This window comes from Equus caballus, chromosome 17 (assembly GCF_041296265.1).
Source record: "Equus caballus isolate H_3958 breed thoroughbred chromosome 17, TB-T2T, whole genome shotgun sequence".
Taxonomy (NCBI): domain Eukaryota; kingdom Metazoa; phylum Chordata; class Mammalia; order Perissodactyla; family Equidae; genus Equus; species Equus caballus.
The window spans coordinates 63988232-64564947 of NC_091700.1; the positions used below are offsets into that span (position 1 = coordinate 63988232).

General features: G+C 34.6%; 1 protein-coding gene and 1 pseudogene across 2 annotated transcripts; both read right to left on the bottom strand.

Moving 5' to 3' along the window:
- Positions 1-52490: 52490 nt before the first annotated feature.
- KLHL1 (kelch like family member 1) lies at positions 52491-386179 on the bottom strand. Of its 2 annotated transcripts, XM_014732127.3 has the most exons (11): positions 384891-386179; positions 273808-273990; positions 263379-263515; positions 241461-241657; positions 178668-178880; positions 144813-144999; positions 117426-117650; positions 87863-88025; positions 70230-70442; positions 59133-59304; positions 52491-53626 (listed from the first exon to the last, which is right to left on the bottom strand). In XM_014732127.3, the coding sequence occupies exons 1-11, from the start codon at positions 385388-385390 to the stop codon at positions 53567-53569; spliced, it is 2250 nt and encodes a 749-aa protein (XP_014587613.2). In that variant the 5' UTR covers positions 385391-386179; the 3' UTR covers positions 52491-53566. The 2 variants fall into 2 exon arrangements, with proteins under 2 accessions (XP_014587613.2, XP_070096447.1); XM_070240346.1 differs by lacking the exon at positions 117426-117650.
- LOC111768708 (luc7-like protein 3 pseudogene) lies at positions 363581-368113 on the bottom strand (annotated as a pseudogene).
- Positions 386180-576716: the final 190537 nt, after the last annotated feature.

Genomic DNA, 576716 nt, shown 5'->3' on the forward strand with positions numbered 1-576716 from the left:
TGATTTTAGCAAAATAAATCCAAAAATTTATCATGACGAAGTGGAGTTAATCTCAGAAATGCAAAGTTGGTTCAAAATTTAAAAATTAAGCAATGTAATTCAAAATACCAACAAAAAAAGAAAAATAGGATCATCTTAAGAGATGCAGAAGAAGAATTTTACAAAATCCAACGTTCATTCAGGACAAAAGCTCTCATCAGACTAGGAATAGAAAGGAACATAACCTGACCAAGGGCATGTGGGACAAATGTACAGGCAACATCACACTTAATGGTGAGAGGTTGAATAACTTTCCACTAAGACTGTAAAGGAGGTGAAAACATCGACTCTCACTTTTTATTTTCTGGATTTTATTAGAGGGCACACATCTTTTTTACAGCTCTATTGAGTTAAAATTAAGGCATAATTACATATATTTAGATTGTACGATTTTATAATTTTTCACATACAGTAATCCTCCCTTATCTGAAGTTTTGCTTTCTGTGGTTTCAGTTACCTATGATCTGAAAATATTAAATGGAAAATTCCAGAAGCAAACAATTCATAAATTTTAAATTGCACACTGTTCTGAGTAGTGTGAGGAAATCTCAAGCCATCCTGCTCTGTCCTGCCGGGGAGGTGAATCATCCATTGTCCAGTGGATCCAACCTGAATAAACTCCCCGCCTGTTAGTCACTCGGTAGACCTCACTTATCAGATTGACTGTCGCAGTATCACAGCACTTGTTTTCAAGTAACCCTTATTTTACTTAGTAATGACCCCAAAGTGCATGAGTATCGATGCTGGCAAAGAGAAGCCGAAAAATGCTTCCTTTAAGTGAAAAGGTGAAAGTTCTCAACTTAATAAGGAAATGGAAAAAAAATTGTATACTGGGGTTGCTAAGATCTATAGTAATGTATATTACAGTATATTGTTATAATTGTTCTATTTTATTATTAGTTACTGTTGTTAATCTCTTACTATGCCTAATTTATAAATTAAACTTGTCATAAGTATGCATGTATAGGAAAAAACCTAGCATATGTAGGGTTTGTTACTGTCCATGGTTTCAGGCATCCAATGGGAGTCAAAACATATGCCCCATGGATAAGAGGGGGCTTCTGTATATACAGCTTGAAATCATCACCCTAATCAAGAAAGTGAGCAGATCCATCACTCGCAAAAGATTTCTTGTGTCCCTTTGTTATCCAGCTCTGTCTCCCCAGCCCATCTTTATGCAAACACTAATGTACTTTCTGTCATCATAGATTAATTGTGTCCTCTTGATGAATTAACCGCTTTATCATTACAAGATGACTCTTTTATGCTGGTAATATTCTTTTCACTGAAATATATTTTATCTGACATTAATTGTCCACTCATTTTCTATTGATTAGTGTTAGCATGATAGTATACATTTATCCATTCTTTTAACTCATGTGTGGTTTTATATTTGAAGCTGATTTCTTGTTAGTAGCATTTAGTTGGGTTTTGCCTTTTTTATTTGGTGTTACAATCTCTGCCTTTTAATTGGCTTCTGTAGACCCCAGTTTCGTGGTTGGTTTAAACATACTCTTTTGCTCTTTTTTTTACTACTTATTTCATCCTTTCTTTGTTCTCCTTTTTATCTGTTTCAGTCTTGTTTTAGATGACTAAGAAAAATTATGTTTGCTTACATATTTACATTTCCTTTCTCTCCATGTTGTTGTGTAGATACAAATTCCATTTGACATTATTCTCCTTCTGCTTGAAGGACTTCCTTTTACTTTTCCTGTAGTACAGATCCATTGGTGATGAATACCTTAACCTTTGTATATTTAAGCAGTCTTTATTTCTCTTTTTTTTTTCTTTTTGCTGAGAAAGATTTGCCCTGAGCTAACATATGTTGCCAGTCTTCCTCTTTTTTCCTGAGGAAGATTTGCCCCAAGCTAACATCTGTTGCCAGTCTTTCTCTATTTTTTGTACGTCAGCTGCTGTCACAGCACAGCCACTGCTAGATGAGTGATGCAGGTCTGTGCCCCGGAACCAAACCCAGGCCCCGGAAGCAGAGCACACCAAACTTAACCACTAGGCCACTGGGGCTGGCCCTCTTTTTTGTTTTTGAAAGGTATAGATTTCTAGGTTGACAGTATTTTTTTTTCAGTACTTTGATGTTTTTCCACTGTTTTCTGGCTTGCATTGCATGGTTTCTGATGAGAAGTGTGTGGTCATCCTTATCTTTGTTATTGTGTATATAAAATCCTTTTTTCCCCCCAGTGGCTTCTTTAAAAATATTATCACTGATTTTAAGAAATTTGACAATAATGTGTTTTGGTAAAGTTTTCCTGTGTTTCTTGTGCTTAGGGTTCATTGAGCTTCTTAGTTCTGGCTGTTCATATTTTTTATTAAATCTCAAAAATGTTCAGCCATTATTTCTTCAAACATTCTTTTTTGCTTGTTGAAGTATAGTTGACATACGATATTGTATTAGTTTTAAGTGTACAACATAATGATTCATTATTTCTTTACATTATAAAAAGATCACCCTGATAAGACTAATTATCACCTATCATCATGCAAAGTTATTACAATATTGTTGACCATATTGCCTGTGCTGTACGTTACATTCCCATGACTTATTTATTTTATGACTGGAACTGTGTACCTCTTATCCCCTTCACCTATTTTGCCCTTCTTCTCATCTTCCTTCCCTTTGTCAACTACCAATTTGGTCTCTATCTGTTTCTGTTTTGTTTTGCTTGTTCGTTTGCTTTTTTTTTTTTAGATTCCACATATAAGTCAAATCATACAGTATTTTTCTTTCTCTGTCTGGCTTTTTTCACTTAGCATAATGCCCTCTAGATCCATCCATGTTGTTGCAAATGGGAGGATTTCAATCTTTTTTATGGCTGAGTAATATTCCATTATGTATGTGTATATATATATATATATATATATATGTCACATCTTCTTTATCCATTCATCATTGTTGGATACTTAGGTTGCTTCCATATCTTGGCTATTGTAAATAATGCTGCAGTGAACCATAAGGGTGTGCATATCTTTTCAAGTTAGTGTTTTTGTTTTCTTCTGATAAATAACAAGAAGTGGTATTGCTGCATCATATGGTAGCTCTATTTTTAATTTTTTGAGGAAACTCCATACTGTTTTCCATAGTGGTTGCACTAGTTTACATTCCCACCAACAGTGCATGAAGGTTACCTTTTCTCTACATTCTCACCAATACTGGTTATTTTTTGTCTTTTTGATAATAGCCATTCTGACAAGTGTGAGGTGATATCTCATTGTAATTTTGATTTGCATTTCCCTGATGACTAGTGATGTTCAGCATCCTTTCATGGACCTGTTGGGCATCTGTATGTCTTCTTTGTAAAAATGTTTATTCAGGTCCTCTGCCCATTTTTTAATCAGATTATTTGTTTTTTGATACCAAGTTGTATGAGTTCTTTATATATTTTGAATATTAACCCCTTGCAAGATATACTATTTGCAAATACCTCCTCCCCTTCAGTAGGTTGCCATTTTGTTATGTTGATGATTTCCTTTGCTGCGCAAAAGCTTTTTAGTTTGTAGTCCCATTTGTTTTTGTTGCTTTGTTGCCTGTGCCTGAGGAGACATATCTAAAAAAATACTGCTAAGACTGATGTCACAGAGTTTACTACCTTTGTTTTCTTCTAGGAGGTTTATGGTCTCAGGCCTTATATTTAAGTCTTTAATTCATTTTGAGTTTATTTCTGCATATGGTGTAGGAAAGTGGTCCAGTTTCACTCTTTGCATATATCTGTCCAGTTTTTACAACACCATTTGTTGAAGACTGTGTTGTCCTCATTGTGTATTCTTGTTTCTTTTGTTATGGATTAATTGACCATATAAGTGTGGGTTTATTTCTAGGTTTTTTGTTCTGTCCCATTGATCTGTGTGTCTGTTTTTATGCCAGTACCAGACTGTTTTGACTACTATAGCTTTGAAGTATAGTTTGAAATCAGGGAGCATGATACCGCCAGCTTTGTTCTTCTTTCTCAAGATTGCTTCAGCTATTCAGGGTCTTTTGTGGTTCCATACAAATTTTCGTATTATTTGTTCTAGTTTTTTGGAAAATGCCTTTGGTGTCTTCATAGAGATTGCATTGAATTTGTAGATTTGTTTTAGGCAGTATGGATATTTGTACAATATTAATTTTTTCAATCCCTGAGTACAGTATATCTTTCCATTGATTTGTGTCATCTTCAGTTTCTTTCATCAGTGTCTTAAAGTTTTCAATGTCTTGTAACTCCTTTCTTAAATTTATTCCTAGGTATTTTGTTCTTTTTGATGTAATTGTAAATGAGATTATTTTCTTTATTTCTCTTTCTGATAGTTTGTTGTTAGCATGTAGAAATGCAACTGATTTCTGTATATTTATTTTTTATCCTACAACTTTACTGAATTCGTTTATTAGTTCTAATACTTTTTTGGTGGGATCTTTGGGTTTTCTGTATATATTATCATGTCATTTGTAAATAGTAACAGTTTTACTTCTTCCTTTCCAATTTGTATCCCTTTTATTTCATTTTCTTGTCTGGTTGCCATAGCTAGGTCTTGTCTTTCAAAACTATGTTGAATAAGAGTAGCTAGAGTGGGCACCCTTGTTTTGTTCCTGAGCTTAGAAGAAAAGCTTTTAGCTTTTCCCCATTGAGTATGATGCTAGCTGTGGATTTGTCATGATGGCATTTATTATGTAGAGATATGTTCCCTCTATATCCACTTTTCTGAGGGTATTTTATTATAAATGGATGTTGAATTTTATCAAATGCTTTCTCTGCATCTATTGAGATGATATGATTTTTATTTTTTTGTTTTGTTAATGTGGTTATCACATTGATTGATTTGTGGCTATTGAACCATCCTTGTATCCCTAGAATAAATCCTATTTAATCATGGCATATGATCCATTTGATATGTTGTTTTATTTGGTATGATAATGTTTTGTTGAGGGTTTTTGCATCTATGTTCATTGGGATATTGTCCTGTAATTTTCTCTTTTTTTGTGCTGTCTTTGTCTGATTTTCTTATCAGGGTGATGCTGGCCTCATGGAAGCAGTTTGGGAGCAATCTTTCCTCTTCAATTTTTTTGAATAGTTTGATAAGTAGAGGTATTAACTCTTCTTTAAATGTTTGGTGGAATTTACTTGTGAAGCTGTCTTGTTCCTGGAATTTTGTTTGTTGGGAATTTTTTGATTACTCATTCAATTTCATTACTAGTTTTGGTCTGTTCCAATTTTCCGTTGATTCCTGATTCAACCTTGAAAAAATTTTGATTCTAGGAATATATTCATTTTTTCTATGTTGTCCAATTTGTTGTCATATAATTGTACGTAATTATCTCTTACGATCGTTCATATTTCTGTGTTGTTGGTTGTAACCTCTCCTCTTTCATTTCTGATTTTATTTATTTGAGCCCTATCTTTTCCTTGATGAGGCTGGCTAAAGGTTTACCAATTTTGTTTATCTTTTCAAAGAACCAGCTCTTAGTTTCATTAATCTTTTCTATTTTTTTTTTTTTTTAGTCTCTATTTCATTTATTTCTGCTCTGATCTTTATTATTTCCTTCCTTCTACTAACTTTGGGTTTTGTTTGTTCTTTTTTTCTAGTTCCTTTAGGTGTAATGTTACATTGTTTATTTGAAATTTTTCTTGTTTATAGAGACAGGCTTGTGTAGTGATAAACTTCCCTCTTTGTACTGCTTTTGCTGAGTCCCCTAAGAATTTGGATCATTCATTGTGTTTCTCTTTTCATTTCTCTCAAGGTATTTTTTCATTTTCCTCTTGATTTTTGTTGACCCATTAGTTGTTTAGTAGCATGTTGTTTAGTCTCCATGTGTTTTTGTTTTTTCCAGTTTACTACTTGTAATTGATTTCTAGTTTTATACCATTTGGTTAAAAAATATACTTGGCATGATTCAGTCTTCTTACATTTATTGAGACTTGTTTTGTGAACTAACATGTTATCTATTCTGGAGAAAGTCTCATGTGCATTCAAAAAGAATATGTATTCTGCCCTTTATGGATGGAATATTTTGTATATATCTATTAAGTCCATCTGGTCTAATGTGTCATTTAAGGCCAATGTTTCCTTATTGATTTTCATGTGGATGATCTATCCATTGATGAAGGTGAGGTGTTCAAGTCTCCTACTATTCATGTGTTACTGTCAATTTCTCCCTTTATGTCTCTTAATATTTGCGTTATGTATTTAGGTGCTCCTATGTTGGGCATATAGATATTTTAAAAAGTTACACCCTCTTATTGGATTGTTCCCTTTATGATTATGTAGTGCCCGTCTATGTCTCTTGTTACAATTTTTGTTTTGCAATGTACATGGAAAAGTACTTATGGAATTTAATGCCTGTATATCGATGGCAGATAATGAGAATTTTTAAAACAAGTAATAGAAAGAAAAGGAGAAAATAAAAGTTGAAATCAGCAAATGCATTTCTTATATTCTGTGTTCTAAGATCATGATCACTGAAAGCTATGTGCTTATTCAGTTAATTTACTTTAGGGTGCAAGGACAGATGGAGTTGGAATGTTTCTAATTTTAGCAGAGGAGAACTCTGTAAAGAGTTGGCCAAAAAATTAAAGGTGTTAATAGAAGAAAGACTAATGATTGTTTATTTCCAAGAATGATGAAAGTTATTTCTCATAGTTGCCTGAAATATAATTGACAGTTTCCTTGAGTTCATGTCTGCAAGTTTTTACAGGTCTTTGAAATGCAATTAACCCAGAACTGAAAAATGAAAAATACTTTTAAATAACTTATCACACATTTGTAACTTTAATGTCTGCATATTTTGTGATCAAACAGAGTAGCTATGTCAGAAAGACCGTGAAATACAATGGTGTTCACAACATAAAATTTAATGTCTCTCTCACATTACAGTTTTGAAATCAGTGGTCCATCTTTGCTTCTCAAGGACCCAACTGTCATCCACATAATTATCTCACAGTCCTTTATACAGTCTTACTTCATTTTATTGCACTTTGCTTTATTGTGCTTCTCAGATGTTGTGTTTTTTACAAATTCCTGGTGAAGATGTTGTGAATAATGCTGAAATGACAATAAAGGATTTAGAATATTACATAAACTTAGTTGATAAAGTGGTGGCAGGGACTTCAATTTTGAAATAAGTTCTACTATGGGTAAAATGTTGTCAAACAACATTGCATGCTACAGAGATATCATTTGTGAAAGGAAGAGTCAATCAATGAAGCAACTTCATTATTGTCTTATTTTAAGAAATTGCCATAGCCACCCAACCTTCTGCAATCACTACCCTAATCAGTCAGCAGCCATCAACATTGAGGCAAGACCCTCCAACAGCAAAAGGATTATGACTCCAGATGCTAGTTAGCATTTTTAGGAATAAAGTATTTTTTATGCTTTTTTTTGGGGGGGGGAGTGAGGAAGATTGGCCCTGAGCTAACATCTGTTACCAATCCTTCTCTTTTTTTCTTTCCTGCCCACAGCCCCAGTACATAGTTGTATATCATAGTCATAGGTCCTCCTAGTTCTTCAATGTGGGATGCTGCCACAGCATGGCTTGATAAGTGGTATGTTGGTCCGTGCCCAGGATCCAAACTATCAAACGCTGGGCTGCCAAAGTGGAGTGTGAGAACTTAACTACTGGGCCATGAGGCCAGCCCCAACAATAAAGTATTGTTTAATTAAGGTATTTGCATTGCTCTTTTAGGCATAATGCTCTTGTAAACTTAATAGACTATAGTATAGTGTAGACATAACTTTTATATGCACTGGGAAACCAAAAAATTTGTGTGATTTGCTCTACTGTGATATTCACTTTATTGCTGTGGTCTGGAACTGGACCTGCAATATCTCTGAGGTATGCTTATAATGCTGTTGTCATCTTTATGGTTCAAACCCATAGCTGGGTTACAATCAATGAGGAGAAGGAAGATTACTTCAAGGAAGCATGCTTTATGTTTTAAGTCCTAGATCTGTAATTCGTAGTCATTACTTCTGCTCAGAGTCCAGTGATCAGAACTTACTCACAAGTGATGAGAAGGCTTGAAATATCTAGTTAAAAAAACCTTGTTCAAGCCAAAACTTTATTACAATGGAAGAAGGTAAGAAATTTTGTTAAATGATGAGTAGTCTCTACTATAATTATATATATCAACTCCCAAATTTGTATCTCCAGTTGTGAACTTTCTTCCCATTGATCAATTTTTTTTCAAACTTTCCATTCAACATCTCCACTTTTATGTTTTATAGATATATAAAAATGATTATGCCCGGTTAATTTTCATCCTGCTATACTTGCTGACTTTCCTATCTCCATTGGTGAAAACTGCATCCTTCCAGTGCTCAGAAGCCATTCTTTATCTAACTCATCATGATCGGACAAGATCTAGTCAAGGAAACAGAAAACATACTAAGTCTTTTATAAACAGAGAGTTCATTTTTTAAATTTTTTCTTACATATATAATGAAAGTGCCCAGAAAGGAGTTTGAAATTTGGGCAGGTCATATCAATCCTCTGCCAGAAACCTGAATTTTCTCCCAATTTTACACGAAGAAAGCCAGAATCTATACATATGTTAAAATTACCTTCAAAGTCTGGCTCTGCATTATCACTATGATTTCATTATTTATTTTCTTCCATCACTTACTCTGCTACAACCACACATATTTTTCTTTCTCCTTTGCTGTTTCTATAACACTCCTTTCCCTCTCCCACTTTACAGTTTCGGCACTAGCTATCTGCATCATCAAGAATGTTCTTCACTCGAAAAAATAAATTTTTTTCATATTTCACTTTTCTGATGATGTCTAACCTAATGCCGTATTTAAAATTACAATCTACCACTCTCAACATTCTCTCTTCCTCTTAACCCTGTTTCTTTCTCTCTTTCGTATCATTTATAATGTAAAATATAATTTACTTACTCACCGTATGTATTATTTATTGTCTATTTTGATTTATTGCTTATCACTGCAATGTAAGCCACATGTAGGCAAGAAACTATCTCTATTGTTCACTAATGTATCCTAGTACCAAGAACAATGTTTTGCATGTATGTTATCAATAAATATTAATTGAGGCAAAAAATGAGTAAATGAATTTTCTGCATAGAAATTCTCCTGTTCTTCAAAATTACTTTAAAACATTTTTTCTTTCATGTCCTATACAATCCAAGACAGTATTTTTAAATCTGAATTTCAGTGAAAAACAGAAGCATCCACATTAGCTTCACTAACAATAGACTTAATTTTTCCTCAATGTAGTATACTCAGGATTGTTTGGATTTCTGTGTTATTTTGTCAACAGTTTATAGAAATGTTGGAAGTTTTAATACCTGAAGTTTCGAAAGAAGCCTTTCTGATGTGCATTCCATTTCTAGAAAGGAGATATTTCTCTTTTAAAGAAAGATTTTTTAGCTGTGGAAACATAATTAAGTTTCATCAATAACTATGTAAGTAGAAATCCACTTCACTTTGTATGTCAATTTTAAATCATAATGTTCTACTGGTAGAACTTAAATCATCCAAAAGCATTATTTTCCCTAACCTAAATACCAAAGTATTTTATTCATTCATTCAACAAAACCTCAGAAAACATTTATTGAGATAGTACAATACTATACTAGTTACTAGTCTAACCCATGAGGATAGATCACTTTTAAAAAATGGGTCCTTTTAGACATAGAATTGGATAATGGCATTACTGAAGAATAATATACAGAAATTCAAGATGATTGGGTATGAATGGTACAGGAGTATGAGATTCCTCTCTGCAACTGTAAAGATATGAAGCTATTTACCAAGGAGATATCAAGTGTGGAAGAGGTTTCATTGAAACGATAAAGTTCCGTTTGGGGATGTTACCCTTGTTGCTGTGAGACACTTAGGTAGAGAATTTGGAGTGGAAATGTAGGTTCAGAGCTCAGGTAAGAGTCTGGGATAGAAACATAATGTTGAGTTATTATCAGACCAGGAGGAAATTCAATGATGTATGCCAGAAAGAATCTAGGGAGAGAGAATAACCACTGAGTCTTAAGGAACACTAAATTTAAACTATAGAGAGAAGAAAACAGTAGAGGAGAACAATATCATGATCAGAGAGTAGGAGCAGAATGAGGAGATACATATACCCCTTTAAGTTCATTCAGGATAAGTGCTGTGTTTGTACATTTTTGGTGCTTGAAAAAAAGAGAGATGCAATAAATCTTTATTGAATTCAAAACTTCCTTCGTTATATGGCACTGTGTTAAGTATCTTTTAATAATATTGGACTTATTTTTTCAAATTTTGCCAAAAGTCATAAATATTTATAGGGATTTCTGGTTATCTCTTATGATATACTCTAATAAATAAAATGTCACAGTCAAGTGGTATAAACAATTTGAAGATTGTGTTTTATACATATTTCCAAAATTTTTTTACTAATTTATATCCCCACTATCGTTTACAGGAGCATTACAAACATTGATTATAATAATTTTTTGTTTGTTTTTAATTTAGCTAATTTGGGGGGTAAGTCAATTCTTATTACTCCTGTTGTTATAATTTAATTTCTTGAATTTCTCAAGGTGGTAGAAATTTTTTTTCATCTGTCACTATCTATAAACATTTTATTTTTTAAAGAATTATCTATTCATGTCCTTTCATTCAGGGAATATTCCTATTGTGAAAAAGATTAAGAAATGTAATACAACTTTCAAATTAAGAAAATGTTCAGCTAGATTTTTAGTTGAATAAATTATTAGGGTTGTCATAGTAAACCTTGATGTGGAAAAACACAAAATCTCTTGCATGAATATTATGAAATTTTAAGAGTAAAATTAAAGTACCCTAATATATTTTAATATTTTTAAAATTTTCAATGTTACACTTTTTATTCTCTGAAAATAGAATTAATATATTTCATGATCTATATATATTTGTTTAGAGTGTTTTATATGCTTTTAGTGTAATCTAGCAATGATACTTCCTTGTTTATCATCCTTTCTAAATGTAAATGACTAATGCAAACAGTACAATTTAAAATGTAACCAGAAAAATTAGTTGAAATTAAATCTACTTAGTCATTTCTGCCTAAAAGATGTAATAATATGCAATGGTTTTAGGTGTTGCCTCAATCTTCTACCTTGCTGTATCATAGTCATGTTTTCTGAATATATTATGTGTCGTTGATTCTATGTGCCACCAGTGATTTCTCCATCATATATAGAACCTAATTCACTTACAATATGGATTCTGTTCCATTAATTTTGGTATTTTCATAAAGATTTATTCCCTAGTCATTATTACTTATGTAATTTTTCTTCTTTGAGGTGCAATATTCTACAGAGGATAATCACAAGTACTATTATTTCACATATTTTCTGATACATTTGGTAGGTAGGTCTAAAAATCAAACCAAAATAATCACATTTTTATTGATATTACCAGTCGTCTTTTTTTAATACAAATATTTTTTTCTTGTATTTTTTGTCTTTGTTTTTATTCTGATTTCTTGCCTTGCCAAGTCAAATTTCACCCCATGACGGGCTTATTCGATGAATCTAAATTCAAGTAATAGAAAATGTACTCTCCAGTCACCTTCTGTTTATTTGTTCTCCATTCTCACACTTGATTCCCCAGAAAAAGAGAATTTAAGCAAAGAAAATTACATGACTTGAAAAAGGTTTGAGGAACCAGGCTGAGGCTTTCAGCGATACTGTATGTATGTGTGTGTATGTGTATGTATTTAGGTGTGTACAGATATGTGTGTGTGTATGTGACTGTGTGGATAGGTAGGTTGTTCAATAAATAGATTTGCTTTTTTACTGGACATTTACTCTTTGTAATTCCACCCATTCTCCTGATTCATGTTTTGACTCTCACCAATTTCTTTGTCATGGTTTACAATCAGCATAGCCAAAATATGGTCAGACCAAAATTATAATTTAATTTCAACTCTGTAATGTAACTATAAGAGTGATGTCTTTGACCATTTATCTACTAATGTCTGTCTATAGTCATTCAAGGGAAGTTTAAAAAGTGGCATAAATTCTTCACAAGGAATGCTACCTTTTCTGTTTTTCTTACCACTTTAATTTTGGTGTCCATTGCAGTACTAAACACAGCAAGTATTTATTCAATAAGTAAAATGAATATTTTTTTTCTGAGTTGATGAGTTATGATGAGAAATTTATTTCCAAGGTGATCTTTTTGAAAACCTTCAAGATGATGCTTCTTGAAGCATATCATTCTTATTGTGGATATATTATATATCTCCTAGGGAATCTTTTATGCTATTAAACAATATTCTTTTTCTGCAAAATTCTGACCTTTTCTACAGTTCATCATCAAACCTCATAGGAAACAATGTCTAACTCAAGCCCAAGTAATTCAACTGCCAAAAAAAAAATTTAGAGTTCCTTTCTCCAGCATATTATTCTTCAACTGGCAAAATTCTTGGTAGGTATTTATTTAGTTATGTCATTCTCATTTGTTGTTGATTAGAGCACTTATAAAAGGGGAGCAACTGTAGGATCTATATTATATCAATAATTGATAGTGCTGTATAGACAGTATGAACGATTTTTGTCTGCAGCTAGAAGCACCTGGAGAAAAGCAGCTCCGGATCAAAGTAGGCTCATTCAGATCTTAACTAAGTTAACAAATAAAAGGGAGATAAGAGACTGGGAAAAGACTGATCTGAACTAAGCAGCTTTAGCAAAATGATAGTAGTTCCAATCAGAGATTGTAAATTTCTGAATGATACCTTTAGAATTCCATGGGTATAGTTCTGTATTTATCAGATAGAAAATAATTCTAGCTAAAAAACCATTTTTAGGATTAATTATTTTTGCATATCAAAAATAAAGTACAGTTGCATGATATGTTATGGTGTGAATATAGCACAGTTTATTTATCCAAATCCAATTTTTTTTTATTTTGTAGGCATTTGACTTGCTTCTAGTGTGTTTGTTTGTTGCTGTTATGTCCAATGCTGCAATAAACAATTCTGTACATTTCTACTATTGAACATAAACAAGTTTCCCCCCCCCCCCATGGTATATATCTAAGAGAAAAACTGCTGAGACATAGATTTTGTATATGTTCAATTTTACAAGATAATGTGTACAAGAACATGAGTTAACAACATGGATGACTTGTAGAAATATAATATTGTGATGAAAAAAGCAAATTTTAGAATAATACACACAAACCTTTAATACAAAAAGCTGCATAGAACAGTGTATTATTTACAAGCACATACATGAGTTTAAACTATTTTAAAAAGTTTTGGAATTATAAAAATAAAATTCCCAATAATGATGACTTGTGGGGAGAGGCAGAGAGAAGAAATGGGGACGATTGCACAGGAAAGATATTGGCAAAATTCTAGTTGCTAGGTTAGGTAGTTGGATCAGGAGTAATCATTTTATTACATTTTATAGCCATCACATTATATGTACAAATACATGTATTATTAAAAAATTAAAGTTATGATTTCACAATGATTTTTTTGAAATACAAATAATTTTATTCCACTGTTGGTAGACTGAGGACACCTATAAATGGAATCAGAAAAGCTCTATGGATAGATGTATAAAATAACGTTAATAATAGTGATGTATATGAAATGATGAATTAATAAAACTTGAAGAGCTGTCATGACCACAGGAATGTTTGATAATGATACTTAGAAAGTATGGTGTTGTCTATATTTTTGTGAACAATGAAGAATCTATTTTGAGAATGGACAGAAACAAAGCATAAAGCCCTGTTAAAACTGCTTTTTTGTGGATCCACAGGAGGTAGAAGAGAGTGCTCAGGAAGGAAAATCGATAAAGTTCTCTTCCCCCATAGGATTGATCGCTCCAAACACAGAGCCACCAAGAATGCCGTAGGATAAATCCTAAGACCAGCCAGACAGCAGTTTACTATATGAGGTGGCTAAACACCAGGAACAGCAAAGCTGGAGAGGGAGTTCAAATGAAACATTTGAGGGAGTATTCTAGAGTGTTTACCTTTTGCAATAGTGATTTCTAAATACTAAAAAGTTTTATGTCGTGTAATATCTGAATAATAGTTTTTATTGCATTCAAATTTCACTTTATAAAACTGATGCTTGATTGTCCCAATATGTTTTGAATATTTCATGTACTAAATAAATCTTTAAGAGAGTAGAGTTCCTTCTACTCTTGAACTGTAAATGAAATAATTAACTACATATTAATCTTGATCTGATAATCTCTATTTTTGTTTTTTAAAGATTGGCACCTGATCTAACAACTGTTGCCAATCTTTTTTTTTTTTGCTTTTTCTCCCCAAATCCCCCCAGTACATAGTTGTATATTTCAGTTGTGGGTCCTTCTAGTTGTGGTATGTGGGATGCTGCCTCAACATGGCCTAACGAGTGGTGCCATGTCCGTGCCAGGATCCGAACCGAAGCAGAGCAGGCGAACTTAACCACTCAACCACGGGGTGGCCCCAGAAAGTCTCTATTTTTTACATTAAGTATCTTTGTCAAGTGATTCTTTTGTAGTTCTTTTATATAAGAAAAATTTTTAAAAAGAAAGTCAAAACTTCGCTGAGAGTCTTGGAGGTCTATGAAACACACACACTCTCTCTCTCACACACACATACACACCCCAAGTGGCTCTACCAATCAGAAGAACATAATAATGGTAGGTTCAGCTTATAGAAAAGATAAAACTCAGCCTTCACGGCTGGAAATTGCCATATATCCTATTAAGAATTTTCTCTCAGTGTTTTTATTGCTCTCCTCTGATGGAAAAAATGAGAATTACTGCCAAAGAGCAAAACTCACCGAATTTTTATGGTCCTCACTGTGTTGCCTGTTGTTTTAATATCTATAAAATTGCAAAATCTATCCACAAGAATGTAAAATAGGAAAAATATAAAACTAAGACCATCTATGCTGGGTGGGGGAGAATTGTTCAGTTTTAAACAAGCACTATATTAAGATATATAAGAGAAAAGCAAATGCTTCAAGACTTTAGATATTACTGGCAAAACTATTGCATGATCCCTTTGTCCCCTATGATTTGGACAATGAAAATGATAACTGAGTCTAGCCAAGTTGTATTTTTTCTCTTTATGCAATTTTAGAGTATAGTGATATTGTAGAATTATTGTATCTTATTTATTTACCATTTGACTTGTTCTCTTTTGCCAATGATTTGTACCATTTAGCTCCAACTATTAACTTCCAAAATCAGATTCTAGTATAAAACTGAGTTTGAAACAGTTGCCTCATTACCAATGAATATAGGACACCTATGTGCTGCAAGGGAAGGAAGGAGGGTGGAAAACAATCCTAGTAGAAAAAGATATGTGTATATTCAATGTACTAGACAAGGATTGCCAAATATTTTATTAGATTTTTTTGATGTAATTACAGATTGAAAGATATTAGTACAATCCTTATTCTCTTCCAGAACCTCAAATATAAGAATAGTAAACATTTGAAATTTTAAGCAAACTTTCACACTGAAGGATGTAGAGAAGAACTTATTTTGTGGGGTCGTTAAAGTCAAGAACAGGACAAGACACCAGCATTCTCTATATTATTCCAAAATAATGGAATGTCATAATGTATTATATTGTCTTCATTTTTCTTTTCTTTAGCACAGAACACAGACTTCATAGAAATTAGAGGAAATTTTTCCGCCATCTACCTAGATTTTCTCCCAAGGCATTCCCTAGGGGACATCAAAGCAACTGTTACATTCATTCCTAGTTACAGCCAGCTGAGACTCGACAGGAATAATCTACTTGAAGTGATTTTTCTCTGCTAACATTTTATACTTATCACTGTCAAATAGTTATTATCATTGACACCTGGCAGAATTTCAGAATTCTTCATGTTGTCTAACATCTGCCAAGGTTTATACTTAAGACTCAGAAGTTTATTAGGAACTGCTCAAATTAATTACTGTTTCATTAATGATTTTATAGTAGTCTTATATACCGATACTCTATTTTAATGGCCACATATCTTAACACTTAATATATTTTTCCATGAAATAAAAACCAAAATCTACACTATATTTACCATTGTTGAATGGTAACATATTTATTAGTCCCATTCTTATGTAACTAGTTCAGATTTCTGGTCTTCTTATATTTGCTTTCATTACCAAAAGAGTTAGAGGAAAAAAGTCATTAGGAAATTACTCATAAATTATAAAACTTAATTCATATATGTTGATATCTAAATCTTTTCTCATGCAGTGCCCTTTATGGTATAAAATGTATTACTAAAAAATCAAATGAAGAGTGTGGCTAAAATATAATCTGAATTATGTACCAGTTCTTCTTAATTTAGTATTTTATCTACAATATAACCATTAGTTTTATATTTACAACTTTTCATTCTCTACTGAAACTGGGAATTCACACTACATTTCATCCTCTTCTCCATATGAAAATTCAACATATACTGAGTAGTCTTTTGAGGACTGCCAAAAATATATATCTTCCTTAACTTTGCCATCACTAGGGATTATTACAAGATTTTGGTAGCCTTGGCTTTTGCCCAGATGGAAAGCCAAAATTATTCCCATATGCCACTGTTGGCTACAGTGATTATTATATCTCTAACAATCAGGAAAGTTTTTAGTTAGTTGATTTTAATTTCTATGATTTAAAGGTTTTTGCCCCAAATCTATCAATTCATAAGAATGAAGAGTATTGGCTATTTGGGATAATTTGTGTTTGCATACAAATTTTAGGATTGTTTTTTCTATTTCTGTGAAAAACACCTTTGGAATTTTATAGGGATTCCATTGAATCAATATATGATTTTGGGTAACAGGGATATTTTAACAATATTAATTCTCCCAGTCCATGAACATAGGATGTCTTTCCATTTCTTTGTGTCTTCTTTAATTTCTTTTATCAAAGTTTTTTACCTTTCATTGTATGTATCTTTCACTTCTTTGGCTAAATTTATTCCTAAGTAGTTCATTGTTTTTGATGCTATTGTGAATGGCATAGTTTTCATTTTTTCTTTTTCATTGTTACTGTTTGGGAAAGCAATTGATTCTGTTTATGGATTTTATATCCTGCAGCTTTACTGAATTCTTTGATTAGTTTCAATAGTTTTATGGTTAAATCTTTAGGATTTTCCATATATAAGATCATATCATCTGCAAGTGACATTTTTACTTCTTCCTTTCCAATTTGGATGCCTTTTGTTTCTTTGTCTTGCCTAATCCTTCTAGCTGGGACTTCCAGTCCTATGTTGAATAAGAATAGTCAGTGTAGGCAACTTTTTCTTTGTCTTGTTCATGATCTTAGAGGAAAAGCTTTCAACCTTTCACTTTTGAGTATGATATTAACTGTAGGTTTGTCACTTAGGACCTCAAATAGTCAAAGCAATCCTGAGAAAGAACAAAGCTGGAAACATCACACTTCCTGATTTCAAACTATACTGCACAGCTATAGTAACTAAAACAGTATGATTCTGGCATAAAAATAGACACATAGGCCAATGGAACAGAATACCAAGCCCAGAAATAACCCCCTGCATATGTGGTCAAATACTATTTGACAAGAAAGACGATAATACTTAATGGGGAAAGAATAGTCCATTTAATAAATGGTTTTGGGAAAATTGGATAACTATATGCAGGAAAATGAAATTGGCCTCCTATCTTATACTGCTCACAAAGGTTAACTTGAAATGAATTAAAGACTAAGACCTAATACCATAAAACTGCTGGAAGAAAACATAGGAAAGAAGCTCCTTGACACTGGTCTTGACAATGATTTTTTGGATATGCCATCAAAAGCACAAGCAACAGAAGCAAAAATCAGTTAGTGGCCCTACATCAAACTAAAAAGCTTCTGAACAGTAAAAGAAGCAATCAATGAAACGAAAAGGCAACCTGCAGAATGGGAGAAAATATTTGCAAACCATATATCAGATAAGGGGTTAATATCCAAAATACATAAAGAACTCATACTACTCAATAACAGAAAATCTAATTAAAAAATTGGGAGAAGAACTGAATGGATATTTTTTCAAAGAAGATATCCAAGAGGTACATGAAAAGATACTCAATGTCATTACTTATAAGGGAGATGCAAATTAAAACCACAGTGAGATATCACCTCACACCTGTTAGAATGGCTATCATCAAAAAGACAAGAGGTCACAAATGTTGGTGAGGATGTGGAGGAAAGGGAACACATGTTCTGATGGTGGGAATATAACCTGGTTGAGTCACTATAGAAAACAGTATAAAGATGCCTTAAAAAGTTAAAAATAGAACTACCACATGATCCAGCAATCCCACTTCTGGGTATATATCCAAAGAAAATAACAACAAGATATTGAAACGATATCTGCACTCCCTTGTTTATTGCAGCATATTCGTAAGATATGGAAACAACCTAAGTGTCTGTCAACAGATGAATGGGTAAAGAAGGTGTAGTATATATACAGAATGGAATAGTATTTATCAACAGAATTTCCAGATGTATTGAATGAGAGCAGAGGGAGAAAAGGAAAATTCAAGGACAGCACCAAGTTTTTTGGCCTGAGCAATCAGAGGGATGGGCTGTCATCAACTGATGACAGGCTGAGGCTGGATGAGATTTTGAGAAGTTTCAGGAGTTCAATTATAGACGTGTCAGGTTTAAGATGTTAGTTACATATCCAATTAGAGGCATTGTGGAGAAAGTTGGCAAAATAAGCTAGAGATATGAATGCAAAAGTTTTAAACGTGTAGATAGTATTTAAATACATAAGACTAGATGTAACTATCTAGACAGTGAACGTAGATAGAAAAGATATCCTGGAGCACTGCAATATTAATATGTGAAGAAGAAGAGAAAGAGCCATCAAAAGATACTGTTTGAGGGGCCGGCTCAGTGGTGCAGTGGTTAAGTTCACACGGTCCGCTTCTAAGCAGCCCGGGGTTCTCTGGTTCGGATCCTGGGTGCGGACATGGCACTGCTTGGCACGCCATGCTGTGGTAGGTGTCCCATGTATAAAGTAGAGGAATATGGGCATGGATCTTAGCTCAGGGCCAGGCTTCCTCAGCAAAAAGAGGAGGACTGGCAGTAGTTAGCTCAGGGCTAATCTTCCTCAAAAAAAAAAAAAGATACTGTTTCACTTGGCTACATGTGAAGTGATGCTAATTTATGTGTCAGAGATATGTCTTCAGCCACAAAGTAAATAGCAGGCTAATAAGAAAAGTAATGTTAATCCTTGATATATATTCTCATTAAATTATCTCAGTAACCCTATTTATGAATTGTAATTGCCCCCACTCTATAGAAGTTTGTACAAAAGCATACATTGATTGAGTGACTGTCAGGTGTTACCAAGTTTTTAACTGCTAGATAGTATTATAGCTTGTATTGCTCTTGGATACAACTCTTCTTTACAAAAAGAAAGAAAGAAAGAAAGAGAGAGAGAAAACAGCTTCCTACCAAATTATGCATTGATTGGGCATTCACATTGTATTTGTTCAATGAATAAACCACACAGTACATTTTGTTTGGGAATTTAAAAGGACAGCCTATAACTATTTGGATCAAGTCTCAGAACTTCTAATCACCTTTCAGATCCCATTAACTACTATTATTCATTCAGTATTACTTTTCATTATGTTTTCCTTTGACTATTCTTCACTAAATAATAGCTGCTGATTTCCATCTTAGTTTTTTATGCTTTCTCTTTTCCTCTAGAGCCCTTCCTATTCTTGAGATTAAATAATTTCCAATACTCTTTCTAAAGTCTCAATTATATTAATTATTGTTTGTTTCTATTCCTTCATCAGTTTTATACACATTTTGTAGTATATTAAAATAGATTCTAGGACAGACTAGGGAAATAAACAAATAAACAAGCTAAATTAGGAATGGAGCCATACATGAGTGAGACCAACAGAGAAAGGTAAGATACTGTGCATTTAACCCTAAATAAGAAATTAATTAGATAAAAAGGGAGCATTCAAAGAAAATTCTGCTAGAAAATGAATAAATAGAAGGCTACAGAATGTGAGATATGATAAATCTCTCCTAAGTGGATCACAAGTGAGAATATTTATTTTTTGGTAAGGAAGATTCACCCTGAGCTAACATCTGTGCCAATCCTCCTCTACTTTGTTTTGTGGGATGCCTCCGCAGCATGGCTGACAAGTGGAGCAGTTCAGCACCCAGGATCCAAACTGTGAACCTGGGCCGCTGAAGCAGAGCACACAGAACTTTAACTACTCGGCCGTGGGGCCAGCCCACAGAGTATTTTTGATCATGTGTATCTATAAGTTTAACTCTTGAGAATGTTAATTATGTGGAAGTCTTACGTTCTCATACAAAGAATACAATATTATATACTTAATGTTATTTTATTTATTAATGATTTTATTTGTGACCCAACACAGCAGTGTTTTGAATATCATTTGTATGTTATTCAAAATGAATATATGACCCTTTTTTGCCACCAATAGTTTATAATCTAATTAATTGAGATAATATATATAAGCACTTCCTGCATTGCAAGAATATAGTAGATCAAAAGATATTAGCATCCTTTCCTCCTCAGTCATGTTATGTATAATATGTTATATGGTTTTCAGTTTATGAGGGGAGAACATTGGTATTTTTCATTCTTACTCAATGAAACGAGTAAAGATAAATTAAAATTTATTCTGTCAGCTCTCTGTTCATATGACTTATTGTAAGGAGGCACTGAATAACTTTGCCTGCTTAGAAAGACTCTAATTGAACCTATGAAGTATCAGGCCTCCAGATGAACCAGGCCACTTTGTCTTCTATGAGAAGACAATGGAACCAGGGAATTCTTTCTTGCTTCTATCTAGTCCAGGGAGGTGAGTTCCATTTTTGTGTCTGACCAGCAGTGACTCTCATCTTCCACATTTTGGGATCATGAGGATAGCTTAACACCATTTTTTCTAGAATGCTGATAAAGACTGCAGACTGCTGACTAGGACAGATTGACAACTGACAACCTTTTTAAGTCTCAGTCTCTTCCTAAAATTCCACCTCTATCTCCTGGGATCTTAAGGCCAGCTAATCATACCCTGTCGTTCATCAAAAATAATTTTAGTTTAATAACAACAACAGCAAATCTTGTCATCTGTCGTCTCACATGCACTGTCTAAACTGGACCCACAATTATTTTTCAACTTTTAAACTCTATTATTATACATTAATGACTTCAGTATCCATATAGATGATCATCTCAGTGGCCTAGCAACAAAGTTCTAGTCAATCTGATGAGGTAGAACTATCATGTGGCAGCTTCTGGTAAACTCCTTGTCAGAGACAAATTGTACCAAACAAAGTTAAACAAGCTAGGAAGACTTTATTCAGCACTGTTGCAATATGGGAGAGAGATTGAACTCAACTCTGCTGAAACAAAAGGCAGGAGAGTGTTTAAACACTGGCGTGAGTAGTGGAGGTCAGGACAGTAATGAGGGCAGGTTGGTGATTGGGAAGTGTTGAGTACATTGAGTTATTCCTGAGTGTACCAATCTTTTTCTCTGTGATTAAACCATGTTTCCTAATTGAGATTCATCAAAGTTAGGCTCTCATAAAAACTGGGAGATAGAAGCACTACCTTTCTTGATGATTACATTTCAAAAGGATGGCTCTAGGACTTTCTTGGGTTGTAAAATTGGCTAGAAGCTGGGAGATGACTTATATACATTTAAAAGGGGCAAAGGAAGAATTTGCAATGATAAGTTTTCTAATGTAAATGCCCTAACAAAAGAGACATCAGGGACCTACAGTGAGAAAGAAATCTGTAGAAATTTTGATCAAGCTAAGAGGAACGTTAAGGTAGTCTTGGTTATTCCTTAACAGCAACAAAAAAGATATGTTACCTTTGTCCCTTATTCATTCAGTCCTCCATCCTAATATCTAGAATATAGATTATTCTTTGGACTATGAGGTTAAGGGCTGTACCTTAGGGATAGCAGAGTAGTGAACTGAAGAGATCTGGTCTGGGAGGCCATTGTGAAGCAGAGAGTGCCGTATCAACCCTGACCTGCAGACTTCCAGATATTTTGAGTGTTTAAACCATTGGGGGGTTGTGATCTCTGTTACTCTCAGTTGAACATAATCCTAACTTTTACTGCTATTTATTGAATTGCAATGAATCCAAATAGATTCCGTAATAGCTTCTCAGACCTTCACCAACACATATGAGTGCCCTTTGCCTTGAAATTCCTACGTTTGTTTACTCTCTATTCTCATTTGTTATGTTTTATATACAAATATATGTATATATATTTTAAAGATTGACACCTGAGCTAACAACTGTTGCCAATCTTCTTTTTTTTTTTCTGCTTTTTTTTTCCCCAAATCCCCCCAGTATATAGTTGCATATTTTAGTTGTGGGTCCTTCTAGTTGTGGCATGTAGGACACCACCTCACCATGGCCTAACGAGCGGTGCCATGTCCGCACCCAGGATCTGAACCCTGGGCCGCCGCAGCAGAGCGTGCAGACTTAACCACTCAGCCACAGGGCCAGCCCCATATATATAAATATTTTACTTGCCAACTTAGTTCAAAGCTATATCTCATATTTTGTACACTTCTTAGAGGATAACATGGTAAATACCACATTAATTTACCCTCAAGTATTATTTGTTTGAACAATTATTTTAATAACTTCTGTATTTCAAAATAGTGCAGAATTTCTAATAGATGTTTTTGTGTGATCGTGGGACTATATCAGAGAACATGGAGGCTTGTGAATACGTAATTGTCTTTGCAACATATTATTCTAAAAAGTGAAACCATTCTCCTAGCGTGGGAGAATGGAGACTAGTATCTATTGCTGATTGATTTGATTACTGAGTGATTTGGAATAATATCAAAGTAAAACACAAAAAGTATACAAGAGAATTTTTCACATTTTAGAAAAAGTCATAGTTTACTCAGCTTTTCTGGCACCATTTTTCAAATAAAATTTTAGCTAATTCAGAATATAGAGAACCTCAAGTTTAAAAATAATGGTCTTTCAAGCTCAAGCAAATAGAACATTTTCTCATTTTTATTACAGGTATTTTACTGAGACCTTTAAAACTGAAATAAATAACGTCAAAGCTCAGTGAAGAAATATGGTCCACAATAAATATTAAACAACAAGATCATAATGATAATGATTTTTTCATTGAGGACAGCTTTGAATTTTTGATTCATGCAAACTATTAGCTTGAAGCCCTAATAGAGTATTGATTGCATATACTCTAAATAACAATAAAGAGATCCTCACAATTGAAAAATATCACATGAGAGTTTCTAATTAAAGTTGTAATTTATTATTATAAAAAATAAATGTTATTGCTATAATTTATGATCACTATACCTGAATAACTAACTCTGGTTGTGATCAATACATACTGACTAATAGAACCGAGTTGGTTGTAATTTTTTCCAAGCACGAAAACCAAGACACATTTGTAAACACCAAAATTGTCTTTCTTTAAGCAATGCATTCTGTCAGCAGTAATAAGGTAAACATGTAAATAAAAAGAAGCCAGTTTAACTATTGGTTTTATTTTAGATGGAATTAAATTAAATTAAAATTGTGACATATATTTGAATATCCAAGAGTCAATTGATATATTCAAATAAGTTTAGAAGAGTAGAGTGGGGAAAATATGTTTGAAAAGTGGTATCTCAAAATAGAAAGTACGTTTTAAACATGATCTTGGTGGGTGATGAAAAAAAGAATAACCACTTCCTATTGCTAGATAACGATCAAAGTTGAGACAGTCACTTTTACATTCAATCCTAGTATGGAATTTATTCATTTGTAAATGAGAGTAAACACTGTTCTAATTATACTTACATCACTAATTTTGTCCACAAGCATTTATTGAGTGCTCCCTATGTGCTGAGCATTGTTCTAGTGTGTTTAGGATTCTGTATTTATCTCGGTCTTAAGAAGGAACTCAGGGCTGAATAAACAAGAGAATAGTGGAACAGTGCTGTCTTTGGACTCTAACTGATCAAATTTCATCTATCAGGGCCACTGCATGAACTTTGTCTGTTATTTAATTTGGATGTGTCTCTGTTTCTTCCTCTGAAACATAAAGAAAGTAATAACTAATTTGCTGGGTTGTTGTAAGGGCTAAATGAGATGATATGAAAAGTGCTGGTAAATTATAGAACTCAACAGATAGCAGCTTACTATAATTAAATAATAATTGAGTAATAATTATAAACCGTTATGTGCATCAACAAACATATTACTGGTGGTCAAGATTTCAAGTATGAGATCACGATATCTAAATACTCACTTTGGATGGTTCTTGCCTCATTTGAATACAAAACATGAGCTACATCCAACATTCATAAAAAATGTATATGTTGTATCTCATATATGTTCACAAATATTTCCTAATCAGATTCCATCTGGTAGCATCTGGGGACTGCCACTGGTAATCCAACATAGACAGCCTCAGAAACAGGTAACCATCATATTTGGGGGACAGCTTTGTTGCTTCTAGAGAGTGTCACTGTATTGGCATGGCGCTACCACTTCTTCTAATGAGACCACAGAACAATTGTTCTACTTTCGGTTAATGATTTTTCTTTTCAGCTAACAATGCCAACTACTGGAATCCTTTGGATGCTAAAGCTGCATGGTAGTCTGTGACTAAATTAGAAAGAATATTGCTTTGCATTCAGATTGTATTCTATTAGAAATAATCAAAATCCTGCCATTTTGTGCCTTAAAATTTTAGAATTTTCAGTGAATCAGTTCTTTTAATTTACAATTATCACCCTCACTATGAAATTGTATGATTTTCGAATCCACTGTTTAACTTACCTGCCTGAATTTGCAAATGATATTTATGATTATTGTTCTTTTATCTTCTAATATTATTAATTGCATGTATTGAATGGCATTATTTCTTGAATATAAATTCTCAAAGTGGCATCAAATAAATAGTCTCGAGGTCTCTGTTAACAAAATATTTAAATCCACAGTATTAGCCCACTTCACACACGTGTTACCTATTATCCTATTTAAATTCTGAAACAATATGTATTTTTATCAGAATTTTTCAAGGACTGCTACAGAGAACGTTAGACTCACAAAATGCTCAGTTAGAATGCACAATCTACCAAGGTAGGAAGTTTTGTCTGTTTCACTCATTGCTATATTCCTGGCGCCCAGAACAGTGCCTGATACTTGGAAGACACTAAAAGAAAGTTTTGCTGAGTGAGTGAACGAATGAATGAATGAATGAGACAAAAAGAGAAATTATTGAGGAAATACTGAAAACTGTATTCTAATCTTACACATTTATAGTACATATTAGTATATTAGAGCCTGTGAGAGATCTTGCATCAAATAAAACTGTTTATCTAAATTTTTATACTCAGTTTCCTACAGAATCTTTTCAACACCTGTAAAAATCAATTGGAATACAAGTTCCAATGGCTATATTTTGGAAAACCAAATTGTTTACACAATTCAGTTTATGGTAGTCCCCTCTTATCCACTGGGATAAACCCTCAGAGGATGCCTGAAACCCCAGATAATACTGAACCCTTATATATACTATGTTTTTAGTATACATACTTACCTATGATAAAGTTTGATTTATGTTAGGCACAGTAAGAGATTAACAACAATAACTAATAATAAAATAGAACAGTTATAGCAATATACTGTAATAAAAGTTACTGTAGATCTTAGCTACCTCAGCATTTTTTTTCTTTCCTTGTTATGTCTAGAACTTTCACCTTTTCACTTAAAGGAAGCACTTTATGGCTTCTCTTTGCCAGCATCACTGCTCTTGCACTTTGGGGCCATTGTTAAGTGAAATGAGGGCTACTTGAACACAAGCACTGTCATACACAACAGTGGATCTGGTGATGGAGATGGCTACTAAGTGAGAAATGAGCGGACAAGGGATGATTCACATCCCAGTTAGGATGGAGTAGGGGCAGCACAAGATTTCATCACTCTATTCAGAATGGTGTACAATTTAAAACATAAATTGTTTATTTCTGGAACTTTCCATTTAATATTTTCGGACCATGGTTGACTGCGGATAACTGAAACTGCAGAAAGCAAAACCATGAATAAAGGTGGATTACTGTACATAAGGTCATCAAATTAACTAAAATTGATTTTTAAAAATGTTATTAATTTTGTTTTTTATCAGTTAGAATGTCAAATTTCAATCTTAATATGGATACATTCAACAGTGATATTTTTTCACCCTGAAAAATCAGTATTTTCAGATGGATGAAATAATTTGCTTCTCCTTGGCTCCTTTCCTGTCATCCTTACTTTAAACTGACAAGCTAATCTGAATTTCTTCCTTTCTGATCCCAATTTATTTATCCAGAATTAATTGCCTGATTATTTGCTCTTCAAGAAATGCTGTTTCTGTTTCCACAAAGGGATCCATTAACGTTCGTTTAATATTCAGTTTACTAAAGGCTTCTCCTCTGCTTAGTACCCACCGAAGACAGTAAAAGGCACACAACTCTTTTCATCTGAAACATCATTTAAAGAGCAAGTCTTGGCTCCCAGTTCCCATGCTGTTCTTTTCTCTGATTCCTTAGAACATAACTGGAAATGTTGCCCACAAATTGCCATTGACTGGCTACTCTGTTAGGCTTTATAATGGACTGCAAAAGAGAAGCACGATCTCTAATTCAACTGCTTCCATCTAGAAAAAAAAGAAGATTCATTGATCCTACAGAGACAAAGCATCAGGCACTCAGAAATCCAATTCACTTAAAAAATTAAGCCTGTATCGTTTGTCAGTCAAATCTTCATTTTATTCTGAGAGAAGACTTAGTATTGTACAACTACTTTGCAAGCACTTTAGCAAAAAGATTTGTACATTGACAAATTAAGTAATGCTTTCTCTTTCTATTCTATGTCTTTATTTTCCTTTCACTTGTTTTTTTATTAAAAACTGTAATGAGAATAATGACCACAGTTGGAGGTAAATGTTTTACTTCAACAATGCATACAAAAACTTCACAGTCAATTAGGGGCCTGCCGGTGAGGCAGCGGTTAAGTTCACACTTTTCGCTTTGGCAGCCCGGCCCGGGGTTTGCCAGCCCAGGGCTCCCCGGCCCAGATCCTGGGTGCGGACATGGCACTGCTTGGCAAGCCATGCTGTGGCAGGTGTCCCACATATAAAATAGAAGAAGATGTGCACGGGTGTTAGCTCAGGGCCAGTCTTCCTCAGCAAAAATGGAAGGATTGGCAGCAGATGTTAGCTCAGGGTTAATCTTCCTCAAAACAAAAACAAAAATGAAAACAAAAAACTTCACAGTCAATCAAAAATTGTTTTTTAAATAAAAAATATTTCCCTCAATAATTTATCAATAATTTCCTCGTATGTCAAAAATTCAAGTCCATTGATTATATGGGCTACTGTATAGGTAAGATGGTTACAAGAACTAAGTCTTGAATATGAACAGATTTAGCTGCTAACTGACTGTATGATTTTGATCAAAGTATTTACTCTTTGAGCCTTGTTTTGTGTACAGAAATGGCAACATTAAACTCTTTACTGAAGAAGACAATAGGTCATGCTAATTTAACTTCTGTAGCCTTTTTTTCTTTAAACAGGATCTTGTGACTGAGCTTTTATTCTATAGTTTATGCTCTATATACTTTGTAATAAAATGGGTTTTTAAATTATGTTAATAGCACAATTAATATAATAAATTAATAACACCAATTTATTTGTCTTTACCAATAAATCATATCCTTCATTGATTCTCTTAAGCCTATTTCTACAATAAATAATGTGTGAGATACAAGCAGAAAGGGAGTTATCAACAGTTTCTATCATGCAACACGTAATATATGACCTAACCAATTATTGTACGTCTGCTTCTGCCTGTTAGTATAGAAGCCAATTTACAGTAATGTCATTAAGATGATTCACTGAAAAACAGTTTCCCTTTTAACTCCCTTACCTCAAATGGTATTCTCATTTGGCAATTTAGGTAACTAAATTTCTAGATAATTAACACACAGTGTCAAAATACTAGACTTAGGTAATGTTTCAAATTAGAGATATTTATATATATAGATATATCGACAGTTTGCTTTTGTAAGCCTCCTGTTTGTGTACTGAATATTTTTAATTCAATGTCTTTCAGTTAATGTGATGCTAAGGGTAACTAAATTACTTATAAAGTTGGATAACGTATTTTGAAATATGTTAAAGTATGTTAAAATTTGGGGTAATTATAATGATTAGAAATTATTATAATTTCAAAACAGTCTAATATTTTGGCTCATCCTTCTTCATATTTATCTTTCGCGGATTGTTTTCATGCTGTACTTCATTTAAAGGACAGCCATGATCATAAACATATAGTTGTCAAGCCTTTGAGATCTCCGGGAAATACATCTTCCTATACAATGCACTAACAAAATGGTCAGGATTTTCCTAGTGTGCCACCCAAAAGGGAGCCATGCTATTGCTATCTTCATTGATGGGAGAACTTCCAACTTACCTTTGAGAAGAACTGAAAAGATTGAACTGGGGACACTTTTTTTTCTTCTGAAAAAGAATAGTAATATTTTTAATACTATTAAAAATAAAATAAAAATAATATTTTTCTTCTGGAATAATACTAATATTTCTGTGCAATGTAATAAATGCCTTTAACTCAAGAGATATATAGGTACTTTATATAGTATTTATAAATATATTTTTCATTCAATCAACTAACTGTGTTAGCGCAATTCTCAAACTTGTGAATGGATTACAGGAATTTTAAAATTTTACGTATAGATGTATATGTGTATTTTTTCTATTGTACATATGTATATAGTCCTATCCATAAATGAATGAAGATTCATCAGAATGAATGAATGAGCTTTTATTCATTCATTTAAGTGAATGTGTGTGTGTATATACAAGTTTATATATACATATATAAGCGTATGTATATATATAAAACACACACACAGGTACATATATATATATATATATATATATATATACATACACACACACAGAGGTTTATACACATAAGTTTATACGGGTTTTTACATATATGTGTATGTATATATACAGGTATATGAAATGTATGAATTGTTCAGCTGAGTATAAGTATACAAAAATCAATGGGGAAATAGTTTTTCTGAGATTTTTTGCTAGTTATAATATAAACATATAAGCATATATATGTGTTTATATATATAGCATATAGCTAGCCATCTTTTTCTTCTATGTAATACTGGTAAAATAAATGAACTTTATTTACATATCAAAATTATGCTTTTTTATATTATATTTAGTAACTAAAACTTTATTCTGATATTTAAAAATTTAGGAAAAGTCTACGGACATCTGGTAAAAAAGTTATATTGCATGTAGAGATTACAAATACAATTCGTGACAAAATGATTGACCACGCAGACCAATTTAATTGCCAACCACGATGATTTCTCTATGTTTTAATATATTGGATCTAGAGTTTTCAAGCCACTTATTTTCAGCTTAGAAAATATTTAAGACTGCTTAGAAACCATTTAGGTGAGATGTTATGCATTGTACTGACATGAGGTTAATCTGGAGAGGACAATATTCAGATGAGAGCATTAATTTAACCTACGACTGAACAACTGGACCCACCCCCAATTACACTATGTGTTCGAACATCTTCAAATCAACCTGATTGGAAAAATATCCTCAAAATTGTTGTTTATTTAATTTTGATATATCTCCAAAATTCATATTAAAGATTCATGAACAATTGTAGTTTCATATCAGTGTATTTTTGTTTAGCCATGACTAACCTTTCTCATCAAAGCTTTGACCAAAATCTTATCCTAATTTAACAATAAAGTTAGGAATTCTGGGACACAGGGATAATGGTTTGTCAAGAGCCATTCAAGAAAAAGGCTTTAACCAATTATATCACACACGCAATTTTTCCCCTACTATGTAACAAACTATCAAAAATGTAGGGGCTTACAACAACACCCGTGTATTATCTCCGAGTTTTTGTGAGTCAGGAGTCTGGGCATAGATTAGCTGGATCTTCTTCTCAGTTCTCAGCAGGGTGAAATCAACGTATTGGCTGGAGCTGAGAATGTGATCTGGAGCTGGAGTCTTCTTTTAGACTCATTCAGGTTATTGGAAGAATTAGTTCCTTTTGATTGCAGCCCCACTTTCCCACTGCCTAAGTCGGGGCTCTTCTCAGCTCCCAGGTGACGCTCTCAGGTCTTTGATTTGTGGCTTCCTCCATTGCTCCTTCACATTAAAATCTTCCTAAATTCAGGGGCCGGTCCCGTGGCCGAGTGGTTAAGTGCTCACTCTCCGCTTCAGCAGCCCGGGGTTTCATCAGTTTGGAACCTGGGGGCTGACATGACACTGCTCCTCAGGACACATTGAGGTGGTGTCCCACACGCCACAACTAGAAAGACCCACAGCTAAAATATACAACTATGGATTGGGGTGACTTGGGGAGAAAAAGCAGAAAAAAAAGATTGGCAAGAGTAGTTAGCTCAGGGGCCAATCTTTAAAATAAAATAAAATAAAATCTTCCTGAATTCAGGAGGATGCAGACACTTTAAGGGACACACTTGATTAGTGTAGGCCCACAAAAATAATCTTCCTTTTGATTAGGTCAAGTGATTAGTAACCTAATCAGGGAAGTCGTACCCCATCGCAGTCACAAATTATTCCCAACTTCAAGAGGAGAGTCTTGTTCGGAGCACCACAGTCAGGATCAAGCATCTGCAGGCCATTCTAGAACTCTGCCTATCATAATATATCTGCGGCATCATGGGTCATGAAATACTAGTTACGTGTGAAGTCTGCACCCTACTTTTTACTGTGCTGTGGGGTATACTTTGCTTGAATTGATACTGAGAGACGCTTTCATATTGACAGTCAGGTCTACTTTTGTTTTGATAAATAGCAGCCATAATTATCTTTTGAAAATGCATATCAAATCACCATAGTCTTTCTCCCACTAAAAACACCTCCATGGCTCCTTATTTATTAAGATGAATAAGACCAATTGGCCCTAAAAGACTGAGAAGTCCCTATCACAGCAGTATCTTCCCACACCAGCATCCCACCTGCTCTCCTCCGTCCCTTTGCTCTGGGCTGTGAAAAGACTATGTTTCCACCATGGGGCACTGCGCGTGCCACTCTCTCTCGTTGGCGTGTCTTCACTTCCCAGTTCTCCTAGATGAACTATATTCAGCCTTCATTCAGCAGTATCAGTGCCTCAGAGAATCTTTCTCTGATCTCTGTAACTGTCAGTTCTATTGGCAGCCCTTTTCATAGTTGCAATTTTCTGTCTATTTGTGTGATTATACATTGTGTTCAACACTAGACTGTGAGTTCCCTGAGGGAAGTGACCTTGCATAATTTTGTTCATTATTATATCATTAGAGCTTAATAATACCTTAACTGAATGAAATAGTGTAGAAAATTAAGAAATCTTAGAGTCTCAAAAAATGAAAAATCTTCCCTGGAAAATTTTAAGTTTATAATTTTCAAACATTTCTTAATTAATTCTAGTATAAACATCATGCCAGGAGACAGTTCTCTCTGGATTTCTCTGTTTCTCTGCACATTTCAGGCCTTTTTAGGAAGGGAATTATCAGCTGTGATAAAGACAGAGGACATATCAATCACTCTCTGGAAACATTTCAGGACAGTAAAAATTCTCCTCATCTTTCTGAAGATTTGCTTACATTCTAGAGTAATAATAAACTTAGACACACCTTCCCCAGAGAGACATTTGATTAAATTTCAAGGTAATAAACTGGAGACCTTCCCCTCTTCATATCTAGAGAAGATTCTTTGACATTCCTAGTTAAAGATGAAGTCTCCTTCTTTCTCCAGCAAGGAGGATGAGCAGATGTGCCAGCTGCCCTATATAAGCAGTACGTGTTATGATCATGCGGTTCTTCTCCTGTGATGTGAACTCACTGCATGTTAATACCAGATATTCACTGTGTGCGATGGCCTGAATGTTTGTGTCCCCCCGCCAAATTCACACATTGAAATCTTAACCCCAATGTGTTTATATTTGGAGATGGGGCCTTTGGAGGTGAGAAGGTCATGAGGGGGGAACCCTAGTGAATGGGATTAGTGTCCTTATAAAAGAGACCTCGGAGAGCTTCCTCCACACTTCAATCCATGTAAGGACACAGCAAGAAGACAGCCATCCATGGACCAGGAAGAAGGCTCCCACCAGATGCTGAATCTGCTGATACTTTGGTCCTGGACTTCCCAGCCTCCAAAACTGTGAGAAATAAATTTATGCTGTTTATAAGCCACCCAGTCTACTGTATTCCATTATTGCAGCCTCGAACGAACGAAGGCATTGTGTTACCCGGTGAGGATTTGGGCTCAATGAACTGGCACTAAGATGCTACCCTGGCTGGCGTTTTTGATGTAATACATGGTCTATTTCTCTGTTGCAGAAATCTGATATTTCTGTCAGAATACATGAAACTGTGTAGACCGACTTGTTAAAAAACTTACAAGTAGGGCAAAATCTTAGACTCTTTCTGGCTTAACATATATTACATAAAATATTCTACAGAAACAAATAGTAGTACCTGTTCTCAAAACAGAATTAATCACATCACTCCAAATAATATACTTAGTATTTAGATAAGTTTAGTTTTTCCCAAGATCTTGGAGTCCATGGCTTTTAGTTTATGATATTGTCCAAAAGACAAGCAAGCATCTATGACTGGTGTAAAAATCAACAAAATGTAATTAACTTGAAAGGGCATAAACTATGACGTGTATAATAATCATGTATGTATGCAATGACTTTGACCACAAATTTGGGGAATCAATCTACCTTCAATAATGACCAGGTGGCTATAAATTTGGGAGTACCCACTAACTCCCCAGGTGGGACACTTTGCTAGAATAGCTCAAAGGATTCAGGAAAGTGCAGTACTTACAATTTCAGTTTTATTTTAGCAAATGGATACAAGTCATAAGCATCCAAAGGGAGAAACTCACTGGGAGAGGTCTGGAAGGGAACCAAAGGGAAAGCTTCCCTCATCTACAGAGACACATTATGCACTTGGCTCTTTGATATGTGGCAATATGTAGAGTATTGCCAACTAGGGAAGCTCATCCAAGCTGCAGTGTCCAGAGTTCTTATTGGGATTTCATTAAGTAGGCATGGTTGATTGAATCATTGACCAAGTGGTTGAACTCATTCTCCAGCTATCTTCCCCTCCTAAGAGATCAATCTGCCCCTCTAACCACATGATTGGCCTTTCTGGCATGACCACCATCCTGAGTCATCGTGTTAGCATAAACTATGAGTCACCATGAGTCCATGAGTCCCTTATTAGCAGAATGACCTGAAGGGCACTCCATGAACAACAAAGATACTCTGATCATTTGAGAAATTCCAAAAATTTAGGAATTTCCAGGAACTGAGGACAAAATCCAGCCATTTTTTTATTACACTGTGTATATTATTAATAAGAAATAAGCATGTGGAATAAATAAATTCTTTAATAGTCTGTTTTTAATAAATATTTCAATGAGAAATGTCAAGATCTCTTGAACAGGTAGAGCAAGTCCTTAGACTTCTACTTTACTTCCAGAGTTGTTACTACTTTCTACGAAGAGGCAGATGTTAGCATACAATAAAAAGAATGTCAAAAGAATGATGCCTATTTTAAAAACTCTTATTCTGTGTTTATAAAACCAAGAGAATATTATCACTTGAAACTTCCTAGCAGAAACAGTATAGCTATCATCAGTTAAGATGCTGGATTAGATAACTTCTAAAATATTTTCCTATTCTAAGAACATATTATTTTGTAATTTGTGACATAATAGTGCTGTATTGTGTCCATTCTGAAATTGTGTACAACATTGATTTCAAAATGTGGTCCTTTTTTCAGTTCTCCATATCTCAGTGAACGGCAGGAATATTCATTCAGTTTCACCAGCTTAGAAGCCCAGGCACCACTCTTTTTCACCTCTCACCTATACATGGAATCCACCATTAAGATCTTTGATGAATGTGCCAAAAATAACCCCAATTAATTCACATCTGTTCATCTTCACCATCACTAACTTCATACAAGATATAATCATCTCTTTACCTAGACCACCAAATGACTTCTTTCTGAACTCCAAACATGATTCGCCTTGGGTCACCATGTGATAAAATGCATGTTTTAAAGCACTAATACGAATCTTAGAAAAATAGACATGCTATAAAGCCTCATTTCTTTTAGTACATGCATATTTATATTTATACCACTTACAAATGTAATTGAAATAGTGCTGTCTAATATGTCCTAGTCCAAGCCACCATTTTTTCTTTCTTTCTTTTTTTTTTTTTTTTTGAGCTGTGCACTGGGGAAGAAAGAGAAATTTGGGGAGAGAAGCAGAAATGATTGTGTGACTTCTTACCCAAAGTCCAACAGGATTAAATATCTCTCTTTTTCTATAATCTTAATGTTCACATATTTTAAAATTAATATTAGTATTCTGTTTTTCACAGTGGCCCATTTGAGTTTGTAAATTCCACTGATAATGACTTTAGGCAACTGCAACTTCATAAATTTTATTAGGCAAAAGGTCCTCCAGGTGCGTTTAAGCACTATCCTTTTGTATTAGTTCTTCAAAGGGCATATGTATAAAAATTCATCCTGAAATATCAAAAGTGACTGTGAAATCTGCCACTTAATTTATCCCAGAAGTCATATTGTTTTGTCAAGTTAAAATGGTAATAGTGTATCCTCCTTTTGTCTCTTCATAAAGGACACTATCGAGGAAATGATTGTCCAGTGATGTCAAAGTCACTGAGGCAGTGAAATGAACTTCATCACTCATATCTAACAGAGAGAGTCATTGAACTGTATTAAAATTAAACCTATATTTTATTTCTCGGACTAGACAGACTATGAGCAGGAACTGAGCTCTAATAATTCTGCTTTTGGAAAAAAAATAGTTACTTCTCTACTATTTCAAAAAGTTTTGGAGGGCAAATACACTTTAGGTAGAATTTTTTGAAATAATGAATCAAATGCATAATTGCTGGGAACTCTTTTAAACACTAAATTGCATTTGTGCAAGGAGGTAGCAGGAATGGCTTACAGTTTCTTCTTCACTTTTTTGAATTAATCAAATTCTTCAGGATGAGGATTTCATTTCAAAGACTCTCATGTAGTTAGGTATGGCCATGTAACTAAACTTTAGCTAATAGCATAAAAACAGAAGTGCTGTAGGTCAGCTGCTTGGAATTTCTTCCATAGACAGTTGACACAAGTGCTTTCCTGCTTTCTTTTGTCCTTTCCTGGCTCCTGCTGCCTTTGTACAGATGTACTGACAAGTGCTGAAGTTCCCATATACTCCAAAGGGAAAATCAATAAAGTCTATTAACGATGGACTAGAAGGGTCCTGGGTGTCTAGGGACTTTCTGAAGCAGCGTTGCCATACCAGCCCCGGCTTGCAGACCTTCAGACTTTATATGAAATGGAAATATACTCTTACCATCTCTTATTTATGACAGTTTGATTTTGGTGCTTCCAGTAAATTCTAATCCCAATAGATATGGGATTAGATTTATCTTTTCCATGAAATTAAAGATATTCCAGTCAGTGTAATATGCTATAAATTGTGTATTACAGGTCTTTGGCAAGGAAGTACAGAAATAGAAAATAAACATTTAGAAACTTTAAGAGTAATTAACGTTGACATGCTATTTTTATTGTATCGTACAAAAGTATTCATCTGCAATAAATTGGGAAAAAATTTTAACAGGGATTCTAACCACAGATAATTTGAGAGTGTTTAGGCAACATGTATTGTGTGTGTATGTGTGTGTGTTTGTGTGTGTGATTTTTATTTCCCTTCATGACCAAATGTCTGATGGAGGACAGGCTTTATCTAGAGAGCCTAAAATTGCTAAACAGATATGAAGTCACTCTGTGTCTGTTCTCAGTTTCTATTGGCCCTGAAAAATGATCAGGAACTCACTGTAACTACTCTTGGAATTATATTTCTTGCGCCAAATATATTCCAAAACCCAGATATGAGAAGAGTGCGAAGCATCTATGGGAGTCTCGAGATTCCAGTGGAGATTGTGAGAGTATCTCTCTGCTGAAACTTTGGTCCTAGATGATCCAAGTTCAGGTTGTGAGTGTATAATGATAACCCCAACTGTGGAGAAATATCTACCACCAAATGATTTATCTTGGCCAAGAAAAAGGTCAATACAAATGACAGTTCTTGAATAACACAAATGGATGGAGTTAAAGGTAAAACGTTTTTCTAGAAGAAGTGGAATGCTATTGCTGAAGAACGGAGAGAAGAGGGTGGGGGAAGGAAAGCAAGACAGGAGGGAGGGAGAAAAAGAAGATGGAATGTAATTTGTTCTATTTCTTGTAACCTCTGTGTATGTAGGGTGATAGTGAGATGTTACAGGAAGAAGTTTCAACGGGGCAATGGTTAATTTGTTAAAGTATTGCATCATCCCTTAGCAAAGAGGAAAATAAAACTTGAAAAAGATGATTATTGTTTTTCTGCAGAAAGTAATATTTCCCCCAAACAGCCTTTACAAAACAAAAAAGAAAAGAAGAGCAAGCCATACATGTTTCACAAACAACAGAATTTTCTTTTTCCTTGTCTTGATGATTTTCCAGGCAATATGCAATTCATTTCAACTTAGTTGCTTTATTTATTGCTCAATTTTGCTTCTTCCTTATTTTCTATTGCAGATTGCTTTATAAAGTCTATCAAATATACAACTTAATGAGTACTCCAGCCTCTCGTTTTACTGCCGACCATGAACAATGCAGAAAAAAAGAGAAAGAAACAGCTTTATTATTACCTACTGCCACTTAAAGATAAACTATGGCTCTGTTATTAGAGGGAATTGGATGCCTTTTGCAATCAGATATGGAGAGAATGTAATTCTTGAGGGTAAATAACATTTAACTAAGAAAGAGGTACAAGTATAATTAAATTACAATTCTCAAAACAAAACAGTGATGTTTCTTATGTAAATAAAATAGACACTGAAACAGCAGTGGTGTGTAGCTGAGATGTTTTTAGGAGTAAAAATAAATCAAATTGTATTAAAATTTAAGTAATATACTTACTGTACTTACTGAACGTATCTTTTACAGGTAATGACTAAACTTTATTATGTACTTACTTTGTTCCAGGTACTGAATTAAATCATATTAAAGGCTAAGAACCCCATTTCACAGATAGGAGCTTGCATCTATTTTTATATGGCTTTTGCGTAAACAAGTTTATGTTAGAACAGAAAAAAAAAAGGAAGAGAAATAAAACAAAATTATAATAAAATAATAATAACAATGATAATAAACAAAAGCAAGAACAACAGGAAAAATATTTTAAGTACTTAGAAATGAAAATGTAGGGGAGGAAAAGGTTTTTCTCGACCCTATTAGGGTCCCTGGCTGGATCTAAAAATTAAACTGGCAAAGACTGATTAACAGGAGAAAAGTATACAAATATATGCATGTAAGTTTTGTGCAACACGGGAGCCTTCATAAGGAAAGGAAGAGCCAAAGAAACAGACTGATGTATTTTCATTCTAAATTTAATGAAGAGTAGATAGCCGTGGAGGAATATGACAGGTTAAGGAGTATGAGGTGGTTGCAGCAAACTGGGGGAAACACTGCAAGTCCTGTTTGTTAGGATTCTTCTTGACATCACTTGTCTACAGAAATAAGGGCTATTCCTTTCCTCTGGGCATAGGAAAGGCAGCTATCCCTGGAGGGTTTTGTGACCTGTTTCAGGAAAGAAGACCAAGGAGTAGCGAGAAGGGCCCCGAGTGGTCTTGCTGCTTCTGCAGTTTTCTCAGACTCCTTCAGCTTAAACTATTCAATATGCCAGGGTGCCATATTTTGGGGTAATGTGTCCTGAACCCCTTCAAAAACTATTTTTCCTAGTGGCAGGTACACGTTGAACACTGGGAGATGTAACTGGGAGTTTTTTTTTTAATTGAAATACAGCTATAATCTTGACAGGCATTAAAACTTCAATTACTCTCTTTACTCTTGTTATTATGCCTTTTTACAAAAGAACTGTAGGAATCTGAACAGATGATGAGTTCCTTAATAAACATTATGCCACTAATTTATATTTTAACAAATTGAAAATGTTAACGCACCTCCTTAAATACCAACATCACAATTTGTAACAGGGATATCAAGCTTACTACTGAGAAGAAAGACAATCTTTGAGAAATATCAGGATAAAAAAATTGCAAATAATGTAAGAACTTAGGAAACCCACAGTATTCAAAAATAGAAAATTTGGAAAATGCTGTTACATCTTGCCTGTAAATATTATGGCTCTTTCCATAAGACTGCTGTTAGAATTTAAAATATGAGACCATGTTTAATGCCTTAATAATTTAGGACAATCATTTTGACTTTTTCTTCTCTTTTTTCTCTACTGTATTAAAAAAGAGATTTGAATAGAGGAAATCTTATTGTGAATTCAATACTAGAAGGAAGATTGTAAAGGGATGAATTTAATTTGCTTGTTTTTTTTTTCTTTTCTTCTCCCCACAGCCCCCCAGTACATAGTCATGTATTCTAGTTGTAGGTCCTTCTGGCTTTGCCTTGTGGGACACCGTCTCAGCATGGCTTGATGAGCAGTGCGAGGTCCCCTCCCAGGATCAGAACCAGAGAAACCCCAGGCCACAGAAGCCCAGCGTGGGAATTGAGCCAGTTGACCACAAGCCAGCCCCCTAATTTGCTTGTTAATTAGTGGTAATTAACAAATGAAAGTTAGAAATGGGCTTTCACTGGTCAAATTCAATGTGTTTAAATTCTGTGGATTAGCTAAAATATTTTAGAGACAATGCCCACACTTGCAAAAAAAAAAAAAAACAATAAAGAACCTACTGAGACCTGTAGACTGTACTTTAAAGATAGTATATGAGGTTTGAGCCTTATGATCCTGTGTCCATCCATTGGTATAGGAATAATTCTGTTTGTCTGATGTTGACTGCAAATGTACTGCATTCCTTCCTGTGGAAGTTTGTCTTATCTGTTCCAGTTAACCTTTCATACAAGGGAGTGTTCGCAGCTACTAAAAGGACAGATTGCTGGGTTTTACTGGGGCAACACCACCAAGACTCTTCAAAAAACCACTTCTTAAATTTTGTTTCGCTCCACTCAGGAGATGTAGGATTGTCTCTGAGTTGTTCAGTATTGAATGATACTCATTTTGAACAAACACGGTACTGACTATGTTGAATTTATCTTAACCTTATCTTCCCAGAAAGAAGGTTGAGAAACACACCCCTCCTCTTTGGTGTTCTGAGAAATGGGTAATTGCAAAGGATCATCCTTTCCTGGCACACTCCAAGAATTAAGCACCTCTACCCTTCGGATAAGGCTTTCTGTCATCCTTCTTCATGACTGTCTTGTTCACTTAACTCTATGAAACCCTTCATTTTCTCCCTGGTCTCTTACCATGTCTTCATTAATGATCCTGCCTCTATTACAATAGCCTGAATAAAATCATCTCTGTAATTGTCCAGTGAATTTTGTCTTTCACAAGACTAGTTTATTAACAAAGTGAATGCAATTTGGTAAATAATTGGACATCAGGTAAGGTTTGAGTAAGACAGGGAGAAGTAATTTTTATATATTTATAACTGTATTTTAATTTTTGACAATTTAATTTTACCTTTTTGGGTTAGAAAGTTTTTCCTTTTTTCAACTGTCAAATATTTATTTTTCCATGACCCTACTACAAACAAGATTATTTTCATAATGTATGAAATTACTTGATAATATCGTTATTTGCTTAGTTTATATTTAAAAAAACACAAACTTTTTTTTTCTAATTTAGACCTAATGTTCATATTAACTTGGGCTCTGTTAAGAGGCATGTGTTTATCAGAAAAAATAAATACAATTTATAAAAAATTTATTTGCACAATTGCTTCTTTTCGTTGATTATCTAGTAGTAGTAAACAATCTCTTACGTGTGAGCCCCTTTGAGTTTCTCTGTGAACAATTATCATGCATAGCTGCTGCCACAGTTCAAAGGGCCTTTTTATTTGTTTTACTTTATTTTTTAATATTTATCAAGGATCTTCTAAGGGCTAGGCACTGGGCTAAGTGGTTTAAATAATTTTACAGTTAAGCCTCTTGACATACTTATAGAGAGGAACTCAGGAAGTAAGATGTTAAGCAATCTACCCTTCCCGCATACTTGGAAAAAGGCAGAGCCTGGACACAAGCCTGTGTGATCTGATTCAAATTATAACCTCTTAGCCACTAAGAATACTTCCTAGGTGTGTAAGAAAGTGTTTTTTATATTATCAAACTTCCTACCAACGTAAGGAAAAAATCCATATACCTGAAGTAAACTAGTAAAATTGAAGTTCATTCAGTAATTCCTGCTACTTGAATTCTGATCTTAGCAAATTCTTTTTTGGAACTTATAGTTCTAAAAAAAGGAAAGAAGATTGATAAATACATACAATGTCATCTCCCCCACCCCCAGGCCTTACAGAAGAGAGAAAGACACCCTAAAATTTTCCTGATCAGAGCTACTTAGCACTTAACATAAGAATTCACGGATGTTAATTGCGTTTCCTAAGGATTCATCAGAAAACAGTTTAGGATTTATTTCTGAGCCTCTAAAGAGAGAACCTAGCAGAAACACCTTCCTCCTACCAAGATTTAACAGTGGTAGGTTTGCAGGGGTGAGTGGGAGGTGGTTAGAGAAAGAATATAATTGCTTTCTACTTCTTTCTCCAAGCCTCCTTCAGATCCCTCCTCCAGACTTTTCTGTCCTTATAAATAAGAGTTCCTTTGGTAAATCCTTCTTCATCTCCCCAAGCAATTTGATATTCCCTCATCAACTTCTTTTACATCTGGCACTTTAAATCTATCACAGCCTTTTTTCAGGGTACAGCAATCATTTGCTTACAAATGCCTTTCTTCCCACTCTTCTGGATGTAAAGACCCACTTGTTTAAAATTATGCTTCCAACATCGATTTGGGTTCCCGGAATTATAAAAGGTATTCAGTGAATATTTGACAGGTGAATATGTTGCATTATGAATATATTGACTTTAATTTGTCTTTATCCTACAAATTCTAGAAAATCATTGATTCATTTCAACTTGAACCTGTAATTTCTACATGCTTATATAATTTTAAGCCAATAGAACTGAGTTTTTTCCTGAAAATTCTTGAATTGTTATGATGTGGTCTGTGTAAATTTATATATGAATAATTCATATATATTCATAACGTATGAATAATAGTATTAGTCCAAAAAAAGTTTTTTGATCACTAAAATAATGTCTTTTGTGGCCATCGATCTAATTAGTTCATATTGTGAATGTATATCTAGGAATGTGATATGTTCGTTAAAGGTATGTACTTACATAAGCTAAATCAACCAACATGTAACAACAAACATGGAGAAAATTAGAGACTAGCCATCAAAACGTAAACATTTCATTGACTGGTTAATCTACTTCTCTGTTTCTACTCTTCCTGATAGTAGGTGGGTACTGTTGACTTCCTGGGATGTAGAAAAATTAATGTAGCAGATTTATTTGCTAAAAGAGACACCTCTGAAATCACCTCAGCTTTCCTTTTACTGTATTCTTTGGTGGTTGCTGGTTCAACTCAGTAGTCAAGCTTTTAGTCTCCATGGTTACTTTTGCAAATATAATTTGGTGAGAAGATCAGAGCAAAAATCAATCAAGGCAGCACTTGGACAGGCAATTTAGCTATTCTCCTTAATGTGGACACTTCATGACCCATTTCCTAGAGTCCTGTAGGAATTGTCTTAATTTTTAACTGACATGAAGCTAGTTTTAATGTAATTCCCCTTTTTGAAGATTTAAATTAAAAATAAATTCCCTGTAAGCATTTTCTATACCAGTTAATATCTAAATATGTCATTTGCATCAGCTAATTCTTGCACATCTTTTATGTTTGGTAATAGAAGTGAGGGAAAGGAGGAGGTTTTGGATATTTGAAACAACATAGGCATTCAAAATATAATATCTTTAAAAAGACTTCAATGTTTTTGTGTGTGAGCATGGGGATAGAAGATATGTCCGTGGTGAATTTCCAAACAGTCATCCTCAACTCTCTGAATTACCAATAAGAAGAAATAGACATTTAAAATTACGTACAAATATCTTAACTAACGAAGATGATCTATCTTAAGGTGGGGAAAAATGCGGTAGAATACAAATATGTTTATATTAGGCACAGATACCAAGTTATAATGAGAATAACATTATCTATATACAATAAAAATACTTTATGTTTTTTACCGTAAAGAAATTAGTATTCATAATTTAGTTGGATAATTTGAGCCAATATTAAACATTTTTCTTCATAATTATATTTAATAAAATGGAATTTCAGATCTGTATCGTGAAATTCTATTCTTAGTTCTATAAAGGGTAGAGTGTAACTCTGAAGAAATTGTTATTTTGAATATGGAAGTACAAATCATTCTAAACTTGATGTGGGGTCAGCAAGCTGAAGAGTCGAAAGAAAGATTTCTTGGACTCTCAAGGTCTGGCAGTAGTGCTCTTTTACTTAGAGAATAGTGTGGAATAGCATGGGGACAGGGCCCATGGGCAGTAAAGAGCTGCTGCAAACATGGGTTGAGGGTAGGGCTAAATTTAAGCCATAGGTGTGTGAGTTATCTCTTTACAAGACAAAGGAAAGAATATGTAACAAAAGTTGTTAAAATGGTATCAGTGCAGGTGGGGTCTGGTTATTGGGTGGTCCTATAACTTTAGATAAGAATCAGACTGGTTTAAATCAGGATGTCCTATACGTTCCCGAGGACGTTGGTGGTGGGGGGAGTGAGCTACATGAGGTTACCAGATAAGCACAGTAAAGACTTAAGTCCTTACCGTCCCCATTAAGAGTTTCTAGAGATAAGGTCATTGCCCTTTCCTCCTGATGCAGAGAGGGAGACACCCCCAACAGATGGAAACTTCCTTCACAAATGCAAATGTCTCTCATCAAAGAGCAAGCAAATTCCACTCCTCAGATCCTCCCTCCCATCTGCAGTTTTTAAAAGTAACCAGCCTAAAATAATCCTCATCAAACTTACAGTGAAGTTACCTCCAGATAAACCCATTGTAAGTTGAAAACATCATTGTCATAAAGTGCATTTCATACACCTAAGCTACTGAACATCCTAGCTTAGCCTAGCCTACCTTAAACGTGCTCAGAACACTTACATTAGCCTACAGTTGGGAGATTGAAAATTAATAATTATTGTCTACCTCTATGCTTGCTCTGGAATCTGTGTCACACAAAAGCCAGAGCCAGCACATTTAAAATGAGAAACACAAATAACATGCGTACTTTTTATAACTCTAATTTAGTTTCTAAACCGAAAGCAAATAACATGTTTTCAGGACATGTGAACATTGGTGTACTGTGAGGATATCATTACTTTCTTTGCTTCTGTACCTTCTCTGTATAAGTCTTTCCCCTGCTTTCTGAAAACAGAGCACTCCCAGCCATTTCCGGTTTGGCACTGCCTGAGTCCAATTGACTTTTTCTCAAATAGACTCTTAAAAATTTTAACATGCCTCAGTTTATAGACATACCTCAAAGATATTGCAGGTTCAGTTCCAGACCACCAAAATAAAGCAGATGTCACAATAAAGCAAGTCAAGCAAATATTTTTCCAGTGTGTAGGGATCAGAATTGCCCACCTCAATAGGTGTCTCTTTGGTTAAGGATGAGAGACTCTGAAAGAAACTTTGACCTTCCCCCTTACTGCCTAAAAGAATTTAAGACAGAAGTTCTGTCCCCAGGACAGGCCATCATGATAGATAACTCTGCGTATCTATTGGTAGACTGGGAGGGTCCTTGCTAAGCCCATTCTTATCAAAGTTCTGTCTACCGAACATTTGTTTTTTCATTTCCATGTAAATTGCCTTCCTCCCCTTTGAAGTCCCAAACCACTATCCCTAACATCCTCTTTTGTCTTTAGCTGAAGATGATATTTAAGGTGGTGACTTTTGCTGTTCTGGTGAGTTACTCAGTTTTTCTGAGTGTCTCCCATGTACACATGTCATTAAACTTTGTTTGATTTTCTCCTGTTAGTCTGTCTCATGTCAATCTAATTCTTAGACCAACCAGAAGGACCTAGAGGGTACAGAAATTGTCTTCCTCCCCTACAAGTGCATATAAAAGTTATGTTTACACTATTCTCTAGTCTGCTATGGGTGCAATAGCATTATGTCTGAAAACAATGTACATCCTTAATTAAAAAATACTTTATTGCTAAAAAGTGCTAACCATCATCTGAGCCTTCAGCAAGTCATAATCTTTTTGCTGCTGGAGGTCTTATAAAAAATGCAATATCTGCAAAGTAAAACACAATAAAACGAGGTATCCCTGTATCTTTTAATAATAAAAGCATTTTAACTGTCTCTCAGTTTAATACCAAAAACATTTCTGCTGTGGGTTTGATTTTCTTCATCATCTATATATCAATTCTTAATCTTCCCGATTTTGAAAATACAAGTTCTTCACTAGGCAGGAAACAGGTTTATCCTTCTAAGCAAGCTGAGATTCCCCTCCCAAGCAAACTCAAGAAAATTGAGCTTAGTGAGAAGCACTCTGATTATGCATAAACCAGAAATTTGGCTATGTAAGACCAGGGATTACTTCTGAACTCTCTAGTCTCAGTAAGGCTGAAATAGATTATTTCAAGATAATGGGTATAGTGTGAACATTTGATATACTTTCTCTTGAACCTTCCTTTTAAAAATTATAGCTTTTTATAATTGAGACTCCCTGATTACCATATACCCTATTTCACCTAGCTAACATCTATTTCTCTCCTGGGATTTGGGAGGAATCCAATAAGTAACACCCTTCTTCCCCATCTAGTTTCTGAACCAAATAAAAAAAATTAGAGAAAGCAAAAGCAGATGAGAACTAAAATATTACTTTTATTCCTGATAAAGCTTATAATGGAGTACATGGACTAAATGTGAGAACTAAGCAGGATTCCTAACTCTCTACTTGATGCCTTAATTGAGAAAAACAGAGAAGGAAATAGAGTTTGCTGAGAAATAATTACTGAAATTTGCATTTGTCAAAGGTTAACAAGTCACTTTAGGTATTTTGTTAAAAGCAGGATCTCATTTAGCAGCTCTGGGTGGGCCCCAGATTTAGCATTTCTCACAAGCTCCTAAGTGATAGTAAAGTCCTTGTCTAGGGACTATACTCTGATTAGTAAGGACCTAGACGAGGTGTCAGTGAACTTTTTCTGTAAAGGGCCAGAGAGTAAATATTTTAGCCTCTGTGGCCACGTGGTCTCTGTTGCAACTCTTCAACTCTGCTAGTGTAGATAGAAAGTAGCCACAGACAATACGTAAAGGAGTAAGCATGTCTATGTTTAAATAACACTTTATTTGTAGACATCAGAATTTGAATTTCGTGTAATTTTCATGTGTCATGAAATATTATTCTTCTTTTGATATTTTTTGAATCATTTAAAGAGGTGGAAACCATTCTTGGCTCATAGACTATAAGAAAACAAGCAGTGAGCTGCATCTGGCCTGCAGCCCAGAATGCAGACCCCTGACCTAGACCGTTGACTCATCCTGGCCCCAATAGAGAAAGAAAGAGAAAAAAGAGCAAATCTCCTGAAATTAGATAGAGAAAGAGCTGTAGGAAAATATACAGCAGTGTCAATTGTAAGGGCAAATACAAATGAGAAATAGGAGGCTTAATTCTCCCTGTTGAGAATAAGGGAAGATGTTTTCTACCTCGTTTTTCTCAGAGCATTTATTTCAGAAAACTTGTAATTCTGAGTACTTTCTCCTCTCTTTGAAAGGTGTATAAACGCTTTCAAAAACTAGGTAGACCTTCATCAGCTTATGACCTAAAAATGTCCTCTCAAGCACATAGGAGCCATCGCTTTGAAATGTAATCAATGAAGATAGCAGCCCTGTTCCCCAGTTCCCGTAGGAGGATAGCAGCCTAACTTTGGTGGGACCCTTGTTCCAAGTTACAGAATTACCTGCTGTCATAAAATTTTGAGAAGTGTGCTTTTCCTTTAACACTAATTAGCTAACACAGATGGCCACTGCAACCGCTGTGCAAAGTTAGGATGAACTATGTGTGACAAATGCTGCTATCCAGTCCTTTTACTTGAGAACTAGTCATTGTTCATCTTGAAAATATGTGGGTAACGGGTTGTATCTGCTTGAGTGTATAGAAGGGTGAGATTTCTTTCTGTCTTTGCAATCTCTTAGTGGGTTGCCTGTGATGTGCATTACATCAGGTAATGGGCACTGAGCACAGTCCCTGCACATGTAGGGTTTGATACTTGGTCATGGGAATAATAAGCAAATAAAGTAAAATAAGTGATTTCACTTTCACAATGTGTTTTTTATATATTGTGAATAAATATTTTTGTGTATAGTAGCTTGTGTTAATTTTCACTCATTTTCAAGCATAAGATTTTTTTTTCTTTTTTCCCCAAAACCCCAGTACATAGTTGTATATCCTAGTTGTAGGTAAGCATAAGAAATTTAAATGTCAATAATTTTTCAATCACCAAAACCACAAATTAATCTAAAAATGATAAGTTTAAAATATTCCAACTATATCCATTTATATATTATATAAATGCATATACATTTCTGATTTAGAATCTGTGTATATATGAAGTGTCTAATTATTGTGACTATCAAATTATAGGAACTTAGAGCAAAAACAATATGCACAATTTATATAGTCACAAAATGTTGATTTTACAGATGGGACAACCATAATCCATAAGATGATGTATCATTAGGCCTTTTGATATTATCTAGTAGAGTATTAGTGGACTACTTATAAGAAAGAATCCTGTTAAACCTTTGTAGGAAACAAATTAATAAAGTTGCCCATAGTGGAGGAAAAATCATTTACCCTTCGAGCTTCTTGCTGAGAGCCTCCTATAATTAAAATACAGATTAGCAGGAGAAAAACCAACAGAATTTAATAACATGTATACCTCCTGTATATATGGGAAACACCCAGGAAAACTGAGTAACTCTCTGGAATGGTCCAAGCCATCATCTTAAATACCATTTCCAGCTAGAGATAAAAGATTTTAGGGAGTGGAGGAGCCAGATATGGGAGAATATCAGGAAAATCACAGTAAACAAGGGTAAGTCTGTTATTCAGATTTAGATGTTGACTTTCCCCATTATTGAGTTTCTAGAAATTTAGCCATCTTCCTCTTCCTGTTACAGAGGGATACACACAAATGGAGATTTCTCTTATAAATTTAAATGTCCCAAACAAAAGGGTAACTTCTACTAGGTTTTCTGAGCTTTTCTTATGTCTGCTGTTTCTTAAAAAATAACCAGCTCAATGATTTAGCTGATTAGTTGCAGATTTTTACTTTATCAATGAACTTTCTGGTTTCTTCAAACCATACATTTAAAAAATTTGCAACTGATCAGCTAAAATCTGTGTTAAAGTGATAACTCTAAAAAATTAATATTTAAAAATAGGCTAAAATATAATACTGAAATGTCTACAGACTTATACTTCTAGATTGAAATGTTTCTATTAAAAAAATTTAAGATTTTGCAGTTTGGGAGAATTCTTCTTTTAAACATATCCATGGCACTCAGTCATTAAAACCCTACATAGTGCTTTTAGTATTTTAAAAGAGGTGAAAATTGCAGGACAAATAATAAGAGATATGAGAATTAAAATGAACCTTTTAGGCAGGAAGGGGAGCAGAATTTACCACCTCCCTTAACAAAAAACAGGCTATTCAAATAAAACAATACATTAAAAAGATTGTATACCATGATCAAGTAGGATTTATTCCAGGGATGCAGGGATGGTTCAACATCCACAAATCAATCAACGTGATACACCATCTTAACACAATGAAGAATAAAAATCACATGATCATCTCAATAGATGCAGAGAAAGCATTTGACGAGATACGGCATCCATTTATGAGAAAAACTCTGAGTAAAGTAGGTATAGAAGGAAAGTACCTCAACATAATGAAGGTCGTATATGACAAACCCACAGCTAATATCATTCTCAATGGAGAAAAACTGAAAGCTATTCCTCTAAGAACAGAAACCAGATAAGGATGCCCACTTTCACCACTCTTATTTGACGTAGTATTGGAAGTCCTAGCCAGAGCAATCAGGCAAGAAAAAGAAATAAAAGAGATTCAAATTGGAAAGGAAGAAGTGAAAGTGTCATTATTTGTAGTGATGTGATTTTATATACAGGAAACACTAAGGAATCCATCAAAAACCTTTTAGAAATAATAAATGACTATGGTAAAGTTGTGGGATACAAAATCAACATACAAAAATCAGCTGTGTTTCTATACACTAACAAAGAAGTAGCAGAAAGAAAAATTAAGAATACAATCCAATTTACAATTGCAACAAAAAGAATAAAACACCTAGAAATAAATTTAACCAAAGAGGTGAAGAGCTTACACTGAAAACTTTAAAACATTTTTGAAAGAAATTGAGGAAGACACAAAGAATTTGAAAGATATCCCATGCTCTTGGATTGGAAGAATTAACATAGTCAAAACGTCCATACTTCCTAAAGCAATCTACAGATTCAATGCAATCTCTATGAAAGTTACAATGACACTTTTCACAGAACCAGAACAAGGAATCCCAAAATTTATATTGAGCAACAACAGATCCCGAACAGCTAAAGGAATCCTGAGGAAAAAAAACAGCTAGAGTTATCACACTCCCTGATTTCAAAATATACTGCAAAGCTATAGTAACTAAAACAGCATGGTACTGGCACAAAAACAGACACACAAATCAATGGAACACAACTGAGAGCCCAGAAATAAACCCACACATCTATGGAAGGCTAATTTTTGACAAGGGAGCCAAGAACATATAATAGAGAAAGGAAAGTCTCTTCAATAAATGGTGTTGGGAAAACTGGAAAGCCAAATGCAAAAGAATGAAAGTAGACAATTATCTTATACCCTACACAAGAATTAACTCAAAATGGATTAAAGACTTGAATGTAAGACCTGAAACCATGAAAATTCTAGAAGAAAACATAGGCAGTACGCTCTTTGACATCGGTCTGAGAAACATATTTTCAAATACCGTGTCTGACTGGGAAGGGGAAACAATCAAAAAATAAACAAATGGAACTATCTCAAACTAAAAAGTTTCTGCACAGCAAAGGAAGTCATCAACATAATGAAGAGACAACCTTACAACTGGGAGAAGATATCTGCAAACCATATATCTAATAACGGGTTAATATCCAAAATACGTGAAGAACCCACACATCTCAACAACAAAAAGACTAACAACCCAATTAAAAATGTGTAAAAGATCTGAACAGACATTTCTCCACAGAAGATATACAGATGGCCAACAGGCACATGAAAAGATGTTCAACATCACTAACTATCAGGGAAATGCAAATCAAAACTACAATGAGATATCACCTCATGCCTGGCAGAATGACTATAATTAGCAAGACAGGAAATAACAAGTGTTGGAGAGGATGTGGAGAAAAGGGAATTCTCATTCACTGCTGGTGGGAGTGTAAATTGGTGCATCCACTATGGAAAACAGTATGGAGATTCCTCAAAAAATTAAGAATAGAAATACCATATGATCCAGGTGTTCTACGTACTGGGTATTTATTCAAAGAACAGGAAAACATGAATGTGTAAACATATATGCCGCCCTATGTCATTGCATCATTATGCACAATAGCCAAGACTTGGAAACAATCTAAGTGCCCACCAAAGGATGAGTGGGTAAAGAAGGTGTGGTATATATACACAATGCACTACTACTCAGCCATAAAAAGGGATGAAATCTTGCCATTTGTGACAACATGATGGATGTTGAGAATATTATACTAAGTGAAATAAGTCAGAGGGAGAAAGTCAAATACCACATGATCTCACTCAAAAGTAGAAGATGAAAACAAAAACAAGCAAAAACATAGAGACAGAAATTGGATTGGTGGTTACCAGGGGGGACAGGAGGACAGAAGAGGGCAAAAGGGGTGATCAGACACATGTGTATTTGGATGGATTATAATTAGTCTTTGGGTGGTGAAAATGATGTAATCTACACATAAATTGAATTATAATGGTGTACATCTGAAATTTATATAATGGTATAAACCAATGTTACCGAATAAAAAAAATAAAATTAATAAAAAAAAGAAACCATAAAAAATAAATAAAAGAACTTGCCACCCCAAAATATTCCTCTTTGGCATAAGATTATCTTGAGCTGATTATCTCCCTTTGAGGGGAAATTTCAGCTAAAGACAAGATCCACTATTTGGCTATTTAATTAATAGGGCATATCTAAATAAAGGAAGTATAGACAATAGGCTAATTCATCAATGAGGCTAATTTTCCTAATATATTGTCCAGTTTTTTTGTTACATTGATAACCCTAGAGTATAAATTATTCCTATTAATAGCACTATGCAATTTTATAATGTTCTGCAAATATTTTCAATTTTAATGCTGACAGTTAATTATAATAGAAATATATAATATAGTTCAAACTTATTTATAAAGTATGCAATCACTTCCAAACCTCCAAACAAGGTAGTACTGAATTTTTTTTTGTTGTACCTTAAAAGCCAAAAAAATACAATCAATCTTACAGTTAAAATCAAAGAGACACTATTTGTTAAGTTTCTCCTGTATGCTAGAGCAATAGACAGAAGGAGAGTAGAAGCATTAATGCATTCTCTTGAGAAATACTGGTTACTCCTAAGGAGTTCAAGTTAAATAAAACTCTAGCTTCACTCAAAGTGGGATCCTTAGTGTAGCTGAATTATCAATTGACAGAGTCACATTTCAAGAATCCTGGATTGGAGTCATGGCAGGGTAGGCAGTAAGACCTGGCGCACATTTAGAATGTGGCCTTAGTGGACAATTTTCTCTTCAGTAAATTGTGCAATGATATCTGTTTTCTCCATTTCATACAAGCTTTGAATTTGATGGAATAAATGAAAAGCAATAAGGAAAATTAATATATTGATGTATATGAGGAAGCCATTTTGGTTTAAAATTGATTTGGTCTGACCTTGTTTTTCCAGAATGACCTGACATGGCCTGTGAAGCATGCATTGTACATCTGCTGTAAACATTTACAGTATCCCAAAGCAAAAAAGACTGCCTTTAAGGGTAGGGATGGATGCCTCCTCTTATACCAGCATTTCTTTAAAGATAAGCTTTCCTTCCAAGAAACCAGTGTCAGGTTGACCTGCTATACACAGCAAAACATCTTGTGATTGTAGTAAAAAGAAAAGAGAGTATTCCTGTCACATTTGATGTATGTTCCTTGCTCCAAAACAGTATATAGCCATGCTGTACTCCTCACTACTCAGCAGTGCTTCCTTCCCTGGTGGAGACTGTTCTGCCGGGCTATAGTCCTCAGAATTGTCTCATCTATTAAACTTACCTCAATTTTGATGTATAGGTTGATTATTGCTTATTTGCATTGATAAGTTCATTGTTCAAACTGCTCTTTGATGTCCTTATAAGGTAAATTGGGTGCACATACTTATTGTATGTAACATAAGCACTAGTAGGCTAATATGATCTACATGTGGAAAATAGCTGGTTGAAAGCAGCAAATTTGTTTGGGGAAAATTCTCTCTCAGGAAACAAAATTACTCATTTTTTAAAATGTTGATAAATTTATTAACCAAGTTTTAAATATGAGATCACTACAAAATTTTACTGGTTAAAAAATAGATGTGCACCACTTGATCTTCTTCTCTATTCTTTAAAGTTTCAAAAATAAGTTGTCCACTCCAGTTAGCTAATATCATCTGTAGGTTCTATGTAGTGGAGAAAATATGTGGGCAGAAGAAATTGAATATACTTAACACTACTAAACTGTGTATTTAGAAATAGTTAGGATGATAAATTTCATGTTACATACTTTTAAACTACAATTAAAAGATTATTGATATTTCCTTAGCATCTTATAATGACATCGTTTTTTTTGAAATAAAATGTAATTAATAAACTTTACTGCAAGTACGTGTTGGGAAATTTCAGATTTCCTAGTATTTCCTTGACCCAAATTATCTATCAGTATTTTCCTCGGTTATTAGATTTCAAACATTTTTCATCACCCAACAATAAAATTCCATAGTTTATTTTGACTCAAAATAGGGATTTTCTTGTCTTTTCTAGCTCCTGCACAATTATGTGCACTCTCCTTATGGGATGTGTATTTTCTAAGCACTAATGCTAACTGTCTCAAGTAAGTCACTATAGAAAAAAACAATCATTAAAGATTGCATTTGATGTCAGAATAGTATTTAGGAGAAAATAAACTTATGTGTTGATGAAGATATATATTTCTTGATTTTTGAAAAGTGAACCAAAAAATTTTCCTATCTCTGCGTTGTGTTTTGTCAATGTTTTACTCAGATCTGAATTAAAATTTATTGAAGAAAGATACACTGATAAAAGCAAATTTTCTAACATTTATTAATTGTATTTGAAATTTACATGGGTCTATTAAGGACATTGTGTAATGTTTCCACTTTATGCTTTAAACAATTACAAACATTTGGCATAAAATAATGCGCATATCAGTGTAACAAGTTTGAAAAGTGGAGAATGAGAATTTGAAATCTGCCTTTCTTCTAACAATGATAATTAACACTCCAAATGAATGGACTTTAGATCTTTCTTTCAAATTTCTAAGTTCTGTTTTCTTATGAACAAAATTCTAAAGGACTTCAACATGCAATGGAGATATATATAACATTCAGATAACTAGCTTCCATGCTTGCACTGAACTCAACATAAGGCAAAAGCCCATTGTACTGATTCTTTGGCTCAGTGTGTTCAAAAAGCAAAGCAATGTGGTAAGCCTAATCAGAATGAGCCTTTGTGTTTGCCAGCTTCAGATTGCTAACACATTTGAGATAAAATTCAACCATCGTCTCTGATGATATATGCAGCTTTGATAAGCAGGACAGTTTGTTTTCTGAATGCAAGAGACAAGCATGAATCTTTTGCTCTAATTGTCCTCGTAGCTTAGGAAAATGATGAAGAAGCATGTTTGTTTTAATAAAACATCATTCTGCTTCCTGGTAAGACCACATCTGATTAGTAAGCCAATCAGATTCTCTCAGATGAAATATCATGTCTTTTACTCGTGGCAACCTCTTGGATATTGCCACAGATTATAAACAATCGAATGAGTCGTAGTCATGAAAGTATCCATGTCACAAATAGCTATCTCTCCTTTTAATTGGTCAAGAAAAACAAGCCTTTGGTAACTCTAGTTATTGTATGCTACACTACAAAACAAATGACCAGTAACCACTCCTGGACTAACTAATGCACGGCCAGATATTGTTCCTGTAGCAACTGGATGTTTTCTTGTTTCCTGTAATTCTCTTTGATCTTCTCCCTCTTTTGACATCAGTAGGTAAATCTGCAGAAATCCTTGTTCTTAAAGAGTTTTCTTTTTGCCCTCTGATACAAAAATAACCACTCCAGCAAATAAAATCTCTCCAAATAAAAATAAATCAAGGTTGCTTGATGACTACCACACAGGCACCTGCTCTCCCAATATTCAAGGAAGCCATCTGTTGAAAAAGAGGAAACACAATTTAAGACAAATTCTACTGTCATAGAAAAATATAAACATTATAATATATTTAAAACACTCAAAATCATAAATAAATGTACTTATATTTTCCCAATTTAGCCACAAGCAGTACAATTTTATCCACAATAAAAATGGGAATAATGGAAATGGCATTTACAAAAAAGCAATAATTTGTGTATTGAAATTTTTAAAACCTGTAATCACTTATGGAATTTTTAATAAAAGCAATGCAATATTTAAGGATTTTAAGTGAAATGAAGCTTCTGTAGAAAAGTGTGCAGCAAAGGTTTATTCTGGAGTTTGCGTGGACACATTTGTGATGATATTTTGTAGTGATAGCTTGGAGTATATTTTAGATGAAATAGCTATTACACTTATTGAAATAATTTTGAAGTTATTTCCCCAGATATTATACTGAATTAAATGTATTATTCATTCATTCTAAACAGAGATGTACAATGAAGTAACTTCAATATTTTCTCATAAATAGGCCATAATTACAATTGCAATAGGGCTTATTAAAAAAAAACTCACCTTATAGCAGTCACTGAAATGAGAACTGAGATTTTTTTTTAATAATCCTGAATGTGAAATTGGCTAGAAATATATTAAAAACAATAATTTTTACAGAGTTTGTAATGAAAATTTATTCCATGGAGGTAAGCCAAGATTTTAATAATTCAAGCTTTTTGATATCAATGATTTTTATTACAGTTTTCTGAAAGTAATTTATGCATATAAAAATATGAGGGTAGACTAGAAATTACAGGATATTATTTCAAACTGAAAAGAATTGAATAAAATTTAAGAAATAAAGTAGCTTAGAGCAAAATAACTCAGATCACATACATTATCTTATTTATTAAGAAAGGGCATAGCATCATTCTCTAAATATGAAAATTACCACTGTTATCTACTAGTTCTGTTAAATATACTTATTGTTACCTGCCATCCCTCTGCAGGTTAAAAAAAATAAAAAACAAAAACTTCCCACGTATTTTTTATTCTGTTCAATTAATACCTTAATTTTTAAAAAGCTAACAATGCACTTTCTCTTGTCTTTCCCATAGATAACTGCTCAAAATGATAGGAGGAAAGGAGCGTGTGAATATATTGGTAGCATACTGTACGTTAAGAATAATTTTTATAGATCACCACAGTGACCTTCATAATCCCATCGTCTATTGTCATCTCCGTATGACAGGTGTGTGAATGGAGTGTCAAGAGACAACATATAAATCTCCTAACGTCAGTCTATACAAACTGAAATAGATCTGACTCCAAAGGCATGCACTTTCCATTGTCTCTCTTCTAGTTTCCAATGATTTTCAAGCGTTGTTTCACATCAGAGTCATCTAAGGAACTTTTACAAAGGGTATGTGCTCAAGCCCCACCCCTCGCGAGGAACGGAATGAGTATTGGGTAGCTGTATTTTGAAGTTTTCCAAACACCCTCTGATGTTCATTCAATACTGAGAAGTACTGTGCAGATTTTCTAGGTGAAGCGTGGGGTGAATAGCCTCACTTTACGGCTACACCTCCATCTCCATCTATATCTCTGTACATGCTTGTATGTGTGTGTAAAAATTAATCTCTGCTCTCTTTTCCAAAAATGTACTATTCCTCTCGTGTTTCCTGTCTCAGTGAATAACACCACTCTCTACCCAGATGCTCAAGACAGGAACCTAGGCCACATCCATGACCGTTAATTTTACTCACTCAACCCTACATCTGAATAATCATCAAGCCTTCTAAGTAGATCTCCAGCCAATTTAATTATCCCCATTCCTACTGTCTTTAATCTAGCTCAGATTACAATTTTACCTTGAGTGGATTAGTATAATATCCTCCTAAAACATTTCTCTGACTCCAGTCTTGCTTTCTACTAACCATTTTTCACATCCTACCAAGTGCAACCATTTTAAAAGACATTTCTGATTATTTACTTTCCCTGCTTAAAATCCTTCATTAGCTCCACTTCAGTCTTACATAAAGCTAAGACTCTGTAACATGGTATCTGACCCTACATACTATAGACTTTGTTTCTCTTTCCAAATTCATGGCTTACCACTTTATTTCTTACCCAGTGAAACATGCCATGTGTTCTTCCTGCAGTTCTTTACAAATTGTGTTCTTAAACCAAAGCATCCCCATATTTTCATCTGGGTAACTATTACTCATCTCTCAGGCCCCATTCTACTTCTCATTTCCTGAAGGAATATATCTCTGCCCAACACACTTAAATTGTGTCATAGTGCTAAGTATTTCCCTTACCACAGAATTTCTCGTGCTATTTTAACTATTTAATATATTCTATAAAAATACATTTTGAAAATTGAAGAGAGCGTTTCTTCTTTCCCCCCTTGATCCAACTTTATTTTCTTTAATATATATTTTTAAAATCCTGCCCTGCCCTACCTCCAGAGTTATACCTTTTGGCCTTAGTATGATACCCTAAAAAGGTTGGCAACAGAACCAATTGGAAAAATGCACCTGAGTATGCGGATATCTCACCTGGCTTCCCTGGAGCTCATTCTCAACATCTTACGTATCTAATGTGCACACATAAACTAAACCCATGCACAACAGAGCAAACTGAATTACAACAATAATTCTCAATTAATTTATTTAATAAACATTCACATATCTCTTACTCCATGCCAGCAACTAAGCTAGTCTTTGGAGACATGACAGTAAATGACACATTATCTTTGTTTCTTTACAGCTGCAGGTGGATGCAGCATAACAGCACTATGACAGTATAGCAAGAGAGCACATGAAAGGCTCATTTTACTCAGGCAATGGGAAATGGAATAAAGTTCTTCTTTTTAGGACTTGAAGCACACATATTGTTCTTTCAAGTCAAATGCAAGAAATAAACCCAATGTTGAATAACAAAGTCAGCTTTATTTAAAACACACATATACACGCACACATGCATGCATGTGTTCTCAGTAAAACTATCTGAGGCATGAATCTCGCAATTGCTCCATAATCTATTTCCATTATCTCCAATTCTAGCTAGCTTGGGGAGTTTTCCAAGTACATATCCTTGGATATTTTAATATTGTTTGCTTATTTATTCTAATGCTTAGTCATATGGAGGTGCTAATGATAAATGGGATAACCAATTGATTTTGTCCATTTATGGGGTAAATAGAGGGAAAGTGACATATCTTATCCAACAAATACAGGAATCTTTTCTAGTGGCCTGGAATCCTGAAAATTTTCAGAGGGATTCCGTGTGTGTCTGCTAATAGTCCCTCAAGAGTCTTAAAAATATAAATAATGAAAAGATATGGACGTAAAACCTTAAAGTAATTTAAGAGCTTTAAAATGAATGTTTATTGTACTAAAATAAAATTGTTATAGAGCATTTTAAATACCACTTTGCTGTTTGTAAGGTGCTATATGATCCAAAAGAGTGTAATAAAATACAGATGAGGGAAAGTGGTCTTTAGCAGGCTTTTACCTGTTATTACTACATACATTATTTTGATTTCAATTTTAGAGGAATGATAAGTATAATGGCTCATTATTATAAATATGTAATGAATATATTATATATTTTATATGCCCATAAACTTTCTTTATGTAATGTTTATTTGTAAAAGTAGCATATTTAAAATACATGCCATTGAACTGGTACATTTCCTTAGCAAATCAACAATCATTAATCCATGCAGTGTTCCCTTTGTAAACACTAGGGATTCAGAGAGGTAAGAATTTAAAATATATACTCTAAAATGTTAGTGCAATAATTACTAGCTTCTTTTATATTTGCTGCTGTTTGGATAAAGAATGCTTCTTCTCTCACAATTAAAGTAAAACAGAAAATCACACGACCTGGTTCTCCAAATACTTCCCCTTCTTTCTTCCATTCTACTTTCTTTCTTCCTCCTTAGCCAAATTCATCTATCTTTACTAGAATCAAAGGGTTTTCCCTTGGGGAAGAGTAAGATTCATAAGGCAGGTATCTTAGCCTGGCCATTTGGAATTTGGTTTTGTACTTCAAAGATAGCCTATGTAAATATTGTGCTTGAACACATATCGTCAAAACTGACACAATCAAGGAATTTATATATCTTTAAAAGAAATTTACTTCAATCAGTGTTCAAGTTCTTCAGACAAGTTTTAGTCAGTTTTTGTGATGAAAAATAAAACTCTCTACCCACTGAGGAATACGAGGAGATAAGGTTGCTACATTGCTTCAACTCAAAAAGTCTGGAATTTTACTGCATTCATTGCTGGAAATGGTTTGTTTCTTTGTTTATTTCAACAGTACTGTGTTTTTAGTTTTATGATAAAGGAGAGGAATAACAGAAATAATGAGAGATTTGGAAAAGAAAGAAGGAAAGTAGGGAGAAATTAAATGTAAGGATATAAGTCTGAGAATATATCCATTCCCTCCGTTACAAGCAAGGCCATGGTAGCTGCCCTTCATAAGGTATTTTCCACTATAGTTAAGTATCCCTGCCCCTGTCTTCTGCCAACACTCACACACGCACCTACAGAAGTCCTCTAGATACAGTCCAGAATGGGAGGGGCTATATTCCAGCATGATCCTGAGTCTCTGACTAAAGTGAATATTCAAGGAAGAACACCTCACCTAAGATCAGCCAATTATTTCACTCCATCTTTCTGGACAAAGTGATTGTCCAGGAGCAAGCACTTTATACATGACAGACTATTCAGAGCCCTTTGCTGTTTGTCTGTTGTTTGTTTGCTAAGGAAGATTGGCCCTGAGCTAAAATCTGTTCCAATCTCCCTCTATTTTTTTTAGTATGTGGGCCTCCAGCACAGCATGGCCACTAACAGACTGGTGTAGGTTCCCACCAGGGAGCCAAACCTGGGCCAAAAAAGTGGAGTGCACCAAACTTAACCACCAGGTCACTGGGACTGGCCTTACTTTTTGTTTTTTTAATTGAACAAAGCCTTCTTTTATTTTCTGTTTATGGCTGTGAGGATTACTACTTGGAGCTTCCAGCAGCATTACTCTGTGGAAAATTCTTTTTGCAGTAGGTAACAATGGACCTAACAAAGATAGCCAAGCAAAACTGGGAGATAGAAAATTGATTTCGGCAGCCTTCCATCCCCTTATTCCAGTTATCTCTAAAACTAAGTATTCTAAAGTTAGGATTTTGTGAAGCAAGATATTCTACTTTTATTTTTTGCTTCAGCTAATTATAATTCCATTCCCATCCCTTGTTATTACTTATAACAAAGTGGAAATCCCATTGAAGCATGAATGCCACTTTTTAACATAAATTTCATTAAAGTATAGAATATATAACAGAAAAATTCACACAAGCATTTGGTTTAATGAACTTTTTACAAAATGAACATGACAGTGGACTAAAATAAACCACTTTGGGTTCAGGGTAATTTGACTGGCTAGATTATCATATATACCCCTCTTTTCCTAAGGAAGTAAATGAAATAAATACTCATATTTGAAGTCAGTTATGCTGGCAACAATCTTACCTGTGTCCATTCATTAGTTTGTGGATCATAGGATTCCATAGTGTTAAGGTATGTCTGCCCATCGTAGCCACCAACGGCATATAATCTGTCACCAAGCAGACAGACTCCAACAGCATCTCTGGGCATACTCAAAGGAGCCACCATGGTCCACGTGTCTGTTTTGGGATCATATCTAAAATGTAAGAATAATAGGACATAACATATTCTAATCACATTCAATTTTTACTATATAAATGATACCCTTTCAAAAGCATGCCATGAAAAAGAAAACTAAGTTTTTTCTAAAAGCTCAATCATTTGAGCAAGTGATCAAGAGCTCATATCCACAATGTCTGGCTTTCTAAACTGTAAGACATTTAAAAAATATACCTAGACTCTTACCTAGATGGATGCAGAATCATTTAACAAAGATGAATATCATGATTTCTTTCCATGAGGAGGTCAGACATGTAAATAGCTATTTTCCACAGTAGAATGAAGGTCTTTAAAACAGACGTAAACAAAGCACTATAGCAATGAAACAGCAGGAATGATTAAAAATCTGGAAGGATTATGGAATACTCCACAGGTGAAGTCTCCTTTAAATCAGGTCTGAAAGTCCAGTCTAAGTTTGTCAGAATGAAAAGGAGAAGTGTGTGCAAAGGAACTGGGGTGTTTAAAAAATGTATGGCCAGCTTTGAGGAAAGCAGCTGTGTAGTGTGGCTAATTTCAGGGGTTTATGAAGGAGCAGAGACCCTAAAAAGGTAGTTTTTGATCATCTGTAGATTGTCTGATTCGCAGAGTAAGATAGTGTTTTGTATGTACTCACTAGGAAAACAGGGAAGCTTTGAAACTTGGGAAAAGAATTACAGCATAAACAGAACTGTGTTTTAGTGACATTATTCAGGATTCACTGCAAGGGAGAGATTGGCAAATCAAGAGATTGAAGCAGGGGGCCCAAGTTGTTATTATTGAATTTAAACCAAAAATAATTTCATTTTCAGAAAGTCTGATTACCATACATTATAGTTGGATATTTTATATTTTGAGCGGCAAAAATCTGAAGAATACTTTGGTGAATATGTTTCATTTTAGCTAAGAATGACTCTTAAACTTCCCCTTTGCCTTTAACCTGCAATTGCAGGTTCAGATACAAAAATGAAAAATCTAGTAAGAACCCAGTAGAATAAATATAAAATAAGAATGGATGGAAGTATTTTTTTGACAAGCACAACAAATATATTCTTCGTTTGTTTTTCTTCTCTAGCCTTTTTTTTTTTTAGCCAACTGAAACTTTCAACCTACAGACTCCTAAGACAAAGAGAAATAAACACAAACAAGCCAAAAAAAATCACTATAGTTTATGAAAATAAACAATGTTGTTACAAAAGAAATGGTTGGGAGGACTCCAAGGATCTGGAATTTATATTTGAGAGAGAACATTCATGTTACCCAAGATGTTACATGCATTTACACAGCATTAGTTGGAGGAGTTTTGACTGCCAAAATGACATGTATGAAATGAGAACTTGGATGAATGCCTGCAAAACCAGGGCTACCTTAAAGCATAAGCTGTCCAGTAAAGAAAAATTTAATTTTACATGCTGTAGTTAATAAATGCAAAACATCACAGACACAAGCACATATAGACACACAAACACACAATCTATGCCCTCAAAATCTTCCTTAAAATATTTAAACTTTTACTATGAACATTTTAAAATATGTAAAGATAAAAGCAATTAGGATTAAAAATAAAAAAGAAAGAAGAAAAGAAAAAAGACATTACAAGGAATCAAATAGTATAATCCAGAATGTGGAATGTTTTATAAGATAACTGACTGAATGTTTAAGTTAACAAAAACCAATAATAATAAATAACTAGGAAAAGGTAATTGTTCTAAATTAAACGTGACTTAAAAACATAACAAAATGAAGTGAGTGGGCCTTACTGAGATCCGTAGGGCAGCAGAATTTGCTACACTAAAATATATCTCTTTGGCTTGATTTTTTTTAAGAACAAAAGACTTAAGAAAAAACTTTGACCTCTCCCTAACTTCCTAAAAGAATTTAACATAAAAGCCTTGTTGCAGAAAGGGGCTAATACCATAGGTAACTATTGACATGAACTAGGTGTAGTAGACAGGCAGGAACCTAGCAAGGCCCATTCGATCAAAGTCTTCTCCATGTCTCATTGTCTTTACAGACATGGTAAACACTTGTTTACCAAACATTTGGTTTCCATCTCCATGTAAATCATCTTCCTCCTGTTCGAAGTTCGAAGTCCCAAATCACTACCGCCACTCCCTCCTTTGTCTTTAGCTAAAGATGGTATTTAAGGTGGTGGCTTTGGCCATTTAGTGAGTTACTCAACTTTCCTTGATTTCTCCCATGTATACATGTTAGTAAGCTTTGTTTGATTTTCCCCTGTTGCTCTGTCTCATGTCAGTTTCATTCTTAGACCATCCAGAAGGACCTAGAGGGTAGAGGAATATTTCTTCCTCCCCTACAGATCCCAATGCAAACAGATCAACTATTAAAAGATATTTGAGGCATTTTGGAAATTTTCATGTAACTCGGGCATCAGATTTTAATAAGGAATTACTGGGAAATTTTTGTAAGTTGTGATAATGGCAGTGTGATTATGTTAAAAAAATAAAGTCCTAATCATTTTTCATTGTTTGTTTGTGGAATGAATTTAGAAATATTTTGAGCTAAAATGACATGTTTGAGAGTTTCTTTAAAGTATTTCAGGACAAAAAAAGACAGTGAAGGTGAATGGATGAAACAAGAATGACAAATTGTGATGGTTGTTGAAGCTGGGTAATGAGTACAGGCGAGTTTATTGTATTGTTTACTTTTTTGCTTGTCAGAAAAATGTTTGTAGTTAAAGTAACTCTAAAAAGAAGAATGTATAATGCACTTTAATTTCAGTGAGAAGTGAATGTTCTTTATATTTTATTCATTCTTCAGTAGAATCCAGTCTGGCTTTTGTCACAATCACTTCACTAAAATAGCTTTTTCTGAAGTCATATTTTATTCCTTATTTAATTGTTATTCAGCTCTATGGATTTTTTTTCAATTACTGTCTACAAAGCAGACTTTGTTTATCACTTTGCAAAAAGGCAGAACAACTGAGAAAACAGCTAACACCAGTGCACTAAGCAATAATAAATGAATTTCTGAAGGCTTATGAAATGTCAAGTGAAACTCAAATATTGAAACAATTCTCAAATACTCTTATTGCCGGGAAAAATAAGAAACCACTAGTATGCCCCATATTTAGATACACATTTAGAAGTAATATCCTACAATTAGAAATAGATATGATTTCTTTCATGTTTTACAAAATTCATGAAGGGAATTTTAAAAATTTAATGCATTCTTCAGAAAATCCAAATCGTTGAATTAAAAGTATCTGTTTTCAGTGGTGGGTAACATTTTATATGTGCAATAACAATCTTTTAATTCATATCTGACAATGGTGATAACATTTAAATTTATATACTATATTGCCAGGAAAATCAAACCAAACCAAAGTAAAAACTGAGTCCAACCATGCCCGTCCCACACACCTACTCTCTCCCAGATATTTAGGAAGTAAGCACACAAATTCAAAATTACCACTAATGATTATCCTTATTCTCACATTAATGATTCTAAATTGATTTTTCTGTATTCAAGAACTCTATGAACTCACCTCTCAGCCTGGGGATATACAAAATCGTTACCCCAAAATGAAATGAACAGCCTTTTTTAGCTTAGGAGAGGATCCACAGATGCATAAGCATTTCCAAACAATTAGTCCAGTGAACTGTCAGTTCACGTTTTTGACAAAATTTAGTTCTAAGCATTCTTTTTGGCCTCTAGTTACCTGTTTATAAAAAAAGTTGAGGGGGCTGTACTTTTGTATTTAGGCTGTCTGCCTTTCCCACGTCTCGCCTTGGCCTCCACGGTCAGGGTGTGAGCTCTGTATCAGACACTCTATTAAAGTTTATAGTCCTCAGGCAAGAGAAGCGCCAATATATAGTGGCTAAAATTGGCTGTAAAATGAAAACTTGCTGAAGGCATATAATAGTCACAGAACAAAAGTTATTTTCTCATTGAAAATCCCCATTGAAGTTTTTGAAGTACCATTAATTTTTCAAGCATTGTCATTTCCATAATTTAAGGATAAAAATCCATCTTAAAATATTTAAAGGGGAACTGTTTTAAATATAAAAGCATTGCTTTGGTAACACATAGACTTGAGAATGCCATTTTCCTAAATTTGTACATGCAATGTTCATCTATAGCAAATTAAACAGCATAGAAGTGATTGATAGCCAGGTACGTTTGCCTGTAAAGCTAGTTGACAAATAAGAAAACAAAGAAGCAAAAGAAAAAAATGAAGATCTATGCTGTGAAATGGATAAACAACTCTGAAAGAGTGGTTTTCAGATTTCTAGTAAATGAACTACACAATCTATATTTGAATTGATTTTAATAAATTATTTGTGAATTAAGCAACTGAGTGACAATAATGCTGGTCAAAAATAAATAATTTTATTTTTTCTGTAGTGAAAATCAACATCCAGATATCATGAGATTATCAAAAGAAATGTACCTTAACTCTGGAAATATTTACATCATAGGAATGGAAAACTAATAATTCCAATAAAATTAACTTTTAAAAATGATGGAATGACTATAATAATGCTCCTATAGACATCCTTGATCAGAAGTTTTCATATATATGCATTCCCAATGGGTGTTTTGGAATGGAATTTCTGAGTCAAACAGAATGCATATTTTGGAATGTGGTAGATACTGCCAATTGGTATTAAAAGAGGCTGCACCAATTTACATCCCCACCATCAGTGTAATGAGAGTTCCACTTTCTGTGCATCCTCTCCAACGTGTGATATTAACTGCTATTTTCATTTTAGCCTTTCTGCTGGATAGGTCATGGTATGACATTGTAATTTTAATTTGCATTTCCCTAATGACTAGTGACATCAAACGTTTTCCCCAATAGTCATTGCTTATTTGGATGTCATCTTTTGAAGAGTTCTTGTTCAAGCTCTCTACCAGTTTTTTCTATGTTTTTTAGGTTCTCTTTAAAATTATTTTTAGAATTTCTTTACTTACAGGAAACAAAGTCTTTGTTGGTGACACACATTGCAAATATTTTTTCCACTCTTTGGCTTAAATTTTTACTCTCTTAATGCTATCTTTTGAATAAAGACATTTTAACAGTAATATTTTTCTTTATGGATGATTCTTTCCAGATCCAGTCTAAGAAATCTTTCCTACCTCTGTATTGTGAAGGTAGTTTCCTAACTAAAAGCTTTGTTGTTTCATGTGTAGGGTCCCTGAGCAGCCCACCCCAAAATATTCCGCAATAGCATATTGATTATTTTGAAGTAAAGTTAATTGAGAAGCAAAAAGGGCATTTAGACTCTCCTGTCTCTGTTCCCCCTGAAAGCTGGAAAGTATATCTTAAAACACAGAAAACGAGTCAAATGTAGACATCAGTTTGCATAAATAAATTTGAGTGGCAAAGTTACTACTGAAATTGCTTTCTTTTATAATTTTTCTCCTGACTTTCCATATCATATATAACAAACGCTATTAAATTAAGAAAATAAAAACTTTAAAATAGTTTAAAGATCAAGCTGCAACCATCCAAAACAGGATTTCTTAGTTCAAATTCAATCTCAAAATATAAATTATCCTCTGATCAAAGTATATTCCTCAGCACTGATCTTTCACACATTCATTCTGAGGGACGACTTTTGATTCAGTTGCAGTAGTCCTCTTCCTTACGACAAATGTGGAGTGAAATGGTCTTGAGGTCACTGTCAATTTCAACCCCATGACAGAGGGGGAAAACTCAGCACAGTGTTAGGAAAAAACCACATTCTCAACATTCTTTGCGTGTTTCAGACCCTCATGTTGATTATGTGCTTCATATTTATTTTTAAGATACAGTCTTTTAAAAAGTATTGATATTCTCTCAATCTTCCCTAATACTTCTCTTAAATATACAATAGGCACAGAGAGATTGAGAAAAGAAGACAGGGTAAGTAGATTTCTGTTCTCCTTTTCAGTATCCCTTGCTTATTTTTTACATAAAAATGTTTTAATAAGTTATTTTGATTTCAACTTCTCTATGAAAGTGTATGAAAAATTCTATTTTGACTTAGGTCATATTTTATTACATCCACTCTTCAAGGTTGAGAAAAGAGAAATGAGTTGTTGACAGCCAGAGAAAGCAAGGACACGCTAAGCAGCCCTTCGACTCCTCTCGGGTGTAGTTTTCTCAGTAGAGCTTTAAAAGTTATAGACTATGGTCAATCACCAGAACACGGAGCATACCCAAGAGATCTGAATGCTGGTTAAAACTCACTTTTAAAAATAAATGCCTTTTAACAGTTCAAAACTAAGGGGCAATAGATTATTTATATGATCACTTTCTCTACTAATATAACAGAAAACTATTATTAGCTCTGTAAAACCAAATTGTTTATTTTTAACTAGCCTATCTCGATATGAAAATGAATTTTGCAGTTTGATACCAGGGCTGATGTCCTTCCATCGATACAGGACATGACATGTTTTATCTATTCATGCATATCTACCTTTCCACAGAATTGTTCTTCTCTTTCCTTCAAAGCATGCAGATAAATAACCACGATGTTAGCATTCCAGGCGGAAGATCCAAGGACAATGAACTATTCTGTTACTCTCTGTCTCCAGCTGACCACTTCAAAGATATCATTTGCCTCATAAGCCGTTGAAGCAAATATCTAATCACACATCTAAATTAGCTTAACTGTGGTATTAGTTAATAATTGTTGCATCCACTTGTAAAGCAGTGCCCCTACATACATAGGCTGTCATAGCACCTCCATCTTTTGTATATGTGTCTACCAGAAATCTGAGCATAATTCGTTATGAAAGAAATAGCAGAGATTATGCATGTACAATAATAGGAAAACAATATCAACAACAAACTAGTCTTTTCACACTACACTCGTTTGGCTAGCTCCAGCAATAAGATCTTAAGAAGAAAAAGAAAAATATACTTTATTATAAAGTTCAAAAGCTCCTACCTAACATTTCAAGTTTCAACTATTCATGTAATTAATGTCTTGGAGAAAATTTAAGATCTCTCATATATCAAAATAAGAGTTAATATATTAATATGCTATACAAGGCCTAGAATAAGCACCCATAATTTAAATAAAAAGTCTCTTCTTTATCTCTCTTCACTGTTTAGAAATGCTACAATTCTTGGATTATGTCTAAACCAAAAAGATGAAATGAGAAATTGAGAAAAATGAAAGAATCCAAAATTCTATTCTTACTTTATATATTAATGTTTATGGTAAGTTTTAAAAGAATTGTTTAATTAAATTAATAATGTATTTATCCCTGTATGTCTGACAGAAAATCTTAACTTTTATTATTTCAATTTTTGTAAAAGATCTAAAGATGATAAAAATATTGAGCCATATCTTGACAGAAATAAATGATATTATTTGTCACTTTCTCATGTGACAGGAGTAGATTTTGAACAAAAGTTTTATATTTATTTTAAGTAATACATAAAAATTTTGATACTTAGTCTTTGGATGAGAAGATATAAAGATATAATTTTTAATTAACACATGAAAAGTTGCTTAATATTCTAGACGTTGTCAAAAATTTCTGTTGAATAAATACCTAAAATATATGTAGATAATTGATATTCAGCCTATGATGATGGAAATGGAGATTCACGTGCCAATTGAGAAACAACAGACAAAAACCTAGCTATCTATGTCTTTCCATCAGTCCATCCAAACATCCATGTATCCTTCCATTCTTCCATCCATCTATCCATCCATCCATCCATCACTTTCTATCTATCCATCTATTAATCTATCTATCTGTGTGTTAATCGATATAACTACCTATTTCAAGATGCTTTTCTCTATGGGAAATTTGAGGCCTGTTTTTCTTAGCATCCATCTGATTCATTAAATGCTTGTTGAGTGCTTACTCTGTGCCAATAATTGTGCCAAGTGGACAGGTACAAGCGTGAACAAGCTGATCTTGGTCATCACCACACATGGAACCTAATTTCTTGGGAAAATTGACGTAAAACAAATAATTTTTTCATTATACTATTGATTGTTGGTACAAAGGAAAACTCTATTGTGCTTTCAGGTCGAATTGGCATTATGAAAAGATGCCTCTGGCTAGTCTAAGGAGACTAAATTGGAAAAAGCAGAGCGAAAATTATAAGGGCAGGTTTTGAAGGTTCCTATTGTCTTGATACGCCCTTCCTGTCAAGCCTTATTACTGGGATACAGATTTGAAGGCAAGGGTGGTCTTTATCTATTATTAGCCTGTAGTGGTGCTGATGCCTTTGAGCATATTTTCTGATCTATTGCCTGGTTTCTAGTTTCATTTGTGATCTTAAAGTTTTATTTATTTATTTATCTCTTTCTCCTAATATATTTTAAACTTTATAGAGCACAGTGAAAACCATATGCAAAACAATAGTTATTGAATAATAGATGGATTAATGTGATTTTTCTAATGGATTTTACTTCTGGGCATACATTTGGAAACTGATTTTGTCCCCAAGATGCTTTCTCTAGAATGAGGCTTGGCTTCAAAATTAGTTTTCATCTGTTCCATCAGCTATTGTAAACTTCCTGTTCTTGTTAATTCCCTGCCACCTTCTTACCTGCTCTGATTTGAGGTGTCAATGATCTTTGTGTTTAAGATAGCCTAACTGTTCGCAATTTTGATAAGTATTATATAACTGTATTTTAACACCATTATATAATACATTTACATTTTCATAAGAAATCATTGTCATGTAATAAAATTTGTTCTATCTATAAAGCATAACATTGTACACTACTTCTTGCTATTTCTAATGATTTGTTTACCTATGACCATATACTAAAACAATTCTTTACATTATATGTGCAAAATAGTTCTACAGAGGTATCATTGTGTATCGTGATTTATTGATAATTTACATGTGAAATCATCAATATAAAATGTACATTATAGAAAGTGCAAAAATACATTATGAACATTAATCTGGCACATAGTATGAGCTGGAATAAGAATCATGATAATGCTGCGTGCTTCTGCATTACTTAAGCTGCTCATACCCACTGCACTCCTATAACTTAAAATAGCTATGCTTATTTAAATCTAATTTTGCATCATAAATGTATTCCTAGACTGAATTATTTATGCCTCTGTTCACAAACAACATTTCAATACATTATACAGTAAAATTAGAAGAGAATATCTGTATGAAATATCATTTCATTAGTAGCATTTATATAAGATATTCACAGTAAAAGTCGGAGCCTCAACATATTCATCTTCTCTGTCATCTTTCCGCAGAATTTAGCACAGGAAAATGTGAATGAGCTGTCAGTCTATTAGCAGTACTTTTTAAATAAATGATGGCATGTTAGTGTGTATAAAACTATACATCTATTTATTTGAACTCTGACCACTGTCCTCACTGTAATACCTGTAGTTCCAAACTTCACTGGACAAGAGAATGTTGGAATGAAACTCTGGTGAGCTTAACGCTCTTCTCTATGTGGATATAGCCATAAATCTACAGTCCATTTCACAGAGTAGCATTGTAGCTAAACATGTTTCTGTATTTTCTCCAAGAAGTAGCTTAGGTTTGAACAGAATCTGTTCACTAAGAGCTATCTCTTGCCGCTGGCCTTATTCTCAGTAAAAATAATCATATATCCTTAGGAAAAAATGTCATAAATAAGAGAGAGCACCTTTCTTCCACTGACTGTACCTCTTACAAGCATGAGTATAAAGGATGTGATTTCCTAATATTAAGAGGAAAATTGTTATAGTCATCAGTGCAATTCACAAAAGAGTTCTTGTTTTTCTCCCAGGTACAAGTTAGGATACTGTCCTCCTACCCTTATGAAGTTTTCTGTGGCCATGTAACTGGTTTGTAATCAATGTATAAACAAAGGAGAATTATAATACTTGAAAGTGGAATCTTTAAGAACAAGTGAATAATGTACCACTCTCTGGCTTTTCTCTTCTGACATGGAGACCAGAAGTACTCATATTGTAGCTTAGATATCATTCTGAGTACCAGAGTAATAGTATCATAGAGTTGCCATAGACAGGTAGCATGAGTAAGAAAAAAGGATTATGGTATTAAGTCACCGAGAGTTTTGAAGTTATTCATTACAGTAGAATTACTTACCTTGTTCCAATTGATAAAAGCAATTAACCTCAATATTCCCTATTCTCATTTACTCATATATCAGCATGTACCCTCATGTAATAGGAAATATCATCATGAGTTTCTCTAACTCTGATCTTTACTGCACACTATGTAATAGTTCTAAGTGATGCACAGCCATTAAAGAGAACTCAGCTATAACCATTCCAGGAAGTGTCTGGGTTGTTGGACCAAGCCTGAAGCCAAGGTGCCCTTTCACTCTAGCCTCTGCGCACCTGCCATTTTTAGGAAGAGTTAAAAGAGGATCTATGTTTCTTCCAAACACCAGGATTATAGATAATATAGTTCTAATAAGTCTATCTTACATTAAGAAAACTATGGCATAACACAAAGCCCATAGTTCACCTTTGAGAATTTGCAGGAAGTAGAACAACAAACAAGACAGGATGAACAGAACAAAGAAATGAAATATCCAGTTTTTTAAAAAGAATTAACAAACATTCATAAATTTAATAAATTGTTAAAACTGTATTTTAACAAATCTTTTAAAATATATTAAGGAGAAATTTAAAGATTACTCTAGGATCTTGTAAAAAAAGAATTGTAGGGCTTTTAATAAGTGTTAGTTGAAGAAGGAAAGAGGGAAGAAAAGATGAAGGAGGGAGGGAGAGAGAGAGAGAGAAAGAAAAAAACAAAACAAGAAAGAATGTGTGTGTGTGTGTGTGTGTGTATGAGAGAGAGAGAAAGAGAGGGAGAGAAAGAGACTAAAAATCAACTCTAGGAGTTGAATTTACTTTCCCTAAATTATGCAGTTTTTATAATCACTTGAATCAGATACTGATATAATTTGCATTGTCTCTTTCATTATAATCATGTCCTTGGGGCCTTACCTTTCTACATAATCTAGTAGCCGGGAACAGTGATTTGAAGCAGGAGCATCATGACCTCCTACGGCATAAAGAAAACCATCGCATGTGGCCACTCCAACGCCCCCTCTCCTCTTACACATTGGAGCGCACATGTTCCACTTATTTGTATGAGGATCATAATATTCCATTGAACTCAAACAGGAACTTCCATCACGACCTCCAACTGAATACAGCCTAAAAACACAATTGGAAAAACATGATTTAATATTACAGTCTGTATGAAAAAGGTAGAAAAGGAAAAGTCCTTTAAAACTAAATTTTCTTTCACACTATGAGCCTCAGATGTGTTAAAAATATATTACTTCTCGAGGAAATTTTTGTTAAAGGTTCTCTACAAATAATTACATCATTCTAATATGCAATATACTAGATGAAATTAAAGCAACTATAATTTTCTAACCCCTATTATTTCTAAAATGTTAGATAGATTTAAACTGCTTCTTGCAAAGATAATTAAATCGTGTTAATGCATTATTTTAATAAATACTGAGGAATGGCTACTTAAAATATAGAATAAGATATATTTATGTACAAATCTTCTTGAAAATGACCATAATCAGAAGAAAACTGATTATTTCACTTGTTGGTCAGCAAGTGATTTTCCAGTACATAAATCGTGCCTACCCCTAGTGTTCTCTCCTCACAGTTTAGAACACTCAATAAATGGAATAGTCTAAACAGATATTGTCATAATACCAGCTTCCTTAATCAGTGTCTATACTAAAACTAATGTGTTACATGGATAGGCAGACTTTATAGGAAAAAAGGGTACAACGATGCTAGTCTGACTCAATATTGCTTTAAAACTTACTTTATGTACTCATTTCGCTATTTCATTAATAAGAAGAATGCGAGGAACCCAGGACAACAAGTATTACAGCATAGATAGTACTTAACTGATTAGAAATACATTGTCTATTCCTAATAAAATAGTTCTTGCCTGTTTGATCATAGTCATGAAGTTTCATCATAGTAAGGTAGAGTTGCATTGATTTATTTACTCATTTATTTAACATATATTTTTGAATGCCTCGTATGTGTCACACCTTACCCAAAGTTTTGTGAATATATCCATGAACAAAACAGGAAAAAAATCGCTGCACTCAATTCTACTGGAGGAGGGTGTAGACATAACATGCACAATAAACACACATATTGTAGACTACTTTAGAAGATGCTGAGGACCGTAAACAGAGACAGAGCAGGGAAGTGGAGTCAGGAGTGCAACTGGTGGGATCTGGGGTTGTGGTTACAATTTTAAATATATGATCAGGAAGGGTCTTACTGAGAAGACATTGCTTGCACCAAAACTTGAAGAAAATGGAGGTGAGTTCAGGAATATCTAGGGGGAGAAGATTCATGGCAGACTGAACAGTCAGTGCAAAGTTCCAGAAGCAGCAAAGAAGCCAGATGGGCTGGAGCAGAGACTGTGGGCAGTGTGGCAGATGAGGGCAGATGTGGGGGTGCAGGGTGAATCTCACACAAGTGTCGGCAGACATTTGCTCTGAAAGCCATAAGATGATTTTGAGTAGAGGAGCGGTATGACCTGCATATGTTTGTTCTTGTTTTTTTTTTTTTTTCTGCCCAAAGCCCCAGTACATAGCTGTACATTCTGGTAGTAAGCCCTAGTTCTGCTATGTGAGCTGCTGCCACGGAATAGCTACTGACAGACGAGTGGTGTGGTTCCATGCCCAGGAACTCATCCTGAGCCGCCGAAGCAGAGTGTGCTGAACTTTAACCACGAGGCCACCAGGGCTGGCTCTGCATACACTCTAATAAGATTAGATGTGAAATTTTTGCTTCACTAGTGGACATTATGTTTAATATATTGGTAAATAGACAATTCTACACGTTTCAGTTTCTAAGTAAATGCATAGAAAGACATTACTTAGTACATAAAATATTCAGGTCTTAGATTTACAAATTCATGCTAATATCCTTTAATAACTCTAAAATATGATGTTTAAACTGATTTCAAATCCTGGAGACATTTCTTTTAAAGCTGTTTATGTTTCTCTTAATACCCAGCATGATAAAATATCTCTGATTGCACAAGTGTTCCCTTTATGAACTCAATGCCTCTTGGCTTGATCACTCACAATTTGCCTGCCAGCTCTCAATCTTGCAATATGTTGAAATTAACCAATAGAAGCAATTTAAAGGACAAGCATTGGACAATTTAGCTTCCAAAAGCACCCAGAAGTGAAATAATTATTCACTCAGAAGTTTTATATCATCCTAAACAATTCATGAAATCTGAACTTCATTTATTTCTATGTTTCATTAAATTGAAGATCTAACAAAAGAAGCATGCTGTAATGAGGGATTGTTATTAAATTTTAACTAAATATTTTTTTGCACGGGTTTTACTTATTAGGTAAGTATCTCCATGTGGGGCACCTAGCTCAGTCCCTGGTACATAGTTTATATACAATAAAAATATCCCCCTCTTTCTTCCTATTGTTTTAAGGGAATGGATGACTTCAAGCTGCTCTATTTATTTATACATATTACCGTGATAAATTATACTATTGATTTATCTGAACCCAGCATTGCTGATACTAAAATATTTCTATCCAGCAATATATCACACACTTTTTTCTGAAATGATTAAAGAATGCTAAGATATACAAATACATAGCTAAAATGTGTATAAAAAGTATGAATAATTAAACATATTGCTTACATTACAGAAGTCAAATATTGAGCCTATTGGCAACCTTTTTATTTGGAAATAAAATGTTCCTGCAAACTTCACAAGTTACAACATCATTGATTTCTTTAATATAATTCTGTACATTATAAACCACCATTCATTCAGTCTCTCTTTTTTCTGTATGAACTCTCCCCTAAGAAAATCCAGTAACTCAAGGGTTTATACAAGAAAGAAATTTATGTAATGCCTCAATAAAAATGACATAATATTTGACAGTTCCTGTTGTAAAATAAACGTTTGATATATAGGAGCTGTTATTTTATAAATTATTTACTAAAGCCTAAGCTAGGTTTCTTTCATTTGGTATATGTCCCTGTTAATGTCGTTCATAGTATTATATAGTCTACAGATTAACAATGAAATTATTGTAATTTTCATAATATAATATAAATTATTGATTAAAACTAGGCAAAATTAATTGAAAAGTGTAAGTTCACTGAATTTTTCATCAAGAACAAGCTTTGAAAAAGAAATAGGAAAATTGCAATTTGTGTAGAAGAGACAATGATGTCCTTGAGTGGATCCATTATTAAGACCAATAGATGTATTGTAATACTTGAAACAGTTTTGAAAATTATGTGCTTGACGAATATATGCTATCAACCAATGTTGTCAATAATCCACTTATTTTGAAACATAAATTTGCTAAGTGTCTAAGAACTAGAATGTAAAAATAAATATCAATAAATATTACTATAATTATTGTTAAAGTTATAAAAATAACCAAGAAATACAAACAATGTACTCTAAGCAGCTACAATGTACACACACAACTTCATGGGCAATTATCAAAGATTATCTTTTCAGATCTCCCCTTGCAATCTATTTAATCATGGTTTAGACTGATTCCCTGCTTTCTTTCACTACAATGACAAATTAGATGTTGAGAATCAGAAGAGCAGAGAAGAATCTGATGGTAGAAGTAAATGCACTGATAGTATAGGAAGTGACAGCTGACAGTTTCATAGCAAGAAAGGAAATGTGACATTTTAACTTAGAGTTGAAAGATGAGTGGAAATTTGTAAGATGAAATAGGGGGAAAGCATTACATACAGAGAAAGCGTTATGTGTAAGGACAAGGGGCATGAAAGTTCAGGGCGGGTGATAAATAAAGAGTGGCAGGTATGTCGTATTGATGGGAGGGTGGTAGCGAAGGAGGAGAGAGAGATGCAGCTGGTAGGATAAAAGGTTAGACTGAGAATGAAGGGGGTTGTATGTCATGCTATGGACTCGGGATTTCATTCTGAGGAAGTGAGAAAAGGATAGAAAAATAATGCTCTTAGGGATCATCAAGTTCATAGTTCAATTTGCTAAGAACATTGACCAGACCATCTCTTGCATGCCAAAAAATTGGCAAGAGATCAGAAATATCCCTGACTTTAGTAAACTTTTCTATAATTTTGCTGAGAATGGCAAGATTCTGAGTCTGCCCTTACTACTTTCCCTAGCTTATGTGTCTATTCAGCACACAAATGAGTTTTACCTCGTATTTAGCAAGAAAGTCTCCATGTTTTGAGACCTAGTTGCCAGGTGCCCATCTATGTTAGTGCCACATATTTTATATTCTAGTACATACTAGATAGGAGTTGGAGGAAACACATTCTGTATTAGTTAGGATTTGGGTTCAAATGTGTGTAAAGTGGCTTTGCAGTGAGACTCAGGATGTATCCCACTTTTAACGTATCATCTGTAGAGTATGGCTCTTCATCAAGAACTGTGAGGAGTGAAATTTTACCCTACTTGGAAGCTAACAAATTAGCCTACCACAGTCTCACAGATGACTGGCAGAAGACAGAAGCCTCCTGGATGAGAGAGAACTGACTTTATTTCTCATAGCACAATAGGCAGCATGAGCTTCCTGTTCACCTTGATTCTCCTTGTCCCCTCAAGTCCCACCAGGGTGATACAGAGAGACTCAGGTGAATGCTGCACACATAGCCGGCTATTCTCACATCTGAAAAACCTTGAGTTTAAGAACTGTTCATCCTTTAAAGGGGGTTGCTAACAAACCTGCCCAATCTTAGCTATAATGGGAGATATTACATTTATTATTCTGGTCAAAGAACAAATCTGCTCTCTGCCCCAAAGAAAGACACCATCACTGTCTTCCAAAGCTGTTTGATTTACAAATATCCTTGAAAAGACAGTGTGAAAACAAGTTGCCAATACTTCTTGCTTGCAAAATGTGCAGTAATGCTAAAATCCCATGGAGAATTGTCTACGAACCCTCTTGCCCTGATGTCCCAAGGTGAAGTCCTAGCTATCACAACCAGAGTTCAAGCAGCAAGGTGAGGGAAAAGTGGAAGAAGGAGCCCATGCTCTCCTTGTAAGAATCCATCTTGTAAGTTGTGTTCATCTCATTCATCTCTCATTAATCAATTCAGGTGTGTCTCCACCAGAAAGTCTCTCTTGATCCCACTTTGTCTTTTCCCAGAAATTTAACATTATTTATAATCTGTATCCTAGGTAAAGTTATTTAATATTTGTCATATGTTATTAATAGTGCATACTTCAGGGATAGCTACAGAAAGTGCTTCCAATACCATTATCTAAATATTTGAAGATTTTGCTGACTGGTTTGTGATAGTAGATATAATTTTCGTTCTCTCTGTATGGTTACCCAGAAAGAATGTTCTGGTATCCCTTCCCTTGCATAATAAAATTATAAGAATTCCACAACCCCAACGGTATAACACCTTTGGAGCAACTCCCTAGATCCAGAACTGAGTTTGATCATTTGTTGCCCAGTTGATGGAGAACTCTTTAATCTGATCCCATGAGAAGGCTTGTCTATTCTGCTGTCAGAATACTCCTGCATGCGCCTTTTAGGGAAGCTTTTCATGAGAAGTACTTGCTGGAGGGCCTTACAGGACAGTGAGCAGGATTTCATTAAACTTACAACAACCAGTTGTATGACTGCTTTTGTTCCTGCTTACTAAGAAATTTTGATACATGTGGCAAGTGCAGTCTGAGACTTGCTGACATTATAACACGTGGCTGATAAGCAAGGTTGTGGATTGAAGCCTGGCAGAACCCACTTACCTTTATTTATTAGAACATGCTCATGTTTCCTAAAGGGATTTGACAACGGCAAGCATGCAAATTAATTTAGATCAATTAACCATATCCCAAACTTGGTAGAATTCACCAACCGAAAACCTGGTAGAAAAGGTCATTTCAATCTCAGTGCCTCCAGGTTTCCCTGCTAATGCCACTCTGTCCCTATTACATCTGCATTTCCTTCTCTGTTTCCTATTTTCCTGTAATATAATGTGAGCTCTCTGAAGACAGATCTTATTTATTTTGTTTGATATATCACCATGGCCAGTATACATTTGTAAAATTTTTTAAAAAAATGAATGAAGCACTTGTTTCCAATTCGTTAAAAAGGGTGATTCGTTTATGGAACTTGTCAAAGAAAAAGCACCTGTTTAAGTTCCACTGAAATAAGCTTTTGACGAATGGCAGGGAAAAGTATTAATTATGTGTCTTGGGAACACAAAAGAAGAAAATATTACTTTTAAATGAGTGAATTAAAAATAGGTTAATAGAAAAGGTACAGCTTAAACTAGGCTATGATGAGGGAAAATATTATAAATGATCTAATTTAGCTTTTATTTGGGTAAAATAAAAATCTTAATGTATTTTTAATACCTCCTGACACTTGTTCTCGAGTGTAATACACTCGATCCTGTTGGCACTGATCTTGTCACATGGAACTTAATGCACATGGGGAAGTAAATTTGTGTTAGGCTCTCACTCTAGCGAGTTTTCAAATGTATCCAAAAATCAGGGGGAAATCCGAGGAGAGAACCTAAGTGGATAGTCATGAGTTATTAAGAAAAAAACACCAGAAAGGAAATGAAGGCAGAGAGATGGGTGTGTGAAAAGGCAAAGGTGTGTAAATAATCAAGGCATGTTCAGAGAATCTGAGCAATTCAATAGGGCTGGGACATAGGGTGGCTAGAAGGCAGGTGCTAAGAGTGGAGACTAGAAGGGAGGAGAGGTCTAAATCACAAAAGATACTGTATTCCAGACTGAGGAGCCTGGCAGTGGCTCTGCTCAAATAGAGAGCCATAATGAATTGTCTGCTGTTGCTATACATTCCAGTTCTGAGGCATGATTTATCAAATGATTGCTTCGAACCATTGGAATATATCATAGCCAGTCTACTACAGTCTTGTGTTGCTTAATGACAGGGATGCATTATGAGAGATGTGTTGTTAGGCTGTTTCGTCATTGTGCAAACATCATAGTGTACTTAAAAAAACCTAGATGGTACAGCCTACTACACATCTAGGCTGTACGGTACTAATCTTGTGGGACCATCATCGTATAAGCACTCTGTCCTTAACTGAAACATCATTATATGGTGCATGAATGTACTGTGATGGAATTCTAATAATTTTATAGTTTCCTTGAATGATTATAAATTATTCTTCATCCAGAGTGAGGATTTTCCTCCTTTTGTTTGCGTTTCACACTCAGGGACTTGACACAAATTGTTCCATCTCATTGCAATGTTTCCCACTTTCTGGAAATCAGCTAAAGCAATCAAGCCCCAGCTTAAAAGTTATTTTTTCCAGGAGGCAAATTACAAACATCTGAGCCTATTAGTGGCCCTGCGTGAGACTCAGCAAACAAGAAGTTTTTTTTTCAAATGTGAATCTAAGACAATACAATTTTAATACAAACTGCTTAATATACAAAAGCTTATCAAAATCTTTCTCGACTTATGATCGGGTTGTTTCCCAATAAACTCATCATAAGTTGAAAGTATCATAAGTTGAAAATACATTTAATATATCCAAGCTACCAAACATCATGCCTTAGCCTGGCCTACCTTAAACTTGCTCAGAACACTTACATTAGCCTACAGTTGGGAAAATCATCTAACACAGAGCCTATTTTATAATAAAGTGTTGACTATCTCATGTAACTTATTGAATACTGTACTGAAAGTCAAAAACAGAATGGTTGTCTGGGTACGGAATGGTTCTAAGTGTATCAGTTGTTTACCCTCATGATCGCATGGCTGACTGGGAGCTGTGGCTCACTGCCACTGCCAGCATCACGAGAGTACCATACTGCATATTATTTGCCCAGGAAATGATCAAAATTCAAAATATGAAGTACACTTTCTACTGAATGTGTTTTGCTTTTGCACCATCGTAATGTCAAAAAATTGCACGTTGAACCATTGCAAGTTGGGGACCATCTGTTCAATTTGTGGTTCCACCTTTAAGATAAAGAATGCTAAGATTTTAACACCAACATAGAAACAGGGTCTTGGAGGCACCATGCAAGCTACAGGCCTTGAGGCTTAAGGTGCTGTGCTACATATTGGGACATACTGGAGAAAACAGCAGATATTGACTCCTATTCTCGTGATCCATCAAGCTGTATATGCTTCAGGCTGCACAGGCTACAATTGCCTCATGAGTATTAATAACATTTGGTTTTGAATGAATGAGTGAATCAGCTTTGCTATGGTGAATCATGAAACAAACTTAGTTGTTTTTGTCTGTTTTGCAGATTCTCTAAGGGCTGTCGCATACATTTATTAAAATTCAAGTCGATTTATGGATGTGCTCAGGCAGTTAAGTATCTGCTGTGTGAGCTAACTCAGAAAATAAAAAGAAACAAACCAGAAACACTTTTTAGCTATAAAGTTGGAAAGAACCAAGCTAAGGCAGAAAGAAAAGAAACAAAAAGAATCACTAGTGTAGATATTATTTGAGGATTCTGAGGTTTTATATGACCGACTACCACACCAGAATGTCTATTCACTGTTTTGTTATATTTCCTTTATTCATCAAATAAGCCTATGGCTGTGCTGGCATAGGATGACATATCTACCACTTAGCTTAATCTGTCTTATTAGAAGACTGAGCACAATGTTTCATGAAATTGATATAATTTTGCTCTTGAACCCATCAGAATACACTCATTAATTTTAAGCTATGAACCAATGTCTCATTTTTCTACAGCAAATGGTATCGTAAATAATCTAAACTCAAGAGTGCTGTTCACTGGCTTTTATTAGTCTTAATTGAGAAAATTATTCAAAATAATATTCAGAGAAGCAACAGTCAGGTTAGAATGGCACATTAGTGAGGTGTGAAAATGAAACAAGAGGGAAAAAAATCACATCAGTAGAGATGAGAGAAAAATAAACAACTGTCAGAAGGTGACATTGGAACAGTTTTCTGCTCTGGGTCTGAAGTGAAAGGTGACTTTCTAGTGATTATGTTTCTCTCTGAGTAAAACAGAAAAAGCAACTAGACATTAATAGACAGTAATCAAAGCATAGAATTTTAAGGCCATTTAATCACACCTGGGGAAAAAAGGATACTCAAATGAGAGCTGTACTATTTTGATTTGGAGGAGAAAGATTATTTGAAGTAAAAAATGAAATCATTCAAAACATTTTTGTAGAATAAGATTAAAATTTGGAAAAATGTACTTAGCTAAAATGTAAACAATTTCAAGAATAAAGACTTTCAATACTATCAGACTTTGATATTTGGTATGAAGAATGGTATTAGAGTAATACAGAATTTCTTAAGATGTTAAATATCATAGCTGCCCAGAAAATATAAGGACAAGAAAAATAGCTGAAGAATGAATTTTATGTATAGCCACTTTAAAAGGAGCATTAGAAGCAATTGGACAGACAATTCAGTTATAACAGTGTGTGGAAAATTTGCTAAAGACTGTCCTTTACATATTTTACTTATTAGACTTTTATCCTGCTTATTTCTGTCTAGATTTGGAGAAGATTTATGACAAAACACACATATATTAAGATATTTCAAAGTAAGAAATTAAGGAAGGAACACACAACTATAAGGCAAGGTAGTTATAAAAAATCTAGAATAAGACAAGTGATGTATTAAAACTTTAATATAATTTGTATGTGTGTGTGTATGTGCTCTCCTTACAGAATAATGTAGCAAATGAATCAGATAATGAAGGAGTAAGGATATTTCTCATCCCTGTTGAGCAAATTAGCTGTGTCAGTGAGATCCATTTTCTAAAGAAGGCGAGACATGAATCATTAGCATCAATGTAAGTGGTAAGAAAAAGTCACAAAATATATATATGAACTATTGCTTATATATAAATACTGGAAAAAGTGAAAAAGGCAAAAAAGGCCTATGCTTTCCTGTACAGGAATTATGAAATTTAACATCTAAGAGAAACACCCATTCTATTATTGTTAAGTTTTACCACCCATGAATAGAGATGCCTGCAGGACAGGTTTTCTAAAATGTGCAATATAAAAGAATGTGAAATTTGCCATTAATTTCCAAATTGATTATTTTAAGAAAAATATTGTAATGCTTAAGGAAAAATAGATCTTCTTTCAAGAGAAAAGACAAAATCGGTAGAAAATGCTATTAATATATTCTCTATTGAATAAAATGATATTAATACAATGAAACTATATTTTCTATGGTTGCTATTAAAAGGTATAACAGAATTTTTAAAATGTATTGAGAGAAATGGAAAACGGGATATACCTAATTCATGTAGGAACAATTCCAAGAAATTTCTTTTTGATGACTTGCAGAGGAGATCAGACTGAGAGTTGGTAATGTTTCAATTCCCTCTTCAGACAAATCTCCATCTAATTAGGAAGTCATTGGAAGAAGACCCTTAACCAAGCTTTATGCAGCACTTCATCTCGATGGGATCATTTGGGTATATACATAATTTTAACTCCTTTTCACTTCTACACATTAGTTTTCCTAAACAGCAATGATAGGATTCTGGATTTTTCTCAACAACTATAGCCAAATGCAATCTAGTAGGAATGTGTACAGATATTATTTGATAATGAAGACGATACTAGTGGAAAGTTTGATAGATAAAACTATGCTGCTGAAAAGTAGTTTTACCAAACACAAAAATGAAACTAAATTGACAGGAAGTAATTTGCTTTGCCTTTCTATGATTCTGCTCAACCTTTTCTTGCTCATCTAACAGAGTTTTGAAATAATGATAGATATAATATTAATTAAACTTTTAGCAAAATATTTGAGTAGAATTTTGAGAGGAATTAAAAGTACTGTGAGAGAAATTAAGAGACTTAAATGCTCTGTGATGAGACAAGTCATAAGAAGGGTGTTGAAAAACAAAAAAAGACACAACAAAGCCTGGGTAAGAGGCTTTCCATAACATAAGTGAAGAAAGTGTACACTTTATACTTGTGTGTTATGGGAAAAATAAGCAAAATGTACTTTCAAAAAAGTTTAGGAGAATATATGTTTGGAGAGATTTTATACATTTGAAGATAAATATAAATTTAAGAGATTTTAAAGATAACATGGTAAGATAGCATACACCTGAAATAAGATGGATATGAAGTAGATCAAATGGCAAAAAAAGGATATCATATAAAGAAAATTAAAATGCAAAAATCTTGTCTACATTGGATATTAAAAGTTTATAAACAAAATGGCAATGATTGACTCTACAAGGTAGAAGCAAAAATTTCCAAGGTTAAGTGGAAAAGAAAGAAAATTCTTTGGGAGAAAAATAATTTATGGAAAAGAAGTCAGTGTTCAAACACACACAGAACCCCTAACATGAATAAATACTATGATATATATTCCAAAACTAAAAGACTAGAATGATGGGTAAGGGAATAAATAAAAAACAATTCTCAGTAGATAAAAACCTTCCTAAGTAGAAGAAAACTATGTCTGAGATTGTTAAAATGAATTTCCAAATATTAGGTTTAAAGAATGGAAAGTAACCAGCAGATTGTACCCTGGTAACTACTTTGCATTTCAGGAAGATTGTGCCAGTTTTTATGCTGTTGTCTCACAGCTCCACATTCTCTCTTCTCTACTCTGCTTTTTCTTGTAGGGGCTGCTACTCTGCAAACCATTTTTCTGCTTTGCCACCTGGTTCCCGGTTTTAGGATGTGACATTAATGGATGCTAAAGGGAGACTGAAAGCCTAGAGGAGGGGAAGTGTTTTGTTCTTTTTTGTTTGTTTCCGGTTCTGTGGGTGTGACCCTAGCCTTTCTTCTTGCATCCTGTTGCATCCAATCAGCAGTTTTCAGAACTTGCAAAATTGGCATCATGGAGACCCCTCAGAGCTATCAGCACCAGCCAACTGACACCCCCTCCTCAGAGTTCTGGGTCCCAGGTCAAGGGACCCTCTTCTGAATTCAGAAACACCAGCTCCAGCTAAGAAGTGGCCCAATTGTCAGCACTAATTGCCCTGAGGAACTCAAGAGTGGGTTTGGAAGCATTTAATTGTTTTTCCAAAGTGTTTTTCTTTCCTTTTGTTATGTTAAGGAAATGCAATGAGCAACCATCCTGAACCAGACCAAGCCTCATCACAAGAGCTACACCTATCACCTTTGACTTATTTTTAATGCTAAGATCTCTCCAGGAGGAGCTTAGGCCTTATTATGGTAACCTGCAGTGTATGTGGAAGTATATTTTACAACTGAGCCTGCGCAAGTGAATACTACACTTCTCCACTTAGAATATTCATTCCCCATCTTAAATAAAAGTCCCTGCTTCCCTTTGTTCCGGGATCCCATGACTTTGGAAATGATTTGCTTGGTCTCCTATTTGCTGCAAATATACTTTACTTTGTGAGACAACTACTTCTGGTGGAGAGCCTTATTTAACTCACCAGGAGGTGAACCCACTTTGGTTTTGGTAGCACATTCACAGACCTCTGGGTTTCAACAGCACAGAGCCCCTCATCCAAGCTTCTAAATCTTAGTAATTACAGTCTCTTCTTTTTGTTTTCCAGCACTAGGCATTGTAGCTTGCTCTTTTAGTTGAACATTTATGTTAAAATGTTCTCTTATTGACTTTTTGGTTAACCAGTTAATTTTTTACCTACTTAACAAATCTTGATATTAAACTATCTTTGTTTAGAATAACTGGTAAGTGACTGGTATGATTTCTGTCTCTTGACTGAACCCTGACTGACACAAATATAGCTAAAACATCAGCTAGAATTAAGGTCTGGGTTTTAAAAACACATATTAAAGATGAAAGATTACAGGACTTATACATCTTCTAAAGAAAATGGCAAAAGATGAGTGAGTAATATCCACTAAATTTTAATAATATAAGGTTGTAACATTAAACTAGTCAAGCCAATTTGCAATCGACGTGTGAAGACAAAGGAAAGTCCATTTTTAGACATAAATTCTAATTAATTATATAATCAACATATCCTTCCTGGAAAGTAATATTAATAATAATAAAGTGAGATACATTTATCTGGAAATAATTTCCAGAATATATGAAGAACTGCACAAATCAAAATGAAAAAGATGGGAAAACCAAAGACTTGAACGTATACTTCAAAAAGAAGATGTACAAATGGTTAATAAGCATATAAAAAGGTGCTCAATTTCATTAGTCATTAACTGGAGGTGATAGCATTATCCACTAGAATGGATAAACAACATAAAAGATAAAAGACTGTCATTATCAAGTCAGTAGGGTATGGAGTATCCAGAATCCTAATACACTGTTAATGTGTGGATAAATTAGGAAAACCACTTTCAAAATCTTTTGGTCATTATTTGCTAAAGCTGAACACAAGAATACTGTGTAGCCTAGCAATTTCAGTTCTAGGTCTACACCTACCTAAAATTCGTACACGTGCTCACAAAGGATGATGTAGGGATGTTCATAGCAGCACTATTCTTAATAACCAAGAAGTGGAAACTATTAAAATGCCCACTTAGAGAAGGGTGAATAAATGAAATTTTGATATATTAAAGAAGAATAAACCACAAAGACTTTTACTAATACTATCTTTTGTTAAATTCTAAATTTCAAGACATAATCAATAAGACTAAGTCAAGCACAAATTAATGAATAAGAAAACAATTGTAGCTTCTGTATATGCACAAGTTTGACTAAAAACAAAAACAAAACCAAATAATGACACTGACAAATCTAAGACAAGACGAAATTAGTAATAAGACTAACACATAAAAACACCAAATTAGGAGGATAATAATAATACAAAAGGAAGATATAAGAATACAAATATATTATTATTAATAGCCATAGAATTAGAAACAATGTACAACTGCCTTCTGCTGAATTTTAGAGTCTCAGTAAAATAGAACTTTCGAAGGGACTATATAAGATAATGTCCATATAATTTCTTCTATCATTTTCTTCTCATGCTCAACAAAATATACTCATGTTTAAAGACAGTTATAGCAGATAAATTGTAGAAAGCTTCTCAATTCATGTTATGATGTTGTTATGCTAAGATAAGCTTCATATCATAATGGAAAATGTTGTGAAATGTTTTTTCAAAAGATATGTAGAACAAACAGATGTAAAATCATAAAATATGCAATACAACAAAACATTAAAGCAATGGTGCAACATGAATGAGTTGGTTTTATTTTAGGTATGTAATGATGATTTGCAATTAGAATATTTATGTAAATTACCACGTGAATAGATCAAATAAGAAAACATATTTTTATAAATTCTTACAAAGAATTTAATAAAACATAAAACCAATGTTAATTTTCTAAAATAAAATCTCCATTAAGGACACTACAGCCAATAATAAGATCTTGCCCTTAACACCACACAGTATATGTGTCTCAAATAACAACTAACATCACAGACCATAAAGCACTGGCATCTTCCAATTAGAGGACACAGACAAGGACTCCCAATATCACTACTACTTATGCCATTATTCTAAAAATAAAAGCAAAACAATAAAAATGGAAATAAATATTAAGAAGGAAGAGAGAATGTTTCATTATTAGTGTACTGCATGTTTATCTTCCTAGGAAATCAGTCATTATACAGCAAAAAATTAATAGCACTAAGATATGCATTTATTAAGATGGGTGTTATAAACACATATACAACTATCTTCTCCAGTGCACTGTAAATATATATTATTAATATATACATATAAATTAACCAATATATAATAAAAAATGTTTGAAAATATAAACAAATGTTAATAAATCTCAGAAAGAAAATATTAAACCTATATCATAATTAAATACCCCTGGGGCTGGCCTGCTGGTGTAGTGGTTGAGTTTGCGCACTCTGCTTCGGCGGCATGGGGTTTGCAGGTTTGGATCCCGGGCACAGACCTAGCATCATTGGTCAGGCCACGCTGTGGTGGCATCCCACATAAAACAGAGGACAGATGGCACAGATGTTAACTCAGTGTCAATCTTCCTCAAGCAAAAATAGGAAGATTGGTAACAGATGTTAGCTCAAGGCCAATCTTCCTCAAAAAAAAATCACAAAATACATAGAGGCTGATTTTAAGAGATAAAAGTATGACCATCTTATCAGATGAAAAGATTTCAAATGTAAAGATATCACATCTTTTTCTAATCAATTTGTATATTTTTATTTTCAGGAAAAATTCTAAAGGGATTTTGAGAAGTATATATGATATTAAAATGCAACTTTGAGCTTAAAATAAAACAATGAATCTTGAAGAAGCCTAAACTTGGGGAAACCATAAATAAAAATAGAGTGATATAAATACATAAACATGAAATTTGTGTTAAAAATATATACAATTAAAAGAATAAATGGACACAATATATTAATATTGATGCAAGTAGGAAATGTTTCTATATGTTTCACAACAATAGAAATATAGAAATGTACCAAGTAGAAGGAGCACTATGCTCAACTTTAATCTCACTGTTAATAAAACAATTTTCTTTTAAACAAAATAGTTTTCAAAATAAATTTTTTTTGTGAAATGATAACAAATGACAACACAAAGTACTGAGCAGAATGTATTTAGAAAGGCATTTTTCATGCAATACTATTAAGAAAGCTTTTGGTCAATCCTACCAAAGAAAAAGTTTAAATTAAAATATTTATTTTAAGCATGAAAATAAGTCAGTCCCACTTTTCCTGTAATTCACTTTCTAGGAATTCTTCCTAAGAGAACAATCAGAAATGTGCCAAAATTTGTATCTAATAGCGTTCAATGTAGTTTGTTTATAATATCAAAATTTGGGAAATATTTTAGACATATATCATTTTATATGTAAATATTTTAGATATATTTAGGTACCTTAGCTGTCAAAAATCAGAGACTAGTTACTTAAATTTGGGTTCTTTTTTTTCATAAAGTGGATTACTGCATAACTATTAAAATTTAAATTTCTAAGAGTTTTTAATGCCATGGAAAATGCTTAGTTGCTATCTAGGAGAGAGAAGCTGGTTATTTATGTTTTAACAACTGGCTATAATAATAACTTTGTAAATAAACACACACACACATATTTGGAAAAAACATTTAAATTGTCGAAGGTTATTAAGAGTAACCAAATTGGATACAGCAATTCATTCAATGTTTACAATAAAAACAGTGAATGTGTATTAAGCCCAAGGATATGACAATGAATGATGCAAATAAAATCTCAACATTTACTGAACATACATGCTAGACAAAACAGAAAAGAATAATGTGTGTAATTCCAAGAACAGTAAATAAAGAATTTGAGATAGTGTAGAGGGTGGTCTGTCTTAAGTAGGATGGACAGGGACTGGCCCAGTGGCGTAATGGTTAGGTTCGCATGCTCCACTTCAGTGGTCAGGGTTTGCAGGTCCCCATCCTGGGCACAGACCTAGCACTGCTCATCAAGCCATGCTGTGGCAGCATCCCACATAAAATAGAGGAAAGACTGGCAAAGATGTTAGCTCACTGTCAATCTTCCTCAAGCAAAAAGAAGAAGATTGGCAGCAGATGTTCCTCAGGGCCAATCTTCCTAACAACAAAAAACAAATAAATAAAAAAAAAAATACATAGGATGGATAGTAACACTCTGTGTGGACAAATTTTTTGAGATGAAATCTGAACAATGAGAAGGACCTGGGCGCATGAGGATTGGTAGGAAAGCATCTCAAAGAAAAGAGCAAATGCAAAGGGAATGAGTTGGGTTAGAGTTGCCATATTTGATTTATAGATAAAAGGGCAATTTCACTGATGTATAGAGAAAAAAAGTAGACTAGGCAGAGCCAAGACCCAGTGGGTCCCTTTAGGTAGAGATAAACATTGTACTCTAACTGCAGAGAAGTCCTGGAAGAGGAAGGACATATTATTTGCATTTGTAAAAGGATTGTTCTGGTTGCTTTAGCAAATTGACAGTAGGGGAAAGAGAAGTTGCCAGACCAGGTTGGCAGGCTTTGTAATTGTCTTAGGTGTTATTAACTCTGTTTAGGGCATGGGTTCTCACGGGAGTGAGAGGGAGTGTATTGTGCCATCCCCAGAGGATATTAGGAAATGTCTGGAGACTTTTTTGGTTGTCACATTGGGGTTGGGGGTATAGCTGGCTTCTAGTGGATGGAAGTCTGGGATGCTGCCAGATGCCCACTGCATAGATCCCCACCCCCAACAAAGAATTATCTGGCCCAATATATCAACAGTGCTGAGGCTGAGAATTCCTGATTCAGGGTAATAGGAATGGAAATGGTGAACAGAGGACAGACTGGTGTAATTATGAAAAAAAATAGCATATATTGAGCACCACTCTTTCAGCAGCTTCCAGAGGCTTCTCAGACTATTTTACCAGAAAAGGTAAAAATATGTACATCCTTAGTAAACATAATTCTCATGAAATATATTTGATATTTCTTTAACCAGCAATTAATGTAAAGAAGTTTTGGATTCTATTTTATATGCAGAAGCATCTGGAAAAATATGCAGTCTTGATCGGTCAATTATCCATGAAGACAAGATTTTAAAAAACATCAAAAATTTAAAATATTTAAAATAATTTTTATCAAACCAGCTTACTAAAAGTCATTTTAAAAAGAATATCCACTCCAAAAAAATTTTTTTTCTGATAAAAAAATAAAAATCTACTCACTTGCCGTTCAATGCTGCTACTCCAACTGTGCTTCGGGCAATTGACATACTGGCCACAAATGTCCATTGCTGACTCTGAGGATCCCACCTCTCCACTGTGTTCAGATAGCTCCAACCATCATGGCCTCCCACTGCATAAATAGGGCCTTCGAGTACTGTCACACCTAAAACAAGGGAAAAATGAAAACTGAATGGATTTATTTCACAGTGAAATTTTAAAAATCAAATAGTAAAAACTATGATGCCATTCACTATAAGCTCTAGCCGTTAAGAAACAATTACAGGGGCTGGTCCGGTGGTGCAGTAGTTAAGTTCACACATTCCACTTCGGCAGCTTGGGGTTCACCGGTTTGGATCCCAGGTACGGACCTATGCACCACTTGTCAAGGCGTGCTGTGGCAAGTGTCCCACATATAAAGTAGATGAAGATGGGCACAGATGTTAGCTCAGGGCCAATCTTCCTCAGCAAAAAAAAGGAGGATTGGTGGCAGATGTTAGTTTAGGGCTAATCTTCCTCAAAAAAAAAAAAGGAATTGCAATGAGGTAGAAACTATTTACTACTAATTGGATCATTCATTAAAGTGAAAAAAATTAGAACCAAAAATAAATAATATCATCTAGATGCTTTATAAAAGAAAACTAATTTCCTTATTTATGTCCATGCAAAGAAGCAAATTCTAAAAATCAGAGATGATAATATCTTATGCCTCTACTTTAGAAGAATGTTTCTACACTGCAAAGTACTTTGTTGCTTCAAGCAATGTTGCATTAAGCAGTGTTATATTATCAATTTGAACTTCAGGGTAGAGGTCTCTGTGCTTTGGCTTCTCAATAACTTCAAAATAAACTTATCTAAAGCTTAGAAAATATGATACTTTTCATTTCATAACCTGCAATCACTAAATACAAGCAATTAAAACAAATTAACAGTGAGCTATCAATGGGAGGATATATATAACTCCTAAACACTGCTTTTCCAGTAAATTTGTTTCTTCACAGATGAACTTTCTTAAGTGCTAAACAGTTGCTAAATATTTAAACGTCATGTTAATATTGGCTGAAATCAGCCCATTATCTAGAGAGATTCTGATGAATTTTTTCCCAAAGTTTAAAAATCAATGTCTGATTGTCAGAAGCTCTGAAGCATCTGTAATTTTACCCTACGTGCTAGCTGATGAGTTAGACAGTCACAAACATACGTATGTTAATAGAGGACATAAGACTCCTGGGTCAAAGAGGATAGGTAGTTATTACTCATAACAACAACAATAGTCAGAATATCACCATTTTTAACTTTTTTTCTTTTGCTGGTTCTCCAAGCCCCAATTCCCACAGTGACTCAAAGAGGATGACCAAGATGGCCTTGATGTTTCCCTCATCTTGACCAACGTTAGACAGGAGTCTTGCTGTCCCTATGGCCTTGACCTCTGTTCCTTTAGAGCATTTACTTAGGAACCTTGTGATTGCAAATTGTTCTGTTCTTTTGAGATATAAATCTTTTAAAAAGTCTCTTGCCAGTGTTACAACCCCAAACTGTCTTTCTCAAGAAGCTGGGAACCATCTCTTTTAAATGTATTTATCAAAAAAGGACAGTACGCAAGTCTCCTAGTCTCTCTGGGAGGGCAGGAGCCTAACTTCAGTTGTCGCCTTTATTCAAGTTGTAAAACTACCCCTTGTCATGAAGATAGAAAATTTTCTTTACCTTTGGGTAAGGCAAATTAGCAAACATAGATTGCCCATGGCCCCCCTCACCCACCTCAGCTCTTAAAAAGTCTCCCACCTTTGTTTTAATGAAGTTGAGTTCAACCTTAGTTCTGACCTCTCTTCCCTATTGCAACTGTCTCGAATAAAGTCTTCCTTATCTGTTTAAGTTTTTCTAATGCAATTTTTGCATTGACAGTGGTGAGTTGGAACCTGTATATGCAGTGGGCTGCATTACAAGACAGGAAATTAATTTATAATGGTCAATAAACATCCATGCCCATTATTCCAGAAGGAGACATTATCTTTGTGCTTTTAAGCATGACTGCCTTTCACTTTGGACATGGAAACTATCTCTATCTTCCTAGTATTTCTGCTTTAATAGCATCATTTTGGGCAGTCAAGGCCTTGCTCAAAAGTTGTGCGGAAATGTGAGAGATCTAGGGAGATTTGTCTCGCAACAGGGATGTGACAGTAAAAGATGACACCTGATTTATTCATTCATTTAACTATTATTCATTGAATGTCTATTATGTGTCAGGAATTGTTCTTGGCACCAAAGACACAGTGCCAGGAACACAGAGGTGAACAGAGCAAACAGTATCCCTGCCCTCATTGAGCTCATATTTATTAGTCAACGAATATTTAACTAAAATGCAATAAGTACATTATTCACAGTAAGCAAGTCCACTTCACACATATTATGCAATTATAGTTTAGTAAAGGGTAAAGTAACTGATTAGAATATCAAGTTGCTCTCATACATACATTTAACTTAGGGAGGCTATTTTACATATGCCAGTAACGTATGCATATGGATGAGCAGGGTTCTGATGCAGAGATAGTTGAAATCAAGAGGCATAAACTCCGAATGTTGTTCTTCTTTAGGCTGCTCAAAGTAAGAGATAGGGATTAGAAAGGATGAGTAAATGTGAAGTTTGGGGCAATTTCCAAAGGATATGGAGATATGTCATGGGCTTTTTACAGAAGTACCTGCAGTTATTCACAAGTCTCCACGATTAAACATATGAAGATAAAGCTTAAACATCTGTGAAGTTTTTAAGGAGATGCTAGAATTAACTTTTTTTTTTTTCTGAGGAAGATTCACCTTGAGCTAACGTCTGTGCCAATCTTCCGCTATTTCGTATGTGGGTCACTGCCTCAGCATGGCCAGTGATGAATGGTGTAGGTCCACGCCCCAAGAACTGAACCTAGGCCACTGAAGCAGAGGGTGCTGAATTTAACCACTAGGCCATGGGGCCGGCCCCTGAATCAACATTTTACTGAGTATCAGTTAGAAATATACTTTGGAGTAGCTTGTGTGCTTTGGATTGAGTAGACTATATTTTGGTTGGTTTATGCTCTTTCTTCGTTAAGATATGATATCCATCAAAAAGGGATGGATCATTAGTATGAAACTAATGAATTTGGATTTTATTCTAAGAGCAAAGGGAAATCACAGAAGTGTTTCTCAATGAAAGATATGATCACTCTAGTATTGATTCTGTGGTCTGGATAAGTTTCTGCGAGACACACTAGAGTCCCGTGGTAAGAATCAGAAAAAAGCAAATCCAAGAAAACAGTTTATGTCATAGATGTTGATCACCAAAGAGAAGGTTGCATTAATTTAAAATAACTTTTTGAATTTCTCTGACTTTGGCTTCCCAAGAAGCCAAAAGAGTATAGAACACGTGGTTTCCATCTTCTCAGGTTGGGACAGTACAGAGAATGTACACAACACAGAGCCGCTGCCTGTGAAGAAATCTTAACAGAAAGCTGAGGGTTTCACTGCTCCTTCACGACAGACCCAAGGGGCATACTCTTTTTTACCATCTGTCAGATTCCCCTCAATTAGGATACCCAATCACTTAAACGTGAAGCACAATGAGCTTATAGAGAGTAGTTTTTAAATGAATCAAAGAAAACTTACATATATATATATTTACTTGAACTCCACCTCAAAAGGTTGTCATCAAATTTGCTTCGGTTGGGGCTCAGTATCCATAATTTAAAAGATGCCAAGGTAATTTGAATGTGCAGCCAGCACTGAGAATTGAGAATTATTGCCAAAGGAAAAAAGACACAACTCTGGTCCAGCTGGGAGAGGAAAGTAGAATAATCTATAAACCTACCCATCTAAATAGAATTTCAGGGAAACTGCCAAATGGCTTAAAAATAAAGAAACTCTAGGGGGTTTCAACTGCAGCCACAAAAGGAAATTTACAGAGATTTAAAAAAGTGTGTGTATTTATATATTTATTTTTAAAATGTATTATTTTCTACTAAATAATTCTGGAAATAAAGTTGGAAGAGTGGTTGGTATTGAGATCCAAATGAGAGGCCTTGAGAGATAATAAGGAAAAAATAACTTAAAGCATAGAACAAAGATTAAATAGATGGGTATCTGGAAGAAAATAGACTGGAAGAAAGATCCAGGAGAATGAATATGTGAATAATAGCAGTACCTGGAAATAAAAGGAGACATCCAGATGTTGTAAGTTTACGTATGTTGAAAGGAAAATTTCCAGAACTGAAGAAAAATCTTCATATATAGATTGAAACATCCTTGAGTTGAAGGCAGGTTTAATAAGAAAATAAAATCATACTTTGACATATCCTTGTAAAATTCCTGAATTTATAAATATGTTATTTTATTGGAGTTGGAGAGGAAGGAGAGGGATAATCAAATATGGTATTTAGAAAAAGCGTCTTGCTCGAAAAAATACTTGGTTTAAAATAGCAGAATCAAATACTTCTGATCAAAAGAGTCTTTAGTGATAGATTGAAAATTCCAAGTAACAAGAGTTGAGAATGAAAAATAAATAGCATGCTCTAAATCGATGGAATTAAGGGAAGGGTAAGATGGAACACAGTAAGATAAATAAAAAAATAAAAAAGAAGAAAGATGAAAATCAATGTGTTGGCCTTGATACTAACATGAAAGGACATTTCTTGAAATAAAACAAAGAGATTTTCAGATTGGACTAACAAACAAAACTCATATCTTACTACTGGAGAGATAGAGTAGAAAAATAGAAATGTCTGAAGCATTGAATAATCAATTAATTAACTTGACGATTAGTATAAAACTGTGCATTATTTAAGTAGAAAATGCACAATTTTTGAAGAGAGAAAATAAAGATTTAATATCTTTCCAATTAGAAAGTGAAATGAACTGATGCCACTAGAGAAACATCATTAATAAAAACAAAATAGATTCTATTGTTTAAGCCACCAAATGTACGGTATTTTGTTTTGGCAGCCTGAGCTGACTAAGACAATAAAGTAAAAATTAGATTAACGATATTGCAACTACATGATATAATACTATGCAATACTTAAAGAGACAGTTACGTACTGACACTTGTCCACACTAAGTGAGAAAAGAAAAAGCTGCTAATCATATATGGTTTGATAGCACTGATGTAAGCGATACAAATACATGTATACAATAGAGTAAAGGAGTCACAGGCCCATTCCTCCCTCAAAACCCCCAGGACCTTAGGCACTTAGCTCACTTGGTCCGATACCAAGTCTACCTTGTTCTCTGAGGGTATTTTATGCTGGGGCCTCGTTGCTTTCCTTTGCCATTGGGCCTCAAATTGGAAATTCCTTAGTTCCTCTCAACCGATTCCCCTTCCTTCAGACCTGGAGGATCTCCACCCCTTTTCTTCAGAAAGATCCAGAGCAGCTTACGCAAATTGATTCACACCCTTCCCAGGAACCAACTTTTGCCAAGTGAGGCAGTAGTAACGCTGTTAGTCTAAATTACTTTTTTGAAAAACCAGCCATACACTGATACCAGTTTGGTTATTAGCTATAAATTGACAATTGACAACTTAGAAAATTTTTGTTATCTGCTATATATTATCCATATGAAAGGGGCAATTGATATTTTTGTAAGTTTTTTCTCTACGTTTTCAGAAAATAAACAAGAAAGAGAATAGATACGGACATATCTAGTTTAAATTAATTATAGCTACATTTATTAATGACTAAATTATTAAGAAGTAATTATAGAAATGAAAAAAATATATCTGTGACTTTTTGTTTCAGGTTTAACCTAGAATTGTTTGCTTAAGGCAAAAACTATTTTAATCAATACAAAATCCAGATTTTTATTTTGCTTTATCATGTAAATAAGTTTTGTGTACCATAGGAAACATGTTTATTATACGTGATTAACACTTTAACAAATTTTATACACTTACAAACCCAAACTCTGTTTTAGAAATCCATCTTCTACTTTTTCCAGAAATATCAATCTACACTAGTATAATCGCTATCATCAATCCTTATATTAAAATTAATTCCACAGAATTTTAATAGGTTAATCATTCACATACTGATAATTTCAATAGGAGATTCTACTTTTTGGGGTTTTTTGAGGAAAATTAGCCCTGAGCTAACATCTGCTGCCAATCCTCCTCTTTTTGCTGAGGGAGACTGGCCCTGAGCTAACATCTGTGCCCATCTTCCTCTACTTTATGTGTAGGATGCCTACCACAGCATGGCTTGCCAATCTGTGCCATGTCCACACCCGGGATCCGAACCAGTGAACCCTGGGCTGTGGAAGCAGACCGTGAGCACCTAACTGCTGTGCTACTGGGCCGGCCCCAGGAGATTCTACTTTTAAAATATTTCTTACAACATATTCTTCCCTTTTGTTTTCTCTATAATTTGTCTTAATTTTGACATCATATATTTCAGTAGCCTTCTAACTCAGTTTACTACTTGCATGTCTGTGTTCTTCAACTGATTTTTGACGTTTCTATGAGAATGAGATTAATCTCCCAGTAGCATAGACTATCCTCAAAAGCTCCAAGAATTGTCCACTGTTGAGAAAATATTAAAGAGAAAACTTTATCATATGACATAACATGTTGATCAATATCTGGCCTTAACCTTTTTAAATTCTATCTACCACTAGTATGTTCACACATTATTCAAAACAGTCAAATGCAAAACTTGGTGTTTCATCTCTGTTCCCTGTATCCTATCCTTCATGACATTTCTTGTATTGTACCCTATACTGCAAAAGATCTTCTGCTATGGTAACCTATCAAAATTCTGCCCACCATTCAAATCTCCTAGTCTCTAGAGATAAAACTTTCTCTTACTGACCAAGCTACAAAGAATGCAACCATGGTTTGACAATTGTTTATAAAGTTTATATTCCTTTCTAGATTGTAATAAGGTAATTTAGAGTCTGTGTCTTCCAAGAAATTGCAGTCTCTGTGAAAGTGAGATTTCTTTTTCTGATAATTATTGCATCTCATAAAGCATCCGTAATTGTGATTTAGATCAGTGGACACTCAGTAAACGGCTGTTCACAAGGGACATGAGTACGCCAACCATGAAGGAATAAAGAGAAAATGACAGAATGGATTAACCAGGCAAACTAAAGCTTAGAATAACAAATTAGTCTTCTTCAGAGGTTTGAAATGCAGTATATGATGTTATAGAATCTCTAAAGAAGTGGAAAGAGAATTAAAAGATAAAGTTTTAAGAAAATTTCCTCCATGAGAAAATTATGCTGATTCTTGATCATACTTAATTTTTAAGGTAGACCATAGTGTTGAATTAATATTAATTATTTAATAGATGCTTACAGAAAAAATTTCCAAATTATAAAGAAAAATCACTACAAATAAGAAATTAGATGTTTTATTTAAGATATTGTTCTGATTGTGAATAATAAAGAGAAACAATTCTACTTTTAGAACTGAAAAATTTCTTCTTTTATTATTTCATATAGAGTAATCTGACTTTTTAATTAGCAGAGAAAAGGAGGAATTTCCATATTGTAAACCAAAAAGTAGTTAGATAGCAATTTTTCTAAACTGATATATTTTGAATTATACTTGGGATTTTTCCTGGGTGATCTTTATAAGGTTTTTAAAAGTAAAGAATTAAATACTTTTCATTTTCTAAGAAAACTTTCTATCAGAACAGCAGATGAAAAGAAAATTGTACTGGTATCTTGAGTAAAACAAGTGTCTAAAGATTTAAAGGAGATATTTTATCAAGTATGAAGTCAAAAATGACATGTCAAGTGATTTGCAGCCATCTAACACACTTCAGTGCTAAAAAAACATTTTCTACTTGACTCTCTCTTAGAGATTAATTTTTCCCACATTTGAGCACCATTTATGTTTCTGTTATACATTGACCTTCAAGTGATATAACTAAAAACCTAGTAATTATTAATAACTTCATTAGTTATGATCCTGTTTATGCTTTCCTTAATTATTAATTATTTCTTCGTTGAACTGATTTTTACTGAGGTTCTATTGACTAAAAGAAAAAATATATACCTGAACTTCAAGTGTATATAGAAATTGAACAAGCGTGGTTCTTAATAGGGAACTAACTTTTTAAAAAAATGATTTAGTGATTTTCTGCAATCAATGATGGTGCCTTACATTCATTTTACAGAGTTCTAAAATGAGCTAGTATTGTTTTAAGCACTGTGGACAGTTAAATAAAAATGAATTTTACATAGAGTTATTCTAGCAGCTAATAGACTAAGCGTAAAAATTAAATAAGTATGACCCACCATCATAGTTGCTATAATATATCCTCTATGTACCAAGAACACAGAGGGGAGGATAACTAGCATTGCAAAGGGTATTAAAGGAAGACCTTACCTAGGAAATGGCATTTGACCCAACTATTAGGGATGAATAAGAATTCTCTAGGCAGGAAACAGAGGAAGGGTCAGTCTGGGTTGAGGCAACAGCTTGTGCAAAGTAGGCTGTAAAGCAGCTTTGCATGTTTCCAGCTTGGTAAGATATTCAGTATTTACATCTCAGGCTGTAGTAGCAGAGGGAAGCAGCAGAGCTTAAGATAGCATTAGTCAAACAGTAAATATTGATGAACTGTGAATATCCCATTAAGGAGTTTATTCTTTCTATACAGAAATATAGACAATCGGATTTGTGTTTTAGAAAGTTAATTTTGGTATTGGGGGAAATAATTGAAGGAGAGAGACTAAGGTGATAAATATTGCTCCTATACAACTGAACACGAGACCTAATTATTTTATTTATTATTAATGGATCCTAGCCTAAGTTTGTTGTTTAGATATTGTAAGTGTGTATGGCATAAGCAAATGTAAAACAAATATATAATTTTCATATATTTTAAATATAACATCTTCAGGGCGTTCTTTAGGAAGCTGTGATTGACTTATCTCACTACCGTAATATCTGGTCACAAGACAGTGGACAATGCTGATATGCTGCCATATACATTCGCTGCTTTACCAGCCTCTTCCTCTGTGCCCCGTAAGTCTGCATCTACTCCTCTGACTAATCAACACGGTCTGCACATTAATCCACCTCTATACTTCTTCTCTACCTTGCAGACTCCTATTCTGTGTTGCATGCTTGGCCATTCCAGCCTGTTCTTTCTGTCTAAGTTATTATTTAATATTGTGTACCTTTAGCAACTTTCAAAGATAAAAGAAAACAAACAAACAAAAGGTAGGGCTCCTTTGATCTTTTATAATCTTGGCAACTTTTTTCACCCATTGTCTTCAAAATTGTCTTAAGCAATGAGAATTAACTGCCTTAACTTACTTTTAATGAACCACTTATCTTTACCTTTCCATCTTAAATCTTTTAGGAGATGCAGATAGGTTAATATAGCTTCTATAAATTTCCACGTGTAAGGGCCAAGGTTAGAGACCCATACAATAGACTTTTCTACTAATCTCTTGTCTATCATTTCTTGCTTACTTATATTCCAGCAGCAAGTGACTTCTGTAGGTGCAGGTTCATATGAGCTGCTTCCAGTCAAAAGCAATTACGAAAGCCTGAAGTGAGAAGCAGATATACTTTCTTTGCCAAGAGGGCTAACAGTGAAGGAATTCAGGAGCACAGCTTTAGATCCTAAAGTTTCCTAAATGTTGAGATTGAGGGGTTATATATTATAAAATAATTTTGAGTGAATTTTACTTAGCAACAATAGTGCTGTAAATTGTTTCTTTTGATCTTTGACAAAATGATCACAATAGGGAGATGCGAATCAAAATGTGGAGATATGATTTTGAAACAACAAATTCTGCTAAGCTATATTTTTCTGATTTGTATTCTTTTTAGTATTGCAAGACATAAATAAATAATATAAATTAAATAAAAATAATGGCATTAAGACTAGGTTTGCTGGACTCCATCATTTTATTGTGACGGACTTATATAGTTCTTAGCTGACACTAGGAAATGCTACTTTAAGAGGCAGCAGAGAAAAGCATGTTGATTTACTAATCCCAGCCCTATACTTATGCAGCTGTATTTAATTAAATGGAAACAAATACAAATAAAAATAAACAAAATAAGCAACTGTAAAAGTTGGAAATCACTGCTTACAAGTCCCTGAAATTTCTTCTTGTTGAGTCCTCTTTTTTTCATTCTAGCTGGAGACACATCATTCCATTAGAAAGTCTTAGGGGTTTGCCCATTGCCTGGAAGTAACGGACTGACATGGAGGTGTTTCCTAAGCTAGAATCTGAGCAGAATATTAATAAAAATAACTATTAAAGCATGGAATTGAATGCAAAAATGTTGAGTATCCTTATTAACGGTAAGTCAACTGCTTCAACATTTTAAGTTTCAGTTTTCCAACTTGCAAAACTGTGATAATAATCGTATCTACCTTAAGGGGCTGTTGTGAGAATTAAATGAGAAAATGTACTTAAAGTGCTTGAGAGAGTTTTTAGCACCTGGCTTTTTCTTTTTTTAAAAATTATCTCTTCATTTAACGTGATTTCAGGTACCAGGGTCAAAAATAAGGTCGAGGTCAAAACTTTGTCTAGGAAGGAACAAAGAAATGGTCTTCATTCACATAAGTCCAATTGCTTCTTGCACCATTTTTCTTATCATTATCCCCTTATTCTCCTTAGTTATAACTTCTAATTATGATATTGACATTTTACACTTATTTCTAACGTTTGGCAATTATTGAGATGAGTATCAAGTTACTGCTTGTGGATGTTGGATAATCAATATGTTTTTATTCATACTTCTTTATGGAATACGCAACTATTTATATTTGTCATGATCACAATAAGAAAAATGGACCCATTAATTAATATTTGAATTATCCTCATCTGAAATAGCAGTTGGGAAAGGAGCTGCTGCAAAGAATGGTGAGTCCGCATTTAGACAACTCTAATCAGAAGCTCAGACTCAGGTGTGAACTATTACAAGAACTTTGGCTATTTTAATCCTATATTGTTTTTTCATATAATTGATGATAGAAATTTTCTGTCCCTTAGCAAAATGAGTGGTCTTTAAGGTATGTGGAATAAGGAGAAATATTTTAAAAGCACCTCTGCCCTCATATCAACAGGTTATATGATTATAGAAGTTTACGAATTATAACAGGTTGTTCAGTAGCCTGTTCAAGCTCAAGGGCTTTTTCAAGTATGGCTGCGATGGGGATTCTATTGCCTAATCTTAACTATAATTTCAGCTGTACTTCACTACGAAGAGCTGTACTTTGTTTCTCTTACAAATCAAGTAGAGTGTCTACCTTTCCTTGGTTCTGCCTGATTTGCAAATAAGTATTTTTATGTGCATCAGAATTTGATCTGACACTTTTTCATTGACATAGACAGTAAGTCTGTGGGGAGAAGAATTATACTCCACAATTACCTACAGCTACTGAGGCTATAAATATCTACCAAGATTAGCACACATTTGGTTCTGTCCAAAACGTCCTTGGAGACAGTGGGTCTAAACCAAAAGGTCCTTGATATTTGGTTCTGTCCAAAACCATTTGGTGTGGACCAAATGTGCTTACAGACATTTTGGACAGGACCAAATGTCTAAGACCTTTTGGTCTGGACCAAGTATCTTATGGACCAAATGTGTTATGGACATTTTAGACAGGACCAAATGTCTTACAAGGTCTGAAAGAAACTCCAATACTTATATTCTAAAGTTAGTATATTTACATAAAAACATTTATCATATATATATTAATGTATATATAAAATTAATTTGTATCCCCTCAGAGGCACTCATCATTTTGTGTTATTAGCATGCACATATATTATGTAACACAGCTTTTATATCAAAGTAAATTTATTGTTTCTTTTTTAATTTGATAGTGTAAAACAAATATCTTTCTTATACAAAAGTTTTGAAAGCTTCAATAGTGTGGTATATCTATTATAATGACGTACACATTTTATTTATAAGTATAATATTTTCTCTTAAGTAAACACAAAGAGAAATTGTCCTAGAATCAAAGGTCAACAGCTACCGAATAAATGGTTTTCTGTTAGCTTACTAAACCCAAAGTAATATGAGAAAAGGATCATGTTTGTTCACAATTTTCTTTCTGGCACCCAGAGAATTCCTTAACAATATATTCATTGAGTGAATAAAAGTTAGTCTGAAAGTTTCAATCTAATATAATAAAATATCAACTTAATTTACCTGTAAGTGCCATAGCAGACTCAATATTAAAAACTAATTATTTTCCAAGAATACAAATGAGGCAAATAGTTTTATTGCAAAAATAGCAAAAATGTCAACCTTCTCACAGGAGTCTATACCGTATAAAGAAAAAACTAGTTGAGCATTCAAAAGAATAGTAACAAGGCAGCATTACTCTTTTTTCTTTCTCTTTTGGTGAGGAAGATTGGCCCTGAGCTAACATCTGTGCCAGGTTCCTCTATTTTGTATGTGGGACACCGACACAGCATGGCTTGATGAATGGTGTATAGGCCCCTGCCCGGGATCCGAATCTGCAAAGGTGAGGCTGCCACATGGCAACTTAACCACCATGCTTCTGGGTAGCTACTCTTTTTAACATATGTAGAATCCTAGTAATTAAGCCTTTCAGACTAAGGACTAATACTACAGTTTATGCTGGGAAGGAGTGTTTCAGACTAAAGACTAATCATAATGTACTATTTTTTGCAAAAATATACAAACTTATTGACATACCTGGTTGCAAGATGCATTAAAATGCTAATTCAAAAAGGCTTTAATCAAATTTTCGCATGAAAGTACAAATATATAGTTGCACAAGTGTATGTATGGATATATAAATACTGTGATCTGCTTTTACTTCTTAAAATTTAATATATTGGGTTTTTGGATATTATATTATAACGATATTAATTATTCTGCATTTTTGCCATCCTTTAAGCAAAAAGTACAGTCTGGCAAAATAATGGAGATTATTTTTGCCTTATTCTCTGCCTCCTCCCCAGCATAAAATGTAGTGTAGGTTAATTTTTGCATCATTCTTTCCTTTTCTCCCAAAGTTTAAAACACAGTGTGACTCTAACTGATAAAAAGAGTATCAATAGCCTATATCATTCTATTCAATTGTAACATATTAGTGCTATAGTATTTTCCTGTATATTAACTTCTTGGAAGCTTCTACCCCTCAGGAATCATGTAACTGAGTACCTGTGAGTTACCTTTCGTTGTACAGTTACCATTAAAGCTGCTTCTGAATTCTATTTGAACTTCTACATTTAAAACTATCTTTTAACTCAAAAGATCAGGCAAGAAAAAGTTGCTAGGACATCATTTTTCATCTTTATTGTCTCTCGAGCAGGGCCTTCATGTCCTGTGAAAAGCCGAAGTGTTTTTGCAGTGAACTTTTGTCTACATTAAATCTGACAACTAATCTCTTTTTCTGGGCAAAGAAAAAAAGCACAATAGATTTTTGTTTAAATCTTTTTCTGGGAGTGCTGAATGATGAAATCATCTAATGCAACTAATAGATAAGTCACTACTAAAGGCAGGACTAGCTCCCTATACATGGCATTGCTAATACACTCAAGTCTAAGTGTTTGGTGTCTTGGAGTGTTCGCTATGTTACACAAATGACATTTAAAGGGGCAGAGTCAGGCTACACTGTTGGTCAGATGTCATAAAAAGAGGTACAAAAGTCTGAACACAAATAAAAGATTTATATTGTACATGCCTTGTAAAATAAACATTACTACAAAATATTGACAGAAATAATTAGCAACTATCAATATCAATACCATCAACTTTAAGGGCATACTCTTTTAATTAAAAATATTACTTCATTAAAAAATATTTGGTTTCTTATATGTGTTGAGGGCTTAAGACATCAGATCACGAAAGCCAAGAACTATGTCCTGTTGGGGCTTACATTCCAGCAAGAGTGATATGGGTAAAGACATGAAAAATCAAAATCAAAATCAAAATAAAAAATATCGTCTTGTCTTTTACTTTCATAAGGAGATATTGTTTGGGTAGTTTACATGAAATATACTTTTGTGGATGCCTAAAAGTTTACAGCACAGAAATTCATGATATTACATTAATAAAATAACAAGAGCACTTTCGTAGGGTCATAACGTTGACCATGATAAAGTTATTTATTAATGTTTGGTCTCATGGTAGCTGCGAGTAATTCACAAATCTCTAGACTTATATGAACAATGGTTCTAGCGATTTAGAAATATTTTATCAAATAAGTCACTCTAATAAACATCATAAGCATGCATAACTACAGATTTTCAGTTAGATATTTATCTATTTATTTAAAATATTCTAAGACTTAGTAAATTTATATCTGGAATGTATAGGCCACTATATACATTACACAAAAAAAGAGAACAATTTTTAGAAAATTATAAACTGTACATACTCTTGAATGCAATATGAATTTACATGTAATATAATCTAATCAGTAATTCTCATGAATAGAAAAGCATCAAATTAATTAATTTATTGACTAAAACAAAAATGCAGTGTTACAGTAAATGATAATTCTGTCCACTGAGAAAGGACTTCTTGTAAGATTGATGAAGCTTAAAGTTCAGGGCCCCTCACTCACCAGGCCTCTTCTGGGGTCCGTGTAGGTGTCCTAACGATGTGTTCACGTGGGAAGTGCATTTCTCTTTCTCAAGGAGAGTCTCACCTTTTATTAGAATATATTAGAAATTCTAACATATTCTGAAACTAAACAATATATTCTAGTAATACACAAATAATTAGACTGAGGTAGAAAATCAATACCAAAAGCAAAGCAAAACAAAACAAACCTCAAATCTGTGGAGAATTCCAAACCAAGGTTTGCCACTAATGAGCTGTATGAACTTCAACAAGCTACTTAATCTTTCTGGTCCCCAGTTTTTTCATTTGTAAAATTAAGATTTTGGAGTAAGAATTTTCTCTGATACTCTCTAGGTTTAAATATCTATTAGTATACATAATTATTTGTTTTAATTACTTTAGCATCCCATTACCACCTGCACATTGAGACAGAAATTATTAGGACTGAAGGAATTTTTCCATTAAATATAGTTTTAACATGCATTTTAAATTGAGACATGAAAGATTTGCATAGTCATTCAGGTTGAAGACATCCACGAAAAAAGCTAAAATATAAAATAAAATCATCTCTCTAGAAAAACCTACAAAAGCCATAGCAAGCAATAAATTAGCAGTCAAAACCAGAACAGCAGGAAGTGAAGTGGTAAGCTTTCGGTAGTTGACTTAATATTTTTCCTTCTCTGTTAATAGCTCTTTCTCTGCGATTCACTTGAGTGACCAGATTGCCCTCATATTTTCTAAAAATCGAATCTCATTTGTTTTCTATTCAATACAGAAAGGATCTCAGGTGAATTTATACATTTAATATTTGAAATTTGGGCTAAATTCAAATATAAAAGGCCAATTATGGACAGAAATTACCTTAAAGTAAATATTTCATTAGTAAATTAAGAATTCCACTTGAAATAGTATCATAAAGTGGGATTATTATCAAAGTGTGGAATTATAGAAATCATATTATGTATTCTCCTGCATCACTTGTACTGAAGATTAAACACGAAAAAGGATATTTGTCAGATTTTAAAATATTCTCATGAGCTAATCCAACATCATTGAGACTAATTTGTTTTTCAATAACCTGGTGGTGTGCTACCCAAATATTCCATGCTTCTTTCACTTTTTTTTTTTTTTTTACATATTTTGCTTCATTGGCTGAATTGTATTTTTCTTCTTCAATTTGCCTGGCTATTAACCTTTATGATTCAGTTTAAGCATCACCTCTCTTTAGAAACCTTTCCTAATTATCCATTCTGATTTAAAACTGTGATCATGGCACCCTTACTTACCGGTACTTACAGTACTTCATTTTAATTGTCTATTAACTTTTCCGATCTCCCTACTTAGGTGTGAGATCTTTGGAGTACATCCTTGTTCATCTTTTTATTCTAACATGAATATTACAGTATGTAGTAGTGCAATTTTAATCCTACTTGAACAATGGAATGATATAACCCATGAACATTCTTATGCAAATCCTCCTTATATTTAACTTGACTAATTCTGCTAGCCTTATCTTTAACTTAATAATATTTATACTCCATCTTATTATTGAAAAATTAGTGATTTAAGAAACACATAAAACAGAGATAGATATATTTTATTCAAACGAGATGCTAAAGAAGATAATAAAACAAGCAAAGAGATATAAAATAGAACCAAGTGTGAGACTCATACGAAAAAGCACGCATATTTGTTACTATTAGACTGCAAATTTAATTCTAGACTCCATAACAGAAGAAAAACTAGTTACATCATCTACAATATTCTTGGGATAAAAACTGACTAATTGCTGAGGAAGAGAAAATTAATACTGTAACTCTTAGATCAAACAGGTATTCTTTTTTAAGGTATCTCATGAAGAGAAAACTTAATATTCAGAACTAAATCCTCGTTTCAACAGCCAGTGTTCTAGAAGATCTCCTATGAGCATTTGCATTTCATCAAAGCACAGTGTGGTAAAAGGAATTCTTTCTACTCAGTTCACCAATTCTTAACCCCATTGCAGAATTCAACGTTTTATATTCCTTAGGAGAATACCTCGTAGAAGGATAAACTATAGTTCTTGACTGTTCAAGACATGGGCCATCCAGATCGCAGAGGAATCATGTTGAGGATCAATCACACATTTTGTGATATGAAATTTTACTTGTGAAAATGAATAATGGAGCAAAAGATTATTACGTAACACGGCACAGAAGCTCTGTGGCTGGATAAATAATGGATACACGTCTGTATCTGTATCACATCGGCATGAGTAATAAGAAAGGTGACCTTATTATGATTTTCTGTTTATTCAAATATTAAGGATTCAAATGAAAATGGTGACGTCATCTGCTCTAAAAACTTGTTTTTATGTCCCATATCCTGTTCAGAAGTTTTTCTATTTTATCAATCAGACATGCATAAGTACCGAATATTATGGGTCTGTGTATATTTTTGTATATGTATATTCGAGTCTATGTGTATGAGTGTATATTATCAAAACAATTAAATCTTTTATTTTCATCCCCAAGCTACCCCATTACATTTTTTTTTTTCACTATATTATATTTTAAAAATCTGATACATAAAACTGAGTGGGCGGTTTTGTATTTTGTTTCCTTGTGAAAACTTGAGAAACTTTGAGGGGAGAACACTTTTAAAGAAACACAGGCCCTCTCGGTCTTGTGAGAAATGCTATTTAATTATGGAAAAGGGACATGAAGAGGACAAACATTCATTGATATAATTAAAGAAACAGGCTAAACTGAAGCAAGTGTTCCTTTTAAGACAATGGAAACTGACTGCTTAAAATGAAATTTTCTTGTCTAATGGGTTATATCACATGAAATGCAAGGTTTTATTACGCGGATATTTTCTTCAGTCCATTCATTGCTTGTTGTTATAAGTATGGTTTCTAAAAGCCAGGGGAAAGACTGATAATAAATGTCACTTTGGGTTCTCTTTCTTTGTACATACATTCCAGAGACTTTATTCATTTAAATACTTAATATTGCTTTGAAAATATTCTTTAATATTTTAATTTTAACATCAAATTTTCCCCAGTCAGCGTCTGGAACCTCATTTGTTTTGTTTTCCTGGCACGTGAGAGTTTCTGGATGAAGATAAGCTGGTCCCATCCTCCCGCCCCACCCTCATTCTGAGTGAAGCATCCTCAGATTGCTTTAGTAATTTTCCTCCAGTCTGGTTTAACAGATCCGAAGTGGAATCAGACTTCTTTCAAGCAACAAGAAGGAGGGCAATTCAGCGACACATTGAGACTGCCCAAATCTTTGCAGGTGGGAAACTGTCCTGTGTTTGCTTTTGGCAGAGAGACCATCTGATGGCCTATTGCTCCCTCGAGGTTTAGAACTTTGTGAAAGTACAACCATTTATCCTCTACCTTTCCTGCCGGTGAGAGACAGCTTCGAATTCCGACACCAAAATATTTGTTCTTCTTGAGATGCTCCTTCTTTTCCAATCTCAAGTTTGTGAGAACCGATTTTGAGGTTCACGTCCTTGTTGAGCTCAGCAGGCCCACCTATGTCTGAAGATGCATTTTTTTCTCCCTTCATGCTTGAGTTTGATTTGATGTAAGTTGAGAACTTTGCCCATCAGAAGCTTGAAGTAGACTTTCATTATTTTCTGGCATCTAGGATTCATGCTGAAAAGCCTGATACCAGTCTGACTATCATTCCTTTGTCGTTGACTCAGGTATTTTATTGTAGTTATTTCCTTGCTGTTCATTCACGGTTATCCTCTTCAGCTTAGGTTTGTTTTTTTTTCCTCTTTGGAAGATATTGCAATCATCTCTTTATCCTTGATATTTTGAAGTTTGATACAGACAGACTGAACTTGCTCTTTCTTCAATCATTTTTCTGGTTGCTTTCTGGGCTACTCATTTTAGAGGCCATGCATTATACTTCCCAGAAATTCTCTCAGATTGCTTCTTACTTTTCTCTCTCACTTTCCTAGTACTCTTCTTCCAAAACTACCATCAGTGGAATATCATACTTTCTGATTGTTTATTTTTAGCTCATCTATTTTCCCATAATTTTAATATATTTTTCTCTTTTGATTTAAGAGTCGACACCAATATTTTCCCCGGAGTTTCATTTGATACTTAATTTCAGCAAACATTTTAAATTTGAAGATATTTCTTATATTTTTCTTTCCTCTTGTTTTAAATTGCTTGTTACAGGAGTGAATATCTTATGGCATCCAATAAAGGATACTAAATACATTTGTGTTCTTTTTATGTTTTAAGCTTTTTATTGGAACTGAACTCTGATTTTTCAGAGAACATTGCATATACATACACCTTTACCTCTCTATATCCCTAAAATATCCCAGGAATCTTGATAGTTTGTATATCCATAATATTAGGTAATAAGTTCCTGGAGCTCTATATGCATAGTTTCCTGTTAGAAAGATTGGATGGGAGACCAGCCTATAAAATGGGTAATCCTTAAGCACCAGAATATAGAGGTCTTTTTTCCTGATTTATTAGTTCTAAACTGTACTACTCCAATAGTATCAAAGTCACTGATATTATGATAACAAACATAGTTCTATCAGTATTTTCCTGTTTTTCACTCTCAGTGGACTTCAGAGGAATATATGTGAGCAGTGAAATAGCACAGAACATATCTATCTATCATCTCTCTGTCCAGTCTATTTATCTACTTACTTACCTACTTATCCATCTTTCTGTATCTATATCTAAATCTATATTTATCCTTCAAATCTAAAATACTTTGATGAATCATTCCTCAAGATCATCCTACAGGATCTTCACAATCGGTCAGCCATGCTATAAGTTTCATTCAGACACTCAAATTTGGAATGAATATTTTTGTGTATATGTCTCTTGTTTTGTATGGATAAGGTGATAGAATTAGTTTAATTGATAAATTAAAATGAAAACATAGAAAATCTATTTAAAAGTAAATATATTTATTATCGTTATTTACTTATTGGCAATAACATGTTATATTAAAAGGATATGATTTTGGCGTTGAAGAAGCTTAGGTTAAAATTTCAGTTCTTACTTGTAAGATGATGTGACTTTGAGAAAGTTAATTGACTACTTTGTTCATCATTTTTTATTTTTAAAATGGCAATAATATATTTGTATTATAGGATGGATATGAGTGTTTAATCAGTTTACAAATGTACAGTAGATACTGGCCATTTTTTTTACATTGCCTCAGCATCTGAATGTCCTTCTTACTTTGCAAATATTCACCCTATGAATGCTTATGGAAAGCAGGATTGTCTTCAACTAAGGACGCCAATAAGTTGAGTTACTTCTTTTTCCTAACTCTGAAAAACTAAGGCCTATACCTACAAACTAAGCTTGCCCAATAAAGTGCTCCAAGAGGAACTTTAAACCTAGAATGAGCAAAGTAAAGAAAGAAAGTAAGATTTTGTTTTCTTTCTGTTTTGAATTGGCAAAATCTGCAGCAGTATCTAATTTCCAGGACAATGTGATTCAGAGCTATCTCACAGATCTAGCTTAGGTAGAGGCAGAAGTGCCTTCTGGGGCATCTGGTGTCTTTCATGGAAGCATCTTTGTCCTCATTAGACTTTAAAAGCATGTCATTTTCATCTTGAATTAACTACCAAGTCTGTCTTGGTTTTAGCCAGGTTCCAGGATATCCAATCAATTTTCTAAGCTAATCATTATGGTTTTTTTGTTTATTTGTTTGTTTTTTGGTTAAAGTGTACAGTTTAGGAGTTCATACATTATTTTTGTTATGCATATATTCTTTTTGCTCAAGAGTGGCTAACCTCACTATCTAAGGGAAGAAGTCAGAATTTATCAGCTTTATTGACAAAAGGCTAACCTAAGTGTTACTCTCATTGCTTTGAAAATGTTTTCCTCTTGCTGATGGCTAGATCATGTATGCTATTTCTAAGGTCTTAATAGCCATTATGTTTTCAAGAGATTCCTTTTGTTCATGGATCAGTCAGTTTCTGTTTACTGTACCCATGGAAAAACAATCCCTAATGTTGACCTTGGCAAGAATGGCAGAGTAAGGACCTCCAAAGATCCACTACTCCATAAAAGTAACGAGAACACTGGCAAAAAGTGTCAAAATCAGAATTCTGGAAAATAAATAAAGGCTTAACATTATCTGAGAAGCATTTATTCATGACACAGCTGAATCTAGATAAGAACAATGAGCTCTGTGATGTTTTAACATGCCCTATTTCCATCACCTTCTCCCTAGCTCTGCAGAAGCCTTGAAAGCCAACAATCTCACAATCAAGGTGGTCATGAAATCCAGCAGCTTAGCAGCCCCCGGAGGACACTGGACAGATTTGGAGATTCCTCAAAAGTCTCATCCTCAGGGAAATATTTTCTCACCTGGCTGGAGTTCTCTGGAAACCTCACTTGCAGGGTTTATTCTTCTTCCACTTTCTAAGGTTTCCTCTTACTAAGAATGCTCCAGAGTGTGTCAAGAAAAAAATCAGTGGCAATTATTTAACATCACGGCTGCCTGAGTTGGTGAAAACAGTTGGGACAAACAAGAAACTGACTAAAAAACCTAAAACAAGAGCTGGGAGTGAGAGGCCCATACGGGTATTTGAAAAGATTGACTATTCCTGGTACTCTTGAAGGTCATGTGCATTTTCAGGACTGTGCACATGCTCAGGTGAAATCTGAGAGGGTCCTAAGCTCTCATCTCTGGGTGACCTTGAGGACTTGTACAAGCAGGAAGTGATGGTCAAGGCATGAGGGGTCCAGGTCCTGGTAAAAATCTACGTGTCACTTTTCAGATTTGACCATAGCCCATTATAGAGGCTTTACGAGGCAGGCCTCCTAGAAGAAAGCTGCTCTCCTCACACCAGTCTCGGTGCACAGCCAAAGCAGTGCAGTCTCTCAAGGAAGTTACAATCAAGGACTCAGGCCCCCCCTGGCTGCTCATGCTTTTCACACATTTGCATCTCTAGCCCAGGCACCTTTATTCCCAGGTCTCCTTGTTTGAGGTCTTGGGAAGAGGTCATCTTCAGCCACCTCTGCCAAGGCCTTCTCATGGGGGAGGAGGAGGAAAACTTGCCTTTGCTGAGGGCCTCCGTGTGCATGTTGGGGCATTCCTTCAACACTCCAGTAGGCAGTTTACAACTCTGCCTTGTCAGGAACTCAGCTGAGAGACACAGAGCTGAGCTCGGGTAACTACAAGCAGGATCAACTTAAAGATATGGAGTAGCAACTTATGTACAAATGAGCCGTGGTAAGATTAACAGAGCATTTCTCATCAGCTAACAAGGAGGCCAGAAAACAATGCAATGGCATATTCAAAACGCTAAAAGAAAAAGACTGTTAAGAATTTTATATCCTTCAAAATTAAAGGAGAAATGACCACACACTCAGATTAAAAAAAACGAACAAACATGTAAATGAAACATTGAAGGAATTTGTTGCTAGTAGACATGCCCTACAGAAAATACTAAAAGGAATCCTTTGGGCCAAAATGTAGACATTTCTAGACAGAAACATGCATCCACACGAAGAATAAATATATTTTATATATTTTACAATTTTTTATATTTACACTAGTAAGGTAAATGTAAAAAAAGTATAAATGTATTTTTTGTTCATGTCTTTATTTTCTCTTATCTTATTTAAAAGAGAACTGCATAAAGCAATAATTTTAAAATGTGTTGATGGATGGATAATGTGTAAACATGTATTTAGTATGACAATCCTAATGAATATGTGAAAGTGAAAAACACTCCTACATAACCAGTAGATCAAAGAAGATGAAAAAATAATTAAAAATACTTTGAGATGAATGAAAATGAAGACACAAAAATAGAAAAAATTATGGAGTATAACTAGAACAGTGCTTCTGTGGAAATGTATAGCTGTAAAAACTTAAATTAGAAAGTATCTCAAATCAATAATCTAACTTTCCAATTAAGAATTAGAGAAAAAATGCAAACTGAAAGAAGAGACTATAAAAGAATAGAGTAGATATAAATAAAATAAATGTAAAACAAAAAATAAAATGATAAAGTTAGCAGTTGTTCTTTGAAAAGATCAAGAAAATTGACAAACCTTCACCTAGACTGAATAAGATAAAAAGAGAGAAATGTTAAATAACTAAAATTGGGAATTAAGTAGGGAACATTACTACCAACCTTATAAATGGTTGAAATAAAATGAAGAAATAAAATGGATTATAAGGGAACACTATAAAGAACAGAATGTCAACAATACAGGTAACCTAGATGAGATGGACAAATTCTTAGAAAGTCACCAGCTATAGAAACTGACTCAAGAAGAAATGGAAAATCTGAATAGACCAATAAAAAGTAAAGAGTGATTAGTAATTTTAAAACTTCCCACAAAATAAAGCCCAGGATCCCTTGGTTTTACTGATGAATTCCACTAAATGTTTAGAGAAGAATTAACACCGATCATTCACAAACTATTGCACAAGGTAGAGATCAGCAAACGCTTCCCAACGCATTCCATGAAGCCAGTATTAGCTTGATACTCAAGCCAGACAAAGACATCACAAGAAAAGAAAACTACAGACCAATATCCCTTATGAATAGAGACGAAAAGTCTTCTAAAAAATATTAGCAAACCAAATACAGCAACATATAAAAAGGTTTATAGACCATGACCAAGTGAGATTTAGCTAAAGAAGATAAGGTGGATTAACATCTGAAAATTAATTAATGTAATACACTATGCTAATAGAATAAAGGAAAAGTTATGTGTTCATTCCAATAGATGCAGGAAAAGCGCTTGAGAAAATCCAATACCCATTCATGATGCAGCATGCAACTAACTGGGGCTATAAGGGGCTTCTTTAACCTGACAAAGAGCATCTACAAAAAAAAAAAATTGATAACATCATGTTATGGTGAAAGACTGAAATCTTCCGCCCTAATTTAAGGACAAGGCAACAATATCCTCTCTTGCCAGTTGTATTCAATATTGTGCTGGAGGTTCTAGCCAGAGCCAATAGACAAGAAAGAAAAATAAAAATCATGTGATTTTTAAAGAGAGATGTAAAACCATTTCTCTTTGAAGATAACAAGATTTTATATATATAAAATTCTAAGAAATCCGCAGAAGATCTACTAATCTAATAAAAATGTTCAGCGGGGCTTCAGGATACAATTTCAATGTACAAATATAAATTGTATTTCTATGAACTAGCAATGAAAGATCTGAGAATGAACATGAGAAGTCACTGCATTTACAATAACACCAAATATAATAAACTATTTAGCAATAACTTTAGCAAAGGAAGTACAAGAAAGTAGACCTAAGTAAGAGACCACATGCAAAAGATGATTTTGAAGTGCTACCTCACACCGTATAAGAAAATTAACTCAAAGTGGTTCACATTCTTTCATTTAAGACCTAAAAATACAAAATTTCTAAAAGAAAATATAGGCACAAATCTTCATGAACATAGAATAGATAATATTTTCTCAAATATGCCACAGAAAGCACAAGCAACAAAAGAAAAAATATTAAATTGGACTTTATCAATTTAGTAATTTTTGTGCTTCAAAAGACACCACGAAGAAAGTTAAAATAGAACACACAGAATGCGAGAAGATATTTGCAAATCTTATATCTGACAGAGGACTTATATACAGAATATAAAATGAGCAATTATAACTCAGCAAGAAAGAGAACCCAAACAAAAAATGGGCAAAATATTTGAATAGAGATTTATCCAAAGAAGATGCATAAGTGGCTAGTAAGCAAAGGAAAAGTTTCTCAAAATTATTCATTGGAGAAATACCTATAAACAACAATGAGTTGGCACTTCATAAACACTAGCATCATCATAATAAAAAAGAACAAATAATAATGTGTTGACAAGGACATGGAGAAATTGGCACTCTCATACATTGCTGAGGAGACAGAAAATGGTGCAGCCATTCTGGAAAACAGCTTGGCAGTTCTTCCAAAAGTTAAACATAGAGTTACCATATGACTCAGCAATTCCACTTTGATGGATATAGCCAACAGAATTGAAAACATATATTCACACAAAAACGCATACACTAACGTTCATAGCAGTTTTATTCATAATAGCCAAAATGTGGAAACAACCCAAATGTCTTTCTGTTGATGATGTATAAACAAAACATGGTAAATTTTATCAGTGGACTATTATTCAGCCATAAAAAGAATGAAGTACTGATATACACCATGAAATAGTTGAAACTTGAAAATATCATGCTGTGTGGAAGAAGTCATACACAAGAGGATGCAAGTTATGTGATTCTATTTATATGAAATTTCCAAAATTGGCAATTCCATAGAAACAGAGAGTGGATTAATTGTTGCTAGGGGCTAGAGAGATGGGGCAATGAAAAGCAACTCAACTGTCAGGTACTGGGTACCTTATTAGGTACAAGATTTCTATTTAGGATGACAACGTTTTGGAATTTGATAGTTGAGATGGCTGCACAACCCTGTGAATATACTCCAAAGTATTCAATTCTACACTTTTACACAATTTTAGGGTATGTGAATTTTATCTCAACTGAAAACTAAACAAACAAAACCAAAAACAACCCCTACCATATATTTAACATACATCATGGTACCTGACATATAGAAAATCCATTATAAATGGTAGCTGTATTACTCTTTATCAATATCTCCTAAAAAGACTTCATTGCAAACAGTGTATTGTAGTAATGTCTTATTCAATTTTATGTGTTATAAAATGTGGTGAAAAAAAGACTTTATATAGAGAGCTATGCACTTCAAAGACATAAATGCTAAAATAAAAACTCTTAGCATATTGGAAGAAGTGTGGTCTTAATTAGTTTAATTCTCTAGGCAGCTGCATTGCTCCCTTGATGGCATAGACTTAATATGAACATAATTTTTATATGCTATTTTATCCAGGAGAAGGGGTCTTCTTCATTTACTGATAGCTATGAATCACTTTTGACCATATAATCATCTTTAGCAGCCAAAGGACCCATGTGACTTTCTTTTAAAATCACATAAAGATTTTTTTCATAAGATTGGAGTGGGGGAGGAGCTTTATAGGTCAAAGAAAATATTTCGAGTTTTTATTATATATTTTTAAATTTTGCTTGAGCCTCCAGCCCCTTGTCATTTGAATGTATAATATGGGATTCCATAGTCGATTTTGTACCCTCACTGCATACCACAGACGAGGTACTGGTTGACTCTGTGAAAAACAAAATGGGACATTCTAGTTTCTGAACAAATAGAAAACTAGTGCAGGTGGCTATTGGTTTACACTCAAACCTAATCCTGGTGCTTATACCAAAAGGAGAGTCATAGTATGTGTTTGGAAAACTAACATCAAACCTGCAAAAAACAATTAGAGAAACAAGTCAGTTGTCACTTCCTGAGTAGACAAAAATCCATGTCATTCCCCTGGGAGAATATCTTGGAGGAGAACTTGGTTTGTGCTCTTTTTACTACACCATATTGTTCTCTTCTGAAGAGCCACTGCATCTTCCACACTGCTAGGCAGTGAAACAGCAGTCCCCATGCAGAGCTTGTCATAATTGGTTAGGTAGTATCAGGATATCATCACACCCAGCTTGGATGAGGAATTGCTAATAGAAGAAGCAAACAGACTTGCGGGTCCAGAACCTTCTCTTCCCATCCCAGCTCCCAGCCCCGTGGTTAGGGCATTACAGATAAGGAAGAAAGGCCCAAGGGGATTAATGTGCAAATGGGGGTGAATAGATGTGTCCCTGAGGGCTACATGTGGGGGATAACAGCAGACGGTTTGGGCAAAGTCAGCTTGCAGGGTCAGGGCTCCATGCCCCAGATCTAATTCCCCTACCCACAAAGGACACAAACATTGGCACATACCTTTAGCCCTTTATACAATTAGCCAAAGTAACTGCTATGCCCATATGGGTGCACAGTTTAAAAATTATATTTTTCAGTAGTCACAATTGCTATTAAAAAGAATTAGAAGAGACTGAGAAATAAGAGGTGGAAGAAGAAATGGAGGGAGATGAGGAAGAGGAGAAAAAGAAGAGGAGGAGGAAGATGATCACCTATAATAAACAAAAGAGAATTAAAGAGGCAGATAAGAATTTGAAATAAGCATAATAGATAGCCTCACAGAGATGAGAGGATATTAATATCATTAAGAAGAAAGCAGTTGGGGCCAGCCCCATGGCCGAATGATTAAGTTTGCATGCTCTGCTTTGGCGGTCTGGGATTTCGCCAGTTCGGATCCCGGGAGCAGACGTGGCACTGCTCATCAGGCCATGCTGAGGTGACGTCCCACACAGCACAACCAGAGGCTCTCACAACTAAGATATACAACTATGTACTGGGGGGCTTTGGGGAGATGAAGAAAAAAAATGAAGAAGATTGGCAACAGTTGTTAGCTCAGGAGCCAATCTTTAAAAAAAAAAAAAAAAGCAATTATAATGAATTACCAAGTAGAGATAGTGAGAATGTAAAAAACAAAATTAACTGAGATTAAGACATCAATATATGGAATAAATGTCATCATGCGCACAGATTAAGAACAATTTGGGCTGGATATTAAATTTGCCTATCAGGAAGGGATAGAGAAAAATATGTATAATTAAATTTCAAATATATGATGGATTAAATTAGAAATATCAACGTCTATGTAGTAGAAGGCCGTGGAAGAGAAGAGAAAGTAAATCAAAGACTGATATGTTATACTAAAGGACCAAGAATCTTAGGCCAAGGATGTTTATTGTATCTGGGTATGACTCGTAATGCTGAACTTTCTGAGCTTCAGCTGACCATAAGGAGCGATCGTAAAGGAAGCACTCTGCTCCCTCAGAGAACACAGATGTGTCTTGTGCTGCTGTCAATCTGGCTTCAGCTGATTGGACCTTGGATTGACATCTAAATCAAAGGCAGTTTTCTATGTACTGGGCCTTGTTTGCAATCTGTGAATCACTTTGAAACGAGACTCATGCCCATAAATGTTGCCCCATGCTATGATTTTACTTACTAACTCCACCAGGTTGGATCTTGGGAAGTAGTGTAGCTGAGAATTTTTAAAAATCTGACAGGCAGCAATAACCACTAGGACAAAGGAAGAGAAGGGCATGAGATGTGGAGGAGAGGTGATCCACTTGATAATAGAAATGAAGCCAAACAAAAAACACTAAACAGGAGAGGCTTGGGCATGAAAAGAGTGGACTACTAGAGTTGCCATTGGGTCGCTAAAACTTGTGGAAAACACTGCATTACATTTCCGATGTCTGTGATACCTGGCTCATATGATTTTCTGTGCAATCTTACTTCCACATGCACCTTTACAATGAATTCTTTAACAAATAAGACAAACTAAAAGACATTATCCAAGATTACCACCCTGCTCAGCACTGGTGCCCATGTGATAGGATTTGAGGCAAATCATTACCTCATACATTTTAACACCTGAAATGATACCACTTATGGTGCATTGTTGGTGAAAATTTTTACATGTTCTCTTGACATGCAAATATGGTACATAATTTACTTTAGTATACCTTAATAGAAAGGAATTGAATTGACTAACAAAAAGGGAGAAAGAGACATTAAATTCCAAAAATTCCAATTGAGTGCTTATTCTCTATATTTCCTCCAAACAGGAACATAGGTAGTTAGCTAGCTAGCTAATAGAAACAACACATAGGATTTTAAATGGACATGAAACCCAAAATCCTCCAATATATTTGAAAGAAAAACCATATAAGAAATTTTTTATATTCACGAATATTACCTGAGAAAAATCACTTGCTTTTCATCTTTTCCACATAATTGGGTTCTATGTGATTTAAAGAATTTATATGACTTTGTTTAAAACACAGAATTTTAGAACCTGAAAAGGTTCTCAGACATTTACTACTATTCCTTAATTTTATTAATGAGCAAACTGAAGAAAAGGGAGGTAACCCAAAAGATCAAAAAGGTAAGTTGCTTTAGTTCAGAGTTATTTTATTTACTTTTTATTTTTGCTTAGATTAATGGTAGAGTAGATAAGAATGGGAAATGCAGTGCCTGAGATCTCAAAGAACTATCATTAATGTTTGTTTTTAAAATTCCCTTTAATTTTGCTTGCCTATGAATGTCTAAATCAGTGGATTTATGGTTAAACCCTGATATCTCTCTACTGTGTATATTCTAAATATATGAAAGGCACATAGTTGCCTATCTGGCATATTTCAGGTCTTCAAAAAAAGTAATCTGACTTCTCCTTACAATCCCCATGACACAAAGTGCAAATTCAAGAACTGCTAGTCTTTATTAAATTCCTCTTTTTCAAACATTTGTGTAGAACTTTACAATTTACAAAGTGATTTCACATTCATTATCATCATTAGATTTTTATCTACTTAATAATCTTGAATTGGTGGCAAATCTAGAGGCTCATAGTTTAACGCTGTCCCCAAATCATACCAACACTAAGTGTAGACTCAAGGCTCACACCTAGATCTTCTGAATCCAAATATAGTTCACCCCATCTGCAGCTTACTCCATAGAGGAAATCAATTGAATCCTAGCATATTGACCCCTGGTGCCAGTTGATGTGTCAGTCTTTCTCTAAACCTGTATTGCCTTCTCCCCATAGATTTTTCACGGTGGAATCAAATAAGTGCAAAGATATAGCTAGAATTGTCTATCCAGTAATGTGGTAGTGAGCCACCTTAATTAAATTTTCCTTAATCCACATTAACTATTTCTTCTTCTTGACTGCATTACTCTAGCCTCTCCATGATAGTTCTGCATTTTTTTTTCATATTGAATTTTACAAGTATTGCATGAATGTCAGATTGTGAAAACTTTGAGGACAGTTCGAGGTATAGTTATTTTGGTGTTTTCAACATCTCTCTGCCTAGTTTAATGCACATTGGTCAACACGTGAAAACATCAAGAGCTTTAAAAAATATATGCTCCAAATAGGCCCACAATTTACCTAAAGTTAAAGATAATCAATGGCGGTAATATTATATTTTAACATACATCTTCACTATTTCTAAAAATATTTCTAAAAATAATATCAATAAAGTAAGAGATCTTACCTAGACCATGTCTATGTGTTGACATTGGTGGTAAGACAGTCCAAGTCTTGGTTTTGGGATTGTAACATTCAACAGTGTTCAATGTCTTTAAGCCATCTCGACCTCCAATTACAAAGAGTTTGTCATCAATAACAGCCACACCAAACTGCAACCTCCTGCCGTTCATCATCCCTGCCTGGATCCACAAATTTGTTCTGAGGTCATATTTCTCTATGGTTGTAGCTCCTGATAAAACATAAAATCAAAGAGTCACCATTTGCTACTAACCCAACATACAACCTACCCAAGGCAGTGTGCAAATTAGAATGTGAAAACACTCTTGTCACATTCAGTTTTCTTAGAGAAAAAGTGATCGAGAAAACAAAAGAGAGTAACAATTTAACTACTTTATTTTCTCTTCTTGGCAGACACTAGTGATCAAAATAGACACAAATGTTCAATTTGTTTGAATTATACAATTATCTCATGCTACACTATTGATTCAATGGAATCATTGTTGGGCATGACAGTCCTGTCAGCAGATTTTACAACTTCCCTCTAGGACTGCTTGCCATTTTCAAAAAAGTAACATAATCCTAGCCTGAAAAACATTTATGAAAGCTCTTTTAAATAACTAAGCTATGTATATTAACTTATAATTTCTGAAAGTGAAGTTAATTTAAAAAAGTTTTTACCATATTTCTCTTTAAATTTATCTTACACCTTAAGTAACAGGAGGTTTCCAAAGTCAATGTTAAGATATTAAACAAATGTCTGTTATGCTCTTTTTAACCTGCATTTGGGGAATAGCTTAATAGAATTTAGATATGTAAAACGATTTTCTATCCTTATCAATCATGTTCTAATCTCTAAATAAAATATCTTATCTTTCCTAAAAGCTTTTTATATATACATTTGAGAAATGCAGTAAATCTGACTAGTAAAATAGAAATTGAAGAAGAAATAAACTAAATCGCTGATGAGATATGTTTTAATAGAGTTAAACATTTCACATTAAAATGTCTGCCTCAAAAAAGTTCACAAATGTTTACATGATAAAATATAAGCTAACAAACACCCATATTGCTTAAGCGTTTGATCTTAATGTTGAGATTCACATTCACCAATGTTTCATCTTCAGTGATTAAATATGCCTACAAAGAGAGTCAACATTCTTATGTACTTTCACTTAAACACTGAAGATCTATTTTACTTGTAGTGTACTAAAGGGACGAAAACCAGGGAAAACATTCCTCGGGGGACTAATTTCCTCTTTAGAATCTAACCAGCAATGAACTATACAAATATAAACAACTTGGTAGGAGTTTTGCTAATTGAAGTAAAAATGATATAATTTATTCTCAATTTTTATTCAAAGGTAACAAAGCAGCAATAACATAGATACTGAGTTAGATGCATAATAACTGTTTTCTGACCTTATTAAAAATATGAGTTAATTTCCATACAACTAAATATGAAGTATTATAAAATTATTATTTTTAGAATAACAATAAATTGTAATGTTCATTAAAAGTCATTTGATACTGTTTAGTAACATAAGGTGTATTATTTAAACAAATGCCCTTATTTTATGCTTAAATATATTTTTATATTTTTATTTTGAATGTTTTATTCAATTCTATACAGATCGAAATTCTAAGGTGAATTAAATTGTTGAATAATTTCAAGATCATCTCAATTCTCAAAGTTTAGTAGCATTTGGAATTTCATGAAGGCCTAACTAAAAATTAAGAGTTATATGCAAGTATTTCTCTCTGATGACTAAGTCTTGACAAATGATGATAGAAGAAATAGCGTAACCTAATCCTAATTAAGCCAGTTCCATGAGACCCATGTTTTGCAGATACGGGTAGATGAGGAAGTAAGTATTTGAACAACTGCACTTTCTTTAATCTCCAAAATGTTTGCAGAGAATTGAGGTCGAGTCATCCTTCTAAGATGAAATAGTTGGGACTGGGTAAAGTTAATGGCTTCTGAGCAACCAAAGTTGTTGTTATTCAAAGGGGAACGTGAGGACCTGATTTGAGTTTCAAAGTCCCATCTAAACAAGCTACATGCGTCTCAAATCGCAACACATGGCAGGATATTTTACTTTTACAGTGTTCTTCCTCTAATTGCAGTCTTCAAAGGTGACCTATACTTTTCATCCTAAAGTTGCTACATCAGAAATAGGAGCACATCCCTGTCTTCCTTTGTCAAATTAGAAGCTGTGTTAATTTCCTACAACTGGTGTGGAAAAAATTATCTCAAATTTAGTGACTTAAAAACACACATTTATTATCTTCCAGTTTTGGAGGTCAGATTTTCTAACTCCGTCTTACTGCACTAAAATCACGGTGTTGGCAGAGCTTTGTTCCTTTCAGGGGGCTCGAGGAGACCACTTATTTTCTTGCCTTTTCCATCTTCTAGAGGCCACACCTGTTCCTTAGGGTCCTGTCCTCCAGCTTCAAAGCCAGCAACATTGCATCTCTCTGACACGATCCTTGTGATTACGTTGGGCTCATTCTGATTTAATCTGATTTAATGTAGAATAATCTGCTTAAGTTCAGCTGATTAGCAACCTAATTCCCTTCACAACCTTAAGCTCCCGACCCTCAACCTTGCCGTGTAAACTGACATATTCATAGATTCTGAGGATTGGGGGGGTCATTATTCGCCAACACCAGAAGCCAAGGCTTATTTTCACTCCACTCTTCAATTTTGCTTAGTTATAAAAGTCTAGTAACACAAAACAAAGAACGATCTCTTGATTTGTAGAGTTTACATACAGCAGCCAATGTGATTATTTTCTCATTCAGTCAGTATGTAATATAAATGTTTTCTCTGCCTTTTAATGATCACAAAGGTAAGTATGTGCTTTCCCTTTCTCTAATGAGAGTTATTAATAATAATATTCTTTAATTTCCTTGCCATATACTTCACTATGTCTGTATAAACTTCTCAATTCTATTATTATTATTATTCTTTTTTAATTTATCAATTTGTGTATGAGTTCTGTTGTCTTCATTTTCTTCTAAGAGTATATGTATTCCCTCAGTGGTTTCCTGAGACAGGGGAAGAAAGACAGAGCCATTCTCTCTGAGAAAGTTTACCCTGTGTTGTTCCTTAAAGGCAATATTTGTCATTACATAAATTAAAAACAGAATATGAATAAAAACGGAGTGCTGCGGTTGTAAGCAATAAGTTTGAAAGAGATTAAAAAGGAAAGTTTATTTTAAGACATAGTTACATGGAGGTTACTCTGTTAATGAAAACATCCGTGGTTATCTCAGATGCCTACGGGTTGTGGGCACGACTTCAAAATGTGTTACTGCAGCACAGTAGAGTCCTGACAACTTTCATAAACTGGAGAGTGCCCTCTGTGAGATTCCAAACGGTAGATCTAAGCAACTAATTTAAAATGATGTTTAGGTTCCTTAAACCAGGTATAATGTGCACATCTGGCTGTAGAGGACTATTGTGAGGGCTGGTTAGATCCCTATCATTTTGCATCTTAAACGGTTGACCACTGCTCTTAAAGCAGTTGAAGTTTGCGTTAACTTTTATAGAGACTTTTGCTGTTATTCTGTGAGCTATCATTTTGTACAGTAGCAATATTATTTTATAAAATGTGTAGCATAACAGTAGAATCTAAAGCAATTTGTAAAACTTCCTAACTTAATGTAGTTGTGTGATTCAAAGATGAATCTCATTCTTGGTCTATTTTTGAGACTAAGACTACATATGATATTTTTCTATACATTTTTTATACTTCATAATTTATTTATCACAGACCTATGTGCCAGGTAAGGGCTGGGTGTTTAGCATGTATAGTAATATAAAGTTTTGATGTTGCTTTATTTGAAAAGACTCCTGAAATGATAGTTTTCTGTAAAAAGTAACATCATGGGAAATCATGACACATATCTTATTCAGGATTATGTAACATATTATGCATGTCTTTTGTTGAAATATGGTTGTTAAACATTGAGTAAAGGTGTCCTGAATGTAGAGTTTACAAACAAGATATTAATATTAATAGATAATATTTAGTGAATACTTCCAATGCTCTAATCTTAAAAGATTTACATATGTTAGTACATTTAATTTTTGTAAAAACCTGATGAATAGGTATTATGATTATGCCAATTTTGCAGAAAAGAAGCCAAATCAGAGAAAGCTTTAGTAACTTGCTCAGTGTCTCTTGGATGATAACTGGTGGATCTGCAATATTATCCTGGCTCTAGATCCCACTCTGATTAACACTTCTTTTTACCATCTAACCGTAGTTATAGATGAAGTTAATTGCAATTAATATATGTGGTAGGCAGAATTTTATAAATGCCCCTCCCTGAGATTTGATGGCCTATTTTCTGGAACCCATGGATATGACGAGAAATCACTCATTGAGTCGTGTGCTATCTGGCACAGCTGACCTTAATATAGGGAGATAACCTGGGTGGCCCTGATCACATGACCCCTTGAGAATGGAGAGATTTCTCCAGCTAGCAGTAGAAACGGAAGTGAGAGAGCTTTGAAGCACAAGCAGAATTTGACTTGCTGGTTTGAAGATGGAAGGGACCACAAGAGAAGGAATGTGCCTGGTCTCTAGGAACCGAGACTGTGTCTCACCTCATAGCTAGTAAGGAATCAGTCCCTCAGTTCTGCAACCGCAAGCAACAGATTGTATCAACAATCTGAATAAGCTTGGAAGATGACCTTGAGCTGCAGATGAGAACACAGCCTAGCCAACATCTTGATTTCAGTCTTTTGAGACCTCAAGCAGAGAATCCAGACATGTCACCTTACTTCTGACCTATAACACTGTGAGCTAAAAGACAACAGTTGTTTTAAACCACTCTTTACGGTAATTTGTTGCAGCAGCAATAGAGTGTAGTTTAATTTGCATTTTAGAAATTTATAAAGTATTTGTTTTCCTAGTTCACTAACATAACTAGAGGATATCCGATACAACACGAATACGAAAGCATTGTCCTGATGACAAAACAAATAGAAGGCTCCTTTCTCAAAATGTAAAACTCAGAAAAAGTGCTCAAGATCTTATCAAAATGTGATTTTAGGTCTCTTTGGAGCTGTTTATTCATACAGCCAAATATGATTATTTTAGGGGGAACAGTAGGAATTACTACTTTTACATTCTGTTTTGGTATTACAGATGGTGGGACTTATTCCACTATCCATAATTCAAATATTTAGCAACCTTACTTATCTTGCACATGGAACAGCATAAAACGATAAAAAGTTTTCTGAACTGACAAAATACATGTCACAAAAAGCTCCTATAAAGAAGATAAAGCTCTTATGTTCAACTCACGTAAAAGACTTCCAGCTCTTCTCACAAAGTCTTTTTACTACAATTGAAATGCAATTTTTATAAGCTCAGATACCTGACTTCCACGACTTTTTACGAAGCCACAAATGAGAATGATCTGGGGCAGCTGAAAGTAGCAATCACCGACAGTAAGGGAGTAGCCGGAAAAAAATTACATTCTCTTAACTCAAATAGAGCAGTCATTTACAGCTATTAAACAAAGAAACAAACATGTTATATAACGCCTAAAGAACATTTTGGCCCAACATTGATGGGATCTTGATGCCATCAAACCATTAGGGAAAGGTGAAATTATGTTAGACGTATTCTCTTTAAGAAAGCAGTAAATATCAAGAAGCATTTTGGAAAAATTTAAAAGCAAAGTGTTTTTCATGATACTTAAAATATAAGACCTAAACCTTTAAAGAAATATCATTATAAGGAATGACTTATTTCTTGAATCTTTTGCAGAATAAGATTTTCATTGACTTTCATATATTTACATAATTATGAAAAATACAGCTCTGGGATAACATTCTTACACTTATGTAAAAGGTATTATTGCAGGGAAAATATTTTTCAAGAACAAATAAAAGTCTTTAGATAATTTGTTATGTTTTATAAGGATGGCATTGTAAACATTTCATAATCATCAAAATAATTTCATATGTGCCAAATTACCCACAAAATTCCGTATTTCTCTCTGCTATAAATATAAACCATTTGTAAAATGGTAATAGACTGATATACAGCTATGTATAGAGATATAAATGTAAATATATCATTAAGCTTGATGCTGGATTTTGAAGTAGATACATAAATCTGAAAAATACATCATTATGTTTAGTTTAAACCAATTCACTAACATCAGGAAATACAAAAGGATGCCAACTTCTTGGCTCACAGCCAAGGGAAACAAAAGTATAAAACATAATTTTAATCATTTGTATTTTATGTGGTTGTTAACCTTAACAAACATTATTATCTTTAAAACCTTAGAAAAAAAATAAGAGCTTTCTGGAAGTTGGAAAATCAGATAAGCAAAACAGAAAAACCAATGCAATTTCTTTATGAAAATAAAAATCACTAAGATTGTATGGGGGCTGTCCCCGTGGCCAAGTGGTTAAGTTCGTACTCTCCGCTGCAGGCCGCCCAGTGTTTCATTGGTTCGAATCCTGGGCGCGGACATGGCACTGCTCATCAAACCACGCTGAGGCAGCGTCCCACATGCCACAATTAGAAGGATCCGCAATGAAGAATATACAACTCTGTACCGGAAGGGCTTTGGGGAGAAAAAGGAAAAAATAAAATCTTTAAAAAAAAAAAATTATTAAAAAAAAAAATCACCAAGATTGTATAAAGAACAGAAGAACCTATTTAAAATAAAAATAGCACTTCTATAAGCACATTATCTAAAAATAAAATTAGCAAGATAGGTGCCTGTTCTAGATAAAGAAATTTAAAACTCTATTGAAAGATGTCAATTCTAATGAATGGAAAGAATCATACTTTTTTTTTTTTTGAGGAAGATTAGCCCTGAACTAACATCTGCCACCAATCCTCCTCTTTTTGCTGAGGAAGTCTGGCCCTGAGCTACCATCCGTGCCCATCTTCCTCCACTTCATATTCGGGACACCTACCACAGCATGGCTTGCCAAGCAGTGCCATGTCCACACCCAGGATCTGAACCGGTGAACCCCGGGCCGCAGAAGCAGAACGTACACACTTAACCACTACACCACCAGGCTTTCCCCGAGAATCATACTAATTTTGAATGAGATGATTTATTGCAGAAATGATTATCTTACATAATTAATATAATAACAACATTTGTATAAGGTATTCATAAAATTATACTTGTGTGTCTCTGGAAATTCAAATGTAAAATATTAGGAAATACATTTTGACAGGCCAGACAATCTCTAATACAAACGAGTCCTGAGGGAAAAATGGCCTACCCGATGCTAAAAAGTATCATATAACTATAGAGATTTTTAAAAAATTGCTTTATGATGAAGTAAAATAACTATGTTAATGCATCTGAAAAGAAAGCCAGAAATAACCCTGATACATATAAGTATTTATAAGCTAATAAAAGTGGCTGTTCAAATCAATGCAAAAATATTTTATTATTAAAAAAATAGTGCTAAGATAACTAGTTATCCTCTGGAGAAAAATAAATAAATAAACTCGGATTTTGCCTTACTCTCTATGCCAGAATGCATTTTAGATGAACCAATGACTAAAGCACAACACACACGGCCACAGAACTTGCTAAGTGATTCTTTTTTCATTAACAGAAATAGAGAGACTTTAAGTAAACTGCCCCCACTCACACTCTACCAAAACCTCAAATGTTCTGGAAGATGAAAAAGTAGGTTATTAATTTTTACTTCTAGGTGGGTTTAAGAGCAAACGGCCATGAGCGACAGCCACAAGACCCATAAGTTATAAAGTAAATATTAATATATATGTGTATATATGATCACCAACCATCTAAATATAAAATATAGTTACATCAAAAATACACAAAAAAAACAAACAGAAAACCAAAGACTGAGAACATTAACAAAAACTTTTTTTTTTTTTTTTTTGGTGAGGAAGATTGGCCCTGAGCTAACATCTGTTGCCATTCTTCCTCTTTTTGCTTGAGGAAGATTGTCACTGAGTTAGATCTATGCCAATCTTCCTCTATTTTATACATGGGATGCCACCACAGCATGGCTTGATGAGCAGTGTGTAGGTCTGCACCTGGGATCCGAACCTGCAAACCATGGGCCTTTGAAGCAGAGTGTGCAAACATACCCACTATGCCACCGAACAGGCTCCAACAACAAAAGCTTTTCATAAATATAACAAAGGGTGAATTTCCTTGATATATAAAGATTTTATAAATCAAAAAGTAAACTTGAAACATTAAAACAAATATGCTAATGGCATTAGCAGGCAATTAATGGGAAAGCAATATGAATAGCATGTAAACATTGGAAAATTTACTTAAGCCTTCATAATAATTAAATAATTTTATTAGGTTTTCCAACAAATTTAGGAAATGTGTAATTTTGATCTTGACATCAAAACCAGCTTCTTGACATTATATCAGTGCAACTTTTTTGGGAGACGTGGAGTGTCTGTGTGTGTGTGTGTGTGTGTGTGTGTGTGTGTGTATGTAGCAAAATACATAGGAAATTTAGGAAATAGGAGGAGTTGAATTTTGATTTGTAACTTCCTATTTTAAATATTTTACCATACAAATGTCTTAGTTCTATAATTGAAATACCAATTCATTATTTTGAAAGCAGCTTTTGGTGTTGCTAATGATGTCATAGGAAAGAGACTTTCAAAAGGTAAGCCAAAGCTTATCGTTATTATTTTTATCATTAATACTCAGAAACCATTTTACAGCAAAGAGCTCATATATTAAAATAAATTTACAGCAAAAGAACACACATAGTAAAGCATTATTACAAGTATATTTTATGTTTTCATTTTCTTAATAAATGTTCACTGAACATAAACTTACACCACTTGACATTTTCAAATCAAATATTTATTTTCATAACTAACATTTGCGAAAAATGAACCAAGCCCTCGCTATTTATATTATTATTAAAATGCTTTATGCCCCAATAAACACTTTCCATATACGATTTATTAGAATTTTTCTAGCTTCTGTTGAAAATGTGGGCACTGGGCAATGAAAGGAAAGTGGGGTCTAGTCTAGCATTCCTGACTGTATGGCAGGAATACAGGTCACTGAAACGCCTTTTCACAAGTGTGCTAAAAGAAAACGCGGTCTCATTGATCTTCACCTAAACTCTAAACTCTTGGAAAACACATTTTTGCCTTTTTCATAAACAAGTACCCACCCTTACTAGAATTAGATATATTAATTGCAGGCTCTCTATCTACTGACATTTACTCATGTCAAAGTGAAGTCTTACATTAGTACCACATTAGGTGAAAGTGTAGTGATTTCTACTTATTTCTAAGTATTTTACTTCTCATTCGCTCTGATGTCCATCACAGAAGTAATTTAAGGTAGCCCGGAGGAGTCTCCTTTTCTTTGCCAGGGAAGAGCCACACATTGGAGGATTAGGATCTGGTAAGTATGAAACATTTGCACAAACACTCACAGACTTACTCCCCTGTGGGTCTGCAAAAGGAGACTTAATTTAGAGATAGAATGTCATTTATTATCATTACTGTACATTCACAGGGTGACTGATAAAAAGAATGTACTGAGTACTCAAGAATTTATAATTATGGTAGGCATTTTATCATAACTCACTAATTCATTATTCAATTTATATTAATTGAAAGACCTACCAGATGTACACTGATGTGGCTCAAATCCTTTTGCTACCAAGAGGCTAAATAAAGTTATTATTAGAATATATATATTTTTTTTTGGTGAGGAAGATTGGCCCTGAGCTAACATCTGTGCCCATCTTTCTCTATTTTGTATGTGGGATGTCACTACAGCATGGCTTAATGAGTGGTGTATAGGTCCGTGCCTGCAATCCAAACCTGCAAACCCTGGGCTGCTGAAGCGGAGCACAGGAACCTAACCGCTATGCCACTGGGCCAGCCCCTAGAATAAATTTTGAAGGATTTGACTTATAATTTTAACTCTGATCCATCCTTAGAAGAGTCACCAGAAATGGTTGCTGCCAAGATAGTCACTAGGCTTTGTGTCTTTCTAGTGAAGATGAGGCTATGAAAGGAAACTTCACTGGCAAGTGAATCACTTTTCACCTGAGAGACCCTTCTTTGACTCTTGAATAAAAAAACATGGCTTCCAGGAGCTGACCTGCCTTTGTCTGAAGACTGGGCATGATATAAATAACCAGAATTTAACTTAACACATGAGCATCTTTTGAGATTCTAAAGATTGTTAAGGAAGCAGATATCTTGACTTGACTTAGTTCTTCCCCTGAGAACTTGGGGAAGTATCGTTCTCCCTTAAAATATCTCTTAGCAGCCCAGTAAGTAGACACGTATTCCAGAAGAAAATTCTTTGTGTCCGAAAAAAAAATACTGGGCTTAGGCTGACATGATGTTATTCATGGTTTTGAGTTGTTTCTATAGCTTGGTGCAAACTGATGACCTTGCACTGGTAATCTCCAATGATACACTTCAAGTTCAAAGAAAATGCACTGAAGTGGAACCAAAGTGACTGAATGGAGTTACTGAGGCAGACATCAAGTAGGGCAGTACTCAAAAGGGCAAAGATGGGAGAATAAGCTTTCTTTTATTATATTGCTTTTCTTCAGAAAAGGTCATACAGTATTTTAAAGTTATTTCCTTCACCTAATTGCAAATGCTCAGGTTTCTCTGACACACAATTGTAAGTGAATCATTTTTTTAAAGCCATATGATGATAACTATTGAGTTAAATGCTTTAAAAATTATCCAGTTGTAGAATTGCAGTAAGAAAAGCTGTTCTGTAAAAGTTCTTGATAATGCTGCGTGTCCAGTTCAAGCCAAGGTAGTGAAAATAAGGTCAAGATGGTTAATTCCACCTATCTATTTCACTTTCCCTTTTTGCCTTTTAACAATACTGATAGTGATGCAAAGACTGATGAGACAAATTTAAGATAAAACAATCTAACCAAGTCCTTTGAACAGAAAAAGAAAAATATCAGAGGTTTACCCCTAAAGTTAGATAATGTTTAAATTTTAAATATAATCCAAAGCACACATTAAATATTAGAATACCATAATATATTCTCTATAAGAAAATGATTCAATAAAAAATCTCTAGGAAATTGTTTTTAATTTATAGTTAAGAATTAATGCTCTCCTCTCCTTTATGTTTTTTCATCAATATTTTTCTTAGCTATATTAAGAAAATTTGCTTTGAGTTCACATGAATGTTGTTGGGCTGTCCGATCATACACCCAGATGCTAATGAAAATCAGTAATTGACCTGTGGCTGAAATGAGGCCATCAACAAGGAGGCAAGGCAAATATATAGGAAGAAAGGATGGTTTTAATTCTCCTTCTCCTGTCCACTCGATCAATCACCATCTAAGGGAAGGGTGGCTGCCATGCCATCAGCATGCTTGGTATAGCTTTAACTAGGCTGCATTTAGGGTTCACAGCTAGCATGCATGAGATGATAAACAGAACAACGTAATATTGCAATTTTCTTATTACTGTCTCTCTTTTACCTCCAATGAATATCAATTTTAAAGATTTTCTTCTTTTAACTCTTTGCTTATTCTTTCTTTGGAACTAAATAGTCTTATAAATGCTTTACTGCAAGCCAGGGGCCCTCTGCTTGCCCACTGCCATACTGCATGTAGGAAAGTGCATTGTGGCCACTTTGTGTCAAGACAGCAGTGCCTCTCCAACCAAATCTCAATTCCCCTTCAGCCAAAGCAGAGGAGGGCTGCTTTTTCATAGGCTTATGCCTATAAGCAGGACCTTGCAGCTGCTGTAGCCTCTCATACTAACATTCTAGTCCTACTTTTCTATATCAAGCAGCATAATTTTACAATGTTCCTCAAATATAGGCAGTCCTTGCTTTGGGTGGTTCTGATATGCATGAATTTCAGTTACCTTGGTTTAGTTAAATAACACCAGTCCCCCAACAAATTTCAGTTACCGCAAAACACTAACTGTGAGTAACTGCACAAAGTACAAACTTTGCTACTAGCTCTTCAGTCCACAAGTCGCTACTTAAATGACAGACGTAAGTCATGATCAGTGACCAATCACGTCACTTCATTCAAAGTCTCCAGGTGAATGGTCATTGCACAACTCTTATGGAGTTCATACACAGGCTATTGGGCTGCCTTTTTGTCTCCTAATGATAAACCCACTGTCATTTTACCAAAAAAAGAATAATTGAAGAGCAAATTGGTCAACAAAGATGTAAGTAGAACATAAAAAGGAAAAGTGATAATGCTGGAAGTGAAATGATAATAGAGTCACAGACTTCTATACTTGGTTGGTTGAGGGTGGCCTCTGGAGCTTTAACCCCCATCCTTATCTTGCATTATTGGGCTTTCTGTGCAGGGGCCATGCAGTCTGAGCTTGTTCTCAATATCTCAAAGGATGCTCTTAGGCAGATGAGCAGGGGGACCAGCAGGTGGCTTGTAGTGGGCCAAAAACGTGCACAGAAACTGCTCACTGCATTGGCCAATAAGTTAGAGTTGGGTCAAAGGAATGTGACACCACATGTTTTTTAGAAATATGCTATAAAGGGTTATTTTCTTCTATAATGGGTTGGAAAACTTTTTCTATGAAGGGCCAGATAGTGAAAAATGTAGTCTTTATGGGTCTCCTTATGGGTCTCTTTGTTGCAACCATATGGTCATTATAGAGTGAAGGCAGCTATAAACAATAGGTAAACAAATGAGTGAATCTCAATAAAACTTTATGGACATTGAAATTTGAATTTCACAAAATGTAAATATTCACTGAATACATCATGACATACTATTCTTTATTTGATTTTTCTCAACCGTTATAATAGAAAAACTAAAGCTGTACAAAACAGATGGTGGACTAGATTTGGCCTGTGGGCCGTAGTTTGCCAACCCTTGGTCTTAAAATATCAATAAAATATAAATATTCAGAGAAAATGGCACTTAGCAAATGTTTATCGGTCACTATAAATCAAAGAAACCTTCATTTTAGAAAGAAACTGAATTTCCAGAGAGCAATTTGTATATCAGATTTAACTTATTTGGGTGACCTTCCCCAGCCAACCTTCACAAAATAGCAACACTCCCCTCATTCTGTGCTCCCCATGCCCCTTTCTTTATATGTCTCTATAACTAGTCATCACATCAACTGTACTAACTAGTATGTTTGTTTATAGACTCCTGAGTATAATTTAAGCTACAAGAGGCCAGGGACATTTACTGTTAGTTTACCAGCACTAAGAGCAGTGACTGGAAATTAGTAGGTACTCAACAAACATTTGTAGCAGAATTAGATAGTCCAAGAAGAGCGAGTTTGTAATCGAGGAACCCAAGAAATACTGTGGAACCAGCCCCAGAAGGGATACAATTATAATCCAATAATACTTTCCAATTATTGGGGCAGAGATTTTTTAAAAGTCTATTTTTTCCTAATTTGGGAGAAAACGCAATATTAGCAGAATTTTCAGAAACTCATATTCTCTTCAGCATGTGAGCACCTATAAAAAAATTTTAATCTAATAGAATTGTAATTAGTAAGACTGCCAAATATATCAAACAGTTATTTATTCCTACCCATGCTTCAAAGGTAGACATTGGCAATGCTCACCTGTAGAGATTCCTATAAAGAAGTCCCTTAAAAGGAAATTATCATTATGTACAACAAAAACACCTCTAACTAGAACCTTCTGATTATAGACCAAGTAAATATTAAGAACAGTATAAATCATTCATTTATATAACTGCTATAAAATACACTTAATTTAATTATTCTTATAATAAAGAATAATAGCTGTTTAAAATCCTTATCTGAAAAAGATTAAATTAATGTTTACATTGAAATTTTGACGTATATAAAATTAGAAAACAATGGCTAATATAAAGGGTTAGAAATACATACATGCAAATCACATGGGCAAAAGCATAACTGTATGTTTTTGTAAGTAAACTCATGTGGTTCATATACTTCCTGTCAAAAGGAACTTTGTCTAGAAGTCAAAAGCTTACTACTGAGACCTTTCTTCTTAGCTGGGTTTGTTCCGTGAACCACAAAAGCCTCTATCCCAACGACTAGAGGCTTAAATGTGAACAAAAATTGCCAGCAGAGAATAATATATAACATTTCAAAATCTTAGGTCCACCATCATTTACTGAATCAGCATTCAGTTAAGTGTTTACATATGTTCTTGTCTTGATATTTCTCACAACGTCTCAAGAAGATATGTAACATTGTTCTCATTATGTATACGAAGAGTACTTACATTTGGAATACTTAATTATCTTGCTAAAGATTACAAGGCTCACACAGCTCTAATTGTTTCAATTTTACTAAAATGAGTAAATGTCGTGCACCAAGAAGTATTGGGGGTTGTTGGTAAGGATTTAGGCCTAAAGTATGTAATTTAGCCAAAAGTCCTGAAATAATTAAAATTGTTTTCTTAAAAATCACTTATGTTTCTACTAAATGCACATCCATGTGGACTTAGATAAATATACACATACATACATAGCTATATTTTCAGAAGTTTAAATCTAGTATGGAAATTTATTTTTGGCTTGGTATTTTGTTGTTGATACAAAATGGAATACTTAGTTTTCTTTTGTATAATTTGCTTTTAGATAAAATAAAAAGTAGGTAATTAATTGTATGACTATACTCCCCATATAACACAGATCCTGGGACTTTCTGAAGTATCAGCATTTTCACTCCTCCCATGTCTTGCTTACCAGGAAAACTGAGGTGGGCATCAATATGGAAATGATTCTCTCCCCCTCTCTCAGCAAGTATGGTTGGATTCCTTGAATAATATGTATAGTTAATATGACTCCAGTGTAATAGACTAAGTTAAATATATTTATCCCTTTTGGTGTTTATTCATGCACTTTGCTCTCATTATTGTCATCTCTTGGTGGGTATATCATTATGTGTATAGATCATTATCTACAAGTGTACATTTGTATTTCTGAACCACATTCATGCTGCATGCTCTTAAAAGAATTCTTTAAAATTCAAGCATCAAGACCACCGGAGTGTGAAACAGAACTAACAAAAAATTCTTCAAAAGCTTTGACATTAAATAAAAATACGTCCTAAAGTTCTGGTATATCAAAGAATATTTCATACGCATAAAAAATGCCAAAATCTAGGTTGTTAGCCAACATGTGAAATGTTATTACTAGTAGAACAAAAACTGTGAAAAAGCAAAAGCAAGTAGGTTTAGTAATAACTAGCCATAGTGAAAACAGCTTTTTTGTGATTTATTTCGTCATACATTTGTACAGTTTTCAGGAAGTAAGGAAATATTTTCTGTCATGTTTTCCACACATACTTTTTTGCAAGTTCTGTGTCTTATAACATCAGCTTATATATCTCTTAAACATAAATATGCAGTGGCCACAAAAAATACCTATATATGACTGTTCACAGTCGCTTTATTCAGAATAGCTTAAATGGGAACCATCCCAGTTGTTTGTTAACAGGAAAATGGACAAACAGATGACTATGTAAGCAATTAAAAAGAATGAACTATTGACATACACAACAACATGGATGAATAACCAAAATATTATGCTGATTAACAGAAACCTTAGATAAAAGAGTACAAAATCTGTGATTAAATTCCTATGAAATTCAAGAACAGGCCAAATTAATCTAAATTGAGAAAAGTTTAGAGGAGTGATTGTCTTTGGAGATGTGGAAACTGGGGATTGACTAGGAAGGAATATGAGAGAACTTTCTGCAGTAATGGTAATGTTCTCGATCTTGTTAGGGTTTTGAGGTATATAGGTGTATGTATTTGTCAAAACTCACTAAAAACTACATGTAAGATTTGTGCATTTCACTGTAGGTTAATTTTGCCTAAAGGCTCTAAAAAGATGTTGAAATCTAGTTAATAATATGCATGTTGATGTATTTAGGATGAAATTATTTATGTCTACAACTTTGAAATGTATTAAAAAAATTTGATGGGGGCCAGTCCCTTGACTGAGTGGTTAAGTTCATGCTCTGCTTTGGCGACCCAGGGTTCGCTGGTTCAGATCCTGGGCACAGACCTATACACCGTGGTCATCAAGCCATGCTGTAGTGGCATCCCACATAGAAGAGCTATAAAGACTTACAACTAGAACATACAACTATGTGTTGGGGCTTTGAGAAGAAAAAAAATTGAAGGATGAGTAGAGGGATGGTAGATAATTAGGTGATAAAGCAAATGTAGCATGATATTAACTATAAAATCTAGCTGAATATATAGATGTTTACTATATGATTCTTTTAACTCTTTACGTGTTTAAGAATTTTATAATATTTTGGGATAATAAAAAATGTTAAAAACATGTTTTCAATAGAACTGAATTGATGTAATGAAAGTTGTAAGCACAGAATGCTAAGCTATAGAAGAAGCACATGTAAGGCTAACTGAGGAGCCAAGGGTGAGAGAATATTACAGTAGGGTTAGACCAGCAGAGAAAGGGGGATAAAATGAGAAAGACACTGAAGCATATGACAATGTATGCGTAAGGATAGTACTGCAACTAGTGTGGAGCTTGGAATCTGAGGAAGCGAGTGGTGAAAGCTGATAAAGATTAGAGGTCTCTTACCAAGACATTTTTGATGGAGACAAAATAGGAAAAATCTGCTGGTTAAATTTGGAATGCTAGATGGTGAAGGATAGACATTACACTGGTGAAAAATCGTGGGCTCTACCTGGGGGATGAGGCACTAATGAAGGTTTTTAATTTTATTTTACTATTTTATTTATATTTTTGTGTTTTAATGATCTGCTAAAAGTTGTGATAAATTGATTTGCATTAGTGAGCTGGATGAATGGGATTAGAGAGAGACTGGATGTAGGGAGATCGTTATCTGGCTAATTTATGAGCTGTAAGAAAAAATACATCTATTTGAGAAACACATGCATTATCCCAGGCCTGCAGGCGTAGGTGATAAAACTTCAACTAAGGCAGTGGAAATGCTGATGTAAATCAGATGGTCCTTGATAACGGATTAACTGTGGAGGGCAGAGCAATTCTGAAGACTGAAGTTGAAAGCCAAGTTAGACGGAAATATTGCTGATAGGGTATATTCCAGACAGTATATTAAGAGTTTTTTATAGTAGGAAATGATCTTGTGTTGAATCATAGAACTTTTATTTAATAATTATACCATGTATTTCAGCCTAGATATACTTACTCACCGAAAAATAGGATTTTTATATTTCATATCTGAAAGTTGCTTTTCTTTGTTCTTTGAGGAAATAATACACACATGAAAGTTAAATGAAAAAAGTGAGTGTTTTGGAATATTTGTAATAAGATTTTTAACTTCAAAAGTACATATTGAATGTGATCTTTATAAATTTTTATTCACATACATAAGTTTTCTGGAGATTTAAGCATACGCATTTCTTGGCATTTAAAAATACTAATTTAATAGTTCTTCATACCTATCCTAAGAATAAAAATTTTAAACACAGGCTGAATTTTAATGCAATGTCTGTTATGTTACATTTTGAAGATATGTTATTAAAAGGTAAAGCTCATGAGAAATTGATCAAATAGAGAATTTTAAATTGGGGGAAATAGTTAAAATATTTATAATTCTACATGCAAAAATTAATTTACAAAACATGAAACAGAAGTAAATATAATAGAGCATATTTAATTTTTTCAATTATCTACTTTCTTATGTTCCCAACCTGTTCTTTAAAATCATCAAATAAGGTTTATTTACCTGGCCAGGTATTTTTTGTTCATCCATTACACTAGAGAACTAGTTCTAAACTTCTGTAAAATATTAAAGAAAAATCAGATATTAAGAATTAAGAGTATGTCAGGCTGTTATGGTGGCATTTAAAAAAGTCACTCTCAGCACATCTCATCACAAATAGGTTAACTATGGGCAATAGCGTAGAAGAAATAACACAAATTTTGGAATTACACAGAACCCTAGATTTAAACTCTACCTTAATTTCTACTAAATGGTAGAAATTAAGAATGTTTTTTAACCTCTGTCAGAATCAAAATGATCAAGAATATACTCTCAGCATGAGCTGGTTGTACAAAGTAAATGAAATTTTGTACGTGATGGTGTTTGGAAGTAGGTATTTAAAATATATGTCACTGATGAAATAATTTTATCATTCCCAAATGATCAGGTACTAAGGACAAATATCCTAGATTCATAATATATTTTCTGCTTGAAATGTCCTAATTGGAAAATTATTTAGGTAACGCTAATCTTCTATTTATAATATGCCTTTCAAATCTTCACAAGATTATAAATAAAGGAGAATTTTATATTAATATAAAATTTACATCGATAAATAGTATATTATACTTCAAAGCTAATCCTTCATATCTAGATAAAGAGAACTAGTTCTATAGTAGATATATAGTTATGTATATCTACTATATATAAAATAGACATATAGATTCTATATCTGTATCTATATAAGATTTGTTCATTTTGGGCACCCACTAAGATCACTTAAATAAGTTGTAATTTACATATAGCAAATATTTGCTGCAAGCCTACTATAAGTAACAAGTGTTTCTGAAATTATAACTGTAAAGTTCTTCTTTCCAAGTTGCTTATAATTTAGAAAAGGGAATTAACCTATTACATTAGAACAAATATACTTGTGAATTTATACTTGTAGTTCTGAATATTTGCTAATGATCTTTCAGATCCAAGACATCTATAAATTTCTATTTAAGCTCAGCTATGAATTTAAATTACATTTACTATCAGAAGAACGTGTGGGAATTCGATCAAATTGTTGGTGAGTCATCATCTACATTGTAATCAGAGCTATTCTAATTTATTACGCAACATAATCTAATACTCTGAAATAGCATCATTAACTCCATTTTAGAGTGGAATTTATATCTGAATATAGTATACCAAATTAGTGAATACTCAAAAATTATTTAACCATGGAAATGTCGGTGGTCTCTTTATAAACGCTATGTGAAAAATGGGAACAAACCAGGTTATCAATAGCTTAATTCTAAACAAAATACCTCCTCTCCAAAAAGTGTAGAACATAAAACTAAAACAAGTAATCTGTGGAGAAAATTCAGAATGGAGAAGGAAATGGACGCTTCTGCTTGTTAGAGCAGAAGACATGCTGAAGTGCCCTCTAATTATACCAGTACATCTGGGCAAATTGCAACAATAACACTTTTTTTTTTTTTTTGGCATTGCTGGACTTAAACGAAAATAAGGAAGACGTTCAAGAGCACAACCAAATAGCTGAAGAAAAGTGAGGGGAAACCTGAGAGAGCTAACTGAGTACAAAAGCCAGCATTTCCTTGGGGCAGATGTTTACACCTATGATAGGATCTGAAACGTCTGCCTTGGGTCTAACATAAAGTGGGAGAAAGATCCAGAGACTTTGCATTAAGCCTGGAGCATTGAAGAGGACTGACAAACCTGCAGGTCAGTGGTGGCCCTAGTTCCTGGTTGAAGCCAACGCATATTCACTGGAGGGAAGCATGAAAGAATTTTAATCTAAAATGGAACTGGGGGATATGAAAGAAGAATCTGATGCATGTGTCCTCAGGAAAATAAAGTTTAAGAAACTAGAGACTGATTTCTTGTAAATGCCTGCTTTGGAGATGACAGAAACTTATCTCCTGACCAATGAAAATCCGCCAAGGATCTCTCCCCATCCTGAGCCAATTAACTTACTTCTTGGACTCTGGTTGGACTCCCCATCTTTGCACTCCTTGCTCATAAATACAGCCCACCCCAAACTCTCAACGGATTTGCCTGTAGCTTGCTACAGATTGTGTTTCTGAATTGCAATTCCTTTGCTATTCCAGAACAAACAATTTCTGGTAATTACAGCTTGCCTCAGTTTACCTCTGTATTTAGGTTGATTTATGAATCCTGAATTTAGGCCCCCCAAATCCCCACAGAGTAAATGAAATTTACTATGATTTCAAAATAATGTCATCCAACACAGAAGGAATGAAACTAACACAAATGAGGCTTGTCAAAAACAACAAGCAACAGACTTAGACCATCAAGCTTTTAGATGTTAGAATTATTAGCTACAGGATATAAAATAAGTATGTGAAATAATTAAAGAAATAATAGATAAAAAAATAATCAAGTAAGATGAGAACATCAACAATTATCATATAAATCTCAAAAAAATTCAAAGAGAAGTTTTAGAAACAGCCAATGTTGAAATTACAGATTCACGGGGCCTCTGCTTTTAACTATGATGGATTAGCTTGCATCAGACAAACTATCTCCACAAGAGTAACTATAAAGCGACAGTTTTAAAACACAAAAATTAGCTGTTTAAAGACATTAGAGACTAAAAAAGACAGCTAGCACTTAAGAGGACAAAGTCCCAGATAGAAGGGATGTGAAGTGAAATGAGCCTAACATTCTTTGCCATTTTCCCCTGGAGAAACGGCTGATTGACAAGCAGCGCGGCTGAGAGCCCTGAAGTACTTTATGGCTAGGCCTTCTTGGCAGACACATGGGACGAGGAAGACAGACACAAAGCTGCAGTTCAGAGCCACCAAGGTAGACAGGGCTTTAAACTCAGCAAAGAGCACAGCAGGACAACATTGCTTATCCTCTCTGGGCATTTCCTGATTTCTAGGACATACACAACAAGAGGCAGAAATGCAGGCAGAAGATGGCAACTTAGATGCTAAAAATTAGTAGAGTTAGTTCTTCTGAGATGAAAATAAAATGGCATTTGGGGCCCACCAAGGATGAACGGTCCTGACATAAATATTGAAGGCAAACGCGGAATAGGGCAGCCCTCACAAACACTCCATCTGAGTATCGAATCATCCAATCCTTGCTTGGAAGCAGGTGTTTTGCTCTTAAGTGTCTGTCTAAAAGAAAGTGAACTGTCGCTGAGAGAACTGAATGTTATTCATAGCCTCTATCTGTTTTCATATACAGTATTCATCATCCTTTCAGGAATTGCCACGTATGGTGTGCTACCTACTAGATATTTACAGCAAGCTTGTAAAATATTAGAATTATTCTCTTTAAAATAAAGAAAATGAGAGGAGTACTCCATAAGCTGTTTCTATTGAACTTTAGACTATATGGTGTAGGCAATTTAGCTCAAGCAACTAAAATAAAATATGTAATAACTGGAAAAGAAGGAAGTAATATGTCATGCTTCTTCATTTTATACATGATTATGCATATAAAAAATTCAAAATACAAAAAAGTTCAATCTCTCTAGTGAGGAGGGAAATATAAATGTAATGACAAGAGAAATCTAAATGCAGTGACTTGGGGGTTCATTATACAGTTCTTTCTACTTTCGTTATGATAGAAAATTTCATAGTAAAAATTTTTTTAACACAGAAAATTTGTTGACAAGGCACTGAAACTGGCACTATTGTATTTCTTTTTTACTTATAATTTCTTATAAACTTTCTATAAAGAAATAGGCTCATATGTCACAAAAGCTTTAACTTCCTACCCAGTAATTTATCATCTAGTAATCTGTGCAAGGAAATGCTCAAAGGTTGGGAAAAACTCTTAATGTGTGCAGATGCTAATGATGGCATGATTACAGAAAAAGAATTAGATACCACCAAACGTTTAATAGTAGGTCTAAGCTCAAACAAACTGTGACATTTCCATGTGAATAAGAATTAGTCAATTACTTGAATGATGTATTTAAAAAATTAATGAAATGTAAATTCACACATGTAAATGAATAGAAGCAACAAAAATAACAATTTTAAGTAAGCTAAGAAATCTAAATAGACCTATATTTGGATACCTGTCTAGATCATCACAGAGACAGATAAAGATAAATGTAAATAGTTATATTTCTATATAAATGCAGATATATAGTTATGGCTGTATACAAACACATACACACGCATACTTCGAAATTTGGGGAAAGGAATACACTATCTCTTAATAATGGTAACAATGATTGTATTTAAGTTATAAGCTCATAGTTTTTCTTTTCTTACCTATGCTATTGTACATTTACCAGATTTTCAACACATGTTTGTAATTAGAATGAAATAGCTATCTTCGAAAAAACACTATTTCTATGAGTATGAAACCAAACTATTTCTATTTCCACGGAATTGCCTAGTCAACATCATGATATAAATCTAATAGAGATATTTTGCTCCAAATATTTTCCATTAACCACTAGCATCAAATTTTATTTCCTAGTTTATAGGAATCACACGTTACATATAAGTCAATGCAAGAACTTGAGAGTAAGAAATTAGTGTTTTACCTCTAAGCCAACCTTCTAGAGGATTTATGATGATTCCTATGTGATTTGTAATAAAATTCTTACCAAAACAACAGCAAATTTATTGATACAATTTACCACATTGATTTAAATCTGCATATGATTTCAATTGACACCATTTAAAAAAGTTGTTCTCCTTATAAAAACAGATTTTGTTATTTATTGCCTTTTAAAAAACTATATTTAATTTTATATGTCCCCTCATTTCTCATTCATAATAGAAAAAATATGAATAAATATATGAATGTTTTTAATTGGCCTTAAATTATGCTATAAATTATCGCATTCTTGAAGATTTATTTTTCAGTAATTTCCTGTTATAGCAGTGAATTAAATCATACTTTCTAAAACACACTACAAACTTCCATTTATAGCTTGATTCTTTTTTCTCCTTTGATTCCCCTTTCTTGAATGTTGTTTGCATTGGCAGAAAAGGCATTTACCTTATACATCATAATATTCATATAAATGCCATTTATATAAATTGCAATTTATATGAATATCTTATTGTCTTATCCCCTTTCCTGAGTCACATCACTATTATTTCGTAGAACTCCTATCATCTCATGCCTCCAAAGTTCCTAGCCCGCTTGGCCTTAAGTCATAATGTGATTAGGAAGGTCAGCCTGAGTTCCTGCTGAGTCCTTTTGTAGTCTGTTTGGTAACAAACATGTTGGAATGGCTTTTATTAGTTTAACCTCTTTACACACTCCATCTCATGTAATCATTACATCTTTTATAGAAACAGAATATAACGCTGAGAAAGAGTAAAACGGACTAGAGATTTCAAGTGACAGTACTGAATTGGAGCAGGCACCTCTCTGATTTCAAAGCTGACTGTCTCCACTAGGAACATCATCTGCCTTCTAAGACCCCTGGAGTTTCAATCAGAATCGATCCTGTTAAGCCTTTCACTGAAGTCTTCTGTGTCTTTGCTCCACTCCCACACTTTCATTTCCCTGCTGGCTATATTCCAGTGATACAGGATTTCTCTCCATATTTTGAACATCTCACATTCCTTCAGCTGTAAACCTTCACATCTGAGGGCCCTGCAGTCTAGAACTTACCACCACGATCACCTTCCTACTCCAACAACTTGATAAATTACTATCTAATTATTCTTTAGATTTTGGCTAGAACAACAACAACAACAACAACAAGAAACAATGTTTCTGTACTGCTTTACTCTTCTAGACTACACCAGGTTTGTTCCCCAAGCATTGTACTCACTGTACTGCCATTCCCTCCTTGTAACATTCATTCTGTGTGTAACTATTTTGTTTATGATGTGTTTTCCCAGATTACCTTGGTAGCTCTTTGAAGTAGGGGTCATAATTCATAATGTTCACCATGATGTACAAGTTCTTAACACAGAGCCTGACACAAAATAGATGTGCAAAAAATGCTTGTCGTGATTGAATGCATACATATGTGGATACAAGACGAACACCAGAGGGGAGAATGGTGCTCTTAATTTTCATAATATCTACAGAAAATCTTCAAGGGTCATACCTGTAATTTATTGATCCTATGAGATATCATCTGAATCCTAGTAATTATGAAGCTGAAGAGGAATTCAATGAAATGTTTACATAGCCCTTTTTAAGGCACGAAATAAATATGTAAATAATTCCAAAAAAACTCACTGAGCACTGTATATTGTATTGTATTATTTTTTAAATTAGTTACTCAAAATAAATTTCCATTTTTTGCTATATTTTTCCTTTTTTTTTACATTTTTATTCTTTCTTCGTTACCTTTCAAGAAAAGGAGACATAATTTTATGATAAAATCTTAAGGCTTATTTAGAGATGACACAAGGTAATAAGGTGTAGAAAATACTCTCTAAGCAGTAAAAGCATAATGCAAATACAAGGGATTACCTTGAAAATATCCTAGTTGCTCTTTAAATCCCTTGAAACATGGGCGTCTATAAGTTTCTGCTTCACCAGGAAACTAGGTTCTCTGAGGTTTGGTATTAAGTGTTAGACTTTTATCTTAAGTTAATTGGATATATTTAATGTCCAATTCCTATAGAGCTAAGGACACAGCAAGAATTCCTAAAGTTTCCTTCAAATAATTTTTTGTTTTATTACTGATTTAATAAGGAATTTTTTTATTGAAATAAAATTGGTATATAACATTATATAAGTTTCAGGTGTGCAACATTATAATTCAACATCTGTATACACTACAAAGTCATCACCACCAAAAGTCTAGTTACCATCCATCAACACACAATTCACCCTCTTCACCCATTTTGCCAACCACTTAACCCCCTTCCCCTCTGGTAACCACTATTCTCTGTTCTATCTATGAGTCTGGTTTTTTGTTGTTGTTCTTCTTCATTTTTTTGTTTTATTTACATTCCACATATGAAATCATACAGTATTTGTCTTCTCCGTCTGACTTAATTCACTTAGCATAATACCCTCAAAGTCTGTCTATATTGTTGCAAATGGCAAGATTTCATTCTTTTTTGTGGCTGAATAGTATTATGCTGCATATACGTATACCACGTCTTCTTTATCCATTCATCTTGGCTATCGTACATAATGCTGTAATGAACATAAGGTTGCATATATCTTTTCAAATTAGTGTTTTTGTATTCTTCTGATAAATATCCAGAAGTAGAATAGCTGGATCATATGATAGTTCTATTCTTAATTTTTTGAGGAATCTCCATATTGTTTTCCATAGTGGCTAAACCAGTTTACATTCCCACCAACAGCATATGAGAGTTCCCTTTTCTCCACATCCTCTCCAACACTTGTTATTTCTTGTCTTTTTGGTAACAGCCATTTTAACAGGTGTGATATCTCACTGTAGTTTTGATTTGTATTTCCCTAATAATGAAGTATGTTGACCATCTTTTCACATGCCTGTGGGCCTTCTTTGGAAAAATGTCAATGTAGATCCTCTGCCCATTTTTTAATTGGGTTGTTTGTTTTTCGTTGTTAAGTAGGAATATCTTTTTAAACTCCCTGTCTTGTCATACTCTTTTAAGCCTCTACTTCCTGGAGAAGTGTAAAAATAACTAAATCATGGTATTACCCAATTCGAAAACGAAAGAGATTCAGAATCTCTAAGAAAGTTCAATTTTTAAAGAATTTCTTCAATCTCATAAGACTGTTGTGTAAGATTAGAGGAATTCAAATGCTGGCAAATGCTGGCAGTTTAACTCAATAGACTCCATATTCTCATATTATTTTGGGGATAGCAATTAAAAGTCATCAGATTTAAAATTTCAAATTAGTCATATCCTTTGGTTCTTTAATAGTATAGAGATTTTTGTATTAATTTTAATTTTTTGTTTATTGTCCAATTCTAGTCAAAGGCTGACCAGATTCAATTAATCTTCCCCTTCTCCGCCTACTCCTCCTCCTCCTCTTTTCCCTCCTCCTCGTCTTCCTCCTCCTCCCCTCCATCCTTCTTCTTCTTTTAAAGAAAAAATGTTGTCATGTACAGATTTACAAATGGAATTGATCTTGTATGGGCATTCTTTTTGTAGAATAGTGTTCTTTAAAAACAAATGCCACTCACTGACCTCAAAATTTGATAAACACATATAAAACTACTGTCCATTTATGAAATCTGAGACTTGGATGAATTCATTTATTGAAAGTCATTGGAAATCAGGGTATTTACTTTTATGAGCAAAATCAACCTACTCCAATGTTGCAATAAAGTTGAGTGCTTCTGCTACAAAAGATGAGCCTTTGTATCTTGTGTTGCATGTTATTTGGTATTCCTTACTTTCATAAGGACAACATAAATAGAGGTTAATAGGTTTGTTTTCTTAGCTTGAAAAAAATTCTTTGGCATTTTAGTATAATTTCTGACTATGTTTTGTTCAGATTTTTATCTGAAAGATGTTTTCTGTTTCACCACTTTAAAAAAGAGGTTTTTAAACCACTATCTCTTTTCTTAAAATAAAAAACTTCTGACATGTTCTCTTATGTAATAACATATATTAAAGAAGGAGTGAGGAATGGAGGGAGACAGACAGGGAGAGAAGGAGGGAGGGAGGGAGAGAGATTAATGCCATTTCCCTAGTTCTTAAAGCAAAAAGCTATTTACTCTTTTTAACTGATATGCTTTCTTTTTATGTTAATACTCTAGTGCTTACTTAATGTGATAATTACTAGAAATCAACATCTTAGTAAACAGCACTTAAATTTTTTGCAAAATTAAACTGGCAAAAACTAATAGCCATGAGATATCTTCTTGACAGACAAAAAGTGGGAATCTGTGTCGTTCTCCGTTGATTACATAAATTGATTCCCTTTTGCTGCTGTCTTGGGTCTCACTTCGCAGTGGTTGAAGTACATTTCGTTGCTTCCTTCTGATTCTTTAATAAAAATTTCCTTTAGTAGAAGTTGAATATGTGACCACACTCTCTTGTTGCCAACTGTATTTTTACATGTATATTAAATATACTATGGATAATTATATCACTTATTAAACACAAACATATGATAGTTATATTACTGGTCTTTTGTACTTGTGCAAGACACTTAAGGCCCACATAAGAAAGGCTGAAGAGAACAAATATTTATGGAAATTTTTTTTCTACTAGCTATAGAAAAAGTAAGAAGAAAATCTTCAAATGTGTATGTGCAATTTTTAGACAAATCGTGCTCTTCCTTTAGAAGCGCAAAATTGATAAACAATTAAATTTGTAAATAACTGCCACAGTTATTACACTCGTTTATAATTGTCTACTTAATTGTCCGACTTCTGTGGGAGATTCTAAACTCCTCAAAAGCAGGAGCTCTCTTGTTCATAAGATTACTTTCAGCAAGCATGTGCCTGGCACACTGCATTTCCTTAGAATTGAAATATATTTCCCAATATATCCCGCAAGTTATTTGGCCTGTATTTTCTCATTAATTGCTTTAAATCACTTTTCCTTTTCGTATGAGATCTTGTACATAACGCTCAAGAGACAAAGGATTTTAGGATGAACAAGAAGCAGAATCAGCAATTACAAACTGAAGAGATGTTCTTTCAATTACTCCCTTAGTATTAAATCTTAATAGATGTAAAGTTAATATGAGGTTTGTTTGTGTTATACAGATTACAATATTAAAATCGTGTCATGATGTGATACCGGGTGCCTATTATATACAGATCTAGAATTATATACCTTTGTTGTTATCCATGCCTCCTACAGCATACAGAGTTCCAACTGTAGATTTTCGAGGTTTAGTTCTTGGACTTTGCATTAAAGTTCTTCTTTCTGGCAATAGGTGATATTTCATTGCTTCCAGAATCAGCTTTTGACATTCCAGATCGTTCTTAAATAATGCATGATTTTCTAGGTCAGCCAATATCTGTGAATAATACACAATTACTGTTAATAATGCTTTTTAAAGGAATGAGCAAATGACACAGTAGTTAAAATTAGAGGCTTAATGGGGCAAGGTTGGTGGCACAGCCGTTAAGTTTGCACATTCTGCTTCGGCAGCCTGGGGTTTGCGGGTTCACATCCCGGGCACAGACCTGCAGACTGCTTATCAAGCCATGGTGTAACAGGTGTCAGACATATAAAATAGATGAAGATGCGCAGGGATGTTAGCTCAGGGACAATCTTCCTCAGCTAAAAAAAAAAAAAAAAAAAGAGGAGGATTGGCAGCGGATGTTAGCTCAGAGCTAATCTTCCTCAAAAAAAAAAAAAAAAATTAGAGGCTTGATGCTTATGCTGTTACCGCTATATTGAGAATGATGCAGAATGTAATAAGAATTAAATACATTGACAAATGAATATGAGTAAAATTCATGGCTTCCAAGAGAAAAAGAATGGATATTACTTTTGATTCAATATTATTTATTATCATTTTACTACACAGATTATAAAAGAACTTTTAGAGAGATTTTTTTTCCATTACCTTTTTTCTATGAAAGCTGTCTATAAATCAAATAAAGTTGCCTATGTTGACCATAAACATGTCTGGAGAAGGAAATTAAAAATAACTTTCAACAAATTGGGTCATAACAAGCTTATCATAAATATTCATACATTTACTTTAAAATATTCCAGGTATAGTTTAAACCCTTTTCAAATTAAAAAAGAAATTCAATAAAAATGGAAACAATTATCCTCATCACATCTCTTTAAGTACGCAAGCAATTGAAGAGCTGTATATCAGGCAAAGTAATAGTTTCCAGCAGTAAAACTAAGAAATTTTATACCAAATATCCAGCACCTGGGGGAACAACAGAGTGAGACCCTCAGTGTTAGGCGACATTATGTCTCTCTTTGATACACCAGGTTTTCATCCGCACAAATTCTTCTGTGTACATTTCTTTGAACACATTCAAAGTATCTTTTACTTTCCTCTTTTTCTGTTGCTATTTAGATTCTCTTTTTCCTTGATTCTTTCAGTGTCACCCTCTCTTTCATAACGAATCAGTTTCATTCCGAGTGACTGTTAAATCTGTCACATAGATTTAGAAAATTACTAAGTAGGAAATTTAACGTTGACTCACTGACTCTTCTTCTACACTGATAAGAAGCTGTACCATGCCTGTACACAAATATTTATTGAGTGAATAAGTTAATGCATGATGGCAGCATATAATTAAATGGTTAAAGTTAGTTATAATTTTAACTTTAATTAAGTAAATTTATTTAGCCAATGTAATACATAAACTTCTATTGGAGGTGACAGGAAGAATCTAAAAACGGAAGATACCGTATATGAGATGTGAGAAAGACAACAGGATAGCTCTGAGGCTGAATAAGAAGGGTAATGTATTAGAGTTACTAGATGCTTTGGAATATAGAAGAGAAGGTGTTTAATTAAGTTCTTGGCTTTGTTTCCCTTCTTGTACACTAAAACCTTAATTGCCTTCCTACCTACTTTCATTCTGAACACTAAATACGAAAAAAAAAAAAAAGGGAACAAAAATCGTATGGAATAAGATAAGAGATCTCCAATGGCATTTTTAAGGGACTACTTTTTCACTCTTTTAGTAAAATTTTTATTTTTAAACACCAAAGAGAATACATATTTCTAACAAGATCTCAGTGATCTTTATAAGCTGAGGAAGAAAGACACTTTAATATGACTTTCGGTCATCTGTGTGTCAAAATATGTTTTTCCTGCATCTAAGCCTTTTCCTTTCCTTAAAAGAAAAGATAATTAGCCTTTACGGTGGTAAATTGATATATGGCTGAAGTTGGCTTCCGTCAATTCTTTTTTCTCTCCTTCTCTCCCTTTTTTTCACCTTTTGGGGGAAACTTTGGGATTAGTTGATCATAAAAAACTCTTCTTTCATTACGAGCACACTCTTCGAATATTTTATCCAGATAAACAGTTCCAGAAAAAAGGGAGAAAAATTTTCAAAAGATATGTGCTTCTTTTCTATATTCTTCTCTGGAAAACCGTAACTCATAATCAAAGAGTTTAACTGGGAGTTTAGATAATGGCTTAGATTTGAGATAAACAGATTCATCACTTAGATGTAAATATCTTTAAATTTTCACAACACAGAGGATCATTTCTATTAAAAAGGGTTCATATACTATTCCTGATATTTAGAGGATGCTTTTAACTAGAGTAGATTAGTTTTAGCTTAAAAGTAACTCTATGCCTTCTTCTCAATTTTACCACCATGTAAAAATAATGCTAGCACAATATTTTAATGAATACATGATGGGTTAAATGTCTCCATTTTAAATTTTAAAAAATTTCTACATTAGTATTATGAGTCCAGTAACTTATAATTAATTTAATAAATAGTTCAGGATTACTGAAATACAAAATAGTTTAAATGAAATTTCACAAGTTATATCTTCTATAAAAGTTTAATCTTGTGAATTCTTGTAATCCTATGTATCAAAAATGACCTATGGTACTGGCTTACATTATAATTTTTATTTTTTTGGGCAACTTTAAGACAGTAGGCTAATATTAAATTGATTAATTATTGATAGTTTTTGTATAACTGTTTAATTTTTTCCCCTCTTTTCTTTCTCCCCAAAGCCCCAGTACACAGTTGTATATCCTAGTTGTAAGTCATTCCAGTTCTTCTATGTGGGATGCCACCACAGCATGGCTTGGTGAGCGGTGAGTAGGTCCGTGCCCAGGATCTGAACTGGAGAACCCCAGGCTACATGAATTTAACCATTTGGCCACGAGACCAGCCTCATCTTTTTGATTTTTAAGTAAGAAAAGTTGCAGATATTGGCCACTGAAATATTTCTAATAATTCTTCTAATAAATATTTCTAATTTTCCTAGTTCCTTATTTTATATATATATAAAGTGAACATAGATGAACAGATTGTGCAACATGTTTTAAATGTTAGTTTATATGGTAAAATTTGTTAAAATGAAATAAAATGTATGCTCTTGAAAAAAATGTTAGACAGGTCTTGTTTTCCTTTTTTTGGTTTCCTTGAGTCTGAAAATCAAAACTTGGTTATTCAAGTTATTAACACAAAAGACTACAGAAAAATAAGAATATGCATACAAAGTAAGATATTGTTCATTTGTTTCTTAAGGGAAATATTGTAGTTCATACAATTTGATACCACAACATGTACATTGATGATAAACAAAGCTAAAAACAATTTTATCACCTATTTGAATAGCTAAATATTTATATATTCCTACACACACACATATGCAAAGATATATAAAGATCACTTCAAAATTTTTATAAATAATAAATAATTATAAAAGAAAATTTGAGGAATTCTGTAAAAATGCAGTGTCAGAGGACAACCAACTTCAAGTACCTAGGTTTGTAGTACTTTTAAGTAATAATTTTTAAAAGGAAATGAATTGCTCAATGTCCATAGATGTATGCATAATGAAAATATATTATAAATTATTTATTTCAAAGTATGATATAGAAGATACATAAAATTAAAATTTGTATTTTATTTCTATAAAATAATCAAGGTATTCTGTAGTTAAATAATATTTTGCATTTCATTAACAAAACACTGTGTAAAATTTCTTAACTTTGGCATACCCAAATCATTTGACAAAGTTCTTTAATTCTAAAGAAATTGAACTCTTCATAATCACTGCTACTCATTATTGTTTGTTTTCAAATTATTACTTGTAAGTATTTCTCGCTTTTAGACACTATGACTTGTGCCTGTGTTTCATCTCTTCTGATGACACTTTTTAGGATTATTGTTCTGTCTCAAATTCAGGCACAAATTGAAAATAATAAAATGGTAAAGCTGTCTTTTAAACTTGAACTATCCTTAGATTTCCGGCAACCATCCAAAATTAACACGATTATTGCTTCTCCCTATAAAATGAAAGATTGTTTTATTTTTTGCATTCTTCAGTTTTTAATGAAAGCTTAAGTATTGTGGCATCTCTTTGCTTATCAAATTTAGGAAAAATATCAAAATGTTTCAATAATTGTACACTACTTAGAAACACGCTCTTGTTTACGTACGAGAATTTGTACAATAATTGTCTACAAATTAAATTTTGTTGTTAGAACATTGCACACCAATACCCTTTCCAAACAGGGAAAATCATAGAATAATTTATTTTATAAAAGCAAAAAAGCCCATGAAGTTTAGTATGTTCTTACACTTAGAGTAATCACCGACTACATCATTATAAATTAACTGCATATTAAAACTCAAGAAAAGGTCCCACTATCTACGAATCAATAATGTTTCAGAATATTTTGCCACCTAGAAGATAAAACAGAAATAAAAATACCCAGAGGCTCAGTATTAAGGATAGCATAGAGTATTCTTACAATTAACATTATGTAATATTCTAAGAGGTTGATTCTTGAATCTATGTCAGCTAGGCAGTCACTTCACAAACATGCGCTATCTCCCTATAACCTTGGTAGGTTTTCTTTGTAACTAATAGTGACCAGCCAGTTAAAGGGTAAACCTGTAGCTGCAGAATAGAACATAGTCGAGAAATGTATATGAGAACCCCATGTATGATATTCATAATTGGAACTGACTAATATGAAAAATCAGAATAATTTATTCATTAGCAGCTAGAACTTTCAACAGCAGCCTTGTTAGAGCATTCCAGTTGCCAGAAATGTCATGAACTTTTGGTTAGAATAAATATGTTCTTTACAATTGTGTGTATTAAAACGTTATTCTCTTTGTACTCAAAGTTTCATTGGCTTTATCACCAACTTAACGTTGATTAGGAAAAAAAAATAACAAGAAATGCAATTAGTAAGACAATATGTCTTAGAAAACATCATTATGTTTGTTATTAACATACAAATAATTTGATTGTTGATGGTTTGAGAAATTGAACCACATGCTTAAAATAGCCACATGTTTAGCAACATGGAAATACTGATGAGTGTTTTAATCCTGCATGTTTACACATGGATACTCCTCAAACTGCAGTTTTCCAAGAATATTTATATGAATTTATTTCAAAAGCTTGTAAAACATTGAAAATTATAACTCTGAAAGTGTTGCTTCATGAAAATGGGATGCATTATTCAAGCAGCTAGATTTTACATTGTTTTTCCAAACTCCAAGTACAAAAAGAGAATAAATTTTCATGTCATCCAAAAAATCGTCCTCTTTCTGTATAATTTACCTTAATGTGTCAAAGAAACAAATACTCTCTGGGCTAGACTCTTTGTCATGATTCTCTGTACCAACTTCCATGTAACATTGTAAATAACTTTCTCTTTTCGTAAGCAAACAAAATCAAATGCATGGATTTATTTGTGCTGCACAACCTACTCTTATTACACAAGGGGCATACAACTCTAATTTTATAGTAAAAGTCTGGAGATATTTACATTATAAAATTTACATTATAGATAACCTTAAAATATCACAAAGTAATGCTATTAAAAAATTGTTACAGCAACATATTCCTATAATGCTAGTGGCTAGAAATAAGAAAATATCTGGATTGTAAGCTATTTCTTAAGCAAGAGTAATACTGAACGAATGAAGACAAAATTTGAAAGGCAAGGTAACTAACAGAATCTGTACAAAGCATAGCAAACACACCTATACTTTTCATTTCTCCAGTAGTCCATTGGAAAGTGCAATGCAATATTGAACAAACATTTAAAGAAGGATAAATTTAAACTTACTATGGAATAAAGAAAGTATTAACTCTTTTAACACTATATCTTTGGGCTATCCAGTTTATGAAATTCTCACATTCATAACAGTGTGACAAAATTTCATATACTTCATACTATTTCACAGTATTTCAAACTTTTGTTTTGCTACTGGGTGTTATGCTAAAAACATCAACTTACAGAATTTGAATCTATAAAACAAAATTGATTCCTCTTAGAAGGGACAGTCCTTAGAGAGTAAGTGACAGTCTCATACACCGTCTTTCAAGTTTTCTGCTGACAAAATGAATAAGATGCATGATAAAATTTTATCATATGCATATTCAGTAAGCTTCAGGAATAAATAACTTTCTACTTCAATGTCTTATAAATCGGTCTGATACAAATAAAAAATTTCCAGGTATATATATTAAGCAGTTTCTAGGACATTTCACAGAGAAACAATGATTTATTTATTTTTCTTTTGAGGAAGATTAGCTGAGCTAACATTTGTTGCCAATCCTCCTCTTTTTTGCTGAGGAAGACTGGTGCTGAGCTAACATCTGTGCCGATCTTCCTTTACTTTCTATGTGGGACGCCTCCCACAGCATTGCTTACGAAGCCGTGCCATGTCTGCACCCGGGACCGAACCGGAGAACTGGGCCGCCCAAGTGGAACATGCGCACTTAACTGCTGCGCCACTGGGCCGGCCCCCAGGAAACAATGATTTAATGGTCACCCTAAGTGCTAAATAAAGCATGAGACTGTTTAATAGAGTCAGGTGATGGTGGAGGGAGAGAGTTCAGTTATCACAGGACTTTGCAGCAACATAATAAATGGTAAGCTTGTAGGTAGGACTGTCCTACCTTGCAAAGGAAAACCTAAACTGCCTTTTGCCTGGAGAGGTCTTCTGTCTATTTCCTCCCTTTCAGATAGATTTTCAAAGACATAGAGAGAGGAAAATGGACACTTATGCTGAAAACTTGGCAACATAAGTCAGTTGGTTCACTCAAGCTCACAGCAATTCATCGGTTGTTATTTGAGTATCTGCTGTGCCTGGAACAGCCTAAGCTTGCACAAGAGGAATAGCTCAACCGCAGCCAGAATGTCAATCAGAAGCCTGAAAGCAACTCATTGATACGAGTAGATAGATCCTCATATTACACTTAAAATCCCATTAACATCAGTTGAAAAGAATTTTGGCAAAAGTTAAAATCCTGAAATTTTAAGAGACTGAAATATCTTTTCCTATTTTCTACTGGCATAATTGCTATTCTGGCTAAACTGCTTAAGGTTGTTATTTATATTTTTAAGTAAATGAGAAAAGTAGATACAGTAGAGCTTTCTATGATCTCTTCCTATGCTATCATTTCAAAAGGAAAACATGAATTCCTGACATGCTACAGCTTACATTAGATACATCTGAACGATTCCTGCTCAAGTATTTGAAGAAACAGGAAGAAAGCATCTACGAAGTAAGGAGCAGGTCCATTAATTTTATTCTGAATACAGAAATATTTGATTGCTTTAAGATGAAAAATAATTGCCTAAGCTGAGAGTACCAATAGAGAAGAATAATGACATAATCAAAATGAATAAAACTCATAAAAATTAATTGAAATGATAGCTCTTATTAATGACAAGTGACATGGGTTTTATGCTGCTATAATTTATGATTAACTTTTACTTATTTAACATGGGTTTGCTGTTCCATAGGTAGTTTGAAAGCCCAAAATTTCTAAAACTGAAGTAAGTGATCCTCAAAATTTCATTGCCTCCTAAGCAGGCTCTGGAACTTGCATGCATGTGTGCCTTCATTAATCCATTTATTTAGCAAATATTTTGTGCACCTATTTTGTGCCAGGTGCTATAATAGGTCCTGGATACCTCAGCAGTTCTCATTACTATTCTACTCAAGCCCACCCTCCCCACCACCCCTTAGAATGCCTTTGTTAATTTATTCATGTCCAGCTATATTCAAAACCATGCATTAGTTTCTTTATTGTTTGCAAAACATTATCATCCTCAGACTAGCATGCCAAAAATCAGTTACTAAGGCTCCATTTTAGCTATTCAGTCACTTTCCGCAGTACCCTCTGCATATTTTCCTGTATTTCATATTTTAGCTCTTCATATCTCTTTCCTCTCATCTAAATAGATCACGTCTTTAGAAAAAAAAAAAGTAATATTGGTAATGACTTTTTTCTACAGGGCTTCTATTGAAATACAACTCAATTTTCAGAGTTCGCTTGAAGTTCTATTACTTCCATGAGGACTTAGCTAATTGCTCACGCCACAGTCGACAGTTTGTTTTTATCTGTCATATCAGACTTTAGTTGGTTGTCATGTGTGCAGTCACTTAAGAACTTCATATGCATGCTAAGTCGTCAACTTGTAGGAAGTCGGGAAAAATGCCTTGCACTTCTTGTTGGGTACCACTAACATGGTGATAGACTCCTGGAATTACACAATAACTATTTAAGTGGTTGATCGTTTACTATGATTAAAGTATCTATTAATTTATTTTACATAATGTATTCAGTATTGAAGATTGAAAATATATAACACATAGGCAGAAATATATTCAATATCACATCTCAAATTATATGCATAAATTAATCTTTATAAAGATTTATGTTCTTTCAGAAACGTCTTTGCTTAAAAACTGACAAAATATCTATATTTCTAAACGATTTATCCTGGACTCAGCTGATGGCATGCTTATTTCCAGTCATAGTCAACAGCAAAATTCCATTATACAAGTAATTGCTGCTCTTGGACACTGCTATAAGGTGATTTGACTCTTAACTAAGAAGCTCTAAGCTTGGCTGTTCCACTGACAATTCAAACTCACACTTCAAATCTGAATTTATTCTTTCTTATTACCATTCTCCCTCCTGTGTTGACTTATGCCTTCGATTTTTTATTGATAGTTTGGGGTATTTACTTACTTATACTTCTATTTTAAGCTACTTCTATTTAATCTGATTCAAAGTATTTTGGAAAGTATTGTATATGAATAAATAAGTATTCCTAAAATGTGCCTTCATTTCTGAGATTCCTCAATAATTCAATCACCCTTTAATCCATCGATAATCTATTTAGCAGAGTTTATCTACTCAGTCAAGCCCACATCCAAAGAATTATCAAATATTCTTTAAATATAATATTGCCTAAGACCCCTCCATTCTACTATTCCCTTTTCTTTCCAAAAGTTGCTTCACTGGTTGATATTCTTTTTTTCTTTCTTTCTTTCTTTTTTTTTTTTTTTTGCTGAGGAAGATTTGCCCTGAGCTAACATCTGTGCCAATCTTCCTCTATTTTTTTTGTATGTGGGACACCTCCACAGTGTGTCTGGTGAGTGGAATAGGTCTGCACTTGAGATCGGAACCTGTGAACTGGGCCACCGAAGTGGAACACGTGGATCTTTAACTACTCAGCCACAGGGTTGGCCCACTGGTTGATATTAACTTTTTCCTGAATTTTTGAGAAAGATCTGTAATTTGAATTCTTGTGTGTGGTACAAGCAATCATATGCAGAATTCAAACTACTCCCACATGGTGTCATAAAGCATATATTGTCTTCATTTACTGTCCTGCTGTCTTGTGTTAATTCCTTGCATTACAATTGAAAGTGGTTCCTGGTATATCTTAAAACACTTCAGGCTCATTTCTCACCGTACCTCCAGACCAACCTTTTACTTTGACAAGGCTGTTTTATTTACTCTTCCCCACGTGAACAATTTCTTCGTTGTATCTTTAATGTGATTTTTAAATCTTTGAACTATTTGACTCTTAGCTGAGTATACTTGTTTTACTCTGTGTTTTCAACGAATTTTTAAATGTTATCTATCTTTTCATATACAAATCAGTATCTTTAGGACTTAGACTTGATCTATCATTTCCTTAATTCGTGATTTAGTACTGTATTGCTTGCACTTAATAGTTACCAATGGAAAAATGTACTGTTTTTACTTGCTTTTATGGTTTTATATGTAGCTATCTTAGTCCCAAATATTAATTGTATTCATTTGAATTTTAAAGGTGAAACCTGGAGGAGTATATCTTTATAAATTCTGTTATTTGTAATCTTATTTTGTAAGAGGATAATTGGAAAAGAACGTGTTCAAGTGTGCACAGATTTATCATTAGAAACCATTATTTGTGTCTATGCTTCCTTTAGCTCTTTCACAGAAACATTTCTGATTGGGAAGCACCGATCATAGTTATTGGTGAGCCATCTTTGCCGACTGAGGGAGGACTGAACACAGACTCAAACTGAAAAGAATATCAATCGCACATTTGTGCTTTTTGAGGACACTGTGAGATTTATGAAGAGATATTGCTTAATCTGTAGTGCTGGATTAATTGAAGGCCCTCTTAACCTTCGAGATGCACGCCATAATAACTTTCAACACATTAAATACGTATTGGGCTATGACTGTGTTATAGCCTGCATAAGAGAGATGCCTAAGAGCCAGTATTTATCTTCAGAGATATTATACCTGAAAACATTATCATAGTGGTTCATAAATCCTTTTTGACACATTAATAAAATTTATCTTTTTAGAATAAAATTATTAATAGATATTTGTATTTGCTTTGTCACTTCCTTTTTCTAAACTCTCCCTTCCTTTCTAAAGGTGTCTAACATGCTCTTATGTGCCTAGTCTCTATTATACACCTGCCCTGGCATGGACAATCTCCCAAGTTATAATTTTCACTAATTTTCTGGATCACTTTTCTTGCAGGACTCATGTATCTGCTAGTCACCAAGACTAAGAAGATCAATTTCCTAATGGAAAATAAAAATCTTACAACATTTAATTATTACTAGTTGGATAGTTTTTCTAATATTTTTGTAGGAATAATTGTATTTAAATAATAGGTATTATTGCCTTAAATTGATGAACTGTATTATAGCCAAACAGGGTACTCAAATCATAACCCGAATTCAAACCATCTTGTGATAAGTAAAATGCTCCTGAAACAATAAAATATAATTGCGACATTCAGTGTTATCCTGCACTTATGTAAGTTTTTCTTACAGCAAGAAATTTCTCTGTAAGAAATTTCTCTTACTTACTGTAAGAAATTTCTCTGAGTTAAGAGGTAACTCAGCGCCCACAGACTAACCAGAGCTAACAAGCGCAGTGTGCCAAGTGTCAGGGTTATTCTTGAGGATGCCTTCTTTGAGAGGGATATGTCTGTAGGTGGCCTACACACTATATGCAGAAGAGGTAACTATCTTAAGCATGTGAAGAACATCTGCTGCTACAAGAAAGACTGAGAATTCTTCCTCTGCTTCTTTCATATTTTATCTCAGAGAAGTTAATTCTGATGGTAAGAAGCAAATGATGCTCCTAGACGTTCTTTGATACAAATCTACAGGAAAGCAATTGAAGAAACTACGTTCCTTTACTATTTGAAAAATTGGGTTCTCCAATTTTGATAATAATGTGGACCTACTATTAAATTTTGTTTTGCTTTAGCCCTATCTCAGTTATCTTTAAATTAAAAACTTTTAATTTCTCTCACACTAATTATAAGGTATCAGTCAGTATTTCACTTCCCTCATTTCACTAAGAGAAGATGGAGAAAGAATTTTAATCACCGCATATTTGCAGATTTCCAGCTTTCTTTAGATTTACCCTGATCAAAGCCCAACATACCTCTTTTGATCATCATCAGTGAAATGAGTTCCTGTGAAAACATCAAGGTGGATGCATCTTGCAAGTCAATAAGGGATTAAAATAATTCTCCCAAGTAAAACTAATTCCACTGGGCATACATTCTGTCTGTAGAGTTTCTAAAGTTTGGGTATGAAATGAATTGTTCAAACATCTTGACTGAACAAAATTCAGGGATAAGGGAAAATATAAGCTTATTAATCTTAATACTAAAGGCACTAAAATAATTGGAATGTGTCAAATCCTATGCCAGACATTTTGGGGTATGCAAAAAGTAATGTATCAGTTTTTAACTTAAATTATTTATAATAGAATTTATGTTATAATGGAATAACCTATAATGTAAAGTAATTCATAATATAATGGAGCATATGGTTATTGTTTTCTAATACTTATAGTTAAGCAGAAGTATGTTAAGCTGTGTTGAGAAGCCTGATATATCTTTATCCAACAGCCCAGTTTTCAGTTGGCTGACTTTTTCAAAACAAGAGTAATTAAACTTTCCACTCTTCTGTTCTTTACATATAACCGTTCTGGTCTTGCATAACAGTTGAAAGTCATTGGATGAAGCTACATTAATCAATTTAATGTGTATATACATGCTGGAAGATAATTGTTTAAAATGGTATTCACCAGATCCAGCAATTCCACTTGGGGGTATTTACCTGAAGAAAATGAAAACACGAGCTCAAAAAGATATCTGCACCCCATGTTCACTGCAACATTATTTACAATAGCCAAGACATGAAAACAACTAAATGTTCATTAATGGATGAACGGATACAGGAAAAGGTGGTGTGTGTATATATGTATATATACACACAGACACACACACATATATATACACACACACACAAGATTATCTTTCAGCCTTAAAAAAGAAGGCAATCCTGTCATTTGCGACAACATGGATGACCTTGAGGGCATTATGCTAAGTGAAATAAGTCAGACAGAGAAAGACAAATACCATATGATCTCACTTGCATGTGGACTTAAAAAAAAAACTGAACTCATAGATACAGAGAACAGATTGGTGGTTACCAGAGGCGAGGGGTGTGGGGAGGTGGGCAAAATTGGTGAAGGTAGTCAAAAGGTACACACATCCAGTTATGAAATAAATAAGTCTTGGGGATGTACAGCATAGTGACTATAGTTAGTAATACTCTATTGTATAATTGAAAGCTGAGAGTCCATCAGGACCCAGAGCACATTGTGCGGGAGAGAAGCATCTCTACCATTGGGTAGACATATAAGCATCCTCCTTCAACAGACACCATCTTAGGAAAGATGAAGATTGGGATGCAATCCCTTGAGAGGGAAGAGCCAGCCCCAACAGGGACTTTGAACTTCCAGTTTACTGAATAGTTACCTGAAAGTCATAGTTGTGAACCATATAATTTTTTCTAATTTTCAAATTTTTCTAACTCAAATATAAATTATTCCATTATCGGGAAGAGAAGCTTAGAAACAAGATGATATCAGTTATAAAAATTAAATGACTTTTCTCTTTGTAGAAATATGAATTAAAATACTTACTTCTTACATGCAGGAGAGTGCATTTAATTAACTGGTGCAGTAGACATTTATCATGTGCATACTGTATTAGAGGTACTGTCTTAGGAACATAAACATAAATAGAATTCTTTTCTGAATTTCAAGGCCTCATCATTTACTAAGAAAAAGAGGCATAACTGTAAGAATAGAAGTAAAACTGTTTGACTATTAGAATAGATGATTATTACCATATGATCCAGCTATCCCACTGCTGGGTATTTATCCAAAGAACTTGAAAATGCAAAGACATAAAGATACATGCACCCCTATGTTTATTGCAACATTATACACAACAGCCAAGACTTGGAAGCAACCTAGGTGCCCATCAAGGGACGAATGGATAAAGAAGATGTGGTATATATACACGATGGAATACTACTCAGCCATAAGAAACGATGAAATCTGGCCATTTGTGACAACATGCATGGACCTTGAGGGTATTATGCTGAGTGAAACAAGTCAGAGGGAGAAAGCCAAATACCGTATGATCTCACTCATAAGTAGAAGATAGAAACAACGACAAACAAACACATAGCGATGGAGATTGGATTCGTGGTTACCATAGGGGAAGAGGGGGAGGGCAAAAGGGGTGATTAGGCTCCCTTGTGAGGAGATGGAGTATAATTAGTTTTTGGGTGGTGAACATGATGTAATCTACACAGAATTCAAAATATATTACAATGTACATCTGAAAGCTATATATTGTTATAATCCAATGTTACTGCAATTAAAAAAATAAAAAATTTTAAAAAAGCAAGAATAGATGACTATTAATAGAGATATGGGCAAAGTGTTCTAGAAACAGGAGGATGTGCTTAACTGGTTGTTATGTGGTAAAGAAATACTTACAACTGAGGGTCTTCCTTAAACTGCATCAATAAGGATAAATACCTGTTTGCCAGGCATGGAAAAGAGTAAAGGATATTTGAAGAAGAAAGATCTTAGGTTCAGAGGAATGCGAGGAAATTAAGTAGAATCCAAAGTAATGATATTTATTCAAAATACACCTTGTTTAGTGAGATTCTATTCTTAATAAAACCTCTGTCTCTCTGTCTTTCTCTCTCATCTCCGTGTCTCTTTCTCTTTCTATTTCTCTCTCATCTCCATTCATCTAACAATTCATTCATCCATTCAAATTTCCATCCTTATATATGAAATCATATAAACATAAAACCCTAATGTCCTTATCGAGTCCTCTTTTCTCTCATGCAAAACCTCAAGTCCATTGGCTAATACTTGCAGTTTGACCTTCAAAATATGTCAAGGATATCTTTACTATGACAACCCTGGGATAAGCTAACATCATCATTACCTGGAGTGTTGTAATACCTCCTAACTACTATATCTGCTTCCAGCCTTTCCAATCAGTGCTGGCTATTTTTCGTTTGCTTCTCCATTATTCATTTTGCACAATCCTCTGTCCTGTTCAGTTTCTTGTGAGACTGAACCTTCTGGAATTGCATCACCTGGCTCCCTTGCTGACTTGCTTGTAGCAGGGTCCAGCCAATGGGATTTATAACCAGAAAGTCAGAGAGTGGAAGTGAAGATAAGAATATTTCTTCCCTGCTCCCTGCATAATGTGGTTGTAGTGGCGTCTCTTTATGACTACAGCTCAAGTAGAGCCTTTCTGCCCTTGCTCCAGTCTTTCTGGACTGTATAAGCTTTCCTCCATTGTACCCTCAGTTCAGAGTCTCTGAGTCCTCAACATTCCTTGTTCATTTCCTTAACAGTGGCCACACCTATGTAAGTAATACCTTTATTAACATCTCTTCGGATTAATCATTTTTGGTGAATTTTGTCTCCTGCTAGAATCTTAGCTATTGCACTACCTTATAGTTTATTTATCACACATTAGCTAGAAAAATCCTTTTAAGATACAGTTATTCTCTACTTTTGAATATAGTTGAATATTTCCATAATAAAAAATAAGAAAAAATCTTATAAGTTATGTCTCTTCTCTGCTCAAAATCTTCCAGTGACTTCCTATATCAATTGGAATAGAAGCTAAAGTCCCTGTGACCATCTCTAAGCCCTATATTATCTACTTCCCGATCACTTCTCACCTTATCTTCCACACCTCTGCTACCTTGTCCAAAGAACTCTAGTTACCTTGGTGTCTTTGTTGTTCCTCAAACATGCCACGTATGTCTCTTCTCAGAGTGTTTGCATTTGCATTCTCCTGGAACACTCTTTTGCCTGATATCCATTTCGTTTTCCCCTCATATCCTTTACGTCTCTTCTGAAAGTCACTACTTCATAGAGGCCTTTCCTGGTCAGCCGACCTAAAAGCCCAATCACTCTCTTATTTTGTCCCATTTACTTTAATTCATAACTCTTTCTACCATCTGAATCACAATGACTGCATGGTTTGCTTGATATCTGTTACCACCCATCCACCCTGTCCTCCCCTTCCTGCTAACATATAAGCTACATTACAGTAGGGACCAGTCTGTTTGATTCAATGTTAAACACACAGGACATACTCCTGCCACATAGGTAGTGCTTAGAACATCTTTGTGAAATGAGTGAGTGAATGAATGAATGAAGAGATTTCTGAAATGATTTTCACCAAATGATTGATTCTGGTATTTTATTAATGATAGCATTTTGGATTTTCATTGCTTTCCTTGTGTATCTAAGATTGATTTGCATTTTAACCAATATAATGTACCCATGAAATTAATATAGATTTCAAGTTGAAAATATCTATCTGAAAATATTTATATGAAGCTTAATATATAGGCTCATGTAATGACTTTATACAATAAGAATAGGTATCAGAAGAATCAGGGATGAAGACACTGATTATGGATTTTTACATCTGGATAGAATATTAATAGTCAGTGGAAGAGATGAAAAGACAGAAAGAATTTGAATAGAGGAAAACAATGAACCACAGTCTCAACCTTAGTGAATACCTACGATTATGAGAAGGGCAATAGAGAATGAAAATGTGAGGGAGACCAAGACTTAGAGAGAAATATGTATGTATGTCATATAGGGCTCAAAGAGAAGGAAAAAAGTATTAAAGAGGGGAGGTCTATAATACCAAATGTAGCAGAAAGACTAAGGAAAAAAATAATTTGAGCAATTCCATTTGGATACTAGGAAATCTCCATGAACCTTTGAGGACACTGATCAACCACATTGGGTGGTTTTAAAGAATGCTTGATGAAAAATGGGGACAACTGGCATTATCCTCCTATATGAGAAATTTGGAAACAGCCTTATGAAACTTTTGTCCTTTTCTTCCAAATAAAATTTGTTTGATATTCATAAATAATTATAAAATTATATGTTAATACATGCTACAAAAACTTTGCATCTACCTATCTATCTATTAATCAATCACCTATCTTTTGATCTAACTACCTTTCAGGTTTCTATGTTGTTGAATTATCATACACAAGAAATAATATCTGAGAAGGGAGAAGCTTAATAAATCTATCTAAAAGTGATGCTTTTATAGTTTAGTACCCTCAGAAATTTTTAAGAAATAATAAAAACAGCAATCAATAAGATATTCAACAGAGATTCTTAGATAAATTTAACCAGATAAAAGAGCAGGTAAATGCCAACAAACCATCCACATATCAGTAGAATGTGTCTTGTGTCAGAAAAATCTAGTTTCAATTTCAAGTAAGCTCATGCTAAGTGATCGTTAGCACATTGTAAGTGAAAAAGCAAAGATTAATCCTCGGAATAATAGCAGAAATAACAACAGAAAAGCTCAATTTAATCTGAAGGCTTAACCAGTCCCTACTTAGCATACTACCATCCCTGATTCATTCACTCATTACTCATTCACTCAACTATTTGGTTGAGATCAGAAATAATCCATTCATTGGTTTCAAGTTATTTGGTACATTTATATGTGAGATATGTTTTGACTTAAATTAATGAGAGGTTCAGCCACCAATAGTAGTCACAAATATGACCCAAAGTGTTTATCAAGAAACATATGGTGTCTATTAATATTCAGTACTACACTAGGAATCACTGAGGATATGCAGTGGTAGAAGATATAGTTTCTATGTGAGGGATTTGAAAAATCTCCCTGGACAAAAATGCATTTTTAGAACAAACAAGCAGAAAACAAACATATAAGAACATATCAAGTTTCATTTTATCTAACACAGGCCATTGATTAAATTTTTAAGATCAGCATTCTCCAAAAAAAGGGAGCGTTAGTGACACTAATATTTTGTCTTCTTTCAAAAACAAATGAACAAATTTACCTGCATATCTATGGATAATATGGCATAAAGTTTTAGCACAGACTTAAAAATGAATAAATTTAATGGAATGTTTATAGATTCAGGAGTCCAAAGTTATAGATATAAGTCCTGACTGTGACTCTTTCAAGCTTTATGAAAATAAGCAAGTCAGTCAAATTCATGAAATTTAATCCTTTATATATAACTATAAAAGACATTGACAAGCAATTGTTTTAAAAAAATTTTCACATTGAAAGAGACAGTTACTTATTAGTTGCCCAATGTGTGCCAGACATTGGAGATAAGATCTTGAGGAATATACGATTTACTGGGCTAAGTAGACACATAACCGTAAGTAAGCTAAATAAAATATTACCAGCACTGGGAATGGAGAGTTAACAGGGTGCAATGGGGACACCAAGAGGGAGCATCCCTCTCTGAAAATGAGTAGAAGTGATCAAGGAAGTTCCTCTTGGAAAAATCAATACGGAGATGAGTTTTTAACGGTGAACCAGATAGTTAATTAAGCGTGCTCATGTCTGAGTACAAGGTTCAGGATTTGGAAGTAAAAAGAGAAAGGTTTGCCACGTGCTCAAGCAGGAGAAAATTTTTAAAAGACAGTGTTACGTTCTACAAGTAGATTAATAACTATAGGAAAGAAGGTTGTAACAAAGAATAATATGTACAATGCTAAGGATATGGTACGGTGCATCAATATATGAGGTGTACCGTTGAACATTATAATTAAATTTGTGTTTTAAAAAATTCACTCTGGAGGCATTGTGAAAAATGGGTACAGGTGGGGAAAGATGTCCCTGGAGTAAGGCAATTATCATGGAGTTCACTGCAACAAAGGAAAAGGCCTAATGTAAAAATAACAATAATATACACAGAAAGAGGAGATTTAGGACATTTTAAAAAATTACACTTACAAAACAAAGCTTGGTGACACATGAAGTAAGAAGACAGCTGTTGAGAAGGACATTATTTAAAGAGAAAACACATCAGCTTCGTTTCTGGGCATAGGATCAGGAGAAAATGCCATTTTATTCTCTTAAAAAACTGACCAAAGTGATGAAATGGATATTTACCATTTAAATAGATCTTTACTTTACATTTCAGGCATAACCTATTTATCTGCCCAATTTTATACAATTTTGGCATATACTGAGAATAACGAAAATTAGCATGAATGTATATTAGCATGAGGTGAAATCTATTGGTCAGGATAAAATTCCACCTTTTATTTTTATTTTATAATAGATGAATATTATGAGTAACTATTCACTGAAACCAGATTCTGGTGTTCATTGTGATTAAGTACTCATCATTCCCTAAATTCTTACCATATATTTGCCATCTCTTATTCTCAGCCTTTTTTTGAAAAGAGTACAGCACTTATGCTGACTTGTAGCAAATTGGGAAGTTGTTTAATGATTTGGAAAATCCCCACAGTTGACTGAATCGAGAATAACACGCTCATTATTATTTATGACTCTATTTCCAGGTCTTTATAGGTCAGCTTATTGAATTCACTGAATATGCTGCTTTTCCAGTTCAGCAAAGCCAATTTCACAGGCTACTTTGTGGTAGATAGTCTCATAGAAGGGGCAGAAAGCCAACTTCTTTAAATACAAACACAGCTAGAACAGCCATAATTTAGGATAGTTTACTCTAAATGAAAATCCATTGTTTATTAACCTTTACCATTAGGAATTCCAAAATATTTAAAAATAGAATCACCCAGAAGAGTGCTTCCCTAGTGGGTTCTGTAGAGCATTCCTTTCATTGCTTGAAATGTGTTCTCCAGAAAAGCTAGGAATTCCATAAGTTAGAAGTAAGTGAGTTTCTTTCTTTCTTTCTTTGTTTTTCTGGTCAGGAAGATTGGCCTGGAGCTAACATCTGTGCTGATCTTCCTCTGTTTTGCATGTGGGTCGCAGCCACAGCATGGCTTGATGTGTGGTGTAAGTCTGGTCCTGATATCCCTGCGAACCCTGGGCAACTGAAGTAGTGTGTGAATTTAACCACTACACCATCAGAACAGCCCCATTAAGTGAGTTTCTTTATCTGGAGATTTGACAGACTTTATTGTGACAATCTCTATTATGAAATTTCAAAAGGGGGATATATAGCATAATGAGTTTCTTGGTTTATAAACTTTTTTTTTAACACTTTTGTGATGAATACCATCAAATAAAGTCTGTCTAGGGACAAAGTGTTGGGAAATGCTAATCTAGAACAAATCATTGAAAGTATTTCAGAGACCAAATGTAGAGATAAAAAGAAGGCTTAAGAATACAAGACACAGCAGGTATTACTAAATAATTTATAATCTCTGCATCAACATTTATCACTTTATCCTGTGGGAAATATGGGATATTTTGGTTTTAAAAATCACATATTTAATCCTGATACACATGTTTAATGTGTATTTAATCTGCCCCAGTATTGAATCATATATAACTCTAAGCTGCCTGAAGAGAAAAAAGACAGAGGTAAACCATAGAATTGTGAGGGATTTGAATTTTGCAGAAACACCACAATAGGAACATCATTTTATCGAAACCTAGGTGGAAATAAAAAACAAATCATTAAAGGGCTCCTTAAGATAGTTTACAAAACATTTTTTATGTGAAATAATATTTAAAATATTTCGAGTCAATAACATACAGCTTTAAATATGGATTTACTGGCCATGGATCCTACAGTACAATGCATGCCAATTTTAAAATAAATCATGAAAATATTACCTTTTAATCTATATTCTCCCTTGTTTTTACTTTCTGCCTGTCGCTGACTGACTCTCCCCCATGCACAGTCCTGATTGGTTTGTTATTGCACCTCCTCATTGCACCAGGCAAAGAAGAAACACATACGTAGCCATGTGTTTTAAACTACACCAGAAAAGAGTTCGGTGATAGAATGTGATTTATATACTATGTATTTTTAAAAGCTATTTTTTAGTCAGTTGACATATTTATTTGTTAAATGTTCTTCAGAAAAATAAATATTTTGCTTTAAAATTAATAATCAACTTTGATTCTGTAAACATCTATTTATTAAATAATTATTCCATGCCAAGTAAAAATAAATTTTCTTTAGTGAAAGAACGAGTCCTTAGAAGTATACCTGAAATATTTCAGAGTTTTACAATAGCACTTTTAGATTGTAATTCTGTAATTCATTTATTGTCAAAGAAATAAAGAGCATGTGTAACCATGATTAAAAAAAAACTGATAGTGGGCTGGCCCTGGTGGCCTAGTGCTTAAGTTCTGCATGCTCCACTTTGGTGGTCTGGATTCAGTTCCCAGGCATGGACCTACACTGTTCTGTTAGCAGCTGTGCTGTGCTGGCAGCACATATACTAAAAAATAGAGCACAATTGGCAGTGGATATTAGCTCAGGCTGAATCTTCTTCAGCAAAGAAAAAAAGAAGACCTACCAAACTGATAGTGTTTTGATGATCAAAATTTAAATGCATTTTTGAAAAGAATTATTAAATATTTTGCACGTAGTATTCTGTTTAATCTTTTTTCTACAATATTTGACTTTGGATAAATTAACTAAGTCTCCATTTCCTCATGTGTAAACTAAATATCCATTCAACAATAGGTATATAGTGAAACATTTAACAACATAATGTGTAAAGAATTTAGCATTATATCAGCATATTGCACTGCTAAATAAATCATAAAATAGACATCATGACTATTGAAAACGTTAATAAATATAGACATACACAGATATGTATTTTAAATGTACAACTGGTAGTTGAAAAATATAAACACTGAGATATTCATCTTCATCAATGATGCAATAAAAATACATCTAAAGACAGTATTAATGTAGAGAAATAGAAGATGTGGATATTTATTTATTAAAATGATGATAAATGTTGAGAAACAGTAAGTGACAATTATGTGATTATAAATTTCAAAGGAAACATTCATAGATAACTAAATTTTACTAAGTTGTTCAGGAAAAATTTTCCTTTGAATTACAACAAAATTGGACTTTGTGGTTTAAATTATCTAGCTTTCCATTTGAGATGAAACCTGGAAAACTGAGCTGCTCAGTGGCTGTGTTGTCCTTTCTGTTTAAGGTGTCGTCATGACCCTTTATACTTTAACATGTGCTAAATACTAAGACATAAGGGTCAAAAGATAATTTTTTTGTTTGAAAGCTTGTTCTCAGAGGTGGAAAAAAATTCTTGAAAGTTAAGATTCCTAAATTCCATTTTACATGTATCAATGAGTTATTAAATCAAAAATGTTACCTAAGATAGCCTGCTTTAGATCTCAGAGCCTCAATTTCTAGCCTGCAAGATATTAGGGGGTTGGTTTTGAAGGTCTTTTCTGCAATAAAAATCTGTGAAAGTAAGGTAGATACACATTTTAGTATGACATTATGTTATCATTCACATATTTTCCCTGGCAATTATAGAAAAATAAATTCTAAGCTGATCTGAATTGGCCTGATAAGGAAGCTAACAGTGGGTAAAGATATGCAGTAAACATAACTCCAAACTAACAAGGGTCAAAAAATTACAGTAATGTTTCATAAATTATTGTTTGGATAAAAAAAGACAAAAGAAAAAAATGTAATATACTCACTTAATGAATTCTACTTGATGAAGTTAAGTAACAGAAGACAAGAATTTCTGATAATAGCAAAGTCCAAATTGTTTTCATTAACTTAAAATTGATCACAAGGAAAGTAAATAAAATTTATTCTAATTTATCAGGAATATTGAATTGGAAAGTTTTACATATCTGTGAGAAATATTAAATTAACATGTGCACCATTTTCCGAATGGTTAAAATATGAAACTGTGTGATACTCAGCACCAATAAGACTATTCTAAGAGAATTTTCTTTTATACTTTGAAAAAAAGTATCGCTCCAATAAATTTTGAATATTTATGCAAAATAACAAACAATTATTTATCATTTTTTAAACTTTAGCAGTGTACTGTTGCTTTTTGGGTATTATTAATATAAACACTTTTATTTTGGGTGACATATAGATATTTTCCATTTAATTAGAATGGAAAAGAGTACACATGCCTGATTCTCTGGATAGTCATCAATGTTAAATAACTCTTCTCTGAGGGTATTTTTTTCTGTTTTCAGAGTCATTAGAATAATAAACTGCTTTATTTGTTTGATACTCTTGGAAATTAAACTCCCAGTAGTAGTTGCTTCAATACGTGTGTGATAAAATTCAATTCACTTGTGGTTCCTTCACAAAGCTTCTAGTTTATTTCCTTTCCTCTTAGGAATGTTTTAAATTATAGAAGTTTACAAAGTAATTTTAAAGTTTGTTTATTTTTTAAGTTGTAACTTTTTTTCATTTAAAAGTTGTGAATGATGATTATTAGGAGGAAATGACTACAACGGAAGGGATCTATATTTCCCTAAAGACAATTTATTCAGTGAGCAAAAAGGGAGTTCTACAAATTGTTTTTTGTTTTCCTTTAGCATATTTTGAATGAATGAAAGTTTCATGAGAGGTTTGAGACATTATGAAAACTATTTTTTAATTAATTTTATTTTTATTATGAAAATTACTTTTTTCACATATGTGTCTTAATTCTTTACAAAATTATGTGCCACCTAATTTGTAACAGGAACCAATTCTCAAGAAATTAAAACCTATTTTCACTCATACAATGTTACTGGCAGAAGGAATATTTCCTTCTTTTCCTTACCCTGATGTGGAAACTGAGACCCAGTGAAATTAAATACAATTGCCATGATCAAAAGTTGAATTAATGTCAGAGTCAAAAGTATGATGCAAGTAAACACACTCAAACCATTGCATCTTGTTCACCTGCTAACATCTGTACACACATACTGTTGCTTTTCACTTGTTGACATAGATAATTTTTCAATTTTCTTTTCTAAAGCCACACTATCTACTTGTGCATGAAATCCCTCTTACTGTAGTGCATTCAAAGAAAATATTTCCGCAATTCTTCCCTCTCTATCTCACATCATGAAATTTTCCCTCTTCTGGATCATACCTACGAGTATACAAACATGATTGACTCCACTCCCACAGTTTGCCATTTATCAATTTATTAGCTCTCAGCTGCAAAATCATCCTTTTCAACTGTTTTATGTAAATAGATCTGGGACCTGTAAATATTTTTTCTCTGCCAGTTGGCACCATGTTAAGCTTTGTCAGTAGAGGGCGCTAGAGAGACACTGCAGGAGGGAAGATTTTGTTTCCTGGTTTATGCGTCTACTCACCAGGTTCCTGCAGTGAAGCAGTTTCTCTAGTGACTGCCTCCTGCAGTGCATGCTGGCCAGAAGAACCTAGAAGCTTTCTCTAGAAGGCCCCTCAAGTGATTTTTTTAGGAGAGTGTCTCTTTTGGGACACCTAGAGAAAAGATTTCTAGAAAGTTCAAGAGGACAAGTTTCTAGCAAGTTCTGCCACTGCTGCGCCACAGTGACTTCTCTGCCATCCAGTGAGCAAGGGCTGTGCTGTCTTCAGGAAGGTGTGGTTCTCAGCTCTAGGGGTTGGTAGTGATGATGGGGTGCTTCCTTGGGTGCTCTGTTTCAGCCTTGTAGGTGGTAGCTGCTTCTTATATCTGATATTTCTGTATTCTTTACAGTTCTCATAACGTCTTACTTTCCAATCCTTTCTTACTGCAAATCTTTGTTATGAATAATGATTCTTTATTTAAATTTTCCATGTTGAAATTTCGATGTGTTTTTGTTTCTCTTCAATGGACCCAGGCTAATAAACTCGGCTACCTACAGACAAATTTTTCTGTTTAATTTTGCAGTTTTAAAGATTCTATGTATTTACTCTTTTAAATTCCGGGTTTCCCACATTTGCTTAGCTCTATTCCATGGAAACCAATCTTGTCAAAGTCACCAATGACCTTCATGTTGTTAAATTCAAAAATCAATTCTTGGGCATCATTCTATTTGAACTCTCAGCAGCATTTATCACTCACACCTCTGTGATGGTTTATTTCCTGAAATCCCAGGACATGACGCTCCCTTGGTTTTTATTCTATTTGGCTAGTTTCTCCATTTCAGTCACTAGGTTCTTCCTTCTTTTCATCTCTAACTTTGTAATGTTTCAGTGCTCCACAGCATCATTCTTAGTCCTCTTCCCTTATTTATCTATACTCACTTCTTTGGTGATACCATCTTATATCATGTCTTTAAATTCGATCTATATCCCAACAGCTTCCTAATATATATCTCATGGCCATACCTCCACAACTCCTGAAAGGTACATTCAATGCCTCATCAACATCTCTACTGAATGGCCTCATAGAAATCTTAAAGTCAAAGCTCGAAAGCATCCTTCCTCATCAGGGCTCAAGCCAAAAATCCTGCAATATCTCTGATTCCTCTCTTTCACTCATTCCCCCATCCAACCAGGTCTACTTTAAAATTTATCTAGAATGAAAACACTTCTCAACATCTTCCTTGCTCCTACCTCATTATCCTCATGTGACTTCTTCAAAAGTCTCTCAACTCTAACATTACTATCACTTACTGACTTCCATCTTCTCCTTCTTTCTCTCCAGTATACTCTCAATACAGCAACTAGAGAGTCCGTTTAATTGTGTTCACTAGATCAAACTCTTCTCTGCTCAAAGCCCTAGAATGGCTCCCATTACATCCCGACAAAATGCCAAAGTTTTTACAGTGATTTACCAGACAGTTCATGATCTGCATCTTCACCTTCTCTGAATTTTAACACTCACTCCTTGGCTCACTCTGCCCCAGCCCCACAGGCCGCCTTCCTGTTTCTCTCAGAGTAACAAGCAAAAATATTTCATAAAAGTAGCAACGTGGACAAGAGGATGAAGGAACATATGTTTTTATGTATATCCCAAATAAATCATTTATCAAAATAAAAGAATAATTCTATAATTTAATCAATGTAGGTACCCTCTACTCAGGCTTTAGGTTTGAGATTTGCCCAAAGATTGAGTATTCTTAAGTGTAAGGATCCTATTTTAATCTCCAGATTTCATCTCTATAAACGCCACTTACTAAAATATTAAAGTGGCTTCAAGTGTTATGTCAAATTTCTCTAAAGCCTAAAGTAAAATCATCGGAAAAGGTTTAATGATTTAAATGGCTTTCACTATGTTACAAACGTTCCACAATCTTTCTTAGTCCTCTTACAAATCATTATATCCTATTTTAATTTTATCATTCTTATATAAAAAAGGCATGAATAAAAAATGAAATTCTCTTTAATGTTTGAGAAAAATAGTTGTTCTTGCACTATGTGGCCTCTTCGTAAATGCTGTGTATATTATTTAATATGTACAAAAATGCTTATGAACTAGTTTAAGTTCGGTTTTCTTTTCTTCATGAAATGGACTTTGTTTTCTGATTTATAATGCTAGTAATGAAAAGAAAACATTTTTTGTAGCCAACTTGTTTTTAAATGCACCACTGATTTCTGTATTAGAGTGGTTTTGAAAAATTTATCTTTAATGAATGTATCTCATAGAACAAAGAGATGAGAGATGATACCCTATTAAGGTTTGCTTTCCATTGTCTTTTTAAATAAAGGATTTTTAGTAAAGTCTAAATCAATGTGATCCTCTCCGTCTTTATGACAGGGTTCCTAGGACCAACTGTTAGCTCCATAGCAACACACTATTGTAGAACTTTCTCTCACCTTCCGGACAAACCATATATCAACAGATTATTAAAATAAATGATGCTAGAATTCCTAAGACCTAGCATAAACTTTTCATTTGTTGATTCAGCAAATACTTATTCAGTACTGGCTAAGTCAGGAACTTTGTGAACCAGAACTTCAAGTCTGGTTTTCTGAAAAATATAGTCATAAGGAAGGATATAAAAAGAAATAAACTGCAACTAAGCAAGAAAATAGTAGGTGAAAGTACTAAAAATAAGACACATTTAAGATGGGACATATTTAAGAAAAAAGAGCCAGTCATTCTGTGATGAGAGGGAACACCCTCCAGGCAGTGGAGAACCAGAAAATGGCTGTGGTGGGGTAGTTCTGCTCAGCAAGTAGACTGTGTCATCACTGACGTGGTTTACAATTGCCAAGGTATAGTAACAATAAAAGCCGACCGACTTTGTGTCAGTTATATTATTGTCTTCAATTCTCTATAGACTATGCCTCCGCCTTCATTGCTTGCCCCTGAGAAAACTGTTCCTATCACCACCACCCTCTTCTCTTGGCGTGCCACCCTTCCCAGTCCCCAGAATCAGTGGTACAAATGTCCTGTAGAAGAATTAAACCTGACTCACTCAAAAAACAGAAAGAATATCGGTGTACCTGTAGGATCCTGAGAGCTGGTAGGAAATGAGGTCAGAGGAATAGTCATTGGACAGTTGTAGGACCTTGTAGGATAGGAATATTAGGATTTTGTCCTAAGTGCATAAATCTTAAGTTTGAGATGAATTGTTTCATACTGCAAAAACTCTGCCTGGGTGCTAAATGGAAATTATTGCAGTGGTCAAGCATAAAAGTTAGAATAATAGATAGGAGGCTCTTTCAATAGTGCAAGAGAGAGATGGTGGCTTGTTTTAGTATGTGACTGTAGAGATGTTGAAAAAAAAGAACAGATTCAGAATATGGTTTGGAGTACAGTCAAAAGCACTTCCTAAGAAAATGAATGTTAAATGCAATGCAACGTGGAGAATTAAAAATGATTCTAGGATTTAGGCCTGAGCAACAAGATGGGTGGTAGTGATAGTTACTGAGAATGGCAGAAAAGAAGTCTTGGGACGTTTTTTTTTGGTGAGGAAGACTAGCCCTGAGCTAACATCTGTTGGCAATTTTCCTCCTTTTGCTTGAGGAAGATTGTCACTGAGCTAAGATCTGTGCCAATCTTCCTCTGTTTAATGTGGGATGCTGCCACAGTGTGGCTTGAGGAGTGGTGCTAGGTCTGCATCCAGGATCCGAACCTGCAAACTCTGGGCTGTTGAAGCAGAGCAAGTATGCCACTAGGCTGGGTGCAAAAATGTCTTGGGACTTTGAAACCTTCCATTTTGGACATGTGAAGTTTTGAAGAGCTATTGGATATCCAATTAGAGAAGTCAAGTAGTTAATTAGGTTTTTAAATCTATCTTTTGGCAAATTTTAGGGCTAGAGATATAAAGTCAGAATTTATAATTGACTCATATAGTATTTAAAAGTATAGAAGTAAAGACTATTCTCTATGCAGAAAATATAGTGTCCTGGAGCATTGCAACAACAAAGAGTAGAAAGAATTAGTCATGACGATTGAGTAAGAGGGACCAGATCAATTGCATCAGATGTTGGTGAGATGAAAACAAGTGAGATACAGAAAAATATGACAGCGTGGAGGTTTGATTAGTTCAAAGAACTGATTTTAGTGGATGAAGAGAGAATGATGATTATGAATAAGTAGATGTAATAAGTACAAACAATACTTACATATTTTGCCGGAAAAGGGAGCAGAGAATTGCAGCAGTTGGTAGAAAGGAATATGAGGAGCTCATTTTGTCTTAATATGTCTTAAACAACACATTTTTGTAAGTTAATTGGAAAGATCCAATATAGAATAATATTGATAATATAAAATATGGAAGGGGCCATTGCAGTAGAGGAATTTCAGTGTCAAGCAAGAAGGGATACGAACCAAAAAAAAGTGGTGGGATGGACCCTTGATTAAAGCACAGAAACGATATATTGTAGCAAAAATAAAGGACTTGAGATTGGGTTCCAACTTCTCTACTCTCTTTACTTTACCAAAGAGAGTAATGTGCATAAGTATGAGTCTGTGCATGTGCCCTTCTTTTTTTCATGTTAATACATCTTTGGTTTGACTTAAAATGTGTTGAAATCAGAAGCTTCTGTATTTTCTTAGTGTTGCAACTTTGTGAATGTAACAGCGGGTTAAATGATTATGAATCTAAATAATTTTAGAAGCAGATATTGTCTATTTCTGTTTTAAAAACAATTTTTAAGGTTTATTTTAGAGAAGAATAACGTTATTCCACAATTATTTTTTGACTCTTATAGTCTAGCGTTGTGGAGAGGACTCTCTCTTTGATGATGGCCTGGTGTAATCATTAATTAATCAGACAACAAGCTATCAGACAACAATCAGACAACAAATTCAGAACAAAAGCAAAATGAAAAAGTAACAAAGACTAGTAATGGATTGTGTTAATATGTTTGATTAATTCTTACTCTTTGGTAAGAGTTTTCTTTTGTAAACATAAAATATGTAATACACTAACCAGTGAATCTTTATGCTGACAAACTTGGAGAACTGTTGGATTTTTCAGGGAGTAGTTCACCTACGCTTGCTTTGGGGAAGTAAAATTAAACAAAACATATAAATTACTTGAGTGAAATCTACTCTGTATATCTTACACTGTGATTTATGCATGCTCTTTGTCACTTAGCTTGCTTTTCATTAGGTTTTTTAGTTGTGGCTATAATTTTTATAGACAACAGTCTTTATGTCACTGGTATCTGATCAACTGTCACATTTCCAGTGGCGTAAAAGGTTGAAGACCTCTCTTTTCTCATATTGCTATCACCACCATAAAGAATCTTTTGGAGTAAATTTATTACAGCTTTGCACAGAAAGAATTAATTACTGTAGAATAGAGTTGGCATCTGTTTCCATAAGTTAAACTCTCCAGTCTACTTGTTATTTTGTTATTTTGATTATTAGATTAAATCATATTCCTCTAAACCCAGGCAACATTTTGTTATCCATTGCAAATTTTTTTCCTCTCACATTTTGTTACAGAAAATAAATGTTCATCAGCATAAACACACACACACATTCCTATGTATTTCTCTTAAGAGTGAGTAGATATACTTGTTAGAAAGCTGTGAGAAATCTTTCTCCTTGTTGTCTCAAAAGAGATAAACAATACCAGTTCGAAGACATGAAGCAAAATTTATCTGTGTATTTCCAATCTTTCAAATAGTCCCTGGCGGTGATAAAACTGAATTTCCCTGAAGACCATTGGCTTGATTATATATTGGATTGTATTCTCTTGATTTTTAGAGCAGCATGCTTCTACTTTCTAGGCCCATCATTAGAAAATAATGCGGCAAAAGTACGTACTTACGTATACTTTTAAAATACATATATAATAAATAAATATTTAAGGATCTATTACAAAGATACCTCTTATAACAGCAGTTAAAACCAGTGGAAACTACACAAAATGTTAAAGCATGTTGTTTATTGCATAGCAACATGTTCTTTTGTTGCATCTTTGAAAGACGAAATAAAGTGAGTAAATCAAATTTGAGCAGCCTCCTTGTAATATATATGTATATATACTTATGTTTATAATCATTCACTCTCTAAAATGAAATTTCCAGTTTTTTCCAGATCTGTAGAAATTTTTAAACCTCTGGCTCTGGGTATTGAGGAAAACCATGGAAACTACTATGCAAAATTCTATTCCTCGTTCATTTAAAAAATTCATAGAAGTCATTCACCGTTTCTTAGATTATAACTAAATTATGTATTTCTTTCATTTTGCCTTTTCCATTGGTCTATTCTATATCAAAGTCAATTGAATTTATTTCAGCATTAGCTATTAAATTTCAGTAGAGGATAAAATAGACATTGTTGCCTCTGAGTCTTTTTATGTCTTTACTTCTATTCTTTTCTGAAGCTCATTTTGTGTACCACTGTTCTCAACTGAAAGCCATATTCCAAACCAAATCCAACTAAATCCATAATGCAAAACAAAATTTACATCTTCATTATGTTTTTCTATACCAAATTACCATAATTTATACTTCATTGTAACATATGTTAATTTATAAATAATAGAGAATATCAGGATAGATTTTCTCTAATGAACTTAAGAAATAACTAAACACAGATACACATAATAGGCCTTGTAAGAAAAAACATGAGAATGCAGATTGTGAGAAATGATTAAACTGAAATCTGCCTAAATTAAGTTTGTCACTTGGCTCCCGATTATAGAGAAGACTCTCACTGTAATCTAAATTTATTCTTTGGCCCTAATTAATCTTTTAACATATTTTCTTTGTTGACAGAGTGTCATCTTTATTTTTCTTTTTTTTGCTCTAAAATTTTTTCCATACCTTTACTAAATAGAAACATAGAAACTCATAGCTGTAAAAGTACTTATGAGTTAATTAATTTAACTTAATTTTGGAAGCATATATTTTCTGTATATTAATATTTTTGTCTTAAACATCTCGAAATCTTCTTTGCCTTTTCTCCCTGGCTTGATCAGTACTTTGCTGTGTTTCACTTAACAATATTATAAGTAGCTTACAACCGCTTTTCCAAACGTTGTTCTCTTACTCACCCAAAATCTGTCATTTACCTGTGTAGGAATTAGCTTACAAAAACACAAACTAAATTCTTCTCTCAAGTCTCCTTAGAAAAATGTAGACCCTCCTTTAAATATTGGGAGTACTTTAAAATATAATATTGTGTTTTGTTGCATGACAATTAAACATCAGGTAGTTATATATTATATGCAACATATTATATAAAACATTATATATTGCATGTAATTTATTACATATATAGTATAATTACACACACACAGACAGTGTATATCCACAAATCACTTAAAAGTTATAAAAGACCTAGACATTAAGCACCATAAGAATTAGGGACAAAAATCTATATTTAATGGCTCTGTGGGTCAAGGAAAAAGTGTTTCCTGATCATAATAATGGCTTCTCTTACGGACCCTAACATGCTTAGCAGCTTGAAAGTTCATATAAAAGGCTGGAAAATCCCAGATTCTATTAAACTCTTTTTAAACTCTGGTTGGACATTGAGGTAAATATGAAACCAACTGCAGAAATAAATTTTGCACTCATTTCCCCTGTGGAAGAGGAACCACATTAGTGTGAGATATGACTAGAGTAAAATCTGAGCTCTACAGCTTAATAGAAAGATGACTATTGTGCTGATTCTCTATTAGCTCATTTGTCAAATGGTAGTAATATTTACTACATAGGGCTATTGTAGAAATTAAATGAGATAAGATGTATTATGTTTGGTAACTAAAGAAAGAAATAAATGCATCTTAGTTCTTATTCCCTACTCTTCTTTCTTTCTCAGTGTTTTTATCAGAACCTTCATAATTGCTGTATTCAGGACATTTTAATGATCTTCCAGTTTAGAGAGCAAACAATGAAATAACGCAGACTCATAGTAGAAATTACTCTGTGTATGTTCATATCTGGCGAGCCCAGATTTGCAGGAAAACTGGAGTTTTCATTAGTTCTATGACTTTTGAAAAATCAATTAACCTCTTTGAACCTGTTTTTCCCTCTTTATAATATAATTGATAATTCCTACCTTGCAGCTGTGTTTTTAAGATTAGAAATATTTTATGGAACATGCTTATAATGACATGTGCTTCATTAATATTAGTTCTGGAAGTAACAGCCCCTCCTATATCCAAAGACATTTTATGAAAGGAAAATGTGTTTTACTCTTTCCTCCTGTACCTGTGTTGCTTGAAAGTATATACAAAATTATGCTTGTAATGCTCCCAGTTTGAGAGATGAGGAATGGAGAATAGAGACATGCTGTATTTATGTCTATTGGACACGGTAATGAGAGTTAACTTAAAAGCATTTCTCTGGTTAGTTACACCAAAGGAAAATAATATTTTACTTTCTAATGTTAATAAATATTGTTTCACTAAGCAAGATGAAGCAGCTGAACCAATAAGAATTAAAAACCCATGTGTAATGTGTAGCCTTAGGAACAAATAAGCCAATAGAATGTACATCTCTGTTCTGACATAACAGTTTAGATGAGATGTACAGTTAAGAGCATCTCCTATTTTTGATGACAGAAGAGTAGGGTAAGAGGGCATGAAGGAAAGGCATATCATGAAAAGATGGAGCCCTAGTCACATACCTGGTATGTGTCCTCCTATTTATGGAGATTTTTATGCACCAGTTTAACTCCAAGCTCCCCACATTTCAACAATCAGTTGAAATGAGTGGTCAGAGTCAAAGAGACCAGTTGCCACAGCATCTGTCATTGGCTAATGTCTACCTACATATTATTGGCTAATAATGATCATTGGCCATTTATATCTTGAGAGAGGATCCCCAGGTTCTGAGAATATCTGGCAACAGAACTTAGGGTAGAAAATTCAGGAAAATCCAGTGCTTGGCTTCACCATTTATTCTTTGTCAAGTTACCTAAATGCATGTTTCCCTTCCTTTTGTAAGAGCGTGGTGTTAAGATAAGCTTGTATAATTTGTTTAGGCAGGACTTCATAAATTCTTCCTCTCTGCTTTTACTCTTGTATTCATTTGAGCAGCCAAATGAAACACAATTGTTACTTTATTTATAAAGCTTCATTCATTTCCCAATTTTAGTATAGTTTTTTTAACTTTCCAATTTTAATATATGACCATAACTCTCATTTCTTCACTTGTTATTAACATGTCATAACTTGCTTATCATTCTCTCCTGATATTCTAACTTTCTTTCTTACCTTCTTAGTCATATATGCATTAGGGGAAGTGTTGATGGTGGTTTGGATCGAAAAGAAGGATCAGGTGAATGTTATAGGGCTCCCGCATCTCCCCATGCAAAATGTATGCACACACATTTGAATCTATCTTTTCACAGATCAGAGCCAATTTGAAGGTTCTTTTTGTATAGCCTGAAAAGCCAGCAAGCCCAGGCTCACCATGCTGTGCATGCATAAGTTTACAACATTACTAATTTGTTTAAAGACACAAGACTCCAAATCAGGGAAAAATAGTTACTCTCCTTCTTACAAGCCGAGAGAATCTGGTGTTTTTATCAATTCACTTGTGTCCTACATAACTCATCGACAAAATGAAGTGGTTGGTTCACTTGGTGTCTGGATTCTCTGTAGCATCAATTATCAACGATTCCATAATTCCAATTTCTAAATGCTATTACTTCCTAACTATATACCATTCAGCAATATATCTTATCCCTCTGTAGAAGTTTGACATTCTATTCATTGAGCCTTAAAAAATACCCTAGGGTTGGCCACAGAGTATGTATTTGCATCAGAGAATGATCATCTTATTGTATATTCCGATAGATAGATAGATAGATAGATAGATAGATAGATAGATCAATCTCAAAAGTAGGGAATTAATAACTGCAACATTTAAAAAATCTTCCAGATACTCTATTGAGATTAAGTACTTTACATATATTATCTAATTTGATCCTCACAAAACTTTTGCATCGTAGTACAATTTTATTTGATAGACAAAGAAATTGAATATCAGGGAAATTTAGCGACATTCTCCTAGTCAAATGACCTTGAGTCCATAAGTGGCAGAGATGTGATTCAGATCCCTGACTCAACACCCATCATTTCTCCACCATCAAATTTACCTTAAAAAGAGTATTTGACTAAAAGTAAAAGCAGAAATGTGAGCAGATAATAAGTGGGTTGTGATGTTACTTTTAATATAAGATTTTTCAGCACCTTGGAGCATTTAAAACAGCATCATGTGTAATTACCTGTGGTGGAAGCAGTGGCAGTCGTATAAAGGCAAGAAGCATGCTCAAGTCATTGCATCTCCTCTGCATGTCATACTTGACCCACATCATCAGTGCATGGAAGATGGTTTCTTCATCGGGGACATTTACATCATCACTGGCCAGGAGTTTATGGAGCTCCTCAGCTGGAAGCAGTAAAAACTCTTGATTTCTTATAACTTCCATTATGTTTTCCTGTGGGGAGAAAACATGTTGGCATAAAGTCGGCTTCACTTTTATTTAGCTAGCAAAGCATCTCGGAAAGATATGAGAAAAGTAGTCAATAACCTTTGTTCTCATTATAACATAATCCTTGAGACTTAATCCTTCAGAAACTAGAAGCTGTTAAGATGAAAGTATTGTAATTGTAATTGAAGTGTAAATGTATCCCAGACAGCACAGATCTTGTAATAACTGGAGGATTATAATGTTGAGCTTTGTTATGCAGGCAGAATATACTAAGTGATTAAATGTTCAAGTTTCAAGTGGACTGCTATGTAAGATTTGGTGAATATGAAAAGAATAGCATTTCAAATCTTTTAAAGCTTGACTATATATACATGAATCAGAAAGTGGGAATAAAATTATACAGAGAAATAGAACACTGTAAGATACATCGTTGTTTATTCAGAAGGGAAAAAATAAGACAGGTAAGCTAAAGAAGTCACACAATCCCATATGTGCCACCCTTTCATTCTCTCTCATACCTCCCTCCCTTTGTGACAATTTCTCTGGCTTAATTCAGGTTTCCATTTATTTTCTTCCAGATTGCTGCCATAATCTCCTAATTACTCTGCCTGACTAAACTGCGCTTCTCTAGTGTACCTCTATCATAATGCTACGATGATATTTCTAAAACATAAACGTGCTCATGGTATTACTCTGAAGTTTTCATTATGTTTTATTTGTTTATTTTTTTGGTCCCCCCCCCCCTTGTCTTTTGGTTCAAATCTCTTGGTTAAGCATTCGGTCTTCATGTTCTGACCTCTTCCTGACTTTAATACTTCATTTCCTACCTTATTTGCATTCCAATCACTTACTTTGCTTTCAATTGGCCATGCTGTTTGACATGTCCTCCCTCACACACTCCATGGCCTAAAATGAATTTTGCCCATCTTGTTCTCCTAATTTCTGTCATTTTTCCAGACTCAATGCAAAAACCACCTGTTATATATGGGCTTCTTGAGCCCTGTTTTCCCTCTCATTTGATCTGGCTGCCCCATCCACTATACGTACACAGTGCATGTTATTCATATCTCCAAGACAGCAGTTAACAAATTGCAGCCTAATCTTTGGTGCACTTAAGGGTCTCCTTACAAACTTTAAGCCCCTTGAGACAAAGACTTTGACATTTGACTATGCATATCTAAATACTGCAACATAGCAGGTGAATAGTATATATTCAGGATCTTTGTAGGGAAAAATAAAATTTTGGCAATAGTATATAGAGCAGCGCAATGTTTTTCAAGCACATTTGAAAAACTGTTTGTCAAAATCCTTCTCCTATTTTAGCAGAAAGCCTTCTGCAGTTGATGCATAGTTAGAGAAGACAAAGGTCCGACTGTTTGGCTTCTCTTTTGTTCCACCTCCTCTCAGGTCTCCTGAGACAACTTCAAGGAAGATATAACTAAGGCTTCTTAGATCACAGTTTTAAAGCCACGGTTTTGATAGACATCTCAATAGAATGTTTATTTTAGGATAAAACCTGAAGTAGGGTGGCAGTAGACCTCTTCCCCAAAAGGCATTGAGACTATGCTAAAACAGAGTAGAATATTCAGCAAGTGCCCATTAATCTGCAGGTCACAGCAGATGCAAACCTGTTTTCTGAGAGAGACCTGACCCATGTTATGAGCGTATCCTTGGAACTGAATCCCAAGCTTGAATTGCCTTCAGCTTTCACAACAGAATGTCAATTTTACTTTTTTTGAGATCATCTGTCATATTTATTTACCTTTAATTGCCATCACAGAATAGTTGATTTCCTGGAAATTGTTTTGTCCCCTGTGCCTAATATAGTGCTGTCCAATACCTATTTACTGAATGAACCAATCGAGTGTTCTGAGATTTATTGTCACCAAATTTCTCTAAGGAGCCACAGTGAGATAAAGATGTTTTTTGAAGAATCTTTGAAAGGCTTTTTTTTCCATCTGCTTTTCTATTTGTCATGTACTTTAATCAAAAATCTATGCCTGTACTAAACTACACACAGAATTGTATAGGTAGACCATCAGGATATAGGGAGGGGTACTATAAAAAAGCAGCTCTATGAAACTTTTAGGGTTGTCCATCATAAAGATATTGTTCAACACATATTTCACTATATTTTACAGTGCCCTCTTTATAATGACCCTTGGGAGAAATTTCTTTCAGGTTTTAGTGGCAGGAATAATTGCACTTCTCCTGAGTAAATTGGTTTGCTTTTCTCATGGATGCTGTAAATTATGAAATTGATCAGATTTCTCTTTTAATTTGGTCTCTAGAAAACTTAGAGTCAAATTGAAATCTATCTGAGAGGAAGCTAGAGCCTTTTATAGTTTGATTTCTTTTTCAGACAGCTTTGATAATAGTTTCATTTAATAAAGCTACAGTAGATATTCTTTTTTTTCTTTTATTCCTGCATCTAGTTTAGAGCATATTCTTATGATTTTGTATCTTTGTAACTCATACTACATTCTTGGTTAACAAGCACAGTTGTTTATGAACACTGATATAAATAAACTGGACATTAGGAACTAGTATCAGATAGTACTGTACCCATCATACTGGCCCATATATTATGTTCTTTATTACTATTATTATCATTAATACTATGTATTTTGAAGTTCTGAAGTTCTCTTTGCTCTTTTTTTTCCTCCATTAAGTCTCCTTTTAATGATACCCTGCCTACTATTTTCCTATGTTTCTTTCCATGTAGATGCTGGAAATTAATTTAGTTTCATTATGTTTTATTCACCAAAGAAGAAAAAAAATACCAATTCAGCCTCTTTTCCTGACACAGCTTGTGCACCCCAGCTAACTCCTTGTCATCTGAGAAGATCAAGTAATGAGAGGCATCTAAACTCTTTGGCCTGTGTATCTTTTGTATGATACTTTTTTTTAAGTTTATTCAATCATTTACTCTACATAGATTTATTGGAAACCTAACATATAGTCCTGGATAATTATAGTGAAGAGAACAAAAGGGATATGCGTCAAAAAGCTTGCCATACATGGGCCACCTACAAAATGTGCAGTGGCTAGAAAATGACTGTTGTCAGCTCTGTAGAGGCAAGTTTTTCAAACAGACCTAAAATATTAGGTAGGAATGTAAATTAGAAAATGGGAAATGGAAAGATATCTTATTTTGGCCAGGAGAAATCATATAAACAAGGACATAATAGCAGGTAATATAGTATGAAGTGCCACATTTGGTACGTCAACTTGATTGAGAATGAACACAGAAAAATTCTGGGAAATGACATTGAAAGGGTCATTTAGACCATATAATGGCACAGATTTATTCTAAAACTTTGAGAATCTCTCCATTAAATGGGAGTATATGTATACATGCATCTTTTACACATAGATTGAAATATTTATTATAAAGAAAGATTTTAGAATCAAATTTAAGTTGCCACTACGTAAGACACAATAATCCTTGTGAATTACGTAAAGACTAAATTCTACTATCTACTTTTGTTGCTTTGTAATATTTTAAAATAATTTTTATAGCTATAAAAATTTACAGTTTTGTCTTATTCTAAATAGAATTTTCTTACCATTTTTAAAAATTATTTCCTGAATTTGACATAAACATATTTTCTAGTATTCATTTCTCCCTCTCTCTTAATTCTATTATTGTTTTTCCCTCATCTTATTATTGGTAATATATCAATAAGTAGTAATTCATTTGAAATTCCATTAGAAATTCATTTCTCTACATCATTTTAAAAGTTAGCTAACAATTGATGGTAACATCCTGTTAAGCAGAATATAAATAAATCTCTTCAATTATCGCATTTTAGTTATTGATTTAGTTTAAAATATGAATATTAGGCTGTAGTAAAATATTTTACTAATATTTAAATAACTTTACCATGAACTGTAACGCTGTTTACTTCATTAACAGCTACTACCAAAGCAACACATTGTACACTAGTGCGGTTGACTCAAGGAAACCTGTCTGTGGAAGGCTACTGAGTTGAGACCTATGTCTCACCATCTTGTACTTTGTGACCAGCGGTGACAGGAACCTCCTAATCACTGTTTTAAGTGTTATGATGGGAATGTCATTCTTTTGCCAGACCACCACCAAATCCGTGGCTTCATTCCAAATCACCAGAGGATATAGAATGTGTTTAACTGCCCATTTAAACTGTTACCGGTTAGAAAGATGAACACTTAGGTGGCTCATACTGTCAAATAAATGGAAAACTGAAAGGTAAGCCTGGGAATTGGCTACATGCTCTGGTTGAGGCTCATTATGGAAATATGAAAAATATAAACTTTTGGTCTAACTCATAGAATTATAAAATATGATTCCTTAAGCATCCTTTGCAAGTAAGATTTGAGAGATTCTGATCTATGCATGATTCTACTATTGTCAGGAGCAAGTTTGAAACCTGCATCTCTGGACCTCTGAAGCAGAGTCTTTTCTGTTACATCATGTACTGGATTGAATAGCATCTCCCCAAACTTCATGTCCATTTGGAACCTCAGAATGTGACCTTATTTGGAAATAGGGTCATTGCAGATGTAACTAGTTAAGCCAAGGTCATACTAGATTAGAGTGAGTCCTAATCCAATGAGTGGTGTGCTTATAAGAGAAAAATTTGGAGGGACAGACACGCAGAGAGGAGAAGTTCATGTGAAGACAGTGGTGACACAGAGAGAAGAAGGCCTCATGAAGGTGGAGGGACAGAGACAAAAGTTATGCTGCTACAAACCAGTAAATGCCAAGGATTGCCAAGAACCACCAGAAGCTGGAAAAGGCGAGGAAGGATTCCTTTCCTAGAAACTTCCAAGAGAACATGGCCCTGCTGACATCTTGATTTCAGACTTTTAAGCTCCAGAATTGTAGGAGAATAAATTTCTGTTGTTTTAAGCTATTGAGTTTTTGGTACTTTGTTATGGCCACCTCAGGAAAATAATATGCATCATAAGAGGAATTAAAATAATAGATATGTTAAAAAACTTTCACATAAACCTACAAAAGTATGACAATTATTCCCAATCTTTTAAATGATAATTTCTAGCTTCTTTATTTTATAGAATGATGCCTTTAAGAAATATTAGATTTCCATGACCCAAAGAAGTGTTGGGGCCAGAAAAAAAGTGGTCTAATCTCAGGATCAACACCCCTTTATATTTTTTCCTATTGCCTCTAGAATTTAAACTTTCTAAAAATGCAGGGTGGGGAAAAGCACCTCTCTGAGTTATCAAGGGCTTCTTGGAAAACTTCACCTTAAAGGTGCTACACTGACATATTTCTGTCAAGACTCTAACTTTTTCAGGGTAAAAGCAATTTTCCTAGGCTTTTGATTATTTGCCCTGCCTGAATTTTTAATTCCTGTTTCTAAGTTGCTGCTGAACACCACCTCAGAGTTCAAAGGGAACAGAGACTCATTAAGAGATAGTCACACCTTGTTATTGTACAGACAAGAATGCTGAGGCTCAGAGGGGCTCATGTATGGTCATACTGTTAGTCAAGAGGAGGCTGGGATCAGGAGTTCAGCTTCTTGTCCTTAAATTTATGACACTTCCTATTACACTTCCTGGGCTAGCTATACTTCGGTTAATTTCCTTCTGGTTCTCCTCTGCCTCACTAGTTTGGACTGACTTTGACCTATGCAACATGCACGCACTCTGATTCTTGAGCGCTCACCTGGATCTTGTTTCTACTTCTTTCTTGATATATCTACTTCTTTCACGTGGCATGGTGATTACAGGAATTGACTTGGGAGAGGTGGCCAGGATTTAGATCCCAACCCAGCTACTCACTGGCTGTGTGACATTAGGAAGTTGGGCCCCTTATTTGTAAATGAGGATAAAAATAATATCCAGCGTAAAGCACTGTTGTGAAGATTAAATTAAATGTACTGTTCTTAGAGAAGTATCTGACACCTAGCAAGTTTATTTGAATGTTAGACTTTACTATTCTGTGTCTGACTCTACCTTTCACTTTAGCATCCTCTTGCTAGCCGTATTGTTTACATTCACACTTCATTATTATTTATATTTTCTTTCCTGATTATTCAGCCAATGCAATTTTATTGATTTTTCTTCTTTTTTATGCTTAGCATGTACTAAGCATGCCAGGGATACAAAGACAAAAAAAAAAAAAGAGGTTTTGGCCCCTAAGAAATTCACTTTCTAATGAGGGGGACAATATGATGTTATAAGAGTAATACATTTTGTGATAAGAGAGAAAAATGAGGGATTTAATGGAGTCCAAGGGCTGAGACTACAAGTAGAAAAAAGGAGGCCCAGGAGGAGTTTTATTTAGGAGATATATGCCTTTTCTCTCCAGAACAACAATTCTCAAGACAAGGAAACATTGCTCATAGAATCATAGATTCGGAGAGTACTGAAGAAATGTTGATGTCATCTGGTTCAATTCTCATATTATCACCTAGCAGGATTATAAAATGAGAATTTCTGCGACTTCACATAATCTCGAATAGCAAATGATCTTTGAAGTCACTTAATTTAATATATACCATATTTACTTTTTCTGTGCAATGCTTACCCAGTGATTATTTTCACTGATGGGGAACCCATGACCCCATAAGAAAGCCCATATCATTGCTGAATAGCTGTCAGAAAATAGTCCTTATTTTGAAGTAAAATTTGCCTTCTTATAATTTTCTTACATTAATTGCAGGGAAATATCTTGTTATTCTATTGATCAGCTTTACAAATACTTGAAGATTAATCTTTTTTTTCACTTACGTGCTATGTTTCAAAGGTTAAAAGAATTACCATTCTTCAATCTCTATAAAGGATCTTAGTCTTCAAAACCAGAAAAGGATGCTACAGTAGAAGATACAATTTTCACTGAATTTCCCTGAAATATTTTCTTTCTTTTCCTTACTTCTTCAGTAATGAAAACAAATTGTTTAAAAGTAACCATTTTCACAAACTCTCTGTTGCTTATTCACATACATCTTTTTATCTTTCCCAAGACATTTTCTTTTTTTTAAGATTTTATTTTTCCTTTTTCTCCCAAAGCCCCCCGGTACATAGTTGTATATTTTCAGTTGTGGGTGCTTCTAGTTGTGGCATGTGGGACGCCGCCTCAGCATGGCTGGATGAGCAGTGCCATGCCTGCGCCCTGGATTTGAACTGGCGAAACCCTGGGCTGCTGAAGCGGAGCACGTGAACTTCACCACTGGGCCAAGGGGAGGGCCCCAGACATTTTCTAAATAAAGGCAGGAAAAACAAATATGAAGCAATCACTCTATAGAAACCTCATTATACTGATGATCTAGTTGTACAATTCCGTGTGAGGTTTAATACAGGCAGTACACAAAATGGATATCGCGTGTGTTTTGATATCATATGTATATATATCTTCTCCTGAGTTTTCCTCAGCTACAGAAGAACAACTTAGGTTCAAATCTGCCAGACAAAAGTGAATGACTGCCAGTATTCTTTATTAATTCTTCACCATTCACTAAGTGTAGTTACTTGATTGGTAGAAACTTTTTTCTTTCAAAATATTAGAGTGTAAGCTTTAAAAAGAAGCATTTTATAATATCATAAAACTGTATCCAGTACCAGAAATAATATCTGATGATCATCTTTCAAGATTTTCATATGGGAGGAAAGATAATTTTGTTATTTTAGGTGCCTTAAAAAATATATGAGTCTATGACTGGAAGAGTTTTCTGAGAAAACGTTGCTAAAGAGTTAAGATGAGTTAGAAATTATAGTGGAAAGATTTCTTCTTATTTTTCAGTGAAAAGGTTTGGAAAAATATCCCAATTCTAATACTTCCTGTTCATGATTCCCCAGTAAAGTCACTTTACTCTAAGCTATCGTCTCCTCATCTTGAAAATGGGCTCTATAACAACACTTAGCCTACAAACTTTTTCTGATTTGTTCTCAAGCACAACTGAGGTTAGAAGAAAATAATTCCTACACTTCACAGTGTTATTCAAAGTATATGCAATTATGTTGGGGCAGTTCTTTAAGCCTTGTCATAATTTGATCTGCTTCTGACACTGGAGATGTATTTTTCCAAAGTTTTAATACGTGATACATATTATCTACTACTGTAGGAAAAAGGAGCACACAAAAATCATTTATGCCGTTTGCTACCAAGAAAAATGGCTGGTCAGGTAAATAGTTCTACTTCCACTTTTTGGTTTAACAGAAAATTAACTATTCTCAAACATGTAATTGCCTTGCAAACTGTGTAACACTATGCATGTGTAAATTATCATAGTAGTAGTATTGATTTTTATAATTATTAATATTAGGCACACTTTCTCCTCTCTAGAGCCCAAACCTATCCCTTCCCCCTTCTTTCATAAGTTGTTCCACATCAGCATTTGCCAGGCTTCTTTTAGGTGTCTTATAGAAATCATTGAGAATGGCAGCAGCTGGAAAAGTTAGGAGGAAAGTGAAAACCTCTGCACAGTCTTTATGAAAGCCACATGTTTGTGCCAGCCCCTGGGAGAAATGGTATGAGTGCCAATGAAATCAGGCGACGATAGCATAACTAGGTATTCAAAGTTGTTTCTTTTCATTACAGCAAAGAGTCTGAGACACCTGACCACATGCACTTTTTCTTAAAGGAGTTACAATCCTTGATGAAAGCACAAAAATAACGATCCTCCACAACTTTATGAGAAAAAGAAGATTTTAATGCAAGATAATATTTCTGTCTTCCCTGCAGAAAATTGACTTTTAGAATCTACTTTGATGTGTAAAAATGTATATTTTATCAGGTAGCTCTCATTCTGTACTCACAGGAAATTGTAAGACAGTTTATCCCTTATGTTAACAGAAAACAATTTTTTTTCAGAACCAAAAAGATTGTTTTGTTAACCTAGATTTATATAGTCTTTTGTTCTTAAGCTTGTAAGCATAAGTGATATATCAGGGAAGTCTGTATATGCATGATCTGAAAAAGCCAGACAGCTGGGGTAAAGAGTATGTGTAGAAAAGAAAGGAGGCGTGACTATGGAAGTTGCTTAGGTAACCACATTGATTATTTTGCAGCAAAAAACAGCATTAGCATTCTCCAACAAAGAATACCTTACAACTTTACAATCTTAAACGCTAAATGGTCTCTAAAGAAGCATGTACAATTTTAATTATAATTTTGCATTCACTTATTGTTTAATAAAAGGATTTAGACTATTTCTTTTCTGGGGTGGACTAATTTACTACTTACTTATAACCAATGTTAAAAAACCACAGCACAGTATATTCTCTTGTATTTAACCTATTTTAAAACTTTTTCAACAGCAGACATAATTTTAATCAATGTCAAAAAATGAAGGAAAAATTAAAAGCAAGCTATAAAAGTTCTTCACCCTAAAAAACCGTAAAATTGAAATTAATAGAAGAGTGTATTTTGCTTTTTTGTAAAACAATTAGAACAAAGAGGAATAATCCTCTTAATACTTATACAAATATGCAATAACTATTTCTTGAGTTTGCCACATAATAATTTTGTGCATATCATTAATTTATCTCTCAGCAAATAAAAGAACCTTTAGCTACATCACAACATATATTGTTAGATACAATGCATTAAAGGTGACAGTTGGTACCAAACATAATTACATGGAACATTGTTATACTTTATAAATAAGATGCAGTAGAAAGAAACAGGGATTATTGTGAGAAAATAAAAGTTCCTACCTGACACAGGCCATGTACATTGCCATTCCAGAGAGTTTCAGTTTGAAAATGGCTATTTGTTATTTCTAAAAATACGCTAAATACATATTTTTACACAATAAATCTCTTAAATAACTATTTTTTGTGGTTATTGAATGTAAAAAGAATGATTAGTTTGTATATTTGTTTCCTATTGCTTCTGTAACAAGTCACCACAAATTTTGTGGCTTAAAAAAATCTCTATTTAGGGATCAGCTCTGTGGCCGAGTGGTTAAATTCACACACTCCACTTCGGCAGCCCAGGGTTTCACTGGTTCACATCCTGGGCGTGGACCTAGCACTGCTCATCAGGCCATGCTGTGGCAGCATCCCACATAGCATGACCAGAAGCAACTCCAACTAGAATACACAACTCTGCACTGGGAGGCTTTTGGGAGAAGGAAAAAAGTAGATTGGCAACACATGTTAGGTTAGGGCCAATCTCCAAAACAACCCCACAACAACCTCTATTTATTATCTCATAGTTCTGGAGGTCAGAAGTCCAGGTAAAATGTGGCTTAGCTGGGTTTCTGCTCCAACTTCCATAAGGTCAAAATTAAAATATTGGCAAACCTCTTTCATTTTGGGGGTATTTGAGAATGAATCTGTTTTGAGGCTCATTCAGATTGTTGGGATAATTCTGTTCTATGTGGTTGTCGGACTGAGGTCCCATTTCCTTGTTGGCTGTTGGCTGAAGGTCATTCTCAGCTTCCTGCATTACTTAGCTTGTCCCCCTTCCTCCATCTTTAAATACAGTCATGTGTGGCTTAATGACGGATATACTTTCTGAGAGAGGTGTCAGTTAGGTGATTTTGTCATTGTGCAAACATCATAGAGTATATACTTACACAAACCTACGTGGTATAACCTGCTATACACCTAGGCTAATGGTATTAATCTTATGGGACCACAATCATATACGCCGTCTGTCATTGACTGAAACATCGTTATGTGGCCTGTGACTATATAGCAAAGGCAGGTTGAATCCTCACCCTTCAAATCCCTCCTTCCACCCCTTCCACCTCATCACTCCTCTTTGCTAGTCTGCCACATCTCTCTCAATGACTCTTCTGGCTTCCTCTTCTGCATTTAGGCACTCATGTCATCACACTTAAATAATCCCAGGTAATCACTATGTCTTAAAGTTGGTTGATTAGTCACCTCAATTCCATCTGTAAAGTGCCTTCACAGCAATACCTTTGATTGAATAACCAGGGCATTTTAGCAGAGAGAGGAATCTTTAGAATTTTGCCTACCACAGTTTGCCTGACTTTCAAGTTTATCAATTTTTCATACTTGTTATTCTGAAACTTGGTGGGTAAAGGTGATGGATGAAGCATAATTCTCACCAAGTTTGTCATTCAACTAAAATTTATCACACATCTAAATATACTAAGCACTCTATTAGGGAATGTACATATAAAGATGAAAAGACATAGCCCTACCCTCAAGGAGCTCAAAATATTTTTGAGGCTTTATATAACTGAAGGAATGAGAAGGCAAATTTGATTATTTGATCAATAGAATACTAATATTATCTAGTCGAGTTTAAGTCCCTCAGAAATGATGCTCCATTGATAATTAACTTATTTAGAATCAAACAATAAGATGTTATTTTAAAAATTGTTCACAGAAACCTTTTCGTTTAGGGGGACCACTGGTCCTTCCCTCTGGTTAGTCCCCCAACTCCCTCACCTGTGGGTAAAATTAGAATCCTCAACTGTCTTGACTGGTGACTGACAAATTCCTTGGCATGGAAAAAGGAGTCACGGACAAATCAGCAAAGATAGGGAGCAGAAAGAACAGCGTAAGAGTGGTAAGTGGGCGCCCTCTCCTGGGCAACCTGGGAAAGGGCTTTCTTCAAGAGATCTAGTCTGGTTATTCCATGACAGGGCCTCAAAGGAGGAGATTGAAGTGCTCCCAACCCAAGACCTCATGGCCAGGTGGCCCAATAGAATCTGCTTCATGATGGCCCCCGTGAATGACACAAGCACTATCCATTCCTCTCTTCCCAATGAGTCTGGAGTTGAAATGGGGAGACCTGACAACTTTTACAAGGACCTCCAGGCTGGTTTTCAAAAATGAACAAGACTCAGGTTATGATGAGGTTCCTTTCTCCCCAGAGGGGAGCAGAGGCTCTATGTTAAGCTGATAGTTTAATGGGGAGATGAGGAGAATACACTTCTTGGGCCTTTTGGATACCAGGGCACAGGTGACTTTGATACCTGCAATACCTGGCACCAGGAGAGGGGAAACAAACAATGCTCTTTGGTTTGAGTCTGACACCACAACCAGTGGGACCCTTGCTCAGGACTGGCTATGAGTGGGTCCTTTTGGGCCCCTACGACTTTGATTGTTATGGTCCTCACTACTAAATGTACTATTGGTGTGGGTGTATTCTCTATGTGTACTCCTGTTCATCTTCACTCCCAATCCCTAATGGGAATTGCTTTAGTTAGGGCTCTGTTAGTGGGGCATGTTGAAGACTATAAACCAATCCAACTACCAGTGCCTAGTGCCATTGTCTCCCTAAAGCAATGTCAGCTGCATGAGGTTGTGGGGAGAAGTTAACTACCCTTACTGTTGAGCTTAAGGAAACCAAAGTACTCTGCAAGACTATTTCTCCATTCAATAGCCATGACTGGCCTGTATGCAAGGCCTCAAGACTCACCGTTGGTTGTAGGTGGCTCAATGCTGCCTTTAGCACCAGCAGTACCTCACATGGTGAAAGTCATAGAAGCTATTGCCTAAGCTGAAGGAACTTGGTATGCAGTAATTGATATTGAAAGTGCCTTTTTCAGCATCCCTCTCCACTTGGATGATCAGGTTCAATTTACCTTTATGTGGAATGGGTTGCAAGACAACTTTAAAGTCTTTCCACAAGGCTACCTAAATTTCCTGGATACCTCCATCTGTTGGTAGGTCATGATATAAAAAAATTTTTGCTCTGAGATGGAGAACTAGCTTTCCACTATATTGATGACATCCTCCTGGTGGGCTGAGACAAAGGCACTACTCAACAAGGACTGGAAGCCTTGTTGACCCACATGTGGCAAAATGGCTGAACCATTAACCCAGATGAGTTACAAGGATTTACAACACAAGTAAAACACCTGGGTGAAATCAGGTAAGAGACATAATACCTCATTCCCCAGGAGAGGATTGCCACGCTTTTGATCCTTCTGCCCTGGAGGCCCAGCGACTGGTGGGTCTATTGGGCTCCTAGGGCTCTCACATTCACCATGAAGGAATTCAGATGGTACCTATCTGCTGGGTTACCAGAAAGGCCACTGCCTTTGAGTAGGGCCCTGACTAGTAGGACACACTGGAGGCTCTATTTTGGGCCACATAGTCAGTGCTTTCCCTAGGCCCCACAATCCACCTTTGATGTTAGACTTACAGATCTCAGCAACCTCTCAGTTTGCCAGTTGGAGCCTATTGCCAACTGGAAATTGCCATAGGCCAGTGGCACTGATTGGGCTTTTGAATCCGTAAGCTCCTAGAGTCAGCTGAAAGGTAAACATCCTTTGAGAGTTAATTATTGGTCTCAGGAATACCCCTCTCCTTCCCAGTTTTATCAAGAGAGGAGCTGCTGTCACCAATGGCCCAATGGGGACTCAGCGAGAGAGACCTCCTGGACCATCAGGAGCCTTGGCTGACGCACTATTATCCGCTTTGACTCTAAGACTTCCCACTCCCAGCCCTTCCCCACTCCTTCTTTTCAACCCAGTCTTCCATAAAGTAACAGGCGTCTTCTGCTCAAGGCATCTTGGCAGTGAAATGAGTTCCCTCACCAGCACTGATCTAGCTGAACCTCACCTCGTGCCATTCCGTGAGGAAAAGTGGGATACTGGGGAGCCAGCACCACTTTTTGTCTCTTGCTTGCACTGTCACAGCAAGTGAATAAAGGCTTGCTTATTACTTTCAGTTTGGCTTATTATCCTAATTGGACACCTTGACATCCAGTTGTTTGATACTGGGTTTACAGTCTCCCACAAACCCAATGTTTCTCATTTATAATTTAGTCTCTTTATTTTCTTTTAATCCCCTTTAGCTACTATGTATAAGGAGACCAGCCATAAACAGAACTCAGAATCCTGTGACCACTCTTATAATAGGTCTAGTTTATGCAATATAACATATTTTATGAAAACATTATATATGTTTCTATCAAGCATTTTTATATAAAGGACCACATTTTCGCTGCTTCACATGCCCTAGAGCTCTTAATACACAATGGTGAATTTAGATCTTTCCTCAATAATTACCTATAACTTTACTGTTATTGCAAATTAAAAAATAATTGCAACCCAAGTGGTCATATTAGGAATTTGCAGCAATGTAGAATGCTTTTGGTTGAATTGCTACATCTAAACATATTACCATTGACCTTCTGGTAATTTTTATCAGATTCCATTAAAATTCAGTGTAATACCTGGGTATTACACCAGATAAGGAAAAAGAGAAGGAGAGAGAAAGAAGGAGAGAGTGTAACTTATCATAGGCTAGTAAGTAAGGGATGAAATTTACATATATTATAATATCTAATCTCTACAGATGAAGAAACTGAAACTAACTAGGGTGAAAGTGAAGTGTTGAAGGTCCTACAATTATAATTAGTAGATAAATGACTAAAAATCTGTCTATCTGGCTTCCAAAAATCCCCCCATAACTGACAGGGAAAGAGTGGGATCCTGTCAACTGAGATAAGGATATTGGGAGGCAAGGCTGAAAATCCTGAACCCCAAATTCCTTCAGACTCTTCGCTCTAGATTGCAGAAAAGTCCCTTCTCCCTTGCTCCAAAACAAACAAAAAAATAAGAACTATACCAAACCAAAACAAAAACAATTACAACAAAGACGTTTTATTCACCTGTCACTTTCCTTACCAACATCATTTCCTCCACATTAAATACGAGAGTCAAATCTCAGTGTCATCTGGATAGAGAAGTAAGAACTCTGAGGCAGGAAGAAATAACATTCATATCAAAGCAATTTCAGGATCTGGCTAATGGTATGAATGAAACGAGGAAGGAAAATGTGTAAGAATTGATTCTGAGGGTGTTAGGCTAGGATGGAGGAATATAAGAATGAGGATATGAGCATTTATTTGTGTAGGCCACTCACTCAAATTTTGGATTCAGCATACTGGCTACAATCTGATTTTAATAGTGGACATGAATGCTACACTGAAGCCTAGTGTAGATAACTATGCCCTAGTGTAGATGAGTTGGAGATGCCAGGACTTCATCACATATTATTGAAGAAACAACAGAAGTCAGAGGGAAGTGGAAATATTAGAATGGATTACTTTGAAAGAACCAAAAATCCTTTCATTATAGCTCCCTGGGAAGGCCCAAAGAATGATCCTGAACAGAGCACCATAATTTTAAGAAGGCCAGAATAGGGGTGAAAGATTCTGCCATCTTCCTGGGGTCTACTATCACTAGAAATATTGATATTCTAGAATGGAAGAATCTAGATGACAGCAGGTAATCATCAGAGGCAAGATGGATATAACAAAAATAAAGATCAGGGAGGCCTGAGTGGCTTATAGGTTACCTAGATCCATGAGGATGTACGGAATTGATCTTGAAGTATCTTGGGGTAAAAGTGATGGGCTTCTACTCAGGGTATTGTTTCCTTTGAATAATAAGAAAGCTGATATTAGCCACTGCAATGGCAAGATCTAGTCCTTCATACAATTCCTAGATCAAAATTGGTTCACAGAATCAGAATAAATTTAAGGGGGAGACTGGGATCCCTGGAGAAGTACACCACCACAAGTATACACAATAAGTTTCCCTCTCATCCTTCCCCAAAGGGATCTGCAGCCTTTGCTACGGCAGATGTGTACTGAGAAAAGGAAACTTGAAATCTTTGGAGACCGTTTGAGAAGGGGTTTGTGGTGACACTGAAAAGCCATGATGGTTCTGTAGTTATTGTGGGGCCTGTAGGAGCTGCACAATAAAGGAGGTTTTGTCTCAGTGTGGGTACCATGGTTCCACGGACCTTCTCTCTGATTATCTTCTTAGACATAAATGTGTAATGAGATATATTAACAGCTGGCAGAGCTCTCTCATTGATCTCCTGATGTGTTAGAAGAGTGGTTCTCAAATTTTTGCATGTATCAGAATTTCTTGGAGGCAGAGCTGGCTACATAATTTGTGAGGCAAAATGCAAAGTGAAGATGTAGAGCCTTTTGATCAAAGAGTGTAGGAAAAAAAGGGTGTTAAAGGTAGAGACAAAGCTTTTGCTTTTCTTCCACAGTCTCTCTTTTGATTAGTCATGGTGTTTTTTATTTGATATTTAATGTCATTCTAAATAAAGAAAAATTAAAATTTTAAACTACTAGCATGAATTTTACTATTCATCTTTATGTTGTGCAATGCTAACTTTAAATGCCAATAGCAGACAATTTAAGTCATATGCAGAACCACCAAAATTACACAATTTGTATTTCATGGCTCAACTCTGAAGGGTGCCTAAAGTTGGCCAGAAGAAATAAACACAAGCCAGACTCCGGAAGGTTGGAAGGAAGAAGAATATATCCCCTCAGGCTTGTAGCCAGCTCCTATTACTTGAGTGTCCTAACATTCCACAAAGCATCTGAGGTATCCACTCTGTTGATGATATCATCATGCTAATTGGACTCGGTGAGTTGAGAATGGCAAGTATTGTAGATAACCTAATAAGACACAGGTATGCCAGAAGGTGAGGGGTAAATCCCATGAGATTTCAAGAATCTGCTGCATCTGTAGAATTTTCAGTAATCTTATAGTCTGGAGTATAGCAGGAGAACTTTTCTAGATAGACAGTAAGTCATTGCCCCTCATATATCCAACCAGTGAAAATGAAACACAAAATTTATTAGGTTCCTTTGAATTGTTAAGGCACGTGGGAATATGATTCAAAACTATTTGCTGGGTGGGTGGTTCATCAGGTTACCAGTTTCTGATGGAGCTAGGGTATGCCATTTGCCCCATATGACCAGAAATTCAGTTCTGGAAGTATCCACGGTAGATAGGAGTATTGGGAAGAGAGTCTAGCAAGTCTCAGTGATAAAATCATGGTTCAAACTTCTAAAGTTCTTGTAGAAAGACCATCCTCTGCAAACAAGAACTGCTTTCTGTTTGAAAGCACAGCTCTTGAAAGACTATTGGGCTCAAGTGATAACTGAGGATTGTGCCATGGAACATTCAGTGACTATAAAAATTGTTTCAGTGTTATTAAATTCATTGGATAGTAATGTAAAGTAGGTATAGCAACCATCCATTGTAAAGTGCAATTTTTTTTCCTTTTGGTGAGGAAGATTGACCCTGAGCTAACATCTGTTGCCAGTCTTCCTTATTTTTTTTCTCCCCAAAGCCCCAGTACATAGTTGTATATCCTAGTTGTAGGTCATTCTAGTTCTTCTATGTGGGATGCCTCCAGAGCATGGCTTGATGAGCAGTGCTAGGTTTGTGCCCAGGATCCAAACTGGTGAACCCCAGGCTGCAGAAGAGGAGTGGGCAAATTTAACCGTTCAGCCACTGGGCTGGCACCCGGGGTGCAATTTTATAATGGAAGCAGTGCATTCAGACCAGGCTCAAGTGGGTCCAAAAGGCACTAATAAGCACACACTTACTCTTCAACTCGAATGGCCTCAAGTGGGTTCTTTACAATAAATTTACGGAAAAGAAAAGGATTCACTCCTCATTTAGAAAAGCATTGGCATGGTATACTGGTGCTAGCCAGGACAGTAATGAAAGGAAATTCTTCTCATAGGCAAAGTTGCAAACAGTATGCTTGGATACCCACTTTGTATGAAGAGACAAAGATGGTCTAAGTTATACACGGACTTCTGTGCACTAGCAAGTAGCTTGACTGGCTGATGAGAAGCGTGAAAGGAATGATAGAGAAAGATCAGCGACAAGGAGATCTGGAGTAATCTTATGTCAATAGATCCACTGGAGCGATCATAAACTGAGAATCTTTCTTGAAGGCTCAGCAGATAGCATTCATTACAGTGGAAACTCTCAACAATCAGGTAGATAGAGTAACCTATTCCATGGACATCAGCTCTCTTCTTTCCTTAGCTATCTCAGTGTTTCTACAATGGACCCATAAAAAGATGACCATGATAGTGAGGATGGAAGCTATGCATGGGCCTCAAAATATGAGCTCCCCCTCAACAAGACTGATCCAGCTGATATCACTGTTAATTTCTAATGCAGCACAATTATTTGGGGAAAACAAGCTAGCCAGATGGTGGAAAGGTCCCCTTCTACATTGCAGGAGGCAGAAATCTATCTTTTATGGCATAGATATGTACTCTGGATATAAGTTTTCTTGCTTTGCCCCTCAACACCATCCACTGACCTAGAGAATTCCTGGTCCATTGATACTGTATGATTGACAAAAATTTCCTTGGAAAAAGAAATCTATTTTATGGCAAAGGCAATAAAAGAATGGGTTTATGAACATGAGATTCATTGATCATACCATATACCTAATCACTTATAAACATCTGGCCTGAAGAATGGTGGAACAATATGTTGAAGACTTGGATAAAACACCAGCTTTGGGCATAGTACCATGCACTGTTGGGGTATGGTCCTCCAAGATACAGTATATGCAGTGAATCAATGCTGATATTTAATTTTGCATCCCCAATTCTTAGAATTCATCACTTAGGGAAACAAGATGTAGATTTACGATTATCTTCTCTCACTATTACTCCCAGTAATTCACTTATGAATGTATGCTCTACTTCTCTATAACATTAGGATTTGTTGAGCAAGAGATTCTGGGTTCTAGTGGAAGGGACACTTTTGCTAGTACACACGGTAAGAATTTCACTATACTGGAGTGTGGGAGTACTAAGTGGTTGAGCAGAGTTGGTTAACACAATTCTGAAGAGAGAGAGAAATAATGTACAGTGGTACAAACTTTGATAGAGACCAAAGACAAGATGTGTTAACAGACAGTTCCTTTCCTTTTATCCCCTTAATGGATAGTCCTGCATCACAAGAGCTCCACATGGCCTGTTTGGAAGACATTTCTCATTATTAAGCTACCAATTGTGTTTTATTTCTAAGCTGTGGACAGCTTAGAAATGCACAACCTTGTATTTGCTTTCCCTTCTTCCTAGCCGACTTTCCCTTTTCCCCTCGATTTTGCAACCCTTGGACCGTATATCTCAATAAAACCTTGGTCCATTATCTTTGTGTTGGGTTCTGTTTTCTAAGGAAATCACAGATCTTTCCCTTTTGAAGTGAAGTAATTAAGCAGTAATCCAATTACCACCATAAACACAAACAAGAAACTCATGGAATGTTTATAAGACCCTGTGAATACAAATAGTGAATAGAAGGGAAATAACATTTATGAAGTATTAATTACATGTGGAGACTTCTTTAGTTACTTTATATTCTAGTGTTTTTCTTCAGATATTTTAATACCTAATTGTGAAGACAGAAAAAATAAATGAAAAAAAAACCCCACATCACTAGAAAAATGTCAATAGTAATATAAATAATATAAATGCAACTAATATTTATTTTGCTGTGAAAGGCATTTTACTCATATTATCTTATTTGATCTTCTCTGTGCAATGAGTAATGGGGCTCATCAGTAGTAACAAGTATTGAGGCTCATAGAGATTAGGAAATTTGTCCAAGTTTACAAACCTAGGCAAGTGGTTAATTCAAACCTAGATTAATATATCTTTAAACCATTCCTCTTTGCACTTTACTTTGTTTCTTGAAATGGATTTATACAATCAAAGGCTAAGGTAGGTAGGTAAACTTCCATAAATGATTTGGCTACTAAATTAAACTTAGTAATGAAGGAAGCATTGCAGAAAATTTGAGATGGAAATGAGTATAGCATGCTTGGGGGACAATGACAATCCTGATCAGGGGTAAACATATGACATATTTTGGGAAAGCAAGAGAAAACAAAGTAGACTGATTGGGATCAGGTGACTGTGAATCCCAAGCTATATTTTGACACCAATTTGCGGTCTGGTTGCCAGATAAATTGATTATACTTTTGGCAGAAAGGGAGACATTCAGGAAAGACTTAACATCTGGTAAAATACAATGAGATTTTACAGACTCGTTGCTTTTGAAGTGATAAGATATGGGAATATATGGGAAATATTTCCCATAACAATATACAGGAAATATTTAGCAGGAAGCTAGAAATGTAAGTTCATGAAGAGGGAAGTCTTGGACAGACAGGATCTGGAGTCATTTTAATTGGTGGAGAGTTGAAGTCCCTTTATGGTTTGGCCAACATTGCTGATCTAAGGAAAAGGAAGAAAAGGAGATATCTATGAGACAGAGAAGGCAAGCAAAGGAAAATTTTAAGAAAGCGTTTAATTAACAAGACTGAAAAATACAAAAGTTCGAGGAGAATGAAAAGAAGAAGCCCATAGATTTGCCATCAGTATCCTTAAAGAGCACTTTCAGTCAAGTGGTGGGTAGAGAAGCCTGAGTGTGAGAATTTAAAGGCTGAATGGTGAAGATAGTGCTAGGAGAAGCAGAATACTCTTCGGAGAACTACAGTGCAAGAAGGAGAGAAAACAAAACTATAGTTTTATCACGATATCTTTTATTTTTTTAAAGATAAGCCCCTTCTACTTGACTAAATCCCCAATAATTATCTCAAAGCCTGAAACAACATAAGCTCTCAAAATGTTTTTTAGAATAAATGTATGTTCTGAGCCTGTTCCAAAGTAGATCGGAGGAGCCAGCTGGGGAGAAATTAATACAATCGCGAGAAGAGAACCAAAATGGGGTAAGGAAAAGGCAGAAGCAAATGAGAGGTCATAAAACAAAAAAATCCTTCCTAGGTAAGAAGGAGTCATAGCGACAATTTTAACCCAAACTTCAAAAAACGAATTTAATGTTTTTAAGTGGATCCCTGGACTTTAGCTCTGAGAATTTATTACTGGATACATACAGAATTCCAAAGGATGGAAGGGAGAGAAATATGAAAGCACACAGACTAACAGAAAAAAATTGACAGAGCAGCTATAGCCCAAGGAACTCGCGATAAGGAGAATATAGATTACATATAAAAAATCCAAATAACCATAGTGGGCTTGTATCAATGATCATAATATTATTTTTTCAATTTTTCATGTTCACTGAATGGAATGCTTACTGTATGCTCTATGTATTTAAAGAAGCACACTCAAAATTACCAGGAAATACCATTTTTAGTTTAGCTGTAATAAAAGAAATGTAACTGCTATATAGATATGTAGAACAGAGAGATTTGCTACTTTTTAAATTGAACTCTAAAAATAGTCTTAGAAAAGATTTATGATAATAATTTTATATTTATTATTTCATGAGAAAAATGCATTAAGTTTAGAGGTTTAAACTTTGCTGAAGTCAAGAAATATGAAAGTAGAAGAATTCCTGACAAAGTTACCTTGTTTAAATTTTATGGGTCTCAACCAGGGTATTATTAGGTAGAGATGAAATTATCATTATGGAGATTCTCAAACTGAAAATAATAGAATATGGATATTAGAAGAAATGTATATGTATTTCAGCTAGGTTTCTATTAAGCAAACCACTCTTCAAAAATCCTTATGAATCTCCAACATTACTCGTTCTTCCCATCAAAGGGAACTTTTTACCAATTGAAGGAGCTGACACTGACTATTAAAAAAATCTTTATACTGAATTCAAATCATTATTCTTGCATCTTATTCCCATTGGCTCTGGTGCCAGACAAGGACAGAACCCCGATCCGATAATTAAGTAACTCATAGTTTACACATTATTCTCAAAATAGCTCTGAAAAGTAGAAACTTGCTTGGCCATCCATGTTTGCCTTTTGAGAGTTTAAGCCCAGAGAGTTTAAGTAAATATTCCAAGTTTACTCAGCTTGTATGTGGTTGAGAAGGGCTTCAGAGGGTTTCAATTCTGGCTCCAGGATTCACATTTAAATCATTATGTTATGTTGTCTCTCAGTATGGCTTAAATAAAATGCTGCTAAACTATGTTGGGTTTGTATCAATTATCATGAAGAGATTTCCTTAATTTGGGGGGAAGATTTGCCACCATTGGTTTGTAGTTAATCTGTTCTCTGTGTTGGCTCCCATGGCTGCAGTTTCTGTAATAATGGGATGCCTTACTAAAATAACCAGAGAAAATGAAACTGACTGTATCATGGTTATACTGGGAAAAGAAATTGAGAGAGCAATTAAAACCCCTTTTCTTGCATTCCTTCCATTTTGAGTCAATTCAATTTGTTTCCCACTTCTAAACCACAGAGAGCATGTAGAAGCAATTACCTAGGCTGGTTCAATTCCAAGTTTGTATAGGTTATGTTTATCAGAAGTCTCCAAGCAATGGTCTTGCCCAATCCAACAGAATGTGAAAATGATCTAAAGGTTGGTTTTTCTAAGTGCGGTGTGCAGGTCATCTGTCTATACGTAGTAAAAATGCTGATAATATGGGAATGCTGTGTGGCTTTCATAAGTTTATAATTACTACCCTTTAATTTTGAACTCCGTTTTTAAAATCATGTGTGAAGAAGAGCGCCATGCATTGTAACTTTCGGTGATCTTTCCTCTGTTTATGCTCTAAAGTGAACAAATGCTGGGACTGGTTAGATACCATTCATAACTACTGATATTGAAAAGTGGATAGGATGACTTCTCTCCTTCATTCACTTAAAAAATATTTATTGATTATACACTCTGTGACAGACCTTTATATTATGTATGTTGAATTCTGGATATTAAAAATTAAGTAAGCCCCTGACTTCAGTTGGCCCTAGCTTATACAAAAGTCTCGAATTCCTGCCAACTCCAATCATTTGAGATGGTTGCAACTCTGATAAACTTGTGATTTCATACTTTTAGTTTCTAAAATATTAAATATATTATTTAATACTCATAACTCGGTGAGGTGGATAGTATGATTACTCCCTTTTATAGATGAGAAAAGTAACCACAATGAAGTTTCTTGCCTTGAATAGCTTTCCAAAATGGTCATATTAACAATGCAGGCATTCTGCTTCCGAAATCCATGCTCTTAATCACATGTCACACTGTCTTCTTGCCAAAATAATCCCTGATAAATGACTGGGAATAGAACACTGGAATAAATAAGTCAAAGTTTCACAAATGTACACTACGACAGCAAATCAGGAGATCATTTAACGTGATTGCCACACTAATCAATTGATGCCCCCAGATTAACCCAGTGTACCAAACTCTCCCAAGGAGCCAACATAAGTGGCATAAGAATCTTGATTAGTGAAGTGGCCTCACACAGTGAATTTTTAGTAGGCAAATGCACTACATGTTTGCTTTCCTTCTTAGCATCCCATGAGAACTGCCACTTGTTAAGCAGTCACTGAGGTTCCATAGGATTCACCTAATAAGTATTTGACAAGACTGGACATTTTAATTACAGAATGAGGCTATTTCTGTGACTCAAGTTTCCTGGGGGAATTTTCATTAGCTGAAAATCATCAGGAGACTCATGAGGCTTGTCTTTGATTTTATGCAGTCGGGCAAGGAAAAGGGGACTCACAAAGTAGGTTTACAGGATCATTTGTGAGAAAAATCTCCATGCTTTTATTGCCCCTTCAAACCCACTTGATCAAGGATGGGCTGTATTTATAAATTAATATGTAGGAAAACAGAGCTGGACAAAACACTTTAATATTAAAGTCATCTTATAGTGGTGATATTTTGAGTGTTTATCTTTGCTTCTTTTTGCTTGATTTTGGATTTTCTAAATTTTCTGGGATTAGTATTTTTGATAATGAGAAAAAATTATAATCAAAATTATATTTGTATAGTCCTTATTTTATCTTGGATACAAAACCCTTTTAAATATGGTTTAGTTCTCATTCATTCATTCTCTTTGGTACTGGAATAGAATACTAACAAGGAGATAAAAATTTCTATCCTGATTTTCATACATGATACTTTATTTGCAATGAAAATTCATTTGACGGTAGTTATTACACGTAATTTTGACATCTTACTTCATCTTATCAAGTCTACTTAAAACAGTATAACTCTTGATGGACTGGAAAAAATATATTTCATTTGTATTTTAGGATAGATCAACAACTTTCTCAGTTGTTAAGACTATCATCCTATTATCCTACTTTGAAATCATCTAGCTATTCTGCAAGAAATGAGTTTGTATTGTAGTGGCTTAAGTATTCATTTTCATATTCATACTACTATTTGTGATTTTCAAACTTTCCTTTAAATCGCAGAAATATAAAATATCTTTGCAATTTCTTTCACTTATTTCTTCACAAAGCATTGCCGCAATTTTGTCTCATTAAAAAAGAAAACAACAGATGATAGGTTGGCAGTGTAGGTCCATTGGTGGCTTACATTTGAGGGCAAAACTCTAAAACACAATTTGAATATTTGCTCAATTTGCTGTTAATTTTTTAAAATATTTGACTTTTTGAAGAATTAAATGATTATATCATTATATATAGATTCACCATAACTATCAAAGCTACAAATGCGTGTGCTACATCAGCAACTAAAACACCATGAACAGCACTGACATTGGCACTGCAAGTTTCCAAAATGGCAAGCATCTGTGGTCATGTTTTAGACAGAAGCTATTTACAATCTTCCTTCTATTTATATGGTAGTTGCATTCTTTGAAAAATTCCTAGAAAAATTTAATTCATATAAAATATTAATAATATTTTTGTGTCTATATGTACCAGATAATTAGTTTCAGATAATTGGGAATAGCTGTTTCCTTGACATGAATGATTGGCCAGACATTTGAAAGTCATGAGAAGAAATGGGTAACTCTTCTTTTAGAAGACTAGCAATATAGCAAGAAAGTGAATTGCAATGTAGATAATACATAGTCTATGGGAAAAACTGTGGCGGATACAGGAAGTGGATATAACCAGAAATATTCTGGCTAGATGAAAGAGAGTATTGTTAAAGCGTTGTTAAAATGTTATTAAAGTGTTAAAGAGTATTGTTAAAGGCTAAGGGACTTGTAAGGACTTGGGCTGTAAACGGTAGGGAATGAAAAATTAGTTCACAGAACTCCCAGGTTTTTACATAAAAAGAAGATTCTATTTGTAGGATGCAGGATAGATTAGAATGAAGCAAAATGGATATGGGGAAATTTTGAAGCATTTTGGAGTAAGAATTTTCATACATGGAATTTATTTGGATAGCAGGAGTGAAAAAGAGGGAGGAATCGATTTTAGTCATCAGCTTATTAGCCTACAATGGCTATAAACCATTGTTTATATAAACTCATATAAACCATTATATGAGATGTTAAGAGTTGGAGTGAGTTTGTTAGAGAACATAACCAGTTTAATTACAAAATACCAAATATCAGTAATTATATAGAGAGCTTGAGAAGTGAACTCTGGAGCTCAGAATTGACGTCTCATTTGAAGATGTGGTTTCTGAATAATTATTGAAGCCATAGGCCATGGGTATATGAGAGAGAATATAGATTAGTAAAAGAAGAGGGGAGAGACCAGGACCCCAGGAGTGGGGGGTTAGAGAGAGTTGTCAAGAAAACATTGAGAAACATTTTCAGGGAGGCAGGAGATTTAGAAGCTGCAATTAAATTGTAAGGATCAGTTATTACTATTGTAATTTAAGTATGAATATGGTGAAGAAATGGTGTGACAGAAGAGTTGACGTGAGAATTTGCTCCTTGAGGAGTTATCTTTTCTTTCTATGATCTGATGCAAGATTTCAGTCAATTCTACGAACTGGGAAGTATAACAATTACACAGTTTATTTATTCCCTAAATTTAGTATGTAAAGAATTTGAGGAGAAAATGTGAAAGACATTTTCACTAAAATAAAAAAAGATTATTGACAAAATCCGATATATAACATATATAATTTATGAATTATTATAAGTTTTCAAATTGTTTAACTCCTACAAGCTCCTTACACAAGGACCATAAATGATACCTATTCAGTATACTGGCTGATTTAGACATCAATTTCTGAACTGAAAAAGGATGTTGGTTTATATTATTTTTGCTTCCTTTGGTAAATAATGGCTGAGCAGCATAATGATTCCTATTGATGAAAGAATATGAATGAGTTCCTATTTATCAACATTTCTTCTGAATTCGTTAAACAGTGTAGAGTTGATTATATTTTTTCCCTATCATTTTACAACGTTAAAATAGAATATCTGCCCTTTCTTAGACTGTATTTTCATACATATTAAAAATATATTTAAAAATAATCTTCAATATCTAATGTACTATATATGATATATACTGATAATATAAAAGTACTTATTCTTTCTTAAAACATTATTTATTTATTTATTTTTTTGAGGAAGATTAGCCCTGAGCTTACATCAGCCACCCATCCTCCTCTTTTTGCTGAGGAAGACTGGCCCTGAGCTAACATCTGTGCCCATCTTCCTCTACTTTATATGTGGGAAGCTTGCACAGCATGGCTTGACAAGGGGTGCATAGGTCTACACCCAGGATCTGAACTGGCAAACCCCAGACCACCGAAGTGGAATGTGCGAACTTAACCGCTGAGTCACCAGGCTGGCTCCTAAAAGTATTTATTCTACTTAAGGCAAATCCTGGTTTCTAAATGTGGCTTCATGTAAATTATGACAACTTCCAATTATTTACTTGTATTACATATAATTATATATATGTGTATGCATACATACATATATATAATTCTAATACATACTAGTATTCTATATAAAAAGGAGAATTATTCACTGGATGTTCAAGAGAGAGTGAGAGAAGGAAAAGAAAAAGAAAGGGGAATAAAATTGCAAGTTAGATGCTGACTTGTCATATTTTCACCCAGAGGAAATCTTAACTGCCTCTACTTTATGGCAAAACTTGTGCAGAATAAGCACACTTTTAGATGCAGAGAGAATTTATTCCAAGTGGATCTCCACCCACATAAATAATGTTTCCAGAGTGAAAATATGACCCAGTCATAAAATATTTCACATAATATTATTCCAAAAAATTTTCCTTAAAAATCCCAGTACAAAGGAGGCTAAAACAGCAAACATCTAAAGTAAAGAAAGACCACAAAATATAAATAAAACAAATCATTATTGAGCAATCCAAAGCAGAATACTTTGAAGTCATTATTGTTTTTCTGTTATGGGGAATTAAAAAAAGAATCTTATCTTAAGGTCCAGATGTTTTTTCATTACCTTCAAAATACTTTCCATATAGCTTATCAAATAACAATGATATATATCAATAAAATTCTCCTATTCATTGTGTGTATGACTTTTGGGGTTTAGGAAATAACTTTTAGATTTTTTTTAATGGAAAAAAGGGCCATACAGCTGTGTGATGAGGATAATCCTCAAAACTCCATTTTAAACATGGAACTTATGAAAGATATCTTATGAAGCTAGTAAAAACAGAAATTACCAGTAATTAATTTATTACTATATTCTTTATCCATTGCTATTGTTTTTGTTGTTTTCTTTTCCCAAGCCTCAGATCAGGCATAAGTCATCTTCGGTCTCCCCTAAGTTCCTCAGAGTCCTGGCTCCCTTCCTTCACGGTCCCCAAATATTCCGGCAAATCCCACTGCACAGAAAACTTTTTGCAGTGGAAAAATATTGTCATATTCATGATTGTTCACCATCTGTAATAAGACGCCTGGATGGCAAGCTCTTAAAATATATTTACTGGACTTCCCTGGTCTCCAAAATTTAAGACTGTTTCACGAATTTTCAGTGTTTGCACACCACATAGTGAATGTTCAATATATTGCAGATAAAGCATTTTATGCTAATTTAAGAAACACATTAAAAGATCCAGCATGTAATTTAAATAAAAATGAAATATAATATTTAAAGGAATAGTAAAAATAGTGACTTGACACCAGTGAGGAATGACAACATGAATCATGCAGAATTAGGAATTGGAGCCAGCCCAAAGGATGCAAACATGAAAGAGAACTTAATTTCACTTAGTGGATACAGCATTAGGCCATGCCTGAAGTTCGCCTACCCTTGGCCTTTTCAGTTTTATGAACTAACTTTCAGTTAAATTACTTCTCACTTATCAAAGAACTACTTACTTCATTTGGTACAGAAATTGTGCTAGTAGCTTATTCCACTTTCTCCTTGAGATGCTATTTTGCTATTTCTCGTTAACTTTGAAGCTGGACTTATAAACTCCTTGGCAAATAAGGCGACGGGCATCTACTTTTCTATGAATGAGGCATACAGCTTTGAATTATGCTATTTCAATTTTCTTTTTTAAAAGGCAAAATTTTTTATTAAAAAATTCCTGGGGCTGGCCCTGTGGCCGAGTGGTTAAGTTCGCGCGCTCCGCAGCAGGTGGCCCAGTGTTTCGTTGGTTCGAATCCTGGGCGTGGACATGGCACTGCTCATCGAACCACGCTTAGGCAGCTTCCCACATGCCACAACTAGAAGGACCCACAACGAAGAATATACAACTATGTACCAGGGGACTTTGGAGAGAAAAAGGAAAAAAAAAATAAAATCTAAAAAAAAAAAAAAAGAAATTCCTGACTGATTTTCCCACGGTATTTCTATGCCAGTCATGCTCCAGGCTCAGTCATTTTGGGAGATGCCAGACGGCTGGGGCTGAGAGAGCACAGCCGTTATCAGGTCTCCCTGCTCCACAGGGCTGAGTCACTCAACTCTGCTGGGACTCCCTTTTGTCTTGCCTTCCTTTCTTTTAGCTACTATCCACTAGTGCAGAGGGTTCTTTGCTTATTCCTGAAGGAGCCCCACGTCCGTTGGCTCCTGCTGTGAGGCTACCACTTGCTGTCTATAATCTCCCCTCAATTGTCACTCCAAGACAGCATCTTTATCCTTGTGAGGGACAGGACCAGGTGCTGACTGTGGCAGAGGTGAACAAGATGCGATGCCAGTTTGGAGTCTCTTCTTGGTCCCGAATGTTCTTATCATCAATGAGCAAGTCTCCTATGACCAGAAGATAGCCCCTCAACAGCTTAATGCACCCACAAACTGGAGACGTGGGTACTTCATCCCGCTGTGCTTCTGATCCACAGTGGTCATACTTCATCAGAGCTCTGGTGCAGCTGAAGACCTTACTGTCTTTCATGTTGTTTATCTCCCACATGGCTTCTAATATCCCCAGGATAGGTTCCAAGTCTAAAAAAAGCCTGGTGCTTCATGCACACCCTCTACTTTCTTAGCTAGGTCCCCTTGCTGGGCTCAGTACTGCTCATGGGCGAGGAAGCCATGGTGCTTTTCCTGTGGCAAGTGCTGGCCTAGTTGGCCAGCAACCCGCATGCCTGTCTCTTCAGGTGCAAATCAACGTGCAAAACACTACTCATACAAATTCACTTATCCCAGATCATACATATTTATACTGTACGTTTGTATTGGAGTTTTATTCAACAATGCGATACAATTTAATAGCAATAGAATTTAACTCTCTCTTTTAATAAAATATTTTATAGAAAATTTAAAATTTCCCAGACCATAATTTTATTTCAGAGAACATGTGGCTTGCAAAGGATTGTTCACTAAATAGTTACTCATCCTTTCCAGATAGTTCCACATCCATAAAGAGTATTTTCTTGTATGGGGGGTATACAGAGAAATATCTCTCATGGGAAAAAAAATACAAGTTATGAACTTGTTCTAAATTATGATATATAATCTATTGCTCTTATTATAATTCATTTAATGATTTCCATGGATCCATTTGTCTCAAAATAGGTACACAAGAACTGTCTGTTTACATTTTCTTTTTCTTCAGTGACATACAAGCAATAATTTCTACTGATACATGAGGTAGAATAAAGGGAATTTCCCTCAGCTGAAGTAACAAAACATAAGATTAGAGAGAATAACTTGACAGCAGAATCTGAAGCATCATGGTCCTATTTAAAAGTCTAGTGATGATCATTTATTGATTTTACTAATCATTAAAGATGCCACACTGACAGAGAATTGAACTTCATATCTGCAATGATCAAGCAGGATCACTTCAACCAATCTACATTTTATTATTATGTTTTAGCTTACTGTAATTGAGCTCATTCAGAATTGTCATATATAAATGAGAATATATATATATTCTTAATAAAGAAATATATATTCCCTTTCCTAGAACTTAGGCAATTGTGGATCAATAGTTTAGGAGAGGGGTTCCTTTTTTTTTTGTAATCTGAAATCTATGGTCATGGATTTCAGTCAGTCTATGAATCTTCTAAATTTTCATACAAACTTAAAATGTGTATAAATTTATCTGGATAGACAGTTCATAGTGTTTTTTTATATTATCAAAGAGATATGTAACCCTCACATTTTAATTATATTATTTTAGGATAAATTTTAAATTGATGTCTAATACTATACTCCCTAGATATAAAGAAAATTAAAATGTAAATCTGATATTTGGTTTCCAAGTAGAGCATGGTGCTTATTGGGCATCTTCTGTTTATTTGCTAATTGATTTAGCCATTTTACTATTGTTGATAACACATCAATTCAACATGCATTTATCAAACACCATGTTAAAGCCTGCCGATCTAGAGATAAATATCAAAATCCGTAATATCAACATTAGGGAATAGTGGAAGAGACACATATGCCAAATGGATAATAATGTCAAAGATCTAATAATAATAAGTTTTTCTTATTATATTGCTGAAATAGAGAATAAAGAGTGTGACAAAATAGCACAGATAGTAAATGTATTAAAATGTTGAAATGGAGTATAAGCAGAATGGCATGGTGTCACAAAGGAGAAAGAAACTAACAGCCTAGAGGAGTGATAGAGAGGATAAAATACTTAAGTTCCATCTTGAAGGATGAGTTAAGAGTTTTCCAGACACTAATGGGGAGAATGCTACAAAGTGTCAAAATATCTTTGTTAGTTTTCACCTGTGGAAAATAAAGAGGGCCTCATCAAATGAAAAGTTGTACTTTATTCACGAGACTCAATATTACAAAAAGGTAAATTCTCCCTAAATTAATTTGCATATTTAATAAGTCCAAATAAAAATATATTTTAAAAAACACCTGGAGATGGAGAATTTGATACTAAAGTTCATTTTGAGAAGTTCCCAAGCAATAACAGACAAAGGGAACCCTTAAAACAAAAGAGCGATGGAGGAGGCCCATTCCTACTGGATATTTAGCAAACTATAAGGGTTCTACAACATAAAAAATGCACAAAAGTCATATAAATAGACAGGCAGGCCAAAGAAACTGAACTGAAAGTCAAGAGACAAGCCCAGGTAAATATAGAAATGTAGTAATAATAAAATTAGCATTTCAAATCACTGGGGAGGCAATAAAATTTGCTAAAAACAAAAAGCCAAATTCCCATTTCAACTTGATAAGGTCCAAATGGATCAAACAGCCAGTCATGTGTTGCTTAATGACGGCAACCCGTTTCAAGAAATGCGTCATTAGGTGATCTCTTCGTTGTGCGAACATCATAGATTGTACTAAAGGGAAACAAAATTTCCCTTCCAAAAATTTGTCTCTTTAACCTGAGGATCATTTTAGGATGATTATTTTTAAGAAACACAAGAACCAGAAAGTTTTTCTTTTTACCTTCCCCTTAACTGTCTAAAAGAATTCAGATAAAAAAACCTGTCTCAGAAAGCATAACATGAACTAGAAGGTAGACAGGGAGGAACCTAGAAAAGCCTGTTTGTTGGCTCCCCTCTGTCTCCTTCTGTTTCTGTGTGGCCAAAAAAAACACTTGTTTTCCAAATGTTTGCTCCTTGCCCTTTTCCTGTGAATTGCCTTCCTTCGCTTTGAAGTCCGTCACCCTCAACATCTTCTTTGGTCTTTAGCTGAGGACAGTATTTAAGATGAGGGCTTTGGCCATTTTGGCGAGGTACTTGGTTTTTCTGGATTTCTCCCATGTAGACCTGTTATTAAACTTTTGTTTGTTTTTCTCCTGTTAAGCTATCTCATGTCAATTTAATTTGTAGACTAACCAGAAGAATACAGAAGGGTAGAGAAAAATTTCTTCCTCCCCTAGAGTACTTACACAAACATAGACGGTATAGCCTACTACACACCTAGGCTATATGGTACTAATCTTATGGGACCACCATCATATATGTGGTCCCTTGATAGACTGAAATGTCATTATGTGGCACATGACTGTATACATATTTAAAAAAATAAAATCATGCAAGTAATAGAAGAAAATATGGATAAACTCCTATTAACCTGTTAGTGGGAACAGGTTTTCTAGCTTACACTCCAGAAGGAAATGTGAAAAATATTTTTCAACTACATTTCTTTTAATTTTAAATATATTTTAAAAAAATTTAGATGTTTTAATAATTTAAATATTTTATTAATTTGCAAAATTATTTGCTGTCAAAGACAAAATAGAAGAAGCTACTTTATCAATGTCAAAGATAAATAACAAATACAAAAAAAGACAACTTTCATCATAGACGAATTGCTAATATACCTAGTATATAAAGACTTTCTACTGATGGTAAAGAAAAAGATCAAACTTTTGGCAGGAAAGTAGGTAAAAGATGTGAACAGACTTTCTATATTAAAATTAAGTGTGAATGGTACTAAGCATAAGAAAAATCCTCATTATAATTTAAGAGAAATAGACAAACTATACTAACATAATATTTTTCAGTTATCAGAAAGTCATAAATCCAAAAATTTACATGGGAAGCAGGCACTCATGCATTTTTAAGTGAAATGAAAAAATGATATAACACATAATAAATGGATATATTACACCAGAATGAGATGAAATATGCATAAATTAACCTGCTACAAATATATTTTGATAGCAAAATATTGAAAACCCAATAAGCCTGTCAATAGAGAATTGGTATTTATTAGGAGTCATTCACAGAATATAGTGCAAGCAAAAAGGACAAGGTGCAAAAGAGTGTGTAAGCTATTTGTAATAAAAAATTAAGAAAAACATGAAATAGTAATAAACTGTATACATATATGCATATGTGTATATTTGTATATGTGTGTGTGCATTTTTTGTACATATACATAGGCAAGCGTATTTTCTGTATTTATGTATATAAATGCACACACTATATTTGAGGGGGGAACTTGAAAGGAAAGTGAACTAAAAAGAGTTAACAATAGCAAATGGAAGAATTTTAATGGCAAGTAGAGTTATCTGAATACTATTTGTAAGATGTAGTTTTGACTATTAAATAATGCACGTATTATATATTCAATACATAAAACTAAATACCCCAAACCTAAAAGTATTCCTGAAAGTTGAAACTAATATCAACCAACTAACAAAACTATATATGAACCAAGTAACATAAGTATAGAAAATAAAGGATTATTTCAAGTGACCTTAGAAGGCAAATATTTGATTACAAATTCTTAATCATTATGTTCTAAGGACAAAAGAATGGCAAAAAAGTCTCACACGTCATTTATTAATTTTATCTTTAGGAGTCCTATTGGTGTTATTTTATAGCTATTTTCCTTATGTTACATGATGAAGTAATTGATTATGTTCATGATGTAAGAATTTGAGATTTTTCTATGTGAGAATGAAAAAGCACATGTACAAAACCAAAATATTCTGTAATACTAAATTTGTAATGAATATATAATTATGAAGTAATGTTTATAAATATCTATATTTTTAAGTTGCCATAAAAATGAGCTAGAATTAAAAATACTCCAGTCCCAATGAACATATTAGGTAACCATATCTTGGTCTCTAAATACCATTACTTAGTAACAAGTGCAACAATCCCTTGGAGAAATGGCTGATTTCATACCTGGGGCAAGAAAATTTCATATGTTTCTTTGGGCCAGCCAGCAAGGAAGTTCTCAAAAGCGTCAAAGACTAATAAAAATATATTAAAAGATACAGAAATCTGCTTAAAATTCTCCCATTGCCAAATTTGGGACATCAAGAAAGTAAAGAACTAAATAGGCTATAAAATATTAAATAACGTAATAATCCAGAAATTCATAGTGATAGGAGAGAGAGAAGAGAAGAAGAGAGGGAGAGAGTTTATGTCAGGTAATTGCAGGTGTTTTTGATAACTGGACATGTTTTATCAATCCACAAACCTAATATAGTTTAGAGTCAACGACAAAAATACAGTGTAATTAAATATCAGGCTCAACTGGACTTAGTTTCCAATCTTCATCAGGTGCTTTCTGACTCTGTCACATTTCCCATATCCTTCTCCTTTCAGAGTCTAAATGTAGCCTTCACGTAAAGTGATTATTGCAATGGGCTGCGGCAATTCTCCCGGTTTCTAGCGCGTATTTCCTCCAATCAAATAACTACATTCTCTTCTCCATCATCTCTGTAAATACAGTTTGTGGAATTCTTGTACCTAAAAGTTTTCCAAGACTCCCATTCAATTGCAGGAAAAATATCAAAATTATTTACTATGATAATAGAATCCTTTCAGGATTGATCATTTCCTAATTTTCCAACTTTTTGTTTGGACACTACTTCTCCCATATCCTGTGATCAAACACACAAACTAATCACAATTCTGGGCAGTATTTTGCACCTCGATGATTTTTCGGAAATACGACTTCCATGTCTCAGTAGTATGTGTCTGAAATATGAAATCTGAATACATGGCCCGGCTTGTCTTGTGCCATCATGGACTAAGTTGGCATATTGCCCCAGAAGTAGCAACTACTTGAGAGCTGGCTGTTCTACTCTTTAGTGTTTTACCTAAAGAAAAGACCTCTGGAAACTGTATTCTCTTTTCTATACTAACTAGGATATTCTTTAAAAGTATCTACATATTTTACGTGCAATATTTATTTCCTCTATTTACTTGTAGAATCTGTGTTTGTGGTTAACTCTGATGATGATGATGATGATTACTGTTGAATGGAAACATTTGTATCTGGGACTGATTCGTGCCCAGGAAGGATGGATGCTGCAGAATTTCCTTGACTGGATCCTCTGTTTTACGTGACATAGTTTGAATTCTATCCATAGAATATAAATTGGATGCTTAGATTATTAATTTGTGATTTTTTGTTCAGCTGTGAAGTTACTTGAGTGGAAAAGATAAATAAAACAGGTGGTAGGAAAATGCACTTTGGTTATGTTAATGACACCAATTTTCTCTACAAATAGAGGAATCTGCTATCACACAGGCAGGTCCAGCCCTGCAGGGAGGCCGAACAGTAGTGTCCTAAGGGGTGTCCTAAGATTTCAGCCTTGTCCAGTCTTTGGGTGAGCAAGTCGAGGCAGCCTGAATCAATCTTTAGTGCCACCACTCAAAACAATCTCCTCAGGTCTTTGGCTTTCTGTTCACTCGGCCCTGCCTCACCTTCAAGTTTAGGTTATAATCGGCCAAAAGAAAAAAGTTTGAGTGTGTTTCTTTCAGCTCTGCTCCTTCCATTATTCTAATTTGGCTGTTGGGACAGAAATGGGGCATCCTCATTTCTCTTATGGCCCAGCCGTGTCCTTTCATGCCTTCAAAGTAAAATCCATTTCCTCCCATAGCTCAACTGCTTGTATCAAGATATAAATAAAAGAAGATACATGTCAGCTTGGAGCTTTCCTTTTACAATTGGCCTAATTTTACTTGAGTCAGTAGCTTTCTGTTTTCAGAATTTACATTATTGAGTTATTATCATTCTCTAACTTAAAGGTGGATGAAACTTTCTTCTTTATTTTTGTTTTTCTCCCATTCATTTTGGAGAGTTTTATGGAAGGAGTTATGAAAACAGTGCTTACCATCTTTACTCGAATTCCCGTTCATTTAAAATGTATGCGAGACTGTCAATCCCGATATTTTGGAAAACAATAAGTAATGCCTAGGTTAACTTCATTTTAAAAGAAAATTAGGAAAGTTAATAAATGTTAAAAGATATAAAGCATTAGCCCATTTGTAGCTCACAGTGTTGTTTTAACAGATATTCAGGCAGTACCCAATGAAATGATATAATAAAAGTGACATTCCTGAATTGATGTCACCATAAAGTATTAGGTACAGTTATTTCAAACATATTAGAAAGGAAAAGAAGATAAAAGATTAATGTAAAACTAGCCATGGATTGAAAAAAATTAAGAAAACTAAATTGATGAGTAATATAGTAAGGCATAAATGGGCTTTCTTGGGTATTTATTTGTGCTTGTTTTGATATGTGCTTAGAAAATATTAAAGTTTGTGTAATTTATGACAGCCTTCAGCTCTTTGCATTATGAAGATGTATACAGATATGCCTTTTCATACGAAAATAGCTACAGAACAAAGGGTAATAATGAATGAAAAAGATTCTTGTTCATTGAATCTTTCATTCACAAATCTTCTTAAGAGAAAAAGAGAGAGGTCAGCAAACATTTGTTTGTTCACATATTATCTCTGACACAAAACGTCTCACAATATTCGTTCTCCTCTGTCTGCACCCAATAAAGTAAAGGTTGCACATGAAATAAACAAAAACTTTAAATATACAAATACATAAATAGCCATAAATGTTAACCCCATCCCATTTTAGCATATTCATAAAGTCTGTTTCTGCATAACAATTAATGACTCATGCTGTTTCAGCACCAACTTGGCGGATAATGAGGAGGCTTCTGTATGTTAATATGTAAATGATCTTACTGACCAAATAACAGGGGACATGTACTTCTTTTCCATAAGAAAATCTAGCCAGTAAAGAACTAAAACAGGGTTGCAACTGCAATAACATTTTCTTTGGAATAAACTAAAAACCTTTTCCTTCAGTAAAAAAAAAAAAAGCATCCTCAAACACTTTACTAGAAATCTGATAATACAAGATCACACAGCAGGACAAGCCACTCCTATTGTCTGCAGTATGATTTATAATGCATGTGTCTTGTAGAAAATCTACTAATGCAGCTATAATCCCTCTCCTTCCATGTAAGTACAATGATGGGGTTCTATTCAGTGGATTTCAGCCTTGCACGGCAATGTCTTAGGGGTTTCAAATGAGCATTTGCTACATAAATGTTGTTATATGTAAACTGAGAGTTGGCATAGTCTAATTAACCTAGGCTTATAAATTATTTCTGAAACTGTTTTATAGGGTTCCAAATCCACGCAACAAATCTCTCTTAAAGTTCTGTCCACCCTATTTGATGAAAATTGGTCACTTCAAACTCAATGTGAAGACGAGTCTCCAAATCCTCACTCTGTTCCTGTTCTCTCCCTTTTTCACTGCTGTGTGGGATTTTGCTCCCCTTTTTCCCTCATTCATCCGCTCACTCTATTATTCACTCATTTATTCAATCATTCAATCAAAATGATACTTTATCAAGTTTTAGGTGAGGTAGACCAATAGCCTCTAGCTTTTAAAAAATAATGTCTAGTGGAAATTAACAATAAATAATACAAAAAATCTGATAATTTCTGCAATTATTACATATGCAGATGTAAGGACAACGTTACATGAAAGTATAGTAAGAAAAGTTTTCGGGGTGGATAGGAGATACATAATGGAACATTTAGGAAGTTATATTTTAGGGTTGAAAATTAAATTAAAATTTCAAGTGCACACAGGGGGAAAAGTAAAAGGCTCTAGGTAGAAGAAGAACAAGGTGTAAGGACACAAAGTGATGAAATCTCACAGACCGGTGTGTTGCTGCAAGTATCTAGTATGGCGGAATAGCAGGAGTTACAAGGAAATCCGATGACATAACTGCAGAAGTAAGTAGGCACCAGATTATAAAAACACTGCATGCTAACAGTTTATACTTATTATAGTTTGTGGGGAACCACTAAACAATGTTTATCTGGAAGTAGAGTTAACCAGATTTGGATTGAAGGAGATTAACCACCTAACGTAAGAAAAGTAAATAATAAAATGCTATTTTACCTCCATTGAAAACTATGATTTAGTAAAATTTTAATAAAACTGCAGATGAAGCAAAAATAAACAATATATTTTTAGGGATGCATACATATATGGTAAATATATTACAAAGAACACAGGTATTAAAAATTCAAATTCTTACTATCTTCAAAGGATAGTGTTTACCATTGAGGGAACAATGGATAGATATGTGTATAGGTAGCAGTGGATAAGTAACAGGTAGAAAGATTTTCTAGGCATGCACAGGTAGAAGTGTACTTAAGATGCTCTAAGTTGGATGGCACTATCATGGAAAGTTATTTGAGTATGATACCTTATAACATTAATATATATTTTGAGTTTCAAATTTTACACAATAAGCCACTTAAAATGAAGAAACATTTGAAAGGAAAATATTGGAAAACATTACAAATGAATTTCAAATATTACATAAAATATTTTAAAATGAGTTAGATGGGGAGAGATAGAAATAGAAACTAATGCAACATCTCAGGTAAGAAAGAATGAGAGATTTAACAAATGAGAGAACTCTAGGCAGAAGGGAAGAAGTCAGGTTCAGTAAATGGTAAGGGAGAAAGGAGAACAGTTACAAAGGCTGTCCCAAAGTTCAAGGTCAGAGGGACCCTAAAGAAGAAAGTGTTCATTAGTGTTAATCACTGCAGAAAATCCAGACAGAAAAGTACAACTGGATCGTTAAACCCTAATGTCATGGGTCAACTTGGCCACAGCTTTTCTGTGTCTTAGTGGAGGCTGAATCCATACTGCAATGGGGGTTCAGAAATTTCTGTTCGAGTTGCTTGGGGGGTGATCTGGGTAGGTCCTAGGGTTTTGTCTTGATGTTGCAATTGTAGGGAAACTTCATGTTTTTGAGTGTCTGTTACAGACCAAGCAAAAAATTACTTTCTTAAGATGCTTTTATTTGTACTTATATTATTTTTTAAATGCCAATTTAAACAGAATCATCATTATTATTATTAATATATTACTCTTTGAGGTGACGTAGGAGGTGCTAATGGGAAGGGAGGTCTCTTTCGGCACAAAAATAGTAGAGGAGGAATCAGGACATAGGAGGAGAGTTAGTGAGACACAGCATGTGCAATGATTAAAATTATAGATTTTGAAGCTGGTTTCCCTAATTTTAACTCTGGCTCCATCACGCTGACTAACTGAGCGCAGTTCAGTGAGTTAATTAACTTTTCTTTGCCTCAGCATCTTTGACTGTAAAGGTACTATCTACCTCATAACACCGTTAAGATTAAAATAGTTAATATACGTAAAACGCTTAGAAGGTTGTCTGGCTTATAGTAATCTATTACAATTATTAATATTATTTTGGTGAAATTACGAAGAAATTATAATTTCTTATCCATCCTTTCTGCTTTCTATATTGCTAAGAAATATTGTGTTACTTGTTAATAAGATACATGGATTCTATAGATCATTTTAATGTCATATTGGAACATTGTCTGATAATCATCATTGGAGAATTATTTAATTTACTAGGAGAATATACCTTTGTTTGATTTACTGTTTCTATTGATTAGGGCTTAAACTCTGTGAAATTACATATTAACTTGCAGAATAATGATAGTCCAAATCATTTCTGCCCTTTGGAAAAGATAAACCAAACATTTAAAGTTTTATTGCCTTGTATAATATTAACCCATTTTGTCATAAACTTTGCAAATTTATTTCAGCATTCTTTTTCTTAGTGTCTTTGGTCTCCTTAAACTCGTTTTACCATCCTACTGATACTCTCATTCATGCGATAAGTAAATAATTTTGGTGCTCTCTATATATTTATGTGAAGCACAGTTATTTTGTTTGTATTACAGTCATGTTTTAACTTTTTTGAAAATGAATACCCAGTTGTTTATTAGTCAGTTTTAGCTACTTTCTCATATTGTATAGTAATATTATTCAATCAATATAAAATAAGCCTCAATAAGTAGTTGACTGGTGTTTAAGTGACTAGGTGATCCTTATCTGGATATGGAAATATTATATTAATATTTAGGGAGCTTATTTCTTAATACTCTAAGAATAGTCAGGCTGAGCCTAGTCCTCAGGTAACCATTGTTTCTATATTTTGTTCCAGAATATGAAAGCCTGGAGGACTTATCATGCCTTAAAGCTTAGACATCATTCTGCAGCCTGCTCCACACTTTATGCTTTTTGAAACATTTGAGGGCTCTCACTTTTTCTGTCTCAATCAAAAGGAACTTTATCACTACAGATTTGTTTAGTACTGGTACACAGCAACTTTTCACTTTGGGACTCTGCACAGGCCTGCCTTTCTCCCTCCGGGTAGGATATTTTTGAAGGATGACACCAGATGAGACCCAGATCAAACAAGTCTACTAAATTTCTTTTTGGACTCACTACATGGACTGCCTGTTATCTGTTGGAGAGTATGTCTTAAGCTGTAAGTGCAGGGTGGAGAGAAAGAATGAGGGGTAGGTGGGTAGAGGACAACAAATATTCCCTAAATCCCTTTGAAGTGTAATCTCCAGCAAAAATCGATCTTCTTCTTACTATAAAAAGGCCTTAGGGTCAACTAACTGGACTCATCTCCCATCAGCTGTTTCTCACTGTTAAGCATCACATTAACCCAAAAATCGTACGATAAAGTGGATAGAGATGGAGAAGTAGAAAGAGAAAAAACATGTTGGTTAGACTGCATCAGTGCAAACAAGAAGTTGACAATTTAGAAAAGAAGGTATGTAATGGAAAAAAATTTTAATGATAGACGGTTGAGATCAACAAGACAAGTGGAAAAATTGGTCTTGAATACTACAATTGATACCTGCTTTTCCAAGATTAGGAGTAAACACATATGTGTTGATAAAGATATAATAATGTTTTTCATTAGCCTTGCACTTTATACAAGGTACTTTACATATATGGTTCATGTTTGATAATTATTGCATTATCCCATGTTATTTTTCCTTAAATTAAGATTAAAATATCTGCTTTCTCCACTCCTTTATAAAAATCACTTTTGAAAAGTTATCTTCATCTTTGAATAATATGTTTTTTCAATAAAGGAATAATATGATTGAAGTCTTAAGTATAACATAAGGCAATGATACATAGGGGTTAATACTTGTGCTCTAGATTCAAATTCAAGATCTACAATTCATTGGCTGGTGGCTTTGGTCAAGACATTTAAACTTGTGTCTTGGTTTCCTCACCTGTAAAATCAGAATAATAATTTTACCTATCTCATAAAGATGTTGCACTAATGCATGTAAAGCCATTTGTTCCAAGTATGGAGAACATCCCCAATAATTAACTAGTATTATTCTGTGTGATGTCCTTGGCATTTCAGAAATCATGTTAATATTTCCTTTTCCTATAGCGGATCAACAGTTGAAGATATTAGGTACCATAAATATAAATTTAAGCATGTGATTAAAGAAAATGTCTTGTATTATTGGATGCATTATTTCATAAATATAGCTAATGAACTATTTTAATGTCAAAAATCTTATATATGTATGTATATATATATATATATATATATATGTAGAGTCTGGTACTGTCATGGGGCTAATCATGTTTTATTTGGCTAAAAAAGATGGTAAGAGAGCCTTTTTCTGTTTCATGTTTATTTTGTCATTTTTATCATAAGAAACAATTCTCACTTTTCCTTGACATGTTTTAATAGTAAACAACAGCTCCTGAATGTAAATGTTGTGTTGGTTTTACAGTGAAGTGAATTTGAGTGCTCTATTCTTTCCAAAGACTTGCATTAAAAGAAAGAAGCAAACAAATATAAAAAATATTGGTATTGATGGCCAAATATGGGGACTAATCATAAAATTATTAATTTTGGTAACAATAAAAATAGTCAAATGTAATATGTATTCACTTATTAATAAATGGTGAGCCTCTTTTCAAATCATTATCTATAGAACAAGTTCATTCTCTTTAAATCTACATAATAATCCATAAGTTGTAGATATTATCTCAATGAACATTTGTATTTTTTTACTTTTAAAGCAACCATTAGCCTTAATAATGGCAGATGCTTGGTTTGGTTTGAGGAGATGCCTTCTACCATCTTAGACCGTGTGTTTCCCATGGTGAGAATTGAACTCCAGATTCCAAGGGTGGCATATTTCCCATGTCTAACCAGTCAGAACAGCATTCAAGGAGATATTAAGGGATGAGTATATAGCTCATTATGCATTTATTGAATGTATGGTATGAAAAAGGCATATACTAAATGCCATTAATTTTTTATCAAACAATATGGGAAAACTAATTCTAATTAGGATAATAGTTTAAGTTAGAATAAAATAATTATCATACTAGTATTATGAAAAAACTACTGAGCATCTACAAATCAAGAATCTATATTCCCTTAAAATGTCAGGAAAATTCTTTGCAGACAAAAATGTTGAGATGGGACTTCATAATTTTTATTGAAATTATTGAGAAGGCATTCCTGGTGGAAAAAACAGCAAGCCAAAGAAATGAGTTAGCTAAAGTCTCATTTTGTATAATGAACAAGTGAAAAATACAATTAAGACTACAATTTCATGTATAATAGCATCAAAAAGAATAAAGCATTTACGAATACATTTCACAAAAGTGCAAAACCTATACTCCAAAAATTAAAAACACTGTCAAAAGAAATTAAGGAAGACCTAAATAAATAGAAAGAGATCTCATGCCATGGATTGGAGAAATTTAATATTGTAGTATGGCAATACTCCTCAAATTGATCTATAGATTGAATGCAATCCCTATCAATATTGCATGTGGCTTATTTGCACAAGTTGACAAGCTGTACCTCAATTTCATATGAACATTCAAGAATAGCCAAAAAACCTTGAAAAAGAAAAAAGTTGGAGAACTTACACTTCTCTAAAATTCAACATCCCCGCAATTTCAAAATTTACTACAAAGCTACAATAAAACGACAGTGTGGTACTGGCATAACGATAGACATATAGAATCAATGGAAAATAACTGAGAGTCAAGAAACAAACCCTCTTATTAATAGTCAATTGATTTTGACAATCGTACCAAGAAAATTTAATGGGGAAAGGATAGTCTTTTCAACACTTGATGCTGTGACTTCAGGCTATCCACATAGCAAAGAATAAGGTTAGATGCCTACCTCATACCATTTAAAAAAGTACTCAAAATGAATAAAAAAACTAAATGTAAGAGCTAAATCCATGAAACTTATAGAAGATAACATACGTGAAAATTTTTTTGACCTGGATCAATCAATGGATTCTTAGATATGACACCAAAAGCACAAGCAGCAACAACAAAAAGGTAAATTGGATATCATCAAAATTAAAAATCTTTGTCCTTAAAGAATACTATCAAGAAGTGAAAGGACAGCCCATAGAATGGCAGAAAGTAGTTGCAAATCATTTAGTTGATAAGGAACCTATATCTAGAATGCATAAAGAAGTTTTGCAACTCAACAATGAAAAGATAAAAACCCAACTAAAAAATGGGCAAAACTGCTAAAAAGATATAGAAGATATACAAATGTCCAGTAAGTGCATGAAAAGATGCTCACTTTCATCAGGCATTAAGGAAATGCAAGTCAAAACCATAAGATATCACTTCATACTCACTAGGATGTCTACAATAAATAAGAAAGTTAATAAAAAGTTGTTGGCAAGGAAACAAAAATTGAACGCTGATACACTGTAGTAGGGAAGGTGAAATGGTACAGCTACTCTGAAAAAAAGGCTGGGAGTTCCTCAGAATGTTTAACATAGAATTACCATATAACCATTTCCCTCCTGGTTACACACTCAAAAGAAATAAAAGTATTATGTCCACACAAAAACTTGCATATGAATGTTCATAGTAGTAGTATTCATAATAGTCCCAAAGTGAAAAAAACTCAAATATCCATAAATTGATGAATGGATAAATACAGTGGGGTATATCCGTAAAATGTAACATTATTTGGAAATAAAAAGAAATGAAGTACTGACATATGCTGTAACATGACTGAGTCTTGAAAACATACATACTAAGCGAAAAAAAGCCAATTTCAAAAGACCACATGTTTATACATAATTATATAATTCCATTTCTATGACATGTCCATAATTTTAATCTACATAGACAGAAAGTAGATTATTGTTTGCCTAAGACTGGGAAGCCTGGTGCAGAGTGGAATGGAGAATGACTGTTAATAGGTAGAGGGTTTCTTTTTGAAGTAAAGAAAATGTTCTAAAATTGATTATGGTGAAGGATGCACAATTCTGTGAACACGTTAAAAAAGCATTGAATTGTACGCTTTAAATTGGTGAATTGTATAATAGGTAAATTATATTTCAATAATGCTGCTTTTATAAAACATAAAACATTTGGAAGCAGAACAATGTTCACTTATTCTTCCACAGTCATTTGTTGATCCCTTACTGTTATCAGACAGTGTTCTACATGTGGCTATATTAAGGTTTTATCACTTAATGATAAATGGCACTTATCCACATTATCTAGAAATGCATTTACATGTCGTGGAATTTCAGATTTAACAAGACATTTGGAAAATCATAAGGCTACAAAGGACCACAAGGGACCAGTAAGGTCTCAAACAAACTTCATCATTTTATAGTTAATGAGAGAGATCTCCAGTGAATTGTTCAAAGACACACAGTTTTATTAAACATAGTTAAAAAGCCAAGTCTTAGAATTTTCGATGCAATTTTCTGCTTGTACTTTACCTTCTTTTTCTGCTTAAGAGGTTTTGAAGTCTCAAATGCCTTCAGCAATCAGAAGATAATGGAAAATTTGAAACAAACGCGTTAAAAAATGAGAATGTTGGCCAAAATTAAAGAAACACTGGTGGGAACATATTACAGACAAAACACACAAATCAATAAAAGAGTGTAGACTCGACTTTTCGCCCATGTGTTAAAGAAGGACTGGAGAAACTATTGGGTTTAGTCTATCTAGTTGGAATTACTTCCACAATGCCAAGATCTTGACCATTTTTTCCCTTAAATCTCAGTAGTGTTCTATCTTCTCATAGTTTTAAAAATGAACTTCAGGGAATCTCACAAATTGTAAGATATTATTAATTAAAGTTTAGGTCACAATATTTAATGTTAAGAATATGATATACTTGTATCCTATTTGTACAAAATATTATTAGTCATAGTTTTGGGTTAAAACAATAATAGCAACAAAAATTAATATTTGCTGGGAATCATGTATCTTTCAATATCTAATTCTGGTATCTATTATATAGGTTTTTTAAAAATAAGATAAGGAAAACTAGATTACTGTAAGGGTTTTTCTTCTTTGGTCAATAAGATAAATTTATTTTCTACTAACATTTGATACTGGAGAATACCATTGAATGAAAAATTGATGGTTAGCCTGTGTTATCCTGTTCGCAGGATTCTGGGGTTGCTAAGCTTTTCATCTGTTGATCTATCAGAAAAGTCCATTTATTTTGTCTGGGAACCTGAAGCTTCATTGATTCCCGTCTGTATTTTCCAGGCTGCCAAAGGATGCATTTACTGAGAAGTTTATAGATCTTGGTGTTGTTTAGCTTAAGTTATGGTTATTACCAAGTTTTATTTGTACTAGCTGGAATACATCACTCATATTTCTGCCTTCCAGAAATAAAATAAGGCAATGATTCTCAGAACTTTTATGATTTAAAAAATAAAAAAAGAGGGTATCAATTTACTATGCTGGATTTCAAGTGAGTTCATCAAACTGTCCATTTTTGACTTTAAATGCTCAAGTAAAAAAATGTTCTTTCCTATGCCAAGTGATGTTTCAATCTACTGACAACTAAATCATCACAAATCACTAAAGGCTTTTTGCCTGTTGAAGCAGGCTGTTCAAATGCACACCGCATCATGGGCCACTTGCAAACAAAGCTTTAGAGTCTTTGAGAATAGTTTGGATTTTCGAATTTTCATTATCTAATACCCCTTCCTATAATTTTCTGAATAATTAAGAAAATGCAACTTGCCATATTCTTCTTCCAAAGAGGAAGAAATTATGTTACTACACCTTCCGGTGATATCTGTCATCACATGTGACAAAGCAAACGTACTTAATGAAGACAAGGCCCTAATTGCTGTTTATATTTTCTTTATGCTTTTGCTAGTCCTGTGTCAAATGTATAAAATTTAAAAATGTAAAGGTTAATCTGATGATGATCATAATACAAGTGTATATGTATATGTGGAAAATGTGAATTTTTGAAACAGTGTAATCTATGGTTACTATAGAGTTTACTACTTAAAAATGCAGCCTTTCTTCTGATTAATATAAGCAGTCTGATTAATATATGCTGATATAGATGTCTATTTGTATATGTAAATGTATGCATTTATGTCTTAATCAGTGACTACATATAATAAACTCTAATTTGAACTTCATCAGTGTTCTTCTAGTTCAATTGCAATATATTTATTCAAAAGTATGTATCTTCTCCTATATTTCATGTTATCCTCTATTTCCTCATCATTTAGCTATAATTAATTCTTATCCATATACTAGAAGTAAAAATAGAAATACTACTTTATAAATTGATAATCAGCTTATTCTCCTTTCAAATAGAAGTGGAGAAGAAAATGAATTCCAACTCTATCCATATATTTGGAAATCTCTTCATGTTCTTTTAACTTTAGAGTCAATTACAATGCAAATTATCTTTAACAAATGCTTAGAATAATATATCTAACTTGAAACTTTATTCAATCTTATACAAATCTATTTAGATTTAGTATTGATGAAATTTCATTTTGCTTAAAAAGTGTTTACTCTGCATTATTTTCAAGAAAGTTCTTTTAGTAATTGTAAATTATGTAACACTAATGCAAGTAAAACATCTTTTTATGTTGCTCAAACAAACATTGTCATGTGCACACAAAAAAAGAAGAGTTATGTGTTTATTGGAACAAAGCCCACCACCAGAATTATGCTATTTATTGAATTTACTTAGGGAGGTCAGGATGTGAATCCCATCCTTCAAACCTTTGCTGATTTCTGCTTACTACTATCCAGGAATTTTTAATTATGACGTGTTTTTTAGAATCTTCAATATTACATTAAAATAGGGTATATTTGGCCTAGTACTAATTCTTCTGTTAGTATGTGTCCTTTATATTGGACCACCAGGTTTTATATTTATTCCTTGATAGCATGGTGACCTTCAATAAAAATTAAATTTAAATAAGAATAGCTTTCATTTGAAATAGTCAAAAATATTAAATATAGGGCCAGCCCGGTGGCACAGAGGCTAAGGTCTCACGTTCCGCTTCAGCGACTGGGGGTTCACACATTTGGATCCTGGGTGCGGACATATGCACCGCTTTTCGAGCCATGTTGTGGCAGGCGTCCCACATATATGATAGAGGAAGATGGGCATGCCAGTTAGCTCAGGGCTAATCTTCCTCAAGAAAAAAAACAAAGAAACTAAATTTAGACCTTGAATATGGAACAGATCTACTGAAAATTTAACTTTAAAATACATACATATAGTAGATGGAATATGTATTATCTGTTAAACAGTTTTGAAAGAGCTGATAAAAAAGTTGATAAACTCTAAAGATCATAGGTGCATCCTGTATGAGTTTATTTATAAACATATTTTAATAAAGAGATATGAAAAGTAAAATTAGGCACCATATAAATATTTCAAATTATTGTAGAATAGGGATAATATATTTTACTTCAAATTATTAATATTCATAATGTCATTTAAGTTGATAAAATTTATGATAGCATATGAATATGTAAAAGGATTTATTCATTTATTCTTTCTTTCAAACATCATTTATCATGTATCTATAGCTGCTATAACTAAGAACTAAGGATATAGCAGTGAACAAGTCAGATGTGGTCTGTTAGCTCACAGAACACGTAATCCGGCTATGTGCGTAACCTGAATATATTTAGAGTATCTTGGGGCCTGGAGGGACGTTGGATACTCTATTAGCAGTTATTTTTTCCTTGAATTCTGTCTGGTTGTACAATAAATTTCTGAAAATGTTACTTTAAGGAAATGACCTGCCTCACCCCTACTGTGTGTACAAAGGGCACGCTGGGTTTCCCCTCAAGCAAAGATTGCTTTATCGTGTTTCCTGTGAACTATAATTGATCCTTCTACCTTTCATCCTTCTTTAAAAAATAACTGTTAAAGACCTTTAAGCACAAGTCCAGTCCTTAACCGAGAAATGTCGTTAAAAGAAAAATCTAAAAGGGAAGCATAAAAAGAAATTAGTTTCATAATACGTGATTCATTACCTCATCAGAAAATATAAATATTGCACAACATGAGTTCATGATATGCAAATTATTATAATAAAGTGAGGCTTTCATATGTATAAGAAATCAGAATTGTTTTTCTCATTTGAACAAAAGCAGATCATTAATTTCATTTGTTGAAGAACTGTGCTTTGCAAACTGGAAAGGGCATTGTAGCCAAAAAGTTTCTGGCATTCCTTTCTTCTGACATTACATAGGAGGCCCTTTTTGAATTATTAGTACTAATATTACTTATTACAGAAGGAAATTCTATAGATTAAGCAATTGACATCATTAAACTCTGAGAGATTATTTACAAGTTACTACGAAAATCATTTAGATATATGTTTATAGGATTTTTTTTTTTTTTTTTTTTTTTTTTTATTAATGTTATGATAGATTACAACCTTGTGAGATTTCAGTTGTACATTTTTGTTAGTCATGTTGTGGGTACACCACTTCCCCCTCCGTACCCTCCCCCCACCCCCCCTTTTCCCTGGTAACCACCAATCAGATCTCCTTCTCAATATACTAATTTCCACCTATGAGTGGAGTCATATAGAGTTCGTCTTTCTCTGACTGACTTATTTCGCTTAACATAATACCCTCGAGGTCCATCCACATTGTTGTGAATGGGCCAATTTCGTCTTTTTTTATGGCTGAGTAGTATTCCATTGTGTATATATACCACATCTTCTTTATCCAATCATTAGTTTCTGGGCATGTAGGCTGGTTCCACGTCTTGGCTATTGTAAATAATGCTGCAATGAACATAGGGGTGCAACGGACTCTTGAGATATCTGATATCAGGTTCTTAGGATAGATACCCAGTAATGGGATGGCTGGGTCATAGGGTATTTCTATTTTTAACTTTTTGAGAAATCTCCATACTGTTTTCCATAGTGGCTGTACCAGTTTGCATTCCCACCAACAGTGTATGAGGGTTCCTCTTTCTCCACAACCTCTCCAACATTTGTCGTTCTTGGTTTTGGATGTTTTTGCCAATCTAACGGGGGTAAGGTGATATCTTAGTGTAGTTTTGATTTGCATTTCCCTGATGATTAGCGATGATGAACATCTTTTCATGTGTCTATTGGCCATATTCATATCTTCTTTTGAGAAATGTCTGTTCATGTCCTCTGCCCATTTTTTGATCGGGTTGTTTGTTTTCTTGTTGTTGAGCAGTGTGAGTTCTTTGTATATTATGGAGATTAACCCTTTGTCGGATAAGTGGCTTGTAAATATTTTTTCCCAATTAGTGAGCTGTTTTTTTGTTTCAATCCTGTTTTCCCTTGCCTTGAAGAAGCTCTTTAGTCTGATGAAGTCCCATTTGTTTATTCTTTCTATTGTTTCCCTCAACTGAGGAGTTGCAGTGTCCGAAAAGATTCTTTTGAAACTGATGTCAAAGAGTGTACTGCCTATATTCTCTTCCAAAAGACTTATTGTCTCAGGCCTAATCTTTAGGTCTTTGATCCATTTTGAGTTTATTTTGGTGTGTGGTGAAAAAGAATGGTCAATTTTCAATCTTTTGCATGTGGCTGTCCAGTTTTCCCAGCACCATTTGTTGAAGAGACTTTCTTTTCTCCATTGTAGGCCCTCTGCTCCTTTGTCGAAGATTAGCTGTCCATAGATGTGTGGTTTTATCTCTGGGCTTTCAATTCTGTTCCATTGATCTGTGGACCTGTTTTTGTACCAGTACCATGCTGTTTTGATCACTGTAGCTTTGTAGTATGTTTTGAAATCGGGGATTGTGATTCCGCCGGCTTTGTTTTTCTTGCTCAGGATTGCTTTAGCAATTCGCGGTCTTTTGTTGCCCCATATGAATTTTAGGATTGTTTGTTCAATTTCTGTGAAAAATGTTCTTGGGATTCTGATTGGGATAGCATTGAATCTGTATATTGCTTTAGGTAGTATGGACATTTTAACTATGTTTATTCTTCCAATCCATGTGCAAGGGATGTCTTTCCATCTCTTTATGTCATCGCCTATTTCTTTCAAGAAAGTCTTGTAGTTTTCATTGTATAGATCCTTCACTTCCTTGGTTAAGTTTATCCCAAGGTATTTTATTCTTTTCGTTGCGATTGTGAATGGGATAGAGTTCTTGAGTTCTTTTTCTGTTAGTTTATTGTTAGTGTATAGAAATGCTACTGATTTATGCACGTTAATTTTATACCCTGCTACTTTGCTGTAGTTGTTGATTATTTCTAATAGTTTTTCTGTGGATTCTTTGGGGTTTTCTATGTATAAGATCATGTCGTCTGCAAACAACGAGAGTTTTACTTCTTCGTTACCTATTTGGATTCCTTTTATTTCTTTTTCCTGCCGAATTGCTCTGGCCAGCACATCCAGAACTATGTTGAATAGGAGTGGTGAAAGTGGGCACCCTTGTCTTGTTCCTGTCCTCAGAGGGATGGCTTTCAGCTTTTGTCCATTGAGTATGATGTTGGCTGTGGGTCTATCATATATGGCCTTTATTATGTTGAGGTACTTTCCTTCTATACCCATTTTACTGAGGGTTTTTATCATAAATGGGTGTTGGATCTTGTCGAATGCTTTCTCTGCATCTATTGAGATGATCATGTGGTTTTTGGTTTTCATTTTGTTAATGTAGTGTATCACGTTGATTGACTTGCGGATGTTGAACCATCCCTGTGTCCCTGGTATAAATCCCACTTGATCATGGTGTATAATCTTTTTGATGTATTGCTGTAATCGGTTTGCCAGAATTTTGTTGAGGATTTTTGCATCTATGTTCATCAGTGATATCGGCCTGTAGTTCTCCTTCTTTTTGTTGTCCTTGTCAGGTTTGGGGATCAGAGTGATGTTGGCTTCATAGAATGTGTTAGGGAGTTCTCCATCTTTCTCAATTTTCTGGAACAGTTTGAGGAGAATAGGTATTAAGTCTTCTTTGAATGTTTGGTAGAATTCTCCAGAGAAGCCGTCTGGTCCTGGACTCTTGTTTTTGGGGAGGTTTTTGATTACCGTTTCTATTTCCTTACTTGTGATTGGTCTATTCAGATTCTCCATTTCTTCCTGATTCAGTTTGGGGAGATTGTAGGAGTCTAGGAATTTGTCCATTTCTTCCAGGTTGTTCAATTTGTTGGCATATAGTTTTTCATAGTATTCTCTTATGATCTCTTGTATTTCATTGGTATCTGTTGTGATTTCTCCTCTGTCATTCCTGATTTTATTAATTTGCGATTTCTCTCTTCTTTTCTTGGTGAGTCTGGCTAGGGGTTTGTCAATTTTGTTAATTCTTTCGAAGAACCAACTCTTTGTTTCATTGATCCTTTCTATTGTCTTTTTTGTTTCAATATCGTTTATTTCTGCTCTTATTTTTATTATTTCCCTCCTTCTACTGACTCTGGGCCTTGTTTGTTCTTCTTTTTCTAGTTCTGTTAGGTGTCGTTTGAGGTTGCTTACGTGAGCTTTTTCTTGTTTAGTGAGGTGAGCCTGTATTGCGATGAATTTCCCTCTTAGGACTGCTTTTGCTGCATCCCAAATGATTTGGTATGTCGTGTTCTCATTTTCATTTGTCTCCAGATAATATTTGATTTCTTCTTTAATTTCTTCAATGATCCATTGTTTGTTGAGAAGCGTGTTGTTTAGTCTCCACATTTTTGCACCTTTCTCTGCTTTTTTCTTGTAGTTGATTTCTAGTTTAATAGCGTTATGATCAGAAAAGATGCTTGATATTATTTCAACTCTCTTGTATTTATTGATGTTTGCTTTGGTTCCCAAAATATGGTCAATCCTTGAGAATGTTCCATGTGCACTTGAGAAGAATGTGTAACCTGCTGTTTTTGGATGAAGTGTTCTATATATATCTATTAAGTCCATCTGGTCTAATTTTTCATTTAATTCTATTATTTCCTTGTTGATTTTCTGTCTGGATGTTCTGTCCATTGGTGTTAATGGTGTGTTGAGGTCCCCTACTATTATTGTATTGTTGTTGATGTCTTCTTTTAGTTCTATTAAGAGTTGCTTTACAAATTTTGGTGCTCCTGTGTTGGGTGCGTATATATTTATAAGTGTTATGTCTTCTTGGTGGAGAGTCCCTTTTATCATTATATACTGTCCCTCTTTGTCTTTCTTTATCTGTTTTGCTTTGAAATCTACCTTGTCTGATATTAGTATAGCGACACCTGCTTTCTTTTGTTCATTATTAGCTTGGAGTATTGTTCTCCATCCCTTCACTCTGAGTCTGTGTTTGTCTTTGGGGCTGAGGTGTGTTTCCTGGAGGCAGCATATTGTTGGATCTTGTTCTTTGATCCATCCTGCCACTCTGTGTCTTTTGATTGGGGAGTTCAATCCGTTTACATTTAGAGTGATTATTGAGACGTGGGGGCCTACCACTACCATTTTGTGTCTTGTTTTCCGGTTTTCTTCAGTTTCCTTTGTTTCTCGTCCCATGGTTTAATCTGTTCTGATGTAGAGCTGCTACTCTCTGTTGTTGTCCTTCTACTTATCTCCTCTGCTCTTGGTTTTGTAGCCCCTTTCCTTTTTTGGATTTTTCAGGAATGAGGGTTTTCCTGAGGATTTCCTGAAGAGGAGGTTTTGTGGCAATGAACTCCCTTAATTTTTGTTTATCTGGGAAAGTTTTTATTTCTCCATCGTATTTGAAGGATATTTTCGCTGGGTAGAGAATTCTCGGCTGTAGGTTTTTGTCCTTCAGATTTTTGAATATATCATTCCACTCTCTTCTAGCCTGTAAAGTTTCTGCTGAGAAATCTGCTGATAGCCTGATGGGGGTTCCTTTGTAGGTTAGTTTCTTTTGCCTGGCTGTCCTTAATATTTTCTCCTTGTCGTTGACTTTTGCTAGCTTCACTACTATATGCCGTGGAGTTGGTCTTCTTGCATTGATAAAGTTTGGAGATCTATTGGCTTCTGTCACCTGAAGATCCATCTCCCTCACCAGATTTGGGAAGTTCTCAGCCATTATTTCTTTGAATAGGTTTTCTGCCCCTTTCTCCTTCTCTTCTCCCTCTGGTATACCTATAATCCTTACGTTGCATCTCCTAATTGTGTCTGATAATTCTCGGAGAGTTTCTTCATTTCTTTTAAGTCTTGCTTCTCTCTCCTCCTCTGCCTGCAACAATTCTATATTGCCATCTTCCAAATTGCTAATTCTTTCCTCCATATTATCGGCCCTACTGTTCAGAGCATCTAGATTTTTCTTAATCTCCTCTATTGTGTTCTTCATTTCCAGTATTTCTGTTTGGTTCTTCTTTATCGTATCAAACTCTTTTGTGACATAGCTCCTGAACTCGTTGAGTTGTCGGTCAGAATTCTCTCTTAACTCAGTGAGTATTTTAATGATGGCTGTTTTGAAGTCATCATCATTTAGGTTATATATCTCATTTTCTTTGGGATTGTTTTCTGTGTATTTGTTACTTTCTTTCTGTTCTGGAGATTTAATGTATTTTTTCATATTGCTTGATGATGTTGATTTGTGCCTCCGCATGGAGATAGAGTTTAGTTGCTCCTTTCACTTGTTTCAGCTGCTGCGGTGGGGGGAGCAGCTGTTTATACTTCACCAACCAGGAACCCTGTCCGTAGTTGCTAACTGGGCCTGGGCCCCTCTTCGTAGCCACAGTGGCCCTTTGGATTCCCTCCTCTGCCGTGGGGGCCGTCACGGGGGGCTTCAGGCTGCAGGTGCCTACTGTTGTTGCCCACCTAGATGCGCTCTCTCCTTGGGGTCTGCAACGGTGTTATGGGCTTTTCCAGCGGCCAGGGGTGGGATCACTTTTATTTGTCGCTCGGTTGCTGTCGGCACCCACCAAATCTCACCTGTCCTCTATGGGTCGCAGGAGAGCTATTGGCATCTTCTACAGTCTGTGGTTAGTACACCTAGCTATGCTGCTTTTGCCCTGGGGTCTTCCAGCCTTGTGGCTGGCAGCTGGGTGCCTTCTACTGGTGCTGTGCAGAGGCTTTCCCTAAGGCTTCTGTGAGCCTGTAGGGTTTCCCCCTAGGCTACTAAGCTGGGTCTCTGGAACTCTCTCCAGCCCCAGTCCTCTCCGAGATCTCCGGCAATCCCTAGTCCCACGGGGCGGGCAACGGCAGCTGGGGGTCGCCCCGCCCTCTGGGCTTCTCTCCGGGCCTCTGCCGGGAGCCCTGAGTGCTCAGCGTGGCCCCTCTGCTATCGGGAGACAGAGAGTTTTGTCTGCTGCCTGGGGGAGCTCCGGCACTTCCCCTCCGGGTCGCCGATCCGGCCTTTGAAAGTTCCCCCGCCCCGGTCCTCTCCGAGATCTCCGGCAATCCCTAGTCCCACGGGGCGGGCAACGGCAGCTGGGGGTCGCCCCGCCCTCTGGGCTTCTGTCCGGGCCTCTGCCGGGAGCCCTGAGTGCTCAGCGTGGCCCCTCTGCTACCGGCAGACAGAGAGTTTTGTCTGCTGCCTGGCGGAGCTCCGGCGCTTCCCCTCCGGGTCGCCGATCCGGCCTTTGAAAGTTCCCCCGCCCCGGTCCTCTCCGAGATCTCCGGCAATCCCTAGTCCCACGGGGCGGGCAACGGCAGCTGGGGGTCGCCCCGCCCTCTGGGCTTCTCTCCGGGCCTCTGCCGGGAGCCCTGAGTGCTCAGCGTGGCCCCTCTGCTACCGGCAGACAGAGAGTTTTGTCTGCTGCCTGGCGGAGCTCCGGCGCTTCCCCACCGGGTCGCCGGACCCGCCTTTGAAAGTTCCCCCGCCCCGGTCCTCTCCGAGATCTCCGGCAATCCCTAGTCCCCCGGGGCGGGCGTCTCTCTGGGACCCTCCAGGCGCCCCGAGCACCAGGCCGGGTCTCCCCGCCAATGGCGGGGAGAGACTCTCCCCGCGGGCTCAGGTGTGCAACTCCAAAGTTTCCCTCTGCGTTTAGGAGTAATTGCGGGGGGTTTAAGTAGGGTTCTGGTCACCTGTTTCCACCGTCGCTCCTCTGTTGTGTTCTCGCTCCTGCCCTAGATGTGTGTGGATCCTCTGGGGGCGTCCGTTGGAAGAAAGCCGCTTGCGGGTACTAGGCTGCCCGTCAGGGTCGGAGAGTTTTCACCTATTTCCACATCCTCCCGGAGGAAAGTCCGTCCGCCTTCCGATGTATAGTCGCGTGGGTGTCTCAGACGTCCTGAGATGCTGTCTGGATATCCTTTGTCAAGCGATAAGTGTCCAAATAATTGTAGACTCGAAGGGCGAGAGACAAAGAGGACTACTCACGGCGCCATCTTGGAATTCTCAATAATCAATCATGTTTATAGGATATTTTTAACATTAGTGTCCCTTCTTGCAACTTTATTAGTTTTGTTCTTGCTACAGCATCAACTCATGACATACAGCAGCTCCACAAAAATTTAATCTGCTGGACAATAAAGAAAACCTAATACATTTTCAACAATAAATTTTGCATACGTGTGCATTGCGATTTTATACAGCTGTGAGCTATATCTTTGTGTTTTAGAAACAGCTCAATAGAAGAAATGAAAATAAAAGAATTCTTAAAATAAATGGAAGGTTTTTCAAGTAGGTGAATATTGTTATCTCTTCATCATCATCAACAATAACAAAGCAGAAGGATGCATATCTTAAAATAGAATCTTCTTCACTTTGGATATGAAACCCTGAAATGGAAATATATTCAAAGAGCATCTGAATAGAGGAAATTGACTGTGTCTAAAATGGACCATTAAAAAGCCTATAATTTTCAGAGGATACTCTATGATTATGCTTAATTAGTCTTTGAAACTGTCATATATGCACATTTAATTGTGGTTATTTTGTAGAACCCTAACAATTGCCAAGTTCTATATAGTCAAACTGCAATTACTTGAGTGAATAATTATTTGTTATAATATTACTATTTATTATACATCTCTATCATTTTATCCAGTATAATCTGAATATCCTCTTTGTACATGACACTAAACACAACTAAAAGTCAATTTTTAAAAACTCTTTCACTCAAATCAACTTCCAGTTTTAACCAGGAGACTAGAAATTTACCAATGACTGCAAGTTAGAAGACAAATAAAAACTGCCTGTAGGGAATTGTCAGTTGAATTCAGGGGCAGAGCAAGTAAAGCAAAACAAAAACAAAAACGAGAATAAGAGGAAGATCCTTTCTACCTGGGCTTCCACAGGCTTCCTTCCACATGTGATCATTAAGCATCAATGGCGGTTGTTCTCTGATCCACTCATTGAACTCACACTGACACCTTCATTTCTTATCAATTTACAAAGAAATTCTGGAAGTCAAATTTTTCTAATTTTCAGCTTGACACTTATATACTAATTTAAACTCATTGCTCAGACCATGTATGTATATGAGATGTTGAAAAGGAGTAACAAAAGTAATGAATAAAAAAGACAACATTCCAAACAAATTTTAGTACTCATGTATCACATAATAGGCCCGAGAAAAACATGGATGAAGGGAACTTTATTTTGATGGCAGAGAAAAGCAAAGAAATTTAAAGTTAAATTCCACTGATTCTCCCAAAGGAAACTTTAATTTATGGTTTATTAGAAGGGTTATTGGTAAAGATGAAAAATCATGCTGCTAGCCAGAAAACACGAGAAACGTCAGAATTTTAAAGCTGTGAACAGAAACCACATAAGGAAAGTTTGTTTTTCTCTCCAGCACAGCTCTAATGGCTCTGAAGGACAAGTGAACGGTGTACAGGAGCTTTTAAGAGCACCAGACCCTGAGAGGGCGGCTACTCTTACACTCACTCTGGAAGGCTTATGCCCCAGTTCTGAGGCTTCTACCTTTCAAGCTACTCACTGAACCCGTTGGTCTGTAATTGGTCCTATTGTGTTTGCTTTTGCCTCCAGCATAAACACTGCGAAATGTTGCAAACCATGCTGGTAGCACTGGGCAGAAAGAGAGAGAAGAGAAACAGGGAAATGAAAAAACCAAGGACCGAAGTCTTCACGGAGTTCTTTGGTTTCGTCTAGGTTTTAGGTTTGCAATATCTGTTTGTCTGAAGTAATCTATGTTTTGAAGTGTTTTGGATATCAGAAATCTGACTTGATATTATGCGTAAAGCATAATCACTGTATTTTCATTAGCATCTTAGATAGAGCATGAAATCTGTAGTAAGACAGTACTAAGCTTAAATCCCCATTGTAGCATGTTCTATCTATTGTTCCTGAGTAAATTATTTAACATCCCAGAACTTTAGTTTTATCATTTTTAGGATGGATATAACTCATACCTTGCAAGAGTTTTGAAAGAATTAAATTAAATAAATATGTCTAACACCTAGAACAGTGCCTGATATGTACTATACGCTTACCTTGTGTACCACCGGCACCAGTAGTGGTAAGTATTTCCATCAAGCACAGTGGCAGAAGCTAGAGTTACCTCAGTTTCTCTTTTTTCTTGCTAATTCACCCAATATATGCGTGTGAATATACATATAGGCCTCTAATGAAGTTCTGACCTTTATTCTCGGTCTCTCTTCTTGCCTTCTGCTCTAGTAATCCAATGCCTAGTTTTAAAATTAAATCTTGGCTCTTACTTGCCCAAAAACTCTCAGTGATATATCATTATACTCAATATAAACACCCAAATCCTTAACAAATTCTCCATAACCCTGCAAAATTTAGCTTCACCTTAATCTCCCGCCTTATCATCTACTCCTCTTCCCTTCCCTCCATGTCATCCCATCACACTAGAATTTCCTTAAACAGAGCCAAGTTCCTTCCCACCTCAGATGATTGGCACCACCATTTCCCTCTCACAAACATTTTGTAGCCACTCTTTGCCTGATTAATTCTGCCTCATCCTTTACAACTTAGTATAAGCATCACTTATTTAAAGAGGATTTCCTAGTTTTACTCTCCCATAGTACCTTATAATTTTCCTTTCTAGCATTTACCACATATACAATTGTCATTTATAGAGATAATTTATTTGCATTCAACATATTAACCTTGACTCTAAGGTCAATATATTTGGACTTTGGTCACCATTGTATCCCTAGTGCCACCTACACAGCTCCTGGTACACAGTAGTCAACAGTCACTCACCCTCTCACTGTTTCATTCAACAATTAATGCTAGGTACACACATTTATCTAGGCACTTCGGTTACAGAAGTTTAAAAAAAACGCTACCAAGGAGCTACCACATTAATGATGGACATAGACAACAACAGGAACAAAAAAATATATATATATATGACAGAAAAGCCGGGAACTAATAAGTACTCTAAAGGATATAAAGCAGTGTGAGGGAATAGAGTGTTTTGAAGGCAGTGCCACTTTCTATAGACTATTCAAAGAAGAAGTCTGTGGAAAGTGACATTTGAACAGAGATCTGGATGAGACAGAGCAGAGGGATATAAATATTTGAAAGAAGAGTGTTTCTGGCAGAGGGAAGAAAGAACAAGCGCAAAAGTCCTGGGGTACTATCATGCGTGGTGCAGTCAATAAGCAGTAAGAAGGTTGATGTGGCTAGAACTGTGCGAACACGGAAAATAATGGCAGGAAATACCACTGGAAAGAAAGTTAGAGGAAAATCATGTGTAGTCTTGTTGAATTATTGAATTCAGGAGTCAAATACTAAAAGAATACCCAAGGGAACCACAGGAATTAATTACTATATTTCAATGTACTAGACACTTTGTTGCGACAGAACAAATTTCAATGGAAAGACTTGTTCTCTGTCATAAAGGAGTTTGCAACATTGTTGTGAAGGCCAGTCACAGAGACGTAACAGGTAAGTAACAGCATAAGGAAGTTTGTGATAATATCACATAATCTTAAGAAAAGGAATACCAAGATTTCAAATGAGGGAGACAATGGCATGAAAAGGTTTAAAATTTTTCTTACTCATAGATGAACTTAAACTAGAAATTGAGATGTTACTAAGAATTAGATACCATAGATTCCAGACAAGATAAATATGAGTAAAGTACAAGTGATGGGAATTCATGGCACATATTTAGAAAGAGTGAAGTCAATTCCATTTATTTTTGAGGAAAAATGCCCAAGTAGTGGTTCAGAAGCTAGATGTGGAGGATCATGAATTTCAAAATACGGAGTTGAACCTGCTATTCTGGGGTATGTGTTGAAGACAATATTAGATTAGGAAAACAAGTAAGTTTATGTTCTCTGTAAGAAAAATTGTGGATACGGAATTGGAGGATTCAGGAACCACTGAAAGGGCTGTGGAAGCGAAGGTCAGGGAACTTTCTATTAATGATCTGGACCTTCAGTTCAACGTGAACTGTTCTCAAAAGCACTCCACAAAGGCACTGCACTCCTCAGAAACCTCCAGAAGGCTCCCATCAATTGTCTCAGTCTACAGCAGTGAAGTTAATCACTTTCAAGGGCGCATTTAGAAGTTATTTCAACTTTCCCTTAGTGCACATCTCTGCCTGCAACTGCGTGTGAGCTCACGTCTTCCACCTCTTCCCTTTTCCATATCTTGTATGAATGTCTCTTATTGGCAAACTCTAGCTCAGAACCATATGGAGAGGGGATTTCTGGGAAATTCAGTTCCAGGCATCTCCTCTCAAGGCAAAGATGATCTTGGAGGGAAATGGTAGTGATGATCAGCAGAAATACACAACCCAGAAGAGAGAAAGATCAGAGCACTGAAGTAGACTCTGGACTTTGCATCCTTCTTCACACAAAGCAGATCAACGCTAACATCATTCTTTCATGTAATATTTAATTTGAACAGAAGATTACACTATTAAAATGAAAAACAGAATGAGAAACACAAATATTACTGTTTTAGACATAAGTCCATTCTATCAAATACATGAAGACAGCTATTTTCATTCCCTAATATTACTCAGCCATAGAGATCCATAATTTTTTTAACTTTTCTTCATATGACATGATTATAAAATATTTGCTATTCTTGATATTTCATCTGTTTGTTTGCCACTCTCTAATGCTTCTAAAATGTGATGTCCAGAATTAAGTACAGGTCTCATAATGAACTCCGACTAATAGAGTACAAGAGGATTATTTCTTACAGTTATTTTGTGCTATCTGTATATTCATGTAGCCAAAGTTTAAATTAATGTTTTAGAATTAATTTCACCCTTCTTCCTAATATTGAGCTTTCAATAAAAATTTTCCATTATTTTGCACATGAACTACTGTCAAGCTGGGTTATCTTCCCCGAAAAGATTTTGGAACCATCCACACAAAATCAATAGCCAAAGCCAAATAAATGAGTGAAATTTACAAAAGAAAGATAGCAAATCATATAAATAGCAAAGGCAGATAGACAGTAAGTTAATGTCTGTACATTGAAAATCAAGTTCATATGTAAAAAATTTTAGCAAGGATATTGAAAATTAGAAAGAAAAAAATGTTATTTATGAAATAAAGAAAGAATAAGTAATTAGAACCAATAAAGAAGTTACTTCAGTCTCCAGAGGTAGGAAAACTGGGATAATGTGCTACTCAAGTAGTTAAGAGAAAAACATGATAATATAATAGGTTTCTCTCAAAGTACAGATTGAATAGATCGGATGAGGACATATGCCTAATTAAACAAGGATCGGAAGCAATACGTGGTGAAAAGTTATATCAGATGCAAAATACTCATTTTAGCGTCAGAACTGAGAGAAAATAGTGATCTAGGATGACAACTGGTCAGTAAATTTTGTTCACTAAAATAATAAACCCATGAGCATCTGTAGAATACTGGAGTTTCATATTTCCAAAAGAATTCAAAATCATTAAATTTCAATAGACATAACACAACACATAATCTATTCATAGTCTCAAAAATAAATTAAGATAGAGTTGCTTAGAATGTTGAGTGTCTTAGCTAGAACTCTTCTTTATTTCTCTTATAAATATATTTTACTATGGAGTATACATTTTGAAGTGTTTAATGAAAAAAATCTCATTACTATCGTGTGACAAATTGCAGAACAGTCCAAGCAGCTGCAAGAAAAACATTTTTGTTAGTAAATTAATAATTTCAAACTAGACCAGAAGGGACCATTATCCCTCTGGATATGGAGGCACATTGTTCTCTGGCTTAGCTAAGCCAGGAGCTCCTAATTGTAATGAAATGTGCATAGTTAAATGACTGCAGTTGGACTTTGATATTTTGGTTGATGAAGTACTTGTTTACATTGATTTTATATGGTTCATGTCATTTCAATAGTAGCACTGTGCCCTGTCGTGGAATATTTTGAGAGAAGAATTTGACAGTAGAATTACAAAGCATGTATCTCCTTCTTTGTACTTCTATATTTTCACTTAATTTACTAATCTGCTTATAGGATTAAAGAAAAAATTAAAATAATATTGAGATTCTGTCTAAGAATAACAATTAGAAGACTTTCAAATGGCTGACTGTCATTAGTGATTTGAAAAGGCATTAAATCTTAAAATAAGAGCTTTTTAATAAATAGCAACTAAAAAGTTAATGAGATTTATCTCTTATAAATTCTTTCCTTGAGCTGGAAAGGTAAAGTTCTATACTTTACAATTGATTTTTTCAATAGTAACAATGAAAACAATAATTTTAATAATAATAACGATAGCAAAAATGGCTGGCATTTTATATAGGGCTTGCAACATGCCAGGCATTGTATTAAGTGCTTTTAGAATGATTATTTCTAGGGTATGAAATATAATGGGTATGAAACTGTTGTAACTGATTATTCTGCTCTAGAATAAAGATAATGTATAAAAAAAAATCCAAACCATGAAGTTCACACATTTAAAGTGTACAGTTCGATGATTTTTAGTATCTTTATAAAACTGTTAAAATTCATACACATATGCCTATTTATTTATATAGAAAAAAATCAAGGAGAAAAGTATAAAATAGGCTTAAATTATTTTAGGAGTATTTATTGAGTAATATTCACTCAATTTAAACCCACTGTGAACATGGTACAGAAAGTCAAATTTAAAAAAATTAGATCAATTGGTTTATATATCTAAATATTTTCCCTTAGTATAGAAGTTCCCAGGAGTTCTGAAATCCAATATTCACTATACCAATACTTTGCCATATACACAATAACTATATCTTTTCTCCACAAATTACACAAGCAAAGCCATACCAAATATAATATGCTATGATGAAAAGTGTGTTAGCCAGCTCGGGCTGCCATAGCATAATACCATATGCTGGGTGGCTTAAACAACAGGAGTTTGTTTCTCACGGTTCTGGAGGCTGAGAAGTCCCAGATCAAGGTGTAGGTTGATTGGTTCCCTGGTGGGGACTCTCCCTGGCTTGCACATGGCCACCTTCTCACTGTGTCTTCACATAGTCGAGAGAGAGAGGAAGCAAACTCTCTTGTGTTTCTTCTTATAAGGGCACTAATCCCATCATGAGGGCCCTACATCCACGACCTCATCTAAAGCTAATTGCCTTCCAAAGTTCCCATCCAAATATCACCACAGCAGTGCTTAGGACTTCAACATATGCATTTTGTTGAAACAACTCAGTCCATAGGAGAAAGGTTGCAAGAAAAATGCAAAAAAACTATAGGTGTTTGTAGCACAGACTGCTAGCTCTTTACTAGAAAGGAAGGGAAAAAAAGAGAAGCTGTGGAAGCAGATGTAAAAAGATAGATATGCCAGGAACAATTAAGAAAAATTTGTTTAAAAACATTTAAAAATCCCAAATAGTCAATATCTATATCTATATTGCCTATAAAATGTATATAATCCATAAAGCAATAACAAAGTCCATTACGTAATATCTTTTTTACTTTGAGATTAAAAACACTATATGGTACATTGTGTCCCATAATAAAAATGTGGCAAGCATGTAAATCTCATTGTAAACTTAAAAAAGTTGTTCAATGTCATGTCTGTAACTATTTTAACTTCTGACAAAGGACTATGCCTCTATTATTAAAATATTACATTTCCTTACCATTGTGTAGCTGTGGGCCACCTTCATTAACTCAATGCATCCTTGAGCATCTGCAAATGCTCGGATTCCTAGGCAGTTGGATGGATGCAGCAGCTTCATGAGGAAGTGGCAGCACACTTCTACTACTTGAGGAAGCTGCAGAAGGCACGCTGCAGCAAGAAGGTTCTCAATGGTGTCTTCCTTTAACTCCAAGCAACCTAAACATATAGTGAAGAGAATTATGAAATGCGGCTTAAAACATAAAATAACATGTACCATTGTATGACTCAAAACATTAGGCCAATCTGCTAGAAATGATCTGAACCGAGATCAGTAATCAAGATAAATAGAACTCACTAAAGGCCAGCAAATGTTGTAAGCACTTTGCATCTCTTACTTCATGTAATGTTCAAAATTATCTAGTACCTATGCGGTTTCACCTAAAATATCTATATCCACTTCAGCAGGGATTATGGTTGCTCCTTTGCTTGCGAATTAAGAAACAAAAGAGTAATAAGGTTCAAAATACATGTCTACAAACTTAAGAGAGCAAAGATTCACTAAATTTCTGACAATATATATATATGTGTCTTTGAACATGAAATACCTATGTGTGGATAATTAATATGGGTATATTTATATACATTTATGTATACATGTGTTGTAGATTAATAGTATATTCAACTCATTGTACCCATTTTTATAATTTTCTATAACTTTTCTTTCCTTTTGGTCAGTTATTTGACCCACAAAAAATGAGCTTTTTCAGTCTTTCCTCTTTTGTGAAGTATTTTATTAAGGGGATGGAGATGTTTTTGGAATGTTTGTAGAACACATCTGTGAAAGCTTCTGGGCTTAATTATCTGGCATTAGGTTTTATTTAGCAATTAAATTCATCTTTAATAGGTTTAGTCCCATTCAGATTTTCCATCAGTATTGAGTGCGTTTTTCTAAGCAGTACTTTTCCGGAAATGGTTTATTCCATCTTAGTTTTTGTGGCCCAGACTGCTACCGTTCACTAGGAATTCTTTACTCGTTTTTCCTGAACACAAAGCCAGACCACATGTTAATGTCATAACACATGTCAAAGGACTATGAGCAGAGGCATGTGTGTTTCTACCACAAAAAGGCATTTATGATATAAAAGCGCCACATTCATGCTCTATTTCCCCTCTACCAGCTAATTCAAGATGAAAACCCTAGCAGATGGAAGATACACAAGAAGTAAGAAGTAAGGTGCCTGGGTCCCAGAATCATCACGCAGAACTATAAGCTTCAGATCGTAATACTCAATATTTAAACTAGTAGTACAGAAATAATAAACTCTAAGTATTCAAGTATATACATAGTTTTATTAGTTCTTATGCCCTAATCTATTCTAAACAGTACAGTTTTAATTTTATTTTAATTAGTCTGTACCTGTACTTATGTAAAAATTTTTATACCATGTGTTTATTTTTTCCTTCTGCCATTTTTTATTTTGGTAAATTAACCAATATTTTCAGTGGATTGTCTAATTGATTAACTAGTTCAGAGAATCAACTCTTTTTGGTTCTTCTTAATGAACAATATAGGGTAATGATAATGGATGTGAGTTTTTTAGGAATATAATTACTTATTGATTTTGTTTAGAAATTATTGGCCTTGGGGCCGGCCGGGTGGCACAGAGATTAAGTGCGCACCTTCCACTTCGGCGGCCCAGGGTTCGCCAGTTCAGATCCCGGTGCGGACATGACACCGCTTGGCACGCCATGCTGTGGTAGGCGTCCCACATACATAGTAGAGGAAGATGGGCATGGATGTTAGCTCAGGGCCAGTCTTCCTAAGCAAAAAAAGGAGGATTGGCAGCAGTTAGCTCAGGGCTAATCTTCCTCAAAAAAAAAAAAAAAGAAATTATTGTTCTTGCTGAATATGATGATAAAGTCCATCATGAATTCTAGAAAATTTTTGCCCATTTTCATTGAAGTGGTTCTTCCTTCTCACCATTGCTTCCTCAATTTTCTCTTATAGAGTATTCCTAAGAGATACATATTGGATTGTATTATTCTCTCCTCGATGTCTGCAATTATTTTACGTCTTCTATTTATTAATTCTCTCTCCAGAATATCTAATATTTTGTTTAAACCTGATATTTTAAACTGCAATAGCTAGTTTATTTTTACTTGTAGAAGTACTCTTTATGAGAATTATTTGTACCAAAAGTTTATAATATTTTCATATCTACCTTTAAAATCATGGACACATCTTTGATAAATTAATCTACTGTTTAATCCTGACTTATTAAAGATCTAAATAACCTTTAATTCTAGAAGTTCTACCCATGAAAATTATTCATTTCAGAGAACTTTTAGTTCATAAACATCAATTTTTACTCAGTCTCAAAGAGTTTTTATAATGTTTTCATTTTTCTTTGATTACTGATTTAATTTCTACTGTCTTTATATAACTTTACCACATTAGTTTTAATTTAACTGAAAACAAGGGTGTATGCTTTCAGTTTAATAGGAAAATTTTGAGAATTATAGATGGCTTTCTAAGAAAATAATGTTGCTTTATTCACCTTTCTGAGTCTTTTAAATTTGACTGAGGTTTGAATTATCCAAGCTAGTTTTATTTATATATTTCTTTTACTCTTTGACTCAGTAAGCCCTACTTTGTAGCTTCTAATATTTAATGATAGTGACTAGTCCTTATATAAAAGGGACATATATTTTAATTCATCTTTGAAATTGGAAGATAGGCTGCACTAAATTTGAAACTCAAAGGTGAGGCTATAGGGAAAAAATAATTCTGATTAACCTTCATTATTAATGTGCTGTCGTCTAATCAAAATTTAAAAGTTTATTCTTGCCAGTTGGAATATATTTTCTAACTGCTACTGTATTATTTTCTTAGACTTCTCCTTTTTTCAACATGAACATTTCTATGACACGTTAGAGAAGTTGTCCACTTTCAAAAATTCATCTTTCAAGGACAGAGTATTTATTAAGAAAGACTTATAAATGAAATGCCTTTATTTTTTTCACACCAAAGATTCTATTCTGGAATTTAAAAAAAATTTGCAGTGACTTGCAAGAATACTGTAATAAATACTCATATACTGTTTATCTAGCTTCACTGAGTGTTAACATTTTAACATATTTGCCTGTGTGTGTGCATAGTATCTATGTTGTAGTTACTGAATTATTTGATAGTTACTTTCAACCATGATATTTTAACCCCTAAATGTTTTAGAATGTATCTCTAAGAACAAAAGCATTCTCCTACAGAGCTGTAATATAACTATCACACTCATGAAATTGAAATAATAGCATTTGCTATAATGTAAATTTCCCCAAACATCCAACTAATGTGCTTTATAGATTTTATCTTTTAACTCAGGATCCAATCAAGCTTCACATATTACATTTACTTGTTATGTCTCTTTAACGTCCTTTAATCTAGAACAATTTCTCAGCCATTTTGACCTCAGGAAATTTATATTAATCATGTGTCCAGGCTAGTTGTTTTGTAGAATACCTCAATTTGAATAAGTCGTATTATTTCCCCATGATTGGATTTAGCCGAATCCTTTTTAGTGGGGACAATACAGGTGATGTTGTACCCTTTCCAGTGCCTTAGAGAGGGAGACTCATGATGTCAATGCGTCTCGGTGTTGACGGTGTAAGGTTTGGTATCTTGTTTACGGCAGGGTCTGGCAGGTTTCTTCATTTTAAAGAAAATTTTCCTTTATAATTAATAAGTAATCTTTAGGGTGAGGGATCATTTTGCTTTAAAACATGATATTTCACCCATAACTTAACATGTTTAATAGATAAAGAGTATTATGTTTTATTTATGAGTTTCACTGAAAGAATAAGACAGCAAAGGAATCTAAAATATGCTTCTAACTGTAGCAAGGGATTTGATGGGAAAAAAAAGCAGGTAAAGTGGAAACAACAAATTGAAAGGAACAATAAATGATAGCAAAATTAAAATACTTTTTATTATATATTACTTTTCAATTAAATTAGCTACCTAAAGTTGAGTTTTGATATAAAAGAGGAACACTATCAATAATAAAAGTTAGAAATTAAATTTCTAAAATTTTCATAAAGACACAAGGACCCTATTGTTCAGGTATTATCAGCTAAGAGAAAATTGAGAGTCATAGATCACTTCAGCAGAAGAGACATTCGCCAATAGCAATAAAATTCTTTGAGGTGTTTATATTGCATATTATCAATAACATTGTCATCCAATAATAATGTCAAACAAAATCTTCATCTGAAGTTGAAGGATTCACACCAAGTCAAATGATTTTAAGACTAATTATATCAGTACAATTATTGGTATATATTTCAAGGTTTATAAAATATTACAGTAAGCACAGGAAAAAATATTCTACAAATTACAGTAAGCTATTTTTATATCAATTTCAGATGATTTATAAAAGGTGTATCTGCACTTATAAAAAAGTAAACTATAGAGCAGATAATATGAATACATTAAAATCTGTTATTGTTTACAATTAATTATAAGTATAACAATTTTTTATAAATATCTTTAAAATATTGTCATGATTTAAGAGCTTCAGAGGAATTTTGCCTAAAAATTTTTGGCAAGATCATCAAGAACACGGTTGCATGCTTCTTAGCATAGATCTTGTGAAAATAAAAAATGATAAATGTAGATGGCATGGCTTCTATAAATTCTATTTTATTGTGATTTTGGACCATTGGGAGAGTGACTTTCTTTAGTTTTAATTAACTAGTTGTTCTCAATAGCACTTGTCCAGAGAAGAATTAACACAGCAGGCCTGAACTATTCTTGAAAAGGCCTGCATGCAAGATTTGCCCTTGACTCACGTCTGAGAACTTAGATTTCAAGACGGTTCTCACCATTAACTAATACGAATGTCTCACTGTGCTTAAACTGTTTGTATAAACAATATGGTTTATGCTGAACACCTGCTTTCGTTCTGGGAGTCGGGAATTTTGGTACATGTTAAGCAGAGGCTGCGTAGTGATCAGTATTCAATTAAAAAAACCCAGGCACTTAGTCTCTAATGAATTTCCCTGGCTGGCAACCATTCACACACTTTGTGACAACAAATTGCAGAGGAAATTAAGTGTGTCCTATGTGACTCCACTGGAAAGGACCCTTGGTAATTTGCCCCTGGTTTCCCTTAGACTTCACCCTATTCACCATTTCACTTTCTGGTTGTATTTTGTATCCTTTTGCCATAAAAAAATCATAGCCATTGGTATGACTATAGGCTGAGTCCTGTGAGCCAGTCCAGTGAACCATCAACCTGGAGGGATCATCTTGGGGATGTCCCAACACAGCATTCTACTTAGAATATTTGGGGTGTTAGGTGAAGTTTTAGACATACTGTATTCATGGGCTGGAAGATACAATATTGTTAAAGTTTCAATTCACCCTAAATTAATCTACAGATTTCTTACAATCATATTCAAAATCCCAGCAGACTTTTTATTGAAATTGCCAAACTGATTCTAAAATCCATATGTAAACGCAATGGCCTAGAATAACCAAAACAATTTTGGAAAAGGAACAAAGTGGGAGTAATAACACCAGTAGATTTTAAGACTTGTTACAAAGCTGCGGTGATTCAAGCTGATTGGTATAGGTCTAAACATGGGCAAACAGATCAATGGAAAAGAATAGAGTCCAGAAATAGAACCATCCATATGTAAACAACTAGTTTTTTCAAAGGCAATTAATGAGAAAGGACGGTCATTGAACAAGTGGAGCTTGCCCAGTCTGACATCCATGTACAAAAGCTTGTATTTTAATCCATACATCACTCAATACAGTCCTGCACCGCATGTCCAATAGTGGTCCCATAAGGTTAGTACCACGTAGCCCAGGTGTGTAGTAGGCTATACCATCTAAGTTTGTTTAAGTGCACTGTATGATGTCCACACAATGACCAAATCTCCTAATGACACATTTCTCAGAACATATCCCCATGGTTAATTGCAACATGACTGTATACAAAATTTATTCAAAATGGGTCAGAGTCCTAACTGTAAAACCTAAAACTACAGATCTTCTACAAGAAAACATAGGAGAAAATCTTTGTGACCTTAAGCTAATTAAAGATTTCTTAGATAAAACATCAAAAGCATAATCCACCAGAAAAAAATTGTTAAACTGGACTTCATAAAAATCATTGCAAATGACAATATTAAAAGAACGAAAAATAAAGCATAGACTGGGAAAAATTCTTTGCAAAATGATATATCTGATATAGTACTTGTATTTAGAATGCAAAAAAGAACTCTCAAACTCAATAATAAGAGAAAAGTTAAATATGGGCAAATGATTTAAACAAACATTCCACAAAAGAAGATATATGGATGGAAAAATACACAAAATCATCACCGTTTAGGAGAAAGCAATTTAAAAGCACGGTGAGATACTACTACACACACATTAGAACTGCTGGTGGGAGCACGAAATGGTATAACATTTTTGGAAAGTAGTTTTGCAGTTACATCTTTCAAATGACTCGGTCATTCCACTCCTAAGTATTTGCCCAACAGAAATGAAAGAATATATTGATATAAAGCCTTGTACATGAATGTTTATAGCAGATTTATTTTATAATGGCCAAACACTGGAAGCAACCCAAATGTTCAAGTGACTGGCTAAAAAAATTGTAATATATATATATATATATCTCCAGTGGAATACTACTCAGTAATAACAAAGAAAGATGTATGCAACATCATGGTTAACTATGCTGAGTGAAAAATAATTAGGCTGAATGAAAGAAATCAGACAAAAAATAAACTCCACGAGCCAATTTAATTGAAATTCTTAAACAACCAAACTAATCTATTGTGATAGAAATCAGATCATCAGTACCTGAGCATGGGGTAAAGGTGAGGAGGAGCAACAAGACAGATAATAAAAGGGCTTAAAAAAACATCTAGGGGTAATGGATATATTCATTATCCTGACAGTAGTCATGGTTTTACGTATCACTTACATTTACATATGTCAAAATATCAAATTGCACATCTTATATACGTACAGTATTATATGCCCACTACTCATCAATAAAGCTTTAAAAATATTCTAATATTAACAAAAATGATTTGAGTTGACTGGTAATTGTAAATACTGTCTGAAGGCTTTAATTCAATCTTTACTCACAAAATCACAAAGATATGATATCACTATTTAGAGACATTGTGGATTATATGTTAATTTTTTTCTTGAAATTTACAATAAATAGAACATAGTATAGTCACGGAAACTTCACATATCCCATTATCATGACCAACATAGTGCTAAAATAATCTTATAAGTGTAAACCTAACGTACAAAATGATGTGCATGGGTGTGTGTACATGGTTGTATCTTTACCCTCCCAGTCAACACTTGAAATGAGTTGACATAATATATATAATAATTAACATAATAATGGCAGTGAAATAAGCTATAGGATATGTAAAATATGTTTGCAAAAGAAAATAATTATTTAGCCCAAATTGCAATACTGAGTTTAGCACTGTACTTCATAATAATTTAGATAAAATTTTAGCAGGGCATCTGTCCATCCTTTCCTGTTAAAAAAACAGAAGAAAACGTTTGAATTCTCTCATGTTATCTGCTGTAAACTAATTTTTAAAGTGGCTTATTGGTAACTTTTGATGTAAATTTGGATGATATAAACATCATTTGTTCCAAAGAGTTAAAAATGTTCTATTTTTTTTATCTTGGATTATATCCAATGAAAGGATTCATTTGTAAAAGCCAGAGGGCGCAAATGGAATATTAGTGAGTGATGAGCCTGAGCGCACACCAATTGAGCTACGTCATGCATGGTATATTTCTTTATATCCGTAACCTGGCCATTTCACTGATGGACTTCAATGGTAAAAAGGCAAAAATCTGCCACATATTTGACTTAAAAGTGCACTTAAAAAAAGACATGAATACTGTTAATGAAAAAAATTATCTACACGTTCATTCAAAGTTAACTTTCAAGACATAATGTTCACAAACGGCTTTCAGTTTACTAAGAGGGAAAATCTACGTGTTTTTCCCTTAGGTGCCATAGAAAATTGGCTTAAAAATATCTGATACCTAGATGAAACGATAGATATCTACGTAGCCTGTGCCTATAGTAACAGAAAACCTTGAGAAAAATTTCTCAAATAATAAGGAAATATTTATAACCTCTTTTGAAAAGTCTACAGGAAGGTTCTCTCCAGAACTGATTAATTGAAAGGCCCAACACATGATCAGGAAACAGCCATCTTCCCAAGTGACTTGCTGTTTCCCTCATGGTTGCCATAGTTTCAAGCTTCACAGTTTCAAACTTTTCAAGCTTTCAAGTTTCAGACAGGAAAACACCCACCAGAAGAGGAATTAGTCCTTCATGTATATTTCTCTTGCACCAGTGAGGAAATCTTTACTAAAATCTCCCCAGAAGTCTTTTCTCCATGTTGCCTCAGTAAAATTGTATCATATCACTATGCCTAACTCGATAATTAGAAATGGGTAAAACCCAAATGATTTATTTTGACCCTATACGAATTAGAATTATAGAATTAGAATCACCCTCCCTTGAGTCAACTGGAGGAGTAAGAAGGGAATGACTCTTGGATAGAGTACCTTCAATGTGTGCTACTACTTATAGTCTCATTGTAAGTAAATACATTACTGAGAGTTCCAAATCTATATTATAGACAAACTCTGATTTTCTATAAGAGAATATCATTAAATTTACACTGTATTAGAATGAAAATGTATAAAATAGAATGGGGAGGAAAAACTGAAGATTATAGAAGAATATAGATCTATACTATTCTATTTTTTTATTTCCTTTTTTCCTTTTTTATTGCAGTAACATTGGTTTATAACATTATATAAATTTCAGGTGTACATCGTTATATTTCAATTTCTGTGTAGATTGCATCATGTTCACCACCCAAAGAGTAATTACAATCCATGACCACACACATGTGTCTAATTACCTCTTTCACCCTCCTCCCTTCCCGCTTCCCCTCTGGCAACCACCTGTCCAATCTCTGTCTCTATGTGATTGTTTGTCGTTGTTGTTATCTTCTACCTATAAGTGAGATCATACAGTATTTGACTTTCTCACTCTGCCTTATTTTGCTTTCCATAATACCCTCAAGGAGGCCCATTCATGTTGTCACAAATGGCTGGATTTCATCCTTTCTTATGGCTGAGTAGTTTTCCATTATGTATATATACCACATCTTTATCCATTCATCCCTTGATGGGCGCCTAGGTTGCTTCCAAGTCTTTGCTATTGTGAATGATGCTATAATGAATATGGGATGCATGTATCTTTACGCATTCATGTTTTCACATTCTTTGGATAAATACCCAGGAGTGGAATAGCTGGATTGTACGGTAGTTCTAGTCTTAATTTTTTGAGGAATCTCCATACTGTTTTCCATAGTGGCTGAGCCAGTTTGCCCTCCCACCAGCAGTGTATGAGGGTTCCCTTCTCTCCACACCCTCTCTAATACTTGTTTCGTGTCTTGTTAATTACAGCCATTCTGACAGGATATACTGCTCTATTTTTTAATAAAGTGGTATCCTATTGACTACTGTGCTGTATTACCATATTTCATCTATAAAATCAATTACATTGAAAAAAGTATGCATTTTACCAGTTGGTGCAAATATCTATCTATCTGTCGTCTATCTTTCATCTACCTACCTATCTATCTATCTTTAATGGAAGGAAAGAGAAAGAATATATTGCCACACTAGAAATTAAAACAAAATGAAAATTGACATTTTAGTAATTCAGAGGAATTAAAAAAAAAATTTTCTTTTTCTTTTTTTTTTGGAGGAAGATTGTCACTGAGCTAACATCTGTGCCAATCTTCCTCTATTTTGTATGTGGGATGCCACCACAGCATGGCTTAATGAGCAATGTGTAGGTCTGCACCTGGAATCTGAACCTGGGAACCTGGACTGCCAAAGTGGAGTGTGTGAACCCAACCACTACACCACTGGACCAGCCCCAATAACTTTTTTCTTAGAATATTTTAAGATTTACAGAAAATTTGTAAAGATGGGACAGAGATTTCTCATGTAACACACACTTGTTTTCCCTAGCTATTAACATTCTACATTAGTATAATGCATATGTTAAAATTAGTGGACCAATATTGTTATATTAGTATTAATTAAAGTCCATACTTTACTCACATTTCCTTAGATTTGTTACCTATTGCCTGACCATGATCTGACACAGGATAGAACATTTCATTTAGTCACTATGTCTCCTTAGGCTCCTCTTGGCTGTGACAGTATCTCAGACTTTCCTTGTTTTTGATGATTTTGACAACTTTGAAGAGTGCTGCATAAGTATTTTGTAAAATGTCCTTCAATTAGGATTTTTCCAATTGTGATTACACTGGGATTATGGGCTTTTGGTCTCATCACATAGTATCAAGGTTACATACTATCAACATGACATATCACTGTTGACGTTAATTTTGATCATTTGGTAGACATAGTGTTTGTCAGGTTCCCCCATGGTAAAATTACTCTTTTAGCTCCTTTTCCATACTGTGTTGTCTGGAAGAAGGTCCCTATGCACTGCCACACTTAAGGAGAGGGGCATTATGCTCTATCTCCTTAGGGCAGATTAATTACGTAAATGATTTGGAATTCTACATAGAAGATTTGTATATTCTCTGTCATGTATTACTTAGCAATTTACTTATATCAATAAATTCATAGAATTTTTCTGAATGTTTCCAAAAAAACGGGAAAGTTAAGGCAATTTTGTTTTACATCATTTTATTATTTTTAGTAGGCTTACATTCTTTTTTAATGGTTACCAAGAGAAACTTATTTTTACTGCCATTCAGACTTTTGCTTCCATCAAATTATTCCTTATTCTAATTTGTGACATATTACTGGGACCCTGCTCTCCCCTCACTCTCTTCCTCTCATCTGGAAAAAAAAATCTGGTTGTCCTCTAAAAATTATAGCAAACTAGTTTTAGAAAAGAGAATGACAAGCTATACCTGGGAACTTCTATAAGCTTAGAGTTTATTAATCATTAAACAATGTCTCACATGCCTTGCAGCCACAAGAAAAGCACAGTTTATGTTTTTTTGATACTAAATATATCTCATAGCTCAAGAGCTCACTGTTAGAAAAATCAGGGAAATATCTACACTAGAACCAATAAAAAAGTAGTAGTTGCAACAGCAAAGCCATCATTTTTCCATTCCTACCTGCCCACCTTTTTATTTAGAAAGTCCACTGGGTGTCAGGTCAGAACCAAAAATATCAGCAGTTCCTACTTACTTAAATTGTTTAAAAAGTCTACTATCCTTTCATATCCGTCATTTGGAAAGAACAAGGAATTGTTTGCTGAGTAAAAATCTTGACTTTGTTCAAACATTTCCTTGACCCGCATCTATGCACAGGTGTTTAACTTCCTTAACTTTAAGATAGAATAGACTCCTTTATTTTCAGTTATATAGTAATTTATAACTATCCCTAATCAACTAGGTAGATTTTCCCACTCCCAGTATTTGCTGTAGAGTTTAACCTAAAACGCTTGACACTCAATACTCAAGGAAATTTTGGTTGTGAGAAAAATAAAAAGGATCAACAGATGGTTATACAAGTTATCTGAACTTCCACTGTAAGTAACATAATTTGGCAGCTTGTGTATCAGGCCTACCACAAATATGTTCTTTTGCCCATTACAGAATTAAATACTTTAGCATACCTTAGGCAGAACATGTACTCTCAAATTTACCACAGGTAATACTATTCTATGTAAACTAAATGTATCTTGAACCCAATTGAATTTCATCCCCGGATTTAATATTCTGTTGTTTAATACATGAAATTATTAGTAATCTGTGTGTCTGGACAACATCATTTGAACTCAAATCAGCCAAAAAAAGAAATAGTTCTGTAATTTGTTATGATATTCACTTTGGCATATTAGTGAGGATGTATGAAGTACATAATGTTGTGCCTTAAAAGTATTCAAATATTCAAAAATATTCCTCTAGGATTTTAGGAAATATGCCTTTTAGATTTTAATATCAGAATTTTTTGTTTATATTGAGCAGAATACTTGTTTTTATTTTATAATGTAAATGAGTATGCTTCTTTCTTTGCTTTGGTGACCAAGAAGCTAAAACAAATTGGTATGTCATCTTTATGAATACAAACAGAATCTTTAGACCCTTACTTATGATGCAAACTATACCACTGGTGTCATGAATTTGAATGTGAGTGCCCTTTTCAGGTCTTTTTAATTTGAATTTCAAAGTCTTATAAACCAAGGATACTTAGGAATGAAACTAAGACCAAAGTCATAATCTTATGGCTTCTGTAAATGACTTCTTAGATTTTTTTCTTCCCTTACGCCCTACTTCAATCAGGAAAACAGAGGGAGGGTTGAAAGGAATAAGTACAAGAGAACATAAGTCCTCACTGGATAGATTTTACAGCAACTGTATATAGGAGTATGCTTTCGTAAAACTAGGTTGAATTGAAGTTATCTACAAAGTAGCTCCATCTTGGGGTGCTTAAATATTTTATGCACTAACGTGGATGGATGTGATGTGGAAAGAACAAAGTCAACAGTTTTGATGTATTATCTGATAATCTGCCCAGACTGGGAGTTCTACCATCCCACTTGCCCCGGAGGCCATCCCACCCACTTCCTCTGTTATAGGTCATTTCAGAGATTACTATTTTCATTTTCAGAGGTTTTTCTTGAAATCTTCACATCTAACAATCCATAGTCATAATCAATATTTCTTAGCCCTAATGAAATGGAAATGCAATAACTACAAAGTGTTGTTAAGGGGATATACAGTTAATTCTCCAATAAATATGAAGTTCCCAAAACACTACCCTAGCAATCTACTTAGATATTACTAATACCTTATTTTCCCTCAATTATGTATTTTACTTTGAAGCCACTTTAAGCCATTCTGTGAAATGGCAAATTCAAATTAAATAAATATAAAAAATAAGATTTGTACTTGAGGTCCTAAATATGCTTCTTTAGCTTAACTTGATAAATAATAATTTGTCAAAAAAATTCAAAAATGTACTACTATATAAAAAATGTCCAGTTATCAGAAAGTAGACTATATAGTCCAGGAAAATACATAAAAGTAATTAATGACACATGTTTCAAAATATTGTTTACATTTTGTACACATGGATGTATCAGAAATTAAAATGCTATAAATTAAACAAACTGATTTTTACAATTCTTCTTATGAGACTGAACTTCCTTTACTTGTCTACATTTTCTTTATTGACTTTTTATTCTGCATTATTCCCTTCTCTCTCTACTTCTAAACATTTCTCCAGAAAAGAAGAAAAGATGGGGTGGGATATACACATCAGACTTGTGTGAGCGCCATTTGGCTAAAAGGAATGCCATAGTAGCTACAATGTGCCTGAGAAGAAAGCAGACAGTCTGAAGACATCTTTAGGGTTATCTTGAGTGCATACTCTATTCTGGCCAAAATCTGGTTTCCTTTTGGGTAGCTCTTACCATCCTTTATCTAAGGGAGACAAGGCATTTAAAATCAAATGCTTAGGGTTCTCATTATAAAATTCCTTTCTCAAACATCAGGGGGAAGTAAACTCCTCAATGAAGACATCAAATCAGGTAAATGGTAATTTACAGAAGTCTTAAGAAGGGTGTGGTGATTTTAAACAGAAAGTATTGGGAAGTAGTCAAAATTCAGCTAAAGTAGTATTTTTAAAATATATGTATTATTTAGAAATATATGTGAACTTGGTGCTTCTGTTTTCCCAACTGCAAGATAAAGCTGAATACTGAGATGTAGCTGAGATGTGTGTGAAGCATCCTGAAAATGTTAAATAGGAAACACAAGCAGTATTTTTAATAATTCTTCTTATTTAGATAAAAATATTTTTTAAAAATCAGACAAAATTGCAAAGCTATGAAATTATGAACGTCCAAGCCTGAGAATAATATTTTAAATAGTGCTGTGATCCATCACAAACAATTCTCCTTCTGAATCTATATACTTTCCTCAGGTTACTCATAAGTTTGTGTTAAAGGAAATTAATTAAAAGGAAAAAATTATATTTGATGGCAGTTGGTACTAGGTCAATAGAAAGTCACAATTTTCACTCAATGTGGCGATAGCATAAGTACATGTGAACAACATTCTCTTTCATATTAATCAGACAAAATGTCGAGTAATTTTAGATCTAGTAGGAAGGATGCTGAAATACCATTTGGAAAACTGGACCACGGTTTCAAATTCATGTAATTTGAGGACCTCTATGTTAAAGTGCTTTCATTTCTGTATCTGACGATAAGATTTTACTAACTGCCCATCTCTGAATGTTATTGTGTGGATCAAATGAGATAAGATATGTTAAAATAATGAATGCAATATATGATAAAAACATACCTCAAATATAAAGGGTAGCAAAATTACAAGTCAGTGGTCTAAAAAAGAACACTTACCACTAAAAATGTACACCAAATCACACATAAGAATTAGAAATCATGTGGTAATACTGAAGTATATAATAATTTGGATTCAAAATTGATAAACGTTTGATGAACAAAGTGATGATTCCTTCCCCAATTCTCAGTCTCCATCTTCATTTTTTTTATACCAGATTGTGCAAAGGATTTGAGGAAACTTACAAAAATATCTATTATAATCATCATCATAATTGAGTACTTACAATATGCTAAACATTATAGTAAATCCACTTAATTTTATTGGTTCATTTACTCCTTAAAACATTCCTCTCACTTAAAAATTTTTATTTTCCCTTTGTTATAGTTGAGTAATATTAAGACTCCATAAAGCTAAATAGTTTGACCAAGATCCCTAACTATAAAATGGCAGAGCCCAAGGGATATAATCAAAATATTTAAGAAGTAAGAAATAGGTACACGCCAATTAAAACAAATGCTCAACAATCAGAATGAACGCTGGGCTGCTCACATCTCAATGAATTCTGGCTGAATACCAGTACTGGTGAAGGTCAAAGAAAATCCCAGATATTTCTGATGTTAAATTCTACACACTACACTATACTACATCTCAAATAGGACAGAATCAAGTGTATGGATACTTTTGAATTAGAGGGAAGGTGAAATAACCTTGAGAATATACAGCCAAATAGAAGATTGATGCCTAAATATACAAAGCATCTACTCTGCACAGTTGATATAGTGGCATATTATGCAGTTCCTGCCTTCCTACTACCCAAAGTAGATGAAAATGTAAGCAATTATAAGATTGAGAGCAACAATAAAATGAAATCAAAGCAGATTTTTTAAGGAAGCAAAGTTGACTATAAGATGAGACCTCAGAGATTTTCCTTACTTGAAAACTCAGAAAGTAAATGTGAGTTATAGTACAGAAGAAACATAACCTTTCCTCTATAGCTAGTAAATATTGTTTCACAGAACTATTTCTTTTTCAGTCTGTCTATGAAATCCCATAGCATAAACCCAAAATTCAGTTCAATAACAACAAAAAAATTGTACAATATTCACAAAATGCACATCATTTTTATTAGCTATTTTGATACCGTAATTTTCCCCAAATTAGTTTTATATTATTCATTGTTTCACACAGGCATGGGGATACACACACACACACTCACACATAAAAGTTTCTGGGAATAATGAAAAAATTGTAACATACAACTGATTTATTTTATTTTTACTTTTTTTCTTATCTACTATATGGGTTATTTCAACATCCTAAGAAAATTATTAAATCAACACTTTTAATTAACAGGTAATAATAATATAAAAAACCAATCTCTAAGAACTCCATTTCTTAAAGTTAGAACAGAATTTTCCCATCTAGTAAAAGCCCTAAGTTTAAAGCTAATATTCTGCTAATGTGCTTGCATAATTCATGCCACTTGAATTAAACCAGTAATAAAAATGAAACAATAATTTACTTTTAATTACAATAAAAAATTCTGAAGGGAGTTTAGAATATTCAGTCCAGGCTGAAAACATTGATATACTTTTTAATATTAAAGCAGAACATTAAAAATCTCAGCTCCTATGTGCGTGTGTTTATTTCATTCAAATGTTTGGCAGTAAGCAGAAACTATCTTAACATCCCTTAGCATGTGCAAAGACTTTAATTAACTTCATAGCACACAAATCTTTTTTTTTTTTTTTTTTTTTACAAGGAAGTTAACTCTTCAGTATGATTAAAGGTTGACCATTTGGCAGTTTAATTTTCTATCCCTCTTAATACCAGTGCTAGATGGACAGCTCCCTTTATTTAAACCCTGTCCTTATCAGTTCTCTACAGGACCGGACACTTTGCTAGTAACCCTGCAATCCCATCTCCCATGTTTGTTAGAACTCTATTTCCTTACACATCAATGAACAAAGTATATTTTCAAGTATGTCAGGATAGTAGGGACAATGTAAGAGATAAACCAGAAGGAAATTTCTATCAGCCTGAAGCCAACTTTAAAACACAGTGAACCCCAGAGCATCCTTTTCAAGCATATTAAATTTCCTCTTTTATTTTCACAATGTGATCATCAATTTGGGGCTAGAACTAATATATATGTATGTATGCATATCTATATATACATATAGATAGCTATATATATATACATACACGAAAAGAAGTGAGTATAGTAGCCCTCAAAATTTGTTTTGCACCATTCTCTAATGAGGAAATATTAGGCTATGTATATCAAAAAGTATGCTTGTACCAAAAGAAGATAACAAAGGATAGCTATTTTAAACCCTAAATTGGAAAGTCCCTTAAAGGCAGAGAATTTGTGTAATTTAGCATGTTGTTATCCAGAGCCCATCATAGGGCGTACCACTTAGTAAACATTTGTTAAAACTGAGCGGCATTCAATAAGTCACAGAACAAGGACTATAAGGCATTAATGTGCTTAAATTATCAGGCAGCATTGCTACCTGCAGGGAAGCAGCAGTACTTTGGGAGGATCTAACACACCTGCAGCGAGCCACTATACAACAACTCGGGAGTCTGTTTAAGCTACCCAAACTATCGTGAGGGCTAGATGGTCATAAGCCACTCCAAGGAAGGTCGTCATAACAGACGTGCTACTAAAGGACATCGATTCGGTAGAGAAAATACCGTTCAATTTGTATTCTGACATTTTGTTCAGTAATAGATCCAACCTCATACTATTGATCGTTGTCAGGTTATTATCTCACTGTCTGGGCTGCATTAAGAACTTCAGAAGCTCTTAAGCACTGAAAAAGAATTTTGTCCCCACCTGTTAATCAAAGGAGATGAAGAGTTCTGATTTGTTTCATGATGATTTTGTCAATGTTTATTTGAAATATCAAATATATAATTTTACAAAATAAAAAGATCTTAGTGCCTCTGCTTTGCCTCATACTTGGCTTGAGAAAAATGATCACAAGTAAAATTTATAATGTTCAGGATGGAATTTCTAAAGTTCTATACACCTCCAACTTTCTAAGTGATTTGAAAGTAAAATGATGAGAAACTATAAACATTTTTCCTTTTCTTCTCTGATTTCATGCTTCTGCGGATGTTCTGCAGAATGATTCCAAAACAGCCTTGACTTTATCATTCCAAATCACAGGCTTTATTGCAGATTAAACAATAATATACCGAGTTTCATTTCTAGATGAGTAAAATCTCAGAACAGAGGCTCTGTTACACATAGGAAAATGTTTAAAAGCTGTTTTTAAGTTCATCTGACACTATACAACTGAGAATGCCATCAAGTGGATAATGATCTGTGGATTTTACTGCTTTTGAAAACAAAAGAGTTTTTCCACTATGCCCTGCTCCAATAATTCTATTCAATACCAAGTTTGTTTAAAGGTTTATGTCATTTTAATCTGTATCCATCAGTCTCAATCTATATTTTATCTTCTCGTCCCTAGTGTGATCCTCTTCATGTAGTAAATGCTCAAATGTGTTTAACTGAATTATGGTTTAATTTTGAAAAACTGACTGCGATCTTATAATTACATATTCTGTGGATTACAACTAAGTATTCAAACTTTAAATTAGAGACATCAATTGTAAAGGGCACTATTTTATAACACACACTGCTGCTTACATGGGCCTTTGCTCTCTATGAATGCCTAAGAACACACTCAGATTTCCTAACGAAAAAATACAAGGAAAACCCAAGGATAGTTTTAAAAAGAGGAAATTTTGAAACTGTGTTAACAGCTAAATACAAATTTAGAAAAGTGATACGAACCTCTTATTAGATATACAATTATTTCTAACACCAGTGTAAATTTTCATTTCCTTTCCATTCCTGAGCTATTACAATGTGTGAAGAAAGTTGACCTGATGTTGCCTTTTACTTTAAGTAAAGAAGCTAATTTTGATACTGCAATAATTAGTCATCATTTTTATCATTGAATTTTTACCCTTTGTACTTCCAAGAATTTTTCGTTTTGATTTTGTCAACATAAACACCTTACTAGTTTTCTTTATGCTGTTTTGTGTATTGCTAGCATTAACCTTTTCATTATTATATCTTTTTTCCTTAAAACAACTTCTTATTCCCTTTGCTCTATTACCACCACTGCACTCACCCCTTGGTACCCAAATCACTCTTCCCAGTTACCAAAAAAAAAACTCTCTAGGGGCCAGCCCAGTAGTAGTGGTTAATTTTGCGTGCCCCACTTCCGCAGCCCAGGGTCTGCTGGTTCCAATGCCAGGCTCAGACCTATACACTGCTCATCAAGCCATGCTGTGGCAGCATCCCACACGCAAAACAGAGGAAGATTGGCAACAGGTGTTAGCTCGAGGCCAATCTTCCTTGCCCCCCTCCAAAAAAAGTCTCTCCAAGTATTTGCTTTTGCTCTTATTGAAACTCCACCAGGCTACTGATTCTATTCTTTGTCTTTCTAATTTGCTGGAGTAGGAGAAAAGAGGGAAGTATCTCTCGTGTCTTACCATGTACAGACTTTCACTACATAAAATTCTTTAAAGGATGATTCCTCTTTCTTCGAATCAAAGATTATTAAACTCTATACCTATTGAAGCTTATCTCAGTCAAAAATTCATTCTAGGCTACTTTACCCATTCATTGTTATTTTCTAAGTCAACGAAATAAATTAGCCACATATATAAGATTTCTTTCAATCTTAGCAGAATTTGTAGATCTCATGGAAATTTTTATCTGTTTCCACCATTTTAAAGCATTCTTATCCATCTCTATTTAACATGCTAATTCTACAGCTAATAGTTAACTACCAATTCTTGACATAATTGATCTTCCTTAGTTTCTTCAAAGCCTCTCACACCTCAGAATTTAAGACAACATTCCCAAATGGCTAACCTTTACATATCTTACTGCTCATTCATTTGTTCCCCTTTTCTGTGATGTACTTATTTTTAGCCTTCTACAAAGGAAAGTCTTCGAGATCAGCTAGCAAGCTAGCTAAATAGACACATATACACATACCTCCTATTTTTCCCTTTCTATACCATGGCTCACTTGATCTCTTCTATTGTTATAATTTCTTACATTATATATAGCAAAAGACAAGGTTCATATTTTATATTAGCCTAAAATTCCCCCAATATTACCATGTAACTTATTTGCTCACCTACTACATTTCTATAAACTAACAACTGGAAATTTATCAACAAGAGAGATGTGGGTATCAGAGCAGAGCCCAAAGTGGCAGTGGTGGCTGAAAGGCAGCTTCGTATCTCGTCTGCCCTCTACAAAGCAGAGCTAAATCTGGGTCATTCCATTCAGCAGGGAGCCGTGAAACACCTTCCAACTTTGTGCTGCATGATGATGAGTGTCTTTTGACCTAATTTTGCACATGAGAAACGAAAGGCTGCCAGGCGATGGAGGCTGTGAGTGTTGGATCTATGCCTTTATGTTCCTAGAAGGATCCTTAGAATGTAAGCTTAGCTTCTTTCCTTTCCAGGAAACAATAATGTGCTTATGTTTCCTGTCTCTTGGCTGGGAGGCCAATGATCCTTTATATTACTATTCCAGGTTGTATGCAAACTGAAATTGACCACAATGGTCTTAACGTCCCCTCAGTTTGACTAAAATTTAGACAGGCTGCTTCCTGACTTTAGGCCTTTGATGTCCCTTTTCTTAGAGCATTTACTTTAGAAACCTTGCAATTATAAAACCTTTTCTCTATCCCTTTGAGATGTAATTTTTTTAAAAAAAACAATGTTTTAAAAATTGGCCTCTTGCCAGTTTTACAACCGGGGAATGTTTTTCTCAAGGACCTAAAAGCCATCTCTTTGAAATGCCAATATCAATAGCATCCCTGTCTCTCAGTGTTTGTGGGAGGGTAGGAGCATAATTTGAGTGGGCACCTTGTTCCAAGTTGTAAAAGTACCTTCTGTCACAAAGAGAGGAGAAAGTTTCTTTTTCCTTTAGGTATAGCCAATTAGCAAACACAGATGGCCTGTGTTCGCTCTCTCATCCCGGCACTTAAAAATTACCCCTCTACCTTTGTTTCAGCAGAATTCAGTAACGATGGAGTTCTGATCTCTCTCCCCAGTGGCAAGACTTGAAGAAAAGACTTGAAGAAAGACTTGCTTGCCTGTTTAACTTTGCCCACTGTGATATTTGCTTTGACAAAATATAATTTAAAAATGTTTGAGGTTGGAAAGTATCTAGGTCGTTCCATCACATAGCTGCTTTGAGATGCAAGCACCCAGAGAATGTGCATTTTTCTTTTCAAAGAGGTTTCACTTACTGAGTAAGTGTCATATTCGTGTTAGCAAACTCCTGTCTATGATAAGCTAAATCCTCCAAGAGGAGAGGTTCCCACTAGGTCCATGGCCTTTGGTTCCAGTGGCTGATCTTCACAAAGCCATCTCTTGTTTCCCTGGAACCAAAAATACTGCAAAAACGCAGCTCCTTCAACTAGGGTCCTGCTGCTTTGATAATCGGTCCCCGGCCAACCTTTCTTTATTCCTTTCATTCCATCATCAAGAGTTCAGGCAAAATGAAATACATACCATTTCTAAAACATATTACATCAATCCTTACTATCTACCTTTGCTTCTATCACAAGATTTTAGTATAATGTCTCCCTTTCTCTTACTAATCTTGAAAAGTTATTAAAATGTTTTAAATGAATGTGAACCCTGATAATGCTCTGAGCAGTTTTATGTATTCCGACTCCCTCTTGACGTTTGGCACTATATCATATTTATTCCCCCGTCTAAATCTTTTCTCCACTTGGACTGTAGGTTCTGGAGGGCAGAGGCATGGTTTATTCATTAGTTTATTCTCCAGAGATACAGTTAACACTTGCACACTGAGAAACATTCGACAAATGTTTGCTAAATTGGCACATTATTTGAAGGTGCTAAATATAACATGGTTCAAAGGCCAATAGAAAATGTCGACATAGTAGATCAGAAAAAAAAAAACCCAGCTTCAAACAATAGCCGTTTTCACAACTCTAAGTATCTCCATTGTCCCTTTCAACTAAGTTTGTCAAGTCCATTCTGTGAAGGTTTTAAGGTTAAAACAACACATCGTTAAGGGAAAAAGAGTTATTTGAACACACCCTTTCCAAAAGGAAGGAAAAATTTGAATCCATTTCCCTTCCTAAAGCTCTAAGTATGGACAAAAACACATTCTTATTTGATAATTAATAACCTCTCTGCTCCTCTCCCAAGCTCATTCCATTGACTATTTATTTTCATAAGTCAGTTTAAATCCTTTGTGGAAGAGAGTCAGGCATATGTATACATATATACATGTGTGATTTCCATGACAAATGAAAAAGCAGTCGGAGTTTTCTCTATTAGATAGTCTTTCAACTGAAAAAAATGAAAGATACAAGCTAGGTGGGTTTTTTTAAGCTTTAAATGCTCTATTCAAATACTAAAATTCATAAAGCATCAATATGAGGCTGTAATTGTTTTACTGTACCTGTATATGCAAATTGAACAAGGTCCCAGAGGGCATTGGGGTCTATGCCTTCCATCTTGATCTCCTCTTGCTTGGCTTCACAAACATCACTTGTAAACATGGCGGCAAAATAGTCGGAGACTGAGCTCAGAACAAGCCTGAAAGAGTCACAGAATCTAATTTAGTAATTTAGACCATGAATGTAAAGCATCAGTATGCTAAGTGTCAACAAGAATGCAATGTAGAGGACTCTATCTATGTATCTGTCTATCTATCTATCTATTATCTATCTATTATCTATCTTCTATCTTTCTATCATCTATCATCTATGTACCTATCTATCATCTATCTATCAATCTATTTATTTATTGCTTTAAGGGTTTGCTGTTAAAAACTGATTTAGGAAATTCTGTTCCAACCTTGGATCACAGACCATCATCCTACATTTTCTTCCATCATTTTTAATGCATTTTTCTTTTCATTTTTGATTCTTCCAGCCTTTTAGATAAAAATTCAATTTTAATTCTCTCTACAAACTAACCCACTTTTCACCACACTATCTACTAGAGCATCTGATTTGACCCAGTTGAATAAATAGTGCTGCCTATATCACAAATTTGGGTCCTGAATGTGTAATGATTTATCTCTGAGATTTCTATTCTTTTTTGCTTATTTGCCTGTTCTTGTGCCAATACAATATTTTTTCTAATACAATAATTCTAAATAAGTCTTTATAACCAATAAAGCAAATTCTCCTTCTTTATTTTTATTTTTATTTAACTATCAGTGGAGTTTTATTCTTCATGTAAAGTTTAAAGTAAGTTTGTTAAGATCTTCAAAGAAGTCAAATGGAATTTTAATTAAAAATGAACTGAATTTCTGATTTTATTTGGGGATGGTTGGTATATTTATCATATAAAGTCATCCAATGCAAAAGCATAAAATATCTCTCCATGTACTCAGGATATCTTGTTTGTTTTCAAATATTAAAGTTTTAAAGTTATTCAAGTTTTAAAGTTTTCTCTAAAATTATCTTGTGTATTCTTGGTTGATTTCTACACACATTTCAGTTTTGTTGACATTGTGTACAGTAACTTTCTAAAAAAGTCGATTTTCTTGTTGGTTTAGATTTCATTAGTTGAAACTTTCACAGATCCATCTTTTATCTGGCACATTTATTGAATCATCTTACTAGCTTTATTGATTCTGCTATTTTTTCCTCTGGGTAGATGAATATATCATCTGCAAATAACCTCATTTTGACTTGTTCCTGCTCATTCTCTATAGCGCCTTTTCTTCCACTTTTCTTAAAACCTCATCCAGGACCTCCAGTGCTATGTTAAACAGTAGCTGTGTCGGGGAGAAAATTTGCGTTTTTCTTTATCTTAAAAAGAACACATCTAAAGATTCTCCCTTCAATAGGCTGCTTGTTGAATGTATTGGTATAGAAGCTTTACCAAGTCAGGAAGGCTCCTTTGATTTCTAGCTTTGCTAAACACTTTTATAATATATGGGTGTTAAAATTCATAAAAGACCTTTTTTCTGAATCAAAATTATCTTTAGGATTTTTCTATTTATAGTCATAAGAGAACTGAACCTATAATTTTCCTGTCTTGTATTTCCTTCTACAACTCTTGAACCAAGATTATAGCAGCCTCATAAAACTAGCTGGCATCTTCAACTCTTTTTTAGTTTTGTGTAATAACTTATAAAAGAAAGCAATTAATTTTTCCTGTAAGATATTCTAGAATTTACCTGAAAAAAACATCTTGGTTTGGTTATTTTGGGAAAAGGTGACTTATCAATCTCATTTCAGTTATTGAATAAGCCACAGGTTTGTTTATGTTGTATTTCTTCTTCATCAGCTTTTGCATATTAGATTTTTCAAAAATTTACCCATTTTATCCAGCTTCTAAAATTTGTTAATTATATATTGTTCATAAAATTATGTTTGGATTAAATTCTACCAATTTACATATGCATTTTATTTGCTCTATTTGTTCTTTTGGGTTAATCTTTCTATTGTCTTTGGTCCACCCCATTTATTAACATTTTAACTACGTCTTTTTCTTGTGTGTATGTATGCATGTGGTTTTTTTAAAAGTGGTTCCTCTTGAGTAGAAACCAGAAATTTTTTCTGTAAGGAGACAGATATTAAGTATCTTAGGCATTGAGAGTCATATGTATAGTCTCTGACATATATTTTCCTTTTTAAAAATATTTTCAATTGATTAAAAATAGGATAATTTTTTTATTCTTTAAATTTTTTTCATTTATTTATTTATTTTTTATTTATTTTTATTTTTTATTTTATTTTTATTTTTATTTTATTTTTATTTTTCTTAAAGATTGGCACCTGGGCTAACAACTGTTGCCAATCTTTTTTTTTTTTTTTTTTTCTGCTTTATCTCCCAAACCCCCCCAGTGCATAGCTGTATATCTTAGTTGCAGGTCCTTCTAGTTGTGGGATGTGGGACGCCACCTCAACGTGGCCTGATGAGCGGTGCCATGTCCGCACCCAGGGTCCGAACGCTCCGCCGTTGCAGCGCAGTGTGCGAACTTAACCCCTGGGCCACAGAGCTGGCCCCAGAAGGATAAATTTTAGCTCATGTTCCATATGAAACAACCTGCACACCAGATTTGGCCGTGCACAGAAGTTTACTGACTTGTCTAGAGATTACAATATTGATCTTTAACTAATAACAGTCTTCCATCAAATATAATTATACTACTTCATGACTCTCTCGTAAGAACCTTACAACAGTATAGTTCTACTTACCCCCTCCTGCTCAGTCAAGAATATTTTGAAAGAATATATGTGCAAAATAAGTTTTTATTTTATTTCTTCACCTTTTAAAGGGCTCTTTATTCATTTCTGAAGAAGTGGGCTTCAATCTGGTATTAACATCCTTCAACCAGCATAAATTTCTTTACTATTTCTTGTAGTGCAGATCTGAGGACAATAAATTTTACCAGCTTTCATTTATCTGAATATATCTTTATTAAGCTGCACTGACAATATCTTATAAGTGTTGTTTTCACTTGATATAGAATTCTAGATTGAGAGAATTTTTTCTTTTAGACTAGAAAAATAATGTTCTATTATTATCTAGACTCCATTGTTTCTAATAGAAAATCAGCTTTCATTCTTCTAATTGTTTTACCTGATTTACTATGTCCTTTATCTCTAATTGCTTTTAATTTTTTCCTCTTTTTCAGGATTTTAGCAGTTTGACTATGATATGGCTAGATGTGGTTTGTAGTATTTAGTTTGCTTATAGTTTTATGAGCTTCCCAAAGCAGTAGATGGATCTTTTCGATCAAATTTAGACAATTATCTGTAAAAAAAATCCTAGTTTCTTCACCCAATTCACTCTCTAACTCTTTCTAGGACTCTAATTACATATACGTTTCAATAATTAAGAGTCCTTCACATGGTGCTGAGTCTTAGTTCACTTTACTCTCAACCTTTCTTTTCACTCTGTTTTATTGTAGATTATTTCTAGTGGCTTGAATTTTTCCAAACCTCTCTTGATATTCCTCTTGCTGTATTCATTATATCATCTTTTCCTATGGATATTTTAAATTATTTTTTGTAGTGGCTTTAATGCCCTTTACTGATAATTTTAACACCTAGACCACCTTTAGGTTGATTTAGATTGACTGATTTTACTCTTGACAATGGATTACATTCTCCTGCCTTTCCCCATGTATTGTAAATTTCAGTTGTATAATGAATATTCTGTCAAAAAAAAGAGTTGAGACTAAGAAGGGAGCATCACTCTAGTTTTTAGAGTTTTTAAAAAAGTGTTTGTTGTTCATGCCACAGCTTTTTGATAGCTTTAAAGAAAAGTATAACTATTTCATTTTTCTGGTGATTTATTGTTGTTTTAATCGGAGTGAAGACGTTTCATGTATTTTAAAATCCTAAGTGGAAACATGAATTAAAAAAATATTGAGTAAAACACTTAATACATTCTGATTCAAAAGAAATAGAGACCTGTAAGAAAGAAGAAAGAGCACTGTAGTTAAGAGATGTGTCTTTCACAGTTGTTTGAATTGGAAATTTTGAAACTTCTTTCTGTTTAGCGTAGATAGAGGAAATTAGTATATTCTTGAGGATCATCAGAGAAAGGTTACCCACTGATGGAAAATAGAGTTACAAATATGGAAAGAGAGAAGAATAAAAAAATTCCATGATGTTGGGTTGAAATTGGAGGTATCAGTGTAAATTTATAGTTCTTAATATTAAAAAAATAGAAATACTTATATTTTGTTTGGGTGTGTATGTGTGCATACATGTGTATGTACATTAAGGGCTCCCTGGAAAAAGAACAGGCCGCAGAGCTGGAACAGAGAAAGTACAAGATGAGCCCGGAACATCTTTTGTTCCAGAAAGTAAGAAAATGCTCAAAAAGTAATGGGGATATGTCGAATGAACTAAATGTGGTACTTATATCTGTAAGCTCAACAACTTAAGTGTCAACTTCGGATGTAGTTTTCTTTCTAAGAACATTGTAAGGGAAAAGAGAGGAAGAAAGTCAATCTTATCTAAAGGGCATTGTTATCTAAAAGTTTTCATGCTTTTCAAATTAGGAAAAAGTCTTTTTCAATTATTTATTTTGAAATTTTATCTGCTATATATTTTATTTCTGTATAAGTGAAGGGCATGGTAAAAACTAACTTCAATAAAGAGAAACATTCCTCTCTTTTAACTGAAAAAAAAAATCCTCCAATACATACTTTATGTGTTTAAGAAGTGCTTTATGGGATCCATGATTTTAGCTATTCTAAATATTAATACCTAGGGTGGAAACATGTTAGAAATATTTAAAATCATCAGTCCATGACACATTTAATCAGGAAGTTAGTAACTAAACATGTCAATTTTTTATATTCTCAAAGATTAACAAAATAAAGACACAAATATCTTTAAATATTTATTATATACCAAATAGATAAATCTGTGTCAAATGCTCAGTTTTATCAAAAGAACTAAATATAACGTTGTATGATATGAAAATAAACTATAATAAACCAGAGGGATATCTATCTTTCCTAGACCATAAGACATATATGGACATAAAGTTAACCAGCTTAGTCTTACACATATAAAACCTTGATTTGCAACTGGGCCACATCCATATAGAGAAAAAGAGTATGAGACCTATAGAATTCAATCTTAAATAATTTACATGAAATCTCCTCAATCAACTTTAACATATAAAATACTGCTAACTCAGTAAGAGAAGTGCAGAAAAGTTTGTACTGCATTTATGTTTAGTGACACATAAAATTTGAATTAGATTTTAGAAGAGGGATGTAACAAATAACAGAAAGTAATGTCTTTATATGTGCTTATATTGCTTCTATTAATGCAAAGGAAGCGGGAGCAAAAAAATGCATAAATAAGTGAATACATGCAGCCACTCTGGAAAATCTCTTATTGAGGTCACCACAAATGTATTTCCTTCCAAATCTATTAAACTTTTCTAAGTCCCACTCCAATTTATTGCGGTGTTTGACATTGTTGACCTCCTCTTCCTTCTCCAAATCCCCTTTTAAGCTAAGGCAGAACAGACTTCCTTATCTCAGCTTACTTCTGATTCATTGACTTCTCTTCCTACTCTGACTTCTTGACCCTTTCATTGCCCCAGATTCTTTCCTAGGCCTCTGAAGTTTTGCCTTAACACTCACTGTTTCAGAGTCATCCTTGAGCATGGCGTTAATTGTTACTGTGAGGGTAGTTTTAAATCTTGCCTTCTATCTCAAATGCCTATAGAAACTGCTCACCAGATGGCCCAGTAATATTTCAGTGAACCCTAAACTAAACTCAGAGTTTTCCCTGTGAGATTTTCTTTCAATTTTACTTCTATTTTTGGTGCACCACCAATATATTGAAGTTTCAGAGTAGATATTATGAAATCATCTTTTATGTCCCCTTCTTTTCCATTGCCTGTATCAAATGTGACACAAAATCCACCTTTCCTTTTGTGCTGGACTTTGTGGTGGCCCACCCAGAACTCCTTTATGAGGTGTGTCTAAGCCCCCAGGGCCAGTGATGGTAGCACCTAGCTCCTCCCAGCTACCCCTTCTCTAGAATCATACTTGGCCCAACAGGATCTGCTTCCCTGGGAGTTTACACATTCCTGCTCCTTTTACCTCATCCCCCAATCTCGACAACCTCCCCCCACTCTCCATTTGTGGGTGGGCTCGGTGGTGGCAATGACTAACAGAATCAGGGTATTAAATGCGGCCCTTTTCCTCAGGGTATGACTAACTCTGCAGCAAGTGCTACTCCAGAGCTTCTTGAGAGTTACAGATGAAGCAAGGCTGAGGCCACATCCTTGATTTGCTCCTTCTTCTGCTAATCCTGCTCCCTTTCTCCTGAGAACACTCTTTAAATAAACCACACACACCTGAATTCCAGTCTCCAGGTCTATTTCCAAGGAAGCTGACCTACGTCACTGTTCTTCAGAATGTTTCTCAGTTCATCTCTTTCTCTATTTATATAGTCCTCATTTCATGCCTGGATCAACTCTAACGGCTTCCTAGATCATTAACTAGTTTTTGCTGTGCCCATTTTTTGTATATTTTCTAAAGCTGTACCATTTTTCTGACCTATCTTTGTAAATTATGATCAGCAGTCTACTGTAGTTGTTAATGAATTACTTCTGTAGTCAGATTGCCTGGGTTTGAAATCTATTTCCATAATTTATTAAATGCATAACTCAGATGAATGTCTGAATTTCTCCATTTCTCAGTTTTCTATTCTATAAAAAAAAAAAAGAGAGAAGAGGCTGGCCCCGTGGCCTAGTGTTTAAGTTCCGTACACTCTGCTTTAGTGGCCTGGATTGGGTTCCCAGGGTGCAGACCTACACCACTTGTTGGTGGGTGGCCACATTGTGACTGCAACCCATGTACAAAATAGAGGAAGACTGGCACAGATGTTAGCTCAGGGCAAATCTTCCTCAGCAAAAAAAATTGAAAATAAAAAAGTGGAGAAAATAACGATTTTCTTCCCTTACAGACAAAATGGGTTAGTATATGCAAAGCACTTTGAACAGGGCCTGGCATATAATCAACATAGTGAGTGTTAAATAGCACTGTTACTATTATTATTATTGACTTAATTATGTGACTCTTCTCTTCAAGAACCTACTGAGTGTCTAATTATACACCTCATTTCAAATTCAAACTTCTCTACTGATTTTCAAGGTCTATTATAATTACTTTTTTTTTCTTTTTTTTATTAAGATTATGATAGATTACAACCTTGTGAGATTTCAGTTGTACATTATTGTTAGTCATGTTGTGGGTACACCACTTCCCCCTTTGCGCCCTACCCCCACGCCCCCTTTTCCCTGGTAACCACCGATCAGTTCTCCTTGTCTATATGTTAACTCCCACCTATGAGTGGAGTCATATAGAGTTCATCTTTCTCTGTCTGGCTTATTTTGCTTAACATAATACCCTCGAGGTCCATCCATGTTGCTGTGAATGGACCAATTTTGTTCAAATTTATTGGTTGACTTGTTGCTAATCAATTATTCTGGGCCATTTATGAGATGTCTACATTTATTTTAGAATTTCTCTGAGAACCTAAAGCACAGATGAATTCAGAATTTTGGTTATTTTTCATGCTGAAAATGTGTTAATGTATCGTCTTATGTATTATTAACCTTTCAGAGCTAACCTGCTTAAAAATATTCCTAACAATAACCTAGTGTATCTATACAGATATGGTATTTCATAAATACATTGCTAGTTATGACCTACATCAGGTTAAAAATAGATATACAATACAACTGGCACATAAACAAGGGGTTTTATGAAGAGTTCTTTAAGTTAAGCTCTGTTAACTTGAATAGGAATTTATCTGAAAGTTTTGAATGATGAGATAATTAACAGGAAATTAGATATATATGATCATTATAAATAAATATTTAGTTAGTGCTTATGATATTAGCTTGCAATGCCTTTCCTGAAAGAGCAGATCTTAATGCAAATTATTTCTTTTTTCATTATTTGAAATTATGATAATAGTTCCACATTTTCCAGTGCTAATGATTGCACTATCATATATATTTTGCCCAAAGACAATACTCAACTGTGTTAATCCAAATATAAAAGAATAACTTAAAAATCCACTTATTTGTTACTATTGCTAAGATGATTATTTGTTTAAAGCAAAGAGCTAATTTTGCATTAATTACAATCATTTTTTTGTGCAAAAGTGTAAATAAAGAAGTGCAATGTACCTGCAATTGCTGAAAACAGCGCTGGTTTTATTATTTAATTTTATTGAGATTATATTGGCTCATAATATTGTGTAATTTCAAATGTACATGACTATGTATTAGTTTCTGTATAGGCTGCATCATACTCACCACCAGTAGTCTAGTTTTTATCTGTCACCATAAATAAGTGCCCCTTTACCCCTTTTGCCCATCCCCTGACCCCCTTCCTGTCTGGTAACCACTAATATGGTCTCTTCTTCCATGTGTTTGTTTATCTTCCACGTATGAGTGAACTCATGACATATGTTTAACTTAGAATCATAAGTATGTAAATTACTTGTGAAATAGTACTAAAGTTCTAAATCATGGTGTGAAGAAAATATAAATCCTTATTGGAATTAATTTGGGAGACAGCCTTAAACTAAAATTTTTCTTATCACAGTTAAGGAAAACATAGATGATTGACAATAATATATTTAATTTAGTACTTGCCAAATATGCAGAAGATTTAGAATAATATGTATAAAAGTATACATTGCTCAGATGTTTTAGAGTAATCTAAATCGAGAAGCAATTTTACTTCTCAGTCACTTGGATTCTTATAAAACAACTTGCATAATTAAACAAATTATTTAGAAAATAATCTTAACAGTCGAGATAACAAGAGTAATAAAGAAAACAATGTAGAATATAATTAATAGAGGAGAATTACTTAACATATTTGTTAAAATGTTTCAAATGAGAAATATTAAGTTACTATCGATAAAAGGCTATAAAACAAGATCACATAAATTATATGAAGCACTGCTGTTTTGTAAAAAAAAGAGCATTTGATTTGTTTAATATACTTTTGAGTCGTTTGAGTCCCTCTACCTTCTTAAACAAATATACATAATTATTTAACTAATTTGTAAGTTTTATAAAGTAAATTTAGTTACAATGTCAAATTAAGAATATCTCTTACAATAGAATTTTTATCTAAATGTTATTTAGATGACAGCTCAAGATAATTTGCATATTTGCCACACATATTACAACATTGACTGTCTCAATAATAATGACTATTTGTTAATTGCTTTCTTGCCAATGACAACACAATTTCATAGAAATATTTGAAAAATAAGTGTAAATAGTATATTATTAGAATTGTTGCCATAGTTAGCTGGCAGATTGAACTCTACAAGGCCTAGATACTTTAGTCAATGGTAAATGTTCCTTCCCATGCATTTCTAGCATATTGGTTCAAATTCAATGCCCATATTTTAATGTTGCTATAATGGTAAAAATATAGCCTTATTTTTCTGGAATCATTTTAATAGTTCACAACTGGATGCATATATATATATATTATCTAGATAAAATAATTTGAATTTAAAAATATAGGGAAGAAGGGTACATAAAAAACAACTTTTATATGTGGATAATCTACCCTTTTACTTCATGAAATGACATACAGCAAGGTAGTCTAAGGGTATTTGCACATATTCAATTATTTAAAACAATCAGCATCAAAATTAAATTAAAATTCTTTTCTCACTTAAAATTTCCAAAAAAAATTGAAAAACTGTGTAAGAAACTAACATCAAATTTAACAAATTTTCATAAGTAAACTGATAGCAAATCAATATGGCACAAAATAATCAGATACCTAGTTCATGTAACTTGGAATTATCAGTCAGAAATATATAAGGGATGTTCAAAAGTATATTAGCTTTCAGATATATTGGACCTTAAGAATAATATCTCTGTGTCAATAAATTAAAGAAGTTTTAACAAGTGCAAAATAAAGATGTCAAGATAAAATACTTTGAATTTCCTAGTTGAAACAAGTAATATATATCTGACTTCTTTTCAATTTTCTTGGAAAGTATATCTCATTTCGGATCTTAGGTACATCTTCCTAACTTAAAATTTATTTCCACTTAGTATGATTGTGTCACATAAAATGGAGTATTTATCAAGCTTAAATAGAGAAAGTTTTATTTTTGAACTAGTTTTACTTGCTTTATTTCATTAAAAGAAGATAACTTAAAATGACATTATAACTCACCCCTAAAAGGAAAGAAACAAGAGTAAAAGAAAAATACCCAAGCTTTCTTCGAAATATGGATTCTTAATTCTCTAATCATAGAATATTTTGCAAGTTACACGCTAGGCTATCACTTTTAAAAATATGAATGCATATTTTCAATAAAGACAGATTACCATACCTATGTGCAGGTATCTTTCGGTTCCCAACAATCAGGATAACATCACAGAGTTGCTGCTGTTTCAGGTAACTTTCCATTTTTCTGAAGGTTTGCTCTGCATGGTGAACAGCCTGATAGAATTCTTCAGAGCTGCTCGAGTCCATATCACTTTGAGGTGTCAGCGAATGGCTAGCTGCTGACAGCCTGCGAATCACACACAAAAAAGATGTGTTTATAAAGTGCCACCAATTGTCCAGAACTACACACAGAGCTTCGGAGTTTTATAGGGAAAATCAATGCATCTCTCCATATGTTCATCATTATTAATATACGTCAGAAAAAAAATGTTTTGAGTTAAATGATTAGCTGTAGGAAGCAATAAATGGATTGTAAATCATCTGTTTTTTCTCATCCTAAAAGATTTAAAAGTTGGTTATCTGCATTTATTAGGACATTAAGTTAGTAAACCCTAAAAAGTCACAGAAATAGTAAATTACAAACATGCTCATTCTAAAATCAATTACTAATGAAATGTTAATTTGATGCATTTGCTATTGAGTAGATCATCTAATTATATTGTTCAAAATTATGATTCTTATTGAATGCTGCTTTACATAAGTAGGTGATTTTATTATGAAAAATCATGAAACATGGATGCAAAAAAGATTGACAATAAATTTGAAAGTTGTTGACTGTTTCATAATGTGTACCCAAATGATTAAACAAAAATATACAGAATGTATAAGCTCAGAACTGAAAAATATTTTAATCATATATTTAATTTACATATAGAAATATATATATATAAATGTAATAAGCTTTATGATTTTGAAGTCTATAATACCTAAGTTTGGCTACTGTATCTGTTAAGATCGTAGAATTAACAACGAAGCTTTTAAAATACCATACTCCATATCGAGAAGATTCTCTATATACATAAATGCATGACAGGCCCAGCAGACCCAATTAAGTGTTCTGATGATAAACCCTTAAAACGATTTAAAAATGCAAACGAATTAGATACACAACAAAAATATGAAATAGCTTATTTCAAGATAGAAAGTAACATGGAGAATTCTGCTTCCAATTACAATGGAATAACTTGTAGCAGACTGAACCCCTCACCAAGAACATGAGACATAAAGTTACATATGATATCAAAATAACTATTTGAATTTAATAATAGCTAATAAGGCAGCCAGGACTTGAAGGACCAAGATCCAAGAATAAAGCTAAACTCATAGACGGCAGCTCAAAATTCTACACTGCTTTTTCTTTTCCTCTCAAGGTTTTTACTAATTATAAGCAGCACAGGGTGAGAGTCTGAGAAGCTTAGTATTAGGTAGCACTAAGCAGAACTTCTGGCAGCATCATGGGGCTTGGGGAAAGAATGAATATTGAAATTAGGGGTTCCTAAGGCAGCCAGAATTTGAGGGGCAAATGAAGAGCCATAAAGGAAAAAAGTTCAGATAAGTCGGTCTTTCCGTACCGCTTTCTCCCTAGAGGTATTTGCTGATTCCTAAGCTAGACAAAGCAGACCATGACTTACAGAAAGTTGAAAAGTTAAACAGAGCTTGAAAGATGAAAATTTGAATTTAAGGACCAGCAAGGCCCAGGGACTCTGGTAAATACCCAGGCTCTAAACTGGACACCATGAAGGGCTGATTCCAGGGGCAAGGGAACTGGAAATAGACAAGATAACACAAAGACTGAAACCTCAATTTGAATCACTGAAATCTCTGATTGCATCGAGGTGAGCTTCTAATCTAAATGTCATCAGACAGTCAAAATAAACTCTCTTTAGAAAAAGAACCTCTTCCAGACTCTACAATTTCTTGTATATGTATATGTAATGCTTGACATTCATAAAAACAAACAGCAAGCTTATAAAGGAACAAGACCCAGGGAGAAAAACAGACAATGGAAACAGATTCTCAGGTGCTAGAGGTATCTCTGAGGAGGTGGATAACAATTAATTATTTAGTAGATATGAAAATAACTGTCATTAATCCATTTTAATATAGATGACAAGCTGAAGACTTTCACAGAACATTAGACTGTATGAAAAAATCAAATGAAAATAAACAAAGAAATATAATAATTTAGCATAAGATTTTAGTAGATAAACTGAACTTGAAGATTAGATGCAGGTGAAGAAAACATAGTGATCTTAAAAAGCAATAGAAAATATTTAAATTAAAATACTGAGATAAAAGATAAAAAAATAGTTTCAGAAACAAATAAAACATGGTTAGAAATTATAATATTCATGTAATTGTCATCTTAAAAGTAGGAGAGAGAAGTGGAGGGGCAAAAGCCATCTGAAGAAATAATGGACAAGAGTTTTCAAAAATGTGTTAAAGACATCAAGATACAGATTCAAGATTCACTATACTTCTCAGGATAAAACAAAGAAAACTACACATCATAATAAAAGCAGTGCAAACATAAATAAATAAATAAATAAATACTTAGAAGTTGCCAGAGGACAGAAAAAGAGAACATGTCCCCCTACTCATTTAATGAGGCAAATATGACATTGGTACAAAACCTGACAAGGATTTTACAAGGAAGGAAAATTAATACCCTCTCTCTCTTCTATACATATTTGCAAAAATCCTGAGCAAAATATTAGCAACCAATACAGAAATGTATCTTAAAAAAAAGAAATTTATGTAAAAAAATGTATAGAATATGTAGTTGATAGTGCATCAAGACTAAACCGGACCTAATTAAGGAACACATTTTAATCCTATAAAGTCACCTAATTCATTCATATAACAAACGTCATGTTTAACTGAAACCTTTCCTCCTTGAGATTGAAAACGAAATCTATTAGCACTACTTTTATTCAACATTTTTCTGGAAGGCCTTGCCAGTGTAATGTAAGCAAGGAAAAAATAAATAAAGCCCGTTAGTTAGATAAGAAAAAATGTAGCAGATATTATTTCCAGAAGATGTGTTTGTGGACAAAGAAAATCCAAAAAAATCTACAGAGAAGTTTATAAATCTAAATCCATTAAAATTATGTGTGTTCTCTATCTACACTATTTGTCTACACAGCATGGTTATTTTCATCAGACTTTACAAGTTGTCCTTTAAATATTGAGACTAATACAATTTTGTTATGCCATATGTTTGTCTTTTACAAGTTTACAAATTACAAACCCAGAATATGGTCGTTTTCCAGCACATGTTTTAGGAATTCAGGCTCAGGCATATATGGCAATAACAGCAGAATTTGTCCACACATTTACACACTGAACAGAAAAGTCACAAAATACTCTGCAGGATGCATTTTTAAATCTAGAATGAACATATTATCATTGGCTCTCAGGAACTAAGGGGAATTGGTTCAGGACTATAGGCAAAATAGATCAAAACTGCCCCACTGAGATCCTGATGTTTCTGGTCTGGTATATAGGCCACGTAAATAGGGTCTAAAAGTCAAGATATTGGAGACAGTCTGCAGAATGGCTCCAGATTGGTTTAAAGGGGGTTTAGGATAAAGTCTCCTTTCAGAGCCTTATGTTAATTACCTACAAGTTAAACAAAATACTTAAGGCAAAAAGTTTACACCTCACTCAAAATTTCATAACCTGGGAAATGTTATCAAGGAAAGAATTTAATATACTTTATCTTAAAGTCACCCAAGTAGTGATAGATGTATTGTTAGAGCAACTAGTGAAAGAAATAGAATAATACAGTTTTAGAATTTGGTGAGACCATAGCACTAAAATGAAATAGAGCATAGACTTTGATAGGATTTATTCAAAGTCTGAAAGCTAATTACTGTGAAGATAATAACTTCCGTTATGTAATCTAGGTACACCAACAAATCTGGATTATAATGTAGACTTGGGCATTTTCTGAAGAATTTGAAATAAGTCTTACAAGAGCAGAGGGCTAGAAACTTAGGCTCCAAAATTATCTTTTTCAGGGTTCAAGTTCACTCCTAGATTTTTTCCTAAAAATTCTCATGCTTTGAGTTTCTCCATGTTATATCTGAGAACAAGTCACTTTTCCTGAAGGTTGGTTGATCTGTCAGAGAAATGGTTATGGTGGTTTGACTTGATTTTCTCTCTATTAGGTCACTGTTACAGTGCTTGCACATTTTCTCTTAAATCATTTCCTGATCTCAGGCTTGGGTAAGACTTGCGGTCCTTGACTTTTGACTCAGGATTTAAAAAGGAGTTTCCACATCAGAATACTTATGATTTTAAGCTGAGTTTCATTATTTAATCTTCTTCCCATCACAGATCCAGTCTTATTAGGTTAATGAACAAAGCTTTAAAATTTTAGGAAATAGAGATTATGTCTTTACATTGTTTCTCATAAATATTTACTAAAATCTGATATTGGATTATTTCTCTTATTGTGTAATTTCTCTATCTTCAGCCTAAATAAGCTTTACAGTCTTTTTCCCATCTGAGAGTTTCTCAGATGTTATGATCTGGCACTGTAATTTTTGTCATTTTGTGGCCCAACAACATAAAGCTTTAAGTTACAATAAATACAATTTAAAAAGTCCAAGATAATGTCTTCCCATTAGAATTTAAGCATACTTAAGACTTCTCCAACCTAACATATATAAAACAATAAAATGAATGAATATTTTTCTTGACCTCTTGACTGAAGTCATGACTCGTGACTGAAGCATGGCTTTTCCTTTCTACTTCCTTTCACAATCCTATGTCTTGAAAGGGTTGTCTGCACTCATTGTCTTAATTCCTGACCCTCCAAACACTCCCCAATCTATTGCAATCTTACTTCCCCAACCATCCATCTAATAAAATTGCTTTTGCCAAGGACACTAGTATCTTTTCTTGTGCCTTTATTTAGTTTCATTTTCATTCCTATCCTAATTGCTGAGAACTACCAAAATACATTCCTGTTCCTCTGCTAAACAATTCATGGCTAAATATTGTCTACTTTCCCTGTACCAAACAACTATGAGAGGAAGCATATTTTCCTATTTTTGTGCTGAGCAATATTGGGATTGGGCAGAAGTAATTTAGGGCTTGCAATCAGGAAATAGTTACTTCTAGAAGAATAGAATGTGAATTAACTACAAGAAAAAGCTCTGAAAACCAATTACTCATCTGTTTTCACTTTAAGACCCTTACCTACATGCTGATCTAAAGCCATTACATCATAAATTCTGCCCATTGCCAACCAGGCTCCAGCCATCAATGCCTCCCTGGTTCAAATTACATATCATGTGTTACGAGTTCCTATATGATCTGATACTTTAATATCCTTCAGCTCAAGCTCTAATGCTAGCCATCCTAAGTAATTCCAGTCTCTGTGATATGTCACACCTCTTTCTTCTATACTTTTCACACACATATTTTTCTTTACCTGAAACTTTCAAAGCACATTGGCATTCTCATTGATAACTTTACTCCTTCAGAGATCAGTTTAAATACCACTTCTTTCAGAAAGACTTTTAATCCTCGTGGCTTGGGGGGTTGTGGTTTACTCTCACATGCTAATTACCTAGTATGGTTTAAATACATTCCTGGCCTGTAGAATGTTTTAGGGGATCAATAACTGTTGAATAAATTAGTGAAGAGTATTTAATGAGAAGATGGCCTTGGCCAAATATCAGTATTAATTTGGTATTTTTTTTGTTTCATAGAACACAAAAATGTGTTTTGGTAAAGGAATTTATATCCCAAAACCCAACAGAGTGCCTGACAAACAGAGTAGTTAGTAAATGCTTGTGTAAATTGCTATTATTGAATTTTGAATAGCTTCTGATGTGGGCTTGGCGAGCCGAGGAGTTGAAAGAAAGATTTCTTGGACTCTCAAGATCTGGTAGTTGTGCCCTTTTATTCAGAGAATAGCAAGGGGACAGGACCGATGGGCAGTAAAGAGCTGCCATGGTTGAGGGTTAGGGCTAAACTTATAAGGCATAGGTATGTGAGTTACTTCTTAACAAGACAAAGGAAAGATCATGTTAAAAAGTCATTAAAATGGTATCAGTGCAGGTGGAGTCTGGTTGTGGAGTGGTCCTATAGGAATTTGGATAGGAATCAGGTCGAATCAGGTCAAGGACATCCTGTACTCCCCAGAGGATGGTAGAGATCGGTTTGTACGCCAGGACGCCTTAGGCTTCTCTCCCAGGGGCAGGCTTGATCTTCATCAGCTTCCAGAGCTCAAGAGGAAAAAAGCATCTATACTACTATAACTGAGACAAGAACCAAACTAAGGAGACAGGACCATCTCAAAGTCCCGGGCCTAACAAGATAGGGTCCTAACAAGTTTGACCCTAACCAATGGGCAAGCTAGGAGAATCAGATAGAGGCCACCAAGATCCACATTCCACAGCCTCTGGACTTTTCTGGGCTTAAGCATGAGCTCTAGTACCCAGGAGTCCACTGAAGGTGACCCTAGGCCTATTAACATAGCAAAAATCATACCCAGGGCTGGAAACTAGCATACTAATGACACGTGTCGCATGAGGTGGCATGCTGAATAGCCCAGGCACAAGCACAACCCTGCCTCTACATGCCACGACAAGGCACTCTTCCTCAGCCTTTGCCTAATCAAAGCCCCACAATCTCGCTCCCCAATGAGCCAGTCACTTGCCCTCTTTCTTTCTGCACTGCCTCCCTTGTGCCTCTCCTGTGCACAAGCTAATAAACTTAACTTTTCTACTCCCATTTGCTGTCTCTCTTGATTTCTATCCTGGGGGACAATAAGAACCCAATGTGCTGGTAACATAACCAGAATATATGCTGTCTTGCATTCTCTGGTAGTGCACTTAGGTACATTGTAAAATACTAAAGAATACACAAAATATACTGTAGAAAATATTTTTAAAAATCCTTTAAACAGATATGATGCATTTATTTTAAACAAAGGTCTCTAAGACTAGATCCCAGCATTATTATTCTTTCTTTAATGTCAGGGAGTAAGAGTAGAACTAAAAGGGCAAAATAAATTTGCAAGCAGTTTTCTGTTTCTCTTGAGTGATGAATTAGTTTTTGTTTTGAGAGAATAATTTAAAAAGCATATCTATAATATAAAATAAAAGAGCTACCCATAGTAGTTCTTAGGTAAGACCTGAATTTAGTGAAAGATGCTTTTATTTAAGTGAAAAAATAACTATTTATTTAGTTCAGATTTAGTGTACATTTCAGGCAATGTATATCTCTTTATATTGTTTCAATTAGAAAAATATTTATTTTAATTTTTAAATTGTTTCTTAGTGAGAAATTAAAAGTTTGCTATTTTCTTCCTTTTTCACACTGCTTAAATAATTTATACGAAGCACACGTTATTCAGTTTTAAAACTGTAGTCATTATTACAAGTCATTATTATAAACAATATCAAAGATCAAAAATTGATCATAAATTCTCAGACAATAAAATACGTTATTACACATCTATTTAACCTTGAAAGTCCTCCACCCAGAGTTAATGTTTTGTTACTTAAAAAAAGAAGAAAAGAAGAAAGAAAAGAAAAAGGGAAAAGATTTTAATAGCTAAATTTTAAAAATCAACTTTGCATTATTATTATATTAAAGAATGAAACATCATGATCATATATTGGCATGGGAGAGTAAACTAGTGTTCAAAATAAATGTCAGCTTATGTTAAACACATTAATTTTCAAATCTTTTAATAACCCCCAAGAGAGAGGTTTGGATCCAGGAAATATTATAATGGATAAAGTTCAAGCACAAGGTGCTACTACTTAAAAACAAGAAAAATGAATATAGTCATTAATGTTGCTTCTGGGTACAATTTTCTTTTATAAGATAATTGGAATTTTAAGTAAGGCTTTTTATCAGAAGTATTGAAACACACACACACACATACATACACATACACATTGGTAAAAGAGAACAATAAAAAAAGAGGACTAACTTATGAGCCAAAGTGTATGTATTCTAGGCTCCATTGATTGCTGCATTCTGAATCTCAATTAGTTTACGTGTAAAACAGAATATCATTAATAAGCCTCCTCATAGAAAGCTCGTAGAAATAAAATAGGTATTTGAAGCTGCCGTGTAACTTAAGCTAAGTGTATTTCCAAAGAAATGCCAGATGTGAAAATAGTTTTTGTGAAATAAAAGGAGTACTTTTATAAATTAGGCACACGTCAGTACAGTGCAACATGTTGCTTGAAAAATTATGTCTACCTTTAACAATAAACAGTCATATAAAACATAAATAATACATTCATTGTTTTCTTCTTTTAAATATTAAAATGCATAATCCACAGATACACCTATTTTGAAGTATTTTTAAATGTTAGAAATTACAAAATTGAAATCTTTTCAAGAACATTAAACTCAAAGAAAATTGTGGTTGAAGGCATGATGAGAATGGTTGACAAATAAACCACATTTACATGTTGAAAATTCTAACAAAAAATGTGAAATCTGGGAAGAAAAACAACTTCTCAGAGGGAGATTCTGGCAATGTAGGAAAAGATTCAGAATTAAGGTTGACCTCGGTCAAATGAATTGATGTGGTTCTACTCACCCAGTGTTCAAAGAAGTGGCTTTAACATCTATCGCAGGCTAAAAGAAGCCTGAATTAACAGGGATCCTAGAATCAGTAATGCCAACATTTCCCGGTCATTCTGTAGAAGAAGAACTAAAAATGCTTAAGGATATGGAAATGATACAGCAAATCTATCATGGCCAACCTGTTTAACCATAACTTCTGGATGGAGTTTAAACAGGAAACAGTTATTTTCTGTTTAACCGTAACTTCTGGGCCTAGTGAACGTTCTTCTCACCACTAAGAAATTCATTGGCAAGCAGACAAATAGCATACTTTTAAAGCTCTCTGGTCAGTAAACTTTAGGTTCTGAGGACACAATTAAATTGAGCTTTTTGATGTCAATGGCAATATTGTGCTAAATGATGATGCTTAAGAATTAGAGACAATGTGGGCTCTATTGTCACTATAGACCACTGCCAGTTGTCCAATCAAGCCTGCCACCTGTTCTGGTAAATGTTTGTTGGAACACAGCCACACCTATTTGATTATGTATTGTCTATGGCTGCTTTCTTGCCACAACAGCAAAGTCGAGTAGTTGTGACCAAAACTATACGACCCCCAGAGGCAAAAATATTTACTATCTGGCCCTTTGTACAAACAGTTTGCAGTTTGCTAGTCCCTATTATGACTGATTATAGGAATGTAGTAGTGATAAGTGTATTTTAGTTACCTGTAAACAGCTCTGTAAGTAACAAGTTTATCATGAGTTACCTGCATTACATGGACAGTCTGCTAAGTTGTTACTTGGTCTATTTAATCAGAAAGAGTATAGATCTTTCATGTAGGAATCTGAGTTGAGTCAACATGGTGGAACTTTATGTTCTCTCTCTAAGTTACTGTATCTAAATTAATTCAGAGATTCAAAGCTTCTTCACTGATCATAAGACCAGGTTGCTTTAAGAAAGATTGCTGAAAAATTGCTACAAATCTGTAATGGAAATATTTATCCATGTTTTCCCCAGACATTAGTCTCTAGGCACTAGAAAATAAAAAATACCAAAGTATTCCAGCAAGTTATTAAATATTATCTCTGAATTGAAGCAGGTACCTCACAACTCTACAGTGTTACCATATCTGCCAGACAGAGAGGAAGTCGATGAAAGCCAAGCAATAAACTGTATATCTGTCCAAGTCCATATCCTGGTGTGTTCACTGGGCCCACAGATTCAACCTGCAGTCATTTTCTTAGTCCCAGAATGCATAGTTGGGAAAGATGTATTCCGAGACTGCCGCAATTCTCATGTTGGTTTCTTGACCCACAAGTTCAGGTCTATTAAGGAAGAATGTGTCAACTGAACTACCAACACACACTGACCATCGTAGTAAATCCAAAGCTATACTGTATTTGTAAGGAATTTGCAGGTGTTACTGCCACATTGAAAACTTAAAATATATGAAAGGGTAGAGATTCTATTATATCCTAAATTAGTTCATTCATTTGGTAGGTACCAATTCCAGATGGATTTTGAATAATAACTAGCTTATCACAAACATAATCAAGTAGTGATGATAATTGTAGCTGACATTCCAGATGTGATATTTTTAGAGAGAAAAATCAACACAGCCCTGGCACTTAGTATGCAGCTATCAACTGAGCGTAACACTTTTTTTTCTCAATTAACATTATTGAGGAAATCAGAACTTTTTACTTTCTCCTAACAGGAACATCAGCAGCACTTCAACGTCATACCACAGGGAAATGACAACTCTCCTTCTCCCTATGGTTTGCAAGAACTTTGATCACCTGACATCTCAAAAATCATCACAAATTTCCGTGACACCTATGAAATTATGATCATTGGATCTGGTGGGGTGGAAATAACAAGTATGCTAGATGTCTTGCCTGCTGGAGAGTGGGAGAAAAATCCTGTAAAATTTAAAGGGCCAACCACATCAGCGAAAATTCTAGGGGTAGTGCAATTAGAGCATATTAAGAAATCACCTTTAAAGCAAAAGTCCTTAAGTAATGCATCTTGTACTACTTGTTTCTAATACAAAGGCCCAAAGTTTGATTAGACTGTTTGTTGGAGACATAATATGCAAAATTTAGGTAGTCTATACCCACCAATTTTCCAATAAACTCACGAATCTATCAGCTTTGACTGAGGCCCAGAGGGCTCTGCTGCAGGGTTGAGCTGTTGAACAAGCTATTCTGCTCCTTGGGCCTTATGACTCAGAAGATCCAATAACAGTAAGTGTCTGTACCAGATAGAGACGCAATAGGGAGCCTGTGGCCAGTCCAGTCAGAGAATTATAACCTAGAATGACTTTGGGAGCAAAATCATAGGTCTTGTAATAAACATTCTCTATTTGAGAATCACCTCTTGGTTTATTATTGGGTCATAAAAGAGATTGAATGCTGACAAGGAGGCAACTGTGAACTGACCAGATTATTATGATTTACAAAATCATAAAGAAGAATATGTGCATAAGCATTCTATCATTATATGGAAATGGTATATATGAGAATGGGCCTGAGCAGGTCCAGGAGTCAATTGCGCGAACACAGGGCTCAGATTCCCTGGTACCCGTTTCTGCCGCTTTATCACGTCTACCTCAACCAGTACCTAGGCTCTTATATTAGTTTTCCACTGACACTAACAAAGAGGAATAGCTCATATTGATAAAACAGTCTGTCAGGAAGAAATCATAAGTACGAAAACAGCTAAAATAATTTTGAATGTATAACCCCCAAATTGCTAGAAGTTTAAAAACTTTAAGACAAGTCCACAAAGTGGGATATTTGGACATATTTCTCCCCAAAATGGATAAAACAAGAAGAAAAAAATATAGAGAGACCAGTTGTATTGCATCCTCGGCGAGATTGATTTAACAAATACACAGAGAACTGTGTTTCCAGCAAAGTTACATCTTCTCACGCACATTTGGAATTTTAATAAAAACTGCTTTGTGTCACACAAAATTAAATGACACTAGACACATTTTTTGATCATGGTGCAAAATCACTGGAAATTAAGAAGAAAATATAGCTAAAATATTTATCCACTAAGAAATTCAAAAGATATTGTTTAAATAATTATTGAAGTAAGAACAAATCACGGATGAAAATTTATTTAGAAATGAATAAAAATAACAGCGTTGCATTTAGAATGACTGCATAGTGAAGTTTAAATGTTACACCGAGAACAATTTACAGCCTTATGTAGATTTATTCAGAAAAGTAATAATAATAAAGAGTGAATATTAATAAATTCTAAGTCTGATAGCAAATAATCGGTAAAAGAATGAGAAAATAAAATGAGAGAAAAAAGGAATAAATATTAGATGATGGCCAGTGGTAAGAGGTATATCTAATTATTTATTGTTTAGTCATTTATTTTAGAGAAGGTTCTTATGAAATGATTCAGATACATTTTAAAATTTGATAAGTGGCTAATTTTCTAAGGAAATGCTAAACAGAAAATATTACTTAAAAGAAAACCTGATTAATCAAGAATAATTGAATAAAAAAAATTTAGTCAAATAATTACCTTATGTGAACATACCAACTCTAAATAATTTGACTTATGAATTTACAAACATTTAAGGACCAAAGAAGTTAAATGTTCTACAATTATTCTCATTTAGGAAAAACAAATACGGAGAACATTATAAGTCTAGTATGACTGGATTCTAACAACAAAAGAGCAGAATAAGAGAAGGAAAGTATAAGCAAAATCTCACTTATACAACTATGCATTTGAAAAAGAATATATCATGCCAAGTATGTTTCATCCCAGAAGTACAAGAATGTTTAACCATTGGGAAATCCATATACGTAACAGGTCACATTAGTAGATTTTAAAACACATATCGCAAAATGATCTCAGTAGGTCCTGAAAAAAATTATTTTATAAAATGCACTGCTCATTAAACTCACTTAATTAACACTTATCAGAAAACTAGAGAACAGATTGTGCTTAAGTTTTAAACATCCAAAATTATAGCTAAAGTAAGCAACAAGGGAAGGATGTGTGTTGAGAGTAATAACAAGGCAGAAATAACAGAAAATCAGAACACTCATAAATGAATATTTTAACCAACTCTATGTAATATATCTGATAACTTGGATGAAAAGAACAATTTTCAAGGATAACGTAATTGATAACACTAACCCTAGAAAACCAATTTACATTGTAGATATAGAGACATTTTCAAAAAAACTATTTCCCACAAATGTTTCTGGTCTAGATAATGTTATGGAGAACTCAACACATTGAAAAATTAAACAAAATCTAGAAATGAAATAAAATATAATTAAAATTATCTTACTCAAAATACTAACAAATATATAAAATAACCAGGAATAAACCTCCCAAGAACTATAAAAAATTTATATATTTAAATACACACCCACACACAGAGACAAACTAAATACAGAAAGAGCTACTCCATGTTCCTGAATGAAAAGTGTAATATTATACTGATGTCAATTCTAAAATTCCAACCTACTGTATTATAGAGTTAAGGTGATTTTCAAGTACATCTGAAAAAAGCCAAGGCAATTTTGAAAAAGAAGAATAAAGGATACACACACAAATATATAAAGAATGTAGTGATGATAAAATAATTAAAATAGCCCCAGGCATAGACAGAAGGATTAGGAGATAGAATAATCGGATAATGTTCACAGGGGAATCTAAGCATAATAAGTTGGCTCTTCACATCAGTAACAGGCTCCAACCATGGAAAAGGAGATGGTACCAGACTTGCCCTCCCTCCATAAACAAGTCTAAGACTGGACCAAATCCTCAAGGTAACTGTTTTCAGATGTTGGACAATAGGAAATGCAGGATTGCAATGTCTTTTAGAAGGGAAACATACAAGATGAGCTGCGCTCCTGTTCTCTGCCTAGGGGCAATTTTTTAACTATGGGACAGAGAGGCGGAGCTTAAGCTGAGCACTTTGATCCTATTAAGCTGACGGGCATAAATTGGAGTTTGCGCTGGTAAAGCGGTAAAATTTACAGAATGGTAGATTGGAAAGGACAGTTCTTTCTGGGTGGAAAGACTGCTCTCTAGAAATATGTGGGATAATTTCCTGCAGGTTCTTGGCCAAGGGTTGGGTTGCACAAGTGCATGGTGAGGCTTCACAAGGCCAGCAGAGAGTGGCTGTTACCAGGCTGAGACAAGAGCAGAGCTACTTGAGGTCACACAGTACTGGGGCATTGGAGATTTGGTTCAACCAGAGTGGGAAATGTTATAACCCTGGTGTTCTACTGAGGTACCATAAAGATCATATCCTGTGAGTAAGAACCACACAATAGAGTAAGAGCTACCTTATGCCCACCCTAACAAAGCGTAAAGTCAACCCTCAATGATATCAAACAGGTTACCAGGAAAATAACCACTTGACAGAACAAAATTCAACACTTCTTAGAAGACAACATAATTCTCACCCCTTGTTACATAATTAAAATGTCCATCAGGCAATTAAAAATTACTAAACATGCAGAGTCGGCCCGGTGGTGTGGTGGTTAAGTTCACATGCTTTGCTTGAGTAGCCTGGTGTTCTCTGATCCTGGGCATGGACCTAGCATTGCTTATCAGGCCTTACTGTGGCAGGCGTCCCACATATAAAATAGAGGGAGATGGGCACAGATGTTAGCTCAAGGCCAATCCTCCAAAAAAGAAAAAAAATTACTAAACATGCAGAGAAGAATAAAAATAGACCAAATCATGAAAAAAAGCAGTTGATAGTAAAAGGCTGTAAAGCAACCCAGATGTTTGGATAGTAGAGACCCTAAATAAGTTATTGCAAATGTGTTCAAGGAATTAAAGGAAATTATGGTTTTAATGCAGGAAATTAGGGAAATGGAATCTAACAACAATGAAAAAGCAAATTCTAAAATTGAAAAGCACAAGATCTAAAATAAGAAATTTACTGATGAGGATAATAGCAGATTGGAGTTGTCAGAAGAAAGGGTCAGTGAAAAATAAGAAAAAAAAATTGAAAAAATAAACAAATCCCCAGTGAGATGTGGGAAAAATGTCAAATGGTCTTACTGGCCTGTAATTGGAATCTCAGAAGGCAAAGTGAGAGAGAATGGAACAGAGAAAGTATTTAAAGAAACAATGGCTTAAAATGTTCCCAAATTGATGAATAGTTTAGCCTACAGATCCAAAAAATCCCAGTGAACTCTAAGCAGGATAAATACTAAATGAACCCCAACCAGGCACATCAAATCAATGACAAAAAGATAGATTGTTCAACAAATGATCTTGGGACAACTTGCCCTACACTAAAAATAATTTATGTCACTACCGGATATCATAAACCTCAGATATGTTAAAATGACAAGTATATGAAAGGAAAAACTATTAACAGAAGAAAAATTAGTAGGGGGCACACTTTTATAATATTTGAGTGGGATACATTCTTAAGCACACCATAAATTCAAGATTTCTTAAAGGAAAAAGAACAACAGAAATAACTATCTTTGCAAGGTAAAGTACCATAAACACATTTAAGTACTAGCCACACACTCAGAGAAATTTATGTAACTAGTAAAACATACAAAGGCTTAATACATAGATTTTTCAAAGCATTTTTTAAAAAGTATAAAAAAGACAAATAGAACAATAGATGAAAGACATTTTCATTAGATTCAAAAGAGAGCAAACCACAAATGGAAAATGAATATATGAAAATAAGCTCAAACTGAAATAGCAATTAGGATCATACAAGTTACAGATAAACATTTTTGTCCATAATACTGGAAAGATTTTAAAGTATTGACAATGAAGTAATATGCAAACTTTGCTTTAAACCATGGTAAGAACATTTCTTGATGAATAAAGGAATTAACAAAATTTTAAGGGAAAAAATAAGTCAGAGAGAAGTGGATGCTATGTTCAGATACAAGGAAGCAATCAAATGCATTAAGATGCCCATAGAGGTATGTTGAGAGTAGAGGCTGAAAATATTTTGAATGACATATTAAAGAGATTAGAATTTATCTTTTAAGCTGTATCTAATGAGCTGTGTTTCATGGAATACTTTTATCATGAGATCAAAATAGAGAGATGATCAATTTGAAAATTGCTATATTCGCTGCCTCCCTTTAGAGAATCCTGTTGTACTTGGAAATGACAAAGGATATGAAAAGAAATTAAATGAGCTTAATTTTGTTTAGCTCTGTTATCCTAAATACATTTATCTTTGAGACAATATTTAATTTTTATTATATTTGTTTATTTCTCAAGAAGGAGAGTGGCACAGAGGATAACCTCTATTAATATTTCATGAAACTCGTGCACCACAGAACACTTTGGAAGGAGCTATTTTAAGCATTTAACCGTTTAAAAGCAGGGGAGTGAGATAATTGGATATATGGATTAGAAGGAGGCCAGAGATTGCAGACAGGGAGATACATTGGGAGACCATTGTACCCATCAAGGGAGAAGATAACACAGGTCTGGACCAGATCAGATTTAATACAGGGGGTGTTATGAGAATGGGCATGGTTTCAGGAGAAATGCTGGAGGTAAAAATCTACAAAACCTGAAGGTCAATAAATCTTTGCATGTTAAATCACATACAATAGTTCTTATACACGGTTACTAGTTTATTCATACTAGTTATAACTTTTACCTGGGACATAGTTTTAAGGCCAATGAATAGCCAATAAGTGGTGTATGTGAGAGTGTTAAGCTGTTGTTCTAAATAGTAATTTACTAGCCATTGGAAATGGGATACCAGCTGTGAGAGGTTATAAATAGAGCCAAAGTTGGGGAACGCACAAACTATCAACTACTGTGTAGAGCTGACAGGTAGGAAAATGTAGCATCAGGAAATAAATACTCACATGACAGATGACAACAAAAATTAACAACATAAAAACACTTGACTAACAATCCAGGATCTAATATGCAATGTTAGGCATCCAGAATTATGTTCCTTTTGATCTTGTCCTGGCCTTTTTCTGGTCAGAGAAAAGCTCTTAGAGAGCTAATCTTGGCTATATAGTAATTCTGTCCTCATTTGAAGAAATTACAATTATTATCTTTTTATACTGCCATCCTCCTTTACTAGTTCACTTTTTGCTCTCTATTATTCTCTTTGCTGGTGATTTAATGCAATTAATAACTTTAATATTATCAACCTATTCCTGCATCACATTTCTATGTGCACCAAAACCTTACCTGATGTATTCAAAAGTTAACTCATGATTCTTAAAAATAGAATATCTTAGCGTAAAATATGCTTTTGTTAAAATGTTATAATCGTTTTTCCACTTTTTATTATTCTTAAATAATTTGTAGATTAAATAAAATGTTAAGCTAGGGGGGCTGGCCCCGTGGCCGAGTGGTTAAGTTCGCGCACTCCGCTGAAGGCGGCCCAGTGTTTCGTCAGTTCGAATCCTGGGCGCGGACATGGCACTGCTCATCAAACCACGCTGAGGCAGCTGAGGCAGCGTCCCACATGCCACAGCTAGAAGGACCCACAGCTAAGAATATGCAACTATGTACCTGGGGGCTTTGGGGAGAAGAAGGAAAAAAAATAAAATCTTTAAAAAAAAAAAATGTTAAGCTAGGATAAACAAAATCAAAGCTATTGTACTATATAAAACAGCTACTAGCTAAAAAACACTAAATTGGAATAATTACTTTGATAATTACCTTTATAATAAAAACTGCTACAGAGCTACAGATACATTTTGTTTTATTACTTTTGTAGAGAGATATATACATACATATATATATATATATATACTCCAAGTATTTTCAATTAAGTAGGTAAAGCAAGTTAACTCAATCTCTTAGAAAATAACTTCCTATTGTGCAGGTTTTTTGAGTGATAATGTGAATTGCAAAAGCCTTTGAAGTTCAGAGGCATATCCATGCCTTAATGTATCTGCAATATAACTTTAAGAAGATGTAAAACTAATTATTAGATCAGAATATCATACAGTGTCTTGGTTATGTTTCCAATATTTTTTGAGAAAATACATCCAGAGAAATTATTTTTACCGAGAAATTTATTAGATAACTGAAGCTAAAAATTCATTTGAGCTCATTTTCTTTTCAGAAATGGAAATAGCGTTCATGTCTAATTCAGAAAGAATGTACATGCTTGTTCTCCAGCATAAGGTAAACGCTAAATACCAATTTAAATTAGATGGTTGCTAAACAGACTTAGAGCAAAATAAATGTTTATTTCTAAAATAAATAGCCAAAATGATTTGGTCAATTTAGAAGGATAAACTCCAAAGAGAATTAGAGAATTTTCATGAACAATAATAAAAAAAATCAAAGATTATTTTCCAAAACCTAAATTTACTAAAATTAACGTATCTCTGTTTAAAATATTTGGATAAAAATTGTTTTAGATATGTTTATCTACTATTACTCATGTACAACATAAAAATTTTATATGTTTTAGTGACTAAAAAGAAATATTTTGCTCAACTTAATTTGATTAAAGCGTTTTACATTTTATATGAAGAAAACAAATACCTGAGAATAGCAACGAAAATTATACAAAAGAAGAATAGTTAAGGGGACATTGTTTTATTGGTATCAGAATATACTCACAAGCCATTCCAATGAAATCAATATAGTATTGACAAAGATTAGTAAAAATAATAGAAACCCATAGATATATGCCAACATTTACTAATATATTAGAAAATTGGGAAATGGAAGGATTATATGTTAAACACCCCAGGCACAAATGGCTAATCACTGGAAGACATCCAGGAAAGGTGTGCATCCTACATTTTACATGGTAATAGATTCTTGATGAGTTAAATTTAAATAAAAGAAGAATACTTAGGAAACTTGAAAAACTACAACAACGATTTAGGATTTGGGAAATCTTCATCAAGACTACAAACACAAAAGAGGAAGAAAATTCTATGCATTGATAGATCCCGTGCATAGATTTTAAGCCACTCCAGGGCATTAAAAGGACTGGTTTCAAAGCAGGAAAACTGACCTTTAAGAATACCATAAATCTAAGAAATTGCAACATATCACAACTATATAGAAAAGGCAGTTCAAAGATAGAATTGTGGCAGATGCTGTGTGTTAATTATTGTTTCTTTGACATGTGTTGTATTTGAAAGTTAGAACAGCAAGTTCAAAGTCAAACATTCTATGACTGTCTTAAAAAAATTTTATGAAGATAATTGTGAAAGAGTTTTCACATATCCCACACCCAGTTTTCTCTATTGTTAACGTCTCTCATTATTATGGTACATTAGTTGTAATTAATGAGCCAATATTGACACATTACTCTAAAGCCCATGATTTATTCAGATGTCCTAGTTTTCAACTAATGTCCTTTGTCTGTTCCAGGGTTGTGGTTATGACAGTCTTTTGGACTTTTCTTGTTTTTGATAACCTTAACAGTTTTGAGGAGTACTTCTCAGGTATTTTGTAAAATGCCCTATTTTGGAATTCGGTTGATCCTTTGCTCATGGATAGACTGAAGTTATCAGTTTTGGGAGGAGATCACAGAGATAAAGTTATATAATATCAAGTCTACATACTAACAACATCACATTACTGTTGATGTCAACCTGGACCACCTGGCTGAGGTAGTGTTTGTCAGGTTTCTTTATTATACGGTTATTCTTTATTCCTCCCTGATAATTTAATTTTAATTTTGTTTGGCAACTGTGCTCATATTCACAAGCCTGGGTAGACACCAAAAATATAACCACCATTTTGATACAGAGAGTAGGTTTCTCCCCTTGTTGGAGAAAGGGAAAGCATGGCAAGGGTATAAACTTTATTATTCCTTTAGCTTGACTGTCATCTGCAAGTGCATCTCTTCACCATTAGTTAGCATTCAATGATAGGACAATATTATCTGTCACTGATGGGTGAATAAGGCACTATTCTATTTTCTGCCCATTACCATTTTGAGTAGCCCAAATGAACCACTCATGTCCAAAACCATTTAGGAACAAGAGCTCAGTAGCTCTTCTCTCAAGAATTAGTTTAATAAATCCAAATTTTATTTCAAAAATGGGAGAGGTTGTAAAGACTAGGATAGTTGGACTTTTAGTAAGCCAACAAGTTCCATTATATTAAAAAAAATAACGGATGGAACTTCACAATTCAACCTTTAAGCACATCCACTTATAGACGTTCTTTAGTCTAAGAATGTGTTTCGCTTGAATATAGTTTTTTATCTTCATTACACTGCACCTCCTCACTTCTCCCAAGACACATTATTCTTTTAACTTCCTGACTTCCACTCAACATGATCTAACCTCAGTAGTTTTTCTAGAATCTTTACTCCTCTGTTTAAGCATTAGCAAGTCTCACCATTCCCATTGCTAGTTGGAGGCAAGGGGAAAGAGATTTGTTTAAAACTGGAGGTGAGACAGAAAACTTAGAGCAACGTCAACTTCAGAATGTAGTTAGCCCTTTTGCCCCTTTGCCTCCAATTATGTGAAATAACAAACTTAGAGACAGAAGAAGAAAGACAAATAAAAAACAATTGTAATAAACCTAAAAGTCCCCAAAACATTCGATCCTTACTCCTTCTGTACTTCAGTTGAAGAAACAAATCTTCCTTTCTTCTCTTCCCAGAAGGTGAGAAAAGCAGGAGAGAGAATATATTCACTCAGCTGACAATAGGACATCAATAATGATAACATTCATGAAGAGAGTTGGACTTGCTAAATTTTAAAAGAAGGGTAATGGAACAAGAAAAACAAGAGAAATAGGGACTTCAGGAGAAAGAAAGTTCTTAAAATGAGGGTCCTTAAGGGGCTGGTTGTGAGAAAGGGAAGAACAGAAAGAAAGGAGGGGCCAGTCAGGCACAGTTAATCAGATTATTGAACTTCCACAGGTTGACAACTTGATACTTTGGCAGTAAGGCCCATACTCTTAAAAAGTGTAGGTTAAAAAAAAAAGACTAATGGTCATAGGATTATCAAATCTACTCATTCAATATGGAGGGTTTAGATTCACTACTATAGACTTCTATTGAATAGAATTAGTTTAACCTCTTTTCAAGATCATACACACGTATTCAGTGCAGCGTCCAGGAAAATAATTGATTTAGAGAGAAAAAGAGTCCCTTCCCTTGATCAATGGCTAATTTAGGGTGAGCTAAGGCACAGAGAAAGCATCTACTTGAAGATACCAACATAAATGGAGATATTAGGCTAACATCTAAGAAGAGTTACAAACTTAAATGGTTAAAAGGTAAGGAGTCATTGTATGCATTAAGAGTGGTCCTTGAAACTTATGAGTGTGGTCAGGAACAGTGTCCCCTAATTACTTGCAAAGCCAAGTGTGACATTCTTCAGGTTGGGTTAATTCAACCATCAATTGTGGAATACTTACAGTTTTTAGGACACTGGGCTAAATAGCTAGTACAGCAAGATAAAACACGTTTTCCACTTCTCACCACCCCTAATGAAGACACACCAGAGTGTGAAATTATTATTATTCCAAATAAAGTTACACTTCATTCACTCAAAAAAAATCTTATCATTCATTTAACCAATTATTACTTATTGAAATTATATTAAAATGTCTTTTGATTACAGCAGAACATACATTCTTAGAGCTTACTGTCTAGTGAGGGCAAACAGCCATTAAAGAAATAAAACCTGTGGTATTTTGGGGGAATATGAGCTTAGGAATAAAACAAGGGAGAAGAGGTATACAAAATGTCTGATGAAAAGGCTGTCACAATGTTAGCATCAAATATTTTGCCGATAATCATTCCCTCAATGATTAAATGTCTTTTTCTTGGTTAAAAATGAGTTCGTCTTTGACCATGGCACAAAAAAATTCCTCAAGTTTTTTCATTCCCTGATAAAATATTTTCTATGAACATTAGTTATAAAATAGATATTTTAAATGTATATGAAGCTTTCACTGGGTCCGTTAATAGGGAGTTAAAATAAACCTTTTTATCATATTTTGTGGGCATTTATCATATTTGAAGGAAATTTATGAGGACAAAAATGAAAAACGGTGACGTGGATAAGGATTAATTTTAAATACATTATAGGAAATTATTTTTGGCAGTTATTCCTAAAGCAGCTTTGATTTTATGGCTATAGTAAATTTTATTTCCAGTAACTTAATAGGCACAAACATTCCTTCAAGCTTTATGTATAATCATTTTCAAGATGTACATTTTTTTCATTATACTTTAAATGCAGTTTTAATCTGGATAAATAACAATTTATTTATGCACTAGTATTCTTCATTAAATTAAATTAAATCACTTATATCCAGGTGTAATAATTTCCTAAATGCCTCCCTCCACTTACCCTTGTGAATTAGCAAGATTTATTGGCCTCCACTGATTTTTTATGTTGAAATTCTGTGATGAACATGGCCAATTTTCAATCTCAACTCTAATTCTAATTGTGCAACTTCAGATACCTATAGCACTATCTGCCACTAAGTATTAGGACAGATATATTGCTTACATTAAAATTACAGAAACAGAATAATATTTTGCTATAATAACAGGAAATTTTAGAGTCAGCTTTGATTTAACATAGCTCAATTTATACCAGAATTAAAAGAGATAAGAATTAAACATTTGGAAACCATATTTTCTTAAAATATGTAAATAAAATAACTGAAGTTCACTAATAGATGCCTGTACAGAGTCCAGTAGAAACATCTAAGACGTGGTCCATGTGATTCATTTTCTGCTATTTGTTTTATTTATGAAAATGAGTTTGACCCAAATGTAAATGCATTATGTACCTTTGACTTTCTGGGATATCTGTAATGCCTGGTGAATTCAGGATAATACTCAAGAAAATAATGAGCCTTGAACTAAGGCTCAAAAGATGTGCAAGTGTGTATGATAGAAGGGATGGAAACAGGGGCTATTTTGGGTAGAGGAATACCCAGAAACAGGGAAGTGTTAATATTATGAACTTTTGAAGGAGAAATAGTAATTAATTGACATACGGGGAACAGCAGCATGCGGTAAGTTCTAAGAGATAGCAGGGTTCAGATCATAAAAAATTTTTGTTTGCTTCTATAGTTATTCTGTGGATGAACTGGAGCCATTCAAGGATTTAATGCTCACACAACCTTCGTGTTAAAACCATCCTAAATATCTGAAAATTCTGTGACGATGAGTTGATTCTGAGTCATGGATCTGTTGCAGTGTCTTCTACTCTGTACTGCATGGAGCCCAGGAGCCATGGATGTAACACCCTTGGAGAAAACAATGCTGTCAAATCCTGTTATTTTTTTTTTTTGATATGTTTTGTACCTGAGTTTGTTGGTACCTAACTTTGAGTCTTGAGTTTCACTTTTTCATTCACATTCTGTTGTTCTCTTTGTATGTTTCCACTTCGTGTTCTCAGTTTCTTGATATGAATGATAGCATGTCAACATTGTGTTTTGCTTAGTTGTTTTAGATCTGTCTTTTTCAACTTTGAGAGTCAGAGACTCTCTTTTACTCATCTTGGTACATTTAGCAATTATTCAAGTAAAGCAACATATAGCCAGTGATTAATATTTTGGATAAATGAATACTTTTACTAGCAACATTTAAATTGCATAACATTGTGTTCTGATTCAATGAAGAGCATTAATTGACTTCATTCCACTCAATATTTATTTTATTAAATGAAAGTTTAAGTTTATACCCTCAATTTTTATCAAAAGATCCTCTAAAGGGCAGTGTTTTGGAAACCGCACTATTTCTATAGTAATACTGTTGAGGATGGTAATTATTTTCTCAGTGTATCTCACGTGAAGCCCCATTTCTTTTATATCAAATAAAAGGATAAACTTTGCCTAACTAAAGAAATTGTACCTTTTTTCTCAAATGAGAACTATTTAACATTTAAATTTTCATGTTATATATAAAGAAGTTTAGAGTCAAATGTGCATTTCAATTACAAAAACTGCAATGGAATTTCTGCATGCTAACTTGCATTCTATTCATTTCTCCTTATCCTTAATATTCTGAGATATTCTGAACTTGTATTTTACTGTTTAATATATTATTTAATTTCAACAAATCTTTTTTCTAACTTTTGTTACTATAACTCTCCACATAAACAAATCAATACTTTTGAATCATGTAAACTAAAATTTTATAAAATAAATACTGCAAAATTGTGTCACATTTTGTTCCTCTATGATAAAATTTGGATATAATTTTTCCATCATTTTACACTATAATCACATATCTGAAAAATTTATTGTTTTTTTGGTTAATAAATATTTGCCATTTGACAGCAAAAGATTAAAATATGTCACAGCAGTAAAGGATTGATCTCCAGATGGATTTCAAAGGTGCATTTTGCAATCAGAAATGTTGCCTGTTAATTTAGCAAAGTGAAGACGTCTCTTCATTTTAAATTGATCACTCTGGGAGTGGACTACATTGGAACGGCACATTGGCTATTTCCGTGATGTTTTGTTACATGACTTTAGTAAAAGAAGGGTTGAAAGTCACTATTTTAATGAGAAGTTTATTATACATGGATATATTATGTAATGCGGTAATTGTAGCGCATTTTTCAATGTGTGTAAACCGATCTAATTCAAAGATGTAAACAAGCTTCAAGGTCTCTTTTCTCATAACATCAAAAAATTTATCTTAAGTATACTACTGTCAGTACCAAGTGAGAAATTCTAATACTGGTAAAATTCAGGAGAAAGATATTGCAGACTGCCCTACTGCCCTAAGCTACAGGAGGAGCCTAGTGTCTACTAGGTATGATTTGGCAGAGTTCAGTTAAGAAGAGACATGCTTGTACGCAAAATGTGTTTAAAACGAAAAAATATTTTCAAATAATTTAGATGTAAAAGAATCTAGACTGCATGTCTAGGAAATCTTCCTTATTCTAAAAATTTTCTTAATTATTTGCATTAATAATTAGGTTAATAACCAGTCACAAACGATAGTTAATTTTATTATTTAGTAATTTGACATTCATTGTCTAGTAGTGTGAACTTAAAATACATAAATTTCTAGTTTCGACCAGTATATCACTTGTGCTTTAGATGATCCTGGCTGCTCAGGCCTAGAATTATTGTTATCTACCATTAAGTGTTTCTCTTAAAATTGTAGAAGTAGAAAAATAATAGGTGCTCCATGAAATGGTCAACATGTTCAAATATTTTAAAATTTAATTTGTACTCAATTTGTTTTTATTTTGAAATGAAGTTATGTTTATAACAAAAGAACAGTAATTATCAAATATGATGGTTTAAATTACAACTTTCTCTACAAATATAAAGTTGACATTTGCAATATGCTACCAATTTTAACAGCTTATTGTATTAAAGGCTCATATTACAGGATTCCGCAATAATTTACATCACCACACTTCTTATTAATTAGAAGAAAAATAAGAAATCCTAACAAAAAGATGAATGAATAATATTAAATTATTTCCTTGAGAGATTTGTTAGAAGAAAAATATCTTTCATAATCACAAAATCTAAAACTATAATTGATTTCAGATCATTTATATTTGTTTTTTAATTAGAAGGATATAAACAATTTTAAGATGTTTCCAAGTTACTCTTACATATGCACAAATTTCTCTTCTTTTTGTTTTTTAAATCAAAACACATTACCATTATATTAGATTATAGTTAATTAAAATTGCTGGCATTATGGATGATAACCATAAGAGCTATGAAGCTATAGTTAAAATGTAGGTGTTAAGTAAAAAACCTGATCACAATTATGAATCGAGTGTTTTCTAAGATTTCATAGGTATTAGGGGAAATGGTGTTGGTAATTCAATCTAAAAATAATATGAGAATCTATCAACAACACTCTATGATACTAATGAGAACGGAAAAAGTATATTTGAGACTTTTCATACTGCAGTAAATCAAGCATATGCATTTGATTTTGAAAAATATCTACTAAGACACAGTAAAATTTTAGAAGTTAGACTTCGTTGTAAATTTCTTCCAATAATTTATTTCTGCTCAAAAAATAACTTTTCCCAGAAATCAACACAAAATCACATATGCATCTATGTAAGTATATATTGATATACTCATTATTTAAATGAATCTTAGATTTTGAGTTTCTGACATATATGGAAAATAGCTACTTTATAAACAGTATAGCCTAGAATAGATAATGATGGGACCTGAGTTGATATACTTTTGAATAACTTAAAGGAAAATACCAAAGATAGGTATTTGCATCTTTTTATAATTCAGCTAGGGGTGTGGAGATGGGATCTGCCTTTACCTGTAATCTATACATTTAAGCTTTGCTGGTGGACCATTAAATAGCAAAGAATCTCAAACTGCCTAGTACTTCCTAAATTCATATACTGATAATTTAAAAAAAAAATATTGACAAGCCATATCCATTCACCAAAACGCAGAACGAGAAAACAAATACAAACAAAGACACAGAGGTACCCACTCACTATGAGGGTTTGGGGACTTGAAAAGACCACATTGGTTCACTTTATAAAATTTCTTGTTCTATTACTTTACATAGTGCAGCATCTTATTTGCTCATTCAGCTGCTTCTTATATGGTATAAGAATGCATTTCTAGTCATGAAAAAGGAAGTCTATCCTCTGAACATGTGGCAATTCAAATAATGAACTGAATAAGAGAAAAGAAAGTATGAGAGATGGAAAATAAATAAAATTTGAATAAAACAAGCAAGTAGAGTATTCCACCCAAAGAGTTATATGCCTAAGTACTGAGCAGGAGTTGGAAGGCATAAACATCCTAGTCCCCCAGGTGGTCTCTGTTCATGTTTCTCCCACGGAGAGGAATATCACACAGGGTAATTTTTTGGTCTAAAATACATATTTTTTATTCCACCTGACTCTGAACTATAGATTAGATCACTAATCTGGTGTTGAACAAAAAGAGCCACAACAACAACAAAAGCTAAATTTTCTTTACTGAAGAAAAATCAGACAGTTTTGGACTAATGGAGAAAAGGCAAGCTGATCTCCAGTGTGTTTTCCTAAAACGTGCTGAAATATTTTTTTTTTTAAAGATTTTATTTTTTTCTTATTTCTCCCCAAAGCCCCCCGGTACATAGTCGTATATTCTTCGTTGTAGGTCCTCTGAAACATATTTTTAATGGTACAGAATTCAATGCTTACGTTACTAGTTCAGTTTAAAACTTACCCCGACATAAGTTGCAACTTTCAGCACTCATAGGAAAGTTCTTTGTAATGAGGTATATCTAGCTCCCGTATTTCCCATCACATTCTCCCATCTTATATCACCTAATAAATAGTATTGTCCTAGAAGTCAAAACTCACTGTTTTTACTCAAAATGCTTTTCTTTACTTAATATGATCCTGATAATAAACGTAGTATAATAAAACAATTGGCATTTTTATTGGCAGGAAATATTACCCAAAATTTGATGTTTTTTTCTCAACAACATGCTAGATGATATACAAAATTTATAATGTTTATGATTTCATGTTGAAAGTGAATGTAGTGTGGCATTAATAGGTATTGGTATATTCAGATTTGGTGGCCCTTGCTATTCTGTTTTCCTTAGTATCATAGTATACTCTTCTTGTAAGAGTTCTAGCTTTAAATTTTCCAGCGTTCAAATCTTTGGAAGTATTTATTTTAGAGCAACATTTTCTCAAGTGCTTATTACTTTGCTTAATCATGTTCTAAATTTGTTGCATTGAAAATCAGGTTGTCACGATTGTATTTAGAGATTTTGTTTTAAATATTTAATCAAAAGTAAATATTTTAAGGCTTCTGTGACTCAGAGAGGGAATCCTCATTCTCTTAGGAATAAAGGTTATGAGAAACCTCAGGTGTTTCCTTTATGTGGGAAAATGCCCTTGTATTTCATTGCTAGCTTTCATATCTGAGGTCCTACTTTGCAGGGTCATAAAGATGTTTGCCATCTTGTGGACTTCTAAGAGTGTGAATATCTATTTACCATGTCTAGAGATATGGCCCCCATATTTGGGTACACTTATGTGCCTGGCTGGCTGTGTACTCAAATAAGCGTGTGATACATACATTAAAAACCTACTAGGGAAAACATAATTGGTCATTTGTCCTAATAACTTCCCTATATTTTCCACAGCTCTCTCATCTGTAATTGTGTGGCTCTCATCTAAGATTCACAATTATTCTCCTCACACTACTTACCTCTTTTTGGATAAGAGAAAAGAAAGAAGAGAAAAGAAGATTGGCAACAGATGTTAGCTCAGGTGTCCATCTTTAAAAAAAAAGTTTGACTAATAAATTTGGGTACTATATTTTTTTATTGGTGGTATTTAAAAATGTGCCACTGGGTCAGACCACATAGGTAGTGACTGCATGTGGCAAAGGTAAAATGTCCGAGAACAGAGTCCTGAGAAGAACCAGCAAATGAAGCTAAGAACTTGCCAGTGAGAAATAAAAAAACAAAAAACAAAACTAAAAAACAAGCAATATTGGTATCTTAAACGGGCAATGAAGTGTAGAGAGATAAAGCGCATGAAATACTTTCCATAGATCCATTAAGATAAGGATGGAGACATCAACATGGAATCTGGCGATATATTGAATTGTATGCACGAAATGATTGCCGTCATGCAAAATCCCAAAGGTGAGCTCCAGTCAAACATTTCTTTTTATTCTCTCCCTTATTTTCTGTCACCGACTTCCCACAGACATTTTCATTGACTAAAAAAGATAATTCCAAATGGAAAAAGCTAGTTTCTCAAACACCTCTAAATTATTCTTTTTATGTTTCTCTTTAAAATACTTCTCATAATCATAATATTTATTTAATAAGTTATAGTCTTTTTGGCAACACCTGAAAATTAAGCAATGTGTCTTAAATATTAACTAAGTTATGGTCTTTTCAGCAGTGTGTCTACTAGTCTGAGTGTCAAAAGATACTCTGTGGCAATCCCCTCCCTGGCTAGTCTGGGCTTCCTAACAAAAAAAAAAAACAAAACTGAAATCCTCATAGTGGGATTGTAGACACAGAATTGCAAAGCCGAGCTTACAAAAGAAAATGAAGATTTACAGATCAAGATTTATGCTCAGCCTGAAGACAAATTCAGAGTTAAAGACAGAAATAAACTGAATTGTAAACTTTGAAACACCATTACTTTTTGGTCTTTTAAAATAATTTATGTACCAATTGGAAATAAATTGATTCTTCACTTTTTGTTAGTTTCCTGTGTTTTAAAAGTTATTTCCTTTTCAAAAATTAAGAACATTTTATTGTCCTGTAAGGCTCCAACCAAAATATACAGCACATGCATATGAGATCACCAAGTTTTCTAATCTTAAAGTCATTTCTATTTCTTCATATTTGATGTCTTCTTTGAAGAAAATGAGGAGGAATAGCTCGAAAATAAAGAGCTCATTTTTGTTTCTCTTGCTCTATACTGATGACTTAATTGAATCTTTGTGCATAATTACACCAAAAGAACGTGCATGGTAGGAGAAAGAAAAAAAGTGTGGCAAAAATTACACAAATTGAAGGAAAAGAGGGAGAGCATTTCTCTAGGACTTTTTTAAAAAGGAAATTTTAAATAAACAAACAAATCAGTTTTCATTGAATTGGTTATGTGTTATTGGAAATGTTTATTTTAGACTATCATTTTCTGTAAGCATGGAAAATGCATATAATCCAAATGCTACCTATAATGTAGCTTAAAATAAAAGTTTATTTTGTATAAATCTTATGACACAAAATGTATTTGCAGTGCCAAATAATTTATCATTTTTGTTCAACTAGTTTAAATAGTATCTTAGATACCACTTACATGCAGTGAAAACATAGATGATTTATAAAAACTCTTGTCTCGGGTCTGCCCCATGGTGTAGTGGTTAAATTTGTGTGCTCCGCTTCGGCAGCCCAGGTTCATGGGTTTGGATCCCAGGTGTGGACCTACACACTGCTCATCAAGCCATGCTGTGGCAGTGTCCCACATACCAAAAAAAAGAGAGAGATTGGCACGGTTGTAAGCTCAGGGGCAATCTTCCGCAAGCAAAAAGAGGAAGATTGGCAATGGATTTAGCTCAGGACCAATCTTCCTCACCAAAAAAAAACCTCTTGTCTATTGAGAGTCAGATGCTTTTCTTGGCTTCACGCACAACATATCTCAATGATAGCATTGAACTGGGCAACATAATTTGAAATCTTGCTTTACTTTTCTATTAACAAATAAGTAATAACTGATTAATTATTTTGGCTGTACTATCTGTAACTAGGCTGAATGAATTAATGTTTGTATACTTTTTGTCTTAAAAGTATTGGGTCTATAACTAAATATGGATGATGACGGTAAAAAAGAGGGCAGGACTACCACTGTCAACTAAATCCCTGAATTATGCCTGACATACAGTACTACTAACATGCATCTTACATATCCTGCATTCATTTATTTTTGGACCTCATGCAGAGTTTGCATGTTTATTAAACATTATCTTGATCGATGCAGACTGCCAGCATCCTTTCGGACTGTGTTTTATAAAATTTTGCAATATTTTCCATCTTACAATCACACAAATTTGAAGCGTATGATTTCTATCCTTTGGCAAAATAATGGATAAAACTATTGAATAATCAAACCCAAGGAGAGAACAATGGAAAACTTCTCATCATTCTATTCTTCAACAGTTTTTTAATGAAATGGTTCAACTAATAACAAATATCCTTTCGTATGTGCTTATTGCTCTACTTTATCTGCATGGAAAAATGAAATGTCTTCCTGAAATAAAGACTTCGTCCATCACCTTAATTCAATTGTCCAAATTAATCTAGAAAATCATGAATAATGATTACTGATTTCTTTTCTAGGATTCACAAAATCTTAAAATTCGCTAGTCCATTTTTCCATCATTAATATCAAGCTCATAGGACTGTAGTCTGAAGAGTCCTTGTCCCCCTCTTTTGGAAAGCAGCTAATTTGCTTTCCTCTAGCCATATGGATTCATTCCTGATTGCTGATATGCTTCAAAAAGTGTAGAGTCTCATTTGTATGCTTACCATTTTAGTATATCTAGACCAGATACTAAACTCATTTTGAGTAGTTATTTATACTCTTCCTTCCCCTGCTCACATTTTAATTGCCTTAGCCAATATCTTTTCTGCCCTTTCCATGTTGAACAGCATCTCTTTGGACAGAAAAGAAAGAAGAAAGAGAAGAATCAAGGAGTTATATTTTCTCTATCAGCCATCACATCAGCTATTGATTCCAAGGGATAGATCAACCCCTGTCTTGAGAATTTTGCTCTGAACCTCACTGTTCTGATATTATTTTTACAGGTGCAGATCCACACTTGAGATTGAGAGGGCCAGGTAGATAATGTGGTATCAGTATTTCTAGGTAAGGAAATCCGGTTCTTAGAAAAGTTTAGGATTAGGACTCATCTTTATCTATTCAAAATATTTGTTACTCTATTCAGGAAACATTTAGTTAAATTTTGTTGCTTCTTATTACTCAAATTGTTTACAGCATCCTCCAAAGTCTGTTTATATTTTTCCAAATGTAGAGAGCAGGTATTTGCCCTTGATAATTACATAATGCATGAAATATTGGTGGAGTCCCCATAAATTTATTAATAATGCGTCCAGAATGATATTTTTAAAATTCTATTAAGCTTGAAAATTTCATAAATAGCCACTGTTTTCCAGGAAATCTGAATGGTTATGAAGGCTTCCATGTTTTGTTTTACTTTGTATCTAGTTGTCCCACTTTGAATAATTCCCCACATTTTCCTTCGTCATTTAAGAGCAAAGGTTTTGCCTCAGTTTAGCATTTGTTTTCCTTCCCATCAGTTTATATTTTTATTATTTTCAATTTTTATTGCTCCTAGTTGATATTCTCTTAATTATTTTCACCCTCTACTTATTTATCTTCTAAACCGGAATTTTGAAATTATATTTGCCTATCTCTTTCACTCTTCATTTTATTAGCCTATTGATGAATTTTTACTTTAACTTATTGACACAAATTTAAATTCTTGGTTCTTGAGGTAGATTTTACCTAAAGAAGCTTCTCCTGCCTGTAAACTTCAGGAGGCGACTTGTTTGGCAAGTCTTTGGAGGGGGAGAAGGAGCCCTGGTGATGCCGTTTGAAGGATAGTACATGTTATTAAACTCATGATTGTACTAGAAACTCATAGAACTTTTAAAAAAAATCTCTCTATACCATACTTTTTATATTTTTAACCTATGTAAATTTAGCTCTTATCTTTTTTATTTTTCATTTCAAATATTATTTGCGTGTACATTCTTATATACTCTTTATAATTCTCTTCCATGAAGAACTCTAAACTAGATACTGCAACAAAACATTTAAAAATATCATTAGGAAATAAAGGCCAAGTACACCAAATTCTGGTGTCCTATTAATTCAGAAGGAAATAAAGAGAAAATCCCAATATGAAGAGTAAATATAGTCAAAAACATCTTAAAAAGCAAAGCATCACTTCAAAATATGACATTGAAAGCAATTCTAGACTTTAAAATAATACTTTGAAAGTATTTTTGGCAAAAAGAGAAGAAAGGAAATGGGAGAACCCAGCAGCAAATGCCAATTGTGATTACGTATTGCATTGTTACTCCACTTGATGGTAGAGGAGTTTTTCACAGCTGTTTTAATTAATCTGGGCAGTAATAAAAGTTTCCGTGTCCCACTATAGGTTTCTTTCCTTGTTGGTAACTTAGAGAAAGAGCTAGGTAGTGGTGTAACAACAGTGGCGTATTTCTACCTTAATTTATCAGAGTGGAACATGAATGAATTTGAAGCATTGCTCTGTGTATTGTAGTAGCCTGCAACTGTGTTTTGATTTCTAATATTTTGGTTTTTCTTCTGAATTCGTGCACAAAATGAATCAGGTTACTTAGTTTCCTATGGGAATTCAGTGTTGTATTTACATTGTAGCTGTTATAAAATATTTGAAAGCTGTTAAAAAACAAAATTCTAAGATGTATCATTTTTGCACTGGTAGAGTACAAGTTTGTTATACCACAGATGCCTAGGATGCAGTTTAACTATATTATAGAACACATTCCATACTCGTAAAATATAGGCTTCTGCATGCCGTAAATTCAGATTTAATAAAGCAAGTCATTTTATTGCTACTTGTTATAGACACCAAAAGCACTGACTTAAGCTGAGTTTATGGTATAGACTCTAAGGTTTATAATTACAAAAAAAAAATGCACAGTTCTTTGCATAATAGGTTGCATTTGCTTGTTGGCTAATATAAGAAATACTGGGAAACAAATTTTAGGAGAGAAAATATATTCAATCCCGTGTTTTCTCTAGGGACATATATTCCACAAAATAGAATACTAATAAAAAGTATCGATACAGAATATAAAATAATAAAATATATCTTCATTTTTCAGGTGCTCATGTGGATTAATCTATTTGAATGAGAAAAAGAAATGATTTTTTCCAAAAGAAGTGAGACAAAAATAAGCTGAAATGGATTGATATTTCCAATGTTAACATTAATTTTCTGTTTAAATAGCAGGATATAATCCAGTTTCATAATAACCCAAGTTAATAATAAACAGTGTGAGGAAAATAGAGAGTGAATACTGAAGCTAAAATGAGTGCCCAACTTTATCAAAAATCGATCATTTTATGTGGCTATAAAATTTATTGCTTTTTTGTTTGAAGAATTCAGAACACTTGGGTGCAGTCCATAATAAGAATTCTAATAGCGTCTATCAGATGATAAAAGGTAAAGGGGAAAAAGCATACAAATGTTATGTTTTGAGTGTAACAGCTAAGGAAATCATCATGGAATCTGTCAAATTGAAAGCTAGTGAAAACGATAAGGAAGTGTAAAATAAAGTCTGGATGTTTTCACACTTCTCATATTATTATCCATGCATTTATAATGAGAATCTCTAAGATTCAAAATCTTATTCCAATTGCTTTGGGACCTTTATATAATGTCAGTGTGTTTAAACAATTGTGAAGTCTTATAAAAATGTAGTGTATGAACGATGATAATGATGTTAGTTGTTTATAAATTTTTACTGAGCTTCTGGGGCTGAAATATATGAGAGCTAAAACAAAGGAACAGATAGTCAAAACATATTTGCTTTAGTGGGAAAAAATATGTTGGTAAACATATGTTAGCTCATTTTCCCCTTTAATTGGAATAGATTTCTAGAAGTATATATTGTTGTTCCATAGTATTTTTAACAATTTTAAAACAACACACACAGTATTACAACACATACTGTATTACTTACAAAAAAACTTAAGCAAAACAAAAAAAAATTATAACAAAAATTTTAGAGTGATTTATACTAATAAAAAGTGATTCACAAACACACTCAGAATTCATCATTGAATTGGAAGCAGTAGATTATATATATACATACACACACACACTACTATGACTATAAAATCTTAATGTTAAAAAATCAAAGAAAACAGAATTGCAGGTCTGGAAGTAAAAAATAAATAATGCAAAACATTATACAGCGCTCGAGTGTAATGTCATGCCTTAATCTCAGCATGCTTTCTGGGGAGAACCAAGAGGTAAATGTAATGTTAAAAGAGGGGCTGAAATCATAAAGGACTTTATGTGCAAAGAAAAAAAATGTTTAAAATTTACCTTGAAAGTTATGGTGAGCAATTTAAGGGGAGCTAAAATAGCAACTAATCCTGATATAGCACTTACCATATAGTAGGCAGTATTTTGTCTATGTTAATACAGTTATTACAACAACTCTATGATCTAGGTATTATGACTATCCCCATTTCATAGATTCAGAAGTTGAGAAATGGGAAATAAAGTAAACTACACAATGTCACACCTCTATAAAGTGGCAGAGCCAAGAACAGAAGTCAGAGAGTGGAGATTTAGAGACTGTCCCTTACCCAGCCTGCTGCCTTATTCCTCAAGGCTAATTAGCTGTTACAGCAGTACAAGCCAAAAGTAATGCAGACCTGATCTAAGCAGATGAGAGGTAAAGCTCTATGAAGATTAGTTTCTGATTTTAGAGAATGCTGGAGACAGATAATTTTCAAGTGATTTTGGAGTTTAGCACTTAGGTGACTTGTGGGATGACTGTGTCATTTATTGGGACTGGAAGCAAAGAAAAGGCTCAGGTTGGAAAAAACACTTAGCTTAGTTGAATTGTGGAGTTGGAGGTACATGTAAGTAATCCAAGCTGAATAAAGGATCTGAAGATTTAAAGCGAGGTCTGGGTAGAAAAAAATACCTGAGACTCAATAGTATATAGTTAGGAGTTGAAACCAATGGTTAGAATAACGTCATTTTAGGATGTTTTATAAAGTGAGAAAAACAGAAGGTCTTTAGGGACACCAATATTAAAAGGACGAGAAAGCCTTGAAGCCAAAAAGACAAGATAGAAACAGAAGAGATTAGTGCCACTAAAGCAACTGGTGAGAGGATAATAATGGAAACTTCAGCTGGTTAAATGCTACAGAAGTGGATGGAACATTTGAAAATAAAATATTTACTGGATTATTTTTGTGTCATTAATAACTTGATGGCAATCATTTGGATGGAATGTCATGACTTGAAATCAGATTCCAAGAAATGAGACTTCAGTATAGATCACTCTTGCAAGACTCTTAAACCATGAAGCAATGTCCTATTGTAAATAATGCTGTAGTGAACATAAGGGCGCTGGATATAGTGGAACAGCTGCATCATATGGTAGTTTTGTTATTAATTTTTTTAGGAATCTCCATACTATTTCCCATACGGGCTGCACCAGTTTACATTCCCATCAGCAGTGTATGAGTGTTTCGTTTTCTCCACACCCTCTCCAGCACTTGTTATTTCTTGTCTTCTTAATAGTCCTTCATGGGTATGAGATGATATCTCATTGCGGTCTTGATTTGCATTTCCCTAATAATTAATAATAATGAACAGTTTTTCATGAACCTGTTGGCCATATCTTTTTGGAAAAGTGTCTGTTCAGATCCTCTGCCTATTTTTCAATCAGATTGTTAGGGTTTTTTTTTTGTCGTTGTGGATGAATTGTATGAGTTCTTTCTTTATTTTGGATATTAACCTCTCATCAGATATATGAATTGCAAATATTTTCTCCCAATCAGTAGGTTGTCTTTTTGTTTTGTTAATGGTTTCCTTTGCTGTGCAGAAGTTTTTTAGTTTGATGCAGTCCCATTTGTTTATTTTTGCTTTTGTTTCCCTTGCCTGAGGAAACATATCCAAAAATATATTAATGTTCTTTGCAGCACTATTTACAATAGTCAAGACTTGGAAACAACCACAGTGTCCATCAACAGCTGAATGGATAACGAAGATGTAGCATATATACACAATGAAATAGTACTCAGCCATAGAAAAGATAAAATTCCATTTGTAACAACATGGATGACCCTTGTGGGTGTTATGTTAAGTGAAATAAGTCAGACGGAGAAAGGCAAATACAGTATGATTGCACTCATATGTGGAAGACAAAACAACAACAAACAGACATGTGGATACAGAGAACAGATTGGTGGTTACTAGGAGGGTAGAGGATAAGGGGAGGATGATTGAGGTAAACAGCAGAATTTGTATGGTGATGAATGGAAACTAGACTTTTGATGGTGAACACGATGTAGCCTATATAGAAGTCAAAATGTATACAATAATATATACCTGAAATTTATATAATGTTATAAACCAATCTTACTTCAATAAAAAGAAAAAAAGAGAGGAAAAGAAATGCTCTGAGGGCTAGCCAAAGAGAAACATCTAACCCTGGGAAGGTTATTTGTTTTGAGACAGAAGAAACATGAGGTGTTTAAAAGTCCATAGCAGAGAACCAGTACGAAAGGGATGTGTTGAAAATCCAAAACGAAAAATGGAGTAGAGCTGGGAGAGGAATACAAAGGCAGAGATAGGATACACATCCCAAAGGAAGGAGGATCACAGAACTGAGGAGCCCATTCCTAGTTTAAAAAGTCCCCAAACTCAGGCACTCAGCATGTGGGACACAAGAAGAGAAAGCTTCCTCATCAGCTGGTCTCACTTATCTCAGAGACGTTACAGATGTCCTTAACTGCTAAGAGCCGGGGTGTGGAGGAGGAGCAGGAGATTTGGTGAAAGATAAATAATAACAGTTAACACTTATTGAATATTTATACTGGATGATGTGCTAATTACTTTACAAATGTTATCTCTTTAAATTCCACAACTATTTTCAGAATTAGATGCTCATATAACTTCTATTTTACAGTTGATGGAATTGAGCTAAGGAGAGGTAAATAACTTGCCCGAAGTTACAGTTTGTCAACGATGCTGGTGTGAATCCAGGCAATTTGACTTCATGCCTTTAACTACACCATTATACTGTCTCTTGAATATTAAAATTCTTTAATAATTTAAATGGGGAAAAAGATCTGCTTAAACAAAGCTCAAATTATTTCCTAGCAGCATCAACAGCTAAACAGAGGTTCAAGACAAACATTTGTAATGGCACTGACGTGCAAGGCAGTCTGATTTCTCCAGCGTGTTTCACTAGCTGAGGTGGCTTAAAGAAGTATCACGGTTTTTTTCTGCACCTCTTCCTCCACTTCATGTATTTCACATTAGTCCTTCAAGAGTCACAGAATTACACTTCCTTAGAAAGTCTTTTGTAATTCCTATTTTTTGCCCTTAAATTAGAGGTTACTCATTTTTCTCAGAAGGTAGCACCATGGATGTAGATTTATCGCACTTACCTGTGTTCTCATCTTTGGCTAACTGGACTGTCTTACTCCATAGCCTGAGACGACCTGGAGAGCAGTTGTACTTTTTATCTCTGAATTCTAGTGCACAGCTAATCTAGGAACATAAAGGCATGCAACAGAAGTCTGCTGATTGCATTACATGGAAGTACTTTATATATATATTAAAATAATGTTACTGATAAATGAGGAGTAATAGTTAAAATGCTTTATTTTTGTATAGTGTTGTTTTATCCTGATAATGGATTAAGCTGATTCATATCTCTATCTATCTATCTATCTATCTGACTGTTTATTACAACAGTTTTAGGTTCATAGTAAAATTGAGCAGAAGGTACAGAGATTTACTGTGTGCCCTCTGCCCCCAAACATGCATAGCCTCCTCTATTATCTACATCCCCCTCCAGACTGGTACATTTGTAACAATTGCTGAGCCTACATTGACAAATCATTCCCACCAATAGTCCATTGTTTACATTCGGTTTCACTCTTGGTGTTGTAAGTTTTACGGGTTTGCACAAATGTAAAATGACGTATATTCACCATTATAGTAACATGCACAGTCATTTCACTGACCTAAAAATCCTCTGTGCTCCATGTATTCACCCTTTTCTCTCTCCAACCCCTGGCAACCACTGATCTTTTTACTCTTTCCGTAGTTTGGCCTTTTCCAGAGTGCCCTATAGTTGGAATTATAAAGTGTGTAGCTTTTTCAGGTTGGCCTCTTTCACTTAGTGATATGCATTTCAGATTCCTCCATGTCTTTTCGTGGCTTGATAGTTCATTTCTTTTTTCTTTTTCTTTCTTCTTTTTTTATAGTTTTTTTTACTCTCTTCACCCATTTCTTTTGGATAACTCATTTCTTTTTAGAACTGAATAATACTGCATTGTCTGGATGTAACACAGTTTACCCCTTCACCTACTGAAGAACATTATCTACTCTGGACATCTTAGTTGTGTCCAAGTATTGGCAATTATAAACAAACTGCTATAAATATCCATATGCAGGTTTTTGAGTGGACATATATTTTGAACTCCCTTGGATAAATACCAAGGAGCACAATTGCTGGATCGTATCATAAGGATATTTTGTAAGAAACTGCCAAACTGTCTTCCAAAGTGGCTGTATAATTTTGCATTTCTGTCGACAATAAATCCAAGTTCCTTTTGCTCCATATCCTGAGAGGCATTTGTTACTGTCAACGCTCAGATTTTGGCCATTCTAATGCGTGTGTAACGGTATCTCTTTGTTTTAATTTGCATTTCTCTGATGACGTACTTTGTGAAAGACCTTTTCATGTACCTATTTGCCATCTGTATATCTTCTTTGGTGAGGGATCTGTTAAGGTCTTGGGCCTACTTTTTAATTGGGTTGTTTGTTTTCTTATAGTTGAGTTTTAAATGTTCTTTGTAGGTTTTAGATAATAATCATTTATCAGATTTGTTATTTGCAAATATTAACTCCCAACCTTTGGCTTGTCTTTTCATTCTCTTGACAGTGTCTTTAGAAGGACAGAAAATTTTAATTTTAACAAAATCTAGCTTATCAATTTTTTCTTTCATAGATCATGCCTTTGGTGCTACACCTAAAAAGTCATCTCCACCCCTGAGGTCACCTAGATTTTCTTATGTATTTTCTTCTAGGAGTTTTATGGTTTTGCATTTTACATACATGTTTGTGATACATTTTGAGTTAACTTTTGTTAAGGGTGTAAGGTTCTGTCTTGATTCCTTTTTTGACATGTGGCTGTATAGTTTTTCTAACATCATTTGTTGAAAAGATCATCTTTTTTCCATTGTATTGCCTTTGCTCCTTTCTCAAAGATCAGTTGACTGTATTTATTTGGATCGATTTCTGGGCTCTCTATTCTGTTCCATTGATCTGATTCTTGTATATCTTTTTGTTATCACCCCTGTGACAAATGACTCTCACTTGTTTAATGAGATGAGGTGAAAAACAGAATTTTATGCACAATACATAAAGATATTCTGTGTTGTTGTCTTCATTGTACTCTAAATATTAAAATTAAGAAAAGAAAAATAATGTCTGTAATTAAATATCGTGGACAAACAGGCATATTATGAAAATAATTGATATAAAGAACTGATAAAAATGTCCGTTATTATTTAGAGTAATCCTAAAATTACTATTTAGCTGATCTTAAGGTATAAGACAAGTAAAGAATATAAGCAAAATCCCTTGATGTTTTATGTATGCAAATTAGTGTACTAGACAATGAAGTTAGATGAGTTTGGCAAAACACAGAGCTAGTTATTTTATGTGCTGCCATCTGAAACGGACAGATGTGAAGTTATTCTCTAAGCATATGTTGAAGCTTAAGCCTTTTTATGCCTTAATTTCATGCTTTCCGTGATGCATAGTTTATAAAGCAAGCAATCTGGCACACTGTAACTGTATTAAGAGTTCTCAAGAAAGATAAAATCTCTACTGAGCAAAACTACATCAGAGCCCAGAACCACATCACAGCTTATTTATGTTGAAGTTTGGATTATGTTTTCCAGATGGATAATATGCCTATGCCCTCTTAAAGGATTCCTCTGTTTAAAGAGTGTTCTTGAATGGTTTTTGTTCACATACCTTTGTTCAATATACCTTTAGGATGCTGGAAAAGTATACCTTCTTTCATATATTTTTGAGGGCTTACATACAACATTTCACTGGCTTTTTCTTTAGAAAGTGTTGAAATCTATCCGACCTTTCAAACCTATTAAAAAGTTGAAAATACTATACTCATATGCCCTTCACCAGATTCATTGCTAAAATGTTGTCACATATGCTTTATTGCTCTATAGCTCTCCATACACACATGTGCTTACAGCACCCCCCACTCCCACCCTTGCTCAACACACACACATACTTATTATTCCCTGAAACACTAGGAGGTGTATTAAGCGTGTAATGACACTTCACTCCAAAGTAAATTGGGATGAATTTCTTAAGAATAAATACGTTCTATAACATAAACTCAACACTATCTTCACCATCTAGAAAATTACCAATAATTCCATAACAGAATCTCAGTTTATATTCATATTTCCATGACCTAAACATCTTTCATTCTGTTAATATTTTTTATTCTAGGATTCAATCAAGTTCAAAGATTCCACTTGTTTGTTGTATCTGTTTGGACACCTTTAACCTAGAGCCATTTCAGTTCCTCCAAAATTCCCTTTCTTGTTTTTTTCCATGACATTTACTTTGTTGAAGCAACCAGGACAATTCTCCCTAGAACATCTCACAACATGACTTTGTATGATTATTTTCTCATAGTGTTTTCTAAATTGTTTATGTATCCTTTATATGGCCAATAAATGGAAATTTTGGTCTAAAAGTTAAATATTTGTGAGAAGTATGGGTGATGGCTTGCCTCAGTCAGGTTCCACAACATGTCAGGTTGTTCTTTCTTTGTTATACTACGTTTGAAAACCTGCTTAGTGGGTGATTACCAGATACTACCATTATAAAAGTCCATATGTTCCCTTTGGAATTAGCTTTCTCACACATTTTTATTTTGATGTTAAAAATGCTTATCACAAAATCTAATTAGTTGCAAAAGATACATGACGTAGCATTTTAGATATTGTTGATATACTTCATGATGTTTAATTTTATGTTGCAACTTGACTGACCGTGGGGTACCAAGATTAAACGTTACTTCTAGGTGTCTGTGAGGGGTTTTCTGGATGAGATTAGCATTTGAATCTGTGGATTTAGTAAAGTAGATTGATCTCCCAATGTGAGTAAGCATCATCCAGTTTAGGGCCTAAACAGAGCAAAAAACAGAGCAAGGAAGAAGTCACTCCTTTTTCCTGCCTCGCTGCTGAGCTGGGACATCTCACTTCATCTTCTCCTGCCCTCCGACAGGGATTTACACTATTAGCTTCTCTGCTTCTCAGGCCTTTGGACTTGGACTGAATTACATGAACAGCTTTCCTGAGTCTCCAGTTTACAAACAGCAGATCCTGGGATTCTCAGGCTCCCCAATCGCATGAGCCCATTCCTCAAGTAAATATATGTGTATAATTGGTTCTCTTTCTCTGGAGAATGCTGACTAATATGGGCTTTAAATATACATATTTAAAATCTTGTAGCAGCAAATTTAGTTCATTTAATGTACGGAAAATATCTCTCATTAAACTGAATTGGCAAAATACCCAGCTAAATGAGACAATTTTAATTTTAAAAGTCTGACAGTTTTTTTAACGTGAAGAAACGTGGTAATTTCTATTCCCATGATGACCATATCACTTCTGAATTGTAACTCATAGGTCGACAGGGAGATGGAGAGTGAGGAAGTGGGCAGAGACAGAAAAACAGAGAGGTTTGCCATGACTTTTTCATCAAGCTGCAATAAAGAGAGCCCTTGTTGTTATTTTCTTACAGAAGCCCTCTTTTCTTTTCTTTCTGGAGGTTCTCCCTCAACATGAATGTATTCTAGAATTGTCTCTTTATTCAGTTTTCAGGAGTTTTTAACACCCAAAGCTCCACTGCAGGATGTGGATTGGGAGAAAGGATTTCTTCCTCTTTTTCTTCCTTTTTTCCTTTTTCTTCTTTCCTTCCTTTCCTTCTTCCTTTTTTCCTTTTTGTAACTTAGGAGAATGATAATTGTGAAAAGGAGTTAAAAAGGAGAATTTGCACAGCACAGGTGCATTCTTACAAGGATCAAATTTAGGAAGGGGTGCTTCTGAAAGTTGAAGGTATGCCAATTGATTCCCTTAAACAGCATCCAACACTTTTAGCCCCTGAAGAGTCTTCTTGTGCCCCTAAGGGTATGTATACTCCAGTATGAAAACCTCTGGTTTAAAGGACAATCACAGGGATAATAATAGCTAATAGTTTAGGAGTTGCTAATATTGGTCAGGCCTTTTAGGTGTTTTATTTATAAAATTCACAACAGTCCCATGAAGAAAGCATTATATTTCTAATGGAGAATCTGGCATTTGCATACACATGAACTTCATGTGACCCTGCAGAAAACTAACCAAAGCCTCAATATCTCCACTATCTGAAGCTGCCACTCAAATGAATTATAGTCAAGGCCTTTTGACTAATTTTCCTAAATGAGGTCCAGAATTTTATACAATGGTAAACAAGAATTTTTCATGGATGTTTAAATATACTCTATGAGAATGATGTGCTAACAAGACCAAGGCCTCTGTTTACTGGTCACAGCGTAGACCATGATCTAAGAGGTTATCTTCTTTAGTTGATTGCGAGGTGGAATTATTTTATGCATCAATATAGATGCTCAGGTTGATACTTCATTTCTTCTTTATCCTAAAGAATTCTGGTCCCTGCTATGCAATGGGATTTAGTTTTCTTTTATTTTTTATTTGTGCTCTTACTACTGAACAGAACATCAGGAAAAGAACATGCATGAAATATTTAAATAATAGTTTCTGGGATAATTGATTACAGATCTTGAGAACACTGCTCACCCTACATCTGTACACCCAACTCCTATCTATCTATCTAGATATATACACATACATATATGTTAAGTTAATCTGAAAAGATGCCATTTGAATTCAGAATATAACTCCAATTTGTAAATACGTAACTTTCCAAAACTATTTTTAGGTTATTTTTGTTTACTTTTTTCCAATTTAAAAGCATTTTAGGTGCTTAAATTGCCTTACCTATGTAAACTTTCTTTGAACATCTTTATGCTGGCCATAGACTGACTGCCAGTCTGCTAAAATAACAGAGACAGAACTTCCTCAGCGAAAGCTCTAAAGCTAATAAAACATCAGCCTCAAAAGCACTGACTCAGGTGAAATGTTTCGAAGGCTCAGGAAAGGGATAGCAAGCCTCGTCAATTCACATTGACCTTTCTCTTGAAGCCATCCAAAACGCCTGCTCACTGCAGGAGCATCCTGAAGTCAGAGGCAAAGAGGATATCCTTTTGGCTGCGAGTTTTTGTATTGAAAGAGCTCCTTTGTTAAAGCATGACAGGATCAGTAATAAACAGGCAATCTAGATTAATGAATATTTGATAGCATGAAGGGAAGTTATACATAGAAATTTAAAATAGTCACAAATCACTATCGTTTCAACATGTTGCAAGAGATAAATGTATAGCTGAAACTGAAAAAAAAAGGCCCTGGATGATGTAAAATTAATAGAATTTTTTTCCTGCTTTTTCTCCCCAAATCCCCCCAGTATATAGTTGTATATTTCGGTTGAAGGTCCTTCTAGTTGTTGCATGTGGGACGCCGCCCCAGCATGGCCCGATGAGCGGTGCCTTGTCTGTGCCCAGGATCCAGCGAAACCCTGGGCTACCCAAGTGAAGCAAGCGAACTCAATCACTTGGCCACACATTGGGCCCCTGCATGAATTGTTCTTAGACATGACTAATTGAACAGCAAAATAGTACTGCATATAGTTAAGTTAGAAGGGATATGACATTTTTCAGAATTTCAGTTTTAAGTGTCCAGAAATACAGTGTGATTTTGCAAAGTTCTAATTTAGATTTGTGTACTGCATTTATTCATGTACTATGTATAAAGAAACATTGAATTGAGAGTTAGTGTATTTCGATTGTTGTCCCACTATTGCCACTAGATGACTATGATATTGAACAGGGCACTTAGCCAGTTTGGGCTTCTGCTTCCTCATGGGTAAAAATAATACAATACATATTTATAAGGCCCCTAATAAAGGCCAAGAATTGTGCAGTTGTCAGAAATTCAAAGATGTTTAAGAAAGTGCTGCTACCATTTAAGAACTTAAGAGGTGTGTGTGTCTGTGTGTGAGAGAGAGCAAGAGAGGGAGGAGACACCATTTGAGTTGTGCACTGAAGGATGAATTACTGAAAAGGGGGAACCTAAGTGTAAAATAAAAAAAAGATATGGAAGAATGAGAGTGTAGAGTTGTTGGAAAATTATGTCCTTAGACTAGATCTTCAATTTGATCCTTAAAGAGTTCTAAATATCAAGTTATTGAACTCACGCCTGGTTGTGTATGTTTCAGGTAGCTCATAATGTGAATAAAGTTGGTAGTTTAGAGTGACTGTAATGAGGGAATATTCCCAAATACAAGAGTGAATAGGAAAGATTAAATATGGAGAAAGACAACCACGTAGTATAGGATATTTGTTTACATTTTAAAAGACTATTGTAGTATTTTGACTGTTTTTAAAAATGCACTACCTTTAAAAGGTAGAAAAATAAAACTACTTCTCATTTATAAACTTTGTATTCCTGAATGCTGATCTGGAAAAACAGAGACGAAGTAAGAAGGCATAGAGATACAGTGACTGCTTTGGTGAGAAAAAATGCCTAGTGAGAATGGCAGAAGGATCGATAGGATCAATCCCTTTTAGAATCAGTTCAAAGTATATGTTGCTCTTTTCCCTTCCTCCATGGCTCCCAATAAAGCCCCCATTTCTTCAGGATAGAACTTTGCAGTCACAAAGCAAGTCACCAAGGCAAGATATGAATAGCAATATCAGTTCTCTATTGTAGCAGCCCGAAGTGATTGCATCTCATACTGCAGGCAGGGAGAGACCTATACCAAGAAGCAATACTGCACTTCTACCATGACAGTTACTACCCTCACAAATGCCCTTTAATGTCATCTAACAAGGGACATTTTCAAAGTGCACAATATAAAATGTTTTCCTATTAAGTGGCTTTATCACTGCAACAGCTGACTAAAGATAACCTGGAATATTTGGGATTGGGTTTGGAGTGAGGTAGTGAACAGTTAGGAATCTGTTTTTAGAGATTGGAATAATAGTGGCCATGTTATACAGTGGTAAAGCATTTGGTAAACCCACTGTCCTAGAACCTTTGAGAGACAGAACATCTAATTAATGAAGCTATGGCTCTTCCCAAAGAAATTCCTAGAATAATGTTACTTGGGGGAATTGTGTTTTTAACTGCCTTGGGTAAGGTACTAAAGGAGTAGGAGACGTCAGAAAAAAAAATTGCCCTGTTGGGAGAAGTGAAAGGGGAATGAAAGAATCCAGAAATTTCACGATTTAGAGGGATATGAAATGAAACCATTGCCCATCTTTTACCAGTAGAAGATAAAATTCAGTTATACTTTGAATCATAAGACATTTGTTAAAAGTTGTGATTGTATTAATGCCCCAGTAAATCTTTTTAGTTGAATCAAATGACTCAATGAAAGGGAATAAGTTTGAGGTCCGTGGAAGGCTGATAATCTCAAAATACTTGTGACTGAGTTTATGTATAGAGACGTAGGTCGTGGAAAAGATTGTTGGTAAGATTACGGGCAATAGAGCTGTTTGGATTAGACTATTTATTTAATCTTTTTTTTTTTTTTTTAGGGTGAAAGCCTAGATTTAAAGATAGCACGACAATTCAAAATGTAATGATCCTTAGTTTCTTAATATTTTACAGCCAGGAAGCAGTCTAAGGATTCCACTCAGGTAATAAGAAATGTATATTTCCCAGTTCTATCATTGAAGGTGGCCAAGGAAGATAAAGAGAAAGGAAGCTTGTCCCAGAGGGAAGAGTCAAGAGCCATGGGGGGGGGGGGGGGGGGTTGGGAAACTTCCTGAGAGCCATAGAGAGCCTAATCAAGGAACACTCACTATGTTGAGTAGGAGAAATATATAATATTTTATTGTAAAATGTAACGTTTTATTACATCTTATTTCAGGAAAAAGCTTGGTAGAAAATACAATGACAGAGCAACTTGAGGAAATGAGTGGAGTGGACTCCAATGTCATAAAAATGGAACAAATATAATGCTATACAATATTTGTATGTTTCTGTGCCAAACAAGCTTATATAAAACTGCCCTGCAAAATTTTAGTATCTTATTCTTATATATTACTTAAGTAAAAAAGAAAAAAATCTTAATACTCCATGACCATTAAGTAGTTGAATGTGTTCTTCATTTTAAAAATGTATAGTTTTTAAAAATTCTTCAAAAGATTAAATGAGTTTTGAAATAATCTTAAATATTGGTTCTGTGCATTTGCAAATGCATCAAATATACGTATTAAGAAATTATTTATCTATATTGATTTGAACTCCACTCAAAATAATGAATAAAATATATTGCTTTGCAAATAAATTGAAATTTTAGATTTTTTAAAATAACTAGCATTCTTTTTTATCATTAAATATCATGAGTATCTTTCAATTTCCTTAAATGTCATTTGTAGCTCTTAGCTTTTGAGCATTCTGAAATAATGAAAAGGATTATACCATATCAGACCCCTTTGTGGACAATTGGCAGGTGGGGACAAATATTCCAAATTCCAAAGTTATTAGCTCTGGAATTCAGTGAGATTGCTTGCTAACTATTAGTACTTATCGCTCTAAATCTACAAATATAATTTTGTAAGCAGATATGTATTAAAATGTGCACTTCACTATATTTTAATTATCTTTATTTTTCCTCAGATACTTTCCATCTAAACTGCTTGTTTCTATGTTTTTGTATTCCTTGCAAAACTTTCACGTCAACCTGTGTTGGAAGAAAAGGTTTTACTCTCCTTTGTCTAAGTGGGCGGTGAGGTTTAATATCGTGTAGACCTCCTGCATACTTGAGAGAGACCTAGGAAAACTGAGCAACTCCCTGAAACGGCCCAAGTTCTCACCTTAAATACTATCTCAAGCTAAAGACAAAAGGTGATGTTGTTGGAGCAGGCAGTTATGGGAGGTGATCAGGCAAAGCACAGTAAACAACAGTATGGTTGTTAGGCAGATTTAAGTCTGCTGCCTTCTCCATTAAAAGAATTTGCAGAGATTTGGTCCTTCTGCTCTTCCTTATACACCCTCACAAGTTGAGGTTTCCCTTATAAATGTAAATTTCTCTTACAGAGGGTAACTCCTATTTGGTTTTCAGAATTTTTCCTGTGTCTGCTGTTTTTTTAAAAAAATCCACCTAAAATAACCCTTATGCTAAAGAAGCATATTTTGGGGTGACAAATTCTGCTCCCCTTTACTCTTTCCTTACTCAGATACATCCTACAAATTCCTGTGCATCACAGCACTTCCTTAAAATAAAGAGAGGCAAAAGTACCAGTGCTTCAGTTATTTAGGTATTAAGAATCACCTCAAGTGCTGCAATAATATATGCAGCTTGGTTTTAGAAACTTTCTAGAACTTGTGTATCATTAATTTTTTTAACCATGCATAATTTTACTGTTCTGTTTTAGTCTATGTATATATACAGATTCTAAATGAGTTATTGTTGCTATCTTATTGAACATTTGAACAAATGCTTTACTGCAAAATCTTTTACACATAAAAGACAAAACAATTTTGAATATATAAAGCAATCTACTACTGACTCTGATTTTTAAAAAAAGCAACCTCTCTTCTGTATGCTGAAATGGATTCTTCAGGTCACAGAAGTCAGAAAAAATGAAGGATATGAACCTGGGATCTCCATCTGGCTGCTGAGCAGGGACTCAGCAGTTAGTATGATATGGGTTTGCCTTAAGTTTGTGGAACAGTTGTCATGGCAACTGCATTTCTATGCATCACTGCTTGTACCAGAGCAGGAGCAGGACTAAGAAAAAAGTTCCCTCGTCAGAAACAGAAAACACAGGAAAGTAAAATTTTGCAGCCGTCTTTGCCAGAAAAAAATGTGTATGTGTGTGTATGTGTCTGTGTTTTGAGGAAGAAGAAAAGTAGCAACCATTTAAAAAATTATAAGCCATTATTTTTTCTTGAGACGCCTACATGTATCTGAATTTCATTAAACAGCCATATAAAGTTTAGAAGGAGATGAATATATTTTACACCTTAATTAACTTACTGAAATTGAACCAGATTACTAAATTAGCCAACGAATTTGAATACACCTCTAATCTTTCTAAGTGTATTTTAGAATAAATGTTATAATAAAGTCATGGAATTATAATGAAGGGATTTATCCTTCACAAAATCCGTTATGCGGTTGAATGGATTGAAGTGTGGTGTGTAGTAACATATTAATATTTGTGGTAATTACAGAATAATGAAGTATGCTCTTTAATATGGCATAGTAACTAAATGAAATAACATTTGCTGGTACTATTAATTTAAGTTAAAATTGTACATTGAATAAAAGGAACCCCCAAATCACTTTTATCGCTAACTCTTTAAGGAGAATCAGTCTTGGTAAATATTAAGTGAAGAATCCTTTGTTTCCTGGCAGGTCTGTTTATGGAGATTTGGAGACCTAGGCAGAACCCCTGCTTCACTCTAAAACAGGTGGGAGATTTAGAAAATTAGGGCAAGGAGGCTGGTGTAGTGTGGGAATCTATATGTGAGCCTGAGTTTAGTGAGGGAAGGGCAAAAGCTTTGATGTTAAATCTTAATTTGGGGAAAGAATTGAGATGATGAGGAGTTTCTCAAGCCTGATAAGGAATTAAACAGGGATAATGCTAAAGGAATAGATGTGTCTAATATTTTCATTAGGAGTATTTCTAGTCTATAAATTTTAAGAATACAGAAAAAATATATGTCAAAAATAAAGATTGGTGAAATTTTAATTTTAAATGCTGCTGCTTTAGCTATTATGTAATAGAATATCCTTTAATAATGGTTCAAAACGTAAATGTTTCAGTGATGAATATCAATCTATTAAATAATTGCAGGGATTACAAAGGATCTTATATCTGGAAATAATAGTTACGTTTCTAAAATAGTCATAGCGTAGTTTTTATAATTTTATTTTATTTGAGGATATTATACTGAACTAATTGCCAGCAATGGCACATACCAGTTGTATGTAGGTGGATATAGAAATTTTCTGAAAATGGCTTTATTTACCATCTTTCTTAAAAGATAGCGTCACTGGATATACCCCTAGATTTATTTATTTTTTATCCTTTAAGTTCTTTGAAGGTATAATTCCACAATGTTTTGGATGTTACTGTTGCTGTTGAAAATTTAGTATCAGTGTTGCAATTCTATTGTGTAAATTTCATTGAGTTTAGGCTCTTTTCTCTGTCTTTGGTGTTCTGCCATATAACTATGCTTTATTTCAATGTGGGTTTATTTTCATTTAAATTATTTGTAATTTATTGTCTAAAATCTAAGAATATGTGTCTTTTATTATGTACTTCTAAACAATTCTTAACCTGCATATCTTTGTATTACTCTCTTATTTTCTCTTTTTTCTTTCTGATATTCCAATTAAATATGTTAGAACTTCTCCTTACATCCTCAGCATGTCTTTTTTTTAGCATTTATTTAATATCTTCTATTAGTTTTCTCTTCGGTACAAAATCCTATTTAACACATTAATTGAGTTTTCTAAATTCAATTATTTTCTTCACTTAAACTTCTATTTTCGAGCCAACTCTGATGCCCTAGTGGTTACAGTTCAGCACGCTCCACTTGAGTGGCCTGGGCTTGGTTCCTGAGTGCAGAACCACACCATTTGTCTGTCAGTAGCCACACTGTGGCAGCGGCTCACATAGAAGAACAAGAAAGACCTACAACTAGAATATCCAACTATATACTGGGGCTTTGGAGAGGAAAAGAAAAGAAAGGAAGATCGGCAAGAGTTGTTGGTTCAGGGTAAATCTTTCCCAGCAAAAAAACAAAAACACCAAAGAAAAATTGTACAAATCAAGGTTGTAAGATGTGCTTTAAGAAAAAATTTCTATTTTGTTTCTGCAATAGGTTTGATCTTTTTTTATGGATTCTAACTTCATTATATTTACAATTCCTTTTTATTTCTTTAGACATTCTGAATACACATTTTATATATTTCATCTGATCATTCCAATAGCTGAAATCTGTGTATTTAATTTTACTGTACCTTGATTTTATTACAGAAAGTTTCCTTGTGCTCCATATTTATAGTCAAACCTATCTTACCCTCATTCCCTCCACACCATACCTAACCCTTGACAAACACTAACCTGTTTTGCATGTTTATAATTATGTCATTTTAAGAAAGTTATATACATTTAATCATACAGAAGTGACTTTTTGTTTTTTTTTCTCATTATTATGCCCTTGAGATCCATCCAAGTTGTTGCGTTTGTTAACCGTTTCTTCCTAGACATAGCTGAGTAATATTGCATGGTCTGAAGGTTCCGCAGTTTGTGTAACCATTCCTCTGTTGAAGGATATCTTGATCCTTTCCAGTTTGGGGCTATTACAAATAAGGCTGGTAGAAAAAATCATATACAGATATTTGTGTGTGAATAAGCATTTATTTTCTTCAATAAATGCCTGAGTATAATATCTGTGGTTTGGTTTTTTTTTAAAGAAACTGCCAAATTATTTTCCACGTGGTTATGCCATTTCATATTCCCAACAACACTGTAGGAGAGAGATCCAGTTTCTCTACATCCTTGTTAGGATTTGTTACTGCCATTTTTTAAATGTTAGTTTTTTTAAATAGATCTGTAGAGATATCTCATCATGGTCTTAATTTCTATTTCCCTAATGGATAATAATGTTGAACATCTTTTCATGTGATTGCCATTTGTATAGCCTCTTATGTTAGATATTACTTTGTGTCCTTTGCACATTTTCTAATTGGATTGTTTAGTTTTGTCTTTTTTTTTTTAAGTATTGGCACCTGAGGCAACATCTGTTGCCATGCTTCTGGTTATTTTCTTCTTCTTCTCTCCAAAGCCCCCCAGTACATAGTTGTATATTCTAGTTGTAGGTCCTTCTGGTTGTGCTATGTGGGATGCTGCCTCAGCATGCCTTGATGAGTGGTGCTATCTCCACGCCCAGGATCCAAAACCGTAAAGCCCTGGGCCGTCGAGCAGAGCCTGAGAACTTAAACACTTGGCCATGGGGCCAGCCCCCTGTTTGGATTTTTTAATGATTGAGACTTAAGAGTTCTTATCATAGATGTGAGTCTTTTGGCAGATATGTAGTAAGCAAGGATTTTATCCCACTTTTAACTTGTTTTATTTTTCATCCTTTTTAGCAGGGTCTTTCAAAGAGCGAAAGTATCTGATTGTCATTTTATTTATGTTTTATGTTTTTCTCTCTGATTTTTATTTCTGTATTTTCTTCTTACTGCTTTCATTAGGGTTTCTTGAACATTTTAAAAACTTTCATTTTTATTTATCTTTAGTGTTTTTTAGTCTATCTCTTTGTATAACATTTTTAGTGCGTTGCTCTAAGTATTCCATTGTATCTAAATAACTTAAACTCTGTGTGTGTCAGCATTTTCTCAAAACTTTATCTCCTTTACATCCCTTTACCCTGCCACATTTATCTACACACATTGGTAACCACATTAGACAATGTTATAATTTTTGCTTTGACCATCAAATATAATTTAAAACCTCAAGAGTCAAAGGAACGTATGTTGTATTTATCAATAATTTTACTCTTTCCATTTTCTTTCTTCCTTCCTGAAATTCAAAAATTTCATCTTTAATCATTTCTTTTATATTTAAAGAACCTCCTTTAGTCATTTTTTTAGAGTAGGTCTGCAGCCGACGAATACACTTGACTTTCCTTCGTCTTACAATGTCTTTTTTCCCCTTCATTCCTGAAGGACATTTTCACTCAATATAGAATTCTAGGTTGACAGTTCTTTTCTCTCAGACTTGAAAAGTACTGTGCCACTTCCTTTTGACCTCCATGATTTCTGATGGGCAATTCAGTGACATCCAAATTGTTTTTCTCTTATAGGCAATGCTTTGTTTCTTTCTGGTGGATTTCAAGAATTTTCATTTGTTTTTAGTTTTCAAAAGTTGCATTATTATGTGTCATGATATGGATTTTTTGAAGTTTGTTCTATTTGGGGTTTACTCACCTTCTTGAATCTGTTGGTTAAAAAAACGATATTATCAATTTTTTTTGTTTTGTGTGCCAAATTTGGGGAGTCTTCAACCATTATTTATATGAAGAGTTTTTGAGTCTCACCCTCTTCTCTGCTCCTTATGGAACTCTAATGACACAAATGTTTGATATTTTATTGTAGTCCACATGTGCCTGAGGCTATGTTCATTTTATTTTTCCAAACTATTTTCTTTCTGTTGTTCAGACTGGGTAATTTCTACTGATTTATCATCGAGTTAAAAAAATTCTTCCTCTGACCTCTTTATTCTGTTATTGAACCCATCAATTGAGTTTTATTTTAATTATTGCATTTATTTTAGTTCTGTAGTTTCCATCTGGTTTTTTATTATACCTACTATGCATTTGCCAAAGACTTTCTATGTTTTATTTCTATCAAGAATGTTTATAGCGTTCCTTAAAACATTTTTATGTTTGCTGCTTTAAATCCGTGTGAGATAATTTAACACCGGTGTCATCTCAGTGTTGGCCTATGTTGTCCTATTTCATTCTGTTTCAGATCCTCCTGACTGTTAGTATAATGTGAGGTTGTCAGTTGTGACTGGACATTTTGGATTTTATATTATAATACTCTGGATATTATCTAAATCTTGTACTTTAGCGTGTCTTCTCTAACACTGCTCTGGTGGATGAATGGGGGCACTGCCTCACTACTTCCATGTTGAGATTTAAATCTAAGATCTCCACTCAGCCTCTGTAGACAGGGTGGTAGAAGGGTGGAGGATGCAAGATGCTCTTTGTTACCACTGGGTAGGGGTGAAGTGGGAAGTCAGGCTTCCCATTAGGTCTCCACTGATACCATTCCAACTGGGATGGGTAGGAACACATTATTACTGCTTCCCATGTAGCTTGCACTGACACCGTAGAGGGGCGGTTTTGTTAATAATGATTGATTGTGAAAATCCTGACTCTCCACTAGTACTCCTTGACCTCATCCTAGCAGGGAGGGGAAGAAGTGTCTTGCTACCACTTAGTGGCTAGAAATCCAGGCTCCTCATACAGACCCCACTGACAGTATGGGAATGGGGTTTAGAAGGGGCTCTTGTTGTTGCCATGTGGGGATGAAACACCAGACTCCCTACTTGGCTTTCTCTGGGGCCACCATAGTGGGACCTTCTTATTCCCTGGTAAGGGTGGATGTCTAGCTTCCCCCATCAGCATGTACTGGCAGGAGTGAGGGTGAGGCTGTACTTTTTTCCTCTTTTATCTGGCTGAAGTAGATTATCATTTAAAAGTTTTCTTTCTAAAACTTTCTGTCTTGCTAGGTTGTCTATTTCTAGAAATTGGCTAGAGAAAGCATATCTTCTTGGAACTTGTTTCTCTGCCTATTGGTATTTCCAGGTTGCCAGCTTCTTCCGTAATCCAATCCGGGCTATATAAGGCAAAATACAACCCTGAGAACTCACCATTGTGTTATTCCTTGGGTCTTGAGGTATCTAACCAGTCTGCTTTCTTCTCTCTACATTCTATCTGCTTAAGTGTTATAGATGGACAGATAGATAGATAGGTTGATAGATTAACAATAGATTAATAATAGATCTATCAATCGATTTATCTATTCTGGGTTTTTAGTTTACTTAGGCAGAGGAATAGGGAAGAATCCATCTTCTCAGAAGCAAGTCTGACTGCATTTTTAAAGACACACTAAGAGTCTCTCAGCACAGCTACCACTCCCACTCTGATTCATTTTCTCTCACGTGGACTTCTGCAATTGCTTCCTGACTGGTATCTGTTCTGTAATTCTTAGTCGCTCTCATGCACACTCTCATCTCACGGCAGCAGCAATCCTATAAAAAGTAAGTCTTTGTCAACCTCTGTTCAACACTCTCCAACAGTTTCTCAGTATACTCTGAATTAACCTAGTTCTTTTCTTCCCTACTCCATTTCTTCTCTTACCACTCTTTCCCAGGGCTCAGTGTGCATTGGTCTTTTGAAGTCTGTTTTTGTTCCTAGAACACTCCACACATTTTCTCCCTCCTAAAAGCATTTTACTTCCTCTTCTCTTTCCTACAACACAACTACCTCAGTTATTGACATGGTTCATTACCTCACTGCATTTAGATCCATGCTGAAATGCAATCTTCTAGAGAAGCTTCTTGTCAATCTGTCTAGTAGCACCATCATTTTGGTTACTTCCTGTCCCCTTACCTTGTTTTATACATAGTACACACTCAATATACATTAGTTGAATTAAGTTAAATTATTTGAATTAAATGAATAAATTCACATTAAAAAAACATAAACCTAGACATTTATATATGTATATATATTTTTTTCTTATGTTTGCTAAAAGTTCATTTTAAAACATCCAGCAGCAAGATATATGCCTAGATGTGACCAATATTATTTTTCTTTTTGGTAAATAACATTCTTATTTCCAAATGTATAAATACATGATCTTCGGATTGGTCTTCATGAAAAAACTGAGCCTCTCACTAATTGTTGGTATTATCTTGAAATATTATGTATTTTCACTTAATTCTCAATTTGGAATTGTATTTTAGGATTAAAGTAAAAGCAGACATCTTATCTCTATTATTAGGAAGAAATGTTACTACATCCTTGAGCCTCTAAACAACACAATCTGTCAGGTTTTAAGTAGTCAGCATGCAAGAGTTATATAACTGAACTAGACTCCTGGGCTCTAGTTCCAGTTTTGATTATAACTCCCTGAGTAACCTTAGGAAAGTCATTTAACCTTCTGGGACCAAGTTTTGTTGCTATAAAAAGGAAATAGCAACATTTAAGTCCCATGGGTCTTATGTACAGTAATTCATATTTGAAGTCATTTTCTAGATATTTACACACACAGAACAGATTGCCTTTTGAACTATAACACCAAAGTCAACACACAACTCAAAGAACGCAACCTTGATTCATATGTCCATCATCTAAAAGCTGTGAGTTCTTTCTCTAGGGTGATCTTTCAAGGGAAAAGTTGGATTAGTTTCTAAAATCATCAAGTCAAACATATTGCAGTCAGGAGCAAAATAATCTATGATAAATCCAATAAATCGAGCACATAGATGCCCTTTTATGCTTTATCTTGATTTTTCAATCCTTAGTTTTTGTTAGTACAATTCCTCAATTGCAAGCAGTCTCCTAACATTTAGTAAATGTACTCTAAAAAAATGGGATTTTTTTCCTATTACACTCTAAAAACAAAATCACACATTTATGGAAGATTTACCATCTGTCAGATAAATTGCAAGAAGTGGGAGATACATACATGACCGCCTCATACTCTGAAAGCAACAGAGTGCGTGAACACAAATATCACAATTTGAACTCCAATAAAAAACCCCAAAATAAAAGCAAAACACAAGAAATCCCCTTTGAACTTCTTAAGTTGACTGGGCACAATGTATGTTTAAATGTTTGAAACATTGCTGGATTTACTCTTTATAAATGCATATCTAGTTTAAAGGAGATATTTTTTCTCAATGACTAATGAACATCCCTGTAATACGTCTCCTTACATGGCAAAATCAAATGTTTCACATTAGTTCTTCCAGGTCGGGTGATGCTGTCCTACCTCGTTTCATTCATAAGGACAGGAGCTAATGTTTAGCTTCCAGAGTAGCAGAGAGACTTTCCTCTACCAGATTGTCAAACTTTTAACCAAATTTAAATCCTTTGCCTGAAAACTGCCTCATCCCAAGTAAAGCCTCCTTTCATTCAATCAAACTTTCAATTGATCTCTAAGGAAATACTTTCTAGCTAAGTTGCACTTCTGTGCTTTCTTTCTCTGCTCTCTTTCTCTGCAATGAAGAGGGGGCAAAATGTTGAATCTCTTTTTGGTAGCAGAGCAAGCTCACTATAGAAAGAAAATTTGATTTGGGCAAGAATCCAGCAGAGTGGGGCATTCTTGACTGAGGATATAGCCAATGAGAAGATATGCAAAGCACTGGAAACATTTCTTGTGTTTATCACTGGGACCTTGAGTTTGAGAGAAAAGGTCACAAGGAGTAAAGTGGGGATATAGTCAGGAGGATCACAGTGGCAGACTTTGTGATGATGTTTTACATTAATTATAACATTAACTCCTCACAAAGACTCTGGAAAGTAAGAATAATTGTCCCCATTTTACAAATAAATATGCCTTGCAGAAAATAAATAACACACTAAGATCTCATAGGTATGGAATGACAGAGTCTATACTTACACCCAGTTTCATCTGACTTCACAGCCCATGTTTTGATAGCTTGCTACACCAAGCACTGATGCAGCAATTCTGGATTCTCTTCATCTTCTCTCATCCCAAACATCATGGCAATTGTTTTTTAAGGCATTATTGGTATTAGATCTTTGCATGATAGTTACAAACTTAGGTTACATTGACTGCTTTTAATAAACTCATTCAACAAATACTTATCCTGTGTTAGAGATTATGAAAAGTGCAGTCAATAAAATGCTCGTTCTCTTATGGAGCTTGCAACCGAACCATCCTAACACGTTCACAACAGTGTCAATGTGGATTGACCAATCCAGAACACAAGAATAACTCAGAGTCTGAAGTGTTTGTGCAACACTAAATCTTTTCATAAAAACATAAGAAAAAATTTAAAAATTTAGCTTGACCAGTTTGATTTCAAAGAAAAAAACAAGGTCACAAACTTTTGGTTAATTTTAGAAAATGGAGATTATATTCCAATCTAGAAATTGGTTCATTGTGCACAAATATCCATATTACCCAAATTAGGTTCAAAAGGAAATTAGTTTATATATGTAATAATCATATAGGAACAAAGCTGGCCCCATATAGAGTAGAGTTAATGAAGGCCATGTTCTTTAGAGACACATTACTTCACCCATTACTGTTTCTCAATAGTAATATTGGGAATTCATTCCACATAAAACTCTGATCTTATTGAAAATGAAATTCTTCTAACCTCTAAGCAGTAGTCTTCATGTCATGTTTTAGTGATTTCAATTTAGCAATACAATTTCTGAACACACTGCTTTATAAATATAGCTAAACATTCATGAATTGAAATATCACATTGGAAACAAAATCAAATTTTAACTTCAAAATGTAACTTTCCTCCTTCAATGGCTGTTTGTGACTATATCCTACTTCTTCTCTAGCTGCTTCTAGATTTCCAGTCATAAGCAAAACAATATTCAAAGGTAGCATGGAAAAAGCACCTCATATAAACCCAGGGCTGGTCTTGGTGCTTTCGGTGGTCAACTTTAAAACCTTGCACATGGCCCTTTGTATCTCTGGACCTTAGGTCCTTTCCAGCATAATGGAAATGCTCCAAATATATTACTGATGAGATCGCTTCAAAGTCTGAGACAAGTTTCCATTTCTTTTTTGGGAGAGTCTTCAGCTCTCTATCACTGGCATACATCACCCCACAATTTGGCATGATGTCTCAAGAAAAATCTTAGAAAAAGAAACATGATACTATTGCATAAATTACATTTTCCAGGAATTTAACTCAAATACACACTCCCTAGAGTTTCAATAAGCTGACGGGAAATGGGCACTTTGAAAACTCAGAACTTAATACTGTGTGATTATCTACCTGTCAAAAATGTTGATGTTACGTAGAATGTACAACTATCTAAATTCTGTATATTTTTCAGAACATAATTTAAGATTCAATTTTATCTTGTGATTATCTCTAGATTTATCTTTAAGCATATTTGAATGATAAAAGGTGGATTGGTTCAATTCATATTCTTTGGTAAGCAAGAAGGTTATTAAATAACCATGGGTAGATATTATTAAATCAACTTTATCTGACAAAGCAGTCAACTGGAAAGATTTTGAAGCCTAAAGATGGTACCTTAAAAGAGGCAAATATAGGAAAAATGAAGCCATGTGTAATGGTAAGGCTATAAAAATCATTTTATCTACTTTTGTTTTGCTTGAAGTTGGTCTGCATCATTGGTGTAAGTACACTTTCTCTTAAAGAGAAATTCATTTGTTACAGCTTGGACATATATTATTGAAGGCAATATCCTTAGTACTGATAATAAATGTTTGGTTAGCAATCTATAGTTTAGAAAGTCCTTCTTACTCATTGTTTAATTTATTTCCTATAACATTTTTTTTCGAGAAGGGCAATATTAAAATTTTATAGCTATGGAAAATCGAGACCAAAAAGGTTTAGATGAGGATCCATTATACAGCTGCTAAGCAAGAAAACCAATTCTTCTATTGGTAATAAATCCCACTTCTTTTTTTATCTTTTTGTCTCTAAATCTAACTTAAAGAAATATCGTTAGTTCTTGACAAAACTATATTTTTTCTTTTTAAAATTCTCCATCTACATTTTAAAATACTTTGGTAACAATTTATCAGATTTCAGAGTTCTTCTAGAAATCACTACTTGACCTTGGTCTGAAATACTAATAAAAATCTTAATGAGCCCCTAAATTAGCACACAAGTGAACAGCAGCTATGTTACTGGTGCTCTCACCATCTGCTGAAGAGTGTAATCATCATCTCCATAAACACAAGCATTTATAATTTATCACATAGCAATGACACCATGCTAAAGTCTGTAAACTTTTAATACTTTACTTACAGAGGATTTTATGATTTACAGTGTGCTTTGTAATACACGGTTCATTATCCCATTTTAACTTCATAACAAACTTAAAATGAGAAAGGTAGGTATTTTTGTCTCCATTTTCTACTTGAGATAAATGAGGCCAAGATAAATGATGTGGTGTTCCCGGAAGGCAGAGTTAAAAGTACAAATTTAGTATTGCTCACATTTGTTTTGGCTTATCCCAAAACAGAAAAAAAATGATTCTGCTTGTTGTCTTCTGACAGAACATTAATACTGACGACAAACCAAATTATCTAAAACTACAAAGCAGTAAAATGGGAGGAAAAAGTGAAGAATGAAGCACAGTAATAAATAACTTATTTGGAAGTGACAATTTAACAAATATTTTTCCAGAATGTGAAATATAAAATTAAGACTGTAAATAATTTCCTTTCTTAACTTTTGACTGTGAAAATACTGCTACCTTTAAATGATCATTTAAATTGATCAGATGAGACTATATAAACAGCTTCAAATTTTATCACTTTAATATTAGTAATAGAACCCATCCAAAGTTTGAAAGTCATTTTTTAATGCTCTAAATGACGGAAACTGACTTGTGTTCCATGAAATATTCACACACGATTCTGGAGCTTTCTTCCTTCTTAAGAAATCTTTCCATAAAATTCTTCTTCAGAAGTCAGCATCTACCTCTGTATTAAACTTTTATCTAGAGAGTTAAAGTTTTATAAGGTTTAAGACTATAAAATATTAAAATGAAGGTTGAGGTTCTGATATGTTCAGTTAAAGAAACTGAGCAAAGCTTTTCCTTTTTTTCACTCTTACTCTTTTCTTCATAAAGAGCTTAAGAACTGAAATATAGTGCACTTCAGAAATTCCCTAAGGGACAACACTGATTGACTGTTTCTTCTTTCATGTGTCATAACTGGTATTCTAAGACTCAGTTAAAATAAATATTAATCTGGTCAGTTACTATGCTGATTTGAATTACTAATTTATTTTTTATATCTGAGTTTAATTATAGTAATCCAAACTTCCACTTCTCCAGCCTATGCAATCTTCCAAAAACATTTTTATTGATGATCAAAGACAAATATTAATCTGATTTTGATAACTATCAAATTCTAAATATGACACTTTTTCTGAAAGCAATTTCACAAATATCTTCAACATATTATCATCAACATCTCTGTGGCATTTTATCATTTGGAAAGTGTTTTCATATGTACTAACTAACTAAATAACTTTGCATTAATAATTATTATCCCCAGGAAGTTGAATCTCCTATCTTCCATAGGTAGCTGTAGCAGATAAGTAACTCCTTCTCTAACATCGTACTTATAATAGAACTGTAAATAGAAATCAAAACTGGCAAGAATAAGGAGGTCAGTCACTCTTCCAAGCAAAGTTTTGATGGAGTATAACATATGTCACCGGGAAAGACAGTAGACACGTCTAGGTCACAGATTTCTACAAAAATAGACGTGTTGGGTGGGGAGTTAGGATGTCCTATAAAATAATTATTAAGATGGCCCCGTGGCCGAGTGGGTAAGTTCGCGCGCTCCACTGCAGGTGGCCCAGTGTTTCGTTGGTTCGAATCCTGGGCGCGGACATAGCACTGCTCATCAAACCACGCTGAGGCAGCGTCCCACATGCCACAACTAGAAGGACCCACAACGAAGAATATACAACTATGTACTAGGGGGCTTTGGGGAGAAAAAGGAAAAAAATAAAATCTAAAAAAAAAAAGATATTTTCTCATGTAAGAATTTTGGGCCTGGTGAGTGACTCGATGTTGCATAACTAAGCTAATGTAAAAATTTCGTAGCATTTTATTTAATTTAATTAGTAATACTATGATTTTCCTAAAAACAAAATCTCACAAGATGACCATTTGAAGACACTTGTTTTTCTGCCCCAACTTAGAAAATGAAAATGCATAACAGATGGTTACACCCTTTATTGATAGTTGCCTTCAGTTCATCAAGTTTTACTTTTGATTATAGAAAATTTTACCCTAGAGTTCTTTCTATGTAGTGTTGTTAGCCATTACTGTTTATTTTGGGAAAACCAATACAGCAGATACTTGATAGTCACCAGAAAGAACACAGGGATATTTCCTGTTAAAAGGCTAACGTTTCCTGCAGACACTTCATGAGTCAAATTTAACTCAATTATAGGAAGAAATTCCAACACTGACGTTGTCCAAAGGAGGTAGTTGCATATTAATTAAACTATTGAAATGTATGGTAATGAGCACACAATAAAGGTATTGTTGAAGAGCTTCTTGGAATAGATAAATGGATGCCTCACTGATTTTAGGGGCCCTTGCCACCTGTGATTTATGATTCTATCTGCTCTTGTTGACAATAGGGACTGTCTGTCAACTTGTTTACTAACTTTTCAGAGTTGGTGGTAAATTGTTAAGGAAATCTACATCTGTTTTTTTTTTTTATGGGCTCCAAAATAAAAATCTTAACTTAACAAAATGGAAGTGAAGGTATTTCTTCCATTTCTGGTTTGGTGGGAAGTTATTTCGATTTGTTAAACTCTATTAAGTTAGATTTTATAGATAAATTTTTATCCTTATGTGTGTGACACATATTTCCAATATTTCAGACACCTAGATTTCATATTATTTATCACTGATCACTACTTTCTTAACAACTGTATAGGGTGCAGAATTTCAATTCAGTTCATACTGGAATCCAAACGCCCAGCAAGTAGCAAAAATTTTGATGCACAGAAAATGTGTTTGCTCCATCAGCAGTGGAATTCAAAGTTAATGAAGCCATAATGAAATATGAGTTATGTCTCTTTTTAATGTAGTATATTTAATATCACTCTTTTATGGCTACAAATTATCCCCTTAACCATGAAAGGTAGGGACAAAATCAATAATACTCTTGCCCTATGGGAAGAGGTGATAAAGGTAAGGTACAATTCTGAAGAACATATAAGTTATTTCTCACACTTCTCCAGTATTTGTGAGGAGTGTTCAGAATAGCTATATTCTAAAGAAAGAGACTTCTTCTGAGATCACAGCTAAACTGTAAGAAAAAAAGCTTAATTATCTTTTATCTTCCAAGTTTAGAAGGCATCATCGAACCGAGGCTTTCCCATATTTGAAGCCACTACTTAAAATTTGAATTTAATAAAAATGTTTTTGCTAAAAATGGTAAAGGTCCTAGACACACACACACACACACACACACACACACAACATATTTTAATATATTTTGAATAACTAATCTTGTGTGCCAATATTTAGTAATATAAACTGTTAAAAGATTTGCTAAAAACATAAGAACTGTTTTTCTATTTCCTTTCAAAAAATAAAACAAAATATAACTGGGTTTTTTGGTTTCCTCTGAAATAGGATCTCCTCCTCTCTTCTCATGCACATGTATTAAATTCAGTCCAAAACCACTGAGGGTGGGAGAGGAACCAATCAGGTGCTAAAACCTGTTCTTGAATATGGAAAAATAAGAAGATGAATTACACATGCTGCTTGATCGTCATGAAAATATGCTTGAGTGGGGAAACAGATAAGTACACAACGAACAGAAATGTGTACACGGCAGAAAGGGATTATTGCAATAAATAGACTAAACAACCTGTAATGAGTACACAAAAATAAACTGTTAAATTGAGGAGAAAATAGAAAAGTCATATGTAAAAACTGAAACTTGATTGTAGTTTTGAAGAAAAACATAGAATTTCAAAAGGTAGAATATGATATCAAAAGGATAAAGAGTATTGTCAGTTCTATGAATAAAACATAGAAAGAGATATTTAACTCCAAGATTTTTCCAGGAAGTACACTTACTTAGAGTGGTGGAGCTTTCAATATCTAGTGGGTAATATAAGATGTAGCCAGCCCTGGTGGGCTAAAGGTTAAGATTTGCTGCTCTCACCTCTGTGACTTGGGTTCATTTTCTGGTCAGGGAACCACAACACCCGTCTGTCGGGTGTCATTCCGTGGCAGCTGCATGTTGCTGTGCTGCTGAAAGCTGTGCCACCAGGATTTCAAATACCAGCAGGGTCACCCATGGTGGACAGGCTTTAGTGGAGCTTCCAGACTACACAACTTGGAAGAAGGACCTGTCCACCCACTTCTGAAGCATTGGCCATGAAAACCCTGTGAATAGCAGCGGAGCATTGTCTGATATAGCAGTGGAAGGCGAGAGGATGGCACAAAAAGACCTGGCAGGGTTCTGCTCTGTTGTCCACAGGATCGGTAAGGCATTATATGCAGCATTAAGAATTTTATTCTTTATAGTGTAAGCAATAGGAGATGCTGAAACCTTTATGAAGAAGTGAAAATAAGATATATTTTTTAGAAGTTTAATTCAGAAAATTTTGTCAAGGGTATACTTTAGCAGGGAAAGAAGTTAAAGACGGAAATTAATTATCACACTACTGTCAAAGTCTACTTAAACAGAAGCAATGGAGAACAGAAAAAGAGAGGATTCATATTTGAGAGATAAAAGGGATTAGTGACTAATTTAGTGTGAGAGACAAATGAAGGGAACTAAATAAAGATGCCTCCAGGGTTTCTCTTCTGAGAATATAGGAAATATAGGAAAATAGGTTCTGAGCAGGTTCAAGTGAGAGTTGGGAAAAAATTGACGTTTATTTACTACATGCTACAAACTGTGCTAGTTACTCTGCATACATTATCTTGTTTACTTCGCGTGAGAATGTAATGATAGACATTATCTTCTCTGTTTTTGGTAGAAGAACAAGCATGTCAGGAAAAGTAACTTACCTATTATGGTACAATTTTAACTGATAGAAATGGAATTTTTACAAATTAAATAAACGCATGTTTGTTTTGAACTTTAATTTGATGTAAGTGTACAGTATGTACTATTTTGTGTCTGGATTTTTCTCAGAGTTATGTCTATGAGATTCATCGTGCTGCATGTAGCAGTAATTCAGTTTTTATTGCTTTAAAATAGTCCGGTGTATGAATATACCACACTTTATTCATTCTATTGTTGGCAGATATTTGGTTGTTTCCAGTTTGAGCTATTACCAATAATATTGTTATGAACTTTTACATACGTTTGGGTTTACACATGTGATTATTTTGAGAGTGTGGATGTTTAGGAGTGGAATTGGTGGTTCATAATGTATGTGTGTGTTCACATTCAGTGTATATTGCCAGACAGTTTTCCATACTAGTTCAGAGATTTACATTCACATCAGTAGTTGCACTGCATCTTTGAAAATACTAGCTGTTGAATATTTTCTTTTTCAAAAGTTTAGCCATTCTGATGGATACTTTATTATATTTCATTGTGTTTTTAATTTGCATTGCATTAGTAACCTTTTGAGTGTCTGCTTTTGTAAAGTGGCCTGTTCAAGGTTGCTAATTTCTAAAAAGTTGGTTCTTTGTGTCTTCGTTGCCTATAGAAGTCCTTTATATATTCCAGGTAGAAGTTCATTTTGGGAAGCATATATTGTAAACATCTTCTCTGTGGCTTGTTTTTCACTCTCATAATGGTGTGCGCAGATGAACAGAAGTCTTGCATTCCAATGAAGTCCATTTTATCAATCTTCCTTGGATCTTATTTAAGAAATCTTTGTCACAATACATAACGATATTTCTGCATATTTTGTCTAGATGTTTTATGGTTCTCACCTTTACATTTTGTTATGATAAATCTATAGTTGATTTTGTATATAGTGTGAAAAGGTATCAAGATTTAAAATTGTGTCTTTGCAGGGGCCAACCCTGTGGCCAAGCAGTTAAGTTTACATGCTACCCTTCAGCAGCCTGGGGTTCACAGGTTTGGATCCTGGGCACTGACCTAGCATCTGTCATTAAGCCATGCTGAGGTAGCATGCCACATAGAAGAACTAGAAGAACCCACGACTAGGATATACAGCTGTGTACTGGGGGGTTTGGGGAGAAAAAGAAAGAGGAAGGTTGGCAACAGGTGTTAGCTCAGGGCCAATCTTCCAAAAAAAATTTTTTTTCTTTTCAGATACACAACTGATCCAACGTTATTTACTAAAATCACCATATTTCCCCACTGCACCGCAATGGCAACTTTGTCATATACCAGACATATGTGTTCCATTTCTATTTCAACTAGTTATTCAGCTATCCTAACACAAATAACACAATGTATTTTTCCCTTAGCTTTATAAGTTTCATTATTTTGTAGAGTAGCTCTTTAAGATTGTTTACACTATTTTTGATCCTTAAAAATTCCTTAAAATTAGAGTCAGCTTGGCAATTTCCACCAAAAAATGAAGGAATGTGAATTGGGATATAATTTAATCTGTACATGATTTGGAAAGAATTGATTTCTTTACAAATTGACTCTTCTCATTCTTAAATATGATATATCCTTCCACTCATGTAGTTTTTAAAAAATTTATCTTAGAAATATTCACAGTTTTCAGTGTAGAATCCTTATACATCTTTCATTAAATTTATTGCTTATAATTTGTTAAAGTTTTAAAGTTCTTATAAAAGTCATCTTCTATACATTTCACTTGTTATGGTTTATTCTAATTTAGAGGTGTTAAAGTAACTTTATATAGTGATTTTACATCCAGTAACCTTACTAATTTCATTCATTAATTTAAATTTATCTGAAGATTACTTTTTGAGGGAGAGGCGGGGCTTAATTTTGGTCATTTGATTCTGTTTTTTGGTATGCCTGGCACTTTTTATTCAAGACCAGATATTGTGTATGAAAAATTGTGAAGACTAATGATGACATTATCTTCCACTGAGAGGATGAAATTTTGTTTTGGTAAGAAGATAAAGTACAGGAAAATCACGTTTTTATAGCTGAAGAAAGTCAAATTCTACTTACTTATTGAAACCTACTTACTTACTGGCACTTTCTTGTGGAATATAGCCCACTCAGGGGGCAACAAAAAACCTGGGGTGTTTTCCTTAGCCCCTTCTCCTTGGCAGGCTTGAATTCCAACTTTTGCCTGACCAGTAACATGAGATTTCTTACATTTCTGTTTGGGTTTTAGCCCTAGTGGCCATTTACTGCTTGGTTTATTGGCATCACTTCCAATATCCGCGCAGAGTGTTAATCAGCAATTGCCTTAAGGGAGAAAGCTGTGGGCAGAACGTCCAGCTCTCTCCTTTGCTTCCCTCTCATCCAGGGGCTTGGATTTCCAAGTCTTGTTCGGCTTGGTAGCCCTAAAGTCTTTTCTCCTCATAGTGAGGCTGCAACGTCCTCCAATTCATGATTTTTCGCGAATTGGCTAAGGATTTGAGGGTAAAAATTAGCTGCACATATTGAGCTCATCTCAATTCCTCTCTCTCCTCTCCAGGATCCTGCATCCCCAAATCCTTACTGTCTTGGTTTCTGTTTTTGTTTGTATGTTTGTTTATTTTTAAGCTACTTTTTTTTTCATTCTCGGCTGGAGAGGAATTTGATTCTAGCTTCTGTGACACCGTCAGAAGCATTAATCTTGTGTCCTTCTAAGCATAATAAACTTGGAGGGCAGCATAAAAATCTATATAGAACCATCTGTCTTGAACTCATGAGAAATTTGAAGGTACACATGAAATTTTAAATTTCAGATTTATTCACCCAAATTTGCCAGTATAAACCATTTGAGTGACTTAGATGTAAAAGTAAATGTGTGCTTTCCAAATATATTTGTATTACATGCAACCTAAGTAAATTATTTAGGGTATATAAATATGTTGAATCAGAAATCTAGATCAAAACTTCTCAATGCAAGATACACAACTTTATTTGTTCTTAGTCTGTTTAAGTAAAACTGCAATGGTTCACCTTTAATCAGTGCAAGACAAAAATGGATACCCATTAAAGTGAGTATAAATAAATTATTCAACAAATAAGTAAATTAGCATGCCTATCTTATCATAATTTTTATTTGCCTACTTTATTATTTTTAATCTTTTAGTCTTGCCTTTGCAGACAAGCATATTATTCTTACCAGTTTTGATAATTTTATCCAAATTCATATTTCTGTAACAGAGTTATATTCTAGTTATATGAAAACAGTTAATGTTTGTTATAAAAGGAAAAGAATTTAAAAAATTAAATGAATTTGTCTTTTCAATTATCAAATTTTTCTCCTGTTCGAAGGTATGTGATATTTTCCTAGATCTTCTTTTTACCTTAAATTAATAAAGAAATTTATTTTCTCTTCTGAAGCTTCTTTTTCACTTTAGCTTTCTCAATCGCGTCATGGTTACTTGTTGGACATACTTAGTTAGCACTGTTAAATGTGGCCACAGGTTCTAACCTTTCTTAACAACAATCCAGTTTTTTCTAAATGCAACTCAGTTTTAATTCATCAGTAATTCCAAACCTTTACCTAAAACTCTACGAATCCAGGTCATTTCTGATTGCTTCTCTTTAAGTAGACTGTTGTAGGTGGGATACACAAGGCCCTTGAGAGATACAAGGGTTTTCTATATTCCAATATTACATTTTTTTAAGGTCATGGTTTTTTTTCCCAGGGAGCCATTCCACTACAACATTAATAACAAGTGCATAATTTATACCTCTAAGAAGGATGAATCTTATATACTTTTTAAAATCTGCAATCACAGCTTTTACAAATGTAATGCATTTACTAAAATTTTACTGGCATCATCAAATGATTTCTGAATTGATCATTCTAACTAATGAACTGTTATGTACAGTAATGTTTATATAGTCACTTTCACACATACTCTCATTTCCTCATGCCATTTTCTCATTAAAAATTTGTCCCTTAATAAAATTTAAATGAAAAAAATATAAATGAAAAAATAAGGAAATTCAAAATCACAACTTAGCAAGCATGATCATAATTCTCAAATTCCACCCACTTAATAGCATATCTTATCAGAAACTTCAATGCAAGTAAAATAGGATTTTGGTTTTGTGAAATTCCTGATTTTGCAAATGTTGTAACTTCACCCTTTTTTTTTTTTCAGGAAGATTAGCCCTGAGCTGACATCTGCTGCCAAGCCTCCTCTTTTTTGCTGAGGAAGACTGGCCCTAAGCTAACATCCATGCCCATCTTCCTCTATTTTATATGTGGGCTGCCTGCCACAGCATGGCCTGACAAGAAGTGTGTAGGTCTGCACCCGGGATCCAAACCCTGGGCCACCAAAGCAGAATGTGTGAACTTAATGGCTGCGCCACTGGGCCGGCCCCTGTAACTTCACCTTTTGCTTCAAAGAAATCCAAGGAAGAAAGAGGAAAACTATTCAGATAATTTTGAATTTGTTCTAATTAACAGCAACAAAAAAGAATATGAAAATATTCATTACTCCACTGCTAATAACACATCCATGCAAGCTACCTCACCACCAACAGTCTTGCATGAGCGCCTTGCTTCCCTACATATGAGACCTGCTGCCTTGGAGATTATATTGATAGGTGGGTTTATGTAACTGGATGGTTTCTTTTTCTTCCTAGGGTCTGAGTTATTCTTAAATGCAACAGAGTTAACTGAAAACAATCCAAAACATCAAAACTATGAAATGTTTTCTTCAAGAAAATATCCATCGAAATACTAAGATAATAATCATAGATTATAAAAAATTCCTTTTGAGAATTGATTGAGTATCAATCTTTAGTTAGAGGACTAATTAAAGGACATGGAGACAGACTGAATAAAGCAATAACTATTTATGAGGACTAATTTACCAGCATGCAAAGAGAATGAACAAAGCAACAATATTTGTTTTTGCCAGTTGGCATCAAAACACTTGATAGGTTTCTTGGACAAAAGATGAAAGAGACAGTACTTGCCCTCAAGTTCAATGTCTGTTACAAGCACAATATCAGCAAAAACCATAGAAATGGCTTTTAAAAAATGTGTTGGGGCCGGCCCCATGGCATAGGTGTTAAGTTCAGTGTGCTCAGCTTTAGTGGCCCAGGATTACAGGCTTGGATCCTGGGTGCAGACCCTACACCACTTGTCAGTTATGTTGGAGCAGCAACCCACATATAAAGTGTAGGAAGACTGGCACAGATGTTAGCTCAGGGCTAGTCTTCCTCAGCAAAAAGAAAAAAAAAAAGAGTTGTGTTGTAAATATATGTAAGAATCGAGAAATCAAAGGTATGTGTGTACTCAGCTCACCAGAGATTTGGAAAGTTGAGGGTGATGTGAGATGGTCAGCTTTGTAAGAACTAAATATTCTGAATTTAATATTCAGAAGTATGATTCATGTTAGTACGCACAGGGTGTTATCACTCGTCCTTCAGAGGCTGCTGCTCAGCCTTCACCCACACACCTGTTGTGATAATCCCCGCCATGGTTGTAACATTTCATATTTCCAATTGTTTGATTAGTATTCCCTTAACTATAAGCTGTACAAAGTTAGTGGCCATTGCCTACTATTGTGTCTATAATGCCTAACACAGTCTCTAGTAGAGTAAACATATCTTGAATAAATGAAGAAATATAATAATAACTACCTTGACCACCTGCCAGTGCTAGTGCACCACCGACTTGCAGGGCCATCCTTGACTTAGGTCTAAAGCAGGGGGAGAGAAACTGACTCCTAAACATTGGCTCCCTGACATTGCTACCTGGAACTTTCAGCCCTTCAGGTCCCCAGATTATTTACTTTCTTTTAATTAAGGTATAATTTCAATACAATAAAATGCACACATATAAAGTGTACAGTTTGCCCAATTTTGACTAATGTGTACATGTGTGAAACCACCATCCTATCTTAATTACATTCTATTTCCCTCATTCTGGAAGCCTTCATTGTACCCCTTGGCAGTAAAACGCCATCAAACCCTTTGATCAGACAGAGACATCTGATTTCTATCACCATAGGTAATGTTGGCCTGTAGGGACTCCACATGAATAGGGCTATAAAGTATGTACTCCTTTGTATCCAGCTTCTTTCGTCCAGCCTTTTTTTGAAATTTATCTTTTTTTAATTGCTCAGTAGTATTCCATTGTATAAATATAAATCATAATAAAAAATTTATTCATTTCCTTGTTGGACTTTTTCCAGATTTTGACTATTTTGAATAAAGTTGATGGTTTCCTGATTCTTGTCTGTTATCTCATGGAATTCTGACTACCAAATTATCAAATCTATGGTGTCATTATATATCTGAATCTCTGAAAAATTTTTTGTGTGTTCCTATATGTATAGCAGGTAGGGGGAAATAGTTCATAATTTTCATTCTCAAAGAGAGTTGGCCCAATGTAAATCAAAGTTGTTGACTCTGATCCTTTTTTTGTTTTAAAACACATCACAACTTGGCTTAGGACCCTGGCTCCTCGCCTGCTCAATTGTCAATTCTTGGCCCAACTTCAAATCTTTCCACATCAGTTCTTCATGCTGCACAAGAGTCAATCTCTTAACACAAATATATTATGAGAGGGAATGAGGAGGCAAATTAGGGAGAATAAAGTGGCCATAAACATTGATTTTTACATTCCTTGTTGCTTAACTTCTGATATATTTATCTAAAATGATTAATTTATTTAATATTGTTTGAAAAGATACCCAAAGTCAGAGACAGGCTTTTCTATGACTAAAGAGTACCACATGTTTCTTACCTTTAAGAGATTTATATTCTAGCAATATAGACATTATTAAATAACTAAAGCACAGCTGTTATTTAATTGCCATGTGGAAAAGTGTGTTTACAAAAATGAATCAGGGTTTAAAAGGATGGAGAAAGTGATTTTGGCCAGCACCTAGGTCATGACCACAAGATGCTAACTTGACACTCTCTAATGCTTTATTTATCTACTTATTTACAATAAACACTTGTTTATTGACTATAAGACCAAAGCCATGAGGAACAAAGATGCTTGAATGTAGACCTACCAATATTTCTTCTTTCAGTGACTCCTTTCTGATTATAGAAAAATTATTATTAAAATTATTAAATAATAACATAATTAAAATTATTGTTAAAATAATAATCTTTAACCATAGCTGCAGATACTGCTAAAGAACAAATTAAATACCACTTAAGTTACCTCAAGTTACTAAAATTTGGGGGTACTTGTATGCAGGATTTCATATCCTTGGGTGATTCAGGTCAAGCGCTTTGCTTACAAGAGATGAGCACAGCAACGTTGTCAGCCCAGCTTCATAGTCAAATCTCCCTAGATGATAGCATAGTGGTGGATCCTCCCTACACCTTGAGCCATATTAGGGAGAGGACAATAGATTGGGACGAATTGAGAAGCAGCTGACTAAGAGTAGCAGGTTGCATGCTGAGGTGCTTGCCTATTCCCACAATCAAGAAGAAGAAAACAGCTATTCTTTTATTTAATTTTATGGTTCATTAACATGGGGAAACATGTTGCAGCATCAGTTACTGTTTAAAATAAAACTTTAAGAACAGTGGAAGGTTTTAGGGGCCATAACATTTTCCTTTGGATTTTATTCTTTAAATCTGTTTTCAGGAAAATCAGCCATGCAAAGGGGAGCAATGTAAACCCATTTTAACCAGAACTTTTACAGGTTTACTTCAATGCCACAAGCAGCGCCTTTGTTCAATGACACCTGAGCATCAGTTGACGTCAGGGCTTCGGCAGGTGGATCAGACAGATGGTCGTCAGAATTCCCAGGTTCACCACTAACATTCATTGCTTCATCAAAAGCAAGATGAAGCAAAAAATATTTAAAAGAGAAGGCTAAGCATATATCAACTCCTATTATGGATACTAGTGAGCTAAATTTTGCATTCCACAGTGATCATCTGGGGGAAATTAAGGCATTAACTAAAGACATTGATAAATATTTCTATCAATTTGCTCAGACAAAAATGTTTTTCAAACTACAGACTATAGCATAATTATTCAAAATAAACAGTAATTAACTGAACTAAATCAAGCAACACAAGGGTTTGCAAATTTGCCCTGTGGTTTACCAGCTGTGCTTTTTACTGTCTGCACTGTGAATTTACACTCAAGCTTTGAGTTCTCAAGAGGTGGTAGAAAATTGAAGCACGTTCTAGAAGCACATTAAGTAAGGGTAAAATTACTAATTTAGTCAGTCTGAATCATCTGGCCATGAGAAATGTATTTTAAGAAAATCTTTATGAAGCAAATTAACAAGCTTTTATTGGACTCCCACTATATACTACTATGTGTGAATGAAGCATGAGGATATGGATTTAAATAAGACATTTAGGGCATAAATAGAATAAAAAATAGAGATGATAAGAAAACATTTTGGTGAATAATCTAACTAAATCAGGGAAATGAGAAAAATTCCTCTTTAGAGAAAACAGGTTTGGGAATCAGAAACTCCATGCACGATCTCTTTTTTGGCCTCAGATTCATAATCTTACCTGGGGAGTGAGAAAGGTTTATTCTTGGGCCTGATAACACTGGGAAAGCTTTCTTATACTTGCTTCTTTTTGTCATTGAGATAGGATGCACAAAGCATGCTGCAGAAAAGTTCTTGTCGTTGTCAGGGTTGGAATTACAGTAAGTAATTTGCATGGCACCTTACGGCCTATGCTAAGTTCTTAGATTCCTATTTGTAACCATAATATACATTATACTTCTGCTGAAAGTGGGAAGATTACATTACAACAGAACAAAAAACAATCATTTTTTATAACAGCTCTTAAATATTAATCTCTCTCTCCACATACATAAGCACATTTCTCCACATTCAGAGGGTCATGTTTTCTTTATAATTCCAAAAGCCTAGTTTTCAATGTTTAATTTAAAAAATAATATTTATTGAGCACTCTCTAGGTCCTTGAGAAAGCCCTGGGGACATAGAATCGAGAAAAGCAAGTCTCTGCCTTTAAGGTTCTCACAGTCTAGTTTCCACGAGATTCAGCTTTATAATCTAGCTCAACTGGATAAAACTTTTATGTCATGATCATTCAAACAGTGACTGAACAAGTATTTAAAGTCAACATAAAAAACACACTAGTCAAACCTGAGGAAACATGTCTAAGCATTTTCACATTATACTGTAGAAATAAAAAAGTAATATATAAAAAATACCCTCTATTCAGTGTTTATTCTACATAATACATTTGAAGTAATAGTATTATCTCATTTAATTTTCAAAACGCTTTGTGAAGTAGGTATCATTTTTTCCTATTTCTGTGTTATATTTACTTTAATTTACTCTCTAGTTTATTGGTAGAATATTAGTATTGTGAGAAAGTGAGGGTTTGCCACGTGTCAGACAGCCTCCAGGTCTTGGACACTGCCTGGGGGGAACCTGTGAGGAACTAGGGGTAAACTGCCATTCAGACCACCTGCTGCCCAGGCTGTGATCCAACAAGAACAGATCATTCAAGTGGAATTCCTTCTTATAGGCTGAAAAAAGGACAGGCCAGGGCAGGGACCAGAGATGACATATTCCTACATGAGAGGTTCTTGGGGAGGCTCTAGATGTCACAGCTTTTGGAAATAGGTTGAAATACTCCAACAGTGAGACTTTCCAAGAACTGTGGAATACAGAATTTCCATTGGAGCCAGTCAGAGCCGTCATCCTCTATCATTACTTCCATCATAACCATGGTTGCCATCAGGTAACGTGACCTACTAGTGGAGGCAAAATTTTACCCAAAACTAGAAGGAGGTACAGAAGAAATAGGCAACTACAATCACCACTTCAATAAGTCTAGTAAGAAGGAAGACTCCAGAAGCACTGACAAGCCTGCACCATGACTGGTCCCAATACACCAGTCATCTCGAATATTCAGACCATCTCAGACATAGTCATCATCACTTCGCAGCCACCTTTGTGGGGAGGTAGGTGGCAGGTTTAATTATTCTGTTAACTCCAAAGGCTATTTTTAGTGTAAATAAAAATGCTTGAGTTTGTTTTCCTGAGGATCAGTCCAGTGGATGTGCAGACATCCAATTATCATATGAAAATGAAGATAATTTTAATTTAACTTTTTTGAGATATGGGTTCAACCTTATTTTTTTCCAGATGGCTTTTACATGCTATTTCTTTTTTTCCTTTTTAATTTTTCAGCTCTACTAAGGTAAAATTGACAAATAAAATTGTAAGATATTTAAATTGTACATTGTGATGATTGATATATGTATGCAAAGTGAAATGATTCCCTAAATTTAAATAACACATCTATCACCTTACAGATTTATCTTTTTTTTGGTGAGAACACTTAAGTCCTACTTTCTTAGTAAATTTTAATTATATAATACAACGTTATCAACTGTAGTCACCATGTTATACATTATTTCCTCAGAATTTATTGATCTTATAACTGAAAGTTTGTACACTTTTACCAACCTCTCCCTATTTCCCCTACCCAGCCCCTGGCAACCACTTTTGTACTCTGTTTCTGTGAGTTTGACTTTTTTTTAGATTCCACAAATAAGTGATACCACGCAGTATTTGCCTTTCTCTGTCTGGCTTATATCACTAACTATTCGTTTCAAATATTGTCACTGATATTTTGTTAGTTATGATTTATGAGAATTGTATGTGTTTCTAAGTATTCATTTAATTAATATTTCAATTAATATTAGAGTTTTCTTTAAAAGTAGCAGAAAAATGTGTCAACTCTTCTAAACTTAATACAATGCGTAAAGTATAAATAAGTTTTAAAAACTCTGTATCTGTCACAGAGTTATGCTTTTAACAGAAGATGCTGTCCCTTTTCAAACTTTCTTTGATCATGGTAAACCATATATTGTTCACTTAAGTACTGACCATTGGATCTATCAGATGGTGTAAGTGAAAATAATGTTATTTTTCATTTTATTTAAGTGACGTGAGACAACAAATTATGATGATTTTATTATGATCATGAAAATCTTCTAGAACAAAGTATATATAATGAATGTAACTAATTGGCTTTAGATTCTTTATCTTTTATACAGTGACATATATTTGAGTTTTGGACCCCAAGCTAAATTTCACAAATGTCATCTCACCTACAAGGAACTTCCAATATTACATTTGGGGTCATTATATGCAGTGGGTATGCATAGGCTCTAATGTGTAAAAATGTGGCTAATTTGTGAGTGGAAATAGAGAAGATGTGTCTGCTCATCTTTGAAGGAACTAAATAGCTCATGGCTTTATGTAAATTCTGATATAAAAATTTGATAATAAATTCATGTAAATGGTTGAATAGATTTATTAGTTTGCTAAGACTATCAGTTTGTTTCCTCCACATAAAAAGAACCAACATTCAGTTGAAACTTTTAGGAACTTAGTTTGAGAGTTAAAATGTTCTAGAGGCCTAGTCTAAGCGGAGGCTTGTGTTTTCCTGAGTTTTAACTCCAGGAGCCCTCTACCAGAGACTTATTGTGAAGATCTGAGAAAAATCCCCTCTTGCTTCCAGGAGGTCAAGGGGAAAAGAAGTAATCATTTTCAAATAACCCCAGAGCTCTCTGTTCTCTTTAACAAGGCTTGACCTCAAGGAAAACTACTAAACTACTGTACCAGAACCTAACTATTGGGATTTTATCAGAATTTAACCCTTCTGGGGGAAAAGAAATACCCAACTCAGGCTCACTAAAAGCCTGAGACCTAACCATGGGATGATAGAGTGCTTCCACAATCCCACACTCTTCTGCTGTAGCAATAATGCTCCTGCATAATAGAAGGGGATTATGGCTAAAAGAGTTGTAGGACTTAGACGCTTTTTAAAGAGTCTATAGGAATACTCAGAGAAAACAGGAGGACAAAAACAAGAGCACCAGAAGTAATTTTAGCCTCTGACACCACAGCTTCAGCAAACAGTAAACAGCCTAACTTCTGGCTAGACAACCATAAAATCTCAGTTCATTTTGCCTGATACATAATGTGTGGCTTTCAACAAAACATTACAAAAAATTTGCCAAAAAGTCAAAAAATATAGTTTGAAGAAACAGAACAAGTATGAGAACCAGACTCAGATTTGGCAGAGAATTTAGAATTATCAAACTGGGAATTTAAAATAACTATGCTAAGGACTTTAATAGGAAACATGATATGCAAAATATAACATGCTAAAGGCTGTAAAGGGAAAAGTAGACAAAATGCAAGAAGAGATAGGTAATATAAGCAGAGAGGTGGAAACTCTAAGAAAGAAACAAAAAGAAATGCTAGAATTCAAAAACATTGTAACAGAAATGAAGAATATCTTTGATGCACTCATCAACAGACCAGACACCACTGAGGAAACAGTCAGTGAGTTTGAGGATATGGTAATAGTAACTTCCAAAATTGAAATGCAAAGAGAAAAAAACAAAAACTATGAAACAGAACATCCAAGAATGGGGAACAATTACAAAAAGTGTAGCATATGTGTAGTGGAAATACCAGACGGAGAAGAACAAGAGAAAGGAACAGAAAAAACAGTTGAAGTAATAATGGCTGAGAATTTTCCAAAATTAATGACAGACACCAAATCACAGATGCAGAAAGCTCAGAGGACACTAAACAGGATGAATACCAACAATTGTTTATGTAGGCAAATCATATTTAAATGGCAGAAAATCAAGTACAAAGAGAAAATCTTAACAGAAGCCAGGAGAAAGGGAAAATAACATGCCTATAGAGGAACAAGAAAAATTACATCAAAATTCTCTTCAGAAATTTCTTTTCTATGCAAGCAAGAAAAGAGTGAAGTAAAACGTTGAAAGTGTTGAAAGAAAAAAATCCCCACCAAACTAAAGTTCTAGTTCCAGTGAAATAATCTTTCAAACATGAAGGAGAAATAAAGATAGTTTCAGACCAACAAAAATAAAGAGAATTTGTCACCAGTAGGCTTGCTTTGTGAGAAATGGTGAAAGAAGTTATTCAGAGAGAAGGAAGCTGATATAGATACAAAATTTGGATCTACATGAAGAAAGGAAGAGTATTGGAGAAGGAATTAGTAAGGTAATATAGAAAATTTTATTTTTCTTATTATTAATTGGTTTAACAATTTATTCAAAATAAGAGCAATGATGAATTTGGTGATTATAGCTTGCGGATAAGTGAAATTAATGATAGTGATATAAGCAAATAAAGGGAGGAATTGAGAATACTGTATTAAAAGCTACTTGTGCTAACTGTGAAGCTGTAGTGCTATTAGAAAGGTGATTTATATTACTCATAACTATATATTTCAAACCTGAAGGCAACCACTGAAATCTTTTAGAAATATACTTGATATGCTAAGAGAGGAGAGAAAACTGAACCAAATGAAATTCTCAACTAAAATCAAAGAAAAAGAAAACGCAGAAGACAAAAAAGAAACAAAGAGCAATAGCAATACGTAGAAAAGAGTTAAAAATATAGTAGATACAAAAGCAACTATTAATAATCAGTTTAAATGTGAATGGTCTATATAAAAAAATTAAAAGAGAATCTCAGAGTAGAAAGAAAATAAGACCCATCTATATGTTGTCTACAAGAAATCCACTTTAAAAATAAAGACACAGATAGTTTAGAAGTAAAGGGATGGAGAAAGATATGCCAGGCTAACACTACTTAAGAGAAAGCTGGAGTAGCTATGTTACTTTCAGACAGAGCAGACTTCAGAGCAATGAAAATTATAATGAGCAGCATTATAAAAGGATCAATTCTTCATATATCTTTCATATTCTTTACATAATCATAAAAGGATCAATTCTTCAAGAAGATTTAAGAATCCTTACTACCAATCTGCCTGATAACAGAGAGTCAAAATATGTGAGACAAAAACTGATAGAAGTGCAAGGAGAAATAGGTGAATCCACCAATATATTTGATGAGTTCAACACTCACCTACTAGGAGTAGACAGATACAGTAGGCAGAAAATCAGTAAGGATACAATTGAACTAAACAGGACCATCAATCAACTGGATCTAGTTGACATTTATAGACAACTTCATCAAACAACAGCAGAATACACATTCTTCCCAAGCTCACATGGAACATTCACCAAGATATATGACATTCTGGACCATAAAACTCACCTTAAGAAATTTAAAAGAAGAACACACATCATACAAAGTATTCTCTCAGACTACAGTGGAATTAAATGAGAAATCAATAAGAGATGGATAGCTGGAAATTTCCAGGATATTTGGATATTTTTGAGATTTCTCAATAATACATGGATCAATAAGAAGCTTCAAGAGAAATTTTTAAATATTTTAAACTAAATCAAAACTAAAACACATCCAATCTATATACATGAGATGCACTGAAAGCAGTAGAGTGAAATTAATTGAAAGTATATATTAGAAAAGAAGATCTAAAATCAATAATCTATGCTTAAACCCTCAGAAATTAGGACAAGAACAGCAAATTACATCCAAAGTAAGCAGAAGAAAATAAAAAGTGAAAATGAGAACAGATACCAATATAATCGAAACAAGGAAAACAGAGAAAACAAAGAAATCAAAATCTGGTTCTTTGAAAAGATGAGTAAGATTGATAAAACCCTCCCCAGGCTAACCAAGAAGAAAAAGGAGAAGACACTAATTAATAATATCAAAAATAAAAGAAGGACCATCGCTGTTGACCCCATGGACATTTACAGGATAATTAAGGGATATTATGAATAACTGAATGCTTACACATTTGGTAACTTAAATGAAACGGGTCAAATTGTTGAAAGACACATATACCAAACTCACACAAGGAGAAACAGATAATCTGAATAGCCTTTAAAGAAAATGAATCAAACAACATTTCAAAACAGAAAACACAATGTTCAGATGTTTTACTGGTGAATTCCACTCATCATTTAGGAAAGGAATGATGCTAGTTCTGTTCAATCTGTTCCAGAATATAGAAGCAGGAAGCATCCTTCCTAACTTATTCTGTGAGGCATTACCCTAAAACCAATCCAGACAAAGACACTACAAGAAAGAGAAGCAATAGACCAATATCCTTATGCATGTGAAACATCCTCAACATAATATTAGCAAATCAAATACAATAATTGTAAAAATAATGATATGCCATAACCAAATGGAATTTATCCCAGGTAAGTAAGGCTGGATCTACATTCAAAAATCAATTAATGAAATCTATCACATAGACAACCTAAGGAAGAAAATTCATATGATCATATCAATAGATGCAGAAAAAGCGTTTGACAAAGCACAACGCCCATTTATGAGAAAAGTTTTCAGCAGACTAGGAAAAGAGGAGAAGTACCTCAACTTGATAAAGAACATTTACAAAAAAAAAACTATAGCTAATATAACACTATAATGGTGAGAAACTAGATGCTTCCCCCCACTAAGATCAGGAACAAGGAAAGGATGCCACCCCTTACCACTAATATTAAACATCATATGGGAAGTTCTACTTAATGCAATAAGACAAGAAACAAAATAAAAGGTGTAAATATTGAAAAAGAAGAAATAAATCTATTTTTTGCCCAGTGACATGATTGTCTATGAAAAAAATCCCCCAAAACCCAACAAAACAATTCCTGGGACTAGTAAGGAATATTATATATATAGCAAAGATTCAGTATAAAAAGTTAATAAACAAAAGTCAATTGCTTTCCTATATACCAGTAATGAACAATTGGAATTTGAAATTTAAAATATAACATCATTTACATTAGCATTAAAAAAATGAAATGCTTAGTTAAAACTCTAACAAAATAAATATGAAGTCTATATGAGGAAAAGGACAAGACTCTGATCAAAGAAATCAAAGCTCTAAATTGAGAGATATTCTATATTTACAGATAAGAAGACTCAATATCTTTAAAACGCCAGTTCTTCCCATCTTCATCTACAGATTCAATAGAATCCCAGTCAGAAGCTCAGCAAATCACTTTGTGGAAATGGGCAAACTAACTCTAAAGTTTACATAGAAAAGTAAGACACCCGGAATAGCCAATGCAATATCAAAGAAGAGTGAAATCAGACTACCTACTTCAAGATTTACTGTAAAGCTACAGTAATCAAGAAAGTCTTGGTGAAAGAATAGACATATAAATTAGTGAAATAGGATAGAGTGTCCAGAAACAGATTCACACAAATATAGTCAATTGATCGTCCACAAAGGAGCAAAGGCAAACCAAAGGAGAAAGGATAGTCCTTTCAAAAAGTGATGCTGGAACAACTGGAAAGCCACATGAAAAAATAATTTATCTAAACATTGACCTTATACTTTCACAAAAATTAACCAAAACGGATCATACACTTAAAGTAAATTGTGAAACTGTAAAACTTCTAGAAGATAACAGAAAAGAAAATCTATGTAACCTCCGGGTTGGAGATCAGTTTTTAGACACACCAAAAGCTTGATCTATGAAAGAAAAAATTGGTAAGCTGGACTTCATTAAAATTAAACACTTCTGCTCTGCAAAATATTCTCTTAAGAGAACGAAAACGAAAGCCACAGACTGGGAGAAAAGTTTTGCAAAATTCATATCTAATAAAAAAATTGAATCCAAAAATACACAAGAACTCTCAAAACTCAACAAAAGAAAAAAAAAGCAACTACAAAAGTAGGCAAAAGATCTGAACAGACACCTGACCAAAAAAAAGGTATACAGATGGCAAATAAGCATAGGAAAAGATGTTCAATATCATATGTCACTAGGAAATTACAAATTAAAATAACAATAACATACTACAATACACCTATTAGAATTCCCCAAATCCAAAATACTAGCAACACTGAATGCTGGTGAACACGTGGAACAACAGGTACTATCATTCATTGTTGGTGGGAGCGCAAAACAGTGCAGCCACTTTGGAAGACAGTTCAGCAATTTCTTAAAAAGCTAAATATATTCTTACCCTGTGATATAGCAATTGTGCTCCTAGATATTTAATCAAGTGTATTGAAAACTTATGTGCATGCAAAACTTTGCAAATGAACGTTTATGGCAGCTTTATTCATAATGGCCCAAAACTGGAAGCAATCAAGATGTCATTCAACAGGTGAATGGAAAAAACAAACAGCAGTACATATATCCATAAAATAAAATATTCAGTGATGAAAAAATAAGCTATAGAGCTACAAAAAGACATGGAAGAAGCTTTAATGCATATTGTGAAGTGAATGAGGCCAATCAGAAAAAGATTGTGAGATTCCAGCCATATGACATTCTGAAAAAGGCAAAACTGTAGAGACTGTAAAAAAATCAATTGTTGAAGACTTCAGTTGGAGAATGAATATGTGAAGCATAGGGAATTTTTAGGGCAGCGAAACTATTTTGTATGGTACTAGAAAGGTAAGGACATGACCTTATGATTTGGCAAAATTCATAGACCCATACAACAGAAAGAGTGTACCCTAATGTAAACAATGGACTTTAGTTAAAAGCAGTGTATCACCATTGATTCATCAATTGTAACAGATGTATCACAGTGATGCAAGATGTTAATAATAGGGGAAACTGGACTAGGTTGGAGGTGAAGGAGGTGGTAGGAAGTTTATGGGAACTCTCTGTACTTTCTCTTCAATATTCCTGTAAACTTAAAATACTCTAAAATAAATCCTATTTCATTAAAAAATTGATATAAAGTTAAAATATTAAGAACTACCTTATAAGCACAAACACTTAAGAAAAAATAATATCTTATCCAATAAAATAGAAGTCATGCAAAACCTCTGCGTATGTTCTGTGCCCTTTCTGTGATATTTACCTTGTTAGGTTCTGTGGGTTTTTTTCCCAAAGACTTTCTTCTCATTAAATAAAAGGTCAAGTGGAATTCAGTCCATATTTATTATTCTTTTAAAAATCCTGTACTGGAAAAGATTCTATTAACCTCTTCTTTACAGGTGCCCTTCTAGAGGACCATTCTTAACCTAGCAGCTTCTCTGCTTCTGTTCTGCCTGGTCTGAGCTGAGATAGCGAGGATTTACAGAGCTGGCATAGCTCAGCTCTCTCTGTCTGCCTAGTTTATGCTCCAATGAAGGGAATTAACTCAATCGGGGTAGAGGAGAAAGGAATATATCACAGAAGATTCTTAGACCGCTTAAGCACCAGCCAGCAATCTTCTTACTAAAACGTTCACAGTGAGAAAAGTAGATTCAATTTCATCTACTTATATTTAAAAGGTTATATTAAATAGGCTCCTTATACCCACAAAAAAAAAAGTATTTGGGATTAGGAAAGTAATGATGTTCAAAGAGTTATTTAAATACTCCATTAGGTTTTTAATGACAAATTTAATCATAGAAATCTTTCATTTGTATAACTTCCAAATTTTCTCTCCAAATATTAATAAAACTGCTACAACAACAACTAAAAATTGCAAACTCAGTGATCTGAAGGGCAGAGAGCTTAGTGAAGGCTATTGGCTTTGCAGTCAGGCAAACAGTTTTCTAGGACTTGGAAAGCCACTAATGAGATCTGGGACCTTGTAAAGGTCAATTAACATTTGAGAGCCTTAGCCTCCTCATCTATAAAATGAGAATGTGAGTCCAGCTGGTCGAGATCACTGCCAGCTCTACTGTTCTTTAACTGTCACCACTCCATTCAGTGCACTAGCAAAACGTATTTTGTGAAATTACAAATGTATTTCAACTGGCGTTGTTTCACCAAAAATAAAAATAATTGCATAAGTACACAAGCAAAGTGTATACTTAACATGCTTAATATACTTCATTAAATATTTACCAAAAACTTTAAATGTGGGCGCCAGCCCGGTGGTGTAGTAGTTAAGTTCGGGTTCTCCACTGCAGTGGCCTGGGGTTCAGAGGTTCGGATCTTGGGTGCAGATCTACCATCATCAAGCCATGCCATGGTGGCATCCCACATGCAAAGTGGAGGAAGATTGCCACAGATGTTAGCTCAGTGACAATCTTCCTCAAGCAAAAAGAGGAAGATTGGCAATAGATGTTAGCTCAGGGCCAATCTTCCTCAACAAAACAAACAAACAAAAATCATGACATGAATATTTCTGTTAAAATGAATCAATTTAAACAACCAATTCTCCAAAATAACATTTTCCATCTCAGAATATGCATGTTGGTTTTTTTCATTAGCATCAAATTATGCAATTTAAGTTACTAAAGACAGTACACTCTAGAGTACTTGACAGAAATACAAACAAGACAATTGTCAACCATGTCATACATACTGGAATTGATACACTCTCCAAGGTTTCTTAGAATGTAGACCTGGACCAAGGCGAGGTCTTCAGTAAGCTTCAGTAAATTTCTTCTGTATCAGTGATATCCAGACCAGGTTAACCCTGAGAATCCCTCATAAGCTTCTTAACAATTCCTATTCCCAGAACGCATTCCACAATCACTGAATCAATCTCACGAGGTGAGGCTTATCACTGCTTATTGTTCAAAGACTCCCAGGTAATTCTCCTGTAAACCGAAATTTGTAATCCGTGTAATCCATGTATGCTATGGCAGAGACCTAGTAAAGTACAAAGACACATAACTTTCTGTGTTCATGATGCCTATGTAATCTGCGCTACTTAACTTTCCATTTCATCTTATGTAAAAAATTACTTCTCTTTCGGGGATAGGGAAAATGTGTTTTATTTTAGTTTCATCTGTAGTCAGAATAGAGTAATATATTTTATGACTACTTACATACCTTGTATTCTCAACATTTTCAACAGAATAATGAATAATAATAATAGCAAACAGTTATATAATGATTATAATGTGCCAGATGCTGTTCTAAGTGCTTTAAGAATATTAACTCTTTACAGCAACCCAACAAAGCAGGTAATATTATTATCTTCATTTTCTGAGCGAGGAAAAGAGACTTAGAGAGGCTAAGTAATTTGCCTATTGTCACACTTCTAGTTAAGTGGTAGAGCTGGGATGTGAACTCGGAGTTTGAGCTCTTAATCTATAGCTTATATGCTTGATTTAATTTATTTCACTCTTTTAGAAGGTTTTAAGATAGTTCCATAGCAGATCTCCAGTGTAGGTTCACACGAGGACATGATGGTGTATTCTACAGTTCTTGCTAGTTCTTGATTCAATTTCTGGTTCAGTAGGTAAAAAAAGTGGTTTGCGGACAAGTACCAAGATGCATCTTCTTGTGGCAGTTCCTACCACTAATATGGCATGCTGTTCATTAGTCAACATGCAGCCTGGTGTAAGAGTCTGGCAGACTCTGAAAAGATGTCCATTGGCATGGGTCTCAGACTGCCTTTGTGTGTATGCTGGTCTGTGTGCTGTCTGATTGGAACAGGAACTGAATCTGAGGAGTGAGCCAACATGGCTTGGCTCTCATTTCAGACACCTGTCAACACTTGGCAAGGGCTCACAGAGTGCAGCCGTTAAGTGACCACAGGATCATTTATACTTCCCAAAAGGAAATCATAAATGCAGGAAAAGGTGTGATAATTGGAAAAGAAGAGCTTTAAAATGAAATCATTTACAATATATTTTTAAATCACAGTCATTCTGTATCTAGCAGATAAACCTAGAGGTTAATATTGCCTTTTTACTTTGCTGTATCTCTTCTTCTCACTAGAACATCTGCTCACAGCAGTTTTATAAATATGCTGACAGACTGATGTATTGGCCAGCCACAATTATGTTACAATTTAATTTTTAATGTTTAATCATTTTAAAAGATTATTGTCTGGTTTTAATATTACCTTTAGGAATCTAGCATGGTTATGTTTTTTTAATTCTATCACTCCATTCAGGGACTTAGTTTTCCAGAAATAATGCAAAGTACAGATCATGAAAAAAATGATTATTTGTGTCAAAACACTAGATATTTTGCAAAAATTATACCAAGTATCCTTTAAAATGCACATCAGAGTCAACAGGAAAGTAAGGGACGTTTAGAATAACTACCTTGTCCCAGTTCACCGAGGGATTTCCCAGATTTAAAGCTGGAGGTCCCATATCCCGGAGACTACTTCAGCTCTGCGTAACTGGCAGTTGGTGCATTAATGTTCTATTGCTATATAACACATTACCACAAATTTAACAGCTTAAAACTATACACGTATTTATTATCTCTCAGTTTTCTTAGGTCAAAATGGAGGAATCATAAGGTTGTAATCAATATGTTATATGGACTGCTTTTTCACCTGGGGCTCAATGGGAGAAGAATCTGCTTCCAAGTATATTCTGGTGGTTGGCAGAATTCATTTTCTTGCTGCTAGAGTCTATCACTAGACCCACGCCTGGTGGATCTCTCTGTAGGTCCTCTCACAACATGCATCTCACTTTTTCTAAGCCAGCAAGGAGAGAATCTAGTTTGTATATGCTGCAGAATGTAATCAGATCTATACTTATACCTATACCTATATCATCATTTATATTTATATCATCCCTATCTACATCTCTATCTATCATCCCATTTCCTTTGCCATATAATATAACCTAATCATGGGAGTTAAGGATCATCATCTTTGCGATATTCTCTTAGAAGCAAGCCACGTGCTCCATTCACACTCAAGCAAAGGGGATTAAACACAGGATGGACATGAGATCCATGCCGCAAGTTATCTCTGGGACACTCCACTCTCTGATCTCCAATAATTCATGTCCTCCTACATGCAAAATACATTTAGTCCTGTCTTAAGTTTCCCAAGAGTCTCATGCTGTTATAGGGTCAGCTCAAAGTCTCAAAATCCCATCATTTGAATCAGGTCCAGATGTGGATGAGATTCCTGTGTGTAGTCCATTAAGGACAGCTACTACTGCAGTATTCCGATTCACCGGTGGGTCTGTGAAAGCAGAGACAAAGTATCCACTCCAAAACTCCCTATACATTATAGTAGGACCAGCACAGGATAACAGCTATATATATTCCTGCTCAAAAAGGGAGCAAGTGGAAGGTACAAAGGAGTCACTGGTCCATGGCAGTACTATAATCCAATTGCTGAATCCTAGCTGCCTGCTGCTATTGTATCCTGGTTTGCCCGGAACACTATGGCCAGAACTGCTTCTTGACATCTAGCAATGCTCATATTCTTATGCTAATTTCGGATGATCCCCTAAAGCACTTAGGTGACAACAGTTTGGTTATTGCTGTCATCAGTAGCTTTGTTTTCCTTGTTATTGTTTTGTCTTTGGTTGTTTTTAATGTATTACTAGAAATTCTCCAAAACAGATAGTATTTTAAGACTAGAAAGCATATCTCAGAAAATATTAATGAGATATGTAAGATTCAAAACATGCTGGTTAACATTTTGACCAATCTGTCCAATTCGATTTTGAGCTTATTGGCAAAGACATCAAATACATACCTCCAGATCATTAAAATAGCTTGACCTCATGAAATAAAAACATTAACCTCCATTTTAGATTTGTATTTTATTGATTCTTCATAAAATAATATTTATTATATAAAACATATGTATAGAATACTATATATGATTCTTCATAAAATAACATATATATAAGCATATATCTTCATAATATAATACGTATGCAAATAAAATTTTCATTTCATTGATTCTTCATAAAATGAGATATAAGATAATATATAAATAATAATAGACAACATATAATATACAAATAATACATATTATTATAGTACATAAATAATATATATTATATAGAGAAAATCTAAGTGTATAACTCCATCAATTAACACATTGTTAAAATGTTCACACTTTATCTCTAGCTTTTACAGATTCAACTCATGGTTTTCCAAAACATTAATTTCTGGCTTTTTAAAAAATATTAGGCATATTTCACAAGAGACCATGTTCTTGCCTCACTGTTCTAAGTGATGGAGTAAACAGTAGCAAAGGTGTGTGAAACACACCCCATCATATAGTCTACTTCCTTCTTATAGTTAAGGCAGTACTCTAGGGTTGGTAGGAGAATATGAGAGAGAAATAGCTCATACTTCCATGAGCTATTAATAATTTTGCTAATAGAATGAACTGTCATGCAATCCTAACTATGTTTGTTTTCTATGGGAAATGAATTATGATCTCTAAATAATTAACTTATTGAAGGCATTCAGGAACTAATTCTATTTCCATGTTAGAGTCTTTCCTCCCTTCAGGAAATGACACTGTAACGGAACAGATAAAACACATAAAACAGTAACTAACAATAAAGCCTGAATGTGAGCAGAGCCAAAGTAGCGATCTGCATGGTGAATGTTCTTCAGTTCAGAAGAGTGAGCGTATATAAGTGAGAACAGGCTTTCCAGGAGGGGTGAGATGGATAGCTCTTTAAAGATGGGTAAGAAGACCTGGGACGAAGACACTCCAGCAACAGTACAGAGGTATAAATACATAAATCTATAGGCTCTCTTAAAGCTAATTCAGAAAATTATTATATTTAAGGTTTATTGATAAAACAGAGAAGATGAAGTTAAGAGGATTATATACGGACAGGTCATTATCCTCTCTCTCTTCTCTCACCCTCTGTGGCAGGTTTGAAGCACACAATTTCAAGCCAGCTACAATCCTTGTCTCACAATGATGTAGGGTACAGAAGTCAGGAAGATCTCTAAGTGGGTGAGAGAGAAGTTTTGAAAAGATGTACTTCCTCCTAAGTCAGTCCTGCACCATGCACAGCAACACAAAGCCATCACATAACTGCAATTTAAGCAACTCCTGCAGATGAGTGGGAAACACCCATGCTGAATAGATCAAAGGTCAAGGTTAAGGTGAAAATTCAAACATTTGACTGTGACCTGTGACCATCTTCTATTAAATATAGTAAAGCATAGTTATAGATATTGAAAAGGAATCATTATGGCTTAAAAAAATGCAGCCATTTAACATAATAACGTAAACTTGTAGGGCTATGGGGCCCTTAAAATGATGTCTTTAGAAATCCTCATTTAACAAAATAGAAAATATAGAACTGAGAGGATAAATTACATAGCTTCTAAGACATAAAGAGAGGATTAGAACCCAGGTCTTTTGAGTCCGTTTTCAATTAGGTCCTCTAATACTCAATACTTACCAGAATTCATAAGGGATTTAGAATCTATAAGAGCTACTCATGTGGCTGCATTCTACCTGCTCAACAAGTATTTAACATGGGTAGAAAAATCTACTTAGTACAGGAAAGTTAGATATATAGTAAGTTCAGTAGCCTTCCCAGATAGTCAATTTTCTTTATTTTTCATAGAAACATACATCAATCAGAGAGCCAGGGCATTTCAGGAAAATATATTATCCATTCATTCTGCGATCAACTAAATTAAGACTGGGGCCCTTTTCTTAATGTTTTCTTTGTGAGCCGAAAGTTAAATTGTTATCATTGACTGGATGTATAAATTCTTCTGTGTTCTATTAAAACAGAAATCAAGATTTTGTAAAGCCAAATAGTTGCACAATTATTTGTATACCTTTGTGAATATCAGAATATCTGATTTATAATCTTATCTATGACAAGTATTAGGCTTTGAAATATAACTGTGGCTCAGTTTTCTCATCTGAAAAATGAAAATAACATTATCTATCCTACAGGGGTTAGTCAAGGGTCAAATAAAAAGATTTGTGGGAAAGGTGTAGCATGTGTTGGCACATGGTTAGCATTTGATAAATTATAACTATTTTGATTAGAGACCATATGTGGTTTAGCAATAATGTGGGGTAATGTCTAATTATGGTAGGTCAGATGAGCAAGAATATTGACTGGTATAAATATATTCTACTTCCAATTCAAAATTTAAAAAGCAAAAATTGGAAAATATAGGCCATGTTGTTTCTTCTACCAATAGTCAATTAAACTGAATTCAATGTAAAGTTTATTATTATTATTTTTTTGGCAATGGAAAGTCAGAGCTATTTTATTTTCATTTCTTCACTAAAGGCTAGGAATAGGAGGATTGTAAAAATGGAATTCCGCTTAGTCTGATGCACATGAATCCTAATGTTTAATCCTCTTTTCAAAGTTTAACAAAGATAACTTGCAATTAAAGACTTAGCAAGCATGGACAGCTAATTTTTGACAAGGGAGCCAACAGCATACAATGGAAAAAGGAGAGTCTCTTCAATAAACAGTGTTGGGAAAACTGGACAGCCACATGCAAAAGAATGAAAGTAGACCATTATCTCACACTGTGCACAAAAATCAACTCAAAATGGATTAAAGACTTGAATGTTAGACTTGAAACCATGAAACTTCTAGATGAAAACATAGGCAGTACGCTCTTCAACATAACTCCTAGAAGCATTTTTTCACATACCATGTCTGACCGGGCAAGGGAAACAATAGAAAAAATAAACAAACGGGACTACATCAAACTCAAAAGCTTCTGCACAGCAAAGGAAACCATCAACAAAATGAAAAGACAACCTAACAACTGAGAGAAGATATTTGCAAACCATATATCTGATAAGGGATTAATATCCAAAATATACAAAGATCTCATACATCTTAACAAAAATACGAACAACCCAATTAAAAAATGGGCAAAAGATGAGAACAGAGATTTTTCCAAAGAAGATGTACAGATGGCCAATAGGCACATGAAAAGATGTTCAGCATCATTAACTATCAGGGAAATGCAAATCAAAACTACAATGAGATATCACCTCACATCCATCAGAATGGCTATGATTAACAAGACAGGAAACAACAAGTGTTGGCGAGGATGTGGGGAGAAGGGAATCCTCAAATACTGCTGGTAGGAGTGCAAATTGGTGCAGCCACTATGGAAAGCAGTATGGAGATTCCTCAGAAAATTAAGAATAGATCTACTATATGATCCAGCTATGCCACTGCTGGATATTTATGCAAAGAACTTGAAAGCACAAATGCATAAAGATCCATGCACCCCTATGTTCATCGCAGCCTTATTCACAATAGCTAAGATTTGGAAGTAATCTAGGTGCCCATCAAGGGATGAATGGATAAGGAAGATGTTGTATATATACACATTGGAATACTACTCAGCCATAAGTAATGATGAAATCTGGCCATTTGTGACAACATGAATGGACCTTGAGGGTATTATGTTAAGTGAAATAAGTCAGAGGGAGAGAGTCAAGTACCGTATCTCACTCATAAGTAGAAGATAAAAACAACCACAAACACGCATATAACAGAAATTGGATTAGTAGTTACAAGAGGGGAAGGAAGGATGGAGGAGAGTGAAAGGCGTGATTAGGCACATGTGTGTGGTGATGGATCGTAATTAGTCTTTGGGTAGTGAACATGATGTAATCTATACAGAATTCACCTGAAATTTATACCATGTTATAAACCAATGTTACTTAATTAAAAAAAATAAGTTAAAAAAATAAAAGGCTGAGCAGGTTACATGCTTGGATATTTCTTAAAAAGTTATAAAGAAAATAACTATGACCCATGACCTAAGTTTTCAGTGGCCTACGTGCTATTAGCACAAGTTTTGAAATCTGATAGGTCACAACAGTCCTTAATTTTTAACTAAACAAAAACTGACCTTTATACTTTTTCTATGCCACTATGGTTTTCTTCATCTCAGTTTCATGTCGCTCTTAACTTTATACCATTCTCAGTATTCTTTCAAAAATCTTCAAACAGTAGTCATCTATTTGATCTGAGGTCTTACCACGTAAGTTTTAATTGGACCAAGTGTCACCATCAGATTTAATGTCTCCACTGGTCCCATCGACCTTGTTCTTAGTAACACTTTCCTTCAATTCAGTATATCCTCACTCTAATTTCCTGATTACTATACTTCATACTACTTTTTCCCTTTTTCTAGTCATCAGATCCGCTCTTTTCTTCTCCTTAGACTTTCAATCTTATTTTCTGTCCGGACATTTGTTTTTGTGTTCATAGGATTTTCTATTTCTGCTTTTTGATCTCCTTTGATCCTGACTACAGGATCTCTGCTTTCTTTTCTGATCTACAATGGCTTCTGCTACTTCTTCAATCTGCTGAACCATGGTTCTCCACTTCACGGTGTTTTGTGGTTCCAAGATCTGCTGCATCTTCATTCAGAAGTTCAGTTTGAGTGCCTAATTTGTGGAAGACTTATCTTTCGTCTTTCTCTATCACAAGCCTTATATTTTTCTCTTTCTTCTTTTCCTTTCTCTTTCTTTGCTTTTTCTCGCTCATTCCTTTTGTCTCTCTACATTCTTGCTTCTCCTTTTTAAAACACTAATATAGTTAGACTCTTCGGTTCTTTTTCTTTCAGTTTTTTAAAAAAAATCTTCTTCAGTAGCTTTAATTTTGGTATAGCACATGGATTGCTTTCTCATCAAATGGTCATCTACCCAGATTAGGCATCTCCTACTATCAAAAAGTCTTCATCTACTTCACAAGCTTCCATTTGATTTTCTTGGGCAGCTAAATTTTCAGTTATCAAGGTTGTGAATCTAAGCAATTCTCTCTCTTCTTTTAACTATTCAGCTACTTTTTGTCATTCTTTGGACTTCTTCTACCTTCTATTCAGATCGTAATTCTTCAATCTGCTCCTGGAGTACACAAATTTTAGGTGTTAGAACCTGAACTTTTCTTTACTGTTTCATTTCTGCCTATTGGACCAGCTAACTCAGAAGACGGCTGGTTTTTGAGAAAAGGCCAAGCAAATAATGGTCTCGTCTAATTCTATGAGATACTTTTACAAGTAAGTTCGGTAAATATGGCAAAAAAATCTTTCATAGTCAACTTTCATAAAATGACGACTCTTGTTACACTGTTTTTGTACATTTTTATCATAAGTTTTTTTCCAAATTGACTTGTAAATCAGTTATCTGGAACTGTTTATTTTTTCTAGGGAAGAAAATTTCAGCTTGGGCAAAAACATCTAGCTGTATCTTTCTGTACCTCCAAACCCTGAGTGTGACCAGGGTTCTGCTGATCACACACTCAGTTCTGTTCAGTATCTCCTTTTGCAGGTTTTTGGGATACAGGTTTCTCTACTCTGTTGTGGTTGCTCCCACTCCTCTGTCCACTTGTAATCTTTCAAAAATTTGTTGACATCTCTAATGTTTTCCCTTCTTCTATCTACAGCAAGATCATAAGGAGTATTTGTGAACAAGTCCACAGGTCAAAAACTACAGAGAAAATATTAACAAATTCTCTCCTGGTCCCACGGCACATTTATGTGCTTCTTTTCCAGGGCCAGGTTTTAGTCTCGATCCATTAACTCATCCAACAAAGCATGTCTGAAATCACGCTGCTTGCTTTAGGGGTCTGCTCCCACCAGTCCCACCAGCTGCCAAAGAAAACGTGGGCAACACAACCGCCAATCTTTTCAGGCCTGTCTCAGGTCAAAAACACTCCTTCACTGAGGCGTCAGAAAAGCATAACTCCCACCATGGCAGGATCCCTCCCCAGCATGCCGTGCATGAGGGACACACCTAGGCCTGGGTCTACAATTCTTTTTTATTGTTTATATTCATATGGTTTTACCTCTATTCCTTGGTTTTATCCTATGTACTTTTGAACAGTTACTCTTGTAAATCGGGCATACAGGATTAATACAATTTTATTTCCTATTTCACCTATTGCCATGAATTGGCTATTGTCTTGAAAAACCTTGTAACTATAACTGCTAGGATTCAGTATTGTTCTTTGATTAGATGCAAACCTCCCTACTCCTAAAGTTCCATGAATATTTAAAATATCTATACACGAGAAAATTTATAAATACCAATTTTCTTTAATTAAAAATAATTCCTTATTTTTTATATAACAGCTTCATTAAGATATAAATCACATACTATACAATTCACCTAAAGTGTACAAATCGATGTTTTTCTTTATATTCACAGTTCAAACATCACCAGTTTCAATTTTTGTCACCCCAAAGTGAAACTCTGTACCCATTAGCAGTCACTCCCCATTCTCCCAAGCCCACAATTTAGGCAACCACTAGTCTGTTCCTTATTTTTAAATACTTGGAACTATTGATAAGATTCCTTCTTTTGCAAGTTCTTTAACTTTGAAGGATATTGCACCATAGGTATTTTCACCTATTATCTCTGTAAAGATATTCCTTCTCTTTTTCTGTCACTCTTATTTTCTTTGTTAATCTTGCTTTCCTCTCTCTAGTTCCAGATATATGACTGGCATGTCTGACACAGGTGTTCCTGCTCATACTTCTAAAAAAGAGAGAATCATCACCCTCTCTTCTCGTTAGTTTTCCTAGTCACTGCATTAGCTTTCTCAAACTACAGAAGTTGTCACTCCAGTATCAGGCTTCATCACCTCATATGTTTCTGCAGTAGTGCAAGTTATTTTTAAAAATTAATTCTTTGACTTTAGTTCTATTAAACAAAAACATGAATTGATTTCCTCAATTGATGCAAGACTAGGGGACTTGAGACACTGTCCTCTCGATTTTACACTGTAGCTTCTCTTTCCAAAACACTTTTTTGTTGCTCAATTGTCATATGTAGATAGTGTCTATAGTATTGAACAGAGCAGTCATAGAATAGACTCCAACAGGGGTTTGGAGCTACATTAGACCCTCTTCCTAATGCTGTGTAAAATGAGTCCCTGATTCCAATTCTATGTATGTTATTGGGGGGGGGTAGGGGGGTGGGGGTGACGCTCTTCTGTAATCCCCAAGTTGGAATAAAGGCCTTTCCAAGGAGGCGATTGAGTTCTAGTGTAGTTAACATCCATTATGGGACTTTTGAGAACTTTTTACCAATGTCCTAGCAGAAAATTCAATATGACCTTTTGGAACAACTCCATTTTGCCAAGTGTCAAGGGTTTCTACTTAAGGAAAATCTTCCAAATGTAAGAATCCTGAAAAACATTTGCTGTAGCAAGAACAGACTTCAAAACAACAACAACAGAAACAAAACTTCAAAGCAGAGGAAAAGTTCCGTGTTCTGTGTACTATTCTATAATTTGACCTCACATTCCAGGTGGGAAAGGGATGTGCGTACCTGTAGATTTATTAGCACAGAATCTCTTCTGAAAGAAGAGGAATAAAGAGAAGAATTGCTTGCCACATTAACTAATCTGAATGAGGACAAAACAATTCAAATTATTAAAGCAATAATTAGCTAAATGAGAATATTCTAGTTGTAATTGCTAGCTTCAGGGAAAGATGCTATTCTGAAAAGTATAGCTAGGGTTAGACTTGCAAACATGTTGCTTCTATAAAGACTTGGAAGGGTTGCTCGTACTGTATTTCAAAAACTGAGAGAAACATTCAGAGAATTGGTTTAAAGAAGGCCTAGTGTTTGTGTGCTTGCTTTATTTTTCTTTTCCTTTTTTTTTTAGTAATAGCTGATGGATCATTGTGGAAAACATTGTCAGGTTATTATATAATATTGATTGCAAGTTTATATGCTTTACTAATGAAGTTCTATATAAAATTCTCTAGCAAATTACACACGACAATATTAAAGCCTAGGCAAAGCTCTGTCTAATGGGAAAAAGTGACATGCTGCCAGCATTTTCAACCTAATGTCATTAACTTTGGTGTCATGGACCACACTACCAACATTGCTAGCTCAGCTGTTATGGTATAACATGCTAAGTCTCCAAGTGCTTTCAGACCCCGGCCATGATTCCCTCAATAAATATGCATGAGTGATGGTTAACTCAGATGTGGAAACTTCACGTAATTCAGGAAGACACAGACTTCAGAGTAGAAGGCCAATTTGATTTTTTCTTCTAATAATCTAGACTCCATAAATTTGGCTTGCATGATTTAAATGTGTAGTCTTTTTAAAATAGAAAATTCCACTTTTAATATAGGTAGTACTCTTTTCACATTGTCCTTACACATTGTATTTCAATATAATATTAAGTAGTTGAAATTACTGCATTTTATGAGGTAGACACTCAATTCTGTTTCAATATTTTTTGGAAAACATTTAACTACATTTTGATAATACATGTTTCCCCCGCTATCCAGAAGTTTGCTTTATGACACATCGCTTCTAGGAAAGAACTCCATCTGTAATGGTTTTTGCTAATTGAAAGAAATCCAAAGAGAGTTTTCACTTTCACGAGAAAAGGCGAAAAGTGAAAATAGCGTTCAGTATTTGTTTTGCAGTGAGCTGTTATAGAGGCTAAGCAGTCAAGCACACTGTCATATTTTAAGCCTTCTACATCAGCCACAGCAGACAAGCCTCAACCTTCATTCGAGGCAGAAAAACATGGAAGAAGGTGTAGACCATAGTGACCTGCCTCCCCTGATGCATTCAGATGACGATGAGATGTTAAAGGATGACCCCCTTCCTCTCTCTCGTATGTCCCAGTCTCCTGTACCTCCCATCACTCTAACCTCTGATGATTCTGCCTGACGCACCGTCCTCACCACTATCACATCTCAGCCTTCCAGTGGGCTCGCTGTCTTCCCGATTCTGCTAAGTGACACTACACTGCACATACGTTATTTCTACTTTATATTGGTTGTGTATTTATCATATCATTCCGGCTTTTATTACATTAGTGTTATGTTAGGTTTTACTTGTTACTTGGTATGATTTGATAGGTTAATTTTGGAGTCTGGGAATGCTCAAAAACTTTTCCTGTATAAATTAATAGTAACTGCTTCTTCACTTTATGCAATTTCAGCTTATAAAGTTTTCATAGGAATGCTCTACTTTCAGATAGTGGGGGAAACCTGTATGTGAAAAGCTGGAGAGTGACGTTGTCGAGATGGCAACATATGTCACTCCTGACTTCAGTCCCCCTTACAAGAAGACCAACCAACAACTATCCATTGAGAAGATATCGCTGGGATAGACAGAGACTGAGACGGGAGCGGGGATTACAGCAGCCAGAGCTTAGATCTTGGCAGACCCAGTTCCTGCTTACAGCAGTGCCCAAGCAAAGATCCCAGCCAGTGGCTCTGCCCATCTGCAGAGCTGAGCCTGTGGCCCCATCTCGTCAGGGATCTCCGTTGGCAGTTCTGCCTCATTTGGGCTCCCAGCCAGCAGGCTATATTGACCATGAAGCCCCTTCTACAGCCCCACCAAACAGGGAAGAAAGTTTGAAGCTCCGCCTAACTGCTAAGGATAGGAGAACAAATTTTCAGCCCCACTTAACTGCTGAGCATAGGCCCCAGTCTCATCCCACCAGGAAGTCTGGTCAGAGAATCCAGCAAGCGCGAAGCCCATCCCACAGACCTGCTCAGGTGGGGAACCGAGTGAACAGCCCTTCCCAACTGTTGAGCATAGTCCCTAGCCCTGTATAGCCAGGGAGCCTGAACAGTGACCCTGGACAGCCTGGGAGCCCAGCCTACAATACCAACCCCTCTACCAGCACACCCACCAGCAGAGCATAGCCTATGTCCTTGCCCAATTGTTGAACACAGACTGTGGCCTTGGTAAGGCAGGTAGCTCAACTAGTAGCCCAGCTAAATCACAGAACATAAACTTCAGCCCCACCCAAACAACGGCCCAGACAGTGGCCCTGTCAGATCACAGAGCACAGTCTGTAGCCCCTCCCAATTGCAGAGTATAGTTGGAGGCCCTGCCCAACCAGAGAGTACAGACAGTGACCTCGTACAACAAACAGTGGAGCATAGCTAAGGGCCTACCCAATCCTGAAGCCCCGCCTGTGGCCCTGCCCAACTTTGGGGCATAGCCAGTGGCACCATCTGGTTGGGCAGCACAGCCTGAGGCCCAACTTGATCAGGAGCAATTGTGGAGGCCAGCCTGCAGCCCTGGCCAATTGCAGAGTCTAACTAGTGGCATTGCCCTGTCAGGGAACAGAACTAGTGACCCCACCTGTCCAGAGGTGACTGCAGAGCCCAGCTAATGGTCCCACCTGACTGCAGAGCATGATCAGCAGCCCCATCTGACCAAGGAGCCCACCTAGCAACTCCACTTCAATATAGAACCCAACCAGCAGGCCAACAAGGCATGGAGCTCAGCTGGTGATACCACCTCCCGCCAACCTCACAGCATGGGCAATGATCTTGCCCAACTAAGGACAAGTCGATTGATGCCGACAGGCAATACTAGCTGATCCATCCAGTACCCCAACTTGAGCAGAGTGGAGAAAGTCTTTCCCTACCAAAGTGAACCTGTAAAGTCTGGAAGAGGAGACCACTTACTCAAAGGCAGATGCCAACACAAGAATAAAAGGATCATGAAGAATCAGATAAACATGACAACACCAAAGGAAACTCACAGAGTTCCAATAACTGGCCTTAAAGAAATGGAAATCTATGAACTGTATGACAAAGAATTCAGAATAATCCTTTTAAAGGAGTTCAGTAAACTACAGAACATATAGATAGACAACAAAATGAAATCAGGAAAACAATGCATGAACAAAATGAGAAGTTCAACAAAGATATAGAAACCATCAAAAAATCAAAGAGGAGGGAGCAGTCTCAAACTCATTTTGTGAAGCCAGCATTACCCTGATAGTATAGTGCAAATTGAATACAAGGAGTAAGAACAAAATTATTTTGTAGTGAATTTGTTAATATCTTAGGATATTTTGATATCCTTATTTACTCCTATATTATATAGTTTTAACTGCTTGAACATCCCTCCTCCCATTTTTTTCAAGGGACCATGTAGCTTCAATGTGAATAAATGACCAATAGATGGCAGTGTTGCTCCTTTTTGAACATCTCCATAGACATTTTACCAAATTTTGACTCCTATTATATGCGTTATTCTTAAAGTCATATTTAGCAAATTAACTTTTTGCAAACTTTTCTCAGTTTATTAACTTTCAAAATATAATAGCAATAAAGTTCAATGTAACACATCAAGAATATAGAAAATAATCTTACAATCTTTAAGTAACAAATGTAAAAAGTGTGGCACTTGACTTACCATACTATTCTCTCTGGTTTTACAAAGGTATTTACACTTGTAAACACGTATGTGGAGATTTTTGCTTTTAATCTGTACTATAATGTGATCATATCTCATGCATTATTTTACAAATTGCTTTATGCATTGAACACTATTGTCATTCAAGACATTCTACATTTATGCATTCTTTTCTGATCTCCATATATTTTACATGACATATTTTATATGACATATTTTACATGATGGATATAAAATGATTTTTTGTCATTCTTCTATTGTTGAGCAAGCACAGGTATTCCTTACTCCTAGTGCTTTTATTTCTGAAGGACATAGTCTCAAAATTTGTATTCCTGAGTGGAAAGGTTTTTGTATTTTTTTCATACCAATAGATATCATCCCATTGCTTCCCCTCTCACCCCAAACTACAGCAAATTACATTCCCACTACCACTGAAATAGTCTTGATTATTTCTAACCCTGGATATCACAACTGTATAAATTTAAGAGTATCGTGATGTAATTTCTATTTTAGGTATATTCGCTATTTGAGAGAGATTAAACTTTTCCATCATAAATGCTACAAATACTTATTTCAAGTCTCTCACTTGTATTTTGACAAAACACTAGATCATACAAACATTTTTGTTTATTATTTATTTATTTATTTTTGAAAGATTGGCCTTAACCTAAAAACATCTGTTGCCAATCTTTTTTTCTTTCTTCTTCTCCCCAAATGCCCCCAGTACATAGTTGTATATTCTAGTTGTAGGTCCTTCTAGTTCTGTTATGTGGAATACTGCTTCAACGTGGCTTGATGAGCGACCCTAGGTCTGCGCCAGGGTGCACCTAAGTGGAGCCACCACTGGGCCAACCCCAAAACATTTTTATTTTTTCATGTTCAAATTTGTCAATATTTTCTTCTAAATTTTTCTCTAGTAATTCAATAAGGAATAGTTTTATTCATGTGATCATTTAATTTGGCATGTTTATTTTGAACCAAAGGTCTAACTTCCTGTTGTTCCATATGGCAAGCCAATTATACCAGTACCATTGAATCAATAAAGCATGTTTCCTGTTTTTTTCTTTTTTGGAATGCTCCCCTTGTCATATATTAACTTTCCATGTGTACTTTCATCTATTCTGGACTTTTTATTTTGTATCAGAATCTGTTGATCTAATCATTATCTATATGATACTATTTCATTACATTGACTTTGAAGAAAATTATGATACATGATAAGGCATGGTGCTATTTTCATTCTTGGATATTCTCAGAAATGTATTCTACTACATGTTCTTTAAAATGATTTGTCCATTCTCTTGCAATTTCAGTGATCGCTAGATTGGCTTTCACGTTACAATCTCAATAAGAAATATGTTTTAACTCTGTGATCAAGTTATTAGTTCAGATCCTTTAATAAGACTATATGTTTCTCATTATAAGCTTATGAAGCATTCTTATTATTCTGAGGTATTTTATAGTTTCCAGTACTTTTTGTTTATATTGTTATATTGTGAGTAAGATACTTCGTTTCATCTCTATTAATAAGTGTCTATGTATGGCATAGGGAGATCTAACAATGAAGTGGTATCCATCCTGACACCTCGCTAAGTGTTCTTCTTTATTCTAAGTAATTTTCGGCATTGTTTCACATTATGAATATACTATAAATTTAATATAATGCCTAATATTTATTTATATATTTAATTATTTCATTTAATTTTTATTTTATTAGCTAAATACTATAATAGGCACCATCTTATTTTTTCTTTTTTTTAATGGAAACACTTTAATAATTTCCCAGTATGTGTGCATGTGTGTGTATACTATGCTTCTTAAATATATAAGTAATATTTTTCTCTTTTGTGGTTTCCCTCAATTCTTCTTTTCCGTTTTTTGCTTTGTTTTCTTTCATAAATATTTATTGAATTTAAATATATTGTGATTTTCACATTGTTCTGTATATTTGTCAAATATTATGAATTTTGTACATAGATATCCTCATGTAGAGATACAGCATGTCTTTAATAAATTATTGTTCAAAATGCGCCATTTTAATATACTGTAGATAACTTTCTAATGTATCAAGTAGAATTTTTCTAAGTACATGTATACATTTATGAAATTTGCTTAGTGACAATTTTTATGAAACCACAATTTGTTATTTACAAAGATATTAGGCAACTTCTCAGCATTCTTATAATGATAAATCATTTAAATATCAGAGAGGGGCCAACCAGGTGGTGCAGCAGTTAAGTTCACACGTTCCACTTTGGTGGCCTGGGGTTCGCTGGTTCCGATCCCGGGTGCAGACCTATGAATCGCTTGGCAAGCTATGATGTGTCAGGGATCCCACACATAAAGTAGTGGAAGATGGGCACAGATGTTAGCTCATGGCCAGTCTTCCTCAGAAAAAAAGAGGAGAATTGGCAGCAGATGTCAGCTCAGGGCTAATCTTTCTCAAAAAAAAACAATCACAGAAATTATCTATTTCTCAAAGGCTATGTAGATATATACTGTAAACAAACTGGGGCTGAAGCCTTTATGTATACCTATATATTTTTTTAATCAGTTATAAAGCTATTATAATCTAAAATTTTCAATTTCCCTGAGGATCCACTTGGTACTACATACTTGTTTTATTAGCAGAAATACATTTTAGAAGTTTACTGGCATGTTTTTTCATCTAACATTCTCTCTTGGGTATTTTTTCTTTATTTATGGTTATACAGCTCTTCTTATTTCTAAAGCACACTTTTTTTCTCTTTTTATCATTCAGGCTTGCCAGAAGTTTACATATTAATAATTTTAAATGATCAGGCTATTAGGTATATATTTTTCTTTTTTTTTGAAGAAGAAGATTAGCCCTGAACTAACATCTGCCACCAATCCTCCTCTTTTTGTTGTGGAAGATTGGCCCTGAGCGAACATCCATGCCCATCTTCCTCGATTTTATATGAGGGATGCCTGCCATAGCACGGCTTGATATCCAGTGCATAGTTCTGCACCCAGGATCCAAACCAGCGAACCCTGGGCTGCCAAAGCAGGACATGGGAATTTAACCATTGTGCCACCAGTCTGGCTTCTAGGTATATATTTTTTTATGCCATTCCTTTTTTTTAATTAATTTCATCTTCATCCTCCTTATTCTAGGATTTCTTCCCCAATTTTTTTAGACAAAAATAATTCACCTATGTTTTGGTCTTTTTTTCTAAAAAAATCAAGCAATTAATGATTTAGTTTTTCCTAACTTTAGCCCTAAAACTGTATTGTTTCAATTTGAAATGTTTTTAAGTACATTTTAAATAATTATAATTTTTATGTGCTTCAGTATAATCATTATCTAAAATAACACTTTTATTATTTTATTTTTATGGTAAAAGGAATTCAATTATCAGATTCTTTAAAATTGTTGATGTTTAGGTTTGTTGAATTGTGATCACAGAATGTCACTTGTCATAGCTCTATTATTTTTACTTCAGTAAAGGTTTCTATTTGACTCAGTACGTAATCGATTGTTTAAAAATTGGCATAGCTGAGGCTGGCCCAGTAGCGTAGTGGTTGAATTCGCGTGCTTCACTTCGGCATCCCGGAGTTCTCAAGTTCAGATCCCAGCCCAGACCTAAGCACCACTTACCAAGCCATGCTGTGGCAGGCATCACACATATAAAATAGAGGAAAATGGGCAGGGATGTTAGCTCAGGGCCAATTTTCCTCAGCAAAAAAGAGGAGGATTGGTGGCAGATGTTAGCTCAGGGTTAATCTTCCTCAAAAAAATAAAATTGGCATGACTGCTATGCACACTTCTGAGCTTAATGATGATCTTGAAATCATCTACATATCATTGCTTACTCTGTTTTTTTTTTTATTTTGAAGCATTTAGAAGTTTTCCACAATATTTATTATTTAATCATTTTCTTCTTATATTGCTAGAAATTTTTACCTTAAAATATTTTATATACTATGTGACTTAGCATGCCAAAGTTAGGATGACACATCTTTAGTTTTCAGGGCAAATGTTTCTTCAGTATAAAAGTACTTCTTGTTCTTAATGTTTTTGTTTTATATAACTCATTTTTTTTTGTTAAATTTGCCTAATAGTTTATGTGGTAGATAGATAGATACAGATATATGCCCATCTCTATTTTACTTGTGATACACTTTGAAATCTTTCTCTCCTGATAAGGAAAAAATGCTGTTGCTATTTCGTAACTGGTATAATTAGTTGTCTTTCTCTCTTTTATTGGTTGTTTTACTTTCTCAATTTATTATGAATGGTGGATGCGGGTAAAGAAGCCACTTTCTTGTAGTAACCAAAGGTTTTTTCTACTTTACAATGATGCCTCTTTAACAAGCATATATTCAAATAAGTGACCAATATATAATACAGCAAGTGCTGTAAAGTCCCCTAATGAAATATTAAAATTACAGAGTTGGCAACTGAATAAAATTTAAAGTGATACTAGTGAAATATTGTATTAATCTGGAATCACTCCATAACCTTAGATCCAAGAATTATCAACTAGAAGTATTGCTGAGATGATGTTTTAAGTATTTCAGATTCCTCTTTTGGGATGTTCAAGATTTTGCTGCATTTCCCTCAATTGAACATTGATATCAATGATGGCATTTCATCAGCTTACTCAGGCATACCTCTCATTGGCTAGCTCCTGAACCAATGTAGTTCTGCAGCCTAGTATAAAATTGGATAAAGCTAAGTGAAATATAAAGCTATTTATATATTCACTTTTTTCTGAAGAATTAATGTAGGAATTATTTTTATTCATATATTGAACGCAGAAAATTATAGGCGTGTACGTGAATATTAAAAAACTATTTTGAAGTAAAGCTGACAACACGTACTTACTTTTAAGTTCCCCGAGGCCCAAGCTTTTGATATTACCTTCTTGGTTCCAACATGTTCAGAAGCATTGTACTCTTTTGAGAAGCTATTTACCACCTCAAATAAATAAATTAAAGAAGCACCTTCTAGGAAGTATTTTGTGCACTATATATACATTTTTTGTTGTTGTTAGGGCTGTCAAATCCATTCCGAGTCCTAGCGGCCCTGGGTACAGCAGAGCAGAGCCCTGCCTGGTCTTTCTGCATCATACTTTCACCTTCCAGCGCTGTATCAGACAACGTTCCACTCTATTCATAGCGGTTTTCATGGCCAAGGTTTTTGGAAATGAGTGGCTGAAACCTGTCCACCATGGGTGACCCTGCTGTGAAATACCGGTCTCATAGCTTTCAGCATCATAGCAACACCCAGTCTCCACAGTATGAAAAGTGGCAGACAGATCATGTGGTTCCCTGACCAGGAAACCAGCCCAGCCGGAGGCAAACTTCAACCATGAGACCACCAGGGCTATAACCATGTATAATTTTTATCTGGTGAAACTCATTGCAGATGTAGTTATTAAAGCCGGAAGTGATTTTCCATTTCTTGGCTTTCCAAGATGCATCTTGCTTCTATTGTCATGTAAAAGAGGTCCCTCTACAGATTATGTCAACTTTTTATGTGCTTTAGTCACAATTCTCCTCAAGGCCAGCTTCATCTATGTATACCTGTGCAGTCACACAGCACCCTATGTTCAGAAGGGCTCATGTTCTACTTTGTTTTAAGTCCTTAGTAATTTAAAACAATTAATAATTAATAATTGTTTAATAATTAATAATTTTAATCTTGCATTGGGCCCTACAGATGACATAGACAGTCCTGAGCCCGTTCATAATGAACATAGCCTCTTACTTATGAAACACCTCTCAAATGCTTGGTGAGATATAAACTGGTCATAATCAACCTTTCTGAAAGCATCCTAATAACAGATCCAAATCTACCAACTATTCAGCATAGGTCCCTGTGGAACTACAGTTGGTTCTCTGTATCTGTGGGTTCCACATCTGGAGATTCAACCAACCATAGATCGAAAGGCCTACAGTGGTTGCATCTGGCTGAACGTGCACAGACTTTTTTTTCTTATGATTCCCTAAACAATACAATATACCAACTATTCGCTTAGCATTTACATTGTATTAAGTATTATAAGTAGTCTACAGATGATTTACAGTATACAGGAGGATGTATCTGGGGTTATATGGAAATACTACACCATTTTATATAAGAGACTTGAACATCTGCAGATTTTGGTTTTCAGGCAGGATCCTGGAACCAATCGTCAACAGATACTGAGGGATGACTGCATCCAGTTAAGCTCCTAACCATTACCATCTTTCACCATCTTATGAAATGCAAGCCTCACTACCCATTCTCTTCTTTCATAGTCTCATATACAGAAAGCTATGTACTTTTGCCTGAGCTGATTTCCTGAGATTCTCAGTCTGAAACTTGCATTATCCCTTTCAGAAATGCTTCACCCATCACTTTGCTTCCCTGGTCCGCCTCTCGTTGATAGGTTATTCATATTCCTCACATCTGTATCACCTGGAGGTAGTGTCTGGAAATGTCTAGCACTGCATTTGTGCACCTAGGAGCCTTTCATCTTCATCAAAGTCCTTTCTCTTCTGAAGACTCAAGGGATGATGTCCAGTGTCTTGAAAAATGTTTCATATATTGCTTCTTTCCTTCTTCCTTTCCTTCTTCCTTCTTTTCCTTCTTCCTTTCCTTCTTTCTCTCTTTCTTTCTTTCTCTTGTCTTCCTTTCTTTGTCTTTATTTCTTTCTGTTTCTTTTCTTTACTTCATTTTTTCATTCTTTGTTGTTGTTTCAGGTGAGCAGGTAAGTCCAATTCCTGTCACTCTATCTGAGCCAGAAGTGGGACTTCCACTTCTTCTTTAATCCTGACTTTAATAAAGTGATTAGAATATAATTTGGCCCAGGATTTTATCATCTTAACTGCTTTTTAAACATTTCTAATTTCTAGGCAGATGATATTGGCATATTCACATTGCTGATAACAATTTACTGGTCTAACCAAAACCACTGTAAACCAGAATCATAAAATATTTATAATACAAAAATGCCATGCCTTTTGAGAAAAAAAATTCCACAAGTAAATTTTTAAAAATCATCAGTGGATCACCAAATGCTAAACATCCAGGTAGTAATTTGTGTAAACTTCTCTATTGAAATTACATACAGGTATATCAAATGTAGGATAACTTACAAAAGCAGGAATCATATTTAAATTGTATTGCAAATGGTTAAAATGACTCCAAGTTTATTTTCAAGATAGTAGAGTTCAAAGTTAAGTCTCTAAGCATTAGAAAGTCAGGATGTTTTTATATCTATAAATTCGAAAATATAAATTCAAAGAAGACTTTCCCTCACATAAGAACTATTTTTCCATTTTCTCTGAAGCTCTGATATTTGTGAATACTGACCTGAAGAGACCTCTTGGACCTTTGAATATAATTAAAATCTACCAAGGAAACAAACAAAACAAAACAAAAAACAGATGTCTTATTGTTGATACAAAGACATGCTGGCATTCACCTCTTGAAAAATTATAAAATGGCTGAATTCTTCCCTCCCTTTGTAGTATAAACTCTCCCAATATTCTGATCCCACAACTTAAGTTCCTGCAACATATTTTAGTCAAGATGAGAATGCTGACTTACATGAGCAAACGCCTGTCAATATCCCCAGGAAAAACAGTGCCAGGATGACTTACCAGGACAGTGTCACAAACAAATATGGTAATAAATTGAACTGAAAAATTTCCTATGAGAATCAGTTACCAGAATTGGACTAAGGCTACATAAAGAAAGGAAAAGACTGAACTTAGAATTGACATTGATTGATTCCACTCTTCACTTTTATTGAAGACTCTTGGATCACTTTCAAAAACCACCATTTCTGTGACGTGACGTCCAGTCAAAATGACCTGCTTCTCAGGCTTGCCATTCAAAACAGATTTTTCTCAGGATCCTAAAATCATAGCACACATTCTCTCTGGTCAAGCTAACCTCTATTAAACTTCCATTAGCACTTAGATCATTTTGCTTTCAAATCCTGGCCAGAAAAGTCATCAAAGGTAATTAGCATCAAACCTATATAGAGCAACAGGTTTTTTGCTTAAAGTTGACTTACAAAATCCTCAAAATTGTCTTTAGTTCTGCTGAGATTATACATTGACATCAGACGTCTTCTTCAAAGTTTTGAATTACATTAAGTGCAGAAAGATAAGTTAGTTATTATCTGGCTTAAACTAGTATGTAAATTCCAGAGCATTTGTTTTTATAACTACCACAAAAATGCCTACGGCTATTTTGGATGGTAAAATAAAATCAATAAATTCTCATTACTTTCAGACCTCATTTAAAATGTACATTTACATATTCACAAACTTTATTGAACTCTAAAATATGCTGCGGATCTCAGTTTCCTGTAAATTCTATAAGAGCTCTTGGTCAAAACCAATTAAATTTGACTTAACATGTAGTTCTTAGAAGCATATCGTCCTCAGATACACAAATTATCGTCTGCGGTTTGGAAAGAACAAGCCAAGAAGAACAAATATCTGATCAAGATTAAATTCTATATTAACCAAATGTTGATTTCCATTGGATAGGAAAGATTTCTTTATTATTTTTCAATTATTTAAAACAGAACCCTAAAGAGGTTAATATAATAGTTTACAAAGTACTCATTAGACAGTTATCAATGTAAACCAGAATATGGTCCTCCAGTTAGCATGGGTTTTTTGCTTTGTTACAATTAAAATTGTATTTATTTCATTTTGCACTTATATTCACATCTTTCTCTCAGATAACTCTGGAGTTATGGGTGCCTGCAAATCCAGCCCAGTGGTCTCATTTCTTTTTCCTTTATGATCTTCTTAGTTTGCCTGAAGCAAACTTGCTCAGAGGAGAAGGCACCTGAAAATTGTGGGCTTCTCTGCAGAACACCGCATAAAATTGATAAATCCATCCTAAAATAAATAAAAGAAGCTTTTTCCAAACAAGGTATTGTCTTTTGCTAGTTCTACTTGAAAGAATAGTAGACTGTATAACACCCAAGCCCAGGATAAACTAGCAAAGAAGACATAAAATTGAGTAAAATCATTCCGTATTCTTTTTTACTGCAAAGTTGGGGCTGCGGGGAAAATATGAACATTATTTCATTTTAGCGTTCCCTAGAAGGATAGTTTGAGAACTACTTTTCTGAAGAAAGAGTACTTACTGTCTTTAAAGTTGTTATCTTCCTTATGATTGAAGCAAGGCTACTTCTTTTTCATTCTAAACAAATATCTGGTTCAGGTCCCATCAGCCTTCATGAGGTTCCAATGGTGTATGCTTTCTTTCTATGACACTTCCCTGTATCAATTGTTCTGACCTTCAGAAGCAGATTTTCTGTAATAAAGCTCTCTTTTGGACTCCAAAATTAAATTATTTTCCCTGCCTAGGTTATTTCCTCATACTTTTGTCTAATTATAAAGCAAAATGCCCTGAATGGACCATATTTCAGGAAATAATTGAGTGTTTTCTAACTTGGGCCAAGAAGTCCTCTTTGACTGAGACTGATCAGGCATTGTCCATCTCTATCATTTTAGGAAGTCTATTAAAAAATTCAAATACAAGCATAATTTCTACCAAAGGAATAAGAGGACTACTTCAGTATAACCTTAGCTGGAGCTTCTTTCCTTCCGTTCTGTTTGTTTGTTCAAGCAGAGAGAAGGAAGAGTTGGCAAGGTGGCCTGGATTATAGTGTCTGGAGTCAGATAGCAAGGATTAAAAGTTCAGCTGTACTACTTATCAATCTATGATTCTGGGCAAATTAATTACCTGTGTATATCTTAGTCTTCTCATCTATGTAATCATTGTACTGAAGGGATGGATAATTGTACCAGAATCATAGGGCTGTTCTGAATATTAAGTTACACAATATAAACGTTCAACATGTTATCTGGCAAATAGCAAGTTCTTAATCAATGTCACTCACTATGATTATGACAAATATTTATTCATTCAACAGTATTTATTGAGTAACTACACGCTCTATGATAGGGCTAAAATGATGAGCAAAGCAGAAAGCCCCTGTTCACTGGGCAATTGCTGTGAGAGATAAACAATAAATTAACAGAGATATTAATATATGGTTACAAGCTACAATAAGAAATTGAAGAAAAAGTAGAAAGCAGTCATTCTAAGAACGTAAAACAAGGGAATAAAATAAATAAAACGTAAAAAATAAATTTGCCTGGAGGATCAATGAATGCCTCTCTGAAAAAGCTACAGAGCTGTTATTCAGAACCTTTCAATTATGAATAGAAATGAACTCAGGAAAGAGTGGGCTGAGGGAAGGAGAGCCACTATACAAGGAGAGGAAACAACTTTATGAGGCCAAAAGGCAGTGAAAAATTATAGAGAAGGACATAGGGTCTGGAAGACAGATGATGAGGGGAAGGCTGGTGAGTGAAGGGCCTAGCCAGCAGACAAAGGGACAGATCGTTCAGGACCTATTCGTTTACAGTATAGACGGTGGTCAGAGAGTGCTGGAAATGCATTGGGGGGGGAGAGAAGGAGGGATGTGACAAAATAGTGCAGATTTTTATTTCATAATTTTCATTGACTCCAGTGTGGAGAATGAATTATAAGTGGCAAATTTAATGAGGGAAGAGGATACAGATGAGAGTTGCAGAAGTTGAGTTGAAAGAGGACAGTATCTTAGATTTAGCGCAGACAATGGAGATGGAGAGATACGGGACAGATACAGGGGAAATGTTCAAAGTAAAAGTGACAGGGCTTTGTGGAATATTGAAAATGATGGGAGAGAGGATGTTAACAAATATGATCCTCAATTCTGGCTTGCACAACCTAATGCACGGAGAGCTACTCTTTGAAAGAGAGAAGAAAGAAATCGAGCAAGAGAAAAGGGAGATTATGAGCTCAATTTTGTATACGTTCTACTTATATTGTCTCTGTGATATCCACCAGAGAGGTCAAGTAGAGAGGTAGATGTGTGAGACTAAAGGTCAGGGGGAGGTCTAGATTTTGAGATGCAAATCTAGAAATACAGTTTATGGATGGTAACTGAAACCATGGAATCAGATGACTGTTCCCTGTGAGAATTCAGAAAACTAAAAAAGCAGTTAAGCATGACATCTCTTCGCCCACTCACATCACTACAAACTTCAAGAATATAAATATTTCTCTTTGCTTTCTTAGTATACTACATTTTGGGGAAAAATATCCACACCAAAAATATATAATGATCTGGTAGCTAGAAAAGCATACACTTTTCAACAAGTAAGTTCAGACAGTAAAGTTGAGAAAATAAATGATGAATAACATGGGTCAAGAGCCTATTACTGTAAAAGTTAGAATTCTTAATGGTGTAATGGTTAAGGTAGAGTTCTGAGACTTGGTTATGTACAACCAGTAGCTTGGGAAAGATTAAGGCTAGATTTTGGCCTTTACCTAAAATAAATCAGTTTACCCTTGTCTTCCTCCTACCTTTATGTTTCAAGTCCATGATAACTTGACCTTTCCAGAATTCTGAGCTTTCCTCTGAGCATGCTCCAGTTGCTGGTTGAACAAGTTAAACCAACTGAGCTACTTATATTTGTCTAAAACTATGTTCCTAACCAGTGTGAGACTAAATGAATAAAGAAAAAAATTAGAAAATGAAGAAAGAAACAGAAAAGGGGTCAACTTTTGTTTTATAAGTGAAGACTAATTTGGCATAGAAATAAGAATTGATAAAATGCTAAATATCAAATGTGGCATCACAGTATGGTGATAGAAGGATGACCCAAATAATCAACAATTATAATGGGGGTTTATATAGTTTATGTACTCACAGATTATTATAAACACTATGTAGATTGCCTGTATGTGTTATGATAGAAACAAAAGTAAATCCACATAACTGGTTATTTTGCTCATTATTTTCCATTCAGCATTTAACTCTGGAAATGCTATCTCTTCTGAGAAATGAACTCTATTCATACTGCATATTAAAATAATATATATTGATAATGACTAATTACTAAGTCTAGTAGCCTGGTTTCAATCAATCAAGAGCCTAGAGCCAATGCTCTGTGAAGCTTTAGGAACACATACAATCCATGAGAATACTATCAGTATGAATTGATTTGTCCAGGGAGAAATTCAAATTTACCTGAATAAGAATTTTTAAATAAAATTAGACCCAAGTTTCAATATTTTATATATGCAAGATCTCATAAGAAACCCAATAATAAAGATGATTTGGGCTGGTGCTTGGCTTATTTTCAGAATGCTTTTCATTTACAACTCTTTGTGAATAAAAACACTGATGTACTTTTAAAAGTGAGGGACTAGAAGTTAAATCTGATGGGTGTTTGATCCCTAACTGAGCTATCAGTTATTAGTTTTATTTTTTATTATAATTTTTAAGTTAATATTCCATTAGCAGTTTCAAATTCTCCAACTTACATTAAAGTCCACAGAAATTGCTCAGGTCAAGCATGCCTCATTTACTTAAAAATGTAGTTGTTATAAAGCAAACTGTTTCTTTAATGATCAAACAGTAATATTCCCAGCAGTTGAGATATTTTAAGTTAATTCAAAGACTTTACAAAACTGAAAAAAAATCTATTCTTTTCCTGAACTGAGTCATAAAAACATCAGTTTCAGTAAAGTAGTAAATAATTAATTTAATTTGTTTTCTTGTAAATATATAAGACAAATTGCTAAATGACTATGAATGATTTTCTAAAAAGAAAAAATCTTTCATATTTATTCCACTAAGGGAGATAAAGCCCAACATAATTTATATATTAAAAAATAGGTCTAAAACTATAGGTAATTAGTGAATACATAAATCAAATAATTTCATTGTATTCATGGTACCCAAAGTTATAACCATTTTGGTAAAATACCTTACTTAATCAAGTAATAGATAAACCTATATTTAGGTTTCCCATAAAAGGGAAAAACTTTGATATACTCGAAAACTGCAAATTAAACTTTTCCCTCTTTAAAATAGCAATCTTACAGTTTATTAAGTGTCTTAACATATTAGATTACGTTCAAAGCTCTTAAAATTCAAATTTAAATCCATATAGTCCATACAATTGAAAATTTTTAAGGATAATTTTTTTATATCTCTAATACCACATTTGTCAACATAATTAAAGAGCACCTATACATATTATTTTGTTTTATGTATACTTTTTGTTATTCATTCAACTCTTTAAGAAGCTGATTCAATCAACCAAAAGTTTAAAAAGTTGCTCCTGTTTCTAATTTGTTACTGAGATATAATTAAATTTTATGAACATATTCATTTTCCTATGTTTCTCTTATATTTCTTCTTCAGTAATGTATTCTGATATCATATGAATTTAAATGCAAATCTTTTCATAGCCTCACTTTATGCCAAAACTAGTAAGGATCTAGTGCAGAATAATAAGGCAATTCTCTAAAAAACGTAAAAGACGGAGTTTTACATTTCTGAAGGTTTTCTATAAGTCTTGAAAGTAGGAGAACTCTACTAAGAGAAGTGTAATCTTAGAAATAAACAAGAAATAAGTGTTGACCTGCTTACTAAGGATCCACAATCCCAAACTGAGCCAACAAACCAGGACAGCTGAATGCACAGAGGCTCAGCAACAGTTTAAATCTAAGACTTTGAACAAGGCAAAAGTGAATACATGGTAGGATAAAAAGGGAAGTTGGGATAGAAAATAATAACACTGTATCTCATGGAAAAAAGAGAAAGATCATCTTCCTGTCCAGTGGCCTCCTTTTGTCTTCCTCATTACTCCTGGAATATAGATGCAAGCCACAGGGATCCTAGATAACATGCTAAGTCAGTGTCTGGGCTAGTTTATGAGATGCATTTGAATGATGCTTTAAGCAAGTTTCACACCAGGTAACTGGAAGACTGAAGTAATTTAAGGACAGAAGATAACAGAAGATTACTATAACCTCAGAACTATGAGAACCCCTCCACCTAGAGATACACCAAAATGCATAAATGTTCAATTTGTTATTAAACTCTGAAACTTGCAAAAAAGAAAAGCAATATGTATGAGCCAATAGAAATTAATGAGCGAACTTTTAATGAGATTACAACTTGAGTAATAAAAACCAGGCGGGCATCTCTTAACCAAAGTTTTCAATCTGAAACGTTTTAGACTTAACTAACGCCCAGAGCACACGAGGGTGAGGGGAGATGAGTGGAAATTGAGAGATGCTTGGATACCCCATGAAGACTTACTGTACCTGTGTCCAAATCCTTCACCTGTTGCCTGGCTCGAGTTGGCCGGCTCCACTTTGAGCTCTTGCAGGACCAGTCCTTTTTCATGTGTTCCAGGAAAGTCCATGCCTGGCACCTCCTCCTCCTCTAGGGACTCCACGTAGAAGAGGGTCCTGGCCGGCTGTTGAGTGCGCTGCCCTGGCGCCCCTTGCTGCAACCTCGTGGACACTGGCAGCAGGGTGCCATTCAGTGGATTGAAGGAAGAGGAGGAACAGGACGGGGAGGAAGACGAAGAAGAGGACGAAGAGGAAGGCTTCTTCCAGAAAGCGCTCATGCTGCCCTTCTCTTGGCTTTTGAGCAGGCGACTCTGGCTAGGTCCCCAATGCTCAAAGCTGCCGCTGCCGTCCTGTTGCAGGCAGCCGCCCCCCGCTGGGCCGCCAGGGGACGGCGATGGGTGGCTGAAGAGTTTCCAGCGGAGTCGGAGGATGTGCTTCACATCGAAGTCTTTTCGCCCAGAACCTGACATGCTTGACGCAAGGAAGGAAAAGGCACCTCAGTTGGCGCAGGAGTAGACGGACCAGCTGGTAGGGGAGGCCAGCGGAGTCCGGGGTTGGAGGAGGAGGCGGGCTGCGCGCCCTGCAGCCCGGGAGCAGACGGGGCTAGGCAGGCTGCGCGCCCTGCCAGGCGACGACCGAAGCGCGGACGGCAGAGCCGTGAGGCTCAGCCGCGGCCAGGTCCGCAGGACCTGCGTTGGGGAGCCCACCGGCCCGGAGCAGAGCGGGATACTGAGGGTTGAGAATCCTCGATCCCCGCGCGGGGCCCCGTGGTTCGGGCGGGAAGGACGACCCTGGTGCTAGAGATGCGCGAGGGAGGGAGGTCTGCGCTCTCCGAAGCTCGGGAGGCGGCGGAAGCTGGATACACCTCCCTGGGATGCACCCGTGGCACAGCCTCAGTCGGGAAGGAGTCGGCTCTCCTGTCCTTGCAGCTCGGAGTTCAGCGCCTGGAGAGCGCAGAGAGAGATAGAAAGAGCCCCAAGTCGCCAAGAAGCGCACCCCCCAGCCTTCTCCGTGCACCTGCGCCCCTGTCCCCGGTCTCTCCAAGGATACCCTGAGAGCTTGCCGGGTATCTCTGAGACAGTCAAATGCTTTCTGCAAGGCGAGAAGAGGTGGCTTTATATAGTAGTTTGTAAAAGAGAAAAATAAATATTCCAGTAAATAGAGGGAGGCAAAAGGAAAAGCCCGCCCGTGAAGCTGTCAAGGTCCTCACGGTACAATTTTCTCTCCGCCTCAGCGCCTCCTCCTCCCCCGTAAGTGACGCAGATGTGCACTGGGGCCTGTACGGAGAGATGGAGGGAGGGAGCGAAGGCTTCAATCTTCTTTATGCAAGTGAGTCTGCTGCTCTTATTGTCCCCTTGCGTGGGTCCTGTCACCTTTTGTCATCCTCCTTCCTCACTACATTACTGTGTAGCAATAAAAGTAAAGCAAACAGGCATTATGCTTTAGCATCAGAAAACACCAAACGTGAATCATGGCAGCACAAACTTAATAGGCTGCCATCGGTTTGCAGGTTGCAGGTTAATGACTTGAATTATTTAATAAACCGCATCCTTTAACCTTTAGCCTTAGTTTCTCTGTAGTGAGACACAGAAGAAACAGGGATGGTGGCGTCAAAGTGTGGTGATGCCACCGTTCTGACACTTACATTGTAATTCTGTCATTAATGCACTCAGGCACTGCTTCGCTCTGGGGGCTAGAGGCACACGGTGGAAATTTGAAGATGGGTATCTGAGCGCAGGAGATGAGTTTTGCAAAATCACTGCATTCGGTGTGTAGCTTCAGAATGAAAGCTGTTCTCCGTGTAAACCAAGAACTGGAATCGAATGTTAAAAGAGAATTTCAAGGCATAACCTTCTAGTACATAAATAATGATATAAAAAATGCATGGAAGAGTTTAGGCAATAAGCAGAAATATCCAAAGGCTACTATCCTGCAAAAATCTCCTGAAGAAGGGAAGATGTTTTTCCCTTATATCTATATTTCGAAAGATGAAGACTAGGATCCCTTCTGAGCTATGACTACTTGGAAATTTTTCATCTTTTTTTTTTAATGAGCCATTAAAATAGAACCCAGTCACCTTTGCTGAAGGCAAAAGGGGGTCAGAGAAGCAGTGGGTTCCCTAACTCAACCAGGAATATGGTGTTGGTCATTCATGAAATTCACAGCTCAGCAACCCCCAGCAGGGCACAGGAATTAAGCATTAAAGTGCACTTATATTACTGTTCTGTTACCCCATTGTTGAGCAGTTAACTTAAACAGAAACCAAAGCTAAATTTGAAGTCCTTCTTAGACAAAGCTGGAGATTTTAATAAAACAAGAAATTAAGCACACAAAACTCCTACTGTTAGGGGAAGAAAAATCACTATTGTGCATTTTAAATATTGATTTATGCCACAACAGCTGGACTGAAATCCCCTGTGCCTTGATTTTTCTTTCAGTATTCAGTGTATTTTTTTTTTTAAAGCAAAAAGCCCTTTACAGCAAACAATGGTGACAGATCATTTTTATCCAAGAACCGAATCAAGTATGTATTTCCCTGAGGGAAGAAAACAGTGTATGAAATTACACATCACCAACAAAACAGAAAACTTTCCACCAGAGGTAACGTTGAAATTTGAAGTGCATATAATTAAATGATTTCAATAGAAATTGGTGTTTCTTGGGTTTTCTAAACTTGACATAATATTTAATTTCATTAAACAATATAAAATAATATAAATAAAACAAGTCCATTACATCTATATTTTCTGCATTAATTAGTATCTATAACTATTCAAAACTGCAATATAAAAATTATTTTTGTTATTATGAAATTCCATTCTGCATTTCCCTTTTACTCTGCAATACTAATATTACTATTATACAGATTAAAAGTTATCTGTTTAAACATCAGTAATTTATATAAGTCAAAACAGAGGAAACATTGATTTTTAGAATAAAGGAACATGAATTAAAAATGCTAAGGCATTTTTAACACATGATGACTAGTGTCTATTTGTTGCTCCTGTAGTAATATTTAGTATGCTTAAAACACTGTTGCACTCTATTATTTAAAATAGTTACTTTTCTATAGTTATCAATCTACATACAAAAATCACTCTTGCTGGGGAAGATATTTAAATGTAATTCATTTAAATTATCAAATAAAATATATAGGATTTAGAAAATAAAGTAGGCCTGAAATTATGTTAAAGTGAAATAAATTAAGAAGGTGATTGATTATATTTTTTAACTTCTTTGTTACCATACTGTTATTGGGAAAGAAGGAAGCAGGGAAGAAAGGAGAAAAATGAAGTAATAAAGGAAGGAGGAAAGGCAAGAAAAGGCAGCAGAAAGAAAGAAAGAGAGAGAGAAAGAAAGAAGGAAAGAAAGAAAAAGAAAGAAAGAAAGAAAAAGAAAGAAAAAGAGAAAGAAAGAAAGAGAAAGAAAGGAAGAAAGAAAAAGAAAGAAAGAAAGAAAGAAAAAGAGGGAGGGATGGAGGGAGGGAGGGAGGGAGGAAGGAAGGAAGGAGTTAAGGAAAGAAAATAATTTACTAAGATACCACGAATTAGCTTTACATATTAAAAAAAGGATGCTGGAAAAAATATGCCTTGTGAAATATTACACTCATTCATTTATTTATCCACTATTCAAAATAAAAATTTTTAATTGAGCACTTACCACACATTAGGTCCAATGCCAAATAGTAGCAAATATGGAAGAATTAAGTTCCTTGCAGCTGGCTGGAAGAGCTAACAAAGGACAATTGTTTAGCCAGTCACAATTTATAATTGACTCATGAGTCAATTAAATTAAGATGTAAGATAACCAAGCTTATAAGGAAGGGGACATTGACATAATAAAGATCGCTTTTTAAGAATCCTAACAATCACATTACACTTTATTTTAAAGACAAAATCAATTCAATTATTCTAATCCTATTGTTTAATTAATTGAATTGTTATTTCATTCAATCCAAGTCTTTCAAATGAGTGTTCATACTACTGCCAGAGTTCCTTGACACAATCTTAGCAAAAAAGCTTAATCAGGATACTGGAAATCTGGAGGATGCTTAAGTATTTACTACTGTACACGTATATAAAACTCTTCCTGTAGCTATTAAATCCAACACAAATGTTAAATATACCACACTGAAAGTTCCTTCAACTCAAACACTTAAGCATGAACAAAACTGGATTTGGTTCCAAACATTTTCTTAGCTGTAAACTTTTCTCTTTTAGTAACTGTTTTCTAAACACACTCAATTAGATGTGTGCTTATCCAGGAAAAGTGAATTCTCATTCTCTTGAATCTTTTTGATAGCTAAGAAATGTCTAGTAAGTTACCTCTACATAATAAGACCCAACAAAAGCATTTGAATGGCTAATGATGATCCGATTTGAAAGTTCATGCCCTATGATGGCTCCTGTATTTTTGTTTATCTTTGTTTTATTTTAATAAAACATATCTGTATGCTGTTAAAATGAATGGATACCATTTAAAATAAGTGCACTGCATTGTGGATGTGGAAATTAAATGAAGAGTTTTTTAATGGCATTTTCTTTCCAAAAGTGAGTGAAACATAATACCATATAGCACTAATGTTAAGTGATCTCATGTACAATATCAAGAGCTCCTACTTTCTAAAACTAGTGAACATAACCTGTTTAAAGTCTATTAATCTTCGTTACAGTATAGGTGTAGTTTAGTTTAGTAGCAATTAAGTGACTACTTAATAAACATTTGTAGGTGTTAATTGATCCTCAGGGGCCGTTTTAATCCACTCTACCTCTCCGGTTTATTTGACCTTTTGATTTGAATCAAGCAGTAAATGTATATACTTGTGAAATTCTTATATGTAACTTATTGAGTTACTTTGTTAATGCTTAAGTAATTGTGGATATTAGTATTTATTTGGAAATTATTTGTATATTTAATTAACCTTCACCTTGGTATAGACATAATTTTGGAAATAAGCTTTCAAGAGTCTTGCAACTTTCACAAGCATATTGTAAAAAAATACAACTTACTATACACTTGAGTATTCACAAGATATGATTCCTGCTTAATCACGGTATTGCTGTTCCAGTGACCCAGGAGATTGCAAGTGAGTGACAAAAATTGAACATTAATCTTTTACGCAATTTTATTGTAGGAATAGCCGATATCCATAAATGTCTGTATATAAGGTATATTCTAAAATCACTTCAAGTAGGAGAAATGTTTTATAATTACCTGCTTCAGTTGACAAATCACTTAATTTTACTTTCTTGTGAGTGGGAAGGATAATGAGAAGTAAATGAATAGATAAGGTAATTTAGAGATTACAAAAAATATCATTGGCATTGGACTGTGAGGAATTCAGAGAAATTCTGGCACATTAAATAAGTTTCTGATAGTGTGAGGGAAAGAATAAATTTTCCTAAGGAAACTAGAGGCTATTTTTGTCAGTTATGGAACCTGCCCATTAATATTTATTGAACTGGGTACATGGAATTTATGTATATTAACCACCAGATATGATTCGTTATACAGACAGCATTGTATTTTTATTTGTAGTAAAAATTTAGTCAAATTAAAAATGCATGTGTAGGGGCCGGCCTGGTGGCTCAGCAGTTAAGTGCACACATTCTGCTTTGGCAGCCTGCCGTTTGCTAGTTCAGATGCCAGGTATGGACATGGCACCACTTGGGAAGCCACGCTGTGGTAGGCATCCCACATATAAAGTAGAGGAAGATGGGCATGGATGTTAGCTCAGGGCCAGTCTTCATCAGCAAAAAGAAGATTGGCAGCAAATGCTAGCTCAGGGCTAATCTTCCTTAAAAAGAAAAAAAAATGTATGTGTGGTAGTTAGATGATTGGTTTTGCATAGGAATGTTAGCTGAATTTCATCAAAAAGTTTTTAAAAACTTGATAAAGAAGCAAATTTTCAATAAATGGATATTCCTTCATTTACTAATGTTGTTTGTACACATATAATAGATTGCTAGAATAATTTACATCACGGAATAGACTTTAAATTTCCTGTGACTTTCTAGACTCCTGCCTGGGGAATCTAAGATTGACACTTATATCCAAGAGAACAAACTTACCAGAAGATTCGTTCATTATTTCTGATCTACAACTGCAAATCTATACCTCTCTTTAAGCATTGAAAACCCAGATTATGGATTTCTGACACTCACAAAAATGTCTAGCCATGCAGAGCTAATTGAAACCATGGGCTATTTCAATAAATCCATCAATTAGTATCGAAAATTGCCTGTGTGCGCAGCCCTGTGCACTGAAGATATAGGAACTTATCTTGGTAGAAAACACGCATACAAAGAAAGATTTTAAATTGTGACTAACCTACAACATAAGATGTTTTAAAATGTTTTTCTAATTCTTATAATGTACATACAGCTTTTGCAGCTATTTTTTTCATAGTTATTTCACATACTTGCTTCCCAAACATGCAAAAGGAAACACAGAGAGGCCCAAGATAGCCATCGCACAGCTCTCCAGACTCTCTCGTCAGCCTTGCCTGAGTCTACTTCTTTGGTTAACAAGAGAGAATTTTATAGTTTATAGAGAGTTGTAAAATTTTAATTTTCATATGCAACATAACTCCTAAAGTTGCTACCACCTTTGCATAAGCTTATGTTTCACTAAGCCATTTTAGAGCCTCTTTCCTTTGCTGTGGGTATTATTCTCTAATACAGCCACAGAATATAGCAGTTATTGCAGTGTGAATTAATCATTCCCTATTCAAACATGTATGGCATGTATACATATGTGTGCCTATATATTCATACATAGACACACAGATGAACATACATGGAGCTTGAAAGGGGTTCAAATCACAGGGAACAACAAAGTCAATGACATTAAAGTGAAAACAAATTGTTTGACATTTATTTCTTTCCAACAGAGAGTAGTTTAGTTTATGTGGTAAATATGATTTTTTAGACATTAAAATAAAGTTTCAAAACTTTTGATGGAGTCAAAACTTTAAGTGGAGATATTGAATCCCACATAATTGCATTTTTTTATTGTTGTTATTTTATGATTGCTACTGAGAGTATGACATTTTAGGGGATGTCTGACACCTCTAATATCTTTTCAATAGGGTATTTCAACAAAATACAAGGGAGAAAGGAATTTTAAATGTAAGTGATAAGCAGTTTCAATGATATCAGAAAGGCCCAGGAGAATTGCAACAAAAAAATAATGAATTTATCAATAAGGAGAGAACCTACTCGTGATCTTCAATAAAATAAGTGATTTAACTAATCTGCCATTTAGTTACATCAAGACTTTCCAATATTCAAATGTTAAATTTCTAATAATAATAGACTGTGAGGTAGAAATGATTAATTATTTGACTTAGGGTCATTAAAGTTTTGGAATCTATTCAATCATGAGCACATATTTGTTGAGCACTTGCTGTGTGGCTGTAATGTGCATTGTGAAGGGGCTTCCCATTGCTCAAGGAAAGCTTACACTTTATGTTGGGAGAAAAGCTATAAAACACTAAACAAATCAAAAACAAAACTAAATATTTTGGTAAATGTTATGAAGTAATCTATTTGACGACACAGCAAATGACATTGCACTGACAGTTCTTCACTTTATATAGAACTTTTAGAGAAGTGCTCCCTTCATCCTGTTAGAGCTGATCTGAAAGATAGCAGGAAGAGACAACAGATGCATGAAGAGAGAGAACAGAAGTAAAGAAGAAAAAGGTGAAATATGACAAATGGAAGAAAACAATCAGCATAAGCGTAGGAGAAAGAGCAAACCAGAGAGAGAATGGCTGCTGAAAGCCCTGAGGTAGCAAAGAGCATGAGACATTGGAAGAACACAAAGGCCACCGTTAGTGAGTATGTGGGGAGGAGAAGGCAAGAAATGGTGACAGAATTCATAGTATAGAGTTTCCATTTAAATTGTACTTATAATGGACAATTAGTGAAGAGTTTTAAGCAGGGAGATAATGTATAATTTAACATTTTTAAAGAGATTACTTTGATTAAGTTGGGGAATTCCAAGAATCCAGAGAAAGACATAATCATTCAAGAATATTTTCTTCTCCAACAGCAAGACTCGATAACGTAGCCAAGGATCATTTAGTAATAAGTTTGGGAATAGAAAGCTGGGTAATATTAATACTTGCTTTCATACAGAGGTGTCATCTTAATTTAATTTAGGAATTTTAGCATAAGAATTGGCATTTATTAAATGGATGTAAATTACAGTGCTGGGTTTTGTATTTTTTAAAGAACTTCAGCATCTGTTATCTCACTCCATAAATTGTGCTGGCTCTCAAGAGGAAAGCAGAGCTATACAGACTGATGGCAAAGCTGAGACCTGAAGGATGAGGAAAAGCAAACCATGGGAAAAGCAGGAAGAAAAAGAAATGTTCTGTGCAAGTACCCTGGATCAGGAAAGAGCTTGGCCTAATGAATGAATTGAAGAGGTATTGTGGGAAGAAGTAATTTTGAAAGACAAGAGAGGCAGTTAATATTCTTTTCTAGATTATTAACCTAATGATTAAAACAATGATGTAACCTGTGCAAATTTAGTAGTTTCTAGCATTTTAAGAATTAGGATCTAGATCTTCTTAAAGTATCATACCGCAATGATCCCTTCCTGAAAATACTGAGGAAACAATCAACATAAGCACTGGAGAGAGAGCCACTTAGGCTGCAAAGAGAAGAGGCCTTTGGAGGCACATAAAGGCCAGTCAGTGAGCGTGTAAAGAGCAGAGGGCAAGGAACAAGATTCATAACCAACAACATCACCATATCTCAAGTAAAATTGTAGATTTTAAATCCACACTGTCAATGTCAAAGGCCAACTGACACATATCCCAGACATTGTATCTGGGTAATCTCTAAAATTTTACTCTTCTACTAGTCTAGCTCCAATTCCCTGAAGATTGATTCAATTTTCTTACCTTCTGCTCATCTAGTATTCTCCATTTAGCCTGAAATTTAATCTTCCTCAATGCAAAGTTTACAGTTTTTCTAACACTAAAGTATTAGTAGCCCATTTTATCCTATAATTTACCTTCAGAGAGTTACACAGCTCTGAATAAAACATGATTGTAAATAACCACAAATTCCTGAGAATTAGCAGAATAAAACATGTATCATCTATTATTCTCTGTTTTTCTTAGACAGAGATCTACATCAAGATTAGTTCAGAGAAAGATTTATAAAGTGAATGTGTATTGCTAAACAATAAGGAAATGGAAACTCTTCGTAAGTCAAAAATGACATTTTTTAACGTGTATAATGAAAACAAAATATGGGTACAGTTTTACGAAACCGGACTATATTTTATTTTGGAGTCTTTCAAAATAGTAAACAGACAAGACAATAAAATTGGAGAAAGTCTAGAAAGAAGAAACTGAAATCTTAAAGGGAGAGAGGAAAGACCTTGAGAGGAGAGATATATTGATGGTCTTCGATCTTGACTAACTGAAAGGAGTGTTATGAAAATTGACCACAAGCTTAAAATGATACAGATAGAGCTTAGTCTGAGGGCAATCAGACTTGGATTTGAGTTCCAGCTCTGGCCTTCATTAATTGTGTAAATTTGAAATAGTTTAAAAACCTCTCAGAGACTTTGTTTCCTAATCCGTACAATAGAAATTATAGTTTATTCAAAAAGTTTTGTGGAAAATAAATTACATCTTTCATCATAGGGGCCAGCATATAGAAGGAATTCAACAAATATTAATCTCTGTCTCTCTATATCCTGTCTCTAAATTGAAATAGTTCACGATAAACTTACTACTACTGAATATGCAAATTATGGAACTCTTAGTTAATAAGTAAATTATGAAAATCCAATATTATAAATAGAAAATTCTACTGCTGTTTAACTATTAAAATAATGCATTGATGTCCATAAGTTGTAAAGAAAAATAGGACTTTTTGAAGTTGACTTTAAAGAATAATTGTGTATTTCAACCATAAAGTCTTTCATAGAAATTTCAGATTATTACATTGATTAATGGTGAATTATAACAAGACGTTATCAAAATCTTTGTTCATTGATAATAGTTATCAGAGTGAGTCTTGAGAGTGATTGTGAAGAATATTCAAAGTTCCATTTACTATTGAAAATATTACCAATTTTTAATGTTGAAGCACTCCCATATTCCTTTTACATGACCTAGGCACACAGGATCACTCTGGGAAGTCGGAGGACAGATGCTGAAGCCTCATAGCATTGTTACTCTCCCGTAGTAGGGAAGGTCCAAAGATGCAACCGATAGTTAACATCCCTGCAATCTGTCAGTAGGAAGCAAATGTCCATCATCTGGGTAACAGAAAAGATTCCAAATACATTATGCTAAATCGGTAAGAATTCATCATTAAGTATTGGGGAATACATATCCAGAAGAGAAGCCCAGGGAGAAAGGAGTTATTTGCACATAGAAAATCCTTCTCATAATAAATATTTAACTCAGTGCCCTGGGGTTGTCACCAAACATCTCACTTTGTTGAATTCTTGTATTTTTTTTAAGATAGCAACATATAAAGGATATATAATTTTAGTGTTATTTGTAATTTGCAGTCAAATTGCTGAAATGTCATCTCAGAGTATGTTAAATACAGGAAGTAGGTCTTTGAAAATAAGATTTCCTTTGATAAAATACAAACAGAACTGAATTTAGTTAATTCAGTTTGTAAGAAATATAGAGACACAATGTTAAATCCAGTAAAAAGCATGTTATTGAATTTCATATGTCATTTTTGTTCATATTCTTTCTTTAGCATTTAAAGAAGATAGAAATAATATATTTTTCCATTGAGATTTTCTGCTTTTGCACACTAGCAAGTAACCATCATTTCCTAAAGAAGTGTTGGTGGGGGGTCTCAGCTCTTTCCTTTCCAAGACACTAAATAATTAATAACGTTTCCTGTTTCATACTAGTGTGAAACTCTGTTCTAGATGCTTTAGTGGAGCTTGCATCCTAGTGGGAAAAGACAAACAGGTAAATAAGTAAATAATGTCATGGGGATTGAATTATTATGTGGAAAAATGGAACAAGTGAAGAAGTATTAGAAAATGCTGAGGAAGCTGCAGCAATTATTTTAGATGACATGGGCAGAGAAAGTCTTTCTGATGAAATGACATTTGAGAAGAGGCCTGCATAGAGGTGGGAGGGTGGAAGGGATCCTTGCAGTTACCAGGGCAATAGTCATTGGGGCAGAAGCAAAGCAAGGGAAAAGGCTCTGAGGCATGTGTTTGACATGTTAGAGTGACAATAAATGGAGTAGAAAAATAATTAAATGGATGACTCAATTAACTGTTATCCCAAGGGACTGAAAATCTCAGCAACACTCAGTATCCCTGTATTTTGTTTTTGTTTTTTGTTGTAGTTCTTTTTCCCACTAGAATCTGCTTCTTCCCAACCCTCGCCATCTCATTCATTCTTTTTAACCACTATTGAGCTGAAGATATATAGCTGCCATCTACCTTCTGATACTAATGGTAGTCTAGCTTTAAAACAAAGTTCCCTTGGTTCTTGTTACTCTGCCTTTAGCATCCGATGTGGTTGATGATAAAGCAAGTTCATGTATTTATACACACACACACACACACACACACATTTTTTGCTTGCATAGCTGATAATCCTTTTCATTCCCTTTAAAATATTTTTGGATTTCTTATTTACTCTCTGCGATGTAAAATTCTTCCACAATGTGCCCATTGGACTTTGTGAGTTTTATTGCATTCATTTTACTTTAACTCAGTGGCATGCTCTGAAGATATGAGATTTTCTTCAGCTCTGTGTTGTACTTTTATTCACACATATTTTATTCCCTCCTCTTAGAACCAATTAGACAAGGTTGTAAGTTATGGATGCTTCATTCACAGCTAAACTTTTAAGGCACTACCTGCCAAATTATCCTAATTCTCTCAAACTATCTTTCTAACTCATTAAATTTTTCCTCATCTTGGTATCCTGTGCTTTTCTGCCAATTTAAGGCGTATGCAAAAATAGAGAGAATAGTATAATAAGGTCTTATGTACCCATCACCCGAATTTCATTATCAATTCATGAATCTTTTTTCATCTCTGGCTTCCACCCACATCACCCACTTATTCTCCTGTGGATTATTTTGAAGCAAATCCCAGATTTTATATCATTTCATGCACAAATAAATTAGTGTACATCTAAAGAATAAGACCTTTTTAAGTTCCTAAGATCCCTATTTTACAAAAGAGTTTGACATTAATTACTTTCATTTACTGCTTTTTTTTATCATCCTATTTGTTCTTTGGTTGAATCTTTTTCTCTTATGTGGTATTAATTTTTCTCAAGTGTTTGATATTTTCTGGTTGTCTGCTCATTTTTGGTATGAGAATCCCTGTTTGTCTCTCTGTCAATCAGTTGCAGATATTGACTCTAGAGATACCCCTACTCATGTGGCATTGGGTTGGGTGCTCTGAGGGACCTCCCTGGACCTCCATTATTTTATCTTTGGAATCTGTGCTTGGAGCATGCCTAGAAGTTCCCCCACCCCACAACTATACACTCCTACGAGTGTAAGATCTGGTTTTCTCTGATCCTTGTGAGCTCATCGTCTTTCTACCTTTTGAGTATTTCCCAAGGTTTATTTCCCATTCGTGGTAATAGTAATTAAGTTTTAGTAATAGATACGTGTACATAAGTACAAAGGCACACATGTTTCATAGCTGCATCTGTATATCTACGTCTACATAGATAATTTTCTGTCATTGTCTTATGGAGCAAGAGAAATACTGCACACATACCTTCCTCTGATTCATGGCAGGACTAAAGGACAGAGTGCTCAGTCTCATCTATTGATTCAATACATTGCTCATTTATTTCCAACCTTAAATTAAATTGTAATGCAAATTGTATATATAAAATCTCTCTCTCTCTCTCTCTCTGTCTATCTAATGGAGAGAGCAAGTTTAAGTTCCCAGATTGAAATTAGAAAGAAAAATAAATCCAAATTCTATAACTTAGTAATTCATCTCCTGCTTTACGTCATCTGATTCTTTCTATCAATTAGATACGAATCAACCCTTAAAATAGGTATGATCTAACGAGACAAAAATTGTTCATGGTAGGAGATTTAGATCCTATTAACTTTGTCATTTAAGCAAAAACATTGCTAGCTGTTCTTTAATAAATGAGGTCAAAACTAAACTCGTAATATGAAGGTCTCCTATCATGGGAAGAAGTTGTTGTTATCTTTCAATCTAGTCTTAATTATTAAATATCATGAACAAAAGTACAGAGAAATATGCACGAAAATAGTTGAACTAAATTAGCTTTGGATTCTAAAAATAAACTAATATAGAGAGGTATGTGAATGGTAAGATTTATGTACATGATTTCTATAATCATTGATTTCATAAAAAGAATGTTTTAAATGTAATGGGAATATTGACATTAGGAAACAGATGTGAAAGAGAAAGGTCTGATGTCGCCTCCCCCCAATGCACACTTGCACTAAATATCTGAAGGTCTGTCATGTAAAATTAAATATGATTATTGCCTTGCCTCAAAGAGTAAGTTAAAATTGGGTAGAAGTATTTAAAGAGCACAACTTTCAAGTCCTTAACAGCTAGAACTTCTTAAAAGTCAATATTACCTAATAATGAAAAATTTTTTTAATAAGTAGTGAGTTTTGGTTTTTAGTTATCCAAGCAGAGGGTAAATTATCACCTGTTTATGCCACTGTAGATAAAATTCCTACTTTAGGAGGATGTGTGGTAGGTGGGTGAGTTAGCTATCACTACTCCTTCTCGCTTTAAGACACTGATTTTATTTGGTCGTATTTGATTACATTATATATGTTATGCTAGAGACAAGTTAGCATTGAAAAATATTTAAAAAAGGTTTACATCAATTGAGAAATTGCCTCTTATCATGTTTTTGTTTATATCATTTTACAGACTGAGGCATTTAAAAGTTGATTTATCTGACAGCTTTTTCTTTCATTAGATCCATTAATTGCTTTGTTGCCTGTTCTAATGGTCATTAAGTGAAAATGGGCATCTGGAATAGCACAGCTGGGATGCACTTTACCAAGATTCTTCTTAGCAGTTGGATAGCTACATGATGTTCACACCTACTGTTCTCTCTGAACATTAGTGCTCTGTAACTGTCTTTTACAATGTAATTCATTGGCTTCCTTCAGTTGACTCTATTGAAGGAATAAAAAGACTTAATCTTTGTTTATACTAAGGAGAAAAGGGTAGCTGATGGTGGCAGGGAGGAGAAACACCTTACTTTGGAAATAACATTAAGATTTATGGGATCATTGAGTCTGTATTGACTTGAAGATTAAAAAAAAAAAAAGCACGAATCTCAGTAGTAAATTTCAAAGGTTAAGAACTATTAATTCAGATAGAAATTTATAACTCAAAGGGCTAACATTTATACAATACAACAAGTGTTATCAATTGGCATTTCGTTTTCCATGATACAAAATTCACTGCTGTAAATGTTGTTTCTTCACTCTAATATTGAGGTTCTCTTTCCCAATGCTCTAAAGTTCTTTTGTTTTATAAGATATCTAGGGCATTTGGGTATGAAATATCAGTTTAAAATGACAGGTTTGCTCTCCAAAACAGTTTTTAGACCAGTTTAAATATTTTTTCATCAATCAGTATGCTGTGTTTTAGAAATCCAAATTATTATATATGCCAACATAATGGCCAATTATTATAGTTATTTGTTTAGAATATACTAGTGGTTTCCTACATAAAGGTTTACTTGAAGTATTGATATGTTGTTAAAATAATTTTTTTTTAATTTAGCATGCTCAGATTATAAATTGTTAGACTAAAAAATAAAATTAGTGCTTGTAATTTACTGTGTGTGCATGTGTGTGTGTATGTGTATAGTGCACTTTCACTAATGCAGGAAACTTGCCAATGTTTCTCTCTTGGATACAATAGAGTTTTTCTTTCTAATACTATTTCCTCTATGCATACATATCCAAGACAAGTAGCCCCTTTACTGAATGTATCTAATATAAGATAATGGAATATAATTTATTTAATTGATAGGACTTAACTTTTTAAAATTCCTTTATCTGTTAAAATCTATAATTATATGTAATCTTTTATAAGTCAATATGTTTTAAGGGTATTTGATGTTTAAAGTACATTTAGAATATTCTTGAAAATAGAACTCCTTTAGCTATATATTCACATTGGCAAAATATATTCTGTCTTCTTATATCTCTCCCTGAATTTTCCCTCCCCTTTAAACTTGGTAGATTTACAAACACTCCATTAGTGACAAAATTCCTAGAAGGGTGTGTGTATAAAAAATTGAAGTGCTGAGAAGAGAGTAGATCAGAATCCAGGTAGGAATGAGGTGAGAACCTCAAGATGCCATGCTCAGATATAAGGGCAATTCTCGTGGTCATTAGTGCTTGCTTGATGCAAAAAAAAAAAAAAAAAAAAGATGGACGATACAGTGCATTAATCACACATCAGTTGACTCATGCTCAGTGATCAAGAGGGTGTGGATAAGATCAGTATATGGACAATGAATTTTCTCCCAATCTACTTGAAGATATCTGAGCTTCACTAAGTACCCAGATGGCATCTTGTAAAGAAAGATAATGACATTCTTAGAGGGGAAAAGATATATCAGACACGATTGCTGAGATATTAAACATATTTTCATTTTTTTTAGTTGTATGTAATTCTAATCTTATTGTGGACTCCCACCTTTGCCAGCTTTGATTTATTACATTCTGTGTAGGGAGGATACTGTCAAGAAGAAATAGGTTTTTCCTCAACTTTGACTTTCAAATTAGAATTTAGTTTGTCTATATGGCAAAATGTTAATCTTGAAATCCAGGTTTTATAGAAATAGGCAAAGGTCTTCTAATACCAAAATTTACATTTACATACCAAGAATAAGCCTTGAAGAGTATAAAGAATACTTAGAGGAAAAAAGTATAAACTTTATTCAAATAGAGCCTTTTTGCAGGAAGCATGGACGATATGAAAATGCATGATATGATGCAGAGAAAGCCCCTTCTTACAAGAAATAGGAAAGATTATGGAGATACTGAGAGTGGATGTGAGTTGGGGGAGATATGGGTAAGCGACATGGAGAAGCAAAAATGTTTAGGAATATAAAAAACAAGCATTCTGGCTTCCTATTTGCAATCCAAACCTCAGAGAAATAGGGAGGAAAATACCGAGAGATCTGGGATAATCCAAGACTGCTGACAGCAAGTGTTCCATTTCCCCAATAATAGAACAGACTTCACCTCAGAGTACAGTCTCCGGAATCCAGTGACCACGCAGAGTGAAGGACAACTTGCCAAAGGTGTAGAGAAGACAGAAAAGTATGCAAACAGTCCTTTCCCCACCAGAGAGGGTGTATCTAGACTTCTCATTTCAGCCGTAGAGGAAAGAAAGGAAGAGAATACACACTGATGGAGGGGAAATATATTTATTTGGAGTTGAACATTGAATTCGCTGAATATCCCAAAGAAAATTAGGAGGTGACACTGAGGTGTACTGAATGAGTATTCATTGGCAAGTTTTCTCTTATTTTGAATCCCAACATTGCTTCCTCCCCCAGTACATGAACAGATGTATGCATAGACATCGGTGTGCCATAAGCAGAAATGGTGTTCTAATGAAAGGCAATGTATAGCATAGGAAATAGTTAAATGTTTTGTATATCTATAGCACAATATATACACGCTACACATCCTAAATCTTTGTCAAATTCATGTACTTCTCTCCATTTCCAAATGCCCTAGTCCAAGCTACAAATATCTCTTACCTGAAATACTACAGTTGTCTCCTAAATTATTTCCCTGAACCAATTATTCCCTCTCCTAATTGCAGACAGAATTATATTTTAAAATTGCAAACATGACCATATTATTTATCTCTCTTCGTATACAGAAGAAAATCCCTTACATGGCTGGCTGCTTCCTGACAGTTCTGGGCCTGACTTTTCTTCAGTCTCATTCCACACATTCTCTCACAAGTTCAAAACTCCTGGAATTAATCGTGCTTTTTTTTTTTCCGGGCCTTTGGATTGCCTCTTTCCTCTGCATAAACCACTTTCTGCCACTCACCTCTTGGATCAGCTAATTTTTACTCAGCATTAGAAGCTCCGTAAAAGATGTCACTTTCTCATGGAAACATCCTCTGATCAGCTCAGACTAGATCACATTCCTTTGCTCTATGCTTTCATATCTGCCTTTGCATTACATTCTTAACACTTTGGCAGCATATAATTATACACCTATATCATCATCTTCTATTTCCTGTCACTCCCATGTTCTGTAAATTCAGTGCAAGCTGGAACCTGCTTATTTCTTTCACTATGCTACACCTAACTCCAAGCAGAGAGTAGTAAACATAATAGGCACCAAAACGTCTATTAAATTGTTGTGTGAAGGCATAAATGAGTGAACACATAAATATAGATACACTCGTCTAAACTTGTCTATGACACATACGTATACAGGAATTCCTAACAAATAAGATGGAGAATGATAATTGACCATTGCCAGAAACAATGTCTGGCAATATTTTTGCTTTCTAGATATTTAAATATCATATATGTTAATAAATATGCAAATTAGTTCAATTTTATAATGCACTGAAAATAATTGGGAACATAATTATTAATCACAAGTTTCTCTTCATTTTAAAAAATATTGTTCAATGAGATTGATAGTGTATACTCAATCTTGAGAGAAGATTAGCTGTATGAATATAACACAAACTCTGAATTGTGGAAATGAGAGTGTTCTAAAATATATTTTTTGTCCTTTATTTAAGCTATTGTGATAAAGAATTCAATAATGTACATTTAAGAGTAAAACCTTCTCAATATGTATGTGCGTGTTACTCAGGGTGGTCTATCTGCATCTCACTGGCTTAACAATAAAAGTTTATTTCTTGTGTGTGTAAATCACAATGTTAAGATTTGTGGAAACTCTCCCCTAAATGTGATTTTATAACTCAAGCGGACTCTACTGTGTGGAAGCCACATATTCAAAGTGTGGTCTCTAAAGCTCCAAAGTCAAGAGTTGAAATTGCTCTTCAGCCCTTTGACTATCCTTCCATTGACTAGTACTCAACCACCTAGCTGTGTCTCACTTCAAAAGAGCTGAAAAAGGCAGTTTAGGGATGATTCAGAAATAGAAGGAAAGAATATATATTGCAAAATTTATGTCTTGGCTTTTTGTAATAGGATGTTGTTATGAAAAATTGTCTCCCAGAACGATATGTTGAAGTTCTAATCCCTAACACCTGCAAATGTGACATTATTTGGAAATACAGTCATTACAGATGTAATCAAGTTAAGACGAGGTCACACTGAATTAGGGTGGGCCCTAATCCAATATGACTGGTGTCTTTATAAGAAGAGAAAAAAGAGATCCGTGGAGGAGAAGTCCATACAAAGATATAGACACACATACGAAGAGGGAAGACAGCCACGTGAAGATGGAGGCAGCCTGGAGCGATGCTGCCACAATCAAGGGGCAACTAAGACTATCAGAAGCTGGAATAGGCAAGGAAGGATCCGCACCTAGAGGGTTAGGAAGAACCGTGGCCCTGCTAAGACCTTGATTCTGGGCTTCTAGGCTCAACAACTATAAGATGGTAAACTTTTTTTATACCACCCATTTTGTGGTACTTTGTTATGGAAGAGCTGGGAAACGAATAGAGGTTTTTGTTAAAGAGAAGCAAGGAACAAAATAGAAAGTTAATAATATTCTTCAAAAAATAAAATAAATTGAGATATAAGGTGGAATAACATTTTATTTATTGCACTCAGGATAAATCTAGTGGATTTCTTTGCTGTTCTAGATATTTGCAGACAACCACAACAACATTTTTCTTGTCTGACATTGAAAAAGAGAGAAAAATAAACTAAATATCAGGATTATTGTCATTGGGGGTGTGAGTTTAATAACAAAAGTTTATACATTAGAATGGAGCAACAGAAGAGTAACAGATGGTTATTGGCCATCCATATTAGCTAACTCTGTGCATTTTGCAAAACATAAAACATAGTTGGAGGTCAAAGAAGAAATTAAGGATTCAAAGAGCTCTGCATGGTAAGTATTCCTTTACAGCCACCTACTCCGTCCTCCTTACTATGTGAGAGCAACTTCATGTCTTACTTCACAGAAAGTATAGATTTATCTCTAGCAGTGTGCCCTTCTCTTATTTCACTCTCCCCGGTCTAATCTTTCCTCTCCCTCCACATATCATGTTAATTCATTAGCCTCAATACTAAATAATGTTCTTCAATTTTACTCCTTGTTTAAGTAAATGAACTAGTTTTTCCTTCCCTTGATACTCAACTTCTTCCAAAACTCCACATTTGCTGAAAATTTTCGATAACAAAATGTTATTCCCCAAAGCATTGCAATGTAGTTCCTTTCCAAACCATGTGCTAAATCTCCTTTCATTTAGGAAACCAGTAAACTTCTAATCCTATTACTACTTTTTACATCTTTGTTCTACTTGAAGTTATTGAGCAATAGTGTAGTTAATAAAATGTTATTTTTTTTCTCAGAAAAGAAAAGCAATCCCAATCTCTTTCCTATGTGGAAGAAAAACTGGGTAAAGCATTTATATACATATTTATATATATTTTTTATATATATATTTAGGTTCAGGGGTGATAGCAAGCTGATCAAAGAAGGAACATTGAAGCCTCGGTGCCATGGGAAAGATAATGTGAATACTGCACAGGCTTGTGCATGTCTGCTGTTGGCCATTAACCTGCCTTCACAGAAAGGAACATAAACTAGGGAACCAAGAACAGGCTGCAGGTCCACACAGTCCACTCTACTCACTTTCCTTTTCTTTGCATGACCTTTCCTTTATTCTCTTTTGAGTACTCCACCAACTTACCATAAATCAGCCCTTTGGTGCAATCCCAAGGGCCCGGAGGGAGGGAAGAATTGTCCCTCCCTTTTCGTGCCCCTGCACAACACACCAGATCTTTGCTTCACGTTTCTCAATACTGTTTCCCTACTTCTTTTGTAAGAACTCACTTCTAACTTGGTTTCCATGACACCAGACTCCTCTTCCTGTCTCATTGGCCACATGGTTACTTCTCTTCTCATTAATTATCATGCCTTTTACATAATGACTCCTTGTGATTTTAACTTCTTGCTATTTTCTTTTTGCATAAAACTATCTATTCCCAAGGCTTCATCTGCCATGTGAATTGTGATAATGTCTATATCTCTACTCTCAATAGTAACTTGTCCCCTGAATATGGACCCATGCTTGCTTTTCCTACTGAGAAGTTCTGGGGACATCTCTAATTTGCCAATATTCTAATTACCAACATTGAACATGTTTTCCCTTATATACCCGACTCTTAGTAACTGGAGTTTTATATGCACTACTACATACAAATTACCTGGTAGGTAATCCAGGACAGAATCTTCTTGGTCGCTCTCATGGGTGTCCTACTATTAATACTTTTCTACCACTTAATTTTCCATGATAAATTTAGTGATCACCCAGATATATATATATATATGCAAGACAAAATTGAATCAATTATCTGAAAAGCAAAAGAAAGCAAACAAAACTACCATCGGTAATGGGCTACTCTTAAATACATACGGCATTTCAGACAAAAACATTCTTCCAAGATCCAGATAAAAATTTAAAAATTTTTACACGTGTAGCTCCACCATATCACATTCAAATTTCAATCCATTATTTCTTTACTTTTTCACTTAATAGTGTTCATGTCACCGATTTGCCCAAAATAAACTTTATGATCATTCTAGTGCTTTCTTTTACCTAATCTCTTCATGTTCAGGAAATAATCAAGATCACTGGCAGGAGAATTCCTTTACAGCCCTATCTCCTACCTGTAGACTCCTATTATCAAGGAGAGATAAAGTTTTATTTTTCTCCAACTACAGTTGTTTTGCGTGTTTCTTTTACTTGCAACCGGGACTTAATCCTAGTCAGTGTTTCACAGTATACTTAATTAAAACAAACCATGTTATTCCATTAAAGATAATGAAATAAAATCATTTACATTTACAATAATGTAAAAATGTGAGAACAATGAAACTATTTAAATCAGAAGCATAGGACTATTTGACTAGATTTTGTTCAGTTTAAGAAAAGGATGTTGTTCTATATCACTGAGAAGATTCCAGCATTTAGTTGTCATGTTGACTAGAAGCGGGATCCCATTTGAGACATGATAATTGTCAAAAAAGTGTAATATATTAGATAGATCTGCTAATCTACAAATCCATTGTCAGTCATGCAAAGTTCCTTTTAGCTTGAAGATTCCACCCAGAAAGATTTGAAGCTCTTACAAATTTAGAATACTCACAAGATTTTCAATATAGTAACTAATAAACATCACTATAAAACAGTAATAGTTAGTAATCACTGGCTAACTTCTTTAAAAATTTGGTAACAAAAGAATTCTGTAGTTCAGTGGAATCTCCCCTAACACAATTAAAAGTTTAGCAGCTTTACTGTAAGTGCTTATCTTAATATTCCTTACCCATCTCTGGGGTTAAGTGCCTCAATCATGACTAGATTTTGCAAGAAAAGCAACAGTGTGTCTATATGAAACAGCTCTTATTGGTTCAGTTTATTCCAATACATTGTTTCTACTCCATGCTATTATTGTTATGAAGGCATTGATACATCTTTTAAAGATTTTCTTCATTCATATGGATTCTTCTAGCTTGGCAGAGCTAACTAAATTGACTTTTTTATTTATCTTATATCTGACTGACTGGAAAAGATCAGGTGAACAGACATAATCACAATGTGTCTGTTTGCAGCAAATTGTTTTGAATTTGTGTCACTCCGTATAATTTACATTTTCCGAACTCATTTCTAATTCTAAAATGAAGAAGTACCTCATCAATGATATTGGTTATTTGGTCCCAGGATTGAAATATTCATTATTTGTTTTGAAGTGGGTTTAATGAGAACTCTGAGAATTAGCAAAATAGCTGTGACATTTGCAATTAAATATTAGAAAATAACTACCTTAGCTCTCGCATTGTCTTCCCTTGTCGTACTGCACACAGTTATTCAGCGCTGTTGAATTCTTCTGCTTTGCTTTGACAATTCAATATGTTTAACTAGGTTATTTGTTGTGCTTTAAGTTGACAATTCAGTTTGGGTGGCTCTGATCCAACATATGTGATCAGATCCAGGGTCACTTTCATTATCAAGTCATTAAATCTAAATTTAAAATTGTTAGATTGTTTTCACTATGTTTGTGGGACTTTTTTTCATTTGAAGCTGGAAATTTTACAACTCTAAGAGATAATGGTGTGATTTTTTTTCATCTAGATCTTATAAATCTATCTAATGATATTCATTCATTCAGAAAATATTTATTGAGTGTTGCAGGCATAGTTCTGGATGCTAGAGATTCATCAATAAACATAACAGACACAAATATTTGGCAATTTTTTCACAGTCAACAATAATACTCATTATTTCAATATTTATTAATTTGTAAAAAATTACTTATATATTATGAGTTCAAGAGTGAGAGGAGAGAGAGAAAGGAAGCAACTCAGATCTTATTCCAATACCAATTTACACTTTGTATATTTAAATACCTTTTGTACACTACACAATTATCTTGTAGGAGTAACATTTAACCTTTTATTGAAAATAATAATTTGAAGTTCTATTAATAATTCATATAATTGATACCAATTGATAAGTTGCATAGCAAGTATTTCAAAATGTTTATCTTAAATCATATCTCGAACTATAAGAAGTATCTACCATGTTTGGCAAAAAAAAATACTTTTAGTCTGTTACTAGTTTTTGGCTCTAAACTTACTGTCTCAATATGTTGCTCTATTTTCTTATTTCTGAGACACTCTAGACCCTGCTTCTGATACTCTCTACCGGTCCCTCATTTGTCCCTGCATTCGCATGGCTTTCTCTGACTCCCAGCTTTCCCTGAGAGACTCACTATGTTGGTTGCCTGTCTATTCCCACGACCTTAGCTAGATACTGGGCACTTCATTTTATTTTATTTCATTATTTATTATTTATTTTTCTGCTGGCTTCCCATTGCTTCTTTCCTTTTTTCTTTTCTCTTTTTTTGAAGATTGGCCCTGAGCTAACATCTGTTGCCAATCTTCCTTTTTTTTCTTTTGCCTTGCCAAAGCCCCCCAGTACATAGGTGTATATCCTAGCTGTGGCTCCTTCTAGTTCTATGTAGGACAGTGCATCAGCATGGCATGATGAGCTGTGCTAGGTCCATGCCCAGGATCTGAACTGGTGAACCCTGAGCTGCCAAAGCAGAGCATGCAAACTTAACCGCCCAGCTACAGGGCCAGCCCTGGGGACTTCATCTTAGACCATCTGGCCTTACTCCTACTACTACTATTACTGATACTATTATTATTAATTTTACTCACTTCCCTACCCATTTACCTCTTACCAATTTAGGTTTCAGTTTAAGCATTGGTTTTTCAATAAATCTTTTCAAAAATCTTCTTAAGTTGGGTTTCTTTCTCTCTCCCGTGCATTCTCAAGCCTCATGAGCCTTCCGCAGCATGACACACAGCAACCAAAATTGCATCCACCAACACATTTAGAGGATTTTCTCACAACTTTTGAGTATATGAACCAGTATGAACTGTGTGTTAGTCATTTTAATCCCAATTGAAGGAGCTTAATATAAATTATTAAAATGATTGAATGTTTTCTCTTCCTTTTTAAAAGTAGGTTCTTCCTGCTTCCCTAAAAATGATAAACAATTATTGATAGTCAATGAATTTCTTACTCTATTATGTTTTTAATTCTGGAAGATTGTAGATATCTTCAAAGTTTGGGGTATTTTTATGTAGACAAATTATAGATTATTATCTACTGGTGCCTAAACTCATGCAATTCTCCCTGTACAGGGAAAAACATATATTTTAAACTTGGTGCTTAATAATTAGAACTGCAACACTTCATGATGAATTCTCTAATTGCAACAAGAAAAAGTCACAGAACCTAATTATTACTCTGCACTGAGTGTGGGAGTAGTGGTAGAAACTGATAAAATTAGTATATGGCAAATACATACTGACACTATACTATATACTACATACAAACACAGATTGAGTTGACATACAAACTCTATACTATGTGCTTTGAACTTATTTCCACATAGAAACTATATTGATAATGAAGTCATATGACTAAAATGTTCCTCTGTCAAACCATAGCTCTTTGTTTTTGTATTTATAGATCATCTTATACAGTTCCTGGAGTAAGTGTTCAATGAATTTGAAAAATTCATTTTTATTATTTTAATCATAATGTCCATTGAAATTCCTCAGTAGGTAAGCCTGCCTCTGTCTTAAAATACATTCATCTTGCAATATGAATTGACCAATTGTGACAAATAGTATCACAATTTATGGTACATGCTTTGCACAATGTATAGATTTACCCATTTCCCTCAGAATTTGGTTACCAGAACACATGATCAGAAAACTGGGAGGAAATTTCAAAGTCATAAATAGAAATAACGCAACAGTTTATAGCTATGATGCTACATATAGAACGTCTTCATTCAATTACATATAACTCAGAAATCCTGTTGATGCATATTTTAATATCCATGTGCATGACATTTTAGAGAAAAATTTGAACTATTTGAAAGAAATCAAATACAAAGAAATGAAGAAAAGTCTAAGTCTATCTCTGTTTGTAAATAACAGAAACGTATGTTCATTGGTATAAGGGAAAACCTCAATAATGTATTAGATGAATATATGTATTTAAGGGTGGAAAGAACTTCTGGGCTTGATGGACTGGAACTGGAAATCCAATAGTTTCCAAGATAAGTTTGCAACTCTCTCTCTCTCTCTGGCCACATGCTCTTCTCTGGGCACTGCTTCATTCATCTTTCCTTCTGCAGTTTAGCTCTCTTTTTTTTTTATACATTAGTGGAAAATGTCTCCATACCATTTTCCTGATTTAATATCACCTAATATCTAATCCTGTATTAATAATCCCAACTTCAAATTATTTGAAAGAAAGAAAGAAAAAAGAAATAACCCAGTGTCCCAGCTCACTCTATGAACTGGTCTCCCTGGGCCAGTTTTCTATTTTAGATCAAATAAACTATGGTCAATAGAGACAAGGCTATCTACTGTGGGCAGGATTGGAGGGGTCCACTCCTGTTTGGGGGGATTAGTAGTAGATAAACAGAACCTCAGAATGATGAATAGTTCTACTGGATTTCGCAGTCTTGCCATACGAGACATTTAATGGTGGTAGAAAGTTACACAATTAAAGAAATTCATTAGTCTAGGCATTTAAAGACTATATTAAATTAACATATTTAGTGATGAGTTCAGAGACTTAGCCTCCTCTTGCACTGCATCCTCTTACCTTACATCCTCAAGGCTGACCTAGTTCTTTCTTAGGGTACCTTTGTGTGAATGAGAAAAAGCTGAGCCTCTCTCAAGGTTTTTTGCTCCCATCTGTTGAAAGACTATTGTAACAAATAGATCCTTGTTAGTGAAGACACAATCTCCTGGAAATATGTTGTAATAAATATTAAATCTACAATGTTTATGCTGTGAACAGTACCACCTTACATGCTGTGCAATGTTCAACTTGCCTAATTATATACAGCAGCCTAACAGATTCTTACCATAGATTTTTTTATTTAAATGGTATTTGGTATAATAAAAGTATTTATAACTGTGAAATATTTTAATATTTCATATATATTTTTTTTCAGGAAGATTAGCCCTGAGCTAACATCCACTGCCAATCCTCCCCTTTTTGCTGAGGAGCCTTGGCCCTGAGCTAATATCCATGCCCATCTTCTATTTTATATGTGGGAAGCCTGCTGCAGCCTGGCTTGATAAGTGGTGCTAGGTCCGTGCCCAGGATACAAACTGGCGAAGCCCAGGCCGCCAAAGTGGAGCATGTGAACTTAACCGTTGTGCCACTGGGCCGGCCCCTCAAATATATCTTTGAGACATTAGTATTTTTAAGTCTATGGAACTTATTCCTTGCAGAATGCAAAGAGGATGTAGTGTTCCTTGAAATGAAGAAAACTCATAATGCCTTAACCAATTCTGGAAAAATAATTATATAGATATCACTTCTTTAACTTGACTATTTTATCATTTCCTGCCCTACTCTCAGTCCAAACTGAATAGTAGTTATAATATTTTCATTCATTTATCAAAAAGCTCCTATTATGTTCCAAGTATTGTTCTAGATGTTGGAAATATAGTAGTAAAAATATTAAGCAAACTTTGCTATCTCATGCAAGTTAAAAAAGGAAGAAAGACAATAAACAAATTTAACAATAATTTCGCATAGTGCTAAGTGTAAAAAGTTATATATTATGATAAGTAATGCCAAAAGAGTTGAATTTGGATTGAGCAGTTCCAGGAGTTTGCTGTCAGGAGATACTCTTTAAGCTGAGACGAAGAGAATTTGGAGTTGAGAAGTCTTGTGGAAAGTATCTTCTTTTTATGGGAAATACTAATTATTAAATGGTACTCATACTATATACAGATAGAATGTTTCAGAGGGTCGGTCCGATGAACTCACTGGCAGGATTGAGTTCCCTAAATGTATTTTAGCAACTACAGAGTACGAGTATTTCTTTGTGTGTGTATAGTATGTGTTTGTGTGTGTGTGAGAGAGAGAAATCTGAACAAAATCCTGTGACAAATAAATTTGGTTATAACTTGGGGTTGTGTGTCTGCTGGGCTTTGGGCTGAAAGCCTCCGTTCCACAGTTCTTAACATTTAATTTGCATTTAAGAATGTTAATCACTCACCTTTAAGAGGGCAGGTAAGGTCATAATTTTCTACGCTGTTGAATATCGTCAATTCAAAACCTGTCCCTCAGGAAGAAGGATCTGGAAGATTTTCTTTGTGAAGTCCTCATTAGAGTCATGCTCTAGCCATTGCATAGTAAAATGTTTTTATTATTTTATATGAGTTAACTTGCAAGGTGTGCCTTAAACCTTGTTTGCACATTCATGACTTTATGTCTGCACTTTGTAGTAATCACGATTCGGCAATGTTGTTGACTAATTAGATAGCATAGATCTCAGGAGAAAAGCTCTTTTTTCATGCTGGACCAGATTATCTCATCAATTATGCTTTAAAAGAATGATATCATTTTTAAAGGAAACAAATGCGAATAAATATGAGACTGTAATATAAACTAATAAATCTATATGGTATTTTTAAGTATGTAGAGTATTGTTCATGTTACTGTATCTAATTCAGTCTTAAAAGATAATTTACCAATTTGGTAAGAAGTAATTAAAACAAATACATTTCAAAAATTAGACTCTGTTTTTCTATTTACATACTTCCTTTTGATGTTCTTTGACTTAATCTATAGTTTTTAACATGATCCCTCCCTCTGGCTTTTTCTCCCTCCCTCTCATTCTCCCTCCTACTCCCTCACTCTAGAATATGTCTTCTTCTTTCATGTATCACCCAGAGGATTTTACCTGTTACTCTTGGTGTTCTTTTCAAATTTGAATCATACCAGGAAACAACTTAGGCAGTGAATTTGTTTCAATTAATAAATAGGAAACATGTTAGGCAGTGAATTTGTTTCCATTAATTAATAATTGCAAACTTATTTCTCTTATCTCTGGTGGTGCTCTGTGTTTAAGCCAAATGGGAATTCAGAATTTTTTTTCTTAATGTGTATGCTGTATGCTTCCTGGAAACCTAAACTGAGTTCATGGATGAGATGTGACCAATTTTCTCCTCTCAGGTCCAATGTGTCCACATGCTTAGCCATAGGGAACTTGGATAGAGTTTGGGGTGCCTCATATCTATCTCTTGTCTTCTATGCACACATGTTTTTGGCTATGTATAGCAGCAAATCTACATAATACATACATTCCTGGGACTCTATGAAGATTTTTTATGGCAGAAATTATTTTTAAGGGCTTGATCTCTCTGAAAATAAGTTTATGTATAAGAAGATTTCTAATTAAATTTAGAAATATTGAAATTAGTTACTTTACATAATGAGTTGAAGTGAATCCTTAATAGTTGCATTTTAAACTTGCTTAGAGATACATTGAAAGATTAAAATAATTCTTGTTCCCAATTCTGTTTTTATGTATAACCAATTGGGATGTAAATTAAAAGATTAGATCATTCGATTTCACGCCTCCACTGGTTCTTATAAGGAAATAAAATAGTTGTGTCTCTGATACGTGATTTATAATGTAATCAAATATTAAAAAGCAAATATTCTTACTTTCAGTATTTTATTAGAATGGGATATTTCATTTTATAAAAATATTTCAGTTAATCCTTGATCATTGTTAAACTGCTTGACCTTTCAGTGAAACTGCAAAGGCAATGTAATGTAGTGGTCAGGGGCATAGACGATAATATCAGACAGCCTGGATTCACGTCTCAGCCCTGGGGCTTACTAACTGAGTGACCCCCAATGAACTACCTAACTGTCCGTCTGTCTTCTCATCCACAAAGTACAGATAATAACAATAATAATAACAATAATACCTTCATTTATGAAGTTGATGGGAGGATAAAGTGAGTCTGTCTGGCTGAGAGGAAGTACTTTTTGTTTAATATTTTGTAATCACATACAAACAGATGAGTTTTCTCACCACCGTGCATCCCACTTCCAACTACAAAATAGAGAAGTTCTTCTTTTTTAAACATAAATACTGAATTGCAAAATATATACTCGTGCCCAAGAATACATGACTCTAAGAAAGTAGGTGGATGAGAAGAAACACTTTTTTCCCTTTTTTCATTTAGTCAAGGAAAAGATTTCTGAATTATATGGTCTCTGAATTTTTTTATTATTGTGACTTTGTAACCAAGTCTTCATTAACTTGTTTATTCATTTCTGGACATTTAATATTGTTTCTTTGGTTTTTAGATTTATTTCAAAAGGTCCAAATAAAACTGTGAGGTTTTAGCGGCTGGCCCCATGGCCAAGTGGTTAAGTTTGCACACTCTGCTTTGGCAGCCCAGGGTTTCGTGGGTTCAGATCCTGGGCGTGGACATGGCACTGCTCATGAAGCCATGCTGAGGCAGCATCCCACAAAGCAGAGCCAGAAGGACCTACAACTAGAATATACAACTAGGTACTGGGGGGCTTTGAGGAGAAGAGGAAGAATAAAAAAGATTGGTAACAAATGTTGGTTCAGGTGCCAACCCTTAAAAAAACCCAAAACTCTGAGTTTTTAAAATACCAATTTTATATATATATACATATATAATGATTTTATCTTTAGTATTCAGTGAAATTTCTTTAGTAGATACGAAAAGAAATTTGGACGAAACATGTGTACTCATAGGAACATGCAATAGTACCTCTCCGGCCTACAAAGAAAATAATGCATATGAAAAGTAACTAACCAAGTGCATATAATCACCTGAAAGTTGCTGTTTAGACAGTCTTGGCAGAGTGATCTCAAACATATTTCCATTTCTCTTGAAATAAAATTAGTGCTATTTCCTTGAAGTAAATATATTTAGTTTCTTATCATGTAGACTTCGAATAACTGTGTTAAAAAAAGACTACCTTGTAAATCTTAGAACAGCCCGCAAATTTCCTTTTGTTTTTCTAGAAAACTATGGAGGATGCAAAACCACAAAATCAATTTACAAGTCTCTTAAAGAGTGTATAGTATTGCTTTTTTTTCCTTTGATTAGTTAGTTTTGTAAAGAAAAACTTCCGTGTGTCTAATCTAATTCATTCTATGTGAAAGTGCCATGCCTTGTCAGAAAAAAAAAAAAATGATAGACACAATTTATCGTGACGTTAGCAAGACAAGTTTATTACGTCTGAAACACAGTCTATACAATGATTTGCCAAATAGAATTGAATGTGTTCTGTGTTTTCTTTTGGATGTGTTTCTGATAAGCTACAAAGGGATTCCAAAAGAGTGAAAATTAAAAGGTCAAAATAATGTGAAAGTGATACTGACACTTGACGTCCGAAAAGGATTTCACTTCCAAAAAAATGCACTGTTCAATGTTTTTAAAACTAATATGAGCACATTAATTAAATTCCAAATGACAAGAAATTACGAAGAAATGACACAATCTTAGAGAAAAGAAGTATAATCTGAAATGACTGTGGCTAATTGGAATTTTCGATTTTTCTTCTAGGTCTAAATCTGGATAAAGTGAGAAGGATCTAGAATCTGTTGGAAAATATAATTTTCCCCCATTTACTGGCTCAGCTGGTGTTCATGATATAGACAGTACACTACTTTCCCCAGTGTTTTCTTCTTGCCAATCCTGTCTTACATCTTTTGAGTGATCAAAATTGCTCTAAATGGCTTTTCTAATCAGGAGAAAAGAAGTTGTTGTATATACAGTGTCCACATATCTGAATAAAATAGAATCATTTCCTCACTTATTCTTTCTTATGTTTCAAACATAGAGATATCACTTATCCTGATTTTAAATATAAGAATGTATTATATTATATTTCAGTGAAATTAATTACTAATTATTTTGCCTTTTTCTTTTTGGCTTCAAAATTTTTTTTCTTTTGTTTTATAACTTGAGATTCTAAATCCTGATTTTTGTAAATTAAATTTGACATTTTAGGAGAATGTTCTAGATACATGTTTTCAATTTCCGGCAAAAATATGTAGCTATTTTTATTTAAGAAAATATGTGGTTTTCTAAGTGCCTATGTAACATTTCATTCTACTACTAGAGAAAATAGTTTCAATGAGACCCATACAAAGTAAGCCCTACTAAAAATATATATTCAATGTTAACATGGAAATGTCTTCAAGGAAATTATACCAGGTACAAATTGTTATGTACAAGTAATTGTACACGTGTCAAAAATTTATAGAAAGATAAAAGAGGAAAGATAAAAATAAAATGGCTAACTTTGTTACCAAAAAGTAGGACTGTTTATAAGATTCAGACACACTTATTATGCTTTAATTTTGCGTAATTAAATTTAATTAATTTTAAGATGTATTAAATTTTTTTTTAATTTAACTTAAAATCTGACTTCAGAATTAAGCAGAACTGGTTTTGTATAAAGTATGGTAGGGTACAGGTCTAGAATTTATGTCTCAGAATGACAGAAGTTGGAATAACTTTCGGGAATCTTGTTTCTAAGAGGAACACAATGTAAAATTTAAATGTTCATCTCAACTAATAAAAGAATAAAATGGAATACATTTACACCAGATGCTTTCCTTCAAAAACAGTGTGAAAAATCCTCACACTATTTCCTAGTAGTGACAGTAGATGTAAAACAGTTCAGTTAATCTTGATGCCACTGTGCGAATATTTCAGTTGAATTTAATATTGTTTTGTAACAATTTTAAAATTAAAAAATTATTACATTTTATATGAAAATATAGGTATTGTGATAACATTTAATTAAATATATATTTTGAATCGTTGTATTAAATGAAATTTAGTGAAATTGTTAATCCTTACGCTGTGTTTAGGTAGGCATTGATACTAATCAGTTAATTTTAAACATAAACACTAAAATTAGTAGAGCAGGATCACAAAGAAATTGCTTCCTGACATCATTTGTTTACACACACAAAAAACAATAGCTGTACGAATATTGATTTTATAAAATCATGTTAAATGTAGACTAACAGCCACAAGGCATTCCTTTAAGATAAATATTTACTGAATACCACTATTGTCATGACCCATAATGGATTAGCAATAGGCATTCTGGAATCACACCAGGATGTCATTGAGGAAAAAGCTGGAACTTGCAACTCTTGGTGCTAGGGGACACTATCTGATTAAAATTTGTCACACAGGGAATGGTCACTCATTTCAATTAAAACAACCACTGTGGGTATCAGTGAAGGTTGAAGGGCACATTAAAATAAAAAACGAAAGCAAAACTCTTCTTTGACTTTTGGAGAATACTGCTTACATCAGTAAAAAATGGACAGAGAAAGAAAGAAAAGAAAGTGCGCAGGAAATGAGAAAGAAAAAACAGGCTCCCTAATAGTATAGAATCCCAGAATTGAACAGAGTGTCTCACCTGCTCACAGGTAGCCTTCTGGGACTGCTACAGGATCACCCAGGTGCCCTTGATATGTAGGAACAGAGAAGAATGAATGTTTCCTGCAGTTAGTTAAGCTTCCAAGAAGGAGAGATGAAAGGAAAGAATCACCCCTGCCTGGCTTCTTTTCCTAAATTAAACTTCAATAAATTCACTCTTTCTATCTCATGAGTAAAGGAAGTGATGGATAGGGTCCAGGACTCCAATGCTAATGGGTAGCTCTGCTCATGGAAGAAAATATCAGGGGTGGAGATTAAATGTTTCCTCCAGTAACTTGTCTGTTTGGGAAGAGTGTGTGGTGGAAAGTTGTGTGGGGGCAGTGATGAACTTGGTTTGGACTATGATGGCAACAATTGGCTAAGGATATATGAAAGGACATGACTAGAAAGGCTCCTTGAACTTTCAAGTATCTGTCTTTGAACAGGTTGGACAGGAAAGAGATTATTGTTTACTCTGGGCAAGGCAGAATACTGCTGGCTGCTGACCATGTCAAGTAGACCCAGCTCCCACAGTCAAGGCGTCTATGCTCCAGAAGTGGTAAGACATGAACAAACATTTCTCCTCTCTGGAATGCCCTTCACTCCTTCTGGCCTAAAAACTTGTTTTCCTTCTTTAAGGCCTACTTAGGCACATGTCTCCTTTGTAAAGCCATCTCTGACTCCTATAGGAAGTATTTAGTGTTTGCCCTTTAAGCTCACATCCATAGTGTATATCTCTACTACAGAAATGATCAAATTACAACCCAGCATGATACACCTTTTACCTGGGTGAAAGGGCAGGTTTCTCTCTCACTATCAGAAAACTTGTCGTATTTATCCTTAAAAAAACAAAAACAAAAACAAAATAGTGCCTACCAGAGTGCCTTCCACATTACAACTCTGAATACATATTTGTCTAATTAACTGATGGATTAAGTAATTATATAAGGAAGAGGGAAGCAGACAACATCTAGCTTCAGTTGGTCAAAGAAGATTTTGGGGGGCCTTAGAAGGGGCATTAGGGTTGCATTTTCATGCACAGAGAGAATCTGAACATAAAGAGAAGAAGAAGAATGGAAGGGCATGGAAAACAGCTTGAAGAAAATGATAGGAAGGGAAAATTGCAAGCGTGTGTAGGAAATATGGAAGAGTTCAAGTTCATTGCTAACTACATTGTAATGTAAAATAGGAGAAGAGACAAAAAATAGAGCACTTTGAATGTCAAGCTAAGGAATAGGGAAACTATACTTTGGCATTAATGAAGGGTCACTGAATAGAAAAGAGATGATCAAAGTTGTACTTCAGCAAGAATTTAAATTTAGAGGTCTTTTAAAATAGTTCAGGTGAGGAGCAATAAGGTCCTGGATTAGAGGATTTATTAGAACTATGGGAGTAGTGGTCACAAGAATGGAGAATATAGAATCATTTTGAGAGATATTATTGAGGGAAAATCAGAAAATCTGACATTGGTTGATCATTTCATTCACCGGTTTAAAACCCTTCAATGACTGTCATCTACTGCTCTTAGCATAAATTTCAGAATCTTTATCTTGACCTACAAAACCTGTAACGATTTGGCCTTTTCTTACTTTTTTTATCTATCATCATTTTGTGTCACTTAACTCTGCCCCTTATAGACTTATTTCATCGCGGTAATTTCCTCATAATTTTTCTAAATCTCCTAGTGCTTTTCCCTAAGTGCTTTCACACGGACAATAAATTCTCTTGGAACGCTCCTACTTCTTTTCACCTGTCTAACTTCTACATACACTTCCAGTTTCAACTGAAACAGTCTTTCCTCAGAGGGGACTCCCCTGGGCCTTCTGATTACCCTGTCTTTTAGCCCCATTATGCTTAATGTATAGCTGTTATCATGATTGTACTGTGCGTGTGTGTGTGTGTGTGTGTGTGTGTAGTTAATTCTTTTATGGCAGTTGTTTGGGTCTCCCCTCCCTCCTATATCACCATTAAAGTGCAAGTTTTATCCATTTAATTCATTATACATGAATTTCAATTGTGCTCAGGTTAGTCTCCAGAAAAGAAATATTATTTATAATGAAGTTGTCAAAAAGATTCAGAGATTGATCTGTCTATCTATCTATCTATCTATCTACCTATCTACGAAAATAAACAAAGGGAAACCTCATTTAAAATGGAGTGAGGAGTCCCTGAAGGGGGAACTCTCATGCATGTACCACTGGTTGCAGTCTGCATAACCAGCAGGAAGGAGGGAAATAACACAGTCTATTTGTATAGCATTCTTTGTGGTATACAATTTTCTTGGTCTCAACTTCTTGTCCATGATGGTAAGAATGTTACTTTTCCTCTGGTACAAAGGAGGACATTTTTCATATGGGAATTTTATCTCCTGAAGAAGAGAAAAGGAAGAATAGGAAGGAAGATCCCTCCCCACCCCAGCAACAAGGCACTGACTACTGCTTGCGGCTAATAAGAAAGCACCACGACCTCAAACTCTTGTTCTTCTTCAGTGAACATTTATTCAAAATAACTGTCCCCACTTTTCTCCTAAAACCTAATAAAAGCTGACTTTCCTTTGTCTCTTTGGACTTGCCTATGCGTCACCATAGTTTGCTCATCTCAAATTGCAATTCCTCCGCTATTCCCAGATAAACTAATTAGTTTTTGAGTTTCCTCAGTTTACCTCTTTATTTAGGTTGACATAGCTATCTGTTCGTCTTTTCCAAGCACAATAGCCTATTGTATATGGAGTTGAAAGCGAGAGGTTAATAGGTTACTAAGAACATTTAAAGAGACAAAAGGAGGAACTAACTCATATTCACCTTTGTAAAGTAAGATGAGGGAGCCTAAGCAGACACCATAAGAAGGAGAAATAAGGAGAGTTAATAAGCGAATAGGAAAAACCATATATAGCATGAAGAATATTATAAGGCATGTGGTGGTTAGCAGTGGGGGACAAGTGAGTAGGACATCCTCTGGTGATATTTAAGTGGCTTCATTACATCTCCGAGAGCAGAAGACATTACAGGAAATGAATAGCTAAATAGTCAAAAGAGCCAGCACGTATAAGATACAGATTTTAGCTTGCTTCTTGTCACGAGGGAGCTATAGCTTGAAACCACATTGAAGACCAACCCTACTCAAAATTTGGGAATTATCATAATGTGTTGTCAATATACATGTATTGCTCTTCTAATTGCCCCTTATCTTCCTTTAGTGTCATGCCCAGAAGGTCCCTAGGGTCTCACTTAGCTGTCTCATGGGACACCCCAGGCATTACACTTGCAACTATATCGAATAAGTGGGTCTCAGTTAAGGGTGAGCAGACTAATTTTATTTTTCCAAAGACTTTTTAAAACCACACTCCAGACTTGAATGAAATTCTTTGCAGGTCTCATCGCTTTTTAGTTCATGTCAATCACAAGTAGAATTTCATTTTAGTAACCAAAGAATCCTTTTTTGTCCAATATTAAAATTTTATTTTTAAATTGTTTAAAATTTCTTTCCAAGTCCAACTCAACTCTGTCTCAGGCCATAAAGCTTTCAATTGAGGAAGACTGTTTCTTTTTCCTTCTTTCCTCCTTTTCCTATCCAACTCTATAACTGCTATTTTGGCCCCTTCGGGGTTGAAACAGGCAGGGGTGAGGAGAGGAAGGACTAATAATTTGCTGATTGGTTCTTATCTGACTGGTAGAGATATCTTTTGATTTTTTTGCCCTCTTAATGGCAAATGTGCAATTGGTGGGTCTTGCTTTTCAATTTCTGATCAACTGCAATTTCCTTGATATTACAATGTTCCCTGTGGCTGGCAACTTTCTGCTATCACCTTAGCCCTCAGACTTGCAGACATTTGTCCCTCTTGAAATCTGTGGGCAATTCTTTAAGGTGAGCTCTCCTTTAGGCTGATCCCAGATAGATTCTCTTACACAATTCTCTATTTGGTCCACAAGAAACAGACTTGTTATATAATGCAGACGTAACGTCCCGATGCTCTTTCTTCACTCCATTGCCAGAAAATGGCAACCCCATCTACAGCTGCCATATTAAGACTTCTGGCAGGAGTGAAGGAGTATCTCAGTGTCCCTTGAACTTCAGGAAATACATAGCAAGCTGTTAAGCGGTTGTCTTAAAATTTACCTACACGTGTTTTAAGAAAAGGGGGAAGCATCCTTCTCCATTCCTGAAAAGAATACTGAAGCCAGGATTCTGAAATCCTCTCTCCCAGCTGGATTTTTCAACTTCCAATTCTCACGCAGGCCAGAGGCAGGAGAACCCATTTCACAACGTAATATGCCTTTAACAGATGGATCACCTCTTTAGTTTAGAATCTAAGGGTACTTTGTATCTATTAAATTGTCCTTGATGTTTGAGGCATCAGCCAACACTGAGACTAAAAGAAAAAAATCCTATTTTAACTCTCTGTCATATATTCTGCCACCAAGGAAAAGAAAAATCAGGTGTCAGTTCTTGCCACTCCCTATTTTCCTGTTTCTTTCTCTTACGTAAATTGTTACATATGCTATTTCAAATTCCATGTGAGTCTTGCTCTATACCTACTTTTCACGTGCTTTTGATTATCCCCGTCAATGCAATATGTAGGTTGCATGTTATCTATCAGGTTGTCATATTTTAACTACCAATATTGAATTGATTTTCCTAACTTTATACATAGAAAGTGAATCTTTGATATTTATCGTTTCCCTACATATAGCCTGGTTCATTTAATACATAAAATAAAAATAAATTTTCTTGGTGTTTATAACACTTAACTCCTTATTCTTTTACGTCTCGTTCAAGAGCAGCCTTGTGAGAGCACAAGTGTGTGTGCATATGTGTTGAAATTACTTTCTAGGCCCAAGATGGAGTTATTCCTGCCTCGGATGCAAACTAAAACTTAGATAACTTTTCAGTAAACCAAGTGTATATATCTTTGGCGCCCCTATACATGCTCTAAATAAGAAAGAATAGGCAATAAATCAGCTGAAAAAGCTAAATAACTCCCCCATTTGCCCCATAAAAACTCTTTAGTCTGTGAACAGCTTGAAGATCATTGCTTCCATAGCCTTGCGTTTCTAGCGTGCAAGTCAAAACTCTTGCAATAAACTCATCTTTCTGCTTTGTTTTACTCAGTGCTCAGAGTTTAGTTTTTGACAATTCCTGGAAAGGTTCTGGGTCCCAGAAAGATTCTAGGATGGTTATATTGGGAGTCTGCAATGGGAGGCAGTCATTAGGGGACTCATAAAGCCTTGAGGTAAGTCCACAGCCTAAACAATTAAGGGACTTGGGGAAATAAATTAAGACCAGAAATTCAGACTGTTTTTGACCAGTGGCACATCAAAATCTAAGCAAATATCACTGGGACTATTCAAAGCCATCAGGCATCAACACTATAAAGAAATCTTGTGAGAGGAATAATAGTTCTACCGTTAATTGGAATCTCAGGAGCCAAAGCTGCAAATTGGAGAGCATCAGTTGAGCACTTAAAAGCTGTTGGACCACTTACCAGCTAACTCTAAGACTCCTGTGCTAAGATAAGTTGGTCATGGAATGAGTTAGATTGACACTAGGTCACCTGCCAACCTCAATAAAGTTTTTGTGCAGTGAGATACACTACAATACACCACAAAATCCCCAACCCAGAACTACAACCTTCTTAGATATTAATTTGGCTCTGAGAGACAAAAAGCTTAACTAAGGAAATGAGATCCTCAATTTCAAAGAATTAAGGATGTCAACTTCTGGCATACCTGCTTATTTTATGTTTAAGAACTGTGGTCCCGGAAGCTGGAGATACCTGAAAAAATGGCAAGATCTTACTAAGACAACCTAGAATTACAATGACCATTGTGGAGACCATTCAAATTAGACAAGATCATTCATTTAAGATGTGCACTTCAAAGCAAGTGTTCCTAAATCTAGCAAACAAAATAGAATACCTATTTTAATTGGCATGCAGAAGATTCCAAAAGGCTTCAAGCCTCCAAAATAACTTCATTGAAAGATTCATTGCAAAAGTCTAATGAAGATTTAGACACACAAGAGGTACCTAAAACAAAAGACTCTAAGACTGACATGACTCCTACTACCCCCCTCTATACTCCTGTACTGAGTATTCACAGTCTACTAACCCTCTACCTGAATTGCTTTTCAATTTTGAAGAGACCACAGACCATAAGCAAAAGTCCACCAAGTTAGTGGACCTACAGCCACAATAGCTCAAAAGCCAGAAACGCAGGACAACATCCGGGCCACTCCCACTGTACCCTCCTAGAGGGTCAATCATCAAAATACTGGTCTAGAAACTGGTGTCTCATTTATAAACAACTAGGAGACCGAGAAAAATCCCTGAGGATTTTATAAAATCCTTTCACAGCCACTTGAATACCCTCACACACACTCCTAAAGTAGGGCCCCGCCCAGGATTGACTGAACTCAGAGGGATTTTTGGTAAACTACCACCAGTTTCCTTAAACAGCCAAGAGGAAACTAAAATTAAAATTAATGGAAAACTTTGCCAAACTGGTAGATATCAGGACAGCACTCTCTACTTTAAACACCACCTGCTCTGGAGCCTAAGGATGGGATCCTGGGAAAACAGGCAGAAGCCAATGAAGGGTGAGAATTCTTACTGGAGTCAGCTCTCCCCGATCTCCGTAATGCTGTTCCAGAGAGAAAGGTAAAATCTCATGTTGTTCCTTATTGGTTGCCAATGCTTTTCTCTTCCAGGGACAGCTATTCCCTTTTTGTTTGCCTCATCTTGTCTGCTGAGAACTTGACTTGGCTTTTTGCCTGTCTGGGGCATGCAAGTTGTTAGCTTTTAGTATATGTATTATGCAGGCAGCTAAACTGTCAGGTTGGGAGCCCAAAAATAGGGCCGGACTGAAATGTGGATTGCACCCCATTTATGACCAGATATGACTGACAAAAATATGAGTTGCATTCCATTTATGGCTAGGATCCTATCCACTGTTGCCAGCTTGCAGGGGAATTGTTTATATCTCTCTTTCTTTTGGCTATCTTTGAGAGTGGCTGTGGTTTTGGGAGGGTAGTATCTTTTGCACCCTCCTTGGGGATACCTGTTGCATCCATGGGGCCATTCAATACTGCCAGGAATATTTACTGTTTGTCCCAGCTGAACCTGACGTGATATTTGGAAGGATTTTTTTTTTTTTTTGAGGAAGATTAGCCCTGAGCTACTACTGCTAGTCCTCCTCTTTTTTGCTGAGGAAGCCTGGCCCGGGCTAACATCTGTGCCCATCTTCCTCTACTTTATATGTGGGATGCCTACCATGGCATGGCATGCCAAGCAGTGCCACATCCACACCCGGGATCTGAACCGGTGAACCTCGGGATGTCGAGAAGCAAAACGTGCGAACTTAACCACTGCGCCACTGGGCGGGCCGGGATTTTTTTTTTTTTTTTTTTTTTAAGTGAGCTCTATGGTCAGAAGTTGGCCAAATTGGTAGCTGATATTCAGAGCCTCATAGGAACTTTTTTTGCTTAGGCCTTCTCCCCTAAGCTAAATGAAACTGTGTGCTGAGAGGGAAAGAAAAACATTCCAAAGACAAACAGCTCTAAATCTAAAACTTAGAAATCTTTTGATTTTTATCTTAAATGAATTTATTTTTCCTGTTATAAAGAAGCAAAGTGAAGATAATATAGTTGGATAAGTGGGTCACTCCCTTGATATCTTTCAGGTCGCAACCCAATTTTTTGAGGAATTAAAAACAACTGTCCTAAAAATTAAGGACAACCTGTACAACTTGTCTTACAAACTGAGTCTTTATAGGAGTAGAAAAAGCCCACCTATACTTTTTACCAATCCTCAAACCTCTCCTGTTAATCTCAGACGACTTGTAAGTATTGTAAAAATTCTGGATTTAAGAAACAAGTTGTTTTTGGAGGAACTTGCATTCTTTCTCTGTAACCATGAGATGTAAATGTTTTACCAGGTCTTCTCTAGGAACTGGGGGCCATCACTTTGACATGCAAACTTCAGGGAAATAATTCTCATTAAAAGAATAAAAGAGGAGGAGCCTGATTTAGAAATTAAGCAATGAAAAATCTTAAATGTCTTCTCCACATATATTAGTGAGAAGCTTAAGTCATCTGAGCAGTTACCCTTAACTTATACCATCTGTCAGAAACACAATGAGTATCCAACTGTTCTTTAACAAACAAATGAGTTTTACATTATCATACCCACCCCATGGCTAAAATTTTAAAATAAAAGCTGTAAGATCTTTGCATCTGTCTGCATGTTTATGTCTATCTGTATGTATGTTATAAATGTGCAATGTTTTCCTACCTTCAGATAGTGTTGCCAGAATTAATCCATAAAGAGCTCTATTTAATTGTTTTAAAAATCAAGCATTTATATAAATCAAGTATATTCTAGAAATTTGGAAATTAACCCAAATGTTTCTCAAGTTCATCTTGTTTTTGGAACAAAAGGTAGTGTAAATGTGATAGTTTAATTAAAACAAGCATGTCTTTAAAGTTATCAATATTAATTATGATGCAGACATATAACTTTTATTCTATCTGGGTTTACTAAAAGTCAAGAAGCTCATGTTATCTTTGTTATGAGGAAAGGTAACTTAAGATGATGGATAGCTGTTTAATGACTCATGAAACTTTCACGTATAATCTAAACATAATATTAAGAAGAAGTAAATTAAATAAATGCAAGTAAGGTAAAAGTTTATAAACTAACTTTTCAACGATAATTGTGTTTTATGGTATTACTTAAAAATAGTTTCCAAAATGTTTTTGGTAACTTGAAAGCTTAAAATTATACTGAGATAAGTTAAATGATGGATATTAATTGACTACTAAATAAATTCCAAGTGGTAAAAAATATTAAAACATTAATTACTGACCATAGGTTTATCCCCTTTTGGCTTCCTTTTATAGAAGAACTAAAGATACTCAGGTATATTAGTAAACATGTTTTGTGCCACATTGAAAAATTTACTATGAGGAAGAATATACTTTTAGAAATTATGAAATGTATTTATAAATTTGTCAATCCAAGAATATAGTTTAACAGACATTCCACAATTGTTTACTTCATAGTTTTCCTTCGGAATTAAAAATTCTAAGAGTTAAGAATTCTAATCAATAAAAACTACTTAGATATAATAAGGGTGGAAGAAAACAACTGTGTATGAAAAGTATATAAAGAAACAGAATGTGTCTTTTGGATAAGGAAATGTATGGTGGGCATGGTTTAGGGTGAGGGCCAAGAGAAAAAACAAAACAATTTTGTCTTAAAGTAAAATGACTGTTTTTTCCAGAATGAAAAAGAGGAAAACATCTTGGGCAAAGTCTGAATAGATGTTGTAGAAGGTTTGTGAAAAAGGAATCTTGGGAAAGGAATTTTATGTATGGTCAAGCTGGCTAAGATTGAATTGATTTATTTAAGTTTGTTTTAAGGATGAGTTTTAATATCAAAAGTACACTGGTGCAAAATTAGAATTTGGTTTTCCCTCTCTTAAAAGGGCAGTTTTCTTAGATTATTGATCTACCCATAAAAAATTGTAAGCAAAGATTTTTCTTTATCTTTTAAGTAATCTGCCTGGAAAGCAAAGATTTTATGTTTTGCCAAAATTAAATTATTTTTTGACTTTTGTTGTTTTTTGTCAGGTGTCTGATTACTTAAGACAACTCAGACTTTTCTGTATTAAATGAGTGAAGAGTTTTTATTTTTTGCAACTATGTGACTTTCCATATTTGTCTTCAAAATCTTTGTCACTTTGATTAAATGGATATTTTTTACAAACTTCCCCAAATAAAGTCTTTTCGACAAAATTGTAATTAAAGTCTTTTTGACCTCAAACTAAATTTGGGATTTTTCAGAGGGCCCCTAGAACATCTCAAAATATTTGTTCTGTATTCATATAAAAAGAGAAAAATTAATTAGGCTGATTTGATATGTTAAATTAGATAGGAAGCATTGTCAAATAAGAAGTGATGTTTAACCTTCTTAGGTTTTATTTGTGTGGATATATTTTATTAACATGTGTTTTATAAATTGCATAAAATTCCTAAAAATCTATTACTTCTTGGTACAATTCTATTAATCATAATTCTAGCTATCATCTTAAAATGCGTGTCACAGAAATAACCAAATTTCCTTGTCAATTCCATTATAATGAACTCCCATATGACAATTAACAATGGGCATTTTTAAGTTCTTTGTCCTTTACATACAGTTATTGTTTTCCTCTGATGCTTTTGCAAAAATGAAATTCGTGGAAAGGACCTTTCTAAGAACTCTTGACCACTGAACTGCTGCCAAATGCCAAGGATCAAACTTTGGGTGCATATTTCACAACCAAAGAAGGCTCCACCTGACATCTGGTACTGTATAAACAAAGGAAACCTAAAAATCAAATAGACTAGGAAGAGAAGTAGTGACGTCAAGTTAGAGTGCTTTCTTGCAAGACATTTAATCAAGAACATATCTTTTCATTCCTCTTTCCCTTTCTGACCATCCTTTTCTTAATTCTTACATCATGTAGGTCTTTATGATTCTTTTGTCCACATTTTTCCTTGCCCTGGTCTGAAAAGATGATGCCAATGTTCACATATCTCAGGCCATTGCAAATGAGGATAATCCAGCTTCCAACTGACTGTTGGATTTGCTACAATGCTGATGATCCGGTAGTTCTTTCTTCTCGTCATCCGCTTCTCCCTGATTTCCAATGCATCAAGTTGCTGGATAAATACTTCTGGGGAAATAAAGACTCAGTTACAGAAAATCCTAGTTGGTTTGGGTCACGAGGACCCTGGTTCAGTAATGTTCTCCAAACCACAAGCGTTGTTTTGTTGCTAAAACTTAGTCTCCCTAATGCACTGTGTTCTCAAAAGTTTTAAATGTGTGTGAGCAGCCATTGACCACACAACAGAAGATCTCTCTCTCACGGCATTGACAAAAAGAGAACAGAAGAACATAACTAGCTCCCAGGAATATGAGGTTGACATCATATCTTGTGAATACTACACTGAGACCCAAAGAGGCAATGGTAATGGAGAGTCACGCTAAGACTGATATTTTTGATCAAACCACTTGAAAGATCAAGAGATGATCCAAAGTGGGGATGGTGGAAATAACTTTCTGGGCTCAAGATGGAGCTGCTTCAGCCTGGGATGCTACATCAGCAAACCAAAATTTAGATGACATTTGTGTTCCTGTAAATGCTCCACTGGACCAGAAATGCAGCCTATTCAGTCAACCAATCCACACATGCCAAGGCAACTCTGGGCTCTAAACTTATTTCCTTGTTCCTTCTCACCCCAAACAAGTGTGACTGTGTTGCCCAGTCAGATATTTTCTAGTTTTCTCTCCCTTTTTCTTTATTGTTTATCCTATACAAGCTTTGTACCTGCCATCTCAATTTTCAGTTCTTAGAACCCTTGGGAACAGAGACTGTCTACTTCATGAAGTGTTGAATAAAGTTTGCATCATCTCAATTGTCTTCTTTAACCATTTTTAATGCATGTGTGTGTGTTTTAGTTAAATGAACTTTCCGAATAATTTATTCTATTCTGTGTTTCAAATTCCAGTTAGTATGAGAAGGGATTTGAAAATTGATCACAGAATTTTATGGGGATTTAGCCACTAAACTATTTCATACACTCAAGTTATTTCACTTTTATTCTGTATTGTATGTGATTAAAGCTTTCTGAAGATTTATACTATAAGAAATGATGTATTATTGTATTTTATGAAAATGTCTATATGTAAGGGAGACAAGTTCCAATTTTCTTTATTTTTTTCTGAAAGTTAAATTCCCAAGTACATCTAGTAAAATCGACCTTGATTAGTCATTCATAGCATATGTGTTATTAATTTTCTGAAAACTAGAGTCAGTGAAATAAAGACCATTAGTATTCTGAAAGCATGAGACATTCAAGCCTTCTTATTATGTTTTCTATGAGAAGCATGAGTTCTTATGAACTATCTTGATAAGTAGATCATTATTGAAAAAAGATATACCATGCAGTCAAATTAGCTCCAAATTTCTATTTCCATGGTCTTCAGGATTCTTTGATTTGATTCACCAATGAGCTATCTGTGTTTTAACTTTCAGGTATATACTTAAAGTCTACATAAATTTTCATCACAAGTCATAGAAGTTATGAAACCTGGTTCTTGACATGTTATTATGATGCCCTTTGTATCACCTTTGTTACACCTGCTCTAATTGTTACTTCATGCAACGTGATCTTTAAACTTCCTTTTATATCAGAAAACAATGCACAATAGAAATAAATAATAAAGTAGGGATAAAAAAATCACTTCTATAAGCCCATGCAATCCTTTGGATTGGTCTGTTTTTATAAACGTATTCATGATTTTCTGATTTGAGGCTCACAAGAACACTCAAAATTTTTAGAAACTAGTTTAAATATGTTTTTACTATATTATGAGTGAGGATGGCAGAAAAAAAGGAAAAGCTTTATGTGAACTATATCCATTACTAAATTAGAATGTTGTGCCCCAGGAAACAGTTTTGAGGAATGGATAGGAGTTCCTTTCATTTAAAAATACTTTAAAGAGTATATTTTTTCAATCCAGAACATTATAAAAGGGGTAAAATCCTAAAGGAATAAATTAAAATTTATTATCTATTTTTTTTGGGCAAGGATATATTGTTTATAAGAATCAAAAACCCAAATTAGACAAGATTACACTAAGGAAAAAAGAGAATTAATTGGGCTCTCACAACTTAGACATCCTGTGGTTTGCCTGTTCCAGGAACTTCTCATGTCAGGTGTTTAAACAACAGTATTACTTCTCTCACCTTTTATTTTCCTACTTGGAGCACTTCTCTCTCAATGTGAAGCTCATTCTCTCCTACTAAGCACAGTTAAACATGTACATGGGGAATATCGACACATGGACCACCTTATATTATGCTCAGAACTGAAGGTCCCAGAAAGAAAGAAAAAAATCTTTTCTGAGATGTGGTTGCAACATACTGACTCCAACTGGCCTAAAGTAATCATTGATCATCTGCATGAAATAGGGGAACCATGGCTCCCTAAATAAAGGCTACTGAGAAGACAAGAGAGATGTTTGCCTTAAACAAACTAGGCTATTACAGCAAACTATCTGTGATTTAAATTTGTCAATTAGCGAAGCCCTGAGATAAGCTTGCAAAAATCATTAGAGCCATGAGAATCTCATTCAGCATGCAAAATGCACATTAACCCCAGATGCATTTATTCAGTAAAACAGTCATCGTGTATCATACTGCCGGCTTTTCTAAATGGGAGATTGTGTGTAAAGCCACTAGGAAGAGCCTCAATATAGCTTATTAGACTTTTATTTAAGGTAGAAGAGCAGAAATATGTAATAGGACTCTCAAAATATTGAGTCCTTCTGCTGCCTCAATCCCTTTCAGAACAATATGCCTAGAGAGCAATGGTATCTTCTCCCTGGTATACTATGTGGTGAAAAAGGTTTGTAAACTTTTTCTGTAAAGGGCCAGATAGTAAATACTTTCAGCACTGCAGGCCGTATAGTCTCTGTCTCAACTACTCGACTCAGCTGTGTAGCATGGAAGAAGCCCTACACAACATAGAAACAAATGAGCATGGTTCTGTTCCAACAAAATTTGAATTTCATATACTTTTCACATGTCATGTAATATATTTATGCTTTGATTTTTTTCCTCAACCATTAAAAATGTAAAAATCGGGTCAGCCCTGTTTTTTGGGCTAGTGGTTAAGCTCGGCGCACTCCACTTTGGCAGCCTGGGTTCAGTTCGGGGGCTTGGACATACACCACTCGTCTGTTAATGGCCATGCTGTGGCAGCTGCTCATATACAAAAAGAAGAGGCTTGGCAATGGATGTTAGATCAGGGTGAATGAATCTTCCTCATAAAAAAAAAAGTGAAAACCATTCTTAGCTTGTGGTCTGTGCAATAGGCTGCAGGTCAGACTTGATCCATGGGCCGTAGTTTGCTTATCCCTGTGTTAAAGGACTCAAAATCTCAAGCCTTTGATTTATGAAAGGAAGAAATGGGTTCAAATAGAAGTTTAAATATTTGACTTTGACTTTGATATTTTGCTATGAGTTTCCAGGTATCTTACTACATATCTATATATATGTATTTATTATAAATGTATCTATATATAGCATTTATTATAAAAATATCATCTGTTTGTGTGTTTCCATTTGTTTATCCATAAAGTGATTGTTATGCTATCAAACGTTGTCAGGTTCATATTGGATGGTCAAAAAACTATTGTGAATGAAAGTAAGATTTTCCAATAGGAACATTAAGAATAAGCTTATACTGCATCTGTTAACATGTCATCTTTCATAGTGCTATGATTCAAATACAAGACATGGAAGAAACATAGAGCTAAATTTTCAGAATTAAAAACTCATAATGTAAATATATTTTACTAAGCTCTGTCAAATAATCATAGCTAAATCTATTTATACTATTCTTTATTTACCCTAAAGTTTTTAAATCTTATTTCTTACATTCTCTTTTTTAAGCTCTGAGTATTAGACAGTTTTTATAAAAGCTGCCTCTGACTTGAACAACTTTCAATTCTGTCCAATACCAACAGAAATAGTTTTGGTCTCAGCTCTTACTGCCACATGGTATTCCATTAATTCTAGAGACTATTACAAGCTACAATTTTTTCTCTAGTCCATTTAAAGCTCTGTTCATTTCACGTAGGTTTTTTTACCTTTAATCAAATAGATTTGGAAGGGAAACTATGAGTGTGATAAACAAAAATACAATCCTTCATTATTGCGTTTTCCCTTAAGGAGAAAACTCCTATTCTTTCTAACTTCATCCTAGGTGGGTATCCAGTTATTTATTTCATTTACTCAAGATTGAATCTCCTCACTAGATAATACTGTATTTTAGCCTATTTCATACCTCTCTGCAAATTATCGCTTTAAGTTTGTTTCTTTTATCTCTCTCTCTCTCTCTTTCTCTTTCTTTCTTTCAACTTTTTATTGAACATACAAGGTAAAGTTCATATTTAAGATGTAAGACTTTTTCAGTATTTCCTTTGGATTTTCTATATACATGATCATGTCATCTTCAAAAATAAAAGTTTCATTTCCAATGTTTATACATGTTAGAACTTTCAGTAAAATGCTTTACAGAAGTGTACTAGCAGATGCTCTTGTCTCATTGGCGGGGAAAGTTTTCATGAGTTCTTCATTAAATAAGATATTTCTTTCTAATTCTTGTACTCTTTACCAGATCAAAGAAGATTCCTTCTATAGCCAGTCTCCTATTTATGATTAGTGTTAATTTTTATATACATACCATACAATTTACTTTTTCATGTGTTTGGTTCTACTGATTTTAGTATATGTATACATTTGTATAACCACTGCCACAATCAGAATTTGAGAACAGTGCTATAACTCCAAAAATCTTTATTGTCCTGTCTCATTTGTAGTCAAAACTTTCTCCTACCCCAAACCCTGGCAACAACTGATCTGTTCTTAGTTTCTATAGTTTTGCCCTTTCCAGAATGTCATGTAAATGAAATCATATAGTATATAACATTTTGAGATTGGCTTCTTTCTCTCTCATTTGAAATTCATCCATATTGTTGTGTGCATCAGTAGTTTGTTCTTTATTTTCACTAAGTAGTATAAAATTGTATAATATGCATAGTTTGTTTATCCATTCATGGATATTTGGGTCTTTCCAGTGCGGTCAATTATGAATGGAGCCCCTATAAATATCCATGTACGGGTTTTTTGTTTGTTTGTTTCTGAGGAATATTTGCCCTGAGCTAACATCCATGCCAATCTCCCTCTATTTTTTAGTATGTGGGCTGCCAGCACAGTGTGGCTGCTAACATAGCTGTGTAGGTGTGTGCCCAGGAACTGAACCCTGGCCACCGAAGTGGAGTGAGCTGAATTTAACCACTAGGCCACTAGAGTTGGCCCTATGTATGGGTTTTTATGTGAACAAAAGATTTTATTTGTCCAGCATAAAAACCTGGTAGTGGGATAGTAAGTGTATATTTAATCGAATATGAAACTGCTAAACAGAATGACTGCACCATTTTGCATTTCCATCAGCAATGAATGAAATTTCCAGTTGTTTTGCCTCCCTGCTAGCACTTGATAGTAATGATGTATTACATTTTTAATGTATTTTATACATATAATTTTTTTGTTAGAAACTTCTTTTGTGCAAATCTTCTTTTTAAAAATTTTACATAGTTAAGATGTATTTTTCCTTCTAATAGGTGTGTAGCATTATCTCATTGTGGTTCTAATTTGCATTATCCTAATGTTTTATGATATTGAGCATCGAGAAAACTTTTTGATTTTTGTTTTATAATGTGTTGAATATAATCAAATGATTGATTTACGTCAATGAAGAGAATCTCAATTTTTTGCTACTTCTTTTACTTAATATAGCCAATTGCTTTACAATACTTTTAATGCTAAACCATATTTGTACCCCTAGAACAAGCTTTATTTGGCTGCCTTTTCATATGTTTCTGTATTCCATTTGCTAATCTTTGTTTTGGATTTTTGCCTTTATGATTATGAGAGAGATACGTCCATAATTTTCCTTTTCTTGTAATATTCTTGTCAGGTTTCGGTACCAAAGTTATTCTGGTCTTAGAAAATAGGTTTGGGAGTAGGTGTACTTTCTTATTCTCTAGAGAAATTTGTGTAAGATTGGTGTTATTTCTTTCTCAAAAATTTAAAAGAAAGACTCCAATCTAAATCTGGAGTTTTCTTTAAGGGAAATTTAAGAGAAAAATAGATCAGATTCAATGTCCTCAATATAGAGAGTGAGTTTTCCTATATTCTATTATCTTTTGAATCAGAAATGTGTCCATTGACACTAAATTGATAAATTAATTGCTGTAAAACTGACTATGATAAATTTAAAATATTTTTAATGTTTGCAAAATCTAGAGTGACGTCCCTTTCTTCATACTTTATAATAGTCATTTTTTGCTCCCTCGTAATTTTTCTGGTCAGGATTGTTAGGGTTTTAACATTCTTATTCATCATTGCAAAATACCAACTATTAAGTACAGTTACTAGTTCTACTGTTTATCTTCTTGTTCATTCTTTTCCACTCCTATCATCATTTTATTTTTCCTTTATATTTGTTGTTTTCTCCAAAACCTTGATTTAAATGCATAGGTCATTGATTTCTTTCCAGCACTTTGAAAACGTTATATGCATTTAGAGTTAAAAATTTTCTGGAAAGCACTCTTTTAGCTTGAGTTGGGAAAACTTTTTTAAACAACTTTGTTGAGGTGTTATTAAATTATTACTTGTTCTTTATCTTTAAAGTGTACATTTGAGAAGTTTTGATGTATTGCGTATCTATGATTCCATCACCACAACAGAGATGGTGAGTGTATTTCCAACAAAAGTTTTATCAGGCCTTTTTTTGCCACCTCTTTCTCACCCTTCCAGACCCTTGTCCCCAGGTAACAACTGATCTGCTATCTATCATTACAGTTCAATTTCCATTTTTCTAGAATTTTACATAATTGATATTACACAATGTGTGTTCATTTTTCTCTGGCTTCTTTCATGCAGCATAATTACTTAAAATATCATTTATGTTGTTGTATCAATAGCTTATTTCTTTTTATTTATAAGAATTCCACTGTATGTGTGCGTAAGAATATATTTGTCCATTGATCTGTTGATGGACATTTGGATTGTTTACAGTTATTAGCTATTTCAAATAAAGCTGCTGTGAACATCTGTGTACAAGTCTTTGTATGGACTTATGCTTTTATTCTTTCTATGAAAATACCTAGGAGTTGAGTGGCTGTGTCACATGGTAGGTGTATGTGCAATATTTTAAGAAAACGTCAAAAACATTTTCATCATTATCAATGAAGTATTGTTACAAAAGACATATGGAAGCAAGATATAATTAAGCTATAAGATTCAGCTTAAGATTTATTAGAAAATATTGATAGAAGAGCAATTAAAATAATATCATAAAAAAGTTAACAACGCATTTAGAATATGAGTACTCTGCCAGCCAGTCAAATGAAATACATGGCTCTTATTTAGCTGAAGATTTGAACAAGCAAACTCTAAAAGTCATTTGCAAGACAGCTAAGGAAATTTGAATTTAGATGAACTATTAGAGATACCAAGAAATTATTTTTAACTTTGATAATTGTGAAAATGGTATTATGATTAGGCAAAAAATGCACATATTTTTAGAGTTGTATACTGAATTATGTAGTGATAAAATTAGAAGTCAGCAGTGATTTGCTGAAAATACTTCAGAAAGAAAAAACAGAACCAAAAGGAATAGGAAGAGATGAAGCAATTGTTATAACTATCAGTTAGGGTTCTCTAGAGAAACAGAGTTCTGTTAGGAGATATATACATATACATACACATATATAGGATATATATACACACATATGTATATATGTGCATATTTATACACATATGATACGTATATGTATATATAGAGAGATTTATTTCAAAGAATTGGCTTATGTGATTGTGGAGGCTGTGAAGGGTATATGGCAGGCTGGAAACTCTCAGACAGGAGCTGGTTTTGTAAGCTTGAAGCAGAATTTCTTCCTCTTGCCAGAAAGCTCATTTTTCGTTCTTAAGGCTTTCGATTGATTGGAGGAGGCCCATCCATGTTACTGAGGGTGCTGTCTTTCACTTAAAGTTAGCTGAGTATACATGTTAATGCACATCTACAAAATATCTGCATTGTAAGATCCAGATTAGAGTTTGATGAAATAAGTGGGCACATAAGCCAGCCGAATTGACACATAAAACTAAGCATCTCAAATATCCTGCCAACTCTTCTATATATTTGGAAATTCCAAGCTAAAATTTTAAAAAATGATTAATTATTCAAGTTGGCAGTGTCTACTATATTCTCATCTATATTAGTCTCCAAATCTTGTCTTCCATGTACTCCAGATAGAAGCCTTTCTCCTTGCTGAAGAGAACAAGGTCAGAAATCAGAAAATGCAATGTTGGAACAGAGTAATCAAAACCACACTATCTTATCTGACATAACATTGCTTAAGTCACTTTAAAGATATTCTACCGTGCTTAACCCTGCCTGTCCCCACCCCTACAACTCACATCAACTCGGCAATTATTTTGGAATCTCCCTACCTCAACTCTCCTCACCCTTGACATTGGATCCTGTCATTGATCAGCAGCAATCAATATTAGAAGACTGGAGCAATACTTTTAAACTTCCAAAAAAAAAAAACCTGATTTTTGTCTTGAGTCGTATATCTCAGGCAAACAATATCCATCACATATGAGGGTGAAAAAAAAAAGTCTGCCAAAATTAAGAAGTTTCACGTTCCACAATCCTGTTCAAAGGAAATGACTGGAGGTTGGAAACCAAGAATGGAGCCAGCATGGTATATGAGAAATTATGTAGCTCATCCATCAGTTCAGTGAAAAAAATGAAGGAAATCAGCAAGCCTGAAAGGTAACCAGGCCAAAATTAGAGCAAAATTCATGAGCAAAGTTATGTTCATTTTGGAGATTAGAATGAATTCTAAAAGCCAAATGAAGTTTTGTATATGAAAAGGAAAAATATTTTCCAAATTCTAGCAAGAAATTGGAAAGGCAACCAGAAATCCTAGGAATAAAAACAAAACAAAACAAAAATCCTGTACAAGAGTCGTTATTCAAATATGAATGGAACTAACATGTAACATAACCTTGAGCAATTAGTGAAGTTTAAAAAGAAAATCTACATGACCTCACTTCCAGGAACTTTCTCTTTTGAATGGCACAGTGCATTGACACTAATATCCAGGGAAGAAGATGCAACCTGTCAGATCTCACTAATTGGATTTGCAGTAAACAATACTTACACAAACCTATCATATTAAATGCTATTTATTGATATTCATTTTTTAGATAAAAATTACTAAGCACAGAAAATTCATCATTAAAAATAAAAAATAAATTTTATCAGCCAAATGTAAATAAATGAACATTTGAAGTAATATAGGAGGAGATATATGGAGGAGGAAAGGCAGAAGAATGGGTAAAAATTCTGATAACCTCTTTTTATTATGACAAGGAGAATCAATAGACATTGTTCTATATTGATAAAGCAAGCTATTCCGATTTGTTTATTATTTAAAGTTTAAAAAATAATCAGTAGAGATAATAAAATTAATGATGCAATTTTCAGAAAGGAAGAGCTTATGAGAAGCATGGGAGATGTAAATCAATTAGCTCTCCATCTATCATTAATATTAGGTCAATAATTAATGAGTAAACTCGATTAATCAAGAAATAATAATCTGGGGGCCGGCCCCGTGGCCCAGTGGTTAAGTTCATGCTCTCCGCTTATGCAGCCCAGGGGTTCACCGGTTCGGATTCTGGGCACAGTCTTGGTACTGCTCCTCGGGCCACGCTGTGGAGGCATCCCACATAGCACAACGAGAGGCACTCGCGACTAGAGTATACAACTATGTACTGGGGAGCTTTGGGGAGAAGAAGAAGAAGAAGAAGAAGAAAGAAGACTGGCAACATTTGTTAGCTCAGGTACCAATCTTTAAAAATAAATAAAAATTAAAAAAATAATCCAAGCCAATTAGTTAGAAATATGAAAATAACTTCCAGAAGATATTAAAGCAGAAGAAGCTAAAAGCAATCATCTCTGGGGAATAGTAATAAAAGAAAAAAGTTAAATATACCTCAATAAAGCTAGAAATAAAAAGTTTTTTAAAACTATTTTCCATTACATCATTTAAATGCATGAAATTTTATGTGATAAAAATAAAATCACGATCATACATGCATAATAACAATGGCAACTACACCACCACCAAAATAACAATAACACCAAAAAATTATTTTCATAATTACAAAGTAGAGGTGACATTTCTCTGGTGAAAGAAGTTAGGATACCAAGGTCAATGTTAAGAAAACATTGTTTAGACTGAAAGGATCATAATACCCCATTAATTCGTATCCCTTAAGGTAAGTGCATAATAAAAAACATTGGAACATAAAATATTTATGATAAAAATGGAATACACTCACACCTAGACTGAAGGAGCATAAACTTATTTTGTAGTTTTGCATTAATTTATACAGTGTTAACTTGGAAATCTAGTCATTCTTATCAGTGAGGATTGCATTTAAATTATTATGCAGTTCTAGGTAAACATGGATGGGGGTGTGGTATGCGAGGTGTGTGCAACCAGAGACTGGCAGAGGCAGTGAATGGACCGCTTTGGGGTACATGACCCTATATCCACTTATCTCAGACTAGGTCCCAGAAAAAAAAAGGATCCAAAAATAATAGATGCTCCTAGTCCCCTGTGAATTTCTTGTTGGTTAAGATTCTGCAGTTCAAATCTGTTCTTCATTAGACTTGAATAGTACTATAGTAGATACCTTATCAAAAATACCCCAGACAGCATCTCCAATGAAGGATTTATTTATGAGTTAACTTATAATATTTTTTACAACATAAAACTGCTAATTCCTCACCTTTAATAACTAGCTTTCAAAAACACTCTACAATTAGAAGTAGAATGATCAAGAATCCCTTTTACATTCTCTTTATTCTTACTTTCTGAATCATTTACTTCTCAAAATAATATATTTTAATTTAATAAAAGATTTGTAATTAAAGCTGAATGATACTATTTGTGGTTAGTATTTGCAATAGAAATTTTCTTTCATTAAAAATATTGAAGAAATTGTATAAGACTTGAGAATAAATGTTTTTCAGCAAGTGTCTTTAAAGTTGTGGAATATACTATATTACGTTAAAGGGAATAATTATCCGAGTACAGCATGTTCAAATTATACGGCAGCCAGCATCTTCACGATTAAAGATGCTCTTGGAGGAATTCACAGTGTGGTTTTGTGTATTGATTTGACTTCAGCTGGATCTGAAGTTATTTGGCATTAAATTAGCACACCTCTTGCCACAGTAATTAATTTGGACGAAGGTTATTAGTGTTGAAAGTTGTTATTCTGACATTAAGAAATTGTCATAATTGCATTTTTAATATGGCAATATAATTTTATGCATTTATATTCTTTTTTGACAGGTATCACATTATAAAACTAAAGTTTGGGAATTTTATCAAAAAATGTATAGAAAATGTTTTCGGTAAATGTGCCCTAGGCAACTGATCTAACTGAATTCTAGAAAGCTGAATTAGACTTATGCATATTTATATATATATTTGTATAAAATAAATCAATCTAAATGAATTAGACATAGAATAATTACTATGCTTATTTGAATATTCTTAAATTTCCAGTGGGCTGACATAATTTAGAGCAGTAAGAGATTGTTTTAAAATATTATGACATATAGGGGCTGGCCCGAGGGCGTAGTGGTTAAGTTCATATGCTCTGCTTCAGCGGCCCAGCGTTCTCTGGCCTGGATTCCAGGTGCAGACCTACCACCACTTATCAAGCCATGGTGTGGCAGGTGCCCACTAATAAAAAATAGAGGGAGATGGGCACAGATGTTAGCTCAGGGCCAATCTTCCTCCAAAAAAAAAAATTTATGACATATAAAGATATCTATGCCATTGAAATTTCTAAACATGAATTGTTAAATTAGAAAATGTTTCTAAACCTACTTGTCTTGACTTTTAATGATGTTAAAATTGACTTTTTTAGAGTTGGCCAGGAGAGAATAAATATTTCAAAGCTGAAAATTTTAAATAAGGTTAAGCTGCAAATTGCAAATAAGGTTAAACTGGAAGATAAATCCTCACTTTCATATAAACTGTTTCCATGTAGTTTTATGTGGATCAAAATAATTAGAAAATAAGTATTCGAGGGAATAAAACAGCAAGAATTTTACTGAGTATTTTGGTCCTATTATTTTGTTTCCTGAGAAATTCTGATTTCTGCATCTCATCAGATTAGCATGCAGTGCATCTACCTTGCCTGTAAAGACTGCAAAGAGGATCTCCTGTTCTGTTGACTAAAGTCAGGGCTTTCTCTCTTGCTTCTCCCTTGGCCTGCCACGCTCTTTCCCCAGTCATCTGCACGACTCCTAAGCTCCTCATTTTGCTCTGCATCACTTGTTCCATACTTCTATGTGCCTTTTTCAGAACAGCTTTTTCTCCCTACTTTCTGAAATAGCATAACCCACCAGGCATCCCCAATGTAGCCATTTATCCTGCTTTATTCTTCTCCAAATTTGATACTGTTGCCTAATGTACTAAATAATTATTTGATTTTTTTCTGTCTTGCTCCACTAACGTTAAGAGCCACGAGGGCAGAAGTGGTCTTTCTTTTAGTTACTACCCTCTTGCCATCCCTTGGAATAATATCTAGCATCCAGTCATTACTTTATAAATGTTTTCCAGTGCAAGTAAAAAGAAAGAAGAGAGGGAGGGAGGAAATGAGGAAGGCAGGAGGGAGAGAGGATGAAAGAAAGGGAATGGCCAAGAAAAGTAGGAAGGAAAAAAGGAAGGTAGGGCGGAGAGAGGGAGGGAGGAAGGGAAAAAGGGAGAAAGTAAGGAAAGAAAATGATTTTATTTATTTATTTATTTATTTTGATGAATATAACCTCTGATAAGTACATATACTAGGCTGACATTTGAAGAAGTTTTTGAATCTTTTAGGGTCTTCTCAGGAAGCGGATAGAACACTGAGATTGAAGCTGAAGAGAATTACGTTGAGACCAATTATAAAATGATAAGAAGGGTGTAGGAAAAATGAGAGGCATAGTACAGCACTCCAGGGCCAGTAATGGTGGGATTCTATCACCATGCCTAGGCCTGAAGGACCCTGAAAGGAAGCTGACCAAACCCTCCCAAGCGAAGCAGGCAGCCCCACACCATTGCCACAGGGAGAGTTCAAAGCTAGTAAATAACCTGATTACATTTGATTCTCTCTCCAAACGTTCTTTTGATGCCCCACCTTTATGGAACCCAACCAGAAGCCAGAGAGCTGGGAATTGTTGCTGCAGGCTAGGCTCCTGGTGAATATTGAAGGAGAGATCTGCTGGCTCAGATGATTAATTCACACTTAAGGAACTTTCTTTGCAAATCCTGTGCCTTAATTTGTTGTAAGATATTTAGGCAAAATGTTAGGCTAAACAACCTCAAGTAACAGTTTCTTTTAGTCTCTTCTGATGTTTTGGCCCAAGAATTAGCTTTTTGGATTTGTTCTATGACTTAAGCTCCTTTCTGATTAACTGAATTTCAAATATTGTTGCCTACGTATGATTTTCTGAATGAGCAGCCCTCATAATACTCCATTTTTCCAAATCTGGGACCGTAAATTCTTCTCTGATTAGTCCTCCAAGTACTATAGTCAACTTCTCCCAAATCCCTACCTTGTAGTTCTGAGCCCAGTATTTTGAATCATAGCAAGTCGGTATTGACCACATGCCCAACAGAGTTTTTGTGTACCACTTTCTTCAAGACTCTCTGATACCACATTCTTCCAAGCTTCCTGTTACTGTCTCCTGTTTCCCCTTCCTTTATCATTTTCCTTCTTAAAGTACAATTTTACTACTACTAATAAATGTAGTAACAGTAATATCACTAATGACAAACACATGTATAATAATAATGTATGGGTCATTATTCTAAATGATTTCAAGAATTATCTCTTTTAATAATCCTACTTGCCCTTTGTGGTAGTTTACTGTCGTTATCAGCTATTTACAGATGAGGAAATCAAGACAGAGAGCATGTAAGTACCTTGCAGATTTCACTGCTGGAGGGGTAGAGAAAGGATTTCAACCTCATAGTCTGGTGCTTAAGTCAAGGATCTTCATCATTATGATAAATAAGCTCTCAATAAAATGTCCTAACACTTTGCATGGAATTTCCTTCCACTGCTTATTAGTTCACCCCAAGAGATTGTCATCCCTGTCATACTTAATATTTATTGTAGCTTGGTCCCAATGTTTCCTTTCTGGTCTGCTCCTGCCCCCGTCACTCACTGATCAATTTAAATCAATTTCTGGAAAACTTCAAAATCTTAGAATTAACAATGGTAATTTCAAACAAACTTGAAAAGTAGAGATGTGCAATACTTGCTTTTCATTATTCTTTAATATCTAAGTCAACACAAATGGAGGTGATCAAAACATAATTAAAACCTAGGACTGTCCCCAAATTTTCTGAACTTGTAGAGATTCGATTGGGAATATTTTCCAGAATATGTGGCAGTATGTAATAGAAACATCTTAAGTTAAAATTTATATAAATTTCAAAAATGTCTGTATTTGTATATAAGGGCTTTTTTCCTTACTTCCCATCACTATTCTTGTTATTAAGTACTTCCACAATCAGGAGAAATGATAGTCCTTTCTTCGCATGCTTTGCTTGCTAGAATGAGTATATGGCAGATTTTTTTCCCTATGTCATCTTATTTTTAATACATGAAGTAAGACTGTGCTCAATATGAATGCTTACAGTATTTGATTGAGTTTATTCACTAAATTGTAAGCTTTTTTGGTTCTAAATCTGAGACCAGAATAATAAAAAAAGTTAACCAAAACACAATTCTATCGTCTATTTTCCAATTGCTATTATCATTTTTCTGCTTCCTATTCCAGTTGAATTTTTAGTCTTCTCAAGATTAATTTCTCCTCTGAAAGAAATTCATTCTGATATTGATATTCTATATACAATTTCAAATAAGGATCTCTCTTTCTCCTTCTCTTTTTGCTTTGCAGACAAAGCACACAGTTTCACCACTGGATGGGAATCCACCAGGGGAAAAAGAAATAATGCCATGTTTGGAAGAATCAAATTGGTACCTGTGGTCTGGATGTGAAGTTATATCTGCCTCTCTGGTCTTGGTTTGATATCTCAGAGAGGAAAGAATGAGGGAATCGAAGATAAAAAAGAAAAATCTCAGATATTCCATCTTTGCACAAAACAGTTTAAATTTAAGGCAAGACAAAGGGAAACTATAAGTGGAAAGATATCTGCAGATGCTTTTCTTTGTTATCTAAGGATGAATGAAAGATGAAATGTTACAAATCCTCAAATTTTCCCATGAATATGCCGTGGAATGTTTCTGGTGAACCACGGTAAGTAATTGTTTGGTCTTCACAAAGTATTACCTAAAAGAGAGATTGCCAAAGAGAAAGTGGTAATGGACAGTAGAATGAAACATCAACTTCCTCTCCTATAGGGGCCAGAAGCACTTTACGTGTCTTCTGGCTTTACCCCATCACAATATTTCTGGAAAATGGCTGGTCCAGGATGAGTTTTCCCCTTTCAGTTATGTGGAAACTATATAAAAGTGCTGCACAGCTAAAGGGAAAACAGTGTGATAATGATTTTCATAGAAATAACTTGAAACCAGAAAGACACTGTGAAAACTTTGATGAAGAAACATTGCCTGTGCAATCTAAGAAGCTAAATGCAATATGGCCTTGGTATCTAAAGGCCTCAGAGCAGATCTCCAATGGCTCAAGGAAGAAATGTTATAAATCAATAAAAGATCAAGTTTAACCTGGCAGAGCTTAAGAAATGAATGCAAGAAAAACAAACATTATCCGAGAAATGAAGGTCATATTGTTAATGGAAAGAAAAAAAAAATAAAAGGAAAGGAAAGAACGCCATTGACAATCCAGTTAGTAATATATTGCCCTAGTAGAGAAGAGTGAAAAAAATGAGGTAAAAAAGAAAGAGACGTGAAAATTAGAAAGCAGTCAATAAGTATGAAAGGAGAAAACGATACTGTATTAGCATAACTGCTATTTTCAAGAAGAGAAAATAACGAACAAAACAAAAATAGATACAGAAGAAGAAAAATTGCTATTAAAGAAAACACAATTTGAATGAAGGGAGTCTTGAATATATGGATTGAAAGAAAACAGCTGGATTCCTGCAAAACATGATTCAAATAGATTAATACCAACATAGATTTTTTTAAAATTTGCTAGAAATCATCAGTAAAGAATTGTCTGAGCATCCAGACCAGAAAATAAACTCACATGGTGAAAAACCTAATAAGAGAAAGACCAGGCTAGATTTAGATTTCTCCAAGGCAGCAATCAATAGTAAAACACAGTGGAGCAAATTTTGAAAATCTCAGGTAAAGAAAAGTCACACAGATTTTATTTCTGGCTAACATCCCATTCAAGAGGAAAAGTAACAGAGATGTTCAAATACGCAAACCTGAATGAATTTGACTCACTCCATGGGTTCTTGAGAAAAATTCCCAGAGAAACAATTAGACAACAAAAATAAATGATAGAATAAATAATGGCATTTGTAGCAAACAGTAGAGAAAGAAAAAAATCTAAGCCCATGAATTATTTGCAAACAAAGTGAGAAACTGGACTTCTCTTAACATATTTTTTCTATAACTGTATGTATGTATAATACTCTATTTCATCTTCGTGCATAAATGGAGAAATAATAAGAATGAGAGAGAAAACTGTCATCATAATTAATGGTGAAACATATAGACCTCTCATTAACATAAGGAACAAGACAAGGTGATGACTATTATTATTATTTAACAGTATAGAAGTGTCAGCCAATTCTCTGAATGAATTTACAATGTTATAAATAATTGGGAAGGATGAAAAATATTATCACAACAGATATAGCCTGAAATATGCCCATTTGACTTGCCAGAATTTGACATTATAGGAAGTTCCTTTCCATATTCTTTTTCTGCTGGGAGGCATTTCTTTGCATGATTGAGCTGATTTGGGTTTCCCAGGGCTTGAGAGCAGCTGAACAGAGCAGAAAGGAGAGTAGTCAGACAGTTCTCTTCCTAGGTAAGTCATTGGCACACTAGCCTTAAGATCTTCTTGCAGACTACCCTAGCTTTGTCAGTGTCCAGGAGTGGCAATTTCATGCATCATTTGCTTTGTTTATATTGATTTATTTTGTTTGTTTTGGTTTTTTTTCATTTTTTTTGCATGAAAGTTTCCATTACATTGACTATCACATGACTGTTTTGTTTGCTAACTACTGAAGAAATTGTAAACCAATGATGTCACTTATCCTTAATGTTCTAATGATGATAATTGACCTAGTTTTGTTTCTCCAGGAACAAATTGCTATTTTAAGTCAGCAGTAGGTTAGGTGCCCATATGGATAATCATATACTTGTGGAACCTAAGATGAAAAAATAAACAAGCAATTCAGTAAAATGGTTAGTTACATAATTATTAGACAAAGTCAATAGTTTTATTCTATTAATAATCTTCCAGGAAATACAATGGAGGAAATATTTGTATTAATAACAGTAACAAAAGAATAGCATGTCTAAAAATAAATTTAATATTAATGGGAAACAGTTAACCTTTGAGAGATTATTGTCATGAATAATGTGATGACCTGCCCGGATGCCCCCTTCAAGGCCAACACATCAATTTTCCTTGCTGCTAAAAATAGGAGCAGCTGAGTGTTCACACGTGTGCCTCTCACAGGGCCTTGCCCTAGGCCGTAGGGAAGTGTCTCCCCACGGTTTCACTTCCTTCCAGGGATCTGCCCACAGTCATTGACTGGGCAGGAGAGAAAAAAAGTTTCCCTCTACCCTCTTAGTGGCCCTGGCTGGATCTGAATATTAAAATGACAAAGACAGATTAACAGGAGAAAAGTACACAAAGTTTATTTAATTTTTACATGTACATGGGAGCCTACACAAGAGATTAAAGGCCTAAAGAAGTGACCAGAGCAGAAAGCTTTTATACCTTTTAGACAAAGAAACAATAAATTTGTGAAGAATTGACAGGACAAAGGGGTTTGGGCTAGGAGTAGTAAATGGTGAAGAGGTAACTAGGAGGATAAGGGGTAGTTTAACAAGATTTGTTTATACAGATTTCTTGGCCCCAAATTCCCTCTCTCTGGTGATAACAATGTCTTCCTTTCCCCTGGGACAGGGAGGGAACCTTTTGTATGGGAGTTTTGTCTCTTGTTTTCAGGGAAGAAGGGCAAGAGTGGGGAGAGGTCAGAGAGAAGAACTTCCTACTTCTGCCATTTTCTCAACTCCTTCAGCTTAAACTATTCTATATGCCAAGGAGCCATATTTTGGGGTAGTGTGTTCTGAACACCATCAACTGGCTGATATGAAGAAATGAAAACCTTTGTCCTCTTGCCTAAATTTGGAACAATCATGAAGGGCTGGCTATCTCAGTTCCCTCACACTTCATTGAATAAGCTGGGGCCTTACTTACAAACACATTTGGAATCAGCTTTCCTTCAGCCCAGCCCTGCCTTGCTTTCATGCTTTTCCTCCTCTGTCTTAGGGGTACTCTGGATTGGCATTTCCTTGTACTCTTAGGCTGAGGCTGTGGGTGTAAACAGAGGAAGCAGTGGCTTTACCTAACAGGTGCTCTTTACAAGTGTTCCTGCCTTAGCATCATCTGAGCTTACCAGAAGATTCCTACATTCAGAGGTTATCCCATGCTTGCCTGGACCAATAAAGCCATTTGTTTTTCCTCTTTTGCCATTTATCCTTCAACGGGGAGACCCACATAAGGGAATCCGGGATCCCAAATGCTATCCCGAATTCTCAACGTACATGGATCAGTTTACACAGACAAGTGTAACCCAGGTGTCCTCACATCCTTAAACATTTCAGAGTCTCTGTTCCTTTAATGTCCAAATAAAATAGCTTCCACATGTGTCTAAGAGGATCCAGGAAGTGTTTTTGTGATATACATTTTATAAGCCTGAGTTAAGAATTTTGCTGCTGGAGTATAGATGAGAAACAAATAATTCTGCTTTGAGAAGAGCAAACCACACAAGGAAACACCTAAATTAGAACTTGAAGGAGTGTAGAAAAATAAGCCAAGTTTCAAATTGGCTTTTATGCTTAGAAATTTCAGACAATTTACCATTTTGTGGGCAAATGCAAAACCACATTTTTTTTCAAATTCCAGGAATCTAGTTTTTATAGTATGGTGAAACATAACATAAATTAATTGTGGAAGAAATTTTTAAAGCAACTTTTAGATTCAATCATATATAAAATGATTAAAATATGTGAATAATATTATTTATGAACTATCACTGATTTCATTTTTGTTATATGTAAAAGGGAGATAATATGCAAACTTTCTACATCTTACCATTAATTTATGGATCAAAATAAGAAATAGGGAAATGCATGCAAAATCATTTTGAGAAACGTACAGTCCTTCGAAATTCAAAGTATTACTATTTTTATTGCTTTAAATATTTATTATTATTGACACTATCACTAATCCAAAATATTTGTGACCTGCTGCACAGGATTGAGAACCCAATTGCTTTAAAAAAAAGTAAGAAAAAAATTAAAATACTGCAAGTGACTTGGAGATCAAGACGATCTTATTTCTCTTCATGTTCTCTCTATATTACACCATGGATAGACTATATGAGCCCTTGATTGGTTGCAGTAGTAGTCAGGGTTCTCCAGAGAAGCAGAACCAATGAAATACATATGGAGTTTTATTATGAGGAATTGGGTCACATTTTTACGGAGGCTGAGATTGCAAACTGGAGACCCAGGAAAGCCATTGGTGTAATTCCGTCTGAGTCCAAAGACCTAAGAACCAGGAGAACCAATAGAGAGCAGGAGAAGATGAAATGAGATGTCATGGCTCAATCAGTGAGGCAAGAAAATAGGGATGGATTCCTCCCTGCTCTGCCTTTTGTTCTGTTCAGGCCCTCCGTGGATTGGAGGATGCCCAACCAAATGGGGGGAGAAATGTACTTTACAGAGTCAAATGCTAATCTCTGTAGAAACACTCTCACAGACACACAGAAACAATATTTCATCTGGGCATGAATATTTCATCCATGGCCCAATCAAGTTGCCATGTAAAATTAACTATCACAGTTACAATATTAACAAATCAGATAGATCTTAGATATTTATAGAGAGCTGTATTTTATAATTGATATAATACATAAAGCATAAGGTATTAATATATAACAATGTATCTAGGGTACAATATAATAAAGAAGTTATATAATTATATTTTTAAGATTTTATAAGATATTTTAAGAAAATTATTTTTGAAGCTAATATGAATATATCTAATATGCATATATGGAGGTATATGTTTTTATTTGTACTGCTACATTTAACCTGGATGCTTTCAAGACTAGTTTAGATCTTTAATGCATTGTACTCCATCTGACCACAGTAAACATTGTGATTTATAACATATTTTAAAATGTATTTTAATTAGAGAAACACTGAATGATTGAAAGAACCAGATCAGCCTGCAGTACATTCTTTCATTTCTCTTAATGAAAATGCAGGAATCTGAAAATACTAAGGCTTTAGAAGCAACATTAAATCATACATATTGAATTTACATTGTATAATGAGGCATTAAATAAAATTTGTCTTTGTCTTGTGAAGGCAGATCTTCAAAACGAATGCATTTCTGGATGAGAGCTAGAAACTTTGGGAATAAATTTAAAACTTTCAAGTCCCTGACTTTTTGTATATTATCCTGGTGTTCTACTTAGTGAACACTGTAAATTTATTACAAGGTAGGATTTGAAAGAATAAATGATATCCACTTTTTTTAACAAAAATATATTGAGGATTCACTTCATGTCTGGAACTGTGCTAGACGCTGGGGAGACAACAATTGCAAAAAGTGTAGTTGTAGCATATGCAGTCATGAAGCTTCTATGCCAGTGCAACAGTGTAGTCATCTAAATAACGCAATTCAAATTAATTAGAAATTTGTTTACATATAGAGGAATATGCTGATGGTTATCAGTGTGAGAATAATTTAATTCATAAATCGTTCAACCTATTAAAGTATTCTGTGACACATTTAGGTTGATTTTATCTCTTTGGCCACAGAAAATAATCAGGTAATATTGATTGCTTGCTAACAAAAATATTCCAAAGAATTTGGCTTTGCATCTGAGAAAGACAAATAATTGACCAGGAATATGATTCAGTCTTGCTCGTCACCTTTAGATTGACAGCAGTCCAGCTGTTGCTTACGTCATAGCACGAAGTCTGTGTTCAAGGGACCCAATTCGTGGGTCCCTTTATTCTGTGACTTGGTAGGTACATCAGACTTCCAAGTTAACGGCAACTGTTTCTGCAAGGTTTGAGTGCTGGTTATTCAGCTGTTGTTTCTCCCCTACATCCCCACTTCCACGCTTCTTTTGTGGCACTTGGGCTGAGATTTTGCAAGCCATGTTTCTCATTTGGCAGATGACTCCCTGCTGGATTTTGCGAATACAGGTCACTAGAGGAAGACCGAAAGGAAAGAGGAGAGAGAAAGGATTTATTCCTGCTGTTTAACTGTTCCTATCACTGTCATATTAACAGCGATTCTTCACTCTCCTCCAAGCAGCTTGTCTAGTTTTCAGTGTTTTTTCAACTCTTCTCAAACCAGCCTCATGATAGCATTTAGAGACTAGGGAGGCAGCATTCCTACTCAAATACCAGAGTCCCAGTTTCAAAGAAGCCCTGCTCTGAGTTCCTGAGGCACCAACCCCAGGTGGATTGCGTGCCATCTTCAGAGGTCTAAGCTCCCTTCTGCGGGCTGTCCTCCAAGATTCTAGGTTCTAACGAACCCTCACATCTGGCCTTTCTTCATAAAATCCTAGAGTCAGTAGCTGCTTCCTGCATGTACAATTTCTGTTATGCCTCTGTTTTCTCCCTCTGCCTTTACGTCCTCCAATTATTATTAAATTTCTATTATTTTTTCCAATTAAAATAATTAGTATGGTTTCTGTTTTCCTGTCTGGATCCCAACTGATACGGCAGGCCACGGTGAGGATGGAGGTTAGCATACAGTAAGGCAGTTAATTATGCAGCCAAGGAAATGTCTGAGGATTTATTTATTTTTGTGTACTAGAGAAAACATTTTGAAAGTATCTCTTGGCCTAGAAATCAGTCTTCTGCTATATTGCTTAGCTGTGAAAGCAGCTGTACAGGTGATCTAGAGCATGCCTCTTTCTATAAGACGTATATCTGAATTCTTGAATTAGTGATAAATATGAGCAGTAGTGAATCGGAAAAAATAGTTGCCAGAAATAGAGAAATATTTTTGATGACTTTTCTGCATCTTAATGTGTGAACTCTGAGCAATTTTAGATATCGGGAAGTCTCTTAGATGCTACACAAGGAGACGATTGGTCAAATTACATGAGAAAAAGCTGGCCTGAGGTTTTAAAGTCAGCTGTTGACACAAAAACAAATGAAGAAAGTAGATGTTCTAGACTAGGATCAAACAAGAGTTTTAGGTGAGGGATTATTCAATACTTTAAGGACAAATCTTTAAATATTTGTCTAAATTATCTAGTAGCTGTCATTCAGCTATTGTTGCAATTGATTTACAAAGAATAGTGAATTCTACTTCTGGCAGTCACTGTGTAAGTCACTACATTTCTAAAAACAAACATGCACGATTCTTTATCTCAAAATGCTAGTATAAAAAAGATACAGTCATATTCAAGGAGTATGTATACATTTATACAAGGATATAGTATTTAAAATTTAAACAACATATAATCTTCAGAAATATTACAGAGAAGTTGGTGATTAGTTGTGTCTGGTTGGGGAAAAGTGGTCGGTCACGGAGGAGATGAAGCCCCAAACAGAGTAAATGGGTTCAATTAAATTTAGTCTCTTTATTTTAATCCTAGGAGCTTCAGTGAATTGAAAAAGAAGTCTGTCAAGTAGATGAAAGGAAAAGAGCATCCTGGGAAGAGAAAGTTCTAAACAATGTGCCATGTATGCAAACTGCACATTAGTTTGGCATTACTGCAGGATGTAGGGCCAGACAGTGGGTCTAGTTGGGAGGTAGATAATCTAAGGTTAAAATTATGTTAAAGTTGATGAGAAATCATTGAAGGGTGAAAGTACAGGAATAAAGTAATCACAATATTGGCTTTATGGAAGGTAAAGATGGAGGCAGAAAGAGAAGTTATAAAATCAGATCAAGAGTCCAGGTGCAAGATGAGACAGGTTAAGGAGATGTCAACACAGATGGTGAGGGCAGGGCAGTTTAGAGAGGCATTTACCGGTCACCGATGGAAATGACTGCAAAAATGAAATGAAAGAAAAGTATCCAGAAGGCATGAGAGTTCTCTGGTTTGGATAAATGAGTGCCATCAATCAAAGTAGGAAATTTAGTGGAAGGTTCCATTTTGGAGGAATCGTAGGGGAAAGATAATTTTCGTACTTAGTGTACTGGGTTTGTAGGTTGTGTATGTCATAGGCAGAAACACTCTAAGCAATTATGAACTGTTATTCCTATATGGGCATGAAGACTTGCAGCTTGGAATATAGACTGGGGAGTATATTTAGTTGCATGTTAAACTAAGCAGCAAAATGAGAATTCCTAGGAACACACATAAATCCAGGAAAGAGGAGAATTAAAGATAGAAATCTAGGAAATCCTAATTTTAGTATACTGCCCAGAGCACTCACTCTATATTAGGCACCTACTTGACTATCTTTTTGCTTTCTTTATAAAAATCTGAGTTAGAAGAATTTCTTGATTGAGTAAATTGTGCTATATCTATGCAATAAACTTCTAATAGAATTTCAAAATTGTTTTTAAAATGCCTTAAGGTTATGTGTACACTAAAAGAGTAAAAACTTAGGTTGGTCAAAACAGATTCCCAAACCACATATATATTGGATTTCAATTACAATACATAAATATTTATAGAAAAAATGACACAAAGATTTAACATCACAATGTGATCTCTACACAGTAGTAATCTTGGTGTTTTTTTCTTTGTATATTTAGTTATTTATCAAAATATGTAATATATATAATTTCAAACCTCAAAAATGTGAGTATGGGGGCTGGCCCCGTGGCTGAGTGGTTAAGTTTGCGCGCTCCGCTGCAGGCGGCCCAGTGTTTCGTTGGTTCGAATCTTGGGCGCGGACATGGCACTGCTCATCAGACCACGCTGAGGCAGCGTCCCACATACCACAACTAGAAGGACCAACAACGAAGAATATATAACTATGTACTATGGCTTTGGGGAGAAAAAGGAAAAAAAATAAAATCTTAAGAAAAAAATTTGAGTATGTTTAAAACTTCATTTCAAATATTGTTGAGGAGGTTTAATAAAAATGTGATTTCAAATAGCATTAGCAACCGAGGTCTTGATGTCCTTAGAGAGTAGAAGATATAAGAAAAGGCCTCCCTTAAAAATATATACGCAATGGAACCATTTTGGGACCTCCACTTCTATCACCTTAATCTAAACCACCAGCATATCTGGCTGGTCTTGTGCCCTCACTACCTAACCAGTCTCCCTCCCTTCATTATTTTCCGTGTCCAGAGCTTATTCTCCATACAGCAGCCAGAGTGTTATTTTAATTATATTGAAGCCAGATTGGTACTCCTTAGCAAAAAACCTAAAGGCCTTATCTTGCATACTTATTCCATTTGTAATTTTGCCATGAACCCCACCTCTGATGTTGACTCGTACCACCCTCCCTCTTGTTGAGTCTCTTTCAGGGATATTGGTCTCTTTGCTGGTCTGTGAGTATTCCAAGCCCACTTCTCTCCAGGCCCTTTTGCTCTTGATGGTTCTTCTTTGTGAATCCTCTTCTTCTATGTATCTGCTAGGAGTTGCTTCCTCAATTTATTTAGATCTCATAATAGTAGTGCTTGTTCACGGATAACCTACCTGACCATCTTATCTTAAATGTTTTCTTCCACTCTGCATCACCTTACCGTGCTTCATTTGCCTGCGTAGACTTTAGCAGCTGAGAGATTATGTATGAACACATTTATGTGTATTTGGATATGTTGCTTCTCCCCCATCAGAATGGAAACTCTATGAGAGAGGGACCATGTTTGTCTTGTTTACTGATGAATTATCAATCCTAAAAGAGCGAATTTCACAATAAATATCTGCTGAATGAGTGGACGGGTGTTTATGGAAGTGCCTGAGTGAGAGCTAGTCCTTTTTGAGTGTATAAGTACTTGATAAAAAAATACTAAAAAATTTACAATAGAAATTGCTGAAAATGCCAAAAAGAAAAATACAGTATCTACAAGCAGGTTACCTGTGAAGCTTAAAAACAATTCCCTTATGCATCCATCCACCTTATCACTGAAGACTTTGATTCATGAAACCTAAGTTGGATAGCTGGGTGGTTTTCTTGTTTGTTTTTGTTTTTTAAACAGTGGTGTTTCACCTCAGAAACTCTTCATCAGATAATATTTTTTGACATGAACACAAATACAATTATTTTTACTTAGTAATTAATTTTAGCATTTTGGTCAGAAAATTAATGTGCAAAGATATGCAAGTAATTTTGAATTACAACTATCAGTAAAAATATGAAATCTTATAAAGTATTTATAATTATGAACTCTAGTACCATATTGGAGAAATGTTTCTGTGGATTTAACATCATGTGTTTTAATTTTCATTTTATATTCATGGAAAATCCTGCTATAGCATATTCATAGCATCTAACAAAGAATTTTAATGAATAATTAGAAATATGGATTCACAAACATTCATTAAAAATGCATGACTATGTTTGAGTGTTATGAAAAGCAGCAACTGTCCAGGCTTACCAGCACGTTTTTTTCGGATTTAGTTCATTGAACTCTTCTAAAGATATCATAACAAAATAATTTTTTAAGATTATGGTCAAGTTTCTTATAAATAAATTTAAATATCACTACATTAAGTTCAAAATCTCTTGTATGTGACAAAATATTAATATACACAAAATCTACTTCATAAGTAAACATTCTGAGTAGGACAGGAAAATATGAACATTTTTCTTTCTTAATCATTTCATGTGATGGAAAGATCTGTAACGTTGATCAGAAATGTGTGGTTCAGATATGGGGTGACTCAAAATAACCTCTGAAATGATTTATCTTGCTTTTCCTTCTCCTGTGAGTGAATAGGGACACTCAGACACTCTCTAAAGAGTGAAGCGAGGTCTCCACTCCCTAAGTGATGAGATAATACAGGTAAGTCCTTATGAAGACACAAACAAGGTGGAATTTTACAACATTGCAGAATTAATGATAGACAAACAATGCCAAAATTTGATTGGCTTGTAATTATCAAGCAGATGGAACTGGATGGGGGGTAAGTGTTCAGCACTTGGCCTACGTAGGATTTACCTCATGACAGCCTGAAAAGGTAGAGGAACTCATGATTCTCCATTCCTTGCTATCATAATTTCCACATCCAGGAAGAGGCAGAAAATTCTAGAAAGAAAATAGATGGGTGAAAGTGGTTAGAAAACAGGTGGAAGCATACTTGCTATAGTCTCCAAGTATCTAACCAGGGTATGAAGAAGAAAAAGTCTGGCAGGAATTTAGTTTGGGTGGGTAGTGTGGTTTATAAAAAATGATTTTTTTAAGAAAAATATCCAAACTTAGATATAAAGCAAAAAGATAAACTAAATGTCTTTTCAATATTTTACTGGAGCGTTATCTAACAGGACCACCCAGGGACGATTTAATTATCAAAAGCCACTCTTGTTTTTTGACTTGCTGTTTACTGTTGGTAAGAACCTAGCCTCTATGTTGTTACATGTTTATCTGTATATTTTTTTCCCAATAAAAATAAAAATGATTTCTGTTTGGTAGAGAAGATAATTTAAAGGTTTCAGTTTTGTCACCCAATAAGATATTCAACAGTGTTGTCTCTAATTTGGCAAAATTATTGTGGCCTGCTGTCCTTGACTGACTGTAAATCTCCCTTGCTCAAATCTTCTTTTTAATTGGCTTTACTATCCTGCCGATTTCCTCATTAAATGAATCTTTACCATGTAGGCCTTATATATTTGTAAATTATACTTTGACACTACCATGGTGGTGAAAGGAGGATACTATCTCCTGCACTCAAGATTCTCCAGCTTTCTGCTATAAATGAGGACATGAGCAGAGAGCTGCATGCCTAAATTTCTCTTTGTTTGAAGATACACTCCAGTCTAGATTTCCCTACCTGTCTCTACAGTCTGGTTTCCAATGACATTTTCCTCCAAAAACTATATCACAAGTCCCTTAAAATCTCTTGTTCATTTTTCACCCATTCTAGCAAGAGTGGAATCCTAGACAAACCCAATCATCTACACTTTTGGAGTCTATACCAATGTAGCTGCATGCTGTTGTGTGTCATGAGATCGGTGGTAGTCTGGCACCAATGTAAGTTCATGGTTACCTAGAAAAGTAGAATAGAAATCTTATTATGCATTCTCAAACAGTCTGCTTTCCATATCCTTATCAATCTCAGCAGGTGACCTTGCCTCCTAGTCAGGGAAAGTAGAAACAATGGGATAGAAATCTTCTCTACTTAATATAAAAATCTACAAATATGTAAATCTACTCAAATTTACCTGAAACTTCATCCATCCTTTGATATTCAGCAATAGGTAAATGATTAATATTATTAGGTTTCCATTAAAGATATAAATATAGGGATATATGCTTGAGAAATAGGTATATTTAAAGGCAGGGTATGAAAATGCATAGCGGGAGTCCATTTTGTTAAAAGTTATACAGGAATATTGCATAGAAAATAAGATTTAAAAATACCAAATTATTCAGAATGGCTATTTGTCTGTTGTGGAGTTTTTTAAGTATTTAAATTTTCTTCTTTATATTCTTTGTGCTTCAAGTTCTAGCTCTCTGAATTCTTCAAAAGCTATTTTGGGTCTACTCAGTTAATGATTTGCTTTCTTAGAAAGATGTTATCACGTTTCTTCAAGCTCTGTGTAAAATACTTCCCCTCTTAACTGAAATTTTTTCTCAGTTCAGTGTGGGTTATTTGTTTGTTGCGTTTTGTCATGTTTTGCTTATGAATTTTTTGTTTTACTGAAGGATGAAAAAACTTTTGTGCCCTTTCCACACAGCAGTCCCAAACCCAGCAAAGAAGTTAATCCCTAATAACAGAGAAATTTCTTTCCCAAGGATAAAAAACTTACGATATGTAAAAATTTTCCCTTTTATCAAGAATCTTAATTCAACAATGTATGACATGCAGATTCTACTCAAACTCACATAATAGGTAAGTCAAACTGTGAACTGAGAGATGTTTACTTTTATAACAAAGCTAACTTTCTCCCAAACAATCATTCTTAGGTAGTCATCTCTTAATTTTGCATACAATTTGATTTGGGGGACAAATATTAAACAAATGTGCTAATTTGTGAAGCCTTCTCTGTATTCTGTACTAGGCGGTCAGAGAGATTTTTTAAAGCACGATAAGCTTGGTAGGTAGGGTTTTAAATTATCCACATTCATGAGTTAATAGATTTTCGTAGCAAATAATTATGCCAATGTATCTATTCAAACATTAGTTATACAAAGAACACTTGGCAGGGTTTTTTATTTTAGGGTGTGATGTCTAAATGCTAGCAATAAATATTTTAGTAGTTTATGAATGCTTCAAGAATTAAAGCATATATTTCAGTCTGAAATATAGCTACTCTTCTAACTTCTTCATCTAAATAACGTCATGTAAAAAGAAATGAGACTAAATAGGTAACAATATTTAAATCCACCAGAATTAGTGGAGGGGGAAATAAAAACAAAAGTAGAAGAAAATGTTTTGAGAGTCAGCAAAAGAAAAATCCCCAGGCTTCTGGAGATTAAAGTGAGTTGGGAAGCTATCGTGGCACCTTTCTTCCATTGAATTTAAATGATATATTTCTTCATACGTACTGAATTTAAAAATGCATTACAAAATGGAATTTTAAAATAATGCCAAATTTTATAAAATGAGATTCAAGAAACCCTAAAGATGCTTGACTTATATGTGGAATTGCATTTACTTGAAATTCTTTTCTTATGATCAGAGTACAGAGAGACAGAACCTGTACTTCTTTTATTAATTAATTCAGCTAGCATTTACTAAAACCCCTCTGTGTCAAAGTTGTTATGTAGTCCAAAGGCTGCTTGAATGATAATGCATGAAATCTATAAGACATTGGAAGATGGAAAATGTGCTTTTAAAAAACAAAAGAAAAATAATTTGACAGAAATGAGAACTTTACTAGGACATCTTAAAAATGTGGAATTAGTATAGATATTATTGTCTGATTAGGTAAAAATTGTGTGATGTTAATTTAGAAAGTTAGTAGTCATAAATTAAGTCATAGTTTGCTATATATTGATTGAAATGTTATAAGTACAGATACAATTTCAGCACTGACCTACAACAGAAAACAATAAATTTATCATATGAAGATTCAATATTTCATGTGTAAACATTATTCAATTCATCTTTAATGTATCCAAAATTTTCTTATAGATTTTCATAATCGCTTTTTTAAACAAATCTTTTTGTTTAGTTTGGAATAAAATTAGATTTACAGAAAAGTTGCAAAGATGGTACAGTGAGTTTCCACATGAAGTTTCCAACTAGAATCTTCATCTAGTTTCAATTAACGTTAACACAACTATGGTACGTTTGTCATACCAAGAAATGATCACTGGCATGTTACTATTAAGGAAACACTAGACTTTATTTGGATTTCATTGGTTTTTCTATTAACACCACTCTTCTCCTTCAGGATCCCATTCTAGAAACCATGTTCTGTCTTGATCGTATCTGTCTCCTTAGTCTCCTCTTCTGTGAGTTTCTCAGTATGTGATTTTCATGGCCTTGACAGTTTTGAGGAGTGCTAGTACAGTATTTTATACAGTGCCCCATATTTCGGGTTTATCTGGTGTTTTTCTCATGATTTGAGTGGGGTTATGGGTTTGAGGAAAGGTTGCCGCAAAGGTCAAATACTCTTCTCATCACGTCATGTCAGAGGTACCTGATGTCCACACAACATTATTGACGATGTTAACTCTGATCACTTAGCTAAGGGATTGTGCTCCAGATATCTCTACTGTAAAGTTATTATTTTTTCCCTTTTCCTACTTTATTTTTGAAAGTGAGTCACTAAGTCCAGTTCACACTTAAGGAGGAGAGAAGATTAAGCTCCACCCCTGGAAGGTGGAGTATTTACAGATATTACCTGCAAATCTTCTGATAGTAAGAAACCAGGCTCTCACAATTTATTCATTACTTATTTTTTAAACAGTTGTATATGTGTCGTTTCAGACTTGTTAATCTATACTTCTGTGAGAAATAAATTTGCCAAATGGACCACCATGTTTATGCACAGTGCCTTTTTTGTTAACCTTGACGTTTCCAGTCAAAACACTGTTTTCCAGTGTTACTTAGGTCAGCTCAGGTCAGCTCCTCTTCCACTCCACCCCCTTCAGTAAGGTTATGTTATATATTTGTAATATAGTTAGATTCATTTTTCACAGTTTGTATTCCATCCTGAGACTTCCTAATACCCTGTGATATCCTGGTTAATCTTTTTTCCTTTTTTCATTTTCTTACATTAAAGTTCATGCTTTGTGAAATACATTTCCCCATGTTTGGACAATTACACTGAGTGATGTATCCAGCACCCCAGTATCATGTAGAACAGTTCCATCACCCTAAAATATGCTCTGTATATCTCCTTTGTCATCAAAGCACATTCTACTCCTCCAACCCCTGGTAACCACTAGTCTTTTTATCTGTTCCTACAGATTTGCCTTTCTGGAAGGTTATATGAATGGAATATTATTACAATCAATAGTCTTTTGGGTTCTGCTTTCTTTCACTTGGCAAAATGCACTTACAGTCAACTGTGCTTTTGTATGAATCAATATATTTTCCTTTTTTGTTGTTGACTAGATAAACCATCGTACAGAGGTACCAGTTTGTGTATCCATTCCCCTGTTGGAGGACATCTTAGTTGCTTCCAGTGTTTGGCAATTCTGAATAAAGCTGCTACACACATTCGTGTGCAGGTGTTTCTGTGAACATGAGTTTTCAATATACTTAAATAAATATCTATGCACAGGATTCCTGGCTCTATGATGAACCGTATAAAATTTTCTAAACTGTCTTCCAAAGTGGCTATTCTATTTGGTATCTCCACCAGCAACAGATGAGAGTTCTTTTTGCTCTGCATTTGTTTCTGTTTTTTTAAATCATTTTCAACACCAAGATTCTGCCATTTCATCATTCTAATTCAAGAACTCAGCATAGAGTTTGTCATTTGCTAATAATACTAACTACATTACTAATATTAGCAATCATTTGTTGATTATTTACTATATAGTAACACCTTGTTCAATCATAAGATACACAAGTTCAAAAAGTAATTGTGCAAATTACGTGGATTGTGTAGTTTCATCTCAAAACAACTCTACACGTGGGTATTATTATAATTGTTAGTATTGTTATTATTCGTGTTGTACAGGTAAAACATATGAGGCACAGTTCTGTTAAGCAACCTGCCCACTGTCACAGAAATAAGTGGGGAGCTAGAATTCAAGTGGATTTTCACAAATAATAAAACTATCTGATATTATCAGCTTAACTCAAAGACTACCTTAGAAATAGCCTATCCATAATACCTGCACAGACTATTAGTGAAGTCTGGAGTCCACGGGACTTAGAACAACAGCAGAGGATAGTAGTTAAGATAGAGGTTAAAAAAATAAAAAGAAATCTGCCTAAGTGTGTTTTCTGGCTTTGGATTTGGAGCTTTGCAAACTTGCACACGTTATATAACCTTTCTCCACCTCCGTTTTCTCCACTGGAAAACAGCACTGATAATGGTATTTACTTCATAAGGTCTATAGAACAATGCTTCACACTCAACAGCACACAATAAATTTTACCTCTTCACATGAGTATTTGTTAGCAACTCTTTATTTGATCTTATAGAGGAAAATATAAGTAATTTGCTGATATTGATTTAAAAAAATTATTACTAAGTTTTTATCTGGGTATTAGCAAGATATGGCAGAAATCTAGTAACTCTCAAAGCATATTTCTCTCTTTCTCTCTCATTTGGAGAAAAACAATAATATTTCCTAGTTAGAAGAAGATAATAGTATGTTTCTTTTTCACCTATTACTTTTCGAGGACACAATATTTATGAGGTTAACAGTCTGATACCTGCTTTGAAAAAGTGAAAGGTATTAACGTTCATATGGTTGTTGCTGTAATTTATTAATTATTTTTATTTTTTGTACTTTCCGCAAAATTTATAGAAAGTTGGGGAGCACGGAATGTTGGTGTAATATGGAACTGCTTTGTTTTGAAATATAAACTTTTGCATTTAACTTCACATTTGCATCATTTGTTTGTTTGACATGTAGAATCCAAGTTAAACTCGTAGAGTACTGTAATTTAAATTCATATTACTGACATTTACATGAAAGGGACAGAACATTCTAGATTCAGGAGTCTATGACTTGAAGGCAGGTGACACTTCAATAACGTAGCCCAAATTCCATTAAATCTAGACCTCATACTTATAGTAACATGACTGTCATATTATTTGATTTTATAATGCTTTAGTAATCATCATGTAGGTAACAGAATATCGGTAATAAAATAAATATAAATTTGCACATGATACTATGAAATCCATAGTATGTACTGGGAGACATAATGATATCCAAACTAGTGGAAAATTATGTTTCCAAAAATAAATATCTGAAAAAGAATCCTAAAAGTTAACCTAAAATAAAAACCGTTGTCATGCTATAGCTACCTTCATCTACAGGTGCTCAGACACTTACAGAAGGAGTGAGGATGTTTCAGAATCTCTAATATATTCGTCCCTAGGCGCACTGGAGCATCTGCTCTTTATTCGGGGTTTGATTTTTCTACTTTAAGTTAGTTAAGTTGCTGAATGTGCACTTCTTTGGTACCTCATCAATTTTAACTAGATTTGATTGAGTTGTGGGAGACTGTCATAGTTCATAAGTTGCAAATAACACCAGTGATCAAGTTATACTCTAAACATTCAAACCTCCTTTTTCTAGAGTTTTTGCCAGTCATTTCCCCCTCTACTCAGAGTCAATCACATGTCAGTCTAAAGAACTGTTGAAAAGACTTTTGTGTTCTACTTGAATAAATAGGCTTTTTATAAATGTAGCCCCCAAAAAGGTAATCCCATCTTATATATATATATGTATAGATATATATATATATATATGTGTATATGTATTGCAGTTTTCCAGTATATTTCCTTCTCAGACAACTTTCCTAGAATACCCTGGAGTTTACTGAAAAAAAAGTTATACAAAGATACATGATATTGTGTAAATCTAGCTAATCCTCTAACTTATTTATTTGTTTTAGACTTGTAACTCTGCGAGTAAAATGAGTTAGAGGCTGACCTAGACATAAGTCCTTTGTCCCCTTTTAGCCTTCTGCTGTCTCCCAGAAGGAGAGCGTTAATAAGCAATTTCATTCTAATATATTTCTCTGCCTCCCGTGACACCCTGATATATTTTCCAATACTTCACATTAATTCAAATGTGTTTTTTCCAAGATAATAAATTTGAAGAAAAAAATCTAGGTAGAACCATAGCACATCACAATTAAAATAATTTTCAGCCAACCATGAATAAGCTTACCATGAAGTCATTACAGAACTTCTGACAGTGTCCATAATTAAGCCTATGGGCACATATAAATCTTTTGCTTGTATACTCACTGTGAATTTAAGAACCTGATTTAAAAAATAAACACCTTCTAAAATTTCTAATTCCTGAATCTTTTTCTGCCAATAGTATAGACTGATGGCTACAAACCTTAGGCTCCTTAAATTACAATATAAGGATAGCTCTATTTTCTATAAATTTTTCTGTGCTGGTTTACTTTTAGCAGGTTCAGCTGCTGCTAAACTTTGAGTTAGCGTTGTATATATTTTCCCCTTTTGTTCTTATTAGTGCAAGTGGCTATGCAAAGAATGTAAGAGTATATTGTATATTTAACAAACTTTGATGGAGAGTATATAATCAGGAATGAATGTGAACAAATTATACAATTTAGTTCCAAATAGAGAAAAATTAAGTAAAATATGCACAATTCTCAATCTGAGATAAATAAATGTAGATTATCCTTACACAAATCTAGAATTATTCATCAATTCCCCAGTTAAAAAACAGACCGTATTTCTAAAGATTTCTTTTCAAGTTTCCTTTTTGGGAAGAGGAAATTACTGTTTCCATAGAAATGCAGTAAGAATTACACTGGTCAGTTTCCTAGGCTATAGTTTAAACTATGGCAGATAAATGAATAGGCTTTTGTGGCCAGGGATAACATTCTATCACTTGAACATTGTCAGTTCTACTTGGGTATTAAAAATTTTAAAATATACAATTCCTTCTGTTGTCTTCTCTCCTCTGCCTGATATTCTGTACCCTATTGTTCCACCTCCCACTATCCATCTGAAAACAAAGATACACACACACACCCCCTTGCCTCTCTAAGGAACTAGAAGAATTGGACTCAGGCTATTCTTTTACTTACTATATGAGTTGAGATTCTCCAGAAAAATACAGCCAACAGGATGTGTACGTGTATGTGTGTGTGTGTGTACACAGAGAGAGAGATATTAGGGAATTGGCTTATCCAATTGCAGAAGCTTAAGTGCAAAAAAAAAAAAAAAAAAATGATGGCGTAGACCAGCTGGAAACACAAGGAAGAGTTGCAGTTCAAGTTCAAAGGCAGATTGCTGGCAGAATTTCTTCTTGTTTGGGGGAAATCAGTAATTTTCTATTAAGGCCTTCAACGGATTGGATGAAGCCCACCCACATTATTATAGAGTAATTTGCTTTGCTCAAAGACCACCAAGGTAAATGCTAATCTCATCCAAAAACATACCTTCACAGAAACATTGGGAATAATGTTTGACCAGTTATCTTAGCACTATGGCCCAGCCACGTTGACACATGAAATTAGCCATCACACTGACCATTATTTAAAACTGGAATTTGGGAATGTTTATTATATAGAACATAGCTATAGACTGTAACCAAGGAATCTAATAGTTGATCTTGATCGGCCATTGGGAATCTCAGGATTAAGTGACTTTAAAACTTCCTTTTAATGCTAAGATTGGGAGGATCCTAACATCTCCTTTAAAATAAATTTTACCCTGCGGGCAATGATAGCCTGCATCATGACGTAAGGATTGGAAAATGCATTTAAAGAGAAAGGCAATAATTTTGCTGTGAAATACTGCTATAATAATAATTAACACAATGCCTACCACAATAAAGATATCATCATTGGTATAGGTAGATAGATAAATAGTTAATTTACACTTATAACACATTGTAAATACCTTTGACCATTTCACGTTTATAACAAAGTGTTTTCAACTAACTACAGAGAGTTAACCCCAATGAATTGTAGGAAGTTTATAAGTTGTTAAGTTTTAGTGATAGTATGACTATTCTGAAGAACAAAATAATGGTGTTAACAAGAGCTAAAGAGTACTAAATATAAAGTGGTAGCATAGGATACTAAAATTCTGTGTTCTCAGGGTACTATTCTTTAAAATTTTGATTTAATTATTTAATGTAATAATCTGTCTAGATATAGATATACAATTTGCTTAGCGCCTCTCACATTCTTAGTACATTATTAATGAATATTTTTAAAATTCATACCTTTTACAATTTGATCTCAAGAAAATGAGATCTGGGCATTAACATCTAGATATACTATCAGTGAAGGTATTTAAATTTTATGGTCGAATATAAATTAAAACATAGTATACAATTTAAAAATGTCCCTTTAAGTTGAATATAGACCAATCTAGGCAAAATTGGAAATAAAACATTTTAATAATTTTTTTTTTTTTAAGGAAGATTAGCCCTGAGCTACCATCTGCTGCCAATCCTCTTCTTTATGCTGAGGCAGATTGGCCCTAAGCTAACATCTGTGCCCATCTTCCTCTATTTTATATGTGGGATACCTGCCACAGCATGGCTTGATGAGTGGTGCATATGTCCACACCTAGGACGCAAACCGGAGAACCCGGAGCCACCAAAGCAGAGTGTACGAACTTAACCATTCCACCACCAGCCCAGCCCCTGAATTATTTTTAATCCCTCTTTTCTGTTCCTTTTTCTTCTTCAACCCTAGTTTCAGGCACTTACCAATGTGTTCACAAGTCTTTCTATTCTACTAAAAATTATTTTCTAAGAAAATCTTCTTGAAGTATAGGATGCCTAAGGAAAATCATGAACTGTGAATTGGAAGTTAGCCAGGTACAGATGGTGTGAAGGCATTTAAGCCTAGGGAGCAGCATGTGCAAAGGCACAGAGGTGTAAGAAAGCATGACCTAATCAAGTAAAATGCCATTAGTCAGCCTGTCACAGCCTAAGAAAAAAAAAATAGACTTTATCTTCACCGGAGAGTTAATGGCTATGTAACTTAGAGCAACTGTAGCGGCGTGCACTGAGTTGAAATTGTGCTGGTACTAGCGCTGCTGCTGTTATTCTTATTTTGTTTGGGAATATATAATTTAAAAGCAGGGAGTGGTTTTTTATGTGCAACACTTTGTTGTTATTGTTATGGGAAGAAGATCTGAGTGGCTTTATATTTACATTCACAAATCTGTGGTGGACGTGATTTTAAACCTGCATTCCAAGACAGCCAAGAAATAACGAATTTCTTTGCTTCTTTGAAATGAACCACATTCCTAATAAGATAGCCGTTCTGCCCTTCTACAAGTGCTCTCCCCTACCTCCAGTCAATTTGTGTGAAAGTTCTGGGCATCTAATCAATCATTCATTATTGACCAAATAAGCATTTACCTAATATTTACTAGACGTAGTGCTGGGAACTGGTTTCCTGCTGAACATGTAATGCTCAACAAGAAAGCCAAGGGCCTAACCTCATTGGATATATATCTTAATGGCCTAAATTCTGGTGCTTATGACTGAGATGTCCTTTGTCCTGGTCCCTTCAGGTCTGAAAGTTCTGCTTCTTCTTCCATGTTGTGTGCAGGATCAAAGAATTTTTGCCAAAGATAGCACGTACCACCTCCTTGGAACACTCTGCTAGAATAGTGCTGTGTATTCCTATTGCTTAGGGGATCAACAGATATTTCTCTGTCTCTCATTTCATGACACGATTCCTTCCGGTTATGAAGTTCATTGCAGGCACTCATCATCTTTTCCTTCGTACCAGCACCATGCATAACTGAATCAGTCAGTTTAGGTTTAACAAAAGAGGGGAAGAATCCTTGACCTATTTTGCATCTGCTTCTCACCTTATCAAAGCCACTAAAATGAGAAATTACAAAGCTTTTCTACCTGACAAAAACAAATAAAGGAAAAATACATAAGTTGTTATGAAAGTGAATGTCCTCCCAAATTATCCTGCCATAAATGTGAGACAAATAGTTACTTCTTGCTCTGGAACAGTTCCAAGCTGTTGTAATTCTATAATCTAAATTCTTCTTCCAGTGGATTAACATTCTAGTGTGTGGATGTTTTTGGAAGATGGTGGCATGGGAGGATCCCAAGCTCACCTCCTCTCATGGACACAACAAACCTACAACTACCCTTGGAACAATTTTCTCTGAGATAGCTATGGAAACTGGATGAAAAGAATCTCCACAATGAGGGACAACACAGAGAGGAGAAAGAGGCAGAGATGCAGTCCCGCTAAGGGAAAGATCATCCCCTAGCGATAGTACTTCACCATGGTAAGACGGTAAGGAGCTTTTCCCAGAGAAGCAGGGGATTCAAGCCCTACATAAGGCACCCCAGCCCTTAAATCCAGCACAAGAGAGGCAAGACCCCAAAAGATATGGGGCACCCATTTTTGTGAGCTAATTCAGCTGTTCTGATACAGACACTTGCAGGTGACATTTTGGAATCCTTCCCCTAGCCTGTTAGCACAGGGGCTTGCTCTGCTTACTAGAGTAATTGAGGCAATCGAGTGCAGCCAGGCAGCACAGGGAGCCCACTCCAGGCACCTGCCCTGCCCACCAGTGCCCTTGAGGCAGTAGCATGCCCTTGGGCCAAGAAGGCAGCCTCACCCAGGGACCTGCCCCACTCACCAACACACCCTAGGTAGTTGTGCATCATAGGGACATACAGCTAGCCCATGCCAGACGCCTGCCTTGGCTGCCACTGAACCAGTAACAGCCAAGCACCACTGTGCTGTACACCCATTTGCATTGGGGGCCAGGCTCGCTCACCAGTGAGCTAGCAGCAGTCATGGGCTGTGCAGCCAGCCTCACTGAGGGCTTGCCATGCCAACCAGCATGCCCAAGGCAGTCAAGTGCCACCAGGCCATGCAGCCAGTTGCACTGGGGGCCTTCAGCAGTCCCAGGCCAAGCAACCAGTCACACTAGGGGCCTGCCCTGCCCACAGTGAACCTGCAGGAGTTGTGCTCTGCTGAACTCTGCAACCAGCTACACCAAGGGCCTGACCCACTCATTAACAAATACATAGTATTTATGTGCCACCAGACCTCACAGACAGCCACATCAGGGGCCTACCTTGTCCAGTAGCTTTCCTACAATAGTCACACATGGCCAGGCCTTTCAACCATCCAGGCTGGAGTCATGTCCAGGTTGCCTGTGCACCTGCAGCACTAGCAGAAGGGTCCACGCAGCCCACCCAGAGGACACCCCTGGAGCATTTGGCACAGGTGACAAGAGGGAAGCATGATGCTGGGAAAATAAGACATCTCCTTTTGCTCTAAGAAGTAGCCAAAATTAGGAGAGAGGAATATGTTCCAAAAAGAAGAAGAAAAGAAGAAGAAAAGAAGAAGAAGAAGAAGAAGAAGAAGAAGAAGAAGAAGAAGAAGAAGAATAGGACAAGTCTTCAGAAAAAGAAAAAGAGTATAAAGTAAGGATGCTCACTGAGCTTGGGAGAAGAATAGATGAATACAGTGAGAACTTCAACAAAAACATTAGAAAATATGAAAAAAGAACCATAGCTGAAGAAGAGGCCCACACCAAGACACATTATAATCAAAATGTCAAGAATTAAAGATAAAGAGAGAAACAGCTGAAAGAGAAAAGCAATGCTATATACAAGGGGAAACCCCACGAGGCTGTTAGCTCACTTTTCTGCAGAAATCTTACAGGCTAGAAGGGAGTGGCACAATATATTCAAAGAGCTGAAAGGAAAAATCCTATACCCAAGAATGCTCTGCCCAGTGAGATTTTCATTCAGAATGGAAGGAGAGATGAAGAGTTTTCTAGACAAGTAAAACCAAAGGAGTTCATCACCACTAAACTGACTTTACAAGAAATGTTAAAGAGACTTCTTTACGTGGAAAAGAAAAGGCCATGATTAGAAATAAGAAAATTATCAAAGGAAAAATATCACTGGGAAAGGCAAATATATAGTAAAGAAAGTGGATCAACCACTTATAAAGCTAATATGAATGTCAAAAGACAAAAGTTCTAAAATCATCCATAATAAGAAACTAAGGGATACAGAAAACTTTAAAAAGATGAAATATGACATCAAAATCATAAAACATGGGGAAGAGTGAAAATGTAAGGCTTTTAATATGAAGTTGAACTTAAGAGACCATTAACTTAATATAGATTGCTACATGCTTAAGTTGTTATATACAAACCTTATTTCATGGTAACCATAAAAAATATATAATAAATACACAAAATAAACAGAAAGGAATGCAAACAGAACACTAAAGCAAATCATCAAATTACAAAGGAAGAGAGTAAGAGAATCAAAAAGGAACAGAGAAGAATTACAAAAACATCCAGAAGAAAAGTAACAAAATGGCAAGAACTCTATACCTATCAATAATTACTTTGAGTGTAAATGAACTAAATTCTCCAGTCAAAAGATATAGGGTAGCTGAATGAATCAAAAAACAAGACCGATATATATGATGCATACAAGAGGCACACCAGATCTAAAGACACTTACAGACTGAAAGTGAAGGAATGGAAAGAGATATTTCATGCAAACAGAAATGAAAATAAAGCTGGGGTAACAATACTCATATCTGTCAATGTAGACTTTAAAATAAAACCTATAACACAGGACAAAGAAGGACATTGCATAATGATAAAGACAACAATCCAACCAGAGGATATAACACTTGTAAACATCTATGCAGCCAACATAGGAGCACCTAAATACATAATGCAAATATTAATAGACATAAAAAGCAAATTTGACAGAAACACAACAATAGTAGGGGATTTTAACACTCCACTTACATCAATGGATAGATCATCCACACAGAAGATCAACAAAGAAAAATTGGCCTTAAATGACACATTAGACAAGATGGACTTAATAGGCATATATAAAACATTCCATCCAAAAACAGCAGAATACACATTTTTTTCAAATGCACATGGAACCGTCCCCAGGATAGATCACATATTAGGCCACAAAACAAGTCTTGATAAATTTAAGAATATTGAAATAATATCAACCATCTTTTCTGACCACAATGGTATGAAACTAGAAATCAACTACAAGAAGAAAACTGGAAAAGTCATAGATATATGGAGATTAAACAAAATGTTACTGAACAACTATTGGGTCAATGAAGAAATCAAAGAAGAAATTTTTTTAAAAACCCAGAGACAAATGAAAATGAAGATACAATTTACCAAAATCTATGGGATATAGCAAAAGCAGTACAAGGAGGGGAGTCTATAGTAATCCAGGACTACCTGAAGAAACAAGAAAAACCTCAAATAAACAATTTAATGTTACACCTAAAGGAACTAGAAAAAGAAGAGCAAAAGAAGCCCAAAATTCGCGGAAGGAAAAACAAATAATAAAAATCAGAAGGAAATAAATGAAATAGAGACTAAAAGAAAATAGAAAAACTCAATGAAACTTAGAGCTGGTTCTTTGAAAATATAAACTAAAACTAAACTGACAAACCTTCCGCTAGACTCACTAAGACAGAAGTTTCAAATAAATAAAATCAGAAATGAAACAGAGGAAATTACAACAGATACCACAGAAATACAAAGGATTATAAGAGAATACTATGCAAAACTATATGCCAACAAATTGGACAACATAAAAGAAATGGATAAATTCTTAGAATCATACAAGCTTTCAAAACTGAGTGAAGAAGAAATACAGAATCTGAATAGACCAATCACTGGTAAGGAGTTCGAAACAATAATCAAAACCTCCCAAAAAACAAAAGTCCAGGACCAGACAGCTTCTCTTGTGACTTCTACCAAACATTTAAAGATTTAATACCTATTCTTCTCAAACTCTTCCAAAAAATTGAAGAAGAAGGGACACTTCCTAACTCATTTTACAAAGCCAACATTACCTTGATACCAAAACCAGACAAGGACAACACAAAAAAGGAAAATTTCAGGCCAATATCACTGATGAATATAGATGCAAAAATCCTCAACAAAATATTAGCAATTTGAATACAACAATACATTACAAGGATCATGCAACATGATCAAGTGGGATTTATTCCAGGGATGTAAGCCTGGTTTAACAACTGGAAACCAATCAATGAGGTACACCACATTAACACAATGAAGAATAAAAATCTCACAATCATCTCAATAGATGCAGAGAAAATATTTGACAAGATTCTGCATTCGTTTATGATAAAACTCTGAGTAAAACAGGTATAGAAGGAAACTGCCTCAACATAATAACTGCCATATATGAAAAACCCACAACTAACATCATACTCAACAGTGAAAAACTGAAAACTATCCCTCCAAGAACAAAAACAAGACAAGGATGTCCACTTTCACCACTCTTATTCAACATGGTATTGGAAGTCCTAGCCACAGCGATCAGGCAAGAAAAAGAAATAAAAGGGATCCAAATTAGAAAGAAACAAGTGAAACTGTCACTATTTGCAAATGACATGATTTTCTATATAATAAACCCTAAAGAGACCACCAAAAAACTATTGGAAATAAGAAACAAATATAGTAAAGTTGCAGGGTACAAACTCAACATACGAAAATCAGTTTGTGTTTTTATACACTGACAACGAACTAGCAAAAAGAGAAATCAAGAACACAATCCCATTTCCAATTGCAAAAGAAGAAATAAAATACCGAGGAATAAATTTATCCAAGGAAGTGAAAGACCTGTACACTGAAAACTATAAAACATTGTTGAAAGAAATCAAAGACACAAAGAAATAGAAAGATATTCTGTGGAATTAATATAGTTAAAATGTCCATGCTACCTAAAACAATCTACAGATTCAATGCAATTCCTATTGAAGTCCCAACAACACTTTTCATTGAAATAGAACAAAGAATATGAAAATTTATATGGAACAATAAAAGATCTCAAATAGACAAAGCAATCCTGAGAAAAAAGAACAAATCTGGAAGCGTCACACTTCCTGATTTCAAAGTATGCTACAAAGCTGTGGTAATCAACACAGCATGGGACCAGCAGAAAAGCAGACACCCAGATCAATGGAACAGAATCGAGAGACTGGAAATAAACCCACACATCTATGAATAGCTAATTTTTGACAAAGGAGCCAAGAACATACAATAGAGAAAGAAAAGCCTCTTTAATAAATGGTGTTGGAAAAACTGGACAGTCACATGTAAAAGAAAGAAAATAGACCACTATCTTACACCATACACAAAAATTAACTCAAAATGGATTAAAGACTTGAATTTAAGACCTGAAACTATAAAACTCCTGGAAGAAAACAATCAGTACACTCTTTTGACATTGGTCTTAGCAGTATCTTTTTGATTATGTTCCCTCAGGCAAGGGAAACAAAAGAAAATATCTGTAAATGGGACTATGTAAAGCTAAAAAGCCAAAAAAACCATCAACAAAATGAAAAGACAACTTAATTGGGAGAAGATGCTAACAAATACATCTGATAAGGGATTAATATCCAAAATCTATAAGGAACTCATACAACTCAATAACAAAAAAAATAAACAACCCAATCAAAAAATGGGCAGGGGATATGAACAGATATTTTTCCAAAGAAGATATACAGGTGGCCAACAGACTCATAAAAAGATGTTTATCATCACTAATTATTAGGGAAATGCAAGTCAGGAGCACAGTGAAATATCACCCATGCCTGTCAGAATGATGTTTTTTAAAAAAGACAAGAAATAACAAGTGTTGGAGAGGAGAAAAGGGAACGCTTGTACACTGCTGTTGGGAATGCAAATTGGTGCAACCATTTTGGAAAACAGTATGAAGAATCTTCAAAATATTAAAAATAGAACCACCATATGATCCAGCTATTCCACTTCTGGATATTTACCCAAAGAACATGAAAACACTAATGCACCTCTGTGTTCGTTACAGCATTATTCACAATAGCTGAGACTTGGAAGCAACAAAAGTGCCCATCAAGGGATGAATGGAGAAAGAAGATGTAGTGTATATACACAGTGGAATACTACTCAGCCATAAGAAATGATGAAATCTTGCCATTTGAGACAACATGAATGGACCTTAACGGTATTATGCTAAGGGAAATAAGTCAGATGAAGAAAGACAAATACTGTATGATTTCACTCATATGTGGAAGATAAAACAGCAACAACAACAAACACATAGATACAGAGAACAGATCAGTGGTTACCAGAGAAGAAGGTGAGTAGGGGGAAGGCAAATGGGGAAAAGGGGCACATTTGTACGGTGACAGACGGCAACTAGACTTTTGGTGGGTGAACACAATGTAATCTACATAGAAGTCAAAATATAATAATGTTCACCTGACATATATATAATGTTATATACCAATGTTCCCTCGATAAAAAGTCTTTAAAAAATACTTAAAAACACATTGTAGTCGTTAAAAGGAAAAGCTTGGAGATTAGGGAGAAAAGCTGGGATTAACGTGTGATCCATGGGAGTTAGTAGAACTTGCCATCATTTGTAGATGCCCGACAACCTCTGTGGGCCATGACAGTGACCGCTCTTGATGGCTGAGTTCAGGCAAGTGGTGAATCTGAATGAGGAAAGAGAGCCACCTACAGGAGCTAGTAGACAGCTCGAGGGGGTGACTGGAGGCCTTTGCAACATTGAGACTAGGTGCACAAGCGACTGGTAGAGTTAATAGGATAGGACAAAGAAGCTGAACTTGATAGGAACATTTCCTCAGGAGTTCCAGGGCTTACTTGTGGAGATGAAAACTGATGAAATAATACTAGCTAACATTTCCACAGCATTTCTGTGTGCTAGGCACTGTTCGAACCACTTCACATGCACTAATTAATTTAACCCTCGTGATAACACTATGAGGATGTAACTGTTATTGTGTCCATGTTTTAGCTGAAGGGGTAAAATACAGATAAGTAAGTATTCTACTGTATGGCAAATAAATGACAAATTCAGTAGTCAACAAATCCAGCAGTGTGGTTCAAGAGTATGTGCCCTTAACCACTGGACTGCCTAGACAGAGGGACTGCTTGGGAGTCACAGCTAGGTAATGATAAAGAGAAAAACAGCCCCTGAAAGCTAGGAGGTGGTCTGGTACTCTCAGCTAGACTATGGTGTTCTTCTGTCAAACATAAGCAATTTCACAGAATATCAACCCCAGATAATGTCACGCTGTGACCATAATGAAATCAAACAAAACAAGACCACTCTGTAATCCTGTCTGAACAGATGAAACACAAACAACGTTTAAGCCACAAAAATGACCAAATATACCCCTCCCCTAGCTAATAAAGGTGACAGCTGCTTCTTTACTAATTATAGCTTTGCTTCTGTCCAGTTACTTCCTTCCAGAGAAGATGGTTAAGAATCAATTACCCTTGCTTCCTGAAAGCGTGCAACCAGAGTAAAAGCCTGCTTCCTTAAACTCACCCTAAACTGACCTCACATGAGCCCAAGTTCTCTAACAAGTGTTTTCTAAGACCCTCATACCAGGATACCCCATGGCGTGCATTTTTCCTCTTGCGACAATCATTAAAAACCCATAGGTTCAACTACACATTTATTCCTGGTGGTCTTTGTCTGGAGGGAATTGATAGCAACTTTATTTTTATTTATTTATTTATTTTGAGGAAGATCAGCCCTGAGCTAACATCTGCCACCAATCCTCCACTTTTTGCTGAGGAAGACTGGCCCTGAGCTAACATCCTTGCCCATCTTCCTCTACCCTAGATGTGGGACGCCTGCCACAGCATGGCTTGACAAGCAGTGCATAGGTCCGCATCCAAGATCCGAACTGACGAACCCTGGGCCGTCAAAGAGGAACTTGTGAACTTAACTGCTGAGCCACCTGGCCAGCCCCGAGAGTAGCTTTAAATTGTAATTTGGGCGTTTGATACTAACTAGTGAAGTGGAACAGAGTGATTACACAGACATATAAAAGGCAAAAGAAGAAATAAAAAGAAGAGAAGGATGTATAAAAAGAAGAAAGAAGGAGCAGAGGGGAGAGAAAGAGAGAAAATTCCTCAGGCTCCATTGAAGGCTAGGCGCTGGAGAAAAAATTATTTTGTTGATGATTATAGACTTTACAAATGATTGCTTCCTCAACCTTAATATTGAGAATTATATGTTATATAATCTGCATTGAAGGCAAGGTGCTATCTCCTGCAGTAATGCACTTGAACATTTCTCCCTCGTTGTGGAGTGAAAGATATTTGAGAAGCAGATAAAGGGGGCATATTTGGGGGTGGGAGGTGTTTTCTGGAGCCACGCAAATGTCACACAAACACAGTCAACTCTGCAAACATATGAAGCAAGCCTTAAGGAGTAAAATTCAAGTACTAAGTGAACATAATTTCATCTGTGTTATATTTCTATATATTTCTATCTGTATTATAAATTGTTTAAAAAAACATCATTTCAGAAGTGGCTTAAATGATATGAGTTTAGAATCTTACTTTCACATTGTAATATGTATGCCTATTTCCCAGCAAAATTATGTTGGAAATATCTTAGTTATAGTTCAAGATAACAAGAAAAAGGTTAATCATTATTAACATTTGCATAAATTATATTTATATTATTACTTCACATTATGTATCTTATTGTGGTGCTGGAAAATATATGCCAAAACAGTACACAGTTGCCCGTTCTTCTTCACAAAATAGGGCTAGCACATAGATCTTACTTGAGAGAAATGATCTTGGGGTCATCTCCTAACCCAGCTTTCTCCAGTGATGAAATCATCGGATCAGCTCATTGTCGCCCCAGTTAAAAATCAAACTGAAACCCTGACGGAACGAGATTTACTGCCATTTTCATTAAGAAAAGTCTTTCGCAAATCTCTCTTCATTCTTGTGCATGCTTATTTTAAAAGGTGAGAGGTACAATGTATTGCTCTTTGTTCTTCCAGTTCAATTCATGGGAGAAGATAACCTGAAGCTATCTGAAAATGCATGCATTGATTGCTGATATTATCCAGTTCAAAGGAAAACACTCCAATTAAATCCTAGCCTTTGAAGGTGAAGTCTGCTAAAAATAGCCCACCTGAGCTGGAAAACAAAGCAAAACATTAAAGACCCACTTGTCCTTCCCAAGGTAACACTTGAGGGAAACAAATTCCAGGGAAAGAAAATCGGACTCTTCTCTGTGTTACGCAGATCCTTAGAGGCAGAATGAGAAATAAAACTTTGTTCTTCTAACTCAATTCAGTGCTGCTTCTGCTATTTGTGTGTGTCTGTGCATGTGTATGTGTGTGCAAACATTTTGGTTAGATTTTTAAAGAAAGTAATTTGATATTGCTAAATTACATATAGTTGCTATGGAATATGACGCACACTAAAAATACAAATTTGCCAATCACAGTTATAAATTATATTTATTTAAATGATTAGGAAAACTCATGTAAATCTAGAAACATGGATACAATTATAAAACCATATGTAAAGGTAGAAAATATGTAGTGTAACCTAAAGAATTATCTTTTGAGCGATGGTATATTCTAGATAAATAAAAAAGAAGAGTTGAACAAAGGTGGGTGATTAAGTGGGAAGGGCACATAGCAAAGATCTGCAATATTTTCATTTCACCTAAAGTAGTTCTTCTTTTATTTTATAATCAGTTTAATACAAAAAAAAAGACATGCATTTCAACAATGTTTAACTGCTTGATGCATTTCAGTATAACTGATATGAGATTCAAATTTAACACAGAAAATGGATTTTACAGGAAACCATGGAGAAGTCAATTGGCAATCACTTTTGCTGTTCTTTTAAAAGTGATATATTATCTTTTCTGCTTTGAGAGTTTTTCCCATTATCTCTGATTCTAAGTGGTCTTTCTGAATTGCATGAAGTCATTATTAACTTCATAATGTTTTAAAATTTTATATGTTTTTTCATATTTATTCTGTCGAGAATCAACAAACTATCTTCAGTCTGTGGGTCAATGTCTTTTATCAGTTTTGGAAAATTCTCAGCAATCATGTTTTCAAGTATTTTTTTTGACCCATTTTTTCTTTCCTCTCATTCTGGGACTACATTTTCTGGAATTACACATATATTAGATCTTTTTATTATCTCTCTTACATGTCTATGCTCACTCTTTTTTTAGTTTCTCCTATTTTTCTCTGTCTCTCTGCTTAACTTTTGATATTTACTATAAACCTGTTCTTCAAAGTCACTAATCATACCTTCTGCTTTTCTGAATCTTTTAAAACAAACAAGCTGTTAATTTTGCATACTGAGATTTACAAGTCTAGCATTTCCATTTGATTTTTAATAGCTTCAATTCTCTCATCAAATTCTTCATATTTTCATACCTTTAAATTTTTCTAATACAAATTTATTATAGCTAGTTTATAGTCTTATTCAGATAAGTCCAATAGTTGGTAATTTGTGATTTTGTTTCTTTTTTCTCTCTCAGATTTTGTCCATGTTGTCTTTTTGGGGCATGCCTAATATGCATATTTATTATTCAATCTTGAATTATTTTTCTCTGATTGCTGTAAGCGTTTTCTCCACCATCTCGGGTTCTAAGTGTCTCCTGACGTTATTATCTTTCTCCAGTGAGGATCCAACTGTTCCCCTGCTAGTCAGGGAAGACAGCGGCTGCTCACCTTAATTAAACAGAACATGAGCTCACTTGGGTGTGGGATGCAGCCCTGGTAAGATTCAGTCTACTCTGACAGCTGCATGACCCTCCATGGCTTTCAAGTAAGAATTATGTTTTGACAGATGTAAAAGTATGGATTTGTGTGTGTATGTACGTATGTGTTGCAAAGAGAAGAGAGACTTAGAACATGAAAGTGAGAAAGCAAAAGGGTGAAAGAATAGTGACTGGGTATAAGAAAATAATATTAAAAAATTTCGGTTGCTGGGGCCACCCCGTGGCCAAGTGGAATCGTTTGCAGCCTGTGCTTCAGCAGCCCAGGGTTTTGAAGGTTTGGGTCCTGGGCAAGTATCCAGCACCACTCATCAGGCCCTGCTGAGGCAGCATCTCACATAGCAGAGCTAGAAGGACCTTCAGCTAGAATATATAACCATGTATTGAGGTCTTCAGGAAGAAGAAGAAAATTGACAACAGATGTTACTTAGGTGCTAATCTTTTGAAAAAAGTTTCAGCTCCTTTTACATGGAGGTAATTGATCTTCCCCCTTTAGTCTTGCCTGACAGGATGTTTCTTAGGTTTACCGTAGCCCCTGTAAACATAAAATTAAATTGTAACCATTTTGGATAAAATTTGAGCAATGAATATAATTTCTTAAAAATTATAAGAAAGAAAAATATTAATACTTTTATATTAATAATTGGTATTATTTCCCAAACATAAGGAAATGTTGGTCATTTGTTATTTTTAAGTTTTTAATCCACTTAGATTTGCAGGATTATGATTTATACAGATGACTGTTAAAGCAGCTTCCCTTGGAGTACAAGTGCTCTGAAATCCCAAACAAAGCTCCCTGCTATTAATAATGAATAGCAATCTTTTCAAGGTTAATAAAAAAAGTATATAGATAGACTTTTCTGAACTTAAAATTTTTCTAAAATACATTTTCTCTGAAAGCTTTTTTAGCTGAGATAGTTTAGATAGACTGATTTATAACATGTTGAAAATTTGACTAATTGTTTCACTCTGGGTAAATCTTTATGAAAGAGCTCAATTTTGCTTATTCAAACATTGTGAAAGAACTTTGTATCCTATATTTTATGCGTTAATCTCGCGCTAATTTCATTACTTCAAAATTTTGTCATAACCTTAAATGTATTTTTTTCCTTCTATTTACTATTGTTCTCATTTCTTTTTTTTTTTTTTTCACCTCATTTCTGTAGTTTTCTGGGCCTTTTCAGAGTGTCAGTCTGTTCTAGGTAGTTCAAATCCCTTTTTAAATGAAAAGCTTTCATGAAGCTTCTATATTAAAAAAAAGAAGAAGAAGAAGAAAGAAAGAGGTTCATAGAATAAATTTTAAGAAAGTAATTGTTTTAGTTAAATATTTTGGAGTCCAACACCATTTTTATACTACATTTTATTCCATTCAGCTCAACAAAGTATATCAGTGATATCTTCATTCTCCTTTACTTGTATTTTTATTTGATCACCAACGAATGATAATTTGTGAAGCCAGTGGTAAATGTATGTTAAATATTTATGACTCTGTTCAAGAGAAGTCAGTCCTTATTTATGCTTCTAGGGGCTGTGCTTCAATTTCTGCTTCTATCACAAAATGAATCATCAACCAGGGGAGTCCATTTGCCAAAATTAGTATTTACCAAATAAGAAAATACATGTTAAGAAGAGAGTGCATTATTTGAGCATGCTATTTTTCTTGCTTTTTAAACTTTTCTTTGTGGCAATGATTTTCTTCAGTGTTTCATACAGTTTTAGATAGCACACATCATGTTTCTCATTTTGCATCATTTACTTAAACATTTCAGCTTATGTGAAAAAAACATTTTAAAATCACTTGTATCATTTCTCCATGTACTATTCTGGATGTCTTCCATGTCCCCAGCACTCTTAGATAGCAGTGTTGGAGAGAAATTCCTATAAAATATATTCAACATAATTTAAAAACTTAAAGCGAAAATTTTATTTGTAACTATGTAAAATAGTCATTTTCAAATGGATATCTGTCAAATTAGGTAGAATAAATTGTTCATACTCAAATTGTAATCATTCTTATTTAAATAAAAGTTTAAAGGTAACCTATATTTTAAGGAGAGGTGAAGAAAAGTAGACACCTAAATTTGGAGGTTAGAGTTAATGCTCCCTTTTTTAGCAGAATTTTCTGTACAAGCTATTTCTTTACTCTTTTATTATAGGTTGGAGTCTCCAGATACATTTTGAATAGTTCATATTATTTCCCATTAAAACTCAGGCAAAAATGCTATAATTTTTTGAGGGCCAAGTGGTTTGCTAAACGATCTGTAAATTATTAAGTTCTATTCAGGAGTGTACCATATTGCATAAAATAAGCATAAAAGGTGGGTAATACAGAAAAAGTGGGTTTTCGATAGTTTTTATGAACACACGAGATGAAAGTTTCATATTAATTTAATAGCAAAAATTCTTTCTGTAATACAGACATAAAGAACTAATTAGTGCATGGAGCAAACGGAGGTGAAGCCAACATTTGTGAGAGTTTTCTGTTAAGCATTCACTGTCAACAATTTTATTTCTCTTATTCCTCTTTTACTACCACAGGGACTTCCCTAGAAGTTTTCTTCTCCATGTGCAATATGCTGAAGAGGATATAAAAAAGAAGTATTGATTTGATTATTTTAACTATTAGACTCTCCTTAAAATGTCATTTCTGATAGTGTGCCAACACTTGTTATCAAGAGTTAAATCAGTTTCTCATCCTCTGCCCCACATGTCTATTTTGTTTTAATTTCATGAAAATATGTACAGGAATCCTGAGTGTATTTGTTTACACCTTATTCCATGGGATATAGCACCACAAGTGAGGGAGGAGATTAAGATATATTCATCTTAGGGTGCTAAAAGTGTATTGCATTAAATCACGGTTTCATAAATTTTTTTCACATCATAATTCTATAAAAATTATTTTTACATTTTGCAAATAATTTGCAAGTGTAAATGTTTATTGATGATTCAAGGCTGAGTTCTCTATAATTTGCTATATTTTTCCCAGAGGTCAGACACTGTGCTCTGTATTTTACTATATATGATACACAATGCCTTCTATAAGGCAAGTACAGCTATCCGCATTTTACATACAGTATACTAGGCTGAGAATGTTATTTTCTTAAGTTACCAAACTAATGATTCACAGAACCAGAATTTAAACTTAAAAGCTTCAGAGTTGTGCTGTATTGAAGCCTATGTTTGTGCAGATTTGGGTTAAACTGAATTTTCTCAAACATGTGAATATGTATTACTTGAACTTAACTACATAGTCGAGTTCTTCTCTTGAAATCAAATTTCAATTCTGACTCTGTAAGTATTTGGGGGGAGTTTGTGATCACTTAATTCTCACTCAGACTAAATGACCAAGAGTTATTTTTACCGTGTTATTATATTCTGTATAGTTATTTAGAGGACTATAAATTTCAATTGTCAGTCATATCACACTACCTTTTACGTGTGTGTTTTATAATAGTTGAGAAAGCAATAATTCGATTAATATATGGTGCCATAATTCACATAATTTATAAAACTATTCTCACATGTCTAATACATCACACTAAAATGAAGCCTTATTGAGAGTTCTATGATGATGTCAGTTTAATCCATTTAATGTTTCTAAGACAAGTAGTCATAAAGTCCAGCAAGTAGATGAGACATGGAGAGTCAGCTAGAATGTTGTTGTACGTTATCCTTCTACATAAAACAAGGGTTTGACATCCAGCACAGGGCATTCCTGGGGCAGGTATTGTAACAGTATATCTTAGAAGGAGTGTGACTCACACACATCTTGGTCCAAGAAAGTGAGATAAATAGAAACGTGTACAATTAAACTAAGTCTCCTTGAGCCTCAAAGACCAACACAAATGGTATGAGTTCACCTCAAACTGAGGTGACAAGAAATTTAAGAGACTGATGAGTAAAGGGAACTTCTCCTGCTATCTTCATAAAAAACTAACAACTTTCTTGCTGCAAGACATGACAAGTGGGCCTTAGATTGTATCTGGATTGTTTTCTGGGGTCCCCTAGTGGGTGATGCTGAGCTCCTATGAATTCACACTGACAAGTAATAGAGTCCTGATCCTGGCAATATGAGAATTTAAAAATGAAAAGAAAAACCCACTAAAAATGCATACAACGAAGAAAAAATATACTAAACATTATTTTAAATAAATAAGTGAAGTTGTTTAAAAAACAACTCTCAGGAGCTGGTAGCAAAAATGGAAATGAAAACAATAGTAATAAGCAAATTATCTGAAACAGGGCTGGCCCTGACTTCATTTAGAGGACCTGAAGTTATAAGGGTATGTAATTAAGGAGTAAAATAAAATTACAAGCAATATGATAAAATATTGATTGTTAGATTGTGTAAACAACTGTTTATAAGGTACACATCTAAAATATGACAAAAGTCTAAAAAGATAAAAAATATCTCAGCTAAAAGCTAATAAAGATACAGTAACATAGATACATACACGTTCACAAATTGAAATATATATATATATATGCACACGCACATACAAATTGAATTTCATGAGGGATTTATGAAGAATAAAACTAACCAAATGGTCATAAATCAAAGGAAAATATGCTCAAGCTCACTAATAATCAGGAAAATCCAAACTGAAATTGATATGCAATAACATTTTACAAATATCAGACTTGCAAAAACCAGTCTGGAAACAAGGATTGCCGGCAGTGAGGTGGAAAGGTATGCATTCTCACACACTGCTGGTCAGACTATAATTTGGTGTAACTACTTTATAGTGCAATTTGGCTGGTGATACCTAGGAAAGTTGGAAATGTGCATATTCTGTAATTCAGCAATTGCCCTTTCAGGTATAATTGCATGGAGGAAGCTCTCATAGATGCACCTAGGAAAACATGTACAAAATGCTTGTTACAAATATATTTGTATTAGCAAAACATTGGAAGCAGTCTAAATTTATAAGATGTTATGGTGATGATTGAGGAAAATTACTGAAAGTTATTATTGAAATTACTGAAAGTAGAATGATATGCATTGACATACGTAAGGAGTAAAAGAGCATATGTGTACGGTGACGGGTGGTAACTAGTTTTTGGGTGGTGAACACGATGTAGTCGTCACATAAATTGAAATATAATGATGGACACCTGAAAATTATATAATGATATAAACCAATGTTACCTCAAAATGTAAGAAAAAAACCAAACCAAACAAAAATACATAAATCTTAAGTTCCAAAAAATAAATTGACAATGTTAAGTACAGTATGATGATATGCACACTTACACGTGCAAATATATACATGTGTATATGACAAAGCTATGTACTGTTTACGGATCAATAGTTATTTAATAAAATTATACCACATTATGTACAAATGGTAAACATCAAATTCAGGAGTTTTTTTTTAAAAGATTTTATTTTTTCCGTTTTCTCCCCAAAGCCCCCCAGCACATAGCTGTAAGTTCTTAGTTATGGATCGTTCTAGCTGTGGCATGTGGGACGCTGCCTCAACGTGGCTCGATGAGCAGTGCCATGTTGGCATCCAGGACCTGAACCAACGAAACACTGGGCCTCCCGCAGCGGAGCACAGGAACTTAACCACTCTGCCACGGGGCTAGCCCCTCAGGAGTGTTTTTGCCTGTGCTTTTGGACAACAGATGAGGTTGAGACTGGGAACAAGTACACATGCTAGATTAATTGTAGGTCATATATCTATTTTTTAAAAGAAAACTCAAGATCTGAAACAAACTTGAAAAAATGGAAAATGTGTGATGTTGGCACACAGTTGGTCATTTTATCAGCCTTTATAATTTTCGGTATAGTTGATTATTTTCATAAAGTAAATGATAACAGCACAATAGGATCCTGGAGCCACAGAGTTAAAGAAGAAGAATTTGACCAGATCTCTAAGAAAATAGAGTCCCTGGACCCTCCATCAGGGCATAACTTGAACAAACAAGGAAAAGCAGCACTCGTAATACTTGAGTTCAGTACATTAAAAAGTTCTGTAGAACTTAAAAAAAAAATCCATCCACATTTTCCAAAGAAGATAGTAACTAGCAAGACTTAAATTAATGGGCTGGAGAAACAAGTGGTAAAAATATTTAAAGTCGCAGAAAAAAATACGAAAATCATGAGGTTTGAAAAGGTAAGTGATAAGTCCAAAGGCTTGACAAATACAGGATAGCAATTCCATGAGGAGACAAGGAAATAGATGGAGAGACAAAAGCTCAGCACATAGTAGAAGAGGCCCCAGAGCTGAAGAAGGACCTGAGTCTGCAGGTTGAAAGTGTTCATCTAATCTCAGAAGGGATTGATGAAAAAAGACACAAATCTTGGCAGATTTTAGAAAGATTCTTGACCTGGAAAAATTTTAAAGTGTGAAAACATCCTCTTGTTGTTGGAGAGTCAGAGTAAAGTGAACTCACATAATGTTGCAGGCTAGGTAAACTGTTGTGGCATTTCTGAAGAGCACTCTGTCAACATCACTTAAAATTAAGACAGACATAGCTATCCTCCTTCCCAGCAGTCTTACACCTGGGAGGTGCTCAAAAAGAATTTTTTTTTTAATGCATGTAACTAAGGATATAAGTAAAATATGCTTATTACAACACTGTTCCTGTGGGATCCTGGTAAATCCATCAATAGAGGAATGATTGAAAAAAATAAGATACAGCTACTTGATGGGATATTATGCGACCATTAAAAAGAATTAGTACAAAATATATCAGTGGACTTCAAGGAATTTCCATGAGATATGATTAAGTTGGAAAAAATAAGATAAAAATAATTTTGTTTAATGTATAATATTTCATTTCTAGAAGGCAAAAAATGACCAATAACATTCTGTATTAGTATATGTGTATATGAATATGTTTATATCTATGTATGTTTAAAAGTATTACAAAAAATATATGGGTACAAAATTCCCATATAAGGACATGATAAAAAGTGGAAGGAAGGTACACTTAAGTTGCTAATGCGGGTTGTGGGTTGTGGGTTTTGACACAATTTGAGGAGAACAGGAAAGCCCAAATGAATTGCCATAATACAGGAAAAAAGGATGCCACTTGGAAAGAAATCATGCATGGTATGATACCTTCAATGTATAATTTTATATGGTGTATAAATCAAGAAATCTTATGTAAAAGAATATAAATAATAACATTTATATAAATGTGACTAAATAAAGGAATCTGAGAAAAATAAACTTAGGTTGAAACTGGTTTCCTTTTAAAAGTATCCATATTAGGGGCCGGCCCTGTGGCCGAGTGGTTAAGTTCGTGTGCTCCGCTATGGCAGCCCAGGGATTTGCTGGTTCGGATCCTGGGCGCGGACATGGCACTGCTCATCAGGCCACGTTGAGGTGGCATCCCACATGCCACAACTAGAAGGACCTGCAACTAAGATATACAACTATGTACTGGCGGGGGGGGGGGGGGGGGGGGGGGGGTTGGGGAGATAAAGCAGAAAAAAAAAAAAAGAAAAAGAAAAAAAAAGAAAAGTATCCATATTAGGTGAAAAAAGCTGATTGTATACATGATGCTTTTATTTCAACAAGATAAGAAACAAACAACGGCAAATATCCGATTTCTGAGAATCATGGTTGTATATATTTGCATTAGCAAGGATCACTCAAGGCACATAAACGTGAATTGCTTCTAGGCTAGATAAGATGGGCCACACACGATTGGGTAGCTCTGTCATTATTCATCTTGTTATTAGGTTGTCAAGTACTGAAACAATTTATCCCTTTTTTAATTTGAAAAACTTTATATAAAAATTTAAAATTACAAATTTTTTGAAAAGCTTTAACTTAAACGTTATCAAATTCCAATGCAAAAATTGGTTCATATTTAGTTCAATAAAAATATAGTTATTTCTGACAAAAAATCCTGGGAGGCTTTATGGAATAATGGTTTTGTGTTCAAGTTTTAGAGTCAAAGAGGCTGGGATCAAATCCTGCCGCTGGCACATCCTTCCTGTGTAATCTTGGAAAATTACCTAATGGCTTCATGGACCAGTTCCCTTACGTGAAAAAATGCAAATAATAGTAGGAAAAATGAGCACAATAATAGATGACTAATAATATTTCTGAAAAAAGTATGTATGAAGCTCTCAGACAGCCTGACACACATTAAATGCCAAATATAGGTTATTATCATAAAGAAAAAAAGTTCTGCAATGAGACTAAGAAAGAAGGACAACTAACATGAGCTTGTAAATATTACGTGTGCTACAAAGTTCAGATTTACAATTGTCCTCTTTATGATTTTCACAACAGCATAGGAAGATTTCCACCTCAAATGTATGTCATTGATTTCATGAGAAAAAAAAATCGTAAAGGCTAAGTGATTTAGCTATTGTCACTCAGTTAGATTGTCTACTTCAAAATTTAGATTTTTCCAGTTCTTCATCCCATGATCACATACCTGGGACATCACAAAAACCCTAAGTTACATTACAGATATATATCTGAATATGTGTTATGAATTGTCCTCTGCACATTTGAATAAAACAACATCAAAATGTTTGGCCCTTAATTTCAAGATTCAAAGTATGCATAGTTATGTATTAATTACATGTTCATAGTTCGTTTATCCTTTGTTCATGGTAGATAGATATCAATTTTACACCTTTCAATTTTTTCTCTTTTTGAGGAAGATTAGCCCTAAGCTAACATCTGTGCTCCATCTTCCTCTATTTTATATGTGGAATGCCTGCCACAGCATGGCTTGATAAGCAATGCACAGGTCTGCACCTGGGATCCAAACTGGTGAACCCCGGGCTGCTGAAGCAGAGAGCACAAACCTAACTGCTACACCACCGGGCCAGCTCCAATTCCTGTCAATTTTTCTTGAACGTTTTTATTGATTTTTATATTTATAATCTTCACAAACATGGATTATCTTCAAATATTAATTGTAATAGTAACTTGCCAGTGCAGTTCAGTAAGGATTGTGAAAAGTAAATGTATATTTGGCTTTGTGCATGGTTTCATCTTATCTAGAAATAGACAAACATGGGCTGATTTAATGTTTAATCTTGTGTAAATCTACTCTGGTTATACAGAATGGGTCAGGGTCATGTCCCATGCCCTTAGCTAGCACTTCTGTGGTTGTTCTGTCTCCCTAGTGTCTTTATCCCCACAGCATTTAAATGTCTGATGTAGCATGTTGGAATGTAATTAGAAACTGGTGAGTTTTTATAAGTGTATACAAAGTATTGTATCTTCTCAATTACATAGTGAAATCATTAACATCAGTAATTATTCCTATGATTTCCTTTATATCTCCTCAGTTTGAAACATATAATGTAATCAAATAGTTTTCATTTTATGACTCAAAGGGGAAATAATCGTCCTTTAGAAGCACACATCCTAATTAAATTTAAAACTGGTGCTGGTGCTATGACTATGTCTAAGAAATGTGCTGTTTTTCTTTCATTTTTTTCATTTAGGCAAAAAAACAACTAAGTATTCAGGATTGCTTTTAGAATGTTTTAATAAAGTGGGGCTTATATAAAGAAATTGGAAATACTAGAAGTTCACAGCATGCCCCAGTTTCAGAATACTAGGTGAAAAAAAAAAGACTTAGACTTAAAATTAAATACTTAAGGACTTTGGGGATATGTTACAATTTTCTATGTGGTTCAAAGTCACTAGAAATAGTATTTTATCTGAGGAAAAATTACTACACTTTGACCTGTCTCACACTTTTCAGATACTAGAAAGCCTGGCATAATTAGAGAAGCAAGTTCGAAGTGATTAGCTGGCAATTTGAAACTACCTTTATCATGAGTGCCTTGGATGGCATTATGATAGTATCATTTACAAATCTTGTGTGCACAACAGCTCTGAAATTTAGTTATAGATGGACTTTTTAGAATATTCCTGTCGTCTATGTATCTGGACATATATGGGGATCAATGGACTATTATAAAATCATACTGATGTTAAGTAGCACTTGATGGTCTGTTATTTTCTCTCTCTCTCTCTCAAAATGGAGGCCTTTGCTCTAATCATTCTTAATTCTAAAAGAAATAAATATACTATATGAACAGTAGCTGACTTTTTTTAGTAGTTGCCATTTTAAATGCTATGTATGTATTATACAAACTGCTTATATTTCTATTCCTTTATTTCTGTACTGGATCTCATCATTTAGAATCTATTTCAAGTAATATTCCTTTCTGTCTCTGTGTCATCAGTCTTTCCCGGTCTAACACATCACCACATGAAAATACACGTATGTTACTTCTCTCCTCAAAAGTATTGTTCTCTCGAGCCCATTACCCCCTGTATCTGGTGACATGTTTCTCCGTTATTCTTGACAGCAAAATGCCTTAACAGGTTACACATATCAGACAGTTCTCTGATGCTATTCATAGGGTTTTCATGGCCAAGTTTTTCGGAAGTGGGTGGCCAGGTCCTTCTTCTTAGTCTGTCTAATCTGGAAGCTCCACTGAAAACTGTCCACCACGAGTGACCCTGCTGGTACGTGAAATCCTGGTGCCATAGCTCTTAGCATCACAGCAGCACGCAGCTGCTACAGTATGACAACCGACAGATGGGTGGTGTAGTTCGCTTACTGGGAAATGAACCTGGGCCACAGCGGTGAGAGCACCGAATCTTAACCACTAGACCACCAGGGCTGGCTTACATTATTTATCTATTTATTTATTTAACTACACTTTTCCTTTTTTCTCTTTTTGCTCACACAAGCATATCTCAACGAGATCACCAATGGTCTTCATTTTATCTTTAAAAATAATAGAGAATTTTCTTTTTTCTTAACTAAATTCCCATCAGCATTTCCATACTTGCTCATATCCTTTTCCTTGGTGCACATTTTTCACTTGGCTTCTGGGACACCACACTCTGCTGATTGGCCTCCTGCCCATCCGTTTGCTTCTTCTCTGTGTCTTTTGCCAGTTCCTCCTCATCTTCCAGATCAATAAGTGTTAGAGAAACCCAAGACTCTCTTTCTACAGTTATTCTTTCATCATTTTGTGATCTCTTCCAGGCTTGTGGCTTTAAATAGCATGTATAATACAAGCTTTCAATATTACTCTCAGATCAGGTGTCTTTTTTAAAACCTGGGCTGACTCTATGTGGATTTGATGACTATCAACAAAAGATGGGATTGAAGATATGATAGTGAAAGAGTGACCTAATTAGGCCTCTACTTACCTCCACCAGCACCATCTCATCACTCTCCCCCTTGTCTACCACATTCCAGACTTACTTTAAGGATACGCCTCAGGTGCCTGATGTAGTGGTTTGGTTTGGTGTGTTCTGCTTGTGTCCCAGGTTCAGATCCCAGGTGTGAACCTACAAGACTCATCAGCCATGCTATGGCAGCTATCCGCATATAAAATGGAGGAGGATTGGCATAGATGTTAGCTCAGGGCTAATCTTCCTCAAGCGAAAAAAGAAGAGGACTGGCAATTAGCTCAGGGCTAATCTTCCTCAGCAAAAAGAAAAAAAGGGATACAGCTCAGAACTTTTACAGAATCTTTACTTCTACTTCAGTAGGGTGTAAGCTCCATGAGGGCAGAACATGTGATTGCTTTATTCAGCAAGTGCATCTAGTGCTTGGAATGTAGCAAATGGTCAAAAGATATTTGTTTAATATCTGAATGAACATGAACATAGAGGGATAGATAAAATAGCTTTAACAAAAACAGAGGAGAGGCTAATGAGATAATAGTAAAACCAAGATAATGTGGTATTGTAGAAACTAAAAGAAATGAAATAGTTTTAATAGCAAGCAAGTTGTAAAAAAAATGGCACATGTTGCCTAAAGTAAGGAAAGACAAAAATTGAAAAGTGTCCAAAAGGTATGGTGGCAATGAAGTCAAAGTGCCACCTTCCAGACAACACTTTCAGCTTTTATACTCCAGAGTGTTGAGAAGTTAATGAAAGGTAATGAAGTGGAGAAAGCAATTGAATATAGACAATGCTTCAAGAACTTTTTCTTTTTTTTTCACACGAAGATGAGGAGCAAATTAGAGAAGATAGAACAGCAGCTCGAAAGGGATATGTTGGTCACAAGAGATTTGGTTTTGTTTAAATTGTTTTAAGGTGATATATACTGGCATCACTATTATTCTGAGCTCGATTTATTCCCTTGTGGGTACTATTGTAGCCAGCAGGTAAAGGAGGAGATCTTGCAGAAGCAATTCGGTAATAACTGACATTTAACTCTATTATACAGGCATATTTTAATTAACATCATATTTATAAAACAGCATAGGTAGAATATCACATTAGTAAAACATAAATTTTCCCAGAAAATTGCATACTGAACTTTTATTTAAGCCTTTAGTTTATAACAGGGCTTTAGAAAAGATTTTTCAGTTATATTAGTTATTAATAATACTTGGTTTTAGTACTAACTTGGAAAATTTAAAGTATGATCTCTGCTTATCTCTGAACAGTGTCTCATAGGGATCTTCTGATACCTTGTCTCAGAATATCTGACATGAGAAATGAGGTTTGCCAACTCTCAAATTCAGAATCACAGAACAAAATATAAATAGAAGTTTAAGGCTGAGAGAAAATAGCTTAATAACTGGCACACTTGCATGTTTGATTTTTTTTTTCTTATCCTGTTGCATCAATTACAATCTCTAGTACATGTTAAATAGAAAAGATCATAGCCAACATCACTTGTTCCTGGGCTGAAGGGTATATTCCTCAATATTTCACAATTAAGTATCGTGTTGCTACAGGTGTTAAGTAGATATCCTTTACCAGTTTCTTTTTACTTCTAGTTTGCAAAATTGGTTTTATTAAACCATATATTTGTTTTATATTTTATTAGTTTACTTTTCTATTTAATGGAAAGAGTGTATGTTTTATTTTTCTCAAAATTTTGTTGAAGCAGTGAACTACATTGATTTTCAAATGTTGATCAAAACTTACATTCCAGGAATAAATAGAAGTTAGCAGTGAGGTATTATACTTTTTCTGTATTGCTAGATTTGATTTGCTAGGATTTTGTTTAGGATATTTGCATCTATGTTCATGAGAATGGCTAGTTGGAAATATCCTTTTTTTATGTTTTGTCAGGTTTTGATATCACAGTTATCTTATCTTCATACAGCAATTTGGGAAATATCTTTCTTCATCTACGCTCTGGAAAAATGTTTGCAGAGAAGGTACTGTTTCTTCCTTAAATTACTAGAATAATTCAATATTAAAGACATCTGGATTGTGAATTTATTTGTGGGAAGTTTTTAATCATCAGTTCAATTTTCAATAAGTATAAGGCCAATTTTTTTAATTTCTTATGTGTATTGTGAAATTTGTGCATTTCAAGGAATTTATAAATTTCATAAAGCTATTAGATTTATTAGAACAAAGTATTTATACTCTTCTGTTATTTTCTTCTTAATAGTTAAAGTTTTTGCAATCTTCCATTTTCATTTTGATGTTGGTTATTGTTGTTTCTTTTTTTTCTTGATAGTCTTTTTGCAGAGTTTATCAATTTTATTAGTTCACTTCCAAGAACCAAGTTTGGTTTTCTGGATTTTATTTTATGTCTACAATCTAATATTTACCTTCTGCTCCTATTATCATTATTATTCTTTTTCTTTCCTTGGGTTAAACTTTCCATTTTTGTAATAAATTGAGACATATACTTAGATCATTGCCTCTTCAACCATTCTGATTTATAATATGCTTCTAAGGCTATAAATTTTCCTCCAAGCACTGCTTTATCAGCATCCCACGAATTTTGATATATCATATTTTGACTATCACTTAGTCCAATATGTTTTCTAGTTTCCATTATGGTTAGTGATTTATTAGATAGATTTCTAAGATGATTGACTAATTTTCAATATTTCTCATAAGTTTTATTGTCTTTTTTTACCTTAATTCCACTCTGAACAGAGAAAAACGTGGGGTTAATTTGAAGGTGGGTTTTATTCCTTTTGAGAGTCATTCTTTCTGCCCTATTACTATTTGGTAGTGTTTCAGGCTGCCTCTCAAACACCTGAGATCTATTTCTAAGTCCCTCCCCACTGATATGCCCTGGGCTACAATTTTTGTTTCTCCAGCCCTGTGAGACTGTGGAATGCTCTATTCAGCTTCCCCACAGCTTTCAAATTGACAAGTGACTCAATGGAAAAAGCAGTGCTAAATGTCAAGCTCATTTTTCTGGGTTTCTTTCCTCTCTCAGGTCTTTGCATGCAAGTCCTCATGATTTTCTATTTGTTGTTGTTGTTAATGTCATTCAGAAATAGGGCTGATTTAAACAATTGTCAAAATTTGATAATCCATAATTAATTTTTGAACACTGTTCTCCATTTCATGTTTTTCTTTTCCATTACATTTGAACAAAAATTGAAACTGTTTATATCCCAGAATTATTGAATTTATCCTAATACTTAGTGCTTTAGTATCCAAAATTCAGAGTAGTAATAATATATTATCTGCTGCATTTTCACTTATTTTAATGAGATTAAAAGGGCAAAATATTTTATTAATTGGACAAGAAAACCCTTAACAGTTAAAGATGTCTACATTGCCGGAGTGGACCACTATATAATAACTCAAATTTTATTTTTTTTCTGCTTTATCTCCACAAACCAGCACCCCCCGCCCCCCGCCCCATACACAGTTGTATACCTTAGTTGCAGGTCCTTCTAGTTGTGGTATGGGGGACACCACCTCAACGTTGCCTGACAAGTGGTGCCATGTCCATGCCCAGGATCTGAACCCTGGGCTGCCGCAGCGGAGCGTGCGAACTTAACCACTCAGCCACGGAGCCAGCCCCTGGATCAAATTTTATTTTATCAACTTATATAATGATAAAACAAATTTTCCCAGGGGAGAAGCCGTATAAAAATATTAGTAAACAACATATAAACCTTCAGGCTAAATCTGGTGTCAAGATGGCAGCATAAGAGGACTTTGAATTCACCTCCTCCCACTGACATGACAAATTTACAACTACTCTTGGAACAATTACTCCTGAGAGGGAACTGAAAACTGGATAGAAAGGACCCCCACAACAAGGGACAGTGCTGACTAAGGTGGAAGAGGCAGAAATTCCTTTCTATAGAGGAAAAAGTCACCTTCTAGCCGTGACACTTCATGGCCAGCTGGGAGCAATCTTAAAGTATGAAGTTTTTCCTGTAGGAGATGGGTATCTGAGTGGGAGAACTTTACCACAATAAGCAGCTTTTGGACTCAGCGCAACCAAGATAAGTGTCATAATATCTGGCTTTGCTGGCTATTAACAACTACAGGGAATAGCCCTATAAAAGCTATCAAACATCAAGGAAAGAAAAGCATGCTATTAAAGGGCCCATTCACAAATCCACCCATTTTGGAAAGCAACTTAAAATCACCAGAAATAAAGGTGTACTTCCTTTGGTGAAAAGTGACTCACTTGATAGGCTCTTGGCACATGTCATTGAGAAGTGAGACCTCCCTAGGCTGGGACCACCTCCCCAGGGACTGAGACATTGGCAGCAGCCATTATTGTGACCAGGACAGGAGTGCTGACCCAGATGCTAGTAGATGCCATTGGAGTTCTTCCCATGGCCTGTTAGTGCATGGGTCTGTCCCACCCACTAGAGGACCAATTTAGTCCAGCTTAGCCATGGCAGGCAGCCAGGCCTAGGGACTGGCCCCACCCAACAACAAGCTCTTGGACAACTTGCGGGCCCGCATAGGTGGGGTGCCTGGAAAATCTAAAGCCAGGTGAGTGCATCCACCTCTGCAGGGTATGGCATGTGCAAGGGATAGGCCTGTGTTGGTGGAGCATGTGGGGCCTCTGTAGTGGGGTTACTGGGTCAGCTTCAGTGGGATGGGGCATGTGCATGGGACAGGACTGTGTTGATGGGGTCTGTGGCCCTGTGGGCAATGGGGCTTGTCAGCTGCAGCAGACTTGTGTTTCTTAAACAGCCACATAGGGGACTAACCTCACCTTCCAAAGCCTGAAACAGTTGGGTGCTCCCATGCCTGGGGCCATCCCCACTCAGTTGCAGTCCTGTGAGAGCTGACAACAGCCTTGTAGGCCAGAGGCCTACAGCAATTGTAAGCCCCTGAGCTTAGCAACAAGCCATGCTGGGGGCCTACTCACTTAACAGAAAAACTGCAACAGAAATGTGCTATTAGACCTGGCAGCCAGCTGTGCTGGGGCTCCCCATGCCTGATAAAGTGATTGAAAGGACCATACCAGCCACACACAGCTGAGTATTACAACCCACCAGGGGGACAGCCCAGCCTCCCCAGGCACCTGTAGCAAGAGCAATCCTGCCACAACAGAAGGACACACATAGCCCACACAGGCAACACTTCTGGAACACTTGGAACTGGTGACAAGAGGGAAGCACACTGCTGGGCCTCATAAGCCATCACTTACATAAGGCCACCTCTCTACAATCAGGAGAATTAGCTGACCTGTCAAATATGTATATACAAGCACAGAGAAAGAGGAAAAATGAGGAGACAAAGGAATACATTCCAAGTAAGGAAACAAGACAAAACCCAGAAAAATAACTAAATGAAACAGAGAGAAACAATCTACCTGACAAAGAGTACAAACTAATAATCATAAGGATGGTCACTGATCTTGAGAGAAGTTTGGATAAATTCTGTGAGAACTTCAAAAAAGAACTGGAAAATATAAAAAAGAACAAATCAGAAATGAAGGATACAATACTGGAAATGAAAAATTCACCAGAGGGACTCAATAGCAGAGGAGATGATACAGAAGAACAGATTGGAGAGCTGGACGAAAGACTAGAGGAAATCACCCAAGCTGAACAGATAAAAGAAAAAAGAACTAAAAAGAAGGACAGTCTAATGGACCTCTAAGACAACATCAAGTGTACTACCATCCGTCTTATAGGTGTCCCAGAAAGAGAAGAGAGAGACAAAGGGGCAGAGAATCTATTTGAAGAAATAACAGCTGAAAACTTTCCTAACCTAAGGGGGAAAACAGACATCCAGGTATAGGAAGCACAGAGAAGATCAAACAAGATAAACTCAAAGAGCCCAATCCAAGACACGTTATAATTAAAATGTCAAGAATTAAAGATAAAGAGAGAATCCTGAAAGCTGCAAAAGAAAGGCAACAAGTTATATACAAAGGAAACCCCATAAGGCTGTCAGCTGACTTCTCAGTAGAAACCTTACAGGCTAGAAGGGAGTGGCATGATATATTTAAAGGGCTGAAAAGAAAAAAAACCTACAGCCAAGAATACTCTACCTGGAAAGGCTATCTTTCATAGTGGAAGGAGAGATATAGAGTTTCCCAGACAAACAAAAACTAAAGGAGTTTATCACTAAGAAGCCAGCCTTACAAGAGATGCTAAAGGGACTTATTTAAGTCGAATAGAGAAGACTGCAAATAGGAATGAGGAAAGTATCAATCAAAAAAGGAATAAAATCACTGGTAAAAGCAAAAATACAGTAAAGGTAGCAGATCAACCACCTCTGAAGCTAATATGAAGGTCAAAAGACAAAAGTACTAAAATTATATATTTCCATGATAAAAGGGTAACACATACACATACACTAAATAAGAAGTTATATATTATATCAAAAACATAAAATATGGGAGGAGGGGAGTAAAAGATAGAGCTTTTAGCAAGTGGTCAACCTAAAGAGACAATCAACTTAATATATATTTCTATGTACATAGGTTATTATATCTGAACCTCATGGTAATCACAAACCAGAAACCTATAATAAATACAAAAAAAATTAAGAGAAAGGAACCCAAAAAAATACTAAAGAAAGTAATCAAATCACAAGGAATGTGAGCAAGAGGAGAAGAAAGGAACAGAGAAGAACTACTAAAACATCCAAAAAAAGTAACAAAATGACAATAAGTACATTCTTATCAAAAGCTACTTTAAATATCAATGGAATAAATGCTCCAATCGAAAGACATAAGGTGGCTTGTTGGATGAAACAAACAAGAACCATATATATGCTGCATACAAGAGACACACTTCACACCTAAAGACACTCACAAACTGAAGTGAAGGGATGGAAAGACATAATCCATGCAAACAGCAAAGAAAAAAAAGTGGGGGTGGCAATAGTTATATCAGACAAAACAGAATTTAAAAGAAAAACTATAGCAAGAGACAAAGAAGGGCACTACATAATGATAAAAGGAACAATCCAACAAGAGGATATGACCCTTGTAAATATCTATGCACTCAACATAGGAGCACCTAAATATATAAAGCAATTATTATCATAAAAGGAGAAATAGCAACACAATAACAGATCCAAAACTGAATTAACAAGAAACAGAGAATTTGAATAGACCAGTCACCAGTAAGGATATTGAAACAGTACTCAAAAACATTCCAAAAAATAAAAGTCCAGGACCAGATGGCTTCCCTGGTGAATTCTACCAAACATTCAAAGAAGACTTAATACCTATCCTTCTCAAATTTTTCCAAAAAATTAAAAAGAATGGGAAGCTTCCTAATTCATTTTACAAAGCCAAATTTACCCTGATGCCAAAACCAGACAAGGACAACATAGAAAATAAAATTACAGGCCACTATCACTGATGAACACTGATGCAAAACTCCTCAACAAAATATGAGCAAATTGAATACACTAATACATTAAAAAGATGATACACCATGATCAAGTGGGATTTATTCCAGGGATGCAGGGATGGTTCAACATTTGCAAATCAATCAACGTGATACACCACATTAACAAAATGAAGATTAAAAATCACATGATCATCTCAACAGATGCCAAGAAAGCATTTGACAAGATACAGCTTCCATTTAAGATAAAAACTCTGAATAAAATAGGTATAGAAGGAAAGTACCTCAGCATAATAAAGGTCACATATGACAAACCCACAGTTAATATCATTCTCAATGGAGAAAAACTGAAAGCTATCCCTCTAAGAACAGGAACCAGACAAGCATACCCACTCTCCAGGCTCTTATTTAACATAGTATTTGAAGTCCTAGCCAGAGCAATCAGGCAAGAAAAAGAGATAAAAGGGATCCAAATTGGAAAGGAAGAAGTGAAACTGTCACTGTTTGCAGATGACATGATTTTACATATAGCAAACCCTAAAGAATCCACCAAAAAACTATTAGAAATAAAAATGAGGGGCTGGCCCCGTGGCTGAGTGGTTAAGTTCACGTGCTCCGCTGCAGGCGGCCCAGGGTTTCGTCAGTTCGAATGCTGGGCACGGACATGGCACTGCTCATCAAACCATGTTGAGGCAGCATCCCACATGCCACAACTAGAAGGACCCACAATGAAGAATATACAACTATGTACCAGGGGGCTTTGGGGAGAAAAAGGAAAAAAATAAAATCTTTAAAAAAAATGAATACAGTAAAGTTTCAGGATGCAAAATAAACATACAAAAATCAGTTGTGTTTCTATACACTAACAGCGAAGTAGCAGAAAGAGAAATTAAGAATACAATCTCATTTACAATTGCAACAAAAAGAATACAATTTGTTTAGGAATAAATTTAACCAAAGAGGTGAAAGATCTATACACTGAAAACTATAAAACATGGTTGAAAGAAATTGAAGAAGACACAAAGATATGGAAAGATATTCCGTGCTCTTGGATTGGAAGAATTAACATAGTCAAAATGTTCATACTTCCTAAAGCAATTTCACAGCTGGATATCTATCAAAAAAACATGAATGCATAAAGATATATGCACCCCTACATTCATTGCAGCATTATACACAATAGCCAAGACTTGGAAGCAACCTGGGTGCCCATCAAGGGACAGATGGATAAAGAAGACGGGGTATATATATGCAATGGAATACTACTCAGCCATAAGAAATGATGAAATCCGGCCATTTGTGACAACGTGGATGGACCTTGAAGGTATTAGGCGAAGTGAAATAAGTCAGAGGGAGAAAGTCAAATACTGTATGATCTCACTCATAAAGAGAAGATAAAAAACAACAACAAACAAACACATAGCAACAGAGATTGGATTGGTGGTTACCAGAGGGGAAGTGGGGAGGGGGAAGGGCGAACAGGGTGGATTGGCACATGTGTGTGGTGATGGATTGTGACTAGTCTTTGGGTGGTGAGCATGATGAAATCTGCACAGAAATCGAACTATAATGATGTACAACTGAAATTTATATAATACTATAAACCAATGTTACCTCAATTGAAAAAAAATGGATTTCTATAAGTTGAATTGCTACATCAAAAAAAAAACCCAAAAAACTTCAGGCTATATGAAGGCCAAAACTTCCAAAGCCTTAAATAATCTAACTTTTCATACCATCTTATCTATATGTTGTTTCTTGTAATTCCCCCACCATTTTGTATTAAAAAACAAAGACCTGATATGGTGTATACTGTGCTATAGGGAAGAGATGGCAGGACGGTTTTTTTTGTTTGTTTATAAACCCATGCAAAGGTTTTTAAATAGAGAGTAAAACTACATCAAGTCAAATTAGTCATAACAAGAGTATTAATTTAAAAGTCCCCAAATGTATTTAATCTTAGCAAGAAAATAAAGAGTATGTGCCTTGAAATACAATCTCACTAAGGCATATATTTGGAGTTTTTCAGGCACATTTTTATGAAGGAAGTCAAAACATCCTTACTTTAAAAGTTAGGGATTATATTAACACATTGTTTCAAATGTTGGAATTTAATTGGCTATATCTAAAATCAACTGTATTGATGTTTGGTATTACTAGATCAAGTATACTAATTATAACCTTCTTAAAAATTAGAAATAAATTATATGCCTATCATATAATGGAGCCAGATATGCTTATTTTAGGTAATAAGTGAATGAATAAATAAATATAACTTTATTGAGCACCTAGTGTATGCTGGGCAGTATCCTAAGGACTTTAATTTTAATATCCTTTGGTTTATGTTGCCTTGAACTTATTCTCCTAGAACTCAGAATAGTGATTATATAGATTGAGCATTTCCTGCCTACACTGGGTATAATTCCTGGCTTATTCCTAGGAAGCAAATTATTAACAATAAAAGGGAGAAAAAAGGGTGTTAGATCATTAATTATCTGCATTTTCCCACCTACATTTATTGCACTTCTTCCTTTATAGTTATGAAAAATTATTACATACCAGCTAATAGTAAGAAAAAGGAAAATTTGTAATAATATCCTGGAATCTATTTGTAAATTCAAACATGTACATTACACACCTGCTGTGTGAAAATACAGGGCAGACTCCGCTCATTGCAAAGACAGCAAAACTGCCTGTACCTTATCTGGAAGAGATTATGATCTGCCGGATAAGACAGGATTTGAATAAATGAATATATACATAAGTGTGGGTAATGTAAACATTGGCAAAAATGTCTTGGTAGGTATGAGTCTGCTTCGATGCAGCTAAGAATGTAGACAGTTTCAAAACAGGCAAAAGCTGTTTAACTTTTATTGAAGTGAGACTCAAAATCATACTGGAAATGCACTAAGCCAAACTACAGTATTCTGTAGTCAGCTGGAACATTCTTTACAATTTCTTTCTAAGCTTTACCTCTCACTACTATCATAGTTTTCGTGCCTCTTTAAAACAAGAAGGTGTGTGTGTGTGTGTGTGTGTGTGTGTGTCTGTGTCTGTGTATGTACTATAGGAAGAGAGTAAAAGAAACACGTTTCTGTTCAATAGCCTAAATTACTTACTTTCATGAATGTTTAGAAGAAACTTTTTGGAAATTTTTACAATTAAAACGTTGCAACCAATTGTGGCACAAAGAACCTTGAAGGCATCATATTTCTTATCACTCAAACCTTCGCCAAGACTCAGGGAGGCATTTTTCTGTTGGGAATAGTTGATGCAAATTTCCTCAGGTTGCAATCACCCTGGGTATAACACACCAAAAAGAACTGTGATTTGTTCAGAAAACGTTTACTAAGCAACAACTCTATACTAGGCAGCGTTCTAAGCCAACACAGTCGAACAGAACATTCTTCTGTGATGTTAGGTGTTAACCACATATGGCTATGGAGCACTTCGAATGAGACTAATATGACCGAAGAACTGAATTTCTAATGGCATTTATTTTTAATTATTTAAATTTTAACTTTAATAGCCAAGTATGGCTACTGGCTATCATATTGGAGAGTACAGTTTTAGGCACTGGGATTTCAACAGTGAACACAAGAGACAAAGTTCTGGCTTGCAGGGTGCCTCCGTTCTCATAGGGTTACTCAGGCAGTAAGCACATACACAATTAAACACGTGTTCGATGATAAGTGCTATCTAAAATGGGGGTTGGGAAGTGCAGGAATTGGAGTGAGAGTAATATTTTAAGTAAGATAGATAGGGTGAAAGCTGAGCAAAAACTTGAAGCATATAAGGGAGTTATGCTGATCTAATTGGGAAAAGTATACACGGCAGAGGGAACAGAAAGTACAAAAGCCTTAGAAAGGAAGGATGCTTCACATAGCAAGGAAGCTACTCTGGCTGCGGAAGATACAGATGGAGAGTCAGGGAAGATGAGGTAGGCCATATCGTCCAGAGCATTGCCAGCTCAGCTAAGAACTTTGATTTTTACAGTAGGTGAGAAGGAAGCCACTGGAGTGTTTTCAGCATAGAAATGGTATAATCTGCGTTACGTACTGAAAAAAAAATACAAAATTCAATATGTATAGTTAGAGAAATCACAGCACTGAAAAATCCTGTTCTGATCATTTTGCAAAGTAATTTCTAGAGACAGGAGAAAGTTTCTTCGTACAGGACATAGAAAATCCCCGCGTGTCTTCCATTAGTAGAACAGGAGTCTTCCTCTTTTGTTGCCCCAATATCTCACATATACAGAAGGATTTTTTTAAACTTATGTAATGTACAATTATTTTATTCATATTTTTTATTGCAGGAAATTTGGAAAATATGAATAACATAGTAATTTGGAAATTCTATACTTCTTGAGAAGACTGTCTACTCTTTTTCTATTTCTTATCATCCCTTAAGCCATGGCAGAGTGACTTCTCAGAAACTGTTCCCATCCAGTCACTAATGACTTTCTAGCTAAATCCTGCATATTTGTTTCTCTCTCTTACTTGGTCTCTTGGAATCATCTGGCACTGTTAGCTCTTTGTGTGTTCCTCTTATAAGGCACTTTGATTTTGGCTTCTGAAATAAAACTCCATCCTGAATTTCCTCCAAAAGGCTCTGACTGTTCACTCACAGTCTCTTTTGTGGAGTCTTGTGCTAATCTTGTGCTCACACCTTCAAAACTAAAGTTCTCTGACTTTCACACTGTGTCCTGCACCTTCCTCAGGTACACGGTTTCCCTGGTTTATTTCACTGCATAGCTTCAGTTGATCTTTATGTGCCAAAGACTTACAAATCTTAATTTAACATCCACTGGTACGCCTCAGTGTTGCCTAAAATAGATATTCCCCCAAAATGCATTTTCATTCCCCTCATTCTTTTTTTTTTAATCTAAGTAAAATAGTACTAACATATATCCTATCATTGAATTCAAAATTTGAGTAAGGTTACTAAGCCCTAGTAATCGCCCTAATTGCTAACTGTGTCTTCAATATATATTTTATAATCATACCTCAGAGCAATTATTATATTTCTAGAAAATATGAATCTCAGACCTCAAAAGCAGGTGTTGAAGTCCAATATTTGACTCTAAACTATTGTATAATTTGATTTAAATTATTATCGGTTCCCTTTAGACTGGATGGTGGAAAATTTTTATGTATTTGCCTCCTTCTTTCCACTGAAGCTTGTGGGAGAGGGCTGATTTCTATACTAGCACGGAGTCTGCAGGGAACATCAGGTCTTCACAGAAATAACTGAGATGTTCAACATCCTGTCGGGCAATGGTCGTGGTCTGTGGTACTTCTTTGCTGCTTCTATTTCTCACTTGAGAACAGAAACTCAAAACTCTTTAAGAACTGTCCATGGATCGATCTGGCCAGATACATTCATTTTCTCTCCAAGTTCTTGACATCTCTCAGGTAGCATTGGCAGGCAGTCTAAAAGAGCTCCATCTTTCTCACTCTTCCCTTCTTCCTCTTACACAGGATAGTTACTTTCTGGTAATGAAGTGAGTGGTGTCACATCCACACACTACTTCTGCCACAGACTTTTGTTGTATACCCTGAATCAGCTTTCTTTCATCTATTCAACAAAAACATTAAGCTGCTTTAAGGGTTTACATGTTTAAAATGAAAAGCCAGAAAGATATTAAGGCTATTTCTGTTTTATTTCTTTTCACTCTTTTCTGTCAAAGGCAAAGAAAGCTGATGATCATTGAACACGAGGAAAGGCAAAATTAAGTGAGTAATATAAAAAAACCTTCTCTAAGCATCTCAAAATATTATCTTACCATGCCACATATTTTAATTTCCTATATATTGTCTACAGTCCTTGCATATTCAAAACTCAGTGAAAGCAGGAACCACGCATAACTCCTTTGCCTTTATATCCCTATTGGTGCCAAGGTCAGGAATATTGAAGATGATCATATATTTGTGGATAATATAAACAGATACTTATTGTAGAAAACCTTGTCTGTCTTCTTTATATGTAGACATGATTCCCATGACACATTGTGGCAAAATTGCTTATCCCTATGGGCAAATAGAGAATAGAATTCAGATCAAAGATAAAGAGTGTCATTACTCTGATTCAAAATTCTTTTTAAAGATTATCAAATCTCTTGGAGCTACATTTAAAATAAAAACATTATTCAGAGTTCAGATTTAGATCCGAATGAGAATTTTTAGGAAACCAACAATCAAAAGCAGAGTAGGCAGCTATCTTAATATCCTTTGGGGGCCTTTGGCTTATTTTATTGCAGATTTAATCTTTTGGATGTGTTATTGGGCATGAACCAAAGCCAAACATGTTTAACTAGTAAAGCTTTGCAGTTATTTCAGAATTGCTCAGTGGAATGTATTATTGCAGTTACAAAATGATGTTTTAAGTCTGTTAAAGTGAATGCACTTTTCTGAGAAAAAATATATGTCTTTAGAATGGTAAAGGAGAGCATTTATTTGAATAAGAAAATTAGATTGCTAGATCTAGCTACTTAGAATATCAGTTCACAGGTTTTTAAACTTTAGTTTGTTTCATGAATCAATTCACAGTTATAAAACACTTGAAAGCTAAACTCTGATTTTTTTTTTGGTGGATAATATTCTGAATTACTTCCATTGAAAATGTATTGATTTATTTCCTACTTTAAATACTAAATATATACTTTTAACACTGATATGATGTCTTTAGTGGTGTGTGATGGACTTTATTTAATAAACAGGTATTGAATGCCTCGTCTGTTCTATGACCTTTTGAATAAAAACCATACTGCGCCTGCTTTCACTATCTGTATTGTTATTATCTAGCCTGTCTCCCATTTGTTTTCCTAAGTGTTAAAGGCTAAAGTAATTAAAATAAATTGATACTGGGTGAGAATTTTTTCTCTTGGCTTGCTTCCTTTTTGTAGTAAACTGCATATGAATAATACAGAGGTGGGCATACTGCAGCCTCTAGGCCAAGTATAGCCTTCACTTGTTTTATTAAAATACGTTTTACTTTATTTTTTATTATATTTTTATTGAGATATAATTGACGATTGAGGCGTGCAATGCGTTGGTTTGATACATTTATTTATTGCAATATGATTACTACAGTAGCTTTAGCTAACCCCTTTATCATGTCACGTAATTATCATTTCTTTTTTGTGTTGAGAACAGTTAAGATCTAGTCTCTTAGCAACTTTGAAGTTTATAATACAGCATTGTTGACTATAATCACTATGTTGTGCTTTAGATCTCCAGACTTATTCATCTACTAGTCGCAAGTTTGTACCCTTAAGCAACATCTCCCAGTTCCCCACTCCCCAGTCCCTCATAAGCACCATTCTACTCTTTGTTTTTACAAGCTCAATTTTTTCAGATTCCACATATAAGTATATCATACAGTATTTGTCTTTCTCTGACTGACATCTCACCCAGCATAATGCCCTCAAGGTCCATCCATGTTGCTGCAAATGGCAGTATGTCCATCGTTCTCATGGCTGAATAATATTCCATTATATATACCATATCTTCTTCATCTATTCAATTGTCGATGGACACTGAGGTTGTTTATATATGTTGGCCAATGTGAATAATGCTGCAATGAACATGAGGGAGCAGGTCTCTTTTCAATTCCTTCAGATATATACCTGAGCGGGATTGCTGGATCATATAATAGCCCAATTTTTAATTTTTATTGGAATAAAACCATGCTTCCTTCTTTATGTGTAGTCTCTGGCAGCTTTTGTGTTACAGTTGTAGAACTGAATTGTTGCAACAGAGATGATATGGCCCATGTACCTAAAATATTCACTAATTGGCTTTTCACAAAGTTTACCGACTTCTGCTCTAATAGAATAATTAACTTAAAAATACAAATTCTTATGTTCCTGTGTAACAATTTTTCTTGCTGTTAAGTATATCAATAAATGTACATTGTCACACATTTTATAGAACAGGGCATGGGAAGACCACAGTATGAAAGGAAGATAAGGATAGGAAGAGTGGCTGCTGGCAAGAGACAATTTCAGGAGGAGGAATCTTGAAGAGAAAATAAGAGCTAGTGCAAATATAGGCAAGGGTTGCACAGTGGAAGCAAGCAGCAGGACGGTTTTATTTGTAGAAATTTGGAAGGAACAGTTCTACAAAAATCTATTGAAATTTAGGTCTATCTCTGTTTTGTGGCCATATCGCAAAGGTGAGGTATATTCTCCCTGCACCAAAATGTGATCTAACATAAAGACTGATGATGCCCACACATATACCAAGAAGGTATGAGCAGGTTTATTACTGACATAATGAGGCTTACAGGAGAAAGCAGGAAGGTCTCTAAAGGTGGTCAAAAAATGGCTTGAGGGAGAGAAGGTAAAGGAGACTGGCTTGGGTTTTACTGTGATTAGGGGGTGTCGCTTGGACGAGCCATGATTTGAACTGTCCCCAGCAGCACCGCAGGAGGGAGCACCAGGGATTTCTTACCGGCTTGCCTGGGTGTGGGGCAGAAAGGGACGGAGTAGTGGGGCTTGAGAGCTGTCCTCAGTGAAACATAAAAAAGGAGTTATCTGAATCTTCCGTGTTTTTCGGGAAATCATACTAGAGTATAAATATGAAGATCTGAGTTTCAGTTTTCTTTACATAATTGGCATTTGGTCAAATCTTTTAACCTCAAGTTCATACTTGAGCAAAATGGGAAGAACAAAACTAGGTTTCCCGTACTTCATAAATGTATTTTGATGCTCAGGAGGCATATTTGTGGGAGAACACCGACAACTAAAATTACAGGGGAACAAAGTGTGCTATTATATGATTGTGTTTTATCTCGTGTGACTTGGGGGCTATTTGCTTTAAATATGTGGCTATATCTGAGTGGGAAAGATAGACTATGATTATTTGAGTGAAATTTTGTAGATATCTCTAAGTATTTTTACATGTAATTGCAAGCCTGCTTTTGTTTCATTTTAGTAACAATTTTTCTGTGAGAAAAAAAAAATGCTATTTTGAAATTACCCGGGTCATGACTTCAGCAGAAAGAAAGAAAGGATAGTGTTGCAACCTTTTGGTTATACTTTGACACTGTTGTATCAAAAAACTCAGGATAAAAATCACAACAACAAGCTATTACTGTATGAGTTACACAATTCAAATAGACACAGTAAAAAAATCCTTCACGTGAATGCCCTGCTGTTTCCAGGTGGAAACATGATAAATATCTTTTAATTGAAACACTTTATAAGTATTCTTACACTTTAATTTATGGCTGAAAATATGCATTCTAACAGCAACCCACTTGACATTTACAAGCTGAGAAAGAATATCCCTTTCTTGATGCTACTGGTTATAGAAATGATAATAATAAGAATGATTAGGAATTTTCTGCAACCAAATGTTGACCTTCAGGCTCACAGAAATGAAGCTAAGGAGATTCTCAGTAGTAAATCACCACAATGAATTTTCTTGCACATATTTAAAAACAAAAAACAATCTGGTTTAAAGAGCAAGATACACTCAAATCTGAAGCAGTTTAAAAAGTCTTACTAAATTATCTATTTTCAGACAGCCATTATATCTCATCTTTTTGTTTTCTTTAAGTTGCCAATAACTGACTAGTAGCAACGTCATTTCAGGGGACAAATTTTATATTTAATATCTCTGTTTAGTTGCTTCAGTAGAAGCAAGGCAGGAACAGATCAACTATGCATTTTTAATTCTCAATGAAATCAATACTACTAGATTATATCATCCCAATAATAAAAATAAATTTTAAATATTTCTGTCTCCTAAATTCTCTGATTGAACTCACATCTTGATCTCATTCTTTTCTTGTCAATTATAAATTATTTATGTTTTAATATTCTTGAAAAATATACTTCATTATAGACAGCAACCTTTTCCAGGCATTAAAGTAATATACTATCATAAAAATTATAAAATATAGAAAATCTTAAAGATTTTAAAAACAAAGAAAAATACCTTAAAGATAAGTATTACATTTTCTCCAAAGTTCATCTAATTTTCAGCTTAACCAATTTCAACTCCTATTGTTCTGTATGTCTTAATGGAATATAAGTTGTACAACCACTGATAGGAAATATATTCTAATGTACAAAATTCCTTTGGTCATTATCAATAATGGTCAGCAATTTTGCCCTTTAGCATTTTATCAAAAAAATCAAATACATTCATAACAATTTCTTCTGGTTATATTGCAGACAGAACAAAAGCATGATGTTGTCTCAAGTTTCTAGATGAAGAAATAAATCCATCCATTCATCCTAATCTTAATGCTTTTGGTTAACATATAGAAATAATCAAAATGTCACTGGCTGTAGTTTAATGTGTAGATTTCAGGTAGAGAAATGCAATCTCTGTTTTGTCTGCCACTATTTACTCTGTATAATTGATGGCTGCATTTGAGTGTGATGGAAGTTGCTTCTGTTATCTCTCATGAAGAGGTAGCATACTTCTAAAACAAGGTAAGATTCCACAATCGATAAAGAAGATTCTGTCCTGATACTTCATAACCATACCTCATATCTGTTAAGGTTACAGCATTCATCTCCATGCCTGAGTGCATTTAAGAATAAACTAATATAAGGTGAAACATCTAATTCCAGAGAGATCACTACGTGACCAGAATGTATTAGAAAGGAGGTGGAGTTCTAGAAGCATTTCCATTGCTATCTGCGCAACATGAATATTCATCACATCATATACTTTGCAAGCCATTGACTTTATAACTGTTGCAGCAATAATAAGGTTATATAGGACTATTGCTACAGCTGATGTTAAAAAATTTGATACTGGAAACTTTTGCATCTCACTATAAATGTTAGGATGCTAGCAATTCACACATGACCTGTGAGAATGTTTTATTAGGTCTCAAAGATCTCAGGCATGGCCTTGCAACTTTCCGCACAGTAATCCACGTAGTATTGGTTGATCAAAGGAGTTTGGCGGCAAGTCAGGCTCTTCATACTCTGACCAAATATTTTCACTTGAAGTCCAGAGACGATATTATGTACTTCTTTAAAGAAAAAAAAAAAAGAGTTCAATTCTCCCCTTTGCCTTTCAGGCATATATTTGTGCCCCTCTGAAATAAGACTCCAACTTGCAGACATAATACCTCTACCTAGCATAGACTACTGTTACATTAGTGTAAATTAATCTTTCAAACCTCAGTTTTCTTTACTCATAAGATGGAGGCAAGAATAGCACCCACCTGACAGGGTTGTCATGAGGAACAAATGAAATAAAGTATGTATTAAAAGCCCAAAGTCTGACTCACAGTAAGTGCATTCTATCAGATGCACTTTTTTTTTAAATTGAGGTATAATTGACTGAACATTATATTAGTTTCAAGTGTACAATGTAATGATTCAATCTTTGTATATATTGCAAAATAATCACCAGAGTAAGTCCAGCTAACATTTGTCAATGGACATGGTTACAAAATTTTTTGTTCTTGTGATGAGAACTTTCAAGATCTACTCTCCTAGCTACTTTTAAATATGCAGTACAGTATTATTAACTATAGACGCCATGCTGTATATTACATCCTCGTGACTTATTCATTTTATAGCTGAGAATTTGTACCTTTTGACCCCCTTCATCTATTTTGCCCACCCACTCCCCCCACCTCAGGCAGCCACCAATCTGTTCTATATATCCATGAGGTCAGATTTTTAATTTTATTTTATAGATGTCAAATATTTTCTAACATTGTGAAATTTCAGTTGTACATTATTATTTGTCAGTCACCATATATATATATACCCCTTTACCCCTTCTGCCCACCCCACAAACCCCTTCCCCTCTGGTAACCACTAATCTGTTCTCTTTGTCCATGTATTTGTTTATCTTCCATATATGAGTGAAATCATTTGGTGTTTGTTTTTGTCTGGCTTATTTCACTCAACTTAATCCCCTCAAGGTCCATCCAGGTTGTTTCAAGTGGGAAGATTTTGTCTTTTTTATTTTTATTATTTTGAGGAAGATTAGCCCTGAGCTAACATCTGCTACCAATCCTCCTCTTTTTGCTAAGGAAGATTAGCCCTGAGCTAACATCCATGCCCGTCTTCCTCTATTTTATATGTCTGATGCCTGCTACAGCATGACTTGCCAAGCAGAGTGTAGGTTCACACTGGAGATCCAAACTGGCAAACCCTGGGCTGCCGAAGCAGAAGGTGTAAACTTAACCAGTGTGCCACCAGGCTGGCCCCTGATTTTGCCTTTTTTATGGCTGAGTAGTATTTCATTGTATATATATACCACATCTTCTTTATCCATTAATTAGTCAATAGGCACTTAAGTTGCTTCCACGTCTTGTCTCTTGTGAATAATGCTGCAATGAACACAGGGGTGCATAAGTCTCTCTGAATAGCTGATTTCAAGTTCTCTGGGTAAATAACCAGTAGTTGGATAGCTGGGTCATATGGTATTTCTATTTTTAATTTTTTGAGAAATTTCCATACTGTTTTCCTTAGTGGCTGTACCAGTTTGCACCTACCAGTATGAGGGTTCCCTTTTCTCCTTATCCTCTCCAAAATTTGTTGTCTTTTATCTTAGTAATTATAGCCATTCTAACAGGTGTAAGGTGATATGTCATTGTAGTTTTGATTTGCATTTCCTTAGTGATTGGTGACGTTGAACATCTTTGCATGACTGTGTTGGCCATCTCTATATCTTCTTTGGAAAAATGTCTGTTCAGATCCTCTGTCCATTTTCCGATCAAGTTGTTTGTTTATTAATGAGTAGAGAGGATAGTGTGTACAAAGTAACAATGTAGAAAGTTATAATGTAGAAATATATAACAAATACATTTCTCTGAATACAGAATAATATTTCTATAAGATAAAAGTGAAAGATGATACAAAAAAAGCTCTTTCTCCTTCTCTTCCTATTACTACTATTATTTCAAATTAGATTTATGTATTACTGCTTTAGAATATGCATTATTTTGTGAATATAATTTTATTTAAAACTTGCAAAAATATTTAAGAAAATACTTGAGTATTTATTTTGGGGAAAAAATATGCAAGAGTGACTCAATAAATTGCGCAAAGTTGTGTAATTTACAGAATTGTAGGTGAGACTCAGGCTCAAGTCTTCAGTCTCATGATTTCCATCAACAGAAAACCTGATAAAGTTCAGGTTAGAGAAAGATTTGAACACTTGATTTTGTCATTTTGATTTTATCCTTTGAGAAGTTAGAATCTACTATTTTAGAGCTAGGAGTCTGGATTGTGTAAATGTATTTGGAGAGAAATCTGAAATATGGAGTTAAAAAAGTCTTTCAGTAGGCTACTCAAGCTCTCCTGTGTCCATTAAAAAGGCTCTCAAAAGGAAATACTAGATGAGTAGTTGAGAGGAATGAAATAAAAAGGAGACTTGATAGAATACTGCATACAATTTATTATTGGGAAAACATTTTGATTGAAATAAAGGATCAAAGGGAAAACTTGGATGACATGGAGAATTGTGCCGTTAACAGGAATAGATCTGTCAAAAAGAGGAAATGTCTTACAGATATCTAGCTGTATTTTTGGAAGTTTGCATGAGAGCAGCAGATGGTTTTTAGCAGTCACAATTATTTTCCATAGGGCATATTAGTACACATTTGGGATGTGTCCAGACATTGAAGACCACTTTTTAAAAAATCCCAATAGTTCATTATGAACCTACTTTTAGAAAGTTAAATATATTTGTCAAAGCAGTAGCTGTATGGTGATCTAAGGTGAAACAAAAGCAGAATAGGCAGGAAAAAGATCATTGAGGACACGCCAAAACAAAACTTCAGATATGAAGTATCATTGTGGATACCTGGGCACTTGGTCTTTAAGAGATGGGCCACCTGCTCTACCACAGAGGACAATGTCATTACCAGTGCTTGCACTCACCCTCAGATGTAATTCCATATATCTCCGTAGTTTTATTTTCATAAAATAAGGCTGAAGTTGCGGATAGCCAAAGATAGCCCGTCTAAGCACTTCTGTATCACTTTTAGTATCTTATGATTATCTGTTATATATTAGTCAAGAATACTGAGCAATGAGTGCATATATATGGATACATTTTTTCAAATATTTAAAATAATCTGAAAATACTTTATCAAGTATTTTTTTAAATATCAAAATTATTTAAGATAGAATTATTACTGCAGCAGGTAATAGATTTTTCTGCTTTCTTGTGCAGAAAATAGCTAACATATATGCATTTTTTATTGATGACTCAATGTGATCAACATACTATTGTCCTAATAAATATAGTGAGATGTAACTCCTACCTAATTTGTCAACGTCACCCTGTCTGCTACAAACTGTTACTTTCCATGCTGTCACTGTGCCTGGCTCCAAAATCTCCACCGTATTCTAATTTATTATTCATTTCTTCTCTAGGAAAATAAGCAGACAACAGCGATAAAACGTATGTATTAAACAATTTTCAATATTTAGCAGAGTGAGTTAAGAGTAAGTTGTAACCTATTCCAGTGTGCATTTTGTTGTTGTTTTTATGTTCAAAGGGGCAAAACCTTATATACACAATGAAAAGTTTTCCTAAAAGAGATTCAGTTTAAAATTGGTGTATTTTCAACACTGGAGCAAAACAAAGGGTTAGATTAAGCAGCATTAAAGATTAAACGTGAAGTAAAGAAATCTGTGTTTTTTGTTTTTTATGTGCTTAATCTTGTTCCTAGCATTCATTACATGTTTGTAGACATAGAAACAGACATAGAAAGAAGAACTTATTTTGAATTCCATTTTGAACCTGAGAATTAATCTTTAATCTATTATACATCTTAGTTGTTTCAAAAAAGAGTGTGTTTGTTGTAGAGAATTATTAATCAAGTCAGAAGACATGCTAATCTTTGTTTTAATTAGCTACGGTCTAACAAAGTGAGCCATTTTTAATACAAAATCACCATACCACTATCCATCTGACGGCAGTTTATTAAAGATACAAGCATGAGAGAACATCACAGGACTGCTAGAGCCCTGATACTGCAAACCCATCTACTAATGGATAAATCAATAGTAACAACAACCAATTGTATCATTATTGTTAATGAACCTGAATTTATCTTTAAATGTAGTGAATAGGCATTAGAATTCAACTATAAGTAATAAACAATGCACCTACTTTTTCAAAAGAATTATTTACACAATGTTGTATAATAAATATACTTTAAGCATAGTTCTTCACACAACATAGTAGCAAACACTAAATGATGCTCTACTAACTGAAATATGATACATGCCACGACAGAAGCACAAATAAAGTGCCATAGGAGTGTAAAGTGTGAGAGGTAAATTCCTATGTTAGGGCCTGGTTCTCAGCCAGAGGCAATTTTGCACACAAACACCCTCCCCTACATAATGAGCATTTGGCAATGTCTGGAGACATTTTTGCTTTTCACAAATTGGGGGTGCTATCGCATAGAGAGGGTAGAAGCCTGCGATGCTGGTAAGCATCCTGCAACAAAGGATGGCCCTCACAACCAAGAATTATCTGGCTCAAAATATAAATAGTTCTAAGCTTGAGAAACCCTGTTGCAGAAATTGCGAAAAGCTTCCCCAAAGAGGCCACAAGTAAGTTTACCATTGAAAAATATGTAGGGTTTCAAAAGCCAGAATTGGGGTGGAAATGTAAGGATACTTAGTGAGCAGCATGGGCAAAATCCATTATTTTAAAGGTAAAGGTCATATTTGAGGAATAAAGAATGATTATTTGGTTAATGGCTGGAATGTAATGTACATCCCAGATATACAGGTACAGAAAAGAGGAGGGTGAAAAATTGAGTTAAGGGACAATGGAGGACAAGCCAAGACTTCATATATATATGTATAACATATCTATATATAACACAAACAATGCGTTGCATTTAATAATAAACTAGGATGATCTTATAATTCTATTTTGTAATGAGTTCTTGTAATTGTTGTTATTTTGTTTTGTTTTTCTTAACTAGTATTTCCATGTCACTCTGCCAGTTTTTCTCCTAATGAGTGAATTTACTCCACTTTATAGATGTATCAGAACGTACACAACCAGTCCATCACCAACTGGAAGGTAGACTGTTTTACAATATGTTTATACAAACAATGTTGCAATTAACATGTCTGCAAGTATTTGCAAATGTTTCCAATGATATATTTTCTCAAGTGCTTTCGTAGCAAGGAAGGATTTTATGAAAAAATCTTTTAAACACCGATGTTTTTGCAAAGCTGAAGCAGGAGATTACAGGGAATATAAATAGGGAAGAGGCAGTGGGAATGCAAATAAGTACCCCTGTTCAATAATTACTGTAGAGGTAGATTTGATACATTTGGTGTTAATTACAGAGTGGGTGAAATTTGATGGAGCATCCAAATTTTCTAGGATGAGTGCCTGATGGTGACGTAGTAGTGTGATGGTTAATTTTACGTGTCAACATGACTGGATCGCAAGGGGGCCCAGATATTTGTTCAAACATTATTCTGGGTGTGTCTGTAAGGGTGTTTCTCTGAGACTAGGATATGAACTGGTAGAGTGATTAAAGCAGATTGCCCTCCCTAATGTGGGTGGGCCCCATCCTAAGCCTAAATAAAGGCCTAAATAAATGAAGGCCTAAATAAAACAAAAAGGCTGACCCTCCTGTAAGAGGGAATTCCTCCTGACAACTGACTTCCAGCTGGGACCTCGGTTTCTTCCTGCCTTTGGACTTAAACTGAAACATCAGTTCTTCTGAGTTCCAAGCCTATCAGGCTTTGGGTTGGAACTACACCATCGGCTCTCCTGGGTCTCAGGCCTTCAGACTCAAACTGGAACTATACCACCACCTCTCCAGGGTCTCCAGCTTGCCAGCAGATCTTGAAATGTTTCAGCCTTCATAATCATTTGCAACAATCTTTTATAATAAAGCTTTTAAAATACATAAAAACATATATAGAGACATATATATGAATTAATAATATTGATTAATAATAATAATATGTAATAGTATATCTATTTGAACATATGTATAGGTATGCATATATCCTATTGGTTCTGTTTCTCTGGAAAACCCTGACTAATTCAAGTAGTAATTGTGATGAATTCATCTTAACGTGTTGCTTTTGCCTTGTTTCATTTCGACATTGTTTGTTTTAAAAATGAGTTTGTGTGCCAACACAAGTCAAAATGCTTAAAAGCTAGATCATGATTTTTTATTACTCTACTGTATATAGGTAGCAATTGACTTATTCATGGCTTTGAATGACTCTCTCTGTGACAATGGTAGTTCCCATCTTTATCCTGCCTTTGAAATCTCTTGACAATTAATAAATCCCTATTTTTCTCTTTTTTTTGAGAGGAAGATTGGCCCAGAGCAAACATCTGTGTCAGTCTTCCTCTATTTCATGCAGGATGCTGCTGCAGCATGGCTTGATGAGCAGTGCTGGGTCCGCATCCAGGATCCAAATTGGAGAACTCCAGGCCACTGAAGCAGACCATCTTAACGTAACCACTACTCCACCAAGCCAGCCCAGATAAATCACTATTTTCTGACAAATTCTCAACTCTTGCTTTCACTATTGGAGCAATCCTCTATTCTTTCTGTGGAATATACAAAGTCATCAGTGCCATGGGTGCTGGTATCATCATGCTGTTTCTACCAAATTTTTCTGTTTTCAAATATTTTTCCTGTATCATATTACGCAAACTACACAGAACTTGAACTCTTTTTCTCAGAGATAGCATTTGTTCTTTATTTAAATTGAAATTCATTTTTATTGATTTACAACTGGAAAATCTATATTCTCACAAGAGCAAATACTTATTTAAAGGACAAATGTTAATGAGAATGTCATGATTTTTGACTATTAAAATATTAACATCACAGGGGGCCAGCCCCATGGTGTAGTGGTTGGGTTCAGCATGCTCTGTTTCGGTGGCTCAGGTTCAGGGGTTTGGATCCCGGGCACAGATTTCTACCACTTGTCAGCCCTGCCATGGTGCTGACCCACATATAAAGTGGTGGAAGATTGGCACAGGTATTAGCTGAGGGCTAATCTTCCTCAAGCAAAAAAAGAGGAAGATTGGCAACAGATGTTAGGTCAAGGTGAAACCTCCTCAGCAAAAACAAAAAATTAACATCGTAGAAATTTTGAGAAAAAGTAATAGGCTTCCAATCTTATCTCTTACAATTGTAATAATGCTTGGAAATTTTATGTATTTATTTACATAGCTTATGAATCTAAGATCAAGTTTCTGAAACCCCAAAGGGAGGGATGACTTGAGAAAAGACGAATATTTATATTTAATGTAAACGTTATTGTTACATGCCTGGTGTTCCAGTCACTGTGGATACAATCTTGGGCGACACTGGACTCCAGCTGCCCTTGACTCAGGTATCAAAGACACCGAAAGAAGCTTCATCTGGTCTGTTAAGGATGGGCTGGTGCTCATCCCTTCGTGTGTTTCAACCTCAGCTCTACATCCACCCCAAAGATCAAAAAGACTTTTTGATATAAGAAAAATTGGAATTTAAACTTTGTCCACAGCTTTCTACCTCTCTCCTTGGAGTGATACTTAAACTGTATAAAACTCAGTTTCCCCATTTCACAAGACAATGTAGGTAAAGCACTTGGAAAACACTAAATGTTAACTATATTATTGGTAAGGGATTGCTGAATTTTAATGAATGTATATACTTAAACTATATAAATGTTTTAAACTCTTTTCGTGGGCAAGCTAGGCTCTAGGCTTTATTTACAGTATCATGTTTTTAGCAATAAAATATATTCTGTTCTAATCCACCACTTTAGAAATGCGGATGTGGCCTAGAACTTGTTCATACTTTGGGAATCTCAGTTTTATGGATTTCATATCAGATTTCTTCTCTGTATTTTACAAGGTAATTGACAACTATGCTCTTCTTACTGTCAACGTATATTCAACAAGTAGTAGTGAATTTATTCTAATTCACGGCTATTAACAGAAACACAGTTAAGATTACAGGACAGAAAACTTTCTGAATGCAGTCCTGAGTCTCTAACATGGAAAACAAATTTATAGCATAGACAATGCACTATTGTCTGATCTTCAAACTGTAGGAAACTAGACATATGCATTTTAATATTAAATATAAATAACGAATTAAAATTGTAACTATTATGTAATACAAATCAGACCCTTTTATTAATGTATACAATTGTGTAGAGTTATTTTAAAAGCACGTTTTTTGTTTGACAAATATCAAGTTCTTATCTCTCTAAGACTAGTGTATAGCCATTTCTTAATGTCAAAATAACTAGAAAGCAAAGAGAAGGATAGTTGTCATTAAGAGGTTGATATCAAAGTAGTATTTAAAGCATAAACACAGATAAAAATCAATATACTTGTTTTATTTGTGAAAACTAAATCACCAACAAAATTAGCTATTAGTCTTAGGGAAAAAAAAGGAGGGGTACTCATATTAGTAAACAACATATTTACTGATCTTATCATTAAAAAGTGAAATTACATGTATATTACATACAGGATTTTACTTTTCAAATTTCAAATGTTATTTTAAATATAAATGTACATAAACATATACTGTATATATAATATATATTATAATGTATATAATCTTATAAGTGTATATATAAAGTACTTTGGAATTAGAGTTTAATGTAAATTTAGATAATTGTAATAGAGGCAATAGAAACTCAGAAAACAGACCTTTCAATTAGCTCACGCATTTTTACACAGACTCACCTACAACATACAGTTTGTCAGCCTTGCTTGATCTCTTCTGCCTGTCTCTGTACCCACTCTCTCTTAGACTTAGATGGAATCAGGGAGAAAGAGAAGTTGAATCTACAGGGCGTTTTTGCGAAGCCCTTTAGTGTTCGTTATCCCGGCAGCCCGCCTCCCTTCTCAGAGTCCTGGGGATGCGTTAGTGATTCATTTAGTGGATAACAGTGTGCTCTTTACTAACCCCTTCAGCGCTTGGAGAACCTTCACTGCTAGTCTCACTGGCAACCTCTGAGAGCAATTTTTCAGGTCTATTTCAACTAAAATCCCTTAAAACAATGAAATCTTTATTAAAAAGGCAGATAATTTAGTTTTCTTAAAGCATGTAAAGTATGATATGGGTATGTTTCAAGTCTCACCTCCTTCTTAACCCCATGTACACGTGCCTCAGAGTTCTTAAGAAATTCTCTCTATGGCATATTCCTTTCTCATCTTTGCCAGTGAACAACAGCAAAAACATTGTTAGGTTTAGCCACCTACCACGTTGTACTACCTGGCATTTACACTCCTCAGCACATAGCCAAAGATAAAGGTGCGTATTCCCTGCCCACAACCGTCTTCCCAGAGTAACATCACATAGCATCTTTGAACATATTGATAATGTATTAATCCAATGTCATGAATGATAAGGTTGATCAAGAAGTGCATAAATCACCCTTCGTGTATTCTCTTTTCTTTTTATATAGTCACACGAGCCAACTAGAATGGACCTCTTAACATTCCTGTAGATTCTACATTTCTTCACCAGCAAGAAAAGTGTTAAAAGGGTTAAAAAGTAAGGTTGAAAAGGTTAAACTTACAACATTGATGACTAGCCACCCTGACCCCAAAGAGAAGCACAGAATATAGTGATTACAGTATTATAGTATATTTCTCATTGTAAAAACAAATGTTGATTTCAATGATCAATATTTGTTGAAAATTCCTCTTTGTTTTTTTTTTTTTTTTTTTTTTGGCTTAGTCTGGTACTATGATAAATTATTAAGAATGCCCTTAAACACCATTTTACTGAACAGACTAGAAGGAGAGTATTTTAGAACAGTAATGTTAACAAACACTGTTGCACATTTAGAAATGACTCAGGATTTTCTTTCCTAGAGCTCTACAGTCACCTTTGTTGGAAGTCTCATAAAGGGTGGCAAATTGTCATCTTAAGATTTTTTCTTTTGTTTTGTTGTTTTCTTTTTAGAATTTTCTCCCCAGGAGAGCATTTGATATAAACTGCAGTTAACACTGGTGGGTAGTGATAAAAAGGCTTTGACTCAATGAGTTATTGTGGTTCAAAAGCTCTTTCTTTTCAGGACATTCAAAGATGATAGCTGGAGGTTCACGCGGTGAAACGAATGTTTCAAAGACCTTTGTACTAGCATGCCAGATGTGAACTTTGAGATTGCTTAAAATAGCAGCTTGTAAAAAAAAGACATAAAAACAAACAGACAAAAATCCTATTTCATTGGCCTACTGAATTTTCCAAATTGGGACTAAACACCTGAGTTTTGGAGCTCCTATTCTACCAGTTGACTGAAGCCAACATATAATAGCATTTTCAGCTTTATTTTCCCCATCTGTCACTTTGGAATAATATTCTTTATGCTCTCAGTGATATGATGACATCTCTGAATAGTGGCAAAATGGGAAACGTTAGTGAGGGAGAGAAGAGTGCTAGGCCTCAGCTACCATTGTGATGGCAAGAGTTTATTATGGAGGAGGGAAGTGATGAAATATTTAGAATTCAGGCCAGATAAAGGTAGAAATTAACAGGAAGAACGAGAAACATTTCTCTAAATATGCTGCCTATATTTAGATTACTAAAAATTGTGGTGTCTAGGGGCTGGCCTGGTGGCACAGTGGTTAAGTTCACACATTCCACATCGGTGGCCCAGGGTTTGCCAGTTAGAATCCCAGCTGCAGACCTACTCACCACTTGGCAAGCCATGCTGTGGCAGGCATCCCACATATAAAGTAGAGGAAGATGGGCACGGATGTTAGCTCAGGCTCAGTCTTCCTCAGCCAAAAACAAGAGGAGAATTGGCGGCAGATGTTAGCTAAGGGCTAATCTTTCTCAAAAAAAACTAATAAAATAAATAAAAACAGTGGTGTCTATTGGGGAGAGGGAGTTGTTGCATAGTGCCCTGTTTTGCACTCCATTTCCTTTTGATGACTCAACTATTTGAGGGGCACTGTGGAATTGACCCTAAAACATCACCAGCATCCATGCAAAGAACAATGTTTCCTGAAGCCAGACACACTTTCTTTTATGTTATTGTTTTCTCTTCTGTTGAATAGTTGCTTATCACATACACCCAAAATGAATGGTAACAATCATCAACAATCCCATTCAAGCTACAAAAGCAGAGTTTTAATGACAAATAGAGGTCTACTGGAAATGACCTTCTGTTCTTTAAAGTTGAAAGGTGAGGACTATTAGAAAGATCTTGCTAGATATAAGCCATTCCTTGGAGGCATTAGGAGCAAAGCAATGTCTGAGACAAAACTTAAAAGCTTTTAAAAATAAATCCAATATTTTAAAGTTCACTGACTGGTAAAATAAGCAAGCAACATTTCCAAGATACCTGAATCAGCTCTCTTTGTAGCATGCAATCACCCACACACTCCTCCACATTTATGAGTGAGAAAGAAAGGTATTGTGAATTATTTTTCCCTTTCCTGGCTTAGCTACGAAGCACACATTAACTGTTTATTTTTTTTAAATTTTAAATGGTGAATCTGTTTACCTATCTATGTAAAAGATTTTCAAAACCTGACCTCACCTTTCTCAATTATAGAAAACTCGGTCTTCAAACATAGAACTTTTATTAAAATATTTTGCTCACAATATCTTACGGAAAGGTTTCCTTTGATATAATTTAATGTGCAGCTATATCCCATTCATCACTGTGGTTTTAATGCATTCAGAATATCCAAGGTGATTTTTATTTGTGACAATAATTATTTGTGTCTTCTTTCCATTGCAATGAATACAGAGGCCTGCAGCATGTATTAATGTGTATTATTGTGCTATAATTATTTAGACACTAGTGTTTCATTGTGTTACACTTAAACTCGTAATGTTAATACTAAATAAAAAGTGTATATTTATTTTCAGGGTACTCCTTTTTTTTGAAACATATATTACTAGTGGCTACCTCTGTATATTTAAAGCCAGGCAGATAGTAAGCTAAGAAGCTGACAATCAGGCAAGAGAACAATGGGAAATTGAACACATTCTCCAAGGACAAAGTATTGATAAAAGACTAGGTTTATTAATCTGGAAAATCACATACTGATAAAATTCCTGGATAAAGAATGATCTGCTGTACACAGTAATCAAATTAATGTGTCTTATGAGTGATTAACATTGTTTATATTAAAAATGATACTATTTTACTATAATTTTGATGGAAGACAATATTGAGAGGTTAAATTCTTTATTACGTAAGTCATAGGAAATATTGGTATTTTGGAAAAGGCTTCAAAGGTTAATGATATTAATAAATACTTCATATATGATTATTTATTATTTCATTTTGTTATTAACCAAATTAAAAAAAGAAAACATCAAAGAAAGACAACAGAAGTCCCTGAGGCACTCTGTTATGTATAATAAAAAAACACATATGATCTTTACAATCACAGTTAAGATACATTAATGCAATTCAACACTTTGACACATCCCTTATTATCTTTCCATATGCATAATTGATGATTTTATTTAAAATGATATTTAACAAAATACACACATATAATAATTACATTACTCAAATATAATGCAAAGTATGACATATTTTTTAATCATTTGTCTAGTTTTTAAGTCATTATGTTTCTCAGTACTGGATTAAGTTGACTGAATACAGTTAATTTTGACTGAATATAGCTAATTTTTTAAAAAATGATTTTTCAATTCAAATATTGTTTTTAAACAAAAAAGGCAATGCCTCCAAATTCTGGTAGTCCTATAAAATGAATTATTATTATAATGTATTGTATTGTTGAATGAGAAGTATAGATTAAATGCCAAGATACCAAAAACCAATGAGACAGCCTATTTCTTCTGATTTTGAATGGGCTATTATTTGAGAATTCTTAGTTGTAAGGTACAGATTCTCCCTTAAGATCCATGCGCATAGGGTTCTTAAGTAGAAGCTAGGTATCCTGTTCTTTGCCCATGCCCATGGCTAAGGACATAGTAGGATCTCACAAGACAGGTGGATGAAAACCAATTAATAAATAGCTCAAGTTAGAAGTGACCACCATTTTGGAAGAATTTAGGCCACTGCAGCAGAGTAAATGTACAAATAATCCCTCCATTCTAACCTCATCTACTTCTGTTTATCATTAATTTGAGAAAAAACGAGTGAGTAAAAATGCAACATTTAACCTGAGGAGGGATAATGTTATGTGCCATCATCTATCAACGAGATATATGTGAGATTTTCACATAGATAAGAAAATTAGAGGATGGAAGGAAGTAAAGGGGGTACTGTATAAGGTAAACAATAAATCAATATATATTCTCAATACTCAAACATTCTATCAAGGGGCTATATCTTAGAAAGATAATCAAAAGTACCTTGAAAGATAACAAGCAATACATCATATTTTAGGGAAAGCCTTTCACGTTCTAATAGTGTTTGATGAGAGCACATACTGGGATGGTTATCTGCTTAGGAACCTCCTGTCTGTGACACAATTCAAATTTTTTTAAAGGCTTTGTCCATAATCTGTTTTTTTTGCAGTCAATTTATCTGAAGATTTCAAATAAACTGGCTTAGAAAATTCCCACAAATTGAGTTAATGGTTTGCTATACACTAAGGTCATGATACTTAAACTTTGGTAATTATAAAGTTTATGTTTTTAACAAGCTCCCTAGTTATTTCCAATGTACCTCAAAGTGTAAAAATCACTGCTCTTGGAGAAACTCTGATTCTCTGACTATTAACACCCAAGCTGTCGGAGATAAATAAGGGCTACCTCTTATGTGGAAGACAGAAAATAAATTTTGAGTGAAAAATGCTGTGGGATATAGAAATGAGTTCTATAACTTTATTCAGTAATACATAGATTGTCTTTTCAAAGATTTCATGAAAATATTCAATTTTCATTATCTCAGTGAGGACTTATCTCCCTTTCTTTCTGAAGTTAATTCTACCATCTGGATATTGGCTAAGCTTCTCTTTTATTTAAATAAGAATTTTGGATTTATCACTCATTTCCTATATTTTCTTACATTAAACCCTAGCTCTTTCTTGATAACATATAAAAATACTCGAAAATCAGTCTGACTTTTTGCATCATGACACTTTTCCTTCATCATTCAAACTTTTAAAATAAATTATCCTCCATTCATTCACTATTTAATATTTGGTTAGTTTCAAAAACACTGGATTATTCCCTAACATTTCTCTGGAAAAAGTCACTAGCCCATCTTAGGTGTGAAACCCAAAGGATCCCTACCAGACATAAGGAAGTTTCATTATTTATTCAAAACTCCCATGCTTTCTCTCATCGTCAGAACTTAGACTGTTCCCCATACCTGAAATCTATAGTAAATCTCCCCACTGCCCTTCAATTCCCCTTCCTTTTCCTGCCTCTTTACTGAACTAAAAAGCATTCATTTTTTAGTGGTCTGCATAAATATCATTTTCTCTAAAAACTCTTCCCTGCCCTTCCACACTTGGTGAGTTGATCCTATGGCACCATGTAACTATCCTGGCAAAGTATTTGTCCTTCATTGGTAAGTATTTGCTTAGTTGTTATCTTTCCCAACAGTTTGCCAGCTCCTGTAGACTAGGATCCGAGTCTTTCTTGCTCAGAGGCACTCAATAAATATTGTTTGAAAGAATGAATTCCTTCCCCTAATGTTTGCCTTTGATGGCAAGCTCCTTCTTATCATAATGCCCCAAATTTTTGTTTCCACAGTCTTCCTTTACCCTCTAGTGGTTTCTAAACACTATTTGGATGCCCTTCCTATGTCTTACCAATTTCCTACTTTATAAAGCCTGCCATTCTAGTGTAGAAGCTAGAGATATTATTTTCTTTTCTCTCTTACACACAGATGCAGACTTCTGCCCTGGGCTTTACCAATTAGATGCAAGGATTTAGGTTTAACATTAAGCAATTTGAGGAAATGAGCACCACATGGAATCCATTCTTCCTATAAGGCTTTCTAGATCAATAATGCAGAGGTTCTAGAATCTAATTTCCAATGCAAGCAGTGTCCACTAGAAAGTTTCTGTCTCATCGTGACAGGGGATTTTGCAGTGGAGAGCCATCACAGTGTGTTGTGAGTATCCTCCATGCTCTAACTCTGAGCCTAACTCTCAGGCCTTCCCAGAGCTTCCCAGAGGTCCATTGAGCTACTGGATAATATTAAATAAATTTCTTTCTTGCTTAAGCAACTTAAATCAGATGTTGTTTTGTTCAACTATGAACTCTGATAGATATATTCTGTCATTTTGAGTTGTTTCTTTTCACTCAATTTTGTAGGTTCTTCTTCCTATGCCTCTATCTTAATTGTATTTATTCATTAACTCATTCAGGAAATATCTGCTGTGTACCTATTCATGTTAGGTACTACTGTAGATGCCAGAGATTCTGCAGTGTACAAAAGAGAAATATTTCCAGCTCTTTGTTGCTCATATTCTGGGTTGAGACAGAAAATAATATTTCATGAGTGATAATTGCATTGAAAAATTAAGTAGAGTGAGTGAATAATTAGTAATTGGTGGCATATGGATGTTATTTAGGATATAACATCGGGGAAGGCTTCTCTGATTCAGGACATTTAATGAGAAACCTAGAGATCCCCTACATTAAACTCAATATATATGGGGTTAAAACCAAAGCATCCTTTCTCTGCTTACTCCCTGGTTCCTTGGCTCCAGAATCCACTATCTGCTATGGAGACAGACACAGCTAAGGACAGCCACCTGGATTCCTTATCATCCCAAGGCCAAATGCAGGCTGGTGGGAAAGCTCCGACCAGCAAGACCACTGACTCCCCCGCCTCTCTACGAGCAGCCACCTTCCTCACAAACCTTTAAAACCCCTCGCCTCCCCTCTTTTGGGGAGACAAGATGAAACAAGACAAATTTGAGGGCTCACTCTTGTCTCCTGGCTGATGTCATCAGAAATAAAAACTTTCCTTGCCATAAGCCGGCATCTCAGCTTTTATCTGGCCCTTCTTGTGTGGCGGATAAAGAACCTATGTTTGTAGGTGGTAACAAGACTAGAAGTCTGAAATCACAGCGTCAACGGGGTTACCTCTTTCTGGAGGCTCTGAGGGAGTATCTGTTCTATAATCTCTCTTTTAGCTTCTGGTACTGCTGGCAATTCATGGCGTTCCCTGGCTTGTAGCTGCATTACTCCACTCTCTGTCTCAGTTTTCACGTGGCCGTCTTCTCTGTCGTTCTCCCTCTGTCTTCATATGTTCTTCTCATAAGGATGCCAGTCATTAGATTTAGGGCCCACCCTAATCCAGTATGACCTCATCATAACTAATTACATCTGCAAAATTCCTATTTCTAAAAAAGTGTTCATTCTGAGGTTCCATGTGGACATGAATTTTGGTGGGCACTATTCATCCCAGTATAGATGGATAGATAGATAGATACATAGATAGATAGATAGATAGATAGATAGGTAGGTAGGTAGGTAGGTAAATGATAGATATCAATGTCACAGCTTTAGCAGTCCCAGAGCATTGAAATAGCATGACTCTGCCAGCAAAGGGATTGTTAAGGGTGTTGCTTTTCTATTCCAGCTCATTATTTCTGATGGCCTCAATTTTCAAAGAAGTGCAAATAGGGTATAAACAGAGATTAGTGAGTTTAAAAATCCTTATTCTCAAATAATTTGTTTACATAAACTCTTTGGCTGTGGTTACTTGCATTTGGGACTGGAAGCAAATTAATCAGAAGTCTACTATACGTGGGGGAATAATACCTGTCCATCCCTGTCCTGCAAAAACAGCCTGTGGTAGTGTGGCTATTATACCCTTAAAGAAATTCTGTGTCCTTAAAACTACACCACCAGAAAATGACCTAAGAAATTAGAGTAATCATTAAGAAGGACATAGTCATTACTCACCTCTCTAACAGCGATGGAGAATAGGGGGAAAGATAAAAACCTTAGAGAAGACATAGTGAGAGTGGGGGTCAATGATTCTCTAAAGCTGGGTTTGTTCTTTTGTGCCAAATTCCTAAAGAGCAGGGCTCTAGACATTTATTCCATTTGGTGTTTCCAATCTTTGCATTTTGCAATAAAGGCATACACCTGCAAGGGAAAGTCAGGCTCTAATTCCAGAAATAACTTCAGTGTATCTACTGCTCATGCAAGACAATTGAAATCTAAAACAAGACAGCAGGCCACGTCTTGCACAGTTGAGGGATGCAATTTGATGGGTTTCTTGTGTTGGATTAGATACGGAAGACATTCAATTATGCAAGTGCCCTCATAAACCTGAAACAACCTCTATCTTGTAAAATAGCTAGTAATCACAAGCAAGGTTATTTCCTACGTTAATAATGTTGTCCTTGGTGTATATGTTTACTCAAAAAATATAAATATGAAACAACTCTGACTTACCAAAATAACTGTTAAACAGAAAGATTATTTTCCATGTGGATAACCACATCCTTGGAGTTTTATATATACCTCATAATTTATGATAATTTTACAGTCTAGTGATTATAGCTAAACTCTGTGTCAGATAGTGTGGGGCTAGCATACTATACCATGGACAAAATGGCAAGTGGATCCTGCCAGGGTTAATTGCAAGAAGTACTGGTGTTATGAAACGGTTAATGTCTCTCTTGAAAAAAAAAACTGCCTGACTACTTATATTGTTCATCAACGTTAAATGTTTTATTATATTTAAACTCATGATAATTGTAAGCAAATATTTCAAATCACATTCATTTTATTTTTTAACCATTTTTTTAAATTACAAAATGTAAGGAATTATGGAAAGAAGAAATTAGGAATAATTTCAAAAGCCTAATTATTATGTGACTAATACATAATACTTGAATTTTACACTTAACTTACAAAAAAATGTATAATTGCATTCACAACTCAGAGATGTTCACATATGATTTTTCTCAAATTATAACTTGCGCATCACTTAGTAGCAGAATGTATATATTAGATTAGTGATACATTGAGAAAAAGCCTAGAATACATAATATTGATAAATCCTAAAAATTGTCATTTCTTAAGTTAAATATTGGATATTACAATGTTGTTAGAATTTCCACCTTTAATAAAATAACTAGTGCTTGGATTTCCTATTGCTTGAGCAGAATGCAAAATTAGATATAGAGGCCTCATTGATCCCCCCTCTAACAAGCAAAAATGATATAGACATTCACCACAAATGAGTACCGAAGAGGTCAGGAGGATAGGATGTAGAAGAAATGTATGAATATGTAGCAAGTCCCACAATGGAAAAATAAGGAATATATTGATCAAATAGACTACAAAAAAAGAGATTCTTCAGGGTTTTATGTGATCACCTTTCAGTTCCAACTTGTGGAAATGGGTAGTAAATATGGGTTATCCATAGTCCCCCAGGTACACTTTCAATTATATTAAGGCAAATCTATTAGAAGCCGCAGAGTGTTCCTATAAATTTAAGTAGATTGAAGCAGAATGATTGCTTTTAATTAGGATATGAAACCTTTTCTCATTTTGTCTCTTACAATTTTGTTAAAGGAAACCTATGTTGATAAATTAAAGTATGCGATAGATGTGTTTGTGACCATAAAATTTGAAGTTTACAGAAACCTTTAAGGGAAAAAGAATATATCTATGAGGTAAAGATCAAAGTACGCTAACACACTCATTTAAAAATGAGCCTACTTCAAATGTACCAAGTTCATTCGTCTGGAAGTTACTTTGAATTATAAAAGAATTACTGAGTGACATCACTTAATGAATTTCCTCACATTTCATATTCTAAAATCATTTCAGTTGACACAAATATAAATGAGATTTGTTTTTTCTTTAATAAGAGTTCATTTCTTTTCTTGTCGCAAGATGCTGAAATAGGAAAAACAAAACCAAATCTTGAGTGTGGCAAGGAATGCAAAATAAAGTACTGGAGTGAATGAAGTACCTGAGAGGAGATGCTGACAGTACGGGAAATATGCACTCATGGATTTTGTTTTCTTTTTCAATTTTTTCCATTAGTTGGAAATAAAAAGAAATTTGATGAATTTGTTTTCTTTTATGAGTAAAATTGGTGCACATAATTGTGGACTGCATCTTCAGTTTCTGAAGGCAATCTATAAACATGAATTGGGTACTACCATCCTACTATAGTAGGTTATGAAGTAGAATATGAGATCTACAGTGCTTAACTTCCTAAGCTCTAAGCAGATATTTTTGTTTTTGTCACTAGCATTTCATTAATTGTATGATTTCAAGGGTAGCAATTATAAGCTACAATTATTTTGTATATCAGACACGTTTGTAGTGAAGTTTATTAACTAATAGTTACCTTATTTAAATATTTAATATATAAGAAAAATGTCATAACTTATTTGAAAATAGTGGGCATTTTAAAATATTTCAGGAGATATTTATGACTCTATAGTAGCTTAAAAGAATTTTTATTAAACAATACACTCACTAAATAAGATTTCTAAAGTTTTATCATGTCCCAATGCAAAATTATCCAAGGTAGAAGTTTATTTGTGTCCATTTATGAGCATATCTATTTCATTCAAGTGTATAAAATATTTCAATAAAAACACACGAATAACAGCATTTGAAAAATATATTCAGATGCAAAGATATTATATGTGTATATATTTAATATATATAATATATAATTTCATGCACATATATGAAGAAACAAAGCAATCAATATATTTCAGAAAGTCATTCACATTTTTGAAACTTTGTTTTTATTTTTTGAACAGTAAAGAAATTAAACCAACTGATATTTAAACTGATTAAGTGACACTGACTTAGTTTTGTTCTGCTGAGAACTATTGCCTCAGATGATTTTGAATTCTCCTGAATAGCTTTTTAAAACGCACAATAATTTAACATATGTACATCTATATATAACAGATGTGATATGGACATATGCATTTGCACAGAAATACTATGAAAAATGATTTACGCATAGGCCTGATGTTGATTCATTGTATTCCTTCTAAAATTTAGAGACCCATTTTACCTCTTTCTTCTTTTCTTTTGTAATTTTTGGTAATATTTTACATAAATAAAAATGTCTACTTTACTTGAATTATAGGCATAGTGAATTCCTGTGGACCCAACACTCAGCTTAAGAACTGGAACGTCCGAAATACTTTGCACCTATCCACACGCTCCTCTTTTATATCATTCTCTGCCTCTCTTACCCTAGAAGTAAGCATTATTGTAAAATCTAGTCCATCAGTCAGCTTTTCTTTAATAAGAAATCACCACAAAATTTGAGTGGAAAATAGTGTTTACTTCTTACTCATAATTCCGTGAAGAGGATGAGTGACTCTTCTTTAAGCTATAAGTCTAGTTCAGGTTCTTTCCATACTTCTCATTTCTAGGGCACATGGAGAAGGTCAGAAGCAAAAATGCGAGATCTCACACTGCCATTTCCACTCACAATCCCACTGGCCAAACAAGCCACAGAGCCAAACCCAACATCACAAGCGTGTACCATGGAGAGAGTGTGTAAGGGGGAGGTGCACATTTGTTGAACAATAATCCCATCTATTACATCTGTGTTTAGCATTTATTTGATTTTTTTCAAATTATAAGCATTTGCTTACGTTATTAAATTCCAAAGGTTGGGAAGAGAGGACCTCATGAGTTTTTGTTACTGTAAACTGGAAGGGTCAACAGTACCTCTCTACTCATTAAATTTATTTAACATTTATTTAGGAAGTGCATACTATGTTCCAGGCACTTCCTTCATTCTCCATTTTTTCCCTTCCATTCATTTCTTTCTTTTAAAATTTTATTTCACTGCATTCAGTGTTCCATTAAGGATATAAAATATTTAGAGAAAATTACACTTCTTTATGGTATAGCTAATTGATCTTATTATGTTTATTTGATAATTATGGTTGACAGCCTGTTAAAATACACAAACAGCGATGATGAATGATATCCAGTGAATTGTAGTACATTTAGATTATTTCAGTGAAGTTAAGGCTATGATATTTGATTAATTTTACCATTTAAATAAAAATAATAAAACAATTTACTTTGTTGTTTGTTAGATTATGATTCCTTATGGATAATGCTATGAAAGAAAAAGCTCTGTTAATAAAAAGATTGAATTAATTTATCAGTAGAATGTTGCTCCAAGAGGGCTTTCAAACATATCAGTTTAATTTGGTTACCAATTTATATTGTAAAATGAAATTTAAAATTTGTACTTTCTTCCTTTGTTCTATTTTAGGTGGAATAATTTTTCTTTGAGAAAATAATAAGAGTAAGTAGTTTCTGGGGGAGGTTTGCAAAAAACTTGTAAGTTTTCAGAATATGTCTACAGATGTTGATTCATCATGATATTATTAGATGCCTTCACAATAAGTATCTACATTTAGGTATTTTCATTAATTATATAATGAGATTTGAGAAACTTAATTTTAATTTCCCATTGTCTTTCCAAATTTATTTTACATAAACAAAGAATACTCAATAAGATTTATAAAGAATCACCAAAGTATCTTTGTATATCAATCAGTTCCATGTCTAATACTATAGGTTTCTTAAGCCCTACTGTCACACAATGTTTATGCAATTTCCTCTTATGAGTCTGAACCTTTCGATCATCTAAATAACCCATGTGCAAAACATATACCAATTAGTCTCTTTTGACGCTGTCATCGTAAAATGCCAAAAGAAAAATGGAAGTAGGAGAATTCAGTTTTTACAAAGCAATAAAGTAACTGAACTTGGACCCATTTATTTATCACTGTCTGAGAAAGGAAAAGGAAGGACCAAGAAGCAAAAGGCAAATATCCTTTGTTCGGGTAATTTTCAAGGCCTCTTTAGGGATTTAGGGCTATATTACTGTTTGTAAAATCTTCGATGTAAAAACAGGCACAAAAACCTGCTTTAAATACTTCCATGACATTTAAGCATATCACTAATTCTATGTTGCAATAGATTTTTGTATTGGGCAATATTTTCAATTGAGCATTTAGATATTTAGGGGTCTTTTAAATCTTCTCTCTCTACTCCCTGACCATTGGACAAAAAGAAGAAAATATATTAACACACTAAGTCAGTCATAGGACAAATACTGCATGATTCCACTTATATCAGGAATCTAAAGTAGTCAAACTCCTAGAATCAGAGAGTAGAATGGTGGTTGCCAGGGGCTGAGAGGAGGGGAAAATGGGGAGTTGCTGATCAACGGGCATAAAGTTTCAGATATGCAAGATGAAAAAGTTCTAGAGATCTACTGCACAACATTGTGCTTATAGTTAGCAATATTATACTCAACACTTAAAAACTTAAGAAGGTACTTCTCATGTTATGTTTTTTTCACCACAATAAGAAAAGGAAAAGAAAGAAAGAAAATGTTTTCCCAAAGCATTCCCAACAGAAATGTATTACAGCAATTATATCATTATTAATGACAGAGCTTTCTTAAATCAAAAATTCTGAGAAAAATAAATGCAGCGTTTTATAAGTTGGTATTATCATCTTTATGATTCCGACACATTACGGGCCATTGCATTATTAAGTGTTTTTATTGAAAGATTCAACTTTCTTATATGGTGAAATAAAACTTTCAGTTATAAAAGGCCCTTCTGAACTCTGCATAATTACATGTTCTTTAAAGCCAGACACCATGGAGACAGCTAGAGAGAGATCCATGCAGGCTTTAAGACAGGCATTTATCTCCAACATAACGTGGGATATGAGGGTGTGAAGGATGTGTAGGTGCAAGAATGGACATATTTTCCCTTTGTTTCTGAATCATTTTTTTCCTTAAAATGAAATCTTTAAGCATCAAATTAACTTCTGTGGAAATATAAAACAAATATCAATATAAATCATTTGAATTCTTTGCACCTTAGCTTGTTACACTTCCTGTTGAGAATAATCAATAACTTGTCACAGTATTAATTATAGTAGGCAAATTTGAAAAATGCAAGTGGGCCTTATCCAACATCACTTATTATCAAAAGAATTTGCAAAACCAATATAATGTGGCTCAATCACATTCAAATTTCATAGCCTAAAGCTAGATATGCTCAATTATTTAGTCATTAACCAATCAAACAAGTCACTTATCCTCATATTCCATAATTTTTATATGATAAAAATGTATGACTCAAAACAAACAACAAATGAGAAAGCAATTAAAACTGTAAAATGAATACACAGAGTTATTAGCATACTTATATAAGTGAACTATGGGTAAATCAGAAAATATTGGAGCTATAGTCAGTCTTAGAATTCATCCTATGTCTGAATATTTTGTCTGTGTCATGGCATGCTTTAAACAAATAGAAATAGCCAGACAAGTTGAGTTTTTAATTTAATGTCCATGATAAGTTTCCACTGAAAAACCTGTCTCTAGAGGCCTAGGCTTCTTGTTCTCTATATTTAGGACTTTGGAGGAGATAAAAAGGTTCCTCTACTTTAATTCTGCTTCTGTTGTCATAACTGTCTTCTCAGAACTCTGCCTGTTGCAACTGCAGAAGAAAAAATCAGAAAGGAGCTCCCCGGTAGCCCACTTCCACTGCTACCTATGCAAGCAACAGCAATGAAATATAAACAGCAACAGGCAGAAAGGGTTTAACATGAAGACCAGTGGGGGTCTTCCAATCTAATGAGTAAATTATGCCACAACAAGATTCAGAAGAGCTCTACTCTTATGTTCAGCCTGGCGACCACATTCCTAGAAGGCTGCACTGAAAAATGGTAGATATAGAGGAACATTGGATTGTTAAGTTTCTGGTTGAAGAAAGGGCTTTTGAAAGAATTAGACATTTTAAAAGTCTACAGCTGATAAATCTATCACATAAAATAAAAGACTTTAAGAGTATTTGTTTAGAAAATAATGAATGTGATAGCTCTGTTTGGTTTATATCGTGGTTTTCGTTCTTTATTTTTTTTTTTAATATTTAAAAGTAGGATAGGGGCCAGACCCAGTTGCCTAATGGTTAGATCCAGTGCTCTCTGCTTCGGTGGCCCGGGTTCAGTTCCCAGGTGTGGACCTACACCACTCATGAGTGGCCATGCTGTGGCAGTGGCTCACATACAAAGAGAGGAAGATTGGCAACAGATGTTAGCTCAAGGTGAATCTTCCTCAGCAAAACAAAAAGAAAGAAAGAAAGAAAAAGAATAAGGTAGAAATCCTGAAACAATGATCAGAATGCATGCATAAGGTAAAATAAAGATTAGTTCTGAAGATGGGACCATCTCCAAAGACAAGTGGGATTGTTTTTTTAATTTAGCTGAATAAAATATTCAAATAAATAAAAATAACCTAACAACTGTGTATGTCTTAAAGATAAGCTTAGCTCTTTCATAAGAAAGTGGTAACATGCTGCTATTTATTTTATGAAATGATGATCAACAATCATGCTGGTAATTGTTATAACTACTTTTTTTAAGGCCCCAATTGCAACTGAGGTTATAAATTTGGACTCCAGAAAACACTGTTTCTTCTAAAGACACAGTAGAAGAACAGTAAATACTGATTGAGTTTTAAATATTTTTAAGTCTTTTGAAAAAATATTGCACTTTGCTATTGTGAATAAAATATATCTGAATTCATTTAAGGTGGCTACGACCTCAAAAAACTTTTTTGAAGCTATGACACAGTTTATAGAACATATCTACCACAATAATGCCTGTCATAGAGTGAATGTTCACTATTTTATGATTATTTCCTTATGAAACTATTGTCGCAGTACTAATATATGAAAACAATGTTTAGAAAACCATTGAGTAGTCAATAGCTCTTTAGACCATAGGTAAAACCAGGTGAAACACCGTGGTAACTCACTGGAAGAGCAACCTGTCATTCAGATGAAGTGATTGATGTGGAAAGGAATTAGCTATTCTAAAACTCAGGTTAGTCACATTGTATAAGTGAATGATGTATGTTCTGAATACCTTTCATGAGAATCGAATTATTTTTCCCCAAAATATTTTTTAATTGTACCTTTCATTAATTTGAATTTGTAATTGTTTATAGATAGTTTCGTACGGTATTTCTCCTGGCAAAATACTCGGTTTCTCTTTATAAAAGAGGAAATTATTTTTTTAAGGCAAATACTAATTCAAAATTAAGTACCACGATACTTTTTCTCCAAAAAGAAACTTACTTATTACAACATGTCGATTTGAGAAACTGTTTGGTTAAAATCATGAGAAAATAGAATTTTCTGTTTGGTACCAAAGCATTCATTCCTTATGTACCCTCTAAATATAAACCTGGCACCAGTTGTAATTATGAAGAAAGAATTAAATTGCAGGGTGCCATATGTAGTGACTTTTATAGTTGCATTCATATTGATTACATGTAATTTCTGGAAGACCTCTTTTAAGTTTATGAGAGAATATGGCAATTAGATGTTTTTACTTTACCACATGATATATTATCTAACAGAAGTGCTATGGGAAAGCTAAATTTAAATGTGTATTTTCACTACATTTAAAAAATAACCTGTTTTGTGTTTTAAGAATTATAGAACAGATAGTCTAACATTGCCGTTAGCTTTTATGATCATCCCTTATTCTGTGGAAACAAATCAACATGATTGAATTGCAAAATTTAAAGGTATGAAATCAAGAAATGTTTCCCATAGATCTACTAATATTATGCTTACTAATTTTTGAAATAATATATGTACTAATGAAGATTGCCATTAACAGCTTTTTAATAAAGTATGATTTTGTGCCTCTGTATATCAGATCATTGTTTAATGCTTACTCTCTTGCTGTTTTATAATGCAAAGATTATAGATGTTATACAATCTCCCATCTGAAAGATATTCCACTTTTAACCCAAAATATACATATATAAGATCCTTACACTGCCACCACAATATCTATATACTTAACTAGTCTAATACTAATCAATTCCCTGGAATTCTAGGAAAAAGTCCAACGTAAAATTTTTAAAACAGTTTAAAGATTTCTAAGATAATATCTATAATTTGTTCAGAATGTGCATTTCCATTATGGGAAAACAAAGTCACTCTTTCCTACACAGCATTTTTGAAAGAGTGTTTTTAATACGCTTTCCATCTTACCCCACTATTTTTCTCTTAAATAACAAATTCATAGTTTTAGTTCTTTCTGTGAAGTTTTCAAGCTACTTCGTATGTAAAATCTTATTATAGATGGTGATTTTATTTTGTTCTACATAAAAGAAAAATATGTTGCCCCTGATGAATAACATTTCTATCTACATAAATAAGAAATTCCCATTCTGATATTCATATTTGAAAATGAACATTTTAATTTCTTTTTTTGTACTCTAGTGGCCAGTACGTGTTCCAGAGACGTGACGGTGTCAACTTGAAAGATGTGAGGAATACCTCTCAAATCTGCGCGTGTAACTTCGCACATCGTAATGGTTCAACATTCAAAATACCGCAGCTCCCCTTCGGAGAATAAACTTCCAATGGTATTCCTTTAACATAAAAGCAATTCATTCTAAATACGATTTGTTTCTGGAACCAAAAATTTGCTCTAAGAGAGATTTTTTTTAAATGTCTGTATAAAGACATCGTCCTAAAAAGAATTAAGGAACTGCACCACCAGCAGCTACAGAACAATACACAATTAATTGGGCCACATGAGGCTCAAGCTTCTGATGTGAGCCACAGTAGCACCTAGACAAAGAACGAAGATTCCCTCTGATGCTTGCACTCAGGGCATGCCGATGGTGCGCTCTACAAACTGCCTTCCCCACTAAGCCAGCGCAAGCATGTTTCTTTCACAGATTCAATAGAAGATGCTGACATGTATTATAGGTTTGGACTTTTTATTCTTAACCCACTAAAAATAGGAAGTGGCATCACACTGTTGTCACAGATGAACATAGAGAAACTTGCAATATATGACGTATTAGAAAAGACTGTGATTGTGGTATACTGGAAAGAGTAAATTGTTTGGATATCTGTGTCTTATTCTGCTTCCAATTCTGCAACCATTGGCTATATAATTAGTGGGTCTTGATTGTTTCCTAAAATAGCAGTGTTGAACTACGTAATCGTTAATATTTCTCCACAATTTCCCATGCTTTTACCTGCATCCGAATTATGTATTAATTTCTTATCAACTTCAACTATATAAAAAATAATTCCTATATGCAAGAAATCATATAGATATATTTGTGAATAACTATTACAAATATACATTTTTATATGGGAGAAAGATATAAATAAATTAGCATTTTCATAGGTTGTTGGTAATCACAGCTAAATATTCACAGATTTGAGTGTTGTTTAGTAAATCAAAGGAGATAATAATATCTACACTATAAATGTTACTGCAAGACTGAAATGAGCTAATGTACATAATATATGTACATCAACGTAAATCACAATTTGATAATTTGATAAGATAAAGATGATTACTTCTTTTTGAATTAGCTTATTAACTCTCTGTATTTGTGTCTAGTGGCATCTGAAAAATTAAGGGTTGTCCAAAACCTTGGGTCTACTCTAGTTTCTATTTTATGACATCAGCAATACAGCACACAGAAACAGCAGCTACAACAACAAAATATTATGTCCATGAATCACCCAAGGAAAATGTGAGATCTATCTAAGGGGTAGATTATTGTTGGAATTTCTTGCTTCCGGTTTGATTCATTCATTTAACAAATGCTTATCGAACACCCACAGTATTCTAGCTTCAGGCAGAACAGTATGAACAAGACAAAGGATCTACTTCATTCTCAGAGTTTACAGGCCAGTTAAGAAGACTGACATTGAATGAATAATTACAACATGAAGTTTCTAAGCCTCCATTGATAACTAACCTTAGAACCTTAGGAAAAGAAACTGCCTCCTGATCAAAAATCAGTGTAAATATGTTTAAAGACTGGCAGTTATTGTAGGGGCTAGATAAGGTCAAGGGACACGCTTATCAGGATTAGTGACTATTTTCATGGGTAATAAAAGTCGGAATGACTAGAGGAGTAATTGTAGGACAGATTCGTGGGAGTTTGTTCCAAATATCCAGAGAAGCTTTGAAACAGAATTGTTTTAGTAGAACCTCAGAAGCCCAGGTGGTCTAAAATATCTTAGGCATATCTGCTTGGTGGAATTGAATGGTGTTTAAATGATACAACATACCCATTCCCTAGGAATGAGGAAATCTTTCTTATAATCATTGCAAAGTCTGAGTGGCTTAAATCAGGCAGAAATATCATGTCTAGTTTCTTTGACATGGAGCTCCATTGGTGATTTCTCTGTCCTCAAAGGATAACAATCATTTGCCAGGTGGAATTATCCTCTTTCCTATTGACTTACTACTTTTGCATGATGCAAATGTGTTCTAGGCGAGGATAGGACAGGGAATTGAATTGTTGCTGAGATATTGATATATCTAAACTATAACTCTCAAGATGTTGTTAAGCATTTGACACCCATTCATGATTTAAAACTAAAAAGGATAGAAGTTTAGATATATTATGATATATTGTCTCATATTACAAGTGACAAAAAGTAGAAAAATTCCACTTAAGTGATTTTTGCCCAAGGTCATACAGCTACTTCATTGGTCTAGCACAGACATTTGAACCCAACTCACGGCTATTACTTCACAACACTAAATCTTATTAACAGCCTTCCTAGGAGCTGCTTCTCAGAATTAATTTTAGAAAATTCATTCATAAAGCATTTGTGTAAAATTATCTTCAAACGAAGAAAATTTGGAAACTATTAAAGTATGTTAATTTGTCTAAGGACATAAACTGTAACAAAATAAATATAACAATTAAGAGGAAATTTCCTATATCTTTAAATTTAACAGTGACATTACATTAAACATAATAGTAATGTTTTCATACCATTTTATCTAGTAAAAAATACCTATAATCAAGCATCTAAGCACACATTTCTTATTATAAAGGTTAATATGTATGCCTGTAGAATAAAATACGGTACTTTTTCTCTCACTACTATAAGATCTACCCATTTCATGATGGTAAAACTTACATCATTTATTTGAAAATATTCAGGGTACTTTTTGCATTTTTATACACATATTCTCTGAATCCTTTTCATGGTTGTCTGAACTTACCTGCCCTCTGTGCACAAGAGCTCTATATAAGAGCTTGATAAATTATTTACACATTTTAATATGACTTGCTGCTTAATGACTGCCACAGCTAAAATAGCAGAAATTAACTTTTTTTACTCTGGGCCTGATTAGAACTATTTTAATATCTTATTGATTTCAGATAAGATTCTAATATTACTATTGTGCTATTTATTAAAATACATTTTTTAAGGCAAGTAAGAGTAAAAATCTGTTGTTTGCATACTACCACACGTATCAATTTGATATAAATTTGCAAAAGCTTTCAAGGCTTTGTAAGGTCTGTAACAAAATCTTTTTCCATCTCTACACACTGTGAATTCTTTTCAAGGCCATTCGTCTTTAGGTCTAAATTGAAAATACTTACAAATTTACTTTTTGGTATTGTCCTGTCTAAATGACTTTTCCATTATGTAGATCTCACAGCAGTGTGGAAGCTGTGATTAGAATGCATTCAATTTCTTCCTGTAAATTTACATACATGCAATTTCCAATGAGACACATGTGCAAGTGAGCAAGAATCTGAGATAGAATAAAATGAATTTAAAAAGGAATCATGCTCTGGTGATATTAGATCATTAGTAAAAATTAAAACATCACTTGAAGTGTTATTTTCCTGTGTCATCAAGCTCCTAAATTTCAGTGCTGTCAAATGCATCATCCCAATGATATTTTGCCATGAATATTTGTGAGGAGCTAAAAATAGTTTCCATCTGAATGATTTTTAAGATTCATCAGTGAAGCAAATCATCACTCTGGATTACTAGAAGACTGTGCCTACATAAAGGAGTATTTACTTTCTGGCAATACCGAATACATATGAGCCAATACTCACCAGTACACCTGGATTGTTTCTCATAGTTGATGTCCATTCTGATTGATCAGTGTGTCCATTCCTAATGGTCTCTGCTTTGCAGTATTGGTTATAAAATATTGCTAGTATAATCCCTGAATATATGATATAAAATGACTAAATTTAATAGAATTAAATATTTGTACTCAACATTTTCTTTTTTAAGGAAGATTAGCCCTGAGCTAACTGCTGCCAATCCTCCTCTTTTTGCTGAGGAAGACTGGCCCTGAGCTAACATCTGTGCCCATCTTCCTCTACTTTATATGTGGGGTGCCTACCACAGCATGGTGTGCCAAGCAGTGCCATGTCCGCATGCGGGATCCTAACCAGAGAACCCTGGGCCACCAAAGCGGAATGTGGGCACTTAACCGCTGTGCCACCGGGCCGGCCCCAATATTTGTACTCTTGATCATTGAAATATTGTAAGGAAAATACATAATTGCTCAGTAAAGTTTTGAATATCTATTTGAACCTAACTTCTAACCAAGTCTCTTTTATATGATTGATTGTACTGCTTCAAAAGAAAAATTTTGATGAATTATTTCTCCTCTGAAAAGAAAATCTATATGCTCATATCTCCCTCACTTGTCAAAACATGCTTTTGTTCTTTCCAGCTTTATCATTGGAATATATTTCATATATATATATATATATATATATAACATATATATGGAATATATTATACAGAATATATTATATATAATATATATTATATACATGTATATATACAAAGAAAGAATGCTAAAGAAAAAATGTCAAATCAATCAGAAAATAGCTCATCTCATAAAGCAATATTCATATTACTCATATACCATAAACTGTGAATTCTGCTCTGTGGAAGAGCAGACCATAGACTGCTCTTCCAGTCCAATGAGATGACTCTTGCCATATCATTTTAACCCTTGAAGCTAATCTATGCCATATTTTCAGCTTTCTTGATCATTTGCAGTGTAACAATGGAGTGCCTTTTCTCGTGAGTCACTCAACAATGGGCTGATATTCAAGCTATTCAATCGACTGCTCACATTCTCCAGTCACGATCTATGGACACCCAATATTGTTGAAAGGTCTCCTGAAAAATGCATTCAAAAACATTTCTGACTCCATCTCCATCACATCTTCTTGATATGCACACTTCAGAAAGACAGATTGGGCAGTGAATGTGACTGTATCAAGAAAGAGATGATCTCCTCTTGGTCAATATGTGGTCAGTAATGAAGGCAAAAGGGATGGATGGTTATAAAGAACTTCCCAAAATCTCGGATTCTGCTCTGACGGTTGTGGGCAAGATAATGCTTTTCTCTTTTGCTCAAGACCAAGCCCAAGCCAACCTGGTTGGTATAAACCTTCAAGTGTGGGCAAGGTCCAATGAGAGCCTAGGGGATTCAAACTTAATTCTGGATTAGCTGTCTAAATTATCTTCTTGGATCCACATGGCCCTAATCATAAGGATATTGACCAACAAATTGAGTACTCTGTCAACAAGTCCTGCTACCTTGTACTATGTGGGTTAAATTGTGGGATAGAATGGATTTCTGCATGTTTTGTAAAATATGCATTCATTCCTCTTGCACCTGACCCTTATATATTAAAGATCTAGATCTGAGATTGATTTTTTAAAAACTCGATGTTGTCTTCCCTGCAATGGGACAAATTTTGTGGTAGTATAGAGAAAACAGCAACCTTGGCACGTGGAAAGGGAGCACCATAGAAACTAAATGAAACGTAAGTGTTGGATACAATAATAATCTTTGTTTTCTCGAACAGTCCCGGGAGTCTTCTTAAAGAACAAATACAATGCCCTGCAGTAAATCTCCTCAAATGTTGCAAAACTCTTGAGTTCAGTGGACTGCTGTGTTGGCCATCACTGACAAGACAACTCACCATAATTTGATTGCCATTCCCCTCATCCCTTACTAGAAAGCTATCAGAAATAGCTGCTGGGGACGCCAGATTCTGCACCTCCAACACAAAACACCTATAAGTACTTTAGAATATTTCCAAGCACCATTCCCAAAGACATCTCTCAGACATTCTTTGAGGCTAAAGAATTATACTCAATTGGTAGAAAGCACTAACAGGACAGATTGTACTGTCTGCCTTAAGTCAGTCTCTTCAAAAACAGGCTAGAATCAATTATTCAAGCTGAATTTGAAGCCCTAATGTTGGAGGCAATATCCAGCTTTGCATCTCAATCAATATAGGTCACACTTGGGGACTCCCAACAATTTTAACAACAATTTTTTTCAAGGCTACCATGTATACCTTTGGGACTTGTACTTTTTGTGGGGGATGCCAGGCGTCAACTTACTCCTGAAAACACAATGACATACATTAGATGAGTCCATAAGAGACCTTCAAGTGTTTAAGCATCTCCAGTAAATCATGTAAAACGCAGATAACTATGGCCATTTCCCCAAAATGAGACTACTTTTAGTTACTCAGGGGAATTTACTGGAGGAATAACAGACTCAGTATTTATGTGCATATTTTAGTCAGTTATTCCTAGAATGGCAGTTATGCAAACAGAAAATACGTTATAAAATTTGTCCCTGACTCTACCTGAAAGAATTATTGATACTACCTCTGTCTTGGAGATCATTCATGTCAGCTTCAACTCACTGGCCAGGGCTGTTATGGATGATGGAATTGTCCTTATGTTTTTCTTTGCGAGACCGGGTACAGTCTGTAAAATTACTAATAATTCCTACTCTAACTGTACTAGTTTCTTGACACAAATAGAAAGGTCAATACAGAAATTTAAGGAGAAAGCCACCTGGATTTGTAACGTAGACCCTGATGGTATATTGGATTTATAGAGCTGCTTGATTTTGGAATCCTGGAAAGCATGGTTGAGGTAAATACTATAGGTTGCCGTAATTCTACTGTTTAGTGTCCTGTTGACAGTAGTTTTAATTAAATACTGTAAGAGACAAATGTAATGGTTTTGTCCCAGCCTTTGTCAGTCAATTAACCAGAGTGGTCAACACAATGGCATACTTATGTGAAAATTCACCAGAAACCAAGAAGCTGTAGATATGAGGGCTTGAATATTATTGGGACATGGTTCTACATAGGTTTTTCATATTTCTATCTTGTGAATAAGAAACAAATAGTCCTTATGTCAGGACCATCTTCCCCTGAATGCTTAGCCAACAACATTGGAAATTAGAAATATTGTATCCTAATAGAGCAAAGAGCAGGCTTACTTATAATCTTGGAAGCTATGTATTGGAGCAAAGGGCAGGTTTGCTTATTGTCCATTGTAAAAAATTTAGGTTTCCTAAAACCAAGTTTCTTCTAGTTTAGCACAATCCAATGTCTATGCAAGTGCCATCTGGCCCTTTTTGTGTCCCCCAGTGAGCACTGAAGTTTAAGGACCCAGGAAAAACCTAGTGATTGGTTGCTACTAATGCTATGAATAATCATAGGCCCCTCATCTTTGACCTGTAAATCTCATGTCTTCAGCTGACATCCATGAAAATGTGCCAGGCTAACCTGTCAGTTTTCAAGTTAGTTAAAATTTCTTGATTGTAGACTTGTACCATAGAATTATTTGTATTACTGAAGGGAAGTCTTTTGATCCCATTAAAATAAACACTTTCAGTTTGAATTTGCCTTCCATGCCTACAATGCTTTGGCCAAATTTGCCATTCTTGGATTCAGAAATTGCCTTATTTACCATCATGCAGTTCTAGAATTTCTTGTCTAGCTTCTCACATAGTTATGTAAGGTCAAATTCCTATAATAAATCTCTTAATTCAGAGTGCACATAGAGATATGCTTGCCAGATCATACACTAACTCATACTTTACCTAACATCTACCCTCCACCTTCCTTCTTGCTGAGTTTTCTCAGACATCAGGCTGCAATATATTCAGAAAAAAGATTGCCTTATGCCAGGCAGTGGAGGATGAATCTCCAAATATTAACTAGTTATAAGAATATCACCCCTGGGGCCAGCCCAGTGGTGCAGTGGTTAAGTTCGTGTGCTGCACTTTGGCAGCCCAGGGTCCACCGGTTCAGATCCCGGGCACAGACCTACACACCACTCATCAAACCACGCTGTGGAGCATCCCACATACAATACAGAGGAAAACTGGCATGGATGCTAGCTCAGGGACAATCTCCCTCAAGCAAAAAGAGGAGTGGCAACAGATGTTACCTCAAGGCCCATCTTCCTCAGCAAACAAAACTCCTAAAAACAAAAAACAAAACAAAACAGAAAAGAATATCACTCCTCTTTGACTGTAATTGAATTAGGGATGGTCGTGTGACTAAATTCTCATTAATCAGAAATAAGGAGAAGTCTTTTGAGATGTTACTGCGAAATATAATTTTCTGTAATAGAAACGGGAAGACAGAAGGGGAAAAGCCCTGTCTGTCTTCATGGTTTTTCAATGAAGTTCTAAGAACACATGATGCCTCAAGCTTCTGTAGCCTTCTTATGATGATGGTAATAAAAGCCTGAGGATGAAAACATTTACAGCAGAGATGTCTAAGTAGAAGAATCAAGAGTCTAAATCTTGACCATCTTTCTGATCTGTTACACCAATTTTGGACTATTGCCCTTATGGAAATCTGGTTAACTACATACAAAAATATTCCATTTTGGTTGAGCCATATTTAGCTGGACATGCTGTTTCTTAGACATTAAAATATCTTCAATAAATAATGTAAAGAAATAAGATATCTCTATTATTAGTTGCATCAATTTGCTCAGCTTGTGTTATTTTGTGGATATCCAATTTGTCTTTCCAACGTTTTACTTCTGTTCATCCAAATGTAGTGTGTGTGCATGTGTGTGTAAATGTGTGCACATATATATCATACTGGGTTACAATATTACATCAGCCTATCTATTCATGTACCTGTCTATCTTAATCAATATAAAGCTTTACATCAATATTATGATACTTAAAATTTAAGAACTTCTGATACAATTAAACCTTGTTATAAATGTGTATCTCTATTATCAGTGTTTCAAACAATATAGAATGAAATATCAGTGTGAATATGTTAGAATCGAGTTTTGTATTTATGTTGATTGTAGCCTAATTCTACACCCTAAATAAAATTTTAGACAACTATGTGAGAATCATCTAAATTATTATGTAATTGAAAATAACTTGGGAGGTATGCTGTCACAGAATGGCTAGTGTGTATGATCATGAATAGAGTGTCAATATAGCAAAAGTGCTCTAAGGTACAAAGAAGTCTAAAAAGTGATGTTAAAATTCTTGGTTGGTCTATCCATTTCCATATGTAAATTTAATGTTAACAGTAAAAGACAAAATGTACTTTTACTTTTATGTACCATAATTTATTTTAGTTTCACTTCTCCAGGTCTTAATATGATATCATAATATCAACCAAAGTTAAATTTTTCATCTTTTACAGTATTCTTTTAGAGAATTTGCACTTAGATAGAATTTACTGTTGCTGAATGTAAACTGCAAACTTTATTCTGCCTTCATGGCTTATTTAGCAATGTGTTTAAAACATTGCATTGTTACTTCATTTTTTAGATTGCATATGTAAAATGTTTACTAGTAATTTTATTGTTGTGAGCCAAATATAATGCTCTACTGTTTCACTGTTATGATTCTTGATTTTATTACTAAGCGATATTAATTAATTTATTAAATATTAATGATAGAAAAGTCATTTCAATAAAAAGCAAGCATTACTAATCCTGTATTACTTTATTTTTTAGATATTATCCCAGAAAGATGAAGGTGCTGTCAAACCATGTTACCAATCTTACTAAAGAAATAACAAATATGTAACTGAATCTGTTAAATGAGTCTGAGTAACAGGCTGTTCTCTTCACAAATTGATCTAATATAGACCAGAAGGCTTTCTCTATCATTTAGATAGAAATTTCTTATTTTAAAAAGCCTCGGAATAATTTTATTTTAATCTCATTTTAAGGCAGTGGGAAAATTCAAATACAAGCATTGTTTAAACATCTCCCACACGATTCCCTCAGAAAGTGTATTTTACAAGTGTTTTTAAAATATTTAGTTACGTGAATTAATATATACGTTTGCCCTTTTTTGCCTGTTTGTCACTATTTATTGTAATTCACCAATAGAGCTGTCCTCGCCATTCCTCTAAACTCTTATCGTCTATCTATCTCTATCTAAGTAGCTATCAATAGATCTATAGGCATTATTTTTTATTGCAGTTTTAGAAATATAACCTTTCACTTTTGCTGTATTATTTTTAATGAATGAAGTTTAAGGAAAATAAAACAAAACTACTAGTTGACAACATTTTTACATTATAAAATTTGTCACGTGGAATATGTAATATTGGCTTAATATATAAAATTTCAAGATTTGATGTTTAAAAATGTGTTGTACTTCCTTCGGGTATGATTCTTAAAAAATCAAGTGTCTTATTTTTCCAAAAAATGAATATTTCATAAATTAAAATAAAGTAATTGATTGTATATTAATTTCTAATTCTATATCTTCCCGTGGAATTTGAATATATGCACAGAAACAAGAGTATATATGTGTATATATTAATTTCATATATCAACTTATTAGAATAAGTTTATAATAGATAAAACAAATATAGCTAAACATCAGCAGGAGAACTGTATTTTCTTTTTGTTGTTATTGGTTTTTTTTTTTAGGAAGATTAGCCCTGAGCTAACATCCATGCCCATCTTCCTCTATTTTATGTGGGACGTCTGCTACAGCATGGCCTAACAAGCAGTGCACAGGTCTGTACCCAGGATCCGAAGGAGCAAACCCCGGGTCACCAAAGGGGAACGTGCAAACTTAACCACTGCATCCCCAGACTGGCCCCTAAACTGTTTTTTAATATTATATACTAAACTATAGTCAGTTATTTTATTAATTTTTTTTAATCCCAAAATTTAGTGGGTTAAATCAACAATTTAAAAATAACTCTCATAGGTGTTCTTATGCATTGACTTGCCTAGAGTGCTTGCTCTGTCTTGAGGTCTCTCATGAGGTTGCAGTCAGATGTTGATTGGGGATTTAGCCTTCAGAAAATGTTCTTGGACAGGAAAATCCTTGGGTTTCTAGGCATACTAACTGGTAAGTAAGAGTGAATGAAGAGGTGGGGGAGGAGAAGAAGCCACCCGTGGCTTATCTTTTCATTTTCTTAATGATGTTTTTTGAAGGAAAAAAACTAATTTGATGAGGTACAATTCATCAAATTTTCTTTTATGGATCATGGTTTTGAATGCAAGGTCACAAAGATTTCCTTCTATCATTTATTCTAAAATACTTCTACTTTCGCTCTTATGTTGAGGTCTATGATCCATTTGGATTTAATTTTTGTGACTGTATGAGGTAATGATGTGAATTTATATTTTGCAATTGAATATTCAATACTATTTCTTGAGAAGACTATCCTTTTTTTCATTAAACTACTTTGCCAATGGCTTATTTTTGTATAAAGGTTGCTTTGCAGTAAAAGAGTAAGGCATTAATTTTGATACAGTTTAATATGAAATATATAGGGTATCACAGTTCTGATTTAAGCTCAGTTGTTTTCTTGGAGAACTGAGGAAATCAACAATGTTTAGTTGCACTTCTATGATTTGTGATTAATAAAAGCATTCAACATCAGCTAAATTGCTAACCCTCTTCCTTCCATCCCCCCTATTTCTTAGTATGCAGGTTAAGATTGAGCCTATATAATTGTCACTTGCATGTAACTTAAGACAGTGATGGAGACAGACATTTGCACCTGAGTTTGTTAGCTGATGTGGAGTGTACTGTGTATAATCACTGAGATTGATTTTCTTTAGAAAATAATGTATAACTCTCAGAGGACAGATTTACAGTGGTTTAAAACAATATTTTATTTAACATATTAAAATTACTTATAAAAGACCTTATATGATTTTCCTTAGCCATTTGTTTTCCTCAGAGCAACCGAATAGCCACTATAACCAACAGAAGCAAGATTTATGATATTAGTATAGAATATCACATGCCGTATCTGTGAAGCACTATTTTAGAAACAAACACGCAAGAATATTTTGGAAATGTATTTTCTACTTTCTGTAGTTACCCCAAACTCAGCCCTCTGATTCCTCAACTAGTAAAGATGACAGCTCTATATCCAGGTTTCAGATTCTCAGAAAGGCTCTTACCAGTACCTGCTCTCAACCAAAATCTGTAATCATGAGAAACTTATCCAGGGTCATCCTTTTCTTCCAAGTACTGATTCCCTTCCTGTTTCCGTCGATTTTGGTCCCTCTCCAGTGTCATCAGATTGTTGTTTTGTAAAAATAGTTGTTGTCAGTATTAATATTTTTTTTTTCAGAAAGGTTGGTCCAATACAACTTATCTCTCTTTACTTGATGCAGAATGTCATATTCACAATTCTTGTGGACACTGCCATTTTTATTAGAGGATAACATCAACTCAAACAGTAATGTGACTACGGTGTTTCCATTTATGCTAGGATGCAATGCTCCTTCTGCTACACACCATATTGCCCACTGTGCAACTCATATCACTCTTGCTAATATGTTTAAACCTTCAAAATGTCAAAATCTTGCTATAATATGTGCTGTAATTGCAGAGAATCTTTCTGTTCCCAATAGTATCAAAATCACTTAGGAGAATTTCAGGGAATTTTTTTTAACATAGCCAAGTTTGACCATCTTTTTAATATTTACAATTTCCATGTTCTCTGCATTGGGGGGATGAACCCAGGAATGATGAGAGTAGGGGAAAATCTGAGTAACAGCAACCATACTAAATTCAGAATGACCACTTTCTCCAAAACTTGGGACTTTGTTATTCAGCAAAACTTGTCTCCCAGTCTTTTTCTTCTGGATCAAATTGCTTCCCAGGTACTTATTCTACAAAGAGATTCCTGCAGGATCTGGACATTTCTGAACCTCGCTTGTGGAGAAAGCTAATGTTAAAGCCAGAGCTATAAAATATACAGAATTGTATTTAAGTAATGATTACAACATTAAAAAAGTTTAAAAACACTAGAAATAAATATACAAATAAATTAATAATGATTTCTTCTGGGTGATAATATTAAAATATTATTTTCTTCTTTAAATGTTCTTCACATTCTCCAGTTTTTATATGATGATTACTATTTCTACAATCATGAAAAGCTCCAAAAAATTTTAATAATTTATGGAAGAAAGTGAACAAGACAGACTTCATTGGGAATTTGTAAAGATCACAGTGTGAGTTAGAGCAAATTCGCATGGTTGAAATGAAAAAAAGGTTTTACTAGCCCCTTCCCAAAAGGTCATGAAGAGGAGAAAAAACATAGTAGTTCTAGTAAGGTCAAATTTTTAAAATCTTTTACCTCATATGTTCAAAAAAATATATTTACTAAATCTGATCCAATCTTTCTTGTAAACTTCCCACAAGGAAACAGGCCTGAGATTTTAAGCTATTGCTAAGTTAACAAGTTAGTCTGTCATGTCCTTGTGGATGCTGCAGAAGACAGGCAATCTTTGGTCATGACACAGCAAGCCGCATGAGCTTTATCTTCACATTACTTTTCCTTGTCCCTCAAGTTCCACAGGGACAATGCAAAACAGTTTGGGTATATGCTGTGCACACAATAGGACTGCATCAAGCTGAGGAACCCCAAATTTAGGAAATCCCAATATTTTATAATGGGCTTCAAACAAACCTTCCAACTTTTGTCCCAGAGGAAGAGCTTTTCTTCATTAAACTGATCAGCAAACAAACCTGCTACCTTCTCTGGAGGGGAACACTGCTTTTCTTTTCCAAGGCTGTTTGCTATACAAACATCCTCAAGAGACAGCCCAGAACAAAAGCCTACCTCTGCCTCTGCCTCTGCAGCCAAGACATGGAGAAATATGAAATACCTATGGAGAACTGTCTCCTAACACCTTTCTGGTTGTCAGGGAAATAAATCAAGAAATTATGTCTTAATACTTACCAGTTCAAATAGTCTCCTTTTGTTCTTTGTTAGATAAATGCTCAAACTTCTAGATTTTCTGCACTTCAAGCAACTTTGCTGTACATTGGATTCTCTGTATAATGGGGTTATGAGGGACTTAAATGAAATCACTGGAATAGGGTTCCTCTGATTTTGATAGCAGTATCATTTTGAGGTTTAACACCAGTTGCCTTGATGTCATCTAGTGTGGAAATATGTGACCAATAAATTTTTGTCCTTCTCTTGCATGGAAAAGGACTTTGGAAACCTGTCTTGCTAGATTGATCTAAGCTTGACCCACACTGGTCCTGTGGATAATCCTTCATGTCAAGTTGTTTTGCTAGTTCATCCACATAATAGTCCAGCAACTCTAACAGATAACGTTATTCTGCCTATTCTTTGAAGGTCCCTTTAGCCACCTTATCAGGTTAGATCATTATCTCCTGAATTCTCAGAGACTCCTGAATCCCATCCATCAAAGAAAGGAGCTGTAAGAGGGTTGAGAGTACAATCTAGGGCTCTTTTTCTACAACACCATGTTGCCAGTTTCATGGCCCTGAATCTGTTACTTGTAGTACTGCATGATGCTGCTCTCTTGTTTCACTCAACCACTTCCATCCACTGAAATTCCTCACTGTGGCCATTAACCTGTCCTTTCTTTCTACTTTTTCTCATATTATCCCTAGGTGAAAAGAGGTAGGCTGTTCCATCTCTGTGCCTGAACAACTTTTGCACCCTATTCTCCTCCCTGGAGAATATAGCCTGATTGCCTAGTTATTATAGTTGAAACATGTACCCTTTTCTGGAAAACAAAAAACAAACAAAACTTGCTTTAGGTTACTGATTCTTGGTTCGTAACATAGGAATTAAGGAAAGCTATAAAACTAGAACAAAAATATAACATTAGTATTCTGAAAATATTATCCCTATTACCCAGTATTTAGTGTTATGATCAAAACTATGGCCCAGAGGGTTAAGTTTTGAGAGACAATAATGAATGTGTAAATTGTAAACAAAACAAGGAGAAGGTTGTGAAGATAAATTTAAAAAAAAAGAAAAACACTGAAAAATACTCTGTGGGACAACGAACATTTTATTAACCTAAAGAACCATAAAGTGAAGATAAGAATTTACCAAAATTGTAAATCAATTAATGTAAAGAAAATGAAAAATCAAAACGATTAGTGAACAAATGAGTACTGAATTCATAAGAAATTGAAGTTCAAAACTGTGTAATTATTGTTTGTTTATGAGAAAAAATTAAGGTATAATCAAAAGCACATCTTCTATAAATATTTATTAAATAAACGATATACAAGTGGTACGATATGTATGAAATAATATTAATCAAAATGCTCTAATTTAGCATTTTAGTTGTCTCAAAATACCTTCTACCATTTATTCATTCAAAAATGATTTATTGAAAGCTAAATGGAATTTTGAAATCTCAGAATATTAAATTAAAATACAATTATCTGAACAGGGGAAAAGCAGTGAGCTTAAACTAGGAAAAGATGTGAGATTGACTTGAATTTTCAAGCAAGTTTCATGATGCTTGATCCTACATAACACTACTGCTACCCTCCATCTTTAACCACATGCTGACAGTGGCGATTTCCCAAGGATGGGTAATGCTCATTCACACTGTTCACTGGAGTAATACCACCCTGAGAAGAATGGACCTTAGTAAGTAGTATAGTTTCTTTTAAACAGTAATCAAACTGACTTTAGTGGGGTTTTTTCTCTTAAAAATTTGCAGACACAAACAAAAGCAATCATGTGTTTGTATTTCAGCTGGTTCAGTGAAAAGAAAAATGCTCCCCGTGAAACATTTATTTTCAATTGGAAGCCATAAAGCATCCATTTGTTTTATTGTGCTGTAGAACTAATACAACATGAAGTTTTGTAGCAGATAAAGATAAATGAGTGAAGTTGAAAGTCCACTAAGAAAGTTACACTGACAGATTGATACAAAATATCATATATTGTGGCTGACAAATGGGACCTGTAACAGTAATTTTTATAGAGTAGGCTTGATTTCTCATCTACCCATTTTCCAAATGTGATTGTAAAAAGTCATATTTAATCTTCATGGATAAATGATGTGTATGAAAGAGTGCACTAGAGTAAAATCGTATGAGAAGCCCTATGCTTATTCTACACATAGCTTTATGTGGATGACATTGATTGTTAGTTAAATGCAAGTTACTCTACGATCTCCTCATCCATCTGTTCCTTTACAGAAAATTAGGACATATGCATGTATTTATATCTCTGACAATGAGAACTTTAATTTCAGTAAATATGAATTGTCAGTCAACTTTTGGAATAGGAGCTTGGTTATAAATAGAAACAGAAATTATGGCATAAGGCTAAGAAAAAGAAGACTTTTCCACTCAAGTTTAGGGAAACAAAGGAAGGATTAACGTTCATATAGAAAATGATATAAATCTTCATAATATTCAATACAAAAAGTCATAAAATGTACAACCACTTATTGAAACAAAGGAAGAATCATCAAAACTTTAGAAGATATCATAAATAAGAAGGTTTGAAAATAAATAATTTACAAGGTAGAGAATAATAATAAAGAACATTATGGGAGAATTGAGGCACCATGGGACATAATAGTTTTAACTACATAGAAATTTTTAACATGTTGGTTAATTAAATATACTGCAAATGCAGACTTTATTTCAGCAAAACAATAATATCCACTATATTTAATTGACAGCATAAATGTAAATGTTATAAATTAAAAGTTATGTGTCTATTTAATGTGTACATTTCTTTGTAATTCAAGTAACACCAAGATGAAAGTAATGTTAGTAATTACCGGATATCCATTAATTGGTCATGTTTTAGAAACATTGACTTGATAACAGTGACTAGAACATAATAATACGGTAATGTTTCTGGTCCAAACTCTTGCCTAAAGAACTTCACATAGTTCGGTAAATCATATACTATTTAAGGAAAACAATTTAAAAAACTAAAAGCACTTGTCATTTCTAAATATTAGCTATATGATATAAATATACATTAACCTTTATAACTTATAATTGCATTAAACTTTACTCTAAAATTAAAGAATAAGACTAGAAGGAGAGCCATATTGAGTTTATTATTTTTACAACTCAATTTTGTGCTGAAAGATGACAATTACAAAAATCCATAAATAATTACTAATCTTTATCACTTATACTCTTCAGGTCAAGGGATGTATTAATATCAATGTCTTCCAGGTCCGATAGAAACCATCAAGAGGAAGATGTCTGAGGAGATGCAAGTTTGGAAACCACATGATAGACAGCCCTTATAGATTTCAAAATGAAGAGGAGATTCTTTTTTCAATTATCATAAGAGCTATTACACTTTTAAAGACACTAACTGTGAAACCAAGGCCAAAAATTAAGATTTACAAGGCAATAAAAGTGAAGATCTTATAAAGGAACTAAGATTTTGGTAAAGTGGTGTGTGTCCCACTGGATGGTTCCCACACAGCTATGACACCCCCACTCAGATCACACTGGAGAACGTTGTATACAAAGAAGCAACTTGAACTAAATGTTCTTCAGGACTTCTAAAGTTGTACACATTGAATTTCTCCATAAAGAAGAGCTACAGCATATCTAATGGGAAGAAAATAATATAGAGAAGTTAAATGATTGGCAAAGTGTTACTACGCTAATGAGTGAACTGAGGCTAAAATCTTTGTCTTCTATATTTTAACAACCTTACAAACGCTCTTAATGATTTAATATTAAGCCTTAACTCTGTTGCAATGTTATCGGTATTTAAAACTTCAGAAACAATTCTACAGCTCCTTTGAATTAATATTTTTAAAAAGCTTTTGTTAAGAGACACCACTGCTGGCCGTGACTTCCTGCAGCTTTTCCAACACATTTTCTCAACTCAACTGCATCCTTTGTATTCTTTATCATTCGTGTGTCCTTTATACACTATTTTGTAATTTTTAACTCCAATTGTGTTTTTCATTCTCCTGTCTTTTTTGCACTTTTCTTGTTCTATTTGCTATGGCTATCTTATATTTTATTCCACTTGGAAAATCATCTCTAATATTTTTCCTTCTAATGCATTAATGTTTATTTCATTCATTTTGCTTGAAATACTTTCTAAAGCAGCCTAAATATCCAATAATGTGAGAAGAGATTAAATATATATATATATATATTAAACTCCAGGTTAATGGAATAATATGCACTTGTGAAAACAATATTCAAGTAACAAAATTAAAAAATGCCAGTACCCAGTGAAAGTAAAATATCATAATAAATATTTGTGTTTGAACTATGATTATACTAGATAAACTAACATAGCAAATTGATTATTGTCCACTCAATATCATCTCCATCCACACTTTTCCCTGGAAAGAAACCTGAAGTTCCTTTCCCAGAAAAGAGTAGGAGAAGCCATTGTTCTCTGTTGGCAGCTGTGGCCAGTCAGCTGAGGTCAATCGTGGTGGCTTCCTCTGGCTCCTGGAGGTCCTTCAGTGCATTACACTGCAGAGTTGCAGGTGGCTAGGACCACTTGTGGTAGCTTCCAGGTAGGGTTGCTAGATTTAGCAAATAAAAATACAGGGCACTCAGTGAAATGTGAGTTTCAGAGAAACACTGAATAATTTTTACTATAGATATTTCCTATGCAATATTTGTGGCATAGTTATTCTAAAAAAATAAGTTGTATATCTGAAATTCAAGTTTAACTAGACATGCTGTGTTTTAGATGGCAATTGTACTACCAGGGACTCTGAGTGTGTTCCTGAAAATGATTTATTTTGGTTCCCAGAGGCAGCTGGTTTCATTGCTGCCTACTCCCCTGGATCTTTGGGTCCCTGCACTCTCACATTTCCTGAGAACAATAATCCTGAACTTCTTCCCTTCAGCCCTTCTAACTGTTGAATAACCATCTGTGATAAACTGGTAAAAGTCTTTCTTTTTGAAAGAGTCCAGTACTTTGTTTCTTAATAAAATGCAGATATATATTACTTTATAGACACATGATAGGTAGATAGATAGATGGAGATATCTTCTAAATCTAACACTATATTTATTTATTATATATATAAGAAAAGATATGAATTTAGATATGGCTTGTGTGTCATTTGTTTTTCAAAACTGACTTTAATTTTATGGCATTTATACATTATAAAAACACACCAAAATATCCATAAATATGTGGTTTGGGGCTAATTAAACTCTTATGTCATTTACTGATTTTCCTTTCTGTAGAAACAATTTTGATTACTTGATTCAGATAGTCTGCAAAGATGTCATCTTTCCTTTGTTTCTCTGTTTCAGTTCTTGATTCTATTGTAAGAACTAAATCCAAAAGGATTTTATAGGAAGAAACAGTCATGGGTTAAAAGATCTTCACATCACATTGCGTTATGTTTTCAAAAATACCCTACTGACAGTTAAACCCCATCAGAGAGAAATTCCCAATAATTTTATAAACTTGTTTGGTTGATTAGAATGAATGGATCACAATATGAAATGTAATTATTGGTCGATATATAAAAAAGCAAATTATCTCTATAAAGTTAATGCTTAATAAAATTAGTTTCTCTCTCCAAATGTGATAGGGCTTTGTTCTTATCAAATGTTTTAAATTAAACATAATATATGGTGTTTGCATTTTTCTTATAACTGTACTGGAACAATAATCCAAACAATTTAACCATTCATTTTTCTCAAGCAATTGACAGCTCTGGATATAATCCCTTAAAATATTATGATAGCTATAATACAAATGGTGTAGGGCGTATGTTTTGGAATCTGACAGTTTTGGATGCCATTATGGCATTCTTTGTTCTATTACTTAATAGCTGAGTGACCTTGATCATTTCTGAATCTCATTTTCTGTATCTCATTTTTTTCTCTGTAAAAAAAAATGCTAGTACCTATATGTCAGTGTTGTTGTGAACTGTAAATGAAATTATGCATATATATGTATATGCCTGTACATGGTATCTAAAGCATAGAGTTGCTTTTTTTTATGTAACTGACAGTTTTTTCTAGCAGTTGACTGCATATAGTTTTACTATTGTCAGTTATAGGTGGGAAAACCTATTAGCACAACTACAATTTTACGCTATGAACAAAATAACCAAATGATGAAATCTTATACTCACAGTCAGCATTCATACTTTTTAGAAATGGCACCTCATCTCTGGGATCTGTCCATTTTACCAATGTTCCACGGCATTCTACATTCAATGTACCTCAAAGTATTTTTAAAGATCAAAATACTTCTATTGTTATTCTTAAATAATATAATAATATTATTAGGAATTAAAGGGAAATTTTACTCATAATCATACTTAGCACGATAAAATGAACATGCTTTCATTTTTTCCATGTAATCCTTCTTTATGACAGTATATTTTCTCAGTAATATGTCAATTTTATGATATGCTCTCATCATCTAATACACTGTTCATATTTTTCTGACTTCCAAGAAGTCAGTGTTGGAGTGGAAAGGATACAAACACTGTAAGTAAACGTGGATTCAAGTCTCAGTTCTAACTCTTATTAGACTTTTGATTTTAGGTAAACCACTTAACCTCTGTTAAGTTGAACTTTCTTCATTATAAAATATGGATTCGAACAATAACAACTTTGAAGGATTGTATTGAAGGTTAAATACCGAATACCTCAACATGACATACCATGTTGAGCCCTCCCCACAACTCAGGCATATCTGCATTTGGATGGTTTACAATTTTGTAAAGTAAATTAATGTCTATAGGCAATAATCCTAAATGACTGCTAATATCATAAAAAGACAGATGGTCCTAGATATTATGTGAATCTTGATGAAAACATACAACATCTTTTATGTAGTAATGAAAAAATGAATGAGTATAAAACTTCCTATAGAAGAAACCACCAATTTACGTAAGTACAGAGGACAAAGAAGCAAGTTAAATGATATTATAGGATTGCAATCATTACAATCCACAAGGCGAGACACTGCAGTACTAATAACCAGATTTCTTTAATAAATATGGCAAGGAAGAACTAAAAGTGAGAGATAAAAAGAGAGATAGAAAGTGTATTACTTTTCTAGGATTGCCATAACAAATTACCACATTCTGGGTGACTTAAACAACAGAATTTTATTTCCTTACAGTTCTAGAGGCAGCCATATTGGGTTGGTCATGCCCTTGTGACCTCATTTTATTTTAACTACCTCTTCAAAGGCCCTGTCTCCAAATACTGTCACATTATAAGGTACTGGATTTTAGGGTTTCGGCATATGAGAAAAACAAATACTGCATGGCATCATTTACATGTGAAATCATAAAAAGCCAATTCCATAGAAACAGAGAATAGAATGGTGGTTACCACAGGCTGAAAAGGAAGGGGAAATGGAGAGATGTAGGTAAACGGTACATTCAGTTATAAGAATAAGTTCTCAGGATCTAACACAGCACGGTGACTATAGTCGACAATATGGTATTGAATGCTTGAAGGTTGCTGAGAGAGAGATGTTAAGTTCTTCTCACTACACACACACAGAAAAAGGGTTACCTGTGTTAAGTATGTGAAGTGATGGATTTGTTAATTATCTTGACCTTGGTAATAATTCCACAATGTATATGTATATCAAATCATAGCATTGTACTCTTTGTATATATACAGTTATATTTGTCAATTATGCCTCAATAAAGTTGGAATAAAAAAAGAAACTGCCACTGGTCCCATTTTGGTGTAATGTCAAAGAAGAATATCCGCAATTATCTAAAAACGCTATTCAAAGTATTTCTTCCTTCTCCAGCTGCATTATGTGTAGGCGGTCAAATTTCTTCATGTACTTCTATTATACAACAAATAGCAACATAAATAAGATATGAGAACCTAGCAGTCCCCTATTAAGCAAGAAATTGAAGGGTTTGCAAAAATGTAAAGTAATGACATTCTTCTCAACTTTGGGCGTAAATTAATTTTTCATTAAAGATTTATAGTTTGTGTTAAAATAGACTTGATTTTTATTGTTATTTTTAAATGAATGAATAAATAACAAAATTAATTTCTTAGTTTTAATTTAACAATAAAATAAATATCAATAGATATAACCTCTAAGGCAAAAGATGTTAGGAGACATCACTAATCTTTAAGAGTGTAAAGACGTCTAGAAGACAAATAATTTGAGAACCACAATAGTAGACAATCAGGAATATGTGGAAGTTGACTGAATATTTAACACTATTGAGAAGTTATTGTTGAATATTTTAGGTGAAACAATACTATTGTGGATTTTAAGTTTTGAGCCCCAATCTTTGAGAGATAGATATTAAAATATTCAGATAAAGTAATTTGATACCTGGGATTTGGTTAAAAATAATCTAGAGAATTTGAGTCTGCAGTGGATGGCACATGGATGAAATAAGACCGTTCATAGGTTTCTAAATATTGAAGTTGGGTAATATATACTTGGCTTTAAATATGATACTCTACTTTTGCTTATTAAAATGTTAAGTATTTTAATTTCTAAGCAAAATATAACTTAGATTCTGACTTTTATTGCCTTGTGACTTTTCCTAATTAGGGCTTGTGTTAACTGACTTCTTTTCTTCTTGATGTCTACTCTCTGGCACAGTTTCTTACATATTCTCAAGAAGTGTTTGTTGAATGTGAAAAAATTTAACGTCACTTCTGGACTGCTATGCAGTATGTGTCTCTCTCTGCCTCACTGTCTGCTCAGCTGCTCTTCATCCATGTCTTACAAACAAAGTCTCTGAGAGAGAATATTCTTGATTTCACCCATTGCAACCCAGCGAACAGTTTACCTGTTGGGAAAAATTCTCATTTGTAACTGTATCAGGCAATGTAAGTTGCCGTCTACTAAGTTGTCCATGCCTGATCTAATCAGCTGTGGGCCGTGGTGGCAGAGTGACTCACACACCAAAAATATCTCAAGAGTAGACTGTTACATGACAGAAAGGTTGCGTCTTCTTGAAAGATAGGCTATGTAACCTGGCAGGGCGTTTGTTTGTCAGTAAGTTGGAGTTAAGCTTCATATTTAGAGAGACAAGGTGGACTTATATGTCTTCAGTATCACTAAGAAAGACTTCCCAATTCCAAAATCTGATGTCTCAGTTTATTTTAACGGGGCTTTTTCATTCTGTAATTAAAGATACAGCTTAATGTACAAACATCCCTAGGAACAGTTAAGTAGCCATTTATATTGAAGAATAAATATCTGTTTGATTCTTTCTTGAAGGCAGATTTGATCAAAGAAAAGAGTAATAAAAAGGTATTGGACAACTGCAAATATGGGGAAATGGAAAGAGTTTTAAAAGACAAGAAGTACAAGAACACATCCACACTCTGACTCAGCACAAACTCTGCTCCTGAAAACAAAGATGACAGAAATCCATAAATATTACGTGTAATAAAATATCTTGAGAAAGATGCTTATAACTCTTTGGCATTCTGTTCACTTAGCTAGATATTGTTTGTTCTGATAACATGTAGATTTATTTCTATAAAATACTTCAAGAAAAAAGAAATATTCTCATATCACTGACTGTAGGCCCCATCATTCAAAAATCCTATGGACAACCAGTATCATCATTTATCAAGAGCTGTGCTATCTCATATACTTCATTTTTAGCATTGTCAGCAACACAGAGTGCATCATCAATCTTCCTTTTTTGTTTTTTTTTGTAAAGCTGGTTCTGTAACATTTTTGAATGAAAAAAATTACTTTCTTATTCAGCAGTGATGAAGAGTAAAAGAATATTTTTTGGTAACTCAGACAAGAGCATTGTGGAATGGATGCTATGCCACTGGAACCCTGCTTTTGCTTTTTTCATTAATTCATTTCCTTATTAAATGTATATTAAGAATTAATTATGCTGTAACATACTGCTTGTATTAGTTTTCTAGGGCTACCAGAACGAAATACCACAGACTGGGCGGGGGGCTTAAACAACATAAATTTACTTTCTCACAGTTTTGGAGGCTAGAATTCCAAGATCAAGGTGTTGGCAGGTTTAGTTTCTCCTGAGGCGTCTCCTTGCCTTGCTGATGGCTGCCTGCTTGCTATGTGGTCTCAAGGTCTTTTCTGTGCATGTGCATCCCTACGTTCGTGTTTCTGTCCAAACTCTCCTTCTTTTATGGGCATCAGTCGTATTCAATTAGACCCCACTCTAATGGCTTGTGTTTAGCTTAATCGCTCTTTAAAGGCCATATCTCCAAATATAGCCACATTCTGAGGTAGTGCAACTTAGGACTTCACACACAAATTTGAGGGGGTGGCACAATTCAGCCCATGAAGGGGATAGTCCCTAAGGATACAGCTAGGAGTAAAATAAGTATAACTCCAGTTTCCATGGTGCTTATATTTTAATGGGGGCAGGGATTTCATATGTCAATGAATATATTAAAAAAATTAGTTTTCAATAAAAATTATTTAAAAAATAAACAAGAACAGAAAGCCATAGGCTTCAGTAGTGTGGTTGGTTAATACCTCTCCCAGGAGATGATGTCCCATTTGGAAGACGAGATAGGATGAGCCCTCCAGTGAACCTGAGAAACCTTTGCTCTCAGATATAATAGTTCATGTGATAAGGCTCTGGGAAGGAAAAAACCTGCGAGTACGTCAAAGATGTTATCATAGGCTGTCGTTGCTAGAATATAGTGAACAAGGAGAAGAGAGCTGTGATATAAGTTTGTAAACACTGGCAAAAGCCAAAAGGCACAGGATATTGTAGGCCATAGTGAGTGGAAGGGTTACAATTTAAGTTTAAAAAAAAATCATTGAAGGATTGTAACAACAGGAATAACATAATTGATCTATATTTTAAAAAATTTACATTGCTCTATTCAGTATAAATGGGGCAGTATTAAAGAAGGGATCTTGCAGCAATTTAGAGATGACATGGTGGTTTGGAATATGAAGTAGCAGCAGAGAGGATAAAAGTGAATAAAATTGAAACATACTTTAGAAGAAGATAAGTGGATTTGCAGTTTGGCATCATTCCATGTCAAAAACCATAAAGGATCTGAGATTTTTCTTTCAACCTAGAAGCTAAAAAGCTAGCATGTCACCATTTCATTGATGCTGGCAGAAGACAGGAAGCTCACAGGTCCAAGCTAAGAAGTTAGCCTGTTACAGTTAGTGGATGCTAGTAGAAGACACAAGACTCTTAGGTCAGAGACAAATGGCATCATTACTCCCAACATAATCAGTCAGAGTACAGTAGTCCTCCCTTATCCATGGTTTCACTTTTCCAAGTTTCCGTTACATGAGATCAACTAAGGTCCAAAAGTATTAAATAGAAAATTCCTGAAATAAACAATTCACAAGTTTTAAATTGCATGCCACTTTGAGTAGCATGATGAAATCTTGCACCATCCTGCTCCATCCCACCTGGGACAGGAGTCATCCCCTTATCCAGAGTATTCACACTGTTTACACTACCCACCCATTAGTCACTTAGTCGCCATCTGGGTTATCAGATTTACTGTCATGGTATCCGAGTGCTTGTGTCAAGTAACCCTTATGTACCTAATAATGGCCCCAAAGTGCAAGAGTAGTGATGCTGACAATTCGGATATGCCAAAGAGAAGATGTAAAGTACTTCTTTTAAGTGAAAAGGTGAAAGATCTCAACTTAAGAAGGAAAGAAAAAAATCACATGCTGAGATTGCTAAGACCTACAGTAAATTTTATTCAGTATATTGTTATAATTGCCCTATTTTATCATTAGTTATCGTTGCTAATCTCTTACTGTGCTTACATTATAAATTAAACTCTATCATAGACAGGTACATATAAGAAAAAACATAGGACTATCTGTGGTTTCAGGCATCCACTGGCGGGTCTTGGGACATATCTCCTGTGGATGAAGGGGGACTCGTGTGTCAGCATTTTCTTGTACCAGTTCACTCACCTTAAATTCCTACAAGGTGACATGAAGGCGGCCAGGTGACACTTGGACAGGGAATGAGGAGTGTTACAGGAAAGGACGCTTGAGATTAGAAAACAGAAAATTTTACAATGAGCAGTAAGCAGACTTGCCTTTGGCTCTGCAGGGAAATACTGTGCAAATTGTCAAAGACTTTAAGCAAATCTACCCTTTGCTCTATTGGAGACATTATTTCTATCTTCTAAGGCTGCGCATAACATAGACATCTTTGAAAAGGTAGACCAGAAGAAAAGACAATCAGTGCCGCTGCTCACAAGATGTGCAGAAAAACGAGATATATATGGAAAACTATTTCCCAACAAAACCTAACTCTTCTTTCTACTCTGTCTCAGCTTCTGGCAAGTTTTCCCATGAGTACACTATTCCATCAGCCACTCTGATTAATCCGACAGGCTGGGAACAAATCTGTTCAATTTGTTTCATACAGGATTTAATTAGGGCCGCTATCAACAGGATTCCAAGCAGCAGGATGAGACTAACCTGCAATATTCGTTTCACCCATACCCCTCAGGGTCCTAGACCAAAAAAACTGAAAAAGATCAAAATAAACCATTTGGTTATTCCCTAGAAAACCAAGTTGCTTTCTACTTAAATTTCTGCAGTGATGTTTTTTCTTGCCTGAGACATTAATCGAGGTAAAGAGGATTTATTAGCAGTTGCTTACAGTTTTTACCGTGGCTGGCAAGAAAGAACTCCATGGCAAGTCTATTATGCATAACAATGCTGGCCAGTGAGTTGAGGCTGACTGAGTACCTTCTTTGTGCTGAAGTGGTATCACTGATCATTTTAGATAAGTTGGGGACAAATTTTATACCACCTTCTCTAACTGGATCACTTCCATTGTAGGAATAACAGCCTTGAGGGTAGTATAAGTAAGTAAGGTATCCAGGTATCCAGGAAGCTCCTCAGAGTAACCCAGGTGATGACACTTATGAGAGGTCTTTACAGTTGTCCAAGAGTTAATTAATCTTTTGGTGGTATTTTCTTAAACAACTTGGAGGCCTCTAGTGTACACCTCTAATGTGTAAGCCACTGTGAAAGAGTTAAGTCAATGTCTGAACATCCACCCAAGAAGTACAGTCAAGAGAGTGCACATAGTAGGCCTCTACCATGTTTAAAATTGTTGGAGGCCCTCAAGTGGGGTCTACATCAGTCAGTGCCTCCACCATGACTTCCTGACTGGTAGATAATATCTAAGGATTCTCAATTCATTTCGAATAATTGAGTTTAGTCTTTGGTTTTGGAGGGACTACGAAGAGGAATAAGTCTAAACTGTCTTCTTTGTCCATGCCATCCAACCCATGTAATGACTGAGCAATGGGTAGAATGTTGATGGCAAAGATCCAGAGGTGTTGGTAGGTGTTTTGTGAGAAATGTGTTGGAGCTGCGGGAATACCCTGCTATATCTGATAGAATTCACAGTAAAACTAAGGAGAATGGCAATGAAATCATGATCAGAGCATTTTGAGAGGTAGTGGCCAACTCAACAGTTTCTATTTTTCTTGAGGAAGATTAGCCCTGAGCCAACCTCTGCCAATCCTCCTGTTTTTGCTGAGGAAGGCTGGCCCTAAGCTAACATCCATGCCCATCTTCCTCTGCTTTATACGTGGGATGCCTGCCACAGCATGGCCTGTCAAGAGGTGTCATGTCCGGACCCAGCATTGGAACTGGCGAACCCGTGCCGCCAAAGCAGAACGTGCACACTTAAATGCTGCACCACCAGCTGGCCCCTCAACAGTTTCTTAAATTTAAAGCAATTACAAGTCTGGGAAACTTCTACCAAGGCATTTTCTTCTTGAGGCAAGTTCCAAAGGTGACCTTTACAGATAAAGATTATTCATGTCCAGTCATTCCTTGTACTTCCAAGGATGTAAGCTATTCCTTCCACAGGTGCTGGGAGTTTTGCTCATATTCTACCACCCCAAAAATGGTACATTCCATTCCAATAGCTATAACTTCCCCTGCTTTTCAGTCATCTCTTACTCATATTCAAATTTTTAGTTTGAAATGGCTAAGTGAAAGAGGGACAAAGGTATTTTTACAAATTTACATAGAATCATCATGTACCTACTTTTGTCTGTGTGGCTATTCTAAGATGACTGGGCAAGCAGTGACTCAACCAGGTGGTCATTACACTTACGAACTAGGACCACATCAACCCAACAAAAGAATCCAGGTTTCTGAGGTAGATTTTTGTTTGAATCTCCTGGGTCCCCTTTGGGAAGACTGTCACCTGGAGAATGTACTAACTACACTGACACAAGGTGGCTGTTAGGAGAAAGAAAGAAGCATCATGTCTAGTAATGGTTAGGGTTGAAACCCAAATTTTTTTTAAAAAGTAGCCGTGTATTGATTTCATATTGATTATAATTCAGGAAGTGGCTATGAGTAGATGATCTTTTACTCAGAATAGCTACATTCAGTGTGTTTCTTTTCCTGATGGATTCTATAGCAATGGCAGAGGTGGCCATGGTGGAGATTATTTTATTAAGGAGAGCTGTAGACAATACAATTGTCATTTGTAAGTCAGGAGCTGTTTCCATTTGAAAACACCACATAGTATTTGATCTACTCATACGAACGGATTAGAGCACCTCAGGAGAGGATGTTGGAAGGTTCCTTAACATTTTCAAATGTTCAGGAAATAGGTCATGGACAGAGGAGTTCATTGAGGAATGGGTCACAGGAATAATCTGTGTTAGCATATAAAATATATTTATATCTAATAGTATTTCTTGGATGAATAATTTAATGCCCATCTAAATTGTGAATAAGACAGTAAGACATAGTAACCCTGTCTTTCAAACCAAAAATAACACTATATTTCATGTACAGTTAAAATTTAATAAATATTTATTAATTTTGAAAAAGACGTTTAATATGTATGTGGAGAGTCAAGGACAAATACTATTACATCTCTGATCATTTATGGATGAAACTCTGACTTCCAACTACAATAAATGAATAGTGAATACTCTATGTAGTGTTAGATAAGGTAAACTCAAATATAAAGAAGTAGCACCATGTTTAAGCAAGAAAAATCATTGACATTTCATTAATATGTTTGTAGTGTTAAGTAATCAATTAACAAAAATGTACTGTGCTGGGTGTCATTCACATGCAAAAAGCAAACTGTCCAGGGGTGTAGAACACATGACAACCTCTCTATGACAGGATTCTCTGAGAACTGTTTGGTTACCTTTTGTCACTTGTTTCCTGTCATGTTTTCACTATTTAAATCTTGTTTGACACACAGTGTGCCAGTGGAGGTGGAGTGGATGGGTAAGGCAAATATGCTTACCTTGTAGGTTTTCACTAAATCAGAAATAATAAGCAGTTAATTATTAGAGTGGCATCCCTCCAAATGAGATGTGATGTTTCAAACACATCTCAGTGGTTTTCCAAAACTGGGAACAATATTATTTGCCTTACCTCCAACCTAATAATTTTGTTGAGTTAGAATCTAGATAAATTAACCCACAAAGGTAGCTTTAATCAAAGAAAAGCAAAACATATGTGGTCCCAAAGCTTTCAGTCATATAAAAAGAGGGAAAGGAAAGGGAATGAGATGAGGGATGAGATATTGAAACAGAGACCATGTGAATCTAGCGGAAAAAGAGGGAGGTTGTCTGTAAAATTTGTTAGACTTGGTGATCAAAGAAGAAAAAAATATATGTGTGTATATATCTGTGGACAGCACAATACTCTGATGGATTAGTAGAGTGGAATGGAATTACTATAGAGATCTCTGAGGGGATTGGGCAAGAAGTAGCACTTAATCACAGGTATAGTTAAATAAAAAGAAAAGGTAAATGTTAAGGTAATTGTTTTGCTAGAGAATTATTTTCGTTTGAAACAAAACTGACCGTGTAAATCCTTCAATTAAAACAACTACAATACTCACAGCAGCAACAATAAAACCTCTGTTAATTCCTCATTGCAGTTAAGTTGCTACTCTGCTTTGTAAGGCCAGGACTGTGTTACAATGCATCTTTACTGAAACTGCTGGGTATCCTGTTGTTGTTTCTTTTAAGCCCTCTACTGGGAAAACTTCTACTCCAACTATAGAATCAGTTTCATGGAAAAGTCCTTGAACTCCTTCAAGCAGAGTTCATTCTTTTTTTTGTCCCCTTAGTAATGGTTTCAGCTGTTATTAGAACACTAACCATATGGTACTATAACTTATTTGCATTTCTCCTCCACCCCTCATAGAAAGTTCCTCCAGAGAAGAGACCATAAATATTTCATCTTTCATTCTTTCCTTCTGTAGCCTAGTGCTTGGTATATCACGTGTATTAGTTAAATGAAAATTATCAAAAGAAGTTTTCCTCCTGAAGTGTTGGATGTGGGGAACTAAATGGATATTTTATAAGGCAGAGCAAGAGTACTCTTGAGAGACAGCATTTGGAACAGCAGAATGTTTTAATGGTATTATTGTGTACTCAGAAATTGTGTTGTGACATCTCTGGGGGTAGAGGAAGAGATATCTCCTGCTCTTAGCCCAGTCTAGTTACTGTTATGGTGTCACTGCAGCAGGATCTTGGTTTACACACAAACATAATTGTCAATTAGAACCAGTGACTGAGTTTGGGGTTCCCCCTGCTGGACCATTTTTTACTCTTTCATCACTGCCTTCATAGACATCAAGAAACCCCGGCCACCTGAATAATTCTTGCCAGAACTTAGCGGCTCTCTAGTTTGTGAATTCCTGATCAGTATTCTTAATTTGGTGATTTCTAAGACTTATTTAATACATTACTACTGATTATGTCACATGCTTAGGAATATAGAAATTGTATAAATGGAGATCGATTGGTAGTATAATTATAAAACTTTAGGTGAAAATGACTTTAGTATTTTAAAATTGGACTTCTTGTTTTCACATAGAAATTTGCACAGCGCCTGTGGACCTCATTAGTCTATTGGCAAATATATTCCATTCTCCTTTTTTTTGGCATGTAGGTGAAGTGTTTCACTTTTTTAGTTCTATGAAGTTAAGCAGAGCTATTTGACTTGCCTTAGTAAATGAAATGGAGGGTGCTGGTCACTTCGGGTGGAAGCCTTTAAATTCCATTGTGTGATTTGCCATCTTCTTTTCCTTCATACTCTCAAGTACCATGCGACCTTCCTTATGGAGGCCAGGTCAGCCTGGTTCACAGAACAGGAATGACGTCAGTCGGGGGCCCTATGTTGCCTACTGCCCTCCATACACATTGACCTGAAATAAATACAAATTGTGAGCAAAGAATAAACCTGTATTGTGTAAATTTACCAAGATTTTTTGGTTTGTTATCCCCGCAACTCAACCTAGGTTATCTGAACTTGCACAGTACCAAATATTAAAATGAAATAGCTACTTTATCTGTGTTACATCTCATTTCTTTATCACAGCCACATATTATTGTGAGGAGTAAATGAGGTTATTAGTCCCCGGGAATTTGAGTGACTATTAGTTTTCATTCATTCTGCCTTCGTCAAATCACGAGTAAACATTACTTCCACCAAGGGAGAAATAATTGGATCTGCACAGAATCAGGAATATTAGTTTATAACACCTTCAGGGAAGAATTTAATAAATTTAGAAGCATATTTTGCTTATATGTGTTATTCAAATGACCCCCTCAAGTATCCCAATGAATTTAGGTGGAAGCTGTGCTTGTGCCAAATGAAATGGTTTGCACTGTTGCTATGTTCTCTGTCCTACTGCCAGGAGTTTCTGCCCGGAATTTTCAAGAAATTTGTTTTATTTGATTATGCTGAGGATGTTAGTGGTAAAATAAACAATAGAAGTATTTTAAAAAATGAGAAAAAATGATAAGAATCTCTGAATGTGACACAATTTGAGCAACCAAAGAGCACCTGAAGAAACTGTCAAAACTAAATAGCTCATTGATGACAGGAGTGGTGGAAGACGGATAAGAAGGAAGCTCACATTGCAAATAAAAATATCCCACCACTGATGACTAGAAACGAAGCAACGATGTGGTAATCAGTAACTTTTCTAATTATCCGTAACCAAGAAAGTTGACAGCTTATGGCTGTGCTCTGCTTCCAAAAAGCACCACATCCATTTCGGGATGCCAGGCCAAGTGGCACCCTTGTGTTCCCTAGAGGTAAAGGTCCCAAGAAACAGGGCCATGGCTAGCCAAGATTTTATGAGAGAGAAAAATAATATTCCCCAAGCTCATGTCTATCCCCAAAACAACCGTTCATTTCCCTTGTCATTATTTAAAATTTCTGCACTTTTCAAAGCTCAATTTCAATAATCTCAAAGAAAAGTAATATGCTATCTAAGGAAAAAGAAATACATTTTCCTTTATAGCTTTTCTTTTTTGAAACATTTTCTGTAGCATTAATGGTAGTTTTAATGGTTAACGGTCATTTTGCAGACCACACATTCCGTTACATGCAAGCAAATGAAGCTGAGTTCAGTAGTTCTTTGATTCACCAGCATAATGCAATCATACTTGTGTATTTGAAAAAATACACAGTTATAGAGAGTTCTTTTTTTTTTTTTTTTTGAGGAAGATTAGCCCTGAGCTAACATCCGTGCCCATCTTCCTCTACTTTATATGCGGGATGCCTACCATAGCATGGCTTAGCCAAGAGGTGCCGTGTCCACACCTGGGATCCGAACCAGCAAACACAGGACGGCCAAAGCAGAACATGCAAACTTAACTGCTGCGCCACCGGGCCAGCCCCTAGAGGGTCCTTGATTCACCTTCAATCTGAAATGTTTATGTTTACATATACATATATGCACACACACACAGATACACACACACTTATTGGTAAATGAGGAGTTAGATATAGCCCTTTCATTCTTTCTCATATTTTCACCCACACATTTACATAGAAGCAGAGGGGTCTGATGAGGAGAATATTAATACGACCCCTTTAATGTTGCAATTATCTGATGGATTGAGATGGTCCTGCCCAAGGATGTCATTTGAGGACAAATATAGAGAACTCACAATGAGCTCTAGAGAAGGCAAGACCTCTGGCCTCTGCCCTGTTAGGCCAACAGCACATGAGCTCATTGTTTCTGGCTCTGTAAAGCAGCTGGCGTTCAAATTTGTACCACGTCTGGCATCTGAAGGAAATCTTATTCCTTAAGGAGTTTGACTATAAGAAGTGTATCCACAAATGTAATGTTTGGTATCTAGGTCATTATGGTGTGGTTTGTCATTGGTCAAGTCTGATTTTAATGGGAAAATCACCTTTGAGGAACTATTGTGACTGCATGAGTTGGTACAGCTCTAACCCGGAAGCAGTTGAGCAGCAAGTGTGGAGTCAGAAATCACCTGGTTAGGGAAGCCGACTGTGCCTCATCTCTGCTGTCTCTCCAAGCTCAAGCAAGTGGCAGTGCTCAGCCTCCCCATCAATGACAGCAAAGAGAAAGGAATCAGAACAGCAGAGGGCAGTTCTGTAGTCAAGGCCCTTTCTTCACAGGGGATCCTGGGCTCTCAGGATTGCTGAGCACAGGAGTTGTATCACCGTAAATCTGTGATACTTCAGAGACTGAGAACGCTTAATTCTGAACTGTTGACCTCCCACAAAAGTCCAAGCAAAGCTAAATTTATCATGCAAACTGCTTGCTGTAAGGATGGACAACACGATGACAAAGTCTTCGTAGCATTGCAGAAGAAGTTGATGAGAGAAGCATATTTATAAGGTTTTGGTTTCTGAACTCAAGTGATTTAACGCAGGTCTTTAAGGTGGGCAAAGAATACCTGAAGGATAAACCTTTGATGGATTAGCCAGCTGCTACTAGAAATGCCTCATCTAGAAAAAATGGATTTGGGGTAGAATATCCTGTGGACACAGTAGTAATTGACATTTAAAAGTTTTTAAATAATTTTAATTCTACTAGATTTATAGGAAGGTAAAGTTTAAGTCTAGCACGTAATCTCTAATGTGATGTAAAAATTCAGATCAAGGGTTTCTAAATGTTTCTGTTGATAAGAATCACCAGGATTCCCAGACCCTTCCCTTACAGTTTCTTGTTAAGGAGATCTGGGGCCATGCTCTGAAGTCTGACCTTAAGAAGTCTCCCAGGGTCTGGCCTGGTGGCGCAGAGGTTAAGTTCGCACCTTCCGCTTCTCGGAGGCCCGGGTGGGGTTCTCTGGTTCGGATCCCGGTTGCAGACATGGCACCGCTTGGCAAAAAGCCATGCTGTGGTAGGCGTCCCACATATAAAGTAGAGGAAGATTGGCACGGATGTTTGCTCAGGGGCAGTCTTCCTCAGCAAAAAGAGGAGGATTGGCAGTAGTTAGCTCAGGGCTAATCTTCCCCCCCAAAAAAGAGAAAAAGCCTCCCAAGTGATACTTGTAATTTGGTAAATTTAGGTAATACTGGCATAGATTTCCAAGTAATTTTCTGATATTACTGAATCTCTTAATAGAGTTTACTTACTACTTTTACTTTTTTTCCATTCTCAGCCAGGATAATAAGAGGAGAGAATAGATATAATCCAAAACATTTTTTTAAGCAAAAACTAAAAACTTAGGAGCTGAGAGGAAGCCAAGCAGATTCTACTACTGCTCCTTCCTCCACTGGCTGGGTTAGCACATGAGATTTTTTAAATCATTTCTTCTACTCTCTGAGGATCTATGAGGATCAAAGGTTAGCAAATATCTGCTATTTTTAAATTATTGGAAAACATTTAGAACGTGGACAGATCACATTTGACCTAGAATCTAATCAGTTTCCAATCTAAAAAGGACAGCTTTTCCAAACCCTTGGAATAATGGATCATGCTAAGAAATGAGATCTGCAACCACAGAGAGACCTATTTTTTTCAGTTCTGCAACATCCTTTCATCTTTGAATGATTTATTTTTTTCAATTCTCCAATGCCCCTATCATAAAGAAAATGCACACTACCCCTGCTTCTTAATGAGCTCCAACATTTGTGACATGGATTCATTGAATAATTAATTGATATATTTGCATATTAGAATGATTAATTGCATGTAGGATAATCATATAATTGTCCTGGAGTTGCTAATAGCAATAAGTGGTTCAGGTATTTAAAGATAGTGACTAAAATAAAGCACATTTATTTATTTATGCAAAATTTGCATTTGGCTTGAGTAACAAGTAATCTTTGGTTCATGCTATCGTTGAGTTAGATTTAAGCATGAAACTCCTGAGCATTATATAAATACAGAAGAGCATTACTAATCCACGCAAACTTCTTATACAAAAAAATACGAGGTAACCTTCAAATTATCTTCTAAGTTAATGATGTGTTTTTCATGTGCATGTCAGTCTCACTAATATCCAATTAAATATATTTCTCATACACCTGATCTGTAATGTATGCTGTGCTTTGTGCAAACACAGCATGAAAGAATATTTACCATCGAGTTAATAGAGATCGTTTAGCTGGCTGTGATACAGAGGTGTTTTCCATTTGTTATCAACACACACTGGAACACATCAGGTGTGAAATCCATAATTTAAATCTCAAGAGTAATTTCAGATAGACATCCATCATACACATTTAATTGTCAGTTTAATATTACATTTCCATAAAGATGAATTATTGATATGGGGTAAAGAAACAAATTGCAGTCAGCAGCGAAAGTTACCTCATATTAGTCTAAACGTATTAGTGTTGAGCTCTCAGTATTTCACTGACGAACAATAAATTCATTAAGTAAATTAAGCAGTAATAATATTACATATACACAACAGCATTTTGTAGCTCGTATATGTAAAGTACTCATATTTTACATGAATTTGGGTTTTTTAAATAAATTTCGTTTTTGATTTACAGAAAAAAATGTAAGGATAGGGAGTTCCCATATATCCTATACCCAATTTCTCTATTATTCTAAATGTAACATCTTATATTAGTATGATGCATTTGTCACAATGACTGAATCAATATTTATAATTGTTATCAACTAAAAATAAACGTGTATGTAATCATGTGTATCTCTATTAACTAACCATGAGTTCTTACTAAAGTCATCATCTCTGATCCCTTTCACATGTGTCCTTCTAACCTTTTCCCCTTGCTTATCTGTGAATTCTCATGGCAACAGCAACAAACCTGACTCCCACCATCCATCATGCATTTGCTTAACTGTTCAATTCCAGCATACACGTCCGGTGGAAGCAGTTGTTACCTCATTCCTCAGTCGGAAACAACTTACCACCCAGAGTACAGTACTTATGCGCACATACATTGCCTGTTAGTATAACAGACTCCATTTACTAAGGTGCTTAGATTAGCACTTGCCCCACCCCATCTGCTTCCATCAGGCTGTTTCAGTCACTTGCCATACAGTTAGTCTCTTGTCACAGTTGACATTCCTTTCAGGAATCAACAACTTGCTAAATGATTTTTGAAAAATTTTCATAGATTAGAGTTCACACTTTGTGTTATAACATTCTATGGATTTAGAGAAATTCATAGAATCATGTATACGCCATTACAGTATCATACAAAATAATTTCAACGCTCTAAAGAATCCCCTGTACTTGACTTATTTAAACCTCTTCCCTCCCCCAAGCCCACAGAAACTGCTGATTAGCTTATCAACTATTTTAGTATTTTATATAACCTCATATAATTGGAATAACATAGTATGTAGCCTGTTCCACTGACTTTTTTCACTTGCCAATATGCATATAAGCTCCTTCTGTATTTTTTCATGGCTTGATAGCTAATTTTTTTATATTGTTGGATGATATCACACTGTATGACCATACCAATGATTCTTTATCTGTTCACCTCTTGACGAACGTCTTGGTTACTTCCAGTTTTGGGTGGTTATGAATAAAGCTGCCATAAATATTTATATGCAGGTTTTTGTATGGATACAAGTTGTCAAATCAATTGGAAATATCTAGGAGTATAGTTGCTGGATCATATGGTGAGAATGTTGGGCTTTCAAGAATTGCTAAACACTCTTCCAATGTGGCTATAACATTTTGTATTCCCACCAACAATGAATGAGAATTTCTGTTGCTCTGAAAGCATCCCAGAAGTCGTTACTATTAATTTGGGAGATCTTAGCCATTCTAATATGTATGTAGTAGTACTTATTGTTTTAATTCATGATTCCCTAATGACAAATAATGTTGAGCATATGCTCACATACTTATTTGCTATCTGTATATGTTCGTTAGTGAGGATTCTTTTCAGAACTTTTGCCCATTTTTAATTTTATTTTTGAGTTTTAAGGGTTATTTTTGTATTCTGGGTACAGTTCTTTATCAAATGTGTGTTTTGCAAATGATTTCACCCAGCCTGTTCATCGTATTTTATTCTCTTCAGAGTGTATTTGGCAGTGCAGAAGTATTTAATTTTAATAAAGTCCAAATTATCTTTTTTTTTCTTTTATAGATCACATTTTTGGTATTGTGTCTCATACTCATCAGCAAATTCAAAATTTTCTCCTAGAAGTTTACAGTTTTGCATTTTACGTTTAAGTCTATGATCCATTTTGAGTAAATTTTTGTGTAATATATAAGGTCTGTGTCTAGGTCATTTATTGCGCATAAGGACATCCAATTGTTCTAGCATCATGTGTTGAAAAGACTCTCTTTTGTCCTTGGAATTGCCTTGGCTTTTTTGTCAAGGTCAGTGCACTATGTTTTAAAACACTGTTCTGGTCCATTAATGGACTCTGGTCCAATAATCTATGTGTCTGTTCTTTCAACAACACAACACTGTCTTGATTATTGTTGTTTTTTCTTTCTTTCTTTCCTTCTTTTTTTTTTTTTTTCCTGCTGAGGAAGATTCACTCTGAGCTAACATATACTGCCAATCTTCCTCTTTTTGCATGTGAGCTGGCACAGCATGGCCACTGACAGACGAGTGGTATAGATCCATACCCAGGAACTGAACCTGGGACACCGAAGAGGAACATGTCAAACTTAACCACTAGGCCGTCAGGGCAGGCCCTTGATTATTGTTGTCTTGAAACCAGAATGTGTGAGTGCTCTAAATTTATTTTTCTTCTTTATTATCATGTTGCTATTCTAGGTCTTTTGCCTTTCCATATAAATTTTAGAATCAAGTTATTGTCCAAAATTGTGATTTTGATTGACATTGTCTTGAATCTACAGATAAAGTCAAGAAGAATTGACATCTTAACAATATTGTTTCTTGCAGTCCATGAACATGTATATCTCTCCATTTATACAGAACTTTGAGTTCTTTCATCCACATTTAGCAGTCTTCCACATATAGATACTTTGCAAATTTTATTAGATTTGTGCTTAACTATTTCATTTTCTGGTGCTATTGTATACATTTTTTTTTAAATTTAAAGTTCTAGTTATTCATTACTTGTGCATAAGAAAACAATTGACTTCTGCATTTTAATTTTGTATCCTGCCACCTTGTTATACTAGCTTACTAGCTCCTAGAGTTTTTTTGTTGTTATTGATTCCTTGAGATTTTCTATGTAGACAATCATGTTATCAGTCAATAAAGGCTGTTTTTTTTTTTCATTTTCAATTTATACATGCTTTCATTTCCATTTATTATCTTATTTCGCTAACTGTGACTTCTAGCACAGTGATGGACAGGACTTATAAGAAAGGACCTCCCTGCCTTTTCCTGACCTTAGGGGAATGCATCCAGTTTCTCGTTAAGTATGATCTTAGCTCTAGGTTGTTGCAGATTTTTTTTTATCAAGTTTCAAGTTCAGGAAGTTAGTGAAGGGATTCAGACAAGGCCTCCCCAAGATGTGGCACTTTGTCATGTGGATATTTTGAGCTAAAGGCAATCAAGACTCTGCAGACTCAAGAGGAATTTTCACCCCTCCGTTAAAAAACTTAAATTGGGGGCCTTGCCCATAATAGGAGTTATTACCAGAAATAAGTTTTATGACCTATCTGTCTGGCAGGGCAAACCTCTAAATACTGAACATCTGCTCTTCTTAGCCTGTGAATTGCCCTTCTTCCCTCTGAAGCCTCAGGCCCCCATTCCTTAGCTCAAGATGGCATATATACCTCATTTTGCCTTTTCATCCCTGACTTTTTCATGTATGTGGGGTCTCTGACCTTCTCATGTATGTGGTGTTCTCCTATGGACACAATTAAATTCGATTTTCTCCCATTAATCTGTCTCATGTCTTTTAATTCTTAGAACAGCCAGAAGAACCTAAAGGGGTAGAGGAAAATTTCCTCCTCCTCCACGTTAGCCTCTGTTCCTAGTTTACTAATAGTTATTCTTTTTAACCATGAATATGAGTATTGAGTTCTGTCAAATATTTTTTTCTGCATCAATTGATTCTATCAATTGATATGATCATATGACTGCCTTCTTTAGCCCATTGATGTGGCAGATTGCCATGACTGATTTTTGAATATTTAACCAGCCTTGCATACCTAAAATAAATCCCACCTGGCCTGGGGGGATAGTTTTTTTTACACATTAGTAGATTCAATTTGCTAATATTTTGTTGAGGTTTTTGCATCTATGTTCATGAGAGATGTTTGCCTGTAGTTTGTCTCTCTTGGAAGGTCTTCATTTGGTTTTGGTATTAAGGTAATGCTAGTCTCATAGAATGTGTTAGGAAGTGGTACTTCCGCCTATATTTTCAGGAAAAGATTTAGGAGAATTGATGAGATTTCTTCCTTACATGTGTGGTAAAATTTACCAATGAAACAATCTTCCACACAGCTTCTCCTTTATGGAAGGATATTAATTATTGTTTTGATTTCTTTATAGATATAAGCCTATTCAGATTATCTATTTCTCCTTGTGTGAGTTTTGGTTGTTTGTGTCTTTCAAGAAATTGGTCCTGTTCATCAATTTATCAATTTATAGGCAGAGAGTTGTTCATAGTACTCTTTATTATCCTTTCAATGTCCAAAGTATCAGGAGTGACCACTCTTTTTTTATTTCTGGGATTGATAATTTACGTCTTCTCTATGTTTTTTTGGTTAGTCTCACTAGAGGTTTATCAATTTTATCGATCTTATAAAATGATTAGGTTTTGGTTTTGTTAACTCTCTGCATTGTGTTACTTTTTTCAATTTCATTGATTTCTACTCTAATTTTTATCATTTCATTTTTTTTCTGTTTGCTTTAGGCTTAAAGTTCTCTTCTTCTTATAGTTTCCTAAGGTGAAAGCTTAGGTTACTGATTTTGGAGATATCTTCTTTCCTATTATGTGCATTTATTACGACAAACTTCCGCCTAAGCACTGCTTTTACTGCACTCCACAAATGTTAAAAACATTTGTGTGCTGATGATAAGTGAGTCTCAATTAGCCATAATTCAGAAGTTAGTCACAAATACCAGTAAATGAAGCTGGGATGAGAGAAGAAGGGTTGACAAACTATTCTGCAAAAGGTCATACAGTCAATATTTCAGATTTTGGGGCCACACTATTTTTATTGTGTCAACTCTGAAGTCGTAGCACAAAAGCAGTCACAAACAAAACCTAAATGAATGAATGTCCTGTGTCCCAATAAAATTTTACTTATGGACACCTGAATTATATATACTTTTCATCTATCATGAGGTGTTATTCTTGTTTTGATTTCCATTCAAACATATGAAAGTGCAAAAATATTCTTAGCTCCTGGGCCGTACAAAACCAGGCAGTAGACCAGATTTGCCAACATCTCTTATGGAAGATCACAGGAATACGGATCAGATGAGTAATGATAAATTCTGACCTAGTCTTTCCTGATTTATGTGATATTAATTCCAAACATTGGTTTAAACTCTCAAATATGATGTTATTTTTATAGTCTTTTAAAAAAAGATTCACCTATATGTCCACTCTTTTATTTTCTTTTTGAGATAATTTTTGTTAGTTTCTTTCTTGGCTCACTTTCTTTTTGAAAGTCTCTTTTGAGAGGATCTCGTGCTAGGAAACCTGTTAGCTTTTGTCAAACCCAAAATCTCTATCCTCTTTCTTAAATGAAGATTTTTTGGTATGCAAAGAGGTTAGCAGCAATTTTTTCCTCAGGACTTTGAAGAAGTTATTACACTCTCTTCTGGTTAAAGTAAGTTTTGACCTTTGCATAGAAGAAAAAATAATCGTCTTTCCCCCCTCTTTCTTTAGAACCATGTATCATGTTGAACTACAAGCTGTGGCCATATGAGAGGATGCAAGAGCTTCTTAAGTAGCCACGAGTGTGGAAAGGGTTTCAGTTGTTCTGTTAAAATGGTGTGAGACATGAGATCTTAGAAAATAAATGGAAAGTTTTAGAAATCCTTAAGCTAAAAGGAGTTTAGTGCCAATTATTAACATGTATAGATCTCCGAAGGCCTTTCTAGAGACTTCTTAAAGGTGCAGATTTAAGCTAAATATAAAAATATGAGGATTTTCTCTTCATAATACTGTGAGAGGAATTATTTTTCATGTAAGTAAATGATAACAATACAGACTGTTTGATTCTCACAACCAAAAAGAAAACCCTAGATGTCTAAACTAGCATTGTAAGAAGTCTGCTTGTTATTATCCCTTGACTCCTCCTGCTGCACTGGAGAAAAGATTTTGAAATTTAGATAACATATCTTACTCAGGGGTAAAACTAGCTATAGTGTTTTATGGTCTCACAATCCTGTCTGTGTGTAGTGAGGATTGACATGAGAGACGTGAATATGAAAATATTAGATAAAGTTGAGAACAAGGACCATCAGAAGACAGGCGCTCAAAAGAACAAGTCTACCCATGTTGGTTGTTAGACGGGCAGATCTCTAAAGTACGTATCACATAGTCACACATATCCTAATGCCACTCAAGGGATAGAGAATAAAACCTCAGCTTAACATGTGAAAGATACGTATCATATGGAATCCATGACCTAATTACCAACATGTTCTCCTGAGGTGGATAAATGTGATTACAAGAAACATCACTTTATGCCACTTAGTAAAAAATTATCTTCTTCTGAAGCAAGTGAATTTTTCATTGCTCCCATCCCATCTGTATCAGTTTCACTTACTTTTCCAACTTCATGTACGTTCGAGATTAGTGGTTAAACTTTGCTATTTTAACTGATATTTTCATCTGCCATTTCCACCTGGAAATTTTACTTCTAAGATTCGGCAAAGAGAATATGACAACATATTAAACAATTTGTAAGCCGACTATTGAGGTTTCTGGATGGTGACATTAGTGGTGAGTGGGAAAAATGCCATCTGAACACACCTGTGCCTTAGATCGAGCTCCCTCCTTGTTCAAGGTTTCCGCAGCTGCTGCTCCAGGACGGTTCATTCCTTCTGTGAATCTCTACCTCACGTTCTGCAGAATGAATGTGATGCTGCCTCTTGAATTTTGTCACCTGCAGATGTTTCACTTAAGATTTGTTTAATGCATGCTTCCCTGGACTTGATAGTTTAGAACTTTCCTGGATTTTCTAAAGCCCATCTAGGAGTTTATCAGCAATTTTTTTCCCTATACAACAAGCAAGAGCTAGCCCAATCTATTCTACTGTAGTCTAAAATAGTAAGTAGAGGCCAAACAATGCTACTTAAATTAGTCTGGAAGTGATTAAATCACCAATATAATGCTAAAATTATGTAATTATGCATTAATCTAAATTCATCACAATAGGAGAATTGTTAAATGATATCCGAGGTTACAAAAAGGAAAATTTTATAAACAAAAAATTACATTTAAAGATTAAAATATGGGAAAACGCTATTAGTGGACACTGTGCTGTCCCAGCAAGATGCTCATGGCACCCATCCACTAGCTGCTGCCGATACTGCCTGCCGACTCTCAGCTATGTTCTTCTCTGAGAATTGCTCTTGAACACAGGGAAATATCATGCCCAAGAATATGCCCCTTCTGCAGGGCAGCTTGTGGCCAGCAACTGGCTGATGCAAGGGTCTAAAAAGCAAGCCATCCCTGGCCTCCATTTGAAATAACACTGAAGGCCATTCAGCTCTAGCGCTCCCCGTAAAATTAGCAGAAGCCTCAGTTACAATCATATTGCAAGTCAGATTCTCTCTCTGCCCAATCTTGCTTTCCTCATTTCCTTATGTGATAAAATCCTCAATAAAACTTCTGCAAACAAATCTCGATCTCAGACTAAACCAGTACTCAAGTCAGAGAACTGATTGAGAGAATGACTGTATGAGTTTGAGGGTAAGGAGACTGGTTAGATGAGGGAATACGATGAACAAGTGTTCAAGAAGAAGTGACAAAAAGGAAGGTAAATGACTTAAAATTAACATCATCATTTGAACTTATGTGCAAAGATATGTTGTAGGATACAGGCTGATAAAAATGTAACCAAATAATTACATGGACTCTAATGGGGTGTAAAATCTAATAAAAAAATATAGGGCACATGTTTAGAAAGTTTACCTGAAAAGCTGAAGTTTGTATTATTATGTAGTCAGGGTCTGGAAGGAAGCAGGAGAAACATTCAAAGGGTCTAATGATGAGAATTCAATCAAGTGACTACTTACAAAAGAGTAAAATATTGATTGGGATAAAGGGAAATTGACAAGGATGCTGAGGCACCCAACAGCTAGCAGGAGTGGGAGTCGTTACCCCCACAGGCCTGAGGGAGCAAGGAGAGGGAGGAGTGACTGAGCGGAGTGAGGGAGCCATAGATATAGATCATGATCTCTGCCAGGGTGGAAAGCAGGCAGCCAGCGGAGCAGGAGTGGTGCCCAATTTCTCTCTCTGCCCACCCTCTACTGTCCGCTCATACCTCTGATTGACTAAGTCTAACTAGGGAGCAAGTGAATCTGATTCATGTAGTCCATGGAACTCTGTCTCCTAGCAAGACAAGGGAGGGCAAGGGAAGGTAGAGAATAGATCTAGAAGGTGGGTGAAATCAAAAGAAGAAAAGCTACTTCATCTTAGCTAGAGATAGAGAAATAAGAGTGAGCCTAACATCCCTCTATTTGCAGAAAGTGCTGTATTAAGAAAAAATACTCGTGTTTATAAAAAACGCTTCACACACTAGTGTTAAGAAAAATGCTCTTGTGTAATTTCATTATTAAAAAAATTATATATATTATTAACTTTAATAAATTTTAATTAATTTAGTAAATAAAGCTAATAAATTTTAAGGCAGTTTTGACTACCTTAAAATTTCTCTCAGCTTGGCTAAACTTCAGACAGACTTCTTGACTTAAGGCCATGAACTCTGTTTTCTTTGTTTTAAGGAATTCAGCTCAATTTTTTAAATCTACTTTTATTTTACTTTTTTGCTCAGAAAGAGTTGCCCTGAGCTAACTAACAATCGTTGGCAATCTTCCTCTTTTTCCTTGAGGAAGATTTCCCCTGAGCTAACATCTGTGCCAATCTTCCTCTATTTTGATTGAGGGTTGCTGCCATAGCACGGCTGTGGATGAGTTGTGTAGGTCCCTGCGAGGGAACCGAACCGAAGTGGGAGTGGAGTTTGCTGAACTTAATCACTAGGCTATGGTGCCACCCCACTGAACTTCCTTTTCTTAGAACACTTACTTTAGCAAACCTGTAATTGTAATTTGTTTCTCTGCCCCTTTGATAGGCACATTTTTAAGCCTCTTGTCAATTTTACACACACACGATGGCTTTCTGAAGTATCTGGGAGACATGACTTTTAAATGTAATCATCAAGAAAGCTAGTGGCCCTATTTCCCAGTCTCTTTGGAAGGATAGGAGCCTGACTTCCATGGCAGCCAGGTAGCAAACACAAATGGCCTAACGAGAGAAAAAATTGTAAACACAAGAAAAACTCATGGTGCTTGGCACATTCCATTGATCGATCTGCCCCCTAACATCCTCCAATACTTTTCCTTTTAAAACTCTCCTGCCTTTGTTTCAGAAGAGTTGAGCTCAAATTGCATCTCTCTTCCCATTACTGCAATAGCCTTGAATAAAGTCTTCCTTAACTGTTTAACTTTGCCTAGTACAAATTTTACATACCTATATATATTATATATACTTATATATAATATTTAAATATATAAAATATATTAAAATATTCCACATTTTATAAGAAATATAAAGAGAATTGTGCCAATAAGAAATAAACTTCTACTTGAGATAATGGCCCACTGAGAAACAAGCTTAGATTTATGGTAAAAGAAACTAGTGAAACAGAGAAAAGTGTGAACTCAGAAAATGGGCCGATGGTTGATTTGTGATGTATCCTGCTATCAGAAAATGTCTGGGGTGGTTTAATTGTCTTGCTTCCTCCAGTTGACCCTTAGAACAGGGATGAATTAAATACTAATTAATTCTCAGCTATGGAGAATGTCCAGCCTTACATTCAAGCACATGGCTGGCAGGTCCAGAGCGCCTCTCCTGTGCTTAGCTTCCCCTGACCCTGAGGGAAATACAGACCCAGTAACTTCACTTAGAACTTTCTGTAACATCCACCAACTCCAAAAATAAGCTCCTCTTTAAATATGGGGGAGCACATATAGTTTTAAATGGCCTGCACATCCATCATATCGGGAGGTTAGAGAGTGTATCTACTGCAGGAACAGGCAACACAGTGGACCAAACTGTTTGCTTAGCAACAACCTCGATAAGTGAATCTCATGGCTGATCTAAAGGAGTGACCACAGTGAAAAACTCAATGCATTAGAAAACGAGCTTCTCTCAACCAGTGATCCACTTGGGTAACTAGAGAGCAGTTACATTAGAAATTTGGGTGGCTAGTCTGTGAGTTTTCTTTAGGAATTATGCCATGCACAGCTTCTTTCTTTTTATCAGATAATTTAAATCAAACCTAGGGTTACAAATAACTATATTTTCAAAATATTATAATACAAAGAAGAAAAGATTATAA

Coding starts and splice junctions, on each gene's coding strand:
- KLHL1 (XM_014732127.3), bottom strand. CDS start 385,390: ATGTCAGGTTCTGGGCGAAAAGACTTCGATGTGAAGCACATCCTCCGA. Junction 273,991..384,890: donor GGTGAAGGATTTGGACACAG/GTACAGTAAGTC, acceptor TGTGATTCGCAG/GCTGTCAGCAGCTAGCCATT. Junction 241,658..263,378: donor TGTTCAATTTGCATATACAG/GTACAGTAAAAC, acceptor CTATATGTTTAG/GTTGCTTGGAGTTAAAGGAA.